This window comes from Perna viridis, chromosome 8 (assembly GCF_037379345.1).
Source record: "Perna viridis isolate PV_CMFRI_1.1 ecotype Kerala chromosome 8, ASM3737934v1, whole genome shotgun sequence".
Classification (NCBI taxonomy): domain Eukaryota; kingdom Metazoa; phylum Mollusca; class Bivalvia; order Mytilida; family Mytilidae; genus Perna; species Perna viridis.
Window position 1 is genome coordinate 28186610 of NC_142452.1, and position 568284 is coordinate 28754893.

At 32.2% G+C, this 568284-nt stretch overlaps 19 protein-coding genes and 2 long non-coding RNA genes across 47 annotated transcripts; 11 read left to right on the forward strand and 10 right to left on the reverse strand.

The window, feature by feature from the left end:
• Nucleotides 1-1283: 1283 nt before the first annotated feature.
• On the reverse strand, nucleotides 1284-3081 carry LOC148610082 (uncharacterized). The gene is made up of 3 exons (XR_015914507.1): nucleotides 2940-3081; nucleotides 2327-2433; nucleotides 1284-1755 (listed from the first exon to the last, which is right to left on the reverse strand). It is a non-coding gene; the product is annotated as an uncharacterized LOC148610082 (long non-coding RNA).
• A 10096-nt stretch (nucleotides 3082-13177) lies between these two features.
• On the forward strand, nucleotides 13178-30818 carry LOC148610083 (uncharacterized). The gene is made up of 11 exons (XM_088543174.1): nucleotides 13178-13449; nucleotides 14020-14157; nucleotides 15241-15543; nucleotides 17558-17748; nucleotides 23991-24170; nucleotides 24628-24756; nucleotides 26907-27089; nucleotides 27425-27516; nucleotides 29435-29522; nucleotides 30281-30590; nucleotides 30811-30818. The coding sequence occupies exons 1-11, from the start codon at nucleotides 13383-13385 to the stop codon at nucleotides 30816-30818; spliced, it is 1689 nt and encodes a 562-aa protein (XP_088399300.1). The 5' UTR covers nucleotides 13178-13382.
• Nucleotides 30819-31918: 1100 nt separating this feature from the next.
• On the forward strand, nucleotides 31919-36606 carry LOC148610084 (putative glutamate receptor). Its single transcript, XM_088542128.1, has 3 exons — nucleotides 31919-32202; nucleotides 33875-34140; nucleotides 36192-36606. Exons 1-3 carry the CDS (start codon nucleotides 32137-32139, stop codon nucleotides 36472-36474), a joined length of 615 nt encoding a protein of 204 aa, XP_088398254.1. The 5' UTR covers nucleotides 31919-32136; the 3' UTR covers nucleotides 36475-36606.
• A 4602-nt stretch (nucleotides 36607-41208) lies between these two features.
• Nucleotides 41209-44957, forward strand: LOC148610085 (C-type lectin domain family 10 member A-like). The gene is made up of 4 exons (XM_088542166.1): nucleotides 41209-41346; nucleotides 43167-43249; nucleotides 43867-43963; nucleotides 44697-44957. The coding sequence occupies exons 1-4, from the start codon at nucleotides 41292-41294 to the stop codon at nucleotides 44891-44893; spliced, it is 432 nt and encodes a 143-aa protein (XP_088398292.1). The 5' UTR covers nucleotides 41209-41291; the 3' UTR covers nucleotides 44894-44957.
• Nucleotides 44958-51747: 6790 nt separating this feature from the next.
• Nucleotides 51748-64284, forward strand: LOC148610086 (uncharacterized). The gene is made up of 8 exons (XM_088542130.1): nucleotides 51748-52056; nucleotides 54968-55035; nucleotides 57752-58366; nucleotides 59429-59582; nucleotides 60151-60273; nucleotides 61106-61243; nucleotides 62168-62317; nucleotides 63642-64284. Exons 1-8 carry the CDS (start codon nucleotides 51972-51974, stop codon nucleotides 63812-63814), a joined length of 1506 nt encoding a protein of 501 aa, XP_088398256.1. The 5' UTR covers nucleotides 51748-51971; the 3' UTR covers nucleotides 63815-64284.
• A 26339-nt stretch (nucleotides 64285-90623) lies between these two features.
• LOC148610087 (uncharacterized) lies at nucleotides 90624-107764 on the forward strand. The gene is made up of 3 exons (XM_088542133.1): nucleotides 90624-90767; nucleotides 100706-100866; nucleotides 106663-107764. The coding sequence occupies exons 2-3, from the start codon at nucleotides 100728-100730 to the stop codon at nucleotides 107670-107672; spliced, it is 1149 nt and encodes a 382-aa protein (XP_088398259.1). The 5' UTR covers nucleotides 90624-90767; nucleotides 100706-100727; the 3' UTR covers nucleotides 107673-107764.
• On the reverse strand, nucleotides 102994-112160 carry LOC148610088 (uncharacterized). The gene is made up of 2 exons (XM_088542132.1): nucleotides 112024-112160; nucleotides 102994-110933 (listed from the first exon to the last, which is right to left on the reverse strand). Exon 2 carries the CDS (start codon nucleotides 110919-110921, stop codon nucleotides 108789-108791), a length of 2133 nt encoding a protein of 710 aa, XP_088398258.1. The 5' UTR covers nucleotides 110922-110933; nucleotides 112024-112160; the 3' UTR covers nucleotides 102994-108788.
• Nucleotides 112161-114915: 2755 nt separating this feature from the next.
• LOC148610089 (uncharacterized) lies at nucleotides 114916-127313 on the reverse strand. 3 transcript variants are annotated; one of them, XM_088542134.1, is made up of 9 exons: nucleotides 127200-127313; nucleotides 126337-126442; nucleotides 125437-125502; nucleotides 124088-124218; nucleotides 122206-122368; nucleotides 120770-120886; nucleotides 119689-119793; nucleotides 119138-119224; nucleotides 114916-118384 (listed from the first exon to the last, which is right to left on the reverse strand). In XM_088542134.1, exons 2-9 carry the CDS (start codon nucleotides 126433-126435, stop codon nucleotides 118193-118195), a joined length of 960 nt encoding a protein of 319 aa, XP_088398260.1. In that variant the 5' UTR covers nucleotides 126436-126442; nucleotides 127200-127313; the 3' UTR covers nucleotides 114916-118192. The 3 variants fall into 3 exon arrangements, with proteins under 3 accessions (XP_088398260.1, XP_088398261.1, XP_088398262.1); XM_088542135.1 differs by having other exon boundaries at nucleotides 127100-127255; XM_088542136.1 differs by lacking the exon at nucleotides 127200-127313 and adding an exon at nucleotides 126772-126935.
• Nucleotides 127314-132762: 5449 nt separating this feature from the next.
• Nucleotides 132763-164254, reverse strand: LOC148610090 (four-jointed box protein 1-like). 5 transcript variants are annotated; one of them, XM_088542141.1, is made up of 7 exons: nucleotides 164131-164254; nucleotides 145987-146037; nucleotides 143448-144596; nucleotides 138222-138398; nucleotides 135741-135921; nucleotides 135268-135432; nucleotides 132763-134121 (listed from the first exon to the last, which is right to left on the reverse strand). In XM_088542141.1, the coding sequence occupies exons 3-7, from the start codon at nucleotides 144217-144219 to the stop codon at nucleotides 133707-133709; spliced, it is 1710 nt and encodes a 569-aa protein (XP_088398267.1). In that variant the 5' UTR covers nucleotides 144220-144596; nucleotides 145987-146037; nucleotides 164131-164254; the 3' UTR covers nucleotides 132763-133706. The 5 variants fall into 5 exon arrangements, with proteins under 5 accessions (XP_088398267.1, XP_088398268.1, XP_088398266.1 ...); XM_088542142.1 differs by lacking the exon at nucleotides 164131-164254 and adding an exon at nucleotides 163288-163422; XM_088542140.1 differs by lacking the exon at nucleotides 164131-164254 and adding an exon at nucleotides 155841-155980.
• On the forward strand, nucleotides 155924-369073 carry LOC148610091 (tumor protein p53-inducible protein 11-like). 18 transcript variants are annotated; one of them, XM_088542152.1, is made up of 9 exons: nucleotides 155924-156064; nucleotides 195609-195724; nucleotides 231978-232045; nucleotides 239862-240001; nucleotides 354237-354330; nucleotides 358613-358720; nucleotides 359183-359285; nucleotides 360815-360916; nucleotides 367456-369073. In XM_088542152.1, exons 4-9 carry the CDS (start codon nucleotides 239955-239957, stop codon nucleotides 367629-367631), a joined length of 630 nt encoding a protein of 209 aa, XP_088398278.1. In that variant the 5' UTR covers nucleotides 155924-156064; nucleotides 195609-195724; nucleotides 231978-232045; nucleotides 239862-239954; the 3' UTR covers nucleotides 367632-369073. The 18 variants fall into 18 exon arrangements, with proteins under 18 accessions (XP_088398278.1, XP_088398279.1, XP_088398273.1 ...); XM_088542148.1 differs by lacking the exons at nucleotides 155924-156064; nucleotides 195609-195724; nucleotides 231978-232045; nucleotides 239862-240001 and adding exons at nucleotides 270412-271021; nucleotides 363039-363196; nucleotides 365310-365337 and having other exon boundaries at nucleotides 367456-367593; XM_088542156.1 differs by lacking the exons at nucleotides 155924-156064; nucleotides 195609-195724; nucleotides 231978-232045; nucleotides 239862-240001 and adding exons at nucleotides 339385-340114; nucleotides 363039-363196; nucleotides 365310-365337 and having other exon boundaries at nucleotides 367456-367593.
• Nucleotides 332531-339299, reverse strand: LOC148610092 (uncharacterized). The gene is made up of 2 exons (XR_015914731.1): nucleotides 339209-339299; nucleotides 332531-334016 (listed from the first exon to the last, which is right to left on the reverse strand). It is a non-coding gene; the product is annotated as an uncharacterized LOC148610092 (long non-coding RNA).
• Nucleotides 369074-376068: 6995 nt separating the features above from the next.
• On the reverse strand, nucleotides 376069-385384 carry LOC148610093 (uncharacterized). The gene is made up of 2 exons (XM_088542165.1): nucleotides 385298-385384; nucleotides 376069-378508 (listed from the first exon to the last, which is right to left on the reverse strand). The coding sequence occupies exon 2, from the start codon at nucleotides 378489-378491 to the stop codon at nucleotides 376677-376679; it is 1815 nt and encodes a 604-aa protein (XP_088398291.1). The 5' UTR covers nucleotides 378492-378508; nucleotides 385298-385384; the 3' UTR covers nucleotides 376069-376676.
• Nucleotides 385385-402194: 16810 nt separating this feature from the next.
• Nucleotides 402195-408574, forward strand: LOC148610094 (uncharacterized). Of its 2 annotated transcripts, none has more exons than XM_088542170.1 (6): nucleotides 402195-402599; nucleotides 404005-404162; nucleotides 405019-405206; nucleotides 405573-405717; nucleotides 406935-407073; nucleotides 408407-408574. In XM_088542170.1, exons 1-6 carry the CDS (start codon nucleotides 402224-402226, stop codon nucleotides 408496-408498), a joined length of 1098 nt encoding a protein of 365 aa, XP_088398296.1. In that variant the 5' UTR covers nucleotides 402195-402223; the 3' UTR covers nucleotides 408499-408574. The 2 variants fall into 2 exon arrangements, with proteins under 2 accessions (XP_088398296.1, XP_088398297.1); XM_088542171.1 differs by having other exon boundaries at nucleotides 405573-405711.
• On the reverse strand, nucleotides 408564-415837 carry LOC148610095 (uncharacterized). Its single transcript, XM_088542172.1, has 6 exons — nucleotides 415331-415837; nucleotides 412678-412844; nucleotides 412182-412366; nucleotides 411798-411921; nucleotides 410740-410869; nucleotides 408564-408756 (listed from the first exon to the last, which is right to left on the reverse strand). The coding sequence occupies exons 1-6, from the start codon at nucleotides 415710-415712 to the stop codon at nucleotides 408668-408670; spliced, it is 1077 nt and encodes a 358-aa protein (XP_088398298.1). The 5' UTR covers nucleotides 415713-415837; the 3' UTR covers nucleotides 408564-408667.
• Nucleotides 415838-421076: 5239 nt separating this feature from the next.
• Nucleotides 421077-438269, reverse strand: LOC148610096 (uncharacterized). 3 transcript variants are annotated; one of them, XM_088542175.1, is made up of 10 exons: nucleotides 438136-438269; nucleotides 436497-436540; nucleotides 434999-435113; nucleotides 434782-434807; nucleotides 429052-429620; nucleotides 428409-428569; nucleotides 425982-426166; nucleotides 425374-425509; nucleotides 422902-423031; nucleotides 421077-421471 (listed from the first exon to the last, which is right to left on the reverse strand). In XM_088542175.1, exons 5-10 carry the CDS (start codon nucleotides 429449-429451, stop codon nucleotides 421383-421385), a joined length of 1101 nt encoding a protein of 366 aa, XP_088398301.1. In that variant the 5' UTR covers nucleotides 429452-429620; nucleotides 434782-434807; nucleotides 434999-435113; nucleotides 436497-436540; nucleotides 438136-438269; the 3' UTR covers nucleotides 421077-421382. The 3 variants fall into 3 exon arrangements, with proteins under 3 accessions (XP_088398301.1, XP_088398299.1, XP_088398300.1); XM_088542173.1 differs by having other exon boundaries at nucleotides 436477-436540; nucleotides 438136-438257; XM_088542174.1 differs by lacking the exon at nucleotides 436497-436540 and having other exon boundaries at nucleotides 438136-438259.
• LOC148610097 (uncharacterized) lies at nucleotides 438263-441009 on the forward strand. Its single transcript, XM_088542176.1, has 2 exons — nucleotides 438263-438308; nucleotides 440120-441009. Exon 2 carries the CDS (start codon nucleotides 440120-440122, stop codon nucleotides 440822-440824), a length of 705 nt encoding a protein of 234 aa, XP_088398302.1. The 5' UTR covers nucleotides 438263-438308; the 3' UTR covers nucleotides 440825-441009.
• A 39803-nt stretch (nucleotides 441010-480812) lies between these two features.
• LOC148610098 (heat shock 70 kDa protein 12B-like) lies at nucleotides 480813-503694 on the forward strand. The gene is made up of 5 exons (XM_088542183.1): nucleotides 480813-480905; nucleotides 489013-489327; nucleotides 489946-490164; nucleotides 491703-491856; nucleotides 500381-503694. Exons 2-5 carry the CDS (start codon nucleotides 489025-489027, stop codon nucleotides 501433-501435), a joined length of 1731 nt encoding a protein of 576 aa, XP_088398309.1. The 5' UTR covers nucleotides 480813-480905; nucleotides 489013-489024; the 3' UTR covers nucleotides 501436-503694.
• A 4227-nt stretch (nucleotides 503695-507921) lies between these two features.
• On the reverse strand, nucleotides 507922-517842 carry LOC148610099 (uncharacterized). The gene is made up of 5 exons (XM_088541625.1): nucleotides 517737-517842; nucleotides 516851-517002; nucleotides 514035-514570; nucleotides 513446-513550; nucleotides 507922-508077 (listed from the first exon to the last, which is right to left on the reverse strand). Exons 2-5 carry the CDS (start codon nucleotides 516993-516995, stop codon nucleotides 507931-507933), a joined length of 933 nt encoding a protein of 310 aa, XP_088397751.1. The 5' UTR covers nucleotides 516996-517002; nucleotides 517737-517842; the 3' UTR covers nucleotides 507922-507930.
• Nucleotides 517843-521293: 3451 nt separating this feature from the next.
• LOC148610100 (uncharacterized) lies at nucleotides 521294-525890 on the forward strand. The gene is made up of 4 exons (XM_088541684.1): nucleotides 521294-521741; nucleotides 522142-522329; nucleotides 523347-523437; nucleotides 525230-525890. The coding sequence occupies exons 1-4, from the start codon at nucleotides 521423-521425 to the stop codon at nucleotides 525472-525474; spliced, it is 843 nt and encodes a 280-aa protein (XP_088397810.1). The 5' UTR covers nucleotides 521294-521422; the 3' UTR covers nucleotides 525475-525890.
• Nucleotides 525891-536287: 10397 nt separating this feature from the next.
• On the reverse strand, nucleotides 536288-543786 carry LOC148610101 (perlucin-like protein). Its single transcript, XM_088541647.1, has 4 exons — nucleotides 543449-543786; nucleotides 542456-542553; nucleotides 537213-537306; nucleotides 536288-536633 (listed from the first exon to the last, which is right to left on the reverse strand). The coding sequence occupies exons 1-4, from the start codon at nucleotides 543768-543770 to the stop codon at nucleotides 536416-536418; spliced, it is 732 nt and encodes a 243-aa protein (XP_088397773.1). The 5' UTR covers nucleotides 543771-543786; the 3' UTR covers nucleotides 536288-536415.
• An 8164-nt stretch (nucleotides 543787-551950) lies between these two features.
• On the forward strand, nucleotides 551951-560504 carry LOC148610102 (uncharacterized). Its single transcript, XM_088542185.1, has 5 exons — nucleotides 551951-552411; nucleotides 554428-554513; nucleotides 556535-556628; nucleotides 559583-559597; nucleotides 560078-560504. The coding sequence occupies exons 1-5, from the start codon at nucleotides 552084-552086 to the stop codon at nucleotides 560290-560292; spliced, it is 738 nt and encodes a 245-aa protein (XP_088398311.1). The 5' UTR covers nucleotides 551951-552083; the 3' UTR covers nucleotides 560293-560504.
• The last annotated feature ends 7780 nt before the right edge of the window (nucleotides 560505-568284 follow it).

The following is a 568284-nucleotide window of genomic DNA, read 5'->3' on the forward strand; positions in this document are numbered from 1 at the left end:
TACAAGGTATGGCTCGAGGACTTTAAGGCTAAATCCACCGATACTGGCAAACAATTTACACTTCAAAATCAATATTTCAACTAAATCTAGTATCAAACAATTTAATCAACTTCTAAATAGCTACTCTATACATTTGCAGCATGAACAATGGTTCCTTGGTAAAAATCTGTATACTGCATTACTTGTTTTGCAGCTGTATAAAAATAAAGCCAGAGGCACCATCAGTTTGACTTCAGAACCCGCATAACGAGAATACACATTCAGCACCTTCACTGCAATGCCATTAATTTTTCTTGGGAAAATCCTGTAAACCTTCTTCACAATTTAACAGTTTGTTATTTCTTTTTGGCTGTGTGTAGAATTAATGTCAGGATACTTGATAAAACTCTCATACTTTTAACAGAGAAAATATTCATCCTTATCTGACTATCTGCAAAATGAGATAAAGAGAAAACACTCATTTTTAATAGTTTACAAAAAATATTATGAATTTAATTTCTTTTTTCAATTGTTGTATATTGCATATCATTCAATGCTTACATGTATTTGATAGAAATTGTTAATTGAGTATATGTACTTACTAGTACATTTCTTATCACCCAGTAAATCGCACTGTCTGTAATTCAGAGTCAATGTCAATGAAGAAATCTTGACCTACACTTGGGGATCGATGGTAAAGGAAAACTGTTGACCAAACTTTACGACAAACGTGATGATTTTTCATCCAGAATTGTCAATTATCCTTTCGTCCGCGGCAACGTCCCGTCAGCACCTGCGTATGGAGTTTCATGTCACAACCCATACGTTATACCAGACATTTTTTATCGAGCTAGACTTCTTACATTTAGGCTTCTTTGCTACAAGATTGAAGTCATCACTACAGAAGTTTTATGGTTGTCATCATGAACTCATGGATCGTTAAGGTGTATCCATCTGCACCATGAAAATTGATTTGTTCGACGTGTGATCGTTTTTCTTTCCTCTTTCGTCTACCCCGGACTTGACTTTTTATGAGCAACTCGGCGGGTGTTTCTAGAAAAGCAGAGGACACTTACCCTACCGGTGCACCTGGTCCATGCTCCCAGTTTTTAGTGGAGTCCGAGTTGCGCATTTGCTTTTGTTACGTTGTATGTATGATTTTAGTTACTTTATGTTCTTTGTTGTGTATGTCTGTTTTCCATGTCTGGTCTCTGTCCCTGGATTACATTCTTTTGATCACCGCTGTAACCTTGGTTCCCTTGATTACACTTTAAGAAAATTAAAACCTTTTTTGCAATGGTGGGGTTTTGAATAAAATGAATTGATTTCTTCTGATGAATAAACGTGTAACTACATTCTTATTTCAAAATTTACATGTTTGTTGCTTATGTCTAAACCCCTATAGTTTCCTCCAATTTAACCCTTCTGTGAATGAGGCTGATACATCTAAACTATTCCTTGAATGTCAACACTTTAGCTTCAGTGGGAATAATATTAGCAGTCACAAGTACATGTATGTACATATATCATATTTAGGTAGCAATGATGATCTCTTTACAACTGTACTCCAGTATTACCAAAAGAAGATTCTCAATTTCTCATTTGATGGTAAAATAGTAAAAGCTCATGTTATGTACAGCACACTTTGTAGTGATGATCTGATCATGATAGTGTTGCTCTTAAATATAATGTGAAAATCCTCCTAAAATTTTGCAGGAATTTCTTGCTGTATACCAGTAGCTATTCTGACCATAGAATCCTAACCAATAATGATACCTAAAAAATAGTTAAGAACTAAAAATGTCATAGTATTGGGTAGATTTTTGATAAAAAAAATGCAAACAAAGCACAAAAACGTGACGTAAAGGTCAATGGTAATTAACCCTAGAGCATGTAGAAGGCTAGTCATCTTGAAAATGCTTAACAACATGCCAATTATCAAAAACCTACCTTGAAAGATAAAAATGTAACAACCTAGAGTAAACATGATTTGTGTTACTGGCTGACTAATTACTATGAGGGTGATTGGTCAGTTTCAGCAAGTAACAACCACCCCTCTCACTTTTCAAGGCCACGCAAAGCATAGTCTGTAGGTCTTCAACTCTTTATGGTTTCTTACAAGTATTTATAACTTGTCAATGTATTCTGATTTACATGGAAATCATTCATGTATAAAGACAGAACTTAATGTGCTAAGTTTAAAAAATAACTACATGTAATATGCTTCTTGTGCTCAATTAAGCAACAGAGCGCACAACATTAATAACAATTTGAAGTAAACTGATTACCTAAAAAAAACATCAAAATCATGTGCAAGTAATGCTTTACCATGCATATATAGGAATACCTGTAATTACAAGTTACCACATGTTGCTCTCACTACAGGATCCAAAACCCAATCCATCATCAGGTTGGTCAATATATTAATAGTCATCTGGTTATATCAGGTTGTACCTACAATATACAAAGCTAAAAGTACTACATTGAATTTCTACTGATTCATTTCTTCACATAAAATTTTATCAAAATACCTTGAGTGGTTTTGGAGGAGCTGTGCTAACAAGGTTTTCACATTAAAAACCAATCAATTTAATTATCTCCCTTTATGGGTCTAGCGCATATATCATATTTTTACATAAAGCCTAACTTTCCAATTTTAATAATTTAGTTATATAAAAAATGGTTGTTGCTAATTAGATGACTTTTTTATCATTTAAATAGCATGCGTGAAAGTTTCTGATAGTCTGTGAAACGAAAAAAAAAAAAAATCTCCACTACTCTTTTGCAAGTTTAAGTGTGTTTTCTGTTAGAATGCTCGTCATGAAAGCTTCCTGTGTATTCAAAGCAAAACTGTTTCAGCCTACTGACAATGTCGTCAAGATTATGTTAATGCATACATGTGGATGAAGAAAAATTTTTTTATTTAATAATCACTTAGTATTGCATGTATAAGTACTTACTGCTACAGTAAATGTGTCATATGATAATTGCCCGTTTTAATTGGCCAATATTCTTCTCTAAGAAATGTGTAAGTGTCTCTCTTTTAAATACAAGTCTTCACTTAAAGTTCTGAAAAAAAAATAAAAATACAGCTAAACAAATTTAGTTTGTACAAGTTTTTCAATTTACCAACAATATATTTTTTAAATATTGAAATGCCAGCCATATGTGTAAAGATTGAGTTAAATATGGTTCTGTTGAAAAATTTCTGTTGGTATTGAACACTGAACATTGAATTTGGCATATTATTTGCATAAATATATATTTATACTCCACGTAATGCCGCAGATCTGTGCCATGTTTACTGCCATAGCACCATTGTTCTAGCTTCATACGAGATAAAAAACGTACCTCTTAAATATCATAAACTTGTGTTCTACTTGTGTTTCTTGCTTGCATGAGAACGGGAAGTTTACTTGAAATGATCGGTTAGCATTGAACATTACCCAGTTTCGATTCAGGTACAGGGGCTCGTTACAAGACTATATAGGTCATATACAATAGTAGGGCCCTGATAAATAAATGAATAAATATTCATTGAAAGTTGTCTAATCTGGTTCCTAATCGGTTCCCTGGTCAACATCATTAGCGACCCAAAGATCGCTACAACGTGCCTCTTTTAAAATCAAAGTACTCGTGTACTGAATCAATTTATATCGAATGTTTGAATTTTTTTCACCTCAAATAACCGATCGTTGAATTACAAAAAATATGAGATGAAAATAGGGATTAAAGGATCGAATTCAAATGTATCAAAACACAAGGTTATTGTTGTAAATGGTTAATATTGAACTCTTTGGTTTATTTTTTATATTCACCATTCTGATTACGAAGGACATTTAATAAACACACAACAAAATTCGTGATATAAAATAGCATGCAGTGTGCCAGTTTGTGAAATATTCAGGTTCGATGTTGGTTTAAATGGAACATTTAGATGAATTAACTCAAAACTATCCAGCATACTGTATAATTGAACAACAAACACCTAGTTGGCCTTTCTCAGTTTCTAAATTTTCAAGTCGGATTTCGAATTCGAGCTGTTTGTCAATTTATTCAAACTTAAGCCACAATCATTGAAATAAAGCATGTCCTTAGATACATGTCCCTCTCAACAATCTACATTTCTCAGTTGATAAGCTATGTAGCTCAAGTCCTACAAGTCATCGCATAGACGCCTATATGTCGGATGTAAAAGCACTTAGTTTCTGCATGTGCACCTTGTTCCAAAGACACACACATTAATATAAACGCCAAAATCTTAGAATAAAGTTTCAACAATTATGTCTGGTGCAGGAAGCACCTACAACTCTATCATTATGACATAATGCCAAATAGCCAAATAGCCAAGTTACAAAAAAGTAATATCCCCAGACCACAGACTGACACAATTCCTGAGAAATACATTATCGATATTATTTCTTTGCCATCGTTTATAAGCAAAATTTCATTTTTATTTTTTATCTCCGGGCTTCCAATGTCACAAGACAGTAACTGTTATAAAATACACGATATAGTGGATGATATATCAGGATGGTTTCAGGATTGCTTCGAGGGTTATGCTACCCTTTTGCTAAAAGTTAAGAAAAAAAAAAATTAGCGGCAAATAATATTCTGGAATATGGAGTTTAGTCCATGCCTGGAACATATTTCTTTATAAAGTTTCTTGACTGGACCCACTGCCCCCTTTTTTTAAATAGATACGCCAAGCCCTGCATGAAATATCTGAAGACAGCTTTTCCAATTGGTAATCAGAATTCCTCTTTTTCATTGCTATGTTCGATTACTTTTTATAATCTTGCAAGGTTTTCATTTCTAGCTAAACATTGAATGGTTTATCTAAGAATAAAGCATTTGTAGTCAACTTGAATATATCGACATATTCAATATAATATTATGAACGATTGGTTTATTCGGGTAAATGCATAAAGTTCCAGGTTAACTAATTTTAATCGGACCGTTGTTTATACAAGCCAAATTAAATTCGCAGTAAAAGTTGTTGATTGGCGTAAATAGGCATAAAATTAAATATGATATATTAGAAATACCTATAAAGTGGACCTAACTATCTACATTTGAACCTAAATCGGGTATGCCAGTAGGACTATTTTCTTGTGTAAAATAATTGCAGATGCTAACAGGTTTTTAAAAATCTAAAGTCTCTAGCGACTGCTATATCAATTCTGATCTTTGATCTGAATTGATTAAAATATCATACAGATGCATTTTTTTGCTTGTACGAGAACGAATTTACATTAAGAGATGAAATGATCGGTTAGCATTGAATTTATGTAATATTACCAAGTTTCCGATTCGTTACAATTGACTATATATAGGTCATATGTGTTACCAGGCCCCGATATCTATATATAGCCGTTGCCAGTTGTTTAATCTGGTTCCGGGTAATTGAAAACATTAGGGTCATCACGGTTACGGAAGAGTACGGAATCATATCAAGGGAACCAGAATTTAGCGGAAGTCACCTGATTTTGATGTTGAAAGTAGGTCAGAGGAGGTGACCACCACTTTTTTATATGAAACAAATGCATGTGAACAGAGAATATTTGACTATTAGCGACTTCGAAGACTTCAGTCTTTGATTTCATTCTCTATAGTTAATTATCCGTTTTTAGATGGTCTTTATAGAACCAAGAAATTACTACTACAAGGTTAAAAACACTTACAAATATTTTCAACCGATGCAAGGAACTCATTCTCAAATACAAAAGCAGTTGTAAACGATTATACGTGCGGGTATCTCCCATCCTATATTTTTTTGTAATATTCTTGCCCAAGTATTGAAAACTCTATACCCACGCAATAAGTTGACTAAACCATTATCGTAAAGGATATAGTTATGATACTGTTGTCAAATTGTCAAAGACTTTTTTTCAGTATTAGCATTGATTTGCTCATAGGATCGAACTTATATTTGAAATATTTTTCGATTTTAGATTCAGAGAGCAAGTAACAGGAAAATTGAAAATAAATAAAAAAGGTAACAGCCAGGTTGATATCCAATCTATATGCATACAATCAATCAAGAAAAAGTCTTTCTTTGAACAATAAAAAAAGCCTTTCAATTCTACCTCGTTGAACAAAGCTTTGAAATTATGACACAACCTTCTTGTCTCTAAAATTCTGAAGTGTTACAAAAAATTAAACAATTGTAACTTCAAGATAATGAAATGAATCCTTGTATTCACAAATTATGCATATTTAAGAGCCTTTCTTTCAGAAAACCATGCAAAGTTGTTCAGGTGTCACTTTTGAGAAATGCCAAATAGTTATGTAGGCATAGAAACAAATTTGGCACATTCAAAAATTTTAAAATTTTCCCGGGTGATTCTATTTTTAGAAACAACTGATTATAATTTAAGACTACTTCGATAAACCATGTATTCCGATTTTGAAGTTAAAACCATCACTTTTCATCAGGTCATAATCACAATAATTGATTAAAATTGTTATGGTATTCTGGTTAGTAGAAATTTTTTGTAAAAAAATAGCCGAAATTCTTTTTTTTTAAATAAAAGTTGGCACTTTGCCAAGATTTTAAAAATATGAAGCAAAATGTACATGAATCTGCCCTATTATGTTTGAGGATCTATCCCCCAAAGTAAACGACTAAATTTTATAAATTTATTAATTTCATGTTGTATTTGGATACTTAAAATATAAATAAAAGGTCCAGAATTTAAAATTACCAGTAAACAAAGTTTGCATATATTGATGCATATTTGAAGGTTTTTGACATTTTGACATATATTGATATTCTACAGTGTACCTCCGCATTTTGTTTTAAAGGTTTCAATTTTATTGTTCGATTATTTATTGTTGAACATACAGTTAAGGTTAACATTCTTTTATGTAAGCGTATATGGTGTTTCATGAAATATGAGCATATATGCTTTCCAAACATCATAAAGTTTGCCTTGATAAATAATAATATAATAATAGCACAAAAATATGAAAAAAACGTACCACCAAACCTAATAAACCCTTAAAAATTAATTGAAAATATCCCAATTCTTCAGAATTCCTAATACGCCAAGGAAATCTTATTAATGCTGTTGTTAATGTTGAAAATAATACAAAGGATGCTTTTAGGAACAATAAAAGTGTGTTTAATTTTAGAGCGCAGACATGCATATTTCTGGAATTAGCTTCATCGGGTATGCACGAGGCAAAAAGTTGTAGAAGAGCATTAAAATCATTCAGGACCTAAACAAGAATTCCGAAATAGTCAACAAAATGCAAACCTATTTTTTTTTAACAATTTAAAGGTTTTCACACAAAAATATATCCATAGTGTTAATAAATACGTACATTTACTCAAGTTATTGCCGAATTCTGTTACTGATTAAATTATACATGCCTTTACTAGAAATAGTCATTCCTTTGTGGAAACAATATTGTGCTGAATTCTTGTATGCCTTTTCATCCGTAACCAGGCTTTCATTCGGCAATTTATTATAAATATTTGTAGATAAACCTTACCTGTATTTTTAACAACATTATATCATACTGACCTCTCCAGAAATTTGCCATTTCAACGACATTTCATGGGGATAAGTATTTTTGTGTTTTATTTGCTATAAGCTTGAGATCCACAATATATAAGCGTCACCAAAGTTGGCATTCTGTGGTTGGTTGGGAGCGAGAGGATTAACTTGATGTTGATCTACAATGAATTGCGTTCATGTTCATCCTAGGGACTGTCTTGATTTTAAGGGAATTACTACACTTTATTCACAGTTGAAGAACACCAAACAATGTTTAAGATGAAGAACAGGAGTACAATCCATAGATAATTTTGAGTTTTTAATGTATTATAATTAGGTTTTGTCACAAACACACATTTACTCCATATCCTTTCTTGTTCTATCTACAGATCAAATTGCTGAACAAAATGTGTTAACATTGTAAAGGGATAATCTATAATCTCTGAAACCAGAGTGACCTCGACTGCTATTTGCAGATTTTTCTACTTCTCCTCAATTTGTTGTGCTGAATAAACGAATTTTTTCGTCATTTTGTGCCATCAGCATTACTTTGTATAAGAGATATATTTGTGTAAATACGAGGAAGAAGACAAAGTCAGAATCTTCACTTGACTGAATTTGAAAACACTTAGTCTGCGGGAATTATCAAATAAGATAATCATTTTATTCTTCATTAAGTTATAAGGAAAACTTTGTATAGGAAGAACAAGCAAGACAAATGAATACAACATACAGTAAAGGTCCCTTAATAAGAAACGATATAAGTAGCTGTCTTTGTAAGAATCATGCAAAATCTTATAAATGTGATACACCCTAAAAAAGGCTACATATTTTTATTTTTGTAATTAAGTTGTTTTATGGGTCTATACTATGAAATTTGTAATTTCAAATCTGCCTGCTCTTAGGGGATAATCAACATTGAAAATCCAGTAGATTCTATTGTATTTCAGCGTCATTTACAGAGTTATCTCCCTTAATTTTGAAATCTACAGTGCATTCTATATAATTTTTATCTCCTAAGAGCACAGGTTACATGAAAAACCAAATGTTAATTTCTGTTTACTAAAGCATTTTAAACAAAATATCAAAGATAAAAATATGTAGGCTTTCCAACCATGTATCACATTTTCATGATCCTTAGCTGGAGTGCTACATAACAATTTTAGTTAGAATTGAATGTTGGTTGAGAATTTTAAAAAAAAGTTGACAAATTATAATTCTCAAAATCTGTGATGTTCCATCAAAAAATAACTTTGACTGATGAGCAGACAGATTGACAACAATAATGTACAAACATCCTTTTTTCCGAAAAAAAATTGATTGCAATAAAAAATATATTCACATTCACATATGCATGTAAACATTTCGTCAAATTCGAAGGGTAATTTTTTTTCAAAAAATTAGTTGAAATAAAAAGTAAACTGCGCATCTGTATATGTTAGTAAATAACTATATGCAATTTTATGCCTTTTTGATAAAAAAAATTGATCGATAAACAGACTAATTGAAAACATAATGAAAATGAAAAAAATAATAAATAAACAAAAAGTAAAACTTATACATGCGGTACATTTACATAAACATTACTCTGGTACTAAAATTTTCGTGTCACAGTTTGATCAAAATTCTCCAAGATCAAAGGGAACAAAGAAATATCTCTTGAAGACAGATATGTCCGTCTTGGCAATTATTTGACAAAACTTTTAAGTTTTCACACATTTATTCAACGCAATGACAAATTCAAGTTTGACAAATAAATAAAAAGACATTGACCAGAATACTACATGCCTTGGGACAAAGTTGGTAGGATAAATACCATATAAAATTCATAATATTACTTTGTCATATTGCTCCCACAGCTGCTAAAATTGTTGTGGAAAAATCCCATAGCTCGTGTACAATTTGTTGAAATGCAAAATGTGTTAAGTATTCTCTTTAGTCTTGGATCTATTAAATTTTCCTATAGTGTAAGGCATTTCAAGATTAACAAAGTCCATTAACTACCATAAACATTGTTGAATGAAATAGCTTACAATCGTGCACTGTAATGTGACTCTGCTGGAAATCAAAATTGTATATCAATAAGACACGATTTTTAATATGCTCATATATTTTAATCTTGATGTCCTGTTTCCAAACAAAAATGATGCAAATCATGATGGCAGCGAATACGTTGAATAGATAACACTTTTCAAAATACTGCAAAAAAATGAAAAGGCATTACATACAAAAAAGTAAATGAACCGTCAGGATCGGTTGCTATTACAACATGAACCATTTCTGCATTGTATTCCATGGAGGAGTGGGAAACTATGACACGCTGAATATGTTTTATGTGCCCGATGTTTATTTATATAGAAATCTATAGAAATCCAAAAAGAGTGAATAGATTTATGAAACAAGGAATAACTATTAGATAATGCATTTGTCCATCACCTATATTGAGTTTGATCTGAATCTTGACGTTGCCATTAGTGTAACATGGACTTTGCAATTAAGTCAGATGGATCCATCTGATATTCCTGTTAAACCCTTAATTGATAATTATAAAACACAAATAAATATTTAAATGAATATTCAGTAATGTCGTCGTGCGCCTGGTATTTTGATTTTTGAAGGAAGTGAATTCGGAGTTCCATTAGTGTAGCATGGACTTCATCAAACATGGGTGGTGGGGTTTACTTATTTTGTTTTAAAATATTCACCTATATGATTGTTCATTAATGATACTTTAAGAATGACACATACATATTTTCACTGCGTGTACCTGTTAATTATACCCCAAATTTGTGCTTGGACAAAAATTGAAGAAAAAACTGCGGTTGAACTTAGGCGTTTTTCCTTGCAAAACTTGGTTCATTACTTGTCCGCAACTACTCCTTAACAACTTGCCTAATCGTTATGAAATTTAATTGGGTGTATGATTACCAAATTGGAATGTGTATATTGTCAGAAGTTTATGCTTGGGCTAAAAAAGTTGGAGAAGTGACGGCTGTTTGCACTTCGGCGTTTTCCAGCAAAACTTGGTCTCGTGCGTTGTCCTTCTTATCTTCAACGACCTGCTGAACTGTTAGTGTTGAATTCTATATTAGAATGTGCATATTGTCAGGAATTTATGTTTAAAAATAATGTGCAGATATATTCTGGCATTGTGTATTCAGGAAAAACATATAAATTGTAATGATTGCGGTTTGGTGTTGGGTGTTTTAGAAATGACACCAAAATTGTGTGTCAAAAGTGCTTAGGTTATCCCCGTTAAAAACTGTATTCAAATTGAATCGTGTGTACACATTGGTCCTTAAATATACATGGTTCAACAGGCTGCGGGGTATTAGTCCCGGTAGGAACAATGTCTAGTTTCAACTAACTTAGTCATGCTTCATGTGTGTCATTTACTTCAGCAAAATATCCATAGGCTGGTACAAATGTCACTTTTTAATGCACTTAATTTGAATCTTCTGTTGTTTGAATCAGTTTTCGTTTGTTATTACAATTTTTGGATTAAAAGAAAATTCTAGATAGTATTTGTGTTCGTATATATCATAGGAGTTCTTGGGATGGGCGGCTCATACATTTTTGTCAGCTAAAAACACAGTAATTATCAGATTGTAAAATTCGCTCGCCTGAAAGACAGAGTACGACCTATCGTAATCACATGAAATATTGTATATTTAAACGCTTATTTCCGTTTCAGACTTAAATACATTTCTCGTATGATTTTCATTGATAACAGATGCGGATAAATTAAATAGTAATATCCCATGGGTTATATTTACTAATTACTTCTAACGGTGATGTAGTTATTTAAAGTTCTGGTTCAATATTAATTTTTCTAATGAAAACACAAACATTTTATTTTCAATTATAGTTTACGTTTGATGATCATGACAAAAATATTCGACGGATTTAAATTCTTGTCTGTCTAAGAATCAGGCAAAATGTATATAAGGTGTAGCACATGACAAACAACGAAGATATGTTATGGCGTAATTCAATTATATATATATAATAACCTTCAGAAATAACCTTCCAAGTGTTTGTAAAGTTTCCTTTTATGATATTGATATTGACAAGTCAAATTTAGTTGATATATACACTATGGCAAAATGGCGGAAAAAATTTCCCGCACTTCCCCCCTATTTAACCAGTAAATATATCTACGCCACAGATGCTTCATGATAAATTTCAGGATTATTTGAGCCAAAGAGACAAAATTGAGAAAAATGATGTTCCATCTTTTGCCGGATTCTTACACAGAATGGAACTTAATTACTTGCATGAATGTTTTGTGTGTCACTTCGTTATCATAATTCACTTCTAGGAAAATAGAACTCAAAATCAATTAATAATTTACTTAAAAAAACATAAAAAAATGTAAAAGTAAGAAAAGTAAAAAATACCAGTCATAAGTAATACAAATTTTGAAAAGAGTAACCTGTCATCAGCCGCATTAGAATCATATATATAAAGATCTAAATTCAATACATGTATTTTATTGTATACAGGAATTACTTAAGACAAAAACTATCAAAATAGGATGCCAATTCAACTACAGAGAGATTCAACCGCGTGCAATGCAAGGAACGAAGCTTCAGTGATTTAAGTATTTTGAAATTTGAAATACTGCAAATAATGATACGTATGAAAGAGTAATCAATGGAACCAAGGTTCTAGCGGAAATCAAAAGAATGTAATCCAGGAACAAAGAACAAACATGGAAAACAGACAAACGCAACAAAGAACACAAAGTAATTGAAATAATACATACAAAGTAACAAAAGCAAATGAGGAACTCGGACTCCACTACAAACTGGGAGCATGTACAAAGTGCACCGGTCGGGTAAGCGTCTTCTGCTTTTCCAGAAACACCCGCCATGGTAAATGAAATCTAATATAATTAACAATGTGTTGCAGTTAGAAATTACATTCTGAGGTGCAAAAGAAGTATGATGTGGTTTTTAATTGAAATTACATACTATATGATTACATAACATTAAATTCTATTCTATTCTGCAAAATGATGGCCCCTAAGTTACCAATAAGTACTGGTTGTTTACAATCTGAGCCACTTATGGCTACCAAAGGACAAAAAAAGAGAACTATGAAACTGTGCACTTTTTTTTCAAAATATTAAATTAATGGATTAAGAACTAAAAGATATAGAAAAATGTTATGCTTCACAAATTAAGAATCTTAAATATAGATCATTCTTAATTAATTTATTAAATAAAATCTTCTTTACACTATGACTAAATGACTCAATATCGACATTGTTTCTGTTTTACTTTCATGTTTTTAAAGAGTGTAAATGGTAGTTAAGTAAGTGAAATCATGCCCCTATTACACTTTACTGTCTGAATCTACTAAACGTATTTAATCAATCCGTGCTACACCTCCACATTTCTTCATAGACTAACGACTTTTTGGAACCGTGTTACAAAAGGAACAATGTACTAATAGAATTTCGCTCCAGGCTCATTTTTTTAAGAGGAAATGGAGAGTGATTAGAAAATCTCAGGTTAAGTTTAGATTTCAAATATGGATATAAATATATCGAATTGAAGGACATTGATTGTAACAACTGATGCAAATGTGATCTAAAATCAACACTACATCTCTATTTTATTTCTATATGAGTAATGCACACAGGAAATTCATTGAATCACAATGCATGATATATTATTTGTTTTAAGCTTATAACTTCAGCTAGTTCAGGTTTTGGTGGGTTTGAATATCTTACGGCTAGATAATGACGCTGATTAATAATTGATTGATCCTATTATTCAATTAATATAATTATCAGCCTAAATCAATGCTTCGGTTGATTTATTGTCATATTTTATAATCGGACAGCGGCTTATGCTAGGGATCGATTTCCGGGGTAAGGCGTGCTGAACAATGTTGCAGAAAACCTTTATCATTTTGTTGTGTTTAGTGTACGGGACATCTTTGGAAATTAAGATAGGTAAGTCAATTTATTTCGATCAAAGAAATTGAAAGAACAAATTGAACCATTGATCGAATTGAAAACACCTACATATGTTAAAAATACAATTAATTTTTTATAATTTATCAATATCAAAATGATAAAAAAAATATTCAAGATTTTAGTATCTTTTCTAATTGCAATATAGTCACATTTCATAAAAAAATCACAACATTCTTAGGACGCTTACCGTACCGGTGCATCTGATTTTGCTTTAATCTTCTTTATATGTTTTCATTTTGGTTATGTATGCTGTTCTTTGTTTCTTACTCAGTCGTATGATTTTTTGTTTGCTTTGCATTGGATTTAGAGTTAAAGAAAATGGCTGAAAAATAATTATCATTGATATCACTTTATTCATATGAAACAAAGCAATATAGCCTGGAATGTAGGGAGTGAACGCAAAGTTTCTGTCCATAAGAGTCTTTAAGAAATGATATTAAGCACGATTCTAAAAATTAATAACGATAAATGTACCAGCTGTAACTTGCAAATCAACAATGACTTTAAACAACAAACGTCATACCAAAAACTTTTTTGATGTTACAGGAGTGATAACAACTGAATCAAATGTGTTGAAACAGATGATTCCATCACATGTTGCAGTAACCGGGAATTACAATTTTTCAGTCCATATTATTTGGGGAATAACTACTGATGAAAACTTATTCCTGATAGCACAAGTTGGTATGTTTCTTTTCTATAATGGAAGAGTAATCACGGGAACCAAGGTTATAGCGGTAATCAAAAGAATGTAATCCAGGGACAAAGACCAGACATGGAAAACAGACATATACAACAAAGAACATAAAGTAACTAAAATCACACATACAAAGTAACGAAAGTAAATGAGCAACTCGGACTCCACTAAAAACTGGGAGCATGGACCAGGTGCACCGGTAGGGTAAGCGTCCTCTGCTTTTCTAGAAACACCCGCCGAGTTGCTCATAAAAAGGAAACTTGTATTAACAAGTAATGTTCCGACATCCATTGATTTACTACCTCCCTATGCCTTAAGCAGTGAAAACAATTCATCAAACAGTTCAATTTGTTTGACAATAGAAAACCCAATAAAGTGTCGGGTCATATAGAGTTATTAAGCATTCTAGTACAGTTATTACACAAGTACACATTATGATACTAAGAAATAATGACAATTCGATGATTTACAAAATATAATGAAAAAGAAGTATTCAGAATGTTTACAGTATCTTGTAATTAGCTTTAATGAAAACACAGAATGTCACTGAATGTGAAAAGAAATTATAATCATTATTAGAGAGGTTGTGTTTGATCTAAGTAGCCGGTTTTTCACAAATCAGAGAGGTGTTTCTTGCATTTAAAAAAAACCCCACTATACCATTTTGTTTCTAATTCAGAAACTTTTATAGACCACTATAGCCAATGTAAATTTGACATTCGATTCGTGCACTTTAGATATAAAAACTGTGTAGTTGTTTTCATAAAAAATTGGTACTTTGCATGCAAGTCATTGTTCTTGATTTTGCTGTTTTAAACAGAAGATAAAAAAATGCAAATCTGAATGCAGAAATGACCATCGTTACGAAAAAATATAACATATGGAGTCTGAAAAAAATATTGTTTTTTCGTTTGGTTTTCTAGATCTTTAATTGCCTTGAACTGAGACACACATATGGAATGGTACTTAAATATTTTTTCAAAGCCATTTTGAGACAGTGAATATTAAATCCATCTATGATCATATAAATGTAATCTCTTATTAAGAAATTATTTATGTAATTAATCTAGGAACACAATTGCTGAAACAAGGCGCAGTATCTGTTTTCGCCATTAGTAATACTCTACAGCGCCATCCGGATATCGATTGGGTTTTACCATTGGTTGGAACAGGAAATTTAACCAGTCACCCACGGAACTATTCTAGACAGTGTCGTGTCCCTATTTCCAACACTATTTCATCATGGACGGGAATACAAGACTATTGGACAATACCATTTGATCACCTTCAGATGAAATATTCCATAATTCCACTTGCAGTCTTAAAAAAGCTAAAATGGCAAAATGCAATTCTTATATATGATGAAGAGACAGGTTAGTTGCCAAATATTTCATTGCACTTGTTCAGGTTCAGAATTTCTCTTTTAATTATGCTAATACTTCATTGTGCATACCCAAAGTCCTCGTAAAATTCCTGTACAAGCAATATTGTGTTGTATTTCGAATAGTGGTAAATTTGAATAAATTTTATTCAGTTGGATACGTGTAATAGTCTTGATAGGCGCAGATTAAGCACTAATACGGCTCTTTTTGTTCATGATACACTAACACGTTAGTTAAAACATCAAGAACCACCAGAAGTAATACATTAGTAGCGACATAATGCGATTCAATAAAGACGATTTCATATAGTCTAAAGAAGAATTGTATTTTCATGCAAGATTCCTTTTTGAAATTCGACCAACATCATATTTTGACCAATTTTTTTTGCCAGTTGTAAAATTAAAAAATACCAATCATATATTACCGATACTTAAAAATCTTTTTTTTTTAATAATGAATCTGCTAAATAAAAGTACCATGATAATATTTTATTAACACTTGACAGGACTGTGAGAAATAGGATTTTAAATCACATTCATTCAAATGATTTCAATCACGCAAAGCTATACGAAAGCTTCAAATTGAAAGGATTATTGCTAATTCTTTGTATTTCCTTTCTAATTTCGTCATTCATTATGAATGTCCCTCCTGCTAGAGTCATTGGCACATAATACTGACAGCAAAATGCATTCAAATTAGTATAAATACGTAACCTAGTGATTTGGAACATTGATATATAGACATACATTTATATCGGAGTTTTATAATCAAGTGCAGGCGCATTCGATAATATTATGTAATTTGGAGAATTTGGTTGCAATTGAGAGAGAAATATGTAATTAAGACATTTTGACCATATCAACACTTGAAGTGTTTATAAGAATATAATTTGTTTAACTCAACTTAAACATTCGTTGTTGTTGACAGTCAACAGTCTTTAGACATTAAAGTATATTTAGTATGATTTAGACCATTTTTGCATTAAGGTGGACCAAATATGGCTACATAAAATGTTTTAGGTAGATACTTTTTGTCTTACTCCAAAATGACATTGACATACACATGTAGATACTTTTTACTAAATCTTCCTAAAAATTGTCGACATTGATAATGACTGTCTAACTAAACATTTTTTTGGTCGACATAAAGTGACTAACGCAACACTTTTTATGGCTGCGGTAGACATAATGTATTTTTCGTAGGCAGATAAAGCGTTTTTGAAACATTTTGTGTCTGTATCGTAAAAGGATGCCAATCGTCATATCGGTCACTATTTTGTCTAGTACCGATAAAGAAGATTGATAATTCAACATTATTCAACGAAATCATAACTGAAAACCGTGAAAGGCAACTCATAGTGTTGAAGGGTCAACGCAGAACAATATCTCGAATACAATCAGTCGATAACATAAATAAATGTATCACTTTGCCTTAGACATATTGACTAAAAATCTCTCGTTTTCAAAACCAAATTAATAAATTAATAATCTTATATGTGTCCCTCCGACATAGATATATAAGTATTTCTTGCTTCATTGGTCATCATGGTCTGTAATTCTATCATGCAATGCCTCAAACTTAATTTTTTTCTTGTTGAAATGTTGTTTTGCGAAATGTTCGTTTTTGTTTCTTTGTTTTTTGTTTTGTTTTTTGTGTTTTTTTTGTTGGGGGAAGTATATATTCATGTGGATCCGAACTAGTATTTGTCCATGTGATTGATCCAACATAATGATTATTTTGAAATACAAGCTCTCTTCCAGATAATCAAATGACCAGTTGTTTATTATAGGTTTGTGATGAAATACTCGGCATTTATAATAAATGAAAGGTTATCAGGGGAGGATCTTAGTTTTATTATTATTAAATAATATATTATGTACGCCCGGTACGCCAGTCCTTGGATCCGCGCCTGGTTATACCTTTTTGTCCGTAAATAACAAATAGCTTTGTCTACAAATATGGATATATAGAAGCAAAATATACATATGCCGTTTTTGTCTTGTAGATTTTATTGTTCGGACTTTACCGGACCAACTTAACGTAGAAGAGGTCATGCTTACCATTTACAGGATAGAAAACAACTACAGCAGAAATGATTTGAAAAGATTCCTGAATAACTTATATAGAAACATTAAGACTGAGCTTTTTGTGGTGGTTGCGTGCAGTTTCAACTTAATGAAGAGATTAATGAAAGAAGTAGGTGATTTGATGCAAATAAAAAGTTGTTTTGCATGCTTTGTCATCTAAATTTGGTGAGCATAATTTGTAAAATAGCAAAATGTTGGGCATGAATAGTCAAATAAATATTTTTTGTAAAAATTGACAACTAAGAATTTGTTGACATTACTTGTCAAATAAGAATAGTTTGGAATGAATTGTCAAGAATTTTCGGGCATGAATTCTCAAATAAGAACCGATGAGCATTAATTGTCAAATAAGAATTGCTGGGCAAAATGGACAATTAAGAAATGTAGGCATAAATTGGCAAAAAGATCCGTTGGAAATGAATTGTCAAATGAGAATTATTGGGCATAAATTGTAAACTATTAATTGTTGAAATTTAATTGACAGGTAAGAATTGTTTGGCATAAATTGTTAAAACAGAATTGATGGGCATGCATTATCAAATAAGAATAGTTTTGGTATTTATTGCCAAATAAGGATTGTCAATGTGAAGTTGTCAAATTGTCAAAGGACTTTGTACGCTAAGGCTCAATTTTGGCCCCTATTTCAGAAAAAAAAATTTATGACGAACATACCGATTAAAAGAAGAAAACGATGGGCCAATATCTTGATTTTGTGATATATCTTGTATTTTAATCGTAGAATCACCTAAGTCCATCTTTTAAGACGTCAAAACACCATAAAATACGATTTTCGTCACAAACTTCTTCTTTTTTAAATGCCTCCGCCAATGTGACCCACAGAAAACAAAATTACTTTGGACACTTCTCGTAACGCAAAATCATATTCAAAAGAAATTATCGTTGGTCACATCGGCGGAGACCCTCAAAAATTGAAAAAACGTAGCTGAAAATGGACTTTGTTTACCATTATAATAATATCGGAACGTGCTCGGTGACGGGACGGCACTTTTCCGAATCGATGTCAACATATACTACTGATTGGTAAGTGACTAAAATATTAACTGATTAAGGATTTTCACCGCCAGAATTGATTGATATTTTATGGACTCCATATTCAGGTAGTTTTTAGCATGTTATAATCAAACACGACATAGAAAATGGGGTGAAAGGATATTTTTTATGAGGAATTAATGTGGGGACAAAAACACGGTCTTTCGTTTTTATCTTGCAAGATCTTTTATTATTTTCTGAAAAGATCCTGATCATGTATTACTCACTCAGCTTCTTTGAACATTTTATTGAGGTTATTTCAGCCGAAAAGACTTTTATTATGTTAGAGTGGGGGGGGGGGACGCCTGTTTTGCAGACGACGAATTTGCGACCGGAATCATAATTGCAAGTTGTTCGTCCCATGGGTGTAGTGTGTCCGAGAGGTTCAGAATCGCTAAATATTATTTCCTAGAAGCTGCCGTAGTTTGGATATACATATAAAATACCACAAAATGTTTATATCTACCGAAAGTATAAATAGTAGATATATCGTCTTAATTGCAAACAAGATGTAATGGCGTAATGGTTAGCGTGTCGGTCTATGAAGCAGACGATGCCGGTTCGAATCTCAGTGCTGGTATTTTTTTTTTTCATTTTTTACTACGTATTTACTATTTATTTGTATTTGATATAAAATAACAACTATCGACATTTTTCATGGAATTAAACAATGGCGCTTTTTAGACAAAAAAAGTTGTATCGAACCATTTCGTCCCTCATATAGGAGACTTTGTAAGAATTTGTGCAGCTTTGACAAACTGCTCCCGTGCTCCTTTGATTAATGACCTCGGAAATGATGAACTGGGGCAAAAAATGGTAGAAAGAGCACAACAACCATACCGTATACAACAAATTGTAGAAGAGAACAATCTTATCAGGAAAAAGGCTATCTATACAGAGGTTAACGGAACTGAAAATCTGCTAGATTTTCCTAGGCTAAGCTTACAACTAATCAGAGACATAACTATGGGTGTATACCAACTCAAGCTAACGCCAAGGTGTACAGAGAGTCATCTGTCTGATGATAGCTATGTTTTCCAAACATGCAAGGATAGACCCAACTTGCTTAGAGTTAAATTGTCATCGAGACATTCCTCGTCTCATGTCTACAGCTTGTGGATCGAGTTCAGCGATGACGACATCACAGGCTGGTATTGTACCTGCAAAGTCAGTGCACGAGTTGTTGGGTGCTGTGCGCACATATATTCCACTATCTGGTATCTAGGGTATAGTAGATGACAACAACAACCAATTCTGTCTTGTCGATTCTCCGACTCTATTATCAATGCTCGAAATATGCCACCACTTCAAACAGTCAGAATCAGAGAGTGGTGGACCAATCGAGGAATGACATGTCAGTGATATCGATTAAGAATCCATATGCCAGTATTACATTAAAGCTCCTTTACACATATAGGGGAAATACATTTAAATTAACTTTTTAAAGTACATGTATGATTAGAGTTGTCATTATGAACATGATCAATGAGTTTTTAAAATGAAGTTGGCCATTTAATGAAGCATATGCATTTTTCGGGAATCTACATATTATAAGATGCATATAAAACATGTATTGTATGTCTCTGATAGCTCTACAAAACAATATTCAAGAATTTGCAGTTTTTTAGTCCATGTGATATTATCTAATTCTAACCCAATAAGAGAATGTTGTCAGCATATAATTAAATATAACCATTATTGACAAAATATACTTATGGTTGCTATGGAGATTTTTTTCTGGTCACCATGGAAACCAATGTTGCCTGGTTTAGTTTTGAAAATAATAGAATTAAAACTTTAGATAGTGATCTTATACAAATACATCATAAAGCTTTATTCATTTTTAGAACATGCGAAAATATATCACAATAATGGTTTGTTGCGATGATAATTAATGGTTGCTATGTAATCTTTTGGGTAAGCATGGAACACCTTGTTCCTAGGAATAGTTTTTTACAGTATAAATAGGAGTTTGTATTATTTTAGTATAACTGGTGTAATAAAAATACATTGTTTAACACGCAATAAAAATATATAGGCAACATGAAAGAAATGATAGTTGGTTGCCATGAAAATGAATGGTTGCTATGCAAAACAAATGGGTTTTCGAGAGAAAAAGTTTATTCTCTGTTTTAAATGTCGTTTACAAAATCCAATTAATTACTCCACATTAAGGTAGTTGCCATATATTCTCATAGCAGGACGTAATCCATTGATATTGGCCAATATCTGAAATTAAGAAGGGTTTTCCACAAGTGTCATGGTATACATTAAAATCCGTTGCTAGGCAACCAACGATTTTTATAAACAAGAAACAATTGTCATTTTGGAGGGCTACTATACCTTGCCTTTTAATATGGAATATATGATGTTATTTGAAGAGGGGGCCAAAAACGGCCCTTATTGTACATTGTCCTTTAAATTGTTGGATATGAATTGTCAAATAAGAATTGAAGGGCATGAATTGTCAAATGAGACATAGATATGTTCAACCATTGTTGCAGTTCAAAGTTTTATGGTCGTCATGACAATTTGATTGATCAATATTAAATTTTGAGATAGCGTCAATTAGATTAAACGTCACATACAGTTCATACTTCTACTGCTGTAGGTTTTTCTGTGTCATTTGTCTCCTTATATTCAGTTTTTGTGTATGGTATTGTATCTAATTCGGTTGTCTAATTCGTTCATGTAGATTTTTGTTTTCTGTTTTTACGTTTTGGCGGTGTACTTTTACTTTGACGACTCTGAAGTGTCCTTCTACTTTGATGCCTCTAAAGTGTCCTTCTACTTACTTTGATACCTTTTAGAGAGAACCTAATAAGACAGTGGACTGAAACGTCATGGATACCATTCTTCATTTTAATTACACCTGTTTGTCATTGCATATATTACATCTGTCTATGTATAAATGCTTAACCACATTTAAACAATATACCCACCAAATTCAACGTTTAATTTTCTGTTTTACAATATTATAATTTGCATTAAATATAAATTAAGTCAAATTGTACTGACCGAATTTGCTTTCATTATGTACATGGATAGCAATGAAATTCTGGTTGTTAGTATGAAGGTATAAATTATTGAATTGCATTTAAAACTAACATTGTCATGTTTAACTCGGTAGTATAATTGAGTTATGAATGTTACTGTTTATGTAAAGTAGTTATTCATGCATTTCATATAAAATTAGAGGAAAAATAATATTTATTACAATTGAAATGAAATAAACTAAGCAAATCATGCTCAATAAACATGAAATTTACCCCAAAAAAAAGATGCCATTTATATAATATTGGAAATTTCGACATCTTGTTCACGCATTTCAGAAAGTATCCTTTCATCAACAGCCTTAATAAAACAAAATCAATGATAGATCTAAATTTAAAATTAGATTTTACGCAAGAAATATCCATCCAAAACAGAATATATGGAGAAGTTCTATTAAGAGCAATACAAGGAATGAAGGGGCGGTGTTCTAGCACTTTTGAAATTTGAATACAGTTATTATTCTGTAATATAAATCATTTTTGAAATATTCCATCGTCATTGTTCAATTACGTTTTCATCATTTGAAAAATAATATGATGCAAACCAAACCAGCGGTCCTTACTCATAAAATCATAAATGTAAATTTTATAAAAAGTTTTATCGTCATAATAATTCAACGTACTATTACTTCATAACTTACGACCAATTTTGTATTTACGTTACATTTTTTTCAAAAAGGGCATTACAGGAACATGATTATAAGAGAATTGATAAACATTTTGTTTCTGACTACTAAACTAAAACCATAAATCTTTTTTGAAATAAAATGATCCTTAAAAAAAAGTACATAAAAAAGCTGTAAATTTTAAGTCAAAAGATTTTAATCTTGTTCCAAGAAAATTTGAAGCGATATGAAAAATACACCCGATCTGTAACCCATTAGGAAAATAATCTCAATATTTGCAATTAAGCATTTTCATCTTTAGTCAGGGACCGTGTGGTACAACATTATTTAGAGACGAACGGTATAACGAAGTTAGCAATTACAAAGAAAACTTATCAAAGATTCATTAAGTATTTGTTATGAAAAAATCCGTTTGCCTGATTGTTCATTAACAATGACTTCAATATTGAATAAAAATTAATTGATACTTGAATTCGTATTAACATAGATGGAGTAAATCCTTTTCATAAAAAAATATGTTTCAATTATTTATTACGTTTAGTAAAGAGAGGACATTAAAACAAACGGTTCTTGGCTGATATGACATTTTTAGGGGTCAAATGAATTGACTTTTAAAGTAATACTTTTGTGATATATGTTTTGTTGGGCCATTAAAACAGAGGTACATTTGAAATACTATTGCAACAAAGAAACACTACACCCATCCCATTTTTAACAAATTAATGCAATATAATTAACTTTGGGGCAGTATAGGCTTTAAAATAGTAGCAAGTGAAAATTGGCCTAAATTGGGTTTTATCAGAAATTAGAAATAAATATTTATACATATGTAAGTGAATTTGAAATCGAACCAGTTTATATCAAAATTTTATCCTTCTCCAAAATATTATTTGGTTTAGGACAATTTTAAGCGTGGAGTGGAAACAAAACACCGCTAATAACGTCACAGTACCGAATAAGTTTCATCAAAATAACCTATGTTGCCAAAAGAGCACCAACAAATCCGATGATAACTAACATATTCTTACGGTCATATAATGTAAATGATAAAGACATATTTCAAGGATAAAATTCCTTATGAAATCGACCAGCTTTACTTATTCGTACGATTTCATTCCTTTTTTTATCATCTACGGCCTTTCGGTCTGGATATGATATAGAAACGCTCTCTTCTGTGACGTAAGCGTTCGTAGTGGACGCTCCTGAACTTGAGTTCTATGATTTGTTTTAGTTAAAAGTTCTTTCTAATGAAACAAGGATATAGCTATACTGATGAGACGAAACCTGTCTTTGTGTGTATGTTTTGTTTGTATTGCACGGCTTTCATCTACTGTACTTCCACCGTTCCTGGTGTTGTCTTGTCAATAGGGTTTTTCTAATTTGATATTTAGGCATAACATCTTCTGTAAAGTAATGTTAAAATATTTTATGAAAAAAAATCTATTCAAAATTTCTTTTCTGGTAAAGTTTTATCAAAACACAAACTATAACGTTTTTGCAAAGTCTTCATTTAATGTTTGATGATATCAAAAGCATACACTGTTAGTGTATGTTGTAAAGTGCAGCTTTCATTAAACTTAAAATCGTCTTTTGTTCTATGTGATAATCTTTTTCCAATATAGGCAGATGCATTCGATGATAACCGACTTTTAGAAACAGCTTTATATTACCGATCAAGATGGTTGATTTTCAACTTCGATGGAAATAAAATTGACTGCTTTACATGGGTGAAAAACTTGCACAATATTGCAGTTGTAAACATTCCTGCTGCCAAGTCAACAATTGATATACCTAAGCACTTGGTATGTAGTTTTGTTGCGAAAAAAAACCATTCATAACAGTCGTTATTATATTGAGTAGAAAGGAAAAAAAAACGAAAAAGGTAATGAATCAGATAATGCTAGTATCAGCTTCTTGAATCTACATTTCGAAAGTTTTTTTGTCATTTTTTTTATATCACAGTGTAAGTACATGTTATGGTAGTTCAAGAGTAATCAAGGGAACCAAGGCCATAGCGGTAATCAAAAGAATGCAATCCAGGGACAAAGACAAACTATGCAGTGCATATAAACCATACATAATATGAGGCAAAAATCATAATACATGATGTTCGGTCGACTTATGATGATTCATTAGATGAATGAAAATTCGTATGAGTAACTGTATTTTGTATGGTATTCTAGTCGTTAACATTATTAAATATAATACTGATTCCATTAATGACTTGTTGCAGAGTAATTGATTATGAATACTTTTTAGACATTACAATATATTCTGAAATATATTGCGAACAACAGCAAAGTAATTGCTAATAAAGGAAACACAGCATGCCTTGACCAATCTTCTATCAACGATATATTTCAAGAAATCAACCAATTTTGGATTCAGGTATTTGTTATTGTTACCATAGTTACCTTAGATACAAAAAACAAGAAGGTGTTCTTCTCAACATATTCAGATAAAATTGTTATTTCTGAAATAGATTATCATTCTTGAGTATTTTACCTGCAAGTTTGTGATATTTTACATATTTTAGTCTTCTGTAGTATTGCCCTTTGAATTCATTAATCGAACTTGATTTTGGGTCATGAATTTGTTTGAATCCCAGTCTGAGTAATAATTGTTTTACGAGAATGAACAATGAAATTACTGTTGAACACCACACAATGTTTTGTGACTCATTTTCGGTAAACTACAGTTCCATATTTTCGGTTTAGAGGGCTCGCCTTTCCATCAGATATAATGTAAATTTCATTCTCGATTGATTGCGCTCGTCAAAGGTTTTATTGTGTTTACCTTTGTGGGACAAATTATGTTTACGTATTATCAAATTAACTATTATGTAAAAAAACATGTTTTTTTTACAATTTCAAGAAGAGACAACACGGTGTCCCCTGATTTCGAGAACTCCATTGAGACACATTCCTGTACATGAAATTCTTACCATGCCAGTTCACCTGTTATAACTCTAAATACATTTACAATTGTATACTACAAGATTAGTGTGCAACCAAAATTGTTCCATTATCTATTGGTTATAATAGTTATTTGTAGAATGTGTTTTCAGCTTCTTGTTCGGTTTTTGTCCCTAGAGTAAATGTATATAAGATCAATTTAGGGTATTATTAAATTTCATATTAAGTATTTACCTTGTATTTTCTATTGCGTCTGTTATGTTAATTAAAGTAAAAATAGTAAACGTTTACTTAATGTAACGGTTACATTATCTATATAATCACTCACGTTTGCATTCAAAGTCGTTTTTAAAATGTATTATGATGAGTTCACTTCATGAACAATAAAAATTTACTCTAAAACAGATATAGAATTAGTTTTCCCCAAGTTAATAACGTTTCACATAAAATGGCCTTTCCATCAGATAAAATATAAATTTCATTCTCGATTGATTGCGCTCATCAAAGGTTTTATTGTTTGCCTTTGTGGGACAAAGCTTCAAAACAGATAATGATATATGCTTAAATTTTTAATATGTTACAGCAAGAGAAGATGATTAGTTAATTACAGTAAATTTCATTTGGTAATTGGTTCGACCGAAGAACGGTATTAATATTGTTTTGCGTTAAACAACACGCAACTTTGCAGCAACAAATATTTTTTTTCATTCGATTATTACACATAAGTACAACCACGGATAAGTGTTTGATTTTTTACAATAATTGCAAATGTTTGATTAGGTGATTTCAGTGGAGTTCGTTTTAACTCAACCCGTCAATAAGAATTGTATGTCAATTTTTTTCCCTGACCAATTTTTCGATTTAGAAAGTATTAAAATCCTAAGATCGATCTGCTTTAATTGTTTTTATTTCCGGGATCTGGGAACGCAGAATTACTATGCAAAATCTTTTATTTATTACTTTTTTAAACATTTTTATCATGAAGAAATATATATTTGTCATTTTATGTCGGTATTTTACACAGACAGATGTTTTAATTTATTACTGAGCTCATCGCTATCTAAATGATAAAGTTTCCGTGTATTTTGAAAGATAGAATACAACTGATTCTCGTGATACCATAGATTAGCTTGACGAGACTTAGGTACCTTTTATATGCTATTGTCATCACTTGACGTTCATCGTCTTGTCGCCTTTATACTGTTCTCCAAATTTTCTTCTTCCGTAGATCAGAAACTATTTGACAGATTTTGATAAAAAAAAATGGCATGAATTAATCATAGGGTATTGTAATCAAAATTACTATGTTTTAATCCGTCAATCCGTTGCCGCCATGTAAATTCAAAGTACTACTTATGATAGAGAAAAAAAAGACCAACTCTCTTCCTTGGATTAAAAAACCCTGAATTAAAACTAAGTATAAGTGCATAAGACTTGTATTAGAAGCAAGCCATTTTGGTAGCATTATATTATGATACATGACAAAGTCGAAAAAAAAGTTATAAAAAATTACTAGCTATAATATATTTCCTGACATCAAATGGTCATAAAATTTTAAAATGAGTTCTAGGTGAGCAATTCATATCATGTAGGCCTCCAGTTTCTATTTCTTTATTTCTACAGATTAGAAACGTTTATGCTGAATCCAAGTTCCCAATCTCTACTCTGATGTACCACAGCGGAGGTCGCACACTTAGTGGCATTGGACATACGTCTTTGAAGGGAGATGTAGACATGGATTGTGATATTTTCCCAAACATAAAACATGGCTTCAACGAGAAGTTATTTCATGTTTCTACTATATATGTAAGTCATATGAAGTCGAAGCTGCTGTGTTCCATCGAATATTGGTCCGATGTTTCATGTTGTTCGTGATGACATTATCATTGACTCCTGCCGGAAGTATCTTTTCCATCTTTTATTTTTTTTATTTCTGTGTCATTTAGCTTCCTTATTAAGCATATACGAAAATTGCAAACCTGAATCATGAATTATTGTCGAGATTCTTTTCTATTTAAGTCCTTCATCGTTTCCATTTGAATGTTTTAATAATTTGTTTTGCCATATTGTTGTATATTTTTATGCTTGTGTTAGAATTTAGAAGTAAACTAATAATCTCACCTTTCGTTTCATCTATATAGTATCCACCATTTGAGTATCAACTTAAAAATGGCCAATGGAAAGGTTTGTGTATGGAATTACTACAGGAAATGAGCAGACGACTTAATTTCACGTAAGATTTCCATGGAAATTTTAGGATATGTTGTTTTATGGTACTTCTTGATACAAAATACCATTTTAATATTTTTCGTTATTTCTTCTTTCTGTCAGATCATCGAAATGTATTGAATGTGGACTTCATCTTCCAATTTTATTCTAATAGTAAAACTGATTCCAAACCCGATACGGAATTTGTTTCCAGAAAAAGAAAAGGACTTGTAAACTTTTTAAAGAGGTTTATAAGAACCTCGAGTTATTTACCTCAAACTCTCTTCTTGTATAAGGCATTGTAGTTATAGTTATTATTGCGATAATTATTTTGATTTTTGAAAGTTTTCCGATCAAAAGTTAATATGCACTGAGTAAAACAATACATGTACATGCTCCCAGTTTTGTTTTGCATTTGCTTTTGTTTCTATGTGCCTGTTACTTTTGCTTATTTCATATTCTTCTCGTGTTTGGTCTAAAAAAAACCCAAAAAAAAACATGGCTTCATAGTTATGAATCTATGTAATCAATAGGAATTTAAAAATTAGCTTAAAATTCACAATATGACAGTTTGGTCGTGGGCATAACGATTTCTCATATTCTGTTCAACTTTATTCGTGTACTATTTCTCGAATCAGTATCTTTACATGGATATTAAAATACAACAGGTGAAGTTTAATATTCATTCTTAAATAATGTTTTTGAGCCTAACATTTTTATCCATATTAGTTGGTATTAAAACCATTTCTTGTCTGAACAAACATGGTATTTTGGTATTGATGCGGCTATGTCGATACATTAAATTTACAATTAAAAGAAACCTTTCCGGTTATTGCACATCTTATTAGAAAAAAACCTTTTCAACTTCTTGAAAGTTGTTACATTAACTGCCAAAGTTGACAACACGAAACGAGAAGTCATCGCGTTTGTTGTTTATTTAAGCAGTGTGTTAGATCTCTTAGATAAGATCATTATATAGTGTTTTTAATCTTAAATTCTTTCGGGTAGACGAAATCCCTATTTCCAGGATTGTTCAAAGGCCAAACATAAACTGAGATCAACAGATCTGGGTAAACGATGTTCCATCTGCACCTTGGAAACTGATTTGTTCAACGTGTCTTAGTTTTTCTTTCCTCCCTCTTTTGTCTACCCCGGAATTTTTATTAACTCGGCGGATGTTTCTAGAAAAGCAGAGGACGCTTACCTTACCCGTGCTCCTGGTCCATGTTCCCAGTTTTTAGTGGAGTCCGAGTTGCTCATTCACTTTTGTAACTTTGTATGTATTATTTTGGTATTTTATGATCTTTGTTGTGTGTGTCTATTTTCCATGTCTGGTCTTTGTCCCAAGACTAAATTCTTTTGATTTCCGCTAGAATCTTGGTTCCCTTGATTGTTCTTTGAGTCGGTATGTCAACCGGGCAGGGGAAAAATTAGTATAAAGAGTTGAAAATCATAGGTCTTGGTGCTGCTGTTATATTCCGATAATAATTTAGCACTGAAATTTTCAGAAAATCATTTTTCAGGATAATTGATACCACTACGAGAATAAAAAGTGCCATAATAGTACCAGAGACGGTCGTTCACAGCAGCCCTACTATACATTTTATCAATAATTTTGACTGCCCATTTAATGACCCTAACTACAAGAAAAAGCGCATACAAATAATAATAATAATATATATGATCTGTGAGGTAAATACATTAAAAAATTATTTTATTTGAAAGCAATGTTATTAGCTACATTACGTTTAACCAAAAATCGTTGTATTCCGTTTTTTTCTCAACATTCTGAACGTTTGTTCGAATCAGGAAGATGATCTTTGTGCCTGCATGTTACATACATCAATTTTTATCACGCTTTTGACTTAAACGGTGATCGGTAATTCGGAAAACTTGATTGGTTCAGTCAATAGATACTTATCAGTTATTTGTTCTATTTGTAGATACAAACTGTCTTTAGTTCCTGACAATGAATGGGGTCGAATATATAATAATTCCTGGACAGGACTAGTAGGTCAACTTGCAAGAAAGGTAAGTATCTAATTTAAAATAAGATACAATGGAATGCTATAACGCAATAGTCCATCTATCCATTACTCTATAATAATATTATTAATTTTTAATTAATTCATGGATTTTGATAACACTGTGTACTCGTTGTATTCTTGTAGGATCATTTTAAATTCTAATGTCATACGCAATGGCAAAATGAAATTCGATAAATGGAAAGGGTAAGCCAAGTTCCATCTTGCCATCGTGGTTATTTCTTGGCAGTTCTTTAAATAGTTTTTTTTAATCATGTCACCAACAGATCATAAAACAAATGCTGCAAAATGAAACGAGGAAAACACAAATCTAGATTGTACTGTAACTGATATGAGCTACATTGGCAATGTAATGGGTCATATCTCATTTACGGTTTTAAAAGAATTTTACTTATATATACAAGGAAGGTTCAGATGGACAAACAATATTGTCGTTAATTTTCCAAATAGCAACAAACTTAGCGAAGAAATACTGAACTGAGCACAAAGGTGAAGGTAATAGAGCATATGTCTGTGAATAAAACATAGGACCGTCAAAACACTTCAAAATTATTAATACACAAAAAAGCGCAATATTAATGAAAAATTAAAAACCAAAAGTAACCTCATTACCAAGTAGTGATGGCAACAGATTTTCGCAGGACATAGTAATTCTTAATAAAAACTGAAAAAAATGACTTAAAATTTTAAAATGTTAGTCAACCAAGAAAACGAAATCTAACACTAATTTAAGTATATTTACAGGAAGTTGATATGGTTGTGGCACCATTATCTACGCAGGCGCAGAGGGAAGAGGTGATGGATTTCTCCCTATGCTTTTTTTACGACATGTCCATCATTATTATGCAGAAACCCAATCCAAAAGAAAAGCAATGGCGGCGGATTATCGAACCACTGCACTGGGAGGTCATGTTATTAACTGCTTGCTTCGTTCCTTTTGTGACATTTATGTTGTTCACTCTTGAACGATTAACGCCATTTCATCAGGATAAACAAAAAATTCGACGACTCTACGACCATTTCTGGTATATATTCGGATGCATTTTTATGCAAGGTATGTATAAAATATTATAATACACGACATTTATTATATAGTATGCAAAAGTACATCAAAATGTACTTTAAAGACATCTGGTTATATCAAATCTGAAAATTAAATTCTTTTACATAAAAGGGAATCATTGTCAGTAATAAATCAATCACAAAACAGATCTTTTAGCTTTAAGTTACTCTTGTTTTATATAAAATCAATTAATATTTGGTGACATTTTTAGATTATTGAAAAAAAACATTGAAGGAGGGAAGTAGGAAAATATAAAACAATATTTGATTAAATTCTGTACGACTTAATCTCTGAGGGCATTCATAACAAATCTCCTTCAGATGCATTTATAATAAGATATTAGAATTTACAAAAGCCACAACTGTCCTTTGACAATCATCTCTCCCTTCTAGGGAGAATTTTATTAGATCTACAGATAGTTCATTTCCATATAAGTACTTCTTTCAAAATCAATACCACATACTCTAAAATTTATAAAATTATATTTATCTTTCGAAGTAAGTTCTGCATGTTTAAAATAACTATTCGAGTAGAGTATTTGTAATATACTCGTTTCGAAATTTGAAATTTTATCTTATCACACATAAGATTGGTCAAGATACTAAAAATTACACTTAGCAAAAGACATTTAATCTAGAAATATTATTCAAAAATAGTATTTGTGATATTAATCCTATATCCGACGCTAAGAATAATCGGCTTTGTCCTGATTATTTTTTGAAAAATAGGTTTATATTGGAGGCAGGTTAAAAAATACAAAATTTTCCTATAAATATTGATCATTTTCGTATCCTGTGTATAAGGACTAACCTCTCATCAGCAGCAATAAATCAAATGATTTGAAGATTTAGAACAACAAAAACATGCAAGAATTACCAAAAGCTAATTAATTATGGAGTTTGTAGTGTTCTGCAGTTTATACTGAGTGGGTGAATTTGAAAAAAAAATTATAGCATAACAAGTACTTTTATTAAGTAGTACTTCAGCTAAGAATCACGCAAAATGTGATTCATGGGTAAAAAGCCTACATATGTTTATTTTTGATAGTAAACAGAAATTTACATTCAGTTCTTCATATAACCCGTGTTCTACGGAGATAAAAATTATATAGAATGTACTGTAGATTTCAAAATTCAGGGAGGTAACTCACTAAATGACACTAAAATACAATAGAATCTATTGAAATTTTAATATTGAGTATCTCCTGAGAGCAGGCAGATTTGAATGGATAATTACACATTTCATAGTATAGACCCATAAAACAACTTAATTACAAAAATAAAAATAGGTAGCCTTTTTGTGGTGTATCATATTTTTAAGATTTTGCATGATTCTTACAAAGACAGTCACTTAAGTCTTAATTTATCGTTCATTTCTGTTTACTGGTGGTTCAAATTTGCCAAAATCACAGACAGAAAGAACAATTATTTGCTGTTGGTGGACTTTCTGTATAGTCTTAGCGGCAACGTATTGCGGTAACCTCATAGCCTTTTTAACGGTGACTCAGGAAAAACCTCCCTTCGACTCCCTGGAAGAAATGGTGAACCAACAAGAGTATGAATGGGGAACTCAGGGAGGTGCACACTGGATGATGTATTTTGAGGTATTTATTAGCTGTAAGGCTGTATTTGTGTGTAGCTGTTGTCCATTAATTCTGTATCCGTATTTAACTCCACGTCCTATGTCCATAGGACGATAAAAAAGAAAGCTTTTTTCGCATAGAGCGGAATAAATATTTGCATAAGTACTTAAGTCGTGAAAAATAAGAACTTACCCAAGAAGCCATAGTATTGCAAAGAGAAGAATTTATAAATACCCCTCCCCCCAAGTTGAAAAATGACTTCCTCAAAAAATTGATCAAGATTTATGTAAGTGGTTTCCTGATAAAAGTAGCCACATTTACAATTTTACTCTCGCTTATATGTCATAAATAACTACTATTAAGAAAAAACTTTGTGTGCAAATTTTATCCTTCATTATTATCATCAGTGCCATCATATTTAAATGATGATATTACAGCTGCCAATTTCTTAATTCTAAAAAGTAGTAATAAGCAGTTAAAATCTAGAAGTAAACTCGGGCTTTAACAAGGGGTCTCGTGGCCTATTTTATCGTTCACATATGTAGAAAAGTATTGTTAGTGTAAGTTACTATTGATTTGTTATTGAGTTGTACGGTAAAGCTCTGAATGTTACGATTTGTCCAAATTCTTATAAAACAAATTCTTCAAAATTGAGATATTTGAATAGATCATTACAGTTGAGTGTCTGGAATTTTTCTGTCATGCAGTCTAAGTGGTGTTGGATTCTTAACATGTTTTACATGTAGATATAGTAGCACATATCAACCTAATATCTCACATCATCACGCATCTCACAGCAAGACATACCAATCATCTCACAACAGCACATACCAATCACACATTCACAGCAGTCAGAAGAGTTATTTATGTGTAGCCTCGAAGTATACGCAAAAAGAAAAAAAAGAGTCAGGTCTAATGTCAGAGGTTTGTTATACTCGCTTCTATTTTGGCGAAAAAAATTGTGTTTTTTTTAGGTTTTAAGTATACACATCAATGGGAATCTCCTTTTCGTTGGGAACCAATTTTTTTTGGTCTGGCTGACCCACGAAAACAACGAAAATGGGTAGCCCATGAACAAAAGTGCTTTTGCTGTACAGTATTAGGCAATGGGGAATAGGATATTGGGCAGTTGGGAATGGGATTTTGGGGAATGGGATATCAGGAAATGGGGAATATGATACTGGGTATTGGGGAATGGAATATTGGGCTATTTGGGATGGAACGCTGGACAATTTGGAATGGGATATTGGGCAATGGGGAATAGGGTATGGTATAGAGTAATAACGTGAACTGAAATGTTCCTAGCCGAAATCAAAAGAATACAATCCAGGGACAAAGACATAACGACTAGTCAGGGTAAACAGACATACAACAGTCAAAATGAAATAACCAAAATAACACATGCAAAAATACATATGATCGAAGTCCACAAAAACTGAGAGCAAGTACCAGGTGAACCGGGTGCTCATAAAAAGTCAAGTCCGGGGTAGACAAAAGAGGAAAAGAGACCTACGACACGGTGAACAAATCTGTTTTCGTGGTGTAGTTGAATACACTCTTACTATACTTGGAAGATAACAAACAACAGAGGAGCTGTAAATAAAATCACTGACAATTCAAATGTGCAAAAATGATTTACATTCATAACATATGTGGCTTGTTGCCGGTCATATAAAATTTCATTTTATCTCAGCACGCTACCATTCCGATGCTTCAAGCCGTATGGTCAGGAATTGAGAAAACATATGCAAAGGACAACAGGGCATTAAGTTCAAGCAACGACATTCAGCTGGGAAAGGTCAGAGAAGGAAAATATGCTTACATCGCCGAAAAATCGATATTAGAAATTGAAGCATCAAAAGATTGCAATCTATATGTTGCAAAAGAAGAATTTTTGCCACTTCAATATGGCGTGGGTTTGCCGAATAATTCACCCTTTACTAAAAATATTTCTGATTTGTAAGTATTTTCATTCCCTGATGTCATATTGTAGAGCATTTGTATAACGAAGACACGAATATAAGTTTGAAGAAGTAACAGGAAACTCAAGACAAACACTCATAACATAAAGATGGGACGGTTTTTATTGTGTATTGTTTATTCAACGATGTGAATAAATGTAATAAATGTACATGTTTATTGATTGGAAAGAGTAATCAATGGAACCAAGGTAATAGCGGTAATCAAAGAGTAATCAAGGGAACCAAGGTTATAGCGGTAATCAAAGAGTAATCAAGGGAACCAAGGTCATAGCGATAATAAAAAGAATGTAATCCAGGGACAAAGACCAGACATGGAAAACAGACATACAAAACAAAGAACATAAAGTAACTAAAATCATACATACCAAGTAACAAAAGCAAATGCGCAACTCGGACTCCACTAAAAACTGGGAGCATGGACTATGTGCACCGGTAGGGTGAGCGTCCTCTGCTTTTCTAAAAAGATAAGTTTGATACATTTCAAATAAGAAAAGCTTGTGTATATAACTTAGGGAAATATATATGCTGAATATGAAATAGTTTGATATAGCAATGTGATATAATTGTGATATTTTAAGGCAAAAATATTTAAAGTAATTAATTGGTTTGTGGGGACTTATAAATGGCAGTGTTCAGTGGTTTAGTCGCCTTACTTGAACCATACAGGGAAGTACGTCGGCATATAAGCCACTTGTTAATGTAATAGTTTTTATTCGTTATATATTCGATTTCGATTTACACAAAAACATTTTTCCGTATTCAAAATTACTGCCATTAAAATGTTTAAACGTGGAGATATTATCACAAAATAATTTTGCCATTACACAGAACTTACCCTTTTAAGTATCAAATCATCATTCAAAATAACGTCCTCGAATTTTTAAATTTTAGGAATGTTTTGACACGCTAAACTATTTAAGAGTCGTGTTCGAAGAAACGTGGATATCGTAATTTGTTAAGTCAGCCTCATATCTTGACCTACACTTAGAAATCGATGGTAAAGGAAAACTATTGACCAAACTTTACGACAAACGTGATTCAGTCAACTTTCCTTTCATCTGTGGCAACATCCCTTCGGCTCCTGCGTATGGAGTGTTCATATCACAACTCATACGTTATGCCAGAGCTTGCCGAAACTACGCAGACTTTTTGTATCGCGCTAGAACTCTAACAAATAGGCTTCTGGAACAGGGTTATGTTGCTACAAGATTGAAGTCATCACTACAGAAGTTTTATGGTTGTCATCATGAACTCGTGGATCGTTATGGTGTATCCATCAGCACCATGAAAACGGATTTATTCAACGGGTCACAGTTTTCCTTTCCTCGTTTATCTACCCCGGACTTGACTTTTTATGAGCAACTCGGCGGGTGTTTCTAGAAAAGCAGAGGACGCTTGCCTACCGGTGCACCTGGTCCATGCTCCCCGTGTGGAGTCCGAGTTGCTCATTTACTTTTGTTACTTTGTATGTATGATTTTAGTTACTTTATGTTCTTTGTTGTGTATGTCTGTTTTCCATGTCTGGTCTTTGTTCCTGGATTACATTCTTTTGATTACCGCTATAACCTTAGTTCCCTTGATTACTCTTTGAAAATTGGGAGAAAATCGTTTATAAATGCAAGGATGGATGAAATACAAATGCTGCAACAACACAATATGTATGACAATGATACAATTAAAACGACATACAAATAGAAAAACGACAATAACATCATTAATTACAATAACTTAAGGAAGTAGACCTAGGGTAAGGGACACAACTATTACAAATAAATGGAATGTTTATATTCACCATTTTACAACGATCTCTCGTTGCATCATAGTAACTTGGACTAATTCCATTCTGTTTCAGTGGAAAGCTTGAAAGGCTTTGGTGAAATTGAATATGATACAAACATATCCATAATTTCAAGAGTTATGTCCCTTACCCTAGTTCTAGCTCCTTAATTAATAATATTTTCTTCCAATCTCGAGAAAAGTCATGGGGAAACCACTGAAACATATTGGTAACAAACAAATTTATTTTAGGGTGCTTTACATGCATGAAACTGGACTGCTAAAGCTATGGAAACAGAAAGAATGGCCAACACATAGTGTCTGTTCGACAGATTTAGTCACAGAGGCAAAACCAATCACGTGGATGGACATTCAAGTTGCCTTTTATTTCGTTGGGTTTGGAGTGGCATTTTCAGTTTTGGTCTTAATTATAGAAACTACATCATATTTTTTAAAGTCTAAGTTTAGTCAACGAGAGCAAAACCTTAGAACCGGAATCAGCCAGGTGAACTTAAATCAAACAACCAGTCTGTGAATATTTTCCAGTGTCAATATTTTCATTGTTTTAATAAAATGAAAGGGAACTTAATGAAACGCTTATAAATGATGTATTATTCTTAACTTATTTCTTCATTAAACCCGAAATATAAGAAAATATGTTTTTTTTGGAGTGTATTCTTTAATGGGATTCGGGAAATTTTGACAAAAAAATAAATAAATGAAAAAATAAAATATTACAAAAATAGAACACTGATTTTTCTACGTATTTCTGGGTTAAAGATATGCACACAAAAACTCGTTTATTTCACTGTAAACATATTCCCAGTAATAACAAGATTGGGAGGAACTCCGGAATATGCCAAAGTAACGAATGAATTATATGTTTCATTTACCTGTTTCATTTTTTTATTCTTAAATTACCTTAAAAAAGTATGTGCATGAAAAATCTCATTTTCATACATTAATAAGAAATAACAGAAATGCACTAATAAGTATGAGCCAAGGTTCTAGCGGAAATCAAAAGAAAACAATCCAGGGACAAAGACCAAACATGGAAAACAGACATACACAACAAAGGTAATTAAGTAACTAAAATAATACATACAAAGTAACAAAAGCAAATGAGCAACTCGGACTTCACTAAAAACTCGGAGAATGGACCATGTGCACCGGTAGAGTAGGCGTCCTCTGTTTTTCTAAACACCGATAATGAATAGATTGACATTCTTGTGGGTTTATTTAGGCGTCCTACGTCTTGATTTAAAAAAAAAAAAACATAATTCACAAAAGAATATAGGCAGCAGAGTTATCCATTTCATGTATTTGTCCTTCCAAAGCATTGAATTGAGACATTATATTTTAGTTTAGGGTGACTATCAGAAAACATAATTTACTAAATATATTTTAAAGCAAAGCTATGTGTACCTTTTCTTTTCTATGAAATATGGAAGTATTAAATGCCTGTTTTTTTGTCCTTAGGTGACAGTGGATTACTTGTTCAACAATAAAAAATATACATAGAAAGTATACTAAATGACAATTCATTTATTTAACATTTGAATTAAAAATGATTTCCTTATCTACCTAGACCACTTCAACACAGAAAAACCAATAATCAAGGAATTTCGAAAACAATGTCATCGTACTTGTTGTCTTAAATTGTATTCATGGTACCAGACCAAGGCATACAAATATAGAAATATTACTTCAACACAAAATATCATTCGATCAATCAGTTTGTAATTCACCTATGATCAACGACTATCCGTAGGGTATCTTCTTTGAAATTTGTGTCAAATTTGTAGAGCAAGCATAAAACTTGGCCGTCGTTTCTACTTTCAGACCACAGGAGTCAAGTTTTCATATCTACACATATCTCAAAACTATAAGAGATATTAGAAAATAAATGTGATAGCATTAAGTCATATGTGTGTGAACAAGACTTTATCAATTATGTTGGGTTATACCTTCATCAATTCATTTTTATTATGCAGTCAATATAAAAAATACCAGACATTCGAAAATATATAACTTATTAAAACAAGAAAAGCATAAAGATATAAGAATATTATTATGATTTTTATAGATTTTTTTGTGTGCATGAGGCATGACACTATACTGATAAGGTAGACATGTGGTACAATGCACTCACAAACATGTGTTGGGAAATTTTATGAAATCGTCAAAATCAATTTTTGTATCAACCGTAAATATATAAGTTTCTTGCCGGACTACGCTTTACTACGAGTCATGTGACCTCTATTGTCAGTATCATAACTTGAAAACGGTGCTTGTGAACCCGAATCTATCTTCATGAAAAAAACTTTTGTAAGATATTGATTTTATGTATTGAAGTAATTCTAATGTATACGCTCCCGAAGGGAGCCTAAATGGCTGTATTATCAACTGTGTCCTGCATACTTATAGGCAGAAAAAGCTTCAATATCCGGTTTGTGCATATAAAATCGGGAGTTTAAATACAGTATAATGGCAGCTTCATTTTCGTGCACTTTGAAAAATGCGATTGAGAACCACACTCTAGGAAACATTATCTAGCTTCGATGATTAAATACAATTTGAACTTAAGCTTTTTCCAAAATAGGGACAGTCAAAAAATGGCACCTGAATGTTTACGAAAATGCCGTTATCTTATCAATACCGGACAATTTGACCCAAAGACATTTCGGACCATGACAACCCACATTTTCTTACCAAAGCCAGACATTTCGACCCATACATATTTCAGACCATGATAATAGGAAAATGCATAAGGACAAGAAAACAGTATAGCAAATTTTACCATTTTGGAAGTTAAAAACAGGGCTGACAAAGTTATAAAAGAATTTAGATATTTGAATTTATATGTTTCTTCGGGAGCGTTTAATGTTCCACCTTCCTCATATTATAGCTTAATCTCAAAATAGACCTTTTTTGTTCCAGTCAGGAGTTTGTTTTTTTTCAATCACCAAACAATACACCTACGACTAAAAAAGTTGAAGTTAATGCTTCCAAATCAGTGGTGTTTTTTGTACCAAAAAATTTTGTCCTCATTGGATTTTTTTGTCTTACGCTGACCTCAATTTCCACAGTTTATCAAATGATGCTAAGGTGACGTAGTGTTTGTCAGTGTCTTCAATTTTTTTTTAGAGACCCGCAGTCTATGTGTTGCATGAAATGGCGACCGTTATGGAGCGAAAATCTTATGTGACGTCGGTAAAATATGGTTAAACCATATCCTTAATGTCGAATGTAAGATTGTTTTACGTCTATCGAGTTGGTCGTATGTTTAGCAAAGTTTTACCGCTCATATGGTTTAAAGACCGTTTAAGTACGCCATATTAGAAATCATTGTAAATCAAATATTTCATATGGATATAAGTAAAGACTACTAGTCTTTATGACCATAGTTTGCTCTTCCTTGGAAAAGTTGGCTTGAGGCAAGTTTGACAAAGTGACGTTAAACTACATGTCATTTCTTAAATATCATTTCCTTCTATCCATATTTTACTTTAGTGAATAAGTCATTTATAGCTTCTTCGAAATAAACATATGCTTCGTAATTTGAATATTTGTAGGTGGTTTCTCTATTTTTTCGAAACAAAAATACATCATATTAGGCCACGTCATATTATTCACGCATTTTCCAGAACATATTTTCATGACACTTTACCGCAGTTCAACGTTGTCAATTATTGCTCGGAATATTGCCACCATATGTAATGTTGTAGTTATATAAATAAGCAATCACATCATCCGCTACTTTAATATCAATGAGATATTTATGAGTTGTTTTTGTATAGGTTTGATGATAATTATATTTATGAGTTGTTTTTGTATAGGTTTGATGATAATTATATTTATGAGTTGTTTTTGTATAGGTTTGATGATAATTTTAACAATTAATAATCAAAACAACACATTACTTCCTACGTTTATTATCAGAGGTAGACGTAGAAAATAATAGCAGTAATAAGGCCTATACTGCAACCACACATTGCAAAGAAGATATTTCTTTCGGTCACTGTACCAATGGCGACGATTGTGATCTACCGTCTATGTACTGATTCTAAACTCCATAAAAAACCATTCAAATAACGCAACATAGCTGGATCTGCAAAATGTACCAATAAAACATGTTTTCAAAAGCTGGAATTTTTATCAACTTTCCAAACAAACGGTCGGGATTTCAGTGGGAACAAATTGTGCTCCTTCACTTGCTTACCTATTCCTTCATTGTTATAAGGCTTATTTTAAAACTGATCTGATCCACAGGAAGGAACATCGTTAAGCCAGAAACTTTGATCCCAGTTTCCGCTATATAAATGACGTATTATCGATAGACAATGCTTTTTTTCGGGGGTTCTATACCTTCCGTCCACCCCAAGGAACTTGAGTTAAAGGATACGACTGGCAGTGAAATGTCAGTCTCATACTTTTACCTACACTTAGAAATCGATGGTCAAGGAAAATTACTAACCGAATTATACGACAAACGCGATGACTTTTATTTCTGTATTGTCAACTTTCCTTTCATCTCTGGCAACATCCCCTAAGCATCTGCGTATGGAGTTTTTATATCACAACCAATACGTTATGCCAAAACTTGCCATTGCTACGCATACTTTTTGTATCGCGCTAGAATTCTAACAATTAAGCTTCTGAAACAGGGTTATGTTGCTACAACATTGAAGTCATCACTACAGAAGTTTTATGATCGGCGCCATGAACTCGTGGATCGTTACGGTGTATCCATCTGCACCATGAGATCCAATTTCTTCAAAGTGTCATAGTTTTTACTCTTTCGTCTACCCCGGACTTAACTTTTTTATGATCATATTTCGGTGAGTGTTTCTAGAAAAGCAGAGCACGCTTACCCTACCGGTGCACCTGGTCCATGCTCATGGTTTTCAGTGGAGTCCGTGTTGCTCATTTACTTATGTTGCTTTGTACGTATTATATTTGTTATTTTATGTTCATTTTTGTGCGAATCTGCTTTCCATGTCTGGTCTTTGTTCCTGTATTATATTATTTTGATTTCCGCTTAAATCTTGGTATCCTTTATTGGTCTTTAAACTGCTATATAATTAAAAAAACTGAACAAAAAGGTCAATGTTCTTAATAACTCAAAAAAATCAAAAAAAAAGTTTTTAAGGATCGAAATCAGTTACCAAATAAAAAAAGATTAAAAAATGATGAGAATCAATCAAGCAATATACTTTTACCGGAAAGAGACAAATATACTATCCCATCCTTCTAAGTATAAATGTATGTGAAAATAGGTAACACGTGTTTTCTTTTCTCTGATATAAACAAGAGAGAGAGAGAGTAAATGAAACAATCCCCTAATAGAAGATGTTGAATATCTTACTCGTCCTGGCCGGTGTCCTGGTATTTTATAAAGCTGAAGGTAAGACAGTTTACTTCTTAAATGTAAGTTTTTGTAAGAACCAAGCAAAATCGGAAAAATCAAATTGCTTGTCAAAAACTCATCAATCTGACAATATAATTTCACTCAAGGGTGTATCAATGGATTTGCTCAGATACTTTTCAATATAATTTTAAAAAATTGTGATTTTGAGTTTTTGCCCTTGAAATATTCATTTTTAGTGCATGTTAATAAAATTATAACTCAATTTACCAATCTTGTCTTTTCCCTTGATTCTGAGGGTGCAAATAGTCAAAATAAAATTTCAAAATGCTGGAATTTATTTTCATACATGTTTCACTCACTGCCTGATTCTTACAGAGACTGATAATTAAATTTCTGAAGAAGTTAAAATATCATCGTTTCAAATAATAGTTTGTACCTTCCCTTTCAAAATTCAACAAACGAATGCAGACTCCAGGTGTTGGAAATCACACCCCCCCCCGTTCATTGAAGTCCGATAGACAGTCATAGACGTTTTTTTCCACAGTTTGGCAGTTTTTGTTGTTCGCCGTTCACACTTTCTTCTACATTCATTACATATTCCACTATCATACGTTTTTAAAAAGAAATTGGTTGCTCTGTTGGTTTAAACATTCTGATAGTTTAATCTTGCATGTACTTCTTGAATGCAATTCCTTTAGATGAAGATCATCCTATTTGTTTAGTTCTGATGCTGTTGATGGAAGGTAAATATTAAAACATGTCTACAACATACCGAAATTATTGAAATATTTATAAATATTATTGGTATTTGTGTATGTATATTTAGCTGTAAGTGTTGTCCATTCGCCACGCTTCAGTTATAGCGAGTGTTCAAGAATTCCATACAATATAAGTACATGGTTATCATGAAATTTATAGTATGTAAACGTCAACTATATAAATTATGATATTCGAATCAGGGAACTAAATTAAATTGGCAGTAAATCAAATATTTTAGTCAACTTTCTTTTAATATGCCAACGGTCTTGAAAATATCATTTATGCTATCAATAAACTCCTCAAAGACCAATACTAAATATAATTGTGAAATAATGACCTTCAGTTGTCCGTGACTCGGTCCGGAGTTGAAATTATGCAAAAAACAGAATCTCACGAAGCAAAAAAAAAAAGGAAAATGCTTATTTGAAAATATTAAAATAGATCTACACCGTGGTAGATGTATTTGTGTGTTTTTACAAAGGGTGGCCATACAGAAAACTTTTTTTCAATATAAAAAAATAACGTGCTTTATTCATATGCAATGTACAATTAATTTTATTTAATGTCACAGTGCTATAAATAACAGACAATACTGAAAAATCTTCTTTATGTCAGACGCAAATACTACTTTAAAAACATACCATTAAAACGGTTCCCATTTTCCCATGCAAAAGTGACTCAATTTTTCAAATCCTGGGAAAAAAACTGCACCATTTAATAAAAATATTTCAAAGAGTCACAGTCATGATACAATTACCAGAGTTCTAAATTAAAAAAAGTAATATCATTAGTTAAAACTAATCTACCCGAATTCAACTGAAACTATTATTCCACAATTCTTCCGTTGTATTCTGGCATTTTTTTTATCAACTCTCCCAATCTCTTTCAAATTATATGACTATAGATAAGTAATGTCTCAAACTTAAACATTTACACTATTTAGAAATTTAGGATGTTGCGAAAATTGTGGAATTATTACAGTATGCAGAATTCTAAGATAAAATTGCTAGATGAATGTGGTTACAATTTGAACTATCAAGCGGGTAAATAGATTCGTGTTTAATATTATTTTATAAACTTTGTATAAATATTAATAGGTAATGGAATCGGAACAACAATCCAGCTTGGTGGTAAAAAGTATATATTCAGCAGCTCAGCTCTAATATTTCCACAAGCACAGGTAATTGATACACAGTTGTCATTTTCGTTTTTCCGACGCAGTATAGTTTCGCTTTTTACCCTTTGACCTTAAAGACGCTCTTCCATGGAAACGCAAGTCACCTGATCAAAATTCTGTTTCCAGATTGGCCAAGTACTGATAACTTAGTGGGGTTCGAAATAGGAAATTTGCGTGCCATGCGTTATTTCCTGATGAAAATTATAAGTAAAAAGAACAAATTTTACTGCGTCGGCTATCTTTTTTTTAAAGATAGTACTTGTTTTAAAGGTATCCTTATATAAAATTATTTTGACAATATTAGATTTTAAATACGAAAGATTTAACACAATATGACTGTTAATAATGATTAACAAGATTGCTACTATTATCAATATTCAATCCGACAAGAAAAAAGTTCGTTCCACAAGATTTAATGAAATGTTGGGAAAGAATGAATGTAAACGATTACAAAACTGTTTGATTTAGCTTTCACTGCCTTTTTTGATAAAGTAAGAAAATATTCATTACGATTATATATTTATGACGTTAGGCAAATGCTTGAAAAGTTGACAAATAAAAACCCAGTAACAATAAAAACATGGGAAATAATTGAATTTTTTTATTAATTTCTTATTTAGGAACAATGCGAAAAGTTGAAGGGAAATCTTGCAGATATCAATACTGCAGAAGAGCAGAATTTAATAGCGACCGAGGCAGCGAAAATTAGCAAGTTGGGTATGTCAGTTAAGTTAACGTTATGCCGAATTAAAGTCGTTTAAGAAGCTTAACTTCTTATTTTAATTAAGGAACGAAAAAGATTCATTCATTTGATTTCAAGTAGTACAGCATTTGAAGGTGTAAATGGGATGTTATGGGTTTTTTTTTTCGGAGAAACGGAATGGAAATCTTACGCATAGGAAACGCTGTGAGATGTATATAGAATTTATACTTATCAAGTACAGTAACTATCCTGTCACAAAGAATCTCTAATATTAATCGATGTATCGTGAACTCAATGTCCACATTAAATTAAAGTAGAATTCTATCTAATACAGAGAGCAATAAATTTCTGCAGAATTAGACTATTTTTAATAAAACGGGAGATAAGCGGCGAAACAAAAGCATTCTCATTTTAAAGTTGCTTTTAAAACTTAAATGGAAAACCACACGTTATTGGCCATCACTATCTTTAATTTTCCGATTGAATTTCTTTGGGCGATTTATAGGCAGCTTTATAGACTTTTGGCTTATATGGGGCGATAATTCCTAGAATTCAGCCTACTGAGCCCAGTTGTTCATGACCTAATCCGCTGAAAAAAAAAGCTTATTCAGCGAATAAGTTTTGTCCAGTGGGTTAATCTTTCGAACATCTGGGTCCAGATGATGTTAAATATAGATGTAATTAACAACTCACCATAGAATTAATTTTGAACTCATAGTGAAATCTATTTATTCTGATTAATAACAGACGAATGGTATATAGGACTAATAAAGGCTCAAAACAAGTGGATGTGGACCAGTGGTAAGGACTTGACATTTGAAAACTTTGCCAGTAAACAAGACACAGATGTATGTGTAAGACTCCAGACCACCCACAAATGGGCAACACAGAGTGTGGCTGATTGCACCGGTCTGGCCAGACGCTTTATCTGCGAATTACTATAGATGATAGGAGATTAAGCAAAAATGGAAAGATAAATAAATATTAAATTAAAAAAAACCCCGCTTATCTTCATTATTTTCATATCAGGTTTATGATAAATATAATCATTCATGAACATTAAGCAATAAAATTATCGTCGGGTGAATTGGTATTGCATGTATCTAAATTTGAATTTGAAAATCAATATAAGAAATAAAAATCCATTTTACAAGTTCAAAACATCTACATGTGTAATACAGTTTTTAGTATCATTTAAAAACAAGACGCCTACTGTAATCAAATGTAACTTCGAAACACAAGAAGAATTTCTTTTTCCTTTTGCTCAAACAAAAAGTGGTTTTCAGCACCAATACTTTTATTGAACAACAAAAACAATACTAATCTTTTCCGCATACCGAATGACAACTTCTCGATTTTCTATGCACTACTGTGTATTTAACATGCTCATAGTATTAGCACGAAAAGATCTATTTAAATATAGCATTACAAATAGTAGAACAAGAAAATTGAAATGCAGAGTATTTCTCATATCCGATACCTCTTTTTTCGAAGCTCGCTAAAGAAGACCCATCTCGCCATCCCAGTAAACATATATGGTCAATAAATTTAGTCGTCAAACAAGAAATTTATGCCATTTCAGTATTATAATATTGCATACCTATATAATTTCAATCTAAATAAGCATATGCCTTTTATGATCGGTTACCTTTTACGACCTCAGCGATGATAAGTTTTACAACAGTGTAAATTGTAAGTACATATCGTAAACAACATGGCTACCATCGCTTTGACAAAAGATAGAACCTAAAGATAAGAGGCTTAAAACGATATTATCTGCTTTATTCCATTTTATTTCGCCATTGTACATTCAAAACAACATTTTTTTAAGGAATACAGTTATCATTTCGGGTATCAATTTCACTGAGAACGTACAAGAAAAAAAATATAACAGGGATGATTTTTTTCATTTCCTATTGTCAACTATCCGTTTTTAGATGGTAACGTCCCCATGTCACCACCATATGGTGTTTACATATCACACTTGGTTCGATTTTTGTAACAATGTTTCCGATTTTAACGAAATGAATCTTTATATATATTTTTATATATATTTCGATATCACAAGCTGGTAAAAACATTCATAATATTTTTCAACCGATACAAGGAACTCACTCTTAAATACAGATGTACTTATAAGAATTGGGATTGATTTTATATAGGATGGAGACAAAACTTTTTGTAGGTCTAAACTGGTCTGGAGCTTGCATGTCGTTATGTTAGTTAGTTGGGGTTTAACGTCCGAGCAGCAATATTTCAGCTATATTCAGACAATGAACATGAAATTGATGATAAAATGAACATGAAATGATGATAAAGTGAAAAAGGGATGGGACACAAGGACAATAGGGTCGACACACTTTGATTGCCACTGGAAATAGGGAGAGGTGTGTATGGTCGGGCAATTTAGCCTCCTGTGGCGGAGCCCTATGGTTCCTACCCCGGGAGAATACCACAGTAGGGTTCTTTAATGTGCGAGGAACGTGGCATCTTTCCCAACACGGTGCACCACTATGGTTTGCGGTCAGGTTTTCTGTATTATAGCCTGACAACCCCAGCATGTAACACGCCAGGGGTACCCCATTCCACCACCTGGGGCACACATCCCAGTTGCTCTGTGGGCAGAGCGCCCTAGCCCCCGGCTAGGATTCTAGGCACTATTTAGTCGCCTTTTACGACAAGGAGCTTGCGTGTCAGTAAACTGCTTGTAGTCCTTAGTTGTACATTTGTGTAATTTATATTCAGTTTCTTTTCTACCATTCTAAGAAGGGACTCTGACCCTTTCGAACCGATTTTAGGTGTGTTTGATTGTGTAATAGTTTTTCCAGAGAGGGTTTCATCGTCGGTCATTGAAGACCAATTGGTGGCCTTGGGCGAACATTTTACCACGGTGGGGTTGTTTCCTTGACATGTACTCCATACCTATGCTCTTTATACTAATATATCTCAGATAGTTAGGGATTGAAAATTATGAGGATTAAACGCTGTTCATCCAGAATTTACCAATGTGTAAAATCGGACTATTCACTCACAAAACAAATGAATGAAATGACTTTTATGTCAGGTTTTTGAGTGAATGGTCCAATTTTACAGTGGTTATTCGGTTTGAGTAGAAGATAGGTACAATACTTTTTATTCCGACGCAGGCGGTACAGTTTCGCTTTTTACCCTTTGACCTTAAAGACGCTCTTCCATGGAAATGCAAGTCACCTCACAGCAATTCTTTTTCTTGATTGACTAAATACTGATAACTTAGTGGTGTTCGAAAAACGAAAAAAATGTATCGAAAATTGCATGCCAGGTGTTATATTTCCTGAATGAAAATATTGCGTCGGCACATTTTACAATATTAAAATGTAAATTTCATTGATTATGCATGGACTTGTTTTAGGTTTTTCCTACCCATGTGCATGTTTTAAACGTTGTGTTTGAGTAGGTGTTCCTAGGAAAATATCAAATTGACTTTTGCCTGTACGACACAGTGGACAGCCTCTTTGTAATTTATAAAAAAAACAGAACTTTAAGGGCAAATTATCAATTAAGTAGCTGTCTTTGTGAGAATCATGCAAAATCTGAAAAATGTGATACACCCCCCCCCCAAAAAAAAAAACAAAACAAAACAAAAAACAAATAAAAATCTACATATTTTTGTTTTTTTTTAAATTAAGTTGTTGTATGGGTATATATTATGAAAAGTGTATTTATACATTCAAATCTGCCTGCTCTTAGGAGATAATCAACATTGAAAATCCAATAGATTCTATTTTATTTGAGCGTCATTTACAGAGTTATCTCCCTTAATTTTAAAATCTACAGTACATTCTGTATAATTTTATTTAAGAAGAACGCGGGTCATAAGAAAAACTGAACGTAAGTTTCTATTTACCACGGCATTTCATACAAGATATCAAAAATTCAAAAAATGTAGGATTTTCACCCAATGGCATGAATTCGATTTTGCATGATGCTACTTAAAAGCTTATAATTTCACAATTAAGTGTATAGAGTTAGACCAATGCAAAAACTGCACGATAGAAGCATCGATAAATTAGAAATTCAGATTCCCCTTAGCAGACACCACAAATCTTCTGTCATTTCCTATTATCTACCAAGGCAGCAAACTATATGGCAAGGGAAGTAAATCAGATTAACTCAACATGTCGATAGAAATTTTCAATTTTCGTAATTGAGAAAGGATTAATTTTAAAGTATAGACATGCACCTACCTTTACAAGCTTAAGAGCAATCCAACATCAGTTTGAAATTTAGTATCACTCAGCATAAGAATCATGCAAAATGTGATAAATGATTTGAAAGCCTACTTATTTTTTTCTTTTGATATTTTGTTTAAAAGGTCATAGTAAACAGATATTTCATATTTTCATATAGTCTTTGTTCATAGGAGAAAACAATTATATAGAATGTACTATAGAATTCAAAATTAAGGGAGGTAACTGACACTAAAATACAATAGAAACCATTGGATTTTCCATGTGGTTTATCTCCTAAGAGCAGACAGATTGGAATAAATAATTATATTTTTTCATCATATCGACCTATAAAGCAACTAAAAATGTAAAAATGTGTAGCCTTTTTTTAGGTGCATCACATATTACAGATTTTTCATGATTGTTACTGCTACTTACATCCCACATTATGGCAAACCTTAATTTTCTATCAAAGTATCAGTAAATTGCCGGACTGATAAACTTTAGGCAATGGTGAAAGGGAAAGTCCATATAACAAACTGCAATACAAGGAAAAAATCGAAAGTTGGAAACAACCACAATGGTCCGGACTTTTCATGAATTTTCAGTGTAAATGGTGGGTTAAACCTCAGAGGTTATATGGCGCCCTAAAACTTCTGCTTCCAGTACGTCTTTAATACAAAAAGGCAGCACAAGTTTGCTACCGGACAAAGATGGTAAAACTAGTAGTCAAAACAGTACAGGAAATATATTGATGTTATTATGATGTGGTTGTGATAAGTAATTGAAAAGAAAACTGTAAAAAAAACTGGTGACGGACGAACAGCAGGATGGACAGGGAGACATCATAATATCCATACACATTCCGCAAAGCCTTGGGTCTAGTGATAATAGTGGTGTTATGTCAAGTGATTACTAGGTTTATGGAGAATAGAGGAACACTACCTTTCATGACAATAGGGTTTAAAAAAATAATGTGATAGTTTGTAAAACGATTCATGTCAGGCTTTATGTGTGCATGTATTATTTTATTGAACATGACAGTGAACTTTTCTAGATTCATATGCATGAAAAGAAAAAAATAACATTAAGCCCCTTGCTTGCTCATCTTTAATTTTAGCAATTTTTTCTACAGTTCTTCTGTGGAACTACAGCAAGATTAAATTTCACGGTTTAATAAATTATGAAGAGATATCTACAGAAAAACTAGTTGTATCAAACTGTTGTGAAACGTTCTTTAAACTTATGAACGCAAAGGAAATGCTAAAAAAACGTAGTTATTGGAAAGAAAAATATAAATTCAGTAAAACCTGTATAAAAGGAACCCTGAATAATTGAATAATCTGAAAATTTTCTTAACGTCAATTTATTTAAGTTTTAAATGTATTTTGAAAATTAGTGAACCAAACACCGCAGCCATTCTGATTGATTGATTGTTGGGGTTTAACGCCCGAGCAGCAATATTTCAGCTATATTCAGGCGATGAACATGAAATGGATAATAAAATGAACATGAATGATGATGAAATGAAATAAGGGATGGGACACAAGGATAATAGGGTTGAAAAAATTTGATTGCCACTGGAAAAAAGGGGGGATGGGGAGGGTCGGGCAATTTAGCCTCCTGTGGCGGAGCGCAAAGGTTCCTACTCCTATCGAATACCACAGCAGGGTTTTTTAACGTGCGAGGAACGTGGCATCTTTCCCAACACGGTGCACCACTATGGTTTGCGGTCAGGTTTTCCGTATTATAGCCTGACAACCCCAGCATGTAACACGCCAGGGGTACCCCATTCCACCATTGGGGCACACATTCCAGTTGCTCTGTGGGCAGAGCGCCCTAGCTATTATTTAGTCGCCTTTTACGACAAGATTAGCGTTGCTGCAGGCCTATTCTTTTGACACCCGGACCTGCACGGGGGCCGCAGCCATTCTGTCTCAACCATAAAAGGGGTTCGATTTAGACAGATTTCAACGTACATTTTGTATGTGTATATAAAAATTATAATGCACTGACGCTTCCGTACTGCATATACAGCTGTTCATCTCAGTCGATGATAAATATTTAAAAAAAAATATCTTCTAGAACAGGGAAAGAACAATATTAAGGTACATTGAATATGCAGAAATATATTTTTTGTTGGTTTTTTTTGTGTGTGTGCTTACGCACTGATTTCTGACACGTTGTGAGCAAGTAGATCGAATTGGTTATTCGGTTCATACTGTGCTTTCTAAAAATATACATGTATTATTAAATATTTTGGAATAGTTGTTGTACATGTATACGATCCAGTTATTCCATTGGCTCTTCTAATATTTCACAATAACCAATAAAGTCATAAATTGCGACGACGATGGTTTATTTACATCCTTGTCATTACACCCCCCAGCAAACGACAAAAAACAATTAAATCAATAAATAAAATAAGAGTTCAATCATAGAGTACTGGCTTATATTCGACCTCATTTAGATGTAAAAAAATATACTATAATGATATGACTTTACTTTGAAACTACTTTATGTGTAAATCTTTTCATGTGTTATGTTTTGTCGGTTTGCTTCCTTGAATAAGTTTGAGTTGTATATGCTGATGTTACAATGATATGTTACAATGATATGATCTCCATGTTAATGGAGGAATAAAAGATAATCAATCAATCAATCAATCAATCAATCATGCTATCAATGATTGCTGCTCGTCCGAACTATCAGCCTCACTTAATTTCTAACACCAAATGTAGATGTAGTTTTAGCAAGAGAAAAGAGGCTGTTATTTACCACTTTTGAAATTTTACTATAAGAAATTACCCAACAATTTAAATTCACTGCTTTGAATAAGTAGTAAGAAAATACTTTCGCGACAATTTAGGAAAATAGTTATTTGAAAACAAATTAAGATGTTTAAAAGTACTTAAAACCTTTAAGCTCATGCATTAATTTTTTAAAAAACGAAATGTTTCAAATTTAAATCTAGAAATTCAATTATAAAATTAAATAACCAATAAATATTCATTAAATGTCGTCTCCACACTTTTCACTTGCTCTTTACATTACTGACGAATTTCGGAAAGGGAATATATTTTGTTGTATTTCCATCAAACCGAGTGCTGATGTAACGATATGATAGGTGTATATTGACAGAGATTCGCACATTGCTCACAAGTGATGTAAAACCCGTTTTTTTGTTTGTGTATTTTGTTATTTTGTTTTTGTTATGGCTAGAGTTGTTTTATCTTGTTTTGTTTTTGTATTTTGGGAGATGGGACTGTTACATGAGCAAAAAAGGCTCATATCAATAGCACAAAAAATTACGATGACTTTTTTTAGAAAGTAACTTTCAATATGCTCGGTCCTACGCGCGCTTGTTAAGAATCGTTCACCACCACATCTGAAGATTGATTTGAAGTGAGATAAATAAGATGCAGAACCTCCAAAACTCGAGACAAGAACGCCTTCACAAACCACAGCGTTATTATGAAAAAATAAACCATGAGTGCAATTCAATTATTAGAACAAACGTACTACATGTACATGTATTTATCTTCTGTGCATTCCGTGTTACCCCCTCCTATTAATTTAATAATTGTTTCAATGTGTAAGTAAATATACCTTATTACCAGATTGGTTGTGTGAAGTGTTCATCACATTATAAAAACAGTCAATCCGCATTAACCGAATGCACGTGTTCCAAGACACTTCAAAACTAACAAGGGTTAACGAGGGTAGCCCTATTATCTTAATGAACTATGTTAATATGATTTTGGGAAGATACAAAGCTATTTTTTGAAGTGGTACTATATTTACATGATTGAAAATGTTTCACTATGGTGAAAAACCTTTACTGTGTGTATGTGTGTTCCTTACTGTCTTGGATTTGAGCTTTACTGATAAACTTAAAGGTAAGGACAAATTGTAATGATTTTGATATATTGGTTCTCTTAATTTGAAACGGACGAAATAATCTGTGTTAGAATTATATGTGGGGTAAGGTAAAGTATGTGTATGAAGGAAGTCCTACTCAACCCGACTACATTTTTTTTATGATTTAACAAGAAACAAACATTATTTTAGATTAGGATGCGTTGTATCATTTTTCATTGATATACAAACAAAACAAAATAAAACAAGAATCAAAACAAAAACACACACATAAACACACCAACACACAACCAAAGACGAACATTAACAACCGTCAAGACGAAGAATGAAAAACAAACTTTAAATAAAAGCACACAATTGGAGATTTCGAATGAATCGAAACCATTTGTTTACTCTGTGTAACATGTTTATCATGAAGACGGATGTACTTCTATCCTTTACGTGTATTTTTGTCTGGTTATCACCGAAAGCAATTCAGTGGATGTTCGCTAGAAAAGCAGAGAACGCTTATACTACCAGTGTATCTTGTCCATGCTCCGCTCTTACATTCTCATGGATTCTGTGTTACTTGTCACAAGTTGCTTTTGTTTTCATCTTTTTTTGTAACCATTTACCTTTATTCCCCAATTAGCCCCATTTTTTTCCTAACTTTTTAATCCTCACTTTCAAAATTTTATTCTACATGCACATGTATGTCAAAACCAGGGTCAGACGCAAGAGGGTACCTGGGAGGACTTTGGACCCCTCGAGAAACACCAAATGATTGAAATATCCCCCAAAGCAATACTTTACATGAAATCGTGAGCAAACAATAGGAAACTCCCCTATTACAAATAACCCTCAAAAGTACACGATAGCCAAATTAAATACATACGCATTATGAAATTTTTCGTATACATGTAAACGCCAAGTTTACTCTTATCTGTATGATAAACCACAAGCTTTCTGGATGATATCTCTTCAGTTTCTGTATCTTTACTAAGTATCCTTGACATAAGTGTATGAAATTATTTACCACGAAAAGCCCATCAAGTACAAATGAATTAAGATAAGATTTTATAAACACAAATTCGGTATAGATCGTGCTGTGTTTACATTAAAGTTTTTTTATACTTTTATCTGTGACTTTTGGGATTGCTTAGATAAAAACAGTATATGAGTTTGATATTTTCTTCAAGGATTTTAAAAATGTTGTTTACATGTACGATTTTTTCTTTTTCACTTGCTTATGAACAACTTTGAGCGATCTGTGTCTCTGCTTATTATGTTTCGTGCCTGTTCATTCACCAGAAATTCGAAGCATAAGGACGTTTGTTGCACATTTAGTTGCTCATTTACTTTTGTTACTTTGTATGTATGATTTTAGTTACTTTATGTTCTTTGTTGTGTATGTCTGTTTTCCATGTCTGGTCTTTGTCCCTGGATTACATTCTTTTGATTACCGCTATAACCTTGGTTTCCTTGATTACTCTTTGATTACCACTATAACCTTGGTTCCCTTGATTACTCCTTGATTACCGCTATAACCTTGGTTCCCTTGATTACTCTTTGATTACTGCTATAACCTTGGTTCCCTTGATTACTCTTGCATCAAAACTACAACTGGTCAAATAGTAAATTTCAATTATTGTCCCCTGCTCTTACGCTTTGATTCCACTCTGATATTTGATGAATTCGAAAAATACCTTTTAATAAGAAAAAAAATATATACATAATTATCAAAGCCAGGAACCGGAGGGTATTTAAATTTGGTCCAGAGATTCAACAAACTTCTAGAAGTAATGAGACGGCGACTAATTAATCGCTTTACAGATAAGTGGAATACATTTCTTTCAAGGAAATGAAACAAAGCTTTTTCAGTAGACTGTACGATAGATGTAAACCTCATCTTTGAAAGGATTACTGTCTGTCAATTAAGAAGGCATTACGACGTCTTCGCGCGTGTTATCTGAATTAAATCGGAAGTTCATCGGCTAGATTTACAGATAAAACTACTCTAAACATACGCTTATTCAATTATTCTGTTGTAAATCACTTCGCCTCATAACCATAAAAAAGGCTATTAAAATGTGCTTGAAACAAAAGATACGCGTAATGATGCAGAATAAATACAGACTAACGTAAAGACCAATTCACCATTCTTTACACGAAACATCACGAAATATTTACAAAGCAGTAAATATACAGGAGACAGCTTTGCCAAAGCACGATAAATCCGACATCATTTAAATCTTTCAAAACGTTTAGAAGTTGTCTGAGGACATGTTGACCAATGGGCGAATGAGCAAAACTGTTGTATATATATATAAAAAAAACATACGCACTGTGCTATAACCAATCGAACGCGCCTTGCTACTAGTTCTACGAGGATAAAACAGAGAAACAGGGGTAAATGCAAATTTGTTTACTATTCAAATTGTTTAAGTTACCGAAAAATACATGGCCGATATTATTATTTTTAAATTAAGAATATCAATAACTAAACAATCAACTTTGTTTTGTCCTCGTAGAAACAGGTACGTGAGGACAGGGCCCTGTATGGCACCCCCATATCCTCTCCTCTAATTATTATATATTTTTTTTAAATTACTATTTATCGTTTATTTGCATCATAAATGTACCAATATGACATAATATCATCGAAGATATGCGGCTTTCTATCAATATCCATATATTCGATTACATTATGTTATGTTGGTACAAACATGATGCAAATAAACGATAAATAGTAATTTTTAAAAAAATATGATAATGAGGATGGGGGGGGGGGGCTATGGGGTGCCATGCAGAGTCCTGTCCTCAAGTACCTGTGCTCGTAGACTTCAATGATAATAATTAATAGCACGGCGCGTTTGATTGGTTGTAGCACAGTGCGTATGCTTGTATGCTTGTATACCCTGTAGATATTATCGATTTTAATGTATTTTGTAGATTCGTTTTTCCCAGCAAAGGCAACGAAAGAGAGACATAAGAGAGACAATGACGGCAACAACTTGCCTGTAAGACACATATTGGTTCAGTTTTGCTAGTAATAGTTCATGTAAATGTTAACGATATATCAACATTGCAGGTGATCCGAGTTGTCTAAGTGAAGTATTGACATATTGAGTCGTCTCAGGGCCGATTAGTCTGAAGTATTGCCCTGCCAAGTCGTCTCAGGGCCGAGTTGTCTGAAGCATTGCCCTGTCAAGCCGTCCAAGTGCAGAGTTGTCTGAAGTATTGCCTTGCCAAGTTGTTTTGTAGCCATTTACATCATGATTTTATGCCCAGTTTGGTATAGATTAAAGACTGGAAAACGACATAAAACTTCATACACGCCTGTATCATGTATCGAACTTCTTAAAACAATGGTGACTGTTCACGGTGTAAAAAGGAGATGAGTATCACGCAGTCAGTGCAGTGTCTTGTTTACTTTTCTTTTCACCAGTTGACAAAACAGATTTTGACTTTCTGAAAGAGTAATCAAGGGAACCAAGGTTATAGCGGTAATCAAAAGAATGTAATCCAGGGACAAAGACCAGACATGGAAAACAGACATACACAACAAAGAACATAAAGTAACTAAAATCATACATACAAAGTAACAAAAGTAAATGAGCAACTCGGACTCCACTAAAAACTGGGAGCATGGACCAGGTGCACCGGTAGGGTAAGCGCCCTCTGCTTTTCTAGAAACACCCGCCGAGTTGCTCATAAAAAGTCAAGTCCGGGGTAGACAAACAAGGAAAGGAAAACTATGACCCGTTGAATAAATCCGTTTTCATGGTGCTGATGGATACACCATAACGATCCACGAGTTCATGATGACGACCATAAAACTTCTGTAGTGATGACTTCAATCTTGTAGCAACATAACCCTGTTCTAGAAGCCTATTTGTTAGAGTTCTAGCGCGATACAAAAAGTCTGCATAGTTTCGGCAAGCTCTGGCATAACGTATGAGTTGTGATATGAACACTCCATACGCAGGAGCCGAAGGGATGTTGCCACAGATGAAAGGAAAGTTGACAATTCTGAATGAAAAGTCATCACGTTTGTCGTAAAGTTTGGTCAATAGTTTTCCTTTATCATCGATTTCTAAGTGTAGGTCAAGATATGAGGCTGACTTCAAAGTGTCTGTAGTATCCTTTATCTCAAGTATTTTTGAGTAGATGTGATGCATCCTATTCCCGAAATTAGGATTGTTTAAAGATAATACGTCATCTATATAGCGGAAACTGAGATTGAATGATCTAGCCAAACGATATTATTTCTTTCTGATCAGATCAGCTATAAAGTCAGCCTCATAAGAGTGAAAGAATAGGTCAGCAAGTAAAGAAGCACAATTTGTTCACGTTGGAATGCCGAGTGTTTGTTGAAAAACACGTCCACCACACTGGACAAATATGTTGTCGATTAAAAATTCCAGCATTTTGTAAACATTTTCCTCTGTATATTTGGAAGATGATTTGGAATTATTTCTTACAAAGTATGAGGAATCTCTACCAAGAACTATATATTTATATCTAGGTGTACCATCTTTTTTGGAAAAACAACGATGTATAATGTTTTTAAGTCGGGATTTTAACTGAGTATGGGGAATAGAAGTATACAGTGTTGAAAAATCATAGGTTTTAATGATATTATATTCAGATAATAGTCTTGAACTGATTGTGTCCGAAAGATCTTTCGAATTTTTCAGGATCCACATTGAATTAATACCACTGCGGGAGTTACAAGTGTTGTGGTAGGACTGCAGACCCTCTTTGACAGTTGTGAGTATAGAAGTTAAAAGTTTTGAAAGAGGTTTGGTGGTACATTTTGCAGATCCAGCTATGAAACGTTGTTTGTATGGATTCTTGTGAAGTTTATGAATCCAGTACATAGACGGTAAATCACAATCATCGTCCCTGGTAGAGAGACCAAGAGGATAGAACAGATTTTCCACAACCTCTACTTTGGAGAGAGTTGTAGCAGTATAGGTCTTATCACTGCTATTATTTTCTACGTCTACCTCTGATAATAAACATTGGATATAAAACGTTTTGCAGACAAAAAACAATGTTGTTTTGGGCTTTGTCTGCTGGTACGACAATTTGCTACCTTATAACAACTCATGTATATATTACCAAATTTCCTTTAATTTATTTAAGGAGGTAGACCTAGGGTGAGGGACATAATTCATGAAATCAGTGATATATTTGTATCATGTTCAATTTCACCAAAGCCTCTCAAGCTTCCGTTTGAAACAGAATAAAATGAATTCAAGTTAATTAGATGCTGACATAAGATGGATGTACAATGCTGAATACAAACGTTCCAATGATTTTTAAGAGTTGTGTCCCTTACCCTAGGTCTACCTCCTTAAATGCTTTTGCTATTTGCGGTTGTGGTTTCGCACTAGATGATTACAAAATAACCAGACAGAAATAAAAAAAGCTTTTATGTATAATATACATAATTTTATTCAAAATATAATTTATTTATTGTTATACATTTATTCAAACTTTTGGTCCGGGAGATGTTTTGGCGAAACATGCTGCATAAAAAAATACGCGGAGGATATTTTTTGCCAAGTTAAACAGCAAATCACTTTCAAGAAAGGTAATAGAATGTTTCTACTGATCGCTCTGAATGTAAAATAGACCCTGAACCGAACAGAAGGCACATTTTGTTCATAATGAGTAATATATACCATTATATAACCTTTATCAACCATGCCTTTGGGTTTTTTGTAGCCTTTACCGGTTACGAGACGAACAACTTCCCATGGCGTTCCCGTCGAGTTCAGAAACAGCCGTACTTCCCAACAACAGCAAAACAGGAGACAAGCATCCAATAACAACCAATATGGCGGATTCAACGAAGATTCTGCGAATAATGACACAGTTCAAGTCGGTAGTGATGTTGCGATGGAATTTAGCAGTCGGATAGGTGAACAAAACGGAAATTCTCGATCACAGACCACTTCCAGTTCATCGACGGGAACTAGAACTGGAAACGGAATAGGAACTGGAACTGGAACCGGGACAGGAACAGGAACAGGAACCGGAACGCAATACCGCTATACTAGCACTGTGTACTCCGGTCCTGGTTCTGTACCTGATTATCGATATCGCCCACCATATAATCAGCTGGGCTTTTCAAATACAAGAAACAGACAACAAAATCAAGGTAGTGAACGGTCACAGTATTCACCTCATCTGGGCTCTGGTGTGAACTATAATTCTGGTGACTCAAGAGTTCAGTTCGTTGGCGGAGGATCACGCCATCCAATTTACAACAGAAATGAGAGAGTTTATGGTGGGAGTTCGAATCACATTCCAAACAGAGGCGTATTGTCAAATGATCCTGTAAGTTTTTTTTTCTATTTTATGAATACATTTTGAAGTTAAAATTCTCTTCGGTCAGTATTTTCGTCAAGGGACGCGATATGCATAGACATGCGTATAGAATGTAATAAGTATTACCATGCGGAGAAATGCGGTAAACCTAAAGCCGGTCAATACAAAACAAACATTGATTGGTTGATTGATTATGGATTAACATTTCATGCATTTCAGGAGTAAAACAATCAGTCGAACATACCCTACTTTGTCAGACACGTTGAGACTGATTTTTATTGTGCAAGCTCGCAGAAGCAATAAACTACAGTTAGGCAGGCCTCTGACTCCATTCGACTCCAAACCAACCAATCGTCATTCTATCCCCTTAAATACATGGTGTATGGCGGAGAAGCATTGTCATATTCATTATAAACAGCTTTTTCATGTCCCATCACAATCTTTGAAAAAAGGAAATACTACCAAAATTTGTAACCGGTTTTCTTGATAACTATTAATCATTTGCTTTTATTCACCGAGAGACTTAATTTGATAAAAATCAAGTGTCATCATAACGTGAATACGTATTGGATATTCTCTGACTCATCTCCCGAATGATGAAGATAAGCACTTGATTGGTCAGTTAATTATATATTCATTTAACGCCGTACACGAAGTACAATAAACAAATTTTACAACGAAGAAAGTGAACAAATATGGTTTGGTTTCATCATAAAATGGTAATGAAAGCGTACAGGACCAACCTGCTGTTCAGACGTGAAATACTGTTAATTGATGATTAAAATTTAAAAATTCTTCGAAATCTTACCCATTCCCGCATCAATCGTTTCAGACGAAAAATGAGTTTAAATCATCGTGTTTAATAAGTTCATAGTAAATATAAAGCACGCTTATTTTCATTGAGGTGCATTTGATCCGAGCTCTCGCTTTAGTTTAGCCGCACACGTGAATTTTCCTTCAGCTGTTTCAAATATTTACACTTGTTATTTTTTAATTATATATATGTTTTCAAGATATTCTTCCATTGAATATGATTCTATCGCTATGGTTTCTAATTTTACTTTGACATAGACATGCCCTACTGATACAACCCAAGTTTACATCAATAACATGGACTGCACACAAGCGATTAATACTCTTGGCACTTTCATATGCTACAACTATGAGAGAGTGTCCAAAGAGTGCTGTGAACGATGTTTGCCTCAGAAGAGATCAGAGCATGTTCGTAAGTTACAAGAATAAAGACCAAGAACACAAGTGTCTTTTCATAAAAAAAAAATATGTTCAAGTTGACTTTTATATCTTCGGTTTAGAACATTTATCATGTCAGTCATGTTTTATATCATAAGAACGATAACTCTGTAAACTCTCATCGAAATTTGTATTGAAAATTGTCTTGATTAATTGTAGTACATTTTACATAGCAAATAAGAAATATACTTTGAAGTAAAAAGGAACAGAATTTTTTTTTGAAAAACTTCTAGGCTTGAACATTGCTCAAATTCGCCCACATTTGGTCGACATATTGCCAAAAAGTGGAGGTTTAAGCCCCTAAAACACCTAGATCCACCACTGCTCATACCATTAACATCTTCTTTATAAAAAGTCGAGTCATAAGCCGTACAGCTTTATTTTGTATCAGCGAAATTATTGACGGTAGACATATATTTGTCCAGCTTCTAACTGAAGAAAAGTAAACTAAATAGCTTTTTTTTTATTTTGCTTTTGTTTATAGAATTCACTCTATCGCTTTTATGTTATGATAAAGACACATGAGCCTATTAACCCTACAGGTTGTGAGTATGGAGATTGGTCGTACCAGTGTAGGAACATTCAGCCATTTGACTGTTACAACCAAAGAAACAAGGAGATTTGTTGTCAGACATGTCAATACCACAGGGATCGGCAATCTGTTGGTAAGATTGAAGTGTTACTGAACACAAATACAACGAAATAATGATCAGAATAATACAATAACCACCTTATTTTACAGTTTGAAAAGATTATCACCGCAGTCTGCCCAATGGTGTGAGGATCTCCTCATCGTTCATTGGAGACCAATGGGTGACCTTGAGCTGACATTGTTCATCCCGGTTGGGTTGTTGTCTCGTTGACATAGTCACCGTATCCATTCTCCTTAGATTAGAGAGAAGCTTTTGAAAGGGCCTCTAGGATTAGCACGAAAACTTTGATTTTCTCTTCAGTATATGAAGTTGGAAACAGTAGAAATTGCAGTAATCATACTAACTTTCTTGATATGGTCTAAGCTTCTTGGCTCTTAGTTCATGGCCGTCGCTTCGGATATTCTACTCTCGCCATGAACGGATTAACAGCTAAGGAGAGTTTTAAGTTTTAACAAATTATACACGGTTTCCATCTGCCATAGACAGCTTTTTCTCCCGAAATGAACTTTAACAAGAAGCACAGTGTGTGCTTGCAAAAAGCAGGAGCTGTTCAACTGATTTCACCATGTTTCGCTTTGCCCGTTTCAGTGTAACTCTTTAGTTCATTTGAAATGTTTTTGAATTTCTCTTGGTCTATTGTTCTTTGGTTTTCTTTATGTTCCCATTTTTTACCTGCCGATTTCTCCGCGTCTGATACTTCGAATTCGTACTTCTATTTTTTTCTTTTTGAATTCCAAACATGTTCCGTATCAATAGATTTCATTTGACATAAAAATATCGCTGCCGACCCGGGTATACGAAGTAAGTCAATGCATCTGTAACAAGTAATTATTTGTACTTACAGCAATATCAGGATGTGAATACGGCGACCTGACTCCGCGGTGCCAGATCATCAGGGAGAAACGTCACTTATGTTATCTCCCTGAAAACCAACGTCTTTGTTGTGTGACGTGCCCGTCATTGGCCGACAATGACGCTGGGGGTATGTTTACCTTACTATATATCACATGTTGTAGACTCAAAAGTTCATAACAGGCATGCCGCATACCAGAAATGTTTTAAGGAGGTAGACCAGGGTAAGAGACACAACTCTAACAAATCTTTGGAACGTTTGTATTAAGCATTTTACATCAATCTCATGAAAGCATCAAAGTAACTTGAACTTATTTCATTCTGTTTCAAATGAAAGCTTGTAAGGCTTTGGTGAAATTGAATATGATACTAGCACATCACTGATTTCAAGAGTTATGTTCCTAACCCTAGGTCTACCTCCTTAAGTGCCATACTCTGTGATGGTCAGGCAGTGAGTGGTGCGTCTTAATTCTAAATTTGGTCTGTTTTGCCTCAAATATATTCAATACACCTTTTAAACAACTGAAAAGCTATTTTAATTTATTCTGAAGCATTTGCGGCGTAGATATTTTTTGACTGTTTTTAAAAGGAAAAAAAGTGTGGGAAATTTTCTCGCCATTTTCCACGGTGCATTTCAACCAAATTTGACCTATTTATATCTTAAAAAAGCAAATTTTACAAAAACTTTGATGGTCATTTCTTGAGGTTATCAGGTAAAAATACTTTGGAAATGTAATAAAATCTATGCATTTGTTTTTCATGTGCCACACCTTATACACATTTCGGAGAAGAACTTAAAAAAAGATGCCATTTTCCCAGTTTTTAAAATTTTCTGGTCGTTCTTTTAATTAAGAAGAAAAATTTTGTTGTATAGCATGTAAGAAAGATACAACCGCATGAAATGAATCGTTTCAAAATTATGGACAATGCTAACTTATGTATTTGATATTTAAGTTGTAATTATGGATATCAATCCTGATCAACAAAATCTCTCAGTTACAAACTTGAATGCAAAAGTTCCAAATGTTTGGATCTATTTATTCTCTATTTTCAGTTTGTAAGTGGGGAGATCAAAATCCTGACTTATGCAAACCCTTTGACAGTCAGAACCAGCTGCGAATAAATTGTTACATGCCGACTGTCAAACAAATCTGTTGTCAATCATGCGAAAGACTCAAGGCGAGAAACAGAGAGCAAATAGCAGGTAACTATGTTCGTTTTGTTTGATATCAAGTCATATATCGTTATATAACAATATTGTACCATTTCTTGCGTACAATTTTCATTTCATATTATTTTTAATTCGTGCCTTTTGAAGTATAATTGTGTTGTTACAATCTTGCATGCCCTTTATATACGTTCTTTTAGTCGCTAATGTTGTTAGCGACTTCTTGTACTCGTAATTGCAATACTTCATATTTGCATATGATTTGCATAACTATATATTACTACTCCACATTAAGCTGCTGATCGGTGTCGTGTTTACCGCTTTAACTTCATACTTCTAGCTTCTTACGAGATCAAAATGTATTTCTTAAATATCATACACATATGTTCTACGTGTGCTTTTTGGTAACCAGTTGTTTTGATTGAGAAAAAAAAACGTTCGGGTCATCACGGTAACGAAAGAGTAATCATATCAAGGGAACCATGATTTTGGCTGAAGTCACCCAATTTTAGAGGATATCGCATTCATGCCAATCTCGGCCAAAATTAGTGGCATAGAATATTTGACGATTAGCGACTTTGAAGACTTCAGTCTTTGATTTTACCTTTGAATATCCTGTCCAATCGCACTTCTTCTAAATAGGGTTAAATTAAAAAAAAAAAAAAAACACACGCAAAGCATGGACATTCACGTAATGTAATAGGTTTAACTGATGAAAAAGGTAGTATATGCTGGATTAACAAATTCTAAAGTTTGTTCACTTTTACTTTCTGAATAATAAATGATGATAAAAAAATCCCAGTGCAAATGGAGGTTTTACAAATGTTTGGAACATAATTATCAAAATTCATATAATTCATATATATTCGTGTCCATATAATGACATAAAAGGGAATTTAGAAACTCGATCAAGATTTTGCACTGTCATGTCAAGATGGTATATTCGCTTATTCAAAGCTTTGAAACCTTTGCCACGCTTCCATTTTTATTACTAGATCCCACCTTTTTATGAAACTTAGTGCAGTACAATGGAAACAACTTTGCGGATTTATAAGGATTAGTGCTCATATCTTATGATTTGTTTTCACATCTAGCATAGCAGAGCATACAAGCTATCGAATGGATACGTAGTTAACAGGAAGTGGACATAGGTCTTATGAGGAGATTGTCAAGATGGAATTTTAGAACTTCCGGTTGAAACCGACCAAACCGAATTTAAACAATAATATCGAACACGAAACTTTTTTAAAGAGATATTCCACGATAAACACGAGGTTTTGATTTGTTGGAAAAAAAACTAACGAGAGATTTGAGACTTTTAAAAGTTATTCCTTAAATATCGAACTTAATTTCTTTCTAGGTTGTGAGTACGGGGATCGTCCTGTGTCATTCAGTACACCATATGGAGTATTAGAGTGTGGCGAGTACATTAGAAGGTTCGGGATCAATGTCTGCAATAACTATGATGTGAAGACGCATTGTTGTTATACTTGCTATCGATACCAATCCCAGTCACTATCGGGGAAGAAGTAATACCGTGGACCAATCAAATATCTGGGAAAGATGCGAGGAAGACTTTTTTTATTACAGATAAATACATATACTTTTCTAACTGATTCCATACACGTATTTATGACCAGTTGACTATGTGTGGAACCAGTGGACTTTTTAAATCTATATATTTTTTTCCCTCTTGCAATATATATATGTTAGACCAATTTGATTCACGGGAAATACGCATTCAAAATGAGACTCACAAGCATATACCCGACACAACGAATCGCGGGTTACATGTATATTGCCTAACCATGGCTTACTTTGTGATTTGAAAAAATGGGAAAAAACAGTCTTAAATTAATAGACATTTATTTGATGGATTAATAATCATGCTTTCACAAAAATCTGTACTTATACTACCCTTGAACAACGCATCAGCATTTTTATAATGTTTGATCATTTCATTGTTGTTATTTGTAATGTTTGTAAATAAAAAAGAAATTTTCTGCCTCTGTAATAATTGGACCTTACCCTACCGGTGCACCTGTTCCATGCTCCCAGTTTTTAGTGGAGTCCGAGTTGCTCATTTGCTTTTGTTACTTTGTATGTATGATTTTACTTACTTTATATTCTTTGTTGTGTATGTCTGTTTTCCATGTCTGGTCTTTGTCCCTGGATTACATTCTTTTGATTACCGCTATAACCTTGTTTCCCTTGATCACTCTTTGTAAAGCTATCCTTGTTTGTGAACTTATTCTTCGGACCTACGACTTAACTCATTACTTTCATACTTTGATTGCTTTTTCAGTGCTCAATTATATTCTTTGAAGTAATAGAGGTTAAATATTATCTTGTTTATGCAGAAAGAGGTTAATAATTTTAAGTCCCACATAATATAATTAGACAGGTTGAAAATCAAAGTTATATTTTGGTAGAAAATATTTTTGTAAACAAGTAATGAACCAAGAATGGCTTTAATATACTCGCTTTGTTTAGATATATAGCAATGACATCGCACACAAGTGGTACATCATTATTCTCAACTTTTTTGCCTCAAATATATTCAATACACCTTGAAAACAATTGAAAAGCTTTTTAGATTTATCATGAAGCGTCTGTGGCGTAGACATTTTTGGACTGCTGATATAAGGAAAAAGTGCGGGAAGATTTTCCCGCCATTTTCCATTAATTTGACCTATAAAATATCTTAAAAAGGTAAATTTTACGAACAATTTGGTGGTTATTTCTTGAGTATATCAGGTGTAAATAGTTAATGCAATAAAGTATCTGCCTTTGTTTTTTAGCTCACTTGGCCGAAGGCCATGTGATCTATAGCCATCGCTTGGTACTTGTCGTCCGTCGTCGTCGTTAACAGTATTTCAAAACCCTTCTCCTCTGACACTACTTGACCAATTGAAACCGAACTTGGTATAATGTTATTTCTTTCAAAAATCGTCTCTTCTGACACTATGAATGTTCCTTAGGACAGTCTGCATGAAATTGATTTGAGGATTTTTTGTCCGTCGACAAATATGGCCGCTGTTACTAAAAATACAACATAGAGGTCAGACAGAAGTTTTCGCATATATCTCGAAAACCTTAAGGTTAAGCCAAATTTTGACCGAAATAAAAGTACTTAGCATTAAAAGATGTATCTGTGGTCAAATTTTCATGTAAATCTGTTCTGTCATTTCATTTTAGAGTTATTGCCCTTTTCCGTCTTTTTTTCGCTATTTTAATTGTTGTTTCCTTTAAAAATCTTATCCTTTGATAATACTGGACATTGATATGATTGTTCCTTAGTTTTGATCATTAGAAATTTTTATTCAAGAAAAAAATATGGCTGCTTTTTCAAAAATAGAATGTTGCTTATCGAACGGGGTGAGCGATTCAGGCTCTTTAAAGAGCCACACCTTACATGCACATTTTCCCGTTTCATAGACAAAGAAGTACTTTAAGTAGATGCCGGTAATTGGCTATATCACAGTGTGTTTTATTCTTAATTTATATATATAAAGAATTTCTTACGCACGTCATTTTGTAAGGCACCGTTGCCTGATTAATACTGCTTTTCTATATGTTAGAAAACAACAAGCTACAAACGGAACAACTACAAACACAAACAAAAAACAAAAAACAAAAACAAAAACACAAACACAAAAACATAATAATTATAATATTAATAAACATTGAAACAAGCTACAAATAGAACAACTACATGGCATAGCTTTCAGTGTGGCAGTGTAGATGTAGAGACACGGAGAACCATTGTATTGTATATATGTCTAAGTAAATATGATATGTTTTACATACATGCTATGGACAGACCATATTATTTCTCAAACTGAAATGCTAATCAAGGAATCTCGTTACATAAAAAAGAAAAAAAAAACACAAACACAAACAAAAAACAAAAAACAAAAAACAAAAAACACAAAAACATAATAATTATAATATTAATAAACATTGAAACAAAATGACTTTCGCGTACAGAGATAACCTTCTATGATATGTTTATAGTATCTGAGGTCACCAGCCGTTGACCTCAAGCCATTTTATTGAGATTTGTCTGGTTTAGTGAACAAGCAAATGAAATAGCAATATTTTTTTCCTTCGCCAAGTTATAAAATGTGTCCCTTATGTACTGTGAATATTTGGTTTGGACAATGTATTTATTGATTTGTATACATCAAGTTTTAGTTTTGACACTTGTATGAGAAGATATTGTTTGAGAGTCTGTCACTTCGCCTACTACCTTGTCATTTTGACCAAAACAGGCAATCTAAATCTCCAAGTAACTTTCCTAGTAAACATGTTTTGAGTTCTTGCTTTTAAAAGGCAGTGACGTAATTTCTTTCCATGCAACTATAATGTTTTGTTAACGTAAAATAATATTTACGACAACCGTAAATCATCTGCCTTCCCAAACTTATTTTCGGTTGTCGTATATTCGTCCTGACAGGGAACTTATAACAATTTATTGTGCTAAACATCGGCATTTCTAAAAGATTGGTCAATTATTGGAGAAACATTTGTTGTTTCTGATAGAAGTCAACATTAGTTAACAAATCACTAGTCCCGAGAGGGAATAGATTATGTTATTCCTCTTTTTCAAATGTAGCAGAAGGAAATTTCATACATCATTTTGAAAGGTTGACCCCTTGATCGAAGATGACGTTTGTGTTCGAATCAATACGAGAAGTAAGAATATTACGATAATTTTCTTAGAAGCGTTCGCTACAAGTTTAGTACAATTTCCATTTAATGCAATCTGATATAATCATTACTAAGAAAGATTTTTACATTAAAGGAAATTATTTTATTTGCCCGACGAGGTTTCTACGACTTAGATTGGAAATCTTATTGGTCATTTCTCATAAAGAACTAGACATTTCTCGTAATGATAGGGAAAGAAAAATATGACGGTATTAGACATTTGGTATAGACTACACGGAGGTATATTCTATTCTAATTATAGGGTCAAAAACATACGTCATTGTGGAACTCCATACAATAAACGTCAAACTGCATTTTATAACAAAGTATTCATGCTATACATCATATTATGCTGGTAGTAAATCAGAAATATATGTTTCTCGTAGAGCATCATAATCTTTCTAATGGTTCTGATTATGTAATTACTCCTCAACTGCATAAAAGCTCATGGTGAAGTCGATGCACGCATGTGACAAGTTTTATTTTCCTCGCCTACTGTTTTATGATATTTGACTTTGATGATATTTGAATTTCAAGGGCATCATCCACAAAAAAGTCCATTTGCATCACTGATACTCCAGTATGAAATTTAAGTTATAACGTTGTGTATGCATACTGTTTCTGAATCAGCATCATCCCAACTTACGATAGAGTACATTTGTATGATGCCAGCTTACACAATACCATTTTCAGTACCAATCCATTGTACAGCCGCTCTATTTATGTATCCTACCTTACTGGTGATTCTTGGCATCTGAGTAAATATACCAGATATTAATATGAGGAAGACAATGGTCATAAGTGCGAGCGAAGTCCGAATCAAAATTATCAGGTTACCTTTTTCCTACTTCATGCCATTTATCATGTTCAACTAAGTTTTTGTTAGGAATTTTTTCATCGGTAAAAACGGCAAAGGGCATTCCAAATATTCGTACAATGACCAGAACTGTTCCTGGTTCAGCGTAGATTGCAGGGTTTCACCTAGACCCTTCCAACCGGAAGTGGCTTTTTGGAAAAAAAGAATAACATAGACGTCTTTAAAACGTTTTGCCTGGCCTGCATTTTTACTATTTCTGAAGCTTTAATGTATTGGACGAAAGTTTCTCAAGTGTCATTGTGATGTATTTTTAGACGAATCTCTATACACTTAAGAGCGAACTTCGCTCTGATAACACACATATTTTGTAATTTAAACATCGAAATTAGTAGACCGAAATGTTACATGTAGCGGTAGATTATGTATGGTTTAAGGAATGAAACGAGATCTGAAAATGGAAGTTCTGAGTTTTAAACTCTTCGTCGTATCAGGATCGGGTCTTCGGTATGTCTGTAAGGCCTTACTAATAGTATGGATGCACGAGATGTCTTACTTTTAATATAAGTGTGATTAAAAAGACCAGTACGGCATAGGTATTTCCGGTTGTATTACGCCTACTAAATTCGTCAACATGCAGCAGTTGTGTGAGAAATAGTTTATGACATAACATTTTTGTGACCAGTGCATGTCCTAAACCAAGACTTGCATATTGAAATCCAAGATCGTCACTCAATCTATATGATTTAACACTTGGGTAAACGGTAGGGAATGCTATTTAATTGACCCAAGACTTCGACAGGATTGGAGGCAATGACATGATACGGCATATCAGCACAAATTCACATCCAGCTTATTTCATTTGAGCAATGTAATACTGCAAACATAAGGACTAGAGTTAATAAAATAATGAATGTTGAAACTGTTAAGTAGCATTCCTTATAAAAATCGACAGGAGATGATTCATGCGTGTTAAAAACTACCTAAATTTGCTTTTATTTCTTTTTCAGAAACACTTACAGACCACATAAACAGTCTTAGTAACATTTGGTTGTTGCACTTTTGAGATAAAAAAAATATATCGATTGTATATGAAACTGGCATTTTGCAAGAGTTATCGTTCTTGATTTGGTTTGATTTAGTTGATTTTAGTGGGAAATGAATGTTTTTATTTAAAAATGCAGATCAGAATACAGAAAGGACTATAATTGTTACATATAGCATATGTAGACCGATAAAGCATTATTTGTTCGCAAGGTTTTTTTACCCCATGAATCCCCTCTGCTAGCGTCCGAATTTTATATGGACTGGTAGTAGTAACTGCAATAATCTAAATCCGAAAAGTACCACACATTATAGTTCAGATTAAGGCCGAGGCCAGCTTCTCAAATCTATTACGAATCTTCGTCAAGTCTCACTTAGAATAATATGTCGTGAATGTATAAAATAAACACAGGTCTCTTGTGGAATATACAATTTGCAAGTAAAATGAGTCTGAAGTCATATTTGCGTGTTTATGTTTCACCGAATAAAAACGATAATAAATCATGATAATCTATATTTAGAAAGCTGATCAGTTCGATACACTCGGGACTGGTAGTAAGATTGTTATTTGTGTCGTTATAACTAGCGTTTTCTATTTATTTTTTATCAACGGAAAGCTGTATGTGATACAATTTTTAGATGATCGGTTCTATTTTTGTCAGAAGTCAAGTTCTTCACGCTTCCGTTGCATTCAACATAGTTCGTGTATTGACTTTTTTAAACACACAAGGACCTAGTGACACAATTTCCGTTTCAACTCCGATAATTCTTGATATGATAATATTCACAAGCATGCGAATAAAAAGTTGACAATCTCTCCTACATGCTTACAGTATGAAATCTTTGTCTTTAGTATAAAACCGTAAACCAGTTGCCGCAAGTTTCGGCATAAATGGCGAATGTGAAAGTCATCTATAGTCCAGTGGTAATCCAAGAGATCCGTTAATACAGTGACAGAATTTTGACAATTCTTGACACACGCTTTACAGTGAACTTGCTAAAGTCCGTCTCAAAGGTGACCTCATTAATTAGCCTAGCAATCTTATTAATATTCAATAATTATATTGTACAGGAAAAGAGGTCTGTGGTCACATTAAACACTTAAACATAACTCGAATCAATAAACATCTCAACACATAGATACACCTAATCCACATGGGCATCTTGGGGAAAATTGAAAAAAAATATATTCATGCTTTTACCTTATTTACGTCTCGTGTTTTCTGAATGCATGTTAGCCTAATACGTATTAATCTTGTGTAGAAAAAACACACCGCTATAATACTTGTTTTGTTATAGTATACTTATAAATAACTTTACCATTTGATCAAATGAGCATTACCCCGAAAATGTATTTATTAATCGTGCGATATATAATTCGTTATTTGTCTGTCTGGTTTTTAAATAGCTTTGCTTTTACCGATGTAAGTTCTGGTTTTCTCCATATTGTTTTCCATGATTTCGCATTTTGTTTTAAATCAAAGGATGTACATTTTATAGCAGACACCTACAACATATTTTGTTGATTTAATCCTCCTTAATCTAATGAAATGATACAAACACCCCTTAAATGGTCGCACTGTTACTGGAAAACATAAGGTTAATCATATTTTGTGCGGTCTATATAGCGTAAAATATTTAGCACACAAAAGAAATGTTTAAAAATGCCGGAAATATATGAAAGCAAGGCTCAATTCGAATTGTAAAAAGTCAGTACGAATGAATGAAAATCAATTAATAAAACAATAATCAAGCTTCAATCAATCAATCAATCAATCACTCAAACAACCATTGAATGTAATATGTAATTGCTTAATCGATCGTGTCCAACGTCTATTAATTGTTTTTGCTCATTCAAACATTGTTTCTTTCCTTTACTCAAGGGGTATCATACGTGAAATGATGCCATTGTAAATGACAGCTTTTCGTTATTACTACTACTGTTTTAGCAAAATCTTTTATTGTGCTTAATTCCCAAATAGACCGTTAAATTGTTTTTAGAACGGACTGAAAAAAATCGAACGAACTTATTTTCGTCAGAATTGAATATGAATTAACGACAGAAATTAAATTCACATCCCACATATATATTTTTGCCATAAATATTTCACCTACAAATAACATAGAAGTCAAAGAAGAGATAGTTCCATGCTAAATTCAATACTTCCTAAATTCTTCAACATCAAATGACCTTAGCGTTCTTTTTGATTTAAAACAAGTTTTCACGCCATATGGTTATAAAATTTCGTATCGAATTTCGACTTTAAATCGATCATCGTTTGTGAAGTCTTCTTTCGACATTAATTGTCCAACCGTCACTCTACTTGACAAACTGCAATTCTCCTAATTCGTTCCGTCATTTGATAAACATTATTGTGTTTCCCGTAATAGATGTAGCACCAATTTAGAGTAGTAATTAACTTATGAACGCGCCTATTGACCATCATTGTCCATAGCGAGTTGGTCAAGTTGTTTATTTTCTCGCTTTCCACTCATCTTAAAAGGACAGAGTCAACGAGAAGAATGTGATCGGTACACGCATCCTAAACATATGTCTTTACATGTGACTTTCGCTAAAGTTGAATGTGGTTTAATTCAACTAGGACTTCAAACATGCAAATAAAAAGTTAGAATCTCCTGGGTAAATTGTTGATATATGTGTACCTCCTATGTTTCTGTTCATTTGATAATTATTGTATAATTGTACATTTTATTTTGTTTTGTCATATTTCTCTGTACCTATGTTAAGGTTAATGAGAATAAAGATATATATAATGAAACCAAAAATTACTGATTAAATCAAATGGAAATAAAGTATATACAAAAAGAGAAGAGAAACTGCTTAAATGATAAAAATTCATATTTTCAGAACGATGTGAATGATACTTTTACTTTGTATGAAAAAAAACCCTGTTCTCCTCTGAACAAAACAAAACAAACAAACAAACAAAAAACCAAACAAACAAACAAACAAAAAACAAAAAAAACTATAAAATCCGATTTTTCTATCAAGAGAACCTTGCATTGAACGGTAACAGAAAAGGACATAATCCAAGGAATTCATAAAAAAAGAACAAATGAAATAGCTATAAAATAACATGCACAAAGAAACAGAAGAAATGAGGCACCCGGACTTCATTAAAAAATTGGAAGCATTGACTAAGTGCGACGGTAAAGGGTTAACGTCCTCTGCTTTTCTTATCGTTTGAATATAAATGAAATGAAGTACAAATATAAAAAAAAAATGCGTTTTTTTCATTTGTCTATAAATTCAAACATTTTCATTTGGAAGAACTATACTGTTTGGTAGTTCATCTTCTTTATTTAAATAGCATATCGTGGTTGATAAGGTATATTTGTGGTAAGATGCATTTTTTTCATTTAACACAAGAACAGTAGACTTTCAGAGTGCCTGCACACAAAAACCAGGCATTCGATGGCACATGACAAATTTTGTTTTCAAAATATTTTCATCAAAGTCATTATAAATGATTCTTGGTTGGTTTTTGATTAACTGCATTGGTTAAAAAGAATTAGATTATAAAGAAAGCATCGAAATTCATTGAAAAAAGGGATCTTTAATTTGAAAAAAAAGTTGCTTTGTTATGTAACTTTAAAATCATTTTCTGAGCTATCCGTTATCTATAGGTTATCAATTCAAAACAAACTTTATACTTTTTGACATACATGTGATATATTCATTGCATTAAAATATAAAATTCAGTTGGACAAAATTTACCCTTTGCTACCCATATCATAGGAGCTGTCTGACTTTTACATGAACAAGCCTCTTAAAACTTACCACTACATTATTATTGTTTAGTAACCGTAGTCCAATGAGCAAAAAATCTGTATCGTTGTGTTTGAAATGTTTTTAATTCGAGCCAAACTAGGTATATTGGTTAAGAAGCCTTCGTCATCGTCTTATTGTTTCTTATACGCTTATTGTTGTCGAAAATACATATTTTTTATTGACAAAATGTATATTTGAGATAAGAAACAATTTCTGTTAACTGATGAAATTTCATAAGTCTTGACAATGTCTTGCTATTTAATTATCATGTAAAACAATTGAATAAATTTCGCAAAATGCAACCACTCTTCATTTCTATTCTCACACTAAGTAAACATGCCTAATTGCTAAGTTCTACCACACAACACTAGATCTAAGTAAGGAAAAGTTTCGCCATCGTGTTTGTTTGTAACTTTAAGTTAAATGACGTAAAGCATTTTCCAGTCTCTGTGACATAGGATAGCCAGATTAAATGTTAAATTATTAATGATAAGTAATTTGATTGACTATGATTAAATGATATGACATAATCACGCCCATCACTTGATAGTCTTTTAACACCTTATTGATTAGGATTAATCAATACGTCTATTGATCCAGATGTTACATGTAGCCTTTGCCTTCCACATTTGTCCTTTTTGCAGTAAAGGTAACATTTTACCGGAATAAAAATATATACAATGAAGCGATTTGTTCTACAGTAATTTTCCATTTATCAAAGTTATAATTTAGAAAACAAAAGACAAACAATTGATAAAAACAACTAATCGATAAATAACATGAACGATAATAATCAAATAGTTTGAACTTTATCTATAAATCCAACAAACAACAACAGCCAATCAAAAACAAGATACAAACAAACAAACAAAAGCAAAAAGAAAAAAATGACAAAACAATCGATAAGAAATACAAATAATTATTCGAACAATTGTGATGAGCTTCGTCGTCGTCAGCAGTAGAAGACGTGTTTTTTTTTAGTTTACTTTTCAATTTCAGGATGCTCGCTGGTCATGTTAAGTCGTTTTTGTCGCATTTTCGGACTCTTCTAGCTTTATCAATTTCAAAGCATTAATACCTTTTCATAACTTTTGACTTAACTTTTCTTTACATAGTTTCTTTAAATACACCTAAAAACGTTATTTTGGGAAGTTTTTATGAAATCCCTGTTATTTATTCATTGTTTTTAATGGATAAAACCTACTAGGACAAAACCTATCGAAAATCTTGAGAAATCCTTTTCCCGCCAAAATTTTCAAATGCTTAAAAACGAGCATTCTCACCATCTGTTTTTTTTTTATCTTATATCATTCTTGCGTGAAAGATCTTAAAAGATTTTACAACCCTTTGAGGGATTGATTGATTGATTGTGGGGTTTAACATCCGAGCAGCAATATTTCAGCTATATTCAGACGATGAACATGAAATTTGATGATAAAATGAACTTGAAATGATGGTGATGAAATAAAAAAAAGGGATAGGACACAAGGGTAATACGGTCGACAAATTTTGATTGCTACAAGAAAAATGAGAGGATGGGTAGGGTCGTACAACCCTTTGAAATCAAATCCTTGCTATTATTAGATTTACCTGCGAACATCCTTAATAATTTACGATGTTGATATTTATTAACATCAGAAGACGTAATTTAATGACGTTCATTTTATTCAATTCAACTTTGTTTTGATAATATTTCGAGAGTTTGCTCCAAACAATTTTCTATCTTATTGTTAAATCAATTAATTACGTGAATTTTTCATTGTTTACATTTATATGAATATGTGTTAGTTTGAGTACAATTTCAAACAATAAATTAAAATTAGTATGAACCACTCAGTCTTTGAATATACATGTTTTTATTTATCATTTGAGTTCGTCATAGTCCTTGAACAAACCATAAAAAAGTTATTAAACAATCTTAATAAAAACTTTTTATATTAAAGCCCAATTTAGTATCCTATTCAACATGTTTTGCCATTATAATAGTTTACATTTGAACAGCAAAGAAAAAAAATGATGAAATTAAAGATACAAAATCTATTGATTTTTACCAAATTTCTCATTTTGCTTTTTCTGCTTTATAATTTTTGCGGTACCTTTCTTTATCCAGTTTGATTCATTAACTCATGTAAAAAATCTACAGGAGATATATTTTAATTTTTTTTCAAGATCTACTTCTGATATGTAACAGCTAACATAATCCATCTTTTCAAAACATCAAAACAATCTGCACACCAAATTAAGTTATCCAACCGTTCCAATGGCTATAATATTCTGTCTGACAATATGTTTAAGTTTGAATTATTTGATCAATGTAATTGACATGTCAATTTATTCTATTTTGATTATGCTATTGGTCTTTCTGATCTGCTAATTTATCGTTTAATATGAACACAAAATGATAACAAATTATTACATAATGTTAATGGTACATTGAACCAACATTGAACTGCAAATCAAATATTTTAAATCTCCTCCTGCTTAAAGATATATGAATTTTCTTTTCTTAACTTATACAGCCGTAGAAGTAATAGTTACCAAAGCAGTGCAGTGAAATTTATATATTTAAGATACAGAATACAATTATTTCAAAATCAGAGAATTCAACAAAGAGCATGAATAAAATTAAAATGTACTTATCCATTTGTTCAATTGTGAATTATTTAAGTAATGTTACTAATATCTGATTATACTTTCTCGTATAAAGTACTTTAGTTCAAGTTACGCAGAATAAACCGAGAAGTCTATAATTTAATATTTAACATTGTTTTTGTCTGCAAAACGTTTTACATCCAATGTTAATTATCAGAGGTAGACGTAGAAAATAGTAGCAGTGATAATACCTATACTGCTACCACACTCTCTTAAAAAGAGATTATGGAAAACCAAAAATCTGTGTATCCTCTCTACCAAGGACGATGATTGTGATTTACCGTCTATGTACTGGATTCCTAAACCTCACAAGAATCCGTACAAACAACGTTACATAGCTGGATCTGCAAAATGTACCACTAAACCTCTTTCAAAACATTTAACTTCTATACTCACAGACATCAAAGAGGGTCTGCAGTCCTACCACAACACTTGTTACTCTGGTAGTGGTATTAATTCAATGTGGATCCTAAAACATTTGAAAGATCTTTTGGACACAATCAGTTCAAGACTATTATCTGAATATAATAGCATTAAGACCTATAATTTTTCAACACTGTATACTTCTATTCCCCATACTCAGTTAAAATCCCGATTTAGAAACATTATACATCGTTGTTTTTCCAAAAAAAGATGGTACACCTTGATACAAATATATAGTTCTTGGTAGAGATTCCTCATACTTTGTAAGAAATAATTCCAAATCATCTTCCAAAGATGTTTACAAAATGCTGGAATTTTAAATCGACAACATATTTGTCCAGTGTAGTGGATGCGTTTTTCAACAAATTGTCCGCATTCCTATGGGAACGAATTGTGCTTCTCTACTTGCTGACTTATTCCTCCACTCTTATGAGGCTGACTTTATAGCTAATCTGATCCGAAAGAAATAATATCGTTTAGCTAGATCCTTTAATCTCAGTGTTTCCGTATTATATTTAAACAATCCTAATTTAGGGGATTTGATACATCGTTTCTACCCCAAAGAACTTGAGATAAAGGATACTACAGGCACTGTGAAGTCAGCCTCATATCTTGGCATTCACTTAGAAATCGATGGTAAAAGAAAACTATTGACCAAACATTTCGACAAATGTGATGACTTTTCATTCTGAATTGCAAACTTTCCTTTCATCTATGGTAACATCCCTTCAGCACCTGCGTATGGAGTGTTCATATCACAACTCATACGTTATGCCAGAGCTTGCCGAAACAACACAGACTTTTTGCATCGCGCTAGCATTCTAACAAATGGGCTTCTGGAACAGAGTAATGTTGTTACAAGATTGAAGTTATCACTACAGAAGTTTTATGGTCGTCATCATGATCTCTTGGATCGTTACGGTGTATCCATCTGCGCCATTAAAACTGATTTGTTCAATGTGTCATAGTTGTCCTTTCCTCTTTCGTCTACCACGGACATGACTTTTTTATAAGCAACTTGGCGGATGTTTCTAGAAAAGCAGATGACGCTTACCCTACTGTTGCATCTGGTCCATGCTCCCAGTTTTTAGTGGAGTCCGAGTTGCTCATTTGCTTTTGTTGCTTTGTATGTGTGATTTTAATTGCTTTATGTTTTTTGTTGTGTATGTCTGTTTTCCATGTCTTGTCTTTGTCCCTGAATTACTTTCTTTTGATTACTGCTATAACCTTGGTTCCCTTGATTACTCTTTCAAGAGTTATTTCAGTTGATAAAAGTAGTCCAGTTTAAAGGTTGGTTGATATCCGAAGAAGACTTGGAAAATTTCATGACTGATGCCGTAAAATTTACATTAAAATTTGTCTAGGTATTACAAAAGGTAGTTAAAATATGATTATATAAATAAAGATATAGTTCTATCAATGGCACATCCATTAGATCATCAAACCATCTAGGGCAGGTTGGTATGGAATATGATACACAAATCGACGTAATATTTTATATCTAATAATTGCTCTATGCGTGAATACTCTTGATTTTACGTGTGATACTTCCATGTAAACTACCGTTGATATCAGTTGGTTTTACCTCTATTGTTACCATGCCTGATTAACTCTTACCTGCATACGATACTTTCGCGAATACTCTTGACTTTACCTTTATTTCTACATGTACTAAATCTTATCAATGTTTACCTAACATTCAGATCATATGCTTTGGTAAGATTTGTATCGCCCGATTAGGAACTTCAACATTCTATACAAGGCATCTATTGGTATTCCTGATAAGATTTTATTCATCTTGATCATCTTTCAGACGTATTTGAATATAATCGATTCCAAAAGCAAGTGGTATACTCGAAATCATTGAAACTTATTACGTCGAAAATAACTAGTTTTGACGCCAAATTAATTTCAAACTAACCAGAAAACTTGAATTATTAATCCGGAAAAAAAATTCTGGACGAACATGCTTTCTAAAAATGTCGCATCAAATCTTTCCAATGTTATAATACATTTCATTGTTTATTAAATGACAAAACTAATAAAGCATGTAAATTTCTAGTTTATTGTAAAAACCAACTTTACGAATCATTGCTGACATTTGAAGTTTTTCTATTATCCTAAAATATTCTCAGTCACGTATTGTAGAGCGCCTCCCTGGAACCGATAAGCCGGAAGAGATAAATTCAGGATGTCACTTTTCCAACATGTTGTGAATACAAATTGTTTTTTGGACATTGTGTCGAATCGTTGTTTTCGAGATAGATACAACATTGCTCTTATGATAAAGGAATAACCTGTTGGTATTTGATTTGACAGAGAGTTTCCGAAATGATTGTTTAGCTTTATGATGAACTCGTAATACAAGATTAAAACATATTACTCACTAAAATACGATACTTTAACATTTAACTATTGAAGTGTGTATAAAAATTTAATAGAATTAATTCTAAGCGAATTTCAATAGATTTGTTTTATTTTTTTTTCATTATTTCATTTTGGTGGAGTGGTGCACGAGTTGCTCATTGGATTGTAGTTTTTAGGTATTTGGCTAATATTGACAGACATATGATATGAAACAACCTTCTTCTTTCATCAAACAAATAACGCTTGACCTGCTGGTACTTTAGAAATAACATGTCTATATTTTATTTAAGTTGAACCTATGTATGCAGGTAAGTATGTATGTATGATCGTATTAATGTATGTATGTATGTATGTATGTATGTAAGTATCTATGTATGATCGTATTAATGTATGAATGTATGTATGTATGTATGTATGTATGTATGTATGTATGTATGTATCTATGTATGATCGTATTAATGTATGTATGTATGTATGTATGTATGTATGTATGTATGCAGGTAAGTATGTATGTATGATCGTATTAATGTATGTATGTATGTATGTATGTATGTACATTTATGTATGTATGTTTGTATGTATGTCTGTATGTCTGTAAGTATGCATTTGGGTGTTACCCTAGAAAACGTATTTCATTTATGAACCTAAGGTCGAAGCGAAGCTTCTCATTATCAATTTTTATAACAGTGAACGGACATATTTTTTGTAATTCATTTAAAACATCATTCATCAGTGGTTTAAATAGTGACTGACAAATTATATTCAGAATGATGTCGATAGTCTTGATATAGCATCACAAATCTTATTTCCCGACAAAGTACTGCATCATAGTCAATGTATTAAGGGTAATGAAAATAGATGAAGAATTGCAAAAAAGTTTAACCAAATTTGTTTCGATCGTTTTAATGTTCAATATCATTCACATGCGTAAGCTTGAGATAGAACAGAAACAGTTTGGACGTTTGAAATCCAAGAATTTGAAAAAATCAGTTATGATCCAACGCTGCTTGTCAAAATCGAGATTTTAAAGCTACCATCTTATTTCTTATGTCCTAGTGCGTAGCTAAGAAGAAATTTGTTGAAATTTTGCCAATCTTAGAAAAAAAAACATTGCTTGATATGAATACTTGAAAGATACAGCTTTTAGATTGATACAAAGACGTACGTATTCCGATATTTTTTTATCTATACAGCTGACATATTCATAAAATTACAGGCCGTTGTATGATTACGTAACAAAGATTGCATTAGTTTTATATAATCTCTTATTTGTCATTATAAATAATTATAACATTATATTTTCCAGAGCACATTAGAACTGCAGTCCTTTTCCTGACTAAATCAATCAAAATTTCATTTATTTGCCCTTTTTCCAACTTGCCTGTAACAAAATAACCACTTATTATGGCTCCGTCGCCAATAGAACTGACATATCTTGTATTTTAAGAAATCCTGAAAAACAAACTATCATACATTTATGTAGCTGTCATCGTATGTAAAACAATTGTAATTCTAGACTTTTATCATTAGTCTTAGAAAGTGGCCAAGTAACTTGCTTATTGATCTCAGCACGTTTGCTTGTCAAAAACAATAGTTTAATTAAGCAACGTAATTTGTTTTTGATATATACCCCGTTTTTCATTCTGTGCACGATGTCAATATTATAATGTCAGACAGTCTACGATAGTATCGGTTTTGGGGATCGAGTGAAATACTATTTTAAATCGATATTTAAAGCAAATGTCTCCCTGACAGATTAAAAAAGGGACAATTGAACGTTTTATATACAAAAAATGTATATACATTGTGAACTTATCTGACTTTGAAACACTTTTTTGAAATCGAACTTACGCCTTAAGCATGGGTAAAAAAAAGTATACACTGATGGGTTTTCAGCAATGAACGAAATTAAGACACAAAAATACACATATAATTCAATAAATTTACACATACCCCCACCAAAAAGGGTAAATACATCAGCCCAAAATAGAAGTAAGTCTTACCTATAAAAACAGTAAATAAAAGTAAATATCTGAATGGAATATTTAAAACAATGTCACTTATCTGTAAAATCTACCAAATCCTACTTAAATAAATACGTTTAGATGCAATAATTGGATAATTTGAACTGATATCATTTTTTATTTTAACTAACTTTTTAATGCTGCTGACCACCTTTTTGGGTCTTGTAAAGTCGGTTTTCCATTCTCTTGACTTAAAAATTACGGACTTACGTACAAAATAAGCATTACATATCCTCTTCTTTTGGCCATATAAAAATACCTAATAAATCATCACATACCTTTTTTCAGCATTTTTTTTGCCAGTTAGTGATATTGCAACATTAAAATAAGCAGTATCGCATTTGGAACTAAATTAATACATAACGTTACAATATTTAAGTAGGACTCTAGCTAAGGATCATGCAAAATGTGATTCATGGGTAAAAAGCCTACATATTTTTATTTTTGATATTTTTTTTAAAATGCCGTAGTAAAAAGAAATTAACATGTGGTTTTTCATATAACCCATGCTCTTAGGAGATAAAAATTATATAAAATACACTGTAGATTTCAAAATGAATGGAGATAACTCTGTAAATGGCACTCAAATACAATAGAATCTACTGGATTTTCAATGCGGATTATCTCCTAAGAGCAGGCAGATTTGAATGAATAATTACACATTTCATAGTATAGACCCATAAAACAACTTAATTACAGAACCAAAAATATGTAGCCTTTTTTGGGGTGTATCACATTTTTCAGATTTTGCATGATTCTTACAAAGACTGCTACTTAAGAACATTGCTATATCGAAAAACAACATAATTTTTATTAATTTTTATAATTTATATATTAATAGAGAAATATAGGCAAATTGACCTTTTGACCTTTGATTTAAGTATTGTTTAGCGTTTTTATCGTTTTAATAATCCAAAACGAAACGGTTCTGTTCCTAGTAAAGACAATAACTTCATTAACAAGATTTCTGTGCATTCCTATCAGAAGAATATCTTGAGTGTCCATCAAAAATGAACTGAAGTTAATCTAACACGAAAATTAGAAATCAAGAAATGATAGACGCCTCCAATGATGCAATACTAGATATAGTTCGATGTACTGTGGGTTAGGCTTGTTACTAAATTTGTACTTTTTTTATTCCTTGTGTACTTTAAAGAAGTTTACGATGTACCAAAAATATACAGAATACTTTCAAGTGTGAAGCGCGCAATCTCAAATGATGTGCGCATGGAGATGATTTCATAACAAAGTAACAAACGAAACATTGCATAAATTTATTTAAACAGTTGTAATGATAAACAGGAAGTATCTGGTCATTTTTCTTTCATGTATTGGATAGCTTATTTTTTCTTTCTTAGATTTTTAGGTTTTGAATATAAATAAAGTATATTCAGCACGACAAAAACATATTTTTTAGATATTATATGTACTTTACGCTGTTTGCATCCTGTTTTGTCTCTAATTTGACTTACATTACAATAAAGACAGAAATAAGAAATTACCAATTATATAGTATTCAAAATTTCAATATGCTGTACAGTACAAAATTCTTTACATACGAGATAAACTTCTTGTTACTCATGAAATTTTCATCTTTCTGCAATAGCTATTCGTCAATGCGTGTTTTCAAAACAACATTAAGTGCATTTGAATTTAAATCTTCGACAGGACCTGATCCTTACATTTAGTGTTTTGGAACAGGGTTATGTTGCTACAAGATTAATATCATTACCACAGAAGTTTTATGGTTGTCATCTCAAACTCGCGGATCGGTACGGTATTTTCTTTGAACCGTGAGAATTGATCTGATCATCGTGTCATAGTTTCTCTTTCTTCTACTTAGAACGTGACATTTTGGGATAATTTTGGCGGGTGGTTCTAGAAAAGCAGAGGACGCTTACATACCGGAGCACCTGGTCGATGCTTCCAGTTTTTTAGTGGAGTTGCTCATTCACTTTTGTTTCTTGGTACGTAATATTTTGGTCATTCCATGTTCTTTGTTACGTGTGTTTATTTATCCTGTCTAGTCTTTATCCTTGAAATACTTTATTGTGTTCTCCGCTCGAAGCATGATTATTATTATAAAAGTAAAAACAAGGGAAATATGATTAGAACTGTAACAGGAGATCCATAATCTGGAGACAGACTTGACCAAACCAACATACAAAACACCATTAGTAATACAAATTAACTAAAAGAAAACACCAAAAAATGTTCAAAAATAAATAAGCAACCGCCTTACATTTTAGATGGTAAAAATAGTTTATTTTCAACTTTTGAAGCTTGTGAGTGATTTTTTCTCAGAAAAAATCATATTCTAGTAAAGATCCAAGTAATTAACATGAACTGAAATTGTGTTTGTTGAAAAATCTGGATCAGTAATATTTGCGGATTTCTAACAGAAAGTATATAATAATTATTCTACCAACATTACTCATTTTTATTGTAATTTTTTTAGTTTTCATTTTCTCCATTTTTTGTAACTTGTGAATTCTTTCTACCTTTTTAATATGTTTTACACTTTATGTTACTTGATAATTATCCTTGTTTTTTTTTTTTTTAAAGTAATACAATTAAAAAATAATTCCGAGTAAACTAAAGGGCATAAATCACTAACACTAACTTAACGCTTGCCCTAGCGGTACACCTGGTCCATGCTCCCAGTTTTTAGTGGAGTCCGGTTGCTCATTTACTTTTGTTACTTTGTATGTATGATTTTAGTTACTTTGTGTTCTTTGTTGTGTATGTCTGTTTTTCATGTCTGGTCTTTGTCCCTGGATTGCATTCTTTTGATTACCGCTATAACCTTGGTTCCCTTGCTTGCTCTTTAACAATACAAAAGCGTATCAGATTATATAATATTCAGCATCTACCCGCTACAGAATACTTAAAATTGTAAGAAAAAAATCATTCTAGTGCATATATGATACTAAATAAACAAACATGAAAATCAATGAACACATAAATAAACGTAATATCCACAACGACGGATAGTCAATTTCAGTATGAACGATGACCATTATTTCTGTCCTTTGATAGTAGTACACAATTAATATACATTTATTGGTAGTGTAAATTGCATTACTTGAAGTATGAATATGACTCTTAAATCAAGTATGTAGTAATAGCCTACACCAAAGACTGATATGCATTTCATTCATCTAGTACTATCTTCGAACAAAATCGTAGACATCTTCATTACATATAATTAAAATGAGACAACATAACCGAAGATGCGCGATCTTATTCTTCTGGAGTATGTCCAGATGACATGCAGGAAGAGGCCTTGGGAAAGTATCAGAAAAGTTGTCTGAACGTAATAGAATTTGCCATCTTACCATAGGAAAATTTATCCATTAAATTATCGTTATCTATTATTGTTGTGTTTAAATTCATTATTGTGGCCGTTAGTTTTGAGGAGAGTTCAGCGTCCCTGGGGATGGATGATTGATTTCAAGAGATACCCGAGAAAGAAATTTGATCTCTGTGAGGTTATTCGTCCCGACTTTTGATGTAGTCATTTAGATACTTTATGGTTTAGAACTATACATAGGAACTAGTTTAAAAGCACTTTGTGGAGACGTTAATAAATTGTTTTATTTTGATTATTGCTCAGATTCTTTTTGCTGTATAAAAACATGGAGATTCCGATCATTCGCACGCATGTAAATGGTTGCTGGTACCGAAAAGGAAACGAAATCTGTAAAGTCTTTTTATCTCAGAAATATTACAACTTTACACGCTAGTTTAAACTATTTGCATCTTTTTTTTATGTAATTTTAATGCATGATAACATTTATTCATGTAATTAAAATGCTTTTTAGTTAAATACCACAAAATAAGAAACTTTTGTTTTCGCCATTATGATGACCAAGATTTACTATAATTGTTAACTTGTGATGTTCCGTTAGTATGACGCATCTATATATTTCAAAAGTTTGAAAGAAATTGAAAAGGCCATTAGAATACAGAATGTTTTGATATAAATTTTGATATAAATTTACATTTTTGTCTTTGTATTAGAATGATTTTTTTTTAAAAATCAAAACATGTTTTGCTGCACAGTTAAGTTAAGTATGTATCCATGTGGGATTTTGCATTTTACAATCTACAAATGCCTGGACACAGGTTAATATACACCAACAAACAAGATATTACACTTCAAATCTTTGTGTCATTGTGAGTGAAAGATGCAGGAAAGATATCCTCGAGACGGCCAACCTATAGAAAGCAGGCGTATGCAAAAATAAAACAAATAACGGGAGTGCACAACCTGATCTTGAGCATGCATTACGACTGGAACATACCGATTAACACTTACAAACAGTGCTATAATGTACAAAATCTTTTCGTCTTTTTTATTTCAAATTGTAAATAGAAATGTATGCATCATGAAATGGTTGTCTCTTGAGCATTAGAGAGAGAGAGAGAGAGAGTGTGATAAATGCAGTCTTTCAAATTAATATAATATAGTGAGGAATATATACATGTTTACAAACCTCATTACACTCTAGTCAGGTGGTGATGTAGGGGGATGTTGTAAAACTCTGAATATATTAAAAAAGAAATGAAAAACATATGATAAAAAATACCAATCATTTTGTTATTGCAAAATTGGGTATGCTGTACACGTGTTTCCAGGAGTTACCATCACAACCAGCAGCATTAGAGCCAAATACTGAGGAGGATCAATATTTAAAAAAAAATGATTGTATACAAGCAGTACTCAAAACCATGAAACATAAAATGTCAATGACAAACGATGCCATAAGTTATAATTTGTTAATTGTACGATTCGAACACATCACGATTAAAATTACGAAAACATGGTCATGACAAAATTTCATGTAGAAAATTAGTCAGCAGGTAGACAGGGATATATTACGAAAATTCAATCAAAAGACGTTCTTCTAAAATGTGACACCATTCTTTACCACAACCATTATTGCCTACAATGTCATCAATATTATACAGAGAGATTTTTTGGCTAAAGTTTAGGGGGATGTTAGTCCCCAAATAAAAACAATGAAAATAAACAGTTTACGGCAAATATACTTATTTATTTCACTTCAGGTGCATTTAAAAAATAAATGAAGTTGATGATTATGCTAAACAAAATGTGTTCTTTTCATGAATACATTATAGCGTTATCTTCTTCAAGTTACTTTCATGAATGTTGTCATGCTATTTATGAATTCTGAATTTGCTATCATACCAGAAGAATACATCGAGAGAAGTTCGTTTTGTTATATATTGAGTACTCCAGAAAAGAATCTTATCTGTACTCATTTATTTTGGAATGTGGTTTCAGTGTCTTTGCTTATATAATTCGATTTCTGATTTTGTGGTGTCGCCAGCCAATTGAATGTCTAAGGAGAGACATGGTAAAATTAATCGATTTGAAAAGAAATAGATTCCCTTGAAGCCTCGCAAAATGAAAATAAATCAGAAACTCGAAAACAAACGACGGAGAAAGAAGCTTCAAACTGTATACACGTTTACGAGTATATGTTAAATAAGGTCCACTGATTTTGTCATTTTTTGAACTTGTCTAATAATATTTTATTTACATTTTTTTCATAAATTTGAAGAACGCTCTAAATTCATACGTCAAAACATGACGTAAATTATTCTTTCTGAAATAGCGTTTGTTTTTTAGAATTAATCATATAATATTAGCACATTCACAAAAAAAACTTTTAATTACATTGTAGTTACGGATGAAGTACTTTAAGCGGATGTTTCTAGAATAGCAAGGGACGCTTACCCTACCGGTGCATTAGGTCCATGCTCCCAGTTTTTAGTTGAGTGCGAGTTGCTCATTTGCTTTTGTTACTTTGTATGTATGATTTTATTTACTTTATGTTATTTTTTGTGTGTGTCTGTTTTCCATGTCTGCTTGGTTCCCTGGTTACTCTTTAAGTGTCAGTCCATTGAAAAATTTTCAAAAAGTTCTTAATATAATACCACCACTCTTACGGTCTGTTATTTCAAGAACTATTGCGCACATTAATTATTTTTATATCAGGTCAATCATGGTTTTCATGATAATATAAAAAAAAACATAGCAATAATTGAAAATAAATACTAATTGTATTATCAGACGTAAGAATGAATATCTTATTTATAATGTGATCCTGCTGAAATTAGCAATATGTTATTACAGGATGATTTGATAATATACACATGTAAAGGGCAAGTTAAATTTCCAAATTTTTGCAGACACGGTATGTTCAAGGGACGTTGTTGAGTGTTTGATAATAAACTGTCAAATTGATGTTTCATTCCAATTGTACATTGTCGGCCATATTCTTACATTAACGTACTAGAGAATAAGGAACGATTAAAAAATTTGAAAACAATTGATGATTATATGAAATAGGAAAAGAGTGAATTACTTTATGTATATTTAGAATGCGTACCATTGCATATCCATACTTCTTATGAATAAGTTCGTTTCAATCTTACAATGTGTATGCTATTCCATATCCAATAATTCGATTTAACGTTTTAAAATTAATTATGAAAATTAAAAGATTTTTTTCTTCATTCAAAACTAAAATGTATTGTCAAGACGGCCCAGATATCTTTTAAATAGCTAAGTAATTCACAAGGGTATTACAAAGTTGTACAAATAGTTTATATCCGTTCGAATAGTATATCAATATGGAACATCATCAAAAACAAGTTTACCATCTGTTTGCAATTCATAGTGACCGATGATGATGCAATAATTTATGAGATTTTATTCAGAACTCAGTAGAATGTTTTTCTATGTGTCTACTCTTCGCCTCTTAATTATTGTGATAAACTGCTGTCATAAATAGTACAGTCAGAGACAGCTATTCAATCTTGCATTGTATTTTCATTTCAATTCGTTTAGTAAAAATGCAGCTATAGATCTTTGTTCAAGGAAATCAAATAGACTATAAAGAATAATTTGTTTCCTGAAACTTCGAGCTAGATCGAGAATCAATTAGAGAAAATATATGGTTTGTTTTACATATCATTTTACCTACGGATAGAAAACGTTTAATTCAAAATGGTATTGGGTTTATAGTCGATAAGGAAAAATAAGCACGCAACGTGCTTACCATAAATGTTCATTCACGTGTATTCAACGTGGAGGTTGATCAACTTTCTAAACGTTCCATATAAAAGGGTCTAGCTTCAGAAAAAGCACATGTTTGAAACGTGTACTCGAAAGCAAAATGTTTTATTATGGAAGCTTGTGTTTAAAACCAATTCTAATCAAATATATACAAATTTGATACACAAATGGAAATTGAAATATCCATTCTTTGTAGTGAATTTAGTAAACAAGTCCAAATACATTTGTTACTTTTAGAGAACGGTCATTATAGTTTGCGTTCACATGAAATGTGACTTCAAAATGTTGGTTATTTAATCTGAGGGAAAAAATTACAGTGGCGGATGCGGGGGGAGGGGTGGAGGTTGGCTTCCCCTTTAAATTGAAAAAATAATGTCATTTTCATGCGTAAAATTGACAAAAAAATCTCTCCTGTTCAAGTTGTATGTTCTTTGTTGCGTGTGATTCTTGCATCTAAAAACCCCACTGAATCAACTTTTTTTCTTTATATAATAACAAACTAAATATTTTTTTGTTGTTTGTCATTCAGTTGTTTAACTTTTGCTATAAAAAATAAATCGAAAGTACATGAATTTTGTACTATGCAAGTGTTATCTTTCTTGATTTGTTTGCATAATGGGGGCGATGAATGTATGGCTTTATCAAAAATACAGATTTGTTGGTAGAAAAACTGTAGAAACGTAAAAATATGGCGTGTGAAGATAGGAAAAGCATGGTTTCTTCGGAGAGTTTTATGTGTTAATAATCACCGCCACCATTGGTAGTGTATACATTTTATATGAACCGTAGTTCAGTAAATAAAGAAGTATCAATCAATGTTTCTATATGATATTTTTCTTCATAGAACAAAAAACGTAGAACAAAGGAAAATAAGGTGCTATTCCAATATAGTACAGATACCGAACTTTTAATACGATGCACGATTGAAAAAAAGAAAGAATGAACAGAATGTTAATACCACAAATCTAGAAAAAAAAACAATGTAAGACTTTATCATATATTTGTTATTAAATACTCTAGTATATAAATATATATACATTTATTTAAAATAACATTCAAGGCCGGTTTGGAAATATGTGCTTTTATCCATGTAAAAACGCATTAGAAAAAACTTTTTTTTCAATTACTATGAAAATCATGTTTTTTTTTTATATACTGGTATACAGAATCATTTTAAAAAAATAAAATATATTTTTTCTTCACATGTTTTCGTGAGTTAATTCTTCATTCCTATATAAGTAATTTAAAAAAAACGACAGGCATTTAGTGATTTAGGCATCTGTAATACGGAATGCTTTTACCGGTATTATGTGATCAAGCTTAACGCAGGGGCAGGCGTTCATTTTCTTTTTTACTTTCCATTGTACTCGCGTAAGGCCATTTCCATTTTTGACGACATTGCAAAATTGCTGTTAATTCTGAGCGGTCTATCTAAAGTGTCTAGTGTGAGTTTCAGATGCTATTCGTAGGTGGTAATTCAAAATCATTCCGCCATAATTAAAACGATCGTCTTTCGGGTTACATGTATGACTTTTGGTGGCTTTACAAGAGGGGTATCCTGAATATATACGAAAATGAATTGGAGCTTTTTGAGGTGGACAATTATTAGTAAATGCTATTTTTATCACTACCATTAAAAAAATCATTTTGGAAATAAGTGTTTGTGTGGATATAAAATCCCGTTAAATATAAATGTCCAACATAACAGACCTTTCTGTAAATAAATGCTTTATTTTCGCGATTTTTCATGTCAATCTAATTTCGCAAATTATGATGTCAATCTAATTTCGCGACGAATGATTTAAAATCTAACACACTCTCAAAGATAAATTATTATCATAAATAGACTAAAACACGGCCATCTATCTTTCTGATTTTTTCTTTCTCGCAAAATTAGCGAAAATAAATCACTGACGAAAAGAAGTTGGTTCATACTTACTTCATTCTCACAAGAATAGTTTATGTATGTATAGTTAACAGTGATTTATTCTCGATCTATGACTGCTAGACCATACATTGATATATCAAATATTTATAATTTTTCTAATTGTAAATAACGCCACTTGACTCCTCTTTCAATTATACCATTATTGATAAATAGTATCGGAATCTAGTCAGTTGTGTGTCTAATTAAATACCAGGAAATATTCAGTGCATTAGGACATTGAGTTATAACATGAAAATCATTTTCCAATAGCAATTCATATTTCCTTTCAAAATTTGTTTACGTTTTTACTACATGGCAATCATCGCCATTCACTTTTATATAGTAAAATTTTGTTTTCAGCTTAATTCACATTTTTAATCCTGCTTTATGTTTTTTAAATGTAAATGTGTGTTTGAAATATACTTTAGCTTTTTCATCTTTTTTATTTTGTTAAGGTTATTTTGTAAAATCTTTTGTCTTTTAATATATGTTCAGAATTTTCTTCACGATCTAGATTATATAAGCCCAAAAGAATTATCAAGCGACTAAACAATGTAATTATATTTAATTAAAACATACAAATGGGTATACTTTTTGAAAATTATTTATCATTTTAAGGCATTCGCATTTTGTCGCTCTGCACACTAATTGTTCAACTTTGCCATATATACTTTTGCCTGGGCATCTATTGAATAAAATATGTCAGTTTCCCACATTAGTTCACAAATCTGTATATATCGTAAGGCCGTTCTAACAGAATAAAATACTTTGCATTTTTTCATCTTACGATCTGTGTTGTCGTTCTCGTATCTGTTCGTATTAATTACAGATAAATTTCTTGTATGAAGTTAAAAACATCTTTTTTACATGTTAGAATTATGTAATGATATAAAGCAAACAGAACACGTTTATTAGGTTGATCTTTTTTGCCTTCGTATATCTGAATAAAAAAATGTCAAATTTGTTGTTCTACAAAATCTTATCTAATGACCTAAATTTAATAGATAAACTTTTAAGCCCTGAAGTGAACTCGGTTGAAAAGAATGCACCTTTGCCAAAACATGGAAAAAATTAGAAAACAATTCCCCGTTCAGACAAATTACCAATTAGAAAAATGGAGATTGTTCCAAAAAATACGTAATTTGGCATAGAGAAAGATGTGTGCGTATGTTTCATGAGTTTTGTCGTTTGGTAAATAATAATGTGAAATTCGCGTGATTTCATAATAGGTTTTCCTTCGTTTTACGAAAACGTGTAATTATTTTAGTCTCTTCTGATTCTATTGAATAATGGAAATTGATGGGATAATTAGGCAAATTTCTAAAATTATTCCTTACAAAATCTGCAGGGTGCCCTCTTGTTTTTGTTTCTAGCTATTTATTTTCGTATTTACAAAAACGCAGCGATGCCAAGTATCGATTTATGGGGGAGTCCTAACTCTTATTGGTAATGCTTTCGGAGGCAGAATTTTGGTCACGTGATTAGCATCTGTACTTAAATGGAATAAACCCGAGATGGGACGATCACATTTAAATACATAGAAGAGCCATAAATTAACAGAAAGTTTGTAACTGTAAAAATAAATTTTGGAAGCTTAAACAACGGAACTGAAAATAAGGTATGTAGTCTATATGTTCTATTACTACACATATGCACACATTTGATAATGATTTAAACGTTGATGAACCTGAAAATGTCTCACACAAAGAAATGCAAACCGTATTTAATTTTGCTCTTTATTATTTGTTTAAAGTTCTCTTTAGAACCATTCATGTATTCTGCAGAGTAAAATGTGTTTTTCCCTTCTCTTTTGATTATCAGAATAAAGTATATATACTGATAGCCAAGCATAAAATTTATGTAACCGAAAAATTAAAAATACTCTGCAGAATACGTTTTTATAATTGTTTTTATTTTAACCTTAGCGGTCATAACTAAAAAAGTAACATTTATGTTTTTGCACAATTACATTTAAAATATATGTGAGGCAATTTACACAGACTTTTTTATAAGTACATTTCCTGATCATCGCTATGATTTACTTCTGTTAATGATGAATAAAATCGTATTTAATTTCTTTTTAATTAAATGTAATGTAGCCTCAGGAAAACACAAAACAACCGCAATCATTTAGCTGTCTATTTCACGAAATTGACATGCAATTGTATCAAGCATTAAATGTACAACAGGCATATAACGTCGTCCAGGCTATGAATGAAATGGACTTTTTGAATGAAGCTAGGGCGTAAAAAAGTACAATAGTTGCCATATAAAACAAAAGGGATTGGCTTAATTATTTTCAATTATGTTTAAAAGTTATTGCATGCGGGAAGTATATCCTTCATCAGGAAGAAAGGTAGTTGGTATGTTTATATTGGACGTACATCCTTGGTTGTAGAGACAAGAAGAACATCCAGCACGCATTTATGTCACGTGGTTTATTACCGCGTCATTCTTTAAATAGTATTACTCAAATGCATGTTTGAAAATCTCCTGCATAATCGTGAGAAGTTATAATAAAGGCCACATGGTCAAAGGGACAACACATTATGTCTGATTTCTTACCACAACGAAAATTTCACAATCAGTTGCTACTTAGTCACAACTTTTTGAATACGGTATTTCAGCCAAAGTTGCTTTTCCAGATATGTCTTACACTTTCAAAGCAATCAATGTTCAAACTTTTTTTTTTGGGGGGGGGGGGGAGGGATTTAAACTGCTCAATTTTCCTTTAAATTTCTTTTAGTCTTGGTTTGATGATAATGGCAGAATAATGTTTTATTTATTAGAAATTATTACAATCTAATCATTTTAGATTGGGCCAGTAAGTCCTGGCAAATGAACGCTTTTGGAAAGTATAATGGTCGAACATATTGCACTGTTAACCGTTATTTCTTATTGTTGACAATTTACTTTAAATACCTTCAAGTATGTTTTACACTACATTACTTACATTACTTAAGTACCTTAGTTGGTGTATTCATATGATAAGCAGATAATACTCCATCCATGATCTCGGAGTAAAAGAAATCCTGGGTTGCTTTATATTCTTTGTTCAATTACCGATGGTTTGTAGATGTTGTTATCTTATTTATGACCCGCCACACGAAGTGCGAGGAATTATGTGATACTCGGCAAAATGTTGCATGTCCGTCCGTCCGTCTTTTCCTTCCTCGACTATTTCCAGGTAATAGCTTGAGAATGAATCAATGATTTTTTTTAAACTTTGTATAGTTGTTAAGTTCCATAAAAAACAAGGTTAAGCTTTTTTCAGCAAAATCAAAATGTAGTTTTCGAGCTAGGCTATATCAAACATTTAGTTATCCCCATTTTTTTACCATTATCAGACGATGACATTTAATGAAAGCCCTATATTGTGTTTCTGTATTTATATTGCTCCTTGATTGTAATATTATGAACAGTCTTTATTTTTCCAAGTTCATGGTATTGGCTTTCTATTGAATGTTTCCCTACCGGTGCACCTGGTCCGTGCTCCCAGATTTTAATGGAGTCCGAGTTGCTCATTTACTTTTCTTTCTATGTATGTATTAGTTTAGTTGCTTTGGGTTTTTTTGTTGTGTATGTCTGTTTTCCGAGTCTGGTTTTTGTCCCTGGATTGCATTCTTTTGATTTCCGCTAGAATATTGGTTCCCTTGATTACTCTTTCCATATCATACATATTATCATAGTATGATCTTTCTATTGAATTATCATGTTTTTTTACTCTACGGATAGCACATAAAGCTGAAAATACAGAAAAAATATCCTGTGTAATTTTACATCCTTTTTATTAAAGGGTTACAAAGCAGCATTGTAAAAAATACTATTAGAAGAACAATTCAAAGAACATATTTCAACCGATGACGTTTAGCCAATGCAAGTTGAATAATGTGCAATAATAATGACATATTTAAGGACTCAAATGTGAATTTAAAGCCCAATTCCAGGCATTTATGGGCCATATTTCCATTCGTCAAAAAGCTAATTTTGATTTATGATGTAAGCGGCAATAAACAATGCGTTGCTTTAGAAATGTACTCCCACGACGACCAATGTTGGTCATTCATATTCAAAAACATCGGAAATTATTATTCAATTTACAGATAATGACGATACTCAACACAAAATGGTAAATTGAAAACAAGAAGAATTCACTAAAATATTTTCGGCAACGACGAACTTACTGTACTAACGTCTAACGTCTAAACTTTTTAACCTTTCAATATATAAATGTGGATAATACCTTTTTATTATCCCGAAGATTATACGTTCACAGTGTATGACCCCTTTAGATGAATTCCAAGTTTTGTTTTGTTTTTTTATGTTTTTTGTTTTTGTTTTGTTTTTGTTTCTGTTTTGTTTTTGTTTTGTTTTGTTTTTTTGTTTTGCTTGTTTTTTTTTTTATTTTCCTTTTAGCCACTGAAACTCCCCTTTTTTTATATTTGGTCAATTTTATTATATAAGTTTTAAATTGAGATACTGAATTAGGTTTTGTTAAGAAATAATTAGAGGAAATGACAAATAGAAACTTTGTATGAAACAGGGTGCATTTCTGGTCTACTCCTTACCACAACATATTACCTAATTATTTAATATTGTCAACAGTTATTCAAGGAACGAAAGTGTTTTTCATATTAGTAATTACTGTAAATGTTATGCAAAATGTCTATTAAACTCCACCCTAAATTATTCAAAACCGTATAATACTATATTTACATGACTGGTTACTGTTGAAAAACAATGTGAAATGTTAAGTTAGACAAAAGCATAATTTTTAAATTAAAAGTTTTACCGTACTTAATCAATGGCGTATTTATTATCCAAAATAAAAAGTAAAAAAAGCTTTTTGTATTGTTTCTAATTAGGCAAACCTCTGGTCATTCAACTATCTTGCTTTGCAAAAGCAATAAAAGACGGTAGTTGGTCTCTTCTCGGTCCCTTTGGAAATTATCCGACTTAATTTAATGCTGAATGATGCAATCAATTTATATAATCATAAATATTTCAGAGAAACAATTCAATCTTGAATAATTCCTTATTTAAGCGCGTAACCTCCATTATTATTTCGTTTATAATTATATACATGTAACCCACTAAGGGTATTTAAAATTCTTAATCGAAAAGACCTGATAATTCAAAATGGCTCCCGGTGACCTAATTACACAGACAAGTCATGCCTTAAAGAATCACAATGCATTTAATTATATTGATAATTGATAATAATGATCATTTAACGTTTGTAATTTACTTTCAATATCGAATTCGTCTCCCATGAGATAAGTTTTGACAATAATCACATATGGCTTTCTTAAATGTTTACCATAGAGAAAGGATGAATATTCCGTATAGGTGTCACCTTGTTAATGAATGTCAATAGCCATCATATTGACAATATCCTAAGTACCCCTACATGAGTGTTGTTATCATAGATAAACATCTGAAAAGTACTCCGTTCAGAGTTACCATTTGAAGTGGTTTCTAGGGAGATACAGCAATGAACGGCTTATATATTCATATTTTGTGCAATTTCTGTATAATCACAATTTTTTTTTTATTGTTGCACTAACAGATTAAGCATTGAAAGGTATAACAATGTACCGGAATAAATAAAGTTTTAATCGAAGTATCTAACGTTCTATGTTTTTGCTGAGGCCAACTGAAGAGAAGGGTTCTCCTTTAAATTCACTTGGTCGTATCATCCTGCCATTGTAATTCTGCAGCACGTTATTAGAAGCGGACTAATAAAGGAGGATATCTTAATCGACTTAAAGATATTGCACACTATTAAGTATCAGTCTTTGTAAGAATCATGCAATTTATGTAATAAGTGATATGGCCCAGATAATGCTACACACTTTTATTTTTGTTATATATGTCTATATCATGAAAAGTATAATCATTCATTCAAATTTTTCTGCTCTTAGGTGATATTTCACATTGAAAATCCAATGGTATTTACTGTAATTTAGTATCGTCTACAGAATTATCTCCCTTAATTTTAAATTTTACAGCACATTCTATATACTTTATATATCTTATGAACACGGGTTCAATGAAAATCCAAATGTCATTTTCTGTTTACTTAGTTGGGGATTAAGTTTTGAGATTTCTTATGAAAATGTTACATTGTAATCAGTCAAACATTGACATGAAAAGACTGTCATGAACATTAGATAACTCTTTGCTTGCATTGTATTTAGGACATATTAATATTTCGATGTTCAAAAACAAGCATAATATATTCGTCAATGTCAATGTTGGAACAATAAAATTTAAGCCTTCTGGTTAGTTTCCTTTATTCTAAAATCAAACATGTTTTCCTTATTTCCAGCCATTTTCTTTTGTTTTGTTTCTTTAGAACTGTTTCAGGTACCACCCGTTGGGTATTACCTGAACCAAGTATTATATGAACATCTTTAACATGAATAAATTTATTTATCTTTCCTTTCCTCTTCTGTATGTATTTTACTTACTATAACTTAACTCATTGGATGGTGTTCTTGTGGACAATTGCGCACATTATTTAAACTCAGAAACAGCGTTGATGTCTTCCACGCATACGTTCGGAGCGTGCATCTTAGTTTATCGTCATTTTATTTTGTTTGGTCCATTCTGTGATCCCACTGTAGTCCGTCTTGTGCATATTCTTTTAGGTCTGTTTTGTTTGGGTCAAAAAATTAGTTGGTTTATTTTGTCTCTGCAGTCAATATAACACACTACATTACAACATAATATAATATAAAATTGTTCCTCGTGCACCTTGTTTAAAGAACAACGTTCTAATAAAGGTCAAATAACAAGATGTAAAAACTGATCTTTAAATACGTACCAAGTGATCACGATAAAAACTATAGCAGACAAAGTTAAGATGTGATGTTCGTATTTTCTGGGCTCGTTTACAGATTCATGTCTAATATGTTAAAACTATTGCATTACTCTATTATAACGGATGTCAAAGTGTTTGTATTAGCAATAACTATTCTAACAAACGACTCAGTGGTATAAGACCACTCAATTAACCCTATAAAGTAGATAGCATGGAAGATACATTTTCTGGAAATATCACTGCTGAGCGATGCCAATACAAAGATAGAGAGATCAATCCTGAAAATTGTTTAAGCTTGAGATAAAACGTTAGAATTGTGAAAATTAGCTTCCAATTGATTTTGGGAACTGTTTCTGTGGTGATAAACGATGATGAAATTTGATTTTGAGTGATGCTCCCTTGTTCAAATTCTATCAAGAAACGATGACTGCTTATACAATTATCAAATGAAATAGGCAGCTAATGTAAAATTGATTTTTGAACATGGGCGGAAATAAATAAATTTATAAGGAAGTAATTCGTTTGAAGTTTATTTGATTCCAATGTATGGACAATTTTAATATAATTTTTTGGCAAAGTATAGACAAAAAGCATTTCTGTTTATATGTCAAATAAAAACTGTTGTGTAAACAGTTATGAATAGAAATTGTTTCATTGAAATTTTTTGTAAAGTTTCCAAACTTTTTTTCTATCGATATAAATTTGGTTTGGTATTTTTAGTTTCCAAACAATGATATACATTTAATGTACGTTGCTTTGTTCTAGTGTATTGTTTTTAAACTATGCTTGCGATTTGATAAAAGGGATGTCTAGTTTCCAAACATGATTTCCAGGCGGTAATCGATGTGTTTTCTTATTTTTCAAACAATGATTGTCCACTCAATAAAAGGGTCGTGTTTTGGTTTCTTTATTGTCTTTATTTTTATTTATCTATTATTTGGTTTTTTTTTGTTTTTTGTTTTTTTGTTTTTTGTTTTTTGTTTTTTGTTTTGTGTGTGCGTTTTTGTATTATTGAAGTTTCAAACAATGAATTGAATTTAATAAATGATGTTTTTATTCGATTAGGCTTTTTATTAACCTTTAAAACAATGATATTGGTTTCGGTGAGTGGTGTATTTTTATTCTTATTTTTCTCTTTCTTTATTTTTTTTTTGTTTGTTTTGCTATTGAACAATACTTCCAGTTCACTTCATTTTGTTTATAGTGGTAGGAAGATGTCTTTGTCATACAAGATGTTTATCATACATATATATATTGGTTTTCTGTGAAAACAATTCTAAAATAAAACACCATTAGAAAACGATCTGCTTTCGACACCAAAAAGACATTAAGGTTACTGGTTAGTATAAGTTAGACACAAGGCAAAAATTACATAAAAACACACAAAAGGCAGAGTAAAGACAAAAAGACAATAAGATTACTATCAAACAAATTGCACATGTATACGGATTTCCCTATTTGATTTTCTACATTCAAACATAGCTAGAAGTATTGTAGAATTTCTAGTTTATTGATAACATTTGATAATAACTTGGTCTGATGAGTTCATTACTTTCAGTAGCTGAACTTCCCCTGACTATACAAATTATAACTATTGAGTGAGATATCAAAATTCTATAATTTTATTTGGTTTAATCTGACATGGAATGAATACTTGCTTTCTAATTCAATGGATTTTACACAAAATCTTTGATCAACATCTAAGGAAAATATCTGAATCCATTACTCAATAGCGCTTTTATTTGTTACGTCATATAAATAGTCTAAAAAGACCAAAACGATATGTCTGAAACTTCAAAACTTGAAAGAAAAGAAACTGATGATACAAGGTTTCGAACTAAAAGGAAACTAAAAACAAAACTGAAAGAAAGACTTTTCTAATAATTACATAGACAAGTTGCGATACATAGACGCAAATATAATTTATTCATAAGACAAATATGAATGTGAAATTAGCGTACATAATATTATCATTGAGTTGTTTTTACGGGCAATAAAAATATCGCGGAAAAAATATTTAAGAGCCAACTTAGAAATAAAGGGAAATGATAAATCAAATTTGGAAAGCCATTTTAAAGTTATCTGAGTAGACCTTCTACAACGTTATACATCCATTGTATTTAACATGATAACATGACTATAGTATGTGAGTTAAAGAATACTTTCCTTGGAAATTAAATGATTTACGGAATGCCGGAGAAAAACAGACAATTGGTAGTGTTAAATTGTTTTTCAAAGACTTCAGAGACAAAAGTTGCGACATTTGATTAAATTAAAATTGATGAATTTGACGATAATTGTACACCAAGTGGAATACTATTTCCCAGTAACAACTGAAGCAGAATGGAGTGAAATTTACACCTTTTTAAAGTGATGTCATTCAAAAATAAAGACAACACTACTGAAAGATAGATTTTATTGATTTCATTTGGTTTTTTTTTCTTTCTTTCGTGTTAACTAGAACCTATAACCGCTTAGTGTGTTTCGATTTAAAACTTGTCTTGTTGAAACAGAGTGACACGAATACGTTCCAAGATCTTTTTTTTAACCATTTATGGATCTCATCTGTCTTTACCTTGCTGGCCTTATACCAGAATAAACCAAAGTGAAATATTATTTATAATCATTCAAGTCTTGGTCAACAGGAAACTACATTGCTATCGATCAATAAACTAATTCCAATCCTCTATATAACATTCATGAATAGGGTTTGTAAGTCTCGTTCTAGTTTTAGTTTCCCTTCCGGAATTTCCGGTGTAGAACGTATTGAAATCCGAAGACCGATAGGCTAAAAACCACTAATTCCACTTTCCATAGGCTTCTATGCTAATTTCACAATATTCAATGGCTTCTCTGGACTTTACCTTAACTTTAACCTGCAGAGGACTATATATCAGCATGATTCTACATATGTCAGCTCACAATCCTCAGAATGGCATGTGGGGTTAGCAGACTTGCAGTGCAGTACTGGTCACCGGAAGTGAAGGGTCTATAAATAGCATGGGAAATCCCAGTGTTTTCACAAGACAGGGGTATATTTAAAAATCATTATGGAGATTAGGCTTCACATCACAAGAAGCAAAATGCACCTATAAAATGTACAGAAATGGTTTTCCTTTCAGAAACTGTTTAAATTTTTTAAATAAGATGAGAACTTCTTTCACAGCACTATGAGGAACAGGGGTAATTTCTGCGTAGGACTATTTTTGCGTACGTTCCAAATGTTCATTGGTTGAATTGGTGGTCTGTAACCGATATGCATTTTAGTGTGTACTTCCAGGAAATTCAAACGCTGCTTCACAATGCAAAATCTTCTATTTTATGCTATTCTAAACATTTTTATCTCTTAGAACTTGATAATGGTCATTTTTAATCAGTATTTGTACCCACAAATAATACTTCGCTTGTAATATTGAACTCAGTGCTAATGAATCTCCATACATTTGAATAGTAGACTAGGACCCATTCTTACGAAATCACAGAGTCACGTGACGAGACTTATATGCCCTATAAAAATGAAAAACTTTTTTTAGGGAGAGGTAAAATTGCTATCGTACATGTACCCTTTAAACTTATATGGCTATGCCTAGATTCGTAAAACCGATAAGTATAAATGCAATTGTCTCTCTTAGTGCTAGATTCTTGACCACCTTCAATATTTGTGTGGGACGGCCTTTCGTTGCAAGTTTGCTAAACAGTACTGTAATTCGAATGCTTGCTCACTTAACTTTTGTGAGTTTGAACGTAACTAGAAATGTATATACAATTGCCTAGCTGTTTTGCAAATCCATCGGTGCATATTATTCCTAAGATGTTCTTTTTTTATTTCTTTATAACACAAAGCTCTGCTACGATATTTAAGTTTGATTGCAACAGAAAATAATGAAATAAATTAAAGCCCGAAATCGGACGCTCCGAAAGTTTTCCCATTTTTTTAAACTGGTATAATTTTCCAAACATTTTTTAATAAATCCCATGTTTTTCGAAAATTCGATTAGATAAATGACAAGTACAGGGTTGCCGGGTCATATCTTTTTTTTTATAAAATGTTAAATTAATTGAAATGTGAATTTCGTATTGGAAATACTTTAATAGTAGATTTGTAAATAAACAAAAACTACATTCATCTAAGGCGTAGCAGGATTATGAATGGGTTAACCTTCAAATCGTAGATTATAAAACTGAATATTTACTTTTTTAAATTATGAAATGTAGCTTATATCACATAAAAACATAGAATGATGTTCTATTGTCTTAGATTTTAACCTGTTAACACAGAATCGTTTTCGATTTCATGTGAAAGTACAAAATGTAGCACAGATATTAAGTAATATAGATTCTTTGATTTGAAACGTGTAACTTCTAACAGACTTAAAAGGTAAAAAGGAATGTTTTTCATACCGAATAACTACAGATGTCAAATACTGAATACAAACGTTCCAATGATTTATAAGATATGTGTCCCTAACCCTAGGTCTACCTCCGTAAAGAGGTGTTCGGTGTGCGAAGATTAATGATATCTTAATTAATGTTAAGAAGGGACTTTACTAAATATCTGGATTGCATTGTTATATTTTAAGTTAGAACTTAAGTAGAGGTTTCACATTTTAGTGAAACAGTGTCCTTTTGGAGTTTAACTAATTTGCAGAGTGATTTTACAAAGTAAAAGATTTAACCAAGTACAAAATTTTTTAAGCGTACAATTATTCATATGTTTTTTCTATTTTCAGAACCTGACACACACTACTCGTAATGCGGACAACAAGTTATGCTACTTTGACAGTGGCAGTTATAATAAACTGGCTCTGTGGTTCGGTCAAATCAGATTTATTAAGCCAATGGTGTACACAAAACAGTGACATTTGTGATACATTATTAGAAGAAATTAGAGGCAAGTATAATTGTTGTGAAAGAAGTATTGCTTATGGGACACAAATTTAATTTGGCTGATTAGTGGGTAAGTTTGATCACGAATCAAAACTCAAAAGGAAATGCAAGTATTTCGTTGAAAAAAAAACAAGTGATAAAACATATTCCTCGATTGCATAACCATAGGAACATAAAAAGTTTCGAAAATCCAAGAAGATTGATACCAACATTATAACGATAGCTGTATAATAACACAAGGGACTCAATCGTTTGATCTCAATCAAATTGAAATTGCTTTGTGTTATGTATGATTTTTCACCTCATCCACAACGACATGGTCCTGCTTTGTACTTTAATGGACAATGCACGACCGACTCAGAAATAGGTTACTTTCCAGCGAGTAAGATAGTTTTCTTCGTGAGATTGTTATGGTCTTGTCTTGATTGAATGTCCGTTACCTGATAAATATCCTTAGATAGTTAACTGAAAAATTTAGAAAGACATTTGAATTCCCATATCCCACAGGTATTTGAATCTATGTCTGTATAGTGATGGGGTGTCCGTCCGACCTTCCTTCCGTTTATACTTTCATCATTCCTTCATTCTGTGAAGCAGATGTATTCCAATCGCTTATCCGTTTCTTCGCCTACATCATTGAATCGAATTTAGTGAAACTTTCACAGAATCTTTCATGCATATTCCCGTTATGCTCTCTTATTTTAGATTTTGATCCAAATCAATATCGATGTCAGAAGGTGTATGCTATAACATGGGTAATTGGGGGGTATCAAGTGAGCATTGCTCACATTTTTTGTAGTTTTTTAATGTATCAGTACAAATAAATACCAGTTATAAAATGTTGAAAAGTTCAAGAATTAACAAAGCCTACGTCAATTTCGTGAACTTTTAGTTCTGCAGAAGATTTCATAATTCGGACAAAAAAAAAATTTAAATCGAAATAGCAAAGCTTTATAAAATCTTATAGTTGGTTCAATTTGACCGATGTATTTTTGACGCATTGCTTCAAAAATAGAAAAAAAAAAGCTTACAAATGTCCCTTGACGAAGTATTAATAATATTTTGAATTTGTCCTGCTAGTCAAGTAGAAAACAATTTCTCCTATCAACAAATCGAATACCAAACTCCATTAATACTAATATAGATCTATTTCATTGGGGACAAATGTCTTCTGAAAAAGTTAGGCTTAATACCAGATAATATAATTTATATAGCTATTCTTTGTCAATTTAGCTCAATGGGAACAAAGTAAGATTACTCGTCATGGACTAATGTCTTGAATTGTATCTGCTTCATCGACTATTATTCCAATACGATCAGCTGTTTTTAAATCAGCTACTAAAACTGTATTGTTTGTTTTGTAGAATAGACAAAGAACGGAATATTAGTTTTAAATAAACAAACAAACAAACAAACAAACCAAAAGGCACCTGTACATAGCCAAATGTGCCACACATGAGAATCATATGAAGTACAAAATATTATGATCATCATATGAATTAAGCATGGTATGGTAACATTTATTTCAGTTTACTTATGATTATCGCATGATTATCATGTGACCATCATTTCTGTTTACAGATAAGATCAACATTTGTTAGCAAGCCAGTATTTTCATATAATAATCAAATGACAATCATGTTTACATTATCATATGATTATCATGATCATCAAATGAATTGAGCAAAATGTGATTACATGTGGCACTTGTGGCTCTATATAACCATTTCACTAAGTAAACAATGCCTCATTACATCGAAAGTAAACTCAATGTTAACAAGCAAAAATAGTTCACATGACCTTTACATATTTCTGGAATGGACATTGCACATGACATAGTAAAGGTTTGATTCACTTGAAATTAAAAATAAACTCTTACATTTAAATGTATTTGACTAAGAGACAAAGGAACTCATACGAACATCTTTTGAGAATATCATACATGTGCTTAATCTTTGTTGATGGGTGCTACTTTCTGCGTTTCCTTGATTTTGTTGTAATTTTAATCACTGAAATAGGGGGCACTTACCACATCGATGCACGTACCTGCAGTATGCTCTATTTTGTCAAAGTTCGGGTTGTTTTTTCTGCTCAATTAAGTGATATACTGAGTGAAAAAAAACCACACATATGTAGATAGCGAGAGTTTATTTTTAGAATGAACAATGATTTTAATGATAAATATATCTAAACTGAAAGTGTTATCTACAAATTGCCGTTAGGATTGGGCAAATTATTATGATGTCCTGTTTTCAGTTCACTGTTTCCCTCAACATAAGTTGCCAAAAGCAGAATTTTCTTCTGACTTCTCCGACCTCAGATATTCTGGGTTCAAGCTCTCCAATTTCATTTTTCCTTGCTCATAAGTGCCTAAATCGATAGAAAAACAAAGCAAAAGTTGGCATGTCAATTATAAGCATTTCTACGTGGACAGTACATCAATAAGATGATTTAATGAGGCATTGAAATAGCAATCGTGTAAACGTCCTATGGACCATATTGAATTACAACATCTTCAAGACCCATGCCGACAAATAATTATACAAAACTTGTTTAATTCTTAACGAAAATTGAAAAGTGGCATATATATAATTATCATTTATATGTTTGCCCACGTAAAACTTTGACGGTCCAGCCTTTCTCATAAACATATCAGTGTAAAAATAATGTAATAAGGGCCTATATAATGCGTCCCATTGGTGATAAATGGTAGTCTGATCATTGTCAAAAAGTTATTTGTCTAGTATTTAGAGATGTATAAATCTTCAGGCTGTTTTATTGCGTGTGGATAGAGAAAGTATAGTATATCTCAATAACCATTTGTCTGCCGTCAGTTTTTGTTAGATTCAAGGGACTAATAAGGAAAAAAGGGCATTGAAATTCTTTTGCAAATACCAAAATTGCGGACGGTCAAGTGGTTTGTGTAACGGACATTTCAAAACGCCTTAACGGGTTTGAGGCAACGTAACACCGGGTACTTATTCTTTCCTGTTTCTATTATGTCATCTCATTGTCCGAAACAGTAAAACTTCAAAAAGTACTGAAATCATCGCGAAGCGATATGAAAATGTTCTTTACGGTGATGTTATATGGTATGGAAATAAAAAAAATCCTGCATAATCGATTTGAAAGATGTCTGGTTTAACAAAAGCATCGGTTTAACTAAAACAGACATGAACCATTTGCTTTTAATAAATCTTGCGTTCAAATACTAAAGGTATATTTCATAAACTTGTGAACATGTTTTGTATTAACTTGAATCCATGTAAAATTAAGACTGCCTATGATAGGGGTGCTACATGGTACCGAAAACTGAATAAACGATGTTTTTTCGGTCAACACAATTATATCATATTTTATGTAAATAGATTTTTTTTCAATATAAATCTGTATTTTGAACAAAATTCGTCTCCCCTTAAATCAGCCAAATCAAGAACGATAACTCTCCCAAATTGCCAATTTCATATACAGTATGCATATTCAAAAGTGCAACATCTATTTCTGAATTAGAAATAAAAGTGAAGTTTATTGTTTGTTTGTTTGTTTCATTTCCTTTCTGATATTCATAAAGACTTAGTTCGATTAAGAGACTATCTGCATCTTTGAAAAATAAAAACAAAAAAAACTTTGAGATGCTCGTCAATAAATATATTTTAAAATAAAAAGCTAGATTAGTTACAACTTTTGTTCACACCTTTATTTCTCAAAGTTATTAAAACAAATATTAAATTCGTTTATGTTGTCCAGAGTTTACAAATTTAAACTGTAGTTGACACATCTATATTAGATGACGTCATTATCAATATTAGATTAAATGAATTCTCAGTTTGTCGTTATTTTATTTTCCTTCAAGCAACCTTTGAACTTTAAATACTTAAACGATACTATGAAGTCGAAGGGAAGTACCGATGCCTCTAATGAAAAACTGTTCTTTCTAAATATATATCTATAATACAGTCTTTTTAGGTTGCTTTTGTAAATAGAATTACAGAAATTGATGAGATGCAAATAAACCCATGGCAAAATATAATAAAATATCATCTGCAACTTCAACATCAAAATTTTCTTTATTGATTCAATAAATCATAACTATGTTTTGTAATTTCCACACAGGAATACCGCAGTCGAGGAATAGGGATAATTTACACGATATCGTTGTCTTTTTTACATCAAGCATTGACGTTCGGATTCCCTCTGGACGCACCATAGAATACTATTTATGCTTGAGAAGTATAAACTTTGATGCAAGATATTAGTCAGCAAAGAAAACTAGATAAAACCAATGAGGTTTTTATGGACCTGGTTGATTTTGTCTCCATCGTATCATAGGTTGGTCGAGTGCATTTCAAAACTAAATCACTGCTTTCACTTGCTTAAAGTGGAGAAGGTACATAACAGAAATGTTTTTGCAATTAACAATGAATATATATATATATATATATTTAAGATTAATAAACAAGTGAAAAGTAACCACATTTGAAAGGTAAAAGGGATTTAAATATAAATAATATACAAAACGTAACAAAAAGAAGAAAGGAATGTCCAAATTTTCAGTGTAACAACCTGCGCCATGGGCAAATAGTACTGGACAAGAGAAAAAAAAACAGTCTGTCAACCCAAACAACCAAGGAATATTTTCTGGATGTCTTGACTGCCGTGTTCATAATTCATATTGGCTATTAAATATTTTTTTTATTTGCTAGTTTATGTTGATTCCTAAATTTGAACAAAATAAAAAAAATTCATTGTATCAAACTTTCAAAGTTATCATACATCGTTTAATTTAAGAAAAAAAGATTCCTCATATACCAATGGCAAAATTGTTTCTACGAGTGAGTTCAGATATTTTGGACAAGGGATCCGGAAAATGGTAGTCTCAGGCAAACTTGTGTTAAATGTTTGCCTACAAAATGTTTAAAAGTAATTTTCAAACAAAATGAAATAAGAGAAATAAAACAGCAAAAAATATTTTAGGGATTACTGTTATATTTTTTTCGTCTATGAGGAAATATCCTGCAATCACGTGCATTGAGGTTATTTCAAATAGACCGAAAAAATATAACAGTTATTCCTTACAATTTAATTTAAGTAACAAAATTCAACGAGTAAATCGTTAAAAGTTTGATGACGTCACAGACATTACAAAATCTGGTCTATAAAATGATAAACATTTTTTTTATCCAATCAGAATCCGTGTTACTTCTGAAATTAAATTATATAATCAGAACTAAAATCGGAGTGCATGTAGTAATACAAACATGGCGAAGGCTTACCTTAAACGGTTTATAAAACAAAATATTTATTCATTTAAGGAGGTAGACCTAGGGTAAGGGACGGACGCAACTCTTACAAATCATTGGTACGTTTATATTTACGATTTTACGTCAAATCTAATGTAAGCATCCAAGTAACCTGGTCTAATCTCATTTTTATTTCAAAGAATCGAATGAAAGGATTAGATGAAATTGAATATGAAACAAACATATCACTGATTTAAAGAGTTATGTTCCTTACCCTAGGTCTACCTCCTTAATATTAACTGAAGTCCGAGGTTTTCCATCAAATCTTTGTCAAAGTCTTCTTTGAAAAACATTTTGACCGGGCTAACCTATATAAAAAATGTTGACAGACTTTGATGCAAGAATTCAATCCAGTTTAGTAATTATGTTTTTGTAACGTAAATAAGCAAGTGGTCGGTTTGTTTTCAGCCAATTTGTTGGGTATACGGGCTTTTACATTACTGTAGGAAATTGAACGAATAGAAAATGCCAATGTAATTAAATCGTTGTTTTTATTACAGATTCAGACGATATAGGTGCTCAGAAAAGAAACTTCCTCCGATTCGGAAGAGCGCTAGCAGGTGACCACTTCTTCCGTTTTGGAAGAACTCCTTACCAAACTGAGGACAAACGATTTCTAAGATTTGGTAGATCGGGCGCTGGTCCAGAAAACGTCGCACTTGCTGATATGTTAAAAGTGGCACTTGCCAGAGTTGAAAAAGCAAATGCAAACGGAATAAAATTGAGGAAAAGGAGATCAATTGATGCTGTAAAAGATGTTCCAGAAAAGAAAGGTGTTGAGGCAACAAAACAAGAAGAATCAGACATTAAAAAGAGAGAAGCTGATAGTTATGCAAATGACGACAGTGTAGCCGACGATCTAAAAGCCGATAAGCGATTTATGCGTTTCGGAAAACGATTCATGAGATTTGGAAAACGGGAAAATGCCGATAAGAGATTTATGCGATTTGGAAAACGAGGTGATGAAGAATTCGAAGATGGACTAGAAGATGATGATGATGATGATGCATATGGCATTGAAGATAAAAGATTCATGAGGTTCGGAAGAGGCGGCACTGAAGATAAGCGTTTTATGAGATTCGGACGATCTGGAGAAGACAAGCGTTTTATGCGATTCGGCCGAGACGGCGAGGAAGAAAAACGGTTCATGAGATTCGGCAAAAGTCTTGACAACGACGACGAAAAGCGATTTATGCGATTTGGAAAGAGCATGGAGGCTGACAAAAGGTTTATGCGATTCGGTAAAAGCGTCGACGCTGATAAAAGATTCATGAGATTCGGAAAAAGTATAGATGACGAAAAAAGATTTATGCGTTTCGGAAAGAGCATTGATGCCAATAAAAGATTCATGCGTTTTGGTAAAAGTGTGGACAGCGAGGACAAAGACAAAAGATTTATGCGATTCGGTAGAGACCCTGACGAAAAGCGATTTATGAGATTTGGAAAATCAACGGAAGACAAAAGGTTTATGCGTTTCGGAAGAAATTCAGGGAACTTTTCACGGAAGTAAAATAATGTTAACATTAGATATAAACTGTGTTCAGTTTTCAAATGCTTCAAACTTTTGTAAAAAATATTGTATATAATAAATTATTATCATTACCTGTTCATTATTATATAGATTGAATATATTATTTTCATATGCAATTGTTCCATTTGAAATAATAAAAAAGAAATATTATGTATTTTAGAGTTGATTCAGACAATAAAATTAACACAAAAACCAGAGAAAAAAACGGAAATTTCTCTTATTTCATTACACATGAAACATTTCGTAGAGTACCATTTCAAGACCATCCATATGTTTTTTTTTTTTTAAATGATCGAGCGATTGCTCTTTTGCATCGATCTTTTGTTTAATAGATATGGATATTTTGATATCCCGCAATCAAAATTTTTAATATATAGATATCATTCTGTCCGTCCGTCTGCCTGCCTGTATACCTGTACGACCGTCTGTCTGTCTACATATCTTAAATGCCCAACTCCTCCTTAACCGCTCAATTGATCTTGACTATATTTTAAGGGAAAGTAATGAACCATTTGTAGACGTGCATAATAAAAAAAAGATGATTAATTTCAGATTACTGCATCTAACAAATTGGGTCTTGACTAGACTGGTTCCCGATCGCAATATTCAGTATGTTACACATACAAATACTCGTGAGAGTGTATTGCTAGTAGCTAATACCTGGAACGTAGTCCCGGGAACCAGGATAGGTCTTGACGCTCAAGAAGGAATATATTCTGTTATCTTTACTTTTAATTGAAACAAAACATACACCATAATGACCAAATATAATTTTCTTACATTAAAATGTATTTGCTGCAGTTTGAAATAAATCAGAAAACAAGAAGTAAAATAGCGTGTGATCAAATGTATAGTTAAAAGAAACGTCATTGAGGCTTTCGGGTAACTAAATACTTTCTAAACAAAATATTTTTGCAACAATTTGTAAAATTGCATAAAAGTGATAATTCAATAGTTCATGTTTACATAAACGACAACTAATACCTTTAGTTATGGTAAGGGTCAACGACAATAATAAAACAATACCAAAAACTCTGAAATCAGTCTATCTTGCCCATATATGTGCAATAAACAAAAAGAAACAGAATTTTTTTGTTAAGAAGTTGGACATTCATCTGGACATTCCTTGCCTTCAATCTCCACAAAATCGTGCTTATGTGAATCATTGCTCGAATTGCAAGTAAAACAAAGGTCAAAATCTTCACAGACCGTGCAATGAAACCGAGAACCCTCTATGACACTATCACAGACATTACATACAAATTCTTCATTATCTTCATACTCATCGTCAGTTAAATCACTGTTCATTCTGACATCGGATTCTCTCGGTGCACCTCCAGTCAATATCCCATCTAGCTCTTCTTCGTCAGCATCCAGGCTTCCATACTTGTAAATTAACTGAAGCATTTCAAATGCAGAGAAAGCCGAATGAAATCCATATTGTTCGAAGTTCTCTGTTTTTAAGACGTTCATTTTCACAAGAAAATCCAGCATCTCCCCTAGAGCCATAATTTCGCTTATAAGTATTGAAATGCCATAAAGCGCACCCTCTTCATGAGCAAATTTCAAAAGTTGTTTGGGTGGAGCCCTAGCGCACATAAAACCGTATACGTTATCCGGTTTTCGACCGGATTCCCGTAAGTAGTCTAAAGCAAAGTTTGCCCATTTTTCACCGAAAATCTCATGGAGTTCAGATCTTTGCTTAGGAAATATTACGTCACTATCTTCAAGTTGCAAGTCAACTTCCTCCCCGGAAAATATGTTCAAAGTCATTTTTTCTAGTAATGATACCATAACATCAAAGCTAATTTCGTGGAGTTGCTCTCCCACAACTTGACGAGTTTGTTGAGCTTCCAGATAAAATAACGCGTAGTTATCTGTCCAGACTGTTTTAAACTGAAAAATTATCGTTTGTACACGTTGGGCACTGCGGAAAAGCACACCGGGTTCTATATCAATGAATAAATTACAATTTGGCAAAATAAAGTGAGGACAATATCCATCAACTAGATATTTACACAAACGTTGGAATATTCCATGCACTCTTCGTACTATCAACTCTTCGGTCCAATCGGCGTTTGTCAGGTCTTCACACTCCCACATGGTTACATTCTTTAAGTGGTAAGAAGTGACACCTTTTCCGTATGGCGGGTTCAAAAATTTCCGCCAAATAGCCTTTACCAAAACATAGCATTTTTTTTGATAGTCTGTCAGGCATTGCATAATTTCTCGTTCGGCCAAACAAAATGAGTACCGCCATTCTAAATTGGTTTTTGATGCTGATGGCGACTTCGGAACGAGTAAACAATCAACAGACGTTATCTTCCTCATTTGACGCTCAGACAGCCAACTTGAATTTCCCAATCTTCTTTTGAACTCATCTGCAATCGACGGCCATTCATTGCATTTTATCGCATAACAGCAATCAAACTGGAAAGATAACGAACTTTTTGTTAGTGTTGTCGTTTTTATAGCAGGCCCCTCTTGTTTCGAGACAAAAAACATAAGTGTTCGTTCCTCAATAGTGTTATTTTCATTATTGACCTCTTTATTTGCAAATTCTTTGACGGCGTTGGAATATTCATTTAGTGTGACACCAAAGTCGGTAAAACGTTTTGAGTTAGCAAAGATACTTAAATTTTCAATTGCGTTTCGATAACACATCATTAGGTATAACTCATCGGTGACGCTTTCAGGAGAGATAAAAAATTCGTTGATGCTGCCATTTTCATTGGACATAATATTGCAGAAACCATTCCAAAGATCAGTGGTTCCTGGATGATGAAGCCTTAATGTAGCAAAGCCAGGAAACTCATCAGAATGTTGAATCTCAACGAAGGACTCATTCTTAAAAACCTTAGGGTTCTCTGATGCATGTATTGTTTCAATTATGGTTGTTACATCAAATTCAATGTTAAAGCCAATTTCACTGAACTCGTCCAGAGATAAACCCTCGCTTGTGCTGCCGATAAATTCTACTCTGAACTTGCTGAAGCAAGGATGTTGCTCTATCAAAACCGGTAAACTTGAATGAAACCAATAATCAGGTAAACTAAGGAGGTCTTTGATCATTCTTTTGGCTTCTTTAAATGCGTCTGGTGGATGTGTGTAACTTTTCAGACCTTCCAGAATTTCTTTATGTATCTCCTCAGACAACAAGTTATTGGTAAAGCAATCATTGTTTATTGCGTTCGCCGAACAAACATTTTGAAAATATTTTGTTATCATCTTTTCTGCTATCTGAAAAAAGATATATATATATAGAATGAAAAACTGTTGGTATGCCACATGGCCAAAACGTTCTTGGATTTTTTTTAAACGACATATAATGCAAACTCATCAGAATGTTGAACTCAATGATTACTCATGACAGACATACGAATTTGGTTATGACATATACATATAGGATTTTGATATCCGTTAGCCAATTACACAAATTTTAAATTCAAGTACCTTTCCATCGGTTGATTAAAAAATACCGCAAATGACAATATCTGATTCAGACGGTTATTCTCCAGGCCCCTAATTTTTGACAGAAGTTACGTTTATGCAAGAAAAAATGGTTTCCCACAATTTGAACTGCCATAAACCCCGAATTTATTTTTAATTGGCAAATTTTTTATTGCAAAACTTGATTTTCCACAAAATTTAAACGAAATAAAAAATTTAACAAAATTTAGTCATCACAGTTGGAACCAAATTAAGCAAAGAGTTAAATTAGGAAATCAAACCCAATTCATTACATTCATCAAATATTTAGCATAAATAGATTCACTAATACTTGTAATCCCTTAGGTCTGCCCGGATCATATACAAAGTGACCTGGAAAAGACCCCTTCCAGGCGCACTTGTATGGATAAGCGAATACCATCCACACATTCCCCTCACCCACCGGGTGTCATATCAAGTTACTACTATTGGATTATTTTGGTTGGTGATCGCCAAGATTATCAGAATTAACATTCAATTTGCTTTTCACAACGGCAAAAACTTTTATTTTGCATTAAGAAACAAATAATAGATCATTATAATATATGCTTAGCCATCGGTATACCTGACCAAAGAATTCCAAGTATGTCCTACTATCGGCTGGGCTGTTGTTTTGATGCTCTGGCCTACTCCTAGATTCCACGTGGGTCCGAGGGCGTTTCCCTACTCTATTTTGGAGTACGTCGACGTGTACGGTGTCAACCAAAATAGCTTATATCTGTACTCCTTTTATATAAAGCCACTTACCAAAAAAAAGTAATCAATCCATCGATAATTGCGACGTCGTGTGAAAGGGAAAACATGACAGTGATCATTGAATCAAAATTTGACCTCTACTTACATTTAAGAAAATCAGGTAACAAAATTGATGTCATTCTTTTTCTTCGGAGCTTAATTCGATGTTTAATCTTCGATCCATGTTCGGTTTGTTTGTGTTTACCTGAATTTCACTTCCTTGTATGAAGTTTTAAATAGGACTTTATTTTGGTATACACTTTAAATCTATTAATATGAAAAACATAAAAAAAAATGACAATCACTGGTCAGACGTGTCAGATTGTCATGATCATGGTGGTAGTATTAATGAGTATATACAAATATTTCATTCCTGCATAATTGAACTAAAGAAATGAATTTGTTCGAAGTCAGAAAAAAAGGATTAACAGTTAGAACTGTAGTTATGTTGAATTTCGTTTATATCGTGCTAACACTGTGCATAATTTATATAAAAGAGTAATCAAGGGAACCATGGTTATAGCAGTAATCAAAAGAATGTAATCCAGGGACAAAGACCAGATACGGAAAATAGACATACACAACAAAGAACATCGGGTAACTAAAATCATACATACAAGGTAACAAAAGCAAATGAGCAACTCGGACTCCACTAAAAACTGGGAGCATGGACCAGGTAGGTGTACCGGTAGGGTAAGCGTACTCTGCTTTTCTAGAAACACCCACCGAGTTGCTCATAAAAAAGTCAAGTCCGTTGTAGACGAAAGAGGAAAGGAAAACTATGACACGTTGAACAAATCAGTTTTCATGGCGCAGATGGATACACCGTAACGATCCACGAGTTCATGATGAAATATATTTATGTGATTTGTATTTTTACATTTATCAATAAATTATTTACAAGTTGAATTTTCATAATTCACTATTTCCATTTGTATTTAAAAAAAATTATCAGTAATCTTTACAAATTATCACGTGTTTCTACTTTTAAAATATGAAGGTGCTACACTCTACTATGACCTATTTATAATCTTTGTTTCATGCTTGCTCCCCCCCCCCCCAAAAAAAAAAAAAAAATGTGAGACTAATAGACCTAGGAACAGATACCAAATAATGCAGAAACAAAGACTAAACTAAGAAAACAGACAAACACCTTTTAAAAATAACACAAAATAACTATAAGAATACACACAGAAACTAAGGGGAAAATGGACCGGACTTCACTATAATCTAGGAGTTTAGACCAAATGCACCGGTAAAGTAAGTGTGCTCTGTTTTTCTGAAAACGCCAACAGATTTGCTCATGCGATGTGAATCGAAATTTAGCATTTGATAAACTCATTGTCATAGTTAATTTACAAACAACACTTTTTGCATGAAATGAAAAGAAAAACTAGAAAAGCTGTGATCAATCCTCACTTTATTGACAGTCCTACTCGTTAATTCCATAGAATGTACCTCTTCGCCTCCAAATCGATTTGGTTGTTAATCTAGAATAGAAAGTGCACAATGGGAATATGCAATACATACCTAGTTAAAGTTTCATTCAATTCCATTCAATGGTATAGGAGGAGAAACGGATAAGAGATGGGTAGCCATCTGCATAACGGGAGGAAGGACGGACACCCATTTTATTATATAACCTAACCAACAGACTTGCAAGCTTAGAGGGGGGTATCAGTCCGTACGTTATAGTTCATTTGCTCTCATTACATATGAATGTTCATTTGACTTTATGCTCCATTCTCCCTTGAGGTAATCAAAGAGTGATTTTTTATTTTGTGAAAGCATAACATGTTTAGCACCAGAAAAATGGTCTTCAATACTCCCTTCCTGGCGAGTCAAAGAACAATCTGCCAAACAATGTCAGAAAACATATATACCATTAGTGCATTAATTCACCGAGACTGTACCCCTTCTTTCCAATCAAGTACTAATATCTCATAAAATAGTAAACCTGTCTAATCCAAACCTTGGACTAAATAATTTGATTGGTTAAGCAAATGTCCAGTTTAGACAGGATCAAATGCACAGAAATTATTTTTGAAGGGAACTTCAGAAGATGTCTTTTTTGGACAGGTTTTACTGAAGTTCATAATTAGATGACTATATTTTCATAGAAAAAGTGTTTGATCACAAATGTACCAGTAATCCTTATGTACCATGACCAGAGAGATAAATTAATAGATGAACATGTAGAACCACAGAGACAGAAAATCTATGTCTAATATTAAAATCAGTGAGCAAAATATAGATATTTTAATTCAAGATTCTGGTAGGACAAGTTAAATCATTTCACTGAGATTCTTATAATAAATTCTGTAGATTTATTTATTGCTGTTCAAGGTCCATTTACAGAATAAAAATAATAAGATATGACCTCACTTTCTTCAAGTCAGAACTTTCATGCGCCGGCTCAATATTAGAAACAGAGCACAAATAACCATGTTGCACAAATCAGTCATATTATACCAACTCAGAGCCAAACATGCAGTCACCGCTGTGAGTTCGGTGGAGAAGCTGTGACCACCAATTTTTAAGTCTTTGGTATGATACAGCAAGGGATTAAACCAAACATCTATTGCACATGAAGCCATGTGGCTACAACCAAACAACTGACTCATCTGATAGCAGTCTTTATTTATCAAGATTGGTGAATCAAATATTCTACATCAGGACTTGACCAAATGAGAAATGGTTTCTTATATGAAAATTATATCAGGAACAAGATGCTTCAGTTAACATAGTTCAGATAGGCAGAAATCCCACAAAATATGACCAATGAAAATTTCAAGGTAGTGTGAACTATATATCCACAAACCAAGTTATGTAAAATTATATTTAATAGTTTGAGAGCAGTTGACAAAAAGAGAACTGATGGAAATTATACCCTCAACAACTTTGTTGCCCAAGGCATAAATATGGCTGTCTGCTGTTGGTAGAAAGTTTTGTTTCATATTTAATCCCTCTCATAGGAAAGAAAAACAAGCCACATTAATTAAATATTTTATCTCAATTTATTTTATGTAAATTAGCTTTGAGGAGCATTATAGTCAGACATGTAGTACTTGGAATGATGAACACATATCTAACAAAACTCAATTTGAAGAAATTGTCAAAAAATGTAAATTTTGAAGGTTAATATTGAGTATGCAAGATACTGAAACACAATTTCAGAACAAGAAATTAAAAACATTTTTAAAACTTTTTTTTTATTGTGCAAATATTTCTGAAGAAGTTTTTTGATTAGCAAGTAAATTTCACCAAATCCCATACAAACTTAACAGAAAGCTCTCGATTTTCACTCAATATTTAAGATATTTAAGTAGCACTCCAGCTAAGAATCATGCAAAATGAGATTCATGGTTGGAAAGCCTACAAATTTTCATTTTTGATATTTTGCTTAAAATGTTTAAGTAAACAGACAGTAACGTGGTTTTTCATATAATCCTTGTTCATAAGAGATATAAATTATATAGAATGTACTGTAGAATTCAAAATTAAGAGAGATTTCTCTGTAAATGACACTAAAATACAATAGAAACTGTTGGATTTTCAATGTGAATTATCTCCAAAGAGTAGAGAGATTGGAATGAATAATTATACATTTCATCATATAGACCTATAAAGCAACTTATTAACACATATAAAAATATTTAGCCTTTTTTTGGGGTGTATCACATATTACAGAATTTGCCAGACTTTTACTAAGACTAAAACTACTAAAACACATTAACAAAGTCACTAACTTCACAACAAATGTCATACATCATGTGATAGAAAAAAATTGGTAATTAATGCATAAAAAAACCATACAGACTCAATACATAAGTACCATAGATAAGGATATGATGAAACACATACTATGCCAATTATGTTCTTATATTTGAAAAATACAGATCAATGTAAGAACCAGGCAGGTGGTGATACACCTTAAAAATACAAAAAGTAGTTCCAAAAAGTAAAAAATTATTGTTGACTTGTAACCTTAAGTGCATTTCAACCAATTCTAAAATTATTGAATTGTTCTTTGCCAATCTGGTTCAGCATTATAAAGTGCGTAAGGATCATTTCTAATTAATATATTGAATTTAGTTGAGCAATAAAAAGGTATTTCTGACCACAGTGTTCTCTATTCTCCATTATAGCTGGTTGTTTTGACTAGCTATTATAATAATACAACCACCTTTAATTTGAGAAATCTGGTCATCTTTTATTAATAATTTATAGAAAATCATGAAAAATGCATTATCTAATTAAGTTATCACACAAAAATATGAAAAATTAAGTGGGGATCCAAGGAAACGTGTGCTGGGCATGTGCTCCATAAAAATGGGAAACTTTTTTGGCATGAAGTCTTAAGTTTTCACAATTCTACCCCCCACTCCAATTATCAACATGTGTTTGCTTTCTTTCTTGTTTCTAAAATAGTTATTGAAGAACAGAATTTCTGCTGATTTTTTACACTCAAAATAAGAAAACAAGAATAACACAGAAATACTAGTAATACGGTTACTAAGTAGAACAAGAATGGTATGTGTAGCCATATGTCCCCCGCCGCTGTAGAAAGAGTTGAATTACAAATGTTTGACACTTGTATTAATAGCAGATTCAAAACTTATGTGCTTTCATAAGTCCATGTGGCTATTCAAGGTTAATGTATCTTAATGAATCAAATTAAATTAGGTTAAGAATTCTTCATACAACAACAAAAAATCCACAAAAAAAGAACGTGAAAAATAAATAAAGTCCCATAACTCCCACAAAAATTGACAAATCAAAATAGCAGTTATGTATGATCAACTACATATGGTGACAAACAATCCTACAAAATTTGGTAAAATTCTGTTCAGTGGTTTCTGAGAAGTTGCATCCACAAGGTGTTCCTATTGCGAATAATGTGAAAAAAGAACAAAGTCCCATAACTCCTATAAAAATTGTGAAATCAAGCTAGCGGTTAAGTATGGTCAACTACATATGGTGACAAACAATCCTACAAAATTTGGTAAAATTCTGTTCAGCCGTTCTGAGGAGTTGTGTCCACAAGGTGTTCCTATTGAGAATAATATGAAAAATGAACAAAGTCATATAACTCCCATAAAAATTGTCGAATCAAAATAGCGGTTAAGTATGGTGAACTACATATGGTGACAAACAATCCTACAAAATTTGGTCAAATTCTGTTCAGCCATTCTGAGGAGTTGTGTCCACAAGCTTCGGACGCACGGACGAACGGACAGACACCAGCATTTCTATGTTCCCGCTCCGCATTGCAGCGGGGGACAACTACACTTTAATTACCTAACATAAACCTATTCAAAGGCTAAACAAGAACAGAGGGAAAAATATTTCCTAATTTCTGGAATGAAAAGTAATGAGTATTTTGATAGTATTTTTTTCTGGCCTAGAAAAAAATCATAGCAAGAAATTCTGAGATGTATTTACTTCATCAATTCTTTAAATTAGCATAATTCATATATAAGAGGCTTTTAAAATTTTTTGAATACCTGGTACATTTATATCAGTAATTTACAATGGTCAAAGTTAATTTTGTGTACAATAGTATAAAAAATGTACATGAGTTATCTTTATCTCAGACTTTACATTTACAGTGTACAAATTAATTATCTTTTTTAAGTATAAAAAATAAGCTTAGTGATGCAATAAATTCTCTGAAAATGAAGTCAACATACACAATATTGGTTCTCAACATTAGCATTATCTGCTTTTAAAGATGTAGACCTAGAGTAAGGGACATAACTCTTGAAATCAGTGATAAGTTTGTATCATATTCAATTTCACAAAAGCCTATTAAGCTTTCCCTTGAAATAGAATGAAATTAGTCCAAGTTACTTACAAGCTTACATGAGATTGATGTAAATTGTTGAATACAAATGTTCCAATGATTTGTAAGAGTTGTGTCCCTTACCCTAGGTCTATCTCCTTATATAGATCCTTCTGTCCTTACTGCAGAGTAGTCTTTGTGCATTCCAATACAAACTGTCAAGCAGAAATTTGTTTTGTTTTATACCAAGTGTGTTCATCAACTACCCTGCAGTGAAGACAAAAGAGTCTATTTTGGATGAGGGACAGTTAATAAAGAACAGTGTATGAGACAGTTCATAATGGGTGGTAGTAAAATAATTGTATTTGAAGACCTTCTTTTATTGGTTCACTGGGAATTTATCAATTATAAAACTAGTCTTTTCAAATAAATAATATCTAGTAAAAATTAGCACTTTTAACGTAATAACAATGCATTAATTGACCTATTACTATCTACACATTGTAGCATCAATCTGTTTGACCTGAGGTAATGCCATCATAACTTTACGGCGGTAGTTTGGATCAGGATGTCTCTCAGAATCATAATAAATAGGATTTCTCTCAAGATAAACAGTCTGTAATGTTCCGATGGTGGTAAGTACATTAAGGTCATTCCAGTTTGATATCTTGTTGTCATTAAACTGAAAAACATAAATGAGATGTTTTTACGTATCACAATTATCTCTGCATCAGCTAATTCTAATATAAAAAGAAGACAAATCAAAGAATGTCAATTTTTGTAAAACCAGATAAATGATTTACCCATTAAAAGCATAATTTCATCATTTTATAATAACCAAATTTGCCTACACTACTGTACGTGTTAATACATAGTGCATAATCTAGGTCTCATCACCATTATTTTCAGAACTTGACTCAAATCACTACAGAAAGAGACAAAAAGGAAGAAAACAAATTACAAACCAAAGAAGGATATTCTTACTCAAGCTTTGGAAATTATTAATGAAGTACAATAATCCACAAAAAAGAACTGTAAAATACTAAATAAAAATTGAAGAAAGAACCCATATGAAGAAAAATAAAAGCTTGGAAAGTTATAAGTTTTAAAGAATTTTTTCAGTAGTTTTTATCCATGTTATCTTTTTCACCCCATTTTATTCACATAAACCAAATAAAACCTTACACATATGACTACACTAATAAAAATTAATTATATCCATAAATTTAGATTTAAACACAGCTATAGGCCATATGTGTGAGTTTGTGTGACTTAATTTTGATCTACTAATTCATTTTTTTAAAAGAATATTAGCTAAAATCTAAATAAGCTATGACCTCACTAGTAAGCATTTTTGACAACTGTAATCTTGGATTGCAAAATGCTTGTTTTGACTAAGTGTTATAACATTTACGAAATAATGTATATTTATTACCCAGAATTCTTCTAGTGACGATAAATGTCCAACATTTTCAATAGCTAAAATTCTGTTTCTGCCAAAATCAATTGTTGTCAACTTCAGCTGGAAAAAAATACAATTTTATCATAGAATGTTTTAAAAAAATATTGTGTCAAATGTTTTATATGTGTATATTTCCCATCTCTTTAAACGCAACATCAATTTGTACTGAAACCTAAAATTGAGAATGATGAATTATCTCCCCTTTATTAAAAAAAAAACAAAAATAAGATACATAAAATGAAGTGGTCATTTTCTTATTTAACCCTCTTATTCTCTTGTGTGAAGGCACACTTTAGTTGAAATTTCAAACACTCATATAATTTTATAAACCATGGAAATTATCACTGAAATCTGATTTTTATAAAATGTTTTAGGAATTGTGTGGATATGGTTGAGGCAATGACAGACAGAAAGCATTCAAGAAAACAGACTCCATGACTGCCTGTATATTAATTGGGATAGTGATGTCAGTTTGGGGCTTATTTTTACGACTAAAGAGAGAACCAAGACAACATAATTCTTACATTTTTATCCAATCCTTCTACCTTCTCTATGCCATTATCACTTAAGTACAATTCTTCTAACTCAGTAAGGGACTCTAAACCTTCTACCTTCACAATTCTGTTACTCTGAAAACATAGAAATAATTTACTTAATATTAAGAAGAATCAATAAGACTTTAAAAACACCTCTGTATATACACTATTATCTGAATTTAATAGCATTAAAACCTATGATTTTTCAACACTGTATACAGACTTTTTGTCTGGTCTTTGTCCCTGGATTACATTCTTTTGATTACCGCTATAACCTTGGTTCCCTTGATTACACTTTGTCTTGTTTCCAGACTTGCCTACCCCTTTCTGATGAAAAATAGTAAAATAGTAATTTGATATAAAAAAATAGTAAGTTTGTTTTTTTGTTGCAAAAAGCTGATTTTATAGACAGAAAACACCCATATTGCAGATGAATATCAATTAAATGACTTTAAATGTACATGCATTTAAGCTGTTTCTAAGCAGGAGCATCATTATTCTCTTGACAACTACGTCTTAACATAGTTTTGATTCATGTTTTTCAAACTGAAAATTAATGGCAATATATTGGTACAATAGTTACCAAGTCATATATAAAAGACCAAATGTAAACCCAAAAATTCGGAAATTAAAATTTTTTTAGAAAAGTTTCCCAAATTATGGCCTTGAAAATGTGAGCCTTATGCCAAAATCTTAACAGTAGGAAACTCTGTATTCCCCAATTTATGATTTTTTTTTTATTTTCTTATCATTTTGCAGTAACTTATGATATGATAGTTGGCTTTGTTCCACATTAGTGAAACTTAAAAGGAACAGATATTGGTAGTTTGAGTCATTTCAGTGTTGAAGACTTCTTGCTGCATTTTTGCCTGTGTATAATTTTTCAGTGGTTGTCTCATTTCTTTATATTTGCCAAATATCTTACAATAACCCTTTCATTTTCAATTTACTGAACAATATAGTAGCATTTGAATCAAATTCATAAAAGAGATGACAAATATAATATCATAGGTGGAGTTCTACATCATCTTCTGATACTGTGTGTTCATCTTATTATGTATTATTTCACCTGTAAACTTAGACACCTGAGTTTGGTTAGTGTATCTAATCCCTGTATTTTGGTAATCTTATTTTTCCCAAGAAACAACTGAGTCAGGTTGACAAGTGGTGCAATATTTTCTATCACCTACAAAGAACAAATTGAAGAAATGAAAAGGCAGAAGAAAAATATTCAAACACTGCCAGAAAATGCTGGACTAGAAAATCTCAAATAACCATGGGTATGATTTTAAGTTCTTTTACAACAATCTGTTGAGTTTGAAAACATTGAAATTATACTCAAGGGCGTCTGACAACACTGAAATCGTACTCAAGGTTGCTGAGATTTCCTAGTCTAACAATTTGTGGCTTGATTCTTCTGTCTTCTAAAATAAGTTTTGTGATAAGAACAACAAAGCAAAAGTCCTGCTTGCTGCTAATTCTCTCTATTCACACATCATCATTTTTTTATTATTACATCACAATCATCACATCTTTTATCACATCAACGGACAATTGGTGAGAAATTAGGAGCTAACAATGTTGAAAATGTAAGACGAAGAAATCTCAGACACCCAAGGATAAGATATCTAACAAGGCAATATCAAGGCATTGAAATCTTACCTGAGGGTGTCTATTTTCCTAGTCTTGCAATTTTTTTTAGCAGTGTTTGACATTTTTATCTCACCTGTGGGGAAATAAAAATATCTCAATGCATATCCTTTTCACATTAGTGAGAAAATGAAATCTCACAAAGCTAAATATAGAAATACTGTTGCATCAAAAGTGAGAAGTAGAATTTTTCACCTCAAAATGCTTTTTTCCCCATGACAGTAGTTGCTTACTTTTGAAAAATACACTAAAATTATAGACACACAAGAAAACTTATTCATATACTTTATGAATTATATATATTGTGGTAGGATTCTCAGAACTTAACATAATGATGGAAAAATTATAAGCAATGTCCTTTGAACTTGTCAACATTTTAAACAGCACAGTTAATTGTGACTGGCCAAACTGGGTTGTTATCCCAATTATTTGAACTCAATTTCAGAATTTTTTTTTACATATTTACTGAACTATCACACCCATAACAATGCCCTGCAATCATAAATGCATGTAGGGTAGTTATTGAAGTATTCTCCATCTATCCAAATGACATATATTACTAAAACAAATTTCTATCAGTCACATATTACGCCAAAAAAAAACACATGTTTGACTGAAACCTGCCAACCTAAATTTTATGTCAAGAATTTTCCAAACAAAGTCTTTCTGTAACCAAAATTTCAGAAAGTTTTCATTTCCGATACCAAGTTTCTTTTTATTCTAATCCATGTCAGCTTTGTTGGTTGGAACTCTTTGGCATTTTCTGAAAAAAAAAGAAATGCCAACCTACCGACCTGGGATTTTTTTGGCAGTGGAACAGAAAACAAGCATATATTTAGCCTTATATAAATATACCCTGATTCTGTTAGCACCAAACTCCAGCATTTCTAACTGTGTCATGTGATCAACATTTTCCATTTTCTCTATTCTGTTGTTAACAAAGAACAACCTTTTCAACTGTGTCTGGTTTGACAAATTTTCTACTTTCCTCAGTCTGTTGAAGGAAAGATCTAGCAGGCTAAAAAGAAATTAAAAAAAAAACACACACATTTAGTAAGACGAGAATACATTCAGTCAACTATGAACATTTAAGTAATATGCTTCTGAATTGAGCTAAATGGAAAAGAAGTCCCAAATAGACGGGTTTTAATATACTATGCATAAAAAATATTTCTTTAAGGGCAGAAATGGAATGAGTGGATTTCCTTTGTTGCCAGCGATTTCATACAATCACAACAAAACATGTGAACATAGGACTTAGATTTAATCAGAACAAGCACCTCCTATAGCAGGGATTGAATTTCAGAATTTTTTCCACTAGCTAAATTAAGCAAGTGCTGAAAATTTAAACTCGCTAAATTTCAGTTTTTTGGGTTATTTCTGGACTTAATCTATATGACATATAGAATTCCACTAGCAAATTTTAGCAAGTAGAAATAATTTTTACTAACAAAATTGAATTTCAACTTACATTTAGCAAGTATTTCCCATTAATTTGATCACTGTATAGACTAATAGGTGGTATGAAGTTATGTTTCAGTTTCATTTCAAATTTAACTACATGTCCATGTAAGATTTGCACTAAGATTGATACAACAGTTACTCAAAAACAATTTGTCAAACTTTTTATTACAGAAAAATATTTAACACTCTTGGCACAAATAAAAGTTCTGGGATAGAGTAGTGAGGAGAAGTATTTTTTTACTGATTTATAGGGAATAAAAACAACAGAAGAATTCACAGTGCTTTTAATATCAGCTTTTAAATCATTAAACTTTCCTCCCCCATCCAAGATCTGCACTATAAAGCAAGCAGTGACCATTTCTAAACCTAAATAGCAGATATTAGACATAGTTTATGAAAATAAGGAATTCTAACAAAGATGTAGAATTTTACATATGATACCTTAAATCTTCCCTGAACACAAGTGTAAGAACCTGTTTCTAACTTTTGAGCCCCGTGCAGGTCCGGGTGTCAAAAGAATAGACCTGCAGCAGCGCTAAGCTTGTCATAAATGGCGACTAAATAGTGTTCAGAAACCTAGCCGGGTGCTAGGCGCTCTGCCCACAGACAACTGGGATGTGTGCCCCAGGTGGTGGAATGGGGTACCCCTGGCATGTTATATGCTGGGGTTGTCAGGCTGTATAATACGAAAAACCCAACCGCAAACCATAGTGGTGCACCGTGTTGGGAAAGATGCCACTTTCCTCGCACGTTAAAGAACCCTGCTGTGGTATTCGATGGGAGTAGGAACCTTAGCGCTCCGCCACAGGAGGCTAAATTGCCGATCCTACCCATCCCTCCCTTTTATCTTGTGGCAATCAAAATTTATCGACCCTATTATCCTTATGTCCCATCCCTTTTTTCATTTCATCATCATCATTTCATGTTCATTTTATCATTCCTTTCATGTTCATCGCCTGAATATAGCTGAAATATTGCTGCTCGGGCGTTAAATCCCAACAATCAATCAATCTAACTTTTGAACTATTGACAAATTTTCTATAACAATTGGATTCATCATATACATTGTATAAAATCAACAACTGTTTCTGTCACAGTCATTGTGAAGCCATGCCACTAAATAAGAAAATGTAATTTCTGCCTTCATGATACATTTGTAAATAAATGCACCAAATATAAAGATGTACATACAACATCTTGATCTTCACTGGCTTTTACCAGAAATTCAACATAATCAAAGGAAAAGTGTAAGTTTACTTGTTTTTACACAAACCTAAGATTTACAAGAGGGTCCAGGTTCTCTATGACTGTCAGCTGATTATCATAAAACTCTAACTCTACCAGACCTGTCAAATTGTCCATTCCTTCTATCTTCTTGATTAAGTTCTGTCTCAGGCATAATGTCTGTAAAAAACAATATTGAATTACATGCATACCAACTTGTTACAACAACACACAGGGTGTAGCAAGAGAGTACATGTACAAGATAGAATCCTAAAGATGGAGAACTTGACTAAATAGGCCAAAGCAGAAAACCATGAAAAGACTGTGGACTTTTTCAGAGGTACATATCTTCATTTGTTTTACTGTAAAATTCAAAACAAATTTCTATTGCTTTTAATACCTAATGATCATAATACTTAAGCATAAGTATCTTGCAAGATTCTGTATTAGTTTTATAATGTAACCTCCTTTATCAAATGACTGATATGTGTATAGGTTCTGACAATGGCCTTCGTTAATTGGTTATGAAAGGTTTGTATCATATGAACTAATGAAACAATTCGTATTATTTATGTTAAATACTTAAGAAATAAATCATGGAAACTCCATTTTATCATTTTTTTTACCTCAAGTGATAGTGAGGGGTTAAATAACGACATAAATGGTTACCATGTGATAAAACAATGGAGTTTCTGTGATTTTTTTATTCTAATGTAACTAGTTTCTTCATAGTTTTACATAGATGCAGCATGTGTGTTGCAGGATATATTGGTAATGTATTTATCACTTCTTACCATGGTTGTGGTCTAAAGAGCTATAAATCATGTCGTATTAGATTTTGCATTGATATTTGCTTTATTCAGAAGTCTGTGATAATAAAATTTAGGCACAAAAAATTGCACTTACACACTATATTACAGAGTTGTTGATTTACCTAGAAATAATGAACAAAAAGATATGCACTGCTACATTTTGTGTACTTCCTCAAGTGGATAATGGTTATACACTGAGAGCAAAAGGCTATGATTTCAGATTAATATGCAATTTACATTCATAATTCCTGAAACCTTTTGACATTTTGGGTTTAAATGACTGTAAAATACCCACAACAATATATTATGAGTATCCCCATTCAACCATTTACATTGTATCTCAGCTAATGTTAAAAAAATATTGTCCACTTTGGTTAAACTTCAAAAGGGAGAAAGGAAGTAATATAAAATTTTGTATCCAAGCATTCCCTCCGATAGAAGTTAAAAACTCTGCTTCAGTAAAGGGTCATGGATGTACTGGAGCCAAAATTGTAATTAAGTTTGTTTCCACTTAGTCCAGCTCTAATGAGTCAGTAAAATATCTAACATTTTAATGGTACATGTACATGTATATGAAAAGTCAAACCTTGACTTTGGTCAGCTGATCTAAATTTGTTATTCTGGCAATCCTGCTTTGGTTCAGATCTATGTCCTGAAAATTAAATTATTCAAGGATTGATATTTGAGTTTAAACTTTCACAAATTCATGAATTTTGATGAATCATTCAGAACTTTTTGTATGATGTATAGTTCTTTTTTTGTACTACATGATATTTTTATATTAATACAAATATTCATTATGTACTTCATTATCTATTTCTGCACCATGACAACTGATTTGATCAACATGTCATAGTTTTCCTTTCCTCCTTTGCCTACCCTAGACTTGACTTTTTATGAGGAACTCAGTGGGTGTTTCTTGAAAAGCAGAGGATGCTTACCCTTCTGGTGCACCTGGTCCGTGCTCCCAGTCTTTAGTGGAGTCCAAGTTGCTCATTTACTTTTCTTACTTTGTATGTATTATTTAAGTCACTTTATGTTCTTTGCTGTGTGTGTCTGTTTTCCATGTCTGGTCTTTGTCCCTGGATTACATTCTTTTGATTTCTGTTAGAATCTTGGTCCCCTTGATTACCTCTTTATTCAAAAGAATTTAATTCAAAGGGATTTCATCTGTCAGTAATCGTAATTGATGAATTTTTTTCTTTAAATTGTTTGGGTTACTTCAAAACCTGCATATTGCTATTAGTATATAAATGATTCACATATTTATACTGCATATACAATGCAGCAAACATATTTAAAACTTTTATAAACAAGTTTATAATGAGAAAAATCATGTTGCTTATTACATGTACATGTAACTAGACCAAAATCAATCAAAAACTAAATAAGCATCTTCAATTAGTGAGGGAACTAGGTCCTTTGATTAATTCTGGAAAAAAAAATTGGTAATCAATACCATAAGTACTAAGTAAATAGCACTAACCTCAGCATCAACATCTACAACTACGAAATCTTTCCCTTCCTCATCCTCCTCCACATCTTCCATCTCCTCTTCAGACATTACCTGTGCTACATCTGTCATTTTTATTCTGCAAAAAATAATGAGTTACAAGACATTACAAGATACACTATGCTGACAGTACGGAAAAGTGAACACATGTACTGACAGAACAGCAAGAACAATACGAAGATAAATTACACATGTGTAATTAAATTAAAACCTACATGTAGTCTAAACAATTCAATGTCAAGTAAGACACTTATGTACAGAACCAGAAAATGATTTTAAGGATCTATATGTAAAGTACTATCAGTATGAGTAAAAAAATGCAATATGGGAGAATGAGCTTTCCAGCACACGAATCATCAACTCCTGTAAAACCAGGACATCAAAATGGAAACTTGTGAAAAGTCTAACCAAGAAGTCAAGCCTAATTTTTCTCATATTCATGATTAAGTAGTGGGTCAATGACAATCCCTTTCAGGATTCAGTGTCCAGTGCTGTTTTCTCATTGACTGTGGGCTACAAAGTCAGAAAACAGCTCCAGACACTGAATCCAAAAAGGGATTACCTCATCAACTGACTGAAATTTTACTGGTCAGTGCAGTGTGTTGAATCTCATACTAAGGCTTAGTAAGCAATGAATCACATAGATCGTGAGTCATCAGGGTGACCAGACTGAGTCACTGCCACAAACAGGCGACAAAGTGTACAATTAGAATTACAGTTTGAAACAATAAATTACAACTAATTTTGACGTCTGTTATTTCCAAACCAGTATGACAATCGCGAGTATCCCATCATATCACTATACAATTCTGTATTGGCGTTCTTGCGATACTAACGATTTATAACAAAAACAAATTCTATCTGGCTAGTTCTTATCTGAATTTTGAAATTTTTTCAGTAAACAAATTTTATCCAGCTTCATTTGTTATCTTAATTTTCATTGGATGACTTCTATACAGTGATTCGTCCCTTCATATTTTCGTCCTAGTTTTTTGTCTCAAACACTGGATAAGTTTCGTTGCTTTTATCTTCTTCTTGTTGAGTACAAAACTACCACCTGGTGTATCCTCGTACTGGTTGGTGACTATATACAAAAGTGATCGGTGCTGGAAGGACCCAAGGTGCAAGTTAAAATCCATATTTACAGTGCAGCTAAAACAAAGATGTGTTGTTTATCTCATACTGATGGATTTCAACTCACTCTCGAACGATTCCAAGGAGTTGCAGGCTATCACTCATCATTCATCAACATCATTATCTCCCAAAAATCGTCTTTGCAATACTTTTAAAATTTAATTTAAAGCCACGAAATGAAATTAAGAAATAACACCCGGAAAGTTATTTATTCTTAAAATATTTTCATTCAATTTTCAGGTTGGTTTAAAAATCGTTAGATCTATTAGGGATTTCAGTAATAGTTTGGACCCCCATAAAAAGGCATGAGCTTGATTCGCACTTGCAACTTTTCAGTGTCTAGTGGCAAACTCATGGGGAGGGTGCAGGGGGTTGGCATCCCCTTTTATTGGAAAAAAATATTATTTTCAGGTCACTGTAAAATTGATAAAAAAAATTGTAAATCATGTCCTTGCACACCATTTTTCTGAGGAAACCCGGCTGGCACCCCTCCTTTTCAAAGTGTCTGGATCCACCCCTAGTGTCAAGGTTCGTGATAGATTACACTACTCTAGTCTAGTGACTACACTCCATGTCATACTGCATAAATTAAAGTAAAATTTACCCGATTTGGTTGAACAAAACTAGTAAAACGACACATCATGAGGTACTTTATTATCAGGAAGCATGACTTCAGGTCAATTAGCCGTCCGACCACTTCTGTCCATTCTCCTTGAAAGGAGCAAAAAAAAAGTAAATGTGTTAGGATCACTTTGATTGTATCGCAAGGCCACAGTATGTCAAAAACAAAAGTGTCTGGTTTTAGGACATTAACTTGAGTAAAAGTGAATATATCTTTATATCTTTATGAAATTATACAAGCAGCCACTCTGATTCCGGTAAAAATGTTATTCTGTAATATTTAATCCAAATCCTAATTCAGAGCTGTATAAAATTTGAATGGAATGTCCATACTTGCCCAAGCTGTTCAGTGTTTAACAAGCTGTGATTGGCAAGGCATTTTATTTAACTTGCTGATAATATTTATATACATATTGAAGATACTTATATGGTGACAAATATATAACGATGACGCAGTTCCAGGCATGTGTTTGGTCTTGTTTAAAAAACAAATGTTTTTATGGTACATACTGAGTCATCAGAGATATGGAACCATATTTCATTTGTGAATAAATTTAAGTGATGTCAACATTTTTGAGAAACATATATGAAAAGTATGTGAATTGTATGATGAAAATTAAAAGTTTGATTTCTAAAAGAGTAATCAAGGAAATCAAGATTAGAAAAGAATCGAAATAATGTCTGTTAAAAACATGAACTGATGATGCAATATTAATTTATTGACGACTACATTTTGTTGTAAGTATGATTTTGAGTTATCCTTCTTTGTATATAAAGGTAGATGAATCTCCATTAGGCATGGCTAGCCAATAGAATGAGACTTTTATGATTGATTGATTGATTATTGGGGTTTAACGCCTTAGCAGCAATATTTCAGCTGTATTCATGCGATGAACATGAAGTGGATGATAAAATGAACATGAAATGATGATGAAATGAAAAAAAGGATGGGACACAAGGCTAATAGGGTCGGCAAATTTTGAATGCCATTAGAAAAAGGGAGGAATGGGTAGGGTCGGGTAATTTAGCCTCCTGTGGCGGAGCGCAAAGGTTCCTACTCCTATCGAATACCACAGCAGGGTTCTTAAAGTGCGAGGAACGTGGCATCTTTCCCAACACGGTGCATCACTATGGTTTGCGGTCAGGTTTTCGCATTATAGCCTGACAACCCCAGCATATAACACACCAGGGGTACCCCATTCCACCACATGGGGCACACAACCCAATTGCTCAGTGGGCACAGCGCCCTAGCCCCGGCTAGGGTTCTGAGCACTATTTAGTCGCCTTTTACGACAAGCTTGGCGCTGCTGCAGGCCTATTCTTTTGACACCTGGGCCTACACGGGGCGAATGAGACTTTTAAGAAGTTCTTCTGAAAGGACTTAGCTGAATGTTTCGGTAATTGGTTTCTTTTTATTAAATCTTATGTTTACATTTTACTCTTTTGTTTTTTTAGTGACAACCATGATTTTTGTTGTGAAAATAGGGACTTTGACTGTGCAGTAACTCAAAAGATTTCGCAGATTCTTTTTCAGATATTTTGATATGTTATTTCCTTTAACAAAATAAAGATTAAGTTGAATTCACAAGAGCTCTAAAGAAATGTCCTGCAGTTAATTATTCACAGTTTGAATTTTTCATGATTACAGAAAATCCAGTTTGCTGTCAATTTGCCTACCTCTTGTTATATTTTACTCTCAAATACAGATGTGATTTGTATTGATATTTACATTTTGTAATTTCAGTGTAGTTCATGCACTCAATAGAGTACCTAATCCCTAGACTTAAGCCACTAAACTCCTGATGACAATTGATACTCACAGTATGGTTTCATAACTCAGCTGATGTTACTGTTTGTTACCACTCCATAATAAGTTTTACTTTGCGCAAATCTTTAATTGATATATATGATGTTACTTGGCATTGTTACCACAGGGTGCAAGTACACGCTATCTTTTTGAAAAATTTCGTCCACATGAATTGGATACATTCCTCATTTAAAAGCTTACGACCGTATTACTAGCCAGACATTTATTTTGATTTTGCTATATAAAATTGTAAAACTATCGTCGGTAGATAGACGAAAAAAGTTTTTGAATGTTTCGTTTTTGAGTCACATACAGACTTCAACAGTGCTTGTCAAAAAAAAAAAAAAAAAAAAAAAAAAAAAAAAAATGGCCCAAAAAACCCTTTGAGGTAAGCATATCACAGTTATTTTTTTCATGCCTTAAATTTTACTCGCATTGTTGATAGTAATCTTGGGGTATTTTTTTTTAATGTGTTTGGTTGTAAAATATAAACAGAAGTGCACTTTTTATTTATACAATTAGTTATGAGGTACCCATAAAAGGTTATATACTATATCACTTATAATATACAAATTCCTAGAGTGTGGTACATATGATTGTATTGCGACTTTATTCATGTAATTAGAGGTTACATGTATGGAATTCTGTACCAGAGTATACTACTTTGTATTTAACTTACTACAAGTCCCTCTTTAAATTTGAGAATAAATGAAAAATGTTTACTGAATGCCTGCGAGAGTTACACTGCATTTAGTAGTGGCGTTTTCAGAGAGGTCAATTACATGTACACACATTTTCTTTGTCATATATTATAAAGATGGACTTGTAGCAAGTCTATACTTTGTGTGTGACAGAGTAAGGTTCAAGTAAAACATTTACAGATATCACAGTGGCGGTAATTTTTGTTCAAAAATAGGGACTTTGACCTTTGTCCCTGCAGAAATTAGATATGTTGTTTCCATTAATACTAAAATAAAGGTAAAAATTTAATATCATTATTATTATTATTATTATTTTATATACATTTCGATTCTGCAGAGTAACGCCTATTTTTTTTATGGAAAATAAGGGACTTTAAAGATCTGTGCAATAGCTCAAAAAAGTATTTGGCAGATTCTTTTCAAATTTGGATATGTCGTTTCCTATTACAAATTGAATGTCAAGTTATTTTTTTTTTACAAATATCTGTTATTGACTGTATGTCTTTGTTGTTATCCAATAAATAAGAATGGATTTTAGATAGGGCAACAAATGCACCAGTATATATACATTCTTTAAATTCTCATTTGGCTTCAGATTTCTTTAGTTTGGAAATGTACATATATCTTCTCAAGAATTCATAATAAAATCTCTTGAAAGTTTTTTTTTAAGTTCTTATTTCAATGTTGGAAAATCCGGTTGCTGTCGATTTGACAGCTTCTAGTTTTGGTCTTGGTACCACAAGTTTGAATCCAAAGAAATACCGATGAAGATGATAAGGTAAGTGACTTCCTGTTAATGTTGATATATTATTTCGTGCCCTGGTTGCATGGAAGTAGTACTAGTTCTCCCCATCGATTGAAATTGGTCGAAGTTCGGTAGAGCAACGGAGTTTGCTTACCTGTTGTGCTTTTCAGTGGTGTCCTTAATTATGTCACTACCCACTTTAGTGGGGAGATATTGTTTATCAAGTGCCTTGTCCATCTATCTGCCTGTCTGTCTGTCACTTTTTAAGCGCAACACGGCTTGGAAACTACTCCACCATTTCGTGAAACTTAGTAGGTATTAAGGACATGATATGTACATGTGCATATTACCAGGAATTTGGGATTTTAGAGTTGATTGTTATTTACGAGATATCTGAAATATATGTCACATACAATATATCTTATCATTTACTATATAATATTTCTCAAATAATATATAATATTACGGATGATCACTGACGTAATGGTTAGATGCTGGACTTAGGCTGGAGGCAGGTGGTGCCGAAATGGAACGAATTCTTATCTCACAAATGGTAGATGTCTGATAAAAAATCACAGTAATGATCTTACAATAAGATATCTTATAAATTATATCTCATATCTTATGTACACGTAGAAAATAAGATATTTCAATTTTATTTTTTCCCCCCCCGAAAGTCGTAAGATATAAGAATCTCGCTAATTTTACCACAAAAATATCTACATTGCATCCAATCTAGAAGAATATTTCAAAAATTTAACCTAAAAAAATTTTACGCTTTGCGAAATTTTAGCTGTGCCCCCCTCTAATCAAAGTCATGGATGCGCCCCTGCTAGGTAATTTAGTGACTCAAAATGCATGACGATAATGTAGGGACAAACAGCAGAATGGACCGAAATTAACATCTCCCTTAATTAACGTGATGCACGTGCGGAAATTTTCACCGTCCAGGTAAATCTGACGTAAAGTATAGGAAATATTTTAAAACTCTTGTCAGTGTTGATTTGTTAAGGAAGCGCAGAAATGCACAAACAAACAAAGCTACCGCTCGAAAAATATCCATCCACTGAATGACCGGGGGCCTGGGGTACTCCCCAAATGTCAATGATGCTGTTTTTTTATTTTGCTGGGTTGCCTCAATGCACCAATAATATCGTCCAATTATGTGATATGCTTTGCAAACCCTATTATAATTTTGAAATTTGACATTTTGTCACTTTTATAAGGACATATTTTGAAGAATCAGGATCTGCCCACTTTTCCATGTCTGGTCTTTGTCCCTGGATTACGTTCCTTTGATTACTATAACCTTGGTTCCCTTGATTACGCTTCCAAAGCACCTCAGTTTCTGTTCAGTCTTATTGACATTTGATTTGAAATATAAGAAAGTATTTATTTTTTGAAAAGTTGTTTTATTGTAGTACCCTTTTGTAGAAAAAAAAAAACAATAATGCACAAAACTTTGTTTATCAAGTCACTTCTGCACTTATACATGTATTTCACTCTTAATACTTCTGCACTCATACATGTACATATACATTTCACTCTGGATTTCACTTCTTCCACTCAGACACTTTTATATTTGCATAATTATGCATTGTCCATAATAACTACATCTTTTCTGAAGTTGCAAAATATGTTGAATTATCTCCCCTTTTTTATGTGGTTTGTTATGCAAAGTACCCAGGAGTGATATCAGGGTATTTTTTTTCTTTACATTTTAAATTCATATAAAATGAGTCGTTGAGTTCACTGGACTGTCAAAAGTTTTCAGGCAAAGTATGTAAGCATGATTAAGTTTATCTTTTTTGGAAGCATTTTTTGAAAAATTTCTGAACATTTACTACTGATAATTTTTTTTTCTCTGAATAGAAATACAATATACAATTCAGTTATTTTTTTTTATGAAATTAATTGTTTAATAGACTCAAGGTCTAATCTAAAAGATGTTTACATATTTTGCAGCTTGAAAAAAATTAAGGACTTTTTTCATCAGCACTCAGCACTGTTCTGAACAAAATAATATTCCATAATTTTCACACACAAGACTCATTCAACACGGCAATAACATTTAAAGAAATCACACTTATGTTTTCTTCATTCAAATATACACACCACACACAATAAAGGATCTTATACTCTCCATTCAAGTATAGGCACTATACCCACAATTGCTTTTATAGTCTCTGGCAAATTACACACCACACCCACAATTGCATTTATACTTTTGCCAAATTAGACACACTACACATGCAATTGTGTTTACACTCTCCACCTAATTACACACAGCATATACACGTATAACAACAAATAACATTAATAACAACATGAGTTACTAACTCTTTAACTTGCAATACTTAATCCAATTGTAAACCTCACTGATCCTGTCCTTGAACTTTTCTTTAAATATAGAATACACATAGTCTTTTTGGAAAAATTCTAACAAGGGTTCATGGCGAGCAGCAAACCCTTCTAATACTAAATGTGGATTTTCTGATGCATGGAGATGAGATATGGAATTTACAACAGACTTTTGAAAGACACATAGTGTTTGTAACATCATTTTGTGATATTTTATAAAACTGTTTCCCGCTGTGTTGTACAGCAGGTCGTAAGCGTCAAATAGTCCACTCTCGTTATCAATAAACCAGAGCTTGTTGGTTTTTGTGGATTTCAGTAAGTTCCGAACTTTCTCGGATAGGACACCTTGTCTGTGTTCTTGATCTGCACCATCTTGCATGCTTGCAAATCTTAAAATAAAAATAAATTTGTAGCTTAGCACTAGGCCTTTTATTTAGTTGTTTATTCCTGTTAGAATGTGAGTAGTATACATATGAATTAAGTCCATGCCTTGATTGCTAAAAATTTGCAATGTAGGATGGACTAGAGTAACTTCTTGAAAATATTGACAAATGATGGTGATTATATATGTAGTGAAAGCTGTCTACACAAACCATTGAATAACCAAAAACCTGTCTATACAAACCATTGAATAATCCAAAAACCTGTTTGAATCAGACACTTTTAAGATCACATCAGTTCAAGGAGGTAGACCTAGGGTAAGGGAAATAACTCTTGAAATCAGTGATATGTTTGTATCATATTCAATTTCACCAAAGCCTTTCAAGCTTTCCTTTGAAACAGAATGAAATTAGTCCAAGTTACTTTGATGCTTACATTAGATTGCTGTAAAATGGTAAATACAAACATTCCAATGTATTGTAAGAGTTGTGTCCCTTGCCCTAGATCTACCTCCTCAAATGAATTTTGAACCTTGTTACACACCACACCTATCGAAACCCAACAAATTTTAATGTCCAATTAGGGTTTGGTTTAGGCAGATTTCAATGTACACATGTACAGTGTATGTGTAGTAAGTACAGTGGCCATGAATATGATTAAATTGTGAACATAATTATACGAGTCTTGCATTTGGTACATGAAGCATATTTTTACAAACAAAAATCATAGTAAGGATGGCTGTAGACATTCTGGGATATGAATTTCATATTATAAATTTAGAAATTCTAGTGAACATTAGGTATATTGCAATTTTTAACAGATTTTAGTCATTCCTTGAAAAATGTACCATCAGGCCAAAAAAAAAAATATTAGTCTAATTCCTGCTTCCAGCAAGTAAAATATAGGGTAGGTAGGGAATTTATTTAATTTTTCAAAAACTTTTTACATTGAGTTAATGGGGAAAAAATCTAAACTTTAACACTGCTTGAGCCAAAAGGGCCATAGCATGTTTAGGGTAAGCACAAAAAAAGTAGAGTACCGGTAGGTAGGGTAGCAAAAAACAGACATATTAATTTTTTTCTGCCTTAATTCAATTTAAAAAAAAAATCAGTTTCACTTGTCACACTTACTGAAGACTCCTTGGTCTTACTTACCGATCATAGTGTCCTGTGATATAGTCAAACAGAATCATGGTACTCCATTGAACCAGTTCTGCAATCTCGTTCAAGTTCATAGTAATGTTGCGTAAAAATATACTATTTATCACAGTCTTGCTTTCATAGGCGGAAAGTAAAATCTTTGGTATAGAAACTTGGGATCTGAAATGATATAAGAAGGCCATCATAATTATTTATGGCAAATAAAGTAAAATATATTGTTCTTAGTTCAATAAAGCTCAAAACTGTTACTTCAGCTACTTATGATATTCCCTTGACTTCTTGAATTAATAAAATTTGTGATTTATAAGTTAGAGATCTAAATGTACTTAGATTTATAAATGACAAGTTTTGCCTGAATTTTTTAATGTTAATGTGGTTTTATACTAAACAATCTTGAGAGCTTTTAGTTTCAACTTTTATTTTATGCCTTGAAAGTGTTAAGAACTCATTTTTTACATGATACTTACTTCACAGATTCCATGTGGGAAGTCCATTGTATTAAAGCTACTACTTTGCCATTCTGCCACTGAACTGAAGCTATATCGACATTACTCCAGCGGCTTGATGTTTGATTGGTAACAGCAAGGAGAACTGCAGGTACACTATCCATACCAAGGAGACGGGAGAGGTAGAATGACATTACTTCTCCTGTAAGATTAATTGTGTCAAAATCATTAATTAGAGTTATCTCTCTTTGAACCAAACAAAAGTTGTAGAATATTTTTTCAGTTTTGAGACTTAAAACACTGAATGGGCACATGACATGCTTTAGTGCAGGTGTTTTATACATTAGAAATTTGAATTTTTTTATGGCCCTGCAGAAAAAATGCAGGAACATGGATGGTCTCATCCATTACCCCATTTTAAGATAGCTCTCCACCAATTCTTTATCTTCATTCTTTATCCCATGTGATTGCCCTTTCTCTATCAAACATGTTCTTCTAGATTGTGTGGATTTTGCCAACACCAGACAAAATTATTTTGACTGCGCCAATATGTTTGATTTGTTCAAGACCGTTTCATCTAAAAACATTATCGATTTCTTGCGGGACATCGGTTTATTTAATAAAATCTAAATTAGATACCTTCCTTGATTTTTCAATATTTTAAATGTTTTATCGATGTTATGTTTCTATATGTATTTTATGTCTTAGGTTCACCTTTTATGTACCTTTTTATATGTAAATAGCTGCTTGTTTTAATTTCATTATTTTATGAAGAGACTTTGATCTTGCTTTTAATATTTCCATTTCATTCAATGTTCTTGCCGTGATATGGCCCTAGTCGCTGAAACGGCATTAAAAGATAACAATCATCATCATCACCAATTCTTTAGACTTTAGGCATTAAAAGATAACAATCATCATCATCACCAATTCTTTAGACTTTAAAGATACAAATTTTGACATACTGTTTATATGGATAGTTAATTCTTAAACTCTATGAATTGCGTTTCAAAGTGTGTTTCTCATTACCAGTAATCAAAAAATATTTCCTGTTATTAAGTAACATCTTAATGGAAATTAATTTACATGTTTTATAAATCACACCAAAAATTGTTGTTACAAAATTTATCATTTCTAAAGCTTGTAAAAATATGACAAGTAAAAATTTTCCACATGTCTGGTTATATTTTCCATAAAAGAAGGTTCAAGTCATTCACAAGGCACTTAAGGTACAAACATAGCCAGAACAGGGTAGGAAACTCACTCAAATTCTAGCCAGTCCTAAGTACAATTTTTCAATATATTTACTATATGGCTATATGAATTTTTGCTATAATTAGCCAGTCCTGCCAAAAAATAGCCAGTGTTGGGCTGGCAGGCAGGCAGGCTACTATTTCTAACTCTCAGTCAGAAGATGGTTCTACATAAGCATCAAGATACTAGTACATGTAGTGTTTATGTAACATATGAGGGCAATTTTAATGTTCAGTGAAAACCTCTCTAAACTGAACCTGTCCATACAATGTGTTCTGAAGCCCCTTTGATGCACTTTACACGGTTTGTTTTTTGTTTGTTGGGGTTTAACGTCCGACCAGCAATATTTCAGCTATATTCAGACGATGAACATGAAATTGATGATAAAATGAACATGAAATGATGATAAAATGAAAAAGGGATGGGACACAAGGACAATGGGGTCGACAAATTTTGATTGCCACTGGAAATAGGGAGAGGTGGGTAGAGTTGGGCAATTTAGCCTCCTGTGGGGGAGCCCCATTGTTCCTACTCCAGGAGAATGCCACAGTAGGGTTCTTTAACGTGCGAGGAACATGGTATCTTTCCCAACACGGTGCACCACTATGGTTTGCGGTCAGGTTTTCCGTATTATAGCCTGACAATCCCAGCATGGAACATGCCAGGGGTACCCCATTCCACCACCTGGGGCACACATCCCAGTTGCTCTGTGGGCAGAGCGCCCTAGCCCCCGGCTAGGGTTCTGAGCACTATTTAGTCGCCTTTTACGACAAGCTTAGGGCTGCTGCAGGCCTATTCTTTTAACACCCGGACCTGCACAGGGCGATGTACTTTACACCTGTATAAACCAAACACCTGTGTAAACCTTCAAACTGACAGTCCAGAGATGGTTTAGATTTAAGACTGGTTTTACTGTATGTCTAGAAGGGTACTCACAAGTACCAACCAAAATAATTCTCAACAGGCATGAAAAAATAATCATCCTGTCAAAAAAAAATGTTTTATGCTGAACATAGTCCTTCAAAGGGGACCTAACTGCACCTATGAGTATTATGATGTACTCACCAAACTAGGCACAAAATGTTCTCTCATCTAAAGTACCTAAAAAGAGTACTCACGAAACACAGAAAATTACTTACCAAGCACAAAAGGGTACTCACCAAGCACTAAAAGTTTATTTTAAGTAATTATAAAAGCTCACTGAAGTAAAACAAAAGATCTCTTACTTTGTACAATAAGGATACTCACCTAGCACTAGCTTATTATGAGGATCCCTATATCGAGCACAGAATGAGGAACCATTGTCCAGTACAAGGAAGGCATTCTTCGGTCGGCCACACTTGTTCCAGGATGGTGGCTGGATAGATTTGATACTGGAGGTCTGTGACTTCCTGACAAAGGCAAAGGTTTCACTCTGGTCAAGACCTATATATAAATGGATACACTCATGTATGACAGTAAATAGGTCAAAAGATATACATTCATAGCTTTATGAATACATTAGGCTGTCCTTTCCACTTTTTGAGGTCTGTATAAACTGCCTGAGTTAGATTTGGAAATCCCAAGAATTCATAAATATTTCCTTTAAATGAAGAAGCTTGCTTAATAAAATGCTTTGCAGGGCACAGCTTTATACAACCACAGTGATCGAACCCTGAACAGCTGGGGCTAATATGGGGATGACATTAAAGCTTAACACAGTTCTGAGTTTGGATTGTGGTTAACTTTTTGAAATAGAATAAGATTTCAACACTGAATGCGACAAATTTTTTTGCATTTGTATAAAGAGCAAATAAGTCATGACCTCTATGCATATTTAAGATCTTCATTAGCCTTTCAACATTTTTTCAATCGCCGATTATTGGTAATTCTGTTATTTTGTCTACTGATTAAACTCTATACTTTGAATACATGTATACTATATGATGGTTCTATTAGAACTTTATCTCAGTCATTTTTGTATTTTCTTCTTTTTATTCACTAGTCTTAATGTAAGCATACCATACTTATATAATGGAAAATGTCATTTTTTGTTCAGAGAGAAAGACATGAAAGCAATACTATCAACAAAATAAACAATAACAGCTCGAACAGTAAAAACAGAAACATATCATGCTTTTAAACACAGAGATAATAGATAAATTAAATTAACTGCTCTGGCTTGTAATGCTGCACTTCAGAAGTTTGCAATAATTTGTTAACATGCTCAGATATAATTTTGTGAATTACAGCAATTTGTAGAAGGCTTAACAGGTTTGGTTTATCTTGTTCATAGGTGTGATTACTATCATATAAACAGGATGTTAGGCCTTGATGAGACCTATATCGCACATGTTTGTAGGTCTGGGGTTCAGGGAGGGGGTGTAAAATATTTAATTTTTGGGTCCATATATAGGCATGGATGGAGTTTGAAAAAAAAGTATGATAGGTTTAATGAGAAATAAATGACTCTTGTTTGTAAGTCTGGGGCTCAAAAAGGGAAATGAATAATCTTATTTTTGGGACCTTATGTATGCAAGGATGTAGCATGAAAAATAAGGTTTTAAATTCTAACGACAGTACGGTAGAAGTAGAAAAACTAATTCAAGACACAGAATTTGAATGCAATGGTTGGAATCAGAGGGCCATGTGCTATATACTACAGTCAAATGATGTTGAATTAAAGTCAGATTTTAAAACAAAGCTAGTGTGGCCCATTCAAATTCTGTATAGTATAAGGAAATTTCAATTTCAATTTTTAAAAATTTCTATCACTGTAAATTGGCATGATTTTGGTGTGAAAATATTAACTTAAATTCAGAATAGAAAATTATCAGAATTCTAATATGATTTTTTGAGTTCCAGGCAGTGATTGAGCTAACTATCTGAAAGTTAATCAGGTTTCATTTATCTTGTTTGTTTATCTTGTTTATAGGCATGATCATTATCTTAAAAACATGATGTAAGGCCATGATGAAACCTGTATCCCACATGTTGAATGATGAAAAGGGGTGAAGTAAAATTTGTGTAATACATCAGTGAAAAGTGTTTATGCCCCTTGCTATATTTCAGTGTTCAATGAATACAATAACTGTAGTATATGGTTACTTATTCTTCTACCCTATTGCTATTGCAATGGATTTTTTTATACTTTGAAACAAGGATTATTATACCCCAACTCATCGAGTGGGTGTTATATTGGAATCACCTTTTCCGTCCATCACTCTGTCTGTCCTTCCATATTTCTGTCACAATTATCTGGACTCCCCAATTGATGGATTGATTTCAAATTTGATGTGTGGCTTGATATACATGAGGCATATGTTTTGAGCAATTTTGTTTGCTCCATGATAACATCTTCCTGTTTTGTGGGACTTTGCAATTTTACACTGTATGGAATGATATAGGAAATGTTTGTCGGTTCTCAATGGATGGATTGCTTTTAAATTTGGCGTGTGGTTTCATATAGATTAGGCATGTGTTGAAAGCAATTTTGGTTGCTCTCTGATATCAACTTGCTGTAAGAGTGGGAGTGTGCATAACATGACAACATGTGCATCTTCATATTTTTAAATACAGCAAGTTTTCATTGTACATACATTTCATGATTTGAGATAATTCCACTACTTCTACTCACTAGAACAAAGTGAAACTTGGTACATATCCCTCTCAGTGATCGGGAAAGGCAGAAGCCTATGGCATATTGAAGCTAAAAATGGCCCATTAAAGTTATGAGATTTTTTTAAGAATGTTAAAAAAATGACCTATCCAGTGGTTTCATTATTTTTTTTTTCCCAATGCAGGTACCTTTGGTTTTGTAGGAGGTACTTTTCATCATTTTGTTTAACGAAAATGTATGAAATTTTAAAATTCTAGGGGTACCTTTCAGTAGTTTAGAAGGGTTAAAGTACCTGGTACCGCCTCTTAATGAAAGGCCTGCATAATTATGAATATTTGGAAAAAAAATGCTGAAAGTGGACCATTTGAAAAAAAAAAATGTTTCCCAACCACTGATCTTTGTCTGTCTCTATCAACTCTCTTACTTGTACTTTCTTTTTTTCTTAATAACTGGTAGAGATATCTTGAACGTGACATTGCATACAACTCCCCAAAAATTGGTATGGATCAAGACAAAACAAACAATGATTTCATGATCAATTTACAATATTGAAAAAGATCTATCAAATAATTGTGTGTACTTTAAGGATCTCCACCCTTTACAGTTCTCTTCATAATAAATTGAATAGTTTAGTTATTATAAAACTTGTAGTAGTTGATAAATAGAACTTGCAGGTGTTAGGTCCTTATAGATAGGTAGATAAATTGATTTGGACACCTGTGTATGAATGATTGATTACTTTGTCATTTTGGAGATCTTGCATGTCACCATTAACAGTTTACCCATGGGGACAAAATGTAAAAGCAATTTAGCAAATTTGACCCTGGAAATTTTTTTTTTAAATGAAGTGTACTTTTATAATAATGTATAAGAATGTTTTGGTAGTGAGTATTCCCCCCTTTTCAGCATGTGATTAAATATGCATCTGAAATTTGAACCACTACAACTTAATTAGATTTCTGTTAGTCATTTATATTTTCCAAGTTTTCTTTTTTATAATTTTCACACAAAAAAATTTACCAGTAATTATTCCAGGGCTGTTTAATTCCTTTTACTTTGAAGTGAAATTCCGCCACAGGAAAGTACTTTTTCAAATTAATCATATATCATGATTTTAGTTGCTTTATGTTCTTTGTTGTGTATGTCTGTTTTCCATGTCTGGTCTTTGTCCCTGGATTACATTCTTTTGATTACCGCTATAACCTTGGTTCCATTGATTACTCTTTTTATTATGGGATAGTTTATTTTCGTGACAAAGATTACCATGGTTGGCAGAATATTTCTTCAGTTTTATAGCCAAGTCTTGATGTTATTATTTTTCCTCTCTTGATAGTAAAATTTACGTATCTACATGTTTGCTTAACACCTCATGTGCGAACTATCAAATTTTTCAGTATATAAATAGTCGGTGCTGTCGGCACAAAATTTCAGCATTACATATTCCGGACCAACAATATTAGTGATTTTTGCAATAGATATGTAAGATAGGACCAACATGATTTCGTGAAGGACCATCTAGATAATATCAGTTTTTGCCAAGTCTAAGATAGAAAGTATAAAAATAACCACACCAACTGGGAGAGATCTACATACATAGATGGTTTAAAATTTTTTGGTTTCAAAAAAAAAAGAAAATACGCAAACATTGCATTTTTTCATTAAATGAATAAAAATCACTGTTATTTCTAAATTTACTATACCATCACAATGTATATAGTAAACTTGAACAGTTTTGGGACTGAAATTAGTTATTGAATCCAGCTTCTTAAAATCACATGTAAAATTTTAAATTTCAAGAATTATTTTGTAATCATGATTTTCACATTAACTTTTTTCATAACCAATATTTGGTAGGAAAATTTGAAATTTAAATTCATTTGGAAATTGCACCTTTCTGAAGCACCAGTATCCATTGTAAAAATGTCCACATTACCATATCAAAGTGGTCTTATTAAATACTTTTGATATTTTCAGATCACACACTGCCTGTGAACTTGGACTAATTATCCGCTCAGTAAGTTTAAAACCTTTTAGATTGCCTGCATTTATCATAACAGCTATATAGCAACTTTAGATATTATATCAGATCGAAACTCGTAACACTGCACCTCAATTTACCCCGATTCAATCAAATTGAGGCCTTAAATAACTTCATGAGCCATATTAAATTAAAGTGGTAAAAAGATTTTTATCGCAGGTAGAGTTGTCAAAAGGTAGCTTTTATAAAAAGATTGGTTTTTGATCAAGATTTATATCAGTAATGGGTGATATTTGATATTATAAACAAGTCTTTATAGCCTGTGTTTAATGGTCTCATGTTTAATTTAAGTTTTTTGTTGTGAAAATGGCAATTAAACTTATTTTATGTCTTGTGCAAAGAATGTTTTTTATGATTCAATGTCAAGAACTCATTAATCTATAATGATGACATGCTATCTGCCTCCAAAGCTCCCATCTTTTAGATACATTGTATGTGGCATTTATAGAAGAAATTATATTGTAGATATTTTGATATTCTTTGATTTTTTTTTAACAATTTTTTTTCACTCTACAGGTCTTTTGCAAGTATCAGGGGGTTTAAATTAGTGCTGGAACCCTCAATTTCTGATGAAAAAACATTAACTTACCTAGGTTTTGAACCTTTCATAATTAAACATTTACTCTTATGGAGGGCCTTTTACTTTCTTTCTTTTAGGTTGCCAATAAGTCAAGGACTTTCACTCTTGAAAGTAAACCTGAACACTATAAGTATGGATTCAAATAGGTAGATCAGATCAATTGTAGCCTCCCTTTAAATTTTTGATTAATTTGGGGCAAAATATTACCATTGTTGAATTCTGACCATCTATGTCATTACATATCTAAGTTTAACATACCTTTAGGTACAGCCATCTCTGCAGCATCAGACCAGTAGATACCATCTGTAACCATTTGGTTCCCGGTTAATGTCTTGAAGTTTTGTCGGATCACTTTTTCAGTCTCATCAATATTTTCCTCTCCCTGATTTTGTTTTGGCACTTCCTGATATTTTAACAGTGGTCTTTCAAAAACGATTTTAGATGCATTTACAAAATCTCCTGGTTCAAATAATTTATTTTTTGGTGATTCTTCGCTATTTTCATAATCTTCTTCATCCTCTTTCAATTCATCATCTGTATCATCATAATCATCATCATCTTCATAGTCTTCTTCCTCATTTTCTTCATTATTTTTTACATTCCCAGTTTCTACGATTTTTACATCTAATTTATCATTATCAGTAATCCTATTTAGGAACGACTTCTCAAGTTTTTGAGTATTATCAAGAGAATTTTCCACTAAGTTTTGTTTTGAATTTTCAACTAAATCCACTGTTTCCAAAGAACTTTGCCTTAGCTCTTTGAGAAGATCACTTTCATAGGCTGCTTTAGGTTTTCGTTGTCCCTGTGCAACGAAATTAGCATATGCTTCCTCTTTATCCAGACTTTTATCATAAATGTGGACACTGCTATGGAATTGCAATTGGTTTTCAGAATGTATTGGATTTGGTGAATCCACTATATTTGTCCTAAGCACCATTACATTCATAACAAACGTCACAATAAAAACACTTAAGGCTCCATACAGTAATGAGCGAGTTTTACCTCGCAATATTTTTATGAAGTGCATTTTAAAAATTTTTCACATTACCATGGATTACTTTGCAAAAATAGGATCCAAGAGAAAACGGTTTCTCTTTGACTCAAGTCACATCGGTTTGTTTAATTAACGACATAGTTTAACTTGACAGGTCTAAAGCTAATACACAATATTTCTGATCAATCCGATAATCACAGATTGGGAGCCGTGTTAGCTATATTCCATCACATTAAGACTGATATATGCTGAATTCTGTCGACTCCATTTAGATCTCAAGTTGCTCTTGAGTGATTACTCATGATAGTTTTCATTCTCTGTATTGCGATTTCATGTCGCTTCCCTGAATTATGGAACCATATCTATGGGTTTTCTCAATCACATGACGATCGATAAATGGCTTGACATTACTACAATGGAAATGTTGAGAATAATATTATAAGATAGAATAACTTTGCTCTAGTTTAATTAGAAAAGTTTGGTTGACAAGAAATCCCTAAGCAAACAATTTCCATGTTGAGTAAACCAACCATCCTTTTGTCCCAAGGAAAATGATCTGATGTGAAAATTTCTCAATGTATTAAATATTTCAAATGCAGGGTTTCACTGCTTTTAATACAAATTTTCTGCAAACAACAAAAACAAATGTTTGTACCCAATATTTAGTATGGCAGGCACTTCAAAACTCTATTGAGTCGAATTAAATATTCAAACAATTTCTTTTTTTTTACTTTGAAAATTTTCAGCCGTCTGTCGCCTATTTTCTATGAAGTGGGCTGAACTATTCTGAATGACTTGATAACGTAGAATAACGAGCTAAGACATCCCTGGAAGGTATAAAGATGTCATTTCATTTGGCATGTTTTAAAGAAAAGAGGACTTAGCTTTACATGTGTAATTAAAGACTCTTAGCTGGCTGAATTACAAAACAACAAAAGATTCCTTACCATAGTGAAACAGCTTTAGAATTATTCTGAACATATAGGGATGATACAGAAAATTTTAATTGAATGGTAAACCTTGTTGGCAATTGGTTTTTCGTGTACCTTCTGGTTAGATAGGTAGTATTGAAAAGATACCTTTATTTTTGTCGTTAGTCACATTTATTTGGTTGTTGGATTTTTTAATTTGCAGATTTCATCATATCATCAGTGTTTTAGATGAAAGTTTTAGAATTTGGATTTGTGATAAAACTGAATCATTTGATATGCAGCAAACAGTATTTCTTTCAAAGCTGAGCAAGTGAAATGTGAAGAAAATATATCTCCGGTACAAGAATATCTTCAGCTCACTTGCGCATGCATATACAATTTTCTGAGAACCCCTTTTATTATCTAGAGCATTAGATAAGGTTCTCTCAACTCACCCTGATCAAAATAATTTTTCTCTGCACTTGTTTTACCATCTTTTCTACCCAAATTATCAAAACCCATACTGATTAACTAACTCTATTAAGATGTCATTTTACAAGAGATAGTGGGTATGCCATTGATTTTAGTTTGGAATATAGGGGTAAAAATATCCTGAATTCACAGTTATATGGATAAAGTGAAGATATTTTTGAAAGCGTATGTATACAACTTCAATAATAAGATATTTTTTTGTATACAAAGTTAATAATTGCAACTGCAAATCACTTTTTTTTTTTTTTGCAGTAATGAAGACATTGCAATGATTTGTTAAGTTACAGTGTTTTAAGCATTCTCTCATTCTGGTGCTTTATCCACTTTTTTTGAGATATGATTTTTTAGATACATTACTCCAGAAGACCAAAACTTAAAATATGCCATATCCACTTACCTACATACTGACTCAGTTTTTTTCCTCAGGTCCTCTTTTCTTTACTTCTTTCTGCAACAGAAGTAATGTATTATGTCATTGTGTGAGATGGCACCATTTTATTTAATTATTTTGTAAATGTTTGTAGTCTCCTGCTCTTCGTTGTTCACTCAATTACACCAGACAGTCTTTCTTTGTTACTGTCTTTTCAAATGAACAATAATATCAATTTCCTCCAGAAAATGTAATAAATTTGGCAAATTTAGAAAATTCCCTGATCCCAGCCAATATCCATTATGGCAATGAAGCCATTCTCTTTTGCCTGTCATAAATTGTATGATTTCTAATGTCTCCAAAGACAACACATGAGTCATCATTTCTCCCTCGGTGGTTCTAGCTTTTCTTGTAAATAATTGATGAATTTGTCACAAGGAGCTCTGAACGTTTGATCAGAAAATTGTGTTTTTTTATCCCATTTTTTTTTATCTTTGAAAGTGATCTTTTAATTTATTTTTTTGCAGTCATTTGAAAGGCTATGTTATTGTCAATATATCTTTCAATGAAAAAATGATATTATAATTTTCAGTTTAAGATTAAGTAGTCTTTAAGATCAACCACATGATAGAGGAATTGAAATTCTGTTACAGTAAAAGAGTTACTACTATTTTTAGGATGACAGTAATTTATGAAAATAATAAAATTAAATGATGCATGTACATGAACTAGCAAAGTGTGAATAAACTGAAAAATTGAAGAAAAAAAACCACAATGTTCCTGACTTAGTACAGGCATTTCAATGTGAAGTGGTGGGTTAAATCAGTTTAATGGCTAGCCAAACCTCCTGCTTCAATAGTGGCCATAAGAGTATCAGTGTAGGTTTGTGTAGTGTATAATTTAGAGTACAAACAACTTTTCAGCGCTGACCATTAATATGTTGAATAATTTTGAGGTATGTGAATTAGCTTATAAATTTTGATGAATTTACTTGACAGATTTTTTTATTTTTTAAAATTTCCCAATTTATTCTTACTAATCTGAACAAAAAAAAAAAGCCCAAAACATTCCAATTTCTTTCTGAAGGCTATTTTCAAACTTTCTTTATAATGTCTTCTTTAAAAATTTTAGCTATCCTTAATAAGGGAGTAAGGGTAGTAGCTTAGAATGCAAATTGTAATACAAACAAAAACATTTCATTTTATTGGACCAAAGATTTATCAGCAAGTCCTTATTCAAAATTCAGACCAGGCCATCCTCCAATAAGTTTTATGATGTATATATTTTATACAAAGATATCCAGCAGATACCAATTTTCATCCTTTTTCCACAAATCTTTGATGGATGAGTTTTTATACTTTATCCAATGTTACAAAACAGTTGGGTATATCCATTATGAGTACTGCAAACTGTACATCATTGTCAGAAATATCTATAAATTATCGGTCCACCAACTTCAGTGTCACCTCAACACAAAGCAAGTCTTACTTTAGGATGTGTTATGAAAACCATATTTAAGATGATAAAGGCCATAAATCAGCTTTTTAAAAGTTACAATTGTTATTTTTTTTTTAAAAGAACTGAATGCATTCAATGTTGAAAATCCATTTGCAGCAACTGTGACTTTTTAATTGAATATTTAGAAAATGGTTTTATTGGCAAATTTCGAGATTTTCCATATCTTTTTGAAGTTGTAAAATTTTTAAAAGCCTCACCAACAATTTTTTAGGCCTATAAATTTTTGGCTTGTGCATCCATCTGTTTAACAGGTTGAAGATATAAATAGAAATAAGAATAGTTTTGGATTACTTCAAGGACAGAAAGGCCTGGGAGCAGTTGAGATTTAGAGCCATATGTCCTACCAGTTCAAATTAAAAGTCTTAATATATAAAGCATCTGAATAAATGATGGAAACGAGAAGGTTCCAAACCTAGAAAGGTATTCCTAATTTCAAAAGTCCCTTTCAATATAAAATAGATCATATACCTTGTACTGTCTTTGAACAGGTATATGTACATACTTAATCTATTTCCTTTAGTTATCTCCCCTTATCAATCAACCTTTTAACTATTTTATTCAAGTTTTCTTTATGTCATCTCTTAAAACAAAATATGGGAATAAATAACTTAAAAATATATGCATTTTTTACTCAAAGTCAAGAACAACCAAGTTGTAATGTACCACAGGGTTTGAAATAAGCAGTGACCCACTTCCCATCGGCTTCTAAAACATTTGTGGTGACATTTTGAAATTACTGCTTTGCATGTAAACTACAGATGCATCCCCCAAAATTAAGCTGTGGACAACTGAGTTAAAAATGTTGAGTGTAAACCCAGCAGTTTATCACATAAATCATTCACTCTCTGCGTGACTCTTAGGAAAGTTAATACAATGAATTTAAGTCACTCTCTGCCTGATTCTTAGGAAAGTTGATAATTTGAAGTGCAACACTTGACACACAGATATTTGTTGGTGACATTTCTTGCTCTAAAAAGATAAATATAGCAATGTAATTCAATTTTCTCAGACTAACATCACTTGAACATTCTCAAATTTCCAAATTATCTATCCCTGCTTGATAAATTATTGAAAATTTGCATGAAGGTAAAGTTTTTATACATTGCTACTTGATAAATTATAAAAAAATTTTCAAGAAGAATTTTTACATGGCTGATTGATAAATTATTCATTACTCATTGAACTAAAATTTTTACACTTGCTCACAGATGATCAGAAAAAGTGGAAAAAAATGAGTAAAATGATTAAAAATAAATAATTTATGTCCAATTTAAACAGTTTGACAATCTTCCTAATAGAAAATTTATATCTTGAAGTATTTGAAATATTAACATAAGACAAAGGGAATTAATTTTCCTTCATGAATCACTGTAACCTGAGAAGTTTCATGGTTCCTGCTATCCATTTCCTTTTTGCAATTCTAAATTCACAATACTTCTTCATATCATATTACAATGTTAGTTCCTCTAAGGTATATTCATGGCAGATACATTTTCAGGTTACTGGTCTCATGGCAAGAATATTGAAAGTATAATTGCTGTGAAAATTTCTTGTTTACAATAATAAGACAGTATGGAAGGTTTATTACTGGCATATTTTTTAACATTACAGGTCCACGTAATATGAAACATTTTAAGTACCAGTCCATATAAAATTCAGACACTGCCAATGGTAAAGTGATTCATGGTGAAGAAAAACCTGCCAAACAAATGAGGCTTTACAGTCTACATACATGTATGCTAAACTTTCACATAATGATGATTATTTCTGCACTCAGATCTGCACTTTTTAGAAAATTATACATTCATCTTCCACTTAAATCAACCAAATGTAGCCAAATCAAGAACAATAACTCTTGCAAAGTGCAAATTCCATGTACAATCATTATCTATATAATTTTTTTCTCAAAAGTGCAACAAACAACTGTCTTGGAACAAGAAATAAAACTGAATTCAGTGGGTTTTTGACATGCATGAGTCCCCTTCTGTCTGATTTTTAGAAAGACTGCTACTTAAAATATATCCCCTCTCATTGATGCCTGCATACAGACATACAGTTGAAAAGGGTAAAAAAAAATGGAAAGGATATCAAAATTGAAAAATCTAAGTAAATGCAACAGACACCTGCTGAAAAAAACTTAAATATTTCCCACCCCCTTTTTCTGCCAGAGATGTTTCCACATTCATTTGGTCCTAGACACAAAACTGTTCCATAATTAAGCTTATTCACATTTTTCTCCAAGTTCAGAATAAAAACAAGAAAAAATGCCTACCTTGTTTTTATCTATGTAATCCACCAAGTGTCTTGTTCAAGTATGTTTAAATTTCTTGAGGAAGAAACTTATACCCACAAATATTTGTCTAAACTCACACATTATGAAATGAACCCGAATTACTCGTTCTCTGTACAAACACCCAGATTAAGGCTCACAGTGACACATTGAAAACCCAAACAATGGCCTTCAAATCTTCATGTTTTGGATAAATGGAGGTGTCATGATCCCCAAATCCCTAATTTTATGGTGAAGATTAGAGAAGGGATTTTCTTCCATTGACAAGATGACTGGTCACTTTTCATTATTTTGTCAGCATGGAGCCTCTGTCATTGATTTCCTTTTAAAAACAACATTGAAATTCCTGGGTTAGGGGGATTGGTAAATTATGGGGTATAAATTCACTATAATGTGAAGTTCCATTGATTTTTTAATGCTTAAAGTGGTTGTTTGATAAAATATTGGAAAATGGAATGACACCAAATGTTTTATTTACTCTGAAAAGTGGAAACTGACTTAGTAGATGTATATTAGGCCAAAAAATAAAAAAATAAAAAAACAACAACAAAAAACTGTGGTCTGTGGTCTTCCTGCAAAATAGGGTAGGTAGGTAGGGAAATTATTTTAATTTTCAAAAACATTTTACATTGAAAAAAAAAAACTAGGGTAGCAGGAAAAAGACATATTATTTTGTTGCCTTATATGATGTTTCTCTGTCTAACAAATTAATCTCAGCAAAGGTTTTGATGTTTTTAATTGCTATTTCATTTTATTTTCGCTATTTGATGTGTTAGGTTCTGCTTTCCATATCTGCTATAGTGTTGCATTACATTCTTAATGAATTTTTAATGTAGTTCACCAGTGAAACAGAAATTCAAATAAACAATTTACAAATGTGATGGAGCAGTGGTCATTTGAAAGGCTCTGGTGTCAAATTCAAAACTAGAATTCTGATGGTCTCAAAAATGGATTATATGAGTCTAAATGACCTTTTACATTAAGAACAAACCATTGAATTTTATAACATAGGTGGGAGGCTCTTTTTTCCCTGTTATTTCATGTAAACATAATGTTGATGAAACTGTATCCACCCACTGACATGAAATCAGAATTCCAAATTGATCACTGAACATAGAGTGCACAAAGGAAGATGAACTTGATAATTTAAAAAAGACAAAAATCAAAACAAAGAATACAGTCTGTATTTACATCAGAGATGCAAAATAACATTTGATTTTAATTACATTACATGTACATGTAGATGAAAGGCAAATTCTGCTGAATTCAAATCCAGAATGAGTTCTATCTGCTTTAAATCTGGAATATGGGTTTTGCATGTTAAACCCCCTTTAGTTTATGGGTCTGATCGTTTTAATAACAGTTATATGTTTTATACTTCATTAAATTTTAATGGACCATTAAACTTTGTGAGATTAACTGGTCTGTTAACATGGTTTATTTATCGGAACAGTCCAAGTGTAAAAGAGTAGGAGGTACAGTAGTCTCCATGAACAGGATCAGATTTACATGGCTTGGGAAAGATGTTTTGAGAAAGGGATATTTCCAGCTCGTATAAGAAATTTAAATTTCAGAGTCTTTTTTTTTTTTTTTTTAAAAAAAGATGATTTCCATAGCATATCATGTTTATTATACATTTGATGCTGGTTCCTGTGTTCAAATGTCCATTTGCTCTTTTTCCGTAATATTTCATGTATTTGAATAGGCAGTGAAATGTTCACAAAAATATGAAGCTCCTGAAAACTCCCCTTGTGTGTAATAAATTTCTCCCTATCAGAGCACAAGTGACCTTTATGATCTTTCCTTCCACAGACTTGCCACATTGTTCAGTGGCATGCCATAATATTCTGGCAAAAAAACAAACAAAAAAACTTGACAGATGAAGGATATATCTAGCTACATTTTATACTTATTGTATAATATTTCAAAATTATGTTGCCAAAACATTTTTTGTGTGTACAGATAATCAGCTTTAGTTCAAGTCATTATACTAGCTGTTCAAATATTGATTTTGTTTCAGGAAAAACATACATGTACCATTCAGTGAGTACAATTTACTAAGTATTATTATTTTTAAAAGAGTAAAACATTTTAAAAAAAGTTTAAGCAAAAAATTAGATATTTTTATTATGGCAAATGTAAATGTTTTGGCAAAGTACATTTGTTTTGGGGCAAAAAAATAACATTTTGATATTGGTTGAAGTTCTTAATTGATGTGCCAAGATTACCCCTCAAATGACTTGCTGTAAGATCAAAATTGCAAAACTCAAGATCGGTAGATATTTGTCTTTACAATAGACACATTGTCTAATTGTACTTTCACAATTCAATATACATAATCTAAATTTAAAATCAGAATTGTACTTCTACCAAGAGCTCAGTTCTTAAATAAAACAAAACATTGTTTAGCCTTTATTTCTGGTTGTAAATGTAGGATGAGCAGCACTTACCATTATTATTACGGTTCGTTTAATAATGAAAAATTTACATCTACATTCCAAAATACTTCCAAAACTCAAAAATCTTCATTGTAAACACAATCCATCAAAACAGTTAGTGCACTCAAGATCTAATGAATATTTTGCATGTTTAGTTGAATAAAAAAATTGTCAAACCGATTGTCCTCTTTGGGATAATGAGGTGGCTTTGTAACAAAATTAAATGGATGAGTTTTATGCATGCAATGTGATTCAAAGCTTGAATAGCCTTGGTTTGGGTGTGCAATCTTCCATAACCGTGGTCGCAATAATAAACGTGTGTCAGAGTTCATCCGAGTTGTAAAGTAACGAAGGGCATTGATATAATTGAAAGAGTGTATTTTTCAGCCATAGAATCACCCAGTTGGAAATCAGAGCCTACTATTAACTAGAATGATTTGTAAAATTTCTTCTTTTTTCTGTATAATCATTTATTTGAGATTTATTTTAAAGCTTAAACTTTGGGTTCCCATGGAGATTTACATGTAGTGGTATCTTGATGTAATGATAAATATTTACTGAACAAAGATATTTTTTCTATGGTGCTTGTAAGGGGAGGTAATCAAAATTCAGGGTTTACATGTTCAGTCTTATAGTAAATGCTGAGGGAAGTTCTATCTTAATGAGCATTCTTTCAGTATTTCTAATTGTATTTGGTTATTTCAGGTAATATTTCATTGTTCGAAGGTTTGCTGGATGGCAACCCTTCCCCCAATTTTGTTAAAAAATTTCATAAATTTTGTGTAAAATATTGGCAGAAATGAGGAAATGATAACTTGGAACCCCCTTTACATAAAAATGTGGATTGGAACCCTCTTTCATTTATTTCTAGATTTGTTGCTGTATTTACAGTCTCAAGTTCCTTTTTGTGCATTAAGGGCAAACCCCTTAATTTTCTTAATCAACTCAGTGATGAATAGCATTAACTTTAAACCTATGTTAAGTATTCTTTATACCAGAAAAAAATCATGTTCAACCCATGTCTGTCAAAAAATACACTTAAGTGCATTATACCAAGTGTATGTGCAGACTTCTTTAACATAACACCTTGTACAGAGATATATCCCACATTTTCACCACCTTACACTATAAGCAGTACACTGTGCATTGTTCACAGCTAATGTCCCATTATATAGTATAGGTAATAGTTAGCATGTGATTTTTGAATGTGGACACAGCGAGATGTCCTTTAAAAACTCATTATCCACATTTTTCTTGTTTGAAGAAAGCATGGGAAAGTTATGAAGTCGCAGACTTCAGGTTTCTTTGCAATTACAGTTTTTTTTTGTTTTTTGTTTTATAAATTTTTGCTATGAAATATTGCTCACCTTTTCTTGAGGTGTCTGTGATTTTGTACTTCTTATTCATCAAGCCCTACAACCCTTATTATACCCTATGCTTTGTAAGCAGGGAGATCTATTCTTCAGTTTTTCTGTCTGCATATTTTTGTTTTCTCCGTCTGTATTACTGTCATATTTTTTATATTATATTGACCAGTGAGGGGCATATGCCATTGTCAGGTATTAAATATTAATTGAAGACATGAATGAAAAGTCCAACTAACAGGTTCAAGGTCATATGTCAAGGTTACTCTTACTAAGAATAATGTTCATCCTAGGATCTAGATTTATTGTATCTTGTATTTCCATTATATCTTTCATCACAAGCTGCAATTTGCTCAATCTTGAAATAAGTGCAAAATACTTTAATATAATTCAAAATACTAAGTATACAATATTTATTTCATCAACTGAAGTAATAAATGGGTTATCTCTCTTGACCCTTTGGCATTTTTCCAAAAGTACATCTGCTAGTACAAATGAGAAACATGAAGTATGTGTGTACTTGCCAGCAAACAATTTATATTGTTTTTATTTCTTTGTAGATCTAAAGCCAGCTGAAGACAGAGAGTTAATTATCTTGTGATGTGAACAATAAATTAGGGTAATGACAGAGTTATGTCACTTGGTTAATGCTCATATAATTAATACAGATGGCAGTTTTGGCCTTTGTGTTGTTGTTTCATTGGATTATTGTTTATGCATGCACAGCTGTAATGATGTTACAGTAAAACCTGTAAAGCTGAATTATTTTGGGTATAAGGCCAAAAAAAATATGTCTGTTCAGGGTTACATTCCTCCCAAAAATAGGGTAGGTCGGTAGGCATTTTCATTTTATTTTCTTCTCGACTAAAGTTGAGCCTATATATGTAAAATAGCATCATGTTTAAGTCATGAAAGTGTTTGGTTTTAAGCAGAAAGTTTGATTTTTAACATACACACCTATTAATCATGTCTTTTATTACAATACACTTATTTTCTGTAGGAATTTTGAACAAAATATAAGTACACTGTATTTACGATTTATGTGATATAAATAAGTCTCCTATTCAAACGTTATTGTGATCTGGTTTTTAACGTACTTTTGGTTTTACTGGAAATGATCTGTATTATACCAGAAATTGGTGGAAATTACCGATTTTGTCAATTTGTGAGAAAAAATGTATTAGGGTCAGTCGGAAACCCGAAACAAACATTTTTTTTTTTGGCCTAAGGCTTTGACTAGTTGAGTCAAATGTTCGGTTAAGACAAAATTACAAAGAGGAACTAGTATGTTGAGACCTCTTCAAAACATGATGTGTTTATAGGTTTCCAAGTAATTTAGGGGATGAGCAATCTATTGGTCACTTCAAAATGATCACAAGTGAGCGAATCATGCCACCCTTTGTTATGGAAATTTTTAGATATGGAAATATCGGCTGATCTGTGAACAGGTATGCCCAAATGGGCCCCCATTATGCTTGAAAAGTTTGGCGATTATATAGAAAACACTGGAAATCACAGGAATGTGAATGCCCCCTTTTTAGGAATTTTTATATTCTCACTGGTTGATAGAATTTAATACATTATTATCATTTGGATTTTCAAAAATGATAGAACAGCAAGAATTGCTGTTATTTTAGTAACAAGAACTACTGTAGAAGGTTTTTACTGTAAATTTTCAATGATATCTGGCAAGCTTAATTAAGAAATGACACAAAAGGAAAGAAGTCTTCAATGTATGTGTTTTGAAAATTAACCTTTAACCTCCTTGTTATAGACATGGTCTTACAGGCATCTCTATCAACAGTTGATTTTGTTTTGCTAGAGTTGATTTACTTAGAAATGAACAAAACAATACAAGACAGAATTTAGTATTCTTTTTTCATGCGGTTATCATTGCTATAATTTTACAGTAAAACCTAAATCAAACCCTGAATAATCCAAAAACCTGTCTAAACCAAACCCTGAATAATCCAAAAATCTGTCTAAACCAAACCCTGAATAATCCAAAAAACCTGTCTAAACCAAACCCTGAATAATCCAAAAATCTGTCTAATCCAGACACTTTTCGAAGTCCCTTTGTATCAGTTTTAATGTATTTATAATCTGGGTAAACCGAACTCCTTTCAAAACCGAACAACTTTAAAGTCCGAAAGAGATTTGGTTTGGACAGGTTTCATTGCATGTGTGGAATAAATGAAAATATCTGATGCATACATGAAAGATGAAAGTTTAAAAAAATAGAAAGAAAACAACCAACATTAAATACCATACCTTTCAAAAGAATGCTTTATCTCCCAATAATTCTTTGATATTACACTGTAGGTGTTTTTATCTTTAACTATATTCTGCTATCACAGACACGTTTTGTCAGCAATGTTTTCATTTTCCAGACTTTCTCTCTGAAGTTTAATTGGGGTCAGATATACCTCCAAAATGAAAAGTGCACAGCTGAGGGATATAAATAAAGCCTGTAATACAGCACCACTTCTGAGAAGGTATGTTTTTACACTTGAAGTTCAGTAATAGCTTTATCTGGGTTTCTTTCTATATCTAATTTACATCTCCATGTAGGGCTTGTGATAAGAGGATCTTATTTGTGTGTATAAGATAGTAGGGTGTCGAAGAGGTAGCTAAGTTACCTCCAGGCCCGTTAAAACTCTCACCTGCGTTATAAAGTTTTACCTAGGCGAATGGGATAAAGAGCAGATATTTTAATCTGTCCTGTCTCCAATTAAATGATAAATGTGTCCCATAGATATCTTATACTTCTTTATGGTTTACTAAGGGTTTCTTTATGGAGTGACCTAAAACATGAAAATGGCACTCAACGATGGAATTTGTAATTAATTTACTAAATCTAAAGGTATCTCTTCTTTGAAATGTCAAATATTATACATGAATAAGGCCTTTACAAGTAAAAACAAGTTTGAGCTTTTAGATGAATAATATTTGACATATAATGACAAGAAGGGGTCTGGATCTTTAATATAAACATTTTAGATGGCTGCTCTGTTGTTCAAATTAGAATACTTGGTAAATCAGATTTGACATATTTTGGTACATGGGTATACAAATATTCATCAAGTTATAGGGCAGTCAGTTGTTAAAGGTCAATATCGTTCAGTTTAATTTGATATCAGAGAGCAACCATTTTAATTTTAAGGGGTGGGGGGTGACTAGGACAAAATTTTCTATTGTAATTTTTTATTTTTTTTTATGTTGAAAAATATATATCCTGCCTTTTTTCTTCTTATAGCTTGTCCTGTCTTTTTTCTTGAAAACTTCAATCCTGCATTTTTTTAATTTCGCATTTCATTAATCCCCCTTTGTCACTGTCAGTCTGTCTGTTCTCCACACTTTTTGTTTCTGGATCATAATTTTGAATTCAAGAATTGTTAACCCAAATAAATTCTGACTTATCATAATGCTGACCACTATAAAGCTGGATTATAATACATATTGTTTACCATTTGACATTTTGACACTTTTCTATTATAAATTGGATGGTGTGGTAGGAATGTATCTGTAAATGTCAGATCATCTTATTGTAATTTCATTTTCTTATCTCTGGTTATTCATACATAGAAACCTTTGTCTTCTATGAAATGTTGCTAGCTATGTGTATCAGAATTATCCACTCCAACACACTCTTGCTTCTAACTGTTCTCTAGAGATACATGAATCAAGTTAAAAGTTTCCCCTATTTTCCATGGGTAAAACATAATTCTTAAAGTACATCTTTTTGTTATAAGCTATGCATATAACCAACTATCAAGAATGCAAGTTAAAACATACTTATTTTATATAAGATTAAAGAAAAAAGAATTAACTTCCTTAATTGTTCATATATCATCTTCATTAAATATGCTTTACACTTATATTCTGGGGACTGATATTAAACCTATATTGAAGACAAAATAATTAATTTTTATAATTCATAAAAGGTCACGTGTACCTTACAGTCACAATGCACAAGGTCACATGTCACCATTGACTCTCATACACTTGCACTCAATTGACCTCAGAAATAAAAGTGCATATAATGTTCATTATATGTTATGCAATAGTTCAACACAATAAAAAATTTGGTATCATAAACAGAAAAATGAAAATAATCTTGAAACAAAAGATGTTTTCCTTTTCAGACATGTTAGATCACTTCAATAACTCCTCACGTAATTTTGGAAGTTAACACTTTTCCTTGGGAGAATAATAAACAAATTTTTAGATTTGTATCATTTTAGATGTTAATTTAAGATATTGTAAAGTGCATGTCTTGTAATTTGAAATTTTTATAATTCAATTCTTGAATATGGCAGAAATCCAATAAGAGTTGACTCAAGTATAGACAATATGAAGGGTCTGTACCTATCAGTTACTATTCTGAGACAATGCCTGTCTGATTTGGTTCAAAATATAATGATGAAGAATGAGATTCTATCGGAAAAAATTAATGTTCTTGCCATTCAGTTTTTTTTTTTTTTTTTTGAGTCTTTGGCCATATTTATGAATATCGATGTCAGTGAGAGGGCATTTTATAACCACTTCTCTTTGACAAAAAGTTGCTTGTTACAGTGATTTTTTTCATCCCCTAAAATATAATGGTAATTTCTTTTTTTATTCTTTTAACATATCAATATAAATGTGCAGTAGGTACCATTAAGAGATAAGGAAAGCCTAAGTTTAGAAATATACCGTCCCTATACAAAGTAACTTAAATAGTGGAAAGAGGCATAATTTCTTTCAGTTAGTGAATGCAATGGTTGAAATTAATGAAATTGACCTACAATGATTTCTTTCAAGAAATAAATTATAAAAATTGTTGGTCCATAAAAATTGCCTTGAAACAGAAACCCAAAATTGTCCTGTTGGGACAGGGGAAGAAATGATAGAATAAACCAATATTTAAGGATCACAATTTACACCTGATATGTTAAGCTTAGGTAAAGAAAAAAAAATAACATGACTAAATTTGAGAAAGAAATATTATACCTGTTGTTATGTGTACTCTGCCTTGTATTTATATTTCATGAGGATACAAACATTACCTCGTAAATTACTAGTTTTATCTGGAGTGGCTATACCGAGTAAACTAGAGAGCCTTGTCTAGCCAGTCCCCACTTAAGGTGTTAGGTTTACATGTTTTATAATGCTATGTTGTAAATATTGTCTAATTTAAACAGATAAGAATGACTTATCCAACGATTTATAACCTTGTTGGCTAAAAATGTGTTTGTTTTAATATTAATTTGTATTTTACAGACTCTATTTTCACTTTTAAGTTTGGGCATAGAAATTGAGTTCAATAGCTGTTTGAATTTCTGTGTTCGATTCATATGTGTATTTTTCATATGTGTATTTTCGTTGATTTTTTTTTGCTGCCTTTTGATGTTCCCTTAAAGAATGATATTTGGTTTTTTTTTTCAATTAAATGAACATAACATCTTCACTATTTAAAACTAGTAGCACTCCAATTAAGATTCTTGCAAAATGTGATACATGGTTGGATGCTTACATATTTTTATTTTTAATATTTTGTTTAAAATGCTATAGTAAGCAGAAATTAATGTGTGGTTTTACATATAACCTGTGCATTTGGAAATAAAAATTATATAGAATGTACCATAAAATTCAAAATTAAGGGAGATAACTCTGTAAATGACATTAAAATACAATAAAAACTATTGGATTTTCCATGTGAATTAAGAACAGACATATTGGAATGAATAATTATACATTTCATCATAAATACCTACAAAACAACTTAGTAACAAAAATAAAAATATGTAGCCTTTTTTAGGGGTTTCACATTTTACAGAATTTGCATGATTCTTATCTGGAGTACTACTGAAAACTTGACATGATGGTTTTCATACAATAATTTGAGAAGTTGATTTCAACTATTATATTATGTTAGGGGCATCAGTGTGGCAGAGTATCATTTAATGACGAATTAGATGCCCTATTTTAAAAATGGCTTGCAAATTTATATGAAATTATGCATGCTTTGAGAATGTTAGAGTCAATTCGTAGTGTCCACTCAAGTTTATAGCAGTGTGTCAGAATTTCCGTCTTCAATTGTGTAAACCTTTCAGACTCAAAAGCCCAAAACTTATTTTGGAGATTTTTTACGTAAATGTAAATGGCCTGTAAAATGGAAATTTTACTAACTCACCAGCATTATATTCTACCATCCTGACTGGAATTAATTCATGATGGAATACACCATCTCGGCAAAAAGTATATAAGATTCCATAATCATCAGTCATTTATTTTCAACTCTCTTTAAGTCATGAAATGTCCATCAAGATTTTGTCAATAAAATCTTCTGAATGGAGAATATTTCAAGATAGATAATTATGTAGTGTGTGAAACGAGGCAGATCTGTGCTTAGACATGCACAACATTAGGCTCTGATGAGTTTATGATGGAGTTAATTGTTGAAACACATGTCAACCTGGCATTAATGGTGGTATGCTTCATTAACGTCTGAATTTAATTATATTCCATTCAGTAGATCATTGGCAAGCATATTATAATTACAGCTTGATTACTACTTCAGAATTTCAATATTAAAGAATCGAAACAAATTGTTTTTTTTGGTCCAGTGGGTTCGTAATCAAAGCATTGGCTAAGTATAGACAGTTGGTCCTGTCCTGGATAATCTTTCGATGTTGAAAATGATAAGTTTAGAACTTAGATTTAATCTGCAGAATCCATGTCCACAATTTAATTGTAGTCAAAATTTGAAACAATTTTGGTGGTGAGCATTAATTAGTAGACTTGCTATCAGAGAGATGCACATGCAATTAATGAAAGAGTGGGAACTGTAGCAAGTATAGGCCCTTAAAGGTATTGTTTTACTGTAAAACCTGATTAAAGCAAACTCTGAATAAACCAAAACCCAGTAAGGGAGCAATCATTTGATTTTTATTGGGGGGAGGGCTAGAATAATATTTTTTATCTGGATATTTTTTTTTGTGTTAAGACTATTCTGACTTTTTAATTTTGATTCCAGACTGTCTTGGATTTTTTTTTATAGTATATACAAATATGACAAATTAAAGTATTTACAAAAAAACATATTATGATTTCTTTTTCAACAGATGCATCTAGCCTTTTTTCCTATTTAAATGGTCACACTGGATTTTTTTTACCATATGCTGCCATCCTGCCTTTTTCCAAATTAAATCCTAGCCCCCTAAAAATCAAATGATTGCTCCCTTAACATGGATCCTTTCATTGTAGCCTTAAAACATTTAAACCTGTGTAAAGCAAACTATTGCTTGAAGTGAACAAATCCCTCAGTATGAGACTGGTTCAGTTTAGATAACTGGCTATACTGCTAGCTAAAAGGTATCTGACCTACCGACAGAAGCAATGTACTGTAAGCAAAAAATAACTACAAGCCAGGCACCCCTGAAGTTGAAAACCCATAATCCAAATCATAAAGTTCAAATTACCCAAGACTTAGATACTTTACACATCTAAGCTGGATCTCAAGTACCTGAATCTTATAGACATGTGTTACTAATCTCTCAAATGTTGAAAATTCTGGCATTATCTGAAATTTATCAGTGTTTTCCTTTCGTCTTATCTCAATTAAACCAGACATATATTTTATCCTGTACATATTCTTTGCCATTAAATGATTTAGAAGAACAAAAATTGCACAGTTATCTCAGCACAGCACAATAAATGTATTTTTATGCCGACTTTTATGTTGCGTTTTGTAGTTATGAACCCTTGCTTTGTGATAGTGAAAGCCTGCTCTGTATTGGAAATGACAGTTTCTGCAACTTTGTCTATAATAAATTATTTGCTTGAGTTGCATAAAATTGTTACTTCTATGGGGGTCAGACAGTGAGAAATAGATATGAAAACAAAATGGGGAAATATAGGATGGTTGTTATAGCTTTTTCAGAGCTTGAAGGATCAAAATAGAATTATAATGTAAAATTGCACATAAAAATGAAAATAAACACAACAGTCAGAAAAGCAATATTTTCATGTCGATACCCAACTGATCAGCGTAACAATTGTATTAGTTAAATATATGTTATTTTGTTCTTTATAATTCTTCATAAATTGCTATTACATGTACATGTTATCTTGAAATTGGAAGAAAAAAGTAAAAATTAATACAAAATTAATCTTTTTTGGCTGCACTTCAGGATAGGAATTATCTATGACTTTTAGTATGCAAATAACAAAAGTAGAAGAAAATTTTCAATGACCAGTATTTATTGTATAGAACAAGATTGTTCTTTGAAAATTACAAATTTAGAGTTGATACTCATAATGTCCCAAAATAATTCCCATTTTTAATTCAAACCTATTTTTGCAAAACAAAAATTCATAATGTCCCCCACCCCCCCCCCCCCCAAAAAAAAAAAAAAAAAAAAAAATCTCATATTTGACACTAAATTGGAAGTCATAATATCGCCTGAAAATTCTTAATTTTTTTTTATGTTAAGCCAGCATCAATATTAATGCTCTGTTTTGTTTCCATGAATCCAACCCTAGTGGTTGTCCCCAAAAAAAACTCATTTTTAAAAGCTAAATATGGTCATAATATCCTAGAATAATTGTCATTTTTAATGCTTAATTACTGTTAATGTTTTGGTCATTGTTTCCATGAAACAACCTGAAACAACCATTCTGGTATCAAGTTTCTCTAGAAAACATTAGAATACATCCTAAACAAACACCTGAGAACACAATGAAAAAAATGTCCAATAAAAACCAGGTCAAGAAGACATATATGTGTGTTCTAGCACAATAAGTGGTATTTCTGACATCTAACATGGACATTTATCTTTAATGTTTATGTTCTTTCTGTCTCAAGAGTGTTGATTGATATCATAAAGAGGACTCTTTGATGTTTGGAGTTAGAAATAGTAGTAGGACAGCTGATTGTATCATGTGACCAGTTCAGTTGTTTTGGGGGAAATTGGAAAAAAGAATAATAAAAACTTCCTTCTTGGAATTTTTGGGCCTTGAAACCTCTTGTGAAAGTGCATTTTTGCCTGCAATGTTTGTTTTGATTTTTTTACCAATTAAGATTAAAAACAAAATAATGGGGGAAACAATTGAATAAAATTGTACTAAAACTGTTTAATAAAATCCTTAACTACAGACATGTTAGATTTATCATAAAATATTTTTTTCAACTCTTTCAGTACTTTAATTCTAGGCTTGTTCATTAAGTAAAAAAAAATCTGTTTGCTACAGAATTAATCACTTTCATACTTTTATTTATAACTTTTCTACATATCTTCACCTGTTGCACACAGAATTAACATCCCATAAATAAATTATACAAGACATTATACTTAGTTTTCTTCTCATCCTTGTACTGAGTGTTTTCATCAGAAGTATTTATAGAAAACTTTCTCACTCTTCAAAACTAATATGCATAAATATTGAATGTAAGATGCAATTTGTTACTACAGTTACACCTGTAATTATAATTTACTTGAGAAGTTAAAATCGGAATACTTCATGACATAAAAATTTATGATAAATAAAAATAAAAAAAAAGAACAAAATATTCATCCTCAGCTAGAAAAGTTCAACTCACAATTTTTATAAGAATATTGTATATTATCCAATTTCTAATAAGAAAAACTTTCACATACACAGACATTAGCATCAGTTTTCATCAAAAACCACTGTTATTAATTTAATGTCTTTTTACCAGTAAACCCCCACTCACCTGTTTTGTGCAGAACTTGCCAAAAGAATTACTATTCCATAATGAAACAAATAAGTGCTTGTAATTTGCCTCTAATCTTCCCACTATGTGTGAAATATACATGGAAATGAACATAGACCATGTGATCTGAGGTGTTGGGGTAAATAATGGGTTATAAATCATCGTCAGCTGTGTTCGCTCGACCATGGTAATCTAACCCTAGACTAGAGCGGTGTGGTCAGACTGATATTGGAAAAGATACATTACAATGAACTTGAGATATATTCCAGATGTTAGAGATTCATGACTTCAACAGAAAAATTGATATTTGGCAGTAAGCAAAAGTGCTAGATCCATGGCTTGTAAAAATTGAGTTTGGTTTGTAAAATTAGCATGCCAAAAGTCATCAAATTAAATTTTCTGAAAATGTATTTAGGGCCTGTAATAACTAACTGTATGGAGTCTTTTCAAAACAGGCAAATTTAGGAATGATGGGATATTAAGCAGTAGTTGGACTATTGGACTAAGTATTCGGTCAACTTTAAATACCTTTTTTTTTCATCAAAACATCTTGTGTAAAAGTTTCACAGTAAACCAAAAATAAAAAAAAATAAAAATTACTGCAGGTCTATGTATTTCTAAATTTATAAAATGTCATGGTAAGTTTTTTTTTAGTTGTTTAAAAAAAATGGATGTTGGACATGGATTTTTTTCTGTTGTCTACTGTCGAGAATCTTTTTTGCAAGATATTTATCCAATTAAAATTAATGTTGTAACAATTTTATAAATATCTCTTTTCCAATGATTAGAAATCGGCAGGTATAAACTCTCAGATGTAGGAAATTTAAGCTAACTTGGACTTACCACAGTATTAGGGTATGATCCCAATACATGCTTATCACTATCACTTTCAAATCACAACTGAATCTCATATTGAAATTACCAATTTATTTTCCTTTGTGTAGTGTTATCTCCCCCTGGTTTTCTTATCAGGGGAGTATTTTCTTACAGTATTTAGTTACTTTTGTGAGCTCAGGTGTGAAAATGTATCAAAGTGGAAAAATTATCAGAAGTTTGTAAGATTGGCTCTCAATAGTATCTGTTGAGTCAAGTTTCATTAAATTCTCTTTGTACAATGGTTGAATAGGAAGTATTACCATATTAAAGTAAGGCAATAGTTTTGGGAGTTATTCACTTGGCCATAAATGATTTTATTGTCAAACAGCTTGACACAAGGATATTATGTGTTGCTTGAAGTTTATTTATATTTTTTTCTCACAGATAAAAGAATTTGTAAAATAGCATAAATTGAATTTTAGTCACTGGAATTTATTGCAGGAAGCTGGGAGGCCAGAGCATTTCATTCAAGCTCCATTTCAAAATGTGTCATTAGCGGTGTCAAATGTATATGGCTTTTTTAGAATGGCTTTTTCAATCAATAAAAGCCTATTGTATGTCTTTGTTGTTTTTATGCTTTAAAGAAAATTTGGTATTGAAATTGTTTTCAGCTATCATGTTTATGATGGGAATGAACATTTATCATCTAAGGCGATAAGTATCAAGGTGGCTTACTGCTTCTCTGAAGAAATGAGAAATTTTGGTTTTACATTTCCCACAGAGAACTTATAAGGGGTATATAGGAATTATTAAGCCAATCTGTCTTTTCATCTGTACATATATGTACCCTGTAAGTGCAACTCTTCTTCTGGTGAAACTCTTTTGGAAGTTTAAAGTTTGCCATGATATATACATATAGAAGTGCCAGGGGAGTTAATCAACCTTAAATGTCTCATGTTAGAGAGTCACAGTGAAAGTGGAATAATATTTTGTGAGTCTTACTTCTAATATAATCTCTAGTACATGAAGTACCTGTGAAAGTACAATGTATAAACAAAAGTAAAAAAATATTTAAATATAAATTCATTAGCTGTCATCAATTGTATGTCATATACCATTTCAGACCTTTCAAATTTCTTATTTTGCCACCATTAAAATGGACCCATAGGGCAGTTTCTTCTAAGAGTGAAACATAATTACTTACCAGGTTATAATGACCTTTGAATCATCCATAGGAGCAGTCATATAAGAAATAAAATTTAATTACATACATGTTTACTCCTCATTTTAATATGGTCCCATTTAAGATCAAAAGCCTAGATAAGTAATAATGGTCTCACACCTTTCAGTTGTCCCAGTCACACAAAAGGAGATAATTACCTAACAGTCTTTTCTGATCATTTCCCTTTAAAATAAAGTGTGATAAATCTCATAATCAGCTATAATTCTCCAGTGCTAATAGATAGGTGTTTAGATTATGTCAATAAAAGGGGGCTACAAACAACATACCTCCAGGCTTTTTGACTCCTTTTGTAACAATTTTACACAATTTATGGTTTAACAATTGAAAATGAAGTGTGTCGTTTACCTGTATGAAATGGAATGTTGACATTTAATTAGTTTGTATTGATAAGGGAGGAAAATTAATGGGGACTGTAATGGTGTTAAGTGTAATGTATCTGATGATGCAATTTAAGTGAATAAATTTACTGCTGATATTGACCTCTGTGAAATTATATACTTTGTCGCAAATAAATACTTGTATCAGTTTTAGGTTACAGGTATTAATAAATGTTAGGCAGGTTTATAATATCATAAACTAATAAACTTCCCCCTGGGAAAACTTGTAGAAAAAGAAATAGGAAAAATAAGAATTAATATGATTGACTTATAATATATAATAAAAGATTAATAGAATGAAAAATATTTCAAATAAAAAAGAAAAAAAAACAAAATAAGATAAATAATTGAATTTAGATATATATTACCCAACTTGTGACATGTCATGCCACTTGTATAATTAAGAACCATTAAGATATGGCTTTATACCATGATATGATATATTATGTCATTTTGAAAAAAATTCCTATGTGACTTAGTCATAATTGTTTTGTTTTGTAACTATGCCCTTCATGGGCCCTTTGATTAGAAAATAAACAATTTTTCTTCCTTCTTCTTCTTTTTTCTTCTTTTTAGATATGATGTACATTATGATTGTGTATTGTCTTGGTAATATGATTTTTAAATTTGAATAAAGAAAATGCCTCATGTCCTTTTTGCTGAAACCTGTGCATGTTTTTAATTTTTAAAAAAATCTAAAAAAAATTTTATTGATCAATTGAGTTGTATTGATATGTGCTCTGAATTCTGACCAAGTGTGTGTAGATTAAAGTACATCCATTAGATGTAAACATGGGAATGGATATGTATTATATGATGATAAATGAAGGAGTTTTTACCATGTTCAAAAATATTTAATTCATAAAAAGACTCTGATATTAGAACATTATGACTAATAGTAAAAAAAAGAAATAAAGAAGGAAAACAAACATAGAAAAATTATAATAAAAATGGAAAAAATAAAAGAGAACATATTAAAATAATATGAACAATAGAAAAAATGAAAAAATGGATTAAGGTGCAATGATGAAAATGAAGAAAAATAGAAATCAGCTATGAGTAAGATAAAAAAAAAATTAGAATTTACATTTTAATGTGAGGTCTTGTGTTCAGTAAAAAATGGTGTTTGTTTTGGAAGCATGAAGTACATGTACTAAGTCGATGTATTATGATAAATGATAGAGCTGAGCTTAGATTGATAGTTTTAGGTTATTATGATAACTTAACAGCCTGTAAATCATTTAGACATAGCAGAGTTTTCACCCTCAACAGCTGTAGATTATCAAAACAGTATGTATTAATGGAATCTTTCATTTATTATTTTCCACACCCCAGTGCAATCTTCCATTTATCTCTCTTTGGTTCAAGTACACCAATGCATCAAGTCCTTTGTGAAAGTGTTAAACTGGCAGACTGTATCATCAAAATTATCAAGATTTACAAAAATATATCAGACACTTAGACCGTTGAGTGATATTGGTTTTCTGCAGGCTGAATGCATACACAAACAAATGTTTCTCTTGACATTCTAGGTTCCCTCTGGGGGTATTGGATTTGGTAACAGCAGAGGAAGATGCACTCTGTGATGTTATCTCCTCAATTTAATAGTTCAATGCATGGTCAGTATTGAAAGTATAGAGTTAGGCAAGACTAAAAAATATTTCTGTTTGCCATAGCCTAAGTGCTAAAAAATGGGTTGGTAGGAAGGTAAATAATTTTCTTTTCTCCCAAATCATTTTAGTTTTCAAAAGATTATTATAGTAATACTGCTACTGCTACTCATTTTTGTTCTTTATAATGTGACACCAATCTATAAGGTCAAAACAGCTTTTGAAGTTACAGAAACTAGTTAAGAAATCAGAAAAGAAAATAAGGTAATGAAAACAAGAAAATGAGAAAAAAATATCAACTATACTACATCATTAAAAAAAATTTTCACTCATGGGGTTTCAGATAGAAAAGTCATGCATGCTATAGCAAACAAAAAAAAAAAATTTTTTTGGCCTTATAGGAATTTGAAATTGTTGAGGTTGCATACCATTTGTTTACAATCTCCAGATGTATAGGTTCATAGAAATGCACCAATAATATGTATTTTGACTTGAAATATGAAATAAGGTTAATTTGATATGTAATCTTTTTTCTCTAACTTAAAGCATGCAATAGTAAAAAAAATGGCATTTATTTAATGTTTTGCATAACTCACGTCTTAGGCAACAAAACAAACTGAACAGTTATTGGACAGCTGGTCCAATGAAAGAGTTTTTTGTTGCCACATTGTTGCCAAGTTGCCAAATGCTCAATAATTAATATTTCCTACATTGGTACTGCTTGCTTGAACAATCAGATGATGAAACAAAATGAACCCCTTTAGCACTGAAAGCGAAACTAATTAGAACAGATGACAGGTTCAGTTCAAAGGATATGAAGAAATATTCAGGAATAATTAGCAGTTGAGCATGTTTATCCATTAGCTGTGATCACTCAATCATTCAAATGACTCTTGTCAGTGTACCATCTGTAGAATTAATTAGTTGGGGTGTTGTATAACTGGCTGAGCTGTATGATTCCAGATAGAACATACATTAAATATGTTTAAAGTTTGAAGTATATTCAAATTGCTTAAAAGATGTTAAAGCACATTTTGTGATTATTTCAATGTTGCACCTGTATGCAATATAAACCCATGCTGTGATTGCTAGAGGGGAAATAGTTTTAATTAGCAAAGATGTTTTAGCTCACCTGGGTGGAAGGTCAGAGTGAGCTGAAATCCATAACTTTACAACTCTACTTCGAAACTATTTGACAAGATTTACGTGAACTTGGCAGACTTGATACACGTTTGGTCTGCTTAATTGGCCAAAATGAACTTTATTGGTGCCAGAGGACCTTACTATCTAATTGGCAATTTAGAAAGTGAAACTCCTTTGAACCTATAAATTTAATAAGATAATGGAAAGCAGGGCTGATAGAATCAGTCCAATTTTGATGTCACTCAGATGGCTCTTTGTATGGCTGTTTTTACTCTAACTTGTCATTGAAACCCTGTAAGATACTTTAATTCTACTGTTCCAATAACATTCAGGTTTTGCCAAGGTGGGCAATGCAGGCAACTTGTTCAGATGTTTATTTCTACCCTTTAACTTGTTAAAGCTGAAGTTTTTAATTGGTTTAACAGCAGTGGTGATGATATGATAACGAACTGTTTTTTTTAAAAGTGTCATAAATTTAAAATAACTTTTAAACTGTACAGCATTCTCTAAAAGCTGACCTACCCTCTTATGGCTGACTGGGTTTGCTTCAGTTTAAGCCAGGCCTGACCATAACTTTTAGTTGTCATGGCCTCAACTTAGGTCAGCCAAATTTAAGGCCAGACAAGTCTAATGAAGTTAGAACCGACAGTGGTGTAGCTAGAGCCAAATCAATGTGGAAGCATTTAGAAGCACAGAAAAGGGGGAATTTATTTTGGTTGATTAAGAATTGGCAATAATAAAAATTTTATCATAACCAATTCTTATAAATTAATTTTAAAACATATTTTTATCTTTAAACATGAGAAAAGTAGCTCTGAATTTAACTGAATAGGGGCGTGTCAATATTTTTTTAATCCATTGTGATATTAACAAAATTATTTTGTTACAGTATTTATCTCAAATTAATTTATTTAATGTTGCAAGAATGTTGATATCTTGGCTTTTTTAAATACAGTGTAGCAATGCCACTGCCAGATTTATCAAACTTAAACTCTCTTATATTGACTAAAACTTTCAATAGGAATTCAATAACCATCATAACATACATAAATCCTGGGCCTAAGCTCAACTTTCCCATTGATAATGAACATTTAATTTAATACATATTTACAAAAATAGGTTTAAGATATTATAAGCACTGAATTTCTATTCATATCTATTTCATCATTATTATAGAGTTATCCCATTACTGAAGAAGGACTATTGTCTGAAGTTCAATTACAGTTTGCTGAATGGTAATCTAGTGAACACTTGATTTAGATTTTATGACGGGTAATATTCCCATTTATAATGCATTTGACTTTTAGTTGAGTGCAATTCCTACAAGTGCTAAAATGTCAGATTAAGTCCTGATGAAATCACAGCTTTCAAATTCACTTTCAATGTCTTAGACTACTTTGCATCTTAAATAAAATCCCACCAGAAGAAAGTAAAAGGTCCACAATAAAAGTAAATGTGTAGTATAATTGCTTCAGGACCAATCATAATGAAATTTCAATGGTTCTTCATTAGAATTGGAAAGAAGTTCAGTTACATCTTTCTCTCCATAGTGTAATGCCCAATGAGAATTCTTTTAGTTTTGAAGTCATAAATGAGTATAAACAGGGAGAAGTTGCTGAGATTATGTTTTTGTCAGGTTGTTACTCTGTCATCACTAATTTGTTGCCTTGATACATCCTGTACTTTTTGTCTGATTTCCTTTAAAATTTGATTAAGTTGTGGTAATAATCCATTGAAATGGACCACTTTTAAGCTCACCTGGCCCAATGGGCCATGTGAGCTATTGCCATCACTCGGCATCCGTCATAGTCAGTTGTGGTTAATAACTTTTCAAAACTCTTCTACTCTGACTCAACTTGACCAATTAGAACCAAACCTGATTTGAATACTAGTAATCCTTAGGGTTTAATGTATAGAACCAATGTTGATCTGTTGATAAACATGGCCACCGTTAGTTAAAATAGAGCATAAGGGTCAGGCTAAATGTTTTCGCATATATCTCAAACTTGGTTAGTTTTTGCCAAATTCTGATGGCATGAAAATGTTCAACATGATAAGATCTATCTGTGGTTAAATTTGTGTGTTAATCTGTTAAGCCATGTTGGAGTTACTGTCCTTTTTGGACATTTTTTCTTGCTATTTTAATGATGTTACTTTATAAAATTCTTCTCAGAAACTACTGGACAGAATTGAATGGAAATTGATGATTGTTTCGTTAGGTATAAGCACTAGGAATTTTTATTCTAGAAAAACGTAGCAGCTTTTACAAAAACTGATTGTTGCTTATTGAGCCATGGTGCAATTCAGACTCTTTAGAGCATCTTGTTTTGATGGGACTGAAGTAATAATCAAACTGGATATAGCTTCCATTTATGTCAGATTCCCTAAAAAACCTATAGAAGCCTTAATAGGGTTGAATTTCTAGGGATCCACTTTCTGGGATTTAGCGTTCATTTTAAAGACACATGGAGATAGATCATGCTCACTAAGATTTTTCATAAGGGATAGATGTATCTGAGTCTTCAATGAAGCTATGATCACTCAGTCATTGAGAGGAATCTGTCATTAAAACATCTGTATAATTAATTAAAGGATTGCTTGTATTACACCAACCAGTCCCCTCATACATCATTGAGACATTGGTGAAGTAATGGATACAACATATGTATAGACAATAATAGTATGGTCAGTGGAATGTAAAAACTATAAATAAGGCATACAATGAAATCAGTGGCAGTTTTTCTTGTTTTGTGATATTTATCTATGTCCTTGTCAGTGACATATATAGATTCTTCTTTAATTATTATTTATACACTCTAGAAGTAAAATTGAGATTTTCAATATTGCGAGCTTTAGTGAGCTGGTTAAGATCTAAATTTTATCTCAATGAGAGAATGAACAAATAATTTGATTTAAGAGTACCCTGAAGCCACAGGGACTTGGCTTCTCTTATGGAATCTGTAGAAAGTTTGGAAAATATGAAATTGCAGCAAACCTTTATCAGAAATTTATGCACAGCCCATTGGTTAAAGAGTCCCATACATTTTAAACATATTCGAAAAATGATGTATGCCATGCACGGATTCAGATAGGGGCACACCCCCATTAGCATTGGGGATTTTTTTGTTTTTTTGCATGAAATCTTCATTTTACTCCCTAGTTTTTTTCTTGTCTCACTATACCCGGCATTTAATTCTACTTTTGCCCTGCTTACCTGAAATCTTGGATCTACCCCCTGTATACTATTGTCCATCATTCTTCTGATCCAAAAACTGTTGTTATGGATTTTAAATGACATTTTGGTACCATTTTGTATTTTTCATTGTCTTCGATGATTTTTGTTTTTTTTCTTTTCATTTAACAGCAAAAAAGGGGGGCTTTCATAAGCTTTAACACAGCTGAATTGTGGAATGTACATAATATTGGTGTTTAGATAACAAAGGCAATAAAAAGTATTAGTGCAATTCCAGAAATTATTATGATTTAATTAATACAAACAACACAAAGAACTTATACTTCATTCTTGATCAAAAACATGTTCCACAAAGCTTTGTTTCATGAACCTACTATAATGACAGACAGATAGAACAAAGATGCAGAATTAATTTTTATCATTTTCTATCTGTTGCTGCTACAATTAAATGCATATTTATTTTGTTTGATCTGGGAGGTCTGGCACTGAGACTTTGGTTTATGGCTGTATTCTGCTGTTGGTAATATGGAGGAGAGACATGTGACATACCTCCACTGTAAAATTACTTAGTTGTAGATTGGAATTATGGAAAGTATTTCTGTTTTTATGTTTTGGCCATATTATGAGTAGTAAGCATCAAATAGAAGGAGGATGAATATGGTGAATATGTTAAAGAGACAACAGGTCTCAGTATCGTATTAATTTTCCCATAGACTTCTATAGTGAAGTGCATATTTTTAGGATTTTTTAAAAAATATGTAAATTGATTCAATAAAACTTTCACTTATGTAGCATTTCTAAGGACATGTGAAAAAATAATTTCCCGCAAAGAAAATAGGGTGAGTCCACGAAGATCGGACAGAAAAGTAGTCTCGAACTATAAATAGCCATTTTCCCTACTTTCACTTTTGTTTTGCACTCACCAAACCAACCTTTTCAGTGGAACATTTTTATGATGTTATGTTAGATTTTCTTTTAAAAAAGTTCTTCATCTTACAGTGTGATGTTTGCTCTATTTTATAAGTCATTGTTCATATCTTTTGACAAAATATTAGTTTGTAGAGAGGCAAAAAGAAAATGCACTATATTTTTATAGCATCCATGTTTTGACGTACACCTGCTCAGGGATATGCAATACGATACTGGTACCAACAACCCCACCGAAATGAAAAATGTCAGCTCAAGGCCATATAACATTCATCATTCTATAAGCTTATATTTCCAATATAACAAACATCTTCCATCTGTTTTTGTCTTAGATATCTCCCACTATCACCAGACAAGACCTTCAAGGACCAGCACAGCTCCCAGGTACATCTGCTCTCTTGAAAGCAGGAACTCTAGTTTTAGTGTGGTTTTCTGTGTGTACTGTTTGTTCTTTTGGTTTGTTTGACTGAATTTGTTCTTCATCTTTTGTTATTCCAGTGTACAACTAAGTAACTATACAGTGGAGACATTTCACATCTCTCCTCCATATTACCTGTGGCAGTAAACAGCCATAAGCTAGAGTCTCAGTGCCAGACCTCCCAGATCAAACAAAATAAATATGCATTTATTTGCAGCAGATAGAAAATTATAAAAATTCTGTATCTTTGTTCTATCTGTATGTTCTGTCTGTTATGTTCATGAAGCAAAGCTTTTTGGAGCATGTTCTTGATCAAGTTCTTTGTATTCTTAACATGAATTGTTGATGGATTTTCTGTATTTGTACCTTCAAGATTCCTATACTTCTAACAAGAATTAAAGTACCAAAAGAGCTAATTAATCAAGGCATTATTTTTACTGACAATATTCAGCGGTGGATCCAAAAGACGGATGTAGAGGTTTGGCACCCTTCTTTTCAATGGGAAATTTGTCATTTTCAGGTGTGAAATTCACAAATAATAGTATATAATGTCCTAACACCCCCTATCCCTTCCCCTTTTTCTGAGTAATCTCCACTGGCACTCCTCTTTTTCTAAGTGTCTGGATCCGCCCCTGATTTTGTCTTTATAGCAGTGGTGTCTAAAACTTTCGTCATTGAATGTATTAATAAAAGTACATTTCATTTGAAAGGCTTACAGCTGTTTGATACTAGTCACGTAATCCGTCTGCCATATTTGGTCAATTGGATTACAACATTTGCAGCCTATAACTTCAAAGCTTCATCAATGCTACAAATAGCGATTTTGCTATAGGGTTAATTGGGTGGAAATGTGCTGCACCAGTATAATATTTTGCTGAAAAGAGCCATCATATACTTGAATGATTCTCATATTTTCTGTACTTTTCCCTAAAAACTTAGTTATTTGCTTGAATGATTTCAAAATCTCATTTGCAGCATCTGTAAGTTTAGAAATGAATCAAGCTGTTTGCAGCTTCTAACAAAGAAATAATGCTTGATGATATGTAATCATGTAATTGTGCATTTCATTTATAATAGCTACTCAATATCCATATCTGTATACTCTTGTGCTCTTGAACTTGTCGACTTCCTGATCTTTTTATTGTTAATAAGAAGGAAGTTCAAGATTAATCAACAATGAACACATATGAAATCAGGCTGTTACATGTAGTAACATGTATGGTAATTTTATAATGCAATACTACTACTATATTTGTAAAAGGGTTAGTTTTTGTGGTTTCTAATATTCATAAATTCTGGAAGGAAAGTTTTTCACAAGACATGGCCACAGCACATAAATAATTTGCGAAGGTCTTTCTAGATTACTGTACTAATTTACATTCAGAGACATGATTCAATTAATACTTAGCATGACAGAAAGTGATGTAAATTTTAAAAGCTTTGAAATATGGAATTAACCTCCCTGATATACTTCTGTGCAAGAAATTTGGACCAGGTACAATTCATTGAAGGTTGGTTCTGATCACGCAGGCACCAACCATTTTCATCGTGAAAGTGTACAATTTTTCTTTCGATCTCAGCAGCAATCCAAATCAATATTTTTATTTGAAAATCTGCCTTGTTACCTGTAAGTAATGGAGGAAATGTAGAATAATTATTTTCATTATTTTCAATGAATGAGTAAAAAAAAAAAAATTTTTCTCCCCATATTGAACATTCATTTTTTTCTCTAAAAGATCCCAACCCCTCTAATAAAATGGTTGGTGCCTTATGGGTTGGGGTATCCTTCCTTCAGAAATCAACTGCCTTGGTGGTCTGGTGGTAGCATGCTCCCTTTGAGTGTGCTGTATGGTAGGTTTGATCCCCAATCCAGTCTTACCAAAGTCTTTGAAATTGAGTCATTGCTTCTATTCCCAACTTGCAATATTGGGGAAAGAGTCAGGACTGATTGGCTCGTATCAGAGTGGGTTGATATTCATACCTGCAGGCTGTTGCTTCTTTGAGTTAGCATATAAAACACTATAAAAACACTAGCTTGGTATGTTGGACAAGTAGGCAGGGTCTTTTTAAAGAGGTAGACTTAGGGTAAGGGACATAACTCTTGAAATCAGTGATATGTTTGCATCATATTCTATTTCACCAAAGCATATCAAGCTTTCATTTGAAACAGAATGAAGTCCGTCCAGGGTACTTTGATGCTTACATGAGATTGATGTAAAATGCTGAATACAAATGTTCCAATGATTTGTAAGAGTTGTGTCCCTTACCCTAGGTCCACCTCCTTAAATGATACAACCTTCTCATCCTGAATTGCATGAAATATCTTCCGTAGGATGTATGTTAAACCTCAGTCAATCAATCCTCAAGAAATCACTTGGCAATTTAACATTGATTTGTTGTGAATTTACAATTTTTGTGTGCATTCTGATTTAAATTTTGGAAATAAGAACTAAAATATGGTTTCCTTTTTTTTCTTTTAAAGAAACAGAGAAAAATCAAGTGTCATTATCATATTTTGTATTCAAAATTACAGAAAGTACCATATGAACTGTTTATACAAGCAACTTAGAACAAAGAAATATTATTCTCTTCAGGTGACAAAATTCTGCATTCTGATCCAATTTTAAGTCTCTCTACTAAGTACCAGTAAATTGATTATCTCATGGTTTCTTAATTGTTCTGAAAGTACAAAGAAGTTAGCACACAGCTTGATCTGAAATTTTCTATGATATGTACTGGAACTTTCTGGTAGAATGTATTTGTAATAGAATTCCTGCTAATGTTGAGATTGGGGAAACACAACGTCATTTTAGACTTATGAATTCAGTATGTACAGGAAATGGCCTCAGTACGACATGATGACAGCTCAAAAGAATAGAAAATATTTTTGTAGCAGTACTTTTTGACTGCTGCAGAGCAAAATATTTTTAAAAAGACCAGGAATATTTTAGTTATGATAGTTGAAATTAACTTTTAAAACAGTTTTATGATGGGAGGTATGGTATGCTGCTGCCAATTAGTCCTACATTTCCTACAATAATTCTAAACACTTTATTTTCTTTTTTAAATACCATGGCAATCACCTTGTGCATCTGTCCATACATCTATTTGTATGTTACACTAATTTCTCAGCTCATACTTTAGGGAATGCTAAGATATTTGGTATATTGCTTGTTTTGTGGAATATGCTACATTTCTATGATTTATGGTATGTAAGTTATTTATCCCTTCTGATGTATTTAAGAACTTTTCTTAGAAACATAGAAAAAATCAATGTGTATCATGTTTTTCATTTTAGCGATCTTTGGGTCGCTTATTGACCAGGGAACCAGATTAGGAACCAGATTAAACAACTGGCAATGAATATTCATAGATATTGCTGTCCTGCTAATGTATATGACCTGTATAATCTTGTAATGAGACCCTGTGCTTGAATCAGAAACTGGGTAACTTTTAATGCTTACCGATCATTTCATGTAAACTTACTGTCTCATACAAGCAAGAAACACATGTAGAACACATGTGTATGATATTTAAGAGGTACATTTTTAACTCGTATGAAGCTAGAACTATGATGCTATGGCAGTATACACGGCACAGATCAGCAGCATAACATGGAGTATAAATGTATAATTATGCAAATGATACGTGAATATAAAGTACTGAAATTACTGCAAGAAGTTTCTAACAATATCAACGACTTAATTAGAAGTTCACTGTCCCTTTTAAACTCAGAAATAGTTTTGGAAGGAGTGCTGTTTAAATTGAAATGACCTGTAAAATTGAATCAAATAAGTCAACATGTATGGGATCATTATTCCAGTATGGTTGCTGTCTTAACTCAATATTTGCTTTTTGATTGTCTGTTTGTGTATTTTTTTAGACTCTGCTGACATGTAGGGTTTTTCATATGATACATTAAATTAATAAATTATTGTGTGCATTACTTTTGTCATTTGGGTCAAAATGCAATATTAAATTTTGTAATTTTCCGAAAAAAATCCTACATATGTGATTTTAAAAATGCAATATGTTTGCAATTTCAAGTTAGTCACAATTTTTGCAATAGTTGAAACTTTTTTGACGAAATAATTTCTGAATTGACATTATTATTAAGATTGCAATTAAGTGGACCAATTGATGTCTTTAGCACCTTACGATTGTTGGCCATATTCTAAATCAAACTCTATACTGATATTAACCATAGATAGTGCATTATACAAGGGAGATATATTTATCTGATACTCTATATTAAGTACCGACCTGTCAAATCAATTACTTCTATTTCTACATTATCTTGAGTATAGTATTGGTAGTAACTGATATGGAGTTGAATGACTGATACTGAATTCTGAGGTCAATTTGCTCCCTGCTACTTACTGTAAAATCTGTTTAACTAAAACCACTGGTCAAAACCCAGTGGCTGATGCAGAGGGGTATTTCCAGGGGTCTGAATCCCTCCTTTTGTTGAATTTAAAAAAAAAAAAATCATGTAAAGTTTGGGCAAAATATCAGCAAATAATAGTCCGGAACCACTCTAGGCAGGAACCACTCTAGTCCGGAACCACTCTAGGCCGTAACTGGCCCCCTTTTCAAAATTTACGGATCTGCTACTGAAAACCCCTTGATTTTCTTGGATATAACAGGTTTTTTTGTGTTTTTTTTTGTTAAACTATCAAATAAAGCACTCTTTTTTTTTCTGCATTGTCTTCAATTTATCTGTAACCACATTTCTGATTGGTCAAAATTTCTATGTCTATTTGTCAATAAGCACATTAACAGAATTCAAAAACTGAATTTGAGGCATAAGTCCTTTGATTTTTAAGTAAATTGCAATAACATGTATTGAATGTGAAAAATATATTTTATATATCAAACATTAATGATATATTATGCACACTTTAACAGCATCTTTAACTAGTTTCCTGGTTGGTAGAGGGCAAACAGACATTTTTAATTTATGGCCTAAGGGTTTTGAATTAGACTGCCAGTTTCAGTAAGGAGTTCTATTCTACTATAGTATTATTGTGTAAGGTTTTCCATATTGGCTTAGTTATTGGTTCGAGGCTAGCCATATTGGACTGAGGCATAGCCGAAGTTCAATATTTTTAGCTGAGGACCAATAACTCAGCCAATATGGAAAACCTTACACAATTGTACCATTATTGGCTAGTCCAATACGCTAGGCCAATATGGAATATGACATATTGGACGGCTAAATCCGTATTGGACAGCTAAATCCATATTGGATGACTATATTGGTACACTTATGTATTTTGTATCGTATTGGCAGTTTTAATTATATATAGGCCAATATAGGAACATTAGTCAATAGTTGTTCTCCTTCCTCGATCAGTTATTGCCTTCAACATGGAGCATGATAGATGTCTTGTGAGAAACAGAAATAACTTATTCTTAGTGAGCTCTAGAGTTCAGTTAGACTTTTTAGTGCAGTTTGTATGCTGCTTGATTCAGTTTAAATTTTTATATGCATGTTGCTTCTGAGTTGTTCTTTGTTAGTGGTATTTTCATGTTACAATTTGTATTTCTTTATCCCAAAATAACCCTAGTTTTCTCGAAATTACCAATTATTCCATATATTTTCTGTGCATACCAGTATTCTGTTTTATGTACATCTCTGCACATTGAAGTCCTAAATCCACATTTAATGACAGGGAATAAAATGCATTTGGAATATTTACATCCAGACAAATTTCTTATGAAAGTCACATCTCATTACTAAACAAAATTGCAATTAATAGTTTTATGGCAAACATAAAAAGTTTACAAAAGATTTATGTTCAGAAATGCACATATATCTTTCAACAGCTGCAGAAAAGTCATTATGGATCTTGATACAGATTATTTATGCTTCCCTCCCAGATGCTGAGAGGATAAATTTTCAGTATGTTTGGCAATTTTTGTACCATGCATATATATTAGGCAGTGGTAGATCCAGGGGTAAAATTTTGTTTATTTCCAGCAAAAAATTGGGCAAAACTGAGCAAATGGTAGCCTGGATTCCCTCCTTTTTAAACCCTTCTGGAATCCGCCTTTTCAAAATTACTGGGCCTGCCCCTGTTATGTACTTACAAGGGATCCTTTCATGCTAATTTTGGACAGACTCAGTTGGATTTTTTTAAAGGTGAAAATTCCAGCTGTGATTACTGAAAATTTGTACTTTTGCCTGGTAGAATTTCTTATAGAGCCTAAAAAAAAGAGCTAGAAATGGTCCATTGGGAGGGAGGCAAAACATTGATTTTTTTATTTTTCTGCTGCTGTTGAAAGAAATTGTTCTGTTGCAAGTACCATTTAGAAAAATCCTCAGAAACAGTATGAATACAATGGTTTTATATGACCTCCATTTTCTGTAAGTCCATTTACTTGGTATTTGTGTTTACGAAATTTGTTTTAATTTCCAGAAGTTCTTGCTTACTAATTATTGCCTTTCGAGATGTAGTGAAGTCCATTAGAATTTATTGCCAAGAACTCAGAAAGCAGGAGCTCAATGTACAAACAATGTCTGACATTTGGAATTCTCTTGATGCTGCAGACAGCGTGTTAAGAAAACTGCAGAATCTTGTTAAGTTAAAAAAAAGTGAATAATTAAGTATCTGATTGTCAAACGATGTTTGATTAGAAAAAATGCTAAAGAAACTAATTGCAAATTAAGGTTTGTCTGCAGTGTTTAAGTAAACCAATGTTTGCCCTTCCTTGAGATTGGCAAGAGCCAATGATTGCTGAGTGGAGTTATGTTCAAAACTGGAGTATAGTTGTTGTCATAGATGTCACAGCAGTATGAGTTCGAGTCCCACGGAAGGAATGACTATAAATTTGCTTCGCAAATTTGACAGTTCTTACATTGTTTGGAATTGAGTATAGAAGTAATTATAAACAAAGAAAAGGCTGAGGGAGAATCAATTTCTAAAGCGAGCATGTTAAAATCTGAATTTTCCCATAGAGAGTGGAGAAATAATTCAGATCAAAAAAAGGCTGAAGGAAAATTGGTCTCTCCCATGATATTTGAAGAAAACTTAGGAAATGTAGAATGGGTGGACAGAAACTTGATCACTGCCCGATAGTTGAAAAGTCACATGCATTTTTAATCACCAGCTTAGAATGGGAGAACGGATATTTATAGTACTATTCTTGTTCTTTTCTTAAATACACACGGTATTTTTAGGTGTATTCAAGGGCAGTATTGTCATTCATAGCCAAAGCTCATTGGCCTAGCCTGGTCTGATCTGGATTTTGGCTTGACTTGTTGCGACTATTAAAATATCCAGGCCTAGTCTATCCTACATTTTTAGCCATACCAGATCAAAGCCACATTAAAATCAAGACCGTACTAAGAAAGGCCAGGTTGTCTTTAAAGGTATGTTGTATCCCGTTGGGTCAAAAATCAGGCAAAGATTCAAGAAGACATGTTTATCTTATCAAATCTAAGAAAATTGTAAACCGAATTTTTTTGTGATTATACCTTAAAATTTGTCCCTCTGTCTGCTTAGCAGATATTTTTTCCTCATATTTAATACCCCTCTAACTAAAAATTGTCCTTTAATTTAATCATTTTCTCACCCTTATATAAATGATGATCTCCTAAATTGTTTACAACTAATTTAATATTTGTTTCTTTATTCATTTTAAGGAGGGCCTTTATGAAGTTAACTATCATTGATGTATACATGCTTACATTTAATTAAGTGAATTACACCCATTTGTTTTACCCTTCACCAGCCTTTAAAATTGTTGTACCATTGGTGTTATAATCATGTAAATTGGTATGATATTACTGGAAACTTTGATGCTATTATTTTGATAAATTAAATTATGTGGTGTGTTAGAGCTTATGTTATGAGTGATCACTTTGTGAGATCTAGACTGTGGCTGATGCATTGTTTGTCTGTACATCTGTCTGCTATTTTTACATTCCTACATGTGAAGAGCTGTGTTAGACTAGACATTAAATAAAACAAGGATAAATGACATATAACAAGCAATCATACTCTACTTAAGTGGTGGTAGGTTGTGCCAAATAGGTCATTGGTTCAATCCTCTGCAGTGTTGTACCAAACCCCTTAATGGTAGTTACTAACTGTGAGCAGTTCAGCGAGCCAAAATGTCTGTCTCAGTATGTCTTGAACAAATTGGGGTCTGTTCAATTGATCCAATACAATGAAACCTTTCTGAAACATACCATGAATAATCTGAAAGCCTGTCTACACCAGATATCAAATAGTAAGTGGAGAATTGATGATTATCAATGAATTAGGAAGTTGGAAAACCATGCACCTGTAGTGGACATATTTAATTGGTTGTTTTAAACTTTTTTTCTCAACAGTGTTATAACAAACTTAGCAAGTAAAATTTTAACACAAATGCTTTAAAACCCCTTGTAATTATCATAGTGGGGTCTATATTACAATTATCTTGTCCATCAGTCTGTCCAACGGTCGGTCCGTCCACCCATTGGTTACACTTTTTTCTTAACAGAATTATCAGCTTCTACTGAAGGGAATGCTTAAGTATTTTGTATATTGCTATCTCATGATGACTTTCACCATTCCCCCCTTTTCAGTTTCGTCACACATTTACTTCCTCTTTACAGGTTGACTATGTAGTTTTTCAGAGTGCTGCATAATGGAAATTTTCGTAACAGTATTCCCAGCTTCTACAGAATGAAATGCTTAGATATTTGGTATATTGCTTTCTCAAGATGACTTGTATCATGTTGCCTACTCCCTGTTTACTGTTTTTTAGGACAAATTGTACTCTGTGTCTCCATTTCCCATCTTTGACTGGAATGGTTGAATGGGGGTATTCTGAGCACAATGTAGTGTGTAACATCTGGTTCAAATGGTTTTTTCAAAGATACAATTTATATTATGTAATACTATAACCAAAAAAAAAAAGAGAAATTCTGATAACCATACATTGCTATTTCCAGGGACCAAACTATATACAAACTAAATGCAATTGGTTTTAGTTTTAAATGCTTTCACTGTTCAAAGTTCTTGATAAATGGAGACTTACAAGTTGTATGCATTTATAGTTTATACTGGCGGAAAACAAAGTATCAAGAACTGCCTTGTATCCCAATAGAACCTTTTGTGTTAACTGTGGGGTAGTTGATGAGAATACTGTGAGGGAAATTGTTTTAGTTTACCCAAGCTCTACTTCTGTGGATGTATATGTTACACATGCTCATTGACTACTCACAGTTTACGTGGAAGGATCAATTTTCATTTATTACAATGGTGTTACATCTGTTGCAAAGGTCCAGAAATTTTGACAGCTCATGCTGAACATTTTATCAAACTACAGCAGACGTTTGTGTCAGTCTTTTACATGCTCAGATCGAAAATAAACTTAAAAAAAACTTTGTATGTAGTTATTATAAGACAAATATTGGAAATTGTGTTATTTCATCACATACTCCGTCTTTTACAAAATATCAGAACAACAGATTCTGTTGTTATTTTATCTTTAACTCTTTAGTTGCAATGCTTTATTCTGTTTAAAGTACTATTGTGCATAAAAAAAAACAAAAAAAAAAACCATCTATTTCTTTCTGCAGATGTTCAGACATGCACATGTCAGTTGTCAGAAGGAAAAGCCAGAAAAGATTAATGACCATGCTGATGTGCAGATACTTGATAATTCAGTGTGAGTCAGAAAAATGTTTGGTTTTTAGGCTCATCTTTCAACTGATGTATTTAGGTACATACTACTGTCCATTACTGGTCACTAGCTAGAGAGTGCTTTGAGAAATTAGAATAATTATTTGGTGCAATATTTGTTCCATTGGTGGTTACTACCCCCTTCTACCATCCTTATTCTGACATTATCATTGCATTTTAAAAATCTATGATCTATAAGTATCAAGCTTACCTCCTGAATTGGAGATAATGGATTATCTAAATCTAGGAAACTGAAGAGTGTACACAGAAAAACTAAGTAAATGCATTAAAAGCTTTCATGATCGTACCTTTTAAAATCTAGCTTAAGGAGTTGATCAGTTATATCATTAAGTACACAACCAAATGTGTCACATATGATAATCATATGGTGCTCAATTCATATGATAATCATATGGTAATCATATGAAAATCATATGATATTTATCATGTGGTAGTCATGTGATTATCATATAATTCTCGTATGATAATATGGGCTTGAAAACATATGATAATCATGTTTGTGAAAAACATGTGATAATCATATGATAACCATGTGATTATCATATGTTAACTGAAACAGATGATTATCATATGGTGATCGATTCATATGATAATCATATGATGCAAACCATATGATTCTCATGTGTGGCATATTTGCCCGTGTGTATCAAGTATATTCTTTACTAATGGCATTAGAAAGCATATCAAAACAAACATAACAAACAAAAATAAACAAAATGAAACAAACTTAGAAAAAGCTGTTATCAGTGATCACTTTAAAAATACATCTTAGCAAGTCAGTCCTCTCCATTCTAAAGCTTGTTAAAATATTTAAAAAAAAAACCCTGTAAAAACAAAACATAGAATGACAGAAATAAACTTCCATGAGAAAACATGCTCAAAATACAGCTTTTTTATACTGTATGTTATGATGCATAAAGGTTCACAATTATGGATAAAACAATTCATTGCAATAATGATGTATCTCAATACTTTTGGTCACTATATGGTGCATTTGACTGAGTTATGCTGGAGCTTGCCGAAACTATGCAGACTTTTTGTATTGCACTAGAACTCTAACAAGGGTTATGTTGCTACAAGATTGAAGTCATCACTACAGAAGTTTTATGGTCCTCATCATGAACTCATGGATTGTTATGGTGTATCCATCTGCACCATGAAAACTGATTTATTCAACGGGTCATAGTTTTCTTTTCCTCGTTTGTCTTCCCCCACGACTTTTTATGAGCAAGTTGGCGGGTGTTTTTATAAAAGCAGAGGACACTTACCCTACTGGTGGACCTGGTCCATGCTCCCAGGTCAAAATACAACTTTTTTTCAAACCATTGATGAAATTACTATGCAAATAGTAAAGTAGGATATTTCTTGTGAGGAAAAATCCATTAATCATTGTTAAGATCAAAGTTATAGACTCTAAGAATGACACCTGGCATCAACAAATTCATCGTTTTTTTAATCAAAATTTGTCATTTTTAAATCTGTTGAATATAGGCAAAAATATACAGGACTGCAAGCTGTTATGTATCATATCGTCACTCTTGGATTATGACTTGTATCGTATTATGATTTAGGTGTATTGTTGCACTCCTATTCATAATAATTGAGCACATGTTTTTGTTCATAATGTGCAATAAATAACTGCTAATGGATGTTTAAAAACCAATCAATCAATGGATCTTTTCTTAGACCATAAGACTGCTTGTAGCAAAAACAAGACTTATGAAAAGCTTCCATTAGCAAGCATGTTAATTGTTAAAAATCCAGTTGAGCTATTAACAAACAGGTTAAAAACCAAACAAAAATAAAAGATATAAAAAGCTACATATTATTTTAGGAGTATAGATATTGATCATTTTATCTTGAATTATCAATTAACCAGTTAGAATTGCATGTTGAAGAGAATAAAGGTAATTTTTATTTTTGTTATTTTCTTTTTTTGTCAGTTGTCAGAACAAAAGCATAGAAAGATTAATGATTAAGTAGATATGGGTAGGTTAATTGAAACTTTGGTAGATAAGTGTTGAAGAAAGTTAAGATTATTTCAAGTGTTATCAAGAGGAAAGAAGATAAAACCAGACTAAGTTTTTTATGTCATAATACATGAAAGGTTTGTCTTCTAAACAAGTTTGTTCTATTCCACCCTGCCCCATTTATAATGTTTCGAAGATGTTCTTTAAGTGGGTATATAAAGATAGGGAAAATGTTTTTTCACTCTGTAATAATTAACTTATATATTAAAATCAGAACTAAAAATGTTTAGAATAGTTATTTGAAAATTGAAACAAAACTTTTGTTTTGACTGAAAAAGGATACTAAATCTTTTGGGTAGGTAAGTTTTATGAGGTAGCTACATTCATTTGAAACAAACAAAATTTCTGATATGGTCTAATTGAAAGTTCTTGAAATTGAGCATACCAAGTACTTGTTGTGTGAAATTTTAACAAGGTGCAAACCTTGATGTGTTTTATTGATGGTATCAATTTTTCAAATGTATCAAAATATATTCAACAGTTATTTGCTTCATTTTTTTTTATCCAGCAGTTAAAATAGAGTTATCTCTCTTTTGCCTTGAAACTTTGGAATATTTATCCTTGCCTTATTTAGAAATAAATGACAAACAAACTGTGCTTTGGTCTATTCAAACTTTCAGATGTAAATATTTATTCTGGAAATATAGAAAGGATTTCCAGTATATGAACATTTAAAAGTAGAAGATTGATACTAGTAATAAAGTGTGATTTCCAATATCATTGCACCCCATTCTACAGTGCCTTGGGTTGATGAGTTGAAAGTACAAAATTCTCTTAATTTATATATATATTTTGACAGACATATTTAGATGTAGAGATGACCATCAATGCACTGTTCTTCTGCCTGCCACAAAAGAAATAGCCATGTTCGGGTCTGGGTGTTAAAAGAATAGGCCTGCAGCAGCGCGAAGCTTGTTGTTAAAGGTGACTAAATAGTGAACAGAACCCTGGCCTGGAGCTAGGGTGTCTGCTCACAGAGCAACTGGGTTGTGTGTCCCAGATGGTTGAATGGGGTACCCCTGCCATGTCCCATGCTTAGGTTGTCGGGCCATAATACAGAAAACCTGACAGCTAACCATAAAGATGCAATGTTCCTCCTCTGTTAAAGAATTCAGCTATGGTATTCGATAGTAGGAACCTTTGCACTCTGCTGCAGGGGGCTAAATTTCCTGACTTTACCCACCTCTCCCTATTTCTATTGACAATCCAAATTTGTCCCATTCAGTTTTTCATTTTGTCTTCATTTCGTGTTCATTCTAATATCCAATTCATGTTCAATGCCTGGATATTGCTGAAATACAGCTACTTAAACACCAATTAATCAATCTACCAATCAACCAATCACAAAATAGATATGTAGATGTACATGTGCTATAGTACTATAGATTTGTTCTGAGGCTCAAAAGTGGAAAAAAAATGTTTTTGAATTATTTTCAACAATAATTTACATCAAATTCCAGGTAGAATTTTTCAAGTTATGATTGAATGCAATTCCTATGAAGTCAGTTTTTTCCAATGAATTGAAATAGAGTTGTCTCTCTTTTGCTGCAAATTGGGCATCTATTCAAACTAATTGTTAACTTTGTTTAAGATATAGGAAAGACTACATGAAAATGAAGATGGATTTTAGTATAGTCTGATATCCAACATTATAGAATTGAGTATGTTTATTGAACCCCATTCCAAAGAGGTGTAGGTGTATGAGACACTAAATGCTTGTCCACACTCAAGATAGAATTTAATTATTTTAGTAAAGAATTTGTAATTTTATATTTTGGAACAATTTTTGTGTTAATGGACAACAGTTTTCTTTTTCTTTTATTTTTTTAGCTCACCTGGCCAAAGGCTATGTGAGCTGTTGCCATCATTTGGTGTCCGTTGTTGTCGTGGTATGTTGTCATCGTGGTCCGTTGTCGTTGTCCTTTGTCGTTGTTGTCGTTAACAATTATACAAAACTCTTCTCCTCTGAAACTGCTTGACTAATTAGAACCAAACTTGGTATGAATGATCCTTTGGGTATCCTGTATAGAACTGGTGTGAGGATTTTTGATTTGTAAAAAAACATGGCTACCATTTCTAAAAATAGAAAATAGGGTCAGACAGTAGTTTTTCACATATATCTCCAAAACCGTTAGGATTAGCCAAATTCTTACAACAGCTGAAATGAGCCTTATCATTAGAACTATGAAAGTTTTCAGGGATAAATGATCCTCATGAAAAGTCTTACCAAAGACTTCTTGAGTCAAAATTGTTGGACAACTTCTTGTTACATTTATTGCCTTTGAAAGGCAAAATTCAACAAAGTGAATGATTCACGCTCCAGGGAGCCTCTTATTTCTCATTTTTAAGTTGCTAGAATCCTTAACATAGAAAAAAGGAGGTGGGTGTATTGTTTGCTTTAGTTTAGCTGTTTCTTAGTGTATGGGCATGGATACATGTACAGTATTATAGATCTGTTCTGAGGTTCCAAAGTGGAGATGATTGAATCTAAAAAGGATTGTTAACTCTTGTTAACTGTTCAAAACAATTCAAACAACTCGGCCTTTCTCATTTGTTGGGAAAATCTGTCTTGAATATGTCTGATTCTAAAACTATATTTGTTCGAAGCTCCACTCTTCATGTCAAAATCCTTACAAGAGTTAATGTTCTTTTATTCTAGTGATTTCTATATTAAACTTTTTAGCACCACATGGTGGATGGTACTACTATGACATTGCAGATCACTACAGCAAATAATTCATGGACAAATTCTTCTTTCTGTATTTGAGTTTATTTTTCAGTGTAGCAGATATGGCTTAACCAATTGATCCATATTTATCAAACTTTCATATTATTTACTAAATAGGTTTTCATGTACTTTTAGGTCTATATCAAGTTCAGTTTCATGCATAGCTTGACCATTTTTAATTGTATATTTGCAAATTATATAATAACAGTTTTATTGTATCAGACATCAAATTCAGACTTTTTGTAACTGCCGACAAATTCTGATTTGTTTCTTAGAGTAGTTTGACATAAAAGATGACTTAACTTCAATGTCAGAAACATAGATGCCAGATCTATTGTGAATAAAGATGTAAATCTATCCAACATCCCTATGTTCAATAGTGAACAATGCACTTTCAGCCTGAATTAACAAAAACTTTTTTTCACAGAAAATATTGTAATTGTTACCATCATCCTCCCACAAACCTTACATTTTTATGTGGGAGATTCTTTAATTTTTGTTGATTTTGTGGGAGTCTTCCCCATAATGTGGATGGGTTAACAGATATGGCAATTGAACCTATACAAATGAAGCAATTGCTGTGTAGTTAACTGATTAACAATTTAGGGAGTGTGTAAAGATGTTTTATTGCATCTTATTAAGAAATAAATCACTGACTTATTTTATCATTGTTTTACATGGGCTGGCCATTTATGTTGCATTGATAGGGAAGGGTTAAATATAAAATTGCCAGCCCGTGGTAAAACAATGATAAAATGGAGTTTCCATGATTTATTTTTATTATAATAGGACTATTTTCTTCATAACTTTCAGAAGATGCAGCCCATTTATTTATCACTTTTTTACCATGGCTGTCATCTAAAGAGTTTTGAAGCACGTCATATTAGAAATCCTATTTCATCATGCTGACATTGAAAACTGAGCACATCTTTGAACAGTTTCTTTAGCTTTTTTGAATTACAAATTTAGACATCATATTTAAAGCTGCATTAGCTGCCAAAGTTGTTAAGTTTTGATTCTACTGAATTTTGCCAATTTAATGAAATATATTTGTAGTAATGCAATTGAAGCAATTGATATCGATCATACCTACAGAATATTGTGAAAATAACGTTTTTTTAATCAGAGATGATCGATAGGTCTGATCTAATTATTTTTCGCCATTACTTCTGAAGATTGCCTACAAAACATTCACCAGGGTTAAAAATACTTGAACCTTAGTGAAAAAATAACAGTAACGGATACACAGGTAAGCACGTGTCTTGTTTTCATTTCATTTCATCTATTTCTTGATTAGTTTTCAAATAAAAATGATCATATTTGCACCGCATTATATCACAATATGTAAATTTCAAATAGATCCTTGCGTTATATTCGAACTTTTTCATTTACGGCTTGAGTCTGTCGGTCTTCCTTGCCGTTGAATAACCACTTTTGCTTTGCAATCAGATTTGTTATTAAAGAAGCGACCCTTACAGCATACAAACTTATCTAGGTCGATTTTTTGTCTTGCAAGACAAATAATATATAGACACCTATTTCATGTATTTTATGCATTTTATTTGTGGATGTCAAATGAAATTGTACAAGAAAAGTACAATTTAGTAGAAATAATTCAAAGTTAAGGTATTTCAAAAGAAACAAAAAATTTACGAAAATGACAGCTAATGCAGCTTTAACAATCCTATAAAACAAATTGAATAGAAGACATAAGTGTCAAATTAAATTTCAATTTTCTAAGAAATTCAGGAAGGACATATATATTCTAAGTTAAGGGTCATTTGCATAAAGTTCTTAAAAGCCATCCACTTAAAAAATTTGGCTTCCTGTTCTAGAATACTAGTAGTTAGATTTATTGCTATACAACATTTGCTGGTGTAAAGAGTGTTTTAGTCAGAAGAAAATTGTAGTACATGTATAGCCAACATATAGAATTTTGATCTTGCTTAAAAGGTTATTGGATTTTAACCAATTATGTTTGTATAATTCAGGCAAAATACGAAATTTTTCTTTTCACAGTACTATGATAGAAATCTGTTTAAGAGTAATCAAGGGAACCAAGGTTGTAGCAGTAATCAAAAGAATGTAATTCAGGGACAAAGACCAGACACAGAAAACTGACACACACAACAAAGAACATAAGTAACTAAAATCATACATACAAAGTAACAAAAGCAAATGAGCAACTCGGACTCCACTAAAAACTGGGAGCATGGACCAGGTGCACCGTTAGGGTAAGAGTCAAATATATGATGGTTGTTATTCTTTTTTTCACTCCATTTTAGAAAATGAAATCAGTTGGCCAAAAATCAAAGCTTTTCAAAATGAAAAGTTGGTGGCACAGTTTGTATTTAGGCAAATACAGCTTCATAGTTGAAATAAACCTTTGGTATAATGAATTGTTTGGCATCTCATTTCTTTTTTATTTTCACAGGACCTTGAATTTGGAAAAGAAAAAAAAGTTGCACTTTTTAGCTTCTATTTGACAAGAATAAACTCATTGTTTGTTATAAAAATGTGACACATCAATTTGTTAGCTAGCTATTCATATTCTTCATTATGACAGACTTCAACTTTTCCTGTTTGATATATCCGAAAATTTATTAACAAGACATTTCATGCTATCTTATTTTCTCCCACCTCACTACATGTGCGAATTACAGATGGAAATTTTATCATTATACTCCCTTTTTCTTAAACTCTCAAGAGAAGAAACTGACATTAGTTTATTTGCATGACTTAAAAAGTTTCCTTATATAATTCTTTGAGAAAATGATTGATTGCATCTAAAAATAAAACTTTTGTAGTTCAATGAACTGGTGAAACATTTCATCTTGATTTGTTATACAGTGGCAAAACTGATAGAAACAATTGATTTTACATACCAATGCACATATCAAATAAAATAAAAAAGGAAAGTTTGAAGAATGTTTGTTTTACAAATGGTAAGACTGATTGAAACAATCGATTTTGCATACTGACATGCATAACAAATAAAATACTAAATACTAAAAGGTAATCATTTGAAGGGAGTTAAATTTTTTTAATGGTAAGACAGATAGAAATGACTGATTTCACATCCTTGTCATGCATAATGAGTGAAATAATAAAGGGGGCATTCCAAGGGAGCTTTTTTTCTTTCAAGTTATAAGGCCAAGAAGAACAATTGATTTCACATATTGACATGCATATGAAATGAAATACTAAAGGGGGAACATTTGAAGGGAGTTTGTTTTTTTCATAGATAAGACTGGGAGGAACAATTGATTTCATATTCCAACAATCAATATGTGAAAAAATAAAAATCTGAGGGGTGTATTGGGTGGTTTGTATTTTTGTAACCAGTCTAATCTGACTATTCTTGAACAAACTGCCACTGTTAATGTTTTCACACTGTTGATATGAGATGCAGTGAAAGCCTGCCTAACAAACCTGTCAAATCTCATGCTTTTACATGAAAGTCACAGTTTCAAGCACAAAATCGTGTTCTCATGCTCACTAATTTTGCTGGCATGCTAATTCAACTTTTCAGATTTTTTCTCATGAAAATTAAAAAATAATGTTTTCCTCTCTTTGAGACTGGAATCAGAGGTTGTTTTGAATGTTTTTTTCACAAACTACTATTTCAAAACAAAACCGCTTCAAAAAGTATTATAGGGGGGTGATTAAGTTTTGTTACCCCCCCCCCCCCCCAACTCCCCCATGTCTTACTCCAAGTTTAGACCCTTTACAGATCTGGTCAAATCTGAATCACTTATAGGACAGATGTTGAAATATCATTGACCTGGTATAGACTGCTCATTAGATGTCTGGAAAAATACAACTAAATTTTTCTCCAGAAAAAAAATATAAACGTTGTGTGTATTGATTGTATTTTTTTATGTAAGTCTTCCTTGACTAAAAATGTGGAGTTGTTATTTGTCCCAGAAATTACACATTTGATGATTTTCAATAGAGTCTAACTGTGCTTCTCAGTGCCTGCCAAACTATTCCTTCATTCTGAGGCAGACATCACAGCAGATCTAGTTTAAAAGAAAGAACAACATGAGGTCTGGTCATTTGAGAACGACCCATGACACAGTCCCCAGAAAACAACACATGTCCTGGTCTTCTGAGAACAACACATGACCAGGTCTTCTGAGAACAACACATGATCTGGTTCTCTGAGAACAACACATTGCCTGATCCTCTGAGAACAACAAATGACCTGGTCTTCTGAGGACAACACATGGCCTGGTCCTCTGAGAACAACACATGGCCTGGTCATCTGAGAACAACACATGGCCTGATCCTCTGAGAACAACACATGACCTGGTCTTCTGAGGACAACACATGGCCTGCTCTCCTTAGAACAATACATGGCTAGGTTCGCTGAGAACAACACATGGCCTGGTCCACTGACATAAGTTTTCATAGTATAAATGATGTTCTTTTATTGCATTATCTTAGGTTAATACATCTATTTCAAAGAACTTTATATATCAGACAGTTCTGACAGTGAGTTAGTTGCCTTGTCCTACTATTGTATGTAGAGATCAACAATGGAAAAGGGTTATTACTTAACTACATCATACATGTGATGATAGACTTGCTACAAGTCCCTCTCTTTAAATCTGAGAATAAGTGAAAAATGTGTCCCTGTGAAAGCATATCTACTAATTATTGTGGGAGAGAGTAAGTAGTTTGTAGTGGTGTAACCAGAGAGGTAAGCCCCTTGCTTTGGGGTTTTTACATTACAGCTCAGACATTATTCCAAATCTTCACAGTATTTTTACAGTGTTGAACTTCTGGAAAATTTTCAAAAATGATATTGGTTTAGGTAATCTGACAGATTAAAGTATTCAGCATGATGTAATCTAACCATGGAGATATTTTCATGAAAATCTGTTGACATTTGTTTAAATCATTGTCCTTTTTTTATGTTGATCAACAACTCTGAAAACTCAAATACCAATGTCTTGAAACGTTATAGGAATATTGACCTCATTGTTCTTTATCTAATTTTTTAATTTCTTAAATGGCTCACTGGGGACCAGAATGATATAAGTATGGGCCTCTTTAATTGATAAAATTTTTGTTCCAAATGATAGAGCTACTTAAATGATTCATTTCTCCAGGTGAGTGATTCTGGCTCCAGATCTTTAGAGCCTCTAATTTCATTATTTTTGCCAATATCTCAACAACCATAACATCAGAACAACTTCTAATAAATAAAATTACTATCATGACTTTGTCTAGACCAACAAAAGTTATAATTGTGTTTCATAGAATTTAATCTTGAAAGATTTCATTAAACCGTCTGATCCAACATTTTTTATCTGGTTGGAAGTTGTGCCAAGAAATGGCATGTTAAAACCTCCTTGTGCTTTTGAATTGGAAGCAAAGGAGTACAGTAAAACCTATCTGAGCAACTACCTGTATTCAGCAATGACGTATCTTAGCAACTACCTGTTTTCAGCAATAACCTGTCTTGCATCCACCTGTATTCAACAGTAATCTGTCTAAGAAATCACCTGTATTCAATAAAAAACCTGTCTTAGCAACCAACTGTATTTAGCAATAATCTGTCTTAGCAACCACCAGTATTCAGCAGTAACCTGTCTTAGCAACCACTTGTATAAAACAGTAACCTGCCTTACCAACCACCTGTATTCAACAGTTACCTGTCTTAATAACCACCTGTATTTAGCAGTAATCTTTCTTAGCAACCTACTGCATTTGCAATAACCGTTCTTAGCAACTACCTGTATTCAATAATAACATCTCTTAGCAACCACTGTATTTAGCAATAACCTGTCATAACAATCACTTGTGTTCAGCAGTTAACTGTTAGCAACTATCTGTATTCAGCATTAACTTGTCTTCAGCAACCACCTGTATCAGAAACTTGTGTTAGCAACCACCTGTATTCAACAGTAACCTGTCTTAGCAACCACTTGTATTAAACAATAATCTGCCTTAGCAACCACCTGTATTCAGCAATAACTTGTCTTAGCAACCATCTGTATTCAGTTATAACCTGTTTTAATGATCACCTGTATTCATCAATGACCTATCTTAGCAGCCACCTGTATTCAGCAATAACCTGTCTTAGCAATGTTGCTTTATTCATCAGTAACCTGTCTAAGCAATAACCTGTCTCAAGGTGATTGGTTAAACTATTCCTATGTTCTATGTAAAAGTATCCTGTAAACTGTTTTAAAAGACAAACAGTTGTAGGTGAACATGATTTTGTCCTCCCTTGGAAGGTCACTTAAGAAAGTTTTGACTGTATGTATTGAAGTGAAAATAATAAGCAAACTGTTCTGGTTGTATTGACATTAGCATTCTTAGAATGATAGAAGGCTTACATGTCACTTTCATTGTTTTTCAGAATATGTTTTTTGAAAGTTCATAGATGATTGTTGGAGAAAGCCTAGTTGCTACTTCCATCTGCAAATACAGCAGATGATTTTGTTTTGTTTTGATACTGATATACTTTAAACTAATTTAAGTATATAGTTAACACTGTCCTATCATTTATAGTTATTCCTAAAGCGACAACTTACTATACCCCTACTCAAAGGATGGATGGTTTATTGGAATCACCCTGCCTGTCTATCATTCCGTCCTTAATTTCTTCTCTGTTGTCTCAACTCCCAAGGGATGGTTTGAAGTCAAATATATTTAGATTGTGCAATTTTGGTTGCTGTCCAATGTCAACTTCCTGTTTGAATTGCCATACAAGTTGGGGTATATCTAGCACATAAAAACAGGTTGACTATCAACAAATTTACTGTTTCCTGTGAAAGTACTATTGTTCGTGAGGTACCAATTTTCGTGGTTTTTGTGGGTAGGCCAAACTATGAAATTAATTTTATTTTCAACATAAAGGATATTCTTGTTGATGTATATACTTAAAACCTCAAAACCACAAATTCAAGAACCAACAAACCTGCGTTTCTTTCCCAATCCACGAAAACTGGTATCCACAAATAAAATTACTTTCACAGTAGTTACATTTATTTATCAGAATCAATAGTTGTAGTGTCTCTAATTGCTGGTAGTCCTTTGTTTGTACATTTGTGTAATGAAAGATCAGTTTCTTATTTCAGTTTTGACAAGGGACTCCGACCTTTTTGAACTGAATTTTTTAGGTGTGTTTAGTTAAAATATTTTTTTCCATAATGGCCAGATTTTAAAGGGGTTGGGTTGTGATCAAGACAATGTTCTTTAACTCTGCCACATTTTTTGTGTCTGTCCCAAGTCAGCAATTTTTGGCCTCTGTATTATGGCAGCAACTGTTTCGTTGTACCTGTGTATATTGTTGTTTTGGGACCAGCTGCAGCCTTCCCGGCGGTATGAAGATTTTCTCATTATTTATTGAAGACCCATGGTTGGCCTTGAGTTGACATTTTTCATCAAAGTAAAGTTGCTGTCTCTTTGACATAATCACCAAATCATTAATTTTGATATTTCATAAGATAGTGGATTTTTGAAGTCCAGAATATCAAAGTTTATTTTTTGAAAACCATGAAAAAATTGTCACCCATTAAAAATATTTATCCCATAGTACCTATTTAAAAAACTAAGGGGTGTTTGTTTATACAGGATTCAGTTACATACACAGCCAAATGTGTCACATATGATAATCATATGGTGCTCGATTCATATACTAATCATTGGTAATCATATGGAAATCAGGCATATGATAACATGAGCTTGAAAACATGATAATCATACATTCGTGAAAAACATGTGATTATCATGATTCTTGTATGATAATATGGGCTTGAAAACATATGATAATCATATGTTTGTGAAAAACATGTGATTATCATATGATAACTATGCGATTAGCTTATGTTAACTGAAACATGGTGCTCAATTCATATGATAATCATATGACGCAAACCATATGATTCTCATGTGTGGCACATTTGCCTGTGTATTGGATTAGACAGGTTGCCGTGTTAACACTTTTCTATTGGTAGCATTTTAAGAAATTTGGCAATAAGTTTATACCGGTACATGCTTGGTATGCCAGTTTTGATAAGGAAGTAATCACTGACATTGACATTGATTTTCTGTTCACCACTTCAGTATGTCCTAAAATGACTATTATCAATTGACTATACACTATATCTTTGTTATAGATGGTGCCATCACTGCAGACAGTTGACAAATCTGAGTGATTCAATCACATCTCGTTAAGTAGTGGAATAGATGGTTTGATGGATACTTGGAAAAATTGAAAGAAGAGTTGTTAAAGGTAGGAAAGGAGTTGATGATAGGAACTTCTTGAATTTTAGGAATAATCATTGAAAAGTATTGAATTTGTTAAAAAAAAGTTTTGAGTCTTTATCATTTAGTTTTGCCAATTTCTGTATACTCAGGTAGCACTTATATGCAAAAAAAAACAAACAAATAAATAAACAAAGAAATATTGAGCAATAGTTCAATAGTTTTAGGAGATCACAATGACATAAGTCACATTTAAAACTATTATTTTGTAGAATAAAGATATAAAACTCTCTTTAAATTCAGAATTTAGTACAAGCATTGCCCTAAAGTTAAGTCTTCCCATAGTAATATTGCAATAATTAACAATTTGAAATTGAATTTTTAGATTTTTTTTATCTAAATTTTTTACCAATATCACAAAAACTTGAATGGCATTTTGGTCTTCAAAAGCAAAATTGATGTTAAAATTAGATTGTGGATTTTAGTATCACAAATGCTAACTTTACATGATTTTACTGTCTTCATATAACAGGAAAAATTGCAACATATGTTTATAATATGTATAGGACTATCATGAAAAAAAAAATTAAAAATAAACATATTGATATGGTGCAAATTTCCTGTGTTGTGACATCCTTATGAATTTTAGTTTGATCTGATCCATGACAGTGATACCTGCTTTAACAGAACCTCAAATGGAAGGATTTGATCACTTTAGGCAGATGCTAAGTTTACACATATTCAAAAGGAATGAAAAATTATAAGAACAGAACTCAAACAGACATATAGTATAGAGAAAGTATCAAGTGTATTTTAAGTGTGACATACACAGGTTTTACTATACAGCCCATCCTGTCTAAACCAAACTTTGAATCAATCAGAAATATATTCAAACTAGATATCTTATGACATTTCATGATCATAATTTTAGTATGTTTTGAATCTGTATGAACCTATATACAGTGAAAACATTACTCAAAAACTGTATTCAGTTACAAGGGGGTAGATTTAAACAGGTTCACTCTATTAAGAATTTGCATATTCTAAGCGTATTAATTTTTGTGGTGTCCAAATTTTTAAAATGTTCATAGAGGACAGAAAATTCCGAAAACAGTCCTCACCAGGTTGAATATAATAATGTACTATGCTAATATCATTTTTTGAAACTTCGAAAATTGTTACCCACAAAGTACATTTATTTAATAAAAAATATTAATATGTTTACAGTATAAAAGCATAACTTACTAACAAAGCGATAGTTCTATAATTACCAGTTATGCAATAACTGCATATGGAGAACAAGTCTTAGAGGGGATGTGTTGGTTGGATGTTTAGAGCATATAACTTAAAATCACAAGGTATAATTTCTGACTGTGGGTTTGAAAATAAGTGTAATGATTTATATGATTTACGTAATGCAGAACTACAAGGTTTCTTTGTACCATGCAGGGTAGTTTGTATGGCTTTTCACTGCAAATTACAAAAATAGATTTCAATCCTGAAAAGAAAAGTCCATATATAACTATAAAGAATCACTTAGGGCAGGATTTTAACAGGAAGATGTTATGTACTTAATTATATACTGTCTTAGTCTTTGCTACTTAGATTGGCACAGTGTAAAAACAAGGTTCCTTCACACTTTTCTGTTGTTGATTTTTCTTTCAATTGTACCCTAAAATTCTCTTCTTACTATTATTACAGTCCTTGAACTGATCCATGCAATGCTTTGACAGATCGATGACTGTTTACTGATTGATCGATGATGGATCGATGACTGATAACCGGTGACCGATCTGATCACAGTTTAATTAGGTAAAATGGCATAAAATCTGTTAAAAATAAATGTTAAATTAAAGTATAAATTGATGTTTAAATCTATTACATTACATAAATATGTGTAAAATTGACGAAGTCAACAACAAAAACTGTAAAATACATTGACCGCTCTGTGGTCATGTGATGCAATCACCAGTTTAATTGATCGGTTTGACGGATCGATGACTGACCAGAAACTGATCAAGTAAACAACAAAAACCGTAAAATACATTGACCGCTCTGTGGTCATGTGATGCGATCACCAGTTTAATTGATCGGTTTGACGGATCAATGACTGACCAGAAACTGATCGGTGATCGATGACCGATCACAATTTTTGCTGCACGGATTGGTTCAGGTATTGTACTTCCTCTCAATGGTATGTCACTATATTGTTTTAGATCTTCCTCTCTTTTTTTCTTCCTTCACATGCCAATTATAGGCTAACCTTAAGGATGTTTTTTCAGGTGGTCTGTGAGGATGAACATTACTAGGCCACCTTCATCTTGATTGCATCAATAAAGTCTGAAATGTATTTTGGTGAAAATCATTTGATGATAAAAAGATTTGGGATAAAAGATTTGTTTTCATTGCATCGTGTCCGATTGATGTTCAAATATAGCATCTAGGGCTTACTTTCACAACACATATAGGTCGATGTTTAAACATTGTCAAAATTGTTAAGGACCTACAGTGGCTCAATATTATCCTGATTTTCAAACATTTCTGTCCCCTCCCCCCACACAAAATACCCATGTGATAAGTAGGAAAACAAAATTGTCAATCTGTTACTATACTAACTAGTCTAAGTGTAATTGTAGCATGTTTTATGTAGATTTATAGTAAATAATGCTTATAAAAGCCTGTTAGTAGAGTATCGCTGATGTAATCAGTGGTAAAGAACGGTTTATGGACTTCACCGAATTAGAACTACTTATTATTAAGTTCTGTTAGTGCCAATATTGGAATTTATAGCTTGTAAAATGAGGGATTATTACGTAATTTGAACATAATTACTTTTGCCAGAATCAATTTTGCTTCAACATCTTAACTAGTACTAGAATCCGTAGACTTGAAAAAAAAAAAAATAAATTGTCATGATTGTACTTGTTGTCTTTTAATTACATGAAAAAGCTAGATGAACTCAGAATGGAAAAAACGATTGTGAAGTAAACCAAATTATTTACATTGATACTTATTTCCTTGGTTTTCTGATGTCAACTTGACTTTGTGGCTATTAAATTTCACTATTACCACTCACACCAACATGTGTTCCATAAGAAAGGAACTTAATTACAGCATCTCATTTTTGCTCAAGATAAAAATTGGTTGACAGTGTTTTAGAAAGCAGGTTGTGTTTTTTTACATTGTTTGATTATTATCACATTAAACCCATACTTCATATAGGGCAACATTAGGTTATATCCTGGAGTATTGACTTGTTGGATTTAACAAGACTGGATATATGTGTTTGATGGTACAAGGCTGTCTGTCCTACTTTAAAATAACACCAATGGATTTTGTAAGTTATTTTAATAATCTTTGATACAATTTTTTGTTTTTATGGAAAGTTCTGTTTGTTATTTGAGTACTCTGTTTTTTATACTCCCTATCATAGAGTGGGGCTATGATGCAATCACCTATTTCATCCATTAATCCATCAGCCTGACCAACTGTTTCGCTTTTTTGTAACAGATTTCTCAGCCTCTATTGGAGGGATTGCTTATATATTTTGTATATTTCTTTTGCATTATGACTTGTACTGTGCCTCCCCTTTCTAGATTCCTCACTTATCTACTTCATGTTTATCATATAACTTGATTTAACAGAAATGGTTTAGTGGGGGTATTCTTAGCATAACATACCTTTTAAGGTCAGTGTCAAAGCCCTTTGAAGTTTATTTTTATTGATAAATTCTTGTTTATGTACTCCATTATAATGGTTAGACTTTCTTCTATTCAGTCAAGAAGCCTTAAACATTACTGAGTTAGGTTCCAATTTAACAGTTTTTGCCTTGATATTGCCATTTATTATATAATCTTTCCTTCTTTTGATTATTAGTTAGACTATCAGTCTGGTAATTTTATAATTCCTGTTGCTAAAATATGAATTTTAGGCATATATAAATGATAAAATCACAGTGATAGTTTCTTGTCATTTTTCAAGTGAACAAAATGTCTGTTTTTCTTCTGTTCGGTAGAGTTGTTGTAATGTTACAAGTTTCCACATTTTTTTCTGTCTGATTTGGTTGCACATTGTACTATCCTGGACAAAATATTAAAATTTCCACAATGTGAGTTGTAATTATGGCGAAATGAAACTTTTACAACTTTTGCATTAATAATAATTAGATTGCAGTAATTTCTGAATTTTCAATAATTAGATTTGACAAAAAAAAAAAGGAATAAAGAATACTATTAATTTGAGAAAATCACTTGTATACTATAGGATTCTTAGAGATATACCAGTGTTTCAGGTGTGAATAAACTTTTTACGGCCATAAGAAGAACTGGAAATGAACTTGATTAGAGTTATGGCCAGTATTTACTGGGATATAAAAGAGTAATTGTTCTGTAGAATGGATTGAGCTAAGAGGTTTTGGACACTATGTTTACATCATGATATTGTTTTTATTGAAGTTACATTAAAAAGAGAGATAAGACAAAGTTGGTCCATTCGCTGTAAAATTGAAGTGTTTTAAAAGTGCAGTTCTGCCTAAAAACCAGGCAGTGGCTTATAATGGGTGATTCATGCATTTCTTAATCCCAAATAATTTTTATTGCAAATTTTCTGTAGGCCCCACAGAAACTTTATTAGGAAATGTAAGTGCAAATAAAAGTGGGGCACAGGAGATATTGAAACTTAAAATTTAGTTATGATCCACTACAGAAAAAAAACTACAGGAAAATTTACTGGCAGAATTTTTATGCTAAAACTATTCAAATATTTCAAGATATATAGAAGATCCCAATATTTTTTTATTGGAAATCCTTTGGTAAGCCTCATAGAAACTGTATTTAAAAATAAAAGTGCATATGAAAGTTGTCCACTGGAGATATTAACACTGAGATTATGGTTATGCTCTACTACAGAAAAAGTACAGGAAAACTTCACACCAGAATTTTTACACTAAAACCAGTCAAAAAATATTTCACAATAAGTAGAAGATCCAAGGACATGAACATAGGAAGAGTTGTTTTTGGGACCTAACAAATGTATTTATACAGTTATATTGATTATCTTAAGATATGATGAATCAGCCCCTGTCTGGTTTTTAGGCAGAACCATACCTTAAAATACATTTGCCATGACTTTTGGATTAGGTTATGTAGAAATCTGCCACTTACTGAGAACAAAATGGAAAATGGTCCATTAAAATTAGGAAGAGGAAACACGTAGTCTTAATATTTTACCGTTCTTTGCTTCTTATGAAAAGCTTTCATAGCATATTCATATTACCTCAAGATGTTAGTAAGTACTCCTGAAATTCTACCTCTGTCATTGTTAGCTTTTTGCCATATGGTTCTGACTAAGATTACCTGGGAGATATCCATTTGTGCCAGTTTTGTGTCCTTTTGCTCCAAAATTTATTCAATGCCCAACTAATTATTGTATTTGATTGCACCACTTGAAGTATAGTAAACTTGCCATCCCTCTGGCATACATTATTCTGACTGAGCCAATCAGTCCTTACTCTATCCCTTTAAATACCACATGCTTGGCGGCATGGTAGCAGTGACTACCAATTTTAAAGTCTTTGATGTGTCTCCACAGGGGAATGACCCCAAGACCTTGTGCATTTGAGGTGATCAGGCTACCCTCCACAGGGGAATGACCCCAAGACCTTGTGCATTTGAGGTGAGCAGGCTACCCTGAGACCACTGAGGCATTATCTATATATTGAATCCTTTTGTACCTACATCAAAATTATATTCCCACAGCAATTATAATAATGAATTAGTAATTGATTAATATAGATAGATCTCTTGATTATGTATAATATTGCCCAACTATTATAAAATCTTAATGAATATTTGATAGTTGAGGCCATATCTGGAGTGGAAAGTTTACAGAGATTAGAAATAGTGTCTAATTTATTCCAGTAAATCTTGATAAAATCCAACTTTGATATTTATATCCAGAAAACAGCTTTATTTTATTATGCCCTCAGTCAGTTAGTGTTCTTGTCTTTCATTCAGTCCATGTTTCATTTTTTTTCCTTCATGTATCGTTTTGCCATATACCACAACACAAGGTTTTTTTTACTTTTTCCATACAACTTTCAAGGAAAATTTCATGGATATTCAGGAGGAACTACCATGCTACTCTATCTGTATTATGTCTGTCTACCTTTGTATGTACCTTGTAAGTCCAACTCCTACAAAAACACACAATTGATTATGTCTCTCCCCAAATTCGCAGGAGACGTCATGTTTGTGCCATGTCCATCTTTCTGTCTCTCTGTCTGCCACACTTTCTCAGATACTACTGCAACAAATTTCATAAAACATGACAGATACCGGTAGTAAGGACATAATATTATGTTATGCATATCACCAGAAATTTATGATCCACTGAATTTCATGGGAATTATACCACTTAGAACATTGTATGGGGAAGACATAAGTTTCTGTAAGCAAAAAAACTTTGATTTTAGTATTATATAAAACTTGTATGAAGAAAATTGATTATTGTCAGATGCATGTAAGGGAAAATAATCTTAACTTAAGGGTTTACATGTTTATAAGTGCCATAGGAAGAAGGATATATAGTTTTGTGAGTCTTTGTTCTTTTCTAATTTCTGTTTATGTATAAACACCAGATAAGAATAAAACACCAAACTATGGATTTTTAATCAATTAACTTTTAAACTTGTAATTTTGACTTTAAGAGTGTAAATTGAATATAAGCTGTGAGGCAAAATTATGTGTACTTTATGAGTTAGAAATATTTACTTAAGCTGTGTAATATGTTTTTACATCCGATCTTCTTGACAGATATAAGGCTATTTAAAACATTCAGATTTTTATGCTCCATGAACTTAGTTGATTCAGTTTCATGGTACATATTGACTTCAAGTGTTTACGTCTGTTTAAATAGTATCTATTGTTGTATTTCCTCATCTAATTTTTATAAATGTTGTCTTTCTGCCTGCCTGTCTGTTCATCCAAAAAATGTGCTCCCTTGCTATTTCATCTTATTTTTCTAATTGGATTGAAGCTTAACTTTCAGTGCAAATTTTAGATGGTGAAAACCTTTTTTTAAACAATATTTTTGGGTCTTGAAAGAGAAAAGAAGGGGCACATATGTTTTTTTGTAAGAACAGGCTTTCAAGTGGGCCCTTATTTTCCTAAAGTTCCTTATTTTTCAAAGCAGCCTTAATTTTACTTATAAAAGTAGAAGAATCCTTAAAAACCGTATTTTTGTTGAGAAATTCTTATTTTTCAAATTTTAAAATTTTTAAGTAGTAATTTCCCTTTATATTGTTTGTATTAATGGAATTTAGCTTAGTATACTTTCAGGAAATGAATATTATGATCAAATAAACACCTCAGAAGACATTTTGGTGGTCATTAGCAGTTCACAGCATTCTTTGGACCCATACTAGTTCAACTTCTAATGGTCGAACTGGAATACTGAATACAACTGTTGATGGCCACTGACATGATCTTCTGGGTTGGTAAATTGCTTTTATATTGTTGTCTTTAGCCAGTGGTAAGTAACTTATTTTTGTCATCCCTTATTTTTGTGTTAAAAGCCCTAAAAAATCCTAAATTTAGCCCTTATTTTTTTAAGAATTTGGCCCTAAAAATAGCCCTTATTTTTTACAAAAAGTCACTTGAAAGCCTGTAAGAAAAGGGGGATATATTTGTTAAGGTCAGCATCCAGCTTTGTTATTTAATGAAAATTTTAGCTTACCCATTAAAAAGACTTATTTTTTGTGTTAAAAATGACTTAAAACAGACAAAAAAAGGTTTAGAGCTATAACATCATTTAGGTGTCAATTACTTCAAAAAATATCTTCTGTGCAACTTGCATTAATTTCTTACGGAAGTGGGAGTTTTTGTGATGGTATTTCGTTTCAGACTTAAAGGCCACATTCTTCAACAAGCTACATATTATATAAGAAGTTATACATTTTGTTGGTATAGGCATATATCATAATATGACAATTTTTACTGTTAAAAAAAATGCTATTGTTTTTATTTGATCTTGGTCACAAAATTTTCCTATCACCTGATCAATAAACAAGGTCATGAACTTTAAAAGATGCCCCTGTTAAATGGACTACTTTTACCAATGAAGTAATCCTGTCTGAAAAAAAAGCATGTGTTTGGAATAAATTAATATGAATTTATCATAGTTTTTGCCAAAATATTAAAATTATAAGGATTGCAACTAATATCTGAATATGTTGTCTTTGGTTCGATTTACCCATAACATAAATCTCTTTGTGGTTTATTCTGTGAAAATTGAACCAAAGTTCTTTATACAAGATAATATATTCAGATATAAGTTGCATTACTAAATTATTGTTGGAAAATATAAGTAGCAGTCTTTATAAAAATCAGACAGGAGGTGATTCAGGCATATCAAAAACCGACCAAATTCAGTTTTTTTAATGTTCTGAAACAGTTATAGATCACATAACCAGTCTTAGGTTTTCACTTAATTGTTGCACTTCCAAGATAAAAATTATATATATTGTCCATGAAATTGGCACTTAGCAAGAGTTATTGTTCTTGATTTTGTCTGATTTGGTTGATTTTGGTGGATGATAAATGTATGATTTTCTCAAAAATACATATCTTTATTGTTCTGTAGAGATAAAGCATATGTAGATTTAAAAAGCAAAGTTTGTTTGGTGGATTTTTATACTTCATGAAATACTTTCCCATTGGCAGTGAATTTTATGTGGACTTGGACTAAAAGTGTTTACACATGTGACTAAACTCACTGGCAAAGAAAAATGTAATGGAATCAAGATTTTTTTCTTTAATTTGGTAGAATTTATATATATTGATGTCATTTTACATTAAGGATTCCATTTTATACATAGGCAAACTGCAAAAAAAGTTTTCTTGGCAAAGTAAGCACAACATTTGAATAAATATTATGCAATATCCATACTAATTTGAATAGTTTATGTTCAGGTCCAAATTTTAAATGGAACTCATTCCTAACTAATGCTATAATCTTTTGGTGGTTGCTGATGTGGTATGGTTAAGCTACAAATTATCGACTTGCTGTCTTTTATAATACTAAGATGTAGGTGTTGGAAAACTTTAATCTTCCTTTAAGAGACGTTAATTCTATTTTCCACAAGAAACTGAGAAATTAGTTTGTGACATGTTGGTAATTAAAGTCAAAGTATATGTGTTCTGTGAAGACAATCTTTATGTTTCTATTGATTAGGACAGAAATATATTTGAAAAGTAATGATGGAAATAAATTGTTAGCTAACTGTAGGAAAGGAAATCCTTGACAGATATTAAAGAGGGAATATCAGTGCAAGCCTATTGGAAACATACAGATGTTTATGCTGCATAAATAGATGACAGGATGGGGAGTGGGAGCAAATACTGAAAACATACAGATGCTTAATGAACAAAGTTGACTGGTTTGGAAGTAGGAGCAAAGCTTACTAAAAACATACAGATGCTTAATGAACAGTTGACAGGTTTGGGAGGGGGAGCAAAGCTTACTGAAAACATACAGATTCTCATTGATCGATTGACAGGATTGGGGGCATATAATACATAGTGGTCTTAGGGATGGGGTCCACGCCATCCATCCATGTTTAACATATTATGAATATTTCAGTGCCATACTAATTGAAGGTTCTTACCTTGTTATATATTTTTTTTTTATTTAGTGTGTGCAGAATATGATACAAGTAACCTGTGATGTTTAAACCCATTTTTGTTGTCTATCATACATTAATTACATGAAAATCTTATAAAGCTCAATTAAAGCAATTTTTAGTATTCTGGGTTGGGCAACACATTTTCTTGTTTGAAAAACTGTGAAAGTACTTTTATTTGGGGTACCAATTTTCTTGGATTAGGGAAAAATTTGTACAGGTGCACCTGGTCCATGCTCCAAGTTTTTAGTAGAGTCCGCATTGCTCATTTACTTTTGTTACTTTGTATGTATTATTTTAGTTATGTTCGTTGTTGTGTATGTCTGTTTTCCATGTCTGGTCTTTGTCCCTGGATTATATTCTTTTGATTTCCGTTAGAGTGTTTGTTCCTTTGATTATTCTTGAATTTGTGGATTTGACAACTCAATCATACAAACAACTAGAAAATGTCCTTTTCCGTAGGGACCAAATTTTGTGATTTACCAAAGAAACAAAAACCATGAAAATTGGTACCAATTGAACAATACTACTTTCATGGTACAGTGAAACAGGTCTAAACCCAACCTGGAATAAATAAGTTAAAAACTTGTCTAAAACACTCTTTTAGAAGTCCTTTCATATCAGTTTAAATATGTTGAAATGGCTTGAACTGGCTTTCCTACACATAAATGGCCTCGCTTCATGTGATAGTAAGAAAGGTGTGTCAATATTTTATGATATTGAGGATTAAAAAAAAAAATTATACTCTGTAGTAGAAATTATGGAACATTTTTTAAGTCATTCATAAAATAAAATCTTTTAACAGAGCACCCATTTTGTAAAGAAATAAAATGTTAGCTGTTGTATTGATGCACTTTCTAGTAAGAAAGCAATAAAAAGAAGAAATATTTGCTGATTAAGGCATACAAAGCTATGGAAAATACAGAACAAAAACTCACTTTGAAAAAGCTCCAAACATTATGCTATTATGGCAGGTAGATTAACAGCAAAAATGATTATCATATCCACCAAAGACAATGAAACTTTAATGGCATAGCTTCAAACACAATAGAAGAAAATTGACTAGCTCTTATGTCGAGCATCTATTTTAATAGTATTACAACACATGGAATTCTCCTGATAGTTCCTGGTGATTGATGTTCATTGGTATTAGGACAGATCTTCTATGTTTTAATTAAAACAACTTAAAGCTTAAATATTGCTTTGCATGCAGTATAATGATAGCTATAGGCAGAAAGGGGAGATAATATCATTTGTCTTTCTAAATAAGGAATTATGACTTTATAGCATGCCATATTGCCACAAAACTTTAAATTCAATGTCTTTGACCTGAGATGCAATGTTTTTGTGCTTTCAGCATTTTCAGAGAACATAATTTAAATTGTTTGTTGTTGAAAGTAGTAATTGAAAATCTTAATGATCTTGTAACTAGAAATTTTATGACATTTTTTAGGACTAAGTTACTTCCTGAAGGGATATCTGGCATTAGATTTTTTTCTTTTAAGCTCACCTGGATAGAGAGGTCCTATGAGCATGAACCATGAAATGGTAACTGCAAAATCCTAAACTTGGTACTTTCAGTTATTTAGGAGATTATTTCCCAAAACTCTTTGATAGGTCCTTCTAAAGAGCCTTATTTTGGTCCATTTGATGGTATAGGTAATAATTCTCAATATTTAATGCTCAACGTCATCAAGACCACAAATGCAAATATTTGGAATTCAGTTGATAGGATTAATGACAGAAAGTGCCTTTTCAGATGATCTAAAGGTAAACAGCACTTTTCATAAAAAAAATCATAAGAGTAGAATTAAATATAAGTCATGACATCACAATACTTTGATCTACTTTGATGACATCATAACGATAATTTTACACTCATAATTTTTGTGGGAAGTACCACAGGTGCTTTTAGCTCCTCCTTACAGTGACGTTGGCACTTTAGATTGCCAATTTGGAAACCATTTAAGAAATAGTTCATGGGGATATGGTGTTGTCCTCATTTGCACATGGGCTGGGTCTTTGTATTTGATTATTTTGTACCCAGCATCAGGCATGTGTAAATGAGTACAGCATCATACCTAACATGAATTATATATATTCTAATATGACAAAAATTACTATTTCTGCACAGGGGTAGATATATTGAGTAGTATTTGACATTTGTAAGACACCATATTAAATTGGAAAGCGATACCACTCAGGTGTTTCTTGGTTGACAATAATGAAAGAGGAAAGCTTTTGGTTCTTATTAGATATATTTTCTGTTCATTGTGAACCAAGATGGCTCCAAAATACAGTCTTAGAATATGAATTGTCAAATTTCAAATATATGTACAATATCAACTCATTTGAAAGTATTAATGATAACTGTTTTTGAAACTTTAGAGAATTCTTAACTGCAGTGATATTCACAAATATTTAGTTGTTGAATCTGTTTCAGATCTCAATCAGAATTCTATGAGAAATAAAATATCTACAGCCATATCCATTATAGGACTTCTCTGCACCTACTACCTTAATTAAACTAGTGCAGTCTTGATCACAGACAAATTGTAATCTTGCACTGATTCTGATCTAATTTATCTAAAGAACTGTGTCAATTCATTCTGTTACATGAATTTCGAACCATTCAATTGAGGATGAAAAGGGGTTATAATGAACTATATTGTATTTGTACTATCTTTTCAAGGCTTATTATGTTTCATGTGTGGAACCTTACATATATTTCATGGGAACTTTTCATGAGTTTCTATTTTTGGGGTTTTTTATGCAAGGCTTTGAGAGATATGCAAAATTTGTATTTTTTTGTTCTTAATATTTTGGGTTTACTTACCCTAAAAAAATCTTTGACTTTCAAATATAAACAACTGTTAAAATTGATACCTAATTTTTTTAAAGATCACAGATTTTAGTATACTCAAAAATTGATATAGACTGCTCAATGATATGATACTCTGAAGACTCATTTCATGTTGTTGTCAGAGATGGATGCTGTAGGTAGGTCAAAGTGAAAGAAATTGGTATGACTGCTTTATTAAGTGGTATTCCCGTTATTGTGGGGCTAATTGGACAAGTGGCTAAAGCCGAGACCTTTGGCTAATGAAAAATATTTGAACTAGCTGAGATTTAACATTTTCTGCCAGTGTGATTCCCATGTATCATAACCTTGAGTTAGAGTGAGCATGTTTTTATTATTACTGCTCCTAATCAGGACTGTATTCCACAGGGAAGCAAGGTGTAAGAGGTCAATTTGTCATTTAAGTAGCTGGTATAGCAGAATGATTGTATATGGATTGAAGATGTGCATATTATTGGGGTTTTGATTTCTGTCAATATTTGACATTTCGTGGAAAGTTGGATTTAGTCATATTTTCACATTTTGAAGGAATAGGGCACATGTCTATTCCATTGAACTCCTAGAGTGTTTAGGTTAGGAAGTTAATACTTTTCAGAGTGTTATTTCTGGATTGAAGATGTGCATATTATCAGGGTTTTGATTTCTATCAGTATTAGTCATTTTCATGGATAGTTGGACTTAGTCATTTTGTCACCATTTTGAAGGAATAGAGTACATGTCTATTTTGGATATCTCCTTCTACAGTATTTAAGATAGATAGTAAATAATTTTGAATAATCATGAAGGTTGTAAACAATTAGTGGAAGATCCTACAGACAAGAGTGGATCAACATTAGATTTAGTGTTTGTTCCTGTAGATCAATGCTATCCAATCAGGACATTTTCAATTTCTTTCCTTGATCATGAAATTGTTGCCATTCTAAAGAATTGAAGCTTATAAGTGTAAATTGACTTTTGTATATGTCAGAAAATACATGCGGGGGCATCAATGTGTCTCTCAGACACAACAATCTTCTCATAAATGAATTTTGACAACCAAAAATTATGAGGTAGCTGTGTTAAAATGGAGTGTGGGGCATCCCGCTGTCTAGTCTTTGTAATTAAGTTGTTTTATGGGTCTGTATTGTGAAATATGTAATTATGTATTCCAATCTGTCTGCTTTTAGGACATAACCAATATTGAAAATCTAATAGATTCTATTGTATTTGAATGTCATTTACAGAGTTATCTCCCTTAATTTTAAAATCTACAGTGCGTTCTGTATAATTTTTATCTCCTAAAAACATGGTTATATGAAAAGTTGAATGTTAATTCTTGTTTACTCTGGCAATTCAAACAAAATATAAAAAATAAAAATGTGTAGGCTTTTTACCCATGAATCACATTTTGCTTGATTCTTAGCTGAAGTGTTTCTTAAACTCTTATTAAAAACTTTGTATTAATTAATAATGACTAAGCACCAAGGTCATTGTAATACTGAAGCAGTTGAACCTTTTGAAACATACACACCCTCACCTGTAAATTTCTGCCTCCTCAGCAAATCTGGTTGTCTTCTGCAAGTCTTCCACTGTTCCATATAGCTTTTTCTAGATGGTTGTCCATATTTGTTGTCTCAATGCCTGATGGTTATTGCATGTCTAGATTTTGGGTTGTACCATATTCTGTCCAACAATAGGAACTAATTGGACATCTTACAACAGGACGCTCCTTACCGGTGCACCTGGTACATGCTCCCAGTTTTAAGTGAAGTCCAAGTGGCTTATTTACTTTCGTTACTTTGTATGTATTATTTTGTTTATTTAACGTTTTTTGTTGTGTGTGTCAACTTTCCATGTCAGGTCTTTGTCCCGTAGGCCATGCGAGCTATTGCCATCACTTGGTGTCCGTCGTCGTCGTTGTCAACAATTTTTCAAAACTCTTCTCCTCTGACACCACTTGACCAATTGGAACCAAACTTGGTATGAATATTCCTTGGGGTATTGTGCATAGAACTGGTATGGGGATTTTTTGTCCGTTGAAAATCATGGCTGCTGTTTTTAAAAATAGAACAGAGGTGTCAGACAATAGTTTTTAACAAGTATCTCCAAAACCGTTAGGTTTTGCAAAATGATTTCTTAGCTGAAATGACCCTTATTATAAGGCCTTCAAAGGTCGTCAGGTATCAAAGTTGTCAGTTGACTCCTGTAAGAATTATTGTCCTTGAAAGATGAAAAATGACTTTTTTTTTTTCAGTTTTCAGCCAATATCTTTGAAACTAAAAGAAAGAAATTTTTTATTGCTGAAATGATCCTAATGATAGTCCCATCCTAATGATAGCCCACTGAAGTCTTCTTGAGTCAAAATTGTTGGAAAACTCCTTGTCAAATTTATTGCCCTTGAAAGACAAACTTTAATCAAGTGAGCGATTCAGGCTCCTAGGAGCCTCTTGTTTTTATTTACACCAGAATCTTGGTTCCCTAAGTAATTACTCTTACATCACTTGTTTTCATGATTTCTGTTGATAATACTATTGCATGTATAATGATGAAATAAATAAATTTAATAGAATTTGTTCAGTGATTTAGTTTCACTTTTGTACAAGTAGATGTAGTACTTTGAATAATGAAACAAAAGGAAAGATTCTAGGGAATGGTTTACAATGAGGTTTTCAAACATGTATCAGATAAAACTTGTAATTTTTGTGATGAGTCTGGTTTAATTAATCATATAAAGCACTATAAATTCAGAAGTTATTGCATTTTTTTTTATTAAAACATCAACATTGTAAGAGAAAATGTGATATTAATATTTGCCTCTTTACATAATGAGTATGAGATTTATTGGGTAATTTATTTTATAGCAATAGAAAGTAGAAATATCTACAGTTATACTCTATATATGGTTCAAACCTTTATGGTTTGATATATGTACTACATGTAATTAGTTTTAAATTCTTGCTAAGATGTGGATTATGTTATTTTTTTTAATTCTGATATTTGTTTGGATGATGAAGGTAGAATTCTTGATTTGAATTTTTACTGCTCTCTAAGTTTTTAGTGGAATTTGTGTTGTTCATTTACATTTGTTGCTTTGTACCTACTATTTTAGCTATTTTATGTTCTTTGTTGTGTCTGTTTTCCATATCTGGTCTTTGTCGCTGGATTACATTCTTTTGATTTCTGCTATAGCCTTGGTTCTCTTGATCACTCTCTCCCAGAGTTACATTTCCTGGCTGCTTTCAGATTTAGAATTGGTAACAGTTGCTATAATTGAATTCATGACCTAGTTACTGTTGCTACCAAAGAGACAGCGTCAATTGGGGAGAATCTCCTGCAATCTCCCCAATCTCCCCATGACCTGTTCTAAAGGTTAACAGGTATACAAGAAATAGTCTTTTTTAAGAAATGGGTAATTTCTTTTTACTGTCTATTAAAAATAACTTTAGTAATATGCTGCATACTAATTAATCTTCATAGCAGTCATTGAATATATCATGCTGAAATGGTCAAAAACATGAGTAATGTTTTGATGTTAATTATCATATTCCTGAAGAAAGACATTTTAGTTCTCTTCTGATGGTGTATGGTGTCATGTAATCTGTTTTTTTGCAATTTGTTGTAATTGATAACTAGCTAGAATGTGATACAAATTATGATGCATTTGTAAACCAGATCTTATATTTAATTAGTTTTTGATTTATAATATTCACAGTGTTGTAACCTGACAACTGTTCCTTTCACAACAGAATTCAGAGAAGTTCATAAGCTATAGGTCATAGGTCATTCATTGTTTCACTGACAAAGAATTTTATTTCATTTATTTCATTAAAGTAATGAAGGAGCTAAAAGGTTATTGGTATGAATTAAATAACTGGTAACTTACTACTAATGTTTTTTTTTCTTTATGATTTTTTTTCATCAAGAAAATTGAGAATGAGTATAGATTTTCCTGTTCTGTAAAACACATTTTATTCAAAACAAAAGTGGGAAAATGAAGTCATTAGAGGAAGAAATATCATAAATACTTTGTTTTGATTGGTTGATTGGTTGGTTGTGGTTTGTTGTCCTACAGCAGATATATTTCATATAACAAGAGTGGAAATGGTGATTATTTTAAAGAGACAACAATCCCACAGGGAACCAATGACCTTCCGTACTCATGCATGCCACTCTGGGACCACCAAGGTGGTTGGATGAGGAAAGATGAAAGTTATAAGAAGTGAAAGAGTCATTAATAATCCATTTAATGCTATCTTAATGTAAACACTCAAAAAAAATTGTCATCAGTTTATATATTTGGAAAAAAAGTAATACACTGGATATAACAAGCAATAATTATACCCCCTCAAAGTTTTTGGTATATAAGAATCACCCTGTCTGTCTGTCCATCCATCTGTAATCTCTCCACACTTCTTGTAAGTGCAACTACTTCTGAAATGCTAAAAGAATTTTGATGAAATTTTATAGGAAGGTTTGGTATCATAGTTGTTGTGCATGATGGAATATAATTACTGTGGAAGGATTCCTAAGGGAGATAATCCAAATTAAGGGTTTTACAAGTGAGTGCAAGCTCTACCTATACAACTGCAGGGATTTTGATGTATTTTGTAGGAAGGTTCAGTATCATATGTAGATGTGCATGAAGGAACATATGTTACTGTTGGTGGACTCCAAAAGTAAATTATCAAAATTAAGGTTTTTTTGCATATTAAAACCTCTTAAGGATAACTCCTGCTAAACTGCTCAAGGGATTTTGATGTATTTTGTAGGAAGGTTGAGTGTCATATGTAGATGTGCATGAAGGAATATAATTACAGGTGATGGACTCCAAAGGGAAATAATTCAAACTAAGGGTTTTACATGTTAAACCTCATAAGCACTACTCCTCATAAACCGCTCAAGGGATTTTGATGAATTAGGTATCATATGTAGATTTGCATGAAGGAATATAATTACAGTTGAGATGACTCCAAAGGGAGATAATCCAAATTAAGGGTTTTACATTGAATTCCATTTGAAGCTGAGGTATTCTCATTGTGAGCTTGCTCACAGTATTTCTAGTTCTCATTGATTTTGAATACTGTAGTTTGTCTTGGGATTACTGAACCTGTTCATTTCCATGTTTGTTAATTTTGGGAGATTTTATCAACTGAACATATTAGTGGGTATTAATTTTTACTGTTTCAAGAAGAAGGATCAGTGTTATATCATGTCAAAAAATCAATTGTGTAGGTACTAATTTTTTGTGCTTTTCTGTTCACTTGGAATTCAGTATTGAAATTTATACACTGCCACAATTGATACATTTACAGTATTTTAAATGTAAGTGTTTGTAAGCATCTGGCAAAATTGAAAAAAATCAGAAACATGCATTTCAAAACCCCACCAATCTGAGAGTGTGATATCACTCAAGGATAATTTCTCTATTTGACCATTATTTTTCTCTGCATCAGTTGCTTTGCTCTTAATTTTTTCAATAGGATGTTAGAAAAATTATGTTTTTGACATAGTTATCTGCCCTTGAAATGTTCATTTTCAGTGCATTTTTAACTCAATTTGCCAAAAATGATATAGAAAATCTGGTCCTTTTCTTTGATTGTGTTGGTGCTAATAGTCAAATTAAACTTTCAAAATTATGTTTGTTTTCATACCATGTTTCACCCACTGCCTGATTCTTACAGAGATTGACACTTTAAATCCAAAATGCAAGAAACAGTTACAAAAAATAACACTGACTGATTTTGAAACTTGATTGAGACAATATATATATTTAAGATAATCTTCTGTCTTGTTACAGTTGTGCTTCTTCCTTACTAAAGTCTGATTTTCTTTGGCAGATCTTTGGTCATAAGTCAATATTGTCTTAATACTCTTTCCTGCCTTCAGTCACTTTTGATGACAGGTTTAATTTGTTAGATGATCATCAATATTACAATGATCGATTAGTTGTCTGAAGTAATAACTATTGTTTCCTTAAATCAATTTCTATTTTGGATAAAAAGTGCTACTGCTCTTATCTTCATAATCGAACTTAACAAAAGTTTCAAGATTGAGATTCTCTTAATGTGTCACCAGGGAAATGTGATCTGTATTCTGTACCATGGGAACACATGTCAAAGATACACTAAGCGTCATCATTAATTTGAATGCTTCCTGGTTGTCTATAACATTAGTTCTGTATTTGATTGACAAATGGTGGTCTTAAACTTTGTGACAGCAACATTTATATTTGTTGGTTATTAGGACCCAATGTTGAGTTACAAATGTCCTTAATTTCATCTCTTCCTTGCCCGGGCAATCCTTGTTTAAAAAGTAAATCTCTTTCTTATTCATTAATATCAAAAATAAGGTATATTCTGTTCATTCATCATTTTTGTCGATCAGATCTTAAAGGTTTAAATTGCATAATTATGTTTTTTGTTAATGAGTATATTGTCAAGTATATAAGCTTAGTACATTTTGTTCTCATTACTTTTTTTCATTTTTTGTTTTATTGTTCTTCAATTTCACAAGGTATAAAATAGTTAAAAAACAGTAAGCAATTTTATGACCATGGAAAATGTTTTCTCCCATTCTAAGCCAGTGATTAAAAATGTAATGTGATATTTTAACCATCAGGTGTTGATTAATTTTCTGTGAGATTTTTCTGCCTTTTTTCATTTCCTAGTTTTCATTGTCGGATGTTAACTATTTATGACACTAAGAATGCGTTTAAGATACATTTATACTGGACCGCTTTTGACATATTTCATGATATCATATAATTTAACTATATGATATAAGGTATGTTATATAGGTCTAGGGATGAGATATAGGGTATGTAATAGAGGTCTAGGGATGAGATATAGGGTATGTAATAGAGGTCTAGGGATGTGATATAGGGTATGTAATAGAGGTCTAGGGATGTGATATAGGGTATGCAATAGAGGTCTAATGTTGTGATATAGGGTATGCAATAGAGGTCTAACGTTGTGATATAGGGTATGTAATAGAGGTCTAACGTTGTGATATAGGGTATGCAATAGAGGTCTAGGGTTGTGATATAGGGTATGTAATAGAGGTCTAGGGATGTGATATAGGGTATGTAATAGAGGTCTAGGGATGTGATATAGGGTATGCAATAGAGGTCTAACGTTGTGATATAGGGTATGCAATAGAGGTCTAACGTTGTGATATAGGGTATGTAATAGAGGTCTAACGTTGTGATATAGGGTATGCAATAGAGGTCTAGGGTTGTGATATAGGGTATGTAATAGAGGTCTAAAGTTGTGATATAGGGTATGCAATAGAGGTCTAAGGTTGTGATATAGGGTATGTAATAGAGGTCTAGGGTTGTGATATAGGGTATGTAATATAGGTCTAACGTTGTGATATAGGGTATGCAATAGAGGTCTAGGGTTGTGATATAGGGTATGTAATAGAGATCTAACGTTGTGATATAGGGTATGCAATAGAGGTCTAGGGATGTGATATAGGGTATGTAATAGAGGTCTAGGGTTGTGATATAGGGTATGTAATAGAGGTCTAGGGTTGTGATATAGGGTATGTAATAGAGGTCTAGGGGTGTGATATAGGGTATGTAATAGAGGTCTAACGTTGTGATATAGGGTATGCAATAGAGGTCTAAGGTTGTGATATAGGGTATGCAATAGAAGTCTAACGTTGTGATATAGGGCATGTAATAGTGATCTAAGGTTGTGATATAGGGTATGTAATAGAGGTTTTAAACTCTCACTTACAATGCATATACAAAAATGTATTTATTTTTATCTAAATATTTGATATGTTTATATATCGTATATTTAGATTGAATTGTACGTTTTTTGTATATGCACATACCCTATATCACACCATTACACAAAATAGACTTGGCAGTTAATATATATGATATAATGAATATAAGAGGTCAAAATCTGTATCACATGTGGTATCAACCCTCGACTTATATCACACTGCTGGTCAGGCACCCTTGGGAGTGATATAGGGTGTCTCTGGTTGATATGGCATTTGATACAGATTTTGAGGTGTAGTATTAAGTATATACATTGAAACATGAAAGAATAATCAAGGGAATCAAGGTTATAGTGGTAATCAAAAGAATGTAATCCAGGGATAAAGACCAGACATGGAAAACAGACAACACAACAAAGAACATAAAGTAACTAAAATCATACATACAAAGTAACAAAAGCAAATGAGCAACTCAGACTCCAATAAAAACTGGGAGCATGGACCAGGTGCATGGGTAGGGTAAGCGTCCTCTGCTTTTCTAGAAACACCATGAACTATGAACAGTTGAATAGGTATTATTTTTGGAGTACTGTAGTAACATTAAAGACTTAAAGAATCCTTAAGGACATAGGAATTGTCACAAACATATTTATTAGTCATGAACAATTTTTGTTACTTAGATGATGTTAGCACTTATTTGCCAACTATCTCTGGTAAAATTTCTTTTAGAGATGAGAAATAGTCTGAACACTGTTTATAATTATGGGCTGACGTCTAAGACTTGTATTGTTTATCATTTTCTTTGGAAAGATATTCAAATATGACTTTTTATTTCAGACAATACTGAAGATTTAATTAGTACCTTTGGGCTGACAACAAAGGTGTCTTTTGTTGTTCTAAAAGTTTGATGCACTTGTAGTCTGACATAACTTTTGTATTTCTGACAATATCTTGAATACTGCTGAAGAATTAATTGGTTATTACAAAGATGTAAGATATGGTTAGAGCTATCCTTACCATGCAAACTCTTGATTTTCTTTTGTAAGAAGATTTTTTGTGGTCAATAGTTTATTGTATTGTAATTCTATAATATTTCTGGAGTCTGTTGGCAGTTGATGACAGACTTGATCGTGTGTAGATTGTTACAATTATCATGATTGGTCAGAATTTTATACAAGTATCTTTCCTAAGGCTTTTGCCCTTCAGTACCAGATAAGGATGCATTGATTTCTTGGACTTTTATGGTCTTGAAAGAATATTGGGTGCAGTTTTACATTTGTTAATTGTCATTGTAGAACTCATCGGTATTTTTAAAATGTACTACTTATGATGGATAACCACTCCAATCAAATATTATTTGATTGATTGATTGATTTTAATTTAATGTCCAATGGCATATATTAGATGTACTTCAGGATGAGAACATTTGATTAATGCACCATACCTTGTCTTGTGGAAGAATTACATGCGTAGCCATATTTTTATTGAGCTAGTTCAAAGCAACAGCCAACAGGAAGGCGTGTCACTACCATTGGACACATTATTCTGACTGCTTACCAACCATGTGCACTCTCTCACCTGCTGATATTATTTATATTTATATTCATATTTTACTACTGTTTGATTTAGAGTTATGGAAGATATGAAAAAAAAAATGGAGAAAAACCTCCTCTTTCTTTTTCCTCGAAACTTTTGTTGATTTGTGCAAAAATGAGCAATTGATAGCATGGAACCCTTTTGGAACCCCCTTTTTCAGCATCTCTGGATCCAACCCTGGGACAGCACAATTTTTTTGTGGTTTAGAAAATAGGTAAAAAATAACAACATACAGACTAAGTATTCATAATGGAAACTAAAATAATGAGGGTGTTATAATACTGGTGCCTTGAATTATTTAATTTGAGAAAAAAACTGTCAAAACTTCAAACATAATGGATGTTTTTCATGTTCGATATGCAACACAAAAAGGAGGAACAACTTATCTATAATTACTTATATTGGTGACATTAACACTGCACTTGTTTAACTTAAGGTGGTCAATTAAAGGCTCTGCTGCAGTGTAATTGAAGTACATTTTGTACTTTAATTGATGTGTATGTTCTCCTCTGAACCCACCTATCAGATTTTCCTGAAATTTTGTAGGATGTTTAAAAACCAAATGCTCTCGATAATGTCCCACAGCCTTGTTGGAAAAAGTTAATTAAATATTGATTCCATTAGCCCACATGAGTATTTCCCTAACATTTTTCACTAGGGTTTGTATCTGTTAATGTGTACATCTATTATTTACTCCTCAGAGACTGGCTATCAGATTTTCGCCTAAATTGGTGGGCAAATACACTCATTTACCTCACACAGCTAGAAGTTATGGGACATAACAATTTTGTGCTTTTGATTCATTGATTGGTTTTTAATGCCCAAGCAGCAGTATTTCAGCCTTATATACACAAATGATGATGAAATGGAAGATGGGGTGGGACACAAGGATATTAGGGTAATGAATTTCTATTGCCATTGGAAATAGGGAGAAATTTAGCCTCCTTAAGCAAGCCAAGACTCCCACTTCTGTTGAATACGGCAGCTGGGTTCTTAACATGTGAGGAATGTGGTATTTTTCCCAACATGGTGCACCACTGTGATTTGCATGTAGGTTTTCCTTATTATGGCCTGATGACCCCAGCATGTAGGATGCACCTCGGGCACACAACCCAGTAGCTCTTTGGGCAGAGCAGCCTGGCCCCCGCCCCTTGCAAAGTTCTAAGCACTACTTAGTTGCCTTTTATGACAAGCTTAGCACTGCTGTGGGCTTATTCTTATGTCACCTGGACCCACACTGCTTGTGCAGTTGACATTTGACCAGCTATGAAAGACATACACCAATGTAAAGTTGTCCTATTCAAGATCAATTATGGTGTTTCCTATCAAATGAACTGAAAATGTCATGGAAGAAACTGTATCTTAATTAGCCAGTAGAGGATAATGTTTCAAAAATCTGCTGCTTCATTAACATTCAAGCATTAGTAATGGGAATAACAGAAAATTAAAACAGAAAATGTAACAGGCTTACTGACTTTCTCCATAGATTTGTATGGAGGTATTGAGGCAGTATAATATCTGTCTCCTTTGTACTGCTGATTGGGAAAGTTTCAGTGCTAATATTTGATTGATAGAAATTAATAGTTTTTAGACAATATTTTTTGCCATTTATGATTTATAGGCCTAAATGGTCTGTTATTTATATGTATAAATATCATGTAACATGGAAAATTCAGTGTGGTGTAATGTACTAAAAATCAATGTGTATTGTTCCTGATTTAAGATTCGTACAGAATCCCAGATTTCCCAATACTTTTGAATTAAGAGACAGTTGATTGAGATGTCATATAAATATCTAATTGAGCGTATTAATATGTACTACAGAGGAAAAATGAATTGTCAGTTTGAGAAATACCTCCTGCAAACAGAGCAGGGGGCGGATCCAGAATTTTAGATTGGGGAACGCACAAGTAAAATTTTGGAGCGAGGCAAAAAAATTTATAAGGTTAAATTTTTGAAATATTCTTCTAGGGTGGGTGCAATGTAGATATCTTTTGTGGTAAAATTAGCGAGAAATTAAAGTTCCAACCTATAACCCGGCAAAGTCTGGTTTATACAAGAATTGCCAGATTATCTGCCCATTCATTTGTCCACATTTTATGTAAGTGCATCTCCTAAACTGCTCAAGTGATTTTGTTAAATTTTATGCAAATAGCAGGATTTGTTTTCAACCTGAAGCAACATCTGCTTCCTGTTTAAAAATTAGCATATGTTTCTCTGGCAAGAAGCAGGCTGGGTTTCCTGTAGTGAGCTTTGCTTACAGTTTCTGTACACCGCCACATGAAGTGGTGAACGTATGGTAATACATCCAGTGCATGTCTGTCCATCCAACTATCTGTCATCTGACAGTTTCCACATGATAACTTGAGAACGGATCAGTTAATTTTTTCAAAACTTTGCACAATTGTTTAGTACCATAAAATATAAGTGAAGTTCAATTGTCAGCGAAATCTAAAAATATAGTTCGAGTTTTTTTTTTTTAACATTTTGCCATCTCCCTTTTTACACAATTACCTGGCAGTGTATCATTTAATGTTCCCTTAAAAGCCCTATTGTTTTAGTTTTGCAGTGGAAATGACATACTTTGTTTGACAGATTGTCTTGATGGAAATCATTTTTGAAAAAATTGTCACAGAAAAAAGAACCCAAGGTTCTATTGTTAAATAGTACTTTTGTATAAATTTATTGAACAACTTCCTCATATTTCACTCTCAACGAATTTCTATGCAAATTTAATCTGTGAATGAAGCCTTAAAAAGAAGTCCATTTCTTTCCATCAATTAATGAAATTTCTATATCCACTGCTTTATTGCATTTTTGCGTGACCATAAACCATGACATTTGACCATCTTACCAGAGCTGCTTAGTCTAATCATGACATATGGTTGTTATTTTAGCCAATTACTGATGTACTGTTCCATTATTTTGTTAAAAATCCTACGTTAGGTTGATACATCACTTATAAGGTGATAAGTTGTATTTATCTTGGTAATTTCTGATCAGAGATAACTTATCAAGGACAATTCCTACTATTTAGGACAGAGTTATTATGTCTTCCCATTAAGAGTTATTTATGTTTCATTTGGGTGTATCACCAATAGAAAGGCTATTACTTACTATAATGACCTATATGACCTTGACCTTTGATCTTTATTTCAAATTAATGTTTAATGTTTTTAGTCATTGTATTTTTTAAAGCTTGTAGGGAGACATTTGTCCTACCCTCTATTTAATTTTGTTTGAGGTATCATAGTAGGTAAGGTAGGTTTTTGGTAGAACCTCTTTGTGACACTGCCTTGACAAAGTTAGTTTTAGAAGTACATTGTTGTAGTCAGTCTCTTACAAGACTTTTCTCATTTGCGATGTGATGGGTCCTATTGGTTGTGCAGAATGTGCTTACCCTTCCAGAGCACCTGATGTCACTCCTTTTATGCTTAGTTTTTTTTGTGTGCTGTTTTGCTTTCCTTATCTTCAGTTTTTCATATGTAATTGTATTTTATTCTTTTTGCCACTTTAAGTACGTAGATTGCGTATGTTTCCTTTTTACACATTTGGGCCGTATACTTTAACTTTGTTATCTCAGTCAGTGGCAGAATTGTGCTTCTATTTTTGTTGCTACAGTTTTAATCAAGATTAGATACAGCCTGTTATATACAAGTATACAATCATTAGCAACATAGAAGTCAAACCCTGTTATTATGGTTAATATACTATAAATGTACCATACCTGGGATTGAACTTTAAAACTATCAAGATATGTTCTAATTACATAACCTAAATTAAAGCCAAAATTAACATTTGATAATTGTTTGCTCTACATTTTATCAAGAGCTATCTTGTATCGAGTTTTGGTTCATGAATCAGGCATTTGTATATTTGGCCACACCTGTTGGTAATTAGTAAACAACTAAAGATATTCAATTGATACCAACACCTATCAAGAAAGGCAGAAAATTAAGTAGCACTCCAGCCAAGAACCATGTAGAATGTGATTCATGAGTGAAAAGTCTACATGTTTTTATTTTTTATATTTTGTTTAAATTGCCATAGTCAACAGAAATTAACTTTCGGTTTTCATATAACCAGTGTTCTTAGGAGGTAAAAATTGTATAGAATGCACTGTTGATTTCAAAATTAAGGGAGATAACTCTGTAAATTACACTCAAATACAATAAAATCTATTTAATTTTAAATGTTGATTATCTCCTAAGAGCAGAGTATTATTACACATTTCATAGTATAGACCCAAAAACAACGTAATTTCAGAAATAAAAATATGAAGCCTTTTTTTGGAGTGTTTCACATTTTTCAGATTTTGCATGATTCTTACAGACAGATATTTAATAGGGCATTATAAAGGCATAATATCAAACTTAGTTTTATAAATATAGACTTTTGTAATACAGTACAATCTGTCTAAAAAACTTTTTCTTTACTATAGCAGATGTTTGGTTTTAAGACATGTTCAAAAGTCTAAAATATAAGAAATACAAAATTGTGTGGTTTATACAGGTTTCTGGTTATTCAGGATTTGTTTTTTTACAAATCAATTGTGTGTTTAGTGCATAATACTGAGATTGAGTTTAAACTGTAAGTCTCTTTCACTTATGTTGTATATCACACACTGTATCACATTGCTAATCCAATTACCATAGGAACAAAGCATTAGTAACATCCGATACATGTAGATGCTCCAAAACTGGCTCAAAATCGTTCCATCAGAAGTGATGTATTCTGGAAATATGGTAAGGAAATTATTGTTTGAACTTTTGATGCAGACACACAAAGTTTTGTGTATTCCTGTTTGTTGAAACATCAGTAATATTACAACACAAGGATGTATTTCCAAAGTCAAGAGTTTGTTCAGTTCAAATAAATTAGGCTTATTATATAGACAGCAGTGTTTTATCATTTTTGTTCCCAGTGTCATAAATTTAGATAATTCACACTGAAATAAATTCGGTAATTTCACTCCTAGACTTTTTTATGCCAAAATGTCACAATGGTCACAAAATTTAAAATTGATGTTGAAAAAAGCAATGAATAGTGGAGCAAATCTGTTTGATAAAAAGAATAATTAATTGGTTATTGTGAATATTCAAAATATGATCACTCATGCCAAGAACGCATAAAGATTTAACTTTTAACGCGGAACAAGTTTTGCAAACTCTTTAAATTTACGCGTTCCTCGGCACTCGTGATCTCGTGATATTTTGGTTATTCGCTCATTCCAATTACTTATCATATTATTTTCTAATAATCCATTGTTTGTAGGCTAACCCCATGTCTTAGGCTTACACTATATCACAAAGCTGTTTCCATAATCATTGGCTTATGTGTTAGTAGGCTAACTCTGCATTTCAAGCCTAAAGACAAATCCTAGACTTAAGTCTGTATTGCAAGGCTCAAGACATATCATAAACTTTTTCAGTATGGCAAGCCTAAAGACAAATCCTATACTAAGTCTGTATTGCAAGGCTAAAGACATATCATAGGCTTTCTCTAAATTGCAAGGCTAATGACATACAATGTATTGTAGACTACGTCTGTATTGCAAGGCAGTTTCATCTAGATCAATTGCAGTGATTTAATTCTTTAAGATGACATACTTTAGTGCAAATTTGAACAAGCTTTCATTTTACCCTACAATATAGATAGCTTAATTTTTTTTCTGTTTGTATATAATATGTTTGATCTATCATTGTAACAATTAGACTGCCCAATTCTTCCACGGATCTGTACTGAATTGCAATAAATTCATCAGTATTGATTATTATGCATTTTCTTATTGTACTTATGAGTACATCTTTTGCCAAGATGGTGTAGCCTTATAAGTATGAAGTTGATATCTTAACAAACGGTTCTGTCTGTTCATACCATCGATATGAGAAATAAGTGAAATTAAGTTTAAGTACAAGTCATTGTATGAATCATATAAAATAAGACAGATCTGAAAGCCTACATGTCAAGAACCTACTGATCTGAAAACATACATGTCACAAACTTACCAGTCTGAAAACATACATGTCACGAACCTACCGATCTGAAAACATACATGTCAAGAAACTACTGATCTGAAAACATTCATGTCACAAACCTATCGATCTGAAAACATACATGTCAAGAACCTACTGATCTGAAATCATATGTCAAGAACCTACCGATCAGAAAACATACATGTCAAGACCTACCGATCTGAAAACATACATGTCAACAACCTACTGATCTGAAAACATGCATGTCACAAACCTACCGATCTGAAAACATACATGTCAACAACCTACCAATCTGAAAACATACATGTCACAAACCTACCTACCGATCTGAAAACATACATGTCACGAACCTACAAATCTGAAAACATACATGTCAAGAACCTACCAATCTGAAAACATACATGTCAAGAACCTACCGATCTGAAAACATTCATGTCACAAACCTATCGATCTGAAAACATACATGTCAAGAACCTACCGATCTGAAAACATACATGTCAACAACCTACTGATCAGAAAACATACATGTCACAAACCTACCGATCTGAAAACATACATGTCAACAACCTACCAATCTGAAAACATACATGTCACAAACCTACCTACCGATCTGAAAACATATATGTCAAGAACCTACCGATCTGAAAACATATATGTCAAGAACCTACCGATTTGAAAACATACATGTCAAGAACCTACTGATCTGAAAACATACATGTCAAGAACCTACCAATCTGAAAACATACATGTCAAGAACCTACTGATCATGTAAGTTACAAATCCACCGATCTGAAAACATTCATTCACTGAAAGAAATCTTTACTACTTCATGATGACACTGTAAAAGTAGTGGGTTATATAATCTACCGTATTTACTTACTGCCTAAAAGAGACTGACACTTAAATATAATAATGAGAAAAATTAATAAAACAATACTAGAATAATTGCAGTACTTAAAAGTACCTTTGATAAATACCCTAGATACCTCAAATTGGTAGCAAAACTTAATCTGTATTCAATTAATGGGAAAACCCTGTTTCGTGTTATATAGGAAATATATATGACCGTTTAATGGAATTGCTGGACATAGAATTTCAATCCAGTTCAATATATAAAGACGTGTGTAATTGGTGGTTATTTTCAACTGTTCATGATTTCTGGAATAGTGGAAATAAAAAACTGGGGTTAATAAATTGTCTAGGTAGATGGTTTGTTTCAGGTAAGACTATTTTGAATAATTTAGTAGTTGTGTATATCAGTTAAATGCTTAAAAGGATTTTAATAATCATTTGATTTTGCACAAAATTTTGAGCAAATTTTATTCATTTCAATGTGAAAATTATTTTTAAATTATATGAAATAAGTAATATTTAATATCAAATAGTTAAAATTTTGTAAGAAGCTAAAGTATACACTATTTCAATCAGTGTTTGGTTGACATAGATGTTGATTTGGAGCTTTGAAAGGATAATTATTGAAATGTCAACAAAGAGAGCACAAAATTCTGCAGGAGGAGCATAAGCCCAATCTCATACTTATAGAAATCCTTTATAGAGGAAAATTGAATTATACCAGGTTCTGATTGTAATTTTGTGAAATTACTTATCTACCACTTTCAACAGTCTTTTTCAATTCTTTACTCCAGTATTGGTAATCAAATTGTATTTATTATGTGGTCTAAGACAAGGATAAAACTATACTATAGAACTCATATGGCACAAATTTAATTTTTCAGCAGAGTAACTTATTTCTTATCAATTTACATATCACTATGGTTCTATAATCTCTGAGAGAAGATAACCATATTTGATGGAACAAGCATGATTCAATCAGAAACTTCTGTACCTAATTTCACCTTAAAAGGGACTTGACAAGATAAGATATTTATCAGTCTGTTTATTGAAGTAGGTGTTAGAAATGCTGAAAATACATTCTTTCCATTTACATCCTACAAAATACAAATTTTTAATCTTATTTTAGCCTTTGCTGATTTACTCTATTATTATTTTCTGTTTATTGTTTTGATGTGTCTGAGTGGGGTGGCATGTGTACCTGCAGGCTCTTCCTTCTCCTTCTCAATAAAGATCTGTGTATTAGACTAGTACAAACAGGGTCTATTCAATTTGTCAATTGTTCTAATGCTGAAAGAGTAATCAAGGGAACCAAGGTTATAGCAGTAATCAATAGAATGTAATCCAGGGACAAAGACCAGACATGGAAAACAGACATACACAACAAAGAACATAAAGGAACTAAAATCATACATACAAAGTAACAAAAGCAAATGAGCAACTTGGACTCCACAAAAAACTGGGAGCATGGACCAGGTGCACCGGTAGGATAAGCGTCCTCTGGTTTTCTAGAAACACCCGCTGAGTTGCTCATAAAAAGTCAAGTCCGGGGTAGACAAACGAGGAAAGGAAAATTATGACCTGTTGAATAAATCAGTTTTCATGGTGCTGGGGCGCGTGAAATATCTGCTATAGGATGTTGAACCATAATTAATCAATCAACTGTTGTTTCTCAATCTAAGCTAATAATTACTTGTTTTGAAACTTTTTCTTTTCTTTTACGAAAAATAAGGTGTTTCAAAGGAGATTTGTCCATTCATCTATCTGTCTATCCATTATGCATTTGCATCTTTTTTATCAGTCAAGTTTAATGGATTTTGACTACACTTGGTATATAGAAAATCTGAAACACTACAAATAGTCAAGGTTATAGTTTAATGATCAAGGTCACAGGGTCTACCTTTATCTGTAGAAAGAAATGCTCTACTTTTAATTAGGGCCCTGCCTTAGAAAGAGGGATGAGCTATAGTGATCAGTCTGTTTGACTTCCTAAGTCTTTAACAAATTGTGTCTGTGCTTTTAAGATTTTGTCTTTCAATATGATAGGAGGATTAACAAGCTCAAAACCATGTGTCCTTTATCAAGATTGGTGAAGTTTTACCTGGAATGTTGACCTTGAGGTCAAATATTGGTAGTTTTTTGTCTTTGATGATAGGATTTTGAATTACACTATCAGACTGTCATAACAAATTTTCTTTAGAATTTTTTATAGCTGGACCCAGAGATACATTCGTCTCATTGTATCCAGTTGTACCTGTTTTATTTTTGCACTTCTCACTTTACAAATTTATAGCAATAACTAAAAATCACCTACCATAGCTAACACCAGCAGTTTTCACATCTTATAACTTTAAGGGTACTATTATAATATTTCAAATGTCAGTTATTAAAGTACATGACTGTGTGTGTGACTCAGGGTTACATAGAGTCACTTTGGAAGGAACATTACCTAATCTAAATCTGATATAAGAAACTTATCATCCTTAAAATGGCTTTCAACAGCAGTCATTTATTAGTCTCTTCATTAGAGGAAGTAGTGAAAATTGTGATGTAACTTAAAATGAATTTTCAGTACTAGTTCTCAGATATTAGCCACATCATTTGTGATGCCTTAACTGTAAGCCGTTGACACGAGGACTGATGTTAGTCTAGAAGTAATGGAAGATGCCTCAAGAGGACAAATAATGTTCAACAATAAGATATCTTCATTCTTTAAAAGGCTTGTTATCATATGTCTTTTATTTAATTGGAAAAGAAAATGTTTTTTATTCTTAACCTCTGTAGTTTCTGTTCATATCTTTGGAGTATTATTTTCATGATAGAAGTAATTCTTGCCTTTCTGCACACTAATGTACATCTTTGTCTAAATAGCTTGACTTAAAATAACAAAATATCAGCAAACTGTGGGTTGTTTAGTCTTAAAAATAAGGTGTGAACCTGTTTGACAGGGATGTTTAGTCTTAAAAATAAGGTATGAACCTGTTTGACAGGACTAATAATCAGGTGGGGAGAATAACTTACCAGCAAAAGTTACTCCTTGACCAGTATAATGTATGTAAGACAAATTACCACCAAAAATAAATGTCAGTTGATATTTAAGAAAGCTAAGGCATATTATTTTAAAACAAATCAGATGTGTTACCTATGCTTTCATAGAAACAGTTGCCAAGTTATTTGTTGGTTTCCTTATAACAACATGACATGCCTCTTGTGTTTGAAAATATTTATTCTCTGTGCAATGACATTTATTTGACTGATGTCTAAAAAAACTGTAAAAGTATTACTTTTTACAAAGGTTTCATTTGTTTATCAAACCACAAGTTTAGATATTTACTTAATAGTGATTTATAATTCAGGAATTTGAAAACCCTAAACTGAAAAACAAACCAAGTGATCCCATGAACAAAGGGAACCATAATTCCAGGTACAGGCATGGACACTTACGAAAAATGGGTGGGGGCAGGTGGTTTCAGCCTATTATTTTAGCCCACAAAATTTTATGAAATTTACAAACCTGTGAAACCGCCAAAGGAGTAGTCACTAAATTATGTTCTGTATTTTATGACTTTATATCATTGCAGTACACATGTCCAGAAAAACTATGTCATTGAGTAATGTTAATCATTGTATTCAGTGGGAACCCTTTGAGACATATCATCCTTAATTTGATTCTCAAAGATAACAGCAGGTCATTTAGAAGTCTGTCTGTCTGTTTGTAATTAAGTTAATTTTACAAGACTAAATTTGATGGAATCCAAGCAGTTTTTACCCCTAAATGTCATTGCCTCTCAGTCTATTTCTGATAATTACAAAGTAAGTGATAGGTTTCTGTAGATACTGGTAAATTTATGTGTCTGGTTTGATTAAGTAGTCATGCTGGTCTGGAGTTTAATTTTGTTCATATTGTTGTTTACACTTCTATGTGAGAAAACTTTAATTTAATCTACAAAAAAGCAGGAATTGAATAGGACATGCCTATTGGATTCTAATGGAATTGGATTATGTCTAGAGCTCAGCATTCAGGATGTTTTTGTGTAGTACTTTTTATGAACAAGGCCTTGAAAGCTGAATTACTGAAAGATAAATGAAGTTTAGATGTTCTGATTTTTGCCTTTCTTGCCAACAAACTCGTTTGTCTTGTTACAATAAATATATTTACTTCAGAAACACCTGAAATCAATATCAGCCAATGTATTCTTTTGTCCGCAGATCTGATACCAAACTCCTCTTAAAACGCTGAATGGACTTTGATGAAACTTTCACAATTTCTTTATTACATGATGTCATTGTGCATCTCTTATTACCTGTTTCTGTCTGAAAGACTTATGGGGTTTCCTGATGCAAAACATGAACTTTATCATTGGTTAACCAAGAGGGACCATCCCCACTAAAAGCACTGAATTTAGTGTGATAAACTTTTCACAAGCTCTTTATCACATAACACCATTATGCACCTCTTATTTCTTTTTTTCCATCTGAATGACTTATAGGTTCCTGTATGGCTTCTGGGGAGGGGAGGAGGTGGTTGTATCATCAAGCGAGTTCTTTTTGACAGTTTTTCTAGTTATCACCGTGAAGTTCCTTAGTAGTTTAATATCATGCAAGCCTAACCATTGAGTGGATATATTTTATCTAGACCTCTAAAAGTAACTGATAGTCGAGTACATGTAATATCAAAAACATTTTTACATTTGATATTAAGAAACTGTTTACTAATACATACGGATGTAAAAGCTATTTTCCACAAATATATCTCAATTTTATCAGTTTCATGTCATTGGTTAGATAATTTAAACTGCCATTTTATATTATGGACATACTTGTTGCTTCCTGCTTTCGCACATTTTTGGTTCATTTCCATAAGTGATTTTAGATAAATCCATCTCTCCTTTGCTCAATTGGGGGAAAAAAAGTAATGAAGAACTGTAGCATATTTTATCTCTAGCTCAAAGCGTTTTTTTTTTTTTTTTTTTTTTTTTTTTTTGGGACGTTCAGATAAAAAATGTGATAAACATGGAATTTGATATGTTTTCTATTTTGAAGGGTAAAAAGCATCAGAAAAGTAAATATTTTAACTTATTTGATTTAACAGCAGCCATCATAATCTTGTTGTCTGATAATGATTTGTTCATCATCCTAGGCTAATCATAATCATAACACCCAGCTGTGAAAGAGGCGTGTGACTTGTTATGAAATAATAGATTCAGTTATTACCCCTCAAAGCCCTAAGGTTTATTCATATAATGATATCTATCCCATACATCTCCATAGAGATGTATGCTTGGATTGTGGTCAGGCTTTATAATGCATAGCTTCTCTCTCAAACTGATATTAACAAAACAAATACAGGAGTATCAGACATAGAAGGACAATTTGGAGAGACATCAAAATATTGTATATGGCCTAAATGTAAAAACTTGAATCATTTAAATCTCAATATACAATGTAGACAATGGGATAAAATACAACTGTATATAACAAGTACTATCTTTAAAAAAAGATAGCTGACACATATTCTTGCTTTGTTAATACACATATCTGATTAAGTATTTGGTGAACTGTGTGATCATTGAACTAGTTTTCATGTTTCAATTATTTTATTGGTCCAACAAGTAAACTACTTCCAATTATTCAATTTATAAGATAATTCAATATAGAAAAGTGATCAAAAATATTCTGGACACCAATGCCCCCAATGGAGCCTTAAATTTCACGTTTGCTATCACAGTTGTCCAATGATAAGCTAAGTTGTAAGCTACATGGGTTATGTTGCCATGGTCAAATATCATGGATGTCATGAGATGTCAAAGCAAACTCAATACCGACTGCGTCGGAAAAACTGTGTTTCCATTTTCTAACCTATAGGAACTCGGCAAATAACGAAAGAATTATCTGTACCCAGTCTCTACTCAGTTATAATCTGTCAATCTTTCAAGTGAAAAATGTAACAGTCATTGAATTAGTGAAATCTTTGAAGCAATATTTTCTTCTAACATAATCGCTTTGATCTTTTTCTCCATAGCATTACATAACAAGTAAATATGTTTCATTTGTTAAATTAAGTATTACATGTACTCCAGGTTCTGTTCATCTAATTTAAGTATTGTTCTGTCTAAAAATCATGCAAAGGCAATTTATCACTTACTTGATGTTTTATGTTAAATAACAGGTGTAGGTTATGAATTGTAATCTGTGGTTGATTTCACAAATATTTGTAAGTGTAAAATACAATACTTTGATCTATGTTGAAGTTGTAACATAAGCTATTACCACCACCAGTTTTACACTTAACAATTTTTTGCATTAAACCCTAACAATCAATCAATCTACAAAAGGAAGATTTTAATTGGTTAAATAGGTTATGTCCCTTAACTTTTAGGGGGATTAGTATAGTGAAACCTGTTGAAACTCAACCCTTTTGGACTTTTCAATGTGTTTAGTTTAGACAGGTGTTTGGTTTACCAAGGAACAAATTATTATTTATTCTATATAACTTGACTTTAAAATATGTCAGGTTTAGGCAGGGTTTGATATAGGCAGGTTTTTGGATTATTCAGGGTTTGGTTTAGGCAGGTTTTATGGATTATTGAGAATTTGGTTCAGAAATGTTCTTGGATTATTCAGGGATTGGTTTAGACAAGTTTCACTATACCAGAAAAGGTCAGAAATGAACAAGGTTATTATCTCATATCTAACTGCATACCATTCACTTTGATCTGTTCAGAATCTTGTCAAACTTTTCATCTTAATCCAGGATAAGAGATGTGTCCAGTGTTAAAAACTTAATTTTTGGTCAACATAGACCCATCATAATTTTATACAGACTGCACTGTAAATTTCAAAGTAAATTTAACCAATTTCTTCATAGACCTGCTTGATTTTACATAGACTCAGTCCGTAGGTCTACTGCTAATTTGTCTTACTGTGTGTCAAGTTTGAATGTTGTATCTGTACTTGTCACAACTTAAATCAAGGTTTGACGTCTGCAGTCGTATCAAGCTGCACCCTACAAAGGATTTTACTTATGGTAGAATGCAACTAAAATTAATCTGTAGATATTTGCTGGAAGCAGATTTTATTTACATTTTTGCTGTTGAAAACATTATCAATTAGACCTTCTAAAATAATTCCAGTCAGTGAGAATTTTGTGAGAATGATACACAGGAATCACTTTTTGCATGCTTCTTAATCAGAACCATCAGTATATTTTAGCCCACTTCCCGCTATGCTTGTTTATCACCAATTACTACAGTATATAATTCTAATGAGTGCAGTAATTAAATTCCCTATTGTAAATTGAATAGAAACAAATGAACTCAATAGTAGGATTAATTGAATCTTAAATTAATTATTTACCTATTTGTGCCTTGAGAGGCACAAGCTGAGTGTAATTTATTCCCGAACTTTTTACATGTGAATTTTTAGGATAATTAAAATCAATACAGAATTCTGTAAACTAATCTGATGGTTATTGGTAGTATTGCTATCTTTGTGGACTTGTTGAAATAAATCTCCTAAATCAGGGGAGATAATTACCTAGCTTGGTTTTGACGTGTGATTTATTTTAGTGTTTTCTTTCTCATTGCAGACAGTCAGGTGATTTTTAGGATTAACTAATTTACAATTTGGATAAACTTGTCACAGAGTTGTTATCAGGTAAGATTTGCAAACTCTTTACCTTAGTACCCAGTAAAATATTTTTTCACAGCTTTTAATTAGACACTTATTTGGTTTTTATCCAGAGGACAACTAGGATAAAAAGAAAATATCCCATATTTTTGTTGTTATTTCTGACCAGACTATCATTTATAATATATGATCATGTGCTCATCTTTTGTTTACCTTGACCATGAGTTATATATATGCTGATGAAAGGTTAATTCCTTTTTGTTTTCGAAAAAAACTATTCATATTTAAGGAAGGAATTTTGTAGTTTTCAGAAATTTGGTGAATTGTTTTGTTGGATTGATGTGTGCTCCTTTTTGATTTTTATAAATTTCTGATTTTTTAAAATTTTTGAATGATTAGACTTTATTTATAAAAAGGGGTTGGGTTATACCAGTATTTGCACAGTACCCAGAAAATGCTTCAATCGGTAATCATGAACCTTTTTATGGAATAGTTTATTATACCCCATGAAACAATTTGCAAAGGGTTTAATATTTTTGATCCGTCCGTCAGCCCGTCAGTCTATCTTCAGTTTTCCAGACTTTTTTTTTAAATGCTTGCAGATATTGACATGATTTTTGGTTATAAGTTCACCATAATAAGTTACAGATCAAGGTAAACTTTCGTTCTGCACCAATGATTTTTTACCAAAATTCTGGCCTTGAACTTAGCAAAATTCACAGAAATAACAGTTTTCTGGACTTTTTTTCTAAACACTTGCAGATATTGTCATAATGTTTAGTATACAAATTCACCATGTTAAGTTACAGGACAAGTTTGTAGTTGGTTCTGCTCCGATGATTTTTACCGAAATTAGGGTCTTCAATTTAGCTAAATTCGCAGAAATAACTGTTTTTCTGACTTTTTTTCTAAATGCTTGCAGATATTGACATGATTTTTGGTTATATAAGTCACATGTACGTTTTGTTCCGCTATGATGATATTTACTTTGGATTAACTAAAACTCTCAGAAATTACAGTCTGGAGTTTGAAACTACCATTCTGAGTAACAGATTTAGTTAGAAGATAAAGGTCTAAAGCCTGGAAAAACACTCTTTTTTTATTGGAGTCCTTCTGCATGCATTTCTCTTACAAGCAAATTTACTTGAGTATCCAACATTAGGACGTTTGGGGTATGTGAGTGGGCTCACTAAAGTTCTTTAATTTCTATTAGTGTAACTCCCTTTCGTTTATTATATCTATACTTTGAATTTTACATTTTTGAGTTATGAAAGTATTATCGTTTGTGGGGGACCAATTTTTGTTGTTTTCCTGGGTTCGATAAACCACGAAATTTGGTTCCCAACGAAAAGAAAATTTTTCATTTGTTTGTATGATAGAGTTGACAAATCCAAGTATTCAAGAACCAATGAGCTGATAATTTTTCCCTTTGCCACGAAAATTGGTACCCATGAAAAAAGTACTTTCACAGTAGTTCATACAAATATGCAACAGTTTCCCATTTTGGGCATTGACTGAAAAGGCTTCCACCATATAATTATTAATTGTTTATTTCTTTTGATCTAGGTTTTTTTTGGTTTTATTTATCAAACCTACTGAAAGATTCTGAGATTTATAGAAAGTACTTTCACAGTCCATCTGACTGTTTGCTTGTTCATGTTATCATTTAAAAGTCTTATTGTAAGTATTTTTTTTTTATTTTTAAATTGTAAGTATTTAAGTTATTTGACCACTTCTGTTCTGGTCCGAATATTATTCTGTGTATACATTTAATCACAATCAAAATTGTGAGCCGTATACATCAAGCATGAATTTTGTGTCCATATTTGCCCCATCTGTTTAGATTCAACCTCTGTGGGCATATCCAGCTGCATTTCATGAAGCATTTTATTGTTGTATTTCATTCAATCTTTGGTGAATGACTGGTAGCAATATAAGCTTGGATGAGATTGATATTCACAAAAATCAGCAAATGAGCCTATTTAGGAGGAGTATTCAGTTAAAAAAATTGTGATTTAGGCTTGTCACCTGAATGGCACCTATTTATTGAAACAGTTTCCTTCAAAATTTTATTGAATAATTAATAAAACCTTCAATTGGTTTTCACAGAAATTGTGATGGGGGTAACTTTTATATGGTGCAGATTTAGTTAAAGAATTTAAGTGATTTGATTGAATTAATAACTATAATACACTTGGATAATCCTTAACTGTCTCAACGGTCCCAGGGTAGCATGTCTCAATGGTCCCAGGGTAGCGTGTCTCAATGGTCCCAGGGTAGCATGTCTCAGTGGTCTCAGGGTAGCATGTCTCAATGGTCCCAGGGTAGCATGTCTCAATGGTCCCAGGGTAGCATGCTCACCATGAATGTAGTGGATGTTGAGTCTGATTCATAGCCAAGTCACATCGAAGACTTTAAAATGGGTAGTCACTGCTTCTCCACAAAGAGTAGTCACCGCTTCTCCTCAAAGCATAGTCACTGCTTCTCCTCAAAGCGTAGTCACTGCTTCTCCTCAAAGTGTTGTCACTGCTTCTCCTCAAAGCATAGTCACTGCTTTTCTTCAAAGCGTAGCCACTACTTCTCCTCGAAGCGTAGTCACTGCTTCTCCTCAAAGTGTAGTCATTGCTTCTCCTCAAAGAGTAGTCACCGCTTCTCCTCAAAGGGTAGTCACTGCTTCTCCTCAAATCATAGTCACTGCTTCTCCTCAAACCGTAGTCACTGCTTCTCCTCAAAGTGACGTGGTATTTAAGGAATAGAATGGAGACTAGTTGGAGTCAGAATAATGTATCAGTGTGGAGTAATATGCCTACTGGGGGTTGTTACTTCAGTGAGCTAGCATGATAAAGACCCAGTTGGACTAGTACAGTATAGTGTCTGTTGGATTGTTTATACAGCCTTGTTCTGAAATGCATGAAATATTTGCCATTGGGTGTTAAACCATAATCAATCAATCAATCAGGTCTTGACTGTTATGGACTGTTATCTGGTATTTCTTTTTAGGAAAATCTGTTCTTTATAAAAATCTTCTAATGTAAGACCATAAATAGGATTAAACAATATATAATGTTTCATTTGTAAATCTAAGTATTTGAGACTTTGCAGATAACAATAGGATAATTAATTGGAAAGAGTAAATAACCAAATTGTGATCACACTGCCTAAGAGCACCTAGATTTAACAAGTGTACGGAACATGTTCCATGCACGAGTTGAATCCTCTTGCAGTTGGCATGTTGAAAATGTTTCCCAGCCCACAGTTAACAAGATGATATTTAAATTGTTAAGGCTTTGTTCACCCTTAATTTGCTTATCATGACTAGTGGTCTTTGTGGTCTTATGTGATCACTTGGTATTCATTCTTTCCATCCTTAACTGTCTCAACGGTCCCAGGGTAGCATGTCTCAATGGTCCCAGGGTAGCGTGTCTCAATGGTCCCAGGGTAGCATGTCTCAGTGGTCTCAGGGTAGCATGTCTCAATGGTCCCAGGGTAGCATGTCTCAATGGTCCCAGGGTAGCATGCTCACCATGAATGTAGTGGATGTTGAGTCTGATTCATAGCCAAGTCACATCGAAGACTTTAAAATGGGTAGTCACTGCTTCTCCACAAAGAGTAGTCACCGCTTCTCCTCAAAGCATAGTCACTGCTTCTCCTCAAAGTGTTGTCACTGCTTCTCCTCAAAGCATAGTCACTGCTTTTCTTCAAAGCGTAGCCACTACTTCTCCTCGAAGCGTAGTCACTGCTTCTCCTCAAAGTGTAGTCATTGCTTCTCCTCAAAGAGTAGTCACCGCTTCTCCTCAAAGGGTAGTCACTGCTTCTCCTCAAATCATAGTCACTGCTTCTCCTCAAACCGTAGTCACTGCTTCTCCTCAAAGTGACGTGGTATTTAAGGAATAGAATGGAGACTAGTTGGAGTCAGAATAATGTATCAGTGTGGAGTAATATGCCTACTGGGGGTTGTTACTTCAGTGAGCTAGCATGATAAAGACCCAGTTGGACTAGTACAGTATAGTGTCTGTTGGATTGTTTAAACAGCCTTGTTCTGAAATGCATGAAATATTTGCCATTGGGTGTTAAACCATAATCAATCAATCAATCAGGTCTTGACTGTTATGGACTGTTATCTGGTATTTCTTTTTAGGAAAATCTGTTCTTTATAAAAATCTTCTAATGTAAGACCATAAATAGGATTAAACAATATATAATGTTTCATTTGTAAATCTAAATATTTGAGACTTTGCAGATAACAATAGGATAATTAATTGGAAAGAGTAAATAACCAAATTGTGATCACACTGCCTAAGAGCACCTAGATTTAACAAGTGTACGGAACATGTTCCATGCACGAGTTGAATCCTCTTGCATTTTTGGCACGATTGATCATATTTTGGTTATTCATCTTAACTGATTGATTATCCAATTTATTATATAGATTTCTTCCAATATTCATTTCTATTTTCAACATAAATTTTGAATTTTGTGAACAGGGTATTGATATTCATGTTGTGAAGTTTTGGCGGGAGAAAGTGCGAGAGTGAAATTACCAAATTTATTTCACAGTGTGAATTATCGAAATTTTGAACACTCAGAACATTCAGTAAATCACTGCTATCTATATAATAATAATTAATTGTTTCACAGCTGATAATCATTGAATGGTGTATACTATCAATTTCAATTATTTAATTTAAAAATAGTTAATAAGTCAATAATGAGTTGGTGTTTCTAGTCAAACTGAGAAAGAGTAATCAAGGGAACCAAGGTTATCAAAAGAATGCAATCCAGGGACAAAGACCAGACATGGAAAACAGACACACACAACAAAGAACATAAAGTAACTAAAATCATACATACAAAGTAACAAAAGCAAATGAGCAACTCTGACTCCACTAAAAACTGGGAGCATGGACCAGGTGCATCGGTAGGGTAAGCGTCCTATGCTTATTATTAGTTGAAAGTTGAAATTTGCTGTTTTACAATTCTCATGATTTACTATACATGTATGTGTTTCTTTACCCATTCTCTTACGATAACGTCAAATGACAACCAAGAAATTAAAACGAAGACAGAAAATGTTAAAGGTGGACAGACTGACAAGCTCTCACTATCTTGTTTTGGAAAATGGAGGGAAGACATATCTGTTAACCCTGCAACATTAAGGGAGAGAGTCCTTGTTAACCCTACCATATTAAGGGAGAGAGTCCCTGAAAATCAATGAAAAGTTTAGAATTGTTGGAGTTGTTTGCATTTTTTTGTGAAAAAACTACTTTATTTTCTGTGAAAAATACTGAATAATTGAATTTTAACATCAGATATTTGCTCTTAAACAATAGACAGTGTTAGTGGGGTAGGAATTTCCTACAGGTTAACAGGCATGGGGGTGTTCTAACGTACAATGGCTTTCTGACACTTTGAAAATTATTGTATGAATAATATGGTAGCAGAAGGTTTAATCTTTTACAAAGTTTGTCAAATGTGTATTTGACTCACAATATTGCTCAAAGAAACACTTTAAGTTTTATACCATCCCAATTTGCTTTTTTATGACATGTGTTTCTCAAATTAAAAAAGAAAATCTTGCAAGGAAAGTCAAATTAGAACACTTGTGGATTTTCCTCAAAAGATTTATTAAATAAGTTAGATGTGAAAATAATCACACTGAATTGAAACAAACTATGTTACAGATGTGCATTTCCTTAAAATCATAGATTATATATTGATTACTGCATTTAAAATTTGATAAATAGCAAAATTATAGAAATTTCAATACAGCATTGTTTTGTATTAATATGATTTGTTTCTGACTTGATATTAATTTCCTGCTGTTCTATTACATTTCAAGAAGTAAAAAAATCCTAGTGTACACTTTAAAAGGTATATCTCACTGCTGCAAAGTCTGGTTTGATTAAAGGAATGATTTTTGAACTATTTGATTGCTGCCAGCTTTGCAAACTTTTTTGTTTGTAGTCTTTATAAATGTTGTGGATTGAATTGCAAAGCATATAATCTTGTAACATACAATAAAACTGGTTTGTTTGGTTCTGAAATCTAAAGGGAGAATAGAGTTGTCAAGTTTCATATGCTTTTTTGATTTGTTGGTCAAAATATGTCAAAGTGAATATTTTTTTAGGTCAGATTCAAGCTGAAATATCTAAAGTGACTGTTCTTACCATTAACATTTGAAATGTTCATAATATTCATGTGTTTTCTTGTAATGGTATATTTTTGTGTTTCTATTATAGATGAATGCTATAGTGTTACACAAGATTACCTTGTTATTCCCTTACCAACAAAGATGCAAAGGATCTACATGTAGTTACAGTACTGTCCTTCCTACTACATCACCCTTTAGTAAACTTTGGACACAACATTTTGAAACTCTAGAACATCGCTATATAGAACACTCTAGACACATCATTATAAAATTCTAAAATCCTATTAATTTTCAATGTCAAAAGTGAAGGTCATAGAGTACCATATAGCTGGTATTTTTTTAGGGTGCTAGTTTTGGCCTATTTTAGTAGTATTTCTCAAAAAGTCAATAAATTCTGCAAAATATTTACTCTTAGCTGAGGTACTTATAGCACAACTAAGCATCTGCCGAAATTGCTGAATTTTTTGGTGAACTTTTGTGCCTTGAAATTGCCAAATTTTTACCCGCCAAAATAACCTGCTAATATTATACTGTTTTACATTACATGTGCATTGCCCTTGTCATTAACTGCTCAGTAATAGCCACACCACCAAATTAGTAGATCTGTAACATCAAGGTTACATCCTGGTTGGTCAGAATACTTAAAATGTAAGATGAGACAGGATGTTGGATTATGCAAGTTTATTTATAAATTGACTGGTTGTTAGAATTATCAAGTAGAATTGACGAGTTGTTGGAATACACAAGTGGAATTGACAGGTTGTTGGAATACTTTGTTTGAATAGACAGGCTGTTGGTACAGGCAAATTAAAATTACACATTGTTGTAGCATTCAGGTTGAACTGACTTGATATTGGAATACACAAGTTTAGTTAAGGATTGAAAATATTACAATTATTTGTTTGAAAAAATTCAGGGTTATTCAGCTGTCTAACTTTCTCTGCATCCACTAGAGGATATCAGCAGCTTTATCCCTTATTTTTTCGACCAATATTACACCATGTCTAAACTAACCATTTTCATCATTATTAAGCTCATGCATCATTTTCCATTCATTTTACTAATTCAATCTAAAATCAGTATTAGCAAGTGTCATGAAAACCAATGACTTCATTCTCTCACACCATAGTTCTGACATTCATTCATTCCCAAAATTACTGATCAGATGCTTTAATCTTTATTGATGAAAATTTTGATAGTGGCATAAAGAATTTGAAAATGAGAATGTCAGGTAGTGAGGATTTGTTAAGATACCTGGTTCTAAGAGAGATAACTCTAATTTTATCAAGGAATTGTGCCTTTCCAAACTTTGATCTGAGTAAGAAAATGATACAAAGAATGTTCCTTGGAGTATCTTTTTACGTCAATTTTAAAAATTTTAAGATTGACATTTATTTTACTGGTATATTTAAAATTAAAAAAAAAAGCCTTAGATTTTCTCAACAAATACTGCAAGCTGTGAGATTTTTGTGGGAGTTTTAATTTTCACTATTTTTACAGTAAAACAGGTAAGGGGAAATAGAACTGTTCTGAATATTTTCTTTAGAAAACTTTATAATGCAATGTGAGTAACAGTCACCAATTTAAAACTGCGTGGAAGTAGATTGATTGCCGGGACAGCAAAAAAAAAAAAAAAAAAAAGGCAGGCATGAAGAATTCCTGGTTTACATTCATTATTCAATTTTTTTTTAGGTCATCAATAGTGCAGTCATGATACTCTATAGAGCTAGATTCAAAACAGACTAAAACCAAGTTGTACAAAGTTCTTTGTTGATATTAGTTGCCATGGAAACAGATCTGTTGGACCCAGCCCCTCCCTCTAATAACTATAGGTAAGTGAATTTCTCCTCTTAACAGGCTTTACATACTTTAGAGTTGTTTTAGACCTGGCCATGGTTCCATGAAACTTATATAAAAAAAATGACTCATGCCTGTAAGGTGTAAGGTTCTCTGACACTTATAGTTTCTGTGAGGTGCCAGGCCGTGATATTGTTCATGTAGGTTATTATTTTTTTTTTTTGCATGGAAATGATTTTTTCCACACTATTTAACAGTCAGACAGAATTACAAATGTAACTTTCCTTTGTCCAAATTTCACTTGCCTTGGGTAAATGGAAATGAGAATTCTAAAGCCTGTCCTGTCTTCATTGTCTATACTTGTGCTTAAATAAATATTTTGGAGGAGGTACTTATGATATTTTATTTAAGGGATCTCAGATATTGATGAAACTTTATTTATTTCTATTGTTACACCTGCAGGTTGAGTTTTCTTCAACCTTTCAGAAGAAATAATTTGACTTTTTTTTTAAACTTATTTGTATATTTGCAACAACTTTTGGACCACCTGTATTCATATTTCTAGAATGGGGTACAAGCTCAGAATGGCAGGTAATGATTGTAAACCAACTAATTTTCATGTACTATCTTTTTTTTCGCTTCTAGCAAGCAAGGAAAAATCACCTAAGTAAACCTATGCAAATAAGGTCTTTTATAATCAAATAATGTGAAAGTACTATTGTTCGTGGGGTACCAATTTTTGTGATTTTCATGGGTAGGCCAAATCACAAAATTTGGTTCCCAATGAAAAGGAGATTACCATTGATGTGTATACTGAAAACCTCAAAAGCATGAATTCAAGAATCCTCAAACTTGTGTTTCATCCCTTATCCACGAAAATTGGTACCCACCAATTCATATACTTTCACAGTAGATGTTAGAAAGAGTGTACATCTAAGTCATGAAAATAGGAAGCTGTGAAATTAATTTGATATCCTTACGCAGAAAAATAGGTTGGGCTACATTGGTACCTGGGTAGATTTGCCAGAATCCAATTACTGTCTGAAATTTATTCAATTTTGTTATGCAGTATCTTTTGATGGTAATGAAAAAAATATTATGATACTAAATTATTTTAATATCATGTTTTGCCAATAATTATTGAGCACTGTAAATGTAGATGCAAAAATCTACAGATTTAAGAGACTTTATTAGCAGAATTAGATGCAAGAAAATATGTTTAATTTAGTGACCCAGGTGGAAATTACTGTTACAAAACAGAATTGTCTCCCTTACAATTGATAATTAATTTAAATGTAGACATCAAATGTATTTCATTTTGTTTGAACATGGGGTATTCCCTTTATATATATATTCCTGTTACGTTATAGTTTAACTTGATATACAAGTTTGTAAATTAGATACGGGTATGCAGATTAGTATTGCATGTTTGACAAAGTACATAATTCAGCACGAGGAAAAATTTGGCGGTAAAAGCGTGGGATATTTGGTCACATTGATACTGGAATTTTGGTCATTTGGATATCGAAGTTGCTCACAGTAACTTAAGACATACGACTGTCATATACGTTATTTATTTATTTTTATTTTTCAAATATATAATATAATATAAAGTTATAATATGATGTGTATAATCTTATTGAATATATTGCTGTTGGATATATTTTAAGAATAAATGTATTGTATCGCAAGAAAAAATAAGAAAAGTTACTTCGAGTAGCTAAACCTAATTATATTAGTGTTATACCTTTTGCCCTTATGAAGTAGAGATGTTTTGAAGGTTAGAATATGGCTATGGTTGAAGTTGGAAAATGGATATGGTTGAAAGTCACAACATGTAAATGAATTTGGATATTGAATATACAACACATTTAGTAGAGAAATGGGTAGTTGTCATGCATATGAATTAAGAATGAAATACTTTAAATTCGGAAGAGCACAGTGTTGGAGAATTTAAACCTGGTTTATGTGTAGGGCAAGCCCTAGAATTCTCGACATTGGTGCAAGAAAGATAACTCAAACTAATAACAAGAAAAGCAATTTCCTGCACTCAAGTATTTCATAAAAAAAAAATTATCTAATTTTCACCAGTATCCAATAAGAATGATAATAACATTGTGAAACCAAACACTGAATATCAGAGTGTACCATAACAAGTAAATGTGAAGTCTATTACTTGATTATTATCTTATGTACATAAATGGATATCTCATTCACTTCTATAACCTTCTCATAGTTTGTTTTATTCTCTGTTAATTAATTCATATCCTGAATGTAAATTTATGCTAAGTTAACTAGGTAAGGTAAAAGTTAAACATTCAAAGAAATCATATAGACATTATTTGTACAGCTATGTAGCTGCTCGTTTAAAAGTTCACAGTTAAGGCAACAAGTGACCAGTTTCTAAACATTAAATTCAAGAACACAGAATGAAACAGTAATAAAGGGCACCAAGATTCTTTTGGAAATCGAAAGAATGTAATCCAGAGACAAAGAGTAGACATGGAAAACAGACATACACAACAAATAACATAAAATAAGCAAAATAATACATACAAAGTAACAAAAGCAAATGAGCAACTCGGACTCCACTAAAAAGCATGGACCCAGTGCACGGGTAGGGTAAGCATCCTCTGCTTTTCAAGAAACACCTGCCAAGTTGCTCAAAAAAGGTCAAGTCCAGTGTAGAGGAAAGTGGAAAGGAAAACTATGACATGTTGAACAAATCAGTTTTCATGGTGTAATGAAGTAAGGAACTGGATTATCAACAACAGATTCCAACTATACTACAAAATGTGGAATAGGGAAAATATTTACTACCTAGTTTTAATTTACTTCTCTCTGAGAAATTTAGAAATTCGATGATAGATTTAGTACAGGTCTGTAATATCAATACTAGAATTCTATCTTAAATGACTAATGTTATAAAAACACTTTCTATATTAGAAAAACAAAATGCAAATGAAATAATTTTTTATGTTTTAAGTAGGATTTTTCAAATTGAATCTCTCATTATAGCTTAGGTTTTAAAATAAAATCATTCTTGAAATGAGTATTGAATTTCATTCCTTTAATTTAATAGCATTAATTCATATCATTTTTTGCAGCTTGTGTTTTTGCATATTAAGTTGTATTTGATTTTCTTATATGCTATTTATCTGTCTCTCTCAGTGGGAAAGATCAAAAGGTGTTTAAAGGTGGTGATTGTGAAATTGATTTTGTCACTATGGATAATTGGAATTAAAGCTAGCAATTTACTGCCTGTTTTCTATAATTAATGGAATACTTCATTATTATATGATTCAACTAGATTGTTTGATCAGCTGGGATTAATTTCTTTGTTGAAATAAGTTGAATTCAAAGGACTTGGAGAGATAGGACCAATATTTGGCACCTTGCATGAAAGAAAATAAGAAATTTGATACAGAGAAGTTTTTCTCCACTGGTTAGAGCATGAAATGAACAATTTAGCTTTTTCTTCTATATTAACAAGCATATCAACTTTCTATGATTATTTTTAAATTAGCAAATCTGAAAATTTTCCAGCAAATTTCTAAAATTAGGCACATTTCTGTCAATTTCTTCAAACTTATTTTTTTAGGGGAAATAGTGGGCCAAATATGGCCCTTACTTGTACTTAGTTTTTTAGATGTAAAGTTTAGAGAATGATGTTTTGACAGGCCTAAGGCAGTGGTTAACGCTTGGTACACCCTGTGTTTTCTTTCTTCCACACAAGCATTTTACTGTAATTCTGGAAGGCCAGAAATATTTTTTATAATTTTTAGTCCTGAAATAACCCCAAAATATCTTCAAATACTTAATTGAAGTTCATTTAATATATAAACTTGAATAATACTTGCCTCACCCATATCCTCCATGTTCTTAAGATACTCATTTTTTTATACCCATCCCCACGAAGTAGCCAGGTATTATGAAGTAACGTGTGTCTGCCCATGATGGTTTCCACTGGGCTTGGTTGATCCACAGATTTTTCTACTGGACAAAAGCTATCTATTGCATTAGTGTAGTACTATCTAAATAAGTTATTTAGTGGCTAAAGTTCTAAACGACTGGGCTCAGATGATATTTTTACAAGATATTGAAGGATTTTTTCAAACTTTGCATATTATTGAGTATCATAAAATACAGATCAAGGTGGAATTTCAGTTTGATCGGATTATTTACACAAATGTTACAACCATTTTAGTTGTTTTTCCCCCAAAAATGTTTGCAATTCAGCAGGGTATCATTTAATGTCCCATTAGATGCCCTATTTTTACTCAACTATAATTGTATGGCAGATTCATATGTGGGGCGTTTTCAGTTATGTTTTTGATTTGAATGTTTTTGGAAAAGGTTTCTGTCTAAACAATTTGGAAATGTTTCAAAAAGGTATTGCATTCAAAAGCATTTTTGTCTCATTAGATTTCATTTTCCCTGAACATGTTTTGAACTTAAACATCTCAAAAAATGTGTACTGTGCCAAATGCATTTTCAAAAATAAATTTCACCTGAAATCTTTTTTTCAAACACATGACCTACATTTTGACCTCTGAATAGAACGAGTAGTAGTATATTATTACAATTTTAATCCAAGTTTACTTTCTGCATCACTTTAAATTCAGAAACTGTTTGGATTTTTGTCATTTAAGCCAAAAGTCTGAAGTCAATTTTTGTGCTTTTGAGAAAAGTTTCACGTCAGTAAATAATTTACTGTAATGTTCAAAATTCCATAATGCCGGTTTTGCATTGCAATGATTTGTAAAATTATAGTATATACATACAGTTCTAAGGACAATGATTGATTGATTGTTAGGGTTAGAAAACCATAGTAGGGTTCTTTAACATGTGAGGAATGTGGCATTCCACCACCTGGGGCAAACAGCCCAGTTACTCTGTGAGCAGAGTGCTTTAGACCCGGTTCTGAGCACTATTTAGTCACCTTTTACGACAAGCTTAGTGCTGCTGCGCGCACATCCTTTTGACACCCGGACCTGCATGGGTTGACAAAAAAACAAAAAAAGCAAATTGATAATCTTTATTTTAGTTCTATCCTTTGGACTTACTCCTCATATAAGCATGAAATTTGCCTTGGTTTTAACTCTACATTGATTATTTTTAAATTGACTAAAAGGATGTGAAAGAGAAGCTGCATTACAGAAAATTGACAGTAAGAGAATACCCTTGGGAGACATGCTTTGTTTTAAAATAATGAGCAATTAATGAAGCAGATAGAAAAGTTCCATGCAAGAGATTGTTTACTCTTCATTTGATAGTACTGAAAAACCACATGTATTGATAAAATCTACTACTGGTTGGTAACCAAATCATAATGAAAACTGAAAATTATTGTTTAATGATGTTCAGTATGCTGGAAATATGTCTTTATAACAAAAAGGTAGTGTTACTAAAATTTAAAATCATTTATGTCAAAAAATATGTATATGGTTGAATTACTGAGTGAGAAAGCAATCATACTAACTTGACAATGCAATTGGCTTTGTTTTTTTTTATTTATGGCAGAAGTTTCAAGAGATGATAAGAATGAATAAAAACTCATGATTTGTTTAAGTGGAAGTCCACAAAGAATTCAGTCACTGCCAATAGTAAAGTGATTAATTTTGTAGAAAAACCCACTGAACAAACAATGCTTTATACAATCTGCATTTGCTATATATTTACGTAACAATATTTATTTCTGAATTCAAATTTGCACTTTTGAGAAAATCTTACATTTATCTTCAACTAAAATCAACCAAATTAAACCAAATCAAGAACAATAACTCTTGCAAAGGGCCAATTTCATGTACAATCTATACAATTTTTATCTCAAAACGCAACCTCTAAATGAAAAACTAAGACTGGTCATGGGATCAATAACTGTTTTAGAACAAGGAATAAAACTGAATGCAGTTTGTTTTTGACATGCATGAATCACCTTCTGCCTGATTTTTATAAAGACTGCTATATAAATAGATGTCTAGTTATATAGGGTTTGGTTTAGAAATGTTATATTGTTATGACCTGTATAATTGACACGGCTTTATAACTATGAAAGTAATACCTTGAAGCAGGACAGGAAGGAATTCTAGACCTCGTAAAATCTTCTCTGATATTCCAAATTCTGTCCTTTTCAGATAACTTTGAGGTTCTAATGTATTTCCTTCTTGTTGAGAAAATAAAACAATTACAATAAAAAATTTCATGGATTTTCGCAGAATTGTGAAAGAAATAGATATATATCTAATTTGTATGAAAGCCGTCAATATTGGTAAGATACAATTACATTATATTTGTATGGTTGAAAGTGCTTCCGCCATTGTCCTAAATCAGTTTGATTTGTTTTGCACCGATAAGCAGTATTAGATACACTATTGATTACTAGATTAAATCTTGCATGCAGAAATGGTTTATCTATGCCTGCGGAAGGTGAAAGCAGCAAGATTTATAATGGAATAGATGTACCATTTTTGTTATCCAGCTGACATTCTGACATTCATGGTTCTAGATTCATGACCTATTGTAAAGTCTGGATGTTTTTTAATTGAGGAGATTTTCCATTTTCTCCATCAAGGTTAAAATTATTTATCTTTTGTGTCAAATGATAGCATTGCATGAAGCTATTTATAATCTCTCTTGTCATAAGAGTATTTCAAATATGGCTCACCCTTCCCATGTCTGTTTGATTCCTTAAATGTCTGTTTGTCTGTTGGTTGTTTTATCCAAGGTCAAATTATTTCTTCAGTATTTGTGGAATATTGTTTGTATGTATGTGATTTCATCCTAATGAGTTTTATTGTGTTTTATTTATTGATGGTCCTGTTATTTCTTTCATTTTCCTGGATATAAACCTTGATTTGTGGTACCAGTATGTTAGTACGGTAATTAGGTCCCCCCCCCCAAACTAATGTGGATCAACATTGGTTTTGTCTTGTCCCTCAGTACAACTCCTCAAAAACTTCTGAATCAGATTTCATTTAGCTTTTAAGGTATATGATGTCATATGTAGTTGTGCATATTATCAGGAATTTTTTATTTGCTAAATTTTATGGGTGTAAATAATGTCTCTTTGAACTGAAATTTTATAAACAATACTAGTTTTTTTGAAATCACAAATACTAATAGCAAATCCTTGAACTCATAATTTCAGTACTGTACATTCATATATGATTTGGATAACTATATATTACTACACCAACTTATGTTGCAGATGGATGCCATAGAAGCATCATTTCTAGCTGAATAGGAGATCAAAATGTACCTTTCTTAAATATCATACACATGTATATGTGTGTTTTTTTACTTGTATGAGAGTGGGAAGTTCACATTAAAAGATGTAGTGATTTGTTAGTATTAAATGTTCTGTAATATAGCAGAGAAACACCTAATCTCCAATTCAGAGGTTGCAAGTTGTTTTGATTGAGAAACATTTTGATCATCATGGTTACGAAGTCACCCAATTTTAGAGCATATTGCAACTTTGCTTGAGTTTGTACTGTTTTGGACTCCTCTAAGTTTGATGAACTGTTGCACTGCACAACAATATAGATCTAAAATATCAAGTTCATTTTTGAAAAAAGAATACACTTACTTTGCTAGTAATGTACATTGTCAAAAGATGTGAAATGGAAAAGAACATGAATACATATTATTTATCTTCCTTAAATTGACTTTAAGTCTTCAAGTTTCAGCTAAAAAAATATGTGATTTTTCAATTCTAAACTCAGTCCATACATATAGCTATGACAGGGTTTATGTTGAAAATGAGAAAATCACTGATTTTTTTGGGAGTTAAGTAGTTAAGTTTAGTAGAGCAGTGAATTCGCCTGGATGTTGAAAACAAGCTGAAATCAGTGGCATAGAATATTTGACAATAAGTGACTTTGAAGACTTTAGTCTTTGATTTTAAGTTGTTGCTAATGATTTTAGTAACATTGACATGACAATAATTTGATACTGTGAAAGTACTTTAATTTTTGGATACCAATTTTCTTGGATTAAGGAAGAAACACAAGTTTGTGGATTCTTGAATTCATGGTTTTGAGGTTTTCAGTATACACATCAGTGGAAAACTCCTTTTCATTGGGAACCAAAAAATTCATGGTTTGGCTTTCCCACAAAATGCACGAAAATTGGTACCCCACGAACAATAGTATTTTCACTGTATATGGAACACCTTGCATTTGCCTGTAATTCTACTTCATCTAAGGATAAGTTACATGTCAAATCAGTTTGCACTTACTTTCTGTATACAGTCCTTGAACTGATTCACGCAACAATTTGACGGATCGATGACCGATGACCAATCTGATCACAGTTTTGTTATGTAAAATGACGTAAGATGTGTTTGAAATATAATAAATGTAAAATAAAAGAAGACAATTAAAAACGTAAAATACAGTGACCGCTCCGTGGTCACATGATGCGATCACCGGTTTTATGGATTGGTTTGATGGATTGATGACTGACCGAAAACTGATCAGTGATCGATGACTGATCGCAATTTTTGTTGCATGGATCGGTTCAGGTACTGTATAAATTTACAAAAAAATGTACCTTTTATAGCTCTAATGAGAAATATACCCTTATAGCTTGACACTATTCAGTCACAATCAAAATTTAGTACAAATATTACAATGAAGGTTCCATTGTAGTAGCTGATGAGTACTGTGGTTCTGATTCCTACTTATTGCAAATGATTGACAGTCAATTTCAATTTCCAACCATATTTGTTCCTCAATACACTCCACCATGATGCTGTTAAGTTTAAAATACAAATTCACATCTGGCTGGCAGCTATGTACTACTAAATGGATACATTTCTATTTGTCTTCTAAATGTTGTTAAATCTGATGTCTAAAATAAAAATTCAATTTAGCTAATAATGTTTTTGCTTCCCACAATATGACACACTCTGTCACAGTCTCTGTGGGGAATGGATGTTTTTTTCATATAGAAGTTCAATATTTTTATGTATAAAAGTTATAATTGAAGTTTTATTGTTATGTTTGCTAATGTTATGATAGTCCCTGCTATGTTAGAGTTAATGTCATCAATATTTGATATATGTTGAACTTCATAGATCAACCTTGGTCTTTTTTGTCTTCTCTTCAATAAGAATGCTTTTTAAATGTATTAGAAAATAATGTATTGGACAATATATATTAATAATTTCAGTACTTGAATTTGGTATTTTTTCATGAAATTCCCTTAAACTATATGTACTACGTATTCTGTAATATTTGTGTTTTCTTTCAGATGTTAAAATGAATATATGAGTTTATTTAAGGGACTTAGGTCAGTAATTCCCTTTATAACCTTTGTATTGTTCTTTTTTTAGTGGTTATTGAGAGATTAATTTAAGTCAAATGGTTTGTCAAATAAAGAATTGATATTCCAAACAAAATGTGATTTTTTTTGTGTAAACTCTTAGTCTTAATTTTATTAGGTGTTGTATGAACTGCGAACTTCATAAATATATCAGTCTGTTTCTTTAAAAAAAATTACCTTTTGAAATCACATTGTGTACATGTGTGTGAGTGGAAGCGTTTTATGTTATTCAAGATATCATTTTTGAAAGAAGTTTGCATCGAAACAGGCAAAAGAGTCAATGAGTGAGAGATACTGTGAAAGTACTTTTATTTGTGGATACCAATTTTCTTGGATAAGGGAAGGTACACAAGTTTGTGGAAACTTGAATTCATGGTTTTGAGATTTTTAGTATACACATCAACTTTTTGCTTGGAACTAAACTTCGTGGTTTGGCCTACCCATGAAAACCCTGAAAATTAGTACCCAACAAACAATAGTATTTTCACAGAATATGGAAAGTGCTATTTTTTTTCAACTTTATTTATTATTACAGTGTTAATTGAATAGACTCAAATCTCAACCAAATTTTGAAATTCCCTCAAACATGAAATGAGGGGCAGATCCAGGATTTTAGATTAGATTTAGATTTTAAATTTTTTTAGGTTAAATTTTTGAAATATTCTTCTAGAGTGGGTGCTATGTAGATATCTTTTGTGGTAAAATTAACAAGAAATTAAAGTTTCAACCTAAAACTGCCTAAATCTACCCTTGACAACCCATGCTTTGCAAATTTTAGGAAGGGTGTGCACCCGCCATGACCCCGCCTGAATTCGCCCCTGAAAATTATATCAAACAACAAAAAATTGATTCCCATGTATATATACATGTGTAATGATAAAATTAACCTCAGGATCAAGAGGTAATTGAGACTTCTTATTGATTGGCTGGTGTTGAGGTCACAGATTGCATAACAAATAGGTCAAATGCTTTAATATTTCTGTCATAACAGCATAGATACTTCTGAAATGGTAGTGATATTCAATATTGGAGATTCTTGATGGTTATGTCAATTTTTGGGGGGTTGCATTGATCTTAGTGTCTGTTAGTAGAGACTCGATATCCATAACTGTTTAAACCTTTGCTAAATGGTTTTCATCATACTTTTACAAATGATTCTGCATGCCTGTATTACTAAGGATTTGTTGACTGAGTAGTTTTGCTATCAGAGGGATGCATATCATCAATTAACTACAGTATTGAAATTGAATGAGAGAGTCTACAGTACCTACTGTTTACATTATGATATTTATGCCCCACAAGCATTTATTGTCTGTATGTCTGTCTGTCTAATCTCAAGTTTGAAGCTTTCTCTGCGATGGTGGGTCATATTATTTAAATAAAAAACTTGGCACCAGCTTGGAGATATAAAATTGCGTTCATTCTTTCATTTCATGACTTTTTTATTTTTTTTTTTAGAACATCAACTGAGGTAACCAATCTTAACATCACTGGAGAATCAGAATCAAAATTTCATTAGTATAAAAATCCAAACGACTGGATTGTCACCATAGAACATATATGCAATTTAATGATACAAATTACAATATTTAAAGTACATGTAAACATTGTGATAATTTGGAATTCTATCCAATGTCATCTTATGCATGGAATGGAGTTGATTAATATCTTTGGTTTAGTTCAGGTGTCACATTTATCTGAATTGTAATTAGGAATATAGTAAAGTAAATATTCCTCTGAGGATGTGTGGACATATTGGTTGACAGAGGTGGTTGAGTTCAGTAGAGTCTTTGAACCCTAGGAAAATCATGACCTTTACCATATGCTAGTAGTATACTGGAAAGCACATGTGCTCAGTATTATCATGATTTTAGGCTTCACCTATATGAGGGACAGAGCTATTTGTACTCAAATAGAGCCTTAGTTGACACTGCAACTATATTGTTATACATTTGAATTATGGATGTCTCGACCAACCAACAATGTTTGATTGCATAAAACACCTTCTCTGTTTCTGTGTCTTAATTTCAAACAATTACTTCCTGATTACACACTTTATTTCTAACATAATGATTTTGAGCAACTCATGTTTCAGGCCAATGTACATATATAAAGGACTCAGCTTATAATCCATCCCTGCTATACAGTTCTTTCACACCAGTTATTGTTTTCATCTTGTGAATGTCAGAGGATTTACTTTTCTATATGAATTTTATGATACCATAAAGATTGCTTTTCTATTCTTATCATATTTCAATACCTACACCTACACTTTAGTCTTTGGTGACATTTTCTAAGATGAAGATCTCATAATGCTTGTGTCTTCATCTAGTAATCATGATTGAAAGGCAACTTTTGTCATGATTTATGATCCCATCAAACACACCTTTTACAGTGTAATGATGTAATTGGTGATGTCTTAACATAAGCACCCTTGCTGCAGAATGTAATCAGGAAAAATGTGTTAGATAAATGAAATTTACCAGGCAACTTTTAATTGGAAAGATGAATCAGTTGTCACATTATAGACAAGATTAACTTGAAATTTATTAATTTATAATTAGTTTTGAATTTTTCTGTTTTTAATGAATCTCCTTCAAGTGAGAAAAAATAAAATCAAGGACACTGTACATTTAGAACCTTAAATGGCCCATGAAGTACAGAGTTTCTTCTTGAAATATAGCTTATTTACTATGCTATCAAAATTGAGAATTTTCTGTTTGCACCTACCGGTACTTATTGCCAAAAATGTAAAACTCATAAATATGTTTTCTTTGTTCTTATTTGAGCACCTGTCCATCAGTTAAGGAAAATATATTGGTAAGTAATAATATATATTAAAAGTATAAGATTTTCTTAAAATTTTTAATTTTGATTGATCTGATTGCAGGGTTGAATTGATTTGAGGAAAAATCTTAATTTGTCTGTGCTGGTTTTCCTCATTTTTTTAACTTCATAATATATATCAGTCTGGACAATCATTTTAAAATGTTTAACATGTGTATAAAAAAAAATACCAATCAATTGAATATTTCAAATTTCAATTCCGTCCTTTCCCCATACTCTTACAAATGAAAAAAATCTGATATTACATTAGTTAGGGGATGTATCCATGTTTCAAGCAGTAACCTCTTATCAGCAGCATTAGAATCAAGTACATAGGAAGATGTAAATCCTAAAATGAATTGTATACAAGAAGTACTCAAAATCAAAACTATCCAAATAGGACCAAATTCATCACCAAGAGGTCCTACTATGAGTAATACAAGGAAGGAAGCCTCGTTTTAGGTATTTGGAAATTTGTAATACTGCCAATTTTGATAAATTATGAGTATCATGGTATAATGTGGGGTCAGACAAGTCTGATTACTGGGTTGGTGAATATTCTTGGTGACCTTTTGTCCACCAGCAATGGCATCAACCCAGTGGTTATTAAATTGATAAATACCAATCATTTTAATAATTGCAAATTTGATATGGTGTACATGAATTTCCATGAAAGCAATATCACAATTAGAAATATTTGTTTTCATTGGTAGCATTTACATCTCTTAAGTGTTAGAGATTGTGGCTTTGTCTCCAGCTGACTCTCACCAAAGATACAATAACTTTTGAATTGGTAGATTGGTAGTCATTGTTTTTCCACCAAGCTATAATATATATACAATTAGGTTAAAAGTTGAAGACTAGTTGGTTCAGAGTTAGAATAAATAGTTCAAGGGCTTGTGGTTAGTCACTTCTGTGAGTTAGCACAATATGAAGATCCAGCTGATCATGTGGGACTAGTACCAAATCGGGTCTGTTTGATTGGTCCAACATTTCTGTTCTGAAATACATGAAGTATCAGTCATAATCAAACAGTTCATCATTGGTTCACTGAAAAAAAGTAGATCTCTCTACTGTTTTAGTATTTGGTTGATGTCTAAAGCATGGTTTTCTTGATCAATTTACTGATCTCACAATTATCAGCAATGCAGATCAAAGGAATTTAATATGAATTTTCTGTACCAAGATTAGCTACTCAATCCTCACCTTCCTGGCAATGTCAATATTGAACTAAAACAAATTCAAACAAAAGCTATAGTTTTTCAAATGATTTTTTGATACAGTATCACATGTCCTATTTAAGTTGAGTGCAAAGCTCTTCATTGCCCCTACACTTAAGTCATCAGAAGGTTAAAAGCTTTTAAGCTTCACCACATGTTCTGAAGTAGTAATTACAATGCAGCATTACATAAAATTACAAAAAACAAACCTGTAATATAAAGTTAATTGTACTAGATAGAGGCTGGGACTGGTATTGTGTCATTTAGTATGCTCTTCTCAGAGGCATTTTATGTCATTATTATATAAAATACTTATTTGATAATTGTGAATGATAGTATAGGGAGTCATGTGCCAGCTAAAAATATCTTCTTAACATGACCATTTTTACCAAGAATGTTTAGTCAGAATGCAGGGGTGTAGTGACTAGTTTGGTACGTAGGACAGGCACTGTACGAATTGATTTCGTAATTATGGCATGCCCGACTTACAGTCTACAGTAAAAAGAAAAAGAAACTCAATGATTATTACTCAGAAACATAACATAGAATCTATAACCCTGCCTTCTTTTAGAAAGCCATCTGACTGGTCACACCAAAACAAACTGGATGCATTGCCTCTGGAATGTCATTAAAATGGACCAGTAATTCTTAAAATTTTAATTCCCCTCACTGTTCATGTCACACCTTTACACACTAGTGCTAATAGTTCCTTCTAGCAAATTATATTTCAAGATTACCATACTGAAATGCTAATGAAAAGTCCAGTAACATCTCCCTGCATATGAATAAGTAGTGGACATGTACTAATAAGGAATTAACCAAAAGATTATCTATTTGTACTGTTATGTTTAGCTACCAGTATGATAATTGAACTTTACAGTCTGAAGTAAAAAAAAGTCTAGCGTAAATGATGACATTCATTATGTCTCCCCCCCCCCCCCCACTTTAATGGGGAGACATATTGTTTTTGGCTTGTCCATTTGTCTGTACGTCCATGTGTCTGTGTCTGTCACAAAGTTTTTCAGTGCAACTTTCTCTCAAACTACTGAACCATATTTTTAGAAACTTGGTATGTAGCAAGAACATCATATGTAGTTGTGCATATTACCAGGAAACTTTGATCCCTTAATTTTTGTAGGAGTAATGCCCCTTGAACTTAGAAATTTGCCAAAAATCCTCATAAATAGCAATCTGATTAAAATCAGCTGTTAGACACTGTAACGTATCCTAACAGCTGATTTTAATCGGATTGCATAAATTGCCTTGTCAGCGCAACTCCTCTGAAACTATTGAAGCAAAAATGCTCAGACCAGATTGCGGGACAGGGGAGACATATGTTCTTGCAGACAAAAGCAAACTTTAATTTATCCAATAAAATTTCAATTTGCAATTTGATGGACTCATTTTTAGTTCCAATATTCTCACACCTATCATTCATATGCCAACTGCAGAAAATTGTCTCTGACATTTTTACTTCATACAGAAGTGGAACTGTTCAGGGAACTTATTCATTCATATAAGTAAATAAATTATACATTCTGGTAATCGTTTTTATTGGACTGCTTATATACATTCCAGTGACCACAGAAATTGATTTTCTATGTTACGGTTGTGCCAAAAGTTCCAGGATCAAAGCAGTTGCTGTTCTAATGCGAGGGTTCCAGGGTTGAACCCCCCTTCCACCTCCTTGTTAGAAACTTCTGTTAATTTTGTGCAAAAATTAAGCTTAAAAAATTACATTATAGCCTGGAACCCTCTCTTTTAAAATTTTGGCACTGAAACCACCCTGCCACCCTTTTGGAAACATTCTGGATTTGCTCCTGCAAAGGTCAAAGAAAATTGGCTTCAATGTTTAGAGCTGAACGAATCGTGTTTATATATATTGAATTTATAATTGATATGCTAATCCTCTTTTGACCTGTTGTAGTGTCCTCATGGGTTTCTGTATCTCCCATAGTGTCAATTTCAATACCATATTTTTTGTTCGTACTTGTCAGGACAAAAAGATATCCTGATCTACACTCTGTCCTAATCAAATTTTCCTTTTGGGAGTAAATTCATCAGTATATGGCAATTCATTATCTTTTTTTCAGTGTAATGAATTAGTCTTTGATTTATTTTTGGCTTCCAGGGTTAATTTCTTATATGGAATCAATTTTCAGTAAGCTTTTTCTTATCACCAGTGTATCCTTTCCGATTTTGAAGGTTATTGTGAAAGAATGGTTTGAGCCAGATAGGATTTTAGATTTTAACCTCAAGGGACTTAATATTAAAATTCTGTTCTTTATTATGGTTTACACTTTTCATAGTCATCTTTCAAGGTAAGAAATCCATAAGGCCAATTTATCTAATAAACTACACTGGGCGACAAAAGGACACGCTTGATATAATTCAAGTAATTTTGTTCAGAATTATTTTCCAAAAATTATAATTAGATTGTGGATTGATGTCAATTATATCTTCAATAATAAAATGTCAGGACTGGTGTCAATTTTACAAAAAGTCATAAGTGTAAAGTTGATTGTAAGTTATGATGTCATAACAGAAAATAGCATTGTTACATCATAACTTACGATCAATTTTACATTTACGACTTTTTGTGGAATTAATGCCAGATCTTTTTGGGTAGAAAGACACTTAAAGTAATTTTTTTTGGCAAAAAAATAGTGGAAATCTCTCTGATGTTAACATTTTTATACTCAAGTTTTTGTTTTTGTTTTGATAATTGAGTCTTTGTAAGAATCAGGCAAAATGGGGAAAATTTGTAACATGCATGTCAGAAACCCACCAATCTGACAAAGAAATTTCATTGTGAGAAGTTTTCTCTATCTGAGAAGACCATTGTTTTATCTCTGCTTCATTCAACCAGCTTGGTAATTTCTCAGAAGAATTTTAGAAAATTGAGGTTTATTTTTTAATATTGTCAAAAAAGATACTGTCATTGAAACAATTATTTGCAGTGTATTTCAATGAAACATAACTCATTTTACCAAAAGATATGAAAAACTTTTTTTTTTTACTTGTTTGAATATTTAGATCACACTGTCAAAATGTTGGGTTATTTTATATCCTGTTTCACCCATTGCCTGATTCTTACAAAGACTGCACACTTAAACTTCCCCATCCAACAATTCAAAACCTTCTTGATTGTATATTCATTCATCATTCGATCACTTTTTAAGCAACTCTACACCATGAACATCATTATATTATGCACTGTAAATGTAATTAGCAATAAAAAGTTGCTTAAGGAAGTAGGCCTAGGGTAAGGGACATAACTCATGAAATCAGTGATATGGTCTCACTAACCACTTCTAACATTTCCATTAGTTTACATGTTAAAAAAGTAATTTTCAAAGTTTCACTGTGAATTCCCAGAACAAATCACATCGTAAAGTTGCATACCGTTGCAAAGCTTGGAAAATAAGGCTTCCAAAATCATTATGCTAATGGTACGATGATTGTAGAAATTCTTCACAAAATTTACTTGAATAAATAATACTGAAAATCCACATTTTTACCTGTTCTGCTAACTGACAGCATGGAGGCAAATTACACATGTAAAAATATTCATACACTTTTGTAGTTAATTACATATATGATTTTAAAGTACACATTCTCAGCTTTATTTTGACTACTTTTAATCATAATATGTGTATAATACACTTACAATGCGTATGTCTAGGTTCAGTGTGTTTTTGGTACTACATAGGGGGGTGGCCATTTGACCTGGAAGTGGTTAGTGAGACCTATGTTTGTTTTATATGAACATAAAATTATATTTGATAGTTTGAGAGCAGTTGACAAAAAGAGAACTGATGGAAATTATACCCTCAATAACTTTGTTGCCCAGGGCATAAATATGACTGTCTGCTGCTTAAAAACATTTTTAAAACTTTTTTTTATTGTGCAAATATTTATGAAGAAGTTTTTTGATTAGCATGTAAATTTCACCAAATCCCATACAAACTTAACATAAAGCTCTCGATTTTCACTCAGTATTTTAACATGCTTAAGTAGCACTCCAGCTAAGAATCATACAAAAGGAGATTCATGGTTGGAAAGCCTACAAATTTTCATTTTTGATATTTTGTTTAAAATATTTAAGTAAACAGACAGTAACATGTGATTTTTCATATAATCCTTGTTCATAAGAGATATAAATTATATAGAATGTACTGTAGAATTCAAAATTAAGAGAGATAACTCTGTAAACGACACTAAAATACAATATAAACTGTTGGATTTTCAGTGTGAATTATCTCCAAAGAGTAGAGAGATTGGAAAGAATAATTATACATTTCATCATATAGACCTATAAAGCAACTTATTAACATACAAATATTTAGCCTTTTTTGGGGTGTATCACATATTGCAGAAAATTTTCTAAGACTGCTACTAAAACACATTAATAAAGTCACCAACTTCACAACAAATGTCATACATCATGTGATAGAAAAAAAAATTGGTAATTAATGCATAAAAAAAGACCATACAGACTCAATACATCAGTACTATTGATAAGGATATGATGAAAACACATAATATGCCATTTATGTTCTTATATTTGAAAAATACAGATCAATGTAAGAACCAGGCAGGTGGTGATACACGTTAAAATTTGATTGGACATTTTATTGCAGAAATTAACACATTCAACACATCCAAAAGCATTCTTGATACAAAAAGTAGTGGCAAAAAGTAAAAAATGATTGTTGACTTGTAACCTTAAGTGCATTTCAACCAATTCTAAAATTATTGAATTGTTCTTCGCCAATCTGGTTCAACATTATAAAGTGCGTAAGGATCATTTCTAATTAATATATTGAATTTAGTTGAGCAATAAAAAGGTATTTCTGACCCCAGTGTTCTCTATCCTCCATTATAGCTGGTTGTTTTGACTAGCTATTATAATAATACAACCACCAGTAATTTGAGAAATCTGGTCAGCTTTCACTAATGATTTATAGAAAATCGTGAAAAATGCATTATCTAATTAAGTTATCAAACAAAAATATGAAAAATCAAGTGGGGATCCAAGGAAAGGTGTGCTGGGCATGTGCTCCATAAAAATGGAAAACTTTTTTGGCATGAAGTCTTAATTTTTTCACAAATACTACCCCTCCTCTAATTTCTGGCCTAGAAAAAAAATCAAAGCAAGAAATTCTGAGATGTATTTACTTCATTAATTCTTAACATTAGCATAATTCATAAATAAGAGTTTTTTAAAATATTTTGCATACCTGGTACATTTGCATCAAAAATTTACAATGGTCAAAGTTAATTTTGTGTACAATAGTATAAAAAATGTACATGAGTTATCTTTATCTCAGACATTACATTTACAGTGTACAAATTAATTATCTTTTTTAAGTATAAAAAATAAGCTTAGTGATACAATAATTTCTCTAAAAATGAAGTCAACATACAAAATATTGGTTCTCAACATTAGCATTATCTGCTTCTAAGGATGTCGACCTAGGGTAAGGGACATAACTCTTGAAATCAGTGATAAGTTTGTATCATATTCAATTTCACTAAAGTCTCTCAAGCTTTTGTTTGAAGCAGAATAAAATGAATCCAAGTTAATTAAATGCTTACATAAAATTGATGTAAAATGCTGAATACTAACGCTGCAGTGATTTTTAAGAGTTGTGTCCCTTACCCTAGGTCTACCTCCTTAAAATATCTTTGTACATGTCCTTCCTGATTCTAACATTGATCTGTACTTTGTCTCCCGATAGGTCTGCATAGCTATGAATCAAGATTTGGAGAGAAAAAATCTTTCAATCAACTTTTATGTTTCAGCCCAATATCTTTAATGCCACAATTCTAAGAACCTGATGCTGTAGATAAGGAATTGTACTGTAAAGTATTTTTGATTTATGTCTCATTTGTATTCAGCTTTGTCTGGTGAGAATTTGTCCTTTGCGTAAGTGACACTTGTCAAATGTTGCCTGTTACTGCTAGTGATGGCAATTTAGTTTCCATATTGGTAATGTGTCCTATGTGTTAAAATTCATTTTCTGGTCTACAATGTATCTTGATGAATCATTTCTCTCTGTTTGAAGTGTAGAAAGCCTTTATCAGTATGTCTTGCCTTTCTCCCTTGGAAATGAATTGGTTGTCTCTATAGCCTCGTTCTTACAAATCATGTTTGTTTCAGAAGTTTATAAATGCCTTTTGACCCAAGATGATACATTTATTCCAGGGTTTATTGGTTTGTTGGATCCTGAAATATTTTTTGTCTTTAACCACAAAAATTGATACTGATCTTTTTGAAACCACATCAATTGTTCATATTGTAAGTTAATTGAGGTCAAGGTTAGGTTCTTTGTTAATGTTGATCTTGACTATTTAATTTAGTTTTTATACCCCACTGAATGAGAGGGTGGTATATTGCAATTACCTTGTCTTTCTGTAATTCTGTTCATTCAGTCTGTTTTAATTTCATTGCAAATATCTCCACTCCCAATATATGGATTTATATAAAATTTGTGTCGCAGTGTATTTGGGACCAAGTGATGAATTAACAAAATGGCTGTACAACTGCTATAAGTCTTGAAAGGATGATCATATACTTTTATTTTCAATATTGAAAATACAACAGCCGTGTAATAATACAGCGACCTTATACAAAGACAGTATAACCAAGAGTAATAGTTAAAAGTTAGTACCCATAAAACTACAACTTTTCGCAACACAAAAAACTCCACAATACAAAAAAATCGACTCAATTTTTCATTTTGAATACAACAAACAAAATGTGTACAAATTCTAATCATGAAATACTAAAAAAAAAAAAATCAAACACATAAAACATCAATCAAATTAGATCCATTTTTTTCCAAACAATCCATCATACAGGCTTTCCACACTTCAGACAATTCAAAAGTAAGGTGGACTCCATCAATCAGCTTAGAGTAAGAATATTTAATCTTCCCTTATTTCCGTTGCTTTTGAACAGGATTGTGTGAAAATGGAGTAACAACACCATTACAAGTGTTACGTTCTACAATAAAACTATTTAACTCATCTAAAATGTAATTGAAACGATCTTGCATCTCATCATATTTCTCTTCTTTAGTCAGGTAAGTAGTTCTACCTATGCATAACCTATGATGATTCCACATACAAAAACGTATTGTTGCAATAGTTGCAAAAATAACTTTACAATCAATTTCTTTTAGCTTAAGATCAACGTCTAATATTTTCTCTTTAAAGCAACTCAAATGGTCTTGTTCTAAATCAAGAAAATTCTCCTCACATCTCTTTATCCTGTCTGTACTGAGTGTACATAAATCTGGTATCACAGCAGTTAAATAAACCAGTTTCGGTCCACATATATGACGCAAGTCATGTAATGCCATACTATATAATTTTGAAAGCCTCCCCCTGGTTGAACTTTGAAACTTTTACAGTCAATGCCAACCAGACTCCTTCCTCTACTTGATGAATATATGTAAGAATGATGATGCATATCTAAAATAAATAAAAAAATGTCGTGCTTTTATGCTTCACTACTATGTATTAGGCAATCACCCTTGCACAATGCAGAAAAGCAAAAATGGATGAAAATACTTATTAAATATCAGTATTGAAAATAAAAGTATATGATCATCCTATCAAGACTTATAGCATTTGTACAGCCATTTTGTTAATTCATCACTTAGTCCCAAATACACTGTGACATTTGGTACATGACTTTATAAAGCCAGGGCATAAGATTTTGATTGCTGTCTGATATCAGCTATCTGTACAAGTTAGGGTATACCTAGCACATCAACATGTGCAATCCATGTTTTTGTTTCTGTTTTTTTTTTTTTGCTAGAATAATGGAAATAATAAATACAAGCCAATATTTGTAAAAGTTTAACTATTTTGAGCAAAATTTTAAAAACGTTGATGATTCATATTGCTCTCTATTTACTTTTGTTGAAGAAAAATTCTCTATTGTAAAATTAACACTACTGCGTTGGTGGTTGTTTCAACAAGCTTTGTCAATTTACTCTGAATTGTTATTTAGGTTTATGTGTTAGAATTAATTTTCTATTTAAGATCCAATCTCCCATTATTTTTTTCTCACCGTTTTGGTCCTGGGAAATCTGTCATTATGATTACAAGAAAGTAACTACCCCTTTGAGGCCTTTTTGGACAAACATTTATGGTTTAAAACTATTTGCTTTGGTACTAGATCGGAAGTAATGATATTTCTGATAGGCATATTCTGATCATGTTTCATTGTCTTAATAGTGGCCTTGCTCTGAAGTCATCATGCATCTAGGCAAATTTTAAGCTTGAAACTGATATTGCATACCTAAACATCATGGCGACACAGAAAAACCTGGCATTTGAATCCAAATTTTGAAAACTGATTATGCTTACTTAACACTGAACCTGATGTAGACACAGGAAATTTTTCAAGATAATATTGTTTCATTTAGTATAATTTAATTTGATAATTATAAGAAACCTTGATCGGTTATTTCATTCTGTGCAAACCAGGCTAGGTTGGTACTATGATGTCAATAGTGTCTGTTGATCCACACTCCTCTAATAATTGGACCCATTAGAAAATGGTTCTACATTTATTTATGGATACTTGGTAGTTTATACAGCATAACCTGGTTTGGACCAGTTTACACTTTATATAAACCACTGATGCATTTAAACTGCTGCCAACCAGATTTATTTGTATAGCTTGTAAAAGAATTCAAAACATGCCTTAAATAACATAAATTTGATGCATGAATTAGTCATATTAGATATTTTGCAGAATACATTAAAAAATAGGAATCGATACCATAAATTGGCATATATCGGTTATTTTGATGGTTTTCTTAAAAAAAAAGGGGGGGTTACTATGGAGTGGTTAATTTTGGCACTTATAAGACTGGTGCTGAAATAAAAGTACATTTAAAATTTCCGAATTACATTATGTAGTATTTGATATATAAAAATTAAAAAATGGGGGTTGCTATTTTCACCTTTGTGTGTGTGTGTGTGTGGTGAAAATGTAGTACTGTTTTCCTGTAGCCTATGTTGAAGTGTGATGTATCATTCAGCTACACCGTGTACCAGTATATATATAAATATACAGCTTGAGCTATACCGTGTACCAGTATATATATAAATATACAGCTTCAGCTACACCGTGTACCAGTATATAAATATAAATATACAGCTATGAGGCAGTAAGTCAAGTAAAAACAACATGATTTTAAATAAAACTGACACTTTCAACCTTCACTTATACAAAAGAATTACATCTGGCAGCTTTTCTGATATTTCTGTTATTCTCAATTTATCTGCATTTGTTTCAATCAGAATAAACATTTGATGGATTTTAAAAGCTTTACTTAAAGGAGCCTGTACATGGAATGATGAATACTGGTGTTAATGATAAGGAAATATTTTTGTTTCTTTATGCTCCTCGCATTGAAAGCAGGCCGTATATAGTAAATATGGTATCTGTCCATCTGTATGTCCATGCACATTTTTCATTGATGCTTTCTGTGCAAGTTCTTGTCTTAATCACTTAATATTTTTGATAGAAGCTTTATTTAGGTAAGCCTTATAGTAAGATTTGAATTCAGATTTCAAGTGAAGTCAGTTATTCTTTTGATGACTAGTTAAAAATATTTTGATGTATGGTTTTTGGTATGGGGAGTAGGATATTCTTGAGTGAACTATGCTGAAGTTTTTCATGTTTTCCTGTGGGTAATTTTTTTTTAACTCCTCACATTTGAAACTGCTAAGCACAATAAGTGTAAGTTTCACCAAATATTTTTATATCTTGTAGTTTTAATTTTATTTTTATGCCAAGATAGGAATCACCCTTTCTGTCTGTCTGTCTGTCTTAGTTCATTCATTTGTATGCCCACATTTCTTGTAAACACAACCCCTCTAATATGGACTTTGTTGAAGTTTAATAAAAGGAAGGTTGGGCATCATATGTAGAAGGGCCTGACGAATATATTAATTTTTTGAGGACTCTGAAGGGAGATAATCCAACTTAAGGGTTTAAGATATGTTAGAACCTTGTAAATGCAACTCTGTCATGAACCATTCAAGGGATTTTGATGAAATTTTCTTGAAAAATTGGAGGTCATATGTGTAAACTTGCATACAGAATACATGCAATTATTGTCAGATGTCTCCAAAAAGAAATAACCAGTTGTTCCAGTTTTTGTAACTCCATTTGAAGCTGGATATTCACATTGTAAACTTGTTCACAATATTTCTAGTTCTCTTGACATGGACTCACAAGAATTGTCATCCTTTGCAAATGAACTCTACGAACCTCAGGTTTTACATTTAGCTGAGTACATTTGAGATTGCCTAACAGATTGTATATTGATATATTTTTCGTTTTTCGTTTCAATTCCATTCAAGTTCATGGTTAGTTGTATTATGACATTGCCAATATTTGCATTGAAGGCAAAAAGGGAAAAAAGCAATATTGAAAATCAACTAAATTTTATTTTTTCGCTGTTTGATATCAAATGCATTGGATATTTATCTGAATTATTTCTTGTTAAGGAAATCAAATACAAAGTTATTTAATAATATGCTTGCTAAAGGGAATGAAAAACGTTAAATTTAGTAATTAATGGCTAGTTATTTGGTTGCTCTCATTTCTGGTTTATAAATGGGATAATCACATACCAGCTGTCGACAGAAAGAGCAATATACTAGAAAGCATTACTTGCTAAAATGCAGTTACAGTGCTCTCTAAATTATTTATGATTTTTAACAACCATTTTCATCTAGTAAATAAGATATAAAGATAAGATCAAAACTAAAAAAAAGCTCCATGAAGAAATAGAATAAATGATGTTCTTTGTAGCCCAGATATTAATATGAAATGTTATCCACGTGTATATAGAAATCAGAGGTTATATTTGGTTCAGATTACAGATGGTTTATTCAACACAATGATATGTAAACATTTGTATGTAAAAACGTAGTATTCTGATCAGACATCTGATTTTGAGTTCTGTCGACTTTTGGCTTCTGGTTATCATGGAGGAAAATGAGGAAGTAATGTCGGTACCTACAAGGTAATGTTAGAATTAACATGAATTAAATTTGAATCAGAATTGAAAACAATTTATGGCATAATTTTTGACCTGTTGAAATTATAATGACATTGAACTACATTGTTCTGCATGTTCATTGTCAAATGTATGATATGTAATGTACAAATAATGCAGAAACTCATCTCTAAGTTAGCTCAGGGATGGATTCAAGCGGGGGCATTACGGGCGTGCGCTAAAATTTGCAAAGCATAGGTTGTTATGGGTAGTTTTAGGCAGTTTTAGGTTGAAACTTTAATTTCTCGCTAATTTTACCACAAAAGATATCTACATTGCACCCACTCCTGAAGAATATTTAAAAAATTTAACCTCGAAATTTTAACTGTGCATCCCTTCCTATTGTAAAATCCTGGATACGCCCCTGTAGCTGGCAGAATAGGGACATAGAACACATTTGGCACAGTCATTGACTAGAACCTAGTATGTGTTGGCTTTAATGACAAACCATTATATTGTTATGTTGTTTTATTGTGTTCAGATCTTTATATATATTTTCTCACATCATGAAAAATCCCTTCAAAAACAAAGTTGGACATACCACTTTCAAACAATGTTACCACTATATTTAGTGTTTGCATTGATCTTCATGTGCATTTTGTTTGGGCTTTTACAGCTACCTATGGCTATTAAATTTCGATTTCTTCATGAGTTATGATTATGTAAAACTATGCTTGAATTTTGAACATTTTAATTAAATTGCAAAGCAGTTCCTAAGTTAGGATTCTTTCTTTACCTTTGTGTTGAAATTAAAACTGATAATGTTTTGACAAATTAAATGTTAAGGTATTAAAGGTAGGAGTCAAAACTTGATGAATCTTACAGTCCATAATTTTCCCTCTTGTATGGTCATTCCTCCTTTAACACAAAAGTAATTACACCCCAACTCATTGGATTGTTTTATCACAATTACTTTGTCATCTGTCAGTTAGTTTTTCTGTTACACTTTTCTATAACACACTTTTTTATAACAGCTTTCTCTACTTCTATTAGAGATAATGCTTAGATATTTGGTATATTGCTTTTGCATGATGACATGTACCGTATCTTCCATTTCCATGTTCTTTACTTATCTACCACCTATTTACCACATGATCTACCAAAATTTTCTCAGTTTCTATTCTTAGGAAATGCTCAAATGATAGTTTGCATATTGCTTTGCATGATGATTTGTATCCTCAGTGTCTCCCTTCCAGGTTTCTCGCTTTCCTACTTCAAGTCAACAATATGCCATAATTGCCAGAAGTGGTTGAGTTAGGCTATTCTTAGTCTTCCCTTTCCAGGTTTTTCACTTTTCTTCTTCTTGTTTACCATATGCCATAATTTGACAGATATGGTTTTAGCATACATAGCATGCACCATCTGATTATTCTAGGCTAGTATCTCCTAGTATTAAATGGTATCAAATTGACTACTTATTACAAGATAAGTATAAATAGAACATGTTATATTGAAATTATATAATAGATAAAATGTTGAATATAAAGGTCGTATAAAATTCATTTTATGATTGATGGTTTTTTAGACTAGCCATAACAATGTTAAAGTATTTTTGTAGACAGATTGAATCCTCATTCGGCTCATATTATCTAAAAATGAAAATCCTCTTTGATATTGCCATAGAATTGAATGAATCTTATGGTTTGATATGTGTAGGAATATGATTATGACAGATGCTTACAAGGGGAGACAATCAAATTTTAGGGGTTTGCAAACATAACTCCTTCACCATTCAGTGGGTTTGTAGGTGTAGTAGCTTTTGAAGATGTTTATCAGAAATTTCAAGGGAGTTAATTATAATCAGAGGATTTACCATGCATATTCATTGTCTAAATGCAGTGGCAGTGAAATGGCTCACAGTTTTTCAACTTAATTAGTCCTTAATGTAAATTATACCCCCAATTAAGGAGTTAGTGGTATATTGCAGTATGTCACATTGTCTAGCTGGCTGTCTGTCCATTTGTTCTTCATTCCAACTGTGAATATTTTTTATCACAAAAATCTTGGCTCCCACTGACTTGATGGTCTGATTTTAAATTTGGTATATTGTTTTAATGTAGATGTGTTTTGATTGTTGTTGGACTTCAGCTTCTTGTATGACTGGGGTATACGAGTTGTTACTTTATGTTAAACTTATAGTCATTTTTAAGCCTGAAAAAGATGAATTAATTCTTGTCAAGCTTTTTATACATTTTGTACTTCGGAATTTAAAAGTGAATTCACCCATGTAGATGTTTGTGACAAATCATTGGCCATTTAGTAAAGTTGAGTTAATAGCTAAACAGACACTACTCATTTATCACCATAAAGACTTAATATTAGTCTCCATACTGACAGATTGTGAGAAATTTGGTTAAGTAATGGACTTGCCACTAATGAAGGAGTTAGCATGGACATCTTACTAATGAAGAAATATTAATTCAAGTCATGCTATGGCTTAGAAGCATAAATCTTCATCATAGTAGAATTTTTGGTGGCCATTGTGGTATCCTATCCAAAATTTTGTTTCCATTCATTAATGGTTAGCTTCCAAGTCATTTTGTTTTGTTCTGTTTTTTTTTTTTTTTTAAAGGGAGGGTAGAAAAATAATCCACTTTATCATGTCTAGCAGTAGTCAAGCACACCTTTTATATGTTTAGATTTACACTATAGTTCTCTAAATGAATTAATAACTTTTATCCTACTGTAGCAGGACCATACTAAAAATTTGGAACAGGTATGATGCATTTTTCGTTGTTAATTGAATCTTCTCCATCCTCAATTCCATTTGGTAAAAAAAAAATACTTTCAATTTAAAAAAAACCTTTCAATGGAAGAGCTATATGAAAGAGACTGAAGGGGTAATTGGAGGGACCTCCATTTCTGAAAAGAGTATTCCACAGAAAATTGGGGTCTCCTCAATTCCTTTTTAATGGATTAAATGATTATCTTTAGCTAATATCAAAACCACATAAAAAAATTGGAAAAAAAACAACTGTATTTTAACTATTTTACTAGGCTGAGTTTGTAGTGACATTTATCATATTTAGATTTGATTAAACTGTAATCAAAGGCCAAAAGAGTAAAATGATACATTTATGAAATGAGATATTATTGATATTCATCTAACAACACGTTATATCTGGGCTGAAGGCAGAATCTGTTGACATTGGGAAATATTTATTGTCTGACATTATATAACTTTGAAAACAATTAATTCTTATTTTGAAAGAAAGGATTGTATCACAAGCTCAGACATTGAACAATTATGAAACATATGAAAATGATTTGGATATAATTTTTGTACCCCCAGTCAATACTTTCTGTTTTGGTCCTTGCTATGCCTGATGGTACACAAGTCAAGGACAAGTTACTCCAAATCAATAAATCAAGATTTTTATAGTTCAATCCTCATTTTTATTCATTTTTCAATCAGTTTCTTCATCCGTCATACATTTTTTGCAAATTATGTTTAATGGTTAAGCAAATCTTTCAAAGATAAATAACTCAATAGTTTTTACTATAAGATACAGATGAAGTTCAGTTTTGGTATATTTTCAATTTGGCATCAGGAGTTATTGCCCTTTTTCATTTGTAATTTATAAGATAAGGTGGTATCTTACATTGATCACCTGTATCTCTAGTTCTACTATTATCGTAAACATGCATCTGATGATAAAAAGCTGTAATATAATTTGTTTTATTTCCCTCAGTAATGTTATGACTGGTTTGGACTCATAGAATAATATTTTTTTTTCTGATACATGTACTAGTTCTATCAAGTGAGTCCTTTACCGAGTCCGATAAGGCTTGTATCTAATAGAAAAAATATGTGTATGGTTAATTTTATTGGTTATTTCAATCTTTAATACTTTTCATAGTTTCAATTGTAGAGTAAATGCTTAGTAATGTTTTTCATAGCAACATTATTTGTAATATCTGTGGTATTCCCTTCCATATAGTTAGAGGCATGGTAGTCCTGATAGGTGTGGCCATCCTGATATTTACTGACTAGAGGCAGGTTTCTGATATTTACTGAAAATCAAATTGTGGTGTAATGTTGTTTATCCATTGCATTCAACTGTAAATAGAGTACATTTACTTATCTGTACTAATTTTCAATCTTTCTGTGGTGGTCAAATAATTCTTGCCAAAAGTTACTTATTTATATACAGTACCTGAACCAATCCGTGCAACAAAAGTTGTGATCGGTCATCGATCACTGATCAGTTTCTGGTCAGTCATTGATCTGTCAAACCAATCCATTTAACTGGTGGTCGCATTATGTGACCACAGATCAGTCAATGTATTTTACGTTTTTTTGTTGTTTTCTTTGTCAATGTTACACACATTTATATAATTTAATGGATTTAAACATCAATTTATACTTTTATTTTACATTTCTTTTATTTAAAACAGATCTTACGTCATTTTAAACAACAAAACTGCAATTAGATCGGTTATTGGTCATCGATTCGTCATGGATCAATCAGTCAATGGTCATCGATTCATCAAATCATTGCGTGGATCGATGCAAGCACTGTAATAGAATACTCATTATTTTACAGAATTAAAAAAGTTCTTGCCTGTAAATATATCTATTTTCCAGAGGCTGAAAAATTTACATGTTATACATTTACAATCATTAGATTTGAAGATGATTATTTAAGTGTGGCATGTATGTGAACACGGAAATAAAGCTCTCTTTCATACTTTAATGTCTGAACAACAGAAAATGGCATATTATGGGCTTTAACCTGGCTGTGTATAAGAATAAAATGAACCTGTTGATGAAGCTAACTTTATTGCAAAGTAATTTTCCTAATTTTCTTAACACGTAAAGATATCTAAGTTCAGTGGTGTGCTGCAGGAGCGATTTATATCTCTGTCACCCACGTTTCTCTTTAATATATTTATCCATATCAACAAATTATTTGCTAGGTGCTAATTTGAACATTTTAGCACTTTGAAGCCAACCTAACAACACTGTCCACACTACTACACCTACTACCACATTGTGGATGATTGTTCTTGATAAGAGATTTTTTAAATAAAAGCCATTTAAAAATCATTTCTGTGGTTATGGTATCTGCCTTTGCACAATTTTTTTTTCTGCTGAATACTTTTTTGTTGTTGTTACATTTGTTTTCTCTGGACAGTTTGATCTGGATTATATGTGTATCCGTAAATTTCAAGGCCCTGACATCAATTATATTCATTTACAGTAACACTCAGTTTTGATACTGTTAAATAGAGTAATATCCAAAATATTTTGGCAACTTACTCAGCCAAATGAGGTTAATTTGAAATTTTGCATTTGAGAACATGATGAAGAATGTATACCCTTGATGTTATTATCAAATCTGAAAAATAAAACATTTGTTCAAATCTCTGACTATCTGCCTTCCTCACAAAAAAATCAACAATTTCACATTTATGCTAGCTTAAAAAATGGACTCCAAATAACTCTGATACTCAGACACAAAGATAGAACTTAAATTTCACAACAACTCTTGGCCAAACTTCTAAGCTTATTAGGTATGTATCATCTTTAATATTATTGAAGATTTTAGAGGTGCTAGCCATTTTTTAAGTGGTTTAAAATCAGCAACAAATGAAAATTAGAACACTTGGTGTTGATTGGTGGATTCAGTTCTGTGAGAAAATTAACGTTACACTCTGTTACTCTATCTCTGGTCATCCCAGGCATTGAATTGTTAGGAATGTACTAACATACAAACACAACGATAGACAAGTGCTATTGGCAAACAATCAAACGGTAAACTCTGTGAATACTATAGTGGTTATTTAGGTTGACATTCATACTTGCTGTTGTCCATTGATTAAACAGATATTGTAGTTGGTATATATCCAGATTCTAGTTGTCGCTTATTCATAAATATACCGATTACACAATTGTAGAGGTTGATTTTTTTTTAATAGTAAAGTGTTTTTAGGTTATTAAATTTGTTAATATTTTGAAAATCAATTGTTTATATTGATGAAATGAAATTTATATATATTTGGTATTTTATGTTCTCTACGATGGACTAGTTAATTTTCAAAATCTTCACTGATGTAAAGAATTTAATACCAATTATTGACCCACTCCAACTTCCTTTCATCCTAGAACAGCAGTATCATTAGGATTATATTCGTGAAATTAAGAATCTTGTAACAGGATTTTATATCGAGCGTGGTGCAATTAACACATATTGATATATCTTGTCAGCGTAGATTAGTTCTTAACCATCTTTGGATATTATTTCAATATTGGGAAGTTACGATAATACTGTGAAGTGGTATTTAGCAAGTTTAGAAAAGTTTACGATTTTTTCAAGATTTGTTTTTCTGGAAACAAATCTTTAGTGTGTAAACATTGATTTAAAGAACCTTAAACACTTGAAAAAATTGATAAAGGAAGTAAAGCGGACTTGAAGTTTTTTGAGGAATAAATTTTCACTATGGAAACTACTAATACTGACAGAAAAACTTCAGTTGACGGGAATACTTGTGGTGTTGACAGATCTGCTGATGGTTTGCCTGCAAACGTTGCTACTGCTCCGGCCACTAAGAGAATGCCACACCTTCATAAACTTGAAAAGTAAGTCATGTTTTTTTTACATGCTCCTCCAAATTATTGCAGTTTATTGTTCATTATATCTGATATACAATAGCACTCATTTACAGTACATGGTTATGGCCTATTATAACTATTCGAAATATAATATACAAAAGACCGAAAACTATAATCTTTATTAAAACAGTATATTTTTGTTAATTTATAAGACTTCACTGTTGAAGAATTATATCTCTCGTTTTAAACAATGCAATGTAAATGTATGATTTGCTATTTAAAGGAACATTTATTTTAAATAAAGATCTGAATTTCATAAAGCCAGCGATCAATTTATTTATTGCATTCATTAGATTTTGTCTACATGTCTCTGAAGACAATTTGTGTGACTCTGAACTGGTGCTATGGGTACTTATGTACTTGCAAAGTTTAACGCTTTTTATGCAAACCTTGTAATAGCCTGATGTCACCCCTGGCACATGTGACATAACTATGAAACAGACAGAGTAAATGCTTCAATACAAATTACATAGTCTTTGTAGATTTGTTGATCTGTTTTTAATGATTTGCAGCATTAGGCATTTTATAAACTCTATAAAAAATATTTTAAAAATCCTGACTCTAGACTGTATAAATTTAATAACCTATTCATTTCCTTTCTGGATTAATTCAGTACATATAGTATGAATTCAAAAATTGTTTATCTGTATTTTATGTTTTTTAAGCGTTAGTGTGATTCAATGAAATAAGTTGCATATGTGACAAAAATTGAATTTCATTTAAAATTTATAAGAATTGTCATTAATTCTCAATTCTTACCTAAAAACAGGTTTTTTGTATTTAAAAGCTGTCATTCATTGATTTCTATTAAAACTTGTCAAACAAGAGCTGTAACTCTTCCACCAGTCATTACAACAAGTTAGATGAGACAGCCCTATTAAAATGTCTATGACTAATTTTATGATTTTGAAGACGTTTTTCCCAATGCAGTCTGTATAGTTTTGCTTTTTACTCATTTATCTTAAAGACGCTTTTCCATGGAAACACAAGTCACCTGTTCACAATTCTGATTCCTGATTGGCTAAATAGTGATAACTTAGTGGCGTTCGAAAAAAAAAATTGTATAGAAATTTGTGTGCCAGGAGTTATATTTCCTGAATAAAATGTAGAAATTTATAAGTGAATGATGAAAAAATTACTATGTTGGCTATCTTTTTTTAAAGACAAAACTTTTTTAAGTTTGTCTCACTTTTCTGACATTTTCAGCAACTAGAATATACTGATAGGGGTATGACATGACAATATCAGGTAATTTCAACAATTTTCTCTCTAATGTCCAAAATTACCTGTTAATTTGTTTTTCTTCTGTTTTAAGAATTCTTGTTTCATTGTAATTGGATAACAGGGTTTTCTGCCATTTTGCAATGTACACAATACTTTCCTTTAAAACGTGAGTTATACAATAAAGGTTTAGCTATAATTAATTTTTAATTCTTCAGTTTTGAATCAAAGTGTAATACTTGGATTAATGTTGAAAATTAAAACTTTTCTACGATGTATGTCTCTGAATCATCTTAAAAATTTTGAGATTTCACTTTTAAAAATTATAAGAGGCAAAATATCAAAATTTTGACATATTGTAAATATGTACAGAAATGGACATTTATAAGATGATATTGGTAATCATTCCACATCTCATATTATTGTTCTGTTAAGACTGGGTTTTAGTCAACACTTGTGTAAAATACATTCTCATTTATAGACATCATATTTTCACAGGTTCCTGGTATATACAAGGATTAGTCAATTTGTCATACCCATTAACTTTTGGAACAGGTCATGTGGGAGATTCTCTCCCATTTATACATCCTGATGAGGAGACATTTGAGTAAAAGCTAATTTTTCATGAACAAATTCAATTTCTTTGTAATTTTTCACAGATACTATTGTCATTTTTACCAGAAATGACCAGAAATCTCATATTTACATGTGGGGGATTTCAAAATTTTTCTTTGATTTTGGGGAGTCTCCCCCTTATGTACAGAGTGTTAACAGGTATGGTTGTTAGGTTTCACTGTAACATGCCTTGAGGAAATCTGCCTTTACTGTAAAAAAGCATTAGTTTTAATAGCGTTTTAAATATTCAAAGGCTATTTTTACAGCCCCTGTATTGATCAAACAAAAAAATAAATACAATATATTTACATTGTTAAAATTGATTGCTCTACATTATTAGCAATAATTCTGTCATAACTACATCCTATAGCATATGTTTACTATTGTCACATGCTAGCTGTGAAGTAGTTGCAACAGCTTCAATTTGCTAAATGCACAAGACAAAACAAACATGGATTGATTGATAATATATCTGAATCAATATGATAAAAAGATGTATAATTATGACTCGCTGGGGGTGGATCTAGGATTTCAGGTTAGAACGGCATGAATAGAGTTTAACGCCAATTGGAGCAAGGCTAGAAAATTCAGGTTTTAGAATTAATGAAAAAAATCAAGATTTCATGCAAACCCTCCCCCCATATTTGGGGTACCTACCCTGAGTTTGCTCCTTATGAATTTGCACCTGCCTGCTCAAAACACCACTGAACTTAGGATGGGAGGGGTGATTGTCACTAGTGAGCTGTGGCTTACAGATTTTTCTTATTTATCATCAAATTCTAGTAAAATTGTAACAAAGATATTTTATAGCATTATTCATTGTATTGAAACTTAAATAAGTCAGTAATTTGTCTCTTTTCTTTTATTTGAACCATACATTCATTAAATAGAAAATTAGCCGTCAATGTTAGCCAATATTTACACAGATTGATGAGTACTGGTACATATATATATGTATATGCTTGAGTTGGAACTACTTTTTATACAAACCCCTCCCACACACACACAAATGGCAGAGGTATTATGTGAGAACCTCCAAAAAGTTGCATGTCTGTCTATCCATTTCCCAACTGTTTTACAGATGTTTAGTTGAGAGAAGAGCTATTAATTTTTTTAAAGTTTTCGAGTTTCACCATTTTTTTTACATTTTGATTTCCCCCTTTTTTCACCATTGAGTTATCACAGAATGTTCCATTAATGCCCCATTTTTACCATTGGACTTGTTTTGTTCTGATTTGTATGGACATATGATTAAATGTCTGATTTAGACAGATCCAGGTTTATTCAAGGTTTCAGTTTTAAGAGGTTTTAATGAAATTGTCTAGGTGAATTGCTTAAAAAATCTTTCTTAAACATTCATTCTTTCTATCATATTAAAAACTGGAAATCAGGTGGATTGAAAGTTGAGGTCGTAAATAAAGTTTGCTGTATATACCCTTCACTACAAGTAATTCACTTATTCTCCTGTTCAGGCTTTATTTGGCTGCAACAATTTTTTTTTATGCTCAAATGGATTGTTAATTTTATAACAGAAGATAATACTTCGATAAAAATATAGTTTTTACATCTGAACTTAATTTTTTTCATGCAAAGATTGAACTTATTTTTCATCTCATTTAGCATTGCAGGTTTTTCATCTGGCCTGGTTTCAATCTCAAAATATTTCATAATGAAGATATCAGTGGTTGCCTGTACTTAAAACATCATGTATATATGATGTTTAAACATCTGATACAAGTTTCATGATTGCCTTTAATTAGGAAACAATGTTTGACTGAAGATTGGACTTACAGTTGGCAAAGTTTATTCTGTGGAGTGGAGTTCTGGACTGGAGTCTTGGAGTAGAATTTTAGAACTTTGTTTGATAGTTGAGTTTGAATTTGAAATTAAATCTTTGATTTACATTTTGTAATATATGAGGGTTGAATGACTGTTTGTCGTAAGTTTTTGCTTTTAAAAAAATATTTTAATTTTAACTGTCTATTTTTATTATATTCTGAAACAAAACTACTTTTATTTATATAGTAGGTCAATGGCAGATTTGGATAAAAAAACAATAAAAACTCTATAACATCAAGTACCACTTTAAAATTCTCTTCCTAAATGCCACTCCATGGCACCACTCCACAACTCCACACCACTCCATAAAACAAACAATGTCGTTTTGATTACCAACCCATGTTGTAAAAAGTTCATAGAACTCACTGAAACAACTGTTTGATTGTGGTTGAAAGTGAGCATTTTGAAAGGGGGAAAATCATAGTTTTAATAATGTAAACAAAATATCTCTTTTCAGGGATTGTCTTGTTCTTTGGCATTGTATATAACTAATGTCCCAATCTGATAATATCAAGAATGCCTCAAGGATTTGCGGTTGAAATTATTGCTAGTTTAAATTTGAACAAGTCATGTGCAGCCATGAAGAATATAATCTTTATTTTTTTGTAAAGTTTGCTTAGGTGACATAATGTGCATTAAATAGAAACTTCTTATGGTAAAAAAATTATAGAATTTCAGCTTATTTTATAAAAATCTTTGTATTTGACTAACATGGCTTAAATTAAGGGTTATTTTCTTGCATTACTCAGTAATGATTCTGAAGTAGGTAATCTGGCAATTTTATTTTAAAGCTGACTAATGAAGTGAAGACACTGAGGATGTGACAAAATAAAACCTAGTTAAGGTTTTTCCTTGAATTATAAAAGCAGAATTAAATCATGCTTGGAACAGTGAATGACGATGCTATTTTGATGCAGCAAAGTTTTTTTTCTTTCTTTCTGAAGAAAATGGAATCACCTATTATGGAGAACATACCATTTTTATATGACCGCAACAAACTTTTTTCAGTTGTATAATGTATCACTCTATTGTCTTTTGTCAAATTTTTGGCATCTGTTATCTTTATTCATTTACATTAACTTTAGATTTCTTTAACATTACATGTTTGTTTATTGATATGGCTTTAGGTTTTTCTACCTTGGACTTTGTTTAAAAAGTTATTGGCCTTAAAAAGACAAAAATGCTGTTTTTGTATGAACCTTAAAACCCTAAGTAGGATACTCTTAATTAATAATGTAATTCATATGACAAGGCTTACAAAGGTCTTCACTGTGCCTTTCAGTTTTGAAGAAAAGTACTTTAAAATATTTGGTTTAGCCAATGCTTTGCATATGAAATTTATACGTATCGTGCACTGTGTCTTTGGTACCACATTGTATACGAGATGGAAGCTCGATGTCCCAAAAATAATCAGTTTTTCTTACTTATATACCTCTCATAGACTTGATAGTGAAACACAGCCAAAGTTGGTTAACGGATTTTGGTCCATTAATACTCCCTTGATTGCGTTTGATAATTGAGTATTTTGGTTGTGTTTACATAGTGCAATGTTAATCTTCTGGAAATGAGCAGCTTTTGAAGTGCAGGAATTGCACAACACTATCTGAAAAATGTCTAGACTTGCCATCATTGAGTCTTGAATTTCTATGGGAAATAAACAGATATTTGAATATCAAAGAGAACATATATGTAGCAGTTTACATGTTTCAACCATACATACACACAGGACCATAACCATTTTTTGTAAAAATCTGGCCGCGGGTGCTCATCATTTTTCTCAATTTGTCATTTTCATCTCAAATATAATCAATTGATGTAGAAAACAGCCATAAAGCTATAAAGCATCTATGAGGAAGATATCTTTTGCCTGCTTACATATGGATAGTGTGGCAGAATTATGCCACTATTTTTCTAAAGTGCATTTGAACTGATTGTAATCTATCAATATCTTAAAAAGGCAAAATTTACAAGCACTTGATTTCTTGAAGTTTTGAGGTTTAATCATTTGGATAACGCAATACAATTTCTGAGGTTTTTTTCATGTGCCACATCAAATATATATTTTGCCTGACTTCTAAAGAGAAAAGTACTTATAATGTTCTTGTCCTGAATGTGAAGAGTCATGAGTTTGAAACTAAGCGAAGTCATACCATGGAAGTGCTACTTCTTTACATTATCATTTGTAAGAGAATAGTTAGAATTGGTTTGAAGAGCTTGAAGTTGGACTGATGTATCCTAGTAGGACTGAATGCGTACATATGGGCTGTGCAAGCTTGTGTGCAACAGCATGTGAAAAATATGCCATAGAATGTTGGACCAGTACAAAGCAGTAAAAAGAAAGAATTATACTTTTGAATAATTGATGCGTAGCCACAGCTAATTTAAATAGAAATCAGGATGAGATTTATTAAAATGCATCCCCAAATTTTCTCTATACTTGTCACCTGTTCTTGTCCTGAAATGCATGAAATGTGGTGTGATAGTATGTCTCATCCAAAAACCCAATTTGACTTTGAAACAGAACAAATCAATCATTTGAATGTAAGAATAAAAATGTTTTGATTAATCAAGAAAAGGACTTAAATATGATAAATTACATAAAGAATATATGGACTCTGTCCTATGCATAATATAAGATGTTTATTATAGTTTATCATATTAGTCCTTGGACCAATCTAGAAAAATGGAACTTCATAATTTTGAGGAAAACCCATTAGAGATGATCATGTCTTGTTGATGTCAAATGACCATTTTCTGTGATAAGATATGATATTATTCTTTCAGAAATAATATATTTCTTTCAGCCTACCCATTAGGGTATTGACCTATGCTAGTTTTATGATACATCCAGAAAAAAAGGCAATAAAATAATTATCAACAAATGGATGCATAGAAAAAAAAGCTATAATTTGATTTTATTATTTTTTATAGAACAATGGAAAAATGGTATATTGATTTGATTTGATTTATCTCTTTTTTGCTTTTCAATTTTGCTAAATTGGCATATTTTCATGTTTGCGTCATACTATCATAAAATATTGAAATTAATATCAGTGTTTCCAGCTTTAGAGATTTGTACCATTTTTTGATCTACCTAGAAGTATTAGGTTTTACAATCATTGAGAGTTCTTAGATTTCCCCTTTCTGCTTTTGTTGATTTCATCATAACATATTTAGAAGGGATTTCGTCAGGATTATGGATATTCATTTTTATATTTTGCTTTGAAATAGTTATTTGACACCAGATTTTTTCCCTATTTTCCCATTAGACTGCATATAAATTTGTTGTTTTTTTTAAATCCATAGAAACAATGAGAGTTACAGCACATTAAATGATAATGTTCAGAAGATTAAGTTCACTTTATGAATGCCTTTTATAGTAAATAGGATAACTGAGGTTTAAATATGTTATTGTTTTATAGATTTGATAGCAAGTTTTAATATCTATTCAAATTGTAGGGAGAACTACTTAAGAAAGTTCACTCAATCAAGGGAAGACAAAAGTCATCCCTCTGAACAATGAACATCATCATTATATTTGCTGTAAGTTTGTTGGTACTGGACTATAATCATGGTTTCCATGCACTGACATTAATGAATTATTGCAATAAATTTATTTTTAATGAATTGTCATTTTCGGAAAAAAAAAAACAGTTTAATTTGTTTAAATATTGAGCAATTCCAGCTTCCTTGTTTTGAAAATTTTATAATTGAAGTTTGAGGTTTTACATTTAAATGACATTTTTAATAGATAAAAAAACATATTGATTTCATATTTACAAGAATTCATGTTTTTTTTAAAATATATATATATATATATATATATACCCTATAACTTAATGGAATGTTACTTCATATAGATGGGTCATATATTGTAAGTAATTTTGGTTGTTCTATTTAATATCAACTTTCTCCTTCTAGGGATAGCCATGTGAATGGGGGTATTCCTAGAAGGACAACACATGCAACTTCATGTTTTTGTGTTTGTGTGTCATTACCTTGGTTGCCAACATATAGAATTCAAATGAACTTTGACCCCAAATAACAGTACTTCAACTTCAATTACTTAATTGTTATGAATAGGCTTCAAATGTTTTATATGATGGGGCATTTGTGTTGCTTTATATACAGTACCTTGGTTGCCAAAAGATAGAAATCAGATGAACATTGACATCACATAACAGGACTTGAACTTTCTGTGTAAGAATCAGGCAATGGGTGGCACATCATAATTCTCAGTTTTGTCTTTTTTGTGTCAAATAGGATTCAATACATCTACAAAACAATTTAAGAGCTATTTGAATTTATCCTGAAACATCTGCTCATGTAAGGAAAATTTTCACACCATTTTTTCATAGTGCATTTCAACTAAATTTGACCTATCAATACCTTAAAAAGGCAAATTTTACGAACACTCTGATGATTTTTTTCTAGAGGTTACCAGGTATAAATACTTAGTTAATGTAACAAAATCTCTGTGGTTGTTATTTTACTTCATTTGCCACTCCTTATACTAATTTTCCTGATTCTTAGACAGAGAAGTACTTATTATGAATGGGCTTCAAATGTTTTATGTGCAGGGGCATTTGTATTGTTCTATATATAGGTTTATTTGGTTTCCTGTTTATTACTTACCTAAAATTCAGTCATGCTTTAGCCTTTTACCGTAATAAATTTTAAGGGTTTGTAATGAAATGCCACTGTTTGTCAATTTATGAATCCACACTAGGATTTAGGTTCTTATTGTACAGCATTTCAGGGTCTGCGCTAATTCATGATTCAAATTGGATGAAAACTCAAAAAATGCTTTGACAAAGTTTTATTATTGTTTTTCAATGCTTTTGGATTTTTCACTAGAGTTATATGAAACTTTGAATGCACTAGAAAGGGGATGGCCTTAAATATTGGTAAAAATACAGAAGCATTAACTGAATAGGAAAATTCAAATACATCAGAAACGAACAAACATGGGTTCAATGTGAACACAGGAAACAAAGACAATCACCATACACAATGGAGCAAACCAAATAAAATATATTACATATATAAACTGAAGATCAGAAGTAAAACAAAAAATCACATAAAAGACAAAAGCACTAGCAGTAAAAACTGAGAAAGGAGAGTGACATCAGGTGCTGTGGGAAGATAAGCATGTTCAGCTCTGCCAACAGCACCCATCATTGCATGTAAATATAAACCTGTAATAATCTATCAACAATAATGCAGCTCCACACCATGAGTCTCAAAGGGTTCAGGTCAAAGGTCAATTTACACTTAGGCAGTATCATATAATGCAAAAAATATGCTGTATTGCAGCTCTTTATTTTAGTCTTTTATTAATATCTTAAAACTAGGTTTTGTTGTTTAAGGAAATTTGATAGAATATTGCATTTTGAAAGCTTATGATATGAAATATAGAAGCAAGCAAATAACATTTAAAATACATTAAAATAATCATTGAGTATCATAAAGGAATGGCCAACATCACTTATGAAATAAACTATAAAGCATTGCAGTATGTTCTGAAGGAATTCTATGAAATCCTTCTATACAAGTATTGGCCAATGAAATCATCCTGGACTATAAAGATAAATGGGATGTTTATAAATGAGAATAAATCATGTTATGGCTTAAAAGATCTCTATGTTGAATGGACATTTGCTCTTTATCAGAGAGACTTTGATCTGACACAATCAAATTATTTCTGCCATTTTACTTGCACTGTGATGCAACACAATCAAATTCTCTCCGCCATATATCTTGCATACTGTTCCTATCATAATTTCATTATCAACACTGAAAAGGACACAATTACAATTTTTTATATTTCTTACAAGTTTGATCCATTAATCGGTGTTTTTTGCCAAAAATTGTTTTTTTCTCCTTGGCTTCATATTTTATATTGAATGTATAGGAAAGTAATCTTCATCTTTGAATGAATAAAGATAGAGAAAATAAAGAATATACAAACAGAATGTGTGCAGCATACCAATATTTGCATTATTACTATGGTAGGTTCAAGGGACAGAATACATTGAGCAGTATTGGAACTGGATTTTGTTGGGATGATTTTTTTTCCGCTTTTTAGTGGAATTCTGTGTTTTTTTTTTAAATCAGGATTTTACTGTTATGGTTCTTTTTTCCTTTTTTTTTACTTCTGATTTTGCCAATTTCCGCTTTGTAGACCTCGTAAAATCTTCCCTGTTTTTGGTCAGAAACCATTTATTCTACTGTCCTTTATGAATTATGTATTTTCTAGTTCAGTCCCCCTGCTCTTACTTAGAAAGTGTTGGTCTTATAACAATATAGAAAATAAGGCATACTGACCTTTATGACTTATACATGAACCGATGCTATTATGACTTCCAATTCATGACTTGAATAACTTTAAGAAACACTGCAATCCACACCCTATGCACAGTGTGTATTTAATATTTTGGTAATTGTTTCTTATCTTATACATTGGTATGCACCCCTGCAAAGCTTTGTGAATAAATGGTAATTTTTTTGATCTGTCTGTCTATCTGTGCTTTTGTACTATTTCTGTTGTCAGTCATCTGTCTGTCAATCAAAGGGCAACTCTTCCTAAATCATTCCATAGGTTTTTATGAAACTTGATAGGATAGTCAGAATTTGTTTGAAGATACCTGTTTGTTTGAAGAAAGAAGATAATTTTCACATGTTTACAATATGAAATAATCCAACTTATTTTTTTTACATAATAAGAGTCCAAGTAGAAGCAAGAGGTCTGCACACAGTGTTATCTCTGGATATCATTGTATGAAGAGATTAAAAGCTTTTGTTGGGTTGGAAATAGTTAGTCTTTTTCTTTTTAACCTAAATGGTCTATCTGAAGTTTTTTGTCTGATTTTATTTTCTTTTTGCATTGTTTGAATTTTATGGTTAGAGATGATGCCCTATTTCCACAGCTTTAAGACCTTTCAGTCGTTTTTGAGATAATGATTTTATGTCAGAGCCACTACACAAGTTAACTATGGATGCCATTTTATAACTGTCATTCTCTGCTGGCTTATAGATTGATTGTGGTATAAAATATGACAATTGCATCAAATCCCTAGGTGAATGACATTTGATTAGGTTCTATAAATTATAATCGACAAAATCTTTTGATTGAATAGCGGTTTTCAGATGGTGTCATGGTGAAAAGTACCAGTGATAATGATGAATGGACCGAAAAAGACGAAATACATTTATTTGAGAGATAAATAATTGGTGGCTACATTGGGTTTACTTGTTTTCAATTGTGATAGATTTCATGAAATGTTGTTAGTGTAAAAAGAATCTTGCATTCTTCCTGTACAACTGGAAATAGTATTGTAACGTCAACTGAACTAGTTGACCTGAAATAAAGTATTTTGCATCCAAAGAAGTTTTGTTGTTAATGTGATGATTTTACAGTTAAATCTGTCTTATCTTAACCCTGATTTTTTTCTGCTTTTAAGCGGAATTCTACTTTTTCAAGTCTAGATTTTACCATTAGGATTCTTTTTTAAATGTATATTTACTTTCAATTTTGCTAATTTCCACTTAATTTTTTTACCTCGTAAAATCAGGCCTGCTACTTTCCTATGACTTGTTGAAGACATCTTAGGAGTATTTTATTGAAAACTCTTGGAAAAAAACCTGTTCCAATTTGAAAGTTCGATTGCTTACAGATCTACAATAGTAGCCCTGGGTTTAAGTTGAATGATGACCCTGCTTAGGAGATATTGCCCCTAACAGGGCATATATGAGTCAAAGTTAGATAATTATTGTTTCCAGGTGAGCAAATTTTGTCTCCTTGGAGCCTCTAGTTTATATGCACAAATCAAGGAAACATCAGAGAAAAAAATAAAACCTCTTGAAGATTTTACTAGTGTTTTTTTATTTGGTGTTTTAACATGTCAGAAAAATTATGTAATCGGATAGATCTGTATTAGTTGTGCTTTGAAATGCACATGAAAGTAAGATTTTATGATCACCTCGAGATTCTTTTTGATACAAAAAGCCAGAAATGTTGACATCTACATTAAATTTTCACTTTAAAATGTATCTATTGACAAAAACATTGCCATTATTATAGGTGGTAAAATTTATAGCTTCATAGTATGACTGCATTTAGATTCCTTGGGTATTTCTTATTTCTTGATATTTTCATTTTTTATTTGTTTTGAATGATATGTCTAGTCTCATTGTTTATTATTTCTGTGGAGTGTATTTTAGGTATTGCTGTGACTTGACCATATAAAAAAATGATTTTTCCAAATTAAATTGGAAATTTGATTTTCTTCCAATGAATTACTTCTTCTTTCAAGAACTTTCAGTTTTTTGTGGGATGTACAGAACAATCATGAACATTCATGATATAAGTGCTCGCCCTTTATTTCGTAAATGTGAAGAGGGATAAGGATCTAATTTAAGGTAATACATTTGTTAGACCAAAAGTAAAAAAAATAGTATATTGTCAAAACATGTATTTTTGTGATATTTTAATTTTTGGTATATTTACAAGCTTGCCAAATTTAAGTCCAGATATTTTACGCATAATATTCAATCTTTCAAATCTGAAGACAAGAAAACTAAAGACCGTGGAAATTTAATTTCCCTTTGAATTCACAGAGTAAATCAGAAAATTTGGCATCCATTGTGTAATATCACAAAATATCTCGCCATCCGAGAAAAAGATAAAACAACTAACTCATAGCGAATCATTGTTACCTACAACTCTTACATCATATATTTAATTTAAGGTTAGGTCTCGTACACAGATGTCGTCTGCTCAATGTAGCACTTGCTACAAAAGGACACTTTCATTCTACCTGCTGTTCATTTGCTGCAGGTGAAAATGTCGTTTGACAATATTTTCTTGAGACATGCAAATGCTAAAGGCACCATGTTTTCTGAAGTTTTCTCTGAAGAATGTCTACGCTGTCAGTGTTATTATCAAACGACTTCAGTGGGTATTTTTAGGATATAAAATGAAGGGATATTGTAGCTTCATCTGTCTTTCTCCAGGTTCATTGGTCTTGTTTTATAAATACAAATGTGTCCATGTGGATGATTAAGAATCAATACCCCTCTACCAGTTTTTGAGTTATATACATATCTATGGATGCTTAGTTCTTTTGAGAAGATCATAAGGTCATGAACTCATCATACAAATGTTTGAAAGTTTAGGATATTCCTCTCTTTTAATTGCCATCAGATGCCTTATTACAATTTTCTGAAGTACACTGTAGCCTAGGGACAGCTAACTCCAGAGATCCAATTAGAATCATGGTCTTCATTCACTAAGAATTATGATGGTACATATGCAGAGTCTTTTATTTTTTAACTTTATGTGGTATTTTTACATAGAAAATTTACATTTCAATTTAAGTTGTCCTAATTAGGCTGATGTTTGCAATGAATTTCAATTTTTTTACTAATTGATAAATTGATTATTCTTAGTATCTTTATATCTCACACAAACAAAATTTAGGGATTTTACAGGACTCACCCAGTCTGTTTTTCAGTCCATCCTGCTGTCCACAAGTGCTTGTAAGTTGTAAGCCCAACCCCTCCAAAACCACTGTAGGGATTTTGTTAAAGTTTTATATGGAAGTTGGACCTCATATGTAAATGTGCATGAAGGAATGATTAAACATTGAGGGTGGTATTAATAATAATCTTAATCAGAGTATTTCTAGTTGGTCTTGTTCTGTTTTTGTTTTTCATATGCCTTGACGACATGTGATTAGACTTGAATTGTATTAATATATTACCTCATTTTTTTTAAACATAAACTCAAATTATATATGTTAGCTGTCTACTCCACATCCTCTCTATATTATCCTAGCCATGAACAAAACAATACAAAGACACTGCTTGCGTGAAACAACTTTCAGCAGGAAATGGACTACTCTTATATGTTAGCACTTATGAAAGTAATCACTTTTATTTGTCATTTTTGGGTCAAGCTTATCTTCTTTGTAATAGGATAAACTTCAAAGGCATCTATTGTGCTGTCAAATGGATTATACACATGCTTAGTTCAGAATGATCTTATGTTTGCCTTAAAGTCTATGGGCATTGCTGTCTGTCTGTAAGTACATATGTTTACCCTTTGAAGTTTGAACAGCCTTAATTGAATATTAGCAAAAAAATACTTAATGATGAAAACAGAGGGATCATTCAGAGACTTCAAATTCCAAACACATGGCCAAACGTTGAAAGCAGGAATTGGAGACAACCTACATACACAATATAGACAGTAGAGTGCTGTGAAAATACTAATCTTCATGGGGTACCAATTTTCTTGGTTTTGGTTGGTAGGCAAAACCACAAAATTTGGTTCCCAATGAAAAGGAAATTTCCATTGATGATTGTACTAAAAACTTCAAAACCACAACTTCAGGAATCCACAAAAATTTGTATCTAGGAGTAAAAGGTCTTTCACAGTAATCTACATTAACATTTAAAAACTGAAGATAAGGAAAACATGACAGCACAGAAAACTTCTAACACTTACATTTAATTACCACAAAAAAAAGGAGTGATATCAGTTGTTCTGGAATGGTAAGCATGTCCTGCTCTGCCCATAGCACCTGTCATATTACAAGTTAGTAAATTCTGGTAAGTATCAAGTTTGGTCCTTCATGTCATTCTGCTTTACTCTTGGTTTCCCTATTGTTACTAGAAAAATTGTGTGCTAAGCATATGAAATAATATCATCCATTCCCACCACAATGACCAGATGGTCAAAATGTAAAGAGAGTCCTCGATCAGAAAGTTGATGTCGCCTCAGTCTGAAATCAAATCCCATGATATGGTCTACCTATATAAGGCTTCTGTTAAAAGTGCCTGGGGAGGGAGGGGTATAATGGTGCACTATTTTTTCTCCTCATTCTCTTCAGTCCTCTTTCCAGTTCTTTGTGTTGCTCTGGTTTATATTTGGTCTTAATATTGTGTCAAGGTCATCCTATTATTCTAAAGCACATTTTTCAATTAAAAATGGATTTAACAAAGTTTCCCGTAAACACTGAATTAACTTCTTTGTTTTTAGGCTATTCCAGTCTAATGAACTCTGAAGAAAAATCATTGACAGATGATGGATTCAGGGCAACTGAAACCAAGGATTTATTTTCTATTTCAGTGGCATGTCTGAATTAAGTAAATATATTAGGTGTAACAAAGACCATAAAAACCAAATTCATTTTTGGATCATGATTATCTGTACAGCCAAACACATTATACTTGTGTCATAATTGACCAATATTCCATGTAGGAAGGTTATAAATGGTTTTGTTGCCTAAATTGATTTCCGCCATGTATATACATATCTAAACATGTCATTGTGTCTCTTAATAAGTTATGACACTTCAGTCTGTTGTTAAATGGAAAAAATGATATTTACAAAATTAGAAATTCGAGATATTTATACGTTTTTACCAATTTAGTATAGTTTAGTAGCTACTTAAAAGCAAACAAATTTAAGTAAGTGATTTGAATACATACATGTACCAAATCTACTTTTTTATGATTGATGAATTGTGCTAAAGTGTTTCCATATGCTGAAATATAATATTCAATTTGAAAATTAATAACTTTTAAAATTATTTGTAGCAAATACATTTGTATAAATTGTGATGTTATATAGTATGAGTTGAGCCCTTTAACATTTAGAATCTTGTTAATAACTGAATAGCACAACCATGTAAAAATATGTGTTCATTGCTAAATATAAGTTTTTGGTCTATTTGTTTTGAGTCCATGTGTCTGTTCTTTTGTTTGCTCATTCATCTATGAATCTTCAGATTCATTGTTCCTGTAAATGCATATACTGTGAAAGCATGCACTTAAGTTTTGGTACAATTTTTGTGTTATGTCAAAAACAATAATTTTGTAGATTTTATTTTGTACTTGGATTTATTTAGAACATCCTAAATATTTGCAAGAAATTTGGAAGATAACATTTTTTCTTGTCTTCTTAGAGGATACTCAAAATAAATGCTTGGTAGACTAACTGAATTACAAAAAAAATCTTGGAAATTGTGACCCCACAACTAAGAGCTCTACAAAATATTCCAGTTAATGCTTCTGTTAAAAACATGCAGAATTGGGCAATAATATCTTGATTTACCTTGCTGCTTATACTTGAATTTACACTTGTCATTTTGTTCCAAATGACCCCAGATTTGAGGTCAATGAAACAATGTGACCTTTTATAATTAAGTCATTAATATTTAAGTTAAAAGAAAGTTTAGTATGAAAACAATGAGAAAATATATTATTTTTGTAAATGACGTCCACAAGTGTAAATATGTCTATTGTAAAGTCTCTTCCATCCTTTCTTTAAAGTAGACTTACAATACAGGTCACATGTAGGTATAGTAAAATAGCTGACTTAAATGAATCCTTGTTTTAACCTGGGACGTGTTTAAGATGTTTTCTGCTCTGCTTAAGAATAACAATGATTTAAGGAGGTAGGCCTAAGGCAAGGGACACAACTCTTTAAAATTATTGGAATGTTTGTATAAAGATCAAGCATCAAAGTAACTTGGATTGATTTCATTCGGTTTCAAATGAAAGCTTGAAAGACTTTAGTGAAATTGAATGTGATACAAACATATCACTGACTTCATGAGTAATGTCCTTTACCCTAGGTCTACCTCCTTAAAGGGTTGTGAAATCTGTTAAGATTTTTCAGGCTTAAACAATATAAGTAGAGAAAATTGATGGGTCTGTGTACAGGTTTATTTATATAAAAGTATTTGAAATTTTGGTAGGAAAAGGATTTCTATAGGCTTTGTCTTACAGTAGGTTTATCTATTGAAAACCCTGTAAAAAAATAACAAGGATTTCATAAAAACTTCCCAAATGACATTTTAAGAAGTGTTCATTGAAATTAAATTAATGAGAAGAAAAGTGGGGGTTACTCGGCACTAAAATAGTAATGCTATAAAATGGATAAAACTAGAGGAGTCTGCAAATTTGACAAAAATTGCTGATCATGAGCAGTCAACATCCTTTAACCAGACATCTTATGAATTTTCAAGAATTTTTTAACCATGGTAAACCAACCACCTGCCAGTAAACCAAACTATATTTACATTCCACCCAGGGTTTGGGTAAGACAGGTTTGACTGTAGTCAGGAATTTATATTACCCTAATGATTCTACCTCTGTTGATTGAATTTGTCTAGTTTTGTTTATGAAATGAAGTAAACATTTTTTGTTTTTTTCTTGGATGGTTCTACAATTATGCAATCAATAGATAAATCTCCCATGGAGAGGGATAGGTAGAGTTCTTGTTATAGATGATGTATATTTTGAACAAGTACCTGTCAAAAGTTTGTTACATAATTACAATTTGTTTTGCACTAAAAGCAAACTTTGAATTTGTAAACAACCAGATGGCATTATATTAGTCAAATGATAAAAATCTACCAGTAATTCTGATGTTCTGTGGGTTTACTACATGACCTATCTTACTTAGGCTGTAGGTTTAACATGTCAGGGGAGTAACATCATTGTAGAATGATAGTTGCTTAAAAAATCCTTAATTGAAACTTTTCTTCGTCAATTTAAAATTCTACCTATAATAGAAAAGAGAATGGACATTGTCAAATGCATCAAATGCACAAGCTTATAACCTAAATACAAAAATAGAAAACGGACCTTGAAATGAAAATTTTGAGGAACTTTCAATTTATGAAGGAGCACTGAGGCATTTTGGCAACCCATCTTGGGACATAAACATATTTTACCCATAATGTCTAATCCAATATTAGCATCTTAAATACTCAGCCTTAAGTGTGACACTTGAGAATGTTTTGAACTACAACATATATGAATATCATATGAGTTATGGTATGATTATCATATGTTGCTTTTTTTCTGTGGGGGGCATTTTGTCATGTGACTTTCATCCCTGCACGGTCAAAATGATGGCAACTTTCGTCAGATGGTCTCAGAAATGAATCAGCTTTTGAAATGAAAAATTCCTTAAACATAAGTGGAACAAATGGCTCATCATGAAAGGGACATTACCCCACCTCTGATAATTATCAGTTGAAATCAACTAATCGTCACTCTGTATTTTGATCATGTGAAGATGGTGTATTTCCAATACACGGTCACTATTTAAGTAATACTGGGTCAGTTATCGTTTTTTAGTTTACTACAACAAAATGGCAACCAAACGTTTTGCATGGTCTAAGTATTGCATTAATTTTCCCATAGACTTCTATAGTGAAGTGCATATTTTTAGGATTTTTTTTTAAATATGTAAATTGTTTCAATATAACTTTCACTTATGTAGCATTTCAAAGGACATGCGAAAAAATAATTTCCTGCAAAGAAAGTAGGGCGAGTCCACGAAGATTGGACAAAAAAGTAGTCTTGAGCTATAAATAATCATTTTCTGTACTTTCACTTTCATTTTGCACGCATCAAACCAACTTTTTCAGTGGAACACTTTTATGTTAATATGTTATATTTTTTTTTTTTTTTTTTTTAAGTTTGGCATCTTATAGTGTGATGTTTGCTCTATTTAATAAGTCATTGTTCAGATCTTTTGACACAACATTAATTTGTAGAGAGGCAAAAAGAAAATGCACTATATCTTAATAGCCGCCATGTTTTGACATACACCCGCTCAGGGATATGCAATGCAATACTGGTACAACGTTGCTTACGGTAGATGATATACAAAACAAAAGTACCATAGAGGCAACACAAGGGTAAAAATTGAAACATACATCAAGAACGTTAAAGAAAATTATTGCTATCTAAATATCGGGTATAAACTATTTTTTTCTTAAAAAAACAAAAAACAAAAACAAAAACAAAATCATCCATGGGGTAAATTTGTTACTTAGTGATTGAATGGCCGTGTACGGAATTTTCCCTGAGCATCTCCGGGTATGAAATATACTCAGCAGGGTAAATTTCGTACACGGCCACTAAGTCACTATGTAAATAATAATATCTTGTAGCATTAACAGTATTATCAATTCAATCAAGTCCTGAGTATTCACCTTTATACATTTGGCAGCAATGCATATATGCCTATTTTTTTTTTGGCTGTGCCACGTAACCATTGCTATCTAAATTTGAATCTGAACCACTAATAGACCTTTTTCTTGAGACATTGGACATGTGACATTTTTTTAAAGTTCATACATTATTAAAAAAGTATTTACTGTATTAGTGCACAAAAATGTCCGTTTTTTAGACTTTATTTTCAGATTTGTTTATTATTCTATATGTCTTGTAAGTTTTTTCATAATTTTCCAGATTTTAAAGATTTTCTAGGGCTGCCATTTTCCAAATGAATTCTTGATTTTACTTCATTTGCATGGATGCATTTTCAATGTTTTAGATCTAATGAATACCTATTGAAATTTCTTCTGAAATTGTGCATTTCTATGCAAAAATACTATTATTTCATTGTAAGGCTTAAGGGAAATGAAAGAAAGTGTTATTTATAAGATCCATGTTGCTTTGGTGTTTACATCATCCCGTCAATTAAAGCAGGCTTAAAGTTGTAATGAGAATTGATTAAAACATACTAGATATAGATTTTCTTGGGGTTATGAAGCAATGTTAATTAAAAAATTGTTGTATAACCAGAGTATCCTTAGGGCTATTATAACGCTGTTGTGCTCTGATTGTATTGGTGCAGGGCTTTAATGTCACCGTTTCATTTTGATTGCATATTGACATGGATAAGTACTTTAATGATCTTTAGTTTTGTGTGTATAGTGTAGAAGTAGAGACTGACAATTACTTCTACACAACTGGGTAGATCCAGAAAATAAAAATAAAAGGGTTGATGTTCTCATTTATAAAGTACGTAGGAAACAGACATTCCAGGCTTTTATTTGCTCAATTTGCTCAAAATGAACAGAACATTTTCAGCGGAAGGGAGTTTAATCCCCTTGTAAACCATACTCCACTGTATCCGCTACAATTGTTCAGGAAATACCTTCAAATTTTCATTTGAATTTCATTGATTTAACAGACTTAAGTAGCCAAAAAAATTGAGAGTTTTCTGATACTTGTGTTAGGTTTTGACAAATTGAGAGTTTTCTGATACTTGTGTTAGGTTTTGACAATTTGAGAGGTTTCTGATACTTGTGTTAGGTTTTGACAAATTGAGAGGTTTCTGATACTTGTGTTAGGTTTTGACAAATTGAGAGGTTTCTGATACTTGTGTTAGGTTTTAACAAATTGAGAGTTTTCTGATACTTGTGTTAGGTTTTGACAAATTTATTTCTTTGTTGTATTGGTAAGAAATGCATGATCCATGCATTGCTTCCACTATTGCATACAGACATGAGTGTTGGTATTTGTCATCGTGAAATAGAAAGTAAAAAAAATAAAGATAGTACTCATGAAAATCATTTTCAAGTAATGAATTATCTCATCTCTTCCTGGAACTACCAAAGTTAATAAACCATAATGTCAATTTGAAAGAATACACATATTTAACATACTGTGAAAGTTATATTGTTCTTGGGTTACCAATTTTTGTGGTTTTCATTGGTAAGTCACATCACAAAACTTGGTTCACAACAAAAAGGAGATTCCCATTCATGTGCATACCGAAAACCTCAAAACCATGAAATCAAGAATTCACGAGCTTGTGTATCTTTCCTAATCCATGAATTAAAGTACTTTCACAGTATACCATATAGTTAAGGAGTTTTGAATATTATCTTCTAAACAAACCGAAACTCAAACAATTTTCCCTTTCGTATATCCCAATCAGAATAATTTTCCAGCATTCCATAGGAAAAGAAATGAGAAAAAATTCCTGTTAAAATCTAGTAATAATCTTTAAGTTTCAGACGAGTTTTAGAAGTAGAAATTGGTATTAGCATGCATAGACACCGCTGGGAATATAATGGCTTAGAAAATGGTGTTAGATCCAATGTAAACAATATAATTACAATAATAAACAATTAGTGACCACTGTTAATGTTTGTTTTTTCTCTTAAGTTTCTATTCTCATTAGAATTGATTGTTGATATTATTGTTGGAGCTGACACCTGTATGACTTTCATGGCAAATGTAGTTCAGAACAAAGTTTGGAGAGAAATTTGTACATTAGAATCTTTTGATTCTCATGTCTGATTGTTCACAGTTTATCTTGTGAAAAAGTAGTCAAAAATAATGATGTGGTCGAAAAAACATAGTGATGCCATTACTTTACAGCAAGCTTTACATAGACCCTTTTGTGTTAACTGCGGAGTAGTCAATGAGCACATGCAGGACATATACGTCAATGAGGTGGGTTTAAGGTAGAACAAAAGAATTTACCTCATGGAAGTATTAGTATTAAGCATGCCCATCGACTACCCACAATTAACTGGGAGAAGAGTAAATCAACCACTGAACCTTTTATAATCTGATTTTTGGGGTGTTGGTTATTAAATTGATTAAATCTTTTTTTTTTTCATTTTGTTTATAACATTAATCCATTTGATTGGACATTGGTATCAAATGTATGTCAGATTTAAGATATAAGGAGAATATGGTAAGTATGTTAACTTGCTAAATTAAGATGATGTTAACTAAATTATACAAGTAATTTACTAATGCAGTTTCTGCATGGCGAGAAAATCGCAAAATATGATTATCCCAAATATTCTGTCATTTAACAAAATACAGATGGATGTCAATGAAAAAAAAAATAAGTTACTGTGTTCGTGATACAGACTCTGTATATATAGGAAGATAAATTGGGTTATAATTTACTGATAGATGACCAATTCATCGCAATGAATAGTAATTAGTTCCCCAAGATAAACCATTCAAACCTTAAATGTTGGTATCTTCAAAATCTTTACCAATTTTTCAGCACCCATAGAAGACATTATGTGATGGAATTAACAATAAATGATCATTTTGGATAAATGATTTTACCAGTGTCAAGAAATCTTGCATTCCCATGACTATTTGTAGACATTTTTATTAACATTACATCAGAATGTGATGTCAAACAGTGCCATTACAATTTCAGAGGTTTAGATTTATATTGTAATTATTTCCTGTTATTTACCATTTATATGCACTAAATGGCCATTAAGATCTGATAGCCTTTCAGAATTTTGCCACCTTAAAATGTTACAGGGGATTTCATGTCTTCTGAACATTATGGGAGATGATGCACTGTCTTTTGTCACCCCACCTTGTATGTCAAACAGTATTTATGGTTGAAAAATGCAAATTTTGCTTTTTTTTTTCATTTTCAAATTGTTACTTTGCTTTTTGTAATATTAATATGTCATTTTCTGGTTTTGCCAGCTTTTGTATTTTTGAAAGCTAATGTTAATTAAGTAGTAGTCTTTTTAAGAATCATGCAAATTCTGTGATATACCCCCAAAAAGGCTACACATTTTTATTTTTGTTATTAAGTTGCTTTATAGGTCTATATGATGAAATGTATAATTATTCATTCCAACCTGTCTGCTCTTTAAATAGGAGATAATCCACATTGAAAATCCAGCAATTTCTATGCTGTTTTAGTGTCATTTACAGAGTTATCTCCCTTAATTTTGAATTCTACTGTACATTCTATATAATTTTTATCTCCTAAGAACAAGGGTTATATGAAAATCACATGTTAATTTCTGTTTACTAAAACATTTTAAACAAAATATCAAAAATAAAAATGTGTAGGCTTTTCAACCATGAATCACATTTTGCATGATTCTTATCTGGAGTGGTACAAATGAGTTATTCTGATATAGATAGCATTATATACCTGTGTATTATGTGTTTACTGTTGTCTGTCTGTCTGTTCACTTCATACTTCGTACAATAATTCAAACAACTTAATTCATAGAAAAGGGAAAATAACACTCAATAATAAATCTTGTCAACTATTTACACTTTCACTCCATGTCCATCTGTCTGTCTGTTGCACTTTTTTCTGCTTAAAACTTTCCAGGAACAGCTACTACTAGACAAAACAATGACTGATGTGTCTTATCGCAGCAAGCAAAACTACTCGGCCATTTCCACTACACTAAAAAATAACCTTAGATGCAGAGAGGAGAATTTCTTCATGGAAAAATTGCTGGAATTGTAGTCATTACGCGAATCAAAGTAGTTCTATCCACCAGGTGGTGCTAAAAATTTTAGTTAGATAACACTAGAAATAAAGAACAACAACTCTTCTAAGAATTTTGTTGCGAAACGAGGAGCAAAGAAAAAATGTAATGGTAAAAAATTCAACCAGTTTCACTATATTTTTAGAATTGGATCGGTCAAATTCCAGACAGATCCATCCACCTTGTGCCTCCGACGTTTTTCTTTTGTTTAACTAGAAAGGCTGAGGTGTTCCCATTGCATTTACAGTGGTTTCATGCCTTGTACATATACAGGTGTCTTAATCAATGCTTTATCAGGAGAAATTTTGCACCACAACTTATTTGTATCAGAGTATTATTTGTGCCACCCACTTTTACAAAAACATAACTCTTTTGCACCAATATTTATTTTCTTAAATGTGATAATGTACTGTATTGTCACAGCTATTTGAAATTTTGACACAAGCTTCACGTATGTGAGCTATAACATTAGTTTTTTAATTCAGTCTTTGGCAACAATAATTTCCTGTTTGACTAATTTTAAAATTTGTTAATTTGGCATTAGCTAACATATTTCTTGTAAATCTTTTTTTCAGTGGGATCATATGCAACTTTAGCAAAAAGTGATTCTGTAAATTGTAAAAGTGAAACTCAAGCAGACTGAAATATAACATTAAAATGCAAATCAAAGATCCAAGGAAATGTCTGTGCAAACAATCCTAGTTCTATAACTACTGCATTTCTATTAATGTTGCACATCAAAAATGTAAATTGGATGGTCCACAGGGTAACAATTGCTGGCTAGATTTAATTTGTAGCCTTAATTACTCTTTATATTAATTGACCATATGAGTTCATGTTGGGTGAAAACGGTAATTAGAAAATTGCAACTTTACAATCAATCTGATGTTTTAAAATGCATGATGCCATCAACAAATAATTGATTAAAATGGTTCCATTAATTGGTTCTCCCATGGTTGGCAGAAATTACACAACAGTAACTGAAATTAATTGATATTTTATGGGTCCTAATATGTTTGTTAAATGCTTTGAGGTGAAAGATTGTGTAAACGTAATTATTGATTAGAAATTGTTCCCATCAATCAGAACCTGGAACTTTCAGAACAATTTAAAGGATAGGCTGACCTAAGAGCCATGCAAACAAGGAATCGGGCATAAAGTCAAAATTTTTCTTCAGAGCCTAAAATATTTTAGAAAGTCATATTTATGATAAATTTACCACTAAGATTTGTTTGCATTGCTTTGAAAGTCATGAAATTAGTTTAATCAGTTATTTTTAGTTCTTTTGTTAAATATTTCCTGCCAACTTATTGTAACTAGATCATGGTTATCAGTACATAGCCATTGATCATTGTTCTCTTCCATTCCCATTTTCTAATTTCTCATTGTCCTTAATTTCCTAAATCTTTGGTCATTCTCTTATAAAGTATGATCTAGGATTTTCCTTGATTTTTGGGATGACCTTCATAAAGTCTTGACCAAAGCTCATCCTAACATGTTATCTTATTTTTGAAAGGAATAGTGGCATTATCTTGGTATATGTATTTCAAATGAAATGGTGTATTAAATCTAGGTTTTACAGCATGCCAAACCTCCCTCTTCCATTGCAGCATGAATATACAGTACCTGTGATGATTAAATACTTGTAGTATTTCATGGTACAGTGTCACAATCGGTAAATCAATGGTCACATAAGCACAAAGAATAAATTACAAAAAGTAATCATTACTCATTGTTGAAAAGAAACTGAGTATTTATCAACCAAGAACTGATATCTAATAAAGAATTTGGTAATATACAGGAGTCTTTTACCTAGATATTGGTAGTGTTTATTGTAAACTTTGATTTTGATGAGGTGCATTTAAATATTACATAATTCTTATATTGACAAAATTTCAAGAGTTCAAAATATTAATAGGGTATTTAATTGGAAAGAGTGAATAACCAAAATATTGTCATTAGTGTCGAAGAATGCCTAAATTTAATGAGTGTACAGAAGTACAAGTTAAATCCTCAAGTGTTCTATGCACGAGTGATCATATTTTGGTTATTCACTATAACCAATTATCCTATTTTTTGTATAGATTTCCTTCATAATTTATCAATATTTTCAACATGAATTTTAAATTCTGTGATTGGCGTATTAATATCAAGGTTTGGACATTTTGGCAAGAGAAAGTCAGAGCATGAAATGACCAAATTTATTTCACAGTATGAATTATCGAAATGTATTACACTGGGAACATTCAATGAAACACTGCTATCATATAATGATTATTTTAATGTTTGGTAAACCTCATTCATTTTATAATTGTTGTATCTTGTCAAAAGATTCTTTCTTTATAATTTACTTTCTGCCAACTTCGTAACTCCAATAATCGAGGGAGTTATCTAAAGTGATTTCTTGTTTTGTAAGTTATGTAGTTGTCTTTCCTTGTCAACTTTTATAGTCTGTATTCAGTGAAAGCATTTGCAATCAAATTCCAAAATGTCAACTGTAAATGCATTTTTTTTTCAACAGAGACATTTTAGGAAATTTTATTCAATGTCATTACAATATCCAGTAAAGTGCACTTTGTAATGGTCTGAGTTTTATATATAAAATTCAGATTGTTATTCCCTGTCCTGCTGATATATAAGTAACATACATACACTTCTTCCTGTTCAACTACCTTGCCATCCATTAGACCATCCCTCAGTAAATCTATATTACCAGTATGAACACTAAAAAATCAACATATCCCACAGAATTTTACAAAACTTGGCACTAACTTAATCTTGATGAATATCAGGAACCTTGTTGATTTTCAGGATCAAAGGTCAAGGTCACAGTGGAAAACATCAAATGGAATTCCACGATTTGTGATGCTGATATTAGAATTGTGAACCATTGCATTCATAATCATTAATCTGTGATAAAATTCCAAAACAAAAACCACCAATAATTTGTGACAGTTTTTTTTTAGGAGTTTGATTTAAATAGTTTTTAGCAAGTACAAGGATTAACTTAAGAGAATTGAGTTGGTTGTCCCTGGGTTTAATGACCAATACTTGATGGTATTTGGTATAGTTATGTGAGAAATTAACAAGGAGATTTGAATTTTTTCTCATTTCTAAGGTATTTTAATTTGATAGAAAGTAAAAATCTCCGTCAATCGTCCAGTTAACTGTGTAAGGAAGTTTGTTATGTAATTGTCATTTTATTAAGCGAAGACCAACTCTGTTCTAGAAATAAACTGTGTTACTGAAACTTGAAACTTCATGAACGATAAAGTATTACTGTTCATGGATATCACTTGCTTTTAATGAAAATAAACTTTGAAGTAGCTTTGAAATAAGCAATTAAATTTCAATCCAAACAAAATACCAAGATACTGTTATAGATCATACCTATCAACAAGGATTCATGGATCTTCCACTATACAAGGTCTTTCTTTATCATTTGTATCCGTTACAAGACGGACAAGTTAATTGGATTAAAGCCCACAAGGTCAACGGACAAGTTAATTGGATTAAAGCCCACAAGGTCACTTAGGATTTTCCAAGACACATCAAGATAGCCGATTCCGCATAACTGCCCTTATTTCCTGTCTCTGTGTGTTATATGGGAAGTTAATCTCCCTCCTTCTCTGATCCAATACAAAAAACGATCAACATTTATGACTTGGAAGTTATTCCATTTGTCTTCATCGGATTTTAAGCATTGTGGAATGGCATGGGAAAATCTGGTGGCAAGCTTTCTGCACTATAGGCTATAAGACAAATCATTGAATTAAGATGGTATAGCTGATACATTAGTTATTGTCTTATTACACTGATGAGATTTTTGTTGTTAATATAATGTTTTTGTCTAGATACAGAGAAATCTGGTCAAAATACCACGAAATCTGCAGTTTGAGATTATTACAGAGGTCTGTCTTAAACAAACACATCTTTGGACTTATAGATTTATTTATAGACAGGTATGATTGTATCATATATAGTGATGATTTTTTTTTTCTGCAGCACTATAAATTTTGATAATATACTTTGCCATTTTCAAAAATGAGATAATTGTTCTTTGATTTATATCAATAAACACATTGATTATATCATGGTTTCTTTTACAAAAAATGTACTTTATGGTAGAAATATGTACAAATTGTGGCATTTTTCTATTTTTTTTAAACAAATCTAAATAAACCAGTATTGGTTAATTCATACGGAAAAGCATGTCTTACATAATCAAGAAAACAGATTACACATAACTGCCCCTTATTTCCTGTCACTGTGGTGAATTAATTGCTCTCTGTCCCCAATCCCATACAAAAACAATCAGCATTTATGACCAGAAGACTAAAACATTTGTCTTGATTGGGTTTTAAGTGATGTGGAATGGTTATGGGAGCATTTTCTGGTTTTAGTTTTGGTACTTTATAAGCAGTAAAACAAGTTGTAGAGTTTAGATAGTGAAGATAAGATGTTCCTGATTGTTTCAATGGCAATTGTTTTCATCACCGACATTGCTGATTTATTTTGTCTAATATGTCACCTCTTCTTGTGGTAAATCTTGATAAATTAAGCCATCATGGACAAGACTTGTCAGGTTTAGAACACAGTGTATTTTGTTCAGGATGCTTTGCCAGTGCATGATTTATCAGGAGTTAAAAATGCATAAATGTGGTATTGGGAGAATGGCTTTTGTAGGCTTATTTTAGTTCTTGAAAATTCAATTTAACATGCATCAAGAATTTTGTATGATTCTTGGTTGACAGCTGTGTCCCTTTGTGTGACCTGGCTTTGTAGTGTGATATTGTTAATGCTGGAACAGCTAGTCTACAATCCATAATTCAAATATTCCAGTACTAATCAAAATTTTAAAGTTCCATTTCATAATTTGATTATTCAGTTTAGGATGAGCATTAATGGTTAATTGAATATCAATTTGTGTACAAGAAGCTTTGCAATATGTGCCAAAACTCTGGAAAAGACAGATCATCATATAAAAGGTGTTATTGAAGTATATGGATAATGAAATCTATTCCCTATGTAACTATTACATAGATTTGATCTGAAGTCATTAATCATATTTTGTATTTTGTATTTTTATAATGCCAAAACAGCAGAAAACAATGATCCTTGTATGTGTTATAATCTATTCTCTGCATATTAATATTACTAACCTACTGGGAAGAACAGCGAGATTTTATCATATACCATTTATCTTATTTTAGTTAGAAAGAACAATGCTTTTTTGCTTTTTACTGGGATTGTGAATGTTAACTTTTTCCAGTGTACTTTTATATTTTTGTTAATATGATTTAAATGAAGATTATTTTGAATAATTATTGATGCTCTCATGATAAATGCTGATCTTGCATGAAATAAATCAAAACTATTATTAATACTCCATTTTCATGATGTAATAATGCAGTTTATCCTGCAACTAAGCTTTCTACTATACAAATAAAGGATGTTAATTAATGCAAAGCTTTATTCCTCCACTGCATAATATAGTCTCCTGGTTACATTTTCAGTTATGAGCAACTTCAAAATAGGAAACAGGTAACAAGTTTACAGATATCCTCGCCGACCACTGTACTCTAAGGAATGCTTGAAAAAAACTATTTTGGACAAGTATTGCATTTATTTGGAAAATGTTGTTGCAGGATAAAAACAATACATGAACATTGCCAAAAATATTCATTTGTACTCACTTCGAAGCAGTCAAAGTAGCTGGGGGAAACCTCATGATCTGACATTTCCTAAAGCTCATCAAATAAATTTAATATTTTCCAGCAATATACATGTAATGTATATATGGTTGGCATAGAATTTGGTGATTTTTAGGCACACAGGTAATTTTAGTGTTTTTCATTTTGGCAGATAATGAATTGAACATATAGTACTTAAGAACTAAATAAGTATTTATAGGAATTCATGTTGGTGTTTTCAGACAGACTGTTAAGCTTAATGTATAAACTATCGGCTTTCGTACTTGTTAATCTTCTCAGATCAAGGGGAGACTCATGCAAAATCAATAAAAAAAATTTAGAATCTCCCCCATAAAAATGTAAAATTTGTGGAAAGTTTTTAGTTAAAATTACTTTATGTTCTCAGTGAAATATACTAGATAATTCAATTTTTCCATCAAAAACTTCCTTTTGCACACAAATCTTCCACGTGAGTGTCAATAGGAGAGAATCTCCCACATGAGTGTCAATAGGAGAGGATCTCGCACATCAGTGTCAATAGGAGAGGATCTCCCACATCATTGTAAATTGGAAAGGATCTCCCACATGAATGTCAATACGAGAGGATCTCCCAAATGAGTGTCAATAGGAGAGAATCTCCCACATGAGTGTCAATAGGAGAGGATCTCCCACGTTAACTGTTCTAAAGGTGAACATACCAACTTTATGGTTTTGTGTTTTTTGTTGTGTAGCTTTCTATTTTTACTAGAGTTTTAACTGTATTAGTTGTCATGGAATATGTAGAAAGCTGTATGTTTCTAGTATTAAGTAGTTATTTTTACACTTGAGATAGTTAAATTTGTATACTGCAACAGTCTGTACCAAGCATTTTAAAATAGAAAATTTTACCACCAAGTGTGTAGAAATTAAGATGTTGCTCATTCTCGGCAGCCTCCAAAATTATGCTCTTTGTGTGCGAGGTCATCAGCTTGTAAGAATTAGAAACTATTGTCTGTGGAGAACAAAAAGTTTTTAGTTATTAAATCAATTTTCTCATACCAGCCAGGTGTAAAAAAGTTCCATATCTATTACCTTTTTCTCCCGCTATTGGGCAGAACTACTTAAGTAGCAGTCTCTATGAAAACCAGACAGGAGGTGATTAATGCATGTTAAAAACCAACCAAATTTTCTATTATTTGTAATTCAGACCTATTTTTTTAAACCAGTCTGAGTTTTTCATTTGGTGGTTGCACTTTCCTGATAATAAGTACCGGTATATAGATTTTTTTATGAATTCGGCACTTTGCAAGAGTTATCTTTTTGAGTTGGTTTGATTTGGTTGATTTTAGTGGGAGATAAACCTTTTTTTTTTTTAATACAGATCTGAACACAGAAAGGATTATTGTTATGTAAAATTATAGGGTATGATAGGGTATGTAGTCCAAAAAAGCATTGTTTTTCTGACACCATGAATTACTGCTACCATTTGCAGTATGTGTGTTTTATATGGACCGGTACGTCATGTATACAAGTGTTTTACTTTTGTCAGTTTTGTTATATCTTACTTTCTGGTTGACAGAACTTTATTAATTTTAAAATTTGCTGACACTAAATTATTTGTCTCATATTTCTCAGCTTCAGATTGGTAGAATTGTTTCATATTTTCGTCCAGCTTCAGGTATTGAACTGTTATCAACTTGTTTCCAGTATTACTGGATTTAAACTTCCTGTTTACGAACATGATAAGATTTCAAATAAGTGTATGTTTCCTTAGTATGACATCATGTGCATCCTCTCTGTCAGTTTTGAACTCAAATTTGCTGCTCTTTTGTGTGATTTCTGTGGTGACTGTAATACTTAATTGGAAGTTAAATTCAGCACTCAAGAATTTCATGCAAAATGTGCTACATGGTTAAAAGCCTACTCCTTTTTATTTTTATTTTTTTTTTGTTTTGTTTGAAGTGAACAGAAATTAACATGTGACTTTTTACACAACTCTTGATCTTTGCAGATATAAATTATTATGAATGTATCATAGAATTCAAAATTAAGGGAGATAACTCTAAATGACACTAAAATGCAATAGAAACTGTTGAGTTATTTGGTGTAGATTATTTCCTAAGACCAGATTGGAAAATTATACATTTCATAATATAGACATATAAAGCAAACTAATAACAAAACTAAAAACTCACTATTTATAAACAAAATAAAAAAAAATGTGGCCTTTTTTGGATGTATCACATATTACAGAATTTTAATGATTCTTACAAAGTCCTGGTCACTAATTGGCAACAATTACAACAGTGCATATTAATTTATATAAACAAAATAGCCAATAGTAATTTAATACTGTTAGAACTACATGTATACTCTTATGTATTCTTAGCCTAAATGTCAAATGTCTATTTACAGGCATGCAAAAACTAATTACTCAAAGAAAAACAGTTCAGGTTTATATCTATCTCAGCAAACATGCCAACAGCTGAGCCTTTAATCAAATATGTACTAAAATCTTCAGGGCATTAAACTGTTTCAGTTCTGTTTCTTACTGTGTAAAATTTTACCAGCATTTCAGACAGGAATTAGACACGAAGGCATCAACTTCAGATACTAATTATCCTATGTATGATTCTAAACACTAGCTGTTATGGTCATTAAATCTATGTTTGTGGTTTTAAAAAAAAAATCAAATGTATGTAGGTGCAATTTCATGGATTTTACATTTTTTTACCCTTTTCTTTTATGCGAGTCTTATACTGTACTGATACATTATACTCCTTAACAATTTTTAATACTAGGAATTTTAAGTGTATGTTTTTGTAAGAATAAGGCAAAATGCAAAAAATATACATGTCAAAAACCCACTGATCTGACAATATAATTTCAGTCAAGGATGCTGTCTCTATTTGAAAGAGTAATCAAGGGAACCAAGGTTATAGCGGTAGTCAAAAGAATGCAATCCAAGGACAAAGACTAGACATAGAAAACAGACAAACACAACAAAAAATATAGAGTAACTAAAATCATACATACAAAGTAACAAAAGCAAATGAGCAACTCAAACTCCACTAAAAACAGGGAGCATGGACCAGGTGCACTGGTAGGGTAAGCGTCCTCTAAAAAGACCATTATTTGATCTCTGTGTCACTGGATTTCCTCAGAAATTTCTCAAATGAATGTTAGTAAAATTTGACAGAATTATCTGCCCTTGAAAAGTTTATTTTCAGTGCATTTCAATGAAACTATTACTTATTTTAACAAAAATCTTGTCTTTTTTCCTTGGTTTTAATGGTACAAATAACTTTCAAAATGGTGTTTTTTTATATCATGTTTTACGCACTGCCTGATTCTTACAGAGACTGACACTTAAGATGTTTGTTTGTTTGTTGGGGTTTAACGTCCGAGCAGTTGACACTTAAGAACTATTACAAAAAAAAACAAAAACTGACACTTAAGAACTATTGTTTTTTGGTTTTGTGGGTTTTCTTATTAGTCAATTTCCAACCAAATGTGAAAATTGATAGAAAAATTATTTATGTCTCTTTGATAGATACAGTAAACTTTGCCTATAGGAAGGATTTAAATACATTGTAATATACAGTATAACATTTTTTTACCCTTTATGTGCACCTGGCCCATGCTTTCAGTTTTTACTGGAGTCTGGGTTGCTCATTTACTGTTTTTCTTTGTACATGTTTTGAGTTCTTTGTTGCGTGTGTCTATTTGTCTTTTCTGGTTCTTATCCTTGGATGATTATGTTCTTTTTTATTACCCTTGGAAATCTTTGTTCCCTTGATTTCCCTCTAACAGAATATTATAGAATGGAAATTGAAAGGAATTCCTGTTATACTATCAGACAGGCCTTTAAAGAAAAGCTGACAGCTTGTGGAAATGAATGATACATTTTTATTCATCAAAATTTTACTTATTTCCTTTTATGGTAGGTCTTGCATGGAGTTCTTTTATTGTATATCTTCATGATAGCATTCTATCAATTAGACTGTTACTGTACTTAAGTAAATGCAGAGTAATTTTACTTCCTGTTGAAATGAAATACAGTGACAGGATTATTTTTTGTCACTGCTATTTTATGTTAAATGAAATAAATTCTTCATGGTTTTGAGTAGCTTTCTTTGTAAGAATCATACAAAATTTGAAAAATGTGATACTTTACAAAAAGGCTACATATTTTTTTTTTCTAATTAAGTTGTTTTATGGGTCTATACAATGAAATGTGTAATTATTCATTCAAATCTGTCTGCTCTTAGGAGATAATCAACATTGAAAATCCAGTACATTCTGTTGTATTCGAGTGCCATTTACAGAGCTATCTCCCTTAATTTTGAAATTTACAGTGCATTCTATATAATTTTTATCTCCTAAGAGCACGGGTTATATGAAAAACCACATATTAATTTCTGTTTACTATGACATTTCAAACAAAATATCAAAAATAAAAATATGTAGGCTTTTTACCCATGGATCACATTTTGCATGATCCTTAGCTGGAGTGCTACTTAAAAACTAGAAATCTGTCATATGGTGTAAAAAGATGATTTTCATGGATGTTGTTTCTTTTGCTTATTTATCCACCATAAAAATAGCAAAATTTTGTATACCATGAAAAATATATTTATAGTTTGAATCGATGGATCTTGAAATTGAATGATTAAGTACAAGTATTATCTAGCTACAACTGACCTTTAAAACTATTGGTTTTGTTTTTTTACGATATCGATATAGCAAGTCTGAAAGTTTAAAATTGTTTTAATTTACATATTTACTTAATTACAAGTGATAGCTTTCTCCCTTCCTCAATTAGCAATCCTATCTCAAGGTTTTTGCACTTGGTAAAAAAACTTCCCCATTAAAAAGAAATATTCCTTAATGAATTGATGTAAAATTTGATGGATAGGTCTCATCCTTTACAAATTACCTCAGTCTATGTAATATGGATGCATTAAGTTTGTCTTCACTGAACATTGATATGTCTTCTTCAGATTGTCTGGGATTTGTATCAAGGTACTGCACTGGTAGAGAATTACAACTTTAGAATAGTATGTCAAAAAGTAGTCTACACTATGGCTGCACTTAAAATGGTATTGTTCTCTTGTCTTTGTGTACCTACGTGTACTTAGACTATATTTGTGAAAAAATGGTTGAATTTGTGCCCCAAAAAAAATGAACAAACAACAACAAAAAAATCTTGTACAATGGGTATAAAAAGAATTTAATGAAAGTGGAAAATGGAAATGTATTGATAAGATTACAATCTTACTGAACTGTGAAAAATGACAGCCCAATGTAGTTCTAGAGTCATCATGGAAAATGGAAATGTATTGATAAGATTACAATCTTACTGAACTGTGAAAAATGACAGCCCAGTGTAGTCCTAGAGTCTTTCATAATGGTGAAAAATCAAACACATCCTGGATCTATCTTCAACTTGACCTTGAAAAATTTGCATTATAATTGAACTTAATAGATATTTTTGTGAAAACCAATATGTTTTGCAAATTATGAAAATAAGTGCATTTTATTTGTTTTTCTTTGCTTATCGTCTGATTATAGCTGAAATATTGCTGCTCGGACGTTAAGGTCTCAGTATCGTATTAATTTTCCCATAGACTTCTATAGTGAAGTGCATATTTTTAGGATTTTTTAAAAAATATGTAAATTGATTCAATAAAACTTTCACTTATGTAGCATTTCTAAGGACATGTGAAAAAATAATTTCCCGCAAAGAAAATAGGGTGAGTCCACGAAGATCGGACAGAAAAGTAGTCTCGAACTATAAATAGCCATTTTCCCTACTTTCACTTTCGTTTTGCACTCACCAAACCAACCTTTTCAGTGGAACATTTTTATGATATTATGTTAGATTTTCTTTTAAAAAAGTTCTTCATCTTACAGTGTGATGTTTGCTCTATTTTATAAGTCATTGTTCATATCTTTTGACAAAATATTAGTTTGTAGAGAGGCAAAAAGAAAATGCACTATATTTTTATAGCATCCATGTTTTGACGTACACCCACTCAGAGATATGCAATACGATACTGGTACCTATTAGTAATAAACATTTCAATATAATCCTAAAAGTTGTTGTTTTTCTGCTAGAGCATTCATTTTCATACTGAAAATTCAGAATATCATTGCCCTGCTACAAACATGAGTTTTCTATTACAATTCTTATATAGGTACCCTCTTCCAGGCATAAGACTAATATCTCAATGTTAGCCAGAAAATATTACTTTTGATAAAAAGCTGCTGCATTAATCAAACTAAGCAACTTTGTGGTTTATTCTGACATGGTAGATACATGAGCTGTACTATGAGTTCCAAATCATTATTTAATCCCCACTTGTGAGTTCCATATATGGAAATATTGATATCCGAACCTCCTTTTTTGTCTTTAACTCAAGGGAGCCTCTTGTTTAAAGTAAAGTATAATGACCGGTACAACCAACTGTTTTAAACTATAGATATGGTCATTTCAATTATAATGAATCCAGAAAAAATTATACCAATATCATAGTTTTAAAAAAATATAGCTTTTCATATGCAGAAAATACAGATTTTAAGCCATTTTTGTACCCCAGGCAGATACAAATGGACCTAAATATGACAGGAAAAGGACATTTTCTTTAAAACAGATAGCTATGATGCAAGAAATATAGTTTACTAGTATGAATATTATAATAACAATTGTCTGCTTTAGATACTTTTTGAAAAAATTCAGTTTTTATATGAAAAAATACAATTATTTTTCTTGCCGCATTAGAATCTGTCCATTTGAACCACTAAAAAAAGTCCACTAAAAAATTGGCTGATGACTTTTGTGACATTTCTGTGTTTAAATCAACCACACAGTTATATGGCAACTCATTTTAGCTATTTATTTGAAAGAAAAACAAAAAATTAAAAAAATATTCATTTTTTCATATATAAGAGGCAATGTATGGAAAATGACTATTTTCAAGTCTTAACCACATACTTAAAATGTGTTGTAACTTGAAAACTATCCTTTATGCAGGAGTATTACTTGCTTTAGGTTACCTGAATATAGATATGCTCATCATAAATAGTCAAGATAATAATTTTATTGAACTGATATCCTACAAATTCATGAAAACAAAATGCATTTCCAAATTTGGTAAAGATTAACCATAAATGCAAAAAACCAGAGCTACCATAAAAAATCAGGTTCAAAAGTTGGCTAATTCACCTTAAAAGTGTTACCTGCATTGGGGTACTACTTTTTCAGCTGGTAAAGACCACTTGCTGAATATCCAACTTTACTTGAAAAACTGGCTTACTAGGTCTCAGTATCGTATTAATTTTCCCATAGACTTCTATAGTGAAGTGCATATTTTTAGGATTTTTTAAAAAATATGTAAATTGATTCAATAAAACTTTCACTTATGTAGCATTTCTAAGGACATGTGAAAAAATAATTTCCCGCAAAGAAAATAGGGTGAGTCCACGAAGATCGGACAGAAAAGTAGTCTCGAACTATAAATAGCCATTTTCCCTACTTTCACTTTCGTTTTGCACTCACCAAACCAACCTTTTCAGTGGAACATTTTTATGATATTATGTTAGATTTTCTTTTAAAAAAGTTCTTCATCTTACAGTGTGATGTTTGCTCTATTTTATAAGTCATTGTTCATATCTTTTGACAAAATATTAGTTTGTAGAGAGGCAAAAAGAAAATGCACTATATTTTTATAGCATCCATGTTTTGACGTACACCCACTCAGAGATATGCAATACGATACTGGTACCTTAAACCCCAACAAACAAACAAACAAACATTGATTATTTTTTATTCCCTGCTTTGAACATGGGAGGTATGTATTGGTCCTTCTGTCTGTTCGTCACCTATTTTTCATAGCGTGATATACTGTTCTAACATCTAATTAAGTAGTGTCTTCAAATAATTCATAAGTTTGATATGATAAAAATAGATGAAGAAAATTGTGCATACAATTGAATAAATATATATAGATTTTGTTTTTAGTTCTAGACAATTTCAAAAAGTAATCAAGGGAACCAAGGTTATAGCGGTAATCAAAAGAATATAATTCTGGGACAAAAACCAGACATGGAAAACAGACATACACAACAAAGAACATAAAGTAACTAAAATCATACATACAAAGTAACAAAAGTAAATGAGCAACTAGGACTCCACTAAAAACTGGGAGCATGGACCAGGTGCACCGTTAGGGTAAGCGTCCTCTACTTTTCTAGAAACACCCGCCGAGTTGCTCATAAAAAGTCAAGTCCGGGGTAGACAAACGAGGAAAGGAAAACTATGACCAGTTGAACAAATCAGTTTTCAAAACAGTTATATAATCATATAGTTTTACTTGGTAATTTTTTTCTTAATTAAAAAAATATTTTTAAAAAAATTGTCAGTGTTCAGTTTCCATTTTGAAAAAAAAATTGACTCACAAAATAATGAGCCTCAAATGATGGAAGAAAGAACAGATATGGTGAAATGCAACTAATACACAAGCATATTACTTAAATTCAAAACAGAAAATACCTTCAGGGGTCACTATCAAATCTTCAACAAGTGTAAACACACCTTCAAGCAAGGCAAGTTATTTACCTGTGACATATTTTTTAATTACAACTTTTATTACATGTAAATAGCTTTTTACTCTCTTGGCATCAGCATGCTAACTTCTCTTCATTCTCCATTTGAAATTCCCCCTTGACAGTTAAACTCATTTTTCTTCATTGCCAATATCTAGTATTAAAACAAATGCTAAAGAGTGGTCTCAATTAAACTATTGCATAACAAAGATGCTTGAGAAAAAAATTTGGTTTTTGAAGAAAAATATTTGTTAGTTTTTCAGTTTGAGAACTGATCTTTCCAAGGCTACAATTGTTTGACCTTGACTGCAGAAATAAATTCAACTAAGTATTTACTTCAGATTGAAATACAAGTACATTTAGAATTGATAAATTGTAATGTAACTGTGTAACCCTTTTGGAATGAAGATTTTATTATTATTATTATTATTATTATTATTACATTTAGAATTGAAATGTCAATAAAAATTCCTTATTTTTAAGGCCTTGTCAAATTTCAATCGAACATCATATGAGTTCGTGATTTGACTGTATTTGACTAGTGGTGATGATAGAGACATCCTATATATGCAGTGGTTCTGAACCATGAATGTTGTAAATGGCAAATGAAATTCAGTGGAAGTGTTTGTTCGAACTTTTAACACAGGCACAGAGTAGGAAGTCTTTCATATTCCCACTGGTTATGAAATCATCAACAAAATTGTAATTTGAGCACAAATAGCTCTGCTCTTCAAAGGGAAGGCTAAAAATTATCAGATTTACAAAACACCAAAAAAATTCATACCTATTTTTCTTCACAAATTAAATTAGCCAGTTTTATCAAATTTGTTTATTCCTCATTATTTATTGACCACATTAGTGGGGGTGAGCTGTAATGAATTGTGGTAAAGTTGATGGATGAGTCTCATCTTATATGAATTAAGACTGTCTGTGTAAAAAATGTTGAATTAAGTCAATCTTCATGATTCTAATAGGTCTTCTTAGCTTGTCTGGATTGTCTGTCAAATGCTTCCTTTGAAAACAAATTAAGCCCTAACAAATTGATTTTGGAGACCCTTGGAAATATTCTATGTCAATGTATTACTGATTAGAGTTTAATGGAAAGATATATGTTTGTGATATAGGCACAGAGATCTTTTTGATTGTACATTTTCTTCAAGGACTGTCTGAATTATCTCCCCTTGTATTATATCCAATATTGAAAATTTTTCATTCAAAAGAAATTGACTTACCTCCCTTAGTTTTCCTATACCAATAGTTTAAAAAAAAACAGGAAAGTTTGTCATGTATTGGGTTAATAATGGCTCAGTAAATGGTAAATGGTAATTAGCTAGATCAGGATTAAGATTAATGTTAACAGTTGTATGTACAGACTTTCTCACGACCATCTGTTGATTGATCCCAGCATCACAGGATGAAGATCTATAGTTTTATTTTGATAACATTTTATGACACTATCCCCTGTTAAACGTTACACTGATTTAATTAATTGCTTTTGACAAGTAAATATTTTGGTTTGATTGAACTTAAGAAAAGTTAGCCATTGGTCAGAGTTAGAATTTTTGATGTTTTACTTATAATTTGTGGGAGGAGTTTTTGGTGTGTTATATTCTCCACACGTTTTGTATCTTTAGATAGCTTACCATCATGCTCCACTCTTGTAACATCGAGTGTTACTTATGTTATTTGTAAAATATTGTACCACCTTTATAACATCATAATAAATGATATATTTAGAACAACGGATTAAGTACTTGAAATAGTGGAATGCCCAGCTCCTATTTATTATTTGGTGGACTTTTCCGAACTTATACTTTTATAGTTGAACAACATGTCCCCAGTTGTGTACAAGTTATTCAATATGAAACATTCTTGGAAAATGCTTTTACAGAAGTTTGTCATACACGAACAATTTCCTGAGGTAAAAAAATATTAGTGTAATGTTCTTCGTGTAATAAGTTCTAGGCATGCAATATTTAAACAGAACAAAATGCAGGATCAGATGCCAGCAGGGGTTCCTCAGAAAAAAGGGGGTGCTAGGACATTACTTACTATTTTTTGTCAATTTTACTCATGAAACTTGAAAACTTTCAAATAAACAAATAGTGGTACCAACCCACTGTACCTCCCTCTGGATCCACTACAGAAATGCATCACAAGTTTTTTATATATGTTTTTGAAAGCACTTGAAAAAAAAAAACATGTTTAGGACTTGCAAATTAATTCATAACAAACGAACACATAAATATCATATTGAATTTATTTTATGTATGAAGAGTGTGGTGTTTGTATGATTTACATATTTTCACATTATTCAAAATCATTTCAGGGATAAATAATTGATTTGCACAGTAAAACCTAGTTACTGCTCTACTTAGTGTTCGAAGATTATAATTCCAGTTTTAACATGTCTTTACAGTTATATGTTACAGATAGAATCGGTGATCTATTTCACAAAATATCTCAAGTTTGAAATTTAGTCAACAGTAATGATGTCACAAATGATTTTTTATCATAATGTCATTAGTAAAGACAATCTTAACAACTACATTTTTTTTTGGTGAAATTAACTACTGATATACAGCTGGGGTTCAAATAGGGTCTGTAAGTCTCGTTCTAGTTTCATTTTCCTTACTGGAATTTATGATGTAGTATGTATTGAAATCCGAAGACTGGTCTGCATTTTATTGTTAACTTTCGTGATTTCGAAACACTGTATTACTATGCAAAATCTGCTATTTTACGCTTTTCTTAGCACTATTATGATGTGGAAATAGATATTTGACATTTTTATTGGTATTTTAAACGAAAATATGTTTGGCCTTTATATACTGAATCCAACACTCTGAAAACGATAAATCTCTATGCATTTGAATGGTAGACTAGGACCAATTTTTGTGAAACCATGGAGTCACATGAGGAGACTTACAAACCCTATTGCAAAATGTAGAAATGGTCTGAGGTCCTGATTCTTCAGTCGTTATAATCATGTCTCCACTCCATCCCCACTGTGGGAAGACTTATTTACATTGTCTGTCTGTAACACTTTTGTAAGCAAAACTTCTGGAAATGTACTGCACCAAATTTCACAAAACTTGGTAGATAGTGAAGACATGATATGTAGTTGTAGAAATGTATATGATCCATTTAATTTTATGGGAATTATACCTCTTTGAACTTTGGAAATGGGGAGACATACATTTTTAAGGCGAAAAATTACTTTGATAAATTTTTAACAACCATCTATCTGCAGATCACAAGCAAAATGCTAAACTTACAGAACCATGAGTGAAACCTGATTGATGAGGAACATCTAGGGACTATAACATATTGTCAAGTAATACAGGTTGCTGGAAAGAATAGTTTACTAGAGCAAAAAAGTCAAAACATCTCAAAGCACTATGTGCTTCAAACTCATTCAAATATTACAGAATTTAGGAATATTCAAGTGTCAGAGATAAGGTGTTTCACTCTATAAACTTGTAGTATATTATTTAGTATCTGTAAGGCCAAAATAAAATTAAATTTGTTTCCCGTTACCATACCTGCCCATATAAATTATCCCTACCTAAATAATCTTATTGCCATTCTCTGACAGGATTTTTTAACTTCAAAGCAACATTTTTCACTTCTAAAATCATAGTTTTAATAGAATCATATGAACTTTGGGGGGAAAAATATTTTTCCTACTTACCTACCTACCCAAAGCTAGGAGCCAGGGTAGGGTATGGGGAAACAAGCATTTTTAAAGTGTGGCCTAACTTGTAGTGCAGAAAGCAATAGAAATGATTAACATCTCATTTCAATTATTCCAGGTAACTTGGTACCAATAAATACTAAGTATGATGATAAATTGTCGAAAACTTGCCAAAAGTGACAAAAATTTAATCACAACAATCACTGTATCTTAAAAATAATCTGATTACCAGGATTTATGTGATTAATATAAATTAGTGAGCAAATAATGATTTGATAAAAAGGAATTTTCTTGTCAGGAAATTAGTCAAGTGTTGATTTCCTATTTGTCATGCAGTAGTGTTACACTGTTATTTTACTAAGATGGATGATAGTATCAAAACTCCTCCAAACGAGTAAGTCTTTCATGTATTCCTATACTTTATTATTCTTCAGAGCAGAGCTAATCTGTACAAAGGAGTGGATGAGGTATTGTTATTTCTATTACCCTCCCCATCCCTCTCTCTACAGTGTTTACCGTGGATGGGGTATTGTTTTTTTTTCTATTACCCTCTCCAACCCTCATCTTTACCATGTTTAACCTTTTTTCCTTTGAAAATAGAACACATATATAAGTACATGTGTATATATAAAAACCTATATTAATGGTAATATTGGTTCCTGTGAAAAATTTGACAGTGGAAGTTTGAATTTGAATTCCCAGTTTGCAACAAAAATGCTTTCATTCATTTGCTGATATATTACCCCACCCACTCTAACACATACACACACTCTTCACCCCTCTGTCATTAAAAAAAATCTGACTAGAACTACACAGGCAAATGTGTCAAACTTGAGAATTATATGGTGTGCATCATATAATTATCATATGAACCAAGCACTGAAAGATAATCAAGTTTCATTTTACATGTGATTATTGCATGTTTATCATAAGTTTTCTAGTCAAAATTAACATATAAGATTATGACTAGTGTATGTTAAATATCATATGATATTCATATGATTATCATGTGAATCAAGTACCACATGACTATCATGTGAATCAAGCACCATATGGTTATCATGTGAATGGAGCACCACATGACTATCATGTGAATCAAGCACTATATGATTATCATGTGACTGAAGCACCATATGATTATCATATGTGGCATATTTTGGTTTATATTTTTTTATACAAAAAAAAAATATACTGATCATTCACTAGCTAGTGTCTTCACCAGTGTGTGTATAAATTTAAAACCATTTAGGAAGAATTTTCATGTTGACAATACTTATTTAAAGGAAAAAATCATTTATCATACCAAGATGCTGTTTGTCATCATTAATTTTATATATCTTTGACTTTTTACCAGTAAGCATACATCAGCAGCTTTTACCAGACTGCCTATCTAAAAATTTAGGGTTCCCAATTTTATGTTGGTTCCCAATGGAATTAAAAGTGTTTCTTAGTCAAAATTTGTAATTTGCTGAATATAATAAAGTGAAAGTGAAACTCTAATATTTACTTAATTAAGTGAAGTATTTTGGTTTTATGTCTCAGGAAATAGAAAGATGTATTATTTCCTGTTTTCTTTATGTTGACGCCATTCACCATATTAAAACGTAGTAATGAATGATTTTTAACAGAGTAATGAGATCCTATTTTTCCTGTGTCCAACGAGAACAAGAAGACATTGATTCTCTGTCAGAGTGGTTAAAGACCGTGAGGTCTTTAATTTTGAAACAAATGAAAGTTTTAAGTAGGTCAATGAGTGCCAAGGCTACATCAGTTTTCAAAGACCCCGATGTAGCAAAAACATTGGCTACTATACATGACAAATATGTTGTCGTACCAGCAGACAAAGACCAAAACAACATTGTTTTTGTCTGCAAAACGTTTTATATACAATGTTTATTATCAGAGGTAGATGTAGAAAATAATAGAAGTGATAAGACCTACACTGCTACCACTCTCTCCAAAGAAGAGATTGTGGAAAACCATAAATCTGTGCTATCCTCTTTTGGTCTCTCTACCAAGGATGATCATTGTGATTTACCGTCTATGTACGGATTCCTAAACTTCACAAGAATCCATACAAACAATGTTTCATAGCTGGATCTGCAAAATGTACCACCAAACCTCTTTCAATACTTTTAACTTCTATACTCACAACTGTCAAAGAGGGTCTACAGTCCTACCACAACACTTGTTACTCCCGTAGTGGTATTAATTAAATGTGGATCCTGAAAAATTCGAAAGATCTTTTGGAGACAGTGACTTCAAGACTATTATCTGAATATAATAGCATTAAAACCTATGATTTTTTCAACACTGTATACTTCTATTCCCCATACTCAGTTAAAATCCCGACTTAAAAACATTATACATCGTTGTTTTTCCATATATAGTTCTTGGTAGCAATTCCTCATACTTAGTAAGAAATAATTCCAAATCATCTTCTAAATATACAGAGGAAGATGTTTACAAAATGCTGGAATTTTTTATCGACAACATATTTGTCTAGTGTGGTGGACGTGTTTTTCAACAAACGGTCGGCATTCCATTGGGAACAAATTGTGCTCCTTTACTTGCTGACCTATTCCTTCACTCTCATGAGGCTGACTTTATAGCTGATCTAATCAGAAAGAAAGAAAATCGTTTGGCTAGATCCATCAATCTCAGTTTCTGCTATATAGATGACGTATTATCTTTAAACAATCCTAATTTCAGGGATTTGATACATCGCATCTACCCAAAAGAACTTGAGATAAAGAATACTACAGACACTGAGAAGTCAGCCTCATATCTTGACCTACACTTAGAAATCAATGGTAAAGGAAAACTATTGACCAAACTTTACGACAAACGTGATGACTTTTCATTCAGAATTGTCAACTTTCCTTTCATCTGTGGCAACATCCCTTCGGCTCCTGTGTATGGAGTGTTCATATCACAACTCATACGTTATGTCAGAGCTTGCCAAAACTATGCAGACTTTTTGTATCGCGCTAGAACTCTAACAAATAGGCTTCTGGAACAGGGTTATGTTGCTACAAGATTCAAGTCATCACTACAGAAGTTTTATGGTCGTCATCATGAACTCGTGGATCGTTATGGTGTATCCATCAGCACCATGAAAACTGATTTATTCAACGGGTCCTTTCCTCATTTGTCTACCCTGGACTTGACCTTTTATGAGCAACTCCGCAGGTGTTTCTAGAAAAGCAGAGGACGCTTACCCTACCAGTGCACCTGGTCCATGCTCCCAGTTTTTAGTGGAGTCCGAGTTGATCATTTACTTTTGTTACTTTGTATGTATGATTTTAGTTACTTTATGTTCTTTGTTGTGTATGTCTGTTTTCCATGTCTGGTCTTTGTCCCTGGATTACATTCTTTTGGTTACCCCTATAACCTTGGTTCCCTTGATTACTCTTCCAATATGAAAACATTATTATTGACAACAATATCAAAATAATTGATGCACTGAATAGATTTCTATGAAAAAAGTTTTGTTTTGTATTCGTGGGGAAAGGGAAGGGTCACAGCTTCCCCTGAGTACTGTCTTGCCCCCCCTAAGAAGTTCTTGGATAATCATTCATTACCAAAGTTTTGTATGTATATTTTTAGGTAATGATCAGTGAAAGTGGTCGACATTTTCGTGTAAAATTCTCTCAAACAGAAGATTTAATGCACAAAATTTTCAGTTAATAAAATCTACAGAAATTTAAGCCTTGTGTCTTGCAGTATCCGACTTGGATTCATAGAGGTAGACCCTGTGTACAATGGGAAAAATATTTGTTTTTGTATGAAACCTTGATTTTTGACAAAGTCTTGTCTAAAATATTTCTCTTGCATCCCTTCTCTTGGCCTTTGATTTTATTTAACCTCCTCCTAACATGACTTATTAAATGTCCATAAACATGTCACAGTTGCACAACCACAGCAGACAGTCAATATTAGTTATATAACTGCCACAGGAGATAAACTTCACGACACAATCATTAGCAATTCATAAGAAACAATTTGCATAATTGATTTGATGCAAAACAGAGATTTTTTTTTCACTCAAACATCCAGGAAAATATGCATTTGATGGCCTTAGTTTATCTGATGAATATTCCGTTCACTGTTTTAAGTACCAGTCTTTATAAAAAAAATGAGAGGAGGTGTTTCATGCATGTTAAAAAAACCCACCAAGTTAACTTTCATACATTATGTAAATTACAGTTTTTTATCAATTGTTCCCTGTGTGTTAAATTTTGCTAATTCACACTGAAATGAATTCAGAAATTTCAATCTTGGACTTTCTCCTGCCAAAATATCATCACACAAATTTCAATCCAACGATTGCTGAACTTAAATTCAAGTTAAAAAGAACAAAAAACTGTGGAGCAAACTATGGAGCAAAATCTCAAAAATGAAATAGGATAATTAATTACTTATCACGAATAACCAAAATATGATCACTCGTGCCAAGAACACTTGGATTTAGCTTGTGCACAGAACAAATTCTGTCCACTCGTTAAATCTATGTGTCATTCAGCATTCCTGATCATAATTAAGAGTAATCAAGAGAATAAGTTATTCACTCTTTCCAATTAATTATCCTATTATTCTAATTCAGAAACCTTTACAGACCACATAGCCAGTCTTTAAAGTTGATAATGAGTTGTTGCACTTGTGCAATAAAAATGATAAAGATTGTGTATAAAATTAAAACTTTGGAAGAGTTGTCATTCTTAATGTGGTTTGAATTGTTTGAGATGAATATATGATTTTCTTTATTATTACCTAAAAAATAACTTATGTAGATAGAAAAAAGCATAGTTTATAGTTTATTCCATGGGTTTTCTGTACCGCGAATCACACCTTTACGATAAGCATGAGTGTCTGACTTTAATATGGACTGGTACTTAAAGAATTGAATATTCTCTTTACAGTGTTGAGTATTGGGGAACTATGGATTGAATCTTCTATCACTGTACTGTTTAGGAAAACCCATGTTTTAAATGGACCAAAGTTCAATAAAATTTTTGTTGAATTTTGTAATGAGACATTTTAAGTAATTAAAACTTAATGAGAAGATCTTGGTGTAATGAAACTGTTACATCAGTGGATTTTCCTACAGTAAAATGTATCATTACAACTGCTTACTATTCCTAGACTGGTAAAAAACAAAATGTTTTCTGAAAGCAGGAAATTAAAGGTACTTTGATTAGAAAAACATGGAATTTAAAAAGAAATTAAATGAATTTTAAGGTTGTTTATTTTTGTTCCTTCAAGAGAATTTCAAGACCTTATATATAGGAGAGTGATAATTAATGAAGAAGTTGTATAGCACATACAATGATTATTTTCACTGGATGGAGTTTGTCTTCTAATGAATGAATGACAATCACCCTATTTATTACTTAGATAGTTACCTGGACACTTGAGAAGAAGTTTAGAAATTTTAAATTCTTATGGAATGATAGAAAGTTTTGAATCAGTCTCATTGTCCAGCTAACTACTTAAGGTGATTGTCATTCAATCAAGGGAAGACAAACACAATGCCTGGATATCATCATTGAATTCACTGTAATGTCTCCTCCAATGAAAAAGCAACAGACAGTTTCTTAAAAATTTTTAATAGATACAAGTCCTTGAAGGTTACATTGCTTGTATATGGTAAACTGATCTGTTTGTGGTCTTTGTCTAATGTCACTGTCACACAGCAATTGATTTAGTCAACCAATGCAGTCAATGTTAGTTATATAATTGCCGTGGGAGATCAAGCTCCTAACATAATCATTAGCAATTCATATGAAATGATTTGAATAATTGATTTGATGATGCATACAAGAGCATCAGTGATTTTTCCTGGATATTGTCAATATAAAATGTACAAGTCAGGGTAAATAAAGACCTGGGTGCATAGCTTTATCCAATATTCTATAGGTTCTCTCAAGGGATTATGTTAGAACAAGTTGTTCTGACCTTGGTGAAGTGTTGTAAACAATGAATCTATACCATGTGACCTTTGATTGACTTAATTTGGCCAATATACTCTGTCCTATTTGTCCATCTAAAAGTTAAATCAAAATTGTGTTAAGATATTTCATTGGTTTTTAGTGCATTGTTAGTCTTAGTTGAAGGAAGCTACCTTTGTCTTTTTATTCTTTTCCAGTTTTCTTCTTTTTAGAGTATAATTAGACTTTAAAAATAGAAATATGGTGACAAGCATAATCTCATCAATAACCCAGTTGTTTATTATATATACTTCATACTTAATATGAGGTATGTCTGTCTGTGTGTATACATTTGTAAATATCATTTTGCTAACTTGTCATGGGAGCTGAAGTATGGGAGAAGTAATTGTAATCATTTAGTCTGTCTGTCTGTCAGCTTTTTTCGTCAGTTGATACTAATGGTTGTTGTTATAGTATCTGTATACTATTTGAGTACAGGCTCAGTCTGAACGAGGCAAACTTACAAAATCTTAAAAAACCCAAACTTTTTTTGATCTGTGTATGCCCCCACTCCCATGGAGAGGAGGTATACTGTTTTACCCTTGTATATGTGTCCTTGTTCTGTCTGTAAAAATTGTTTCCCTCAATAACTACCTATCACAGTGGCTTGAAATTTTGACACATTCTACCTGTCATTTAGTGGGATCTATTTACGGAAAAATTTAACATCAACTTCCTGTTTGCCAAGGTCTTTATTTTTTTACTTAATATTTTTGGATGTTGAAATTTTCGTCACACTTTTCTCTGCAGCTACTCATCACTTGAAATAGCTTGAAATTTTGACAGGTTCCATCTTTCACAGATATCTTGTCTTCCTTGAAATGGAATTCTCTCTGAATTAAACAGTTCATAATCATTTGCAGAAAAAGGGGAAAATCTCAATAGAATATTAACCAATTGAACTTTTGACAAAGTGCCCCCCCCCTCTTACATCTTCATTGATAATTTCATCTATCAAACTGATACTTAAAAATGTAGTTAACTACCATTTTACATGATGTGATTGCTGATATATTCAAATATTTTATAGCATAATGTTCTGTTCCACTTTTCAACATGAATTCAGAATTGAACCATATCTACTCAGATTGTCCCCAGTAGAATGTATTCATTTGACAAAATTAAGATGTTCCAACTTGAAAACTACCAATAGAAACTGGGAGGTGGTCTGCAGTCCCACAGAGTCAAAGAATATGTAATCTTTGTAAAGAAGGGTTGGGAGATGAATTTTACATATTATTCCAATGCAATAATCCAACGGTTAAGTATTTAAGATCTTGTTACATCCCAGATTACTACTCAAAGCAGCCGAATATGAGTAAATTTTGTGGGTTATTGTCTATCTGTAATGTTCAATTACACAAAAGAGTGTGTGCTTTTTTACGAAAAATTGCTAATATCATATGAAAGTGAATTTCTTAAAATATAAATGTGAATCCGTTTGTATTCATATATTTTATGATATTGACTGTTCTGTGTATTGTGTCTTATTTACATGTATGTACATGTTTGTATTTGTTTTTTGTTGTCCTCTTTTACACCTACTGTGTCTAAGGTTATCAAAAAAATCTTGTCTTGTCTTGATAATTAAAAAATGTTCAAAATGCAAAACTTGAATTTAATATTTAATTCAGAGTTTAGTGATTTTAGTTAAATATTTGATTTTTTTTGTTTCAAAGTTCTAAATTAAGAAAAACACCATGATATGTAATTTTATGTAACAAAACTGTGATCAAATAGAGTATTGGTCATTGTTATTGATCATCAAAGATTTCTGTAACTCAATTTAATTTCTCACAAACACTTTTTTTAGGATTAAGAATGTCAGTCAGGGTTTACTGCTATATTGTATATATTTTTGCATTTTACACTTTTCAAAGAGACTTATTCAGGGCGATTTATTGTCATTTATTTTTTTCTTGCTCTTCAATTATAGCCAAAATAAAATAAATTGCTCATGAAAATAAGTTGGTTTTTCAGTAGTCAATAATTGGTCATTCATCCATAAAAGATGTGCCTATATCAGTTCAGGGACTGTACTTAATACTGATATTCATTGACCATACATCTTTCTCATCACTCTTTAACTTATATTTTGCCTTTAGCTATGGCTTTATTTTTTCCTCTCCTTGATATAATGGATAAAGTTAATGGTGAAATACATTACAGCTTGCCTGTTGCCCATGGTACCTTTCTTGATCACAAGTAGAGTTTTAGTATTAGGTTAAATGGTAAGGTTAAGTTGACCTCATCATTGTGCATTTGGTTAGCCTAAATGTGAAATGCTATGACATTTATCAATTATCATTGGTTTTTTTTGTCTTTCCAACGCAGTCAGAATTGCATATGCTTTGACATCATATGTGACATCCATGATACATAACCAATGCAACCTAACTGATGTACAACTTCGAACTTCATTGGACAAATCTGATAGCAACCCTGAAATTTAAGGCTCCTTTGGGGGGCACTGGTGTCCGTACAGTGATCACTTTTATATATTGAATAATTGGAAATAATTTACTTGTTTAACCAGTAAAATAATTGATATGTGAAACAAAGTACAATGATCACACAGTTCACCAAATAAAATCTTATCAGATTTTGGTATTAACTTTAACTTAGTGAGCATATGCATTTTTTTTTGGAGATAGTACTTGTTTTTTATTGGGGGGGGGGGGGCATTTCTTATCACTGCATATGTTATGGGTAAACTAATATTTGTTATTTATCAGTGTAGAGTTTGATTACAATAGAGAAAATCAAGAGTTGTTCTGCAGTTGATTTTTTATTTTCCGGCTTCATTTTTTACAACTGTTTTGGTTGGTTTGAATCATGACTGGACCAATGATTCCAGACATACAATCTCCATGATCCCTTCCCTGTTAATTTTCATGCGCAGTTTCAAACACACAATAAATGCTAGCCTCTGATTTAATGTGTTATTAATGAGGTAGGGATAATTTACTTGCTTGGTTTCCAGGATTTTTTCAGAGGCATGTTTGTTCATTCCTTTGTAATATCACAGGAAATTAAAGATTTAACAAGTTAGTAATTGGTAGGACAATATCTTAAAAAATGCTTGTCATTGCTTATTTTTTAGTCTATGACAAATATTTTCAGGTAAGATACGTCCCTGACAACTGCTCTTGTCCAACTAAATGCAGCAAACTATTTAGTCATTTAGTTCATTTCACCACTACATTTTATTGTCCCTCCTGATGCGTCGGGAGGGGATCTTGAAATGGCGGGCATCCTTCCACCTGTGTGTCTGTCCTTCCGTACGGGTAGAAACACTTTTACCAATTGATTTTATCTTTTGTATGTAGTCTTACTATGAAAATTTCATACAGATTAAGTTCGACTTTTGTTATGATTGAATGATTTTTACAGAAGTTACAGCCCTTGGACTAAGAAAAATTTAGTGAATTTAAAGTTTTCTGCATTTTCTTTTGTAACACTTTTACAAATTTATTTTATCATTTTTATGTAGTCTTGCAATGAGAAGTTACAGATTAAGATCGACTCTGATTATGGTTGAATGATTTTTACAGAAATTATGGCCCTTGGACTTAGAAAATTTCAGTGAATCTAAAGTTTGAAAAGTATCTTTTTATGTAGGGGACATTGGAATGCTGTTCTTTTATTAGCCATGGTTAAATACTGTTTTTGGTCTGTGTATCTGTCTCACAGTTTGAAACTTGGTAAAGATGTCTTTGTAAAAAGCAAAATTTTCTAATGTTTTGTTTAGCAGGACAGTGGCATGCATATAAATGTAAAGATATTATCTTTGTGTCAATATAATTTGATTTTTTTGCTTCGACAGATGGAGCTCTTGTACTCAAATTGAATTTAACTTTGATATTGCACTGCTATGTTTTTACATTGCAAATGTCTTCAACAACATGAATATGCAAGACTTTCAGTAACACACCCTGTATGTTTGTGTTAAAAGTTCATCTAAAGTTCTAAACGTAAATAAGATGTCATTAATGCTCCATCCCTATTGCATGTAACGATGACACGTCTTTAATTCTTGATGCATTAATTCATGTTATTCCTTAGTTTCTGGAGTTCTGATTTTGTGGAATCTATAAGAACCTCTTAAAGAAAACTTTCTATTTTATTAGTGTACTTGAGTTTACTGTGAAAACCATGGTAAGTTAAATCCATAAGTTCGTATACAGTAAATCTTATTCACAGAGATATAATTATGGTGCTCAAGGCTGTATCGTAGATGTGAAAAATAGCCATCGTCTTTGAAACCTTACAGAGAACTGATTTATTGTGCATTTATTGACAGTTTAGGTTAATATCTATCAGTAAATATCAGTCTATTAGTCCATATGTCTCTTTCACTGCTCTCTCTATTGATCTTATTCTTTTTCTCAATCAGTTTTCTTGAGAAAGTATTGGATTTTTGTAGATAATTGGAAGAAACATGTAATTGAATCACTGTAATTTAGTTTACTTCCTGTCAGAAAATTACATCTTGTCAAAATCTTTGCACAGACATGTTTTGGGTCTTTAAGTCTTTAAAGGCAACAATTATCACGCTGAATGTGATCTCCCATGCAAAATAAGTATAGGGTTATGCCTGCCGTTTGTAGAAGAAGCTATTCTGAAGCTGTAAAACCCAATTACTGTAATCAATGATAGTAAAAGTTTTCACTTCTGAAGAATAAGGCTGAGTTTACTGCCGTTGTCCGTAATAAAATGGCCTAAAATGTCATTAATTTGTCTGTATTTTAGAAATATCTTTTTTTTTAATATCTTCATAAATTCTTAAATATAGCTAACTGAAGTAATAAAAACCATTGCAGTACATTGTTATCTTTTGTTGGTCATATTTTTTCCATTCTCTTTTCTTCTGAATATACAGATGAATTTGGTTGTTTTAAATCATTTAACTTGTAATCATACATATAGTTTGAAATCACTGTCCAGCTAACATGGAAACTCATAGATTTCTTGTCTATACATCTGTATGTTGTTCTCAATTACATGTATGTGCATTTGTCAGATTTCAATTTTCATTTGATCCAGCACTTCAATGTGACATGGGGACATAGAAATGCTGAGTCAAAAAAAATCATTGATGATTAAATTGACAAATGCTTTTTTTCCTCCCTTGGAAACTAAATTTTCAAGTGGCAACATGGGACACTGTTCTTTTATTATACTCTTGCTCAACATAGTATGAATGGTGTAAAATTTGGCGATTTTTAGGCAAAATGGGATATGAAAAAATTTTATTTTTCCAATTTTGACTGATGCTAATTGGTGTACTAAAGTTCTCAAACCATTAGTAAATATTTCATAGATTCTTCTTTGCCTTTTCCGTTGAGCCAGGCCAATGAAATACATGTATGCTAAAATTAGCACCAAAAAAAAAAAAAAAAAAAAAACTCACATATGCAGTAATGATCATCATGCCCATCAGTTCCACTCCTGATTTGCTGATCTCATTGTCCTATCATCTCATTTTCATTATAGGTTAATGATTAATAGAAAAAATAAGACTTGATTTCCTACAATTTGTCTTTTGATAAAACATCAAGAAACAAAAAGGAAACAATTTTCAATATCTAATATGTTTTCAGTATGGTTACAGTAAAACCTGTCTAATCAAAACCTCTGTTGGACTATTGAATTGATTTGCTTTAGACAGGTGTTTGGTTTACCAAGGTTCAAAATACATGTATAAAATGATACAATTGGACTTTTAAAGGTGTGTGATTGAAACATGTTTCTATTTCTTCATGGTATGGTTAAGACAGCTTTCTATTTCTTCATGGTATGGTTAAGACATGTTTCTATTTCTTCATGGTTTGGTTAAGACATTTTTCTATTTCTTCATGGTTTGGTTGAGACAGGTTTTCTATTTCTTCATGGTTTGGTTGAGACAGGTTTTCTATTTATTCATGGTTTGGTTGAGACAAGTATCACTATATATACTAGGTGTACCAAATTGATATTGCAAGAGATTATTTTCTTTGACCATATTTAATCCTTCCTTTAGACATAAGCTCTTGGGATCTAATCTTAAGCCATTCCTTCAGATGTCAAAACCTCATTCCTTTTATCAATTAGAAGCTTATTAAACTAGTAAGTCAGAATAGCTGATGGAAGAGTACAGAAGATTCCAATATCATCATCAGATAACCACGACAGATATTTTGATCTAAATTTGGATTCTCCATCATAAGAAATGTTCATCTACAGATTTTGATGGATTATGTAAAGAAAATAGATGAACTGTTCATGCATAGACATAATTTAATTAGTACCTTGTCATTCTGTCTGCATGAAGCAGTTATGGTTCCTTCTGATAATTTCATTTTTTGCAATTTATTACTTGTTTAATATAAGAAAAGTATTAGCTTTTGTATTTACTTGAAGAAAATTTTAGTAACTTATCAGAATTGATGTAGACTTTTGAGATTTAATTGATTTTCATATTGGGAAATGGGCAGTCATTTTGAAGTTTCTTGACAGAGATGGATATTGCTGGGTGTATTATCACAGAAAACCATGGATTGCTTTTTACATTAAAATCATACTTCTTGAGTTCCTTTTTTGAAAAACAGGAAGTTTCTAAAAATAGAAATATTCAGTTTCAACCTATGATTTGGCAAATAAATTACAGTGATTCAAACAGCTAGAAACTTTTTAGATGCCCTGAGAACATGATTTTGGTTTTGGAAAGTACTGGTATCTAGATGATAGGGTTTATAAAATAATAGCTGGTGGGGGTACAATATTGTAACTACCTTGTTTGTCTGTCCATCCATTTCAATTTACTGTAATAGATTTCTCAGTTTCTATTGGCAGTAATGCTTAGATATTTGGTATAGAGTAGTTCCAGCATGACGAAGCATGTCTCCCCTTTTCAGGTTTCTCCCTTTCTGTTTACCATATGACATGATTTGACAGCAGTGGTTGAATGGGAGTACTCTTAGTACAATGTTGTAAGCATCATCTTGTTTTTACTGTCTTATACTGTGACTCAACTGTTTTGGGTTGGTATAAAACTTTATAGGTCTGTTGTAAACCCAACAAAAATGTTATTGATGATTCAGTACATTGCAAATTTAACAATACATGTTTTTAGCAATGAATTTGTAACTTTTACTGATACATGTATAGCAATGTAATCAAGAAGTCATATTCCATGGCAAAAGATCTTAGCTTGATTAACTATCCAAACAAACACCCTTTGACTATTTTATTACAATGAATCAAAAAGAGGATGAAATGTGCACATGTTATACAAACATAATTTAATCAACACAGCTTAATGGACCATTTTTGCAACTTTCTATGATTTGAAAAATTATTTTCTGGATAACAGTCAAATTTTCTGAATTATTAACAAACTAGTAGATCTATATCAGCAAACTTTTTTGTAGATAAAGTGCCATGTTGAAATTGATTTTTGTTTATTGGAAATAGATAAGCAGTATTAGATATATTTTAATGTGTACAAGTTCCTGTTAAGATACAATCTAGCTTTGATTCAGGTCTTTAGTCACATCATAACAATTTTCTCGTTGATTTGTAGGATAAACCCTAAGTACCTGCCTGGCAATCACTGTGCTTTGGCGTTATAAAAAAAGAAACCATTTCTTAAAGTCCTTGACTATAGATTAGTTCCTTTAAACACTGCTTATGCCTGGATAGCGGTGATATATCTGGGCTGCTCGATCATCTATGATGCTAATTATTAGAGATTAATTCTTGTGTATGCCGCTATTGTTATTTTATTATTTGCTAATTGGAATTCAGCCTCAAAGACATTAATGGAATTTTCTACAATTTTTTTACTCTGTGTTTTGAACCCTATCTTGGAAACTGATAGGAAATGAATCGGAAAACTTGATTGAATGTTGTCGATGTTGTCACGAAAATAAAACATGGGAATTGAAATTGTGCCATCAGTAATGCAAATGACAACTTGATTTTGCTTGGAAGTTCTTGTGATCTTGAATAATTGACTTTAATTGGACGCTTTCAACAGATTACAACTTGTTTGGAAAATGGCGAGCTTTGATTCTTTACCGGAGGTTGAGGTTACAAAAATTGATCAAAATCCTGTGGAAACTAGTAAACCCTCGTAAGTTATAAAGATTTTCTAAAGTTTTGTACTTCTGATTTTCAGTATTTTCAAAATTGAGTTGTGTCTGTTGTGTAAGTCTTGATTCCTTTTTGTTTTTTTTAAAAAGGAAAATGTAAAAATTTAATTAATTTCTTTAAATCATTTCATAACAGAAAGAAAGTTAATTGTCAAATTTGAACCAATACTTAATCAATCTCTTTATTAGAAGTAGAAAACAAAATTTGACTCTTAATTCATGCCACTGGATGAAGAAATCGGTGAATCTGAAGAGGTAAACTTTTTAAGTAGGAAGAAACATTTCTAGTCACCTTTGTTGTTACATAGCATTACAAAAACCCTGGAAACAAATGTTAATTTTTAATTGATTTAAAAGATGTTGAATGACTTTACAATTTGCTTTTGCTATTACTTTATGATAAATGACTGCAACAGAAAAATAGGTAAGAAAGCAAAATAATGGAAAGTATTATGTGTGTATAGTTAAGGAGGTAGACCTAGGGTAAGGGAAACAACTCTTGAAATCAGTGAAATGTTTGTACCACACTTAATTTCACTTAAGCCTCTCAAGCTTTCATTTGAAGCAGAACAAAATGAATCCAAATTAATTAGATGCTTACATAAGATTGATGTTAAATGCTGAATACAAACATTCCAATGATTTTTCAGAGTTGTGTCCCTTACCTTAGGTCTACCTCCTTAAGTCATGCTTACATTAAAATAAATGTAGAAGAATTTTAAAATAAATACAGTATATTCTGTGGAATAAATTGGTTTGAGGTGTATAGTTGTCCCTGCATCCAATAAAAATACTCATCTTCATTGTCTATTTTTATGCCAGAAAACACAAGAATGGCTATAAATTTGTATGTGGTGAAAGTTGCTCTCTTCATCAAAATGGGAAATGCATTAGTAGAAACCAGGTGATGCAATTAACAAATTAGTTTTAGTATGGCGTTGTCAACTGGTTAGGAAAAGGAGGGGGGGGGGGCTTTTCATATATTTTGTCAGAAAAACAAAAGAGACCTAATTCATTGTGTATTAGGAGTGTTCCCTTGTTTATTATACACTAGGACATATATATTCATCATATTTATTCTACAAATACGAAAATAATTACAACAAATGATAGGACAAGGATGTTTTTGACTATCCATATATTTTTCGTAATGTAAACTTTTTGACTTATCATATAATTATGTTAATTTAAGCTGATATGATACTGATTTACTGTTGTACAGAATTAGGCTCTAACAGAAGTTAGTTGTATAAAAATCTCCTTGTGAAAGGAAGCTATCACTTCAATTGTGGTTTTTTATAAACCCTGTTAATATTTGAAGAATGTAATTTTAATGGTATTTATTTTACTTATTTATATGTTTAACTTTGTTTTGTATTTTTAGTACTGGATATTGATAGGTCAAAAAGGTGACAATTTTACCAAAACTAATACTACAAACCAGCTGTAGATTTGGGAAATGAGCAAAACAGTTAACATCCCTGCTAATATTTAAGTAGCACTCCCGCTAAGAATCATGCAAAATGTGATTCATGGGTAAAAAGCCTACATATTTTTATTTTTGATATTTTGTTTGAATTGCCATAGTAAACAGAAATTAAGTTTCAGTTTTTCATATAACCCGTGTTTTTAGGAGATAAAAATTATTTAGAATGCACTGTAGATTTCAAATTAAGGGAGATAACTCTGTAAATGACACCCAAATGCAACAGAATCTATTGGATTTTCAATGTCTATTATCTCCTAAGAGCAGGCAGATTTGAATGAATAATTACACATTTCATAGTATAGACCCATAAAACAACTTAATTACAAAAATAAAAATATGTAGCCTTTTTTGGGGTGTATCACATTTTTCAGATTTTGCATGATTCTTACAAAGACAGTTACTTTAAAATTGCTAGTACAAAATCTGGTCTTTTTATATAATATCTTAACCCCCCTAAACTCATTAAGCTCTTAATCATACCCAATTCAATGGGTTCATGGTATAATGGAATCATCTTGTCAGTGTGTCAGTTCGTTCAAATTTTAGTGCGATTATCTTGACTCCCGATGAATATTTTGGCATATGGCTTTATATAGAGTATATACGGTAAGCTATTTTAATTGTTGATATATTAACTTCCTGTAGGGGTATGTCAAACACAACAATGCATTCAACGTGGTCATGTTGAACCAAACATACATGTAAACTTTTTCAGTTACATACATGTATATTAAATGTTCTCCTCTAAATCCATGTTCATGTAAATTATTTTTTTGTCACTATCATTTTTGGAATATATAGATCCAAAAAAGTATTTAGCATGTTAGATAAAGTCAATAAAAAGCTATAAATAGAATTGTAGCTGTAAAACTTTTCAAAAATTGGAAACCATCCTTCAGATTCAGCATTAGAAATTAAAGAAATTTGTTTATTTTATTGCATTTGTAAGATTACTATTTTTAAGTATTGTTACTCTTAAATGTCTAAATTAATGAGTTATTGCGTTTTTTGCACATAATTTAAAAAATTGAAATGGTAAAACAGAAACAAGGTAAAGTAAGAGTAAGTTCCCTTTATCTGTCAAAATGGAAAATAGAAATGTGTTTTGCTCCGCACTGAAAAATAAATGGAGAGAAGCTGTTAACATGTAAACTATGTAGAATTGTTAGGGTTACAATCATTTTACTTGATCAATATTGTATCATTATCACTATTTGGAATTGTCATAAGGCCACATCAAATTAATTTGTAGATACTCATCCAACAGCAACTAAAAAAGTCGGGCGGGTGGGAGGATTTTATTTTTTATTTGTTATTTTTCCAAGATTTGTAAAATCTTATTCCTGCTAACGAATTTGTTGAAGAACTCCTGCAAATGTGTACTTTCAGTTATGTTGGTGCCATACCAAGGCTTTATTTCTTCAATTCCCCTTATAATGTGACCAACAATGAAAGCCATCCTAATATCTGCCTAACAATATCAAGATATTCTGTATACACACACCACGTTACTCGTTTTTTCGACCAAAAGTCTATTGTATTGTGTAAAAGTAGAGTCGTGACAGATACGGACATAAAAGAAATCTGGAAATTTGAACCACCGTAAAAAAAAAATGATAATAAAAAATATTGGGGCGGGCCCTTTTGAGTAGGGGCGGGTGGGGATGAGAATCTACAAATTGAATTGATGTGGCCTAAAAGAGGGTCAGGTGAGGGATAAAGACTGTGAGGGGACCCTTGTTTCTCTTAAACCCCTCTTCTTTCCTGAAATCCTGGATTTACCCTTGCATCCAAAATATTACAATTTACTGCATGCCATTCTTGCTTACTTCTTAGAATTATCTAAGTAAGATACAGTTCCCTCGACATAATTACATACAGATAATATAAGTACAGTATCCAAATACCTGTAGCTTTATGATGGGGTTTAAATATGCTCTTTCAACTTTTTTTCTGACATAAATGATGTAGAAAGCATGTACCAGGTGTGCTCAACTTTAATGCAGAGATAAAGTACATGTATCAGTCATTTTACAGGTATAATGTTCCTGAATTACTATTTTAGTTTCATTGAAGTTTCTCTGAGTTCAGTTTAAAAGCTGTAAAGGCCATAGTAAATAAATTCCTAGATTATCATCCAACTTTTTCTGAAAAATTAAGGTGGGGGTGATTTTATTTACCATTCCATCTTGGGATATTCAACTGGGTGCTAAGTGATCAATTTAACCTGCACAATAGTCTTGAAACAGCTCTATCAAAGTATTTGTGTCTCTAATACTACACCAGTTCCAGTTTTTTTATCAATTTGGAACCATGTTTTAAAAGAAATAACAGCGAAAAACACTGTTTTTTTTGTTTTTGTTTTTGTTTTTTTTTTTTTTTATGCACTGGAAGTTACTAATTGATGATTATAAAAAAAAAACAAGCCCAGACAAATACACAGAATAGTTCTGTCAATTTTGAGTATGGGGTATTTTTTAAATGCATTTTGAAAAAAAAAATAGGGGCAGGGTTGAAAATTGGGTCAGGTAAAGATATGAATCCAGGAGTTTTTTCTCATGGTCTACAAGATCACTATTCAGTGGCCTGCTGGTACTTAATGTTGGTATTAATGTAAGACTCTCTGTTCAGCTTTGTTTTATAGATGCTACTGTATAAAACTAAAAAACAAAAAAAAAAACAAAAGAAAACAAAAAAAATTGAGTATGATTTGTAACATAGTGGGTCAATGATCTGTTGTTGAATTCTGAGAAGTAAGGCTCAAAATAAAAAATTAATTTCTTTGATATTGCAACCTTTCGGGAACCCTTACGCAAGAAAAAAGTATTTTCTCTTCATAGTATCTTCATATCATTTTGATTTTTACAGCCAAATTTTAAAAAAAAATTTCTTACCAATAACAAGTTATGAGAATATCAAGTAACGTAAAACAAAGATTTTTTACAGGTTGGCCTTACTGGTGTAATGTCATCACTAATGGTTTTGTGGTAAGATTATACACCCTGATGAATTTCTTACTATCTTTAATTACTTCTTCTTCTCTTTTGTCTTTATCTGAGATGATATTGGATAATTAAAGCAATGACAAAAATTAAATGAAGTCATCTATTTTTGGTCGTTAATATGAATTGATAGAATGTGAAGTATAAATCTGTTAGTCGGGGTCATTAAACTGGTAGGAAGTCTTCTTGTCCTCTTAACGTGAAGGGACTGACCTCCATATCCTTTTCTGTGTTATAGCAAGATAAGAAACAGATGACATGATTCATTGTTTTGAGTATATCACAGTGTATTGCATGGGGTTGATCTACTGATTTTGAAAGGAGGTTTCAGAGGGGTTCCAGAAAAATGTTCAGACTATTATTTGCTTTTTTTTTGTCCTAATATTGCATGTAATTAACAAAATATCAAAAAAAAAAAGGGAGTTACCAGAAAACACACACAGTGGCCCCCTACTACATAATTGATTTTCTTGTTTAGCATAATTTCTGTTCTTTTCTAAATGTCCAAATTAGTTTGTGGAAGGTTTTCTGAAGTGTAAGATGCTGCATGGTTTTGTCAAACACTTTGATTCAAGTGCTATTCAAGGAATGTTTTTTTACAAATGGAAATTGTATTGCTTTCCACTCATTTATATAATGAATTAGCTTTGCTGATTAAACAAAATTGATAATGAGACTCTTCTGTGAGTAGGAGTCAGATTTGAAGGGTAAGAGGAAGGGTGCGTGTGATTAAGTGTATGTTAGTTTACCCGTGTGAGGTTAAAAATGATCTTCAGGAATAGGTCTTTATCTGTAAATCAATAATCTTCTGTGCATTTCATAATCAGACACAGACACTTGAAAATGCATTTAATGAAAAAAAAAATAGGACATGGAATTAACAGTATTTATTTTTTTTTAATTTTTGCCAAAGTGCTGCTTTCATCTTCTTCATTAATATTTTTTTCTAATTTCTTGTGCACTTTTATAATGAGGAAAAGACATTAGAAAAATTAAATAACAGTCCTATCAAATCCAAGGTTGGGTTGGTTATATGAAATATACTTATTAATGACCTGTGATCGACTGTGATCAGTAGCACGGGTCATTACTTCCTGTAATGGTTTCCATGTCTTAAAAAAATTAAGGCAAAATTGGTTGATTGTCAACCAGGGGAGAAAATCAATGTTGAAACTTTCTCGTTATAATGAAACATTATCATGTTACGATCTTATACCCTGGTCCAAAAGTGTAGATTAATGATTTGTTGTATGCAATGTTCATTAGCGTCAAATATTATGGCTTCCGATAGTCCTGGTCGGGTTCCTCATAGAGGGTTTTACTGCTGTAGAAAATGTTCCCACGAAAGTCAGATTATATAGAAATCAATGTTGCAGATTTAATGGTTGTATCTTTTGAAACAGTCTGAGAGTTATTGCTTCTGAATTACCTTTAGATAATGTTTTATTTCAAAGAAACATTTTCTATCTAATATTATGGTGGATTTTATTACTTTTATTGTCGGGGCCTTTCAGAGTTTCTTAAATGAGTGTTTATGCTGTTGAAGACCTTTTGGTGATCACTGAAAATATTTACTTTTTTGTATTAAGGTTATATTGTATTTCACCATATCCACTCCTTTTTTCTATTTTCTATTCAATGCCAAATAAGGACAAAGAAGTGCAAATTGTCTGTTCTGTACGTCTGTTTGTATTTTTAGTGCTCTCAACTGCCTTCATATATCTTTGTATTTTGGATGATGTGTTTTGATAGTTGCAGTGAAATACTTTAGTCCTGAGGATTTATTTTGATAGAAAATGGGGATTTTGAACACTTACCGGTATACTATTTTTTTTAAAGATTTAGTTACATGGTTTTATTGATCATGAGGGCTTTACAATGCTTTAGAAATGAAAGAGTAATCAAGGGAACCAAGGTTATAGCGGTAATCAAAAGAATGTAATCCAGGGACAAAGACCAGACATGGAAAACAGACACACACAACAAAGAACATAAAGTAACTAAAATCATACTGACAAAGTAACAAAAGTATCATTTTAAAAAGTATGCTTTTCTTTCCTGTTCTTCTAATATTTATAGAAGTCACAGTAGTAGAGAAAGAAAAAATCCATAAAATCATATATTACAGAAGTTGTTAATATAATCAATAATTTTCAAAAACCCTCTGTTAATGTGTGTCAATGTGTCAAACCAATAACAAGGAAAGGAAGTCTTAGATTGTGTCAGAAGAATTTCCACCCTTCATTCATTTGAATATTTCTTTTAATGTCAAGTACTACTTGTAAATCCTTCTTTGTTTGTTAAGTGAATAATAGTCAGTGTACATTGTTACTTCCTTAGTTGAGCCTTGGATCGTGGAGAAAATTGACTTCAAACCTCTTCCAAGTTTTACAAGTACATCATGCTTGGGTTTAATGTTAAGTAGATCAAGCTTTGTTAATTTTTATGTTTTGGTGATTGCTCTAAACCTTAGAAAAGGTGCAGTATGTCCTCCAAGACATCAATTAATTTAAGGAACTGGCACTATATTTTTTTTTCTTCTTCAAATTATCTTTTCTTTAAACTATAGCCAGCACTCCACAGTATTGTAGAACTGCCTGATTTTGGTCTTGTAATCTGATGCTTTGTAACATTTATCACTTTAAAAAATTGTCAAGCATCTGTAAATCTATATATCTAGAAATAGCTCAAACCAAGGCCTTCAGGATGCAGTAAAAATTTTCTGGAAAAAAATTACCCACAGCATATAGGGTTACCATAGAAACCATGCAAAAATATGCGAAAATTTGCAAAAAAGTTCATAAAATCAGGTTTAAAAATATCAAATTTCCCGCAAAATATCTGAAATTTTTATTTCAATCCCTGAAACTGTTCAAACTTTTCCCTTCAAAAACCCCTTCCTCATATGGGCATCGCCGGTTAGATTTTGAGCTATTTCACTTTGTAATCCACTTATTAAATTTAGCATGGTAAAAAATTGACTTACTTTCACAATGAAGTCAAATTGTCATTGAAAAAAAGCCCCTTCAACATTGAATATATATAAAACATTGCAAAATACTTTTAAAAGTCCCCTTTTTTCAGAAAATGTTTTATCAACAATAGATTCTTCATTTTTAATCACTATAGCAACTACCGGTTTCCATTCATGTCATTTTTCATCCCTAGCCAAAAGTGCGAAACTAAACTAAACTGTGGAGTGCTGGCTATAATAATTGAGCCTAACATCTTAAAGTTCAGGATACATGTCATTCCAAGTTTGTAATTGCAATGATATTCGTTCTACTTCCAGGTATCCCTCGTCAAGAATTACTTTCCAGTTGCAGATCATTAGTTACAATTTTGTCCAGCTACTTGTTAAATTAGTATGTGTATATATCTGGATGACCCAGAAATTGTATAAAACATTTCTTAGGAACAAACAAAAATATAAGCACTCCAACAGTTTTATACTTGATTGATCTTAGAACCGTAATATATTCTCTTTGATATTGATTTGTTATTTGAGTTTACAGGTTTATCTCCCTTTGGCTTAGTTATCTCTCTTTGCAGCAGTGGTCTTTTTAAGGCTCTAGGTGGATATTTTTTTCTCCTGCAAAAATATAACTCATAATGATGAAAGAAGATCTTAACTTTTACAAGTATTTGATGAAAGAGTCTGAGAAAGTAGTAAAAGTATGTCAGATTTGATTCATTAACACAAATGCTCTATCTAATTGAAAAAGGCAGACTGTTATCTGTTAAATCAATTGATACATTTATTTAGCATCAACAGTTACAAAACAGGGCAAGTATGATATACTGTTTATTTTGCAAATATTTGGGGCATATTGTAAAATGTAGTGTTAGGTAACTGGAATGGATTGCATACTGAATTAATTGATTGATTGATTGATAAATTGTAGTTTTAACATCCATTTGCAAGTATTTTATTGAGTATAGAAGTACAGTATGAGTTTTTATCAGTAGACTAGGCTCCTGTTTGTATATATTTCTTGTTTCAGTAAGCTACCATGTAAAAAAATAAGTATAAGTTTTTGCAAGACTCATGCAAAATGGGAAAAAATCAGAAACATGCATTTCAAAAACCTACTGATCTAACAATATAACTTCTCTCAAGGGTGCTTCCTCTATTTGAAAAGACCTTTATTTGATCTATGCATCACTTTATTTGCTCAGAAATTTTTTCAATAGAATGTTAGAAAAATGAGGTTTTTGAAAGTTGTTCATTGTCAGTACATTTCAATGAAAATATGAATATTTTACTAAAGTCTTTTTTCCTTTATTCTGATGTCAATAGTTTAATTAAACTTTCAAAATGGTGTTTTTTTATATACCATGTTTCACCCACAGCCTGTTTCTTACAGAGTCTGACACTTTAGGGCATGAATGTCTGGTCCCAGCGCCACAAAACTTGAAACATTAAGTGTTAGAAAATTCTCAATTGTTTGTGACGTTATCGATTTCAAGGACTTATAGTCGGCGTCACATAAATAACATACTGTTAAAATTTGAATAAAAATATTTTCTACGACTTTATTGACACCTACCGTCGTTTAAATTGTCTTAAATGACTTGCTCATTCGTTTAGCCAAACGGCTTCTCCCTAAACATTGAATCGTTAAATTCCGGTCAGATTTTAATTCTAGGTGGCAATATTTACATTGTAAAAAGTCGGCCATGTTTACAGTGATCGGGTTGCTAGGAGATGTTGTTTACGTTTAAATGGTTTGTCCAAAAACCGAAGAACCCAGAATGCAATTCGGCGTTATTTCGGATATCTCGGATTTATTTTACGCGAACAACGTATAATACCGAGAAGTTGATCAAGCAGACGATTGTCACCGGAGTTCGACGGGAACTTACGCACTTCGTTTGTAAACAAATCGTCCCGTAAAAACCAACATGGCGGATATTAGTATGGGATTTTCCCGTAAGGATTTGTTACGCATGATTTAAGCTAATCAGCGACTTGTTTTTGAGAAGCTGTTTGGCTAAACGAATGAGCAAGTCATTTAAGACAATTTAAACGACGGTTGGTGTCAATAAAGTCGTAGAAAATATTTTTATTCAAATTTTAACAGTATGTTATTTATGTGACGCCGAGTATAGGAATTACTATGAAAGTGAAGAATATTATCATTATTATTATTGTCTGCTCAGTTAATCACATATTCTAGTTCTGATATGCATCAAATATCTAACAATTTAAACTAAAACTGCAGTGATGCTGTAAAATGATAAAAACAGCTACTATGGAACATTCCTAATCCTGGCACTAGCAGGACTGGACATAATGGTTATTTCTGACCTCATGTGCTAAGAACAGCTGAAGGCAGAGGCATGGGCAGAATATGCCTTTACTTTTATTGCCTAGGCATATTGGTGGAAATGGGGAATAAAAGGGGGAAGCAATGCATACATTGATTTTGATATTACATAAAGAAAAACATGCTTTACAAGCATTTTCTCTTTGCTTTTTCCTGCAACCTGCTCCCCTCTAATTTCTCTTGGATCCATCCTTCAGAGTTCTAAATGTTTGGCTCCAGTTAAACACTTATATGTCTTGAACCACAGTGGCAGATCCGGAAATTTATAAAAAAAAAAAAAAAAAAAAAAAAAAAAGGGGGGGGGTTCCAGTCTTGAAATATACATATTTTTTTTTAACTGGGGGCTCCAGGCTATTGTTTGCTAAATGTTGCCCACATTTTGCACATGATTAACAAAATTTTTAAACTAAACCCCGTAGATCTGTTGCTGAACTATTTTACTTTACATAAGGATCGAGTCATTTACTGATTCTGGACTTCTTTTTTCAGGAAATTTACAAGTGTCTGAAGTGTACATGTACTAGTTAATCATTTGTAATCAATTTTGTAATCAATGTTGTAATCAACTGCTTTAACACACAGAGTTGTTCTCTTGTATAAAACAAAAAATGTTCTGATCGATTTTACACTGCTTTTCCAGAGGAGATAATTGGTACAATTATTATGAAGGCTGCTAATTGATGGTAACATGTTTTTTTTTTCTCTTGTTTATTATAGTTATACCTTGAGCAAACTGCATGGAACTTCAAAATCAGTCATTACAATGAATTAACACATTTCTGAAAATAGTAGGATCAATTTGGATAAATTTAGAAAATGTTCTTCAGAATAGGTATTTAAGTAGATGATATTAGAGTACAAACATGCATTTCATATTTGTTTTGAAAGTAATATTCTTTCTACTCTAGACAGTTAAATGCAGAACTTACAAATTATATTTGCTTTTCGTTTTTCTTTGAAAGTGTTTTAATCATTGTCAGGTATGAGTATAAGTCTTATCAATGGTTTGGCAGGTGGTGATATTTTGGAGAAACAAAAAAGTTGTGGACTTCATGACTAATATGCATTCATAAGGTAATCAAGTATGAGTCCTTCTAATGGTATGGCAGTTGGTGATATTTTGGAGAAACAAAAAAGTTGTGGACTTCATGACTAATATGCATTCATAAGGTAATCAAGTATGAGTCCTTCTAATGGTATGGCAGTTGGTGATGTTTGGAAAAAACAAAACAATTGTGGTTTTTATTACAAGGTAACCAATAAAAGTATTGAGAGAACTTAAATATGAAAATTAGTTGTTTCATAATGTATTTGTAAATTATTTGATGGTTATAGCGTTAATGGAAATATTAGAGAAATGTAAAATATTATTACACAATTCAGTCTGACTTTAAAATACAAGTAAGATGTTGATTTGTACTTGCATTTACATAAAATTTATTATCATCAAGGTAAAGACCCTTTCATACTTAAACTGCCGTGTAGTTGGTGAACATGTTTAATTTTACTCCTACAAGGAAAATTCGTTTTCTCTAACCAAAGCTCTACCTTATGGACATATATGATACACATGCCCATTGACTACTCTGCAGTTAATACAAATAGGTCTATAAACATTAAATTGATTTTAGAAAGTTCAGCCAGACGACTACCATTAGGTTATCCTTACTCTAAAGATTGGGGAAGATACACTGAAATCAGTGTGTCCAGTCTTTCAGTCTTTCTTTCATAATCAGTTATGATCTCATTTTTGTCCCCCATTATGTCGCACAAGGACATGGAAATGGCTCGCGTCTATCCGCTTTTTTTCTGTGCATATTTTTGTAATGCTTTCACCAAATAAGTTTGTTTTTTGGTATGTGGCATTATTATGAAGAGTTAAAGATTGAGTTCAACTTTGGTTATGGCCCTTGGACTTATAAAATTTCAGTGAATTTACAGTTTTCCTCACTTTTTTTTGTAATGCTTTTACCAATTAATTAAAAAATTTTTATGTAGTCTTACTATGTGAAGTTACAGATTAAGTTTGACTTTGGTTATGGTTGAATGATTTTTACAGAAGTTACGGCCCTTGGACTTAGAAAATTTCTGTGAATTTAAAGTTTTCTCAACTTTTTTTTTCCTGTGGGTCATTGGAACACTGTTCTTTTATTTTCTGTTGACTCAATTTTTTCCATGGTGGGATGATTCTAGATTAAATAAACTGTTTTAACATGATGAGATGTGGTTTGCCATCTTTTGTGAGTTAACCTGTGATAGCAGCGGAGTGAGGGAGTCAGTTTATGCTGAATTATACCCATAATTTGTCTAAAACCTAAATGTAAGTTACTGCATCTCCATTTGATAATTATAAAAGATAGCACAAGGAATGGTTTTCTTGGAGTCAGAATTATGTGTTTGAGTGGGTTGTCATCATGCCTGCACAACTTCCCATTGGACGAGAGTTACAATTTTTGTATATGTCACTACTTTCCATGCTCCTACTTAGAATATAGAGCAAAGGTTTGTCATGATGGGTGAAATGTTAGTTCAAGGTTTAAGTTCAGGAAGAATCCACTCTCCAGATTTATAAACTAGAAATTATTTACCAGATTTTTTGAACATTTATTGATTGATTTCCTTGTCTGAATTAATTGTTTGATCAAATAGCATTTAAGGAGGGAGACCTAGGGTAAGGGACATAACTCTTGAAATCAGTGATATGTGTATCATATTCAATTTTACTAAAGCCTATCTAGCTTTCATTTGAAACAAAATGAAGTCAGTCCAAGTTAATCTTATGCTTACATGAGATTGATGTAAAATGCTAAATACAAACGTTCCAATTATTTGTAAGAATTGTGTCCCTTACCTTAGGTCTACCTCCTTAATAAGATATTGAGTTTAATTAATGCTGATATACCAAGGAGTTAATATTCAAATGCTTGAACTAATCAATTGATGACTATTTGGAAAAAGTTATCAATTGCAAATCAATGATAGGTTTGGTTGATTCAAGTTCTGGTATTTTGAATAATAAATAAATAATTAATAAGTTTCATTTTGAGTCGGCATGAAATACATAATTAAAAACATAAGCTTTTTTATACCAAATATGAGTTGAAATATCCTTTGCATTACACTGCATGTAGCCTCTTGTTATTTCTGTTATACATGATCTTTATTAGAAGCAGTACTTTAATGGTTAAACAAAGCTTTGTTAAACGCCTTTTGGTATTTCAAGAAATTGGTACCTCAGCCAAAACAGTATCAAGACAATTATAGGGTTATATTACATACATTTTGTGAACAGTTTTTAGGGTTGTGACTTTGTTTCTTTGTTAATTGATTAAAGTTCATTCAGTTTTCAATCAAAGCCTTGATGAAAGATTTACCTGTAACTTTTTTGGATACATTTGTTTTGCCAAAATACCTATGTAGTTGAGGATAGATTAAGTTTTTCATGATTTCTTACCTGTGATTCAGTCAAAGATAAATTTTACCTCTCAAAAAGAAAAATTGAAACTTGGGATATGAGATGTGCAATCTTTTAATGGCTGTTTTTATCAACTGCAATGATTAACTTTACAATGAGGAAGACTTCCCTGATGTTTTGAGCACCTGGTGTAAGTGATAGTGTGGTGATGTTTTGAGTGGAAAGATATCCTAAAGAGCTGTTGCGGAAATATTTTCAGAATTTCTGTGGACTTTGGATATACCCGGTAGATTGATATAATAGAATTGAAGTGATAACTTTCGAAAGAGGATTTGATGAGGAAATATTTTACAATTTTTTTGTGATTTGTGATATTTGTGTCGAGGGTCAGATTGATATTCTTGAATTCTAGAGATAACTTTTGCAAAGAGCTATTTTCCTACTTTAAGTTGTGCTGAGGGTTAAATTGACAAAGTAGATCTTTCTCTTATGTTATAATATCCATTCTTATCAAAATATTGAGGAAACATTATGCATTTTAAACTTATACTGTAAATAGTTGTCAATCAAGATATGGCAGAAATATGTTTCATATACTTGTGGATGTTTTTATCATGAAATATTTGAGGAAATAATTGATAATTTTTTACCTTCGTTCCTAACTGTGATCAAAGTGGATGATATTTTACCTTTAGAAGACATTTCAAGAGGGATAGGAGAGACAAATTATTACCACAATATAGGCCTCTATTGGAAATACTTTACATGTAATATCTGTTCGTTTTTAAGCATTAAACTTCTAAGAAGTGATTTTGGAAGAGGAACTTCTATTTCATAGATTGAACCAGGAAATACTGCATACTGTATATTTAATTAATTTGTATCAACTTCTTTAAAGATGGAGGAGGAATCTGAGCATTATAGAAAGTCTAAACCTTCAACTGCGTAAGTCTATCACATTACACCATATTGTTTGGAATTAAGATAAAGGTGGGAGCTAAGGGATGTAATAAAGTAAGAAATTGAAGACTGAATCATTGATGACATTATATTTTGTATTATAACTTAATCATACACTGTTTAAGGTTTATCATAAATTCTTGACAAATATTTGCTTAATTTCACCACAAATTTTCTTTTGCCTGCAGACAAGCCTACATGAGATTTAATTGTCCTGCTATTGGGCAACAGAGCTCACGGCTATTGTGTGGGGAATATCTAAAAATATCTCAAAATGTTCCTCAACTTGTCTTGGCGCTCCCTGCAGAATTTGGAAAAAATGCACGCCAAATTTAAAGTAAAGATTTTGATCTTCCAAAAACAGAAAAACATTTGATTAAAATTAGGGCTCTGCCACTTTTTAGGGGTGGTTGCTCTATAGTGATTACTCTGTCCGTTCATGTGTCTGTCCATCCCTTTCAAATCATGGCAGGGCTGTAACTTTTTTGTTTTTGTCGGCTTTTGATTTTTGGCATGTGGGTAGATCACATAAAGATGATGTGTCACACACCATGGATTAAAATAGAGGTTTTTGAAAGAGTTGTCTACTCTTGCAATGTTTATTATCAGTGGCATTGCAGTGAAATTATTAATCATTTTACCAAAATGGTGTGGAAAATTTTATCTTTGTTCCATATAATACTGCATGATGGTACAGATAGTCAAATGAGACTGTCAGAGTGTTGGGTTTTTTCATGTCATGTTTTACCCACTGCCTGATTCTTACAGAGACTAACACTTAAGGATCATAAAAAATTGAGTATACAGGCATCATTTTTAAACCAATCATATTCTTCATGCTGTAATTTACAAACATTGTCCTGAAATTCATCATTATCTTTTAGTTTTTCATGTATATAAAGTCTATAGCCAAAATGTCTTCCAGTAAGCAATAATTCATAGTTCATAGTTAGTCAACATGTTACCCATACCATTGTGTTGAAAAATTATATTGTTCAAACTAGTATATTTATAATTGTGTTTTTAATATGAGACACATGGTTTTGTTGTTAATTTATCATGTCATATAGTGAGGTCATTTACACATCCCCAAACTCTTTGGTGACAGAACTATTTGTTAAGGAGACTGCTATCTATGGAGGAACCTAAGAGGTAGAGTTATTTTTTTCAAATTGTGTTGGTATTTAGGATGATCATGTACTGAAAGTCTTAAAATGACCTTTGTCTTTTTAAGTGTAATGTGTCTTAGTGTCACTATTTTAGTTTTTAGTTTTATTTTACTATTTAGTTATATTTTGAAGAAGTGTCATCATTCTTTTTTTCTGTTCTGGATTTTATTATTATGTTGTTGGGGTCTTACTTAAAGGTGCCTTTATGCTTGTTGAAGACTATTTGGTGATCCCTGAAAGTATTCACGATTTTGTATTAGGTGATACGCAGATGTGTTTGTTACATCTCACCATATCAGTTCTTTTTTCTAATACATAGAACATATATTTTGTTTTATAACAAGTGGTTTTTTTTTGTAACAAAAATATTTAAGAAGTGAAACTACTGCATCAATTTACTGATGTAAGTACTTTTTGACTTATTTGAAATTTTAAGATTCATAGAAAAATTCATGTCTTTCCTAATTTGAAAACTAAGCTCCATAATATATGTCAACTTGTTTTTTCATGTACAATTTGTCAAGTGACTTACAATGTGTGTCAGATTTCACTTATGCAGTTCTAAAACATATTAGCTTCTTCTAGATAATTGAAGGTAAAAGGGAGATAACTCAATGTTTACATTGTTGATAGAGATTCCTTGGTACAATGATTGATAGTATAGTATTTATTTTATCATTTTATTCAGATTAAATGAATTCTTGTTGATAACTTTGCATTTATTCTTGGCAGGAGTTTGTGCTTCGTGTAAAATAATGTGTATTTTCTGGTTATTTTGTCATCAGTACCATCTGTGTAAGAAATAAATGAAGGTAAATCAGAATCTTACATGAAGGCATTCTATATTGATGATCAACCAATTAATCTGCTGAATAAGTTACAAACTAGCATTGTGTTTTTTTTTTTTAATTCTGGATTTTTTTATATTACACTCAGGAGTTGGTGGTATATATGAATTACCTTGCCTATCTGTCATTCCTTCAGGCTTTATGTCAGAATTTGACTACATTATTCTGACTCCTGAGGACTAATTTTTACCTTTAGTATGTGGCTTTATAGAGATTGGATATATTTTGGTTACTTTCCATTATGATCTTCCAGTATGTGTGAAACTTAATGTTGGTTTTGTTTTTTGCTCTTTCTGTTGGTTTCTTAATTTATTAGAAGTGTAAATGTGTATTTTTTGGAGGGAATATTAAGAAAAGAGGAACATGGATATGATATGGAGCTTGTCTTGCATGATTTAGGGTACATTTTTTTTAAGGAATTTCACACAAAGTTTCTAAACAATCTATGCTATTTTTATACTGGCAATATGAAATGGCAGAATACGTATTATTTGATATCCTCTGGAAAGTTGCATGTCTGTCTGTCTGTCCTGTGATAGATGCTAGGTGATCACTTGAGAACGGATCAATTATTTTCTTAAGACCTTTGTACAATTTTGTAGTACCATAAGAAAGAGGTTATTTTACATTTTTAACAAAATCCAATATGTGGTGTTTTGCCATTTTTAACATTTAGCCATCTCCCTGTTTTTACCATTACATGGAAAGTTATCAATATATGTTTCATAAATGTCCTATTTTTACCATTTTGACCAGATTTTTTCCAGTGTTACAGTACAAATTTCATGTTAAGGACTGGCTATGTCAAGCACGAGATAATGACTCTTAAATCAAATGTCTGTTGTACCTGTAGACTAAACTGGTAGGAGGCTAATAATGTGCCTGCTAATTTGTTTTTATTGGCCTGAGATATTAAAACATGAATAATCCCAAAATAAGCAATTAAATGCAGGTGAATTTTATCATCTCTAAAATAATGTTCTTGTTTATTCTCAATGATCTATTCTGTTTGAACTTAAAGCATATCTTCTGTTATCAAACTGAAAGGATTTAATTGATAACTTTGTAAAGCATACTGAAGAATAAAATGAGTTTCCCTACAGTGTTGAAACCTCTCTGAACTTTTTCTTATCAACTTTTTCTTATTGAAAAGAATTCAGAAACAATATTTAGTCTGGAATTTATTATTTATATTAATGATTGACATTTATGATGTAAACAAGCAGTATCTGCTAATTATAATTGGAATTTAAGTACAGGTATTCATAGACTGGGTTCAAAATGTTGAGGGTCCCTTAGGTTTGGGACCCTCATTTTTCTGACCCAAGACTTTAAGATCTCATTTATCTAGGTTATAGGACTTTCAATACTTTACATTGAGCTGTAATGAAGACCTTAGGTTTTCTTCAAGGGGACCATAGGTCCTTGGACCTTCAATACTCTACATTGAGCTGTAATAAAGACCTTAGGTTTTCCTCAAGTGGACCATAGGTCCTAGGGCCTTCCTGTCATAATGACAAAAATTTGAATCTCTACAGTCTCGGTTAGTAAACATTTGTGTGTTATATTTATGAATTACAATTCTATTCTTTGGAAATTTTTGGTATCCAACTGGAATGTTGTTAGTACAGCTATTTGTATAAGAATCATTAGGTGATGATACCAGTCCTACCCCTCACCCACCCCCACCCAAAAGCATAATTCCTAGTAGTCATTATGTTGTAGAAAGTAAATTAGTTTTCATAGAAGTTTTCATTAAAAAAAAAAAACAGATTAAAGAACTGTTTTAGACAAACTCCTTAAATTTGAATGTGTTGATATTTTTAGTATGTAACATGTACATGTTCATTTTTATTGTCAAGACATGTTCTAACTAAATATTTTACAGTGAATTGAAGACTGCTAATAATCATTCAATATTTCTTCTAAAACTACCTGTGTGTTGTAATATGGGAAAATTACCTTGTAGAGAGGGTGTAATGTAGTAATCTTACTCAACAACGATCATCATATATTAGCCTGACCTTCAGATTTATAACTTATATCAGCTTGCTATTATCACCACAATTCTGTTTATGCCTATAAACTTTATTAACTATTATGAATTCATTTCTCATGTCCATAAAGTTTACCTGAGGTTATATTCATGTATTGTATAGCATGTATCTACCACATCGTTGTTAATTTACATGTGATTTTTTTTTTGACGAAACCATCTTTCCATCATTTAATTTTTAAGCTATATGGGACTTCACTGCGCTAACAGAGTATAATTTAATTGTTCTTTTCCTGAATAAGGTCTTTTTCCTATGAATTGACGAATTTCTTGAGAAAATTGATGTCTTGACACAAGGAAGTTTATTTTGTTGTGATTGTTCAGTTCAAAGGATTAAATGACTGTCTTATTGTAACGGAAAAGGTGTTAGAGTACATTAAAATAGACATACGGAACTTGTTTATTTGACTAGCCACTCTATCTCTGTGTTTTTATTTACCTGGAAAGGATTGAGGTACCTGAACAATATACATGTAGATATGGACGAATATGAGTAAGTTGCTTCCTGGTTTTTATTAGGAACTTTAGCTTTAGAATTTCAATACATGTACATGTACACTAGATTTTATGAATGTATGGCTTTTGTGCATTAAAAGAGATTGCAAACGGGTCAACCGACTGGCACGCATCCTTGAAGTATACAACCTTTTAATCTACCAGTAAATAGTATTTAGGGAACATAACTTTTAAACCCATTTAGGTTACTTAAAATTCCAAATGTAACATGCACATGTTTTGCGTATTCAGGAAATTATTCATTCCCAATTTTGACAGCTTAATCACAACATTTCTTATTTCTTGTTTTTATTACACTCCATGGAAAGAGACAGTGAAATGCTCTGTGGCTCTTCCTGAACTGTGCTAGCCCTTAGAAGCCATGGACTGCATCCAACTTATGCATACTTTTTATATGGCATACCATAGTATACTGCAGGAAATAGTATACTTGTCAAGATTTATTTTTTACTTTTTTATTTCATTTTTTTTTTTAGATTTTTCAAAATGACTATTTTATGTCAAGTGATACTAAGATGGTCAAAAGTTGATGTATATTTCATGAGATAAAAGTATTTAAAACTGTCCAGTTGGAATGGAAAAACAGTGGCAGATCCAGAGTTTTATGTAAGGGGGGGCTCAAAAAATTTCTTGACAGGGTCACTGGTGAGGATGCCCCCTAATCCTGCATTCTAAGGTATCTTTAACAATTTTTTCAACAATTTTTAAAAATAGCAATTTTAGAAGGGGGTGGACCTCCTGCCCCGCTGGATCTGCCACTGAAAAAAATCAGACTATTGTGCTTGCTATCAAGCCTGTTGTGCAAGCAAATTGGGGTACAAATCAGTGATTCTGTAATTATCATTTTATATACCTTTTGCACCTGTGGACATTCCACCTGCTCCTAATGAACAAATTCTTCACTCCCAAAGAAGATTAGATTGGCTTGATGGAAGTTACTCTGACCCACATAATTGTGAGAATTGAATCTACTTTTCTTATGTACTTTAAAGAGACAATTATGGTAGGATTTTATATAATCTGTAAAGATTATTCAATATTTTATTCAGTTGATGGTCGGGTTATATACTGTAAAGAAGTCATATTTAAAGATCAGAGTTATTATAGCTCCCCACTAGTATAATGTTAACTTGTAGATTTTGTAACTGAAAAATAAGCATGTAAAACAATAACCGCCAAAGTAATTTTTATGCCCTCCAGAAAGTGATCTGGGCATATGGTTTTAACCTTGGCCATCATTCTGTTTTTGTGTGACAACCGGTTTGCCAAACTTTTTTTCTAAATGTCTTGAGGTATTGAATTGATTTTATATATGCAGGTGTATTTTGGTGAAGTACAAATCAGGTTTTGTTCCTGTTTGTTGAGATAGAGTAATGCCCTTTGGAATTAGAAGAATAGAGTTATACCCCTTGAACTTAGGAGAATGGAGTAATGCCCCTTGAAATTAGAAGAATGGAGTAATACCCCTTGAATTTTGACAAAAAATATCTGGTCATTTTTGTTTTCCAGACAATTTTGTTTCTAAGTGCCTTGATATATATTGAACTGATGTTTGTGCAGGTTTGTATTAGTTCTGTTGTTTTGATTATTGATGGAGTGATGTCCCTTGATCACAGAAAAATTGTACTGTAGGCAGGGGCATTTGTGTTGTGTCGACATAATTAGTTTAAACTTTGAAGCACTTATCCTTCTTTCAAAACTGCAAAAATGTAATTTTCTTGAATAATTTATAAGACAGAATCCACTGAAAGTGGAATATAAAAATAATATTATTGCAAATTGAAAAAACTGCAGGTGATTTGCACTAACTTGCAATAAGAAAGTTTGAAAGTCAGAGTTTCTTCATAGCTCACAAATAAAACTGATATTTTGGTAAAAAGAAAATGAAGACCATCCATATGAGACACTAATAGATCTAGAAGGTGTAAAAATAAACCCTTAATTTGGTAAAAAATGATGAAACCTGCAACAGTAACTTCATGCATTTATTGTACAAAATAAACCTGATGAAACATTACTTTTTTCATATGCTTTTTGAAGAGCACATTGTAACAAAAATGTCTGGCAAAATGAATTTAAGCAAAGAATAATAGAGTTATGAAAAAAAGTTGGGGAGAGAGTGACGAAACTTGAATGATTATATGTGTACTTCTTTTTGCAAATAAAAATTAGGGATAATAGTTCAGTAGAATGGAAGTTTTGAAATTGAGATTGAAAATACCATAAAGCAGGTAAGGCCATGAAAAAAATAATGGTCTTATTTCCTGCTACCTGAGCAAGATAAAAATAGGGTAGGTAGGTATGAAAATTATTTTATTTTTCAAAAACATTTAACATTGTCTTCATAAGGAAACAATCTAGACTTCAACTATGTTTGATGTAAAATGTTTAGGGTACAAAAAGCTAGGGTAGGTAGAATAGCAGGAAACAGACATGTTTTTTTTTGCCTAATTTCACAGGGTGCTACATTTGGTGATTTTTAGCTGTCTTCACAGTATCATACCACCAAAATGAATTCTGCAAATTACTTTCTCTTTGCTGCACCACATAGCATATGCCTAAATTTTTCAAATTTGCATGGTTCTTATGTAGAGTGCTACTTAAAATGTATTTTGAATGTGAGTAACCAGAACACTCTTTATATCAGACATAGTCTACAGTCCAACAGGGGTTGATATAGACTAGTTTCATTATACATTTGTTTAGATGTTGAACTCCTTAAAAAATTAAGTAGCACTCCAGATAAGAATCATGCAAAATGTGATTTATGATTGGAAAGCCTACATAGTTTTGTTTTTTGATATTTTGTTTAAATTTTATAGTAAACAGAAGGAAACATGTTGCTGATCATGTCACCCTTGTTTTTTGAAGATAAAAAATATTATAGAATGTACTGTAGAATACAAAAGTAAGGGATATAACTCTGTAAATAACATGAAAATACTACAGAATCTGTTTGATTTTCAATGTGGATTATCTACTAAGAGCAGACATATTGGAATGAATAATTATGTATTTCAGCATATAGACCTGTAAAGCAACTTAATAACAAAATAAAAATATGTAGCCTTTGGGTATATCACATATTACAGAATTTGCATGATTCTTACAAAGACTACTACTTAATTTGTAGTACACAAGAACTTAGAAAAGTAAAGAGAATTCAAAGTCTTTGACTTCTATCAGGCTAAATGATTCCCAACTTGGTGCTTAATGACAAAGCAGTTTTACAGGCTGCCAAGTTCTCTCTATTTTGATTCATAAAGTGATAATCCCCTTAAATGACTCCCACAACTCCTATATAAATATAATAATTGTATTATACTTTATAAGGAAATGAAGATTTCTGATGAATTAATAAAGGTTGTCATTTTTTATAATCCTCTTTCATTTGAAATACAGTTTTGTCAGATCCCTTTGTGTGAAGGCTTTTATTAAGACTTAATGTAAATTTTATCTGAAATTTGTGTATATTATTCAGCATTTACTGGTTATTATTCCTAATGGAGAAAGTTTTTAACTTAATCAGGTAAAAAGTTTCTTTAATTTTTTTTATGTTAAGGAAGGATCATGTTTTTTAGATCCAACAATTCTGTAAAATAGTTTTATTTGCTTCTTCATTTTAACCTTTTAGTTATATCAATAAATTCAGTAAAATAACTCCCATTGCTTCCAATGCAAACCCATGTTTTAAGTTCAGTTCTTTGTGAATAAACCTTTAGAAATCAACCAGTTTTATGTACCACTCTTTAAGGTTCATAAGCCAAGTTATCTTTTGCAACTTTCAAAACATAGGTTTCATGTTGTGTTTTTTGGCTATTCCCATAGCTTGTTTACATACAATGTGAAAATGTGCTAAATTTTGACCCTAACCCCCACCACTTTTTAAAGGGCTGTGAAAAAGAATCTGAAAAGCAAAAGAAAGAACTGGCATATTCTTAAATGCAAAAATGAAATATCTTTCAAATCATATTAAATTGCAAAAATATTCTTCAATATCATGTCCCTGGTCTTCACTTCATGATAGATTGTTGTCCCCAAAAGGGCAGTCCATGTGACATCATGAATATTTACTATATTTATACCTATAGGTATGAATTTTAAGTTGTTTCTAATTTTGTATGTATGGATAAATGTTTATTATTTCCAACCAATTAAATTGTATGCTTTGATGTGGGCATTTTTCTGTCTGTAAGTTTGTCATGCATCTGTTTTATGTTTTCTAATGAATAGAGAAAGTAAGTTTTGTGACAGAGTTCTATTCAAATTCATGTAAAAAAAAGCCTTTGGGTGAATTTCATTTGAAATTTTCACCTAAAAAATCTTGAAAAATGAAAATTAACAGAAAAACATATGAGTTCCATGTTTGCTTTGTATAGATTTTTGTAGAAAATTTCTTGTGAATTATTTCTAATGATGTAGTAACAATGAACATATAGTTGGAGTATACTGTTAAAGTTCTATTGTTTGTGGGGTACCAATTTTTTTGGTTTTCGTGGGGAGGCCAAACCATGAAATTTGGTTCCTACAACGAAAAGGGTGTTGCAATTGACATGTATACTGAAAACCTCAAAACCACATATTCAAGAATCCATGAACTTGTATTTCTTACCTAATCCACAAAAATTAAATTAAAATTAAATTAGAATTAAGGTTCTTTCACAGTATATGGGGTAACTCTTTCACTGTACCTGTTTATAATGTTGTTTTGGGGTCAGCTGCAGTCTCACTCACTCACTCGCAGAGCAGCCATGTGGTGTGAGGGTTCCCTCATCATAAATTTATGACCTATGGGTGGCCTTGAACTGACATTTATCATCCTGTTGGGGTTGTTGTCTCCTTGACATATTCACCATATCCATTCTTGTTATGTATACATTAAGTATGTCTTTATCTTTGACATAAAAAGAGCAATGCTTAGGAGTTATTCTTAGAATGTTTTGGATTTAATATCTTTATGGCTGTATATTGTTCATTTTTGGTTCTCTGAATTGTATGAAACACTGAAAGCTGAAAAGAGTATATTAAAAGAGGGAAGCCCGTAGCAGTACCAGCATATATTAAAAAAAGGGAAGCCCATAGCAATACCAGCATGAAACCCTCTTTTCTTCTCCATACATGGCCTACAAAACATCACAAATAATAATAATATGTTCTATATTAGTAGATTCAGCTGTCAATTTCATCCAATTATTTACTTATAAATGATAAATCAGCATCCTATGTATTGCAACTTGATGTAATCAAATAATCCAACCCCATAGAGTAACAAGTGGATTCTCGTTTCCGTGGACAGTAGGATTTGTCCAAAATAATACCATTTTGATGAATTTTATTGATTTTGTATAAATCTGCTGAATCTTTGAATGCACCATAAGCTTTGTTCTTAATCGTATTGGTGTGGTATAATTACTGTGGCATCATATAACAAGGTTTATTATGAGAAATCTTTAGAAATGGACCAGGTTTGGAATTTACTGCTCAGGTATAGATGATTTTTTTTATTGTATACGTGTACTACCATCTTTTGACTAAAAGATGTTTGTTTGGTTTTTTTTTTGTACACAGCTGTCTTTCTGTCCACCCATCATGCAATAAATAAAATGTTTAGAGAGAAACTTTGATAAATTTTTGGTACAATATTTTTCTTCATATATGGAAGCTTTTCTTAATTTCAATTAACAGCATTGTTTTAACATTTCTATCTGAGCTAATTGGGACTAAAATACAAAAACAGGGTATGGTTTATCATGTGCTTTAGAACAGCTGTAATCTGTATTTAACCATGCATTAATCTACGAAAAGACATGTTTATTTAATTAAAAGAAAGAAAATTGGATAGCTACATGTACTAATCAGTTAAGAATACTACTGGTATTTGATGAGATCTAATTAAATTTATGGAAGTTAAGTACAGCCTTTAACAGCCTAGCAGGTTTCGTTTTTGTTTTTTGCTTTATTTTTATTCCATCTGGAGATGCAATAGTGTCATTGAATTTAAATAGTTGTGATTTCACTACTATGACTGTTTTTTTTTAATGTCCTTGTCTGCCATTTAGGTCTAACATGGTGGCCTAACCATGCTAATAATTGATTGGACCTAAATAGATTGTAAGTCATCCATTCCTTGGAAGTAAGACAGTATTAACAATATTCTAATTCACACTTAATATTATGCTCCCAATGGCATTTTGACAGTCAGAGGAACATTGTAATTTTACATTGTGACATAATTCATCTTGTAGTTGAAGGAGAGTTCAGTATGAAAGCATTGGGAATATATTATTACTTACAATGGCTTACACAAGTGTAATAATGTCTTTTAGAAACTTACATTCTTCCTATTGTAAAATTATGAAGAACCCTACAATGAGATTACCTCCACAGTAATATTTATCCCACTAGGAGTCACCTACTGTATAATGCTGTATGGTCTTGATACATGTATTTTTAGGTGTAAATGACTGATTATAATTATACCCCACTCATTGAGTGGTAGTAGAGTGGGGGTATATTTGAATCACCTTGTCTGTCCATCCAAATATTTTGCAATTATCTCCGCTCCCAATAGATAGATTTGTTTCAAATTTGGTATATTGCTTTATATAGATGGGACATATCTACTGTAAAAGATTTTGGGTGCTGTCCAATATCAACTTATTTTTTATTGGACCTTGCTATTTTTCATTACAAGGATTGATAGAGAAAATCATGGGTCCCAATAGATGGATAAATTTCAAATTAAGCTTGTTGCTTTATATAGATGGGACATACATTGTAAGCAATCTAGGGTGCTGTCAGATATCAACTTCCTGTACAAGTAAGGGTATTATTAGCAGGACAACATGTGCAACTTCATGCTAGGCCAATGTGGGATTGATGGTTGATATCTGCTGACTGATCCAATTGGTTTTCTGTTATGTTGGATGAGCAATACATTTTTTAGTCAGACAGTCAAAGTAGAAAAAATCCCACCTGAATGACCAGTGAAAAAAATATCTGCATCCTCGATTTATGGAGGTAGACTTATGGTAAGGGACATAACTGTTGAAATCATTGATATGTTTGTATCATATTTAATTTCACCAAAGCCTATCAAGTTTCCATTTGAAACAGAATGAAATCAGTCCAAGTTACTTTGATGCTGAGATGCGATTGATATAAAATGCTAAATACAAACGGTCCAATGATTTGTAAGAGTTGTGTCCCTTACCCTAGATCTACCTCCTTAAGCGATGCCTTATATAGTTTTTCACAGGAATTTGTGAAAGCATACCAATTTGATTAGTTTTAGGTTTACACTGGGGGCACCCCTCCTTGATATGTGGGCAATTTGTTTTCTTAAACCTGCAATAAATAGCATTCACCCAAGTGTAATGTTGTACAAGTGTCATAAATGGATGCCAACACTATAGGAGTTGGATGTCAAAATGCTGATTTGTTTAGAAATAATTATAAAGCATCATCCAGGAAATATTTACTGGCAGCTTAAAATTAAAAGTTGAGTTTGGCCAGCTGGAGGCATATTGCAAAATTCAAGACGTTTGCCTGGCAACATCATGCCAGAAGATGAAGGTTTTGTGCAACCCCCTTGCCAAATTGGTCTAGAAAAATCTCTTCTTGAATGAAGGTTACACATTTAGCACTGTAAAGTTGAATGGCTGATGAGTTAACAGTTTCAGAAACAAAATTACTGGGATGGTTGATTGTCTTACCAGGAAACAAATTTGTTATTTTAACATTACAAATTCTCTTTCCTATTTACAGGTTTCACATTTCATCCATTGATTTCTTATTTTTCCACCAATTCATTTAGATTTAATGAGATTTCAGAAAAGTGTTTACCAAAAAAAAGACATTTTTCTGTAAGGAGTAAAAATTTCAATTCATTTTGAGTGTGATTTAAGAATGAATCAAGTTTGGATTTTGCTCTTTGGGTATGTTTTTCTTATGTATGTAACTTTGTAATTTTGGTATTTGATATATAAATTGCTTACAAGGTTTTCTGTTGTGTATTTTGATTGACTTAAATGGAGTATACACATTAATAAACATGCTTAAAGATTGTTTGGAAGGTGATAAGCCGTAATAATCATTTAGTCCAACAATGTGTCAAAAACACATGAAAATTAAAAAAATTATCATAATGATGATCAGTAAAATTTAGAATGATCCATAAAAATCTTTGGCTTACATATTGTAGTTAGAGTGTCTCTTTTGATTTGTTTTCTCTGAGCCCATTTCCTGAAAAAACAATGAAAAACAAAGAAATTTAAAAATGTTTCCTGTTAGAAGACAGGAAATAACAGGAACAGTTGTAAAACTGATTATCCTGGAAATGTCTACTGGCAGTTATCTGAGGAAATTGAATTACATGTACTTCCTGGGTAAACAGGAAAAGCATTGAATTGTTTTTTGAAAGAGCCCTGCTCTGTACAGGAAATGACAGGAATTGCCATAGAACAAATTATCCAGGAAATATCATCTGGCAGTTTTGGATTACTGGTACATGTATTTCCCTTACTTTATGGACAGGTCATCCCTCTAAGTTATGTAATTCTATTAAATTATGTGAGACATGCAATTTCAGTGAAATAATAATGTTGATTGTACTAGCTAGTAGCTACTGCTTCTCTCTCAGAAACTTGCCACCCAAATTACTATAAATAGTGGCTATAAATAAAGAAAATCCCCAAATTTCATGTCATGAGGTAGTAACATTTGTATAACCATAGACAAATTTATTGTGATCACTTTTAGGCTTCCTGTACTTGATACCTGATTACTGTGTTCAGTATGTCTTCTGTATTTAAGGTTATTGTTCATGTTTTGTAACAATGCTTAATTTGAAAGCATGAGAACTCTTGCTCTTAAGATAATCAAATGAAATGGTCTTCTTCTCTGAATGCAGCTTCTGAATCAACTTATTAATTAGCTTGGTGATGCAGTGGTTGCTAATTGGTGATCAATTGATGACTGATTGGTGATAGATCTATAAATTGATACCATTGAGTGATCAAATCTTCTGTCCGTTTTGTAAAATGAGGGATAAATGAGTTCATTGAAATTTCTAATTTTCCTTTTCCTTAACTGATCAACTACAAAATACAGAACAATCAGTACTCACTGATTTAGATTTATTTGAAGAAAAAAAAATAAATCCTGAAATGAAGTTTAATTAGATTTGCCATGGAATTTACTTCATGTGAATTATTTGAATACTGTAAAAGTACTATTATTTGTGGGGTACCATTTTTTGTGGTTTTAGTGGATAGGTAAAACCATGAAATTAGGTTCCCAACGAAAAGTAGATTCCCATTGATGTGTATACTGAAAATTTCAAAGAAAAAGAATCCATGAACTTGTATTTCTTCCCTGATCCACACAAATTGGTATCCATGAATTAAAGAATTGTCACAGTAAGAGACACAAAACAAAACATACTATGAAGTACCTCACATGTCTAGAAAACAGTATATTTTAAATGTAACACCTGAATAAATTATTTATTTTTACAGAAAACACAGCAGTGGAGACCTGCACAGTCGATTGAAGACAAGAAAACTATTAGGGGTTGGTGAAACTGATGATGGAGATGTTCACAGGTCAAAGGTCAGTTGAAATTTTACGTAAATAGTAGTAATTGTATCATCTTCAATTGATCAAATATTGGTGTGACGCTGTCATTTATCCATAATAACTTGAGTATGGTTAGATTCCGAGTGTTCTTCTATTATATTATTCAATCAATTTGATCATAGATCAAACAATCCTTGAAGTTATAATCTTCCAGATTCCTACAATGTATTTAGATTTTTAATTTTGGTATTTGTTGGGAATTCTTCAAAAGAATGATTTATTCATCCTTTATATGCATTTTTAATTGGTATTTGATCTGATGTATCATTATGAACTGTCTCTTTATTTGAAATATGCCAGACACAAACTTCCTGTTTGCTGAACTCAATCAGATTTAAATTGAGTATGTTATTGCCTGCTATCTCTGTCTCAATAAATTCCTTAATTATCTGACTAACGGTGTGGACCTATAACACAATGAGAAACCTTTAGACTAAGTAAACAGCTATAAGTACACTCTATCAGCCCCAGGGCAGTCTTTGCTATTTTTAGCTCACCTGGCCGTAGGTCATGTGGGCTATTGCCATCACTTGGCATCCTTTGTCGTTGTTAACAATTATTCAAACTTCTTCTCTGAAACTACTGAATGAATTTGGATGAAACTTAGCTTGAATGTTTCTTAGGGTATACTTCACAAAATAACAATATGGATTTTTTATCCCCTGAAAAACCATTCCTAAAAATAGAACATGTGGGTCAGACAGCAGTTTTTCTCATATATTTCCAAAATCATTAGGTTTAACCAAATTCTGACAAGGGTAAAAATGTTCATGATGAGATCTATCTGTTGTCAAATGTTGGTGAAAATCTTTTGACCCATGTAGGAATTATTACCCTTTTTGGACTTTCTTTGATGTTTTCACTTTCAAAAATCTTGTCAGAAACTTCAGTACAGAATTCATTGAAAGTTGATATGAATGTTTCGAAGGATATCCTGCACAAAATGGCTGTTTTTATCCATGAGAATGAACGGCAGCTGTTACTAAAAAAAGTACATAGGGGTCAGACCGCAGTTTTTCTCATTTATTTCCAAAACTGTTAAGTTTAACCAAATTCTGAAAAGGTGAAAGTGTTCAGCATGATGATATCTATCTGTGGTCAAATTTAGGTGAAAATCTTTGACCTTGTTTGAGTTATTGCCCTTCTTGTCCACCACAACCCATCGCGAGGGGACATGGAAATGCCGTCTGTCCGCACTTTTTTTGGTTATGCTTTTACCAAATAATTTTGTTTTTGAAATGTGGCCTTTTACGGAAGTTATGGCCCTTGGACTTAGAAAATTTCAGTAAATTTACACTTTTTCGCACTTTTTTTCTCCTGCGACGTGTCTGTTTGCATTTTCCGCACTTTTTTTTGTTATGCTTTTACCCAATGAGTTTGTTTTTAAATGTGGCCTTTTTTATGAAAAGTTACAGATTAAGTTCGACTTTGGTTACGGTTGAACGATTTTTACAGAAGTTACGGCCCCTGGACATAGAAAATTTCTGTGAATTTACAGTTTTCCACACTTTTTTTTATAATGCTTTCACCAATTGATTTTTAGATTTTGTATGTAGTCTTACTATAAGAAGTTACAGATTAAGTTTGACTTTGGATATGGTTGAATGAATTTTACGGAAGTTATGGCCCTTGGACATAGAAAATTTCAGTGAATTTAAAGTTTTCCCCACTTTTTTTTTTTCGCGGGAGACATTGGAACACTGTTCTTTTATTGGATAATTTTGGCTGCCATTTGGGACCATTTTCACCAGTTACTCAGATTCCAATGATTTTTTTTGTTAATTCAGAAAACATTGTGATCTAAGTTAAATAGTGATGATGAAAGTTTGTTCCGGGTGGCCATTTTCCTGCCAATTTTTATACCTGCTTTGATTTCAACAATGTTTGGCTTACATAGTAGACATGGTCTCCTGAGTTGAATGGTGATGATGAAAATGTTGTCAAGCAATGGGTCAACTTCATTTTATGTTCTTTTTCAGCAGATGGATACTGGGCAGATGCCCCCTTGGACCTGGTGGAATAACAGGGCATAGGGTGACCTGTGCCCAAATTTTTTCCACAGGTTCTAAAATACTTTGAAGGCATTTCCATCATTTTACAGTGCCTTAGGTTGGACTTATGATTCAACAATATATGCTCTTTTTCAACAATGTTTTTGTCAAACATGGTAACTTAGCATGATACCTTTACTTACTGAGTTAATAGGGCATGGTTTACCTGGTGAGCCATTCAGGTTCTTCAAGTGCCTCTTGTTTTTTGCAAACCATTAAAATTCATGTTTTACATTGGCTCTGTTGTTACTTTTTTCATTCTAAGAGGAAGTATGGATGCATTTACATTCTACAAACAGTGATGTTAAAAGTAATGATGTTAGTAAACTTCCTTAAGACGCTACTAGAAAAGTTATTGTAACATGTAATTGGACGGTCTTCAATATTCCGCTGAAATGTACTTTATTGTCATGGCAACCCACCTAGAAGCAGGAAGATGAAATCTTATAATTCCGTCATTTTTGTTAAATTAAGTTTTGATAATGGTCTCTTTATCATAAGTTGTTTAATTGCTACTGGCAGTGAAGTCCTTAAAGAGTTTATTGATGTAGGTGACATGTCTTGCTCACCTGGTCCATAAGTCTACTTTATCCCATCTTACCTGTTTCTTGTACCCAAATTAGTCTGCTCAATTTATGTAAATGATTAACTTTGTTTATACCATCTGACTGAGTCAATTAGTTGTCTTTTTTATCAATAAACTTTTAAAAAAAATTTAAGTTAAATTCTCTGATTTGTGTAAAAAAATTTTTAATTGGCAATTGAGGAATAGTCGTTCTTCATATTTACGAAATGTAAGCCATTTAGGCAAGTTTTTCAAAGGGACGTAACCCACCAACACAAGACAACTTGGTTTATGGTCTCATTTGGGAAAAGAAGAAAAGTAAACATTTTTCATTGAAACTTGAAACTATTTTCAGTATAAGTTAAATATTTGAATATGAACTCTACTGCTGTCCATTGCTAAAATTGGACAGTCAGTGTGTTGGGTTGTTAATTTACTTTCCTATGCTAAAATTTTTAAAAGTGAAGTCAGTGTTGGGAATATGAAAAAGGTCAATTTAAGAAGCTTAGGTATACTTTAAAGGGGGATTTGATTATAAACAATTACTTCATGTTTATGTTGTGACCGTACAGTTACAATTCATATACTAAGTTTAGGGGTAACTACTGTTTACGTGGTATATGTCTAGGTACACTTGATTTAAGTATAATAATCTTTGCCGCCATTTAGCTTTTTTTGTAGTGTTGGTACATAACCAAACATTATTGCTTAGACATTCAAATTGTGCTGTTTAGAATGTGACCTATATTTCTGACGTTCAGTTTTCAATTTAGAATCTTAAGACGATGGTGTCCCCCACTTAAACTTCTTTTTCCCACATGGAATTGGATTTTCACTCTTAACAAATGGTCTTTGAGACGTTATCTCTGCAGAAATAATATAATAGAAGAACACTCGGAAAGACTATTACAATTTCATATTTTTTTTCTTGTTGTTTTGTTTAGCTGATGTCAATATCCGCTAAATCTATCGCTGGAATGAAAAAAAATTGATATGTCTGACCTTGGATTAGACATTTTCATAGATTGAAAGTATATTGATGTGAACTATAGTATTCCATCATTATTCAAATATTATTGTCATTATTTTCTGGCCTTTCTGTGACAGTTTAGGCTTAGGGTTGGATGATTTATTCCATTTCCATGTAAAAATTGAATAAAATTCCCTATGTTATTATGTGATAATACTTTCAATTAAGTTTTGTATACATGTAAATTTGACTGTGTGTCTAATGCTCTATGATTTTCAGTTGAGGTAGTGGCTAGTTTCTAAGTTTTGCATGTATGGATAAGTGACCTCTAAGGTTAAAAAAAAACAACTTGCATTTACCAATGACCTTCTAGCCTTTTCCTAGATTAATCTCTTGAGTTACGCCAAAATATAGGTCACATATACCAGTTATATAGTTACAAAATAATTTTGCAGCGTTCTTAAGCTTGAAGAACTGAGAGACCTCTCTCCTTTAGTGACCAGTTGCATATTTGGTTACATATGGTCACTTTTCCTTGCCTTGACCTTTGACCATTGTTTTAATCATCTTTTCACTTCAGCCAGGTTTGACTTCAAGATTTGAGACAAAACTGCTTCTCCTAAGCATTAATTAGTCTGTCCTCTAATCTATATTCTTTTTTTATTGTAGTTAAGCCAGATTTTAGGTCACAGTGACCAGTTGTATGTGCGTTTACCTCCAGGGTTAAAGATATGGCAGCTTTTCCTTGCCTTGACCTTTACATTGATTGCCTTATGGGTAGGTGTAGGTCACATTGGTATTTCTTGTGTGATCAAATGTGCCATATTGCCTTTTTACAGCATGATGATAGAAAATTTTCATTGAAAAAAATAAATATTGTAATCATGCCTCAATTCAGCATTGAAATTTTTGTGTAATACAAACCTGGTAGGAAATTGATTACTTAACCTGTATTATTTCTGAATATCATGTACAATTGAACCATTCTTAACCAAACCCAGAATAAATATGGAATCCTCTATAAACTAGACTTCTGAAATCCTTTATTTTAGTTTTAATTCCTTTTCAACCACACTCCATAGCCATTTTGTTAAGACTTTAAGACTTCAGCAAGTTAAAAATAACAAATAAGTATAAATATAAAAACTTTACAACAGATGCACATATGCCATAGGCATCACATGCAGCTTTTATCCAAAATCAGTTATGCTTACTTGATTCTCTAAATTTTGATTTCAGGCATTTATATTCCCTTTGCATTTGTTTGAGACAACATTTGGTGGTACAGAAAGTGACAGTTATGTTGTTTTGCCAATTCGACTTTATGGCATTACTTTGTTATGTAAGTATTTGGCCTGTGTATATATAGCTATGGTTTTTATCTGCTCTGTAAGGTGGCATCTTGATAACTAAGGTGAAGTATTCAAACAGGAATGGCCAATTTAATAATACCGGTACATTTGAAATACTTGCTTGTTAACCAATTGTCATCATTATGAAAAAAAGTACCCTTTTTGACTTTTCAAAAAATGTATGGAAACATTTTATACTATGAAAAACATGATATTTAGTTATATCAGCCTCCATTGCATGGTGGTATCATGTTTGCTTTTAGTGCACATACCTGTATTCATGTGGGAGATTCTTCCTCCTGACGTGGGGATTTTTATGTAAAAGCAGTTTTTGGTTTAAAAATCAAGTATTAAGTATCTTTTGCAGAAAATATTGTAATTTTAAAACAAAACCTAATAGAAGTCTGATATTTCTATGTGGGAGATTCTTAATTTTTGGTTGATTTTGTGGGTGCCCCCTCCTAATATAAGAGGGTTAACAGGTATGAGTGCAAGTGGTTATGGGTTTGACCCCCTGGCTGAGTCAGAAACCAAAAACTTAAATATTGCTAAATACAAGGCACATTGTATGTTGATGATGTTAAACTACACTCAACCAATCAAACGTCTGGTCAAATTGATACAGGAAATATAATGTAAGTATAGAAGGGTCTGAAAAAGTCCCAATGTTGTTAGAACTGTCAAATTTGGCCAATTTTTGGTTGTTCCCTTTGCTGGACTCAATATGTATGAAAGAGTAAACATCAAGGAAAACAATGTTATAAGATATTCCATTTGGCAGGAAATTTTTGTTTGGTGCTAATTTTTGCATATTTTAGCGGTTTGTCTAAAAAATGCCAAAATAAATTCTTCAAAATATTTTACTCATGGCTTAAAAACTATGTGCATCATTTAGCATCTGGCAAAATAAGAAACACCGATATTTTTCATGGTAGTCAGTGCACTGCAAATTATTTAAACTTAACATTTTTACTAGAAATTAATATGGAGGTTAATTTACTAGATTCTGTTAACATATCCTTGGATTTCAATTCTCAAAGTTTCTAAAAGTTATAAGTATGTAAGTCTACAAAATCCATTTTCCAGTACTGTATTTTATTCTTTTTTGTCCACCTTTGAAATAGCAAAAGTTGAATTACAGCAAAATATTCTACAATCTACAGTACTTTTAGTATAAAGCTAGAATAAGGGTATCTTTTGTAGATCATAACAATGTAATTTCATACATATATTTTGATACTGACAATATCTGAAAGGAACTATAGTTTTGTTTATCAGTAATCCAATTATTTCATTTTAAATCATTCAAATTGACATTTGATTTGATTACTACATTTTTCATTGCAAAAACTCTGGTAGCACTATATCATTGTTGATACTTGACGTCATTGCCATTAAATACTCTTAAGAAGACCTAAAGAGGTTGCTTTTGACAGATATTTTCAAATATCTAAAGAATTACCTCCCAACTCTCTTTGTAAATTCTATATTTTATTACTAAAATGCATTTCTATTTCAGGTCTGTCTTTGGTGTTCTGGTTTGCATTCAAAGCAGTTGACAAAGAACTCATTCGTCTCATGCTGTTGTGTAGTATCATCTATTTCACCCTTCATACAATTGGTAAGGTCATAGGTCAAAGGTAAAAGGTCAAAAGGGTACATGATATCCTTCCCCAATATTTTGTGCTTGTTTTTTTCTTGAATTCAAGCATAGAAAGGTTATTTTCTTTTTTTTTCATTGGAGATATGTAATGATTTTTTAAAGAATGCATTTTATTCACTCTCTTACTGAAATATTGTACTTGCTTAACTTTAATCAACACAAAAGTTCATATGTAAACTTAGATATTAATATAAGCATGAAATATAATTTGTTTGCTTCTACTTAGAGGCTGAGAAACATTATTTTTTTGTTGTGTAGCACAACTGCACATTTTAAGGATTATTTTAATTCATTAAATGATGCCATTGTATTGCTTGTGTATGGCAAACAGTCAATATTTGTAATTGCTTTTTGCCTGTGAAGTATTGTTGCAATATGCTATTTGCCAATTACCACTTTAGTTCCTAATGTTTAATCTTCCTTAAAGGGAAGTAACTCTTTTAAAGTATTTTGATAGGCTTAAGTAGGGTATTTTTATGTTTATCAATTTATATAGAGGCTTGAGTTACGGGGAATCATTACCAAATTTTTTTATTTAAATATTTATACCCCTGGCTTTACTGGAGGTATAGTGATTGTGGTGTCTGTCTGTCTGTTCTTCCATGAGCAACTTTCTCTGTAACTGCTGATAACAGACACTTGATATTTTGACAGACACTCTACATAGGTATGCCATATTTCATGGGATTTGATTTCAGATTGATGGGATATCTTTTTCTGTTTGTGACTGTTTATATTTTGTCCATGTGGATACAGAGGTTGGGAGTTGATGGAATCCTTTAGTGAGCGATCCTCAGTTTTTCTAGTTAAAGCTTAAAAAATAGATATGGGAGGGGACATGTATCAACTTTGTAACCAAATTTAATTACTAACATTTTTCTATAATTAGCTGAAAGTACATTAGCTTGTTCAACTATGAGTTTATTCCTGTCTTTAGATAATATTGAATCATCCTAAATGGTTTTTGGAAAATAGTTTTGTTTACTTATTTGTATATTTGTACATTTTAATTTCAGCTGTTTCCATCAAAGAATTTTTCTCAAAATGTCAATTTACTGGTCATAAGTAAAAGATTAGTTTTTGTATAGATTTTCTATATTGGTTGTCTCCCTTGAGCTGGTAATGTGATAAATCCTGTATTACTGACAATAATATCAATCCTCACCTTACTATAATTGTAAGTCCATAAGATTAAAGGCAATTTTCACAGAGTAGTGATATATTTGAATTACAATGGGAAAGATTTTTATATATCTATCTCAGCATGCCCGACTTGTACAAAGCTAGGTCTGTTTGGTTGATAAAAAATTCACAAAATATCTGCCATAGGACATTAAAATACAATCAATCAATCAATCAATCTAATACTTGTGTTCAGCCATGTCCCATTTATTTAATGATTTACTTCTTCCAGATTTTTTTTTTTGGTACTAAATATCCTTTTGTTAATGGGGAACTTTCCTGACAGTTGGGTTTGTAATTCAACTGCCCCTCATGCTGTATTAATAGCTTTGCTTCCTCTTGACAGAATTTTTTTATAAGTAAATGTTTTGGACCACCTAAATTTAATGCTGCTTTAGCAGACTAATTGCTTATTAAGCACCTGATATACCAACTAGAACATTTTTTTCTCAGATGTCCTTAGGTCTTCGATATTTGGTATGTTGTCATCGATCATGTGACAAGAGTATTAGTATGTTAACTATGGCTTGTTTGAAACCTTGGTACATCCATTTTAATTTAACCTACTTTGAATGAATGAGGGTGCAGGCCTAGTTGGAGAAGACATTTGAGTTAAATTAAGCCACATGCTCCACTCCTTGTTGTACCTTTCTGTCAATTCCTTTAAGTTTTAGCTTTGCAATATTTTGAAAGTTCCAGACGAAATTTGGGTTCCTTTATTAATAAAATGTCCGAACAAGAAGGAGAAGGGAAGGGGATTCCAACAGACAAAACAGCCCTTAGATTTGCCAGCAAGGTGTACTAAATCACATGAAACCATTAGTTTCCATTACATGTAGTAAGATGAATCTTTTACTTATGACCTTGAAATCATCAGCTGAGATTGTTGTCTTTATAGTTTCAGCCATATGTGTGCCACTATCAACCAGTTTCTGTGCTATTCCACTACTTCTTTTGTGTACTAGACTAGTTGCAATATGTATAAGTAGCTATTTCTACTGGATAATGACTCGCGACTGGCGACCCAAAGACCAATGGAAATTGTATAGACAACAGGTATCCCATGAGCCTCTGCATTTGAAATTAGTCGCTTTTTACTTTTTCACTTTTTCTTTATTAGTATTAATCAGATAGGCAAATATTTATATCTTTTTCTTTTCGTTTTTCACTGCACATGCGTAAATACTTTACTGTTTGCACAAGTATTTATATTATAGATTTGTTTCCACAATAGGTAAATGTAGTATGTTGCTTGGGTCATTCATTAGTTCACTTAGAATTACGTGCATGCTTGTGTGCTATATATACACAAAAACCTCTTTAAACTCCTGACTAAAATGACACATGACTTGGTGAATACTCCTATTCCTTAGTCATTTTCATTTTTTTTTTTGTGTGTTTGATCTTGATCTTTGTCACAATTTAGCTGTTTTGATCATTGTTGATAACTCATTATTCTCATCATAAGTTTTGCTGTAATTTGAATTTTCATATTACATAGAATTTGGAATTATGGAACTTTTTATGTATGAGGTCAAAATTTAAGTAATGGTATGTGCTTTAGGACAACAGTTTGTTAAGGACTTTATCATGAAGTCACTTAAACTGTTTTTCCCTAATCTGTTTTTCTTGGGTAAACAAAAAATCGTTTTCTTTTAAAATAAAAAAAATAATAAAATTTTTAAAACTTTTCATTGTTTACAGAAATGGATACAGATATTATATTTCTTTTGAATGATTGTAATCATACTTTACATTCTGTTAATCAGGATTTTTTTGCTTATTTTATGAATTGTTTATTCAAGGAATGACTGTTTTTTTTTTGGTCTATGAAGAAACAAACTGATTCATGTGGTGCATACTAAATAACTGCGTAGTAGGTTATTTTAAAGTGTGCACCAAGGGCATTGAGGTTATTTCAAATAGACCGAAAAAACATAACTATCATTTTTTATAATTTAATTTAAGTACCAAAATTCAACAAGTAAATCATAAAAAAAGTTTGATGATGTCACAGTCATTACAAAATTTGGTGTACAAGATAATAAACAAAACTTTTTATCCAATCAGAAGTAGTGTTACTTTTTAAATTGAATTAATATCTGAATATATAATCTTGTTTGCAGAACTTTAGTTCGATATACATTGAAGTAAATTGTGTGATTCTAGTTTCCTGACCCAACCTCTGTTTCCTACACTGACCCCAAACATTTAATTGCCAATGGAAAAGTTTTTTGTTATTCCTTAATTTAACTCAAATGTCTTCTCCAACTGGGCCTGCACCCTCATTCATTCAAAGTAGGTTAAATTAAAATGGATGTACCAAGGTTTCAAACAAGCCATAGTTAACATACTAATACTCTTGTCACATGATTTCTTCATTTCATAAAATGAAAAATTGAAATGTTTGACCTACCTAAAGAAACACAATTAATTATTATTGGCTAAAATGTATGAATTTAAAAAAATCTGAATTGAAGAATGAAAAAAGTATGCATTTTTTTAAATTTTACAATTAAATGTTAAAACTTATTATAACAAATATGAAGTCATCTGCCTAGAACTTCAAGTAGATGCAACAAAAAAAGTGTAAATTCCATATATATATCATAACAACGTGTCTTCCATCGCTTCATCAAAAGATAGAGCTGTTTAGAGGCTTCAAGCGGTATTATTTGCTTTATTCCATTCATGTTATGACATTGTATATTCTAAACAACAATTTTTGAAAGAACACAATTATCAGTTGCCTGTAAATATTTAAATTGACAACCATGTCACATTATCAGTTGAATGCAGCCATTTGCAATGTCAATTTTGCATGTAAATTTCACTTAATTTGAGCCTACAAGAAAACAAACTATTGAAATATTTCAGATAGTTAGGGATTGGAATTATAAGGATTAAACATTGGTTTTCCAGAATTTATGAATGTGTAAAATCACACCATTCACTCACAAACCTGACATAAAAGACCTTAATTTTTATTTATTTTTTTTTTTTTTTGTGTGAATAGTCCAAATGTTTAATCCTATATTAAATGTATTTTGAACCTTTGAACACATTATAAGTCCATAGGTGTTTGGTTGAGATGAGTTACACTGTACCAAAAGAAAGACTCTCTTTAAAATTTAATCTCAATCAACCAAGTCATTAATTTCATCCATAGATTTGAATACATGAATAATACAGTAAGTGTAAGTATTCTACAATTATTGTGGAAACATGTCTATTTGCACATTGATTTACCGTGTAATTAACAATCTGAACTATAGCTAATGACATACCCTTTGCTTGCTATTAATCTTTGCAATATTGCTCATTTTAACTCCAAATACTCCTGAACCCCAATTTTATGTAACGCCCAGGTTGTAATGCACAATTTTTATTGTGTTGTGAAAGATTTTGCCAGGATTGTGGCTAGCTGCAGTTATAATATTGTAAGATAGGGATGTGTAGCTGACCAGAGTGTAAGCCTGCAAATATACAACAGAAAGAATTTTTGTGGTATGGCACTGTAATTTTGCATCATCCTCATAATTAGACACTTTTGGTTCCATATACCACAAATATAAGATTGGAATTGATTTGGGGGTTTTGATATTGCTTCAATTGCTTAGGAATTAGGGAAAAAAAGGGGAATAACTATTAGGGGCCAATTAACTAACCTTTATATGATTTAAATCCTTTCACATTAGATTGTTTCCCAGCCTGATTGACAGTGTTCTAGGATTCAACTTTTCTGTCACCCAGGGCGTGTGCAATTTCATTGTGGGAAAGTTGTTTCGTATGCTTCACTATCCCTTTTGCATGTAGAAAGCTTGAATTATTTAATAATTTATTAAGATTGGAAAGCAAACGTCAAGTGTGGGAAAAATAATCTTCATTTAGAGTTTTCCTGTGGAAACCTAAAGTATTTGAAAAATCCTAGAACACTGTTTGAGTAGGGTTTCAAGCAGCATTCTTTATATATCTAACTGTATCATTCAGGAGGTGATTCATGCATGTCAAAAAACCACAAAAATTTCAATTTTATTTCTTTTAAAATCAGAAACAGTTACAGTCATTTGGTTGTTGTACTCGTGAGATAGAACTATATACTGAGTAGATTGTATATGATTGACACTTTGTAAGAGTTATCATTCTTGATTTGGATGATTTAAGAGGAAGAGGAATGTATAGTTTTTTTCCAAAATAATAATCGGTATACTAGAAAGGACTATAGTGTTACATATATGGCATTTTAAGAGGAAGTCCTCATAAAAACCAGGCAGAGGTAATGGCACATGACAAATTTTGTTTTCAAAATTGTTTTGCCTATTTCATATCACAAATGCATCCTTTCTGAAAGTTAATGCTGGTTTTTGATTAACTGCAAAGATTATATAGAAATAAATTACATAGAAAGCATTAAAATGCATTGAAAAATTGAGATTATTCTTTCATTTTGTGCAAAATTTGGTTGCTTTCTTAGGGAACTGTAAAATCATTTACTGAGCCTACTACTGTCAAATTTAAAAAATCTTTGTAATATTGAACAAATATATATATGATATAAACATTACATTGGAACAAAAAATTGCAACTGCCTAGTTTCTTAATGGACAGTCTTTTAAAATAGGCCATTGGTTGTTCATCGGGTTCTCTTGCACCTTGTGCACACCTTCACCATCAGCAGTGTCTGAATTTTAAATGAATTACATGTATTCACATTGCAAGCAAAGGGGTAGAACTACTCAAATTGTTTACTATTTACTGAATTTGATGGATGTTAACATACACTTCTTTTATTGTTATTTACTTTAATGAAAATTAGAAATTTTGCATAGAATTTAGTATAATTAATATAATTAATGCCGTGTAGATTGGGAGTTATCCAGTAGAAAACATGTTCTATAGTAAGGAATGCATGTTTTAGCCTTGCATGATTTTAGATAGATGTTAATGATATTAAATTTTTGCCAAATAGCACTATTTTAATAGATGTATCGGAATGTAACTTTTGCAGAATAGCGCTTCTTAAATAGATATAAGAGTATGTAACTTTTGTAAAATAATGCTTTTTATATCAAGGAATATGCTCTGTGTAACTGCAGAATGTTAAAAGTGTCCATCATACTTGGTAGAAAAACTTTGATGGCTTACTCTTCATCTTTATATGAATTCTAGTTATATATATCTTTCCATACTCAAATAGCAAGAACACATGGCTTTAAATGATTGGTTATATGATATTATATAACCTAAGAAGTTATAAATTCAATGAATGAAAATATTTTATTTTATTAAAATACTGATATTTAATTGTTTTTCAGCAATAGCAATAAACCTGACTTTTGAGTCTGTCTTCACCAGAGGCCGATTGGGAGGACTTCTGTTGGCCTGTCTCATAACTGCTGTGTCTTACTTCTTCTACTACGCAGTTATGTTCAGAACTTCACCAATGAAGCGCAGCTCTTCAAACAAGGACTTGAGAGAAAAGGACCAATGACATTGCAGGATTCCGTCATGTGACACTGTACTTGTGGTGTTAGAACCACTTGGTGCTTACCCATTTGTTTGACTATATTTGATTTTGGTAAATAAATTGGATTGGAGTCGTATATTAAATGATTGATTGACTTAACCTAATAAAAGGCTGTTGTACTAGTAATTTAAATGAGGCTATTTAAAAGTAAGACAGTACAACTGAAAATTAAGTGTTGTATGTCTTCTACCTCCTATTTGTATTGTAATCCTTATAGCAAAATTTAAATAGAGTTCACATGTGGTAAACAATGTCTGTCTATTATTAAAATGATAGGATATTATTCTAACGTCTATGAAGATGAATACCATAGGCTTTATATTGTAAAATTCATACTATTATGCCCTGCCAAAAAAAAAGTTGTAGGGCAAAAACATTTCATGACTGTACTCCTGTATTCATGCTTTAATTTCAGGTTTTGTCATGTTGTCAAAAAACTTGATGTACATGAACTCTCCATTAAAATTTAATAGAATAGATGCCATTTCATATTATGGTTTGAAAGTGCAGAATCAGGCATGAGTACAAATTGTTTGCAATAGTATTGTTGATGAGATTTCATGTAAAAGTTGGTCAATAAAATTGAATTTAGAAATTTACCCCTTATAAATATAATCATGTATAGTGGAACATCTTTTTTTTGTCAATGTTTTATTTTCAAGAAACATGTAATTGTTAAGCCCAATCAATCATACTTCTAATTCATAGATTTAAAGACCAGTTAAGTAGTCAAATTACTTTATGATAAGTACATCATGGTCATTTCAAAAGATGTTCCCTACTTAAATAGTTTTCTACATATATCTTGCAGCCCCGTGTGAGATGTATTTTATTTCATATTCTAATGAGTTAAGCTGTTAGGACTTCAGCATGTTGATGAAAAAATTGAACATGAATTTAGGCTCAATCATTCAATACAAGATAAATAATAAATTATTGCAAATGGGAGATAACTCTATTTTTTTCTTCAATTTTAAGAAAAGGGGGGAAAGTGGATATTGTATTCTTCAACACAACTTGTAACTAAGCAACTTGAATTATTAGGCCTTCACTAAAATATTTTTTCTTGATCATTGTTGATAATTGTCATTAAATGTATGAGTGTTTCACATCTTGGTATTGTATTATAAAATATGTGTAAAAGTAATGTTTTATGCAGTAAGAGAAAAGTTCAGACCTGTTGATTCTTTTTGCTGTAATAAGGTGAATTATGTGATTAAAAGTGTAATACTTTTATGAAGACATTCTTATTTTCAGCAAGCAGGGATCATGGAAATATTGTATTCCACGGTATCCAATTAGCGAGTATCTGTTTCTCTCTGAATCAAGTAACCAATAAAGTTGTGATATTTGTTTATAAATGTGCTGAAATGTGATCCTATGAAAATATAATTAATGTAACAGAATTTTATTATTTGTATTTTTGATACACACACATTTCCTTTTGAATAGGCTGAATATAAAACAGGATTTAAAATCCTTAATGGTTCAATTAGTCACAACCCCCTAAGTAAATCCCAGCTTTCCCTTTATTGTCTTGCTCCTTGTAGTACAAGATCATCTGCTCATACTGAAGTAATATAGTTAAATTTCATAAGATGCCTTTTCCTGACCCCTCATTCCAAAACCTTTGTATTATATATAGAGAATGGGTATGGTGAATATGTCAGAGACAACATACACACTGGAATGAAAAATGTCAGCCTAAGGCCACCCATTGGTCTTCAGTGAATGACATGGAAACTTTCACACCACTGGGCGACTGTAACTGGTCCAAAACAACATTCTACACAGGTACAGTGAAATAGGTGCCTCTATATATACTCCAGCAACATAGAAGTAAATTGAAAGTGAAAACAAAACAAGACATATAGAGGCCAGAAATTCCCGACTTCAGACAGGTGCAAAAAATGCAGCAGGATTTGAGTACTTCAGCATGATTTCAACCATCATCCCCATTTTAAAAACTGGCCACTGTGGAAAAAATATAACACAATTAAATATACCTAAATATCAGTTAACAGAACACTTTGCTACAATACCATAGAGATCCATGATTATACTTGCATGTATTTAATTAGTATCTATGAAATACTTGCTTAATTGCAACAGTTAGGGCCATAAACCCCAAAACAATACCAACCTTCCAATCTATTTTCACTTTCCTACAATTCAAAATAACTACCAGTAAAATTCTTCAGAATCACAATAGAAATATTTTCCATCTAATTCCACTGAATGAATGGTGACTCATTCAAGAAAGAGATCAATTTTATTCCTTTCTAATGAAAATTCATTACATTTTATTGAAAAATATCCATAAAAGCATGCTACAATAATAATAATAATAACAACCTTAATCTACATGTATGATGAAAATAATTGCACTATGACAAATTTTTAAAAATGTGAAGACACAAAACACGGTCATAGGATATCCTTTGTTGTACATAAACTTTCAAAGGATGTCCTTTAGGTACACATGAATATATCCGACAAGGTGTGTTAGAAGGCATACGATACAAGAGCTGAAAACAGTACAATTTAAAGTTTGTTTTTTTCTGCAACAATAAATGTTTACCTTGTCCGACAAACTGCATCCACTTGCAGTATCCACCGTGTCCACAGAACAGCTTAATAAAATTCTGTTGAGAGGTGCAGAGAAGTTGCGCTGACCGGTTCAGTAGTTCAGAGAATTTGAACTGACGAAGTAATTATGAGGATTTTAGACAAAGGGCACACAAATTTCTAAGTTCAAAGGGGCATAACTCCAACAAAAATTAAGGAATAAAAATTTCCTTGTAACACGCACAGTTAAATATGATGTTCTTGCTACATAGCACATTTCGCAAAATTTGGTTCAACAGTTTCAGAGGACTTGCACTGACAATGGAATTTATGAATTTCTAAGTTCATAGGGGATAACGCCTCCAAAAATTAGGGGATAAAAATTTCCTGGTAATATGCATGACTACATACAATGTTCTTGCTACATACCACTTTTCGTAATATTTTGGTTCTACAGTTTCAGAGGAGATGCGTTGACAAAAATTTGTGACGGACACACGAACAGACAGACAAGCCAAAAACAATACGTCTCCCCACCAAAATTTTGAAAGTTTCTATCTAATATCAAGATGCAATGAATTAAAATATGGTGGGTTATTCAAATTGGCCATTTTCTTGAGATTCGGCAGATGATAAGTGATTGCACATATATTTAAGCCCAGGGTAAATAATTTACAGAATTTTTTTGGTAATTTTTCAACTTTCAGCTAACATTTTCCAAAATAACCATCCAACGAAAAACACCCACTTTACCCATGCGTACAATACCCATCTTTTACCAATGTTTTTTTTTGGTCCCATACCTGAGAATAAAAATTGGAAACTACTGAAAAATAAAATTAAACTTTCTTCCATGAAAACAAACGTCGTACCCCCAAAAAATTATGGAAATCCCTTTAAGAGTTTTAGAGTTATCATACAGTTTGAAGAACTTGTAAAGTATGTACTAGTTCCTAGTTCTGGTGGGAGACATCTGAATTATTTCTTCACTAGATATGGTAAAATTCATATTTTCAGTATGAGCGATTTAGCAAGCATGTTAAAATATAAATTTATCATAGAAAGTGGTAAAAAAAACTTGATCAAGACATGGCTTAAAAAGAGTATTACCTCCCTTAGAAAACTAGAAAAATGTAAAATGGGGTGAACTTCTGGTGGAAATAAAATTACCTTCCTGGAAAAAATGTAAAAAAGTGTGAGTCACTTGTGAACATGTAATCACTGTCTAGATATTTTCATTTAAGTCTTTAAGTTGAAGAGTAAACTAAATTTAAGTGTATGCAGATATATGTATGCCTGACTAGTACAAATATCAGTATGCATTTCTGAACCAGTTAGTATAAATGTACACATCTTACAAAAAGCTGAACTAACACTGAACTCAAATACAGTATACATTATACATTCTGACATGCAATGTACATAGTACAATTTTACTCTCACAAGATGTGCATGTACACATGTAGTATTAAGACTTGGTGTGCAAGTACATTTGTACACTAACAAGATGTGGATATAAATGTGTACTACCAGGCAATGTACACAATATTGCTGTACATTTTAAATAAACATCTTGCAATAAATATGTACAATGCACTGTACATATTTTAGTGTATATTTTAGAACAACATTTTGCAATAAAGACTTAAAATATAAAAAGATCAAATGAAGTACATTGAACACAAAAACTTTCACTAGAATGCTGTTGTACAAATATCAAACTGAGACTTTTTACAAGAAGTTGTACAATATGTTATGCATAGAATACCCCACTCGATATTTATGGTAAACATGAAATGAATAACCAAGGAACCCGGACAGGGGAAACAGAACAAGTCACTATACAAAAGCAGTAAACCATATTTCAACACATTCCCTGCAACAGGAGAAGAGAAACTGTTTATGGATAGACGGTCAAGAAGCTTGCAATATAATCCCTACTTCCCAACTCTAATTAGTGGAGGTATAACATCATTTTTTCCATATCTCATTTCATTTTACTGCAGTTTATATTATTTCATTGTTAACTTCATATATTGTAGATCCTGAAAGAAAGTAAATCTGTTAGTTTGAAAAAAAAAATTTTCCAGTGAGAAAACATGTATATGACCAAAAAAGTTCAAATTGATGATGGGTTTTCTTATAATTAAACACTGTATAACTTGTTTTTATTTTTCAATAGCAATTTATTTTTCCCTAATTTTGAAGTGTGAAAAAAAAAACATGAACATTACCCATCACAAATCAGTACTTCTATTATAGAATGTTAAATAACTACAAACTGAACTGAAATCATGTACCATGAAAAAAAGTTACAATATGGAATTTCATAAATACCTACATGTAATATTTCTATAAATTATCAAGCTTTGTTCACTGAACATTCTTAACAAAAAAGTACATAATGAATAGAAAAACAAACAATTAAACAAAAAATGACAAAACATTCAACAAAGTTTATAAATGTAATACATTGCACATGTATTTTAAATGAATTCTGATCAACAGAATAGTACTTCTGAATTCTAAAAATAACAAACAAAAACAATCCATAATGTACATGTACATGTATGTAGCAGTAAAATGATAAAATGCAACAATATAAAAGCACCATATTTTAACAGATAACAATCAAAGTTTAAAAAAGCAAAACAACTGAAAATTCAATACTTTCACACAATGACGGGGATCTTAAACAATGGTCTGAAAAGTTTGTCAGCCCAAGAAAAACTCAGGTGTTTACACAAAACATTTTCTGTTATTTAAAATGTCAAGCATGCCATTTAATTTTAGTTGATAATCCTAACGGAATCTGGTTGGGTTATTTTTTTTGCATTAATAATATATTTTAAAAATGAACAAAATAAATAAATGGTGGTGATACTGGACAATGTTTTATCAGACAGAGAATGCTTACATTAATATGCTCATATGTGTTTGTAACAGTATGATCCAACCTCTTAAAAAAAAAACTAAAACGTTAACCTTGATCAATGGAGAAACAGACAGACAAAATGACAGATAACACACACATTAAAATCTATATGCTTCCCAAACCTTGTATTTGTCTGCATGGTATTTAAACTGAATTACAAAAAAAACAACAGATTTTGTAAACGTAAAAGGAGTAAAAACTCTAAAGAAAATAGGAAAAAAAGAGTTTACATTCTTGGCAAATTAAATATGTGTATTTATAAAGCTGAAAAACCAGACCTGGTTTTCAATGGCAAATAAAGAAGCAGAAGTTGATTAAAACAATAAATATACACAATAACAGAATGGTTATGATAATATGAAGCATTTCAGATCAGCGCTAGACCAAGTGAACTTAAATGTTAGACTTTCATGGGCTGGTGGGAGGATTTAATTTTTTATATATTATTCCCTACCAGGCCTCAAGGATTGATACATTGTATGTTAAAAATTCATAACCACATCACTTTCAGAGAAGAAACATCATTTTAGACACCAAGAAATGACAAATTTGTGTGTTATAGTACCTCAATGCTAGAAACTGACATGAAAAAAAAAAAATATTTTGAAACTCCCACCCCATTTTTTTTAATTAATTTTTCGGGGCAGATGGGGATGAAAATGTACTAAGTAATTTTATTTGGCCTTACTTATTGAATTTTGAACATTTTTGTGGCAAAGTTGCTGCCCATATCTCATGACCTAAACAACTAAACAAGTGAGTAGATGAAGTTGATTTGCATATTTGATGGACTGCAAAAAAAACACTGAGATAACAGGTGAACTTTGGAATGAATTTCAAACCAAAAAACTGTACATTTAAATGTTCTTCTTCCCAAAACATTCTGCAATATATTATGCAAACAATGAAAAAAAACACAGTACTACTAGTTGCTAAATGCAAGGGAGCAGTCAAAATATTTGACCAAATCAAGTTTTCCTCTGAAATAAGAACTCATGTGTCATAAAAAATCAAAGTGCTTTTAGCACTGGAGGTTTTTGATTATGGTGAAAATGTAGCATACACAAACTTTCAAAGATTACATGAAGTAAAATAAAAACTGTAGTCATATATTTATGTTTCCCCAAATATGTAGATACTGAATGTCAATCTTTACTACTGATTCCTGAAGTATAAACCATAACCAACAGTTAAACTGTATCCAACTTCACGCACATTTACAAAATTTGTCCAATTTCACTTTTTCTCAAATTTTTACACCTGTCCACAATTTAATTTGCATATATATTCAAAAACTATTTTAAATGAGTATCTATTTTACCTTATAATTATACTCAAATAAAACTAATTTCATCTTGAGAAAACAATTTCTTTGATGAATATAAAAACCAGACAATTTCAATCATCTTGAATTTTCTCACCAATTTTACTTGGTTTAAATCACAGATCTTTACTTCCTGTTTTTATCATAAAATATTAATGATAGGATGAAGATTTTGACCGATAAGCGTCTTAAATGGAACATGCTTAACACATTTAATGTTTGTTGACACATTACTGCAAAAACTAAATTCCCTAAATGAATTTTCATAACTAAATATCTTTTATCACCAAAAAGGAGTCCCTCAAATCTTCAGCAGATTTAATGATTAAATCTGAATTTTATTTTGCAAAATAATAGAGTATTTTTTAGGTGAATAATTGCCAAAAACAAATTTACTGATTATTAAAAAGGGATTGGATGTTTTAAAAGGAATTATATTTGGACTATATTTTTGTGTAGAGTTCAGAAATAGTAGGGAATTTCCAGGCAAGGATTGGTGACAAAAGACATTTTGATTCTAAAGCATCAACAACTCAAAAACGACAATGAGATGATTCAATTACATGTACATTGTATAATCCTAACTACAGTTACCATGACAATAATGAACATTGTATTATGCTTGAATTGTTAGAAATATGACTTGAATAAAGCATTTTCATTATAAAAATGATGGCTTGTGTACAACCATAAATAAATAAATAGTAATTAATAATTCAATTAAAAAAAACGTGTTCAAAAACATGTCATCATTCTGAAGGTTAAAAAATGAAATGAAAGTCAACATCTGATGATAAAATTTGTGTTATCACAACCAAATTCATTTTTAGTGTGTGTGTGTATTAAAGAGTACAATACTGCTGATGTGGATTTGTCAATACCACCTATCCTCAGTAGTAAATTATTTAGTACTGGCTACTGCTACATGGACATGTTTCAATGACATAAAAATATTATTGCATAAAAACTTAAGTTCCAGTATTGGGGCATTGAACATTTTATTTCTATAATAACTCCATAATAAAGCATTTATTTACTTAGTATACATGAAAACCTTAATTTACTATTGATTCTTACATTTCTGTGTAGTTTTAGCCAGTCGCATATTTCTGACACAGAAAATATAGAACTACTTGTAGATTTTACATTTTCCACTGGTCCCCAATAAACATATTTTAAAAAACATATGACATGTAAAATATTTTGGTTGTTTCATGAGGCAAGAAATATCATTTGAGTGTGAAAATAACTTAAGTGTAAGTATTTATAAGAATCAGGCAAAATGGAAAAAATCAGAAACGTGCAAATCAAAAACCCACCAATCTGACAATGTAATATCACCCTAGGATACTTTCTCTATTTGAAAAGACCATTATATGGTCCCTGCATTTTTTGGCTTTGGTCAGAATTTTTTCAATAGAATCTTAAAAAATGAGGTTTTTGACAGGGTTATCTGCCATAGAAATGTTCATTTTCAGTGCATGTCAATGAAATTGTAACTCAATGGAACAGCATGATATGGAAAATCTTGTCCATTTTCCTTGATTCTGATGGTACAAATAGTCAAATCTATGTTTTTTTTTGGTTTTTTTTTTATACCATGTTTCACCTACTACCCGATTCTTACAGGGACTGGCACTTAAAGCCTACCAAAATATTCTTTACTTGTATCATATAACAAATACATGTATATTTTAAGCAAGATCATGTTTGTTCTGTAAATTTCTTTTTTGCTCTACCTTTTTTACTCCATAGGGGATCCAAAGCTCAATTATAATAGTATGTGTTTTTTTTTTAAATTGTCCACTGAAAAAGGGTTCAAAATCAATCAAAGCTTTTCATCAAATTGAAATGGTAGTTCAACACAAGTTTCACAATTATATTGCATGTACATGTACATTTGTATACTTCCAGAAAGAAAACATGATAAATGAACTTAATTTTTTTTACAATAGATAAATATACATGTACAATGTACACATTGATGTATAAAGGCTTACAAATGCACCAATAGAATAAAAATTCCTTTCAAAAGAAAAAAATAGTTCACATAATTACATGTACATTGTTCTACTATTTCTACTTATATATATACACAAGTATTTACAATGGACATATATAAAAACTTTAAGCAACTTTTATTTATGTACATTTACATGTACAAGAATGTAAGGAGCTGCAGCTATTGACAGATCACATCCTGTTGTGTCTCTAACCTGTTTCTTGGTTCAGATTCTATAAATTTCAGCAGATCTGTAAGATTACATGAATATTTAGCCAATGAAGGGACAAGCTCAGTTTCTTCAATTGTGACTTTGTCGCCAGGAATTTCTAATTGTATGACACCTTCGTCTCCCAAGTCCTGTTTCAAAGTAACTTTTCCACAAAGAGTAATTTTTCTGGGCGATGGAACTTTGGATTTGTAGTTACAATTCATGTCTGACTCAGGTTTTAAAACCTCTGCTTTCTTACTATTGGGAGATGACAGATCTTCAATTTCTATTTCAATGCTATTGCAACCATCTGACCTAATATAAGCATTCATTTCAATGTCATCAATACTGATGACATCACACTCAAATCCTGATGATGTAGTACTCAATTTGCTTGTGTCATCACTTGTTACTGAATTTGGTCTTTGAATGGGATGAAAAAAATGTTTCTCCCAAGGAAAAGGACGGCTAATTGGGTAAGGTAAATTACATCTGATATTGGGAATACCGTGCGGCCTCTCCTGCACCCGGAGTGCACCCAAAGCTAAACTCGGAAATGCAGGAGGGCCATATACGTTTTTTGGACACATGTTTGATTGTTCATAATGTGGTGCTTGATATCTATTAATATTGCTTAATGGATGATGGTGATGATGTGACACATTATGATGAATAGGCATTTGTATATCAGTTGGCTGAAATCCATAATTATTATATCCAGTAGGAAATTGGGATGGTTCAGAAAAACTATCTACAAACCTTCCTGGTGGAGGTGGATGCATTGGATACCTATGAGGTAGCGACGGTAAATGTCGTAACATGTTTGAACTAGATGGTATATACGGTGGAAACGATGATGGAGATTTAACATATCCATGATAAGGAGACCTGTCAATAGGGCCTGTGGTCCCATGGAATGGCGGAGGAAAGCCTGGGTGATACATACACGGTGATGGTAGATTCGTGCGGGTATCATTAGATGGCAATGGTCGACTGTATCTGTTAAAATAGCTGTCATATTTAATTGATTCATTTGGGATGTGTGAATGAGACATTGGACTAGTAAATGATGAACAGGAACTTTCATGTAAGGGAATCGGATTTGGTAATGAAATTGTATCTGGAAGAACTCTGTCATTTAAACAAGATGTAATAGGCACAGGATTGTGACTGCTTTGAATTGTTTGCATACTCTGTGTATTATATGGAGGTATTTGTGGTGGTGGCGGTGGCAGTATCCGCTCAGGAGAACTGACCACCCGCAGAGATGGCTGTGGAATTGGTGGCTTAAACAAAGATTCACCAGACAAAAAACTGTGAGTGCTTGATGTTGTAACTGGTGTAAATGGATTAAAAATATTACTAGTTGTCTGATTGTTCTCTTCACTGTGTACTGCTCCGCAGCTGTTTGGTCTTTCAGAGATATTTCCAACATTGGATGAATTTGAAGACGAATGATTTGGTGGCGACAAAACAGGATTTGTATCAGTTCCTCCAGGAAGATGTGGGTATGGTTTTGGTTTTGATCGTAGATAAACACATTTTCGGTAGATGCATGTTTGTTTGAGAACATCCCTTCTGAGACAGAAATTACATTTGTTACAATTTTCTTTCACTTGACATGGTCCACATTGCCCACACCGTCTCCTCCTTTTGGATCGCCCCCGATCCCCATCAAAGTCTGGATAAAACTGCCCAGGGCTATTTCGTTCATCCTCTCTGTTAATCACAAATTCTTCTCCATCACTACGAACAGTTAATGGAAATTGCAACTTGTCTGTCATCACAGCATATCATAGCTCTGGGAAAAAAAATAAAAATACAAATAACTTATAAAAATTACATGCTGAAGCATTTTGGTTCAAAAATGATATCATCTAAGAATAAGAGTTCACTTAACATTGTACATTTTGTAAATGTCAACCCTAATTAATCAAATATAACTTGTTTTTACCTTCACATCTTCTATAAAATTAATTATTTTAACTTTAAGCTCAAGGTTTGGTTTTAAAAAATTACACATATTTTCCCAATAAAATAAAATGCTTCACATAGCACAGCTTGATACATTGCCACAGATGTCAAACCCTGAATAGTTGGGGTAATTATGGACACACTACTCAAGCTTAATACAGCTTTGAAGTTTGATTGTGATTAGACATTTGACACAGGATAAGAATGTGACCCAAATCTATGTGGCCCATTTTGGCCCTTAGTTCCTAAATGGTTCCAGTAATAACCTTTGAAATCAACCCAAACCTTCCATTGGGGGAATGGCACCTTGAGGTACAACTTCAAAGAGATCCATTTTCTGTTACTCAAGTTACAAAATGTACGTGTGTATCATATATCTTTAGACATCAGTAAAAGGTATTTTTCTAGCCCCTTATGCCTACTATGGGTCAAGACGATGTTTGTTAACAATTTACTAACTTCAATATTTAACCTGCAAATTTTAATTACATATGTAGCTTGGGTGGTCATTTGATTGGCTTACGGCACAAGTTCTCTTCCTCAAGAAAAAAGAGCAACCATGTCATCATCATCAGTGTTTTTTGGTGACAGAAACTGGTGACATTGATATCCCTGACCTGCTCAGTTGAAAGACATAAAACCATACATCAGTTTGAGTCTTTACATGTATGAAGTTGTGTATGATAACCTTTTTTTCTGCTTAAACTTACCTGTGACAGTTTTGTTTAAATCTGATTGCTTAGTTAATGAATAATAGAGATATTTCATTTGGACAACAGCAAACAAACAGACTTCTCCAATTACTGAGAGTACACAATTCAATGACAAAACATAGTTATTTTTCATTCTCAAATAACTCGTTTTTTTTTTTTTTCTAAAGCACCTTTGTCTTGGAATCTGCAATAGTGTGGTAGGACTGGCACTATCTCTAGTCTCAGCATCTACTTTGATAGGCACATGGATGGAATGGCAGTTGGTTACAGTTGGTGTCTAAACACTTCATGAAAGCCAAGTTCTTTGAGCTTGTCTTGATGAACCTCAAAACTGTCTAAAGTGAAGTGTTCTGAACACAATGAATGGTCAGGATACGGAACTTAACCACTGACAATAATGAGTCCAAGCCTTCATATCTTCCTATGCGGATACTTTGGTCACAAAAAAGGTGACCCTGTGTGCCATCCTGTTTCCTGTTGCTGCATCCACAAGCTGCACAGTACACCATTCTTGTACGATAAACTAACTTTTTTACAACTACATGTAGATCGATAATTGTATAAATTTGTTAGATCAATCAAACATTTATAAAAACGGTTGACAGCTGCTGATGAAGAGAACTTGTGATGTACATGTAGAGGCTGACCCAGCCTCATTTTCATCTTATTTTTTGGCATAAATCAGGGCTATTATCAACTGAGAAATGCAGCTAGTTTAGAAGTTTATCTAAAGACATGCCTTATTTCAATGTTTGTGGCATAAGTTTGAAGGATTTGACAGACAGTTTCGACCTGAAGATCTTTTAATTGAATTCGGACTTGAAAATTTAGAAACTGGGTAAGACCATCTAGTTAAGTTCATAGTTCAATTATGCAGTATGTTGGTGAGTTTTGTGTTCATTCATCTAGGTGTCCCATTTAAAGCAACATCAAACCTAAATATATCGCAAACTGGCGCACTGCTACGATAAATCACAAATTTTGTTTTATGTTTATTAAATGTCCTTCATAATCAGAATGGTAAATTTAAAAAATAAAAATCAAAGAGTTCAATATTAACCATTGACAACAATAAGCTTTTGTCAACATACGTTTGAATTCCATCCCAATACTTCCCTTTTATCCCATGTTTTTGCAATATGATGATTATTTGAGGCGTAAAAATTTAAATGATCGATATTAATTGATTCAGTACATGAGTACTTTGACTAGATTTATCATAAGGGTAATAAGAGGCTCCCAGGAGCCGGAATCGCTCACCTGGTTAAATTTTTGCCTTTTAAGGGCAATAACTCTAACAAGGAGTTGTCAGACAACTTTGACTCCATTTGATTCATTGGACACATTTGTAAGCCTTATAATAAGGATCATTTCAGCAATTGAAAGCTATTGGCTAAACCTTACAGATTTGGAGATGTATGCAAAATCTGCTGTCTGACCCCATTGTTCTATTTTTAGAAATGGCATCCATGTTTTTTCAGCAATCAAAAACTGTCATTTCATTGAATTCTGTAGAACAGTTTCTGGGGAGAAGATATTTTAAAGTAATAACATCATAAACAGAAAAAAAAACATCCAAAATGGGCAATAACTCCAACATGGGTCAACAAATTTACACCAAAATTTGACCAAAGATAGATCTCTTCATGCTAAATAATTTTACCCCAGTCAGATTTTGGTTAAACCTAACCGTTTTGGAGATGTATGCAAAAATCTGCTGTCTGACCCCAATGTTCAATTTTTAGTAACAGCGGCCATGCTATATAACAGATCAAAAATCCAAACGGTCATTTTGTTAAGGATGCCATTTAAAACAAAAATATCAACTTTCATTGAATTCTGTAAAGTAGTTTCTGAGGACAAGATTTTTAAAAATAATAACATTAAAAACAGCAAAAAACGTCCAAAAAGGGCAATAACTCCAACATAGTTCAACAGATTTTCACCAAATTTTGACCACAGATAGATCTCATCATGCTGAACACTTTTACCCTGTCAGAATTCGGCTAAACCTAACGCTTTTGGAGATAAATGCAAAAAAAATACTGTCTGACCCCTATGTACTATTTTTAGTAACGGCAGCCATGTTTTTCAACGTATCAAATATCCATACATGGGTTCCATGCAGGATACCCCAAGAAACATTCATACTAAGTTTGGTTCTAATTGGACAGGTGGTGTCAGAGGAGAAGATTTTTGAAAGAAGTAACATTCAAAATAGCAAAAAAAACGTCGAAAAAGGGCAATAACTCCAACATGGCTTAGGTCTTACTAACCACTTCCGGGTCAAATGGCCACCCCCCTATGTAGTACCAAAAACACACTGAACCTAGACATATGCATTGTGAGTGCATTATTTGTGTGTATTATGATTAAAAGTAGTCAAAATGAAGCTGAGAATGTGTACTTTAAAATCACATATGTAATTAACTACAAAAGTGTATGAATATTGTTTACATGTGTGAGTAATTTGCCTCCATGCTGTCAGTTAGAAGTGGTTAGTGAGACCATAAATTAAATTATGGCATATTTCAGAGAAATGCATAATTTGAGGAAAATTGCCTTTCCTGGTCATTATTTCCATTTTCCCATAAAATCAGTATAGATATTGGTAATCTGGCTATATTTTAAGAGGTGCATTGTGCAAGGTATTTTAAAAAACAACATAGCAACAAGATTTTTATCAGTAACAGTGACTCAAAACCTGACGTCATCCATGAAATACACAACGTCACTGCTTGGGATATTCAAAGTACTGAAATAGTCACACAGCACAGACTTAGAATCACACAGTAATAAAATAGATATGATATAAATTGTTGAAATCTGTTCTTTTTTCATAATGATAAATGATATTTGCTATTACAACTTCTTGAATTATCATAGGTATCACTTTGGTGTGACAAGTTAGTTAAAATTGTAATTTTTTAGTAATTTAGGGAAAATATCACTGAGGGGCATGATATAAAAATGACCATTTCTTTATAGTCCTATGTCTGATTTTGATAGTTTTGGTCTTATTAGACTCATAATACCACAAGCTTTCATAAAATGTAAAAAAGAAAAACATAAAAACTCATAAAATGTTTTTAAGGTCTCACTAACCACTTCCGGGTCAAATGGCCACCCCCCTATGTAGTACCAAAAACACACTGAACCTAGACATATGCATTGTAAGTGCATTATTTGTGTGTATTATGTTTAAAAGTAGTCAAAATGAAGCTGAGAATGTGTACTTTAAAATCATATATGTAATTAACTACAAAAGTGTATGAATATTGTTTACATGTGTGAGTAATTTGCCTCCATGCTGTCAGTTAGCAGAACAGGTAAAAATGTGGATTTTCAGTATTATTTATTCAAGTAAATTTTGTGAAGAATTTCTACTATCATCGTACCATTAGCATAATGATTTTGGAAGCCTTATTTTCCAAGCTTCGCAACGGTATGCAATTTTAAGATGTCATTTGTCCTGGGAATTCACAGTGAGACTTTGAAAATTACTTTTTTAACATGTAAAGTAATGGAAACGTTAGAAGTGGTTAGTAAGACCTTAACATATCAAAATAAAAATTTGACCACAGATATATCTCACCATGCTGAACACTTTTACCTAACGTCAGAATTTGGCTAAACTTAACGGCTTAAGGGATATATGCGAAAAACTACTGTTTGACCCCTGTTCTATTTTTAGTAATGGCTGCCATGTTTTTCAATGGATCATAAATCCCCACATCAGATCTATGCAAAATACCCCAAGGAATATTTAAAGTAAGTTTGGTTCCAATTTGTGAAGTGGTGTCAGAGGAAAAGAGTTCTGACAGAAATAACATTAAAAATAGCAAAAAACGTTGAAAAAGGGCAATACATACATGTAACTCCAACATGGCTTGATAGATTAAAATGAAAATTTAACCGCAGAAAGATCTCATCATGCTTAACACTTTTGTCCACATCAGAATTTGGCTAAACCGAACAGTTTTGGAGATAAATACGAAATACTACTGTCTGACCCCCACGTTCTATTTTTAGTAACAGCGGCCATATTTTTCAAGGGATCAAAATTCCCCACATCAGTTCTATGCAGGATACCCCAAGGAACATTCATACCAAATTTGGTTCAAATTGGTCAGTAGTTTCAGAGGAGAAGAGTTTTGAAAAATAGTTAATGATGATGACGACGGACAACAACGGACGCCAAATGATGGCAATAGCTCACATGGCCATCTGCCAGGTGAGCTAAAAATGACCCAACCATGCAGTCAATAACACAGATAGCAAAAGTAGCAGAATTTACACATACATTGAACATGTACATACATGTACATGTAGTAAATATATATACAGTCAAACCTCGGTAGCTCAAACTCCAAGGGACCATTGAAATGTGTCCCAGTTATCGGGAGTTCGAGAAATTGAAGTTCGTATATTTCCGGATTTCTTTTGTTGCCAGTCCTATTTTGACTTCCTCATTAGAAATTGCTTACTTCTTTCGAAGTTGTGTTAGTTGTGGATCTTTTTCATTCGCTTTCGGAAGATTAAGTCGATTTGTGGACATTAAAAATGCTGTGTTTTCTTTAAAAAATGTCCAGAGTGCAGGTTCATTGGTCAATAATTTGTTTTCATCCGATTTTTTTTCATGGTTTCATTATACTGACTTCGGAACATTCTCAAACTTCAATTAGTTTTATGTTAAGATCAAAACTACCGAATTAGTGATGACTTAAATATTACCTGTAATTAACTAAAATGACATTGATTAATGATAGGGTTTCAGTTTTTCACACCTTTTATTACCCAAGCTGACAAAATTGCTGACAAGTTCGAGTTAGTGAGGGTTATTCTCTTAGATTTATTACCGAACGGACCGACTAGTCAGTTTGAGTTTTCGAGAAATTGAACTTGGAGAAATCCAAGGTTATTTATATTGATTATATAGGAGAAAATTTTGGTACTTTGAATTGTGTTCGAGAAATCCCGGGTGTTCGAGCCATCTGAGTTCGAGCGAGTGACGTTCGACTGTGTATATATATATATATATATATATATATATATATATATATGTGTATACATGTACATGTAAAAATGTATAATGTACATGTAGAACATGGTAATATATTTCATAGAAATCAATAGGCAAAAAGAACTTTTTGTTGGGCAGCAACTAAATGCCTACGGACAACTTCGATGAAAATAATACCTGGGCCTTAGCATTATACACATACTGCTGCAGTTGCTTCAGCAGGATATCAAAACAGTTGAAACATGTACAATGTACATGTGTACATATTGTTATACATACAGTGTTTCTGTACCCTGACCTTGATGTTGCATGGTAAAAAAAATATGCATCAAAATGGGTTACATGTATGCTTATTCATTTAACACACTTGTAACATACCTTCTATAGTAATAATCTTATTTCCCATCATACCATGACCATAAATGAAGCTTACAAATTCCTAATGCATTTTTGTGAGAAAAAAAACTATTAAAGTAAATTATGTACACACTAATTTATGTTCACACTAACGCCTAGAGGGCAAACAGCATGTTAAGATAATTAGTTTCGTCTGTCAATCATATCGCGATCTCACCGTATCTCCGCTAATTACGTGCTAAAAATAGCAACTTGGAGATCTACGTACAGCATTTAACCTAAATTAGGGTTACTTCAAATATGTAATGCATTGAGAGAGAATAATGGATAATGTAAATAACGTATATAAACACCTTTACTGTAGCATTCACAAAAGACAAAATCTGAAATAATTGTTACTGTCAAAGACAAAAATTGCATTATCGTACGTAGCTCAATTTATTAAATGCACTGAATTGGTTGCATGTCATGACAACGCTTTCTTTATAGAAACTATAATATCTCATTTAATACGTCAACCTACCGGGCTTGTACTTCTTCAAAACGTACAAAGATTTCCAAGGAAAAGGATACATTGTGTCTGTCAAGTCCACCATGCTTGTTATGAAAATATAATGAGGAAAAACTAAATGACTTGAAAACAAAAATTAACTTTAATTGAGACATTTGGTGATAAATATTTATACTCAAGTATTAAATTCAATACTTGAATGAAATGTTTGAATTTAAGATAACAAAAACGAAATAAATTAAGCATGAAGTTCAACGGTAATTATCGTTTACTTTGACAAGTCTCGGAACTTATCGCCATCTTCCTTCTTTCAATAGAAAATTCATGAAAACAATTATTTTCCGAACGGCCATAAATAAACAAACTATATGCTGTACACCAAATACATGTACTTATATTTTTTGTATTTTTTATTTTATGGCTATGGATAATAAAATATAAAAAAAAAATTAAATCGGCATTTTAGTACAATTTTTATCCATTAAATGGATCTAACTCATGACAACAAGTCCCTGTGCTTTAAGCCACCGTGTTCTATTAAAAAGTTTCTTATCTTCAGTTATGTTTTCCATGCTGTTTGGATGTATGTCCTCGGAAACCAGAAATTATCTTTAACGCCTCAGAATAAACAGGACACTTGTAACCAGGAACAATTGCAGTTGAACTAGGATTGACAAGACAAGACAAAACAAGACAATACTTTATTTAAACCTCAGACACAGATGTACAAGAGGACATGATATAAGCACAAACATCACATTATAGCATACAAAGCAACACATAACGTATAAGTCCATACAAGATATAAATACATTTACACACACATGTATATTTAAGTCAAAATACAGGGAGAATACAACGCAGTATACCTATAAATAAGTACGATATATAGGGGTACTAAACCACATAATTTTAAAGCATTTACATTAACAGTACACACTGGATGAGATAATTTATAAAGTACGAATAAGAATTTTTAAAAAACTTGCAAGATTTCTGTAAAGTTCAACATGGCAAAACATTAACAGCTTTTTTAATTTGTGATCCCTTGGATTTACAGAGTAGTATTGAGGAATATATTTTTTACGGAATTTCTTTAAATCTGGATTATTACAAAAAAAAGATAATGAAATTCATCCCCAAGACCGTTTTCACAAAGATGACAAATTCGCTCTTCTTTTGGAGTATTTGTCCACCTTCCCGTTTCAATGGGAATCTTTAAATTAGAGCAGCTCAGTTTTGCTATATATAACCTATCGCTCTGTTTCAACTTTAGTAAATATTTTTCTAAACCAAACTCGGTTTTGTATTCTGAATAGAAAAGACCTCTAGACGAATTGCTCATTTGGGCAAACCACTGTTGGATAAATTGATCATGTAATTGTTGTGTAATTAATTTTTTCAAAGCCAATCTCTGCATTGGAATCTGATCTTCCCAAATAATACTCACGCCATTTTCGTCAAGTATTGACTTAACATAAGATATCCATTTAAATTTCTGCGGAAATTCTAAATGCAGTGCTAGCTCTGTACATAATAGACGATAATTTAGTATTTTTTAGTAATAAACTATTCCAGAATAGGACCATCTTACGTTTTATTATGGTCTCCATAGAGAACCTACCTAATTCACCATACACCATATAAGTTGGTGTACTAGATCAAACTTTTAAAATGTTTTTACAAAACTGAAGATGCATCTTTTCTATTGCGTCTTTATTTCCAAATCCCCACACTTCAGAAACATACATTAAGATGGGACTTACATGTGAGTCAAATAGTTTTAACTGTAAATCAATTGGGATACAAATATTCTTAATTTTATGATAAAATGCAAATAAAGCTTTCTGAGCTTGATCAACGAGTTTTTTTCTAGCATTACAGAAACTGCCATTAAAATTGAATAATATCCCAAGGTAAGAATAAGCATCAGCAATTTCAATATTTTCTCCATACAATTTGAAATCCTGGTTTTGTCTTATTTTCTTCTTACTGAAAATGACCACTTTAGTTTTATTTGTATTTACTTTTAGTTTCCAATTGTCACAGTAATTTAAGAATTGTGTAAGAGCTTCTTGCAAATCTTCTGGGGATTCGGAGAGCAGGGCTGTGTCATCAGCATATAAAATTAAGAACAATTTTACATATATATGTAATGATTCTTGACATAAATCTGAGATTTTCCCAAGACATTCTACATTATTTTCCGAGAAAAAAATCTCCAAATCATTGAGAAATATTGAGAAAAGAAAGGGAGATAAATTTTCTTCCTTTTTCACTCCAATATGAGAAAATTGTGAAAAATCATTTCCCTTTTTAATACATGTTTTGATGTTTTGATACATATTATAAATTACAGTAAAAATTTTACCTTTAATGTTTGATTTTTGCATTTTTTGCCATAGTCCTGATCTCCAAGCGGTGTCAAACGCACTTTTAAAATCTACAAAAGTGCAGTACAGTTTTTTACCAAGGGAAAAATACATAGTGATTAGAGAATACAATACAAATATATTATCTACTGTAGAAAAACCTCTACGAAATCCTGCTTGTGACATTGTAATTAAATTAACATGTTCAGCGTATATATTCAATCTATTGTTCAAAACAGCGGAAAAGGTTTTACTAAAACAGGAATTCAAGGTAATTCCTCTGTACATTTCGGAATCCGCCCTTGAGCCTTTATTTTTAAAAATAGTAATCATTATTCCAGTGGACTAACTATAAGGAATAATTCCAGTTTCAAAAATTAAATTAAAAAGCTTTATGTAAACAGGCATCAGATCATTTATAGTATTTTTGATATATTCATTTAAGATTCCATCACTACCAAAAACCTTACCATTTTTCAAATTTGAGACAATTTTTTATTTCATCTTCCGTAATTGATCCATTTAAAAATGATTCAACCTCATCAGTTATATTATCAAAATTAAAATCCGGTTCCTGGTCATTTTCGATATTGTCATTTCCATTTAATGCTTTAAAATGATCATATAATGCCTGAAGAGATATATCATCATTATCATTTTGTTTTTTGTTTTGATTAAGTTTATTCAAAATTTTCCAAAGTCCCTTCGAATCTTTTTTAGACATATCCCGTAACTCGTCCGCAGCTTTTTGTTGGTAGTTTTCAAATGCTTCATTTAGAGTATTTTGTATTCTTCACTAGCAAGCCTCATTTTTCGTCTATTTTCAGCATTTTTCAGAAAGCTATATCTTTTACGTGCTTTATGAAATTTTTTCCTGCTATTTGAACACTTTCTATTATAGCAAGGTTTTGAATCTTTATGTTTATAATAGTTTTTACGAAATTTTCCTTTACCGAAAGTTTTTTTCGCTGCATCTGTGAAAATATTATTTATATCTGAAACAATATTATTCATTTCAATTTGTGTAACATTATTAGCAGAAATTGCATTTAATTTGTTCAACACACTCTCCATGTTACCGTTAGAGTCGTCGTGAACATGATTTAATACTCGGATTTCTTTTCAGTTTTCCACTCAATAAAAACCGACTCGCGTGTTCCTTCGTAAACGGTCTGTTGCTTATTACAAAACGTAGCCTGCAGACTAAACTTAATCATACAGTGACAATCTGAATATAGAGGTAAAAATCCACAAATTTCAAAATCAGAAATAAAAGGAAACATTTTTGATGATACGATTAAGTAATCAATAACACTTGAATCATTACATGTTTTTTTTCACCTACATTTCTGTCTATACCTACTCTAGAGTTGACAATATAAATGTTATTCTTTTTACACATCTCAAGTAATCTATTGCCATAAGTATTTGGTCTACATGTACATTTAGATACCCTCTGTAATGAGATTTGGTTATGTATCAATTCTTGAAAATCATACAAGTATGCTAAAATATCAGCATCATGATCTAAGTCAAATATATTCACTATAGATTCGTCTGGAATTACATAATCTGGTAATACACTCGTTTTTTGAGTTAAAATCACCGATTAGTGCAACATAACTATTTTCGTTATTTACTAAAGTTCTTAATTCGTTTTCCATTTCTTCAAAAGCTTCCAAACTAGAGTAATTCGAATTTTCAGGTGGTACATACACACATCCGAATAGTATATCAGAATCACTTAGAATCAAAGAATTTGATATCTTAAACCACTGAACAAATTGGCTTTCAGTTTTGTAAAATTTTAATTTTTTACCTAAACTTTTTTTGTAAATCACTATTGTTCCATCTGACGCTTTTTTAAATTTTTGTCTATTTTTTGTGACATAGTCAAAACCATCTGGTTAATCTATATTATCTAAATCTGTAAGTTTTGTTTGTACAAATACAAAAATATCATGTTCATGCAAGATATCTAAAAAATCAGGAGATAATAATCTTTTCTTTAGACCAAAACATTTAAATAACAAATTTTTAAATTACTTTTAATAATGTTAACATCATTTTGGAGATTACTACATGTATCTATATTGACGTCCCTGTTAAGTCCGATGCGTCCTCTTGCACCAACCCCCTATCTGACGGATGCCGAATGAGCAGTTACATTCGAAAAACGAGGAGACGGTCCCCGTCTCTGTCTTTTATAAGGCGGCGAATTACCAGAAGTGGATACTTTTGGAGACGTGTGGTGGTTATCGGCAGAATCATTTGTTGTATCGGTGTCGGGAATATACAAGTCATTGTCAATATACAGCCTATCATGGATAAGGGTAACTTGTTTTCTCTGCTGCTTCGCAGCTTTCATTACCGGATATAACGGTTTACGAGCCTCTTCAATTTCTGCGGGGAATTGCTCCGTATTCCATAGGGTTTACCTTTAAGTCTATTGGCTATACTTAAAACATAATCAAGATCTTTATGGTACAGAAATCTTGCGACAATTGGTGCTCTTCTGTAGTCGCCCCTACTTTTAATGCGGTGTACGTTTCCGAATTCGATCTTGTAATCGACTCCCAACTCATTATAGAGGAAACAACGTAATAGCTGTTCAGTATCCTCATTTCGTACTCTATGTAATCCTGTAAAAATCAAATTGTTTTTCATAGAACGGCATTTGATGTCGAGTACGGCTTCCTTGAGACTTTGAAGCTCTTCTGAATATTGTGCCACTGGTTGTATAATAGGCTGAAAGATAGGCTTCTCTTCCAGTTTACTTATTCCACTATCCTGGTGAATAATATTTCTGGTATTGGGTTTTTACATGGCCGTTTATTTGATCAAACAGGTTACTGACACCTTGACAGCTTGTCTCACAATCTGATATTTTTTTACTGAATTCAGTAGCTTTATTTTCTAATGTTCTGACTCGGGAAGAAACAGCCAAAAAACTGATTTAATTCATCAAGCTTTTTGTCAATGTTTGTTTCAATGCGCTGCATTCTAGAATCAATACTAGTAACTACTTGTAGGAACATGTTTATTATTGTACTGACATCATCATGGGAACTTTCTACATTTTTTTCGGCTCTGCTCAATCAACTTTGTAGTATCGCTCAAAGACATTTTGATTTGATTGGTTGTAAAGGTTAAGAGTTCACATTTACTATAAACAGCTGACTTTACTACGAGTCCAAAGTCCAATTGCATTAACAACTTCGTAAACATTTCTTGTTTGTACTGTTTAGCCCCCGGGTGTGATCAAGGCGGGTCACAATGAACTCATTTATTCAAAATTCAAATATCAACAGATGTTACAATATACTAAAATGGATTGAAGAGCTCCCAAACGAAAAGTTTTTAACAGTTAGATAAAGTTTGAAAAGTATATTCACGTTTGGCGAAATTTAGTGTCCAACAATATCCAAAAACTAACCAAAATCCATATTTTTTTTACGAGAAAAACAACACTCCATTATCACAATCAATCACAATATTCAATATACACAATTTGTTGACTTTTATTATTGAGCGTCCGACAAAACAAACGGTTCACTAAAATCTGAATAATTCGATTGATTGATTGATTATTGGGGTTTAACACCCGAGCAGCAACATTTCTGCTGGGCCCTTCCTGATAAAATTACATTTTTTATTAAATCGTTAGAAAATTGTTCAAGATACCATCAGAATGCAGGATTTGAGGTTTAATATTTCAAAATTTTCTTGGGGACATGCTCTAAAACACCCCTAGCAAATTCGCATCACTTCGTAATCCTCACCAGTGATCCTGTCAAGAATTTGTTTTGCCCTCCCCCCTTACCTAAACGTCTGGATCCGCTACTGATCCGAGTTTGCAATTAACTCGTTGTCTGTGTATTCACCAATAAGATAGCTATAGTCGAACTGAAAGTCATCAAAGTCATCGTCTCAAAAAGTCAGACTAGGACATGATAGCTACGTTTTGTTTCTTGTTGGATACCCAACACGAAAATGATCAAACAAAATAATCATTTTAACTAATCAGGGAAAACACATTAGCAACTAATTTCAATAAATAAAATGATTATTACACGATTCATTTATTGCCTTTAACTAATACAGTTCATCGGTATAAACAGTACAAACAAAGATGCAGTTATACAGCAGTAAGATACGATTTGAAATATAAATCATAATCATGGTAGTCTGAAATAATTGGGTTCGTATGTATTTGTAATATGGAATGCCTTTATTGATATTGTCCCAAGTTACAAAGATCTTTTGTGTTCTCGACAGAGAGTAACTGGACAAATTTGGATGCAGATGGCCTAGACCAATAAAACCTTTTTTTATATATTTCTACATGAACATCGTAAAATGAAAAGAAATTCGTCCTCTGTTTCATTTAAGTCACACCTATAACAATATCTATTATTTCTATCTATTCCGTGGTACCTTCAAGTTTCAATACACACTGAAATTACTCAATTATATTAAAAAAAATCACTATAAGTTTGTTCAAAAAGTCTTATCGTTTGAAGTCGTTTGATACTTAACATTGATAATTACTTAAGCACCTGTTTATTTGCCTTATAGTCAATGATTTTAGATTATTAGGTGATTGATATAAAAATGAACCGTTAGCTTAAATAAAGGTGTTTTGATATTGATTGTAGTGGTCTGACCAATTTGTACTTTTTTAAATCAAACTATTATGAATCGTGCATTGAAAAAAATGAATTTGATTTTGTAAATGGAATTTTTCCTTTTAGATGGGAAAACAATCTGTTGTTTAGGATTCTGATTTATTTGTAACACATTGTTTCCGCAACTGTTGTCCATCTCGATCGACTGAACCTTCAAGGCCGATACAGGCGTTATCCGAATTGTCTCTGTATCGGCCTGTTTATATCTTGTCTTTGCACAGTAATCCACCCTATATGTGGTCTCAGTATCGTATTAATGTTCCCATACACTTCTATAATGAAGTGCATATTTTTAGGATTTTTTTTTTTTAAAATATGTAAATTGATTCAATAAAACTTTCACTTACGTAGCATTTCTAAGGACATGTGAAAAAATAATTTCCTGCAAAGAAAATAGGGTGAGTCCACGAAGATCGGACAGAAAAGTAGTCTTGAACTATAAATAGCCATTATCCCTACTTTCACTTTCGTTTTGCACTCACCTAACCAACCTTTTCAGTGGAACATTTTTATGTTATTATGTTAGATTTTCTTTTAAAAATTCTTCATCTTACAGTGTGATGTTTGCTCTATTTTATAAGTCATTTTTCATATCTTTTGACAAAACATTAGTTTGTAGAGAGGCAAAAAGAAAATGCACTATATTTTTATAGCATCCATGTTTTGACTTACACCCGCTCAGGGATATGCAATACGATACTGGTACCATGTATGATAAGGGTCACAGTGTGATCTGGAGGATACACACGTAGTTTTATGTCACGAATAAAAGGTAAAAACAATAAAAGTAAAATAATGGACGAGGGACTTATTCACGGGTAATAACTCATAAAAGAATAATTGAAATAAAAGATGAAAAGCAATAAAAATGACCTGTAGAAGTTTAAGTAATGCTAATTTTTTTTTATAGAATATTTACGTTGGAGTTCTGAAAATGGCGTATTATAAAGTTGTGCGGTATAATTTACAAACTACGGTATGACTGGGATAATTTTAATGCTCCTTTTACTACATTATTCTTATTTAATAATTTAAATAAAAGTAAGGTTAGAAGTTACTAGCAAATAACTTCTTCAAATTTAAGACAAAAGCTGCAATTAATCGTCTAAAAGAAACCAAAAAAAAAAAGACTGGACTTGTGTTTGTCTATATAGGTGGGTATCATGACAATATGAGAAAAATTATGCAGTACAGACTTCTGCAGATAAAGCATTTCTGTACCTTCCCGGTATGCCCAGAATTTTTTATATATATATATATATATATATATATATATATATATATATATATATATATATATATATATATATATATATATATATATATATATATATACACACACACACACACACACACACACACACACACACACACACACACACACATGGCTTGTGTACAGATATCATATCTGCATGTGAATGCATGTCAAAGGGAGTGTCAAACATCGGTTTCGTTTTTAGTTTGGTTAAGCTTGAAATTGTTTTAAAAAGGAGCCGTCAATTGTATTACTGTTTCCGATGTTACTTTTCTCCATGCAATGCAAAAACCCAGTTCCTAGAAATTTCTAGTATTACACTTCTCAATTTTGAATTCTTCGGGAGAAGTATTGTACAGTCTACTAACAGTTGAATCATGCGTTCCTTGGTCAGAATTTCCAATACAAATCTGCACAATTGACCATAAGAGTGCTTAGCACATTTCTATGTTTTTTTTCTGGTACATTACGTGCTTGCTCCAGACCTTAGACGGTTTTATTTTCCAAATAGTTAGTATACATACCAGACGACCCCCATATATCAGAAAACTTCACATTGATAGCATAAGTGCAATATTTGCTGTTATAACACACGATTTAAAAAAAAATCATCCCCAAGTGCCTATGTAGGGGCTAAACTGAATTATTCAGGATTTTAGTTACATACGTTCAGAGACCTATAATTACATATATATGTATGTGTTACGATATAGAATTGACAAAGTTATGATGAAAATATTGAGGATGAATGAATTCTGAAAACACAAAAATGAAATAAAAATGTCAAAATTTCCCTGTAAAAATCAATAATAACTTAGCCTACTACAATTAGTTATCGGCAAATGTTGCCCGAAAAAAACCTTATCACTGTTGTTTAAGTATTTCAAACTCATCGTTATAATAATGCAATAAGTATTATATCGTTTTAAAGAGGATTTTTTTCTTTTAGCTGGTAGTAATTTCAAAAGGCAAATCAAACAGAAAACACAAATGAAACAGCTAACTGGAGTCTGAATTTGGAAAATTTGATATTTCTTTATCAAGACATAGGTGTGACTCCTACAAAGTCATATAAGTTGTGCTGAAATAGAAAACCACAAATGTTGTGTTTGTGGGAAGACATATAGTGAACGTTTTTTTCTTTTGATATACAGTTGAAGACTCATCAGCCTGAAACCTCAGCTGAGTAGCAGTTCACATGTTAAAGTTCTAGTTTTTATTTGTGGAAAATCAATTGTAGGTTGTAGATATATCGTTGGTTCGTGGATCCTTGAATTCTTGGTTTCAATTTTAATTTAATATTACATTCAAATTCCTCCTTTAGGAGATGTTACATATAAAAAATCATTTATTTGTGAGGTATGTTGAAACGGTTTTAAGAGTGATATTGAGAATAAAGGAGAAAAACCCATTCGAATTACATACGCGAACAGATTTTCACGTGGAGGTCGGTTGAGAAGCCGCCAGAAAATATATAGCAGTGTCAAGTCATATGAGGAGAATGATGAATCTGCCAAACAATCCCACCAGGATGAAAAATGTTAGCTCAATGTCACCCATGTGTCTTCAATGAACGACGAGAACACCCTCACATTACTGACAAGGCTGTAGCTGCCCCAAAACAATATTGTACACAGGTACAGCGAAATATACTCCTGCCACTCCCCAAAACAATGTTATACACAGGTACTCCGAAATATACTCCTGCCACATAAAGTAAACTTAAAGTAAAAACGAAGCAAGACATACAGAGGTCAGAAATTCCTGACTTGGGATAGGTGCAAAAAATACGGCAGGGTTAAGTTACTTTGGCGTGATCATAATCCTCCCCTTTTTAAAACTGGCAACTGTTGAAAAATATTACACAACTAGATATACTTAAAAATCAGTTCAAAAAGGTGGGATCCTTTGTTAAAACATAAATGAAGAAACTGATTATTCGTTACACAAATGCACTAACATTTGTAAATGTTGTGGAATTAAAAGAGCATTTAGTCGTTATGGATAGTAACAAAGACACTCACACGAATGAAAAACCTTATGAATGTGATGTTTGCAATAAAAGAAACATTCACCAGATACATGTATATGCGATTCCATACAGAAGAAAATCTTTTCTGTTATCATGATCAAATGCATGGTAATAGATTTAGACAAAAGTCCATTTTAAATATTTATATGAAAGTATATTTGTACATGCCAAACATTTAATTACATTTTGTATACAATGAGACCAACCATGCATGCTTGTTTGGCGTTCTCCACACATGTTCAGAATATGATCGGATACAATATACATGTACAAATAAGTAGGAATAAAATTTTATTTATGGACTGACACTAAAATCACTAAAATTTGATTCATGGTATTGTCTGTTTGTCTGTTCACAACTTTTTGTTTCAGTTTTCTCTGCAACTACTGATCGCAGTTGTAGCTTCTTGATATTTCATATCTAAGCTAGAAATAGGTAAAAGAAAACTCTATTCTGGGATTCCATTTCAGACTGAAGAAACATCAACTTCTTGCTTGAAGGCTTTGTTTATATTTAGACTTTATGGTTACTAAGATGGGTATTTTTTTAGTGAGTTTTGATATAGCTCACAGTTTTTATAGGACAACGATAATAAATTGCAGCTTTATAATGGTAGGGCGCTGTTGTCTGTTGGACACTTCTATCCCATTCATGATCACTTGCTTGAAAATTTGCCTCTGGGCGAACCTGGGTAAGTTAATCACATTTTAAAATTTTCCGTGTCTGAAAAAAATGTCACTCGCGGCTATAAAAAGAATTTCAGCTAAATATGACCTTAATATGATCATAGAGACATGTTATAAGTATTGAAAAGTGTAAAATGTTGACAAAATTCTCTTGATTCAACGAATTTCCATCACAAAATGAAGCATTTGCAATTTCTCACAATAACTTCTTTAAAATGACGTCATTGAACCGTCACGCATCTCCTTGTCAACAACTCCACTTTTATCTCACTTTCACGTTCATACTAGTACCTGTGATAACTAACCTTGGTTAGCCTCACATGAACTCCTCCTTAATTTGAGGGGATAATTTAAACCCGGGTTCGCCCCGAATTAAGGCGTTCACATTACTTAAAAATATATAGAATCATTACTTCAGGTCGAACTCGGGTTAAACAGGTTCTGATTTTCGTGCCAGAGTAGAATACTAGTATTGGTCGATTGATCTTTTGCTTTGGTTGGGGGGGGGGGTGATGGCCCCACCCGTTTTAAAATTAGGGGCGTAATAGTAACCAAAAACAAGTTTCATAGAACTTAATTACTAGTATGTAACTCCAGTAAAAGCGTATGGATGTTTTGGATTATGCTCCACAATATGTTTTACCACAAAGGTCAGGCTTGCATTGTTTTGTGGTTAAGATAATAAAAAAAATTGCGGTTGTATTTATATAATTTTAGGGCGTGGTCATGATCAGCGTCTATGTCGTTGTCTGTAGACACGCGGGTTTCGTGCGGTGGCATGAATACTAATTGCATTGGGCGATCCTTAAAAAAATTACCACAAAGTTTCAAACAAAAGTAAAGGAAGGCTGAATTTGATTTTGTGGGTTATGACCCTAACAGCTAATTTTGGAATATTACTAAGGGAAATTAAAAAAAAAGTTTTTTTTTTAAGAATTTAGCTATTTACATATGTAACTTCTGTAAAAGCTTATGGATGTCTAGGTTATTGTTACACAATGTTTTATACTAAGTATTCTTGTCATACTTGGATTGATTTTGGTGGTTCAGCTATGGATTGTTTAGAAATGAGGGATCAAAGAAAGAGTCAGAAAGAAACGTTTTCCTGATGTCTGACTGGACAATAACTTGACCGTGTTAATATTGAGATCTCTTTCAAAGCGCACTAAATGATGCTTTACCACAAAAGGAATTCTGGAATTGATTTATGGGGTTGTGACATGATCTGATTAAGAAACGCAAGCATTTTTCTGATTTGAGTAAAAGGGAATGGATTTCTTTGAAAACGCATGATTTTAATGAAGTGTCATTCCCCAAAAAGGAAGGTTGGAATAAATTTTGGAACTATTTAGGAAGTAATGGTAAAAAAGTGGCTGATTTGATTATGTCAAATTCCTTAACTTATCCTAATGCAGTCAAATTTTATGATGTATCACGTAAGAATGGTGTGTTCATACTTGCCCCAACTGTGAAGGGTTAGACCTTCGCGATTGTATTAAGTTGTGCCCTGCAAAGCATTTTATTTATTTTATTTTGCTTATATTTCAGATACGAATAAACAAATAACTTTTCAAATGAAAATGTTTCTGGATGCCAATGTACAGCTTCAATTCTGGCATGACTGTAGAAAACAAAGGTTGTAGCCGTGTAAAGTTTATGAAATTAATGTTATTCATTTCTGTTTTTTATTTAAATTTGATGTCAAAACCAACTGCTTATATATGTTTTCTCAATCATATGATTGGCTAACCGTAAAATTCTAGATTCTAGATTCTAGATGGAAGTTCTGTAGAGTGTACTCTACGTGATCTAGTAACTGTCTAGAATGAAGTACATACATAAAAAAACAAGATATAGAATACCATATGAAGACATACAACTCCATTCCATATGGTCAATATTCAATTCGTTAGAGTAAGCATTCAATTGGTTAATATAGTGTATATATACACGTACAATACATAATATGGAGTTTTTGTACATCATGCTACATCATGCATTGTAAATAAAATCATGATAAAATTGTAAAATTTAAAGATTTAATTCCTTTTTTACGACATCAAACAAAAATGATATACCGTAATGTGTCATACTAGAAAGGCATTGATATTGGGATTGGTTTGAATCCTTTAGGAACTAGAAGTCAGGAACATTCAAAATTCTTTATGTGCGGTCAACGATTTCAGTAAAAGAGTATTTATCTTGATATTGTACTAAAATAAAAGAATGGCAAGGATTGATTTCGGGAGTTCCGACTTGAACTGTCCAGAAGTAATCAAGGGAACCAAGGTTCGAGCGAAAGTCAAGAGACTATATTGCAAGGATAAAGACTATACAGGGAAAATACACACACACACACACACACAAGTTACTGGACTGAAACAAGTATTTTCTGATGTCCAGCCAATAATTTGAGTTAAATTAATATTGTATCTGTATTGTACAAGGTGCCATAAAATAACTTAATGCTGATATTGACTATGGGATGGGTTACTTGGAGGATTAAGGAATTGATAGCTAAAAGTAAAAAAGGTATGGATTTCTATGAAGAAGGTTTTATTCCACAAAAAAGGAGGCTAATATGATCGGTTGAATTTTGGGATAATGGTTCTAACGTTGCAATAATTAGGTGCCATAAGACAGTCAGACAATTTTGTTTATTTTGGAATTTCTTTCAGTATTCGTAGACATCCAAATGCAATAAAATGGAGGTAGATTTGTGAAAAGTCGTTGCAAAACCATGTTTTCCCCAATTTTAAGGCCTTGGCGGACGCCCGAAACACTTTGTCCTTGGACCTGCACCTGAAGGTGTGTCTAACGCCATAATGAGATCAGGCGTCAATTTAAAAAAAGTCGTAAGTGTAACATTGATCGGAAGTAATTAATGACGTCATAAACTAAAATAGCATTGTGACGTCATGATTTACGATCAATTTTACACTTTTTATGAAACCGACGCATAAACGTAACTGGTTTTTTTTCCATTCGTTGTGTTTAATTCATCTAGTGTGGTGGATATTTATTAAAAAGATATTCTATATATAAATAGGAACAAACTGTGCCCCTCTGCTTTTGATATGTTCCTTCACGCTTCATAGTAGAGCATCATCAGCTGATTCTCAGGATAGAAATGCAATTTCGCTAAGACCTTTAACCTCGGGTTCCGCTGCACAATTGTGTTCTTTCTTGAAATAATCACAGAATCGGTAATATTTTCTATAAAAAAAAAACTTTTATATGTCAAATGTTAAATTGCGATCAAATTGTAAAACTGTATGAAGATTGAATGGTGTGCCCATACTTGCCCCAACTGTTCTGGGTTCGTTCTTCTTTTGCGATTGTTGTTTTAGATTTAGAAGAGAATTGTTTATTGTTTATTGTACTCTAAGTAATAACAGTTTAGGCGTTGTGTTTAAATGTTTATAATTTTATATTCCAGCTAATCCACTAGGTGATGATCATTATTTATCCTCTGCGGTAAGTTGATGATATTACTGCACCCTGCAAAGGATATTATTTATTTCAATTTTACATACACTTCAGGTATGAATAAACAAAAATACCTGTCTAAAATTAGTTTCTGGATGCCAGTCTAATCCTCAATTCTGATATGACTATAGAAAACAAAGGTGTACATATTAATTCATAATTTTTTTCTGTTTTCTATTTGAATAATCTTATAAAATTCCTGTGGTTAAATATGCTCTCTCTATCATAAAAGCTAAAGTTTGATTGGCTGACCATGAATGTGGTCTAAACGAAAGTAAAGTGGAGTGTTGTTTCATCCTGATCTAGTAACTATCTACAATGTAGCACCTGCATAAAAGAACCAAGTAATAAAGGATAAACCATAAAGATATATCCATATTCAAATAACATTCAATCAGATTTGTTTTACGCCCGGACATTTTATTATGTCTTGTCAATGATACTAGTAAAAGAATATTGGTCTTTAAAAAAAATGTAATTGTTACATGATATGCAAAATAATAGAAAGACTTTGGTTGATTTCGGGAGGTCAGATTTGAATTGTCCATGAGGCAAAAGGGACTAGAAACAAGAATAGAATTTTTCTGATGTTTAGTCAATGACTTGAGTAAATTGAATGGTTCTCCTTAAAATTATATAACAACAAATATGAGCTGTTACTTGAAGGCTTTAGGGAATATCATCCTGTTTTCTTTAAATAAAAGAAACATGAATAAAAAGGTGTGGGTATCTATGAAATTCGAACAAGGTTTCGTACCACAAAGGTAGGTTATGTTTGATTGCATTTTACGGAACATTGTCATAACGTTGTAAGAGTCAGGCATTAAGTAACTGTCTTTGTAAGAATCATGCAAAATCTGAAAAATGTGATACAACCCCCCCCCCCCAAAAAAAAAAAGGCTACATATTTTTATTTCTGTAATAAAGTTGTTTTATGGGTCTCTACTATGAAATATGTAATTATTCATTCAAATCTGCCTGCTCTTAGGAGATATCCACATTGAAAATCCAGTAGATTCTATTGTATTTGAGTGCCATTTACAGAGTTATCTCCCTTAATTTTGACATCTACAGTGCATTCAATATAATTTTTATCTCCTAAGAGCACGGGTTATATGAAAAACCACATGCTAATTACTGTTTACTGTGACATTTCAGACAAAATATCAAAAATAAAATTATGTAGGCTTTTTACCCATGAATCACATTTTGCATGATCCTTAGCTGCTGGAGTGCTACTTATTATTTTCGACAAATTTGTTTATTTATTCAATTTGTTTTGTCTTAAGTTCTTAGAAGTTCTATATAATTCCTCAACAACTGTCATTAAATTTTCAAATGGGCCGATATAATATGTCTATCGCCATCATGAGATCAGGTTTATATACATGTAACTGTTATCTCCATTTGTCATATTTTCTTGTTCTTGTGTGGTGGACGAGTATTTCAAAAGTCTGTATACCAAAAGGAACAGAGTGTGCCGATCTGCTTGCGATCTGTCCTTTCACGCTTATGAGACAGACATAGTAGATCATTACCTAGTTTTTAAGACAGGAAGGCACATTGTAACCCCGCAGATGAGTTCTTTGTTCTTTCCTTGAATAATCCGATATTCGGTGCATTTATTTTATATACAACTAGATGTAAGGGAATGTACAAATACTGAGGCATGTCTTTATATTGTCTAACTATTAGAGATCGATGAAGAAAAAAAGTCATAACTAAACTATAAGATAAAACGTCAGACCGGGATTTTATTTTTTGTGGGGTTTATAACCTTGCACAAACAAAATCTTTTCTGGTAAATTGAGTTAAAAGTGAATTGATCTCGGTGAAATTGAACTACAAAAATCAGACTAGAATAGATTACGAGGTCGTAAAAATTGGGACAAAAACAAATAATTTTCTGGTTCAGGACAGGAACTTGAGTATCCGAGTATGAATCTCTATGAAAAAAAAAACCGATTAGAAATATACCTCAAACGGCATTGAAAAATTACTTGTACTTTCAAGTTTAATTGTAAATAACCACTAACAGTTTGGGAATTAAATGTAAATGTAAAGTCTTTTAACCATGATTTTTAAGCAATAATTAGCATAAATTATTCTCTAATAGATACACCGTACGGCGAAAGACAACTGTCCTTAACCCAAGAGTTATTTTACATTCGTCAAAAGTCGATATACAAGGATCATATTACCATCAATAACATGAATATCAGAACGAACATTCTTTGATTGATTTTTTCTGCAAAAGCAGCGTAATCTTACAAAATATAAAACGTGTTCCGACCAAACCAACATTGACTTCAATAGTAATATTACACGGTTGATTGTCCTTAAAACTTTATCCATGAACTTCTACATAATACGGATCCGTCTACGAATCACACGAATCCGTTATTTTCCTACCAAATGGATACTGAAACAATTGAGTTCATGCTTTTCCTTAAAAATAATGCCTCCGAGTTACGAAGTTATGGTTTGAAACAAGGACTATCTCCAGAAGAAATAAATGCATGCATTGACAAATCATTGTCTACGAATAACAATACAGAAACGAGAAATGAAACAAGACACACTTGGCGTAGAAAGTTTAAAATACTGTCAACAATATGTTTGGTTATTTTCATAGTTGTGTTGTGTTTAACAATATTGGTCTACACGAATAGAACATCCAGAGTACTGTACAAGGAGCTATCCCAGAGCATTCGCGATGTTTACAGTTATGATTTTAATCGTTTCATGCGATTGGTGCTATTACCTCTTCACAACTTTTTTCATATCAGAGGTATGTCATTTAGCATAATTTACTTGAACAGTCCTCTACAAAACGGCTCATAATATCTTATACTCTTGTAACAGACAGTTTCTAATGAAAAAGTTGAGGATTATTGCGTGATATGAATGTTCCCGCATCTAGGGCAAATAAAAACAAATCGGATTTATAGTGGACGTAAATTTAAGTTATTTCCTAGCTACGCAAGTCACGCAGAATACTATCGTATGATAAGCAAAAAATTACTCTTTTAATCTTAAAGAATTTTTTTCTTTTAATTTTTGAATATATACGCCGTATCTACCATATGAATTTTCTCTTACCACATTAACGAACTGTTAAAAGGGTGCATACAGAATTTGAATCCAAAGATTTATCAGATAAATCAACTAATACCATTTAATACAAATTAAAAGCAAATCTGCGGTCCTTTTCACAAAAAATCTGAAGTGTAAAATTAGTCGTAAGTTATAATGTCATAATAGAGTTAAGTATTGTGACGTCACAACTTACGACTAATTTTACTCTTACGATTTTTTGTGAAAATGGCTGCTGTATGATTCCACGCAATGGACGAGAAAAATAAAGAAATAAATTGACGATGAGTTTTAAGAAAACGCAATGTATACAAAGGCGTCAAAATGTGGAAAAATATGTATTGGACTTTATAATAATATTCTTGGAACTGTTGATGTATCAAACTCCTAGGAGTTAATGTAGATTGTTCTTTGACATGGTCCTATCATGAAGATGTTTCAACAAAGAAGATATCGGGGAAAAAAACTGGATGTGCTACGTAAATTAAAAAGTTCTATGTCTAGCAATGCTTTACTCTGAGTTTACAACTTTGTAATTTTCCTCATTCTAATTACGGTTGTACTATTTGGTCTGATGCAAAAAATGTTGCTAATATTTATACGATTTTTTAAACTTCAAAAGGAAGCAGCGCGAATAATTTTAAATGAGCAAAGTGTGATGACTCCATCTATTGTACTTTTAAACAAACTGAAATGGTTAGCTAATAATAAAGCAACTTTAGTTTTCAAGTCCATTAATCTATTGACACCAGTATATTTAAATGCATTTTGATATGCTCATCAAGTTTGTGTGAGATCCGCAAGCAATCCAAATTTTTTGTTTGTTCCAAAATGTAAAACAGAATATTATAAAAGTCATAGACCGGTACTTTGATTAATTAAAATGTATATCACCTTTATCATTTTTGTAATATAATCATGTAATTTTATTTTGTTTAATGTCAAGTTACGTGTATGTATTGCAGGATCATATTGGGGGCTAGTTATGTAACTGAATATGTTCTCCTGTTTAAATAAAGGATATTATTATTATTATTATCATTATTATTATTTTTTTAATATTTTGGTATGGATATAAATTTCGCTTTAATTTTTTGCAGCGTATTATTATGCAGAATGTCTTTTCCCAAACCCATGGTTTGAACCTCAACGAAATTGTGAGATGTGCGAGGACGTTTTGGAGGTAGCAGAAATGAAAAGACCTCATTGGCCAATAGTAAGAAGACACTGCCAAGACCAACGACCCTTTGTAGTAAGGGTGAGTCGGATATCAAATTAGGCTGTATGAGGGTGTTAGGATACAGTCTGATCTTTATGTATATGGTATTGGAGTTGTCTAAGCTTTTTACTTAATAAGACTTAGTTACACACGTGAGAGTTACAGTTGAAGAATGATTAACGGTGAAGTAAGTGAGTATTGGTGAGGTAAGAAAAAAAAACAAGTCCTAAACCTAAGGACAACGAAAATGATAGAATACTCCAAAATGAAATATATAATTCCACCATTTTCAGTGGCGTTATATTGCGTTTGTTTAAAGTCTCTGTACCAAAGCTTGTGATCTAAATATATTTGGATAGAAATAAAATCTTTCATACTTGTTCAAAACCATTTGCCGTAAATGGGAGATTGCGATTTTATTCTGAGGTAATGATCGATTATTTCAGTTTCTATTATGACGTCTTCATATTGTCAAACAGTAAATGTCGGTACAACCCCACCTTTAGCACCTGCGCACTGTCTCTTCTTTCGCTGTCGCTTCGAGACAAAACACTTATTTAAAAACGTTTACGTGATGATTTAACACATACGATGACATAAATATACAAATTTTATCTTAACTTACATACGGGGGAGGTTAAACGGAGCGGTCGTTATTTTGGCTACGCCTAGGGAAATTTTTCTAAAAAATTACCGTATTGTCATATTAGAAAAGAAATCATTCGTTGTCGCTAGGTGTTAAATAATCGAATATAAATGCTGTACCCATGTTAAAATGAGTACAAATCTACCCAATCCAAGAATTATTTCTTAATTTCCATTGTGCTAGTGTGTGGGTAAAACATTATTCTAAGTATACTCACCTTTTATTTATTGTATTTTTTTGTGATTCTAGGCAAGTACAGACACCAAGACGGTGCGTTTTGAAGATTTAGTCGAGATGTACAACCAACACAAAGTAACCATGGACAATTCTATGACAGATTTTGTTTCCAATGATCCCGATTTCACCAACATATCTCAAGTTTTCAACCTTAGAACTGATAGGAATCTCCAAAAAGAAAACGAGTTAAAAATCAAATGGTACGAAATTATCAATTATTAATCAAAAGAATATATTTACTACTCAAAAATATATATGTACTAATCAAAAGTATATATGTACTAATCAAAAGAATATATTTACTAATCAAAAAAAATATATTTACTAATCAAATATAGATATATGTACTAATCAAAAGTCTATCTAATAGTTTGGATAAAGACCGAAACAAAAACTTTGAAGACCAAGCTTATCATTATAACAAAAGATACCTAGCTGCCAAAAATTTCACGTTGTTTTTCATTGCAACTGAGGTGTTCCTTTATAGTGTAATATACACCTAGCAACAAGATTACTTGGCTTTTGAACATACCTTGAAATACGGCAACTTTATATATCTTTTTCAGGACAACGAGCACAATGAGCAGCAGTCAAACATTGCGGAAGAATCTGTTTCCTCGACCCCACTTCATACCAAACAACTATGAAGTTTCTCTACAGAAGACGCTGTTTATAAACGGACCGGACTCACAACCGGTAGAAATCGTGAGTGTATGTTGGGTTCCAGTGGTTGTTGTTTAAGTACTTAGTACATGTAGTATGGACACACGGTAGCATATCATAAGAATTTATTTTAATCGAACTTGACGTATATGCGCAATTTAGTTTAATTAAACTATAATTCAGGTGAAATTTACGTGAATCGAGATTCATATGAAATTTACGCAAAATTCACCTTGAATAAACGTGATTTTTACTTTATATGAACTTCATTTGAAAAGTTCACATAAATTTCAGTTGATGTCTGAATTCATCCGGGTTTCACGTGAACCCTGTCACAAAATGAATTTGACCAATTCTGGTCAAAATCACATATTATTCATGGGAAATAATTTTGCCGGTTTTGTAATTTCAGTTTAATTAAACACAATTGCAATGAACCTTGGACATGAAAGCAATACGCCTATTAAATTTCGTTAAGTTTCTTTAGATGTGTATATTTTCGATTTGGGATAAATGTATATGCGGTAGGATGTTAAAACTGGAACTAATTGGATCCGGTTTTTTACACGTCCGAGATCTTCATGTACTATTGATGTGTGTTTTCATTTGGGGTTTGTATCTAGTTAGTATGCTCTCAGTTGCTTTGGTTCGTCGTCTTTTCTTAAAATATAATTGTAGTAAATTTGGTCACATTAATAACCGATGTAAAGTAACAGGCTTTATACCCGCTTTGCACTTCAATAAACAGCATGCTCGCATTCAAATTCGTAATGAAGTATATATTCTACAGTTGTGTGGAAGGTGTAAATTAAATCTGTCGGAGTGAATTTAATTATTATAATTCGTATTCGGTTCTAAAATACGCGGTGTGAAGATAACCGACTTTACGACAGCGTATTCATCGAATGGAAATTTGATAATGGAGATTGTTTTTGCTGTAACAGAACTGGTTTCTTCGACCAGTTATCTAATATTAATGTCAAACCTAAACGGAAAAAAAAATAAATAAAAAAATTATAAAAATTATGCTCAGTGGAATGCATGTTCCAGTAATTCAATATTGAGTATTATGTACATGCTACAAGTAATTTTGATTACTGAAATCCTGCATTGAGTTTGTATGAAAACTTAACCGATATTTTATTAATTTTTCCAGATCCTGGAGTTTGCTAAAATAAAATAACAACGACACACAAAAAAAACCCCAAAACAAAACGATAGTCTCTTACATGTACTTTATTTCATAATCTAAATTCTGCTTTTAGGGAATATTTGGCATGTTTGCTGAAGTTGTGTTCTATGTACAGATAATAAAAGGAAAAAGTGAGGTAGATGTTATACCACAAGGTGCTTGTGGTGACTATTGTTCTACACTGCAAGTTGGACTGAATGAAGGTGACACGCGTAAGTCTTTTTTGGGTTCCATTTTTAAGAAGACTTCTTAGAAAGATAAAGATCAACATTTAATATCAAATTAGAGGATTAATATCACATGGCTGGTTCAGTTTCCAGTCCCATTTCAGGAAAACTTGTTTCATTAGTTTTTCGCTATTACACGACATTAAAGCAATATTTTCCCGATTCTCCATATTTTCCTATACATCCATTTTTCCAGCACACTTTCCAATCGTTCCATATTACCCATCCCACATACGTTTTTACACATCAACGTACATCAACATGCAGAATTACCGCTATACCATTACCGTGTTTCAATAAATTAAATGATACTGCATATGTTATTACGAAATATACCCCCACATCATTTACAAATATTCATGGTATCCCGAACTTACAAATGCATCCACATTTACTACCGTTAATAGCATGTCTATCATGGTCATTGAATTTACTGTTGCATCCATGTTTTTTTTTCTACAGATGCCGTTGTCACCTTCAATGGTTATTTACCATATTGACATCAATGTTTAAAGTGATTTTGTTTAAATGATGAGAATCTAGATTTAAAATTTCTTTACATTTTAGTTAGAATTGTGTCCTATTACTATTTTCAAAACAAGTTTTTTTTCAATGAGCAAAGGTTTTTTCATTGTATGTAATAATAGCTGTATACCCTTTTGGATTTACTATAACAAATGATACCTGCTGTTTTTTTTTTACTAGAACTCACGTTTTTTGCAATGACCCAAGTATAATTCTCAAAAGATCTTAGTGATTAAGTATAACTCAGTAGAACATGGCAACTAACCAGATCTAAATTAACATCTCGTTATTCCATATTAATTCAAACACTGCCAATATAAGAGAGGATTCATGGTTTAGAAAAAAAAATCAAACAAATGATTTTTTTTTTCAATTTATACACGCCATATTATTATATAACAATAGTTCTTTCTGTGTATAAAATCTGTATTTTTGGGGAAAACCATACATTTATCTCCAACTTCAACAAAATCAAAAACGAAAGTGTCAATTTTATGTACAATGTTAATGGTTTTCAGTTCTAGGGTGCAACAACTGAATCAAACACTGGTCATGTGGTCTTTATCTGGTTCTGAATGAGGGATAATCGTGAATTTTGTGGGTAATTGACATACAAGAACCATGCATCTCTTATCTGTTTATTTTTTTTATGAAACAGGAGTTCATTGACATATTCCATTGACTTAATGTTAGTCCTCTAAAAGAACTATGATTCCAATATGACTAAAATATTTTTGACCGTACAGTCATGACATAAACATTTGCAATAACTTAAATATGTTGTCCATTTCAGTTGTATTCGAACAGCATTTATGGAAAGTAGATATTTACCCATCCAATGAAACAGAGACGAGTATCATTTTTGCAGGATCTTTCGTACCATAGATTATTCGTACCGTAGCTATCAGAATTAATATATTAGTAATAAAAAAATATAACAATTAAAAAACTCAAAAGTTCATATTTTCATTCATATTCTTTTTACTGATGTGTCTGTCTATTACAGACTAAAGGAGCCAATATATATTACACTAGTCTGTTCTGTGTCTGTCTGTTACAGACTAAAGGAGCCAATATATATTATACTAGTCTGTTCTGTGCTAGGCAGGATATCTACTTTATACATATTTGGTACATACACCACTGAAAAGGTAATAATTGATTATTTGATGATAAACTTTCTAAATTAAACGCTACTTAGAACTAATTGATATATTTTAAATCTTTTTATCAGGAATTTTTAATCTTCTTTTTGCTGACACAATTGAGTTCTTTAAATATTTATTTTTAATCAAGGATAGATTCTTTTTAATGTTTGTCAGTGTTTTCATTATTGATAGAGGTCTTTGAATGTTTTCATCAGTGGTAGAGAGTGAAACAATAGTGGGAAAGTGTCTGATTATGACCCTAGTATTGTAATTACATATGAATGATTAGACGAAGAAACAATAAATAAAAATATAAAACGGGGGAAAGGAAGAATATCTTTTACAAATGGAGAATAATATTAAACAAAAGAGCATCATTCAGCTTGTCTGTAGGCATCAAAATGGGGTGGAATTGGTAATTTAAAAAGAAATCTAAAGCAAGTCTAGAATAAACGAATATGCTTAGATGTTCCTTTCAAAGTGTTTTCAGATATCAAATATGTTGTTATCGTGGAAACAGGTCATTTTCCTTAGTTACAAGGATTTCGGATATATTTCAATGTAAAATTGACCTATTTTTTTGGCTAGGTGTTGTGGCTTTAAAATGGTTAAAATACGGAAACAAATATTGCACACGGTAATTATAGCATAATAGACTTCCCAAATTAAACTAAGTGATGATTTTACATATTTGCTTTATTCATCTTTGAAGCATTTTATGATGTATTAAAATTTACCATTAAGAAGCCATGTGACTTTTACAAATTTTGAGAAGCCATACTTCAAAAGTTCTGTCGGTTGTCTGTCCATCAGCATTGTTGTATTTGTCATACCAGAACTCAAACTTGCTCTGATAGAGTTGAATAAAATTTTCACTAAACATTAAGTACAAAAAAAAAATGTACCACCAGAACAGATTCCTTTAGATTAAGGTGAATTTCCTATTTTTCGTTTTTGAGGTGTTGGACAATGTCATCTTTTTTTTTGTAGCAATTTGATTGAATTGACTGTTAGGGAACATTTTACGTGCAGTTATGTGTAAGAATTCTCATATACAACTCATTGTTTCTTCCTAATTTCATGTTGAAATGTACGTGCACAATTGCACCTTAAGCTTTGAATTTTTGTTCTACATATTTCGTATGCGGAATTTTGATGTCGGTGAGATTTGATGACATGCAAGTAAAATATCTCCTTTAAAATTGGTTAACATATGAATTCAATTCTGCTTTCTTTAAAATTGTAATAGCAATATTTACTCTTCACTTAAACTTAGTATGGAACTGATACATGTCACATACACCCCATGGATGGTAAAATTTATTGACATTAATAGGAAATCGCTGATGCATAACAAAGAAAAGTCTTCTTGAGAATCCATACATTTACCATACTTGACAAATCTTTAATTGATATTGAAATTCATAGGAAAAAAATGTCTTTTTACAAAAAAGGGGGATGGCAGTAATTCCAATTTGTGATCATTTTGTTGCGTCATATCAAAAAAGGCGTTAATTTGACCGATTGGACTATTTGTATATAAGTACTCCTACATTAGTTCTATTTAGGTAACAAATGTAGAATTGTTAACAAAAGTTAGATTTATCTTTTGACAGCACTTGTATTTTGTCAAAAATCAAGTTTTCACTAAGCCCTTAGTGTATGTTCAAGGCTTTACTAGTTTCTATTTCAGTTGAGAAAGATGTAAAATTTTGCTTTTTTTGTATGTATTTCTACTGTTGATATAAAATAGACCATAGATATGATGAAAATAAAACCAATTCGAAGAATGGTGTGTCTAATATCATGACTTTTTCTTATGAAGAAATCAAATAACACTCTTGATTACCATAGCAACCACAATGAAAAAAAATCTAATTTTACACAGTAACACTTCTTAAGTAATGTGAAACAAACATGTACAAATATGAGCAAATTGGTAATCATGTATGAATATACAGCCAACAGATTTACTTACAAAATTCTCCTTCCTTGATGGTAACAGTCAGGGTAGAGCAAAGATCATAACAACTATCTACTGGTTTGATTACAGCTTTTCTTTCGCCCTTTACTAACTGTATAAATACTGCCGAGTAAAACCAGCCGTTCTAAAAATGTTTATTTGTGTAGCTTTATATTAGTACAGTACATCCACCATCCCATACCAAATTATATCTTTTATGGGCATATTGTACAATGAATTTAAAAGAGGAACAATTACATAGAAATATATTATCAGATTTCTTATTCTAGTAAAACATTCCGATCTCCACTCCCAAATCCCTGTTTCCCATCCCACATATAATAATCCTTTTCCGATGCCAATAAGTTTGTAATACTTTTTGTCATTTGATTTTTTTTTTCAACAACGTGTTTTCATTTGTCTCTCCTTTCTTACTATCTAAGTACATTTATTCGAACACACTATGTCGTGTTGAACTGTTTACACAGCAGATAACTCATACAAATGGACAATACGTATTTTAATTCAGTATCAAAACGTCAACCGTGCTTGTTTGTCTCTTAGGCAAATATACAGGCAACATTTCTAACGATTTAAATATTTTTGTAATTAATTTTCTCCTAAAACTGAGAATTTTCAGTCTAATAAGAACTACAACCTTACATTCCTCTTCATTTAAAGTTAAACACCAACCTATTAAGGTCGTCAACTGAAATTATACCTTTTCTGTTGCTAATACATATGCATTTTAGATTTACGAATATGGTATATAAATCTATACTGGTATTTAGAATAAATAATAATGAGTATTCAAGAGGTCACCAATCATTATGGTCTCTATCAAAATAGTTTATAGATTGAATTAGGACATTTGTTCATCAGTTTGATGTAACATGTTTAAAAGTAGCTACACTGAATATTTTATTTTGATTCTATTGTATATATTCCGTTTACCTACTTGACCCGTTGGTTTAAAATATTACGGCAACAATCTAGTACTTCTTCAGCATCAAACGTGCTTCAGACATAATATAAGGTATGACCAGTAATAGAATGTTAAACATTTATCATACCACTTCAAACTGCTTCGCGTTAGGTCCGTCGACATATATCTGTTTTTCTGCGACAATTTCTGATTCTGGCGGAATAAATGTTGGCCTGGGGAACAAACTTCGGAAAACCTTATGTTTCGATGTCCTGAAAATAACGTACCGGTAATATTTATATACTAGTAACAGTGTCATTGCATTATTATTATTTCCAAAACAAAATAGTTTGAACACAGAAACTTATTCAACAAACCACTAAACTTATGAAACGGATATACACAACCAAATAATTGTAAATACCCGATGAAAAATATCCCTGACAACAAACCCTTTCTGTCATTGAAAAAAATGACTTCTTTTATGTGAATGCTTTCCTTTTGATCACAATATATGATTTTAAAGACGTACCATACAGCGCCAAATCCACTCCTCTTTAACAAATTTATGTCACTCCCCAAAGCAGTCAAACTTGCGATGTCTGATATTTCAGCGTCAGTGGAGTGAAATCCTTCCACAGCTTCTTTTACAGTTTCTTTATTCGTGTTGTACAGTTCCACTATGTCTTCAAAGCTGACATGCTTATGGCCTTTGTTCTGAATGATTGTAACATTTAAGAGTTCTAGCATGAGACTTCAACAAGAGACCCAAAACCAAGCCTGGTCCAAACACTTTTATATGGTAAATGTGGATTCTGATGCAAAATAATATTAATTTCTTGAAGCAAACTAAACAATCTCCGAGAATTTATTTCATTGTTGGGTGCTTCCTTATATGAACATACTGCCTAATATACTATTTTATCAAGAGAATACAACGTCAGAAGAGATTTTCCACATTTGTTAGAGAAATTGAAATTGTTCTCATGTTCGAACCACTTATCTAATGATATGTATCATAAATGTACCTTGTAAATAAAGGGACGAAGCTCATTACAGTAGGAACGAACTAAAGGATGGGAAATATGGGTCACTTCTGTAACTCCTCGTATATCCGCGCATAGTTCGCACTCTGGCGCATCCATGTTTTCTTGATAAAATGGATTTTCGAAGATGCATTCAGAATTATAATAAGCTGGAATGAAATAACAATGATTTATCACTGATATGTGAATACAGTTTCTCCCGAAGATTCTAAGTCGGTGATTAAAAATTATGACCGTGACTTTTTAACAACCGAGCGGTGCTTAAATTTCTGCTAGAGTTTCCATTCCGAGTTTTCTACTGATTTCATAGGTGAAACAGATTATCTTCCAATGCTCTCGAGGATTACGAGATTTCTCCACTCTCGATAGTTAAATTTTAGATTTAACTATCTCGAGTGGAGATATTTTGTAATCCTCTCGAGGCTGAAGGAGAACCTACATTTACATTATCATACGAACCTCCGATTTCTTGTAGTTTTCTTTACCATTGTCTTGTCAAGTACAATGAGTTAGAATTGTATACAGCTTGATATCGACTTGTGTTTTTCAATTTATCGTTTTTGTTTCTTTACATATTGGTTTGGTATTGTTTGTTTGTACGGAAAAGCGACAGACAAAAAGCAACCTTTCACTTAGCACATGGATGTTCAAATAAAGATTTTAGAGTTTTAACTATAATTACTGAATACTTACCTGAAAATTCGCTATGAACTCATTTTCTTTTCATATTTACGGAAATGATGCGTGTACAATGAAAATTTTATACCTAACGTTTTATTTTAAAGATGCTCAAATTTTAGTATCAGATCCATTACTCATCAACAGAAATGAAATAGAACCATGTTTATATCACAGTAGAATTTAAACAAGTACTATCTTTAAAAAATAGCAACTTTTCATTAACAAACTTATTGTTTAGCATTTGTATCGAATCATGTCAATGTCATTGTAATATCTCAATGTTATTGTAATATCTACATACGAAAAAAATTGACAGCTGTGATCAGTAATCGATACGGAGAAGATTAATTTATACATATTTTCATAGAAAATAACACAATTTTATTCCCTGTGTATTATGTTCGTTGAAAAGTTGATACAGCAGTAAATATCAAGCTTCAAAATGAGAAAGTATTGCGTGCACAAAAAAGAAAAGAAAATGGAAATTTATTTATGTGCATGATATATGCAACCAAGCGAATGTTTAACGCAAGTCAACAGGAAGAAAGCATACTCTACCGGAGCACTTTATCATTGATCGCCATATTTGGGAGAATTTTGCAAGAGTTGTTCATCTAATTTTAATTTTCAATGTTTCAAAATGTTCTCTTTATTGTTACACTAAGTGTCTTTGTTTTGATCAACCATTTGGATCCCCGCCACATTAGACCAAATTCGCTACCTTGTAATATAACATCACCAACACACCCAACAAATTATGGATTTAAACTTTAAATCCGTAATTTGTTGGGTGTGTTGGTGATGTTATATCTCAAGGTAGCGAATTGGGTTTAATGAGGCGAGAATCCAAATTGTAGATCTATTGTCGGTGCCGGCTAGCCTACTTGTAGGTGATAAGGGAAAGTAGCTAGTGCGTAAATCTCGCTCTACCGGTACAAAGCCTCTACACTTCTAAGACTCCTCCAATGCTTCCCGTGACAATACACGTCAACTGGGATCTAGTATCTCAGTCTTAATTGAATGGGATGTCGAAGTGGCAAGGGTCAAAGTGATGCCGTGTGTAGGCCTACCGGCGTGTTGAAATACCCTAGCACACATTAACATCTGCCCCAGATAAAGATAGTTAGCCTTTGGATGCAATTCATCTAGGAGAAGGAAATTTCTGATATAAAACCTGGATAGAGTGACTTCAATAGCTGTGGTAGGCAACCATTCTAGAGGACGGAAACCTCGATTACAAATCGCTGGCCCGCCTGGTTGGAGGTTAAGCACAGGGTTAATCACTCGGACTAGTAAAACCCTATGGATTACAGAAACGCTAAAAAGTAATATATCGACTGCAGCTGAAATTTTGAAAATACCCCTCCCCCATTTTTTCGTTCCCACAGGGATCTTAAATGGCTGTATTATCACCTGGGTTCTGCATACTTATGGGCAGAAAAACATCAATAGCAGTTTAATGGCAGCTTCATTTTCGTATATTTCGTAAAATGCGATTGAGAACCACACCAGTCTGGGGAACATTTGCTAGCTTCGATGATTAAATACCAATCGAATCTAAGCTTTTTCTAAGATAGGGATGGTCAAAATACGGCACCCGTATGTTTACGAAAATGACGTAATCAGCTTGTCAATAAATTCGACCCAAAGACATTCCAGACCATGACAACCAACAATTCCTAACCAAAGCCGGACATTTTGGTCAATAGATATTTCAGACCATGACAAAAGGAGACTGCATAAGGACAATAAAACCGTATATATAATAAATCGCATTTCATAACAAATCGTTGTAATTTGGCACGTTTTCTTAATACAATACGATTGATAAAAATAACTTTATTTGACAGAAAGTCTCATATTACCTTCATTAAAAGTAGCACCTACATTATTAGGAAAACAAAGTTAAAACAGGCTCATTTCAATTGAAATATTACTTTAACACATATCTTACCCGTAATGTCTACGAATGAATGAACAGGTAGTGTTACTAGTCTTATTATTCTATTCACTTCATACGTATACGGCTGGAAAACTTTGGATGTATAATATGCAATCGGTCCATAATAAGAAGCCAAATATAAGCCTATGGATAATAAGAATGTCGCCTTCAACACTTTGAAAACCAACTTCACTCCTTTACTCAGAACGGACCATATTCCCTCTCTTTGCGTCTTCTCGGCTTGATTTTTCTGAGCTGAGATATTTACACCAAGAGCTTTATCGATGCAAGCTTCTATCTCCTCTTTTGAAAAGCCGCGCTTTGACCCAAATCGCTTCAACTTTGAAGTTTCTTGGTGGAGAAATAACATGAATTCAACAGTGTCCGTGTCCATGATGGCCGTATGAAGTTAAAATATCTGTAACGGAGCGTAGCCAGCTATAGAAAGTAACATGTGCAATAAATAGACTTCCGCACGCCTTGTGAAGTGTACATTCATTTTTATGAGGATATGATAGTTTCTTGTCAGTAAAAAATCAATCTAAAATTCAATATCAATAAAGAAAGTATATGTAAATGTATATTAGACTGAAATAGTAAAACGTGGGATCTGTTCGAAGGCAAAACTTTAATTACTTTTATGACATTATATGATTATATGGCAAGCCGTTGTGGAATTTATTCCCCATTTATTGATATCAATGAATTATTTATTGATATTGATATTAATAAATGAATTATTGATATTAAGGATTAATTATTGATATCAATAAATCTTACATATTTATTAACCTGTTGATAAATATATATTAATACATTTATGTATCAATAAATGATTTATCAACATGTTGATAATTAATTACTGATATCGATAACTTGTTCAATTTATTAACATGTCAATAAATATTTATTAACATGTTATTAAATCATTTATTGATATCAATAAATAGCTGAATTAATAAGTGTTGATAAAGAGGGCGCCACATTCGCTCTTTAATCGTGATCAGAAAAGTGTTTGTAATTCTTATTATCATTTACAAGGTAAGTAAGCGCACGGAAGATTAAGTTTAAAGCGCGAAGTTTTCCAGTTGTTATTGTTTACAATGTTGTCAGAAGCAGAAAATTACAATCAAATCAAAGTAAGCCGACTCTGTTTGGGACAACTGTACTTTACAAGATCCCAACTTACTAGAAAGTGTTCAAATAGAGGCGACACGAATTATATCTATTCTAAGACAAACTACATCACTCCGAAAATTATACTTAGAACTTGTTCTTGATATCTATTCTTCAATATCAATAAATTTGGTATTTCTGTAATCATCATATACAGAGCTTTCCAAGAAATACAAAATATTTCTATGTAAAAACAAATCCTTCTCTTAAGGTTGCACTATACAAATGGAATTTAGGTGCACTGTTTCGTACACAAAACTGACCCGGTCTAATTTTGTAAGACTTAAAAATAAGAGGTGATACTTGGTGGAAATATTGATTGTGAGTAGTAGAGCAATCGTACATAAATAGATACAATACTTGTGAAGGTGAAGACGTGTAAAATGCATACTTTAAGCTATCCGGAAAGATTCAGGTCCTCACCGGATTGGATTCTCTACCATGCACCAACAGGCTGTTTTTCAAAAATGCAAAATTTTGCACGAACTTTAAGAATTAAAATCATGAACAAATGAGCACAAAAAGGTACACTTTTTATTTGTTTTTTACAATAATACCATGCCAACTTCCTTTTTCTTGCAGTTTTTAAGTGCCTGATATTTTAGAAAACCTGTTTTTTGACAATTAATTTTGGGAAGGCACCCAAAATTTGTTATGAAAACTGATGTATATTGTTATTATGTTACCATGGCTACAGATTTTCATAACAAAATAGAAAGGAATGTCTATCTTATTTTTATGGATCTCCATACATGTAATATAAGGTTTTGAAAAATATTTACTTTTTACAAGAAAAAAATGTTGGATTTGCTTGTTTAAGTGCCTCACTATAGCTTTATTTCCACAAATTGTCATAAAGTTATCTGCAGTGACCTATCTATATAAGTGGAACCTAATTCAAGTATGGAAAAAAAACACTTAAAATTTGCATAAATACGGACAAGGACACGGTTAAGAAAAGTGCATGCAATCATGTGGACAGGTGGCTAAAACAAAATCTATATCTGATTTAATAACAAAATAATTATATAAGAACATATATTAGATAATAACCACTATTAAAGTAAAGCACGAAGTAAATGAAACAAAATGATAAAAGCTCTTCGACTTTTACGTACGTACCTACTCCACGTGTTTTAAGGTGTAATTAGTTTTCACGGGTAGACAGGTGTATTGTCATATCCTAGTATGTTAGGTCACATAGCTTTTATACCTTGGTCATATAAATACTTTCGCGTTTTCAGAAGGGAACCACTTCTGGAAAATATATACCAAGATAGTTCTTATTCATTCTTGTTCATAAAAAATCAAGTTTTGTGGAATTCATACACAAGAAAATATTAGAACTTTTGTCTTCTCAGTATTTATTTTTAATTGCCAATTTTCACAATAAATAGCGAATTTATTCAACAAAACCTGTCACATGTATATGATGCCCTACATACATGAAATGTACCGTTATAGATTTTTTTTACGTGGCATTGACATTTTTTCATTTAAGAAAAAAAAAATTAACAAAAATTAAATAAATGAATAAATGTATAAAAATACATTGCGTGCATGTGTGTGTGGTGGGGGTATAATTGTTCTTAAATTAATTGAGACCTAACATATTTCGTTGGAAACTAACTGGGTCGTAAATTTTGAAGAAAAAACAAAATAACAACAAAACCCAAGCCGTGTCGTGCCCTTAAAGTGAATTGCTTTCTCAAGGGAATGGGACTCTTCAACCGTAATTACAAGATTTATTCTAACACTTAAAAATTATTATTATATATACTAATAATAAATCAGATATGGATGGTCACCCCTTTGCGTGTCTTGAAGTAAGCTGTTTCAATTTCATACTGAATAATATAGCAGAATACACACATAGACCCGTTTGGTAACGAAATATAGTGTGTAACGGGTATCTCGTTTACCGTTGTCATGTGCCGAAATCGATAAGTACCGATAACATTGGATATTACCCGGCATGCAAGTCTTCCGGAACAAGATTTAATAACATGTTAATAATTCGTTCTATTTATTGATATTAATAAATGATTTATCAACACGTTAATAAATATTTATCAAAATGTTAATAATTCATCTATTTATTGATATTAATAAATCATTTATGCCTATGTTGATAAATATTTATTAACATGCTATTAAATATTTATTGATATCAATAAATGGGGAATAAATTCCACAACGGCTTGCCATATGATTACATATACGATCTCAAACCATTCCTTCGAGCATCAAAGACAATGGCAATCAAACATTGTAACTTTTTCATGCCATTGTCAAATGAGTTATATCCATCTTTAGCATTTTTTAAATTAAAATGAAACGAAATTCTAGGCAGCATAAAGTTCTGTGATTTGAACATGTATACTTTAACTAAACCACCAGTGCTCATAATGTTTGAATGCAATACCAACACTGTTCTTAGAAAATGAGGTTTAATCAACTTTTGAAAATGTTTCTTTTATGCTTGTCGAATGTTACCTGAACAATAAATCACGAAAATGTGTCCTAACTCTTCGGCTTTTGTGCAACTTTTTATCAGAGGTCGGTTGTTTATAATTTATTAAATGAGTATCGACATATCAATCTACCGAAGAATTGAAACAGTTGGACGAAACAGAACTATCAGAATCCAAAGGCATGGTCAAACAGCCCTAAAACTACCAACGTAGACAATAGAGACAACATAATGTTATGCAATAACATATTTAAACTTAAGATATTAAAAGTCAAAAAGCACAGAACAAAAACTAAAGCACTTGTAATTTTAACTCCAACAAATAATCCGAAGTGATATCAGGTGCCCCGCAAAGGTAAGGTCCGAATTTCCTGCTCTACCATAGGTATCCGTCACATTGGTAAAAAGCAATAAGTTCGGAAGGTAGTCTTGTCTTTTTTGTGAGATAGAAGCTTTATATGAATCATCCAATTGTGATGACGGCAACTAAAACTCTGCAGTGATGATATTAACAAAGGCTAAACACCCTGTCTTGGAAGTGAACAACTCGCCTAGAGAAGACTCATTGAATCCTTCTTAGCATTCAGAAAAACGGTTTTTACAATGCAATGAATCTGCATACACAAATATTTTTGTTTATTAAGAATATGTTTGTCGTGTCATAACGCTGCATTTTTGTGAGATTTTTTAATGTAAAAATGGAGCTTGTGATGCTTTATAAATAAAATAATGTATTTGTGTTTGTTACTTGCATCCTGCAGCAGCCCTCCATCAATAAACAATTCGATATTCTAATTTCTAATTATTTCACAGCATTTTTTTTAACTTTCTTTCTATTTAATAAAAAATTAATTTCAGAAGTAACACGGTTTCTGATTGGATAAAAAATTTCGCCCATTATCTCATAGACCAAATTTAGTAATGACTTGAATTTACTTATATCATAAGGAATCATCAATGACTGTTATATTTTTCCGGACAATCTGAAATAAACTCAGTGCCCGTGTAGGACATTAGAAAATAATCTGCTACACAGGCCGAAAAAAATATAAGTCATTCCTTAAATAAATCTAGAAGTCAAGAAGATATGGTTAACCGTGGTAACATTCGGTTCCTCTTTTGAATTTTAGAGACATAAGTGTTCATTTCAATTTGTTAATTTTCCATTCAACAATCAAAATAAACCTTTAATGTCTAAATCATCTGAATTTAATCGACTTATCTAAGCAATGTCAGAACTGTCAAAGGGGTAAATTCAGTAACACTAGTTTCAGGCCTACTATTTTGCCAAAGTATTTTACTATTTGAAATTTTCTTTTTGCCTATTTGACAGCTAAAATATTATCTGAATACTAATATACAGAAAATACAAGCTGTTGTGTCATAATTTAGTCACAAAGAGGGCACACAACTCTGGTTCTATAGTTTTTCAAGGACTTTTCTCAAAAATGAGAGGATTAGGGGTAGTTTTTTAATCCAAAAATATAGAGCACAAGCTATGAACAACAAAATCTTTTGTCAGGAGTTGTAATGGTACAGAAGGCTGTTTATGTATAAATATCAAAGAGTTCAACAATGCACTCCATATTTTCTACATAAAATCATTCAAGATAATTTAATTTCATTACAGTATATCTGTATCATTACATTAGTTTTATAACCCAACTTATTAAAGGTACATATTTATATAGGAACCATAAAAAAAACGAAAATATGAACACTTTTTCAGTGAAGCAGAGGACATTTACTGGTACACATGGTCCATGCTCACAGCTTTTAGTGGAGTCTGGGTTGCTAATGTAGGTGTTATATGTCATTCCATGTTCTTTGTTGTGTGTGTCTGTTATCACTGTCTGGTTTTTGTCCTTGGGATGTTTTTTTCATTTTTAATTTCTGCTCTGATTTTAGTTCCCTTGGTCTTACTGGATCTTCATTAAAATTTCTTTGTGCAGCTTCTAACCATTTCAAAATTTCAGAGCTTTACAGATTTTATGGGAGGAGCTAATTCTCCCTCAGCCAAATCTCACTTTAAAATATATTTCTCCATGCCTCACATGATGAGAATTAATATATACTTACATGTCTATGACAAACAAAGAAAAACAAAACTAATTGCTGATAAATTTATTGATAAGTGTCTGGTGTATTTGACTAAATAGTCACTCATTCACTATTGGTATGAACTATGAAGGACAATCAGGGGCATTTCTTTTTCTTTTTTGATTTTTTTTTATTTATAAACAAGTTTTATACCAGTTTCTTCAGAAATACATACTGATGTTTTTTTTTCAAATTTAAAATGAAAAGTATAAGAATCAAAACAACACTGTTTTGTCATCTACTTAATTGAGTGTAAGCTTTAGAACAGGTACATGTAAATGGGAATGATGTGTTCTTGGTCCAGTTCAGAAATGATTATACAGTAAAAGATCCAACAAACATTATACTGGTCTGGTCAGAATTAGGCATTATGTCAACTCTCCATAAAGATGGACTGAATACCACTGAAAAATAAACAATAGTTAAGAGGTCTCATTGGCGTATGGTGCAACAAACAAGTGAAAAGAGTCTAGTAATGATATTTCAATATAGCATATATTTAGATTAAAATAAACCTTATTGTATATGCATTATAAGTGTTTGTTTAAACCCTATATATTTAACCCTATACCATACCTCTAGACCTATAGCACATACCCTATTGCACCCCTTCACATAATACACTTGAAGTATAATTAAAATATATGATATAATGAATATGACATGTCAAAATCTGTATCATGTGCTGTATCAACCCTCGACCAATATCGCACCGCAGGCCATTGGCCCTTGGAATGATATAGGGGTCAAGGGTTGATACAGCATGTGACACAGATTTTGACATGTAATATTCAGTATGTACTGAAAGGGACTACAACAGTCAACAACATTGAAACAAATGATATTATTTCAAGTAATGTAACATTTAACATTTCTTTAATACCTAACATTCTATGAGAATTAATACCAGTATCTGTATCATGTGAATTGTGGGCTTGCAATTTGTGTACATGTAAATATTGTGTATTGAACATTTTTAAGCATAATTTTTTTTAAATCTATTCGCTTTTACAATATCTTTTTAATGTTACAGTTTTGTTGCAGATCTCAAATTTAGTGTAAGATGTCAATGTTATCTTGCACTAAGTGAATTGTGTTTTTTGTAAAGAGTGCAAAATTTGAATGTTTAAAAATGTTTCAAGAACACTAAAAAGATCTTTAGCCACTTGATTCAGGTATATATCAGAAACTTTTCATGCAGGGCATGGTGTTATACTCATTAACACATGGACTGGGTCTTTATATTTAATATTTTATATCGACTTTAGAAAGGTAAAAAATCAAATATAAAGGCCAACCCACGTGTAAATGAGTACAACACCTAACATGAATTATTCTAATTCAAGTATTACAAAAAAGACTATTTCTGCATCTGAATTGTCCAGGGGTAGATACATCAAGTAATCATAGGGTGTTTTAGGACATCATACTAAAATGATTGATTAAATATGGTTTAACATCCTACAGATGATATTCAATGCATATCAGATGAGATTGCTTGATCAATCATTCATTCATCTTGATTGGCTTTAGTCTGACAAGTTGATTTTTATGTGATAGCACACAGAAGCAAAAACCTGCAAGTAAACATGTCATTTCATTTGTACAAATTATTCTGATTCCAAGCCATCCAGTTATTATTATATCTCTGATATGATGTGTGCTTTCCATGGAAGAGAAGCAATGACTACCAATTCTAACATATTTAGTGACCCCACTGAGGATGGAATCCACCATCTCATGCACTTGTGGCAAACATGCTAACACCAGACCACAAAGGTGGTTCAGTTTAGGGTTATGCATATTTTCTATAGCTTATTATATGACTACTTACAAATACTCCCTTCTTTTATCTCAGTATGAATGGGAGAACACAGACCATTACAGGTCTGCACTGATTTAATAATAGCCTTTCTCCTTCCCTTCACTGCTTGTACGAAAACTGCCTGGTAAAACCCACCAGCCTGAAATATAAAACCCACCAGGCTGAAATATAAAGGGTACAGTAAAACCAGTCTAAACCAAACCCTTTGGACTGAGGGAACTGTTTCAGACTAGGAAAGTTTTAGGTTCAAACAAGTTCCAATGCATTAAATCTGATATAAAGGGACTTTAGAAAATGTCTGGTTTACACAGATTATGTCCTTTAGGTTACAGACCACCAATTCAACCAATGAGCATTTGGAACGTACGCAAAAATAGTCCTACGCAGAAATTACCCCTGTTCCTCATAGTGCTGTGAAAAAAGTTCTCATCTTATTTAAAAAATTTAAACAGTTTCTGAAAGGAAAAACATTTCTGTACATTTTATAGGTGCATTTTGCTTCTTGTGATGTGAAGCCTAATCTCCATAATGATTTTTAAATATACCCCTGTCTTGTGAAAACACTGGGATTTCCCATGCTATTTATAGACCCTTCACTTCCGGTGACCAGTACTGCACTGCAAGTCTGCTAACCCCACATGCCATTCTGAGGATTGTGAGCTGACATATGTAGAATCATGCTGATATATAGTCCTCTGCAGGTTAAAGTTAAGGTAAAGTCCATAGAAGCCATTGAATATTGTGAAATTAGCATAGAAGCCTATGGAAAGTGGAATTAGTGGTTTTTAGCCTTAAGATGAAGCCATGGCAAAATGAAAAGTTTCTTGAAATAGCTTTAAACTACTTGAAGATCTTGTTAACTTTGCCATGAGAGGAATACACTACAAAAATCCTTCAAAATATGCATTTTTTTAAGTTATAGGTCCAAATTATGGAAAATTGGTCTTTTTGGCTGATTTTTATGTCCTATCTTGTAAAAAGTGTAGAAAATTTAGTAAAAATATCAAATATTAAACTTTGAGGGCTATATTTACCTAAATATGGTGGTAATAAGCACTTGAAATCAAGTTTTGTGTAGATTTGAGCAAAAATTAGGTTAGAAATGAGGAAAAACTCACTTTCATTACTGCGGTTAAGGCCATATCAGCATTCCCCTATGGCAACATGGAAAATCCATTATTGAGTACTTTTTTTGCTTTAGGTGCCCTTTACTGGTCATGTTTTAATGTGAAAACACTGTATTTACAAATTTAAAGCCAAATATATCACCTTTTGTGAAAATTTAAAGATTTAGGATTTTTGACATGTGATCAAGAAAAAGGGGGAGGCATGTCAGAAATAAATTTTTAAAAATAGACCAATTTCTCAGAAAATGATTACTTTTAAAACTATTTCTTCATTAATATTGTTAAAAAACAAGTTGTGATTGATATTTTTTATTTGAAAAGTCAGAAAAAGTTCTTTGCAAATATTTAATGCATTTAAGTATGGTAGAATATTGTCACTTTTTTGCTCGTACAACTTGGTTACCCTATATTTAAAAATCAAATATTTAAAAAAGTGCTTGTCACATTTCACTGAAACTTTGCAAATGCATTCAGTATATGTGTAGGAAGATACCTGTATAGTTATTTATTTTTTCTAAGACAAAAAGTGACTCTTTAGGTTACAGACCACCAATTCAACCAATGAGCATTTGGAACGTACGCAAAAATAGTCCTACGCAGAAATTACCCCTGTTCCTCATAGTGCTGTGAAAAAAGTTCTCATCTTATTTAAAAAATTTAAACAGTTTCTGAAAGGAAAAACATTTCTGTACATTTTATAGGTGCATTTTGCTTCTTGTGATGTGAAGCCTAATCTCCATAATGATTTTTAAATATACCCCTGTCTTGTGAAAACACTGGGATTTCCCATGCTATTTATAGACCCTTCACTTCCGGTGACCAGTACTGCACTGCAAGTCTGCTAACCCCACATGCCATTCTGAGGATTGTGAGCTGACATATGTAGAATCATGCTGATATATAGTCCTCTGCAGGTTAAAGTTAAGGTAAAGTCCATAGAAGCCATTGAATATTGTGAAATTAGCATAGAAGCCTATGGAAAGTGGAATTAGTGGTTTTTAGCCTTAAGACTTAAAGATTTGTTTGGATAAGGCAAGTGTTAGGTTCACACAAGTTTCAAATGCATTAAATCTGATACAAAGGGACTTCAGAAGATGTCTGGTTTAAACAGTGTAATGGTTAATCCAGGGTTCAGTTAAAAAAGTTTAACTGTAATATACAATGTAGGACATTGATAGATCATTCCTAATACAGTTTTCTGCTGCCAACAATGAAGCAGAACTAGGATGTCATTCACCATAAATCTTGGCAAATGGGAATACTAGACTAAGACAGCTGAAAGTTAGTTGCTATTTCAATTATTGTTAAAACGTACTAAATAAAAATAAATGTAAATATATAAAATATTGCTTACCACTTCCATCTGCTGTGAGCTTGGTCCATCAATGTACAGTTGTTTCTCCAGGGCTACTTCTGATTCTGGTGGAACAAACTTTGGTCTGGGAAACAACTTTCTAAGGACCTGGCTACTCGCCATATTCTTAGATGCCCTGCAAATTAAATGAATTTGATAACACTGTCATAATGTGAATATGTTTCTGTAATTTCCAGCATAATTATTTTTACTTCTACATATAGACCAGGATTTAAACTGTTTTGGTCAAAATTTATTCTTCACAATGGAAAAAGCAGCACAAATTAAAAGGGAGTTAGCAATAAAAGTTAAAACACCTGTTTATAAGTAATCTAGATATTATAGAATCTGTGAATATTTGTACATATGGACCAGTTAGATTAAGTTGACCTTGGATTTCTTTTTTTGACAATATTATCTAATTTGGTACATAATGTATATACAAATCTTTTAAAGAATAGGTACGGTGTATATGTCAAAGGGACAATAACCCCACCAGGATGAAATTACCAAACCAAGGCCATCAATCTGAATTTTAGACATTTGAAAAAATCCTTCATCATGAGTTTCTAATACTGATACATGCTAAACATCTTCAATTATCATACCATTGAACACTCAGTCTTGTCATTCCATAGAGATTATCGTCTGTTTCTAAAGCAAACAGACTTTGGAGATCTGCAATTCGAGATTCAGTCGAGTAAAATCTGGCAACTGAAACATCCAAGGTGTGTTTATTCTGGTTATACAACTCTACAATGTCCTCAAAACTGACTGGCTTAGCATCTTGTACCTGTAAAGTAAAAATAACAATCAATATTCATTCACACTGATCCGGAAGTGAACAGTCCCAGGAGCTGAAATGCTCACCCAGTTCATTGTTCCCTTCTCAAGGACAATAACTCTGGTAAGGAGTTCTCCTTTACAACTTCCACCCATGAAGACTTGTAGGCCTTTTCATAAGGATCATTTCATCGATGAAAGTTTTTTTCTCTGTCTATTACAGTTTACAAGATATTGGCTAAAACTGCAAAAAATGTCATTTTTCACCTTTCAAGGGAAATACATGTACATGTATCTCTAAAAAGGAGTCAGGAAAAAACTTTGACTCATTAAAGTTGTTTGTAGAGCTGTCCAAACAGAAGATGAATAGTCAAATTTATTTTATAGTTTTGAGATTCAGGAAGAAATTGGTGACTTGACCTCTATGGTAAAAAAATAGCAACAGCTGCCATGTTTTAGGCTTGCTATACAAAATCGACACAATTTTCAAAGTAAATACTCAAAAGATGATAATGAATAAGTTTGGTAAAATCTACAGTGGTTTTAGAAGAGAAGATTTTGAAACAAAAGTTGACGATGAAGGTGGGTGATTGATGCCAAGCAATAGCAAATAGCTCAAATATAGGCAAGTATATTACACATATTGTTGTTTTTACAATACAGCTGCATCTTGTGATATGCAAAAATTATGGGACAACAATATGTAGTATACATGTATGTAATGCACAGGATGAATCATGTTATTGAAAAGTGATTTATAGTGTATTCCAGTTATAATGATTTCAATGAATCAAAAGCATTTCCTATTTATCCCACGGTAAAGATTTTGTTGAATGACCTCTAATAGACATTTCACTTTACTACATACCAAGCATAATTTGAAAAAAAATGATCGAGAAAGAGATTTTTTAATTTTCAGATAATTGATTTCAGGTTTACATGTACATATCAAAGAAAAAAGGTAAAAACAATGTTTTGCTTTGCATTTTAAGAATTCAAACATTGATTTTACAAGGTTATACATGGTTAATCACCAATTGTTTACCATATGTAGCTCACTGGTGTGAAGAGAAAAGTATTTTTAATTATTTTAAATGGAAATTATCTAAAATTATTTTGTCTCCCAGACAGCATTTGGTCTCTTGAAAACTTTTAGTTTTACTTCAGAGATACATGTAAGAACTGCTGGCGACAATCTATCAGTTATCTTTAATGTGTTACTATCTGTAGATTCAAGGTAAAAGTGTAAACTGATAGCACCTGCAGCAGTCTGCAGTATCAGAAAGTTTACAGATTTTTACTCTAACTGTCAAGTGTTTTGAGCAATTTATTTTGTTACTACTGAAGCCAGATAACTAGCAAATAAGGGAATAAGGACAGCTAGTTCAGTGTGTATTGGGTGAAGTTGTAAAATTATTATCAAAATATGAACATGTACATGTACTGTAGATGCAAGTTTGCATATTGCTGACTACACTGTCGGTCAAGTGCATATCAGCACATTGCATTGTTATCGTATTCAAAAACTGTTACTGAATTATTACATGCACACAATGTACATGAGTATGTAAAATGTGGATGTATATTTTATTCAATACAAGTTGAATAAAACGTGTGTGTTTATTTCAGAAAGTTAAAACCGAATAAAAAACCTCTGGGAAACATAGTAAACACTCACATCTTAAAGGTTTGTTAAATTACAAAAAAAATCTAGTTGATGTAAAACTGTAAAAGGCATACTAACAAGTATTTATCTTTGTCCTAGAGAAAGAAATGAGCAAAAACTTTTCTTAGTTAGTGCTCACTTCTCCCATTTGTCTTTCTTAAAAAGAGAAGTTTTTTGTAATGGATAGCACAGACAAACATGTCAGTATTGTTAATTTTCAAACAGATTTTACTGAAGTACTAAGGACTAAACCTTCTCTATGTCATCTACATGTACATAAACATTATACATGCTGTATGTATAGATTAGGCCCTCTACATCTGCCTAATATTACATTTTGTACATAGGAATTCCCAAATAATAATTAAAATAGAATTGTCAACAACTCCAGGTTTACTGAAAGCTTAAGGTACATTTTGTACACTTGGAATAGTTTTAACAATTACAAAGGCAATAGCTTTCCCTTTGACAAAGCACAGTTCATACAAGCTACATGTACATGTAAATTGTATTTGAACACTACATGTAGATTTCAGTGTACATTAGTGCTTTGAGCTTAACTTCATATAAATATACATGTACCAACCCTGTAAATGAATGGCTGATGTTGATTGCAGTATCTTTTTACAAGAGGAAAGTGGACTTTGTCGAGTTCTTTGACCTCAAGTGTGTCTTGACACATGTCACATTCTTCAGTTGGTTCCTGAAAGAATGGGTTGTCCACGAGACATTCTGAATCATAGTAATCTGAAACAAAGATTTATTTTTTTTTACAGAAACATACAGTATATATACATGTAAATTGAATGAACATGTTCAGATGACAACTGTTCAACTTTCTTATGTGTGCAATGTCCATGTGTATATGTACTTGTTTATGTGCATGTACATGGAAACCCTGTTCATTCACATGTACCATACACTATTTGTAAGAGCTTGAGTTATAATATAGTCAATACATGTATCTACATGTATAAGTATCAATACTGATGAATATTCAATGTTTTAACCACAAAAGACCTTGTATGACATATGCTTTCAGCTTTGAAAGCCAGCCAATAACACATGCTACATTGATCAGTTTCCAAGTTGGAACAAGTATTAAATTACACACTTAACACCAGCTGGTGAAACAACATGTAGTAAAATTGCCAAAAAAAAAAATATATAATTTTTTTAAAATACAAAACCTTTTGTTAGTTTTATGTGAGCCATACATAAAACCTTACTTGTCAAATTCAAAATCTTGTGAAGTGGAAGGGTTGCAAGTCTCACAAAACGGAAGATGCCATAACCATATGGCTGTAACACTTTCCCTATGTAGTTCCCTGTAGGTTCATGAAACGACATCAACATAAAGCCTGCAAATAGTACGATAACAATCACCATGAATATTTTGAAAACCAGCTTTACCCCGGCACAAAACGTGATCCATATTTCCAATGGTATTGTCCTGTTGGCTTGCTCTTTCCTGGCTTCATCTTCATTTTCCAGGGCTTTGTCGATGCAAGCATCAATTTCTTCTGCAGTCATACCACATGCTGAACCTTGTCGCTTAAGTTCAGAGGCATTTCTTTTCAAAAATAACATAAATTCAACGACTTCCGTATCCATCTTGTAATTGTTCATTTCCCAGGGAAGATAAAATAAGGCGATGGAGCGAAACGTGTTCTGATCGGTTGGATCGAAGTGATTAATTCGTCCCAATTATGACTCGGTACTTTTGAGGGCTGTTAGTGATCTGTCGGCATTGTGTCAATTTTTCCAACATAACAGATAACATAACATATTGCTGAAACTGACAAAACAGACTTGTTACGCTCATAAACTGGACAATGCCCTTGATTAAAAAAATATTTGTTGTTTTTTTGTGACCAAAACCAACTCAATTAATGAGGCTAAGAGTTTTTCCCATGCTTTTAAATTCATACATGAAATCAAATAACAAAAATCGCAGTAAACGATTATGAAACTACGCACGTTTCTTGTCTCTTGAACGTATTTTTGTAGTGGATGGTAAAAAAAATCTTCAATATTTGACCCGTGGAGATTTTTTTTCTTATAATAGACAAAAAGGCAAAATAATAGGCAATAAAAAAATATGATTAATGATGAAATAAACCTCTTTGGAGTACTTTCTGCAATTTTCCTGATTCTCCACTCACCCTTTCCTTCATAATGCCGCCTTATGACACCTATATTTCCAAAAACACCCCCTTTTTTCTAGGGCATGTAGGGGCTTAAACCACGTATTCCTCTACATTTATTTAGCTAATTTGACTTAAAAGGCTTTGAACTAATTATAAAAAATACAGTTTTTCAGCCCGTCGGGGAACCAAAAATAAATCCTGCATCGCGGTCCACGAGGCAGTTAGTGGGTTCGAAAGGGGAACAAGACGCCTCGTTGACAAGGAAATCTGGAGGCCTGATAGCTTTGCCAGATGGACCAAAAATTCTTTCAATAGCTATATTTATGGATTTAACATGCTTCTGACCCTACCATATAATACAGATTAAAAAAAAATTAAAGTCAATTTTCAGTACATAAATTGTCAAAAATGCATATTTCTGCCACCTTTGAGGCCAATGCTGTCTCCATAGCATTGGCCTCATGAACCAGTCTAGCTCCCGAACTTGTTTTCTGGAGACACTTTTCCAGATTATACTTCAACCAAGTGTTAGCATTGTTTGACTTACATGTAATTTAAATCAAAGTACTCATGTACTGAATCACTTTAAATCGATCGTTTGAATTTTTACACCTCAAATAATCGTCTAATTGCAAAAATATGGGATAAAAGCAGCGATAAAAGGAAAGTACGGGGATCGAATTCAAACGTATTAATCTAAACACAAGCTTGTTGTTGTAAATGATTGATATTACAATATTACTGAGCATGTAAGGTTTTCCATATTGGCTTAGTTATTGCTCCGAGGGTAGCCATGTTGGACTGAGGCGTAGACGAAGTCCATTACGACTAGCCGAGAACCAATAACTCAGCTAATGTAGAAAACCTTACGCAGTTGTACCTTTATTGACTAACTAGTTCAATACGTCATATTGGCCTAGGCTAATATTGATCTTTATCAGGTCAGTATGACCTATTGGACGGGTAAAAGCCGTATTGGCCGACTAAATCTCGTACTGGATGGGTAAAAGACGCAATGGACGGCTAAAGTCCGTTTTGGTGCACTTCCATTTTTCTGTTTTATTTGTTTTTTAGCTCACCTGGCCAAAGGCCAAGTGAGCTGTTGCATTCACTTGGCGTCCGTCGTCGTCGTCGTCCGTCGTCGTTAACAATTATACAAAACTCTTCTCCTCTGAAACTACTTGACCAATTGAAACCAAACTTAATATGAATGTTCCTTGGGGTATCCTGCATAGAACTTATGTGGGGATTTTTGATCCGTCGAAAAACATGGCCGCCGTTACTAAAATAGAACATAGGGGTCAGACAGTAGTTTTTCGCATATGTCTCCAAAACGGTTAGGTTTAGCCATTTTCTGAAATGGGGGTTAAAGTGTTCAGCATGAAGAGATCTATCTACGGTCAAATTTTCATTTTAATCTATTAAGCCATGTTGGAGTTATTGCCCTTTTTCAACGTTTTTTTGCTATTTTTTATTTCTTTCAAAATCTTCTCCTCTGACACTAGTTGACCAATTGGAACCAAACTTAGTACGAATGTTCCTTGGGGTATCCTGCATAGAACTTATGTGGGGATTTTTGATCCGTCAAAAAACATGGCCGTTGTTACTAAAAATAGAACATAGGGGTCAGACAGTAGTTTTTCGCATATATCTCCAAAACGGTTAGGTTTAGCCAAATTCTGACATAGGATTAAAGTGTTTAGCATGATGAGATCTATCTGCGGTCAAATTTTCATTTTAATCTATTGAGCCATATTGGAGTTATTGCCCTTTTTCAACGTTTTATGCTATTTTTAATGTTATTTCTTTCAAAAATCTTCTCCTCTGACACTATTTTACCAATTGAAACAAAACTTGGTATTAGTGTTCCTTGGGGTATCCTGCATAGAATTGAAGTGTTTTTTTTTATCCATGGAAAAACATTGCCACTGTTACTAAAAATAGAACATAGGGGTCAGAGAGTAGTTTTTCGCATATATCTCCAAAACAGTTAGGTTTAGCCAAATTCTTCCAATAGCTGAAATGATCCTTATTTTTAGAACTACAAAAGTCTTCAGGCATGATATTTGTCAGACGCTTTCTTATAATAGTTATTGCCCTTGACAGGGAAAAATTACAGGTTTTTTTGTAACAGTTTTCAGCCAATGTCTTGAAAACTATGATAGATTGAGATTTTCATTTACTGAAATGATCCCTATGATAAGTCCTCTCAAAGTTCTCTTGAGTCGAAATTGTTTGACAACTTCTTGTTTAATTTATTGCCCTTGAAAGGTGAGCGATCCAGGCTCCTTGGAGCCTCTTGTTTTTTGTCTTATACTGGCAGTTTTGATTATATTTAAGCTAATTTTCGAACGTTAGTCAATATTGAACTCTGAATAATTTTTAAATTCACCATTCTGATTACGAAGGACATTTAATAAACATACAAAAAAAGTTCGCGATACATCGTAGCATACAGTGCGCTAGTTTGCGAAATATTCAGGTTCGATGTTGGTTTACATGGAACACCTAGATATGAATTACTAATAACACAAAACACCCAACATACTGCATAATTGAACTTCAAACTACTAGTTGGCCTTTCCCAGTTTCTAAATTTTCAAGTCAAAGTTCAAATTAAAGATCTCAGGTCGAAGCTGTCTATATTTAAATAAAGCCTGCCCTTAGATGCATGTTCCTCTCAACTAAATACATTTCTCAGTTGATAATCTACATTTGTATATAGCTCAAATCCTACACGTTATCGCATAGACACCTGTGTGTCGTGTAAAAGCGCTTAGTTTCTGGGCACCTAATTCCAGAGATACGTAAATTAACGTAAACATCAGTCTTAGAATAAAATTTCCACAAGTATGTCTTGTGCAGGAAACACTCGCCATGCACTTTTAAGGCCTTGAAGCACCTACGGCTCTATCATTATAACACATGGCCTAATAACCAAATAGAATTATTATTACAAAAAGCGATATCACCAGACCAGACTGACACCATTCCTTAGAAATCCATTATCGAAATTCCTATGACATCGTCTATAAGCAGATTTTCATTTTTATGTGTCATTTTCGGGCTTACGATATCACGAAGCAGTAACCGTTATTAAAATACATGATACAGTGGGTGATAGATGATTTCAGGGATTATGTTACCATTTTTGAAAAGTTTAGCAAAAATGAGCGGCAACATATTAGCTTGGAACTTCCTTCTTTATATAAGTTTCTTGATGGGAACCACTGCCCCTTTTTATAAATATATGGATCCGCCAGGCCCTGCATGAAATATATTGAGACAGCTCTTAAATTTGGCACTCAGCATTGCTCTTTTTCATTTCTATGGTCGAACGATGACTATTTATAATCTCGAAGGGTTTTCACTTCTAGGTAAACATAATTTTTTATTATGCGTCTAAGAATACTGCATTTGTAGGCAACTTAATATATCGACATATTCAATATAATATAATGAATTGGTTTATTCGGGTAAATGCATAGGTATAAACAGATACTGCAGAGGTTAGAGATAACTTTTTTTAAAACTGGATCGTTGTTAATACGCACCAAGTCTTTACAAATCTAAAGGCTCTTGCGACTGCTATATCAATTCTGATCTTCGATCTAAATTGATAAAAATCTAAAACATTTTCAATTTTTAGCTTCAATCACTTGTGTAAAAAATGACACATCAGCCAAATCCCATAAAGGAAAGGTTTAAAAAAAACAACAATATACTCTTTATGAAATGAAATTTGATTTTAATTCCCCTTTGTTTGAACCACCTTATTTTTGTTATCTTCGGTCCTTATTCACAGGTCTTAAAATCAATTTATCGCTCCTGTTTGTACTAATCAAAGATGGACAAAATTAGCATACTGTATGATTTAATTAAGAAAATGGGTCTTGGCAATTCGCTTGGGAACCCAACATGTTAACTCAGCTCTTAACCTAAGTAAAACAAAAAAATCTTTGGTGTTACTGAAGGTGAGGAAAATTTGGCTTTCCTTTCTATTTGTTAGATACGGAACATAAACATAGGTATGATATTAGTGGGTCTACCAAGTGCACAACTAAACACCTTTAAAAAACTCCTTACTATTTACTCACATCAGTGATATAATGAAGGATCTCAGCCAGTACTGTGATACAAAACAGAGGACTAGAAAAAATGCTAACAAGCATTGGGGTATGAAGGAAAAGCTTATTTCGTGAGAAAAAAACACACCGATTCTAACAATTGGTTCACTGAGTCTGATTTGATAGATTGCATTTTAAAAAATATATCCCATGATGATATATTTTTACTCTATATTTACATGTCTATAATGTATGAATTTACTGTAGTATACATTTGTAACAGATTATAAATGAATAGCCCCCTCCCCCCAAAAAAATCTTGTTGCTTCTTTTTCCTAATTGAGTTCTTTGTATTTATAAAATATTTAAATTGTAATCACAATCGCCTAAGCGCCATTATGTGTAGTAAAGGTCACTAGCCGGTCATACTTAGGTGTTGCATGACGCGGGGTTAAACGATCTCGCCGCGATATATACCAATGTAAGTATATATAAACTATAGTATTTAACCATGTAGTAGCTAATTCTGGAAAAAAATATCCAATAAAATTCCAAATTTATATGTAACTTCCTTTATAGAAGTCCTTGACTTTTCAAAACCACATAACCATATTTGATTGGTTACTTTCAATAAACAGATATCCCCATTTCTAATTATAGCAACATATAAAGTTTTCCAAAAACATAGATTTTGAAATTACTAACAAAGAGAGACAACTCAAACTTATTTCAAGGAACTTACTGTGGTTTTCACCAATTCAATTATTTCTGAAAAAAAAAAGAAAAAAATACACAGTTAAGAAGAATAATTATTTGATTTTAAATAAATAAAATTAAAAAAAAATACAAACAAAGTATTAGGTCATACTTAATTTTAATTTTCTTAAAACAAATTTCTGTAGAAGTTAAAAACAGACATATGCATTAAAAAAATTCTTGTTTAAATATATAGTGCTTACATTTCAGTTTAAGAGTGCCTTCCAGAAGATCATTATTAAATTCGTCAACTGTGAGTTCATATTTGTCCGAACTTTTATTTTCTTTTCCTCCAGTTTTAGTATTCCAATATATAATCTGTAAAATTGTAATTCAACATGAATTAATTACTATATTTATAATAATTTATTATTGAATGCAAAATTAAAAACATAAAATGCAACTGATATAATGTACCAACAAAAGCAATTCTAAAATAACTTAAAATGGTAAACAAAAATTAAAAGCATAAAATACAACTAAAACAATGCTTTAACCAAATCCATTCTGAAATAATTGAAAAAGCACACGCAAAAGTTTATAATAATGCTCCCCCCATTAGATTAAAGCAAAATATATAGCGTTGTGTTAATAAATAAGCAAACTTTTAAATAAAGAATAAAGTCTTTAATTCCACATGTATTTATTGTTAAAAGTTTTTATATCTTCAGTAGTTAAAATATTATTGTTACATTTAGTGGCATTAACAACACCAAGGACAGTCATTCTCAAAAGTGTTGAAGGATGAAATGAAGATTCTCTATGATTTAGTGGTTCATCTTCTTTTATGATATCTTGTGCAACATATGTACCACACAACTGACAATTTTATTCAGATGGAATTCCTGTTTTGATTTGGTCTCATCGTTAACAAAATATGATTCACTTGAAAGCCATGTTTTTACTTTTGTATGTTTGCGTGTAAAATTGGATTCTATAATTCCTACCAAAGCCAAACAGAAAAAATATTAATTAACAAAAATCATAGAGAAAAAAAGTTTATAACTTGTGAAACTCAAATATTGCAAACATCTTTATTTAATTAATTATTTCAACATCATAACAAACTGGCCATGACTACCTCATAATGATGTTGAAATTAATTTTCAGTTGATATTTTGCAATATTAAAATTTTCAGTCATTATGAAACCTAAAATAGTGCAGTTAAAAAACAATTATTGAACATCCAAGCAGTCAAACTTATTTGATTATATTTAATTCCTTCAAATTTGGTTTCAATACAAATTATATGAAATATAAGTGAAATTCATATACATATGTCATGTTATGGAAAGGTTTACTTTGACAGAAATGAAAAAATAACTCTTCACTAAAATGTATAGTTGTTAGAATGGTTTGGACCAACATGCACACCATAGAATCAAAAATACTTAATATTGATGATAAATTGAATATATACATACTAAGAGTTCTTTATGACCTCTTTTTACATGGCGCTGAATTAGAATTTAAAATTTACAATTTAAATTTAGAATGTAATTGATATACATACAAAATCATTATTAATCGGTCCATGAAACAAAAGTGTGAGAAGCTGAGCCTGATTGTTTTTGTGCTAGACCAAAGAAGAAACAGCCCACAGGTAGGCAACCCAACCAGACACATTATTTGGATTCTTTAATCTCAATTTTCAGATAACTTCAAAATGTTTAACCTTACCAAGTGACAATAAAGCAAACCTTTTCAAGTAGAATCTCTGTATACTATGTAATGTGAAGTATTTCTGAAAAAAAAGATTGTTTCACTAAGAAAAATAGCCATACTTAATATTGATGATAATTTGTATATATACATACTAAGGGTTCTTCATGACCTCTTTTTGCATGGCGCTGCGCCATGTGTTACTTTCCTTGTGCCATGAATTCAAAACAAGCACAATGTGTTCATTTGACTTGCGCCATGTATTCAACAATTTGTGTCACACATTACAAATCAACAATGCATTTCCCAATTACGCTTACTTATTAATTACTTATACCTGTCATAAGTTATTGTGGTTAAATTATAAGAAAAAAAAAACTTTTATAATGGCAACAACACAATCACCACACCTTCTTTAATTCCTCTAGAGCTGTGTACCTGCGGTCAAGCCTATAGGGAAGGGAAAACTTCACCTTAGTATAACTGAGTTGGACAGTGCAGATAGAAAGATTTACCATAACTATTGTTTATAAATTTCTATGTTGAAGCTTGTGCTATTAAATACGTCTCGTTCAACCTATTATACTTTCTTTTGCAATTTATTTTCTGTGTTAAAGGATATGCGCCACAATGAAAATGTGTCCAACTAGAGATTGAGCCATGTGTTCATTTTGATCCATGGAGATACCTGATGCTTACTTTAATTGAAAATGAATATTCATTTTTAAAATTTCACTATGTATTGACAGCAATATTTTATAATTATGTTTATTTCACATCAGTTTGACATCTATGGAAAAAAATGTATAATTGTTGATAAAAAATACTTTCTATAGTCTACATGTATTATATGCAGTTGATGTGCACAATGGATATCCAATTAAATCAACCATGTAGTATGTTATCAGTAATATTTGTTTACTATATTTTTTCGAAAAATTTTCAAAAATTCAGATACAATTGAAAAACCAGATTGTCATGAAGGTATAACTAGAAGCATGTTTATCTGTAAAAAATGACTCTTATTATAAAATTTTACTAGTAATCTTCTTTATATACAATTTAAATAACTTATTTCTAATAATTTTTGCTAACAACAAGGGAAGCAATGTAACAAAGGAAAGGCAATCCCAGTTGAAACCCCCTCTATTGAATAAATAACCCACACTCTGTAAAACAGCATTCATTTAACATGCCAATGTATGTTTCAATGAAGATGTATACTTATGCTAGTTGTCAACTGTTATTTAATATATTGCTGTGATTTTCCAATCCCCCTTTTCTTTGTGTTCAATTTGCATATGTAATGTTTTCAAGTGTATGTAAAAAATATTTACATAGTTTTTTATTTTGATGATTTTTATCCAAAAAAGTTTTTAACAATACATAGAGAAAAAAAACTATAACCAAGGGAGTTAACTCTTAACCTCATATTTCCCAAATAAATTTTTCACACGTATTCACATAATAGCATATTTTAATGAAACACCCAATCGGGATTTTTTTTGCAAAAATTATCGTCTACTGGAAGTGCCGTTGAGTGCCAGTGCATATTACAAAAAATGTTTGCAAAAGAGAAGAAACCCTGTTGAAGAAAAAAAACGGCAATTGCGCTTATTTGATATCCTTGTTTAATGTATGTATCTGTTATAGCTTTATATTTGATCTACTTCTTACCTCCAATTCAAAATGTCAACCTTAAAAAATTATTCCACAACTGCATCATACAATTATGTCCTGCACGTGAAACATGAGGAAGACCAACGCAGGAAGTCAATTTTCATCTAGAGTTGTCTTCCCTTTCCGGTGCAGACATAAATTCCGGTAGTATTTCTGAAGTAGCTACTGTAGTGTGTAGTTTTCTCCCTGTTTACAATCTCACAAACAAGTATATTGGTCATAACGGTGGCATTGTATTTAAGCGATTAGTTTGAAAATCAGAGAAATCTTACAAAATTATTATTTTGATGTTCGTTCATACTCCGGTCAATATCTAGGACATGGCCTATCACTAATATTTGAATCACGAAATTTCGACACTTGGCTGACTTAAAATCATTTATCAGGAATATATATAAAATGTACATATAAATAATTTTAGAGTAGCTGTTAACTTTTGCTGTGGTAGCTACCATTAGATATGGAAGATTTCTTCAGTTCTAAATATTTATTTTAAACCATATTAACTGTTAAAATATTGATTTTTCACTTACATTAAATTAAATTATTAATTTTCGCATTTGTAAAAGCGTAATGTTTGGATCAGAGTGATTTGAATTCATCAAAATATTTTTGTCCATCCGTATGTTCAAAATATTTATTTTCAAAATGTCTGAGTCAAAATAGATCGACAACATGAAATATGACAAAATATAGATAATTTAGTTCAGATAAAACCAATAATACTTTTCTCTTTTTAATCGATATGATCATACTCCACACAAAAAATGTGAATACCCGAAAAGAAGGAGTCTGGGAACAGGTATTGATAGAATGAGTAAATGATAACCTGGAGCCTATCTCCCTTCTATAGATACCTGAATAACTTTTAATTTAAAAAAAAAATTCTGCATCTGCGTGATACAAATTTATTGTCCATTCCAGTCCAAGGCTGACATTTTCATCCCGGCGGGGTTGTTATCTCTTTGACATATAGGTTACAGACCACCAATTCAACCAATGAGCATTTGGAACGTACGCAAAAATAGTCCTACGCAGAAATTACCCCTGTTCCTCATAGTGCTGTGAAAAAAGTTCTCATCTTATTTAAAAAATTTAAACAGTTTCTGAAAGGAAAAACATTTCTGTACATTTTATAGATGCATTTTGCTTCTTGTGATGTGAAGCCTAATCTCCATAATGATTTTTAAATATACCCCTATCTTGTGAAAACACTGGGATTTCCCATGCTATTTATAGACCCTTCACTTCCGGTGACCAGTACTGCACTGCAAGTCTGCTAACCCCACATGCCATTCTGAGGATTGTGAGCTGACATATGTAGAATCATGCTGATATATAGTCCTCTGCAGGTTAAAGTTAAGGTAAAGTCCAGAGAAGCCATTGAATATTGTGAAATTAGCATAGAAGTCTATGGAAAGTGGAATTAGTGGTTTTTAGCCTATAAACCATACCTATTCTCGCCATATAATCAGTGAGTCGACTGCATTCTACATTTGGCAACATCCCTGTACATGTATTTGTATTGTACCCTGCTAAACTTTGTAAGCTAATGGAACGAGGTTGTGTTGCCATAACTGAACCCACTTCCTCATAAGATTTACAGGCGACAATTCATAAACTCATTGCCGATTGTCATGTGATAGCCAACTACACCATGAGAACAATCTTTCATTTCAATCCGGATTTGACAGTAACTACGTGCGTAACTCGGCTGGTGTTTCTTAGAAGCCACCGGAACCCCTCGTCTCGGAAGTTACCGGAACACCTTTTCTTATTTCTATTCTTCAACTCTCTGCTTGTATCCTGTTCATTTGTGTTGTTTATAGTATTAAGTCTAATTTCTTGCTCTGGTCTTCGTCGCCAGATTATGGGAACCGTTAATTATTAATGTTTACTGTCTGCGACATTTCGGCGTAACACCGCCTAATACAGACTGTGTTGGCGAATTCGATTAATTTGTATATTTTGTAATTTGCAGATGTCTTCTGTAAAACTGTACTGTGCGTGGTCTTGTCCGTTTGCACAAAGAGCATGGATAGCTTTGTTAGAAAAAGGGGTTAACTTCGATTACATCGAAACGGATCCATACCAGAAGACACCGGAACTTCTTGCCAAAAATCCACGTGGTCTTGTTCCTATTATTGAAAACGAGGGTAAAATAGTTTATGATTCACCTGTGTGTATTGAGTATGTCGATGAGGCATTTGAAACAGGCAAGCACTTGATGCCTAAAGACCCTTATGAACGCGCAAAATGTCGAATATGGAGTGACTTCATTTCGAAGAAAATTGTTCCTTTCTACTATCAGATGCTTGTTAAAGATGACGAATCGGACAGAGAAGATGCAAAAGAAATGATTCGGAAATCTATGATCGAGTTATCATTGGAAATGGATTCAGAAGGTCCATTTTTTGGCGGGAAAACATTTGGGTTAGTTGACATAATGCTTGTGCCATATACAATTCGTCTCTGTGTATTGAAACATTATAGAAGTTTTGAGCTTCCAGAGGACAGTAGTTTTGACAGGATACGGAAGTGGATGAAATCTGCACATGCACACGAAAGTGTCATTAAAACTCGAGCAAAAGAAGCTGATCTTATTGATTATTATAAGCGTTATGCGGATAATATCATAGACTCCCAAGTTGCAAATGCTGTCAGAAAGGGAATAGGACTCCCGTAACTAAATAAAAAGTACACTAAAACTTGAGACAAGTCATGCGATTTAACAATAAAAGTCTGCATCTTTACACAAGGAATATTCCGTTCTACTACAAATGTACTTGTAATATCCACTGAGTTATATAGTTAGTGCACCTTCTCATGTGAATATATATTTGTCTAAATATTAAAAAAAATGAATTGAAAGACGTAACTAATTTACGTTGACCATGATTTGCTTTTACATGTAAAAAGACAAATTGCAGATAGTCGTTTTATATGCACCCATTTAATTTGGTCTGTTTGATTTCTCTCATTCTACAGGGAGTGGTGAACTTTGCACGTGACATTTTTATCGTTTTTTGTATTGCTATCTTATTTTTTTTTCAGTTCGCTACTTTTCATCCAGGTAGAATGAAGGAATAATTAGCACTTACAAACTACCGTTATGTTTGCAAAGAACATTCATTAAGCAACAAATTGATTCCGTAAATAATTTGCATATTCCAAGTTTTGTTTTGTAATTAACCGATGGAAAGATTGAAATAAGTTAAAACGTAATTACTACAAAATCTGTTCACCATTACAAAACTTTGACACAAAAATTAAAAGCACTTGCAGGTTAATTAAAAACTGTGTTGCTGGCAGGCTTGTTTTTTACGGAAATATAATCAATAAAGAGCAGTTTAAACCCATAAAAAGTTGCGTCCCCATCGTATGTAAAATCAGTCCCAATTCTCCCCATTCGGGGCTGAGAATCACGGTACATCATAAGGCATACAAAAAGGACACAACTCCTGTCATAAAAAAACTGCCTTAAATTTAAATATAATGTTATAATTTCTATGAACCAATCAATGTTAGGACCAAAAATGCTATCCGTAACGATTTGGCAAAATATTAAAACTATAATCCTTACGAATGACCCTATTCCACAGTTAACTAACTTATTAGGTGAGTATCGAGCGTTCCGTGCTTTGGGTAGAATATAAACGCGAAGCAATGGGTGAGATATATCCGCGCGTATTAATCCTTTATTAGTATATATGTATTTAAGTGCGAGTTCCTTGTATGTATCGGTTGAAACTTTTGTTAACGATTTTACGAGCTTGTGATATCGAAAACCTTGATGTTGTAATTTTTTGGTTATTTAAAGATTCCTTCCATTAAAATCAGAATCATAGTTACGAATGCGAGAAAACTGAAAAAAAATTGACATGTACACACCATATGATGGTGAGAATGGGACGTCACAAACTAAAAACGGCTAGTTGATAAAAATCATCCCTTTTATCGTAAATTTTAGAATTAAGTCTACAATTATCGATATGAATACATGTACTAAAATCAAGAAACGGACACTCTTTATTGTCAATATTTGCTTTATTAAAAAAAAACAAGATCTATGGAAGTCGTCGTTGTTTAGAGGCAACATATCGTCCAAATATCTAACTAATAAAATTTATTAGTGCTACCGGGTGTATTTATAATTTACAAAATGGCAATCCCCGCGAACTTATCCCCTCTTGTCAGAGTACAACAGTGTATCCGCTATGTAATGGATCTGATATTGTATTACTCTTCTGTAGATAGCATTAACTACTGAATCATTCACATCATCTACAATAAGAGAATGGAACAACTTAAGTGAAGATGTGCGAAATATAAATTCAATATCAAGATTTAAAAGTGCAATCCGAAGTGAAAACTCTTCATATAAACTGGACAATATTTTAATTACGATCCTCGTAAATTACATGTTTGTTCGACCCAGCTTTGATATTCAGCGTCTTTCCTTAATTACGATTCACACGGAGTTCATACTGTAGCTGATCCTGCGTGTAGTTGCAGTGTTCCTATTGAAAATGTATACCATTTTTTTCGTATATTTTTGTATGCCCTCAATGCTATAATCTATATATTGTGTATCAATGTTGGGAGAAAACTTCATAAGTTGGTAAAACTTGTGTCCATCCCTTTTGTGAAGTTAACAAATAAATAATTGTAAACTGAACTAAACTAAACTATACATGGATTATGCTGCTTATGAGTGGGCTCCTACTATTTCGTTTTTTTTCCTGTTCTTTCGTGTTATACGAACATCTTTCCATCTGGGGTGCTTTCCATTATACGGTTCGTTCCACTTGAACCACAGATTCGTGTTCCATTATTGGTTCGTACCCAGTGGTTCGCCTCAAACTTGACGAACCGGAAGTAGAATTAGAGAAAGTTGGTTCGTACCGATTGATGGAAAACAACCATGTTCTTTTAATATCTCCGTTGTTGTTTAATCACAATTCTACTTTCGGGACTTTTTATCGAAGAATCTGACCATTTTTTGCCGAAACCGCCCCCAATGGAGTAAGTCTTTTTGAAAATCGTGGATTGGCGTTACATATTTTTTTATTGTATTTGGTTACTTCTATTTTCACTTATTTATAATTGTTCATATCTTTGTACTGCTTTAACTACTGATTTTTCCGATTGTGATTGGTGGCAATTTGATACTACCTATTCCTGTTAGAATATACCGGAAATGCTGAACTGTAATGGAAGTAGGCACCTTTTATTTTGAAATGCCCGTACCGAGTCAGGATAATAGCGATGGTTTCCAACTTTCCGGTTTTTACCCTGGTAGTGTCATTTGTCAGCCCCGTGCATGTCTGGGTGTTAAAAAAATGGGCCTGCATTAGCGCTAAGCTTGTCGTAAAAGGCGACTAAATAATGCTCAGCAACCTAGCCGGGGGCTAGGCGCTCTGCCCACAGAGCAACTGGGATGTGTGCCCCAGGTGGTGGAATGGGGTACCCCTGGCGTGTTACATGATGGGGTTGTCAGGCTTAAATATGGAAAACCTGAACGCAAACCATAGTGGTACACCGTGTTGGGAAAGATGCCATGTTTCTTGCACGTTAAAGAACCCTGCTGTGGTATTTGATAGGAGTAGGAACCTTTGCGCTCCGCCACAGGAGGCTAAATTGCCCGACCTTACCCACCCCTCCCTTTTTCTAGTGGCAATCTAAATTTGTCGACCTTATTATCCTTGTGTCCTATCCCTTGTTTCATTTCATCATTTCATGTTCATTTTATCATCCTTTTCATGTTCATTGTCTAAATATAGCTGAAATATTGCTGCTCGGACGTTAAACCCCAACAATCAATCAATCAACCGTATATAACTGACAGTAAACTGTCAAAAAGACTGAGATAGACAGATAAGATTGGTACAGTCTTTTGTAGTAACTGTTTTGGTTGAAATTTAACTGAGTAAGTCACTTTTCAACTGTCTAAACTTATTTTGCGTTTAATCAGACGTTTTTTCGACTGACTAAATCCGATTTGCGTTTAATCAGACGTTGGTGGACTGGCTAAACTCATTTTGCGTTTAATCAAACTTTTTTGGACTGATTAAACGTGTTTTGCGTTTAATCAGACGTTTTTGGACTGACTAAACCCAATTTGCGTATAATCAGACATTTAAGGATTATTCAAACATGCTTGCATATAAATGAATAAATTCATATTGCGTTAATTCGTGAACTTTTTATACTGGTTTTTATTTCCTGTTCTATGTTTTGTTGATTACTTAACAATACATCTTGTATTTTCTTTCTAAATTAAGATTTTCCTTAATATCATTAAGTAATCATTCAACTGTTCTTTAAACTCTCTTCCGATATCATAATATAACCTTATTTTAGAACAATGTAAAAGTGTATTCACACCGGTGTGGCATATCGCCTTAAGGCGGTACAGTATAGCTAGATAGTACACTTCCTGGAACATGCATGTAGACCATAGTCAGATTCATGTGCAGGAAGTCCGTCAAATCCCACCCTAGAAAATATTGAAATTCTCTTTAAATCCCCGACCGCTCCCCTCCACCCTCCGTATTTTAGATCCACCATTGTACACAAGGTTAACTTCGTTATAGTAGCATTAATTTAATATTGCTTTATTATACCAGCGGTCCCCGTGGGATGACACTAATATAAGCTGATCTGATCCGAAAGAAAGAATATCGTCTAGCTAGATCCTTTAATCTCAGTTTCCGCTATATAGATGACGTACTATCTTTAAACAATCCTAATTTTGGGGATTTAATACATCGCATCTACCCCAAAGAAACTTAAGATAAAGAATACTACAGGTACTACAGACACTGTCAGCCTCATATCTTGACCTACACTTAGAAATCGATGGTAAAGGAAAACTATTGACCAAACTTTACGACAAACGTGATGACCTTTCATTCAAAATTGTCAACTTTCCTCTCATCTGTGGCAACACCTCTTCAGCACCTCCTAAAGGAGTGTTTATATCACAATTCATACGTTATGCCAGAGCGTGCCGAGACTACGCAGATGTTTTGTATCGCGCTAGAATTCTAAGAAATAGGCTTCAGGAACAGGATTATGTTGCTACAAGATTGAAGTCATCACTACAAAAGTTTTATGGCCGTCATCATGAACTCGTGGATCGTTACGGTGTATCCATCTGCTTCATGAAAACTAATTTGTTCAACGTGTCATAGTTTTCCTTTCCTCCTTCGTCTACCCTGGATTTGACTTTTCATGAGCAACTCGGTGGGTGTTTCTAGAAAAGCAGAGGACGCTTACCCAACCGGTGCACCTGGTCCATGCTCCCAGTTTTAGTGGAGTCCGAGTTGCTCATTTGCTTTTGTTACTTTGTATGTATGATTTTAGGTACTCTATTTTTTGTATGTCTGTTTTCCATGTCTGGTCTTTGTCCCTGGATTACATTCTTTTGATTACCGCTGTAACCTTGGTTCCCTTGATTACTCTTTTAAATAGCATTATTTCATATTGTATGATTACAGGCCGCACTTAATTATTAAGTAACTGGTAACTCTTTGTTTTTTTTTCACCGTTAATGAACGGGACGCCGGAGTGAGAGTATGTGAATGCATGCAGTATTTACAATTTATAAGATTATAATATAAGACTTATACTCTATACTAAATTTTAGTCTTTTATGTACTGTTCTACGATACATGTATGCTTTTTTAAAAGCGTTAGATGAAATGTCTTCCCTATAAAGTATACATTATTTCCACGACTATTAGACATTTATATAAATGGAGGAAATACACAGTCTTCATCGGGGAATAACTTATTGAACTCTAATATGTTCAATCTTAATATCTTATGTATTTTTGCTCTATATGGTCTAATTTATTTGTAAAAATGATTGCAAACTCGTACAGTTATGTAAGCGCTTGCACTATAACATTTGTACTGCCTAACAAATACAATGTAATCCCGAAGTTCCAAATATTATAGATTATTTTGGTAATGAGGTATATTTAAGGCTAGAAACCACTAATTCTACTTCCCATAGGCTTCTATGCAAATTTTACAATATTCAATGGCTTCTCTGGACTTTCAGAAACTGTTTAATTTTTTTTTAAGTAAGATGAGAACTTTTTTCACAGCACTATGAGGAACAGGGGTAATTTCTGTGTAGGACTATTTTTGCGTATGTTCCAAATGCTCATTGGTTGAATTGGTGGTCTGTAACCTATATGAATAAGTTTCATGTAATGTGATGTCAAATACTCGATTTTGAAATGTTATTTAGCTATAAATCGTCATATATTTCCCCCAAATTTAGATAAAATAAAGGTGAAAAGAAGACATTTGATGTACAGAAGGTCAGATTACTTATCGTGACGTGTAAATCTTAATGAAATAATACGACCAGGCACAATACCACCAAAGGAAGACTTAGATTTCAGGAAGAAAAAAGTCTTACATGTACAAGTTGCGTGTTAGAATTGGTAAATATGCTTATTTTAAAGGCGACACTCATGAAAGTAGCTGTTATTTAAGTAGCAACTAAGTAGACAAAATATTGTGTTTTTCAATTTAAAAAAATGAATATATAACTCAATATCAAGTATTTAAGTTTGTACGATCTTATGTTTTTAATTAAACACTTCCTTTTATTTTATGGCAAAACGAGACAGACGAGTGGAATTACATTCTTTAAACAACACTAAAATGAATTTGTGTAAATGCGTTTGAATGGCCCCTGGGTTGAAATAAGTACCAGTATTTTTATGTAACTAAAACTTATATGATACAGTGGCTGAATTACCGGGGGAGCTAGGGGGCTATGGACCCACACCCTGCGTATCTTAAAAATAATAATTATCACAATAAGATTAAATTACAAGTGTCATATAGCTTAATTCTTCTTATTTCGTACAACTATAAGCGAAACCAATTAACACCCAGTGTGTGTTTTTCTTGTGAAATATATGTCACCCCACCCCCTAAAATGTTTACCACTACTGCAGAACGTTTTCCGATACGAATACATGTACCTTATCAACAGATAAATGTCCAATTTTCAGGTAAAGGATTATTAATACAAATGTAGGTGAAAAAAATGACTGCAAACTAACTGAATTATAATGCTACTCATAAGTAATATAACATTGTCTTCAATGATACAATGTATAAGAATATGACAATTGCTAGAACATTATGTAAGTTGGAAAATAAAGCCTTTTGATTTCAGTAACTTGTTGGAGGTTTGCCTTGCGAGACCAATGACTTTTGGTTCTACTTGACATTTGAGTTTTTGGAAAAAGGTCGACGTTAGGCACTTTTATGAAACTTTGGTGAATTATTCATATCTATTGACGTGTAAGCTCCCTGTCGATTTTTATCAATTTCAGACTTTTCGTTTCCGTGTTATGATTTTTTAGTAATACTTAAAAAAGTGGGATTTTCAAGTTTTTGGACAATAACTCAAAAAACACTTTCACTAACTTTTATGAAACTTTGGTGAATTGTTAATATCTATTGACGTAAGCTCCCTTTGGATTTTTATAAATTTCAGCTTTTTCATTTCCGTGTAAAGATTTTCTGTACTTAAAAAACGCAGTAATGGCCAAGGAAATATAGTCCTTGAAAAAAGTTGAAAACGGTCCAATTGTTATGATGATCGACTAATAAATGTAAAAGGTACTTGGTAACCTTGTCAGAAAAGTGTGTTTTGAACAAGATAGAAATTTATGGGTGAAAATCAAGACAGCAACTTAGTTAAACTAGACGTAGCAATGGTAGTGCCAATTTTTTTTTAGCTTTTTTGGGGGGGGGGGCGTATTTGACAGGGCTTACAGTATTTCTAGTTGATCATATAAATTCATTAGAAACATAAGGACAAGTTAACTGGCAACCGGCGTATCATGCGCTTAAAGCGCAGCCCTTCATCAACAAATTTACCCCCCCCCCAAAAAAAAAAAAAAAAAAAAAAATCATTTGCATTGCTCCGCCTTGCATTAAGGCTAACTAACCTGCATTATCACCTCCATGTTATTCTTGTAAATATAAAAACGTTCCTAAGAATATCTGACATTTGGTCAGCTCCTCCTGACCAAGGTCTGGATCCATCACTGTGGTATTATACAAATATATCGGCATAAACTTAGATATACATCTACATGTATTATATTTCCACATGTCGGCGTGTTTAATGAGGCAGAAAATAAAGAAATCGTAGGATATAAAACAGATTAATGATACAGAACATTATGAATATCTTTAGTTGTGATTCGATATTTCATCTATAGGGCAGATACCAAACTATATTCATATTAAAATTGGTGGTTCCGTTCAAAAACTTTTGAATAAAAAAGGGGGGATTCACACTATTGCTTAATTCTGCTCTAATTTTTCAATTATATCAAAGTTGTTTCAACAGAAACTGCCCTCCGGTATCCGCTATCTTTACGTGCATTTCTGAACGGCGGAATTTATGAAAATGGAACATTTCTTCGTATCACACGGACGTGAATGTAGAGTAAGACTGTTATTCATAGCACGAAAAGGTTTCTCTCTAAAGGAAAAAAAAACAAACAAAAACAAAAAAAAAAAAAAAACAAAAAAAAACAAAAAAAAACAAAAAAAAACAAGCAAACAAACAAAACAAACAAACAAGCAAAACATATACTGGCATTAAAAAAAATACTTGTGATGATAGAGTTGTGTTTTACAGGATTCATTGTGTACAAGACGATACGTAACATTGAAGCTATATGTGTATTTCTAAGAAATAGATGCGATTTGTTGAGAGGTACATGTAGATCAAAGATTGTACACATCTTAAGTTATATAATCTGGTTCATTATTTGACTTAGCTTGCACGGAGTTTGATTTGAAACTGTAGAAACCAGAAAAGACAAACGCCAGTAGTTCATTTAAACTAGTTATCGATCAGAGGTATTTAAGGTAAACTGACAATGGTTTTGGTTGGGTTGTATTTTTCTAAATATACATATATTGCCATTTTTAAAAGATATTCGAATTACGGTACATTTGATGTCCTTACTGCCAGCATACAGGTATACAGTGTGTTGTATTTAATATTAGTGTCATCCCACGGGGATCGCTGGTATAATAAAGCAATATCAAATTAATGCTACTATAACGAAGTTTACCTTTGAACGTGCGTACAATGGTGGATCTAAAATATGGAGGGTGGAGGGAGCGGTCAGGGATTTAAAGAGAATTTCATTATTTTCTAGGGTGGGATTTGACGGACTTTCTGCATTTTGCGAGAGGTTCCAGGAAGTTTACTATTTAGCTATACTGTACCGCCTTAAGGCGATATGCCACACCGGTGTGGATACAGTTTTACATTGTTCTAAAATAAGGTTATATGATATCGAAAGAGAGTTTAAGGGACAGTTGAATGATTACTTGTAATGATATTAAGGAAAATCTTAATTTAGAAAGAAAATACAAGATGTATTGTTAAGTAAGCAATAAAACATATAACAGGAAATAAACCAGTATAAAGAGTTCACGAATGAACGCAATATGAATTTATTCATTTACATGCAAGTATGTTTGAATAAGCCTTAAATGTCTGATTATACGCAAATTGGGTTTAGTCAGTCCAAAAACGTCTGATTAAACGCAAAACACGTTTAATCAGTCCAAAAATGTCTGATTAAACGCAAAATGAGTTAAGCCAGTCCAAAAAGAAAAACGTCTGATTAAACGCAAAATACGTTTCATCAGTCAAGATGTGTCTGAATAAATGCAAAATAAGTTTAGACAGTTGAAAAGTGACTTACTCAGTCAAATTTCAACCAAAACAGTTACTACAAAAGACCAATTTTATCAGTCTATCTCAGTCCCTTTGACAGTTTATTATCAGTTACATATGGACTGAATCAGTTAAAATATGACTGACTATGGTGCTGACAGTCGTTTTTTGTACAGAAGTGAATTCGGCCTTGTGAATATATTTGCATTTTGATGAAGAACCCAAATATTCGTCTATACATGTTTCCAAGTCTGCCTCTGAACATAGGTGCCTGGTGGTGCATAAGTTCAAGATTGTTCTCTATAAATATTTTACCAAATTCATTTAGCATTTACGGAGCAACTTATTGATTTCATAGAGACCTTGGTCATATTTTATACCCGGACTACTAGTATTTTTAGGTAAAAAATTCGATTCTGTAAATTTTAGGGCACGCTTGTGCGCGCATTTTTGTTTCCAAATAAACCTTAATATTTGTGACCCTTTTATGATCCCTTTTATTGTCTTGCCCTTTTAAAATGTTTTCACCGATTTCTTATCCTGCGATATTTTTTTTCATCAAGATACCCTGCGCCAAGTGTTTATTTCGAATTAACCCAAACCCCCTCATTAAGATAAACTGATTGTTCTGTGAGGGAGATATTGGGAAAAAAAATAACAATAAAATAAATATTTGTACCTAGATGGAAAGGAGTACTTATAAAACAGGTTTTTATATAGCGTCTCTCAGGTTACAGATCAGAAACCATTTCACTACTCGGTTCAATTTTCGATGAAATATGTTCGCAGGCCTGTCTTTCATCATCCTCTGCACTTGCCGCAGCCGACGTTGATTTTTTTACGAAAAAAGTCGCGCACACTTTTCTGCGATAAATTGAATTTACTTATTAAGGTAGGAAAAAAGCTAGACAGATCAGGTATATAGCTTCGAAATTACTTCAAATAAACTATTAAGAATCATTCTGACCTTTGTATTATCATTTATATTGTCAAAATAATGTGGATTCTTAAGCAACTGAGCATACATGCAAGTTACGCCATTGCTGGTGAGTCAAAAAGGGCTCCGGAAAGGGTAGAATAGTATTCGAAATAGACGAATTAAAATTTGGATTAAAAGAGTAATGAAGGAACCAAGGTTATAGCGGTAATCAAAAGAATGTAATCCAGGGACAACAACCAGAGATGGAAAACAGACATACACAACAAATAACATAAAGTAACTAAAATCTTACATACAAAGTAGCAAAAGCAAATGAGCAACTCGGACTCCACTAAAAACTGGGAGCATGGACCAGGTGCATCGGTATGGTAAGCGTCCTCTGCTGTTCTAGAAACACCCGCCGAGTTGCTCATAAAATGTCAAGTCCAGGGGAGAGAAACGAGGAAAGAAAAACCATGACCCGTTGAATAAATCAGTTTTCATGGTGCAGATGGATACACCATAACGATCCACGAGTTCATTATGACGACCATAAAACTTCTTTAATGATGACTTCAATCTTGTAGCAACATAACCCTGTTCCAGAAGCCTATTTGTTAGAGTTCTAGCGCGATAAAAAAATCACCAAAAATGGGACAATACCAGTTTTATATTTAAAAACGTTAGGCATGATCTTGAACTTGTTATAACATGGCTATAAAACATGCGCTAAAAATACATTCACATTTTCAGCCAATCAAATTATGATGTCAACCTTTAAGTTTCTTTAGTGATGCTATTATCAAAGGTTGAACAAACTCCTTATTTTAGAAGTTTATCCGCGCTCTACAGAAAAGCCACAGTCTTGAATCATTTGTAAAAAAAATGTATAAACACCAAAGGCTACAGAATGTTGTCTATTTCCACTAAGAAAGGGGAAATGTACTATTCAAAAGTAAAAATCCTCACGTCTGTGATAAAGTTTCGATTTCAAATGTCATGTAAAATCTATGTACCAACAAAGGTCTTGGTATGAGACAGACGAATGTATATCAGTTGTCTCTTTCAAGCTGTCACCGTTGGGGAATGGTAAAATGACCTCTCAAGAGAGATGAACCCCCAAAAGAATGTCAGTCAAATGATACAACTGGCAAAATCAAAAGTAAAAATTTAAATAGATATGCTTGCATGTGTCTATTTTGTATAAATTTTGTTAAGCAAAAGACAAGTTATTGTTATGACATCGTGCTATATGACAAGTCAATATTTCCCTTACTGGATAGACATTTTGTTGTTTATGTACTTATTTATCGGTTACCTATCAGTGAGTAGATTTCTTCACCTTTCGACAAATCCTTTATCTACACACGCTTTCAAAAACCAAAGTACAAGTTGTAATTTTCCACTTTTTTTTCAAACTTTATGACGTTATTTATGATTTATGGCTGATCTGATCGAAAAGAAGGAACATCATTCAGGTAGATCCTTTAATCTAAGTTGCCGCTATATAGATGACGTATTATCGTTACACAATCCTAGTTTCGGGGATTTGATAAATCGCATTTACCCCCAAAGAAGTTGAGGTAAAGGATGCTACAGACACTGTGAACTCAGCCTCATTGACCTACACTCAGAGATCGATGGTAAAGGAACTATACGATAAACGTGATGACTTTTCATCTGCGCAGACTTTTTTTTATCGCGCTAGACTTCTTAAAATTTGGCCTTCTGGAACAGGACAATGTTGCTACAAGATTGAAGTCATCACTACAGAAGTTTTATGGTCGTCATCATGAACTCGTTAATCGTTACGGTGTATCCATCTGTACAATGAAAACTGATTTGTTCAACATGCCACAGATTCCTTTCCTCTTTCATCTACCCTGGACTTGACTTAAGTGAGCAACTCGGCGGGTGTTTCTAGAAAAGAAGAGGACGCCTACCATACCGATGCACATGGTCCATGCACCCAGTTTTTAGTGGAGTCTAAATTACTCATTTACTTTTGTTACTTTGTATGTATTAGTTTGGCTATTTTATGTCCTTTGTTGTGTGTGTCTGTTTTCCATGTCTGGTCATTGTCCCTGGATTACAGTCTTTTGATGTCTGCTATAATCTTGGTTCTTTTATCCTAAACCTTAGACAAGGAAAACATACGACAAATATAAAAATCTTCAAGTTTAGGTTCAGCTTACTGATAAAAGTATTAAGAAATAAATAACAAAAGGCTCCCAGGAGCCTGAATCGCTAACCTGGTTAAAGTTTGTCTTTCAAGGGCAATAAATTTAACAAGGGGTTGTCCAACTATTTTTACTCAAGACGACTGGTAGGACAATCATAAGGATTATTTCAGCGATAGAGAGTTTCTTTCTATCTATTATAGTTTTCAAGATATTGGCTGAAAACTGTAACAAAACCCATAATTTTTCATCTTTCAAGGGCAATAACTCTTACAAGGAGTCATCTGACAACTTTGATCCCTGAAGACTTTGAAGACCTTACAATAAGGGTCATTTGAGCTAAAGAAATAATTTTGCTAAACCTAACGGTTTTGGAGATATATGTGAAAAACTACTGTCTGACCCCTTTGCTCTATTTTTAGTAAAGGCGGCCATGTTTTTCGACAGATAAAAATTCCCACGTCAATTCTATGCATAATACCCAAAAGAACAGTCATACCATGTTTGGTTCCAAGTGGTCAAGTAGTGTCAGAGGAGAAGATTTTTGAAAGAAATAACATTAAAAAAAGATAACAAATAAGTCGAAAAAGGGCAATGACTCCAACATGGCTCAACAGATTAAAATAAATGAAAATTTGACCACAGATAGATCTCATCATGCTGAACACTTTTATCCCACGTTTGAATTTTGCTAAACCTAGTTGTTTTGGAAATATATGCGAAAAACTACTGTCTGACCCCTATGTTCTATTTTTAGTAATGGCGGCCATGTTTTTCGACAGATCGAATATCCCTACATCAGTTCTATGCAGGATACCATTAGAAACATTCATACCAAGTTTGATTTCAATTGGTCAAGTAGTGTCAGAGGAGAAGAAGGGCAATAACATGGCTTAACAGATTAAAATGAAAATATGACCACAGATAGATCCCATCATGCTGAACACTTTTAACCCATATCAGAATTTGGCATAACCTAACGGTTTTTGAGATATATGCAATAAACTACTGTCTGGCCCCTATGTTCTATTTTTAGTAACAGCGGCCATGTTTTTCGACGGATAAAAAACAGTTCTATGCACAACATGAAAGGTTATAGCGGTAATCAAAAGAATGTATCCAGGTACAAAGGACAGACATAGAAAACACATACACAACAAAGAATATACAGTAACCAAAATCATACATACAAAGTAACAAAACAAACGAGCAACTCGGACTTCACTAAACACTGGGAGCATGAACCAGGTGCAACGGTAGGGTAAGCGTCCTCTGCTTTTCTAGAAACAACCGCCGAGTTGCTCAAAATCTATTCATATACACAGACATTAAAGACAATAGTTAATACTTTGTAGGTTATCAGTAAAGGATTTGCAAGTTTTCTTCTGGTTTCATTTTTCTTACCAGAATCTTTTATGTGGAACGTTTTGAAATCTGAAAATATATATCTGCATTATATTGCTTACTATCTGGATCTCAGAACACTGCTTACAATACAAACCTTTTATTTTTTGAAAATCCTAACACTTTTATCATATTATGTGAAATAAGTATTTGTCATTTTGGACAAACGCGATGACTTTTCATTCCGTATTGTCAACTGTTCTTTAATCTGTGGCAAAATCTGTGGTTTAGTCGTCAAGAAACTGTTTAATTACTTTATAAAGTGTTGAAACAGTTGCGTTTGGTGTAAAGAAGAAACTAATCTTCCGAGTTTTACTTCTACAAATATATTACTAAAATACGTGACATTTAAAAGAAATCTCCTTTGTATTCTTAGTATTTCGATCTGGTAATAACGAGTTACTGTGTCACCTACAATGGTATAAAAACTTGTCATTGGGCAGGTTCATATGTTAATTACATGTAGCGGTAATATTTTCTGCTAAACGCAGCATATTATTTACTAGTAGTCACATGACCAACGAAATCACGGAAATAGACAATAACCCCTAAAGTTTTCAATTTGTTACTGATGGAGTAAGAAATGACTTTTTGGGTTACTAAATGGTCATCGGTGTAATACAGTACAGAAATTATTCATTTAAAAATACATGTTGTTATGTAGTGTATACGATGGAACTTAGGATTTAGATTTGGTACTGAAATATTTTAATTCGATCAATGAAAATTCTGAATAAGAATTTTAAAAAATTACCAAAAGAAATTGGCAGTGCTTTTAGCAATTGTGGTTCCGAATTACTTCTCTACAACTACTAACTTAATGGAAAAAGACAAAAACAACACCGGATTCTCTATTACACACTGTAGTTAAATCATATCGCTGACAACTTGGTCATGCATCAATGCATTCAAGAGGTTTTATTATAATTCCTGTATCTTTTCTATATGGCTCCACTGTGATAGCAATTAGTAAGTTATTACTTCACACTTGAAAATATTGTATTATATCTTATGAGTTTTCTGATACCAAATTGAAGATTTCATAAGGACTTGAAGTTTATTACATAGGCACATTTGATTTCTTTTATTTTAAAACATACATGAACTCATAGTTTTGAAAATCATATGAAAACCATACACTTTTCACATCTTTTGAATGCATACAAACACCCCTGATTTTATTTAATTTCCTTCAATGATTTCATTCGTTAGTCAGAAACAAGTCATATATTTATGACATGTTATTTTATTGCAGTCCTAAATATACGAAAAACATGATACAAATGTGTTTTTCGTATGGTTCCAAAACTTATGTTGCAATTTTCCTTGTAAACAGCAATACAAATATTATCCCTTTCTACCTGTTTGCTTAATGATCTTATATCTTTGGTTTGTTCAATTCAGGAAGGACCAGTTGTCGGTTGTAAGTAGGGAGATTAAATCATGTTGCCAACCTTAGGAACTCTTTGATAAAGCATAGTTGGAGATGTACATGTACTGCATGGAATGATTACAGTAATATCAACATCGTGTATTGTTTCCGTGCATGTCGTGTTACATGTATTTTGATTTCAGGAAGTTTTAAGTTTTATTTGTTCGTCAAGGAAAGCAAGGAGTACTGGTACACATAGTTATTTATATGATATGGGAACGAGCCGACTAACAAATATATTGTGTCACCGAGCTTTGCTGTTTCTTTGAAGGTAGCTTTTCACTGTTGTCAAATGGAGGCATTTGCAATCAATGTTATTTCTTAGTTTATTTTCATAATATAATATAAATTTTTTTATTAACTCAAACGAGCTATACTGTAGTTTAAGCTAGACAATCGAAAGTTCACTCAATCAAATTACATTCATAATGGAGTTTTTTAAAAATAATATAAAAAAAAATTCAACGATTGAAAATTTTATTGGACTCCCAAAGAAAAACCATGACTGCAGTCAGAGTTTCAGAAATTATTTGTGAAGGACAATAAACTCACTATGATGAGGTATGTTTTTGAAATGGATAAATATGAGCTTTTGCATTATAAATCACAACGTTTGGTCGTAATCTTCAACCGTTAACTTGTTTTTCAATATTCAAAAAGATTGCGATTTTGCAATTCTTTGGAAGTTTCTGTGACTTAGTATACACTGTAAGAGTAATCAAGGGAACCAAGGTTATAGCGGTAATCAAAAGAATGTAATCCAGAGACCCAAACCAGACATGGAAAACAGACGTACACAACAAAGAACATAAAATAACTAAAATCATACATACAAAGTAACAAAAGTAAATGAGCAACTCGGACTCCACTAAAAACTAGAAGCATGGACCAGGTGCACCGGTAGGGTAAGCGTCCTCTGCTTTTCTAGAAACACCCACCGAGTTGCTCATAAAAAGTCAAGTCCGGGGTAGACAAACGAGGAAAGGAAAACTATGACCCGTTGAATAAACCAGTTTTCATGGTGCAGATGGAAAAGCAGAGGACGCTTATTCTACCGGTGCACTTGCTTGTCCATGCTCCCAGTTTTAAGGGGAGTCCGAGTTGCTCATTTGCTTTTGTTATATTGTATGTATGGTTTTAGTTACTTTACGTTCTTTGTTATCTATGTCCGTTTTCCATGTCTGGCCTTGGTCCCTTTACTACATTTTTTTCATTATGGCTATAACCTTGGTTCTCTTGATTACTTTTAATAACAAAAATACAAATGTATATCCTTTCTTGGGATGTATAACATACGAAAGAATTTGCTTGATTCCTTGAAAAACTTCTACTTAATTAGTCACAAAAACATGATGTACAGATGAAGAATTATAAAAAGTTTCAACACAAAAAAAAAAAAAAAAACAAAAAAAACAAAAAAGGAAGAAGTGTCCTGCTGAAATCATTTTCCCCAGCTTTTACGACCTGAAAATATAAATGCGAACAATGGTTACCAAATTATGATTCGTCCTTTTAAGATGTCAGATATATTAAAATGACACAGTACTTTTCCATCTAATCTCTCTATACAATGTTTGAACTACAATAATAGTACAATAGTACTATCTTCAAAAAAAGATAGCCGACGCAGTAAAATTTCGTTCCTTTTATTTCTAGGTTCCTACATTTATTTCAAGAAAGTAACACATGACACTTAATTTTAAATGTTCTATACAGTTTTTTCGAACGCCACTAATTTATTAGTATTTGGCCAATCGGAAAACAGAATTACGATCAGGTGACTTGCGTTTCCATAGAAGAGCGTCCTTAAGGTCAAAGGTAAAAAGCGGAACTATACCGACTGCGTCGAAAAAATAAATAGTGGTTGATTCTGTGGTGTGTTGAAAGGCTAGCACGAATTATAAATCAACGATTTTTATGTATCATTGTTGTACCGTTCAATTTACACAATGATTTGTACTTCAGTGCGCACTGTTCGTACTGTTGTATTGAATTGACATCAAAAGTAAACGTCCATTCTCGTTTAAGCTAAATATTCAATCTTCAAAGCAGGAATAAATTCAGGTAAAATGAATAATTGTTAACATTCAAAAGGAAGTTAGATTTGCATAACTGGCGATTACATGGAAACAAGTTTCATTTAACTTTACAATTTTAATGAATAATTACATACTTATGACTTACAAAACTCTTTTTGAAATGCAACAAGTATTGTTTATGTTGTTTCAAAACATATTTTTGTTCATTTTTTTTTAAATTTCTAGTAAAACCAGCTAGTTACAATAAAGGCAATGCAGAAGGCTGTTGATGCATTCATTCATGAGTTGTTTGTAATTCAGACAAGAATGAGCGACGAAGACAATTCTCAACCATTAATGTTCATTCATTTTTTTTATTTGTTCCGTGTCTAATCTGCTTCGTTACAAACGAAGTAACAGACGTAAAGGAAGTGTAATTAGTGAAAATCGGGTCGCACGGGATAATGAAAGCCATGCTTACCTGAAAAACTTTCACATTGATAAGTGACAGACAGGTACTTTCGGGTATCAGGACATGGATCTCCCAAAATACGTGTCCAGGCATACACAGTGCAAGATTGTTTCATAAAGCACATGGATTGAATTGTTTGTGAAGCAGCTGGAGAATAACACCGTCTGTCTGGGTTGGCACCCGGGCATGTAGTTGAATCCTTGCGGCCAAAATTTGCGTTAATTATTCTGACGTAAAATTCTTTTGGGCATTGCAATATCTGCCAGTAGTGTTCACAAATGTTCATATGATACAAAGCTGTAACATACACAAAAAAATACATGTATACATGTGAATTGAAAACCTGTCGTGGTGGTTTTGTTATAACAACGAATGCATTACCGACTAGTTTAGTTATAATCGTAGATAGGCTTTAGCATGTTGGTCTGTGATATAGTCTAAATGAAGATTGTTTAGAATTACTCTGTCATCATTTTTTTTTCGGATCAATGATAGTATTTACACATACATGTACTTCAAATCTGAATTGAATGTTCATATTGCAATCTAGTTTACTTACAATCAAGTTGACCCCTTTGAGAAACGGCACCACTACTGATTTTTCCAATAGTTTCTTTCTCCGTCTGATAAGTTTTCAGCAATCGTAGAAGAATATCGTATTTATCAGAAAATACTTGGATAGGTGCCACCAACAGTAAAATTACAATCACAATAAATGTCATCCTCATCTATGGAATTAAAAAAAAGTGTATTGTGTCATCATCAACTTACTTATCAAATGAAAAGTCTGTATAAATTGACAAAGATAAAATGAATTAGGTATGTAAAATTACAGGGAATATATTAACCATTTGCATAATAATAACCATCCGGAAATCAGTATCTATATACATGTATACATGCTACAATAGAAAAATTGTGGAACGTTCCGCTGACGCATCTATTGTGTATTGGTTTTAACTGAGCATTAGGATACAATAATGTAGCTCCTTTGGCATACACTGGTAGAACTTATCAGTACTGGCTTTAATCTGATTTTGATTTATATTTCAGTATTGTTTGATTCATAGTTTTTCTCGTATGCAATTTACGTTCGAATACTAAACTTATCAAGTACTTCTTTCAAAAAAAGATAATCTAGGGACAAAGACCAGACACGGAAAACACACATGCAAAACAAATAACCAAAATAATACATACAAAGTAACAAAAGTAAATGAGCAAGTCGAAAATTGTAAACTAACTCATGTGCAATAACGAGTGGCGTGTGCGTTCGTAATATTACTATAGTAGATCAATTGGCCCAATGTAAAGGTTAAAATAAGCTGAAAAGGAAAAAAAAATTACATATTTACAGCTGAGTATAACTATGTTTGTAACCAAACTCACCTTGTATAATTCTTCTCAACAAGTTTCCGTTCTCCTCAAAATCGAGATGCCGCCTGTGCAATGTGAATGCTCCAGTGAAAGTTATAAATCTTTAAGTTTTTCATCTGATGATAAAAACATACAGTGATAATTGCCTATTTATAAGGACACACTTGCGAGTTTACATATTTTACCATAATTTAAATATTTTTGTACTTTGAAAGGGTATTTGAAAATTGTTAGAGTATTTGAACTACAATGTATTGTTATGATGTGATACGCAATTTATTAATCTTTTAATCCCTTTCAATCCTAAGGCTCTCTTTAGGGTTAATGACCCGGTGTTTAAACTATAATCATGATATCCAGTCGATCAAAAAGTAAGAAATATGTTTACGTTAAGTAGGTGAAATATAAATCCCGGGCAGGTAGAACAGTAACAATGGTACGATATTCTTTAAGATCAGTGTAAGAAGCTACAAATTATCCAATAAGTTATAATAATATTCTTTAGGTATGCTGAACGTTCTTCAATTACACCGATCTGTTTTGTATTTTCTTATAAAAATGCGATTTATTGTGAGTCCATTAAATTTTGTTATGAAAAATTTATACAATAACCTCCAATTTGGAACTCATTTACAAATGTTTAGCATGTGTACATTGTTATTTTCAATTTAGGAAATGTAAATTTGCAATTTTGTGTGAAAAAGTAATCAAGGGAACCAAGATTATAGCGGTAATCAAAAGAATGTAACCCAGGGACGAAGACCAAACATGGAGAACAGACATACACAACAAAGATCATGAAGTAACTAAAATCATACATAAAAAGTAACAAAAGCAAATGAGCAACTCGGACTCCACTAAAAACCGCTAGTCTGCAATGGAATCACAAAGATGGAACGCGAAACAGTACTGATTATTCAAGTAAAAATTAGCCATCCTTTGGTGACATTACCGAAAGTAAACTGGCTCACTTTTTATACTTTATACCATGAACAAAATACAATGTATGCGTGCTAAAACATTTCTACCTCTTTAATGCAATCAACGGAAAAGTTTTACTTTACAGCGAAACCTTCTTAACCTATTATTTACTGTAGAGTTTGTTGTGCTTAGAACAATATTCGGTTTACCCAGTTTCAAAATACATTCTTTTCAATACGCCGATTCAATAAAACTCTCACATATAAATAGGTTTTCAGTTTATCTAGGGATTGGTTTAGACAGGTTTCACGTTTTGTTTACTCAAACTTGTTTAATTTGATCGATAAAACAAGATTTTTGACTAATCTCTGTCTCTGATTCAAGGATATCACGTTCCTTGTTTTCACTACCTTTCACCACAAACACAACCATGTATATTAAGAAAAAAAGCATAGAATGCCCTAGAAATGAGAAATTTACACTGTTGTCTACAAAATGACTGTAGTGACCATGTACATATATAACTGAGGAAACAAATTCTGTCTACTTAATCGCTCATTTTGTTTTACCGTGTCATATTTTGACCATATTAACACTAGGAATGTTCATTGAAATTACAACTTGTCTTACTCAACACAAAATACGTTATAGTAGAAGTCTTTAATCATCAAAAGAAATCTAGTGTTGCGTTGGACACAAATGTCTAATACAACTTTTGTGCGTTGAGGTGGACACATTTTGTGTATTTCAACGCAAAAAGTGTTGACGTAGACTTTTTTTGTCTTACTCAACCTTAAGTGCGTTGACATAGCCCAAAAATGTCTACATTTTTTTGTTTAGATTAGCAAAAAATGATTTTACCTTTGTGTTAGACAAAATACAGTTCTCATACACAGCGTTGATTGAGACATTTTGTGTTTATATCTTATAAAACTATTGTGAATGGTCATATCACTCATTTTTTTGTCAAGTAGTGTTACTGCATTGGTTTTTGTAAATTTTTGTAAATTCCAAAATAATTTTGCAGATAATTTATGTAGAATGTAGGAAAAGAACTATGAATAACTAAAAAATTATCCGACGGAGGTTACAGCTTGTCGAGACGTAAATAGACGGTTGCGCAAGTGCAAAAGTGCTGTTTTGTCTTTAATACGTCGATGGATAAGATTTCATATTTATTAATATATTTAGTAATAATTTGGAAATTATTGGCTGTGCAGAAATGTTTTAAGGTTTCAAAGCAGAAAATTTCACACACGTACACAATCTCCTTAACGAATGATATTTCACCTAATGCAACATGTGATAGGAAGAAATAAAGACCAAAAAATACCAGAAGGTCAAATTAGGGGAACATGCACGTTTAAATGTCTTTATTTCAAGTCAATGTTAAAATGATACACTGCCTTATTGCATCTGACTTATCTATTATAAATTTACGCCTTACCATGTAGAAAAAATGTTTTGTAACAGATAAAACCTAATAAAAAAAATAATAATACTAATAATAATAAAAAAAAAAAAACAAAACAGACAATAAATGAACAAAAACAAAACATTTGTTTTGCAAATTCAAAGTTTATTCTCCAACTGGTTTTATTTCTGTTTTGATATACAAAATCCACTCAAACGAAGCGTAAGTTATCACTTTTAATTAATAACAGAGAATTAATCATTTATTTTTCAGTTGATTTTTGTGCTACTAGATTAGACACAAGCTAAAACAAATATATTTATAAAAATTAGACAGGAGGTGATTCATTCATGTCAAAAACCCATCAACTACTTATATTTCCTATTCAGATTCAGTTACACACCACATGATCAGTCTTGGTTTTTCATTTGGGTGTTGCGCTTTTGAGATAAACTTATATAGATTGTACATGAAATTAACATTTTGTAAGAGTTATCGTTCCTGATTTTCCTTGATTTGGTTGATTGAAGTGTGATATGAATGTATGATTTTCTCAAAAGTGCAGATCTGAATACAAAAAAGACTAATGTTACCTAAAATTGTAGCATATGAAGACCGAAACATTGTTTGTTTGGTGGGTTTTTCTACATCATGAATCACCTGTACCACAGACAGGGTCCGAACTTTAGGTAGACTGGTAGTTAGTTAATGAACCATTGCAATTAGCTAAATCAAAGCATAGTAAAATTGCACTTCAGAAGGAATGTATTTCACTTCAAGTAAATGTAGAGTGGAAACCGATTCCCTTTCTGGACTGTAGAATTCGTTCTGTTAAGGCTTGTATTCAGTTTAAAATACACTGAGACGACGGGATGTAACGTTATGTCTGTTGTAGATGGACTAACACGACGGGATGTAACAATATGCCTGTTGTAGACGGACTTAGAATGACACGACGGGATGTAACAATATGTCTGTTGTAGGCGAACTAAGACTGACCCACGGGAAGCAACAATATGTTTGTTGTAGACGGACTTAGACTGACACAACGGGATGCAATGATGTGTCTGTTGTAGACGGACTTAGACTGACACGACAGGTTGTAACAAAGCATCTGTTGTAGACGGGTTGACACGACCGGATGTAACAATGTGCCCGTTGTAGACTGACTTAGACTGACACGGCAGAATGCCACAGTGTGTTTGTTGTAGACGGACTTAGACTGACACGACCTGATGTAACAACGTGTCCGTTGTAGATGGGCTGAGTCTGCCTCGACGGGATGCAAATATGTGTCCGTTGTAGACGAACTTAGACTGAAATTACGGGATGCAACAATGTGTCTGTTTTTGACGGTTTTCCGTTTGGACAGAATGCTTTGTGTATGTGAATTTGTTCTTGACTTCTTTTTTTTTTATAATTTGTGCCCAGTTTTTAGTGGAAGAGTAATCAAGGGAACCAAGTTTATAGTGGAGTCCGGTTTGCTCATTTACTTCTGTTACTTTGTATTTATTATTTTGGTTATTTTATGTTCTTTCTTGTGTGTGTCTGTTCAGTGTGTTTGGTCTTTGTCCCCGGATTACATTCTTTTGATTTTCCCTGGAATCTTTGTTCATTTGATTATTCTTGCGTTTTCGTTACTAAGAGATTTAATGTGTTGTATGAAATAACAACATTGGAGAAATGTATACATCAGTTGTATAATAAATATCCATTGATTAAAATATTGCAGTAAGTGTTTCCGTAGAATATGACCTATAATGTTCTGAGTACGAACATTATTATTTTCTAACCAGAACTCGGAATTTTGCATATGAATTTATTGAGGAATGCACAATCCAACGGTGGAAGGGATAACCACACAGAACCGCCTCCTTGGTTTTGAAGCTCAACACAAGTGCCAACATCTGGACTAGTTAAGATGGGATGCGAAGGCGAATGGGGAAAATTTGAATATCCATATTCCTCTCCATTCACCCAATCAAATGATTCACCGTTACCAGCAAGGCCTATCATATAATTATCTGAAAATAAACAATAATTCATATATACTATATATATATACACAAGTATAAAGTACATGCAAACTCTTGGATCGATGGGAGGCTACAAAAATTTTATTGAAAAAAGTATCAGTAACATTTCTAAAAGTGTCTACTATTTTGTTTTCACTATGCATCTTCAGCAAGATTCAAACCCCTGCTCTGTTCAGACATCTATGACAAAACCACCTGCACGAAATCCAACGATCTAGGCCTGCCGACTAGGCTATAAAATACAGCTTTTATCAACCCATTGATACTTAAGTAATTCTGGAGCTTGATCATAAGCACATGATGTTTAACTGAACACTTTGTTTTCGATGGGACTCCCTCTAATGATATCGGGAAAGACAGTGGAGGATCTGCAACGAAATACAGATTCAGCTACACCAAGTAATATACATACAAGACGCCAAAATGGGATATGGTAACTCTATCATCTTACTTGCTAGTGCATTTCTATATAGACATATATCAGCATAAAATGTTGATGCAAGGTTGCAGATATATAAGTCGAAACTCAGGAATTGATGAGAGGCTTAAAATTTGCAATGAAAATGTAGTTCCCTCAGCGGGATTCGAACCAAGTCTCTGCTCTGACATCTATGGCGACACCGTATGAAATCCACGAATCAAGAATTGTTTAAAGTTCAGACATTATCTGTACAGCGGAAATTGAGATCTGGCTAAAGATGTTTGTTTGTTTGTTGGGGTTTAACGTCCGAGCAGCAATATTTCAGCTATATTCAGACAATGAACATGAAATGGATGATAAAATGAACATGAAATGAAGAAAAAAAAGTGGGTTCACAGGGATAATAGGGTCAACAAAATTTGATTGCCACTGGAAAAAGGGGGATGGGTAAAGTTGGGCAATTTAGCCTCCTGTGGCGGAGCGCAAAGGTTCCTACTCCTATCGAATACCACAGCAGGGTTCTTTAACGTGCGAGGAACGTGGCATCTTTCCCAACACGGTGCACCACTATGGTTTGCGGTCAGGTTTTCCGTATTATAGCCTGACAACCCCAGCATGTAACACGCCAGGGGTACCCCATTCCACCACCTGGGGCACACATCCCAGTTGCTCTGTTGGCAGAGCGCCTAGCCCCCGGCTAGGTTTCTGAGCACTATTAAGTCGCCTTTTACGACAAGCTTAGCGCTGCTGCAGGCCTATTCTCTTAACACCCGGACCTGCACGGGGCTCTGGCTAAAGAAATAAATTGGAAAGTGGTTATGTTGTATATTGAAGCGATTTGAATTACATAATGTGTGATACAACGTTTGAACAGAACTGAATGGAACAATAATCTGTATTACCGGTTCTATCTGTTTCGATTGTTTTAGCTACAACGAAATTCTGTTCTTCTTCTGAGGTAATAGTAACGAGATAACCACGATTTCCTTTACAATTACAAAGTGTACGACAGGTCTCCGAAATAAAAAAAGTCATCAAAATGTAGCTTTTTATGGCATTTTCTTTAGGACAAGTGTGGGTCTTTTACCTGAAAACTAACATCACAAATAAAAAAATGTGTAGACGACTTGTTTCCTCCAGCAGATGAATAAGACGATATTCGTTGACTTCAGAGCAAATAAAACTAAAATGACTTGTAACAAGTCATAAATTACAATTGTTTCATTTTTAAAGAAATTGCTAATTATTTTATAAAGTCGGTCATTATCCTTTGTGGGTAACGAAATATAGAGAATGGAAGTCACAGAAAAGGAAGTGTCCGAGTGTGTTAGTGAACTACTATTTAAAATATTCTTTAAATGTTAAGTCGACGATCATGTGTGAAATATATTTCCGGAAAGTAAGACTTTGGAATACAAAATAATTTTCTTTGCATAAGTGTGTATTGAGCATGCTCATCAACTATCCCACAGTTAAAAGGAAATGGTCTTTTACATGCATTAGTAATTTTGTGACAAGAAACAGTGTGATCATGCCGTTACTTGCGTTTGCTTTAGAAAATGAAGCTCCATATTTAGTAAATACATAAGTGTGGCCATTTGGGCCGACATATGATGTGGATTCGAACACGTACTTCAAAACACCTATTAAAAATCTAAGTAACTAAGCACGAATAAAAAAAATTTATTCCAAAAATTTGCCAACATACTGCATAGTTTCTCTAACACATTTTTGCTAGATTTGTGAAATTCAATGTTTGTATATGAGAACCGTGTGGATTACAGATATATTTCAAATATGCCTTTTTACTTTGTAACGCATGGATTTTTCCAACAGATAGATTAAAATGACTGTAGATTAGCAATTTTTTTTCGATCTGTACTAAACTGAAATATTGATTTACAGTAAGGGATTGGGTTATCCCATGTGGAATTCTCAAATACATGTTAGATTTCTTTCGCCACAGACTCCATACTTATCTGCACAAACCACGCTAATAGTACCTCAAATAGGCATGTCACCATCTACAATCACATTCTGTAGAGTTACACAATCTGAAAAAAAAATTCTAGACGTCTTACGTCTTACTTGGTTGACAACCAAAATTGACCCTTACTGTGTTTTACTAACTTTCAATGTGACGGTTGTGGCTTGTAGATCAGGAAATTCAGGAAATTCAGGAAATGCATATTCATCTGGGGCACATAATACAAATTCAAGTTTTTTTTTGTGGGAGTTCATATTTAAAAAGTAACTTGTTTTTTTTATCTTCAGGTTTTATGCGTAATTGTATATTAATTTGCCTGTTGTCTACACCGTTTGGGGTTTTTACATGTCTTTTGATTCTAAAACTCTTTTATACCATTGTCTCGATAAGTCCGTAGTAATTTCAAAACCTCCGAATTGAGTACAATGCTTACTACCTCGCGTTATCATCGAAAAGTGTCTGCGTGAAATACTTCAGAAGAATTTGTTTTTTCAACAGAGGTTTCTTTTGTCGTCGACAGCGTTTAAACCGGTACGGCTGACTGTGTAAACTTAATAGCTTAATGGGAAATTCATGATGTCAGATTTCAATTGTATAATTCACACTAATGTATCAATAGACTTTTTTTCATTTCAACCATTCCATCTAACCGATAAATTAAATAGCAAAATTCACTTAACGTTATAATACATTAAAAAAGGTAAATTTAGGGAACCATTTTTAAACATTTATAAAGCATCTAAGGATAGAGAATAGACAGAAAAAATATACACACAAATAACCAAAATAAGACGTACAAAGAAAAAAAGTAAATGAGAAAAGAGACCATGATTAAAAACATGAAATACTTTCCTACTAGATACACTAACTATTCCATTTATTCCAGATAGATATACATCTGACCTTAATTTCGATGTTTTACATTTAATAAGTGTCAAAGCAATTGTTAAAACTAACCAAAACATGCTTACTATTTCCCACCCAAACCTCCACAACAGTTATGCATGATTTAGAACTGATAGAAAGATATAACACATTTTGGTGTAGTTTCCTCGTTCTTTTATGTTATCAAGCTGTTTTTTTTTTTTATCATTGTAACAATAGTTGGCGAAATTAAGATACAAAAACAGAAAACAGAATGCGTAGGCTCTTGATACGCCTTATTTCTTTGACGTTCAAGAGTTTTTTTTAAGTTTTCATGCAGAATAAAGGAGTTTACACTACAAAAATAAGTTATTTTAAGTAGCTGTCTTTGTAAGAATCATGCAAAATCTGCAAAATGTGACACACCCCAAAAAGGCTACGTATTTTTATTTTTGTAATTAAGTTTTATGGGTCTATACTATGAAATGTGTAATTATTCATTCAAATCTGCCTGATCTTAGGAGATAACCAGCATTGAAAATCCAATAGATTCTATTGCATTTAGTGTCATTTACAGAGTTATCTCCCTTATTTTTGAAATATACAGTGCATTCTATATAATTTTTATATCCTAAGAACACAGGTAATATGAAAAATTGAATATTTATTTCTGTTTACTATGGCAATTCAAACAAAATACCGGGTATAAAAAATAAAAATATGTGGGCTTTTAAGGCATGAATAACATTTTGCATGATTATTAGCTGGAGTTTTTCTTAAATGACTAATTTAAAGTCGGGTTTCGCTGGATATAATGTTATCTATCACTCTTCATCGTGTCAATGCGCTACTACACAGACCAGGAATCAAAAATTGATAGGCACAACGTCGTTTTGCTGATTAGGATATCTTTACAATGTGTGTTAGGATTTGTTTTTTGAAAAAAAAATCAAAAGTATCTACTTATAACGAGAATGTGTCAAAGAAAAAACAATTCCACCCGGTATGAAAATGTCAGCTTAAGGCTACAAATGGGTCTTCAATGAATAAAGAGGAAATCCTCACATGTCATATGTTTTGAAATGAATTTGATTCTTTAGACTCCGCTTTTGACAATTTGACATACGTACTTTGATAAAAAAAAAAGCACAAACAAACAAAACATTTTAGCCTTTGAAAGGAAAAAAATGAGCTTTACACAAGGACTTATCATAACATCACACAATTTCACGTTTACGTATCATCATTGAGGTTGTAACGTTTTGGTAATCTTTTCTTTTACTTTTTTGACTTAACCACATTTCATCCGCTCATGTTTTAAAGTACAACACATTTAAACAATTTGTTCCTGAAAATTTGTGAAGTTTTCGTTTCCAAAATCTGCTATTACTAATTCGCATAAGGTAAAGTCCCGAAAAGTTCGTACGTTTCACATTCAAACGTCAAAGTCAAGAATTTTCGAATGACATCGATTGGAATCAAGCCAATATTTACAAAGTCGATATTGGCTTCTTTCTCGATAAAGTGCATAGGTATTTGATATTAGCCGGGGTAAAGATTTTATATTCTCAGGGAAGTTTAGGTGTTGATAAAGACACTACTATAGAGTTAATTAATAGCATTTAATATAGAAATATCAATAAACTGAAATACATAAAACAGTTGAGTATAAGATTTCGTTTTGTTCTTCTTAGAAACAGGGGAGATTTGTATCCCTAAATAAAATATATTTTTTTTTTTTTATAAATCGGTCATCAGCAGATGCGCAAGATGTTAAACAAGTATTTGTAGTACTTATTTAACATGGATTTACATATCACAATAAGTTAAGTAATAATGATCTAATTGGTTTTTCAGGTGCATACCATGAATTTTATTGAGTACAAGCAAGATCTTGGCAAAACAGAAGGGCAATTAAATTCTTAGACATGGCCAAAACGTGACACTGGATATGAATAACTTAGACAACAAGATAAAATGCAGTTACATGGAACAAATACACTTTAGAAAGGAAACAAAAAATGACGGTATTGCTAAATTACACAGACCTTTTTACTTGATTTATTCAAATTTGCAGTGTTAGAAATTGTAAAATAACCCACGAAGGCTTCATTCCTTGCACTGCACATGGTGGAACCTTTGTCTGGCGGATATGTCTTCATTTTTGATAAATTTGTCTTTTAGTATTTCTTATAAATAATGAATTGTAAGACATAGATAATACTGCTGCTGATAAGTGGTCACTCCTTGAAACACGTATACATATATCGAAATTTGCGATATGTATGATTGGTATTTATATATTATAAACATAACCGAAAACGCTGTGGTGTCATTCCTTACATTGCACATGGAAGAACCTCTCAGACATGGATTTGGCTGCAAAATTCGATAGTCTTGTTTCGAGTAATTTGTGTTAACAATTAATTCAAGGATTTCGATCTTTTATATTTGATTCTCATGCTGCCGATGAGAGGTTACTCCTTGAAATGCATGTACAGTATTTCGAAATTTGCAATAAATATTATTGGTATTTTTGTATGTATAGCTGTATATTTAAAATTTCGTGAGGTATAAATTGAATAAACGTACACGATTTGTCACGAAGTAAAGACATATGGAAAAGGTTATGCATATTATATTTTTAATCTTATATATATTTTATGTTTGCACTTAAAAATAAGCAAGTGTTTCGTTTTGTATTCCATTATAATTCAATTCACATTAAACAAAGGTAGATGGATAAAAGTTTAGCCAATTTAACATTGTTTGTAATAAACAAGCTATGAAAAGGACACACAATACCGCATGACCGTATTTTTTTTAAAGTTGAGAAAGATAACTTTGGTAAGGACTCTTAAAGAGCATTACATGTAACTTCTTGACTTCTTAAGGGTTCTTTATAATGGGAAGAACATTGAAACTTGTTTTTGTATTATAAACATTAGTATTTTTATTTTACCGAATTTATACCTATATGATTATAGACAAAATAAAAAATGTTTCTTTTTGTTAAGCATTTCCATACATTACATTTTAACCTAAATAAAAGCATTGGTTTTATTACTTATGAGGTGTTGCTCATCGGTTTGTGGATTGCACGGCTTTGCTGTATAAACAATGCTTTTGGAATAGAAACAACGTGATGTTCGTATTGTAAATCTAAACAGTTTTTCTTTGGCATGATTAGACGACACAATTACTTTAATTTTGATATCATAGTTGTTAGTACTAAAGTTTGATCATTCAAACAAACCCTTTTGTTCAGAAACTATGCAGAAAAGTCATCTAAAATTTCAATGTTGTTATATTAAACTGGTTGATCGAAATTGTTTCCATTCAACACTAACGTATTCTTTTATTTTTATGGATATTTTTCTATTTGTGTCGGAAGCAGCATCTGCATATATGTCACGTGATCAGTCAAGTTATAATGGGGTTTGGTCTATATGTGTATATATCATAGTTTTTTTCTATTCGCCGGTTGTCCCTTTTGAGTTATTGGCTTATCTCCCTTACTTGCCCACGGCGTTTCTGTTCATGTATATAAACATGAAATGTCATAATAGTCATTAATTCATTCTGTCGTTTTTCTGGACAATATAAAATTTTCTGGCCTCCTATATAGTTAATTAGGAGACATTTGGTTTTTGTACATTTAAATTCATTATTTTGTATAACATTGAAACATTGACTTGAGGAGTAGGGAGTTGATGTAATTTTTTTCTGGAACAGATTTCGTGGTAAACTAGACTGTTAAAATAATCAATAATCATCGACCTACCTGATTAAAATAAAGCTTTCGAATTATTTACCTGATACTGTTTTTTTATTTCTAAGTCCATTTAAGTGCTTCAATTAATTTGTTATTTTTCACAATTTGTCTATTTGAAAATTAAACATTGAGCAGTTTACGCTCTTGTTATAGCATCCCTGCAGCGAATAGAAATACGTAAATTTCGGTTGTCTGTAATTATCATGAAGTAATTTGAAATGATTTTAAACAATTGTTTTTTTTTGGTTGGTTGGTTCTTTTTAAGTACCAGTCCACATAAAATTCAGACACTGCCAATGGTAAAATGATTCATGGTCAAGAAAACCCCACCAAACAAACGATGCTTTTTTAGTCTACATATGCTATACTTTCAATAACAATCTTTTCTACATTCAGATTTGTACTTTTTAGAAAATCATACAATTTATCTCCCACTAAAAGCAACCAAATGAACCCAAATCAAGAACGACAACTCTTGCAAAGTGCAAATTCCATGTAAAATCTAAATAATTTTTATCTCAAAAGCGCAACAACCAAATGGAAAACTAAAACTGGTTACATGATCAGTTACTGTGTCTGAACAAGAAATAAAACTGAATTTGAATTTGGTGGGTTTTTAACATGGATGAATCACCTTACGTCTTATTTTTAAGCAAACCTACTTTATTTCACTTTATGGTGTATTGTGATGTCATAAAGGTTGGTTTGTTGGTCCGCACTCGGCGATTTAATTGAACCCAAAAAAAATTAAATAAATGTGTCTATTATGAATCATATGTATTATGACAATATGCATTATGAAATCATTCTAAGAATTTAAATCATAAAGAATATTTATAATTCATCTTCAGTTTATACGAATCAACCAGGTTAAGGCCAGTTTATGAACCTATGGGCCATTTCTAAATGTGAGCTACCACAAGACAAGAAATATTGTACTAATTCCATTGATATATGAAAATGATCATTGTTATATGAAATCTTAATTTAAGAGACAAAGCATTAATGTCATTAAATTGTTTCTCATTACTAAGTTAAAAACTGTGAATAAAGCGCGTCCTATGGAATCATACAGGAATTCCCCAAAAATCATTCAGATTAGGAAAATGTAAGAGGTGAACGATGGAATCATGCGAAAAAATAAAAGATTAAAAATAATGAAATTCCAATATGCAGTAAATTTTAGAGGAGTAATGGGTTACAGGATGGACCACCTTAATCAACAAATAACAAATCCCATGTTTTGCATAAGAAACCCATGCAGTTTTTCGAAAGGAAGAGCAAAATTAGACTTGCAAAATGGAATGATTTGAAAAAAATTGAAGTTTTCATCAAATTCCATTCAGAAAAACTAGAAGAGTTTCATATAAAAGGATGCCATGCTCTTTTAGTCGTGAATTTACAGGGTCCTTGTTTAGCACAAGTGAACTCCAAATGTCATTTATATATTCAAAGAAAAAATAAGAGTTGCATAACGGAATTGTGCGACAAAAATAATTTAACGTCTCAACAAATTTCATTCATGAAAGTTGTGATAGGGTACCACTTTCTACAGAAATGACTTTTTTTCATTTCTGCTTATATTTATCGAAATGTTTTTTTTTTTTTGTAATTTACATTATACCGGTATATAACGGTAAATGAATGGTATTTAATTACATACGCAAGAACAGACACGGAATTCTTTTTTATTACAGTCATTGCTCTTGGATGGATAAATATATTGTGAATACTTCAACAAAAACAAATCAAATTATCGAACCACGTATTAATTGATAATTAATAAATAATAATATTTATTCGTAATATAAACAAGCATATATTGTTTCATTCACTGTCTTTTCAGGTCTAGGATTTTGGTTAGGGGGATACAACAATAATTCAGATTTTTTATTTGAGTGGATTAGCAAGTCTTACGAAACAATGCCGTTTGAAGACTTTTTAGAAAACGAACCAAATGCCCCTAAAACAGAGTTCTGTCTACTAGTATCCAAGACTTACTCATTTCAGTGGGTAGATATATCATGCTTAGAATATGCTGCTTATGTTTGCGAATTCAGTTTATATTCAGAATAGACAGTACATAAGTATTTACATATATGTTACCATAAGCATCTCGTCTGAATTTTATCACTTTTGTTGTCAGGACCCTTCAGAGCTTACTTAAAGAGTAATCAAGGGAACCAAGGTTATAGCGGTAATCAAAGTAATGTAATTCAGGGACATACACAACAAAGAACATAAAGTAAAGTAACTAAAATCATACAGTAAATGAGCAACTCGGACTCCACTAAAAACTGGGAGCATGGACCAGGTGCACCGGTAGGGTAAACGTTCTCTGCTTTTCTAGAAACACCCGCCGAGTTGCTCATAAAAAGTCCGGGGTAGACAAACAAGGAAAGGTAAACTATGACCCGTTGAATAAATCAGTTTTCATGGTGCTGATTAAAGGTGTGTTTACACGTATTGAAGACATTTTTATGATCTCTTTAAGATTTTGCGAGTTTTGTAAAGGTAATAGAATGGTACATTTTTACGTTTCTCCATACCTATTCCAACAACAGACTTCTCTACATTTTAATCATGTACTGTAAGGGTCAATTTCTTTCAAAGTAAAAGGTGGCTTGCTTAAAGAGATACCAAGGATACTTCAATCTAGATGTATTATAAAGTCCATATATTTTATTTTATATCATATTTTGTTCATGCCTGTACTGTTAATCAATTGTACACAAGCTTTTGAGAAAAAAACTTTCAGAAAGTAATGATCTTACTTCTATGACATACGTCTACTCTATTTTAGAGACAGATACGTCATTAAGTTCATGTCCTCGAATGGGATTTAAAAAAAGAAGGAATTTTTATCGCACACCTTTGCATCGCATATGGGTTCACTCATTCTTATTAGTAGGGTTGTTGTGACAAAGTGTGTCGGGAAATTACATAGCTGGAATCTCACTGGATTTCACTCAATTGCAATGTGATGGACGCTACTGGTGGACTAGGAAATTGATTATCTTTCCAGACCACCTTATGACACTCGTGTTTTTTTTTATTGGAGTTCATATTGCTTTCTGTAGTGATTTAGCTTTTTGTGTAAAATGACCTTGTTTTTCGTATCTTCAGTTTTAAATGGAAATGTATTTTTGTTCTATTCTCTACATGCGTATGTAATTGTTTCTGTTTCTTGTTATCACTTTCCGGCTATGTACCTATCTTTTTTATGTATCTGAATAGTTCTATTATTGGCCCTTTGGTATTTTTAGCCGATATTTACTTCAATCATGTTATTAAGCAATGAATCGATGGTAGCTTTGTGGCCTCTTTGTATAATATAATATGAACACATTTGTAATATATTTGTTTAATATGTACGTGGCAATCAAATATATTAGATATTTTTATTTTGTTTCAACATAGTAAACTGAAGTCAATAGGTTCTCATATTTTAATTATATCACCTTACGTAGTTTAAACAATTATTAGAGATAATAAGAAAATTAAAATAATCAATATTCTTAAACAACTTAGATATTTTGGCTTATTAATCTGTTAAATGTAGGAATATTTTCGCTTTCAATCTATATGAATTAGCATTTACTGGATCTCATTTTGTATAAATCAAAGTACTGAAGTACTGATTCAATAAAGGGCATCAAAGTCTAATATTTTTTAAATGAAAAGAGTGAAAACAAAAACAAAAACAAAAAACAAAATAAATTCGAATGGCCTTTGCAATTGTGTATTTTAAAATAAAACAAATTCTGACACGGCCATTTAAAGACAATGTACTGCTCTATTATTATCTCATGTAGATTCCATACTTTTTCGAATGTTTATTTTTGTCTTATATGTTCAAGGTTTGGAAATAGCTATTTCAGTGTTCTCATGTGATCAAATATATTTATTACATGATCATAATCTGCTTAAAAGAAACTATTATGCATTCTTTGTTGTGTCACATGTTGACATTGTAACCGAAAAAAAAACTTTCAATACTTTAAGCAACTACTCATTGTAAAATTTCATGTTCGACTTATTTTGTAATATAATTACAGTTAGGTTTTGCTTTAAAAACGTATGTCTTATTTCTGTTCCGCGAAATGTAGAAAATGTAATAAAACTCTCCTTAAGTACCATTAAAAATTGAACTTTTATAAGTATACAGGACTTGTTAGATGATCAATGAAGCATAAAGTGATTAAATAATCTACAAAGGTTACGGGTACTATTCCATACTATGCTACATGTAACTATCAAATTTCATGAAATTAGTAGGAGTAGGAGTTTCAGAGGAGTTGCGACGAATAACTGCCTCAGTCGTATATTCTGGAAATATTTAAGTGGAAACGAGCATGACCATAACAAAGTATTTTGGGAAATATCGATAATTATAATGTTATGATATTTTGTTAAGAAATTTAGAGGGTAATTGCAATGAAATATTGTTTGATAGACATAGAAACAACCCAAGAACAATGTTTCTCTCCTATTTAGTGTGTTGGTCATCTATAATTTACACAGTTAAAAGTATGCGCTTAAGAAATTTAGGTTTTGAGAGAGTTACCTGCTCCTGAACAGTTGATCGGCAGTAAAGTTCAAAACAATTTCAAGTTATTTTTTTCTAAAATAATACAGTAAATACTGTCTTTATTCTGATGGTACGATTAACTGAATAACAGTGTCACTGTGATTTCTTATTTCATATCATTCTTCACCCAATGACTGATTCTGGTAACGATAACCAATTATTTTTTTCCGAAGATTACCCCATCCTCCCCCAATACAAGTTAAACAAAAGAAACTAACATTAACGCAATATCATTCAAGGTGATTGGGTGTTAAGTAGAAAAAATGGGATATTGGTACTGACCAGAACGTAAGTTTATGTAGTAGCTTAAATAGGCACAGAGAGTGTTTTGAACCTGTTTACGAAATTAACACACAGGATCACCTTTTGTTTTTCATTGTTTATTACTTTCAACTACCACGGGGATAGGACTTTATTGAAATTATTTTGATTACTATTTTTCTTCCGCCACTTCATTATATTTGACTTTGAAAGCATGCGACACATTGTTAACAACACTTCAGCCTGTTGATCTCAATCACTAGGACTAGGCTATACGGACGTTTACTACGGTTATTGACATGTTAATGGGCTTTGAGTTATTTACACTTGCACTGATTTGTCGCTCTGGCTTAAATAACAAAACACATTACTTGAAGACACAATCTGAAAAGTGCATAGTTGTTTTATAGTACTTTGCCAAAATAATTGGTCAAAGCTGTCTAACTATTCTTTATATAGGTTATCGAACTTTGACCAAAATGAATTTTCGTGAATTTCTATATTTCGTAAACCGCAAGACATAGGTACATAAGACTTTCACTATCCATACTAGATGTTTCTAAGATGGAAACAAATGCTGGTTAAAAGAGACCGTTCTATTGTGATATCACTTGTTTCTGCAATTATTGAAACTCAAAAATTTTTATTTGTCAAATGATTTAAGACAAAAGACTTCTTTTTAGGTTCTATATTAGTACAAAACGATTCTTAGTTGACTAAGTTTACTCAATTTATCATTATTCTTTATGATTGCATTGCAAATACATTGTTAATTATGATAAAAACTTCAAAAGTTGAAAAAAATATAATTGCATTTCAGTGCTTTAAGTTTATTTCGAACTCTGTAAGAAATTTTAATGATTTAGAAAAAATTTTATACACTTCAAAGTTCATAATGATTGTATTGATGTAGTACAAACTTCTATATTCAAACGGTTCGGTGATGTTTTGGAATGCATGCAGTCTACGATCTTTAACTAAACAATATGTATCTTATTTTGCCGTTTTTTTTTCATATTATCCAGAATCGATAGATTTGTAAAAAGTTCCCAAAAATAGAGTTTTGCAGTTGTTTGCCGAACAAGTATTTTGATTTAGGACTTTTTAAACGGTTAGGTCTACTAAAAAATTGCAAAACATGCAACATTCTTATAACCGACCCTTACTTCTCCAGTTCCCTTACAAACAAAACCTTCCATACAAGAAGTCACGATGACTTAAGTTGCAAATCAACAAACTTAATATATAGATTATAATGCAACTTATGTGGTTTAATATATGTCGGAGAAACGCAAGAACGATTAAATAAAAGAATGTGCGGTCATCGTTCGGGAATTAACACCACCAAATTCCCGACAATTTATAAACACTTTAATCAACAAGATCATTCAATCCTCTCCATGAAAGTTCGTATTTTAGAAACATATTACCATCCTACGAACAGTCCCGTTCTAAGTAAAAACTATCGTAGGGAAAGAGAGGAGTACTGGATACGCAGACTAGGTACCGCAATACCTTACGGATGCAATGACAACATCAAAAGTATAGGAAACCTTTCAAGCCAATGTAACAATAACATAAATGTGATGAATTTATTTGACAAAACTCCAAGACGGGAAAGGAGTCATGGCCATCGCCACTATACGTCACCTAAGTTAAATGATGTCTCCATAGATGGTCTCCTCCCTTTCATACAAAAACCTCTTGGACTTCATCACATTAGAACCAAACTTTATTCTATACCTCTCACTCTACTACACTCCATTTACAAAACAAGTCTTGACACTCCTGTTTCTGACCCCACTTCATCATTATACAGACTTGTTTCCATCATTTTGGATATTGGTTTCCACAGACTCTTTAAACCAGTTTGTGTGAAAAGTCAAGATGAAGAAAAACGATCATTTCTTCCACTACCGTTTGTCAACAAAGGTATAGATGCAATTAATTTGGCTAACATCCTCCAGCACAAAAACATTACCAACAAAATTCCCCCATATTTCAAAGACAAATCCATACCAATTATTTCATATACCTATACTTCACCCATCGCATCCAAAATTTTCAATTATAAAAGGACTTCAAGGCTAAACCACCTGACTGTTCTTGCAAAACCTCTCCATTCAAATATGGTCCTTCTGGTCACGTCGTTACGGGAGATTTAACCATTATCGAAAACGAATCTCTGCGTAATATCCTTTCTAAAGGTCCCAAGTAGCATGAACCACGCTCCATAAATTGGAATTATAACTTTAAAGTTCTTATGGATGCCGTCGAGGACTATGCAAGAAAATGGATAAAACGAGAACAAGAAGACATTGGTTCTCTGTCAGAGTGGTTGAAGGCCGTGAGGTCTTTAATTTTGAAACGAATGAAAGTTTTAAGTAGGTCAATGAGTGCCAAGGCTACATCAGTTTTCCAAGACCCCAATGTAGCAAAACCTTCTATACTCACAACTGTCAAAGAGGGTCTACAGTCCTACCACAACACTTGTTACTCCCGTAGTGGTATTAATTCAATGTGGATCCTGAAAAATTCAAAAGATCTTTTGGAGACAATCAGTTCAAGACTATTATCTGAATATAATAGTATTAAAACCTATGATTTTTCAACACTGTATACTTCTATTCCCCATACTCAGTTAAAATCCCGACTTCAAAAAATTATACATCGTGTTTTTCCAAAAAAATGGTACACCTAGATACAAATATATAGTTCTTGGTAGAGATTCCTCATACTTTGTAAGAAATAATTCCAAATCATCTTCCAAATATACAGAGGAAGATGTTTACAACATATTTGTCCAGTATGGTGGACGTGTTTTTCAACAAACGGTCGGCATTCCAATGGGAACAAATTGTGCTCCTTTGCTAGCTGACCTATTCCTTCACTCTTATGAGGCTGACTTTATAGCTGATCTGATCAGAAAGAAAGAATATCGTTTGGCTAGATTCTTCAATCTCAGTTTCCGCTATATAGATGACGTGTTATCTTTAAACAATCCTAATTTCGGGGATTTGATACATCGCATCTACCCAAAAGAACTTGAGATAACAGATACTACAGACACTGTGAAGACAGCCTCATATCTTTACCTACACTTAGAAATCGATGGTACAGGAAAACTATTGACCAAACTTTACGACAAACGTGATGACTTTTCATTCAGCATTGTCAACTTTCCTTTCATCTGTGGCAACATCCCTTCGGCTCCTGCGTATGGATTGTTCATATCACAACTCATACGTTATGCCAGAGCTTGCCGAAACTACGCAGACTTTTTGTATCGCGCTAGAACTCTAACAAATAGGCTTCTGGGACAGGGTTATGTTGCTACAAGATTGAAGTCATCACTACAGAAGTTTTATGGTCGTCATCATGAATTCGTGGATCGTTATGGTGTATCCATCAGCACCATGAAAACTGATTTATTCAACGGGTCATAGTTTTCCTTTCCACTTTCGTCTACTAGCGGAAACTGAGATTGAAGGATCTAGCTAAACGATATTCTTTCTTTCAAATCAGATCAGCTATAAAGTCAGCCTCATAAGAGTGAAGGAATAGGTCAGCAAGTAGAAAAGCACAATTTTTTCCCATTGTAGTGCCGACCGTTTGTTGAAAAACGCGTCCACCACACTTGACCAATAATTATCACCCTTGTAGTTTTTCTTATCATGCGTCGCCATGAAGCCATTTTTTCTGTATTTCTTGCCTACAAGCGACTGTAGGTTTTGCACAAGGAAGCAATAATGACCCTTGAATTTTTCAGTGTCGATTGTGTTTTTATTTGGATGATACTTTCTATGTTAAGTTTTAAATACGAGTATACATGTATACATTTATTGTGGTGCACCTGCAGTACTTACAGTACCAATGAACGACGGGGCGAAGCAGCCTGCTGACTATCACTCTGTGAGGTAGAGTTGTTTTTTCTTCGACACGTTCCTCGTGTTTTTGTTTCCACTTTCTATACATTTTTTAATGAAAATACATTTATTCATATACGGGGATTTTGTCTGAACGACGAATTAATAAAAACTCATCCTAATAACGCATGCACGGGTTCAGAAGGGCGAGCACAGCACACAGGCGATTGTTCCTATTTATGACCGGTAACGATATAATACGCAACCCCTAAAAATGGGAATTTCACGGCTATTATTTATATTAACGCCCCTTACGTGAAACCCTGAATCCTAGTTGACTATAGAAAGTCGTACATCAGAAACTCTTCTGTAATGTTTTTTTTCGAGGGTGGAGAATAGTTAAATCTTTAACAATGGGTAATCCTATCTATTATGTCTTCATGTTTTGAATTTTACAAACCCCCTAAGCCGTTCTGTCGCAATTGCTCTACAATACGCTAGCAGAAAAACATGTTTGTGCACTGTACATATTTATTGGGAGGTGAAAACAAAAACGGTTACGGACTAACCAAATATTGTTTAGTTTGCATGAGAATTCATAACCGGTTAATAGGGGATTCTTGCTAAACCTTTCTTACATTTTAAGCCATATGAAACATTCTTGAATTGTACCGAAATTTACTGAATATTAATAATTTTGTTTCACCAGGAAATTTGAATTGAGGACTGCGCTGTAATATTTTATTTAAATCTAATAACGTTTTAAAAATCGGAAATTCCGAGAAGTATTATTTGTATTTACATGATTTACACCTTGTAAAAGTACATATATACAATTTTAACGCTTAAAAACTGTTTGAGATTATACATTTACTAGTTTACAGTATACATAGTTCAATTTAAATAATGTAAAATGAGTTGTAAGTCATTTGTAAAAAAATATACGACAAACACATATTTCCATAAGGCCAAACAGTCATGCGCTATAACATATTACTTCCTAGTTTGTTTACCTCATCTGATATGAAAACGAAACAAGACTGATAAGTACGGTGAAATTTGAAGAATCATTTTAAAAAAAAGGTACTTTCTATATTTATTTAATTTGGAAGAATTATAACAAAGAAATGTGGCCCTTTAAAATGCATTCTAATGTATTTGACTACCACTTTAAAAAATCTTGTTTCGGTTATGTTATGTCGCAGACTCTATTCTTCCTATCAGTGTATAATATAATCGCTGCCTTTGAAAGTGTCATAGGAAATGATTCATACCAAATATGCTTAAGTAAAGTAACATTGTACCTAACGTATTCAGTTATTTTTAGGAAAGCAATGTCAAGTTGCAAACATATTTTTTCTGTAAAATGTAAAAATCAAAATTATTTAATAGCTATTTTGTTATCTATCATTTCCATTTAATTCACTTAGTATCATTTCAAAAAGTCATATAAGTATAAAGGATTTAAAAAAAACCACTTTGGTTCAATACACAACTTTAAATAACGATCAATGAATTTAATGAATATGCAATCAGCTAACTTGATTTTTAAAATCCAAAACAGAGTTTTCCTCAAGTACGTAATTTAAATTCAATATAAGTTGAAGGAAAGATTATTGTATCATTCAATTTAAACATCATTATTTCTAGACAACGACCAGGTTATTCATTAAATTTAAAGACGGGGGTTTGATCGAGCGAGTTATCACTATTCAAAGTTTTTAGAGGTTTCGAACCTTTTGTTCGTTAGGAATAAGGCTTTTGGAAACATAAGCAATCTTTATCTTTTGTGATATGGTTCGAAGATGCGTTTTATTGTGTAAATGGTTATCATGAGAGCTAAAATTCTATTAAGAGGTATTGAAACAATCGACGAATCGTGATATCGTACATTTATTTTTTTTTGTTTTTGGACAATATAACACTAACTAAAGTAAAATAAAAATGCAAAATAATATCAAGTATATAGAAAATAGGGAAATTCATCAATGTAAAATGGCTAATGCTCAGTCAAAACATTAAATTTGTTGATAATAGTAGATATGGGCCTTTCTACTACAACAACAATCTCAAGATAAGATAAATAGATATAAGTTTTAGCCCTTCACTTAATTTTCATTATTTTTATTAACACACAAAATCAGGGACGTATTTAAAGCTAAAAAACCGAATTAAGACTTGCTAAAAAGATCTAGTTGCATGAAAAAGATTAAAGTGTTAAAGTATAAGTAGTAACGCAAATACTCAACATCACTATAAAAAACAAAACAATTTGAAAGATCAAAATTTATTTAAAAATACGAGACCATCTCTGTTAATTGAATAGTTGTAAAACGCAAAAAAATATAAAAGGTACATACGTTAAAAGGATAGACCAGTGTGAACTAATAACCTATACTAAAACGTTAAAAATAGTATTAATTATGGGTATTGGCAGGTAGTCTACTTTATATGCTGCCATATGGAATTTACACTCCCCGTATGTTTAAGTGCACAATCTTGGTTGTGCGATCGTTATAGCACTCTCCGATCAAAGCCTGCGATTTGATTGCTACCGATTTACAAGCTCATATATTTACAAAGATGCACGACACCATTTATAGCTTTGAAAGTGTACATCAAAAGAGTGTATTGGAATCGGTTTTTCAGAGGGAGCCACTGCAAGAATTGTATTTCGTAGGGAGCCACTGTAAAGAATTGAGTGCTGGTGTTATATGCTCGCAATGATGTGTTCCGGTGACAAGGCCCCCAGCTGTATTTTGCACACACTAGAGTATACTAATTATTGTACTGCTGTTCCATATAGAAATGCATAGCCGTATTCCAAGAAACGACCAGTGGCACAACCAATGCTTCAGAGGCGTTCGTTGTCGGTCGACATTAATTTTAATTTGGAAATAGTAGAATCGTGATATTTCAATAACCTGCTTCCCCATGGACATTGTTTCACTAAATGCATGCCTAGTTTTTTTTTGTTTTGACGAAATAGTTAATCACATAACCATCGAATTTCAAAGGGCAGTCCGAAAACTCTTGTGGTTGTTGTTTTGAAACAAACACAGTTAGTTCGGTTTTATCTTGATTCATTTTCTCAGCATATTTGCTCGCATCCACAAACTTATATCTGACAACCATGCCTCGAAGTGTTAAGATACTACATTCCAACTGTTCAAAACTGGATGAAACTTACTGTTGTCTGTAGAGCAGTTGTATCTCATATCTCGCCGATCGGTTTCGAAAACATACATTGTAATTTCGGTTCCAGTACGCCTTGAGGTACGCCACATTTCAATTTTAAACTGTAAATGTAATTGCGTTTTATTCATACTTCCAAATTTGGTTTGAGAGAATGAAGACACTGTGAACTTGCCTTTTGATTTCTGGTACACCTGTATTTTGTGATATTGCACGCTTTGCGTTTTAATAATAAATGGTGTTACACTGCAGCGCGTTTGCCTCTACCATATAAAAAATTACCAAAATATTTGTTTCAATAATTAAAATGAAGAGTAACTTTGTGGATAAGTTTAAAAATTCTACAATGAAATGTAATAAAACATAATAGCAAAAATTATTGCAACAGTGCATACAACATAATATTTTATAAAATATTAAAAAGAAACATCGCATGTACTAAGCTCCTATAACTGTAAAAAAAATATTTGACTTTCTTTCACAGATAAAGATAAATTAATAATATCATGAAATCCCATAGAAACTGACAAATACTATACAATATTTAACCTTTGCAGATGCTTTTAAGATTGATCTTTAAAAAAAATCCAATGAAGAAAAAAAATAATAGAACGATGTATTTGGAAAGACCAGTTGATAAATTCTGAGTAGAGAAAGACGACAACGGACTTTAACTTTCAACAATTAACAATTAACGACATGAGAAAATCGAGGCATTTCTGATTTTGCATGAAAATTTGATTTGAGATTTGAGTTATAAAAACTTCCTACAGGACATGTTCATCTTTCTGGAGCACCTAATATAACTCCCTGTCTTTGTGGAAATCATTTTGTTAGTGTTGTAGTTCTATATGTGGAGTCTTCTTTTCCATACTTTCATTGTATATGGAATTTTTTTTCTGTTCACTTAATACTTTAGAAGACAATTTTTGTTTCCGGTTTCCTGTTTCATATCAAAGATTTATGTGTATCTGAATTGTTCCATTACTGACGCTTCGAAACCTTTGCTGATATCTTGAAAAAATATACTAACGTATATTGGCAATTAAATATTTACATGTTACATTCTTATAGAGAAAATCGGACAACGGACATAGCTTAACTCGACATTACTTGACCGTACCATTGTTTCCTTTTGTCGAACAGTAGTTTCAATTAATTTGATTTATCTTGCTTTACCCACAAATAAAATTGTCATTTTAGTATGCCAGTTTGGTTAAAATGATTCCCCCTTTTCTAAGCTTGAATACTTGCCCTATGCAAATGACTACTGATTAGTATATACTGTTAAAACTTTTAAAAATAATGTTGATTTATAGACTTAAATACCAATAAAAATGGTCATTTTGAATTTATCATATAAAGTTCACACCTAGTGAATAAAGTATCAAATTTCATAAACAATACATTTCAATAAGCTTTCTAAGTACAATTCGACAAACCCTTCCCATTCCTATCAACAGCAAATTGAAGATGTTGCATTTATCAAATGCGAAATTTACTTTGCACTGAAATCAAGACTAAATTCTTTAAAGCCAAGTTTATCTGTACTGTTGTAAAGAAGATGTAATTCAAAGTCCTTTTGTGTTGAATCAATTTATATTTTTGTTTGAATTTTTACGTCTCAAATAATCGGCAAAATGCAAAACATGAGATATCTTAATATAAAAGGAAAGAATCGGAAACAACTTCAAACGTATAAAAACAAGCTTGTTGTAAATTGGTGAAAATAAATTATGTACAACGCCTAAATGAGTGAACATAAAAATACCCGACATACTAGCTGCAATATAATATTGGGCTACAAACTTCTTATTGGATTTTCGTCTCAATGTCTATTTGTGATTGTCTGTCAAATCATTCAAATTTGACCCACAATCGTAGACAATGGCGGATCCAGAGAATCATCCGTGGGGAGGCTAAGGGCACCAAAAACCCTTGGTAAACACATTTTAATACATTCGTTCACACAATAGATATGCTATCTTCATCTAAATTTTCAATTGATAAGTGGGGCCCAGGTCCTCTTGGATCCGCCTATGCTTACAATCAAGGCTACACTTATGTTAATGTACATTTTATCTAGCTTTAACTTATTCTCAGTTGACAAGTATAGCTCACTTGCACAATCTGTCGCATAGACACTTTATTTAGTATAGTACAAATAACACCAGACATTTTTCAAAATTACTATGACACCGTGTGAGCAAATTTCATCTTTCATGTGTTATCTCTTTCGATTCGATGTCCTAATTATACTTTTCAGATTAAGATCAGTACACAAGTTGTTTACTATTAACTTAGTAGTCAGTTTTTTGTTCGTTTGAATCGGCGTTTTTTTCCGTTATAAGAATGCTTTCTGTGGCCATAAATAATAGAACGTACCAATTTTTAATGCAAGGGAAGACTCCATTTTCTTTCTTATCACCAGAACAGAAAGTAGAATGGAGTGTTGTTAGATCCTATATGCAGGTATAAAATGGGACAATTGATAGTTCTAATTTTAATTAGATCGTTATACAATGATCACGCAGTCACTTCCACAAACATGTCCAATTTTGTCGCAAGAAATGTTCGTTTTATGGATTTGTTGGAGCTTAGGGCAGACGATAGTTCTTTGACACCTTCACCAAATATGATAATTTTCGAGAATGTTCAGCTGGAATTAGGGATCCGAGTAAAATCCGCTGTCTAGCATGTACAAATACTAGTACGTACAATGTACAGTGGGTGTAGTCTTTGAATATTCTTACTTGTGTAGTTTGGAGATGGGTTTAAAAAGGAATGTTTGACAGGAAGGTGGAAACTGGCTAGTTAGAAAGTATCGGAAGCGTTACTATACAATTTAAACAAATAACAAGACAACAAAGAACAATGGGTAATCAAGCAGTATATTGGATAGTCTTAAAGGGTAGTGGCAATCTAATAGCAAAGCGTGATGTGCCGACAAAACGGGGCTGTTAAAAGATGAAGAGGATACTTTTAATATAGTCATATTTTGATTGGATTATAACCTATAAGATCATTATTTAAGCAGCTGTTTATTCATAAAGAAGTTATTCTTGAGGTTAAACAGTCAGACGTCATGTGACCGTTTCTTTCAAAAAAGTTTTTTACATTGACAAGAAAATGACAATAATATTGACATATAAAGAACCTTCATGTTACGACCAACTTAATGCAAAACAAGTACTATCTTAAAAAAAAATTGCCGACGCATTTAATTTTTTTTTTGCTTATAATTGTTTACATTTCATACTGAAAATAACACATGGCACGCACTTTTCGACACAATATCTTCGAACGCCCCTAAGTTATTAGTATTTGGCCAATCGGGAAACAGAATTGCGATCAGGTATCTTGCGTTTCCATGGAAGAGCGTCTTTAAGGTCAAAGGGTAAAAACCGCAACTTTACTGACTGCGTCGGAAAAAAGTTTTAGTCAAATCAACCTGTCCTATATGGTAAACAACAACAAAAAAAAAACAAAGATCTTCCCATAATATTGTAGTAAAGTAACAAGTTACAATGACCCCATGTGTGCTATATGGGGAACCACAACAAACACTTTAAATAATAGCAACTATAGACGAAGCAGGGAAAGAGATTCAGATTTGCCCACACCGTAATTGATAACTTTTAGATTTGTTAAAAGCTTAACTAATGCAGTTTCTGTTTAATAAGTGTAACCAAAGTAAGTACTTGCACTATAATTGAAGTACGTATGTCTGATTGTTGCACGAAAAATGCAAAATATCAAGCTTTTGTTAAAAAAGTTATGATATTTAACATAAATTCTACACAGACATCTATTCTTTTATGAAGATTTGTCTGTTAATCGAAAATTTTCCCATACACTTCGCCACCAATTTTAGTGATAAAGCTAACTATACCTGTAGGGGATAAACTTCCCATTTATGGGGTATGGGACGATGGAGCATAGGGTTGGGGCAATAGGGAATCGGGGATGGGGCATGGGGTATTGGGGATGGGGCAATGGGGAATGTGGCATTGGGGAATAGGGCATTGGGAATAGCGTATATGAATAGGGCAATGGGGGATGGGGCGAGGAAATAATTTTGATAGGTCAATCAAAAAAAAATGTTCTGCCTTTTTCCGCAAGCAAAGTACCTATCATAATTCTATGACAGCAATTTAAAGAGTTTAGTTTTAGAGTAATTTTAAATGATTACATGTGTCTCAGTTCATTATTTATTGACATATTTTAAATATTTACCGGAAGTACATTTGTACAAGATTTAATATTTTGTCCTTATACATTGAAAATAATCACGCTCCTACGATTTCTCAACATACGTCATTTTGAAAATTTGGACTGAAATAATTTTGTGTCGGTAACACTCGAATGATTTTAACATAGACAAATTAAACATATTTAGCAATAATAACAAGACCATTAAAATAATATAAAATGTTGATTTCCTTTCAAATGGCAGAGATATGACATTTGTCGCAACCTCTAAAAGGATAATAATATTGCCATTTTTGATATTTTAAACTTCAATTTAGATAATTATTGAAATTAAAATTGTTCGCACCCTTACAATCTTTAGAAATATGTCATTTTTGAGAAATTGAACTGAAATCAATGTGTCCCAGCCAAACATATGATGCTTATTTTGTCAATTTTAACATTTTAAACAATAATATAAGACCGACTATTAAGGTAATTTCAAGTGTTTGCACTCATTTAATTTGCAAAAATATTTCATTCCATGAAGCTGGTTTGAAATAAATGTAATACAACCATCAACAAAAAACTTGTCGGACATTTTTAACATTTTTGAAAATAATTTTAGACTAATAGGTATACTAAAATCGTTCGCACACATACACTTTGCAAAAATATGTCAAAAATATGTTTTGAAGATTTGTGACTGAAATATGAGTGTCTCAACCACCAACCAGGAAACTTAAATTGCCATTTTGAAGATATTAAACAATAATTCTGGACCATTATTGACATGAAAATTGTTCGTACCCTTACAATCTGCAGAAGTGTGTCATTTTTGAGAAATTAGACTGAAATTAGTGTGTCACAGTCACACATAGGATGCTAAATTTGAAACAATAGTATTAGTTAATCATTGAAATTAAATTTGTTTGGACCCATATAATTTACAGAAATATGTTATTTTGTGGAACTGGGACTGAATATGTATGCATTTGGAAAAGTGTTTTTCTGTTTTGAATTTGAAATAAAACAAAAATATCAATTTTTAAGAATCATTTTAGAAATTTAATCCATTCACAATTTATACATATATCTATAGTTTTAAGAATATTTTGCATGATTATTTCTCATGCATCTTTGAGTGACGATAATTCATGTACTAAACAATGCAAATATCGCGTGATTTCGATAATTCTCGAACTCGGCGGCGATATTCAAAAATCAATATTGATTGCACAAAACTTTCTGCCTCATAATGCATTTTATGTGTTTGATAAAACATTTACTTTACTTTTTCTTTTCGGCATGGATAATAGGCTTTGGGCGATAGGAAATAAGTCGATGCAATGGGGAATGGAGCAATAGGGAATTTGGCTATTGGGAATGGGGTATGGGGCAATGGGGGATGGGACAATGAGCGATAGCCTGGGGATATGGGGCATGGGGTATGGGGCAATGGGGAATGGGGTGGGGCAATGATGTGTGGGGCAAGTGGGAAGTTTATCCCATACAGGGACTGTACCAGGGGAGATAATTCATCCTGGTCAAATATTGAATGTATTCCATGAACAAAGGGAGACAAAACGAAATTTAAGAAATGATTTTTTGACCATAAGAATACAATTGTTATGACAAGTAATGTCGAATAATGTCATGCTATGTTCGTTGTCCGATTTTCACTATTAAGAATCTATTGATTTATTTTTAAATAATTCTGGATTTAACAAGTATTCATATAAAACAGCTGATTTTTCTAATCTCTACTTGTCCCGTTTGACCAAATTCATTCTGTCTGTTTTAGATTACCACCACAATGTCAGATTACCTTCTAGTAGCGGCCATTGATTTTGGAACTACCTATTCAGGATATGCTTTTTCTACATTATCTGATTTCAAGCTTGATCCACTAAAGATTCATGCCAACCAAGCATGGAATGCTGGAGGGCGCCAGCTGTTGTCTCTTAAAACGCCAACGTGTTTATTACTAGATGAAGAAAAGCGGTTGGTGTCTTTCGGATATGAGGCTGAAAACGATTACGCTGAATTGGTGCTAGACGAAAAACACCACGATCACTACTACTTCAGTCGCTTTAAAATGAAACTTTACAAAGCAAAGGTATCGTTTACACTGTCTAATAAAGCCTCCCACTTTAATAGCCCATTTGGCATAATTTATACACTTGACAGCCTGTAATTTAACAATCAAAAATCCATGAAATCAGTTATATATTGTATAAGTATATTGGATCGTCTATAACATTATATTTTTTTTACTTATTACTCATGAACTCATGAGAAACAAAAAAACAAAAACAAAAACAGAAACAGAAGACTTTTATAATAGGTTGTCTAGGACTAGTGTTGGTGTATCTGTCACATCATACGGAGTAAACAAATTATACCCCCCCCCCCCCAAAAAAAAAGAAGAATACTTCAGTGCGATATATTCATGTTTAGCACTTCAAAAAAATTGCACGTATAAAATTCAGTCGAATGTCTAACCGATATTGAATGTTGGTAGATACAAATAATTCTTGTAGACGAATCGATTATAATACTCCATTTCATCATAAAACGATTACAATGATGACAAAAAAAAATCCACTAATGACCGAATGTGACCATTTGTATTTTTTAACAATTGAAGATTTATGGTGCGTAATAAAATATGGAGATTTTTAAATACACCAAGAAATATGATGACATGATGAAATTAAAATTAACTTTATTCAAGGAATCAATGGAAAGTATGTGCATTGAGGATATAAGCGGGAAAAGCATGTCAGCGATGGATGTATTTTCAAAAGCAATCAAAGCCCTCAAAGATCACTTGTTAACTTCGTTGACCTCTGTGGGTACTATGGTTAAGTCTGAAGAAATAAAATGGGTTTTGACTGTTCCTGCTATTTGGCCAGACAAAGCTAAACAGTTCATGAGGACCAGTGCAATACAGGTATCTATTTTATTTAAAATGATCTGTGAGAAAAAAAGTAAAAAATAAAAAATAAAAAAGACAACAAAAATGAAAAAAACGTACACGATAATAATAACGATAAAAAAAAACTAACAAATAAAATGTACAAACAGATACAAATACCAAACAAAAAATTATAAAACAAATTCACCACAACTACCGCTAATAATATATGAAGAAAAAAAATAAGTTACTGCAGATAAGTATCACATTTTAATTATTAATGTACGCATACGTCAACGTTGAACTTAACTATCAAAACAGCTTCCTATCAACATATTAACGTTAATTGAATTTAAGTTCACTGAATCGACTTGACTTTTTAGTTATTAATATTATTGCATCGGTAAATAATATACATTTAAATGAAGATATTTTTTTAACTTTTTCATATTTTTAAAGAGGTTGTTCGATGAATATATTTGAAAAAATATCTTTGCTCTACATAATCAATCATCTGAATACATTCGTGAGACGAAAGTTTGGCTGGGATGAAACTATGTTCATTCGATATTTCTCACTTACGTGGATCTTTAACACATCCTGGGGCATAGACCGACAACGTGTTGCCTCAATATATTTCTGCCCTGTGTCGTTCATTCTAACTCATCCCACCTCTTCCCCATTTTTTTCATGTCTGCCTCTTAATCTCTACTCCATGGGTTGCAAGGTCTACCTTTATTCCATTTTCCTTTGGAGTTCAAAATTAGGGCATGCTGCGTAATAGCTGTTGGTGGTTTTCTTATAGTGTGGCATATCACCTCCAACGTTTCTGTGAAATGTGTCGTTCTACGGGTAATTTTTTTTCCCACAGTTCCTTTTTGCTGATGGCATTTTGGCGAAAGACTTGTATGATACGTTTTAAAGCGTAATCAAGGGAACCAAGGTTATAGTGGTAATCAAAAGAATGTAGTCCAGGGACAAAGACCAGACATGGAAAACAGACATACACAACAAAGAACATAAAGTAACTAAAATCATACATACAAAGTAACAAAAACAAATGAGCAACTCGGACTCCATCAAAAACTGGGAGCATGGACCAGGTGCACCGGAAGGGTAGTTTATGAAAGTATATGCCTTTTCACAGTTGCCATTTAGTCTTCTACGCCCATATTATCAAAATATATCAATACTATGAATATCTTCTATTTTTTTGTTTACTAAAATTTGAAAATGAGTGTTATTTACTACGTTTATTATTTATTTATCAATTTTCTATGGTTGGACATAAATTACTTTTGCATTTTCAAGGTTCTTTGAAAGGGCACAGTTGAAAAAATAGCGATGTATTAAGATAAATCTGACTACTTTCCTTTTGACTTTCGCATTTCATATTGTATATTTTGTATTGTTAATCGGAAACAGAAACGAAAAATAGTAAAATATTTTACCCATGCTAAAAACAATAAATCAAACAAAAACAATAATCAAAAGAAGAATCGAGGTTTAACACAATTCTGTTTTACGGTAATGCCTTGCACATTATTTAACAGATTTATCAAACGTTATTTCAGGCTGGTATCGATGACGAGCAGCTATTAATTGCTTTAGAACCAGAAGCAGCTTCCATTTATTGTCAGTATGTTCCAACTGAGAAATTGAAAGGTTCTCCAGAGGCTTTTGTTATGACAGATACTGGACAACAGTACATGGTGATAGATCTAGGAGGTAACAAGAAAGTAAATGGAGCATTTAATGCTCGATTCATTGATAATGGTTTTACGTTAGGTTTAAACAAATTTTGAACTCGGCCGATATGCTCAGCCGGATTGTTATTATGGTAGCTCAAAAATGCGGTAACCCACAGGCAGGCATGCCATCATATTTTGACAAGTTATTATAACCCCGAGCTCACGAGGAGGTATTTTTTCTCTAAAAACTGCATGCTTGTAGGAGAATCAGTGACTACCAATTTTCTAGAATTTTGTGAAACTCGGCCTCTGATAGAATACACGACCTCCTGAACTTTACTTCTCAACTGATGTTGAGACAACTAATCATTATTTATCTATATTTCTTAAAATTCATGTGTCATCTCTAATCAGTTTATTTATTGATACATTGTAACGCTGCTAAAATGGAGTTTTCAATCGTTATAGTAATATTGAACAGTGATTTATTATTTATTTATTAGTTATTATAGTGAGGACGTTTATTCAAATTTTAAATTAGCAAATAAAATTATAACTTTCATAAACATTTACATTTTTTTCTATTTGAATTAAACAAACATGAAAATTTTATTACTAAGCCTTCACTTTATTTAGTCAGGAATAGTCAATACGAAGATTATTTTAATTACACTAAATATTGTCTGTTTAACTGGGATTCAAGCAAAAAGGAAAAACAAAAACATTCACATTACTGATTCTATCTATTTTGACTTATCTATCAAGAGCTAGAACCGAAAGTCTCAGATTTTGTTTAACTGAACACTTTATTGGAAAATAACTGCACAGTTATATGACTGATTAAGATACTCTTTCTATTTATATTTTTTTGCGTCAGTAAAAAGGTAACATATGACAAATGGGCTATGTTGACCATGATGGTACATTATCTTATACATTTACATGAAAATACTTTTTATTACTGTACAATTTACCCGAGTTGCAGAGATATGTATACAAAAAAAAAAAAATCCGCCTGTTTGCCAAAAATAAGTATTGCGTTGTCATGGAGACCAGAGTAAAAAGTAGGCAATAAGGTCATTTCTAAGTATTCTCCTTTGAAACATTTTACTTCCATCCAGGTAAGACAATTTTTTAATAGTATCAAAAGAAAGCCAAATACTTCTCTCTAGTAAGAGGGTACATACAAGATGCTAACCTATTTACAATATGGAATGAGTTTCAAGATCAACTCATTTCGAAAATCGACTAGTGGAGACCAAACACTTTGATTTATTTGGCTAAAAGTATACAAAAATGTAAGATTATTTTACATTGAGATCCAACAAAAAATGTTTGAATGTCTGAAAATGCCTGATTTCCGCCAAAAAGCATTTGTGACCACAAACACCTGAATAAAAAGCAATGTTCAGATATTCTAAATTTTGCAGTATAAAGGTTAAGTTTCTTAATGTACCAATGGTGTTTATTTTTTTCTAAAATCTGGTTATAAATTTGAAAATTTATAATAAATTTATATATCATGACATAACATGTCTTTCATCAGTCGGTTTTGATAAATTATTAACGATGAAATTATGTTTCCGACATAATATAATCCAACTCCTTTACTATAGTTTTTTTTTTTAGCATATTTCTTTATTGCTTTCAACATACATTTTAAAAATTTACTATAAGGTACTTGATGTTGTTTTGATTTCTTCATCAAATAGCAGGCCTGGGTCAATTACATGCAAAAGTAATTAATAACAATCCAATCACTTGCCAAATTCTTCAAATATTGGTTTCCACAGACTCTTTAAACCAGTTTGTGTGAAAAGCCAAGACTAAGAAAAACGATCATTTCTTCCACTACCGTTTGTCAACAAAGATATAGATGCAATGAATTTGGCTAACATCATCCATCACAAAAATGTTACTAACAAAATTTCCCCATATTTCAAAGACAAATCCATACCAATTATGTCATATTCCTAAACTTCACCCATTGCATCCAAAATTTTAAAGTATAAAAGGCTATTGCAGAACTTCGAGATTGAGGACTTCAAGTCTAAACCACCTGACTGTTTTTGCAAAAACTCTCCATTCAAATATGTCCTTCCGGTCACGTCGTTACGGGAGATTAAACCATCATCGAAAACGAATCTCTGTGTAATATCCTTTCTAAAGATCCAAAGTACCGTGAACCACGCTCCATAAATTGGAAGTATAACTTTAAAGTTCTTATGGGTGCCGTGGAGGACTACGCATGACAATGGATAAAACGAGAACAGGAAGACATCAATTCTCTGTCAGAGTGATTAAATGCCGTGAGGTCTTTAATTTTGAAACGAATGAAAGTTTTAAGTAGGTCAATGAGTGCCAATGCTACAACATATTTGTCCAGTGTGGTGGACGCGTTTTTCAACAAACGGTCGGCATTCCAGAAGAAACAAATTGTGCTCCCCTACTTGCTGACCTATTCCTTCAATCTAATGAGGCTGAAGAATATTGTTTATCTAGATCTATTAGTCTCTGCTATATAGATGTGTAACGGGAGAGCATGATTTGACTCCCCAAATTATAATCCGCCACCGAAGATCAAACCATAGACCGCTAGGTGACAAGCCAGCGACAAACCGATTCGGCTAAAGAACTAATCCTTTAGCCGAATCAATTAACTGGTTATTTTAATATCACTACCTACTACAACGCAGGGAGGCCGTCCCGTCACAGATGACGTATTATCTTCAAACAATCCTAATTTCGGGGATTTGATACATCGCATAAACCCCAGAGAACTTGAGATAAAGGATACTATAGTCACTGTGAGGTCAGCCTCATATCTTGACCTACACTTAGAAATCGATGGTAATGGAAAACTATTGACCAAACTTTACGGCAAACGTGATAACTTTTCATTCAGAATTATCAACTTTCCTTTCATCCCTTTAGCACCTGCGTATGGAGTGTTCATATAATAACTCATGTGTTATGCCAGAGCTTGCTGAAATTCGCGCTAGAATTCTAACAAATAGGCTTCTGGAACAGAGTTATGTTGCTACAAGATTGAAGTCATCACTATAGACGTTTTATGGTAGTCATTGTGAACTCGTGGATTGCTACGGTGTATCCATCTGCGCCATAAAAACTGATTTGTTCAACGTGTCATTGTTTTCCTTTCCTCTTTCGTCTACCCGTACTTGACTTTTTATGAGCAACAAGGCTGGTGTTTCTAGAAAAACAGAAGACGCTTACCCTACCGGTGCACCTGGTCCATGCTCCCAGTTTTTAGTTTTTTAGTTTTAGATTCCGAGGTGCTTACTTGCTTTTGTTACTTTGTATGTATAATTTTAGCTTTATGTGTTTTGTTGTGTATGCCTGTTTTCCTCTTCATAAATAACAATCACAATTACAGAAAATTAGTAAAGTAATTAGTTAAAAGACAATTACTTTGGTAGTGTAAATGATTACTTTTCAACTACTTATGCTGCATAATAAATAAGTAAAAAATGAAATAAACACTTATATAGAAATCGGATAGTTATAGACCAATTTCAAAATAAATTTTAAATGATGTCATTGTTACATTTGATCATCATATGGTCGTGATATGTCTTGTCAAGAAAGAGAACATCGGTATGGCCTGAACACCTTCCCTGCAATGGAAAAAGTATTTCAACAGTAGCAGAAGACACTGTGGTAGACATGTAACTCATTTTGAAAGAGTAATCAAGGAAACCAAGGTTATAGTGGTAATCAAAAGAATGTTATCAAGGGAAAAAGACCAGACATGGAAAACAGATATACACAACAAAGAACATAAAGTAACTAAAATAATACATACAAAATAACATAAGCAAATGAGCAACTCGGACTCCACTAAAAACTGGGAGCATGGACCAGGTGCACCGGTAGGGTAAGCGTCCTCTGCTTTTCTAGAAACACCCGCCGAGTTGCTCATAAAAAGTCCAGTCCATGGTAGACGAAAGAGGATAAGAAAATCTATGACACGTTATACAATTTATTTTTCATGGCGTAGATAGATATTCTGTAACGATCCACGAGTTTATGATGACGACCACAAAACTGTTGTAGTGATGACTTCAATCTTGTAGCAACATGACCCTGATCCAGAAGCAGACACTATTGAGTTTTTCCTCAGGCAACGTCAAAACTTTTTGAAGCATATACAACTGAGAGCTCCTTTTAGTAGATTTGAAGCCTGGAAGCGCTTTTAATTTTCAAGGATTTCTCAAGTATTTATTGAACGTCGTATATGACTATATTTGAAGCGTTTGCAATGACCTGATTCAAATGAGTATCACACTCCCTTAGACCATCTTTAACTAAGCTAAAGGGTATCCTCATCAGATTCACTAAGTATCACTTATTCGGAATCTTCATCAGAGTCGGACTCAAAACCAGGCAAAGCAAAATTTAAAGCTTTAATTATATTGGCAGCATTGTCGCTGACAATATTTGAAATCCCCCCCGCAAATTCATACATGCAATGACTTATGTTTTCACTAGAGTGTTTCCCTTAAATCTTATACATGCCAAAAAAAGAAAAAAAAAATAAAACGATTTAAAGTCCAGCCTAAGATAAAATGATCAGTTATGTCTTAAATAACCCTCATCTGCCTCATCTGACAAAAGATTAATAGTCAAATAAAGCGTCTTTGTTAACTGGAGCTGATTTTTCAATGTATCTTTATTTCAGTTGTCTTATCTCGAATAAGTTTTGTTGATGGATGTTTTCTGCTAGGCACTTGATATTTTGGGTTCGCCTTATCCATTAAATTTCAAAAGCATTTGCTTTCAACAATTGATAAAGAAAATAGATCACCAGCAGTAAATAGTGCGTGTGCATCTGTAAACTATGTTTGTCCCAAATCAACCTTGTTTTATTTCAATCATTTTGACTTAATCCTCTCTCATCTTGTTTTATGGAAATATGCATAACAAGTTCTCTATCTTTCCTCTGAAAATATTGTGAAAATAAATCTAGTGTTTTCTTTAAATCAATTTTCAGGAAAATTTCTAACTTTATTACAAGATTTAGTCCTTGACTTTTAATGATGTTAATTTTTCATTCAAAAATGTTTAAATATTCATGTTTACAAGATGTTAAGAAATAGCCAATAAAATGTCAATGAGTTTTTAATGATATATTTTCAAATAGCCAATCGTATATAGGACTCCATAATAAAGAAATTTCCAGTCAGATAAAAAAAACTTGTACTCAATAGCTTCATATGGGTGACAAAACTGTTTGTAACATTGTTTTCCACTTATTATGGAAGACCAGTGAAGACATTTTGCCTTGAAATTTCCAGATCTGGTAGATCAAAATTATCCAGAAAATTAGAATTCATGCTGACTTGAAATTGTCTGAATTCAAAATGAATCCCTACGGTGATTATATTTTTCTTTGATTCCATACATTATGTTAACTGTAATCATTCTATTAATATACACATATCAACTTGAAGCTTCTGATTTTTTTTTAGAAGGTAAGGTGTTGAATACAGCCTAATTAAGAATTGTTTTAACATATTTTCTCAACATTCATCAGATTTATCTGTCTTTGTAGTATCATTCAAGGATACGTTGTATATTTGAAAAGACCATTATTTGATCCCTTCATCAATTGCTTTGCTCAGAAAATTTTCAATAGAATCTTAGAAAAATGAGGTATTTGACAAAGTTGAAATGTTCATTTTCAGTGCTTTTCAATGCACTCAAAGTTCCTGCATAATGTTGAAAAACTTGCCTCTTTTCCTTGACTCTGATGGTGCAAATAGTCAAATTACACTATCGAAATGATGTTTTTTTTTATACCATGTCTCACCTACTGCTTGATTCTTACGACTAACATTTAAAGATTTGATGCACTTGTCTACATTTAAATCTAATGAATTTTGTTAAGCCAATATGATATACTAACAACTAAAAGTATTAAAGATCAAACTGATTACTTTGCATCACTAACATGACACTAAGTACCATCTTTTAAGGATCTCACACAATATAATTGCATGTAATTGAAAAGAAATTAGTAATTGCATGCCAATATATTGAAGGAAATGCATTACTTTCAATTAAATGTAATTAAAAAAAAAGCGGAATTAGGTTACTTAACAAATTGTATTTAATATAGCTTACTACAGTTTTAATTCCCCTAAGTCTGTTAAAATGGACATTTCGGATTTCATAAATTTTCAGAAAAGAAATCTCAAAGCAAGGTTTCGTCGTTGGTTCATATGTTTCAATGCAAATAATTGAGAAAACATGCTTCATTATCACCTGGTTCCAAGCAAAATCTTCTGCATTAGATATTGAAAATCTAGGGAGGTCTTAAACGCAAATGAGAATGGAGAATTTAAGTCAAAATATCATTAATATTTGTTTCGAATCTATCTGCCAAATACGAATAAAAAATCTCTATAAATGTTAATGAAGGTTCTAATAATCTACAAGTTTCCTTCTAGAATGACACAACCTTTCCACATAAAGCTCAAACCCTTTTCTTTTGACTTGAGTATTTCCATTTATTTATAATGTGACTTATTATTAAAGAAAATGAAGTCCATGGAATAAACTTGTCTCCTTCTTTTGAAACTCAATTGAGTTACTGGTAAAATGATCAATATACAATGTAATGTATAATCATAAATGACCTATATTGCACACATATGAAATATCTAATGCATTGATCATTCATCATCATCATCAGTTTACCTCTTTTTAGAGACCAGCACAACAATTTAAAACAAAACAATAAATTATCCTAAATTACATCAAAAATATCGAACAATGATCGCAAAAAGCTTCGTTTTATATTTATTTATCTACATAATGTATTGATTCAAAAATTATTTGTGGTCCAACCCCGAGCTTCGTGAATCGCATTAAATTAAGCTCACATTTTTTTTACAAAGCAGATTCTATATTAGAATATCTAGTCATCTTTGTAGAGACAAAACATTCAATCTATTAACAAGAAGTTCTGATAACCAATATTCCTCTGACTTCTAATATACATAAACAACTTTAGTATAGAATAGAAGAAGCAATTACCGTTCTTATACATTAAAAAAACATTAACATGATAATATGGATATTAAATCTTTTATTTTTCAATTATTTAAATGGTGTTAATCAAGATAACTTACAATAAGTTGATAATACAACGAATGCAAGTTCAGGAGATTAAAAGGGGAAGCCTAATAATCGTGAAAATATGTTAACTGTGTCAAAGAGTAATTAAAGGAACAAAGATACTGGTGGAAATTAAAACGTTTCCATGCGATTGTGAAAAAATATTGAAAATATGTGAAACAAAAAAAAAACCAAAAAAAAAAACGACAAAATAAAACAAAACAAAAACACACACACACACACACACACACACACACACACACACAAAAACCAAAAGATTAAAACAAAAAAAAAACAACTGAATGAGCCGTTTATCAAGACTAGCGTATAGCATGATAGAGCAATTCTGCTCTGTTTTATAACATGGTATATCTAGTTATCATAGTATTCATTACAGTATAAACTCAAAATATGCAGGCATTAAATTACATTTAACCATAACACAATAAAAGCCAATAGATCGATTCTGTTCATTCAAATGTAAAATAAAATTGCTTTAATCATGCAATAATATGTCCTTTATCATTTAGTTTGATCTTTGAACTCATTTATTTGTGTTTCAATGTAATTCTGTCTTGCAATCTTTATCCTTTCGACTTGTTGATTTAAGTGATAAAGGTTCATATATATATATATATACTTAATTAAAAGTGTGCAAAATACTCAGTTAAATGACACAAATTAATGCACAACAATCCATACAATATGTCAAAAGCTTACAAACTGAACGTTAATAAAGTATCTTACATTCATTGTATCTCTATTTTCTTCATTGAAAAACTCAGTTTTTATTGAAAATCGTCATTTACACGTCACGGCCTTCACTATTGTGAGCGCTCTGCACTTTGCAAACAGGCAGCATGTGTTTCAAATACATCACAAATGGACATTTTAAAGATCTACAAAAATTACTTTAGGGGGAGGAGGTTATGCTGACCCATGGTGTTTTAAACCAGTAAAAAAATGTTCCTTTTTACATAAAGGCTTAAACTCAAAATATAATAAATGATACGTACATTAAGACTAACTGTAGTTACTTGTAAACTAGAACGTCATAGTGGTTATTTACTATTGACAAATATTCAGCCTTAGTTAGGCAAATATCGGCATCATATCAACATCATCAATTGAGTTATGTTTTATTTTTCTTTTTTATGACCATTATAACCTGTGGCTTTGATTTACCATTGCTTTTTCCTCTGTAAGACGTTTATCTGTTATGAGCGTACATGTGGTAAATACATAAGATTTATATAAGTAATACAACTGTTTCTATTTGAATGAAGCATTAAACTTTTATTTCAAAATATGGTCATAAGATAATAAGATTCATTATACTAGTTTTTTTTTATTAAATTATATTTGATTCAGAATAATAAAACTCTATTTTAGACTTATATGTGTTTTATATAATTAAGGTGGCACAGTGGATATCACAGTTCATGAGAAACAAGCTGGTGGCCATCTCAAAGAGCTGTGTCGAGCAAGTGGCAATGATTGTGGCGGAACAACTGTAGATAACGCTTTCATCCAGATGATTATAAAAATTCTTGGAGCTCCACTAGTAAATATGTTAAAGAAAGAAGATCCTACCGCGTTTCTCGATTTGTTGCGAGAATTCGAAACAGTGAAAAGGAGAATATTGAAAACTTCCTCTGGAAAGGTGAACTTGACAATTCCATGCGCCACTATCAATTCACTTTGTGAAAAATACCAGAACGAAACATTGAAATCGATGATTGAGTCCTCTCCGTTTGCCGAAGACATATCACTTCGAGGTGATAAATTACGAATCGACGCAGACGTCATGAAGTCACTCTACAATAAAACCATAGATAGTATTATTGAGCTGATACACGAAACCTTGCAACACCCTGCAGCCAAGAAAGTAACGCTCCTCCTGCTTGTTGGTGGTTTTGCGGAATGTCCTCTTATCCAAGCTAGAATGATGAAAGAATTTAGCTCAATAAGAGTTGTTATTCCAGATGAAGCTGGACTTTCAGTTCTAAAAGGCGCCGTGTTATTCGGTCACAAACCAGATTATATAATATCTCGGGTCATGAGGTTTACCTATGGTACAGACGTAACAAAAGAATTCGATCCTGCTGAATATCCAGAATCAAGAAAGGTCATTATCAAAAAACGTCCATATTGCAATACCATTTTCGCTACCTTCATGGAAAGAGATAAAGCTGTACCTATTGGGACAAAAGTTCATAAAGTATATCAAACAATATGTCCCTATCAAGCAGACCTTGGTCTTAACATATTTGCTTCTGAAAATAAATCACCTAAATACATTGATGAAGATGGTTGTCAGTTGATAGGGAATGCAACCATTGAAATACCTTGTCCGACAGAAGAAATTCGTGATGTTAAAGTCGAATTCACCTTTGGAAACACTGAAATAACAATTGCAGCCAAAGAAACTCTTTCCGGGAACATTTGTGAGGCTAAGATCAAGCTTATATAGACGACATAAAAATATAATAACATAAGGCTAGGGTAAAGAATGAGGGTCCATAAGGCCTTGTTCTGCCTACTGAAATAATTGGTTAAAAATACTTCAATTCGGAAGAAAACTAAGTAATAATGTAATACGTATTGTAAATTTTCAATTTAATGCATTCAGTTTGTGATTTAAAGAGTAGCAATACAGAAATGAATGCACAAAAATCACCTGGAAGGCTATTCTGTCAAAAAATTAGCATTTTTTCACTATTCTTCCTCTTATTTTAGAGTGAGATCCAGCGTTAACCAAAAAAAAAAAAGATTGAAACTGAAAGTGTTCATTTATAAATTCTCTCTACAGGAAAAGGATTTTTGGTTAACGCTGGATCTCTTTGTGAATTTAACAAACAAACTTTAAAAAATCACGCTTAAAATCGCTTCAAAAATGACCAGGTCGTACTTTCTTGTACATGTATCATGTGACCTATCTTACTGTCACATGATTAAGCACCTAGCCATCCGTGTAATATACATTGAAATCCTAATTACACTGTAGCAAGTGGAGTAGATATATTTATTAAAGAGCTTTTATCTCACCTTTATACCAAAGAATGAAATAAAGTCTGAAATATATTTTGATCAGACGTCGATTTTGATATAGCCACTGCTATGAAGATAAATGCATGAACGTGAATGCACTTGTATAAATTGAACCGCCTTACTGTCTTTTACGTTGGATTTTTTTTCTATAGATTTAATATTGGAATCCAACAGTTTTCAATACTTTTTTTGCTGTAATATCCGTATAAATCCCATCGATCAAAGATTGTTCTACATTCTGATTTTACTTTTGCGTCAAACGTAGTACAAACATGAGAGGCTTTAAACAAGTTTGTATAAGCATTATTGTACTTAAACAGACAACACGCTGTCTAAAGATAACTTTGTTTGTAATAAATGCTGAAACACATTTTATTTCCTTAGGCGATCTGGCAAAGTTGGAAACACTGTTATAATATCAAGCGCGAATAAATCTTTTTACTCGCTCCTGTTTTTATTTTGAAAGTAGAAAAAATTAAAAGCCGTTTGCTTTGTTTGCCTGTGAAAAGATCCAGGCTCTGGGTATTTATCTATTGCAACGATTAAGCACAGTTCTTTATAAAAAGTTTTTTAAACACAGCTTTCTTTATCCGGGAAAAAATCTTTAATACATATACATTTACAAAGTGCACATATCAAACATGTCCTTACATGTAATCGATGTTGCAAATTTAATATATACAAAATGCTGGTAAATTGTACGCAACTTGGTGTGTATAAAATCATGTTGCTTAAGTTTCTAGTATATAAAGTAAATATTCCAACTTTTCTTTGTGTACACCTACACATACGCCAAAAAATCATGTAGACACTTAAAATACCCGTATTCATATCAAAAGTGTTACTTAAGGAAGTACTTTGATACACCGCTCAGGAGGAGCATGGATGTACATGTAATTTCTTCACGTTCATGTGTCAATATCTGTGCTAAATAGCCTACATGTAGTTGTAGTATTTAGGCCTTATATGATATTTGTGCCAAGTGGTCCTGCATGTCGTGCTAATTTTTGTCTGCTGTGCAGCTTTTTGTCGTCTTTTCGAATATTTAATGCAAATTTTATCGTCTCTATTTCATGTGAATGAAGTTGTCTTTTATCTTAGTCAGCTGCACCTGTGTTACGTTTGTATTCATTCCATGCCTCCAAAATTTGGTTATCCGCCTCTTGAAAATATTGAGAAAAAAAACAGGCGCGTCGAGGATTGTGGATTGGATGGGGTGCAACAATGCCTTAAACATGTAGGTTGTCAGGTAAAAAAAGCATGGTCTGACCGTGAACCATCTTATGTCTTGTGGTATAAATATCCATAAGCTTTCACGCATTTTAGCGGAGATAAGGTTCGCATTGATGCTAATCTTCGGAAAACTCTACAAAAGGAGACCCCCTGTTATTTTTATCCGAAATTGAAGTGCATTATTTCTGGGCTTCTTAACTTCCTAGTTTCATCCCAATTATTTTGACTGATGAATAGCGAAAATTTCGAAAGGATTTAAGCTCCCACCGGGAGACGGACAAGACCGTTGGAGATCACGGAATGTATAATGAAATATCGGGAGGCTCCAGCTGAAAACGTCCGACAGCGGGAGGTTTAGTACTTATATAGATGCATATATTTCTAACTTTCCAACATTAATTTAGCATTATTTGTAATCATAAGTTCTAATAAAAATGTTTCATTTTTATTCTTCTCATTTATGTATTTTAAAGCTTTGAAAATATTATAGAATTATAGAAATTGTTGATTTAACTAAAAGTGTTGATAAGTTTATCAAAAATGATTTGTGCATGTACGTGCTGCACTCGAAAAACTTTTAACACATTGTTCAGGGATCTGTCTGTCTGTCTGTCTGTCTGTCTGTCTGTCTGTAGTTAAACAAATGAAAGATTAGTGACTTTTAACTGGTTATGATAATATATATTTACTCATGCGGTGTTATCATTTAGTTGAGGAGGAAAGGTAGCACATAATTTGTATGTTTGCCTCATCTCTTTTGATTCTGTTTTCAGTGGAACATATTCTGAGACTCGATAATTTGATTTTAATTACATCGAGCACTGAAGATAAATTAATATATATGCCTCCTTAATTTGAAGCTTCAAAGCTCAATTCATGCGCAGACAAAAAAAAACGCAACATTTGTCTGGCTAATTCAAACTGCAAAACTATAAAATATTAACATTACCTGTATGATATGGTAAAATATTATGTTTAATTGATAAAAAAAAAACCACACATACAGATCAACACTAAACAGATGAGAAAAATAAATACATCATACTTGTATCACCAGGTTTTCCCCTTCATCTTGTTACAATATATGTCTAACAGATTACGTAAAACATAACACTAAGGTGTAATTGTTTTTTTTTTACTTTATTCAACATATACTGATTGAATATGCATACAACTTTGTTTATTTCTTCTATAAACAGAAATATTTTTTCTTATGATTTTATTAACAATAAAAATGAAATAAATTGTTTTAATTTAAAAAAATGCACCAATTTTGAGTTTAATAAAGGGAGATAATTTCGTTTCTTCTAATAGGCGCTCCAGAGCCTTATGTACCCTCATCCTTTGAAAACTGTAGTATCCGGAAATAAAATAGGGAAGAATGACTATAAGAAAATAAGGCAGGATCTCTTGTTGTGCTAATATTGTATAGTTTACATATTAACACCACAAAAAACCCAAAAGAACAAAAACAAAATAAACAAAAAACTAAACAAACAAAAACAAAACAAAAACAAAAATAAATAAAAGAAAAAATGATACCAAAACAAAAAAAGCAGATTATAAAATTTCATCCTAGCTCCCCCATAAAAATTCAATGGTGGTCCCTTACTAAATAGCCAGCATGATTCTTTTGTGGTCGACCACTCTTTATAATTTTTACAATTGAAGCAGTCTTTGAAGCTGTCAGTAATTGCTACACGATCACTTTGTTTCCCCAGCTGCTGTCATCACATAGTCGAGGTATTGCAGATCCTAACCAGAGTATTAATGTAGCCGTAGGAAAAAAATCACCAATAATATTATAAGCCCACCGCCGGTATCCTGTCCGTAACACCTGCCGATTGCCTACTATAATGTACATTTATAGAACATGTAGCTCCATAACCATAGAACTATTCATTTAAATAGTTGTATTTTTAGTCTCTCCTTTTTATGGGTTTATTTTTGTAGGTTTACTTCTGTGTATATAATAGGGTTTTCTGGTATTCCTTTTTGAACCCGTGAGATCGGATTTGGTGTACGTTCCTTTGTTTTATTGTGACCATGCATTCGCAATGGTTTCTGATTATCCAGATACTGCTCATAAGATGGAGTCTTTGTTGTTAAACTTAAGAAAGTTTATTGTAATAATAATAATATTTATATATAACGACTGTCTTATATTAACTGTACGAGTGGTGTCCAATGTGATGGGAGATAGCTCTGTGCTTTCATGAAGCGGCTTTCCACATAAATAGCGGCGGACTTACGAAAAATTATTATCTTCCTTAAGCTAAGTTAAATCCATATTTGGTATAATTTCACCTAAAGTCTGGAAAGATTCCTGGCAAAAATTCTGGATTTGTAAATTGGCGCCGAAGATACTTTCAGCTATCTGCCATGTTGCTAACTGTCCTTTCTAATATATTATTAAACCAATTCGAGTGAAAGTTGAAAATGGACAAGTTGTCATAAATTAAACGACTGGACACCACTACCGTAAATGCGCATAGATATAGCAGACGAAACAACAATGCGGAAGTTTCCATGACAAAATAATTCCCTCTACTATTCTTAATAATAAAAAACACATTCACGCCCGGTAAGGTGCACCTTACGTAAAAATGAAAACTGGGACATTTACAATGAATCTAACGTGATAAAATTATTTAACATGGTGAAATAAAAGAGATTCTTTGACGTTTTACACCTACTCCCAAAAAATCCCGTCTGCTTAACGCTGAATCAAAACAAAATACAAAAATGTTGTATAATAGCCGTGAATCTTAACAAGAAGTGATATAACATGAATGACTATTCCAAAAATCTTTTGGAGCAACTAGTTATTCCTTATAAAGGGTGGCATAAGCCTATAAAATGACAAAATCAATGGAAGTGGTTAAGTGCAACCTTGCCATAGTGAACACTGGTTTGACAAATATATTGAAATTACTATGAAATGGCTTGTGTACTGACATGTCAAATACTGCTTGCTTTGTGTTGCAAGCATTTCAAATATAGTAAATTCCTACCCCTATCACTTCTTAGAATAATAATCCAAGAAAGATCAATTTCTCAAGAATGAAAAAAAGGTTTCCTACTGTTTCTTTCAATATATAAACAAAGTATAATAGTCAGGGCAATTGACTGCAAGCTACTAACTGTGAAAACATGTTTTCAAAGCGTACCAGCACGAATTTTCCCAATCGGGCTAACAGTCTAAATACAATGTTGTACTTTTTCGGCTGGTCACTATGAACGACTTCTTCTCTAAACATGTTTCCAAATTAGATGAGTATAGGGCTTAAATTATCTATGCCAATGAGTGGACCAGAAATTCTTAAACTGATATATTGGAATTATTATATTTACATACCAAATAACCCATCGAAAAAAAAAATGTTTACATACTTTAGTGTAACTGTGCTCAATCTTCTTCACCGAATATTTTTGTACACAACTTACAATTCTGACCTCAATTCAAAAAGAAAAGATTTACATCTATATAACTATGATATTCAATAAATATTTTCTATCATATATATTCCAAAAGAGAACATCATTTAATTTTATAATTTGACTATTATTTAAAAAAAAGATTTGAATAACATTACGAAAAAAAACATAATTTGATACCCCGACTCCCTAATTTGAAAGCATGCACATTTGATCTCTAAACGGATTTGGATCAAAATCGAAAATAGGAGGTAAAAAAATTGGAATATGTAGGAAAGATTATATGAAAGTTTCAATGAATTGTGTTCAGTAATGAAGGAGCAGAAACTAATTAGAGATGGGTACCACTCCGTGTAACGGAAGGGTCGACGAACATTCCTATCATTATTTTAGTGGAGCGAAAAAGTAATTATTTTTTAATTAGCATATAATGAAAAAAAACGTATTCGTGAGCTTAGTGATGTTATAAGTTCAAATATCTCGAACGGGTAACACAAAAATCATATGCGTTTAATATTATATTGCACTGCCATACCAAAATACACATTGGATACTGAAACCCATCATTTTATAAGATTTTATTGCACATGTTTGACCTATGTTCCTTGAACTGTATGATTTAAGATCATATCATATACAGTTAGGTATTCAGTTAAGTTGGCATATTGTTTTTGAAACACAATTGTGTTTAATACACACCATTTTAAAATATTTAGAATATTAGAACAGATATTACCATGGCATTTGTGAAAAGTTTTGTTGATTCTGCAATGCTGCAAATTATATTATAGATTGTCTGTATATCGGATTTAATTTTAATATTTTAATAACAATTCCCATATGTTAGAGTATAGTATTGGTAGTATATGTTTCCAAGGGAACACGGCAAGCCTCTCTGAATGCAGTGTAAATATATATATATATATATATATAGGCACGAATAAACATTAGCTTAATTGATTGGAATAAATAATCTCACAAAGTACGTAAAACAACATTTGATTTGTACACAATTGTTATCCACATATCCACAGTTAATCTTTTGGATAATTTAAAGGAAGAACAATTTATAGCTGGTTACCAATTTTCGTTGAATTCGTTAATCGGTTTAATTACGAAACTTCAATAAAGAGGCTCTTAACAAATCCACGAACTCATGAATTTGTATATACCATGAAAAAGACACTCATGAATACATGTATCTTTATTATGATACAAGTACATGTATATGGTTTGGTAGAATTATTTATCCGACATGATACAAAATGAAAATAATTCCTATCACAAATCCAGTTGTAAATCCAACAATGATTGAAAGGGTGATAAGCTTCTTGGCCTTGATCGCCTTTACAGCGGCGATGTCCATATATCCCTGATCTGCTGCTTTGTTGGCCTGAAATAGAAATTTGTCAGGTGAAGATTATAATTACTCGCAAATGTACCGATTAAAATAAACAGACATCAAGTCTACCTCAATATTAGGTTTCCTTTAAAAATCATTGAACTATAACAGCTAACGTTCCCAACAAATATCAACAATGTTCAATTGCTTTTATATGATTTGACGGACAATGTGAAAAAAATGTTTTAAACAATTTTAATGCCATGCCTGGATTGCTAAAACAACTGTCAATAGAAAATCATGTATTAATTGTTGTAGCACTAACCGAAAGAGTAATCAAGGGAACCAAGGTTATAATAGTAATCAAAAGAATGTAATCAAGAAACAAATACCAGACATGGAAAACAGACATACACAACGAAGAACATAAAATAATTAAAATCATACATACAAAGTAACAAAAGCTAATGAACAACTGGACTCCACTAAAAACTGGGAGCATGGACCAGGTGCACCGGTAGGGTAAGCGTCCTCTGCTTTTCTAGAAACACCCGCCGAGTTGCTCATAAAAAAGTCAAGTCCGTGGCAGACGAAAGAGGAAAGGAAAACTATGACATGTTGAACAAATCAGTTTTAATGGCGCAGATGGAATCACCGTAACGATCCACGAGTTCATGATGACGACCATAAAACTTCTGTAGTGATGACTTTAATCTTGTAGCAACATAACCCTGTTCCAGAGGCCTATTTGTTAGAGTTCTAGCGCGAAACAAAAAGTCTGCGTAGTTTCAGCAAGCTCTGGCATAACGTATGAGTTGTGATATGAACACTCCATACGCAGGAGCCGAAGGGATGTTGCCACAGATGAAAGGAAAGTTGACAATTCTGAATGAAAAGTCATCACGTTTGTCGTAAAGTTTGGTCAGTAGTTTTCCTTTACCATCGATTTCTAAGTGTAGGTTAAGATATGAGGCTGATCTTACAATGTCTGTAGTATCCTTTATCTCAAGTTCTTTGGGGTAGATGCGATTATCAAATCCCCAAATTGAGGATTGTTTAAAGATAATACGTCATCTATATAGCGGACACTGGGATTAAAGGATCTAGCTAAACTATATTCTTTCTTTCGGATCAGATCAGCTATAAAGTCAGCCTCATAAGAATATAACTGTTATAATAGTTGTTTCTTTGCTTGTTATATGAGAAGTGAGATTGTCGTATAATAGTCGATTCCTTCTCCCTGATAATCAAGGAAATCTCTCAATTGTAATTACCAATGGTTAAATTACTTTTTTTGCATTAAAATACATCATTGTTTTATTAAGACGCTGTCTTTGAAAAACCATGGAAAATATCATTTTTTGTCCAAAAGTCATTTTTGCATTGACTGAAAATTTGTGTTGGGGTCAAAAATGCTAATTATTCTTGTCAAACATTGTTTTATTTATAGTAACAGTCATTTGTAGGTATTTACATAATTATTTTTGATTTTCCACCATTTTTCATCAGTAAATTTAGACTATTTCATTGTTGAAAAATGAAAGTGTTAGAATTTTGAATAAGACATTTTGAAACAGTGTGAAAAGAAGGCTTTTTTAAGCTAACGAAAGTCAGTTTGATAGTTTATTTTGAAAATCGGCACGTTGCCAAGTTAATGAATATTGTAGGGTTTTTTTCTTCTCTTTTGATATGGGCAACTTGGAAGGATATCATAGCCGAAGTAACGCTTAAAATTAACTATAGTTACTTTTAAAAGATAAGTGTTGCTTTAAATTACCTATTTGTAAAATGTTGAGCTGAGATTTTTACACTTTCATAACTTTTTATGCACTTAAAAAGAGGTATTTTTCGTGAAAATTCGAAATATATTAAGCAGATTTTTTCATATGTTATATTTGCATTATGCCAATCTGTATAAAATATGTACATTAAAGCGAGTCAACTAAAAGATTAAAATCAGAGAAACACCGTATATCATTTAAATACAAGTTGGAAAACAATATATAAAAGCAATATTTGGGACGAGATGACTGTTGTCCGACTTTGTCAATTGGAAAATTAGATGTTTCCATTCCCTACATTCTGTTCCTCGTTTGTTTGTTTTGGAAAATGTACATAATCTACGAAATAATAAAACGTACAAGGCTTAAATAAGATGAAAATCTCGTACCCGAGTATCTTTATATCGGAGGGGTCTGTATCTAACTTTGTTACGAACAAATATCGACGTAATTATGGGTGGTAATGCTGGAGTAGTGGAGATCGTAGATTGTTTTGAAACACTGCTTAACCATTTAAAAATCCAGCTCTGAGCCTAACGCAGACTGTCATTAGCATGAATTTTAGTAATGCTTAAAAAGCGTTGAGAGAACACAACACAACATTTTTTTAATGTTGCGATTTATGTGTGTGAAAGACAGACCAGCATGGTGTATTGATAAATGTGGACAGTATCACGGAAACTCTAACGCCAGTAATGAATTCAATAAAAAATGTAAGACAAATGTACTGATATATTCATTATTTTATATAAAAAAAGAAATCATATAGCCAAAAACATTTCGATTACTACTAAAAAAGTACATATGTACAGTTTGTAGTTGCACATGTACAAAAATGTACAATGTATGGTACAATGTACTGAATAGGCGTGTGATAAGTCGGATTCCCAATGTGGTAAATACTTTGTATTTTGCCTTACAGTACAATCTAATCCCATTTCAGCTTTTGGATTCAGTGTCCGTGGCTATTTTTTCTGATTTTTTCCCGTGGAGGGAACGACCAAAAATTTGCATCGCAAATTTGACAGTTCTAACATCGTTGGGAATTTTTCAGACCTTTCTATATATATATATATATATATATATATATGTACACACAAACGTCTCAAAATGTGACGACTCTACACTGCTCCATCGGATCAAACTGATACAGGGAAGATATATAAACGTATATAAAGGTCTGAAAAATTCCCAACGATGTTAGAACTGTCAAATTTGCGATGCAAATTTTTGGTCGTTCCCTCCGCGGGACTCGAACTCGTACTGCTGTGACATCTATGGCAACACCGCCTGCACACAGTCCAGCGTCCTAGACCACTCGGCCAGCTAGGCTATATAAAATATAGCTTTCGCTGGCCGGGTCATTCCTCCTCTTAAAATCAATCTAGGGCTGTAATTTAGTATACGATGTATAGTAGTGCGGGACAGTTCATTGTAGATGTTATTGTGTAGGATAGAGGAACACATTAATGATCCATGTCACAACAAATCAATATTATACAAACGTCTCAGAATGTGACAACTCAATTCGCTACACTACTCCATCGGATCAAATTAGTACAGGGAAGATATATAAACGTATAGAAAGGCCTGAAAAATTCCCAACGATGTTAGAACTGTCAAATTTGCGATGCAAATCTTTGGTCGTTCCCTCCGCGGGACTCGAACTCGTACCGCTGTGACATCTATGGCAACACCTCCTGCACTCCAGCGCCCTAGACCACTATATATGTACATGTATGTCTGCAAGTAAGACTGTCAAACAGTGTTACATAAATGTACATATACATGTATGTTATGTTATGGGAATTAAAAATGAATCTCTCTTCTCAGAGAGATATAATGCAGCTTGTTCATGTAAATCTGCTATATTTCTATAATCCATACTTAAGAAATTATATCTGCTTAAAGAATACACATGATATTGTTCAAGATTCATTGTCGGTTTTATAAATGTTAGTGCCTTTATTTGGAAAATATTCTTAATGATAATGAATGCTTTTGATTTTGTGGTAGATATATACATTTATGCATGATTATTTCTTTTCTGTTAAAACATGCAGGCATAATACCTAAATTGGTTATTCAGTGTTTGACCCCATCCCTCCCCAGCTTGTGTTTTGCAGTTATATGTCAGTACATAGGAGTTAGTTATGTTATTTGCATAAAGTATGAATTTGCAAAACTTTTTCTTGATTTTTCTTACTTGCAAAGATACTAAAAATGTTGTAAACGATCAATAATGAACACCAGAATGATTTTGATTTTTAGCAATTTTCGCCCCACCATGCCAAATCTATCATGCTGTAGAATTGTCATTTGATAAATTCCCAACCGCAGCCCTTGTTTCTTTATACTACTAGGGTGCATCATCATGTTTCCATAAAAAAAATAAATTTAAAAGCGTTACTTCAGCGATTAGAAAAAGTTAAAAGACGGCTAAACTAAGGAATTTTAAAATTTGGCAAATTTATTCGTCACTGATTATAACAATCTGCCTGTTGTTTTAGAAAAGGCTAATTATACTTTATTTAGTAAATTAAGTTCATTCATCATATATTTAAAACTTTCTAAATAAATTATGTCTTAATTTTGCAAGTTTTTACCTGAAAATTGTCATTTTCTTAGTAAATTCTCAGAAAACAAAATGGCGGCCTTATCACGGCCATTTTGGATTTTACGGAAAAAGATTTTGCAGTTTTCGTTTCACATGGGGTCCTACCTAATGCACTTAGAATTATTAGTAATTGCTGAAATCACTCTTGGACGATTTTGCATGGTTTTCTAAGAGACAGCCTCTTAAGTAAGGGAAATAGTAGAGTCCATAATGTAACAAGTTTGTACTTAGTGGCAAAACATACGGGCTGCCTCGACTTGTGAAGCCTTATTCTGACGCGGTTCAAGACTTATTAACAACAGATTATCAATTTTCTTTCAATTAATTGTTTGAACCATGGCACAGATATCAAAGAATAAACGTCAAATTATATTAAGAACAATAATACCATATTCACGACGAATTGACGAAATAATTTTGATTTTATTTCCGCTTACCAGTAATATTTCGGGAAACTAAGAACATTTGAAACTGTGAATTCAAAATACGTTATTGTACTTAATAAAGTAAATCAACGGTTATATGATTTGTATTTCGAAAGAATGACTTCAAACTAAAAACTATATGACACATTGACAGAGTCATTTTTTGACGCAGGAATTAAAAAAGATAACAAGTTTTGCAATACCAGTATTTGTACTCGTTACATGAATTTTAAAGGATGTAACATGTACATTTTTGCACTGACAATATTCCTTATCAAAACAGAGACTCCAACTTGCTATAACCCAAAGTATCATAAGTAGCATAAACTATTTTCTATATTTTACTTGTTAGATGCAGTTTACTCTTGATTCATGCGACAGAACAGAAAAAAAGATAAAACTACTTAAAACGACATAATGACTTGAAAAGGCGGTTGATATAATTTCCTATTGGTTCATATAACGTTATATGGACCGATAAATATATCAAGGAAAGAAAATAGATAAAATATCTTAAGTGCAATATAATCAATGATTACTAGATATACATAATGTATAAACTCAGTTAATAAGACACATATTATAAATGTACTTACTTTGACAGCATTAATTACTGCGAATATACCAATAGGACAAAAACAGCAAACGCATGCCATTATAGCAGGTAAAAGCCAATTTACAAAAGGTATAGGTTCTGGTACCTAAAAAAAGAGTTCATATATCAATTTTTATAAAAGAGCTCATTTGGTGCCCACGTCAGAAACATTTCTTCACCTGAGGAGACAAATATTAATATGATGTGTTTCTGAAGCCTGAATAAATTTTTATACTCAAACCAAGCAAGGAATATGACAAAAATATAAATGTTTCTATCAAATGCGAAAACACACGAAGAAAAACGTAGATACTTTTATTATTTTCATAATTCCATTATAAAATTACAATTGACTTTGACGAAAATAATAAAATTGAAATTTTGCAGTACTATGAATAAAAATCATTTGATTTGTTTTTCTTGCTAAACATAAAATAAATCTTTAAAACTCGGTTTAATTAAGCACACAATTATTAAACACAAAAATGCAATTGCAATCATAAACATTTTGCGATCAATTCTGGACATAAAGTAGTCATTGAACGTCATTGGTCAATACACCTACACATGTTTATTACCATTACACTTACGATTAAATGGTCACGGATTGGATCATTAAATCTCGGACTGTTACAGCTACTGTGTGATGGTGTCACCATTATTGACTCCTGATAGCAAGGCGGTAATCTTGATTGGTACTTTGGGTATATATGGCGCTGCTCGCTTTGACACTCTTGATCAGACTCATCTGAGTCAGCCAGTTTATTTTCAAAAATAGCAACCGAAGATTTATAGTTATTGGAAAAACCTGAATAGTCTTTTTCTTTAGAACATGACTGTTGGGTTTCAACATAAACCTCATCATCGGTTGATTGTCCAATTTGATTGTTTACATAAGGCTGGAAATTTTGTTTGTCATCGATTAATTGGCACTCTGTTAAGTTTGTTGGCTCTTCATTCAGAAATTCAGTATATGATGAACAGTTGTCAAAAGGTTTATGGCTGTCTAGATCAGCTGAGTGGGATGAATTATTACCAGAAGTAGGGACATCTGCAGGTGTCTCTGAGGGCACCGGTGATAGACTCGATATCAGTGAGATCGTGGAATTGTCACCATTTTGAACTTCTGTTAGAAGAAATATTCGATATGAGCTATAAATGAAAATAGGCATTTCAAGTAGTTATCTCACTGTCAGTACCTTTGCTTAAAACTTGATACATTTTTTTTCAGCCCATTTAAAAAAATGGTATTTAACGCATGTCTATCTCTGTTATGACAATACCATGCAAACCCTTTTAAATCACCACTGGTATAGTCACGAGGGAAATTTAGCGCACTGTAAAACTGATTTAACCCACCATTTCATCTGAAGTGCCTGTACCAAGTCAGGAACATCGCGGTACCATTTGCTCCGGTGGTGTAATATCTATATTGCAAGATCTATTTTGGACTTGAATTGATTATGAATCGGCTTAGTGTTCGGTAATTTTGTTGTTACCCTTATTCAGTCTTTATAGCATGAGAACATACATGATGTATTCATGTCATTTATTAGTGATATTTAAATGAATTGAGGTTAACATATTTACACGACGTCTAGGACAAATTTGAATTTCTTAGAACAATGTCTCTAGTACAAATATCGCTATAAGGAACCATTGATCAATGTATAAATGATTTACATTGCAAAATCTTTATTGCTTTCTACTTGTACTTAAATCAGTCAGTTATGCAATCAGGTTATTGAATACAATAATATTATTCCCTAGATAAATGAAATAATTCCTTTTTGTGATAATTTAAATATCATGAGATAAAATAACTCATCAATTTAATCAAAGTTATTACCAGTATCCCAAAGGCAGTCCCTTCATTTTAATTATGGTAGCCATATTTTAAACTTAAGACAGGAAGAAATTAATGCATGTCGAAAACTGACATAATTCATTTTTATTTCTTATTTAGAAGCAGTTAAAGACCAAATAACTTGTCTTAGGTTTTTGCACTTTTGTTATTAAATGTCTATTGATTGAACATGATTTCGCAAGGGAGGTAATATTACTTTTCTCCACAATGCAGATCCGTATGCAGAAAGTAATATAGTTACGAAAATATATCTAAAATGCATCGTTTCGTCGGAAGGTTTTTCTAGATCATGGATCACGCCCACCCTTTGCAGCGCAAAGTTTGTCTGAATTTGTACCCAAATAAGGATTCCAACTTACGTGTTAAGGGTTACATGTTATAGGCCCTTCTGTAGTTAGTTGGTGAGCATATTCAATGTACGCAAGGTAGGGCATGGGTAGAACAAAAGAATTTTCCTAGCGGAAGTGTATATTGAGGATGCTCATCGACTATCCTACAGTAAGCACAAAAGGGTCTATTTCACTGATGTTCTTATAAACAATAAGTAGGTATAATTGGTGCTTAAACTCAACTGCGAATGTCAGATTACTTTTTACAAATACAAAAACATCCCTCAATCATAAATTCCCGATATGTTGTAAACATATGTAATCTTCTAACAGCAGCATTAGGGTGTCGATAAAACATTTATTTTCTAAATAATATAAATTCTAAGCAGTTTTAAGTGGAGTCCGAGTTGCTCATTTGCTTTTCTTAATTTGTATGTATGATTTTAGTTACTCTATGTTCTTTGTTGTGTATGTCTGTTTTCCATGTCAGGTCTTAGTCCCTGGATTACATTCTTTTGATTACTACTATAACCTTGGTTCTCTTGATTACACTTTCTACCAAAATTAGCATATTTCATTGGAATGATTTTGCTTGACAAGGTACTTATCTTCCATTTGTAATTCAAAGCGTCAAAGTTTAAAAAAACTTCACTGAAAATGGTAGTTCATAAACTCTTTTTGATAAGGTGTCAAAAAGGCAAAGGCATGTTTTGCTTTTAAACAGTATTGAATGAATGTATCATTTCACAATAACAGTCGTGAATCGTGGGAATGATAATTGGAGTCTATCTGACAAACATCTAGAATAGGACTGTTTAGTGGAGGAAAAAGGGACTCATGCTTGTCCCTATTTTTATCTCATAGACCATCAGTTCGTCTCATGAGATAAATATATCAATGTGTTTTTCTTTTTCCGTGTTCTTCTGTGCGCAACTTGTAAACTAGACGGATATTATTCCCCTAAAGGGAGAAATTCTAAATCCTCAGAAAGGATTCGTCAAATGAATTAAGTCCTTTTTCCCCTAAGATACATTTTCTAATGAAAAGATCAATCAACCAAGCTAATTATACACAAATGTAATGAATCAATGATACATATATAATCATTGATTCATTACATTTGTATATAATTAGCTTGGTTGATTGATCTTTTCATTAGAAAATGTAAATATATATATCAATTCCATATGATTAATAATATATTTTATACCTTGACTTTTAAGTATTTCGAATTCACGCTGTATCAAATCGTCGACATGTTTTTGTATTTCCTCGGTCAGACTGTTCAAATAAGCTTGATTATCACGACTGTTAGATGTGAGACTTTGTGTCTCGTTCTCAGTGAAGTAAGCCATTCAGATTCTGAAAAAAACATTATGTTGAGCATTGTTGTGCATTTATGTTCTCCGCATGCTCAGTCAGTACTTCTCCAAGGTAAATGCATCGCTTTTCTGGCAGAGTTTTAATTCGAAACATTACTTACATAGCATGCAAATGGCATAAAAGAAATGACATTGCATTTTTCAACAATCATATATTCAGGAATCTGTATTCATTGTGATAATAGTTGTCACTCAATCCAATATTCGTTTCTTTCCAAATTTATTTGTCAATAAAGCGGACGTCTTTGCTATTTTTTTTTCATTCGGCCAGGTTGAGATAAGTTGTACTAGCAAATTGGGTAATTACATTTCTTTCGATTCTTACTGTTTTGTATTTCATTTATATATAAACATACATATTTTTTTGTATTTTAAAGTTATTTTGCATACACGTTGTTATATGCAATGTTGTATATTTATCTGTGACGGGGAGATTTTCGATAAATTGGACGTAAAACATTTACTAGGTTAACACTTGCGTGGTGATTGAGCTTTTAGATTGTTAGATGTTCATAAAAAATATTTATGGCTTAGCAACTGCATGTTTTGAGAAATAGATTACCGTATAAACCTAAATATTGACATATAGGTGGCTCACATAACTTATGAATGTAAAAAAAATGATCTATCATTACATGAGACACTTCAATCGAAACTTCAAAGAATGATTTCTTCGTATATAGGGAATGATAAAGTAAAATAAGATGTACTTACATTTTCAAAAAGAAACCATTATCCCAAATTGTCCTTCTTTTATCACAAGAATACTCTATTTTGGCTTTGGTCATTAGCAAAATATTTTTCCTTAACCAAGTTATACAAGTATACATGATTGGTATATGTAAATATGTTTAATGTTGTAATTTATATGCATGTTCTGGTGGACAAATCGATTGGCGATGTCGTGTAGATGGATTACAGAACATTGATTCTTGGAGAAATGTAAGCATATTCAATGTTATGTCAAAATGTATATATAGGTTTTCCGAATCAAGAATATCTATCGTACTTGAATAAACAATTATGAAACCTGCTTTAGCTTAGCACTTCCGGCATAAACGAATACTTTAGTTGATACCGATGTTCCATTTATATTCAGTTTGAAAAAAAACATAGAAACTGATATGAATGAACTTCATATCCTAGGACAGATTTTTACTTTGTAAGATCAACTAAACACAATTGCTATGCATTTTAGGGCAAATTTTAAAAGATCTGCAATATTTTTGTATTCCATCCCTTCACAATAAAATTGTAAAGAATATAAATTGAACCAAACATCGAATTTGTTAAGCAAATACAATTTGCAGATAAATATTACAGATTTGAAACATTGCTTGATATTTCATGCATAATTTCGACCAATTTGTCTTTTTTATCGTATATATTGTATATATTTAATGTTTTATTCTTTTGTTAATAAACGGTGCATTGATTACATTTTGATCGTGAATCCAGTCAGAAACGAAGTACTTACAGCACGCTAATAGAATGTGCCGCATATTAATGTGGTTTTCTGAAAATAAGAAAATGAAGATTTATTTACACTGAAAGCATACAATTGCTTCATAATTTATTTCGGATACAGATGATACCAGAAAAAAGCCATTCCACTGCCAATATATTTAGTTTCAAGAAGCAACCATGCTCGATTAGGATATTATAATGACTTTCTCAGTGGTTAACAAGAATTGTCGATTTGGATTTATTTTCATTATTTGGCTTTTTTACTCTTTGATATTGGTCACTAATTTCTAATTTTCAAAAATCATATTTTTACAACAAAAAGTATTTGGTCATTCAACTAGTTATTATTATTAAATAACACCCTTAAAGTTTTTTAGGGGGTCAAAAGTAATTTACAACAATACTCTCATTAATTATCTAAAATTGTTTGTCTTTCTTATACTTATTATACAAAATGTTTTGGTAGATTTCTACTCTTGTGTTGTGTTGTAATTGATCATACGAGAGACGTAGTAAATGTTATCGGAAATTATCATTGTCTGTTACTTTAATTGAAGAAAATATTTCCTTAGAAGTACAATACTATTTAAGAGTAATCAAGCTAAAGGAACAACAAAATCAAAAGCATGTAATCCAGGGACAAAACCCAGACATAGAAAACAGATATACACAACAAGGAACATAATATAACCAAAAATTATTCATACAAAGTAACAAAAGAAATTAAAGCAAATCGGACTCCACAAAAACTGGGAGAATGTTCCAGTCAGGTACACCAACAGAGTAAGCGTCCTATGCTTTTCTAGTAACACCCGCTGCGTTGCTCATATAAGTCAAGTCGAGGGTAGACAAAAGAAAACACAATAACACGTTGAACAAATCAGTTTTCATGGTGCAGATAGAGACACCGTAACGATCCACGAGTTCATGATGACGACCATTCAACTTCTGTAGAGATTACTTCAATCTTGTAGTAATTTACCTATTTAGGCGATACAAAAAGTCTGTGAAGTTACAGTAACCTCTTGCATGACATATGCGTTAATTGTGATATGAAAACTCAACACCTAGCTGGTGCTGAACATGAAAGGAAAATTGACATTACGGAATGAAAAGTCATCGCGCTTGTCGATAGTTTGGTCAATAGTTTTACCTTACCATCGATCTCTAAGTGTCAATCAAGATACGAGGCTGACTTCACAGTGTCTGTAGTATCCTTTATCTCAAATTATATGGGGTACATGCGTTGTATCGAATCCCCGAAACTAGGATTGTTTAACGATAGTATAGTCATTAGTTGGGAAAATGTGCCTAATTTTCACTCTATCTTTCGGTTTTGAAAATGTAGATTAATATTAAATTTTGGTCACCCAATTTAAATAGGTTTACAGGTTTTATTGTATCATACATTTTAACAATATTCTCTATACTATACTGGTCGATCGGGATATTACATGTATAATGACTTTCCCTGTGGTTATTACAAATTGTCGGTTTGGATTTATTTTCTTTATTTGACTTATTTACTCCTTGGTACTTGTCAATATTTCCTAATTTTCAAATATCATATGAATGTTTCACCAACAAAGTATTTGGCCCTTTAACTCATTATTTTGATAAAATAACACCCTAAAGTTTTATGTGGGGTAAAGAGATAATTTACATGCGATACACTTATAAAGTTTCTATGATTTGTTTGTCATTTTTCTTATACCAAACGTTCTGGTAGATTCCTTGTTTTGTGTTAAAATTGATGAAGAGAAACCCCGGAAAGTATATCGAAAATCAATACTCTCTGTTACCTTTATTCCAAAAAAAAAATGTTTCCTAACAACTACAATATTATGAAATACAGCAGATAGTTGGAATAAGGCGCTAATTTTCAAAGTGTCTTTCCCTTCTTAATATTTGAATTAATATTAATCATTTGTGGTCACCCAAACCAAATAGGTTTACAAGTTTAACTGCATCCTCCAACAGTATAGTATTTTCTCTATACTATATTCTACAATCTACAATACATTCTAAAACATCGAATTCTCAACATACAGTCATTGAATAATTTATCCTTAATATCAATAGTAACTTGTCAGAAACACACACACACACATACACAAACACACACAGCAATTGCTTTCTGAAAATATTGGAGGCTGTACCTTCAATTGACTGTTTCGGATGGTTTTTGTAATTACAGAATATATAACTTGACTTATCTCCATAATAAAGTTACCAGTAAAACATTTCCCTTGATATCAAAGTCCTTAAATCTTTTGTTATGAAAAAAAAATGATTGAATAAAAGTTTTTTAAATCCTTAAAATTTCAATACTGCATTAAATATTTAAGAGAAATTTAGTAAGGCAAGACAATGCTTCAAAAAAGTTTGAAAATGGATTCAAAAATATTTCATTCTGCTTAAATAACAGTCTAGACAAAGAAGGCATTGAATAAGGCAATATCTTAATAGTAATTGACACTATGTACTTGAAACTTAGATACGTCAATGGTTTTAATTAAATAACTGGTATGAAATCATTTTGCTTTGTATGCATAAGCATATACCAATTGTTATTGAAAAATTAGATTCCACGATTGAATCATCTTTTTCAATAAAATGCATTAAAATTTTAAGTGGTTTTGCCTTACTTTAAAACACTTAAAAATAGTTATCTTATTGAAGGAAAAAGATATCAATATACAGTTCAACAAAAATAATAAATGCAACACTTCCGAAAATCTATACAAAATCAGGTTCTTTTGATACAGGAATATCAAATCACTAAGGAACACAGACGACACATGTCGATTGTTTTAATGAAAGAGTAGATTAAGGATGCTTTTGTCCAATATGGAAAGAAATTTAGCATAGAAGATAATTACATTAAGCCCCTATTTTCTATTTCAAACTCATTTCACCTGATTCAGACTGTCATGAATTCAAATGTAGCAATCGTCTTTTTTTTCATCCTACTGCTTCAACACAGCAAAGCAAAATCAGTTCATAATGTGATATATGATAATAAATATGATGTTTTAATTGGCGAAAAGCTAACAGATAGTCATTTCACAATGGATGTATTCGCAACAACGTTACTAAGATGTGTAGCGTCATGTTTAGAACAAGGATGTTCCGTTGTAAGTTATTCGTTACCAAATTCACTTTGTCGGATTCATTCTCCGATACATAACACGGTGGAAACAGAGATAGATACTACTTCAAAGATGATACGGATAAAGGGAGATAATATCGGTAAGATTGTTTCTTTTCTTTAGGTATGAACTTGTAAGATATTCAGTTTATTTAATTTTAATTAATATGCAGTACTGTTGAAAGCAATATTGAACATTTGATATATATATATAAAAAAACGTAAAACGTGTACTGTTCCTCGTTTAAGACAAAAACTTTAATCAGAACGAAAACGTTTACTTTTTGCGTTTGCGTATTTGTACAGCAGTTGTCATGATCTATAAAGAAAGTATGTCAATTGTTATAGTTTGCAGCCACTATCACTAACACACTCTGAAATAACAATATCCATTCCTGGAGTGTTATAGATATTAGGGACGGATCAAGGAGAAATTATTCAAAGACAAAATGTTGAAATATTATTTAATCTGATCGTTTTTATTTTTATGATCTTAATTAGCCCTACCAAGCACACAAGAACCAGGTTCGGAAGAGGATAGTGGTGAAACATCATTTGAACATGTCGATACATCAACTGTTCGACAAAACCAACAAACCACTCAACCATCGATATGCACAGATTGTAAAAGTTTCCAAACTTCATTGTACAAATTAGTTTCAACATCATCAACTTGGGATGAAGCAGTGGTAGGAAGAAACCTAGAACAGATTTGGATCTAGTCCACAATTGGAATTCTAAGTGTTGAGCACATTTAATGTAAAGACGGATTCATTAATTATTCCCTTTTTTAGATAAAATAAAAATCAACGGAATTACAGTTTGAACATAATTCAAAAAGAAATTATCAATTGATAACCGCTTAAAAAAGAAAATAGACAAACACAACAAAGAACATGAAATAATCATAATAGCACGCATATAGAAATATAAGTAAATGAGCAACCCAGACTCTAAAAAAATCTGGGAGTATGGACTAGTTACACCGTTCGGATAAGGGATTGGTTTTGAAATGTTTCCAGTCTTATCTTGTGCAAAAAAAATGCTTTAACAGAAAAAAATTACTTAGAACTTGTCATTGTTTATCATTTTTCCAAAACAAACATATAAAAGATACTTCAGCGTTACGAAGAGTAGGAAGGCAGACGATATGAAGACTTGATATAGATATGTCATAAAGGTCAAGAGTCATTTTTGAAGCTCGTATCTTGGATTTATTTAATTACGATTTTATTTTATTCTTTTCATTTTTCATTTATTCATTGTTCATATATTCCGCACTATTCTGACTACCTATGTAAACCGATTTTGACTGATGGTATTTTATGCTACCCATTTGTGTATATATATATTTATCGCAAATAAATAACTGTAATACATGTATCAGTGGAAGATTTGGCATGCTATAAAACCTGGTTTTATCAACCTTTAATTTTGGAAATGTCTGTACCAACCCAGGACCACAGTAGAGATTTCAAACTTGCCTGGTTTTTTTACCCTGATGATTGCATTTGTTATACGGACTTTCCTTTTCATTCCTCTTAATTGCTGCCTAGATTTGATCAGTTCGGTCATTTTGTTATTACTGGTATGCCAAACTGGAACTTTAAAATTGATTAAAGTGGAAGCTAATCGTTTTGTTTTAGTTCAAAATATGAAATAACTATAACAAATTTTGTGCATAACAAATATACTTGCTATTTTAGAACCATTGTACTTCCATCGGGGGTAAGCTTGTCGAGGTTGAAACAGAAGAAGAAAACAATTTCTTGATGGTGGAGGTCTATAACATGTTAGGTATGCTTTAAATATAAATCAACAATTCTAATATTAATTTGACGTGCTTCAAAGTTCTTAGATTAGAATCGAAATAAAGTACAGAAACTCCATTTTATCATTGTTTTACCACAGGCTGGCATTTTATGTCATCATTTAACCATAAAACAATGCGTCATAAATGGCCAGCCCGCGGTTAAAAAGTAACAAAAGGAACTAAGATTCCAGCAGAAATCAAAAGAGTATTATCCAGGAACAAAGACTAGACATGGGAAACAGGCACAAACAACAAAGAACATAAAATACTTAAATATTACATACAAAGTAAGAAAAGTAAATGAGCAGCTCGGACTCCATTAAAAGCTGGAAGCACGGACCAGGCGTACCGGTAGGGTAAGCGTCCTCTGTTTTTCTAAAAACACCCGACATATTGCTCATAAAAAATCAATCCCAGGGTAGAGGAAAGGAAATTACACGTTGAACAAATTAGTTTTCATGGAGCAGACTGGCAGAATCGAATTTAATCACGGAAACTCTATTTTATCATTGTTTTACCAGGGGCTGGCTATCTATGTTGTTTTTACACACCTCACTACTTTAACAACGTCAAAATTTCTTTTTATTTATTTTTTTTTTATTATTTCCACAATTCATTGAAATACATCAAAAGAGACCTTAATTAAGATTTTTTAAGAAAAAGAAATTATATATAATATTTTGATTTTATTCTAATAATATGAAATATCATTGAAATACCACTAAAACATAATACTTTGAATATATAATTACAATAACTTTGAAAGTATTATGGTGATAAGACACGAGTGTTTGTTAACTTGATAGATTGATTTGCTTTAGAAATTATATGCAAAAATTGTCGGCAGTTTATAATCTTGGTAAGACTTGTAACGCAAACATAAAACGTTTTTGTTTCCAAAACATATAATACGATCTGGAAAAGAATCATGAATTAAATACTGAGCAAGAATCGGTTAATTTTGGAAATCGTCAAGTGCATTGTTTACAGTATATATAAAGATTAAACTTTAGTGTCCCAAAAATAGTCATTTTACAGTCAGTGCAAACACTGCATTGTGATTGGTAATTTTAACGTTTCTATATGAAGTCTTTTAATGTGTTCTGCATTACCAGATAGACCAAAAAAACCCATCTAAGCAATTATTTTTCGACACATTCAATAAATTCCTATCAAATAACATACACGTTCTTTTCCTCAATAAAATGAATTAAAATTTAGACATGATTAAGGTTCACTGAAAAAGATTTTTTTAAATTATTATAACTAATGCATGTAATTACTTCTAGTTGTCTTTCTTCTTTCGTTTACCCCGACTTGACTTTCAATGAGCAACTCGGTGGGTGTTTCTAGAAAAGAAGAGGACGCTTACCCTACCGGTGCACCTGGTCCAAGCTCCCAGTTTTTAGTGGAGTCCGAGTTGCTCATTTGCTTTTGTTACTTTGTATGTATGATTTTAGTTACTTTATGTTCTCTGTTGTGTATGTCTGTTTTCTGTGTCTGGTCTTTGTCCCTGAATTACATTCTTTTGATTACCGCTATAATCTTGGTTTCCTTCGTTACTTTTCTACGAATTCGTAATTTTTTTTGTGGTTATGTAAACCCATGTTATTGTTAAATTTAAAGATAAACTTTACTTACCCTGTCGTTACATATCGTTTTGCTTTTAGAATTTAGTTTAGTCACGGTAAATTTTATTTCCTTCTACTGCTTTTTTTTCATTCTATGTGCTTAAATTCAAATGTTATAACTGAAGTAATTTTTTTTGTTACGTAGATTCATCCAGTTATTGGCTTGGTGGATATAACTTCCACCAAGATAACGACTTAGAATGGAGAACCTCGCCGGATCAACCAATGTTATTCACAAACTGGTACACTGTGGACTTTCTCCCGTCATTGAATCAACCTGATAACCCAGCAGACGAAAGATGTTTGTTATCTTTTATGGGTTATGGATATTCTTGGGGAGACTGGAGCTGTAACGATTCGTTTCAATTTGTTTGCGAATTTCAACTGTGAACATATGCACATCTAAATGTAACGTTTAATTTTAATGGAATTATAACATCATTACAAGCTGAATAAATAGAGATATTATTTCTATATTTGATTGGGGAATTCTTGTTTTGTGAGTAGGCCATTATAATGTATTATCAAACTCCTGTCGTAAACTTAAATTATTCTTCACTTATGACTGTGTGTACTTTTTGAAGTATGAATCAATTGAAAATAGGAAAAGAACAAATTTCCTACGCATTGTGGTCACGTTACTAAACGAACCTTATGGAAGTACATTTCAGGTGAAACATACGTTAGATATTGCTTATTTTTCGCTTTGTTTTGTTTGTTTATTTATTTCTTCAACTTATAGAAAAACAATTAATGTAAATGATACTATGTTTGTTCCTAAAAATTATCTGTACATTTTGCCTTCTATCCACACGTACAAATGATATGAAAGGATTATTTAGGGGTCGTTCCAAATCATTTATAACAAATGAGTGTTACACTGTACTATGTCTTTTTTTTTTGTGGTTAGTATTGTAATTTGTCATACCAAAATCATAAGAATTACGCATTAAAACTTGACATGCAAAAAGCATAATGTGACACTAATGAAAATTTCGGTACACCTGGAAACTCTGAAAAACGTGATGCATCTAACTTATCCTTACAAACAGACCAGACATTAACGTTTTATTTTAGTAGCATCACCAAATAAGTAACAACTCGGCACACATTACATTAGATTTCGCGTAATATTTAAAATTCTCATTTGCATTTGAGATATCGATTTGTTCATTTTTTATTTGTACATTAGGAGACTGGGAAAGAAAGATATTTTCAATGCATTGTAACGTTTACTGTTTAAAAGAAAAAGAGTAAATAAGGAACCAAAAATTCGAGCGGAAATCAAACAATATCCGAAGCATAAAGATAAGTAAGAGAAAAAGACACTTACAATAAAAAACAGTACTTACCAAAATATCACGCACAAAGAAAAACGTAAACGAGCAACCCGAACTCAACAAAAAAAACTGGGAGTATGAACCATATAATATTGAGGAGCCCATTTCTGAACAAAAAGGCGGATATATATAATCTGGTAACCAAGACATGGACAACAAGAAAAAAATCATTAACAGATTTAATAAATAGATACCATATACACAAATAGAACAATGTGAATAAATGGGAAACCAAAATTCCACTTAAATGCGAGTTTTTGCATTTGCATCGGTAGAATAAACGTACTCCAATTGATTTCAATGTTCATTTTGTTAGCATAAATGCGATCTCATCATAAGACAATCATTTGATATCTAAGTTTTATTATTAGGTCTCCTTGGACATTTGTATATTACAGTTTTGGAGGCTGCCTTAAGATATATGTCATTTATTTTTGATAGGAGAATATCAGTATCATCAAATTGTCATCTTTAATTAATGGATTATGAGTAAAAATATTCTCAATGAAATCATTTTGAGTAAAGACTTTGACTTTTATTCCATTAATAATGACTCGTGTATCAGTTACATTTTGGTTTGGAGTTATCTCTCTATGTGTTATATTTCATCATATGCAATAGAACAATTTAATGTCTTAAAATATTATAAGAAGCATCATCATGTACCATGCAAGCTCAAGCTGGCGAACAATATTTATTTTTGCTATTATAAAAACTAAAGTACCCAAATGAGCCTCCGATGAATCTCCCATTTAATATTCATAATTGATATTAGTTAGAAGATGATCATATATGCATGCAAATTATATGGTTTTCATCAAGATGTTGTCGGACAATCGACATTGTAGCCAGCTGGGACTGAACATTGATTTCATGTTCTCGTTTTTGTCGTCGGTTATGATAAACAATAGGAGGCAGCTTGTCCGTGCGTCAAAATCACCATTCAGTAGAATTCCACCTATTCCTTTCACTTTCATACCTCACCATATATAACCTAAATCATCTTTTATGTAATATGGCTTAATATAACAGAATCATAAATAAGAGGTTTTCTTTAACTCAAAAAAGATTTTGTCTTATTTTTTGGCAATATTGAAAATTCAGATCTCTGCACTTCCGTAATTTTCAATATACTGCCGTTCCTTCTAAAGATCTACATAGGATTAATAATCTCGTGTTCATTTAACCAAAGAACATTAAAAAATCCAATATTGAGCTTCATGTTCATTAATTAGCAATTTTATACCAGATAACTTTTAACGTTATGTACTGATTACGACCATATTCCTACGTAGTGCCGTAGCCTAACTGATTTTCCAGTGAACATAACACAAGGAAAGTTGGCCCAAGCCCTTTCAAGACGTGCATGGTAAAAATCCTCTTTAATATAAGATCAAGATGGTTGCTCCAACAAATATGTTACACAAGTGACGACCAACCGTATAGATATACAATTGCAAATGTTTAAATAACACTATAACAATAAAGTTGAAAATGACAGCACTTTCTGTATTTCTATTACATCCTTCATTTCGTGCATTATAAAGCTAGAACATCGTTGCTTCTAGGGGATACTTTGACTGTCTTTGTGGATATAAACCAGTAAAATCCCCAAAACTCTTTCGTAACACAGTGTTAGCCAATCATTTGCGCGATATGAGTGACTTTTTGTTGTAAGATATATACTCAATACTGGTAGACCCAGTTTGCACTCATATGTGTAGTACATGACGGACTGAGGTGTTTCGTAACGTCCTTGGCTATCGTTTGGGGTCCCTCACGGACGATGTAAAGCATCAAAGCGTTTACAAGTCCCCGGGAATAGTCAAACCCGTGAATGTGGGTCATTGTGTATATAGGGAAATTAGTTGTCATGTGACCACGTTCATTCATTAAAGTCATTAACACTACTGTAGGTAAAGACTTAGAGAAACACACAATATGAAAAATTGATTCAATCGAAAAACCGTTCAATGAAATTTATGTTTGCTTTTACAACGCATCTGTTTTTTGTTTTTTGTTTTTTTTTTTTGTTTTTTTTTTGTGTTTTTTTTTTGTGTTTTTTTTTATAATTGATACACTAAGAGCATGATACAAATGTATCATATTGTACATATGATTTATATCATTTTTACATATCTGTGCCTTTGGTGTTCATTTTATAGTTTTGTTAATTTTATTTTGTCAAAAAACAAATATAGTATTGATGGTTGTTCTAGGCTCAGTTATATCTGTTTCCCATGAAGAACTTGCACCACCATCCGAATACTACGATACAATTTAGTAGATTTCGTTTTTTTTTTATTTCGTATCCATAGATACTTGGGAGGAGTTAAAAGGTTTTAATATTACTAAGCGACTCTGGTTTATATCTACGCACACAAACGTATGCAACCAACCTATCATACACAAGTGCATGTAGAAATATCTTGAATCAATGGTTTCATATGATACTTATGAATTCGTTTTCGGTACTATCAAAATAAACAATCGTTTTAAAAGATTTTTGAAACTATTAGGGAACCTCCATCGGTATAGACTTAGAGGAATCGAACATGGCAGCTTTTGTAAAAAAAAATGTTTCACTCATGAACATTTTTGTGTTCGTTTTAAGCGTTTTCAGTTCGAAATATGATAAAATTCCTACCTTTGATACATTGTCATAGTTATCATTTAAGAAAAGGCGAAAGTATACCCTATATTTGTTTAGAAAAGATCAAATATTCATGTCTACCTATCATTGGAATGAGTGCCAAATAAAGTTGAAGTGTTTTCTCTATTATTTTAAGGTCAATAACGAAACTTTTTTTTTCAATATGAATGGCATATGTACACCGATAAGAGCGTGATGATTTCATAGGAAATGATTAATCAAAACCGCATATATGGCCTAAAACCCAATGATATAACTGATTTTTAAGACGTGCTGCTAATCAGTCAGATTTCAATATTTCTGATAACTTCTAGTTTCAAAGGACGTATTATGACTGTTAAATAATATGTAAAATTCAGGCAGGTATCGATGGAACAAAGATTTTAATTGCTCTAGAACCAGAAGCAATCTCTTTCCATTGCCAGTACATATCTAGCGGAAGACTTCAAGGTTCGTCTGAGGGGATACCAATGTCTGAAACTGGACAACACTATATGGTGATTGATCTTGGAGGTTTGTTTTCATTCTTTATATCAAATGTTCAAGATTTGTTCTATGTCGTAATACTTAAATGAAATTGGGGATTCGGATTAATTTTTGTCAAAATTTTAAAACGTTATCCCAACAAAGTTTTTTTCATGTTAATGAATTTTAGTAAACTGGCAGCAAGCATATTCTGTATAATTTTAACATGGATGACTAATCCATTCATAATACTGTTCAAACACCCCCGTCCAAAGGAAAATTAATTATGTTCTAGTTCGCCTGGCTCAAGCGAACATAAATTATTTAAACAATTAAAACTAGACACTTATAGAAATGAGCTCTCCTTGCCAGAGTAGCAGTCTTATTATTATTATAAAAAAACAGTTATTTTACTAGTCTCATCAATGAGACCAAAACAGTCCAGACTCTATACAGTCCTTCTGTAACTCTAAAAATCCTACAGACTCCACTAACTGCCTATCCGAAGAACACTGACTTTCCAGACATCAAAAACAGCATTCATAATACACATTCTACAAAACATAACATAAAATATAATTTCAGATGAACGTTATAGTTCATAATCATATAAGAGATACCTTTACAAAATTTAAATAAGGAATTTAGGGGTGGGTGGGGGAGGGGGAGAGTGTAACCGAAGTGCTACTAGGCAAAGCTTCGAATGACGAACATCCTTCAAACATCCTTATTTATACCCTTATAATAAAAGATAATGCTTTGCATGAACCAACCAACAGGGGTGTTAGTCGTTAAACAAGTATTCATAAATAAAACATGTACCCGTTTTACAACCTCATGTAGATATATTTAGAGAATACGATACTTCAGCATACCTTGATTTACTGAAGGATGTATAAAGAGGAAGATAACAGCAACAAACGAGAGAAAAGTCAATATGGCTATACCGATAACCGTCATTAATACCGTTTGTAAGAAATATCAAAATTAAACATTGTTAAGTTCAATCATTGACGCTTCTTTTTTTGTCAGATAAAGTATCACTTCGTGGTTATAAATAGAGTATTAATGCGGATATCATCAGATCTGTTCTACATATAACAGTTAACAAAATCATATCTCCAATCAGGATTACTAACCGGCTCCAAAGAATGTTTCTCAACTGCTTTTGGTTGGTGGGTTCTTTAAATGTCATCATGTCCAAGCTTAAATATTTGAAAGAGTAATCAAGGGAACCAAGATTATAGCGGTAATAAAAAAAAATGTAATCCAGGGACAAAGACCAGACACGGTAAACAGAAATACACAACTAAGAACATAATGTAACTAAAATCATACATACAAAGTAATGAAAGCAAATGAGCAACTCGGACTCCACTTAAAACTGGCAGCATGGACCAGGTGCACCGGTAGGGTAAGTGTTTTCTAGAAACACCCGCCTAGTTGCTCATAAAAAGTCAAGTCCAAGGTAGACGAACGGGGAAATGACAACCATGACCCGTTGAATAGATCAGTTTTCAGTTTTGAAGAGTTTCCTTATATAAGAGTGATCGAACCAGTAGAGTCTTTCTATTCTGAAAGGTGCAGTTCTCTTTGGACTATTTAAGTAGCTGCCTTTGTAAGAATCATGCAAAATCTGAAAAATGTGATACACCCCAAAAAAGGCTACGTATTTTTATTTTTGTAATTAAGTTATTTTATTGGTCTATATAATGAAATGTGTAGTTATTCATTGAAATCTGCCTTCTCATAGGAGATAGTTAACATTGAAAATTCAATAGATTCTGTTGTATTTGAGTGTCATCTACAGAATTATCTCCCTTAATTTTGAAATCTACAGTGCATTCTATATAATTTTTATCTCCTAAGAACACAGATTAAATGCAAAATTGCATGTTAATTTCTGTTTACAAAAGCATTTTAAACAAAATATCAAAAATAAAAATATGTAGACTTTCCAACCATATATCACATTTTGCATGATTCTTAGCTGGAGTGCGACTTAACTTCTCGAGTCATGAAATTGACATGTGGTACAAGAGTTTCTAGGCAGTTCAAGAAAGGTTTTCCATAATGGCCGTGCATTTTGCGACAATGTATTCAAGCCATTCATACAACAAAATCAAGCAGTTTCGGTTGGCACAACAATAAAACGGATGTGTTCAACAGTTATTCCAAATTAGAGTTGTGCATGTGTTGAATTATTTGTACCAGAAAATGAACATATAGTGTACATCGACGAAGACGTTTGTCAATTGAAAGGGCCTGTATGTTTCCAAACCCCACCTGATAAACGCTCTTTTAGAGTTACGTATATATTTGGTAACACTGAAATAACCATATCTGCGCAAGAAACACATTCCGGAAAACTTAAAGTGACGTTTAAACTCGCTTGAGAAATACATGTAAGCATCGATCAACAGTCATTTGATATCACATGTATGTTTGTCCATATCTTTTATTTAGCAATTTTAGTTACATTGTCTTAAATGTGCTTTATAATTTGAACTGACTCAACCAACTTATAACTTATAAAACGATTAAACTTGCAATAAAACGGTATTCAATTCACAAGTGCTGTTCCTTTAAAAGTCGTATATTGAAATTTTGTTGTAACTGAAGTTCATTACTTAGTCAAGATTTGCTTTAGTCTAATATAGCTCCTCTATATAGTATTCGAACGTAGATCTCTTCAAAATTATTACAAATAAGGAATTTTAACTTAAGCGCAGCTATCGACATAATTGTTTGAAAAAAAATTATGAAAAATACATTTCAGTTACAGGATAATATGGTTGTAATTTGTAATGAATGTATCTAAGATATATACTATGGTTGACATTGTCTACGTTGAAATGCTTTCACCATTTCTGACGTTTTAAATAGAACGTCTGCCATGTAAATTCATTACATCAAACTACAGAACTGAATACCAAGAGTTAAATGACTATTACATGAAGCTTGTAGTCGAACCTTATTTTTGTCTATTTCTTTGTCTTTCAAATAGAGCATCTTTAGTGATTCTGTTCACATACAAAATTAGTAGTTACGATAAATGTTTCTTATCTTTTCTTTTATCTCATTTTTGTGCAGGGAAATTGTTGCTTTTTTTCAATTAAAATCACAGCAGTTTGAGTTGTTTTACTTTTTATTTTAAGTTTCAATTTATCAAAAGCAAGTGAAATGTTAGAATGATGAATTCAATTCACAAAATACGTAAAAAGATCGGTCATTTTTTTTCTGTGAACTATTGTTTTCATGCAGTCGGCACAACAAACAGTTTCGAATATGAATATTCGGAAATTATAATATGTGAAAAATCTCATTTTCTAAGATCGTAAGTTTACAAAAACTATACATCGAACTAAATAAAACTTCAAACACACTTCTTAATGTTTATGTCAAAGCCTGTGTTATGTTGCATTGCCTTATATACTTGTATAAATCTGATTGAACAATGTAATCCTGAAACAGAAGGATTAAATTTTAATTGAATCGACTATGGCTTTGATTCATTCCTAAAAAAAGTTTTTATCAAGAATTATTCGTGTTTGCAACAGGACATTGTTCATATGACAAAGACTACATGTATCCGATCAGTATCCAATATGATTCTTAACGTGTTGGTGAGGAGTTCACTATATTATGAAATGTCCTTTTTTAATTAATCTAGAAAGATGCACATTGGTAGACATTATTTATCGACGTAATAATGTTATTTTTGTTAAATCTGCCATGAACACAACTCATAAATTTAAACGGTTGAAACTATGCAAATTTGTCAGAATCATTTAGAAATATGTTAATCCTCCTGGCTGCTTTTCTTGTTCATTTATGTTGTTTTTTGTACAAGGTAAATATGTTGGCAGATAATCTCTCTGTACCTTGGCATGATGGTGATGACAATAAGATGATGTTTTTATAGCGCAAAGCACAAGTAATCTATTACAAACATAGTTGCAAGTATACACAATGGCAGTAAAACAATGGGAAATGGAAATTACAATACAATATAAAACTGTTCATAACGGTGAATAACATAACATAATGATAACACTATTTTATTTTGTTTTATGATAAAAAAATCTACGGTTCAAACATTGTCTGATGTAGGAAATAAGGTTTTGTTTTACGCATTGTGATTCTTAATCTTTAATTATGTACAGTTTATAAACACTAGACCATGAAGTATAATACTTTGGTAAATATTTAACTCTAAATTGTCTGAAAGCTGGATAAACAACATAAAGGGATATTCGTTTTTTGCTGAATTAGTTTTGCAACATGCAAATACTCTATTTAGTATAACTACTGTCTCAATAATCAATTGACTGATACCTTATCTTAATTGTATCATTTGAGTCATTCAAAGATGGGTACCAGTTTTGATAAAACTAATCTATTAAACGTACAATCAAAACCTCAAAATTAATCACTATGTCAACCTGTTCATCTCACAAATAATTCAAACCAAGATTATATACCAAGGTTTTAACTTCGGTAGCCAATATGAAAATAGGAGATGTGGTATGAGTCATCCACCAAAAGCCAAGCAACGAACAATTAATTTCAACAGACAACCAAACGGTCTTAAATGATTTGCAAAACCCGTGCCATATAGCAAGATGTAAAAAATCCCCAACATTAATATCGACCTAATCTATAAAACACGGTGAAACGAATAACAAAGAACATAAAAAATACAACGACAACCACTGAACTACAGGTTCCTTGGCATTGGACAGACAGATAAGCCCACTATGTTTACTCAAACAAAAATATCAATAAAGACTCTTCTAACAGGATTTAATGAAAACATAACATAAATTGTCTAAGTAATAAAAGGGCTTCATGCAAATGCTAAGGTAAAAAACAATGACGTTCATATGATAATGTTACATGAGATTCGTTAATCTTGAACTTTGTGAAAAACCTATTAAACGCCACCGGCATACTTGAAAACATGCAATAAGGTACCTTAGTAAAGAACTCATTAATTTAATTGATCATACAGTTGACTGTATATGAAAATAGAGGAAGTGTTATGATTGCCAATTAGACATTCATCTACCAAAAGCAATCGAACAATTTAAATTTTACAGGTCATCACATGGTCTTCAATGATGGAAAAAAAACCCATACTATAAAGCAACCTGAAAAAGGCCATTAAATAAATGATGTGAAACTATTAATGAAAGACAAAATGATAATCTTGTCGTGTTTCGAAAAATAGAAAAATAACGTTTTTGGCATTTTCTCTGATATTATAAAGTTAATTTATATTTTGTAATATTTAAAGAAATTACTTATCTAAGGGAACATTTTTTTGTAGTTGGAGATTGAAATCCACTGAAAAAAATCATTCTTATACATGCAAAATTGACCATTGTTGAAAGGCACTTTCTTGGTTCAATTAAGTCCTCTTTTAGACTTTTTTGCCACGAATTTTAATAATTTTATCTATGACAAATTAATATATACATATACGATGTTAAAGTAACGATCTTAATAAATAATAAATGCAGGTCAAAATTTCAAATAAATTCATAATTAGTTTCCATTAAAACAGAACAATTGAAAATTGCATAAAATGACCTTTTGAGCAGTAGAGAGAGATTTCTTTGAGTGTTACCATGGTAACGGGGTTACAAAAATAAATTTTGTTTTCTACGTTATCATGCCAGGATTACTTAGGAAATTTTTAGTGTTTTTCATTTTTTCTTAACTTTTTTTTATCCTTGAAAAGAATTTCCATTTAAACGCAAGAAAGATATTACTTTGAATATAATTGACTGGGTATCTGTAACCGATTGGTAGACGCGCATATCCGCCCTTTATTGATTGTAGTAGCAATCATATCACGTCACGTAAATTCATTTACCTTTTCAAGACCTTGCAAAATTCTTTCATTTTCTGAAAGGAATGGTTGCAGGGTTATAAGTTTTGAATGAGCTTGGCTCTTGGCTAGATGAATGCAACTGCTGACTAGATTTTGAATGGAAATGGAGAAACTCACTCACTGGTGTTATGCAAAGTACCACATTTATATGTTTCCTAACGACAAAAAAGCCGAGGTCTGTTAACAGCAAATTTCTATTGCATTCACATTGTTGCGACTGTTTTTCCTTTAACTCCAGTAAACATTATCATACAGAAAACCATTCTGAGGTTTAAATAAACATATGTTTGATTGTAGAGATAATCAATGGTGGAATTGTTCGGAATAGGGACATTAACTATGAAGAACTGGAAATAGGGATGGTATATAGAGTATATAGGAAGTTCATATACTTTTTAAGACTTGTAGCTACTTTTTAGCACCACTCGAGAAATTATGACGTGGTTACGGGAAAGAAATTCGAGAGACGGATGAATTATGGTATACCACAATTTGGACGTATCAAAATTTATAATGAAAGGGGCAATCGGTATTTTGATTGCAAGCCAGTTTTGTTTTGGTCTTTTTCTAGTTCCTGGTTGGTCTGGACTGAAGGCTTAGCGGGGAAAATAGAAAAGTTTGTGTTTACTATTAGAATACCCCTTTTCCAGTGGCAATCAAAATTTGTCGACCCTGTTGTTCTTGTGGCCCATCCTTTTTTTTTCATTTCATGTTCATTTTATCATCCATTTCATGTTCATTGCCTGAATATAGCTGAAATATTGCTGCTCGGACGTTAAACCCCAACAAACAAACAAACAAACTCTTCTTTTTATACATGTTAGTTTTTTTACATTGATCCAGGAAACATAATTCAGTACATTTGTATTTGAGAATCTTTATTCGCAGTAGTTTTATTTAGTAGACAAACTGATTTTGAATGCTTTTCTTACAGACAGCCCTTACATGTAAGGAAGATCATCTCATTTTGCTGTTTAATTGAATTCACAGATATACTGAGCATTAAATGAGCAGACGTTATCAATCCATTGAAATGCAGTTGCTTTATAAGCTTCCAGGCAGAATTCTATATCCACATGAGTAGGCTCGTTGGCCTCAAAATCTGTAAAAGGCATTGAATCATTTGGATTGCTGATCCATTCAAATGATTGGTCCTGATAGTAGTTATATCCCCCAATCCAAAACCCATGTACTGAAAACAAAATATCCAGAGAAAATTAAACTTTCCTATATATCGATATAAAGGATTTTCAAAAAAAGGTTGTAAATGTTAAATAACAAAGTAAACGTGTATGATTTTTGAAAGTAAGTAGAACCCTATGAATAAATCAGGATTTCGACAAATATGAAAAAATTGTTAATTATGGGTTAATGTTTTGTACCTTATATTCGGATGTTATTATTTTTAGTACGTGTTGTGCTTGACAAAAAAGTATATATTGAAAGCCTTTGAATTGTCTGGACTGCTGAACATTAAAAGGGTTTCAGAGGCAGACACAACAAACTTTATTTTGTTTAGATAATAATTTTTTTTTGTAATTTATCTTTTTGGGTACTTTAACATATCATATTGTGCCTTTATGTAACACTTGTCTCCACCAAGCCTCTTTAGAACCCCTTTTGATTCGTTTTAGAAAGGTGTTCGGTCTAATAAAGTTAAGAATACATTATTCCGAGTAAGTGGAGATGTTTTCTGATTTTTCAGAATTCCGTTTAGACAGGCTTCACTACTATACAAGTTTATCAAAAACATTGAAATACTTGATTCAACCTGGATTAGCCTCTCTCATTTGTTCTTTTATGTAGTCATTTTCGTCTTGCGTTTCGATCTCTAAAAGCTTGCCTCCTAGATTTATACAGTTTGCCTGAAAAAAAAATTATCTTCAAGTTGTATAAAATGTATTTTTGATTCTTGAAATGTTTAGGTGTTTGGTTTTAATGCTACTGATGAGAGGTTACTCTTGTGAAGCGTTATAATTAAGGGAACCAACATTCGAAAAGAAATCAAAAGAATGTATTCCTAGTACAAAGACCAGACAGTGAAAATAAATACACAGCAAAGAGCACAAAGTATACAAAATAACACAAACAAAGGAACAAAGGCAAAAAAACAATCCGGACTCAATTAAAACTGGGAGCATGGACAAGTACAAGAAATTGTAAGGATGATTAGAAAAAAAACAACTTACTGAACTTAGGGATAATTTTACATTCTTGATAAAGAGTAATCAAGGGAATCAAGGTTATAGCGGTAATCGAAAGAATGTAATCCAGGGACAAAGACCAGACATGAAAAACAGACATTCACAACAAAGAACATAAAATAACTAAAATCATACATACAAAGTAACAAAAGTAAATGAGCAACTCGGACTCAACTAAAAAATAGGAGCATGGACCAGGTGCACCGGTAGGGTAAGCGTCCTCTGCTTTTCTAGAAACACCCGCCGAGTTGCTCATAAAAAGTCAAGTCCGGGGTAGACAAACGAGGAAAGGTGAACTTTGACCCGTTGAATAAATCAGTTTTCATGGTGCTGATGGATACATCATAACGATCCACGAGTTCATGATGACGACCATTCAACTTCTGTAGTGATGACTTCAATCTTGTAGCAACATAACAATGTGCCAGAAGCCTATTTGTTAGAGTTCTAGCGCGATACAAAAAGTCTGCATAGTTTCGGCAAGCTCTGACATAACGTATGAGTTGTGATATGAACACTCCATACGCAGGAGCCGAAGGGATGTTGCCACAGATGAAAGGAAAGTTGACAATTCTGAATGAAAAGTGATCAAGTTTGTCGTAAAGTTTGGTCAATAGTTTTCCCTTACCATCGATTTCTAATTGTAGGTTAAGATATGAGGCTGACTTCACAGTGTCTGTAGTATCCTTTATCTCAAGTTCTTTTGGGTAGATGCGATGTATCAAATCCCCGAAATTAGGATTGTTTAAAGATAATACGTCATCTATATAGCGGAAACTGAGATTGAAGGATCTAGCCAAACGATATTCTTTCTTTCTGATCAAATCAGCTATAAAGTCAGCCTCATAAGAGTGAAGAAATAGGTCAGCAAGTAAAGGAGCACAATTTGTTCCCATTGGAATGCCGACCGTTTGTTGAAAAACACGTCCACCACACTGAACAAATATGTTGTCGATTAAAAATTCCAGCATTTTGTAAACATCTTCCTCTGTATATTTGGAGGATGATTTGGAATTATTTCTTACAAAGTATGAGGAATCTCTACCAAGAACTATATATTTGTATCTAAGTGTACCATCTTTTTTGGAAAAACAACGATGTATAATGTTTTTAAGTCGGGATTTTAACTGAGTATGGGGAATAGAAGTATACAGTGTTGAAAAATCATACGTTTTAATGCTATTATATTCAGATAATAGTCTTGAATTGATTGTCTCCAAAAGATCTTTCGAATTTTTCAGGATCCACATTGAATTAATACCACTACGGGAGTAACAAGTGTTGTGGTAGGACTGCAGACCCTCTTTGACAGTTGTGAGTATAAAATTTTAAGTTTTGAAAGAGGTTTGGTGGTACATTTTGCAGATCCAGCTATGAAACGTTGTTTGTATGGATTCTTGTGAAGTTTAGGAATCCAGTTCATAGACGGTAAATCACAATCATCGTCTTTGGTAGAGAGACCAAAAGAAGATAGCACAGATTTATGGGTTTCCACAATCTCTTCTTTGGAGAGAGTGGTAGCAGTATAGGTCGCATCACTGCTATTATTTCCTACGTCTACCTCTGATAACAAACATTGGATATAAAACGTTTTGCAGACAAAAACAATGTTGTTTTGGGCTTTGTCTGCTGGTACGACAACATATTTGTCATATATAGTAGACAATGTTTTTGCTACATCGGGGTCTTTGAAAACTGATGTAGCCTTGGCACCCATTGACCTACTTAAAACTTTCATTCGTTTCAAAATTAAAGACCTCACGGCCTTTAACCACTCTGACAGAGAATCAATGTCTTCTTGTTCTTGTTCTATCCATTTTCTTGCATAGTCTTCGACGGCATTCATAAGAACTTTAAAGTTGTAATTCCAATATATGGAGCGTGGTTCACGGTACGTGGGACCTTTAGAAAGAATATTACGTAGAGATTCGTTTTCGATAATGGTTAAATCTCCCGTAACGACGTGACCAGAAGGACCATACTTGAATGGAGAGGTTTTGCAAGAACAGTCAGGTGGTTTAGCCTTGAAGTCCTCAATCTCGAGGTTCTGCAATAGCCTTTTATAATTGAAAATTTTGGATGCAATGGGTGAAGTATAGGAATATGAAATAATTGGTATGGATTTGTCTTTGAAATATGGGGGAATTTTGTTGGTAACGTTTTTGTGATGGAGAATGTTAGCCAAATTAATTGCATCTATACCTTTGTTGACAAACGGTAGTGGAAGAAATGATCGTTTTTCTTCATCTTGACTTTTCACACAAACTGGTTTAAAGAGTCTGTGGAAACCAATATCCAAAATGATGGCAACTATTCTGTATAATGATGTATAATGACTTGTTTTGTAAAGGGAGTGTAGTAGAGTGAGAGGTATAGAATAAAGTTTGGTTCTAATGTGATGAAGTCCAAGAGGTTTTTGTATGAAAGGAAGGAGACCATCTATGGAGACATCATTTAACTTAGGTGACGTATAGTGGCGATGGCCATGACTCCTTTCCCGTCTTGGATTTTTGTTAGATAAATTCATCACATTCATGCTATTGTTATATTGGCTTGAAAGGTTTCCTATACTTTTGATGTTGTCATTGCATAAGGTATTGCAGTACCTAGTCTGCGTATCCAGTACTCCTCTCTTTCCCTACGATAGTTTTTACTTAGATAGGGACTGTTCGTAGGATGGTTAATTTTTTCTAAAATTCGAACTTTCATGGAGAGGATTGAATGATCTTGTTGATTAAAGTGTCGATAAACTGTCGGGAATTTGGTGTTGTTAATTCCCGAACGATGACCGCACATTCTTTTATTTAATCGTTTTTGTGTTTCTCCGACATATATTAAACCACATAAGTTGCATTCTAATCTATATATTAAGTTTGTTGATTTGCAACTTAAGTCATCGTGACTTCTTGAATGGAAGGTTTTGTTTGTAAGGGAACTGGAAAAATAAGGGTCGGTTATAAGAATGTTGCATGTTTTGCAATTTTTAATGCCACATTTTGATATGGTACAATGTGGTTCGTTATCGTTGTAGTCAAATATATCGTTTAAAGTGATGGAACATGGTTTGATTATTTTAAAATTTTTGTACTCGAATAGATGGTCTGCAGACTGAACGTGTGATTGGGTACTTTTAGTTGAATTGGTCGGGGCACTTTCCATACCAGATGTGAGTGTGCTAAGATTCCCATCTTGGGACACCACATACTTACAAGACAACAGAGTGTCCGATCTGCTGTCAGGTTCGGACCTTTTTATACTGGGCGACGTCCGAGCCAGTTTTTCTTTTATTCCTCTTGTTAAAACCATTAATTATAAAAATTGTATTACTGGGTTGATGATACCCTCGGGGACAAAATCCACCAGCAGAGGTATCGACCCAGTGGTGTGAAAGAGTAATCAAGGGAACCAAGGTTATAGCGGTAATCAAAAGAATGTAATCCAGGGACAAAGACCAGACATGGAAAACAGACATACACAACAAAGAACATAAAATAACTAAAATCATACATACAAAAAACGTACAATATTAAGGAACAAAAGTAAGAGTTATAAGGTTAAAAGTTGGTACGTACACTCTTATAATGCACTGGAAATTGAGAATAGTTGGGACAGATAATTCTATTAATAGATTTCCATGTTTTTAATATTTAATTTGATTAAATGTAGTATGTAGAACTACTGTACGGAAATATATTGAGTGCGTATTATCTTATGGATCGATATATACTGATATGAACATTTACGAAGACTTATAATTCAGTTAACAGCATACTGGTATCGAAAAAAAAGTTCATTAGTTATTACAACTTGATTACGCATCCCATTCTTCTTAAAACGCCTGTTTTCACCCATTTTGTTTTTGTGAGATTTGTGCAACTGCTTTTTATAAAGGCAGTGAATTTTGTACTTCATTCTATTGTTAGTACGTGTTTGTCCTTCTTCCGCTATTTACACCAAAAGGTGTAATTATTAGATATAACTAACAAACTTTAATTAAATTACCATTGCCAAACGATGAAGGTGTAAGTTAGACACCATAAATGAAAATTACCATTGCAAATTTAGGACGAAGGGGGCTTTATAAACTACGAAATAGTCCTGAACTTAGCGGGTTCTTTCATTGGTTCTGCAAGATAAATATTATACAAAAAAGTCAACTTCAATTCTATATATATTTACAAATACAAATTTTGCTCCGTGCAGGTCCGGGTGTTAAAAGGATAGGTCTGCAGCAGCGCTAAGATTGTCGTAAAAAGCGACTAAATAGTGCTCAGAACCCTAGCCGGGAGCTAGGGCGCTCTGCCCACAGAGCAACTAGGTTGTGTGCCCCAAGTAGTGGAATGGGCTACCCCTTGCGTGTTACATGCTGAGGTTTTTGGGCTTTAATACGGAAAACCTGACCGCAAACCATAGTGGTGCACCTTGTTGAGAAAGATGCAACGTTCCTCGCAGGTTCAAGAACCCTACTGTGGTATTCTCCCGGAGTAGGAACCATAGATATCCGCCACTGGAGGCTAAATTGCCCGAACCTACCCACCTCTCCCTATTTCCAGTGGCAATCAAAATTTGTCGACTCCATTGTCCTTGTGTCCCATCCATTTTTCATTTCATCATCATTTCATGTTCATTTTATCATCAATTTCATGTTCATCGTCTGAATATAGCTGAAATATTGCTGCTCGGACGTTAAACCCCAACAAACACACAAACAAACAAACAAATACAAATGTCAGTAATAAAAAGATAAATAACTTTTTACCTTACATTATAGAAGGAAGCAGCAGATGTCTCTTGAGGTCATCAACCTTACCTTTGCTATATGCCAATCAACTTGCTCAGACATCTCTGCTATTTTATACCAAGACATTCCATACCGAAGTACACACTCAATACAATTTTTCGGTGGTGCTGTGAAAAAGAAACATCGATCAATAAATAAATATCTTACAAAACTTTAAACTCGTTTTTGCATGTAACTAGACCACAAATATTAATGTATGCGGAAGCTGTAATCTTTTTTACAGTAACAAAAAATTGGCTTAATTAAATTCAAAATGGTTTATTGTCTATTAACTAATCCTTTGTTAGAAATTGAATCGGAAATTAAATAAGGATCACTATTTTGAATATATGTTTTATATCTGGAGCTAAGCTAAGACTTAGGTCTATGCCATTCAGCTTGATTTATTTCAAAGTAGTTTCGATATCAGTAGACAACATGGCATAACATGAGAAACTAGATTGGTGATTATATGAATATAATATGCTTTTGATTTATCCTTGATTTTGTTAGTATGTTGTTTTTGACTTCACCTTCCCTCTTCATGATTATGAGATAATTTTGCAATTACTATTAATTAGCAAACTACAACACAAGGTCCATTACCTCACTCTTAGCAATACAAATGCAGTTTAGGTTGTCAATTTGCTTTTGTATATGCATTTGTGTTTTGTTAAGACCCCTGTTTGTAATATTATGTATTTACATCTTTCGTTTTGAGTAATTAAGAGTACTTACTATTCAATCATGGATACAATTTCTCCTTTGATTGAGACACAGTTACTACTTGAATGTAACATTCCTATATAACATTATTAAATGAAGACGTTTACTACTATTTATTACATTCAGTAAATTGAGAGTATTTAAATGTACTTAAATGGCAACAAACAAACATTTCCGAGATCGGAACGTCTTGTAAAAAATAGAACAGTTATTGAATCATTTTCTATTTGTATTTATCTTTATTCTTTATAAGGACATATTTTTATTTCCTCAATAATTTTTTTTTGATATACTTACCAAGCTCCAGAAATTTCCATCCAGCATGAAACAAACCGACCTGGCGATAATTTGACATATCAATTTGGCATATTCCTTCTTTTTGAAGGAAACTAGCTTGCCAACATGTATTTTCATGTAAGCACAAAAAGCTACACTCGACAATTGATGAGGCCCTGATAGTCTTGAAATCACTGCCGGAAACACGATGGTTCAACTCCACAGTAAATTTTACTAAATCCTCTGATGTAAGGTTAACTGTTTTAAAGTTAATAAATATATTTTGAATTACGCAAAATAGCAAGTGAAAAACGGCTTGAAAACGAATTTGAAGCATTTTCATCAAAGTTAAATTGTTATGACGAAGTTACATTTTTCGGTACTTATATATTCGCTGAAAACGTTTTAAATCAAAATATATTGGCAAATATCCAAATAAATCATTTATTTGTTCAATGAGGGAATGTTTATTTTTGTAATGTAATTTTGTGCCAATCAATCCATATTATATTTCAACGTTTACATCTTTTTAAAAGAAAACAATCCTAATTGAAAATATTTTTTTAGTTTGTTCCAAAAAGGACTACCACCGCAGATTTGATAAAAATGCGTGATAAAGCATTAGGTAATTTCAAGATTATTCTATTAAGCGAGGATCCACATCGTCATGCATCCTAAGATATTCAAGAGAAAATTCCTTTTATTTTTAGCTTACCTGGCCATAGGCCAAGTGAGCTATTGCCATCTCCTGGCGTCTGTCGTCGTCGTATGTCGGCCTCGTTAACAATTCTTCAATCATCTTCTCCTCTGAAACTACTGAATGGATTTTGATGAATTTTAAAGTAATTGTTTCTTAGAGTATCTTGCAAAAATAGTTGTTTGGATTTTTTATCTGTTAAAAAAACATGACCGCCGTTACTAAAAATAAAACATAGGGGTCAGACAGCAGTTTTTTGCATTATCTTGAAATCCGTTAGGTTTAACTAAATTCTGACATTAAATAAAAGTATTCACCATGATGAGATCTATCTGTGATGTAATTTTGGTGCAGATTTGTTGATCCATGTCGGAGTTATTGCCCTTTTTTGCTGTTTTTGATGTTATTACTTTCAAAAATCTTGTTATCAGAATCTATTGTACACAATTTAATGAAAGATGGTTTTACTGTTTAACTGTATCCTGCACAAAATGACTGGATTTTTTATCGATGAAAACAAAAATGGCCGCTGTTACCGAAAGAGTAATCAAGGGAACCAAGATTATAGCAGTAATCAAAAGAATGTAAAGACAAAGACCAGACACAGAAAACAGACAAACACAAAAAAAAGAACATAAAGTAACTAACATCATACATACAAAGTAACAAAAGTAAATGAGTAAATCGGACTCCACTAAAAACTGGGAGCATATAACATATGAGTAGTGATATGAACAATCCATACGCAGGTGCTGAAGGGATGTTGTCACAGATGAAAGGAAACGACAATTTTGAGTGAAAAGTCTTCACGTTTGTCGTAAAGTTTGGTCAAAAGTTTTCCTTTACCATAGATTTCTAAGTGTAGGTCAATATATGAGGCCTTACAGTGTTTGTAGTATCCTTCATCTCAAGTTCTTTGGGGTAGATACGATGTATCAAATCCCCGAAATTAGGATTGTTTAAAGATAATATGTCATCTATAAAGCGGAAACTGAGATTGAAGGATCTAGCCAAACGATATTCTTTTTTTATCAAATCAGCTATAAAGTCAGCCTCATAAGAGGGAAAATAGAACAAAAAGATCGAAATACATTTTGTTGCAAACACCCTTTGAATTTAGCCAACTTTTCATTGAGGTTTATATATTTCACCGTCAGTAGACGGATATTTGTCAAAGTTTTGATGTAGGATTTAGGGCCCTTGAAACCATTTATTGGTTGTTTAAATGTGTACAACTCTCTGAAACTAATTGCAACAAAATTTTATAAAAGTTACTTTTAGGGTTTCCCCCTGAAACTGGTCATTTAATTTTTTTCAACAGTACAAAGAAACATGGCCATCGTTTCAAAAATAGAATATACATTTAGGGGTCAAAATTCTTTTTTTGCTTTTTTCCTTCCATTATAGAAGAATGAGGAAATTGAACACTACCCATAAGATAAATATGATCTCCTTAGTTGACGGGCAGTCTTGAGTTTATTTTATAGTCGGCCATTTTCGAAATTGCTGCCATTTTACGACCATTTTCACCAGTTGCTCAGATTTCATTTTTAAGAAATTGTTATACCTTCTTTTATTTCAACGATCATTTGTTTATATCATATTCATGGTCTCCTAATATGAATGGTGATGATGAAAATTTTAGTTAGCCAATGTTTAATTTCATTTTATGTTCTTTTTCAGAAAATCTATACTGGGCTTATTCCCCATCATGCCTGTTGGAATAACAGGACATTAAGGAGGGGGCCTGCCAAACCTTTTTTTCAGAGGTTCTATAAACACATTAAAGGCATTTCTAACATTTTACAATGCCTCTTTTGAACTTTCAGAATTTTTCAATATATGCTCTTTTTCAGCAATTTGGTAACAAAGCATGATACCTTTACTTACTTAGTTATTAGGGTACGGTTTATCAGGTGAGCGATTAGGGTTCTTTAAAAGCCCCTTGTTTGTTTGAAAGATAAATCGGTAATTCTGCAATATTACATGTATCCGATGCATTCAATATGACAACAAATGTTTTGTAGTATAATGAATCAAAAATATAGATTCCCGTACATCTAATACTCTGTGTGTGTACTTGAATTTAGATTGTCGATTTTACTTAATGGTATGTATTATTTTCAAAAATGCCTTTTTATGCAGTAACAAAAATATATGGCAAATCTATTCACCTCGAATCAATTAATTCTAAAATGAATTATCATTAATTGCGGTAGAATAGTTCGCTGCCAAACTTCATTATTGATTCTCCCGATTATGGAATAAAAGGGTATGTATATACTGTGTTGTGAACAGATAAAAAGTATATTTAACAATCATGCAAAATTGACAAATATTTAGTAGAACAAACTTTATAATTAATTACAATTGATAATACTTTATGTTATACATTCAATTTTTCCTTTTAATCCTAATTCATCTGCCTTTTTAAAATATATTTATAAAGCCACATGATCTGATTTTCTTTGTTTAAATCTACCAAACAGAAAATTTTCACATAAGTTTTATTTTCGTTGTGGCGTATGATAAAAAAATTATTGCAGTTTTAAGGCTTAGCAAAACATAGTGATTAAATAGAAACATTAATCAAACTGCTAAAAATGTCTTGATGTACAGTCGTTTCTATTATATTTAAATGACAATACAATTCTACACAATTGTGGCAGTAGTTTATTTGTAGGTGTCCTTAATAAATTGCTAGTGCATATTTTTAACGAAAGAAATTGAGCAGACAATACTATATTATACTTTATGTGTCAGTCCCTGTAAGAGTCAGGCAGTAGGTGAGAAACACACCATTTTGAAAGTGTAATTTTTATACTCATACCCTACCGGTGCACCTGAATATGCCCCCAGTTTTACTGCAGTCCGAGTTACTCATTTAGTTTTGTTGCTTTGTAAGCATTATTGTGGTTTTTTATATTCTTTGTTGTTTGTGGCTGTTTTTTCTGTCTGTTTTTGTTCCTGTATTACATTATTTTGATTTCCGCCAGAATCTTGGTTCCCTTTAAAATCCTTCGACTACCTGTTTCATTAGAATCAACGAAACAAGGCAAAATTGTCCATATTGTTATAGTAGATTGAGATATAATGCTATTGAAATGCACTGTAAATGTAGCATTTTCAGGGCAGATATCTCATTTTACTAACACTTTATTAAAAAAGTCTGAACGAATCTGGTAACGCAATGATCAAATAATAGTTTTTTTTAAATAGAGAAAACATCCTATAGCGTACGTAAGTCTCGTCTTGTGACCGCGTGATTTCACGAGAATGAGTCCTAGTCTACCATTCAAAAGCATGGGGATTTTTCAATTAGATAGCGTAGAATTCAGTGTTAAGGGCAAAACATCTTTTTGTGTAAAAAATATCGATAAAAATGACAAATACATATTTCTACATGATAAAGGTATTAAGAAAAAGCATACAATAGAAGATTTTGCATTGTTATACAGCGTTTCGAGTACCCGGAAGTAAACAATAAAATGCATATCAGTCTTCGTTTGTCAATACGTTCTACATCGGAAATTCCGGCAAACAAAATGCAACTAGAACGAGACTTACATACACTAGAGAAAAATTATACGTCAGATTAGTGGGGTTTTGACATGCATGTTTCTCATTTTTGTGTTTACATAAACTTACACTTAAAGATTTCAGTTAAAAAATATATGTCTCGGAGAGAGGTGTTAAATAAAAAAACAATACAAGTCATATTAATATTGAAAAGTTTAATATGATGTACGCGTTTTAAAGGAGTCCTCTCATCAGCAGCATTAGAATCAAATACATAAAAGTTATAAATTCAAAGTTATTGCATATCAAAACCAAAAATATCGGAACAATGGAGTGAATACATTAGAGATTCTTCTACCATATACAATACAAGAAATTGAGCCTCGGTATTTTAGAGGAATAACCCTTCTGTTGAACATGAAGATTTTTTTCTGCTATGAGCCTATGTATGGATTTTAAATTAGGTTCTTTAATTCAATACAAATAAGATAACCTCACATGAAGAATAAGTATATTTTGTAAAATAAAAATAAGCATTTTTTTTTCATTTTTTTCAAAACTTATTAATGTATATTCTTAATCATCGAAAATTTGAATAAACTTTGACAAAAAAAGGGTATTTTTTACAATTATTTGACAATACGAATATTTTACGACTAATCTTATTGTGAGCACAAATGTATTCTCAGTCGAAGTAATAAGGTTCCAGATATATGTTTTTTGGGGTGCAATAAACTTTAAGAATGCAGCCCTTTTTAGGAGTTAAGGAGTAATCAAGGGAACCAAGAGTAATCAAAATTCTCGTTCACTTTATGTACATGTACTTTACTTATAGTTGAATTCATACATACTGGAGTGAAAGAAGACGAAAATACTGTGAAAGTTGTGGTAAGTACCTGTCCATTTTGTCACTGTCCATATTACAGTGATTTATGGTAAAGAAAAACCCATTGAACATACAATGCTTTTCAATCTAATTATGCTATATTTTTCTTAAAAGTTGTCCTTTCCATATTCAGAACGAAAAGTTTTGCAAAGTGCTAATTTCTTGTTCAATATATATATATTTTATCTTAAAAGCGATATGAAAAACGATGACTTCTTCTGTGGCATATAACTGATTCTAAATAAGAAACAAAAGTGAATTCGGTGCGTAAATCATTTTCTGTCTGATTTTTATAAAGACTGCTACTTAAATGAATCCTAGATACATTAGATACTTGTCAAAACCATGCATTAAATCAGGTCCTTTCATGTGTAATTGACAGTGCTTGTATACATATGTAAACTAAACATGCCTAAAAAAAACAACTTAACTACAAAAACTATATCAGGTTTCACTGTTTTGTTTCGTGTCTCGTTGGAGCTTTTAACCTCGTTTTACGCAGTAAATAGCAATTTCTGCAATATTCTTATATACGGAGTTTAATCTTAATTTCAAATGCAAGGATTTTGATATCTCAAGACAACTTTCTGTTTTTTGCCCTCATTTTGATTTTTTCAATTTGTTTTACGGACTTTTCTTTTAGACTATTCCTTTTGTTATAATAGTTCATCTTACATTTAGCATTTTTCCGACATTACGACAATATTGTCTTAACACTACAATAGATATTCTTTAAGCTTCTAAATCCTAAACCAAAGTTCTTCTTAAACGAACAAAAATACAATTGGATTAGGTTTAATACGTGAAATGTGCATGCAGTGTCCAATTAAAATAATAATTAAATACTTTTTTTTCTTAGTTAATAAAAGTAGTTAAACAAATAAGTATATAACATATCAACCTCATCAGGACAACAGACGTTCGCTTCTTTCCTTCTTTAAAGCGTTCAAGATAATATATTTGTCCAATTGAAGACATAATTAGTACCAAATGTCTTTCGGATTAAGTCGTACAATATCATTCACCATTACCTGACAATGTAAATTGCTAGAAGTGTACCAAGCGTGTATGCTGGTTTGCTGAGAGGGTAATCAAGAGAATCAAGATTCTAGCGAAAATTAAAAGAATGTAATCCAGGGACAAAGACAAAACATAGAAATCAGAAAACACAAAAATAACATTAAGTTAGTAAGATAATACATACAAAGTAACAAAAGTAAATGAGCAACTCAGACTCACTAAAGACTGGGAGAATGGACTAGGTGCAGCGGTAGGGTAAGCGTACTCTCCTTTTCTAGAAAGCCCGCCGATTTGCTCACAAAAGTCCGAGGTAGAACGAAAAAGGAAAAGAAAACTATGATACATTTAACAAATCAGTTTTCATGGTGCAGATGGATATACCATAACGATTCATGAGTTCATGATGACGACCATAAACCTTCTGTAGTGATGGCTTCAATCTTGTAGCAACATAACCCTGTCCCAGAAGCCTACTTGTAAGAAGTCTAGCGCGATACGAAAGGTCTGCGTAGTTTCGACAAGCTCAAGTTGTGATATGAAAACTCCATACGCAGCTGTTGAAGGGATGTTGCCACAGTTGGCTTAAAAGTTGACAATTCTGAATGAAAAGTCGTCATGTTTGTCGTAAAGTTCGATCAGTAGTTTTCCTTTAACATCGATCTCTAAGTGTAGGTCAGGATATTTGACAAACTACACAGTATCTGTAGTATCCTTTATCTCAAGTTCTTTGGGGTAGATGAAACACATCAAATCCTCTAAACTAGGATTGTTTAACGATAATACGTCTTCTATACAGCGGAAGCTGAGATTAAAGGATCTAGCTGAACGATATTCTTTTTTTCGGATGAGATCTGCTATAAAGTTGGCCTCGTTAGACTGAAGGAAAAGGTCAGCATGTAGTGGAGTACACTTTTTTCACATCGGAAAGCCGACCGTTTGTTGAAAAACACGTCCACCACACTGGACAAATATGTTGTCGATCAAAAGTTCCAGCATTTTGAAAACATCTGTATATTTGGAAGATGATTTGGAATTATTTTTACAAAGTATGGAGAATCTCTACCAAGAAATGTATATTTTTATCTAGGTGTACCGTGGGGAGAAACAACGATGTATAGTGTTTTTGAGTCGGGATTTAAACTATGAGGAATAGGAGTATAAAGTGTTGAAAAGTCGTAGATTTTAATGCTAATATTCTGATAATAATCTTGAATTGAGTGTATCCAGAAGTTTTTTCGAATTTTTCAGGAACCACATTGAAGTAATACCACTACGGGAGTAACAAGCGTTGTGGTAGGACTGGAGACCTTGTTTGACAGCTGTGAGTATATAAATTAAATATTTTGAAAGAGGTTTGGTTGCACATTTTGCAGATCCACCTGTGTATCGTTGTTTGTATGGATTCTTGTGGAGTTTAGAAATCCAGTACATAGACGGTAAATCAAAATCATCGTACTTGGTGGAGAGACCAAAAGAGGATAGCACAGATTGTTTTCCACTATTTCTTCTTTGTATTAGCGGTATAGGCCTTATCAATGTTTTTGCTACACTGGGGTCTTTGAAAACTGATAGTCAGAATTTACATGCTGGGTTGTCAGGCTATAATACGGAAAACCTGACCGCAAACCATAGTGGTGCACCGTGTTGGGAAAGATGCCACGTTCCTCGCAGGTTCAAGAACCCTACTGTGGTATTCTCCCGGAGTAGTAACCATAGGGCTCCGCCACAGGAGGCTAAATTGCCCGAGCCTACCCACCTCTCCCTATTTCCAGTGGCAATCAAAATTTGTCGACCTCATTATCTTATACATAGATTGTTTTTCTCTTTTTTTCTGTTTTGATCTTTAAAATTAAACAGAATAAATTAAGAGAGATTGTGTCAAGGCGATTTAATTTTTAGTGTAATTTAATACCATTTTTAATTGTCGGCAATATATTTCATAGACAAAAACTCATAATTTCATAAGGGAATTTCGAGTCAATAAGAACAATTTACATTCATTTTGTCCTGGCTATATTAAAAATTTTGAATTTAGTAAGTAAACTTTACTGACATGAAATATTTAAATTGGCTGAGGAGAATTCGTTGTTTTAATAGCTGGTCTTTTGTTTCATGTGGCAGCATCGACATACCTATTAATATATACATGTATATATAAATGGTTTTTGCATGTGATTCCAATTAACAATCATGTATTGATACACGTTTTGTGCCGTTTAATTGATTATTGTTGTAAATGAAATTAATAGAAGCAATTAAATTGAATGAGGTTAAATATAATTACTAGCTAACAGACATTTTGTCAAATAATCCTCATAATGACGTATTGATCATGACGTATATATGTATATATAAAGTCTGGATTTACTAGTTTGCATTTCGTATAAAATTGTCGACCGAATCAAATATTTCCAATATGAATAATTCATCCTTTGCTTGCAGGGGATTTTCTTTTATTTCAAATGTATAAATCTTCAAATACATAATTAATTTAGAGTACGCGTCGAGTCAATAAATAGTCTCATTCGTTTAAAATGAATATAAAAGAAATATTTCGTGCGTTTAAGACAATCATATTCTGTTTAAATATGTTGATAGCGATAAGAAAAAATGAAGCAAAAACAATCATTGGAAAATTACATATTATTAGTACAAATGCTAAGATAATTGAAACAAATACAAAAGAGTTTGTTACAGAATCAGAAATAAAATGTGCGGCCATGTGTACCAGCGATTCCTTCTGTTGCATGGTCAGCTTCAACTCATTAACAAAGCAGTGTATATTAGATACAGTGAATGACTGTGAGACAGCAACGATATCTGGAATGACAGATTGGAATGTCATGGAACGTGTTCCTGCTGGTAAGCGATACATATTTTTAGTATATTTCCTTCCAACAAATACTGAAAGGTATATTGCAAAATATATATCACGCATCGTATTTTTTTCGGATAATTAGTTTTAGGCTAAATGTGACCATATTTTGTAAGTAAGACCTTCTCAAACCAGGTAAAATTTGTTGGTTTTTTTTTGTATTTTTTTGTATTTTTTTTTTTTTTTTTTTTTTTTGTCAAACTATTATTGTAGTTGCGATTTGACGAAGGGTATTCAGAGCAATTTATCGACGTATCATATGATGTTAGTATGAACAATCAAAAGCTTTGAAACATCAAATTAAACGCGAGAAACGATGGAAGCAACAGAAGATACCATTCGTACAAGTTTGTCAAATAAGAAAAATCGTGCCGTATTCATCGTGCTTCATCTGTTACAGTACCTGAACCGATCCGTGCAACAAAAGATGCGATCGGTCATCGATCACCGATCAGTTTCCGGTCAGTCAGCGATCCGTCAAACCGGTCCATAAACTGGTGATCGCATCACGTGACCACAGAGTGGTCAATGTATTTTACGGTTTTTCTTGTTTTCTCTGTTAATTTTACGCATATTTACATAATGTAATATATTCAAGCATCAAATATGACGTAATTTTATATGACAAAACTGCGATCAGATCGGTCACCGGTCATTGGTCATCGATCCGTCAGCGATCAATCAGTCAACGGTCATCGATCGATCCATCAAATCGTTGCGCAGATCGGTTCAAGGACTGTATCAGATATACGGTTTATCCATAAAATTGTTTTATCTTTTTATCATGCGATTTTGCGATTTACTGAAAGATCACAAAAATTAAAATTAAGGAATTTTTAACAATTTATTTTTCTAAAAACTGAAAAAATTCAATACATAGTTTTTGACCCAAGAGAAGATATCGATATAATCATTGGGCACTAAATAATTTTCTGAAGAGAAGACTTTTACATTAGTCACTTACATTAATTTTGTCCTGGCTATTTTAAAAACGTCGAATAAAGTAATTAAACGCCGACTCTGGTGAAAACTAGTTTACGGTTTTAAACTAGACAAAGAAAGGGTATCGGATTTCAAGGCTAAAAGAACAGTAATAATTATATATCATTAAAATATCTAAATGCTACTATAATATATTTATCATTTATGGCAGTAATTTAATCCAGTTTTTCCCCTTGGCTCCTATTGCAATGTCACCCAGTCTTACGCATGTTGATCCCCGTTGTCATCGATATAATGGATGAACTTTTCCAAAACGGTAGTAAATGTGAAAGTGGTCTATTAACGGTTCTTAATTTCATATATGGAATATTCAGAATTTTCTTAAATGTTGATTTATGATAATATATGTTCATTTAAAACTTGTAAAACTAATGTACTTTTCGTTCTGAATATGTTTTGAATTTGTCTTGGTCTCATTAAGATTATCCTACATAAAAATTAATCTTATTCGAATATTTATGAGCCGCTTTGAATATTACAGCTGTCTGAAATAGATACTGCCCCTGTGCAGTCACAACACAACTGAGGCAAATATATTTGATCTACTTTAATGCTAATTTTGTTTTGGTCAATCACATTCTGACTGTCCAAACACTTCAAATGTTCATTAAAACATAATTTGTCTGACTCAACACAAACATGCGTTGTTGTAGACCTTCTAAAAGCATCTAAGCATATAGAGTATTTACTACGACTTTGAATATCTAATTCAACATCTTATGCGTTGAAATATATATGTGTACCTCAACGGAAAAAGGTTGACAAAATGTATCATAAACTTTATGATAGCGGTATGATTTGATAGACTATTAATACTCTTAAGCTATGATATTTGTGAGATCTTTTTTACTCGATGAAACGAACCTTTTAGTGGTCAAATTGTTTCACGATTTAAAGTTGTAGCAAGTCAAAACAAATTCAAATGGTACAATTCAGGCGCTATTGTTAGGTCTTAGCTGAACGAAGATGGCAAATATCAATTAAAACTGTTGTGTTTTCAGTGACAGTATGCACAGGATGTCTTACATATGGACCTTCTGTTTTCGATATCGATGTTGCCACCAAGGCAAACTGGCAGACTGCAGTGGTAAGAGAAATTACTTAATAGTACACTATTTCGCTTTCTGAAAATTGTATGTGGATCCGATGGATAAGGGTAGATGTAACATTTAAGACGGTTAAAATGGTGACCGTTTTTGAAAATTCTAATCAGAGGATACTACTTTTCTGGGAAATCAAAAGAACTTTACGTTGGGTCAATTTGATGTTAACTTTTAACATAACTGATTTTTCTAACATCTGATAGTTTCGCATTCATTTTATCTTTTAAGTAATCAATCGTGAAGTCTGTTTCACTTTAGTTTTCATTTTGGGAACAGATTCTGACATTGCCCTCTGGTATACCTAAATGCAGATCCGTAAAATTCGGAACGCGTTGCAAAGGATCACTGTTTGATCATTTCCCAACATTTCATGCATTTATCTACGTTTTGGTAAATGTTATATCAGACTTGTATAGCTTTGGCTCTTCAAAGCCCATGACAAATTACATGCAATTATTTCAAACCATCACAAATGTCAAAAATATTTGCTGTATGAAAAAAAGGTTTTTTTTTTTCATGTCATAGAAAACTGTGAAATCAATAACAAACTCTACTATATTCTGTATTCTGTTTAAAAATTCAAATATACCATCGACAACGTACGCCTTGCGTGCTTTTGTGTATGTACAGCTTGTAATGATCGTCGAAATAAAGAATTCACGATTAATAGTGTAATGTATTTATTTTTCCCATGCATTCACACAACTTCATCGTCAACAAAGTCTTCGCCATTCAGCATCACGAGCTATATGTACTTGAAAGTTTGTTCTTCATTCGATGTTTCCGATGTAATTGTATTTTACTTATTCATAAGCGATTTTTAAGAATAATGAACAGCTAATATTCAAACTGATTGTGGTTAAGTTTATTTCTTGATGTCTTCCTTGCCTAAATTAGAGAATGAAAAAGTATTGATCATACATTTACAATGAATTTAATTGTTTTTTCACAAACGTCAATGAGTTTAGTATCTTTATAATAAATAAATATATATATAATGATGATGTAAACTATTGTTTCGTTTAATTTCGTGGGTATACGTTTTTGTGGGTAGAGCAAAAATGGACTTTTCGTTAGGTACTTGAATTTAGGATTTATGGGTCAATGGAAAATTCATAATTTCTCTGCATTTCCGGTGAAATTATTATTAAAGCAAGTCTTTGAACTGGATATTAAAACCAAATATTCTGTTAGCTTTTAGTTTTTTGCAGATAGCAACTCTGACAATTAATACAGAGCAGTGGAAGGTGCATGTATGATAACCTGTAGGAAAAAAGGCCTCCCATATTCATTTCCTTAATATCGAATTAAAGTTGTAGCAAATCAAAACAAATTCAAATGGTACAATTCTGGCGCTAATGTTAGATCTTAGCTGAACGAAGATGGCAAAGCCCGAGTTAGCGGTGGAAAGATACAAACAGCCGACAATACTGAATGTCACGCTTTACATTACTATAACTATAGTATTCCGAAGGCTGATAAGTGCTAGTAAACAAATGGTTTCCCGTTCAGTTATACAAGGGGTATTGATAGGATATCGATCGATCACAATTGATTTTAATACTCAATGTTACGAGCACGTTTCCATTTTTTTCTTTCAAAATTTGAGTTGGTTATCATCCATGAAGATACTTGTTGAAATTTCTTGATTTCATGGTTCCACACAAACAACGAAAAACTCCAAAATTATTACCTCAAGAATAATAATGAAACCATGGTATATAGATTCTAAATCTGGTCTACCAACCTTATCAGTCGTGGGTTGCAAAAAGTAGGAAGTAACCTCGAATAATTTATTAGTTATTATTCTTAACTATTTCTTCATAGGTTTCCGCGCTTCCCTCGTCTACCTTGGACTTGACTTTTTATGTGCAGATCGGCGGGTGTTTCTAAAAAAGCAGAAGACGCTTACCCTATACTGGTGCACCTGGCCCATGCTCCCAGTTTTAGTGGAGCCCATTTACTTTTGTTGCTTTGTATGTATTACTTTGGTTATTTACTGTAGGATACCTGTAAAAACCTGGGCGGAAAACTAGTCGAAATTGAAACGGAAGCTGAAAATGAATTTTTGAAGATACATATGACACTGGCGTATACTGGTAAGTTTAACTAATTTGTTAATTAATTTTGGATAGTAATGTCACAATGATCTTGGAGAGTCTCAATAAGATCCGCACTTAAAATTCGAAACGATATGAATAAAATGTTTAATTTCACACCCATTGTAACAGAGTGATGGGCAGTATAAGAGGAAGAAATTATTAGGCCAATCTCCTATAGTTAAAAATCAACGTTCCCTTGATGACGTTTTACTCAAATAACCCGGAAAGACCGGTCTGTTTCAATAAAAAAGAAGAGCATTCAACTGTCGAAGTTTTAATTATGTTTCCCTAACGAAGTTGGGAAACATATAGTTTTACTTCTGGACGCCGTCTAAACTTTTAAAAAATTCGTCCAAAACCACCAAAAAATCGTAGAAGGTTGATACTTGGTTTACAAATAGAACACGATAAGGGCTTCCGATCGGCCATATTGAAATTTAGAATATAAAAAGCCGCCATTATAAAATGGCTGCCACTCAAAAATGTGAAAAAATTTTAAAAAATCGAAACAAAAATCATGGAGCTGTAGAAACTGATTGAAAATGCTTCTTTGACACGCATTTGGGGGAGGTTGGGGTACATCCTGTGACGCTGTGCGTAACAATTATATCTAGATTTTTTGTGGTTGTGACTGTTTATTGTCAATGACATTATCACAACAAGATTAGTAGACTTGATCCTTTCAAATCATCATGATTTTTTCCTCTGAAACTTTTCCATGAGCGAAATGTTTTTTTAGCATTCATGGAAACCATGAGTTTACTTTGTATCCCGTACCCTTTTTAATCGGTTTCTAAGAGGAAATGCATCAGAGATGACGTAAAAAATGAATACGGATGTGATGTGTACTACAAAATTAATTTCTTGAAAATCATCGCACTTACGCTGTACACCTGTGTGTTGGTGCAATAAGCATATATCACCAGGGCACTTTTTTCATGAAAATTTTCCTATCGTGATCTTTCTCAAATTATTCCTCAGGTAAAATTATAACCAATCAAATTACTTTAAATTATAAAAATTGACGATTGTGGAAAATTATAAATTTAATATATTTTTTATGAAACATGAAACCCAGTCCTGCATTTCCACTCAAATATTTAAAATTGTATTCTATTTCTTCATACGTTTAATGCTAAATTCACACGTTTTTTTTAGAAGAATTGCTTTGTGTTTACCTATTTTTTCCAATTGAGAATCATATTACAATTTACTCACTGTTCATACAGCGATAAAGTAATTTATATTTTCCTTTTTTCTCTACTTCAGTAACATATTCTACCTGTAATTACTTCTCATATTCCCAATTATTACGAATAATTTACTGAAGAGAAAAAATATTCTATATCTGTTTGATTTGGGAGTTTATGTAAATATTACAATTTTCAGTTTGGGAAAAGAAAGACAGGTATCAGTTCATACATGTATTTACATGTACTTATTCTTTTTCATCATTATGATTCTCTCTTTCTTTAAATAATGTTCTAAAACAAGAACCACTTTAATTTTACTCTTGGCTTTCAGTAATATCTACAGGAAATCCCAAAAGTTACTGCGTGATAACACCTTCCATTCTGAAAATTTTCGCTGCTTTCTTCATATTAAAACGTTTAATATTTTTTTAACTCAGATATGTCGTTACGGCTAAGACAATAAAAAGGAACCTCTTCACGCGAATTCTACTATTGTCACATATTACAATGCAAACAACGATGATGTCCAGGGTAAGATATTGTCTTACCTTTATTAGATTATTATCTCATGATGTAATGCCTTGGATATTGACAGGAAAATTTAAACTTCGTATTAGACAATTAGTTTAGGATTAAATCCGTAGATATTTAATTAGTTCTCTAAGAATCAGACAAAATGTGTGTAAGGTGTGACACATGAAGAAAAACGCAGACAATATACTACATGATCCAAGTATTTATACCTCATAACATCAAAAAATAAGTAACAAAGTGTTTGTAAAGTTTGCCTTTGTAAGATGTAAAATCGTCGGTAAATGCAAAATTTTTTTCCACCCTTTTTCTCTATATAACCAGACAAAATATATCTACTTCAGGGATGCTTCAGGATGAATTTAAATTAAAATTAAAATTTTACCTTTCAGATGTTTTCCAGATGTATTGAATATATTTTTGGCAAAATTGACTACATTGGGAAAAATGATGAGCCACCCATTGTCTGATTCTTTCACAGAATAGTACTTAAGGGGTAGACCTATGGAAAGAAACAGCTCGTAAAATTAGCGATATGCTGGTATCATATTCAATTTCACCAAAGCCTACCAAGCTTTCATTTGAAGCAGAATGAAATCAGCCCAAGTTACTTGGATGCTTACATGACATTGAAGTAAAATGTTGAATGCAAACGTTCCAATTCTTGGTAAGAGTTGTGTCCCTTATCCCAGGTCTACCTCCTTAAATCCATTGGCATTGCTGATAGAAAGGACAAATCTCCTACATTGAAAGAATAAAAGATGCAAAGTAATCATAAAGCGAATAAAAAGACTTATTTCTTTAATGTGTTAAGTCTTGTTCATCTTTTTGACGTTTTTTTTTAAACTACCCGATTTAATAAATGTAACATTTAATAAATAAAAGACAATCAGTATCATCAGTGAATGCATTGTAATTTGCTTGCATGGATAATAATATACTTAAGAAATTTTGACTTCAATATTTGAACACATCCTGCCAGGGTCCTTGAGGACCCTTATCTGGTAATGGAAAATGTACTTAGACCAATACAAAGTCAGTTAAACATATGACCAATACAAAGTCAGTTAAACATATGACCAATACAAAGTCATTTAAATATATGACCAATACCAAGTCATTTAAATATATGAGGACTCAAAGTCGATGTTGTTGTTCTGCTCTTTCGTTGTCTTCATTCTCCTTATCAATTGTATTTCATTAAGAATGGTATTTTGTTTTAATTAGGTCATCAGTATCACGGTAAGATAATTTACTTTTAAAGTACAGCTTCATTTACATTAAAACTATCGTATTATACAAACAAATCAGACTTCGTCTTAAATAAGATAAATTATTGTCATTCTCGTATGCGTAGTAAACTATTTAGCAAATACTGACTAAATCTAACTTTAAATACAAGCTGAGTGCATGTATTATTTATACTCTGTAAATTTTAGTCTTTTGTTTATTCAGCAAACCAATTAAATATCAAAACCAACGTAATAGATCATCAAATGTCTATTGGTGTGATTATTGTCCCGAATAGTTGATTCCAACACAATTAAAATTGAGCCTCTGGTGAGTTCAATATATTTATGGAAATTTACCAAAAGAGACGACAAATTATTGATTCTTGATCTTTACACAAAAATAAAGTTTTGATAAACTTTTTCTTAGATTATTCATAATAATGTCGTTTTTGTTTAACCTATTGCATTTTTTGGTCATATTTTCATATAGGTAAGTTCTGGCTTGGAGGCTACAATTTTAACAATGACTATGATTTGGAATGGATCAGCAATCCCAGCCAGTCAATGGTATACAAGGACATGGATGGGCCAGAACCAAATAATCCTTTTACAGAACTGTGTCTGATGGCTTGGCAACTTGTTGGACTTCGCTGGGTGGATCATGACTGTAGTGAATCAAATTTTTATATTTGCGAATTCTTATGAGCCTGTTCTTTTATGGTGTATTTAGTTTGGTAAATATTTCACCACTTAATGATAAAATATCTGGAAAATCAGGGATTGTATATGATTTGAAGATATTTTAGCAAGAAAGAACAGAAATGCTACTTTGAAAGCTTATACTTGTTCAAAGACAACAACTATATAAATAGGGACATGTATCTTTTAAGCAATAAATTAATTTATCAATAAAATAGTATCCATTCACTTCTTTCCATATTTTATCTTTCTTCTTATTTATTTACAATTTTGTTGTTCGATTTTAAGAATAGCTGTGTTGTTGTCCTGATTTTGTTTTTCAGCTTCTTTTTTTTTTTGTGTTTTTATTCTTTTTATATTTCTTGTTATTATTTTGGTTCGAATTTTACTTTATACAAGGGATTATTTTTTTTTACATTTAAATTTTGTCTACTTCACCCAATAACTTATTTTGATATGAATAGAACCAAATAGAAAGAAGCGTTCCTGGGTGTGACCTAAAGGCAGTTAAATATCATCAACCTACATCCTAACATTGCACCTTCGCCTCCTCTTGAAACAATTGACTTGTGCAAATTAATACCTCTTTTATACGCAGGAGACATTTACAATTTAAAGTTTAATGGTCGATGTTTTAATCATTGATATCATAAAACACAATTTCTTTGAATTGCTTCCCACAAAAAGCAGTGAGTGTAATTGATCGTAAGGTATAACGTTATTATAGAAAAAGCATTGTGACGTAATTTCTTACGATCATGTTTAAAATTATGATTTTTTAAAATGAAATCGGGTTCAGAATTACTAACTGTGCTTCAATGTATCTATCCAGGCCCCAGCGCCACAGACCTTAAAAAGTTACTTAAGTCCAAGAAAATTCTTTAATGTTTGTGATATCATTAATTCAAAGAACTTTGATTAGAGGTACCATGGAAATTTAGAAAATTTTCACTTAATATTTTACTATTGTGGCGCTTGGGCCTAGATCTCCAGTCATCTTGAGTATCATTATTTTTCTTAACACTTCATCGGATAAGCGAAATTGACACTCTTTTGAAACAAAGCATTAACATATAGACAACATACATGACTGTATTTATTTCCATGTATATTTCAATGTCGATGATCAGGTATTGCATTATCAAATGAAAGATGAGTTTCAATTAATCAACTGACAAGCTGAATAGTGCAAAAGTAGGAAAAATGTGTTCCTCTTTTACAGCTGATCCCATCCGAAAGATGGAACATATTTCAACAAAATCCATTGATTTCAACTTTCGCTGTATAGATGACGTTTTGTCTTTAAACTATCCTAGGTTCGGGGATTGTATAACACTTAATAAACGTTTACACAAAAGAACTTGAGACAAAGGACACTACAGACAATGTGAAGCCTCTTAAAGATAGACTGAAAGGAAAAATTCCTGAACAAATTATACGACAAACGCAACGACTTCTCATGCTGTATCGTCAAATTTCCTTTCATCTATTGCTACATCCTATCAGCATCTGTATATCAAGTTTTCATAAATGTATCACAACTCATACATTGTGTTTGAGCTTTCTGGAGCTTGGTGGAGTTTTTGCCCCATGCTGATGTCTTACAATTAGACTTCTGAAACAGGTTTATATTGCTATAAGATTAAGGTCATCACTTCAAAAATGGTATGGTCGTTATCAACACACTGATCGTTAACGGGAACCAATTAGTTCACCGTGTCATAGAAATCTTACTAAATCGACTAATTTATCTTCCGTTATTTCGGGGTATTAGATTGCTTCTTTGCATTAACAGAATATATCGAACACAATGTCAACTACTTTGCTCCCACTGCTGGAAATTATGGGATTAATTAAAAATTAATCGTGTTCCCAAATCACGTTATATATGTGAAAGAGTAATCAATGGAACCAAGATTCTACGGAAATCAAAAGAATGAAATCCAGGGACAAAGACCAGACATGGATATCAGACACACACAACGAAGAACAAAAAATAACCAGAAAAATACATACAAAGTGAAAAAAATAAATAAACAACTTGAACTCCACTAAAAACTGGGAGTATGAAACAAGTGCAACAGTAGGGTAAGCGCCCTCTGCGTTTCTAGAAACACCCGCAGAGTTGCTTATAAAAGTCAAATCCAAGGTAGACGAAAGGGGAAAGAAAAACTAAGACATGTTGAACAAATCAGTCTTCATGGTGCAGATGGATACACCGTAAAAACAAGAGTTCATGATGACAACCATAAAACTTCTGTAGTGATGACTTCAATCTTGTAACAACCTAACCCTGTTCCTGAAGCCTCATTGTAAGTAGTCTAGCGTGATACGCAAGAATTGAATGGTGGAAACTACGGTGTGTGGGTGTGTTTATACGTATATATTTATTATCATTTCACCTATTTCAATCAATGATTTTAATGGAAAGAGAATTTACGAATATTACTATATTTTAATGCTATTGGAACTATATTGTTTTTTGTTTTTTTTGGGGGGGAGGATTAAATATTCGATAATGGTGTGTAAGAAATTTACTTGGAGCATGATTGTTACGTAAATAGGGAGTCTCACTTACACCATATGTCATTCCTCGATTCCCAAGAGAAAAAATCCAATATTTGCACATTGCATTTTTCATTATCATTTAATTATATTATCTATATAATCTTAGATTTCTTAATTGGTCATCATTGCAACTAACATTTTCAATTAAATTATATATATTTTTTTAAATCAATGATTTCCCCACTAAATCCAATCAGAATTCCATTTCCAATTACCGCCATTTCCTCCAGTAACAATAAAATATACGACAGAATGGTAAGTTACCCCTACAACGCTGTTCTACCATTTAGGAGCTGTTCGAGAGTTCTACATGCTTAATAGCTCACTCAACTCTCGTATAAGTTGTGTGAGAAAATACGCTGACATGTGCAAGTTTTTTGCCAGAAAACTTAGTTTCAATTGGTTTTGTTGCTTAGGTTTTATTGGTATCAATATGTTATATTTTTGTATTGCAAAACACGTTTTATACATACTTGTTTGCAATTACCGAGGTAGATCAAGTATTTTGTCAATGATTAGGACGTAATAAAAATCCTAAAGTTTACCTGTAATACCACGGGAAACCACTACATTGTTATAATACATGGTTGTTCATTAGTAACAGATTTATGTATTACAACACAGGAAACAAACCTAGGAAAAATTATAATACATGGGTTTTACTTAACACAGGAAACAAACCTAGGAAAAATTATAGCACATCGGTTTTACTTCAATAACAAGTTTACAAGTAAATACAAGGGAAACTGCAAAATTGTTATAATACATGATTGTTACATAAGTAACAGGTTTATGTGTTACAACACGGGAAACAAACCCAAACAAATGCTATAGTATACACGGGAAATATTTTAGTAAACAGTTTACATGTTACAACACGGGAACTTAATCCTAAAAATGTTATAGTACATGGGTTTTACTTTAGTTACAAGTTTATATGATACAAGATGTGAAACAAACTCCCCAAAAATGCTGTAGTACACCCGTTTCAATGAGTAACCTCTTTTTAGTGGCATCAGAACCATATACTTAGAAAGTTTAATATCAAAACATATATTGTATACGGAAGTACTCAAAACCAAAAGTATCGAATTAGGGAGTCAAAAAATCTACCAAACTACATTTTTGTAACCCCATGTTAATACAAGGAATTCGAGCTTTAGTGTTTTGATAATTTCAAATTTAGAAAATCAACATTTACGCCGCTTCCAGGACTTTGCGATGTCACAAATGTTATTATTTTCTGCTATATACATATATATGTACCCCATCCGAAATGAGCAAATCAACAAATATTTTATTCTTTGTGTCAAAAACCTAGACGGTAATATCAACATGGGTACTTTTGAGACTTTTTCATGCATGTTGGCGTTTTCTATTAATTATCTATTCAGACAAGTTACTGCATGATGAAAACGTCTCTTCTTAAGTATTAAACGATGGATATCTCTTTTTTTGCTACAAAGGAAAGAGTTAACAAGGCACTCGTTGCGGTGTAAATTATTCCCTGATCAATTTCAAATATACTAGTATTACTACTATCCCTTTGAAACTGGGCTTGGTACGAAACAATTAAATACTTGTTTTAATTGTTTGCAATCCGTTAATTTTATAGAAAACCAAGAAAATTTAACATACAAATGAACTAATCAACCGGTCGTGTAAATTTGTATTTTTAAATAGTCAATGGAATTTACTAATAAAAATGATACTTAAAAATGAGAAATGTACCTTGTTTAAATAGCTGTGCTTGTTATTTTTTTAGCATAAAAAATGCACCAATTTACACGTAAGTATTTCAAAATTAAAACTAAATCGATGGGAAGTGACCCGGTGTCATTAGCAATTATACACTTATAGACGACAACTCATTCAATTAAAATGAAAAAAAATAATGTGTCTAATGGCAACGACCAAATGCATGCTGTATTGTCATTTATACAATATATGTGGGTGTACGTAGTTAAGTTTTCAAAATAAGGCTCAGCTTTCATGGTTATTCTGCATTTCCACAAAGATCGATTGTTAAAGTCTTTTGGAAACTACACGTATAAGGTAGTTCCTATATATTGGAAACCATGAAAATTTCATTCCAAAATCAGGTCTACGTTAAGACTGAGATATCAAAATTATCGGGAGTAGATTGAAATATTAGCGACGATTATGATATAGTTCTAGCTGCTGCGAAGTCGCAGTAAGAGTGGTGAGCTCTTCTTTAACATACACATGACTAGATTAAATATCAATCGTCCGGAGGTGATATGTCGCGAAGGAAATACGAAATAACAAAAAAGAATCTCCATTAATTATTTTAAAAATTAAAACGGTGTCTTGAAAATCTAAAAATCTAATTTAGATAGCAAAAGCGGATTGAAAGTACAAAAATATACCTATGTACAATATTTACTTTCTGAGGACGTAAAGTTGCACCAAATTTCGTCCCTTTCTCAGAAAAAAAAACAATGTTTAAAATGCCAGAAATTTGTTAATTTCAGGCATTTGCGGTTCAAAACAAATATATATGTCACATTGTGTCAGGACAGAATCCAGTCACTTTGAAAAGGGGTTGCCAGCTGAGGTTCCTCAGAAAAAGGGGGTGCTAGGACATTCTTTGCCATTGTTGTCAATTTTACTGTATATATTTTTAAATAAATACATATATTTTTGTGATTTCTTTAAATAACTCTATAACAACAATAAAGTTGAAAATGATAGTACTTTCCGTATATCCGTTACACCTTTCATTTCGTGCATTATAATGCTGGGATATTATTGCTGAGAGCAGATAATTCAACTGTCTTTCTGGAAATAAACAACTAAAATCCCCAAAAATCTTTCGTAATATATTTACAGTGTTAGCCAATAATTTGTACGATGTGAGTGACGCCGACCATCAACTGACTGTTTCTATACTTGGTTTAATTTTCGTTTTCTGCTAAAATATATACTCAATACTGTTAGACCGGGTTTGCACGCATATGTGGTATTTGTAATATTATACATGGGCAGAGGGGTTTCTTAACGCCCTTGGCTGTCATTTGGGGTCTCTCTCACACGATGTAAAGCATCGAACGCTTACACAATCCCCGGGCATAGTCTTACCCGTGAATGTGGGTCATAGTGTATTCGGGGAAATTAGTTGTCATGTGACCACGTTCATTCGGTAAATGCAATATCACGTGATTTAATGTCGATCCGTGACCTAGTGATTCAATTTGTTATCTGTACACTATACACTGTACAGCATACATCATTTGCTGAATCTTTGACCAATGAAAATACTTTTTTTGGGATAAAATCAACACTTCCAAGTGCATGTAAGACAGAAAGGTAGGTCAGCTTAATGGTGCTCATACGCCAGTCAATAGATGAGAAATCTCGAAGGCCGAAAAAATAATGTTATGTTTCCGATCACCATTCTAAATTTTGTCGTGTCGGTAGGTATGGATTTATTTTTATTTAAAGTTTTTAAAATGGAATAAGTCATAGTGACACCAAACTTAGAATACAATGAACCAAATATGCAAAAAATGATAGACTTGGCCCACAGCCTAATCCCTTATTAAATCGCTAATGTATTTTATGTTAATTTCTTTATGAACCAAATTCATTTTTTTTACTGTTTACTCACCAAACTAGAGTGTAAATATGTACAGATTGGACACATAACGAAATAATTAAAATGCGTTATGTACTTTTTAAAAATGTCGATGAAGCATGATTTAAACACATACTATAGTGGCTCCAGAGAGCCTAAATCGCTCACCTGGTCAAAAATAGTCTTTTTTACAAGACAACATAACACTTTATTGCATTTTGCTGTTAACAATCATCATAGAGATACAGCTAGCATTCTCTTCTATGAGCCCTATAGTTATTAAAAATAGTCTTTTTAGCTTACTAAAGCTGGACTCTTGACCTTACCGTACTATTGTTGCAATAATCATATTATCAATAGAGAGCATCTTAGTAACCCACCCAGTTTTTATATTATGAAATAAATTACTCATAGTCATTTTATCCTTTTTAATGGCAATAACTCCAAAATTAAGCAACAGATCTTTATGATAATTTTTGGCAATTTGATAATCTCCGTCTCGCCATATGCTGGTCAATTTTTCCTCCGAAAAAATTTGGCTAAATCGGTTGGTTTTCTAATAATTTCTGCAAATTCTCAAATTTTATTAGTGTACACTACCAATAATTTACCAACGTTAAACTAACACATTTCTATTTTGTACTGAAACTGTACTGTTGTAATGACTACTGAAACAGTACTGTGTTTTACAGTGACGTTACAATACTGTCTATTACAGTAATGTTACAGTACTGTCATTTACAGTAGTGTTACAGTTGTGTCATTTACAGTAGTGTTACTGTACTGTCATTTACAGTACTATTGCAGTACTGAATTTTACAGTACTGTTTCTTTACTTAAGTTTTCAGTACGTTTTCAGTACTGTCTTTTACAACGCATTTCAGTACTGTGTTAAAAAACTACATTTTCAGTACTGTATGTTTCAGTAAGTTTTCAGTGTTGTGTTTTTGTGAATTGCGTTTTACAGTATTGTGCCAGTACTATATTTTTCAGTATAATTACAGTAAAGATCGCATAGACATTTTCAAAAATACATGTTTGACTTTGTTGTCATATACGACGTCACAATATTTGTAACGTCATCAGCATATTGACCTCATTTTCATTATTTTCAATTTGGCAAACATTAGGAATGATAAATACTAAACTATACAGGCTGATTCAACTGGGGATGGTGTACTATTAAAATGCTCAAAATTCAAAGTTTTTTTTGTAAAAAAAATCACTGGATTTCCGCCCTCTTTCTTCAGTCATGTTTCGCAACCGTTGCACACTCATTCTAATGAATTAAGGCCAAAGCTATATATTCTATGTTGCATAAAATGACATGCTATTTAGATGAACAGGAAATATATTAACTAAGGGAATTTTACTTATTTGGTTCATAAATGTTTAAATACAAATAAAAGATAAAAGAGCTACAATTACACCCTGTCCAGTGCCGATTTTTCGGATGTTATATCTCAGTTGTATAAAAAAAAAACCTGTCGCTCACAAATTTTACGTTTTTCGCCCACCAATATTTTAAATTAGTTTATTTCCCAAATTAAGACAGCTGAATTAAGCAATTTTTAGCGCAAAAGCTTTGTAGAATATATTGCAAAAAGAATTAAGTGCAAATTTGAATTTCTGACGCTTTATGCATAAAAAAATCACCTGTCGCAAAACTCGCCCTAACTTCCATTCAAAGTCATATGTTAGGATATAATATCAAGCTGCTGAATTCGGTAACTTCTGAGAATAAACAAAGAATGTCTTTTATAACAATAAAAAACATACCTCGTGTAATTGGCACCAACTATATGTCTCACAAAATCGGAAATATTCACAAT

Coding starts and splice junctions, on each gene's coding strand:
- LOC148610090 (XM_088542141.1), bottom strand. CDS start 144,219: ATGCACTTCATAAAAATATTGCGAGGTAAAACTCGCTCATTACTGTAT. Junction 138,399..143,447: donor AGAGATGGCTGTACCTAAAG/GTATGTTAAACT, acceptor ATTTATATATAG/GTCTTGACCAGAGTGAAACC. Junction 135,922..138,221: donor TCATAATAAGCTAGTGCTAG/GTGAGTATCCTT, acceptor TTAATCTTACAG/GAGAAGTAATGTCATTCTAC.
- LOC148610097 (XM_088542176.1), top strand. CDS start 440,120: ATGTCTTCTGTAAAACTGTACTGTGCGTGGTCTTGTCCGTTTGCACAA.
- LOC148610083 (XM_088543174.1), top strand. CDS start 13,383: ATGTTGCAGAAAACCTTTATCATTTTGTTGTGTTTAGTGTACGGGACA. Junction 17,749..23,990: donor TGAAGAGATTAATGAAAGAA/GTAGGTGATTTG, acceptor TTTCCAATATAG/GCAGATGCATTCGATGATAA. Junction 24,757..26,906: donor TCAACCAATTTTGGATTCAG/GTATTTGTTATT, acceptor TTATTTCTACAG/ATTAGAAACGTTTATGCTGA.
- LOC148610085 (XM_088542166.1), top strand. CDS start 41,292: ATGTTGAATATCTTACTCGTCCTGGCCGGTGTCCTGGTATTTTATAAA. Junction 41,347..43,166: donor GGTATTTTATAAAGCTGAAG/GTAAGACAGTTT, acceptor AAATATTAATAG/GTAATGGAATCGGAACAACA. Junction 43,250..43,866: donor TAATATTTCCACAAGCACAG/GTAATTGATACA, acceptor TTTCTTATTTAG/GAACAATGCGAAAAGTTGAA.
- LOC148610086 (XM_088542130.1), top strand. CDS start 51,972: ATGTTTCACTATGGTGAAAAACCTTTACTGTGTGTATGTGTGTTCCTT. Junction 58,367..59,428: donor GCGTATTGTCAAATGATCCT/GTAAGTTTTTTT, acceptor ACTTTGACATAG/ACATGCCCTACTGATACAAC. Junction 59,583..60,150: donor GAAGAGATCAGAGCATGTTC/GTAAGTTACAAG, acceptor TTAACCCTACAG/GTTGTGAGTATGGAGATTGG.
- LOC148610101 (XM_088541647.1), bottom strand. CDS start 543,770: ATGAAAATGCTTCAAATTCGTTTTCAAGCCGTTTTTCACTTGCTATTT. Junction 537,307..542,455: donor TTGATTGGCATATAGCAAAG/GTAAGGTTGATG, acceptor TTTTTTTTTCAG/GCAAACTGTATAAATCTAGG. Junction 536,634..537,212: donor AATGAGAGAGGCTAATCCAG/GTTGAATCAAGT, acceptor TTTTGTTTTCAG/TACATGGGTTTTGGATTGGG.
- LOC148610095 (XM_088542172.1), bottom strand. CDS start 415,712: ATGGACACGGACACTGTTGAATTCATGTTATTTCTCCACCAAGAAACT. Junction 412,845..415,330: donor TTCATTCGTAGACATTACGG/GTAAGATATGTG, acceptor ATTTCATTCCAG/CTTATTATAATTCTGAATGC. Junction 412,367..412,677: donor TTCGTCCCTTTATTTACAAG/GTACATTTATGA, acceptor ACAATCATTCAG/AACAAAGGCCATAAGCATGT.
- LOC148610088 (XM_088542132.1), bottom strand. CDS start 110,921: ATGATAACAAAATATTTTCAAAATGTTTGTTCGGCGAACGCAATAAAC.
- LOC148610098 (XM_088542183.1), top strand. CDS start 489,025: ATGTCAGATTACCTTCTAGTAGCGGCCATTGATTTTGGAACTACCTAT. Junction 489,328..489,945: donor TGAAACTTTACAAAGCAAAG/GTATCGTTTACA, acceptor ACTTTATTCAAG/GAATCAATGGAAAGTATGTG. Junction 490,165..491,702: donor TGAGGACCAGTGCAATACAG/GTATCTATTTTA, acceptor ACGTTATTTCAG/GCTGGTATCGATGACGAGCA.
- LOC148610093 (XM_088542165.1), bottom strand. CDS start 378,491: ATGACAGACAAGTTGCAATTTCCATTAACTGTTCGTAGTGATGGAGAA.
- LOC148610087 (XM_088542133.1), top strand. CDS start 100,728: ATGCGGACAACAAGTTATGCTACTTTGACAGTGGCAGTTATAATAAAC. Junction 100,867..106,662: donor ATTATTAGAAGAAATTAGAG/GCAAGTATAATT, acceptor TTTTTATTACAG/ATTCAGACGATATAGGTGCT.
- LOC148610096 (XM_088542175.1), bottom strand. CDS start 429,451: ATGAACAATTACAAGATGGATACGGAAGTCGTTGAATTTATGTTATTT. Junction 426,167..428,408: donor ATCAGCCATTCATTTACAGG/GTTGGTACATGT, acceptor TTTACTTTACAG/GTACAAGATGCTAAGCCAGT. Junction 423,032..425,373: donor GCTCACAGCAGATGGAAGTG/GTAAGCAATATT, acceptor TTTATATTTCAG/GCTGGTGGGTTTTACCAGGC.
- LOC148610089 (XM_088542134.1), bottom strand. CDS start 126,435: ATGACAGATGTAGCACAGGTAATGTCTGAAGAGGAGATGGAAGATGTG. Junction 124,219..125,436: donor ATCAGCTGACCAAAGTCAAG/GTTTGACTTTTC, acceptor TGTTTTTTACAG/ACATTATGCCTGAGACAGAA. Junction 119,225..119,688: donor TAGAAGGATTGGATAAAAAT/GTAAGAATTATG, acceptor ATTTTTTTCCAG/CTGAAGTTGACAACAATTGA.
- LOC148610084 (XM_088542128.1), top strand. CDS start 32,137: ATGGTGAACCAACAAGAGTATGAATGGGGAACTCAGGGAGGTGCACAC. Junction 32,203..33,874: donor ACTGGATGATGTATTTTGAG/GTATTTATTAGC, acceptor ATTTTATCTCAG/CACGCTACCATTCCGATGCT. Junction 34,141..36,191: donor ACTAAAAATATTTCTGATTT/GTAAGTATTTTC, acceptor AATTTATTTTAG/GGTGCTTTACATGCATGAAA.
- LOC148610100 (XM_088541684.1), top strand. CDS start 521,423: ATGAATTCAAATGTAGCAATCGTCTTTTTTTTCATCCTACTGCTTCAA. Junction 521,742..522,141: donor GATAAAGGGAGATAATATCG/GTAAGATTGTTT, acceptor GATCTTAATTAG/CCCTACCAAGCACACAAGAA. Junction 522,330..523,346: donor CAACTTGGGATGAAGCAGTG/GTAGGAAGAAAC, acceptor TTGCTATTTTAG/AACCATTGTACTTCCATCGG.
- LOC148610099 (XM_088541625.1), bottom strand. CDS start 516,995: ATGGCTTACTTCACTGAGAACGAGACACAAAGTCTCACATCTAACAGT. Junction 514,571..516,850: donor CGAAATACTTAAAAGTCAAG/GTATAAAATATA, acceptor TTCTTCTAACAG/AAGTTCAAAATGGTGACAAT. Junction 513,551..514,034: donor CAATCCGTGACCATTTAATC/GTAAGTGTAATG, acceptor CTCTTTTTTTAG/GTACCAGAACCTATACCTTT.
- LOC148610091 (XM_088542146.1), top strand. CDS start 270,882: ATGGAAACTACTAATACTGACAGAAAAACTTCAGTTGACGGGAATACT. Junction 354,331..358,612: donor GAGATGTTCACAGGTCAAAG/GTCAGTTGAAAT, acceptor TTTTTATTGTAG/TTAAGCCAGATTTTAGGTCA. Junction 358,721..359,182: donor TTACATTGATTGCCTTATGG/GTAGGTGTAGGT, acceptor TTTTGATTTCAG/GCATTTATATTCCCTTTGCA.
- LOC148610102 (XM_088542185.1), top strand. CDS start 552,084: ATGAATATAAAAGAAATATTTCGTGCGTTTAAGACAATCATATTCTGT. Junction 552,412..554,427: donor CATGGAACGTGTTCCTGCTG/GTAAGCGATACA, acceptor TTGTGTTTTCAG/TGACAGTATGCACAGGATGT. Junction 554,514..556,534: donor CAAACTGGCAGACTGCAGTG/GTAAGAGAAATT, acceptor TATTTACTGTAG/GATACCTGTAAAAACCTGGG.
- LOC148610094 (XM_088542170.1), top strand. CDS start 402,224: ATGGATACTGAAACAATTGAGTTCATGCTTTTCCTTAAAAATAATGCC. Junction 402,600..404,004: donor CAACTTTTTTCATATCAGAG/GTATGTCATTTA, acceptor AATTTTTTGCAG/CGTATTATTATGCAGAATGT. Junction 407,074..408,406: donor ACTGAATGAAGGTGACACGC/GTAAGTCTTTTT, acceptor TGTCCATTTCAG/TTGTATTCGAACAGCATTTA.